The 570,537-nt window shown below is 42.1% G+C and overlaps 36 protein-coding genes and 1 long non-coding RNA gene across 50 annotated transcripts; 27 read left to right on the forward strand and 10 right to left on the reverse strand.

Moving 5' to 3' along the window:
• The first annotated feature begins 1,095 nt into the window (after positions 1–1,095).
• On the forward strand, positions 1,096–31,093 carry ndrg3a (ndrg family member 3a). The gene is made up of 16 exons (XM_053441867.1): positions 1,096–1,236; positions 13,874–13,957; positions 15,837–15,869; positions 24,270–24,375; positions 24,492–24,612; positions 24,872–24,934; positions 25,030–25,090; positions 26,014–26,100; positions 26,987–27,043; positions 27,410–27,513; positions 27,641–27,706; positions 27,792–27,843; positions 27,969–28,016; positions 28,104–28,139; positions 28,233–28,284; positions 30,076–31,093. Exons 2-16 carry the CDS (start codon positions 13,901–13,903, stop codon positions 30,246–30,248), a joined length of 1,116 nt encoding a protein of 371 aa, XP_053297842.1. The 5' UTR covers positions 1,096–1,236; positions 13,874–13,900; the 3' UTR covers positions 30,249–31,093.
• A 1,444-nt stretch (positions 31,094–32,537) lies between these two features.
• On the forward strand, positions 32,538–36,923 carry sla2a (Src like adaptor 2a). 2 transcript variants are annotated; one of them, XM_053441880.1, is made up of 8 exons: positions 32,538–32,697; positions 34,031–34,142; positions 34,233–34,332; positions 34,425–34,511; positions 34,897–35,000; positions 35,507–35,659; positions 35,746–35,875; positions 36,500–36,923. In XM_053441880.1, the coding sequence occupies exons 2-8, from the start codon at positions 34,070–34,072 to the stop codon at positions 36,621–36,623; spliced, it is 771 nt and encodes a 256-aa protein (XP_053297855.1). In that variant the 5' UTR covers positions 32,538–32,697; positions 34,031–34,069; the 3' UTR covers positions 36,624–36,923. The 2 variants fall into 2 exon arrangements, with proteins under 2 accessions (XP_053297855.1, XP_053297862.1); XM_053441887.1 differs by having other exon boundaries at positions 32,552–32,697; positions 34,034–34,142.
• A 248-nt stretch (positions 36,924–37,171) lies between these two features.
• Positions 37,172–50,065, forward strand: trpc4apa (transient receptor potential cation channel, subfamily C, member 4 associated protein a). Its single transcript, XM_053441854.1, has 18 exons — positions 37,172–37,351; positions 39,805–39,933; positions 40,032–40,148; positions 40,306–40,363; positions 40,467–40,522; positions 40,696–40,824; positions 42,361–42,562; positions 43,019–43,204; positions 43,280–43,422; positions 43,513–43,644; positions 43,732–43,790; positions 43,875–44,060; positions 45,152–45,242; positions 45,354–45,494; positions 45,628–45,739; positions 46,218–46,330; positions 46,517–46,723; positions 47,527–50,065. The coding sequence occupies exons 1-18, from the start codon at positions 37,226–37,228 to the stop codon at positions 47,662–47,664; spliced, it is 2,325 nt and encodes a 774-aa protein (XP_053297829.1). The 5' UTR covers positions 37,172–37,225; the 3' UTR covers positions 47,665–50,065.
• myh7ba (myosin, heavy chain 7B, cardiac muscle, beta a) lies at positions 41,125–65,675 on the reverse strand. Its single transcript, XM_053441841.1, has 42 exons — positions 65,579–65,675; positions 64,980–65,083; positions 64,737–64,880; positions 64,452–64,608; positions 64,317–64,344; positions 63,937–64,033; positions 63,168–63,260; positions 62,993–63,056; positions 62,796–62,894; positions 62,598–62,701; positions 62,375–62,513; positions 62,175–62,293; positions 61,744–61,893; positions 61,344–61,514; positions 61,078–61,257; positions 60,849–60,981; positions 60,390–60,466; positions 59,998–60,085; positions 59,801–59,918; positions 59,594–59,717; positions 58,607–58,743; positions 56,497–56,752; positions 56,163–56,405; positions 55,828–56,004; positions 55,583–55,728; positions 55,409–55,499; positions 54,942–55,331; positions 54,729–54,855; positions 54,521–54,639; positions 54,211–54,407; positions 53,938–54,121; positions 53,282–53,447; positions 53,069–53,193; positions 52,829–52,944; positions 52,535–52,727; positions 52,225–52,428; positions 51,438–51,563; positions 51,067–51,237; positions 50,882–50,986; positions 50,700–50,795; positions 50,472–50,592; positions 41,125–41,156 (listed from the first exon to the last, which is right to left on the reverse strand). The coding sequence occupies exons 1-42, from the start codon at positions 65,673–65,675 to the stop codon at positions 41,125–41,127; spliced, it is 5,808 nt and encodes a 1,935-aa protein (XP_053297816.1).
• An 18,924-nt stretch (positions 65,676–84,599) lies between these two features.
• snai1a (snail family zinc finger 1a) lies at positions 84,600–88,161 on the reverse strand. The gene is made up of 3 exons (XM_053436668.1): positions 87,762–88,161; positions 86,734–87,252; positions 84,600–86,091 (listed from the first exon to the last, which is right to left on the reverse strand). Exons 1-3 carry the CDS (start codon positions 87,835–87,837, stop codon positions 85,907–85,909), a joined length of 780 nt encoding a protein of 259 aa, XP_053292643.1. The 5' UTR covers positions 87,838–88,161; the 3' UTR covers positions 84,600–85,906.
• A 2,021-nt stretch (positions 88,162–90,182) lies between these two features.
• On the forward strand, positions 90,183–92,678 carry tp53inp2 (tumor protein p53 inducible nuclear protein 2). The gene is made up of 4 exons (XM_053440526.1): positions 90,183–90,335; positions 91,001–91,171; positions 91,818–91,920; positions 92,045–92,678. Exons 2-4 carry the CDS (start codon positions 91,063–91,065, stop codon positions 92,283–92,285), a joined length of 453 nt encoding a protein of 150 aa, XP_053296501.1. The 5' UTR covers positions 90,183–90,335; positions 91,001–91,062; the 3' UTR covers positions 92,286–92,678.
• Positions 92,679–93,209: 531 nt separating this feature from the next.
• On the forward strand, positions 93,210–95,357 carry LOC128446398 (glutathione hydrolase 7-like; the record flags this gene model as incomplete). The annotated part of the gene is given in 9 exon segments (XM_053429434.1): positions 93,210–93,248; positions 93,331–93,398; positions 93,482–93,539; positions 93,624–93,836; positions 93,946–94,033; positions 94,116–94,208; positions 94,651–94,655; positions 94,732–94,795; positions 94,985–95,357. Coding segments are annotated over 9 exon segments (867 nt in total), but the record flags the coding sequence as incomplete, so codon positions are not given.
• Positions 95,358–96,797: 1,440 nt separating this feature from the next.
• cyldb (cylindromatosis (turban tumor syndrome), b) lies at positions 96,798–103,259 on the forward strand. Of its 2 annotated transcripts, none has more exons than XR_008341596.1 (14): positions 96,798–96,953; positions 97,565–98,046; positions 98,346–98,469; positions 98,898–99,139; positions 99,232–99,400; positions 100,039–100,171; positions 100,366–100,470; positions 100,729–100,808; positions 100,947–101,013; positions 101,104–101,236; positions 101,334–101,453; positions 101,554–101,672; positions 102,186–102,390; positions 102,646–102,786. XR_008341596.1 is itself a non-coding variant. In XM_053437297.1 (14 exons), exons 2-14 carry the CDS (start codon positions 97,612–97,614, stop codon positions 102,825–102,827), a joined length of 2,103 nt encoding a protein of 700 aa, XP_053293272.1. In that variant the 5' UTR covers positions 96,798–96,953; positions 97,565–97,611; the 3' UTR covers positions 102,828–103,259. The 2 variants fall into 2 exon arrangements, 1 of the variants encoding a protein (XP_053293272.1); XM_053437297.1 differs by having other exon boundaries at positions 101,334–101,442; positions 102,646–103,259.
• Positions 103,260–106,824: 3,565 nt separating this feature from the next.
• Positions 106,825–116,740, forward strand: top1a (DNA topoisomerase Ia). The gene is made up of 21 exons (XM_053439377.1): positions 106,825–106,985; positions 107,443–107,467; positions 109,418–109,514; positions 109,655–109,769; positions 110,345–110,397; positions 110,497–110,583; positions 110,700–110,769; positions 110,968–111,059; positions 111,203–111,318; positions 111,423–111,544; positions 111,636–111,758; positions 112,249–112,436; positions 112,520–112,664; positions 113,547–113,690; positions 113,876–114,061; positions 114,141–114,209; positions 114,320–114,434; positions 114,561–114,688; positions 114,967–115,061; positions 115,148–115,297; positions 115,438–116,740. Exons 1-21 carry the CDS (start codon positions 106,953–106,955, stop codon positions 115,538–115,540), a joined length of 2,256 nt encoding a protein of 751 aa, XP_053295352.1. The 5' UTR covers positions 106,825–106,952; the 3' UTR covers positions 115,541–116,740.
• A 718-nt stretch (positions 116,741–117,458) lies between these two features.
• On the reverse strand, positions 117,459–130,718 carry zhx3a (zinc fingers and homeoboxes 3a). 2 transcript variants are annotated; one of them, XM_053436332.1, is made up of 3 exons: positions 130,624–130,718; positions 119,450–122,363; positions 117,459–118,997 (listed from the first exon to the last, which is right to left on the reverse strand). In XM_053436332.1, exons 2-3 carry the CDS (start codon positions 122,161–122,163, stop codon positions 118,964–118,966), a joined length of 2,748 nt encoding a protein of 915 aa, XP_053292307.1. In that variant the 5' UTR covers positions 122,164–122,363; positions 130,624–130,718; the 3' UTR covers positions 117,459–118,963. The 2 variants fall into 2 exon arrangements, with proteins under 2 accessions (XP_053292307.1, XP_053292300.1); XM_053436325.1 differs by having other exon boundaries at positions 130,435–130,702.
• fam83d (family with sequence similarity 83 member D) lies at positions 130,260–137,618 on the forward strand. The gene is made up of 4 exons (XM_053436344.1): positions 130,260–133,733; positions 135,227–135,394; positions 135,723–135,847; positions 136,262–137,618. Exons 1-4 carry the CDS (start codon positions 133,248–133,250, stop codon positions 137,160–137,162), a joined length of 1,680 nt encoding a protein of 559 aa, XP_053292319.1. The 5' UTR covers positions 130,260–133,247; the 3' UTR covers positions 137,163–137,618.
• Positions 137,619–145,055: 7,437 nt separating this feature from the next.
• Positions 145,056–164,014, reverse strand: LOC128451180 (uncharacterized). Its single transcript, XR_008340082.1, has 4 exons — positions 163,335–164,014; positions 162,927–163,062; positions 162,737–162,841; positions 145,056–147,043 (listed from the first exon to the last, which is right to left on the reverse strand). It is a non-coding gene; the product is annotated as an uncharacterized LOC128451180 (long non-coding RNA).
• On the reverse strand, positions 154,860–156,740 carry mafbb (v-maf avian musculoaponeurotic fibrosarcoma oncogene homolog Bb). Its single transcript, XM_053434956.1, has one exon. The coding sequence runs from the start codon at positions 156,460–156,462 to the stop codon at positions 155,476–155,478; it is 987 nt and encodes a 328-aa protein (XP_053290931.1). The 5' UTR covers positions 156,463–156,740; the 3' UTR covers positions 154,860–155,475.
• Positions 159,561–163,319, forward strand: si:dkeyp-97e7.9 (DEP domain-containing mTOR-interacting protein). Of its 2 annotated transcripts, XM_053434938.1 has the most exons (10): positions 159,561–159,769; positions 160,015–160,108; positions 160,248–160,426; positions 160,527–160,650; positions 161,128–161,306; positions 161,510–161,725; positions 161,800–161,937; positions 162,040–162,110; positions 162,748–162,852; positions 162,946–163,319. In XM_053434938.1, exons 1-10 carry the CDS (start codon positions 159,685–159,687, stop codon positions 163,069–163,071), a joined length of 1,317 nt encoding a protein of 438 aa, XP_053290913.1. In that variant the 5' UTR covers positions 159,561–159,684; the 3' UTR covers positions 163,072–163,319. The 2 variants fall into 2 exon arrangements, with proteins under 2 accessions (XP_053290913.1, XP_053290919.1); XM_053434944.1 differs by lacking the exon at positions 162,946–163,319 and having other exon boundaries at positions 159,562–159,769; positions 162,696–162,822.
• adnpa (activity-dependent neuroprotector homeobox a) lies at positions 163,386–167,652 on the forward strand. Its single transcript, XM_053434927.1, has 4 exons — positions 163,386–163,785; positions 164,295–164,407; positions 164,666–164,758; positions 164,862–167,652. Exons 2-4 carry the CDS (start codon positions 164,300–164,302, stop codon positions 167,184–167,186), a joined length of 2,526 nt encoding a protein of 841 aa, XP_053290902.1. The 5' UTR covers positions 163,386–163,785; positions 164,295–164,299; the 3' UTR covers positions 167,187–167,652.
• A 545-nt stretch (positions 167,653–168,197) lies between these two features.
• LOC128454742 (bcl-2-like protein 1) lies at positions 168,198–171,260 on the forward strand. Its single transcript, XM_053438261.1, has 3 exons — positions 168,198–168,331; positions 168,989–169,637; positions 170,621–171,260. Exons 2-3 carry the CDS (start codon positions 169,110–169,112, stop codon positions 170,759–170,761), a joined length of 669 nt encoding a protein of 222 aa, XP_053294236.1. The 5' UTR covers positions 168,198–168,331; positions 168,989–169,109; the 3' UTR covers positions 170,762–171,260.
• Positions 171,261–174,602: 3,342 nt separating this feature from the next.
• Positions 174,603–178,825, reverse strand: gata1a (GATA binding protein 1a). The gene is made up of 6 exons (XM_053437956.1): positions 178,455–178,825; positions 176,541–176,755; positions 175,947–176,453; positions 175,615–175,760; positions 175,379–175,504; positions 174,603–175,264 (listed from the first exon to the last, which is right to left on the reverse strand). The coding sequence occupies exons 2-6, from the start codon at positions 176,752–176,754 to the stop codon at positions 174,977–174,979; spliced, it is 1,281 nt and encodes a 426-aa protein (XP_053293931.1). The 5' UTR covers position 176,755; positions 178,455–178,825; the 3' UTR covers positions 174,603–174,976.
• A 4,002-nt stretch (positions 178,826–182,827) lies between these two features.
• On the forward strand, positions 182,828–187,322 carry si:dkey-13a21.4 (uncharacterized protein LOC494576 homolog). 2 transcript variants are annotated; one of them, XM_053438015.1, is made up of 5 exons: positions 182,837–183,146; positions 183,618–183,744; positions 184,179–184,397; positions 185,052–185,177; positions 185,294–187,322. In XM_053438015.1, exons 1-5 carry the CDS (start codon positions 183,091–183,093, stop codon positions 185,378–185,380), a joined length of 615 nt encoding a protein of 204 aa, XP_053293990.1. In that variant the 5' UTR covers positions 182,837–183,090; the 3' UTR covers positions 185,381–187,322. The 2 variants fall into 2 exon arrangements, with proteins under 2 accessions (XP_053293982.1, XP_053293990.1); XM_053438007.1 differs by having other exon boundaries at positions 182,828–183,146; positions 185,052–187,322.
• hcfc1a (host cell factor C1a) lies at positions 186,246–199,640 on the reverse strand. Of its 4 annotated transcripts, none has more exons than XM_053437990.1 (28): positions 199,483–199,640; positions 198,129–198,329; positions 197,454–197,602; positions 196,270–196,430; positions 195,968–196,176; positions 195,625–195,709; positions 195,394–195,500; positions 195,119–195,298; positions 194,779–195,021; positions 194,506–194,654; positions 194,215–194,397; positions 193,903–194,124; positions 193,386–193,490; positions 193,057–193,273; positions 192,175–192,311; positions 191,914–192,058; positions 191,566–191,786; positions 190,541–191,378; positions 190,180–190,358; positions 189,944–190,078; positions 189,641–189,845; positions 189,130–189,405; positions 188,937–189,043; positions 188,713–188,847; positions 188,434–188,619; positions 188,007–188,304; positions 187,858–187,921; positions 186,246–187,748 (listed from the first exon to the last, which is right to left on the reverse strand). In XM_053437990.1, exons 2-28 carry the CDS (start codon positions 198,322–198,324, stop codon positions 187,709–187,711), a joined length of 5,172 nt encoding a protein of 1,723 aa, XP_053293965.1. In that variant the 5' UTR covers positions 198,325–198,329; positions 199,483–199,640; the 3' UTR covers positions 186,246–187,708. The 4 variants fall into 4 exon arrangements, with proteins under 4 accessions (XP_053293965.1, XP_053293958.1, XP_053293950.1 ...); XM_053437983.1 differs by having other exon boundaries at positions 189,953–190,078; positions 190,180–190,361; XM_053437975.1 differs by having other exon boundaries at positions 190,180–190,361.
• A 7,739-nt stretch (positions 199,641–207,379) lies between these two features.
• LOC128454572 (blue-sensitive opsin) lies at positions 207,380–209,327 on the forward strand. The gene is made up of 5 exons (XM_053437995.1): positions 207,380–208,031; positions 208,129–208,297; positions 208,391–208,556; positions 208,643–208,882; positions 209,094–209,327. Exons 1-5 carry the CDS (start codon positions 207,653–207,655, stop codon positions 209,199–209,201), a joined length of 1,062 nt encoding a protein of 353 aa, XP_053293970.1. The 5' UTR covers positions 207,380–207,652; the 3' UTR covers positions 209,202–209,327.
• A 1,479-nt stretch (positions 209,328–210,806) lies between these two features.
• Positions 210,807–212,866, forward strand: LOC128451949 (blue-sensitive opsin-like). The gene is made up of 5 exons (XM_053435488.1): positions 210,807–211,185; positions 211,296–211,464; positions 211,543–211,708; positions 211,918–212,157; positions 212,765–212,866. Exons 1-5 carry the CDS (start codon positions 210,807–210,809, stop codon positions 212,864–212,866), a joined length of 1,056 nt encoding a protein of 351 aa, XP_053291463.1.
• Positions 212,867–216,004: 3,138 nt separating this feature from the next.
• On the forward strand, positions 216,005–220,313 carry LOC128452511 (blue-sensitive opsin). Its single transcript, XM_053435533.1, has 5 exons — positions 216,005–216,383; positions 216,952–217,120; positions 218,313–218,478; positions 218,991–219,230; positions 220,209–220,313. The coding sequence occupies exons 1-5, from the start codon at positions 216,005–216,007 to the stop codon at positions 220,311–220,313; spliced, it is 1,059 nt and encodes a 352-aa protein (XP_053291508.1).
• Positions 220,314–227,241: 6,928 nt separating this feature from the next.
• Positions 227,242–229,255, forward strand: LOC128457559 (red-sensitive opsin). Its single transcript, XM_053442312.1, has 6 exons — positions 227,242–227,353; positions 227,887–228,183; positions 228,316–228,484; positions 228,570–228,735; positions 228,810–229,049; positions 229,157–229,255. Exons 1-6 carry the CDS (start codon positions 227,251–227,253, stop codon positions 229,253–229,255), a joined length of 1,074 nt encoding a protein of 357 aa, XP_053298287.1. The 5' UTR covers positions 227,242–227,250.
• Positions 229,256–232,969: 3,714 nt separating this feature from the next.
• Positions 232,970–239,272, forward strand: gnl3l (guanine nucleotide binding protein-like 3 (nucleolar)-like). Its single transcript, XM_053431755.1, has 15 exons — positions 232,970–233,072; positions 233,166–233,203; positions 234,530–234,640; positions 234,740–234,856; positions 234,959–235,042; positions 235,139–235,274; positions 235,802–235,905; positions 236,033–236,177; positions 236,275–236,362; positions 236,451–236,628; positions 236,718–236,860; positions 236,951–237,087; positions 237,997–238,163; positions 238,272–238,443; positions 239,181–239,272. The coding sequence occupies exons 1-15, from the start codon at positions 233,060–233,062 to the stop codon at positions 239,240–239,242; spliced, it is 1,695 nt and encodes a 564-aa protein (XP_053287730.1). The 5' UTR covers positions 232,970–233,059; the 3' UTR covers positions 239,243–239,272.
• A 467-nt stretch (positions 239,273–239,739) lies between these two features.
• tfe3b (transcription factor binding to IGHM enhancer 3b) lies at positions 239,740–249,404 on the forward strand. 2 transcript variants are annotated; one of them, XM_053431773.1, is made up of 9 exons: positions 239,740–240,074; positions 242,134–242,359; positions 242,455–242,679; positions 243,168–243,263; positions 244,012–244,123; positions 244,221–244,277; positions 244,570–244,645; positions 244,805–244,952; positions 247,188–249,404. In XM_053431773.1, exons 2-9 carry the CDS (start codon positions 242,168–242,170, stop codon positions 247,644–247,646), a joined length of 1,365 nt encoding a protein of 454 aa, XP_053287748.1. In that variant the 5' UTR covers positions 239,740–240,074; positions 242,134–242,167; the 3' UTR covers positions 247,647–249,404. The 2 variants fall into 2 exon arrangements, with proteins under 2 accessions (XP_053287748.1, XP_053287740.1); XM_053431765.1 differs by having other exon boundaries at positions 239,741–240,074; positions 244,787–244,952.
• On the reverse strand, positions 247,628–251,023 carry si:dkey-245f22.3 (uncharacterized protein LOC492819 homolog). The gene is made up of 4 exons (XM_053429441.1): positions 251,002–251,023; positions 250,507–250,650; positions 249,823–250,053; positions 247,628–249,729 (listed from the first exon to the last, which is right to left on the reverse strand). Exons 1-4 carry the CDS (start codon positions 251,021–251,023, stop codon positions 249,443–249,445), a joined length of 684 nt encoding a protein of 227 aa, XP_053285416.1. The 3' UTR covers positions 247,628–249,442.
• Positions 251,024–251,817: 794 nt separating this feature from the next.
• cxxc1b (CXXC finger protein 1b) lies at positions 251,818–257,917 on the forward strand. Its single transcript, XM_053435607.1, has 14 exons — positions 251,818–251,976; positions 252,729–252,844; positions 252,952–253,052; positions 253,151–253,287; positions 253,676–253,831; positions 254,385–254,531; positions 254,621–254,728; positions 254,835–255,013; positions 255,657–255,864; positions 256,199–256,309; positions 256,407–256,456; positions 256,537–256,633; positions 256,795–256,947; positions 257,515–257,917. Exons 1-14 carry the CDS (start codon positions 251,974–251,976, stop codon positions 257,659–257,661), a joined length of 1,713 nt encoding a protein of 570 aa, XP_053291582.1. The 5' UTR covers positions 251,818–251,973; the 3' UTR covers positions 257,662–257,917.
• Positions 257,918–259,659: 1,742 nt separating this feature from the next.
• mbd1b (methyl-CpG binding domain protein 1b) lies at positions 259,660–277,153 on the forward strand. 3 transcript variants are annotated; one of them, XM_053435616.1, is made up of 17 exons: positions 259,660–259,964; positions 260,391–260,907; positions 261,568–261,708; positions 262,251–262,392; positions 262,837–263,120; positions 263,217–263,299; positions 263,412–263,455; positions 264,268–264,408; positions 264,502–264,585; positions 264,976–264,996; positions 265,101–265,193; positions 266,153–266,314; positions 269,926–270,099; positions 270,201–270,251; positions 270,350–270,433; positions 274,673–274,792; positions 274,875–277,153. In XM_053435616.1, exons 2-17 carry the CDS (start codon positions 260,510–260,512, stop codon positions 275,346–275,348), a joined length of 2,496 nt encoding a protein of 831 aa, XP_053291591.1. In that variant the 5' UTR covers positions 259,660–259,964; positions 260,391–260,509; the 3' UTR covers positions 275,349–277,153. The 3 variants fall into 3 exon arrangements, with proteins under 3 accessions (XP_053291591.1, XP_053291600.1, XP_053291610.1); XM_053435625.1 differs by having other exon boundaries at positions 259,660–259,882; XM_053435635.1 differs by lacking the exons at positions 269,926–270,099; positions 270,201–270,251.
• A 1,528-nt stretch (positions 277,154–278,681) lies between these two features.
• On the forward strand, positions 278,682–293,738 carry ccdc120b (coiled-coil domain containing 120b). The gene is made up of 11 exons (XM_053444901.1): positions 278,682–278,999; positions 285,361–285,516; positions 285,630–285,721; positions 286,542–286,672; positions 287,393–287,494; positions 287,590–287,710; positions 287,871–287,930; positions 288,496–288,649; positions 288,786–288,887; positions 289,199–290,236; positions 291,305–293,738. The coding sequence occupies exons 3-11, from the start codon at positions 285,673–285,675 to the stop codon at positions 291,399–291,401; spliced, it is 1,854 nt and encodes a 617-aa protein (XP_053300876.1). The 5' UTR covers positions 278,682–278,999; positions 285,361–285,516; positions 285,630–285,672; the 3' UTR covers positions 291,402–293,738.
• A 1,094-nt stretch (positions 293,739–294,832) lies between these two features.
• On the forward strand, positions 294,833–302,011 carry LOC128455850 (SRSF protein kinase 2). The gene is made up of 15 exons (XM_053439772.1): positions 294,833–294,952; positions 296,031–296,319; positions 296,401–296,509; positions 296,623–296,710; positions 297,008–297,095; positions 297,364–297,470; positions 298,031–298,196; positions 298,326–298,351; positions 298,473–298,529; positions 299,613–299,979; positions 300,087–300,187; positions 300,389–300,496; positions 300,623–300,692; positions 300,775–300,867; positions 301,124–302,011. The coding sequence occupies exons 2-15, from the start codon at positions 296,088–296,090 to the stop codon at positions 301,306–301,308; spliced, it is 1,797 nt and encodes a 598-aa protein (XP_053295747.1). The 5' UTR covers positions 294,833–294,952; positions 296,031–296,087; the 3' UTR covers positions 301,309–302,011.
• A 2,865-nt stretch (positions 302,012–304,876) lies between these two features.
• Positions 304,877–311,549, forward strand: comtb (catechol-O-methyltransferase b). The gene is made up of 6 exons (XM_053445829.1): positions 304,877–305,138; positions 306,250–306,421; positions 310,146–310,263; positions 310,347–310,540; positions 310,633–310,764; positions 310,844–311,549. Exons 1-6 carry the CDS (start codon positions 304,975–304,977, stop codon positions 311,021–311,023), a joined length of 960 nt encoding a protein of 319 aa, XP_053301804.1. The 5' UTR covers positions 304,877–304,974; the 3' UTR covers positions 311,024–311,549.
• Positions 311,550–312,582: 1,033 nt separating this feature from the next.
• On the forward strand, positions 312,583–324,293 carry grm6b (glutamate receptor, metabotropic 6b). The gene is given in 12 exon segments (XM_053445817.1): positions 312,583–312,597; positions 313,601–313,631; positions 313,634–314,199; positions 317,642–317,858; positions 318,764–318,899; positions 319,085–319,239; positions 319,604–319,744; positions 319,843–320,043; positions 320,809–320,948; positions 321,607–322,230; positions 322,304–322,615; positions 324,054–324,293. Coding segments are annotated over 12 exon segments (2,778 nt in total).
• A 1,235-nt stretch (positions 324,294–325,528) lies between these two features.
• Positions 325,529–331,672, reverse strand: traip (TRAF-interacting protein). 2 transcript variants are annotated; one of them, XM_053442006.1, is made up of 16 exons: positions 330,866–331,672; positions 329,968–330,099; positions 329,821–329,878; positions 329,298–329,384; positions 329,083–329,122; positions 328,874–329,001; positions 328,677–328,771; positions 328,300–328,413; positions 327,735–327,822; positions 327,552–327,641; positions 327,383–327,471; positions 327,114–327,269; positions 326,967–327,006; positions 326,774–326,878; positions 326,633–326,683; positions 325,529–325,999 (listed from the first exon to the last, which is right to left on the reverse strand). In XM_053442006.1, exons 2-16 carry the CDS (start codon positions 330,063–330,065, stop codon positions 325,892–325,894), a joined length of 1,347 nt encoding a protein of 448 aa, XP_053297981.1. In that variant the 5' UTR covers positions 330,066–330,099; positions 330,866–331,672; the 3' UTR covers positions 325,529–325,891. The 2 variants fall into 2 exon arrangements, with proteins under 2 accessions (XP_053297981.1, XP_053297974.1); XM_053441999.1 differs by lacking the exon at positions 330,866–331,672 and adding an exon at positions 330,294–330,642.
• On the forward strand, positions 330,792–339,632 carry mon1a (MON1 secretory trafficking family member A). 2 transcript variants are annotated; one of them, XM_053441988.1, is made up of 6 exons: positions 330,792–331,082; positions 331,575–331,753; positions 335,592–335,975; positions 336,635–337,400; positions 337,521–337,668; positions 338,587–339,632. In XM_053441988.1, the coding sequence occupies exons 2-6, from the start codon at positions 331,630–331,632 to the stop codon at positions 338,725–338,727; spliced, it is 1,563 nt and encodes a 520-aa protein (XP_053297963.1). In that variant the 5' UTR covers positions 330,792–331,082; positions 331,575–331,629; the 3' UTR covers positions 338,728–339,632. The 2 variants fall into 2 exon arrangements, with proteins under 2 accessions (XP_053297963.1, XP_053297957.1); XM_053441982.1 differs by having other exon boundaries at positions 330,793–331,082; positions 331,599–331,753.
• A 4,174-nt stretch (positions 339,633–343,806) lies between these two features.
• Positions 343,807–360,263, forward strand: mst1rb (macrophage stimulating 1 receptor b). Its single transcript, XM_053411389.1, is given in 22 exon segments — positions 343,807–344,003; positions 347,104–348,409; positions 351,162–351,338; positions 351,431–351,553; positions 352,393–352,563; positions 352,661–352,821; positions 353,532–353,667; positions 353,804–353,940; positions 354,263–354,442; positions 354,643–354,742; positions 354,826–355,044; positions 355,295–355,441; positions 355,720–355,873; positions 356,060–356,149; positions 356,256–356,471; positions 356,595–356,675; positions 356,890–357,071; positions 357,174–357,283; positions 357,413–357,578; positions 358,507–358,643; positions 359,776–359,821; positions 359,823–360,263. Coding segments are annotated over 21 exon segments (4,125 nt in total). The 5' UTR covers positions 343,807–344,003; positions 347,104–347,203; the 3' UTR covers positions 360,009–360,263.
• Positions 360,264–410,451: 50,188 nt separating this feature from the next.
• On the forward strand, positions 410,452–442,560 carry camkvb (CaM kinase-like vesicle-associated b). The gene is made up of 11 exons (XM_053441897.1): positions 410,452–410,624; positions 434,450–434,557; positions 434,697–434,828; positions 438,258–438,332; positions 438,949–439,087; positions 440,048–440,168; positions 440,283–440,358; positions 440,478–440,614; positions 440,798–440,876; positions 441,934–442,021; positions 442,210–442,560. The coding sequence occupies exons 2-11, from the start codon at positions 434,463–434,465 to the stop codon at positions 442,558–442,560; spliced, it is 1,293 nt and encodes a 430-aa protein (XP_053297872.1). The 5' UTR covers positions 410,452–410,624; positions 434,450–434,462.
• Positions 442,561–452,038: 9,478 nt separating this feature from the next.
• On the reverse strand, positions 452,039–511,417 carry sema3fb (sema domain, immunoglobulin domain (Ig), short basic domain, secreted, (semaphorin) 3Fb). The gene is made up of 18 exons (XM_053446025.1): positions 511,074–511,417; positions 509,044–509,211; positions 474,692–474,852; positions 474,271–474,333; positions 473,808–473,927; positions 470,654–470,747; positions 468,468–468,587; positions 467,801–467,940; positions 466,524–466,638; positions 460,430–460,499; positions 460,188–460,332; positions 459,729–459,951; positions 458,531–458,619; positions 458,331–458,372; positions 457,206–457,363; positions 456,788–456,855; positions 456,397–456,530; positions 452,039–454,864 (listed from the first exon to the last, which is right to left on the reverse strand). Exons 2-18 carry the CDS (start codon positions 509,159–509,161, stop codon positions 454,412–454,414), a joined length of 2,313 nt encoding a protein of 770 aa, XP_053302000.1. The 5' UTR covers positions 509,162–509,211; positions 511,074–511,417; the 3' UTR covers positions 452,039–454,411.
• Positions 511,418–570,537: the final 59,120 nt, after the last annotated feature.

The raw sequence follows: 570,537 nt of genomic DNA on the forward strand, positions 1-570,537 counted from the left end.
TAAAGGGATACTACACTCGAAAAATAAAAATTCACTGATTATCTACTCTACTATGCCAATGGAGGAGTGGGTGAAGTGTTTGAGTCCACAAACAGTTTCTGGGGTAAACAGTGCTGCAGCCGAATCCATTCCAATTAAAGTAAATTGTAACCGATTTTCGAATGTAAAAAAAAACATCAGAAAAAAAACTGGTGTGATCCAAGTATCCATAAGTCCCAGGATTTAAATTTGACTCCAAATTGCATAATTTACATATATGCTTGCTAAAAAGGTGGTGTAAGTGACCTTGTATCCAGTCCAGTATGAATGCCGGGGCTAACAGACATGGATGACACCACAGGATCAGTATGGATACAGTTAATGTTTAGGTTTTTATGTTTGAATAAGTGGTCGCAGCATACTTTAGTAGTGTTGGATTTGGCTGAAACGCTATTCACCACTGAAACTCCAAAGTGTTTTGCGTACTCAAACATTTCAACCCCCTTGCGTTGGGATAGTGGTGAGTAGATAATGAGTGCATTTTCATTTTTGCGTGAACTATCCCTTTAAATGCAAGGATCTCCATTTCCTCTCATTAAAAGTGGGTGAGGACTCTTAAACGCTTGTCTTTTATTTCAGCCTAGTGTGATGCACCTCTGCCTCACAGGTGAAATAAAGTTGAATTTGTTCTTGTTCAGAACACTTCCGGTAGTTAAAGGTTCAGTGTGTAGAATTTAGTGCCATCTAGTGGTGAAGTTGCATGGTGCAGCTGAATATCCCTCACCTGTAAGAGAACCAGTGTAAAAAAATGTTAATATAAATTATTTAAATATAAAGGACCCATTCTAAGGGAAAGAAAACCACCTTTTTACAATTCCGATGATCACACACAAAACACTCACTGATTATTTTATTTTAAATGTCTGCCAATAGATCCCTTTCACCTAAACCCCACACATTGGACCTTCAACCCTTTGTGTTTGGGAGTCGATTATTTGGGATCAGAGTGAGACCTCTTTCCGCTGCTCCTCCTCTGCCTCCCCGTGCCGTGGAGCGCCTCCTCCTATTGGCTCCTCCGCGGTGTCTGCGGCGCAGCGTGTAGTTCCGCGCCGCGTCACAGCGAAGAGAGACGAGAGGAAGCGACGGACAGACAGCGACCGTGTGAACCGTGCGCCGAGACAACAACGTTCAGCCGTAAACCAAGCGACCGAGCCGGAGCCACAGGAGACCACTTTGGGTTTTTTTTTTACCGACGAGGTGAGTCTTCGCCCCGCGTCCTCACCTAACGTGTCACCGCTCCTCACTTACAGATGCGCCCGATGCCACAGGAGATTATCTCCGCCCGCTGTCTTCCCTCGATGTGCCCGCGCCGCGCTCTCTCTCTACACCGCGCGGCTTGGTCTGGCAGCGTCAAACCGTCAAAACTAAAATGGAGTATTTAGTTGTTGATTCGCGGAAAATCCGAACCGGTTTGAAAGCAGCGCGAGAGCCTGTAGCTCGGTGAGCGCGAGCAGGGTCCAGTTAGAAAACTGCAGTTGGATGAATGGAGCTCAGTGATGCGACATAACCTCCGTTTCCTCACGGTCCGTCCCTGTCCGTGTTTCCGTCCTACCTCTTATATGAACCGCCTGCTTTATAATAACACAAGTTCTGCTGGTATTCGTTATCCAACGAAGCGATGCGCTACATGGTACATTTCCGTTCTAAAACAAGTGGAGAAACGACAGCCGGATAGCTTCGTAGCGACATGGATTTAATACGTTAACGCAATACAAGTGTTAAAATCCCCTCAAGAGAAGAGGTTATGCTTAAACACTACACTAGTAGGCTACAGCCTAAAAACGAGGAGTTAAAATTATAAACCAACTGTTCAATTAAATAATACACTAGTTGTACCTTTCGGTTTATAGGAGCAATTCTAATACGATCACATGTTGGGATCACAATTTCTCTGGATGTCTCTGGTAGGACACCGTCATCCAAAAAGGCCCAAGGCCATGTGTTAGACATGCGTCTTTCCACCTTATCAATCTTATCCCAGTGTGGCTGGAGATATTATTTTCTTTATTCTGTACAATTCCTCTTGTCGATAACACTGTCCCTGTCCGGACCCATCATTATCAATCTGAGTGGTGTCAGTGGTGTGGCTGCCGGGCCACTCACACACCACATGAATGATGACAATGTCACTGGTGGCCATGCGAAGGTCACACAGGTGGGCAGTGTAAGAGAGAGGCCATCAGGTGTTTCCCCTGACTCAAAACAACCACCGCCCCCCTGTGATGCGTTTTAAAAGGACGCTGTGCTTTACAGTTTCACAGTAAATCAGTCACGATTAATAGGGGGGGGGGTAAAGTAGATCTAAGTTAGAGATTGAACGATGCCATAAATTACCCGAAGGTCATTGCAACCTTTGTAATAAGAGCCACAAACACACTGTGTGTTTAGTAAAGCTTCAATTCTGAATTCTAATTGTTAACATTGTAGTATCTTATACTTTCATCTTGGTGTTGGTTGTAAATTCAGGTGGCCTCCCACAATGCCCTCAGAGATCGTGCCTTATCAGTTCCTCTTGACTTGAGCTTACACAATAAGCAACTACCAGGCATTTGTTGTCACTCACAACATTGTCGACAAAGACTGGTGTTCAGTCTAGAAGAGTCAACAGATAACAACCTATGGACAGATGGCTGCTCCTCAGAAGACCACTAAACCAGTCTTGTTTTTTGAAAGCAAGAGAAAACATTAGATGGGGGTGGGGGGTTCAGTTGGAGGTTTATTGCCATATCGTTGGAAGCGGTCCGCTCCTGGTTGATAATTACAGTGAAAACCTACTGTTTAACTAATGGGAGTGTCTAGTTGTTTATTGCGCTTTTACATTGTGCTTGAGATTTTGAAAGCAGCAGGAAATGTTTTCATCTAGTCTCTGTAGGCCCTGACAATGAGCACTCAGTGAAATTTTGAATAATTTAAACCTTGTGTATGAGCTTTATTACAGCCCATTGTTTAAAGGTTCACTGTGTAGGATATAGTGGTGTTTAGTGGCGAAGTTGCATATTGCAACCAACATCGTCTCCCCGTCCCCTTCCAAACGTGTACGATAACCCACACGTAAGCCCCTCCCTGGAGCCAGTGTTTGGTGTTTCCCCTCAGGGCTACTGTAGAAACATGGCTGTGGAACATGGTGGACTCTGTGGAAGTAGTAGATACAAAAATCTCTTTCTAAGATAACAAATACACATTGGCTTTTATTTTCAGGCGATTATTCACTAAAGAAAACATAATTATGAATAGATCCTCTTAAATCTTACACACTGGACATTTCTAAAGCCATCGGATTTTCTCATATTTCTTTAAACTGTGGAGGGACTCCTCATTCCGCGAGTGCTCAGAGATATTAGTACAAAATAACCTCAGGCTTTCAGAGAGCAAACACAGACAGCATAATGCATAAGTTCTGTACTTATACTTTAAGCAAGTGATGTACATTTATTACAGTAGTTCAGCATTGAGAAGCAACACTTGTTAAGGTGCCTTTCAGGCTGGATTACAACATACATATGGTGTATTTTAGGGATTACAGAGTACATAATAGTGAGAAATGCTCTTGTGTTGAAGAGGATCTCTTGCAGGGATGAATGTCAGGGAATAATGCCCACTAGAGACGTGGAGACAGTAATTAAGCCACTGTGCTGACAGTGAGTCTGCCTCGTGTTCACTCTCACCTCAGCATTACTGTGTCTATTGGTTTTCCATTCCTGCAGGGCAAAACATAACCTGTGCCAGACAGGGACATTTATTGTCACTGTGAGTCATATTTGCAATTACCTCCATTTTCAACAGCCCATCTTTGTGTCCCTTCGCTGTTGCTTTTCAGTCTTACTGATACAACTGACAGGTTCTATTTGACACATTTGCAGCCATGAGAAAATGGTTCACAGCGCACTGTATGTGCCTGCCTCGGAGTCTTCCTCCTTGAACTCAGGTGGTGCTGCTGTGCTTTTGTAACTGAACTGCATCTGTAACTTAAGTTGCACCAGGCGTAGAGTTACAGCCCAAGCTCTGTCTGCACAGCAGCTTCAACCCTTCAAAGCAAAAACAGCTGATGCCACACACACACACCTCTGTTCTAGGTTAATGTCTTCAATTTCCTTTCAGCAGCCTATACAGGCAGTTTTCCGGTCTATCCCTGTTCAATCAGACTGTACTGCATGGATGCTACTTACAGTAAAAGACAAAACACCTGAGACAGTTGCTAGCAGGCATGAGAGAAGGTGTCCACACATTTTTCAGACTTTCTTATCTGCTGGATCACACCCGGGCTGGGAGGGGGAGGGCTCATTGTGTCTCCATTTTCTTTATCAGTATCAGACGCTGGTGATGAGGAGAGGCATAGCACAGGTGGATAGCTTGTTGATCCAAAGTGTTGGATACAAGCCAGGTTTGACCACTGCCCTTCAGTGCTGCAGTTCATTTATGATTATACATTTTCAGAACCGCACCTTACATTTTAGCTAACTGTACAAAATGTACTGCATCAACTTTCACTTATCTGTTTTATTTTAACAACTCTGATACTTCTCATTTCCATCGTCAAAGCTACAGCTCATCCCTATTCCTTTCAGCACATCGCACTAAATCCAGAAAAGGAGACAAATCCCTGTCACTGATCAGCTGCCCCACACACACTGCACACAGGACTCTCTAAACTTGAATGTGTAAGCAGCGTTCAGTTTTTTTTTTACTGTGTCCCACAATAGTCTGTGTAGGGCATGAATTATTCCATTCTCTACTTGCTTTAATGGATTAGGGAAACCCTGGAAAGTTACATGGTTTAGTGGTTGTTATTGTGATGGAGAACAGAGCAAGCAACCCTAGAAGCTGCTAATTTAGACGGATGATTTCCAAAGACCCGATCAGAAAAGGCATGCAGCTTAGTGTGAGTAGTGACTCGCCGTGCGTGTTGCACATGTTAAACTGTTGAACGTGTGAGGAAGATAAATATTTGTCTGTGCGGTTGTATGACTTATTGGATGCCTTTTTCGCTGCTTTGAAACTCAGTGAAAATTGATTGAGCATTCTAAAAGCTATGATTGAAACCTAAGCTGAAAGCTAAAAGTTAAAACATCCCACGTTGTGTTGGTTGGCGTGATATGAAGAGAATGACTTATGTAAATGATAGAGGAAAAAGGTCATTCAATTCAGCGGCTCCACCAGCTGAGTGGAGGATGGCTCAACACCCCCCCCCCCCCCCCCCCCCTTCTTGTGGTTGCCAAGGACACCGCCGACCTCCGCAGCATGCACTCGCAAGGGAAGACGCCAGAGCAGCCACCTCTGTCTTTCCCTGGGAGATTGAGTTGTCAGTAATCAGTCATTGGGACCACATGGTTAACTCTATTAGCAGGGGCTTGTTCCTGTGAGGCAACAGGCCCATTGCACTGATTCATAAACTGGAGCATGCAGAGACAGGCTCTGATTTAAAACCTCGTCATATACCCAGGCGGTGGACTTTACTATCTGTGGGCTCTCATGTGTCTGCACTCTGTTAATGTTTTATGGACGCGGTTTCTAATGTTTCCACCTAGCTTATTGAACTGCTGCTGTGTTTGTGTGTGGACCTGTTTGCGCGCATGTTTCTGTGAGAGAGAGAGCTTCTGACCAGGCTAAACAGATGGTCTTGCTGCTGTCTCCCCAGCTGCCCTCCGGCCAGGCTGACCGCTGTCAACAGATCATGCTGAGCCTCTAGCAGGATCCCACTGTTCTCCTCTGCCAGCTGGGACCCAGAACAGACACACGTACACTAGCATCCCTCTAGCACTTTTTCTTTCTCTGCACAGCCGAGCATCGCAGAGGAAATCCCCACAGACTGAGTGGCAGCTAGTCTAGTACAGCAGTAAAGGGGCAGGTACTCTATTAGCAGCACCAAGTGCAGGGGCCGGCAGGCTTGACCATCAGTCTTATTTATAGCCAGATAGCGGGAGGAGCTTAGCAAGGAGAGACTCATTCACACAGGTTCACACCTTTTTCTGACCTATCACAGCAGATTTATAGTGACTCATTCTTCTTTTGGTGTCCCACTTAGTAGTGATGATGTGTTCTGGGTTTTTTTTCTCTCTTTCATCTCGTCCTCCCCCCAGGCATTCCTTTGTGTGATACCTGCCTATGCTGGTGTGTATTGATTTATTGATGATATGTGTCATGTATCTACAGCTAACCAAAGTTCAGTTTGTGTTGCAGTTCTCTTATTAGTCTATTTATCATCATTGGAAAGGATCAGCTATGGAAGACGCTTGCAGGTTATTGTGTGAAGACAAATGAAAAACATGACTGCACAGACTGAATACACTGTATTCCAATTGTTCACACTCAGCACTGCCTATACCCACTTGTAGTGTGGAGCCAGTGATGTCTTTTATGAGGATGGATAATGTGACTTACTACCTGCATCACAATCATAATAGTAATAAAAGTGATATTTATTATACTTCACTGTTCAACCATGGCATGCATAGCATGTCCCTTCTTCCATTCTGGTTCCTAAAAACATCCCTCAGGGTATTTGGGGATACAAGGGGACAGGGGACAAACGGACACAAGCACCTCTAAGAATCCTAACACACTAACCCACAAGGCTTTAAATTGATCTGCGGCTGGCTGTGGGGACCACTTCTTTACACCAAAATAGATGCTTGGGTGACTGTGAGGCTTTATAATACAATGCCAGTGCCTTGTATCAGGAGGTCTGTGGGAGGGTTGACTCACATCCTTTCAGCTCCCGTCACATACACCCAACATACACATGTCATATACAAAATTCATAACTGCTACATGAACTTCTTGTCCAACAAAGGCCTAGTGTGTAAATTGAGCTTCCAGTTTGCTGGTCTGAAACATCACATCACTAGTGGAAATTTTTGCTTTAGCTCTATTTTTGTGTAGTAGACTTAGATTTAAATTAAGACAATTGATTTTACGAACCACTGTGCTGTATTTAGGGTAGGCCACTTAGCTGTGCTCCGAGACCTGTCCTGCATTGGTCTTCATGTACAAGGTGACGCATGCTGAAGATGCCAAAAGATAAGAGGTTATAAATCAGTACAGCCAGATGCTGCTCTTTAATCTCATAAGACCATTAGCAGATAAAGTGGCCTCTCACGGAATAATGCAATTCTTTAAAAGCCCTCAGAGAGTAATGAGGCGGGTCTTGCATTCAGTGGCTTGGTAGGATAAGAGATGTGTATACAGGAGTTGTGAAGGTGCATACTGTGCATTGAGGTTATTTACCTGTTTACAAAGATGTCTATTTCAGTCTATTTGTAAGTGCAACTGAGGAGAGGATGTCCCCAATCCTGCACGAGTATAGATGTAAGGGTTTGTATATTTGTGGGGAGGGGGAGGGGGTTTCCTCTTTTTGGCAGGCGGATCAGTGCAGTGGCTGCTACGTGCCAGTGAGTATCTTTGCGGATGGACCAGTCTTTTCCTCATATACTCACATTCAGAAAAGTGATCGACAATAAGTTCAGGATTTCCTCATTTTAAAGAGACATGGATACAGCCACACTGATACCCCTTTTACACTAATATTAGTGGGTATAGGCAGGTATTTAAATGTTGTTTAACTCGCCAAAAGGCGATTGTACACAAACATTTGCTATTTATGTATCAACCCAAAGTTAAATTTACATCATAACATTGCATCAGAAAAACTGCAGCGACTAGCCTGCAAAAATACAGAAGAAAAGTAAATTGGTGCTTTCACCTGGGAGTAAATGCCGATTGAATTCATTCCCATGGCAGATAAAAGTCAGATGTTAGTGGGATCTCGGACCAGTGGAAAAGGGGCTAAAGGGTAAATATTATAACCCAGAAGATGGGTTCATGAGTTCTCCTCCCATACTAATGCTATTGGATGTGTGTTTGTGTCTTAAACCCTCATAGCAGCACTCGCAATATTGTCCCTACGTGTATTATCCCATGTCCCATCCCCAGTACGACCTCTACTACATTTTTATCACTTGCATTTTGAGTTATGACCGGCCTGAGGCTCTGGATATTAAATGTGGTAGTGACAGAGTGAGTCTGCCTTAAGATTCAGTTTTCTGAATTGGGGGATGAGTCAATTATAGTAATGCAGCATTTAGTGTTTATTAGACCCTTTTTAAAATCCATGGGATCAAACAAGGAGGGAGGTATTTGAGGAGCAACATTTGTTTCTTTTATTAACCCTCTTAAAATAGATTTTCTGGTAGAGTGAGTTGCTTGTTGTGCATTTCCTTTTGTCTTTGCCAACAAGGAGACTTTATTTTTGTCTACTCTCCAGTGGCTGTGTGTATCCATGAGAACTTATTACACGAGCAAAATCAGACCTCAAACAACAGGACCCAGAGTTTTCAGATTGATTTCAAAGGCAGAGTTGGGTGTTGTTCAACTCTCTGGTGAGATATTAAATAGACCGTTTTGATAGTCTTAAGAAAAAAAAGACATTATAGATATGTCTGTTTTTGTTTTAATGTCAGAAAAAGGGGAAAAAGATCTGTCAGCTTGTATCAGAGAAGCATATGCTGTAAGGAGGATGATGGAGCCTCGCGAGATCATTTAATCATTTAATTAAGTAGACGTGAAGATGTCTGTAAGTGAGTGTGAACTGGTGTGCGTGCTCGTTCGCGTGTGTGAGAGAACGAGGGTGTACGCATGTGTTTGCTGACAGCATCAGCAGGGGATGTTCTGTGCTATAGGTCAGCTATTCTGTGATGAAGAACAAAAGAGCAATCTCCAGATCAGATTTTCTCCTGGGGCCTATCCCTCCGCTGTGGAACAGAATTCAACAGATTGAATCAAATTCAACGAGCCTTTCGATCAGCTGTGTTGTTATTGGTCGTACAGGAGAGGGGAGACGAGGGCTCAAATGCTAAACAAATGGATTTTCCTTTTCTAATTCTCTTACCAAATGGCCCGGGTTAGAGCAGTAATCTGGAACTGAGCCTCGTCGCAGTCCATTAGCTTTACTCTTGTGCAAATTTGCTGTAAATAAGGCTTGGCCTGGTTATGAAAAGTTGGAGGGGAAGAGTTTTCTAATGACATACCTACTGCATGGAAAAGTCTCCCTTTCCAAGGGTAAGGCGTGACCACCCTGGTGACTGAGCAGGGATAAGTTGTTTCCACTTGTTTTGTAGCCCTGACAGCAAAACAGTCTTCCACATTAAGGGCAGAAGACGAAAGTAAGGCACTGTGAATGGTTGGCACGAGGAGAGATACTGTGGAATTTGTGCAGGCCTATTTTTTGTTTTGATGTGTAGCCTGGTGAGGTGCTGACCGGAGACTGAGGCTCCAGTTGAGGACAAACATGCTTGTTTTTCCATGTGTTAGCAACTGTCCTTAGAATTTGACCAATAAAGAGAGGGCAGGCAGGTAGAAGTCAATGCTTCCCCTTGCTGGAACAGAGTGTCTAGTAGCCAAGGGCTGGGTGGTTAATGGACGCAGCCCAATACAGGATGTCCTTTTTCATTGCTTCTAGGCCTGACTAGACATGATCCTTTGCTCTGAGGGATGTGTTTGGTATAGAAATGCAGCCTATGGAGGATTGCTTTCAAGTCAGAAACCTTTTGGCATATCTCTAAAAACATCTTTGAAGCACAGTTTGATCAGCGTCAAGGGATTATATATTAGGTTAAAGTGAAAATAATTAATACACCATGTTTTTTAATGAATGCATTGGTATTCTCCGTGTTGTGGGGTAAAATATACCGCAAATATTTATAGGGATTGAAATTCTGTCATTTGATTTGATTGATAGGGTTATCATCAGACGACACCTGGCCCTATTGGCATTCCAATAAAGTCTGTTAAAAAAAGAGCCCATGTACCAGAGGTGACTGAAACAATATGCATTATTTTACATTAAAATCATGCATAAGTCCAGTCTTTACCAATGACAGAAAAGAGTAGACATGTCACATCCCCAAAAGCATGTTTTGGCTATTTTTTGTGTGTGTGGAAGTGTAGACATTCACTTCCTCACTTCACTTCCGTCTTTTTTAGTCTTTCACTGTGAAGGGTGAGAATAATTGAGGATCTCAGCTTTGTATCGCCATGGCAGTATGTCTGTTGGCTGTCAGGGTCTCTACAGAGACTCAGATGTTGGTCAATATAAGGTCATCAAGGTGACATTCACTTGATCAGCCTGAGGCCAGAGGGGTCAATGCTCATGACATGAGTGATGATACCAGGTGTATTCAAAGTCATGGTGGCCATGGTAATCAAATTACTGCAATAACAATAAAGAGAAAAGAGGACTAATTGAACAGGCTGAAGGAAGCCTTGGCATCCCAGCTGGGCTCTGAGTTGTCCATCATGTGGCCTGCCACAGCCCAAGGTGATGAAGATAAATAGACAAAGACAGGGAACGAGTGTACAGAGGGGAGGAGGAAGATGTTGGAGGGAGGCAGGAAAAAGCAGGTGGAGGATTATAGAATGTGTTCATCGATCAGCCCTGTCTGCTGACATGGCAGCTAGGACCCCCCATTTTTGTTGGCATGGACACTATATATCTACAATATGTGTTTTGGCACATGCCTTTTATATCCACATATGCAAGGCACCTGCACCTCAGCATTAAGGTAAAGGCCCGTCATCTTTTTTTCTCCCAGCAGCCGAAATGATAGGACAGTAGGTAGGAAGCAGTGCTTGCCAACAGGAGTGGGACTCTCGGAGCAATGCCATATAAGTTATCCGTTAATTAAACTGACAGATTTCCACATGTCTTTGCAATTCTTTAGATTAAGTCATTCTGTCAGAATGCAAAACCTCCTTATGTCCCGGAGGCAGAGCTGACACTAGGCTGTAGTAAAGGCTGACCTTTGGTATTGTCCATGGGGTTTACCTCTGACAAGACTTGTATCTGCTGTCATTTGTTTGAGTAGCACAGTTCCCTCGTTGCATGCGCATGATATTTAGCCCTGAGATGAGGCCCAGCTGGCAGCTACACACTGTGCAGGGAAATGGAGCTGAAGAAAATATGAGGGAAGTGATATGTGAGGGTCAGCATGTAATTTGTGTAACTTCTCAAGCAGCAGAGCAGAGTAAAACAGATTCTGGTGACTGTTTGTGAGTCCTTTACAACAGATAGTCCTGCTGTCGAGGCTGGAAGGACCCTCAATCCATCACCCATCCTCCTCCTCATTAGTGATATGAGAAACACAAGCTGCACGGTTTATAAATGGAATTTCCCTTCTTTCATCTGGGACGACTACTTCTGATGCAATTACACTAATCCTTACTGTCATATCTCGACAGTCTGTACGGCTGATATAAGATTGTTGGGGGTAAACGATGCTGAAAGTGGTAAGCACATGTTTAGAGCTTCTCTTAATAATTTCCAAGTCATTTCTTCCCTTATGATAGATAGATTACTTTATTCCCCTTGCCTCACATCTTGCCCCACATCTCTCCCTTGGGGCTAGCCGGCTTAGAATAAACATCAGCAACCAGCTTTGTCTCTATGGCAACCGCTGCGCCTGATGAACGGTAGAGCAGGCATGGAGTAGGTAAGACAGGGTTTGGATGGCGGCGGATGATGCTAAATGTGAGCTGGTGTTCTTTAAGGTGATTTGTTGCAAGGGCTGTGAGATCTGCTAGAGACTACAGATGTTCTTATTTCTATCAGGTGGACACCAAAGGATGAAGCACAGGATTTCAGTGGGTGAGTGACGTTCCTTTGTTGCTCGGGTAGTCTAGTATAAGGGGGTCAGTGGGGTTGGGCTATGAAAGCCACCCAGTCAAGCTGTCAGTTGTTTTAAGCCCACCCTGACCCCATCTCCCCTTAACACCTCGATTACCCGGCTAGCCAGCTACAATTAAGGCGGCCTTGTACCTTCATCCCACTTTCTGCGACAGCCTGAGGAAGTATTGGATTGATCCGGCCAATACGCCCAATCTGCTCAAGCACGCAGAGTATTTGTTTTTCTTTTTTCCTTGTTCACTTGTCTAAATATTATTTAGTTCCACCCTTGAGCCGGATTTGTCAGCAGGGATTTTGCTGGGCATGTTTTCACTCCCCATGCTGATGGCTGAGTACCTTCAATGCCTGTTGTTTTTACATTTTTCCCCACAATGTTTTATGTAATTTGAGGATTGTGTTCTGTTCCACCCATCTGTTTCCCTGGTTGTTTCCAAGCAAGGTACAGTCTGTTTCCAGAGCAGGATGACCTATGACCTGATTCATGCGTCATCGGGCAGCTGCCTGTTCAGACCTTTGTCATGCAATCGGAGAATGAAACTGCTGGTAGCCAAAACATGATGTGGCGTCAGCATTGCTGGTACTTCCCCGCGAGTAACTGGCTGCAAAACTCATCACTAACCAATCCTGAAGGTTTCCTGATACCAGAAGCTCAAGGTCATTCTAAGGGGGTTGGCTCTGTCTCAGGAAGCGATTGTAACTGCTTCTCTTGGCTTCTCCTCAGCCTGATTGCATTTGCCCTTAATTCTTGCGTTTTTGCTATAGCAACATGAGGATATACTCAGATAAATGCAAGCCCCCCCCCCAAGGCTGGGATTTGTGTGGTGCAGGCTCATGAGGCTTTTTCTTCTTGTTGTAAGCATTGACCTCGAGGAGGCAGAGACTCTATCTGCTATTTTGTGCAACATGAGCCGCTCTGTTGGGCACAGTCAGGTAATTCAATACCACTTCCTGTCTTCACCTTGTGCAAACAGGCGAGGCTGAAGAGGTACCATTTCAGGGACAGTGGGGGGAGGGGGACATTTTTTTGTCAGCCGTCTGCTTGGTAATTACGTGCACGGACAAACGGCTGGCATTCGGAGGGAAAACAAATGAGGTTGGCTTTAGAGCTTCTTGGTAAACCTGGCCTGATCTGTCTTTGTGTGTGTGTGTGCATGTTTGATCATCACCTGTGTGGATTCAAAATGTGACCTTCCCCTGAGAACTGAATGAAAAAATGCCCTCTGTCTAGCAGGCTGGCTCTTGTACAGTGTTATTATCACAAACAGTACATATCACATTGTGCCAGTGTGGTATCAGGAAGGCTAAGTACCCCAGAGAGAAAGAAAGAGATGCTTTCATGACTAAACTTGTGATACAGCTACCTGTTGCCATGAACTACATTCTACGCCGAATAGTAATTTAATTAGCCAATTTTATTTTATTATGTTTGATATTTTGTAATTGGGAACTAAATACCTGACGCGTTTTGGGTTAAGTCCTTGTTGTGATATGTATTTTCACAATTTTCTGACATTTTACTAAGCTTTAACAATTCATATTTGTCAAACAGCCCGCAGCCACTATTAACAGAGACCAAACATTAGAATGTGGTTGCTGATCCTGGAAAAGCTATGGTTACACTTCGAAAATATGCAACCTATACATCTCACCAACTCCCATCAGCCCTCTTGACAAAGATTTGTCCCTAAAACACTTGAACGTACACTGTCTGCTAGAGGACGACTTTTCTGTGACTTGCTTGTTAACTTCTGGGCATCGTCTCTGCTTCACTGGTGATAGCCTCACGTACAGCAAGAGAATGAGGAAGGGTGCAGGCAGGCCGGTGGGTCCGTGACAGAATTCAAATGATTGGTCATGTCTATTAGTATCCTGTGAGGGCCACAGACACTGGCTTTTTCAGGGGCGTTTAAATTATGGCTTTTGTAAAGTGACAAGGATTTCAATAAATAAGAAAAAGGGTTTCAGAAACAACTCACCAACCCTAGCTTTCACCAACTCCCTTTGTCAGTTCTGAATATTCTGTTCCTTCATTAATTTTGAGTGGTGAAAGAGTGTGCGTGTGTTGTTCGTGTTCATTTGTGAACAAACAGTTTCCAATACTTGGGATTTTAAATGTTGAAAGTGATTTTCATGTTTTTCTCTCTTCTTCTTGAACAGAGGTGTTAACAGTGACCAGAGACGAAGATGGATGAGCTACAGGATGTACAGCTGACTGAGATCAAGCCGCTGCTGACCAATAAGGTGAGTTCTGGTGAAAACAGAGAAGTATCAAGCTGCTGAGGCAACAGACACATGAACACGTGTATAATCACACACATGGAGTGAACCGATGTATGGTGTGTTCTAAAAGTAAATGAGCACACCATATGGTTCTCCCAGGCAAATACATACGCTAATACACTAGACATGCACACTCTGCAGTTCCGTTCATCATAGTGAATTATTCATATCTTCTCTACTGTCGAGTGGAAAAAGAAAAAAAAGGGAGAGTTAATAGAAAAAGAGAGGTTATAGACGGAATGAGGCAAGATAGATGAAGGAATAGGGAGCGTATAATGAAAAACAGTCTGAGGACCTGCAAGCAAAAATGGAGACGGATCAAAAGAGAAGCAGGAAGAAACCGCTCTTAGTTACAGAGCTTCTAAGACTAGCGAGTGAGAGACGGCAAAAACAGATGCATGGAGGAGAAAATAACAAAATTAGATGAAAGCTTTTCATTGCTCCTTCCGCCCTTCTGCTATATTTCTATTTGTCGGACTGTGTGGCAGTTAATGTAGATATCTTGTTTAGGTGACAAGGTAAGGATATATACGTCATAAAAAACCTGAGTGAAGAAAACTGGCACTGACCTCTTACTCCATCTGGTGGCCAGCTGAATAAAAAGACAAAGCAGGAGCCTTGAATGAAGATAGAGGGACGATGACACGATAACGTTGATGAAAGAAGCTTCTCATTTTCTCTCTGGCCTGTGTGGAAGTGATGGAAACCAGTTGTGATAACTGTTCAGATAAGACATGTCTGAAGGATTACATGATGCAGCAAGGTGCGGAAATTTAGTACTTTAACAATGGTAAAGATGAGGTTATGGTCAAGGTTAAGAATGTACTATTAGAATTGTCTTCAAAGTAGAACATACATATTTGGAGAATAGGAGGGAGTTAAAGGGCTAATTAACTGCTAGGGTAATATAACAATTGACATGACAATATTGATATAATGAGACTGATGCGTTGAGCCCTCGCTCTCTTCTGTATGTTGATGCGGCCAACTGTGATTAAAGAGCTTTGTGAACAGTCCTACAAACTCAGTATTAATCTAGGAGCTAATGTCTGCACGAAAATGTTGCCAACAAGTTGTGGTCATTTGTCATGAAATCAATGCAAGGACTCGTAGATCTCGGCTAGAAACATGTTTTTACCATAATTCCTGCTGAGAATCTATTTCAGTGGGGAAACAATTTTGTACCCATGGGTCTGGAGGCAGATGGTATCTACTGGTTTGGCCTACAACTAAATCCCTCAAGAACGTTCTCTCTTGTCTGCTTCCCACTCTCACCTCTCTGCCCATGTACTGTGTAGCCTCCTGCTGACTGAATAAAGCTAAAACACCAACTGAGATAATAGGTCAAAATACTTCACCATTAATTAAGTTCTACACAGCAAAGTATTTAGTTGTTAAACTAGCGGAACTCATTTCACATGGTGTTTTCTAAAATGATGTTGATTTATGATGCATAAAAAATTTGCTGCAATTTTGTGTCACAATCGGTTGGACCAATAGCTCCACAACAACATGAAGTACTATTCACAGTTGGCTTCATCCGTCCATATCCTAAAGCATGTTGCAGATGCTCATTGCAATTACACAAAGCTCACTTTTAATGTCATGCAGTTTGCTGGAAATTGGGCACAGTTCTCTACCTGGATCTAAAAACACCACGCATTAATTTTGACAGAAGTGTAATGATTAATGTTTTTATCTAATTCTGACTAAGTTACTAACCAAACATTGTAACAAATAGACAAAGGTAAACACACACACACTCCTTCTATAAATATAAATATCTAATCTTTGACTCTGTGATATATATTAATAACTTTCCTCTTCACTTTTCTTGCAGAATGCTCGGAACTTTCAAGACTTCGACTGTCAGGTGAGTGGTGCTCTTTGATCCTCCTTAAACTGCTGTTGTGCAATTTTTATGGGGGTAGCGATCATGCGAGTGGAAGGGGATTGAGTACTGGGACGTGGCCTCATTCTTACCCCCCTACTGCTGAGCACCGTTGTTTTCTTGCCCTACATCTGAACATTGTTCATCACCAGCAGTCTCCAGTTTCACCACAAACACGTGTTTGCAAAATGTTTTGCACAGCTTGTTATACAAGCTAGTGGTTTGTTTATAATGATCGGGAGCAAAACAGTAGGTCAACATCAAAACAGGCCACTTCCTGATTAAATGTCTGTTGCTGTTTCTGTTACTATTAGTAATGTGTGTGTGTTAGTGGAGAGAGGGCCTACCTGAAAGTAAGCATCAAATCACAAGGTAACCAACTGAGTTGATACACATCATACTGTAAGGAGTTGAATAGGTATGATTTTTTTTTTAATGTGAATTAAATCCTGGCCACACACGATGGACGGTTGAACCTGTAACTTCAAGCATTGTTGAATTCATTTTTGGGGTTTAGGCTGTATTCATACCGCCTATGTGTGAATAGGTTGCTGCTTGTGTACTGTGGAGCATTTATATTGATATAAGATGCCAATGCATTCAGCATAAGCCGCTTATTCATTTATTTTTGTGATACAGACAAATAAGAATATTTGGAGGTTGACCTATTGGGACTGATTTCTAAAAACAAATGTTTGGGAGGGACAGCAGTGTCATCCTTCAGAGAAACTGTTGAGTCCTTCATGCAAGGTTGGACACCGTGACGACTATCCAGTGAAACTGTATGTATGACTGTATCAGTATGACTGAATGTACAGACTCCATTTATTGTCGTCTACTGTCGAATCATTACAGAACAATGCAGCTAAACAGTATGATGGAACTAGCTGGAAGTTAACAATGTGCATTTATACAGTGGACATCCAACCACTGGTCAGAGTAGATGTAGGTGTAGCACTGTCTCCAGAGATTTTTAGAAGGACTTTCACGTTTACAAAAAAGGCATCATTAAGCGTCTTGTTTTGTACAGAGCTTTACATTTCAAACCACAAAGCAACAAATATTTGTGATATTTGTAGGGATGGTTCATCTCGGCTTGTGTGATGGATCGAGGGGATCTCTACAGAGTCTAGTAGTTGTTCGATGTGATGTCCTCCACAGTATAATTGGAGTGTTGCAGAGACTGTGTTTGCCTTTTCACTGTATTTCACTTAGCATCTCAGCCTCAGTCGTTCATTTAATGTGATGATATAAGAATAATTATCATTCAAGAAAAATCAGTACTGGCCTTTAGTGGGCACTGCTCCAGATCCCTTTATTGGCATTGAGAATGAGACCCTGTTTCCTATTCTGCATTCAATGAGCCTCTTGCATGAGGAGTGGAAGCAGCCTCTCGTCTTCATGAGCATCGTGACTGCAAAGGGTTAAACCTTTCATCCCTCTCTCACTTTTCTGCAGTCACGGCTGCTTCCAGCATCCCACCAGAACTAAATATAGCCGCTGCAGTCAGGATAAGAAAATGCGCATGTTAGCCGGAGCAGGCATGCTACGTGTTCCCCAGCATTCAGTCCTGTCTGCATTGACACTAATTTATCAACTAGCTAATCTTCACACAGATGGTCATTCCAGGTCCCCTAGTTGTACTTTAAAGAGAATATCAGAATTAGTCTCTGTGGCACCGAGGGAGAGACTTGTATTTGACCTTATTTCCATGGCAGCCATTTTGACCTCACACAGTCACATTCAGGAGAATTATTAACATAAATCCTGATAATTTATTGAAATCTATAATGAATTTTCATATACGCATGTCAAATAGATTAATTAAGTCACAAATGCTTTCACTCTTTAAAATATCTATTAATAAAAAATGCCTTTTATCAAATTTGTTAGCGATCTTGGCTTGGAACAATTAGAATGTGTACATCAAAACAAATTTTCTTTCTCAATACATACTAGATAATATAAGAAAGTGAAATGCAAGTATTTTTTTTAAACATTTAAACTGTAAAGGCAGAAATGATAAGAAATGTTGTGTTGGTATCTTACTTGCTATTTAGCAGTTAAGAACTACACCATTCAGCTGGCTTCCCCTAGATTTTGGTAAATCACAATAGTAAATATTCTTCATATGCATGTTTTGTGCCAACAACTGGGCTGAACTCAAATGTGATGTAAGCCTCAACATATCCATTCTTGAAATAAGGTATTTAATTTAATTGAATCTGACTAGTGCTGTCACATGGTGTGATATAGTAGGAGTGCAAATGCAGTACAAGAATATATTTTGTGGGAGGGGTCTCACCGCTGCACCATCTCTAGGTGCAGCCAGTGTGACATTCCAGCTGCTGGGGGACAAATCCAGCTGCTCTCCTCTTGTCGTCTCTGCTGCTAAAGCTCCCACTGCAGGCGGTCCACAGGTACTGCAACAATCATGTCACGACCCTGTGCAGTGTGCATGAGGATGGTGGTGGTAGTGAGGTGGGGTCATAGAGAAGAACATAAAGGCCAAGGGCGTAGTGCTGCAGTCCTGTAGTCTCCCATGATGTTCTACTTTGGCCACTGTGAGGTGAGAGAGGGAGGAGTGAGTCAGCCTCCATCACCCATGGGCTCAGCTGTTTTAAGTGCATACTTAAGAACACAGAGTCGCTGTTCCTCAGGGAGATGGAAAGGGCTGACTATGGTCTTTTAAAAATAGAAGATTTTCAGGTTTATGGAGTTTGCTGGGGAGTGCGAAATGATGAGATAATTGTCTACATGGAATCTTTGCTTGGTTTGTTTCTAATATTGTCTAAAATGTTCTGTGAGGTTGTAAATGTGTCCGTTTATTACTTACATTTTTTTTCAAATGCTATATAACTCTCTTTACTTATTATTTACATATTGTATTCTTGACCTTCTGTCACTTCAACTACAAGACTAGAAAATACAATTGTCTATTTTCTTACATTAGCTGCCAAGTCATGCCTTCATTCAATCCTCACTGTCTCAGTAAGCTCAGCAGAGGGCGCCATAGGCCCGGTCATTGTGCGGCTGGAGGGCTCTTATGTGTGACGTTGCATGGTGGATTTCATGTCATGTTGTAGACATTGTTTTAGCGGAATATTTTTACCTCAGATGCTGCTGTTGAACTGAGCTCTGCAGAACTGCCTCACTTTGTGCCTATATGACTCCTACGACCACAGAGTCGTCTGACACACTTGATGACTCACAAAGAGGCCCCTATCGAGGAAAGGGTGTGGCGTGTGTTCGTTTGTCACACATGAGCTGAGTGTGATTGCATGCAGGTATAATTGGTGAACACGTACTCGGTCACATTCTCATCACAGTCTGATGAGTCTTAACAGAATTTTTTAAAACCATATACAGGAAAAGAGTCTGTGGAACATAAGTAGTGGGCATCATATTGTAAAAAAATCACTAAATGCTAATTTGTTTAGAATTTTTTATATATTCTCAGTAAATGCATATCATCATTTACAGCGCTGCACAATTACAAATGAAACACAATTTAAAAAAAACTTAAATTAGAGAACGGAGGAGACAGTTAATGTAATTGTGTAGTTCTTCTTCTTCAATACATACACTACATTTGTGTCAGTGGCACCCTCTGTGGGTTAGGACAGGAAAAATTTAAAGGATAAACTACAGTTAACACCCAAGCATGCTGTTGTGTTTGTTATTGACTAACAAATGAAGCATCCCTCTGTCTGTGTAATACCTCCCCCTCTGTGCTGTCTTCATGTGTGACATTGGGGGCACAGAGCAGCCAGTCTCAAACAGGTGTGATCTCTGCACATCTAGCAGTTGTGCATGTGACAGAGGAGAAAAATAGAAAAAGGACAGGTCAATAATGACTCAACGGGAGGTTTAGATAAAACAGATCCTCTTATGTCTGGTTTTGGTTGTTCAATAGTGAGAGAGGGATGTGTATTATCTGGTAAGCCTGACACATAATAATGAATGAATAGTTTATCTTTATATGTTAACACCGATATGGACAGTGTTCTACTGCAAGTTTAACGGGGTAGTTCACCCAAAAAGGACAATTCAAGCATTATTTACTCCCCACCATGCCAAGGGCAGCCAACATTTGCTGTTGTATGTCAGACTCGGTTCAAACTGCTTTAGGGTTGGCCCTCTGAGTTAACTAACCCTTGCACAAGTAGGTTGTTATATCATTTATATTATTTCTGATCATAGTCATTCACATAATCATTCAACCCATGTAGGAGCTGAGGTCAATTGGATTCTTCTCCCTTAGCAAGGTGAAGCTGGAGGCAGGTGTTAAATCTCAGTGAGGAGCAGCCATTTTGCTGATGCTGAATACATCCCAGGGTGAACTCTCTCATCTCCTCTTGCCTGTTTCACTGTGTGACGTTAGCAGCCTGCCCATTTTTCCTGGACTGCCTCTGCATCCCTTGCACCCCATCACCCCTCTTTCCCTCCCACTCTCCCCTCCTCCTCTCCCTGCTCGTCTAAGCCCCACCCTCTCCCTCTACCCACCTGACCCTCCGCAATCCAATTAGACGCACCGATGGCTGGATGTAGAGACGCGTTGTGACTACCAAGCACAAACTGCAATCTCACTCTCTCCTCCCACTTCTGTCTCTTTTCCTGCTCTCGTTCCCACCTCTTGTCTCCGTCTCTCTCTCGTTGTCTCTGCATCTTGCCCACCCCTCTGCGTCAGCTTTCATTCAGATTATTTACCCATCTCCTCCTCACTCCCTCTGCTGTGTCTTTCTCCTCCCTCTCTTCATCTCTTCCTTGTTGCTTGCTACTCTAGCCTCCTCACCCTACATTCCTCCCTTCCTACTAACGCTCCCTCCCTCCTCCTCCTTTGAGATCTTCTAAGCTGCTCAGCACACAATTGCACATAGCATAACACCCTCCTCTCCTGCGTGGGAAAAACATGTCAGCTATTCTGGACCTGGACCAGATTGCATGCTCAGGGAATGGAGTGGTGAGTGACAAATGCGTCTTGTCTGCCATGACACACCTGGCTGGGTCCTTGCAGTAGGGGGTTCAGATTGGGAGGGGGGTTGTTGTGTGTTTTTTCTCGTGACAGCAGCTGGCTCCAGGAAATGGAAAGCTGGTGGTGGTCTTTGCTGGCTTGCTTGTCACCACCTTAAGCATATGGCTGAGACTTTGGATTTTTTCTCTTTGTGCAGCTGCTAGTTTGGACTCAACATTTCTTGTGTGCGTGTTTGTCTACAGGTCATACAGTGACCATGTTTGCACAGACTCAGTGAAGGCGAAACATGCCCGGGTGCAGTGGTGCAGTTTAATGTGATGATATGAAAGATTCATGCGTCTTTAAATCTGCAAATGCCACGGTCAGAGGATGTGTACGAGCCTCTCAGTGTGTTGTCTATCAATAGAGTCTCTGCTATTAGTGGATTTTGTTGCTGTAAATATCGAATGTGTTTTTTTCTGTTTATCCATAACTGCCGGGATTCAAGGGTTTCTCGGAAAACAGGTTTATGGCAGAAGGTGGTGCATGGTGCCAACATTGAATTCTTTATGCTGTTATCACACACACACACACACACCCCTCCCTCCCCTGCAGAGACCTTGAGTTTGTAGCTTCATCATCCCACTGCTCCGATGACACACGCTTACTGTGTGAATGCTGCAGGTAGGGAGCGCTCTGTGTCAGAAAGGATGCAGGGTGGCATGTACCTGTGATGATGGCACATACAAACATATTGTATGGAGGTGTGCATTTGTATGCATATGTGTGGATGTGTACATTAAAGGCATTGGTAGGCTGTTAGATGTTTATGCCCTGTAATTCTGCTCTTCGGGGAGGGCAGGTGGGATTAATGAGTTAAATGATTGCAGGAAGAAGAACAGCATGATGTATTGCTCTCCTTTTCTCACCCCACCTCCCTCACTCTTATTCATTCTAGGACCAAAACACAGAGACCATACCTCCCCCGCTGGCCTGGGGGAGGCTCCCTGAATCTCCAATTCTCAAAGAATAAACCCCCTACTCAGTATTCAGGTCTCACATACAACCTCCAAAATACACATACACTTGTTGTCCAACTGCAACCCCCACCATGACTGTATGAACGGGGGTGAAGGTTGCTCTCAATGCAGTGCTCTCCTTCTTTTCGCCCTCTAGCTGTCTAGGTTAGCAGCCCCACCCTATGTCTGTTTTCTTCTGATGCTTCAGTGTGTACACGTATATCTGTGTATGTGTGTGTGTGTATGTGTGTTTGTCTGAAAGGAAATGATGAGTCAAAGCTCTCAGATCAATACCACTTATAAACTATACCAAGAGCTAAATGGATAAATAAGAGGTGCTTCATTCCCTTTCCACTGCACTCTTTTCCATTATTCTTCACCCTTGTTTGTGCAGGACGGGGTTTGAACAACGAGATAAATTAAAGCAATGCACCCCTCTGGTTTAAGGCACGCCCTTCTGTTAGTCATATGACTCCCCCTGTCTTAATTTCTCCAGTCTCTGTCACACGGTCCATGCTTTCACGCTCTATTTCCTCCCATCCACTTCAAGAACCTCTCCATCTCTTTTTTCAATTTTCTCACCTTTACCGACACTAGTTTTTTTGGGCCGATACAGATTACAACCCAATATATAGGTTGTTATACTTTGATAATTTTTTTCAGATCTTAGTTTTTCTGTGTGTGTGTGTGTGACTACAATAATGGTATATCTGATGGGACGATATCTGTCATGCTATCACAATTTCATTGCAGTGATGTGGCACACGTCTGCTTTTCCTGGCGCATGTACAGTACACACACACACACGACAGAAGGCCGACATTTGAACAAGTATGTTTGTATCTCAGACCAAAGTGTATTTTTCGACACAGATTGTCCTTGACTCTGTCCTTGACTAAACATTTAAACTCTGTACCGCTATAGCAGAGTTTCCCCTGCGTATTTAACTGGTTGATCTGCCTCTTAATGGGCTGAGGTTGCAGAATCGTTTCATATCTGTGAAAAGGCCTGAGATTAACGTTAGCCTTTCCGTCAGCATAGTTTTTTCACGTTGGGTGCGACAGGCTAATCTCTGCACCAACACCCACTCAAATGAAGATGTCTCATTCCGCCGATGACAGGATAAACACTTCCCTCGTTTCTCACTCACTGTGTCCATTTCAAATCGCAGATATGCAAATTACTGCAGCCTTGTCCTTGATAATTTACCCTTATCCCCTATTAGAAGGGTGACATATGTCCATCAGCCAAACACCTGCAGTGGAAACACAGGAAGGCAAGTGGCAGAGTGTACCGTCAGAGTCACTCTTCCTCTGTGTCTGCCAGTCATAAGCAGCATCTCTCATCCGCCCAGGCTCGCTCTCTTTATTATTGATGACCGGTGGGCCTTGGGACCAGACGAGCTCTGGGCTCCGCCCGCTGCTCCCTCTCTGTGCAGTACACACACACACACAAACACGCAGATAGCTACGTCATGGACAGTGTTCTATGCAGCACCAAATCATGCTGACCTTGGGAAGGTGGTTTGCGTGTGTGTGTTTTTGTTTGTTTGTGTTGTATAAAATTATGCTGTACTTCTGCGGACGGTCTGTTAACTAGCTTTGTCACCTCCCGTACATTCTATCACTCCCAATCATGTCCCGTCCCACACTCTTTCTGACTCCCATAAGCACCACAAGCATTTTTTGCTGTCTCATCTTTTAGCCACTTTCCCCCATTTATCTCAAGAAAATTAAGTGTCAGCTCCCAGCCATTTGATTCATTTCTTTTACCAAAGCACCATAACGTTCTAATGTAGGGCTTCCTAGTGCTTAATAGAGAATACTATTCAAAAGAAAGCAGTGAGAGATTCAAACTGGTGTAAGCTCTTTGAATTTGAATTGGTCTTTCTGCAAAGAAATTAAACAAGTCAAATGAGTCATAGTTGTGAAAGCGCTGTTGGTTTCAGACGGTTGGATATAAAGTATTTTTCAACTGAAAAGACTGTTTTTCAGAGGGCCTGTTCAGTGCATTGTTTGTCCGAGGGCACAGGGGATGTGTGGTGGAGATGAGAGGGACATGCTTTGCATCCTTAATCTGATGTTTACTAAAATTTTGTGTTCGTCTGTGGGTCTCTACTTGAGGGAATATGTTCCCTCTGTGTTGGGTTGTTGTGTATAAAATAATTATTTCTGTGTTCAAGCTGGGTGGTAGTCTTGATATAGGTCGAACATTGAGCACTACTGATTTATTATTATTCTGCAACTATATTTTTGTGCTAAGTTATCATATGGGTGTCATGCATGGATTTCTAGGTATACTCAAAAATCCCTATTTACATTCAATATGATAGTTTGAGATGTTTGAGAAATTAACAACATGGGCTTGGTTATGTAATGAAGGAATGTTTCTGTTTTTTTGTGGCTGCAGGAGCATGACATCGAGACTCCTAATGGCGTTCTCCATGTGACGATGAGAGGCGTTCCCAAGGGCAACCGACCCGTCATCCTCACCTATCACGACATCGGGCTCAACCGTAAGTCAGCCAGCAACAGATTTGTCAGTGCATGATGTCCTGGGTGTGGTGACACTGTTTTGTTTTATCCTCAGAGCCACGCTCAGTGTGTCTTCTTTTTATCTGCCCCTTTCCAGACAAGTCGTGCTTCAATACCCTGTTCAACTATGAGGATATGCAAGAGATCACACAGCACTTTGCAGTGGTTCATGTGGACGCACCCGGCCAGCAGGAAGGAGCACCTCCCTTCCCCAGCGGGTGGGTGTCAGGCTGGTTTTACATTCTCAGATAAATGGGAAATAATTAATTTCAGTGCTACTGGAATTATTCTAGTCAGAATGTAAAGGGAGCTGGTCTTTCATTTGATAGCGGAAGCACATTAATTGTCAAACCAGTTTGTCAAAATCTCAACGTGTATTAAAATTAATGAACAGTTTAATTTGTCATATTTAATCAAACAAAGAATTGAGCATGTACGAACTCACACTAACTTGCATGCTTTTTCATCCGTCTGCAGTTATCGCTACCCGACCATGGATGAGTTGGCTGAAATGCTGCCCTCTGTGATGACTCAGCTCAAGTAAATGCCTCCCCTTTTTGGTAGCTGAATAATGATAATGTGCATAAATTGATTATTCATCTCCAGTCTTGTGGTAACTGACGTTTTCTGTGCAGGGTCAACAGTGTGATCGGGATTGGCGTGGGAGCAGGAGCATACATCCTCAGCCGCTTTGCAGTGAGTCCACAACAGGACCAGAACATCCTTCTTTATTTATCTGTTCTTGTTCTGTGTTCCATTCTTAGTTTGGTCCCCCTGGCTGTAATAGGCAAAGGTTTCCAGGCCACAGCTTGTTACACTGAACATTAAAGCCTCCTATCAAGCCCACACAGGCCATCAGGTTGCTCTACGTGTGCCGCAAACACTGCAATTCCCCTGATGACGAACCACCTGGGCAATTCTCTACTTTTTGAGTTTCTTTTGTCTTTTTCCACACACAAAACAGTGGAGCTAAAATAAACACAATCTGTGTACAATAGAAGCGCGAAGTGAAGGAGAGTAGCAAGGGAGAACTGAAAGATGAATAAGGAAGGAAGAGGATAGTTAGTGAGGGGTAAAAAAGGGAAGGTGCTGGGATTAGGATTTCTAACACCAGGCTCTCTGTGGAGAGTCTACTCTTGCTTACAATTAATGAAGGAAAATTGATTCTGCAATGCTTTTGCGCTAACCGGCTCGGGACTAAATGCATTTACCCTTGATAGATTTATGGCAGCTGTTGTTGATTTGCATTTGCATCATGTTGAAAGCAGCATCCGCAGTATTCCCTCTGCATCGTTCCTGATAGATCTTATATTTCCACAGACAGCCTCTTTCTGCCAGTACCACATTCATTGTTTTATATTTTTGTTTGAACTGACAAGCTTCACTTTTCATCCTGTTTTCATGTCTTGAGATCAGTACAGTGTATTATCCTCTGCCTGCACTATTGAGAGAATACACAAAATGGATGGACCAATGGATGCTCAGATTAAACTGTACTATACTATACTGTAGATGTAGAAAAAAAGAGAAACTAAAAGCAAACAAAAAGCAAAACACCACTAAGAAAAGACTAAATCAAGCTGTTTAGTTGATGTTGACACGTCGTCTTCCCTTCCCAGCTGAACAACCCCACTCTGGTGGAGGGACTGGTCCTGATTGATGTCGACCCATGTGCAGAAGGATGGATTGACTGGGCAGCATCAAAGGTCTGTATTAATATCATAACACTATAAACCAGAAAGTCCTGAGTGCATTCTGCAGCACAGAGCATTTACCTAAATAATGTATCTTCCATCTCAGTTCAGTTTCCAGCCCTCTGTGAAGTTGTTAATAATAAATGTTGGAGTTCACCCTCCCTTCTATATGCTCTCCATCTTAACAATACAATTTTAAGCTCAATATTTTTTTTTTGTTCTCATCATAATAGCATTAAAAGAACGGTAGAGTTTCTAATCCTGTGTTAATTTGATGATGCCTGCTGTTTTGAGGTTTAAAACTCGCCAAAGTTAATGAAAACAAAGTTAACGTGTGAGAGCAGCATGTACTTTCGAGTCTTTAGGTTTTCCCGTTTTTGGAATTGTTTCATTTCGCGAGGATTAATTGGCTTCAGGTCCAGAGCACGATAGTCACAATGCTGCAGTGAAATAGTTTATTATAGTACTGTAGACAATATTGTGTGTCCTGTGCAAGATTGTTCAGGGAGAACATTCTTTGCTGGGTTACTCACTGTCATGGAGCAAGAGGGGGGCTTTGTCCCATGTACATTTAAAATACCACACAGACTTTAACTGCCGTATTTATACTAACAAGGTTTCAGAAGGAAATTGTAACCATTCTTTTTTTAAGATTTGTGTTTTTGCTTTGATGTGAGACTTTGTAATATTGTGTGTGCCACTAATTCATCAAGACAGCTTATTTTCTTCGCAGTTGCTAAATGTCTGTGTATTTGCCTCCTTCAACTTTGATCATTATATCTGTTAATATATTACACTGCATTTAAATATGTATATGGCCATATCGCCATACCTGTAAGGTTTAAGAAAAGTCGGCTGTGGTTTGGGATAACTGGATCTGTCTTCTCCTCTTTTGCAGCTGTCTGGATGGACCAGTAATTTGGTGGATATCATCATGGCTCACCACTTCAGCACTGTGAGTTTTTCTTTCAGTGCTGTATTACTCACCCTCTGCTGTTTCTTAGTATTATTGACCCTTTTCATTCACAATATTAAATGGTTACTAAACCACATGAGGATTTTCTTAATTTCCCTGGATACTTCGCCCTTATTACAGACATTTAATGATTCTATTTCCATCCTCCTGGATGCAAAGAGTGCTAGATTGTGGCATGTTGACTACTGACTCGATCCCACAGCTGGTCTGGATGATTAATGCAAACCGCTTTGTGTTATTTCAAAACAAAGAACTTACATTCACTTTATTTAGAATCTAGCTCTTCTATATTTCAACCTATATTACTTTCGGTTTGGATCTTACTAACTCTTCTCTGTTCACCAGGACGAGCTGACCGAGAACCAGGAGCTGATCCAGACCTACCGTCTCCATATCGCCCAAGACATCAACCAGGACAACCTGGCCCTTTTCTGTGGCTCTTACCAATAGTAAGATACAGAAAAAAGCAATGTATCACAATATATAAAGAATAAAGGACTTTGTGTTTTGTTTAATAATGAGGTGCACTAAAAAAGTTTCTGCTCCACAAATTCATAATTTGTCTCCATGTACTAGTCGTCATGACCTGGAGATCGAGAGGCCCATCGTGGGTCTGAACGAGGACACAGTCAACACACTAACGTAGGTTTTGAGACACAGATGCACATTTGTCTGAGTATGCAAAGTGCTTTTTGAGAATGATTCCGACTAATCTGTTGCTATGCAGGTGCCCTTCATTGCTGGTGGTTGGTGACACCTCCCCTGCTGTGGAGGCTGTGGTGAGTCAACCTGCTAACATCTCAGTAACTGAAGAGGCTTGGGGAAGGGTTTTCATAAAACTAAAAGATATGCTTTGGTGCCTTGTTTTTTGAGCTCAGTATTAATCTGTCCTTAATGTTTTAAGGTGGAGTGCAATTCCAGGCTAAATCCAACCAAGACCACGCTGCTAAAGGTGAAAGATTTACAATGTACAAAATATGGGCATTCATTTTGTTATTGATGAAACGATTTATTCATGAGGTTGATGATGTTCTTTCAGATGGCTGACTGTGGAGGCTTGCCCCAGGTTGTGCAGGTGGGTCTTTTAGTTTTTGTGACACACAGTATTGTAATCTTACCGTGTTATGTCTAAATCATCTTCTAATGTTTACCCTTTTTCTTTTCACAGCCAGGGAAACTTGCTGAGGCCTTCAAGTACTTTGTTCAGGGCATGGGCTACAGTAAGTAAACATGTTCACATCTTTGACCTCAGCTGAGTAAAAACATCTGAATATGTAATAAAACTGCTCTAAACTAGCTGTGGTAAACCGTCGCTGTCCAAGGATTGTTTACAGACTAACACCTCTTTGTGCTGACGTGTTTGTGGTCAAGGTTTGTCTCTGTTCTTTGCTGAATTTCCTGTTGACGTGAGTGCAGTGACCAATGTTGCTCGCTGAGGGCTGAACACACCACAGTCGTCTCAGAGCTGTTGTTAAAAACCCCTGCTGATGGAGTTTGGCGTGTGGCCACCAATGCATGAAAAGGTCTGATCACGGAGAGGCAGCCTGTGCAGCTAGGTAGATGCTGACTCCATTTCCTCTGTGCTCTTTGCAGTGTGCGGCACCCACAGCCCTCAGTAGGTGAGGTGTATTGAGGTGTATGTGCTTCTAGCATGACAGAAATAAGAATAGTACTCGAGATGTACTGAACAGCAAATTAATTTCGTGTTCAGTTCAGAGTTGGCTCTGAAAAAACTCTTGTTTTGCCTGGTGTGCTTTACTTTTCTACCCAGATCTGTTTAATGATGCAGTCTTTTTTTACAGAGACTTATAGTGCATACTTAAACAGGCCTTTAGATTTTTACAGTCATTCATCTGCACAGAGGAAATTAAACAAATTTGTCACACCATATTGATTCACAGCACCAAACAGACTCTGATCCATGAATGGATGAAGTCATGAATAAAGGTCTTCTTGCTCTGGCCACACAGATATGACACGTGTGTGTGTGTGTGTGTGTGTGTGTGTGATTCTTGTTTGCTCTCTCCCGTTCCCCAACCCTTCACCATGGGAGGCACTCTGGGGTGTACCTAATATGTCACCATTGCTTCAAATGCCATAGAGTCCCACTGTTGAGTAAATGCCACTGCAGGATTAAACAGATTAAAAAGAGTGTGTTTTTTTTTTAGCACAGAGCACTGTGGATAATAAATCTTAACACCTCAGCATGTGTCTAAAAGCTGTTTTTCCCTCATTAACACACTGCCCACAGTGCGAAATAGAAAAGGCAAAGAGAGCAATAAACTAGGCTTCTAGTTTGCACACATACCACCATTTCTTCCGTGTTTTGCTGTTATAGAGCCACAGTTGTAATCACAAACACACTGAGGTAGGATAAAGCAATATAAGAGCTACCTTTTCAACATTTCTCCCTTTCTCCTTCTTCCTTTCTTCAATCATTGCTTCCAGTTCCCTACGTTCTTCTCAGTCACCTGAGCAACGAATCAGGTATCAGGTTCTTAGGCAGCTGCCAGACTAGAATGCTCTGAACCCTATGGCCTCCACCCTGGATGAATGTCAATGTATGCAGAAACTCTCGCGAGAGCAGCAGTTTTACATAGATGTCAAACAGTGTGGTGGATACGCTGAGTATCACACAGTGAGATAGTTTTGCATACTTTGACACACATTCATCTCCCTGCAGGAGTTTAGTTTCTCCTGATAGCATGGAATCCGTCTTCAGTGTCCTAGTTTCTTGCATGACCTGCTGGTTTTGCTTCCCATCAGTTGAGTTGGATTGCCAATCCTGTAGTTTGCTTTTGTTCTGTTTTAATTTGTTTCTACAAAGGACACGTGTGCATTCTTTTTTGTTACTTAATTTGTTTAATTTGACGAGTCTCCATATTTGAGAATTGTTTGCATGGTGAGCAATTTAGTTGGTGCTGTATTGAGCTGTGAAAGTGATCCAGCACTGCACTGAGTGAGTGAGTGTGTGTGTGAGTGGCATATTAATGGGTGTTTCTCTGTTCCAGTGCCGACAGTAGGAATGACTCGTCTGGCTCGCTCACGCACCACCTCCTCTTCCAGCATCACTTCCATGGACAGCAGTCGCAGTCGCAACAATCTCAACAGCCTGCTGGAGGGCAGTGCCACCGGGGGCCTGGACAACCAGTCCAGACCCCAGACCATGGAAGTCTCCTGCTAAACCCCAACCTCAACCCCCTGCTCCCTCCCATAGTAACTTATGTGCCCTCTCCCCGCTCCTTCTCTATCATCCCACTCCTAGGCAGTTCAGCACCAGGAGGATCTGTAACAAACTGTGTGATTAGAAAAGCAGGTATAATAAATATATTAACAGATGCATATTATTAAATATTATATTGAATACACTGTCAGTCACATTCTAGAAACCGTAACTACATTCAGATGTGTTGTATATAGAAATGGTCAATCCGTTTTGTCGACTCAACTGTCCATCGTCACCCTCTTCTATTTATTTTATTTTCACATTCTTTGTCTTCACACACATTATAGAAATCCTCCTTTGTAACTTTGTGTTTCCATTTAATTGCACGGTAAAAGACTTTTGTTATTTTATCTGATCTCTTCTGATGTGGGCTCTCAAAATGTGGGTTATACTGATGTTGAGTTTATCTCTGTACAGCTACAGAAATAGGTTTGCGGTGTGTAATTAAAATGATGCCAGAACAAGTGATGTAAAGGAAAAACAATTGCATAGCGTTGCACACTAACTTGAACTAAGTCAAAGCTGAGCAGAGAACATGAAAAGAACATTCAGTGTTGTGTTCCAGTAAGTCGACTCTTTCTTTTTGTAAGTGAACTCATCGTCTCCCTTTTCTCTCTTTTTGATTTGTGTTAATGTTTTTGTTCAGTTGATTAGATGACTTACTGATGTTTTAACAACCTTTAACAAGTAGTGTCTGATGTGAAACGTCTTGAGTTCCTTCACTGAGGAGCCCAGTGGTGCTTCTCACTGTCTGCTGATTCAACTCATTTATATTACTACTGAATAAAGCTACAACACGAGAACATGTTTGCACTGCTTGTTTGTCAATGTGAGGACATAAGGACATGTTTAAATGAAAGGAAGAGAAAGTAGAACATATGAGTTTGTACTTTGCCTCTCTTAGTGGAAAACTGAGGTTACTATGGTGAGATCGTTTCCAGCCACACTTGTTCTTATTTCCTCTGTGATAACTGGTGTCACAGATGAGGCGTCTATATTTAGCTCTGAGAGAAAACTACTGGTAAGCTGCTGTGCAAGCGCGATGAGTAGATTGACTCAAAACTGAAAAGATGTCGAGAACATGGGCAAGTGTTAATCTGATGTTCAAGTCATCTCACAGATCACTGCTAAACACAGTTTTCCTCGACTGATGTCAAAGATAAATAAACTCTAAAATATATTGCATACAAACATAACAGCGCTTAAAAAAATAAGAAACAAGAAATAAAAATGTAATCTAGAATGAATAAGAAGAAACTATATAGTTGCTTCATATTGCTGTGCACTACCATCTTAACAGTTTAAGATAATGCATTTTATTTCACATTGCTTTTCTACATATCCAAATCTGCTTTAGAAAATGTCAGAAACATAAATAATTTAAGGAAAACCAAGAATTTAAATTGCAAACAGTTATCAATTCAACATATCTATCACAACAGTTAAACGGTAAAATCCGGCTAATATCTCTCTTTCATCGCGATCCAAGCAGAATTTTTTACCATAAAGCATTGAACATGGTACTAAATGGTAAACGTGCGATATTACAATAAAGAACCATTGAGGTTCTGATATATTGCTCTTACAGGCTACTCTGGCCCTTCTCAGTGATTCAGCACAAATCTGATCAGCTGAGATAAAGATGCTTCAATGATTCCATCCACAGCATCTAAAAAAACCTGTATCTCATTAAAGACAGAGAGGGGATATATCATTTTAATAGAAAATGTCAAAGTCTTATCAACAACTTTGAGTTTCGATGTTTCTCTTAGCAGAGACCGAAACAATAATACAAGTTATTTATACCTTCCCTTAGGTATGTTATTTTGAATTTTTTTGACTTTTTCACATTTTCAATTTACATGCCCGCATCGCCAGTGTGCACTCTGCAGTGGCAGCATGATGGGTGAACTGGTGAGTGCAGATCGATCGGGCCAGGAGGAGGTCGAGAGGAGAAGCTTCATCATGCCTCTGCAGAGCTTTGACTCTTATCTGACTCTAACATGACTGAGTGTAATCTGAGCACTGGGCTGGCAATCGAAACGTGGCTCAGTAGATTGTTAACCTCTCTAACACAAGCTGTCCTTGTGATATGATGTCACCGTACTTCACCCCTCCTCATTGATGCATGTACATGTATTTGTAAACTCTGCCTACGTACACAAAACCGTGAATTCCGTAAACAAGTGATGCACAGTTGGCTCTGTTTGAAAACATCCTGCACCACAGAGATCAGCCCGAGCTGTTAAGGGGTTGGGCGTCACAGGAAGCTGCAGCAGGGCCACATGCCGCATATAAAGAGCAAGCAGGAAGCCTTGACTCTTCAAGCAGACACATGTTTTTCCTCAAGAGGATTTGGAAATGATTGACTGATAAAATCCTTATCACTTATTATTCTCCTAAGGAGGTGAGTACATCACTTGCTCTGGGTCTTTTTCTTGAAGGAAGTTTTTTCTTTTTTTTGCATTTACATATTTTTATTGAGTCATTCAAAGATTGTCCTTTACATCTTTGATCGTCCTCATTATTACTCTTATGTTTTACAGATATATAGACAAAATAGAAAACTTTGAATAACATACCTGGAAAAAGGATAAAGTGGTGAACATAATATTAATAAAAACAAACAAACAAATAAAGCATTTATAGGGAGATTTACCTTTTGAGAACATTTAAGTTACCTGAAGAGTTCAAAAATATTCCATTCACTTCTTTCCTTCTTGTGACAATGATTCAAAAATCTATTAAGCTTAATTCATTAATTGAAATACCCAGGTTCGATGTCACTAACATATTATATCCACCTACCCCAATAAGAATGATTCATACAAAATTGACACAGCAGCACAAGGAAATAGGAGCAAGGGGAATATACAGTAAGAAATAAGATTTGAGACAACCGAGAACAAAGTTTCATGCTGCTGTGCACCAAAATTTTAACAATTTAAGATATGTCATACACACAAACAGGAATAATTAAACTGAACACAAGCGTTTTAATTTGCAAACACCGATCAATTGAACATATGTATCACAAGAATAGTTTAAATGTAAAAACAAGGTTAAAATCAGGTTAATATCCTCTTATTTCATCGCAATCAAAGCAGAATATTGTACCATAAAAGACTGAACATGGTAATAAATGTTGAATCTATTTAATTGCAGCTTTACTGAAAAGCTTAGTTTCTCCATGACATAAATTAACTTCATGGTTTCAATAAAGTCTTGTTTTATTTTCATTCACTTTTTTTTACTGTTCACTCAATGACCTGACTTTTCCTCTCTGATATAAAAAAAGCTCCTGCCTCATCAGCTGTATTGTAGAATAATGCTCGATAGATAAATGGAGGACTCGGCTATGGTTCCATTTTTTTAATTTTTTGAAGATAATTTATTAACTTTGATGCTACCCAGTCAAAAAAGAAGAATGGATAGTGAGGGTAAAATCTCATCACTCTATCATTTTAAATAAATCTTTCTCATGTGGTGTAACAAACATGTTGGATGGAAATTTAACACAGGATATCTATTCCTCTTGTTGTGGTGAAGCGCCTTCCTGTTACAGCAAGGTTTCTTTTTACCAAAAGGTGTGCAGCATTTGTGAGCTGCTGGTGGGAGTCATAATGTAATAGCTCACAGAATAATACAATTATGAATATATGTTATTTAAGATTTTTAAAGACGTACCATTTTCTAACCATGCTTCATATCTCAACCTTTTTTCTGCATCTCTGTTACAGCAGCAGGAGCCAGTTCAAATCGGTAAGGAGCCAAAGAACATGGGCACCTGCCCCATCAAATTTCGATCCAGCGACCCCATCCTTGAAACTCCACCTGAGCCTGTGGCAGAAGGTAGATAGAATCCCCACAGCAAATAAAAACAAGAAAAATGTAACAGATCCAATTGTATTTATTATATTCATGTCATCTTTCCCTCTGTAGGCCTCCAGGAGAGTGCGATTGTATCCCTCCATAACTACCCGTCCTTGGGTCACACAGAGTTGACCATGTACATGGGAGAAAGGCTTACCATCATATCAGAGTACGTGATGTAACTCCACACGTTTAACCTTCCCCCTTGTTTTCACTGAGACAGACCCAAATTAGTCATCATGATTTTATTTTCTCCAACAGCGATTCGGATTTCATGATGGTGAGATCCACAACCACGGGTCACGAGGGCTACATTCCCAACAACTACACTGCCAAGGTGACACACAGGTACGTGTTAGTCAGGAAGATGATGTGCAACTCTGTACTGTGTGTGTGTGTGTGTGTGTGTGTGTGTGTGTGTGTGCCTGCGTGCGTGCGTGCGTGCGTGTGTATGAGTGTGAGAGAGAAACCAGAGAAATATGCATTAGTTAGAAGAAAGGCGGGGAGTTCCCTGACACGTGGGAGGGGTCTCTGTGTAGATGAAATTTACTTCAGTGTTCGGAACCAGCCCTCTGTTCTCTCCAGTGATGTGATGTGACGTCAGCCTCTGCCTCCTGCACTTTCACTCCTCCTCCAGCGGGGGAGATGTCTCTGTCATTGTTCCAGTGGACTTTCCAAACATAAAATTCCCCACAGTCTGATTGTGTGCTGCACGTATGTTCTCTGTGTTCAGGTGGTTGTACACAGGCATCAGCAGACTCAAAGCTGTGGAGCTGCTGCTGCAGCCAAGTAACCAGAATGGCGCCTTCCTGGTCCGAGAGTCAGAGTCAGAGAGAGGTTAGAGGCTTCTTTTTTCCCCTCGATTTTGGAGTTGCAGGGGTAAATAGTGTTGCAGCAGATACCAATACAATCAAAGTCACTGGGGATCGATTGTTTAGATGTAGTAAAACAACAGAAAAAGATAATATAACACCTCCATACTGCTCCTATTGTGTCATCCAAGTGTCTGTAAGCCCTGACATTCAAATTCGACTCAATGCAACTTCATATTTTTAGCTTAAATATCCTCTGGTATCCTCAGTTTGCCATTTACTTCAATTGTATTGGATATGGCTGCAACACTGTTCACCTCTGACTCCCTCAGCATAGTGGTGAGTAGATAATGAGTGAGTTTTCCTTTTTGGGCGAACTGTCTCTTTAAGACTGGAACTCAGTGAAAGTAATTTGTGATGAGTTTGATTTAATGTAATTACTTAATTTGCCTTAGAAGATTACTCCTATGGGTTAACAGGTAAAAGCAATTAAGTCTCAATGCTGAATCTGTGTGCTATTTCTGTCTGCAGACTGCCACTCGCTGTCGGTCCTGAGGAGAACCAACTCCTCGTACCTCGATGATGTGAAGCACTACCGCATCAGTCAGCTCCAAAATGGCTGGGTGTACATATCCCCAGGACTCACTTTCCCCTCCCTGCATCACCTTGTGGAACACTACTCAGGTTTGTACTGAGATTGAAACTCGGTTTCCTCACCTCGACGCTCAAACCCTAAAAGAGCTAATATGTGAATGAACTCTCTTTTACAGAGCGTCCAGACGGATTGTCCAGTCGACTCACAGCGCCTTGCTTCATCCAGGGTTTAAGTGACCCCAGAGAGGCCAGGCCTGTACCCACAGCTATCAGGAGGCCGACCATCAACTGGAAGGACATAAGCAGGTGCAGCAGACTCTCTGTCTTTTTCTACTCATGTTGACATCCACAAGGTGTCACTCTTGGTGTGGAGAACTGTGAAATCCCCTGCTGGCCTCCTGGTTCAAACAATAGATACATTCTATCTCAGTGAAGTTCCTCATTCTCCGTTTTAGTTACCTCCACTGAGGAGTACCATTGCGAGAAAGGGCATTTCTTAATAACTCAGAGGATGAAACTTGATGAAGGGAACTGTATATCTGAGTGTGTGACATCTCGATTGAATGTAAGGGGACAGTTGGGATCTGGAGGAAGTATGCACTCTACTAAGCCATTCTAGACAACTCTATTATTATTAATATATTATTATACTATTATTTGGGTTTCAGTGTTGCGTAAACTCAGCGAGAAGTGTGTATACAATAAAAATGCAAGTAAATAGGACTGTAGTTTCAACGGGTAACTGCCATGTTTGAGTGTTTGTTCCTGTATATATGTTCAGAGCAGTATGCTCCAGACAATGAGCACCACTAAACAAATAAAGAAAAGAGAAACTTGGGCTAGTGTGGGAAAAGGCTTTTGAGGCACATTATCCTCAACAATGCATCACTGTACTCATCACAGCGTCAAATCCTTCTGTGTGTCCTCCAGGTCCATGCTCTTCAAGAGGAAGAGGACAGAGTCGGACAACTCCCTGGTGAGCGAGGGGCTGAGGGACGCCATCAGCTCTTACCTCCAAATGACAGAAGGCACCGATCACAGCTGGGACACTTGAGGAAATGGATCCGTCTGATAGAATGAAGCCAGTCAGAGACACACAGTCAAGCACTGACCCGCCTCATGTGCACGTTGAGATGGACAGTGCACGGGGTCATCTGGACGCCCACGTGTGGTTATCCTACACCGGCCTGCAGTGGCAGGAAGGCACTACAAAGCTTGGAGCTGTGACATGTTTGTCATTCAAAGACTAAAAAAGACAGTGATTCTTATTGGTTCTCCAATGTTGAATCCATCTATTAATTTATAATCCAATTTGTGCATGCTGTTTGAATGTAACATATCGTATGTTAATGTATTGTGATATGATGTGATATGATGTTATGTTATCTTGGGTATGTTATTGGAATTCAATAAAAAAAAACTTTTGCAACGTGATAAATGAGTATCACAGACTCATCCAGCCACATAACCTGTGTGTTAGCGGCACAGCAGTGGAATCGTGCTGATAAACTCTGATTCCAATCTGTGTGTATGATCGGACATGTTAGCTTTTGGCGGTGTGTGCTCCTCTGCCAGCAGATGCCGCTTAATTACCTGCACCACTTCATCAGAGCTTCCACTTCCTGCCCCAACACTTCTGTTCAGGAAGAGGTAAAAATGGCGACGCTTCTGGGGTCCGAGTCCCCCTGTACTGGAGGAAAACGACGAAATTGCCGCAGCAATATCATCACAAAGTTCACGGCCAGTAAAATCACCGGCCAGGGTTTCAGCCAAGGGACACAGGTGAGAGAAGCGACGCGTGTTGCGACGGTACAGCACGTCCGAAAGTTGCTCCACCGAGACCAGGGACTTGCGCTCGGAATGCAGCCTGAGAACGGAGCCGCTGTCCCGGGCATTACACGGGAGAGGCAGTCGCTCCTGACAGCCTGGGCTTTTCAGTTAGCTACGACAACGACGGGCGTTTTAAACAGCACGACCCGTTAACGTTGACGCCACTGGCCCCTTTAAAACACGGTTTGCTCGCTGACAATACAAACGACGTTAGCATTATCGGCAACCGTGTGAGGCAAGCTCCGCTCCAGTTCTGTCTTTTGTTGTTAGCTCTGCGCTAGCTTAGCATTAAAGGCCAGGTTCAGCGGGCACTAATGCACAGAGAGAAGGACGGGGTGTTGTTGCTTCTACCGGGCGTTGTGTTGTCAGTGCGACAGCGTGAGTCTGTGGTTCAATGCTACAGGCGCGTAAATCACTGAGCGTTAATCAACGCCAGCCACATTAGCTAATGTTAGCGAACAGGGTAACGTCAGCTAGCTAGCTAAGCCAGCTGAACAGCTCAGGTGATTACGTAACGACACAATAACTATCGTTTCCATAAAAGGGTAGGGCAGCTGTTGGCGAGTTTATTTTTAATTCTACACAAGCGAATATTTACTCGATATCTGAATCTTTTGGGGGACAGAGATAGTTAGTTGACGTAGGCTGTTATTGTTTTGTTTTTTAAATACACATTACTCATGTTTGTTGACATCGCACCAGTGCTGACATGTTAGCCGTTGTCTTCAGCTGCTTCTATTTATTTACTGCACCTCGACTGAAACTACGGAGTTTTAAAGCCATCAAAACATTGTATTCCTGTGCCTCTGCAACACTTTCCCACCTTCACCACTGACTTGCAGTTTTCGAGGTAATGCAATCGCAATCTCGTCGGTGGTTTTAAAAAGTGAAACCTTATCAGTCAAACCCTACCACCAACACGAAGAGACCATGTTTTAGGATTATATCCCCAATAACAATGTTGTGTTAAGTGTTGCCTCAGCTGCCACAATCCCAACAGTTGTCAAAAAACGCCGCTGTTCTGTCATTGCTGCTGACACATGTTAATGGTCAGCTCAGGGAATGCGTTCAGATGTAGAGGTCATCAACATTCAAGAGCTACGATAGAAAACAGACATTCCTCAGTCAGGTTCCTCACCCCCGCACAGCAGAGTTAAGTGCAGTCAGAGGTTCATATGTTCATTAATGGTTCTCATGTTCTCAGAAAGATGCATCTAGATATTTTTTTTTCAAGGTATAGCTGCGATCATATGAATGTAAAGTTTTACTCAGGATGAGTTATAATAGATTAAATGTTGTGGGTCTTTGCTGGTTCCAACTGAGCAGAATGCATTTCTTTAATATGTATCATATTATACAGATCTGCTTTGTTTTGGCTAGTGTTCTGTCCAGTCTTGTGCCAAACATAGCGTGTTACTTTTAAAGTAAACCAGTGTGGAAGCAAGGTTTGGTAACATGTCAATATCTGAGAATGTACAACATGTGTTGTTCCTTTAGAAAGATTAGGATATTATACATTTTTGATATTCTGTTTGGTTGAAGTATTATTATATTTTTCAGGTATATCTTTTTAAAGTACTGCCATTGCCACTGTTTTTTATTAGGCCTTCAACAGTGAGCAGTGCTGTCACAACTGGACAGAAATTGCGTGCATCCATTCATTACTTGTGGGGTCAAATCAATTTGGTAAATCTAGAAAACGTCCTCTTCTGTGACCTCCATCAGCTTCAATTCAAAAGTCCCCACAAGAGTTCAATCACAATGTGGACAAACTCAACACAACACACCTGTAATGAGATCACACTGCTGGTGGCCAGTATGCTGCAGGGTCAACTTCAACATTCTGCAGCACTTCACAGCCTTGCTCCATTTTACATAAGCACTGACTGACCATGAGCCAGCCTAAGACTATATTATCCTATGTGTTTGGTTATTACAGGGACATAATACAAATCTGCTGAAGCTACTTTTAGTTGCTGTTGTATTCATTGCAGTAATCAACTGTATAACCCGAGGTGTGTGACTCTGCTCTAATCTCATTTAAAAGAGCAGTCGCAGTGTTTATATCCTCTGGGGCCTTTTGTTTGTCTCAAAAGTTGTATTCATGTTTTCTGGTAGGCAAGATGAGGAAAGACAATGTATTTTTATAATTTATAGACCTCATATGTATGTGTTTAACAGGCTGAATATTCTTTTTATTTCTGTCAATTTCATGTGGTCCTCTGAAACGTGACAAATTGCCAAAGTAAAGTAGACAATTCTGTCAAGATTGCAGTCTAACATCCACTAGTACAAGCTAAAATGTACCTTTTTAAAACCTTTCTGAATCAAAGATATAATTAAAGTTATTTGTTGTTCTCTGTATGTTGCACTCTTTAAGTTTGCCTCTTGTTGTATTGTCGTAGCTCCCAACATGTTTGCTCCAGGAGAGAGATAAACGGGCCAAGTGGAATGGCATCCCTACGGTGCTGCAGAAGCTCTACGAGAGCAGCCATCCCAACAGTGACCTCTCCCATGCCCACAGCTTTCTTAAGGTACTGACAAAGCACTACTCCATTTGACACTTTTAGCCACATTTCACTTTGGTGTCTGGATGATGTAATTTACATGGGAGCAATGTTTTTTTGGTCAGGTATTATCATCTCAGCTCTCCGTGGAGGCCATGTCTTTTGTCACAGAGGACAGGAAGACCGCTCAGGAATCCACCTTCCCCAACACGCACACCTTTGACCTCTTTGGTGGAGTCGATGTAAGTTGGACATTCCTGATACATGATGCTCTGTTGTTGTTGGACTCAGACACTGAAGCGCGTTACCTCAGGAGAATCAGTTGTTCTGCAAAGAAACTTGTACTAAGAAGTAGAAATAATAACGTTATTGAATTCTCATTCGACTGTGTCCCTGAAGCTGCTCGTGGAGATCTTGATGAGACCCACACTAACTATGCAGAAGAAAAAACCCAAAAGTAAGTAGCACTGACACCACATATGTCTTTATTGACAAGTTGACATGTATGGGGAAAAAAGTATTTAAATTTAGACTAATGTCTTTTGTTTCTGTTGTAACAGTGAATGATGACCTGGTTAAGGACTGCCTTAGTGTTCTCTACAACTGTTGTATATGTGTAAGTGTCCTATTACATTTTTTTATTGTCAGCGGTGTATTGCATCTTGCCTCCACAAAGTACATGTATAGCTTTACGTGTTTTCCGGAAGGTAGTTTCAGCCGTTATACAGGTCTCAAAAGCTCTCAAGTGCATTTGATTAACATACACATTTTTCTCCTTTCAATTTATAGACGGAGGGGGTGACGAAGAGTCTGGCAGCAAGGGACGACTTTGTTCTGTTTCTCTTCACCCTGATGACAAACAAGAAGACCTTCCTACAGACTGCTACCCTTATTGAAGATATTCTAGGGGTCAAAAAGGTCAGTTATATTTCTCAGACTGAGCATTTAGCTCTGTTTACTCAAGAGTTAAAAGTTCTATGAAGTCACTTTTATGCAGTGGTATTTTGGTAGCCAACAATAACAAGAATTCTTTGTAGCCCTGTTTCTTAAAAATCTGTCAAATCAATATAAAGTATTCATCCTTTTTAATGTGAAAAAGCTCTTTAAAAGAAAAATTATTATTTTCTGCTGGATCTATGGTCCATGCACAGACAAAACATATACATTTGGCATGGCTGCTGATATCTATTAAATCAAAGCAGTTTAATATTTAGTCTCTTACTCTTCTAGCTGTTTTGTGGCAATGATTTACCAGACGGGTTGGCATACTTGTGCACTTCTTAGCCAATCGTTTTGCTTACTTTTTATATTCTCTTGAACCCAGGCACAGTTTTTCCTGACTTTGGTGATGTTACAAAATGTTTGTATTATGATGCTGCATCAATGTTATTGTGGTGTGTTTGTATATGTGGAGGCTTAAGACCCTCTAACCTCCTTTTACTTCTCCTCTTTAAAAATGACAATAACTCAACTGATTATATCTAGTGTCCATATTTAGCACGTTGAGCTAATTCTGGCTCATTTACAGTCATTTTGCTGTTGATTAATGAGCACTGTCCCTGTCAAACAAATGCAAACAAATCTAACTTAAGCATTTATACATCAGAGCTTTTTAGTATTTATGAAGGAACGATTTATATTGTATTATTTAGCAATGGTATTATTAGTGCTAACCACCACTCCTCACTTTATACGTGAGAGAATTTAAGTATTTAAGACTCATAATGAACAATGCTGTCTGATTAGAACGGTGCTATGAACAACGTATGTATTAAGTTTGATTGGTTGGCACTTAAACCTCTGCAACATTGTGGCAGATGTATCATGCTACTTTAAAGCCTCTTAAATTTGTGATAAGAGATGTAGCAGTGCAAGGGGTGCTACTTGTGATTTACATAGACAAGACATTCAGTGTTTTCTGAAACCTTTTACAGTATTGTCGAATTAAGGATATAAAAAACAGTCACTCTCCTTTTGTAAAAAAATTTTTTTTTGCCTAGCTCCAGCATCGCAATGCCTTTTGATTTCCTTGTAAAGGTCCCAGACAAGTATGCGTAGGCATACCTTGCATGGATTATTTATTTGACCAAAGGAAAAAATCTAGAGACAGTGCTTTTACCTCTGATTAACCCTGTGTATCGATCGATGTCTGATCACAATGGATTAAAACATCACAGGGAATTCACTCGGACTAAAAAGAATCACTGCTACGATGCTGCCGTGAGAAAGATATACAAGTTTCAAAAACCTTCATAGTGTTTGTTTTATTGTGAAATTATTTCTTTAATGTCCATCCACAAACTGATTATGCAATAATCAAGGTGATTATGCAATATTAATAAGCTACTGCAGTTTTAGCAGGTTTCAAATTCAGGCTTGATCTCACAACCTGGGATGTGATTATGATTCTGATCCACTAGCAGACCGATGACAGTTTGTGTTTGCATTCTTAAGGAGATGATCCATTTGGAAGGGATCCCCAACCTATCCGGCCTGGTTCAAAGCTTTGACCAGCAACAGCTGGCCAACTTCTGCCGCATCTTGTCTGTCACCATCTCAGAACCTGATGTAGGAAATGACGACAAGCACACCCTGCTGGCTAAAAACGCTCAGCAGAAACGCAACGCCATCCCCTCACGGGCAGAGGTCAATCAGGGTAAGTTTCCTTAAACCCCTTTCCCGCTGTACAAAAATCCCACTAGCACAGGCTAACATCTGGCTTTTGTCTGCAATGTGAATGGATTCAATAAGCATTCACTCCCAGGTCAAATGACTCTGCGTTAGATAAATGTCGTTATCCGCTATGATTATCAGTGATTGAAACATGACACTTAGGTAAGAGAGGGCCTCAGTTTTCATTGCGTTTGTGACATTGAACATGACACATGGCTAGGAAAATAACGGAGAGACAACCTCCTACTGGCATTAGGAAAGGAATTAATCACCATATTTTTTGTTGGTTACCCCGCATTCAGAAAACTTGTGTTCACCTGCTTGTTTAGGTGTAACGGAAGTATTGGTCCACTGAGTTCAAACAAACTATGTAACATGTGTGCCGTTGCAAAAAATGGATCAATAAATTAAAAACTATCTAATGTTGTTTTTCCTAAAGTAACCCTGCTGAACATCCCTGGGTTCATTGAGCGGTTATGTAAGCTTGCCACTAGAAAGGTGTCTGAGGCCACAGGCGCCAACTTCCTGCAGGAGCTGGAGGACTGGTACACATGGCTAGACAATGCTCTGGTCCTGGACGCCCTTATGCAGATGGCCACTGAGGAGGCGGAACAAAGCAGTACAGGTGAGACCAGTCACTTGGGCTGACAGTTCCTCACCTTCCTAAATCCTTTGCCTAAACTCACCTTTTCACTTTCAGAATCATCAGATGAGAGTTCTCTGGCCACAAGCCCCCTGAGACATCGACTGCCTCAGTCCATGAAGACTGTCCATGAGATAATGTATAAAGTGGAAGTGATGTATGTGCTGTGTGTCCTTCTCATGGGCCGACAGAGGAACCAGGTACTTAACATCTCCTCCGCCTCTCTAAGTGTTGGCGTTTTCTATAAGTAGGGACCAGTTCTCTCACCACTGATATGCCTCTCTGCTCAGGTCCACAAGATGCTGGCTGATTTCCGTCTCATCCCAGGTCTCAACAACCTGTTTGACAAGCTGATCTGGAGGAAATACACTGCATCAAATCATGTGGTGCACGGCCAGAATGAGAACTGCGATTGTAGTCCAGTATGAATATTAAATAAAACTAACATTTTGGAACAGTAATAAAATGAAACTTTTTGAAAATGAACACACTTTCTTCTCATTATACAGGAAATCTCCTTTAAAATCCAGTTTTTGCGGCTACTCCAGAGTTTCAGTGATCACCATGAGTAAGTGACCCTTTATTGTGTCCCCTATATGACTTTTCGTCTTAAATTGAGTTTATGTTTTGAAACGTGTTGCTTGTCTTTCAGGAATAAGTACCTTTTGCTGAATAGCCAGGAGCTGAATGAACTGAGTGCCATTTCCATGAAGGCTAACATCCCTGAGGTGGAAGCTCTGGTCAACACAGACAGAAGCCTAGTGTGTGATGGGAAGAAGGGTCTCCTCACGCGCCTACTCGCTGTCATGAAGAGGGAGCCTCCAGACTCGTCCTTCAGGTCAGATTTGTATAGTCCAATGATCAAGAGGCAGGGGGTGATGTTGATATTAGATAGTGTAAGGAAAAAGTCAAACATCCCCATATTGGTCAAATGAGCCATATATTCAAAAGACACAGATGTAGATGTGAATTTGGAAAGAAGACGAGATTCCAGAGCTTTTGGTGATAAAACCATTGGATAAACCATTGTGGATTTGCTGTAAACAAAAACACCTACTTCATCATTTATAAAACTGCGTAGCATTCATACTAAAAGTGTATGTGTGCACAAAAGCTGAAAATGGTGTACACCAAAAAAATCTGATTTTGAAAATTGTATTCTCCTGCTGACCAATGGCTTTCTCTGAATCACGACAACAAGCGATGAAAAGAAGAAGGGTTGTTTGTGAGGTGGCGGTGAAGAACAATTTTATGGTAGAGCAGTGATGTCATTAATAAAGAAAATACACTGATACGCTGCTGCTACGGATAATACAGTTAGAAAGAGTGAAGACGACAGAGAGAACAGAGCCTGAAATAAGAAAATGATCTAATTCAAAGGTGGAATGCACAAATATAATAGATACAAACTGTCAGAATGTGAGTTAACTTGTTGTATTGCAGAGACGACTCTAAACTCCCAAATCTATCAAATTTAACAGTTTATTTTCTGGGATATTATTTGGAAATAGAAGTTTGAAAGGGAATAGTTTTTCTATTTCTTGTGAGTGATGTCCAGTAAGCTCTGGTCGCCTGATGGAAACGTTCACCTGATAGAAACGTTCACTGCATCGATACAAGCACAGTGTTGGAAGACATTATTAAAAACTATTTACTACTAAATTAATGACTCGGCTTTGCAACTCTTCTGTTTAATGGTATCTGAACATAATTTGCTGTAAGTTGTTTTACATGTTTTTCCAGTTGAAGGTTCTTAAGGAACAGTTGTGTCACGAAGCACAGATATCGCTGTTGGTTAATCGTAATGAGGAAGTGCATCCCAAATCTGTCTTCAGTTCACCACGTCACGACTGCATCATTGACATTTGTCCGTCTGGTTCTTCTTTTTATAGCTGACTGAATGCTGAATATTTCTGTTTTTTCATGTAGATTCTGGCAGGCAAGAGCAGTGGAAAGTTTTCTTAGAGGAGCCACCTCCTATGCAGACCAAATGTTCCTCCTGAAAAGGGGACTGCTCGAGGTAATACTGGAGCCACCTTGTGTTTCTCGACACACAGACGACATTTCACAGATTTCTCATTGATTTTAAATCCTCTTAATTAAATAGTTACTCACTTCCTTCTCTCGACAGCACATCCTGTTCTGCATCATCGATAGCGGTTGTACATCTCGAGACGTCCTACAGAGCTACTTTGATCTGCTGGGAGAGCTCATGAAGTTCAACATTGATGCCTTCAAAAGATTCAACAAATACGTCAACACTCCTGAAAAGGTAGAATATTTGTATGCATTGTAACAAGTTATTGAATATGCTGACCTAACAAAGTATAACTTAAATTCTTTTTTTTTTGCAACAGCTGTGTTAAATATGTGGCTCATAGAGGCATTGAATTTCTTCTCTGTAGTTTCAGACCTTCCTGACGCAGATCAACAGCTCTCTAGTGGACTCCAACATGCTAGTGCGCTGCATTGTCCTTTCGTTGGACCGCTTCGAGAGCCAGACTGAAGATGTCAAAGGTAAATGAGGATGGAAAGTTTGAACATGGAGACTAGTTCCAGAATTTACTGACCTACCTGATCTAAGTTGACAGATGAAGCAGTCCAGTCCAGGATTTAAACCACTGAGCATTTTTTTATATAGATAACACAGACACTTTTCTACAAAGCATTCTGTTGTTTTATGACCTAAACAAATGTTTAAAGATATCTTAAGATCAGCTTGAGGAAATCTCATCAAATTTTGTACAAACTTAGATTCAAAGATGAACTGATTACGTTTTGTCGACGTCTTAGTCATGCGTGTCATTGCAGCAATGTGCAAGGAGTTTTAAGGCCATGTCCACACAATTATGTATTAATCTGGTAACACTACAATATTTTAGAGATCTGTTTTCATTTAGCTTTCTATTTCATGTCAATGAAAAAAAACAATGTTTATCAGAGGTTTAAAAGAGGGGTAAATATTGATCTCAGTGTTTTGTGCCCCCTCCCTCAGTGGTGGAGGTTCTGTCTGAGTGCTGCCTGCTGTCCTACATGGCCAAAGTGGAGAGCAGACTTACCTTCCTCTTCAGACTGATCACCATCATCAACGTGCAGACTCTCACACAGGTGTTTTCATTTTCCCATTGTTGCACAAACAGTTGTAGAATAAGGAATAATTCATCTCACAAATGATAAATTGTTGTTAAAACTTTGAAGCTTAATGGATAAGTTAATGCTAAGATTGTTATTCTAAATACTCGATCACTAAAGTCTTGTTTGTTGTTGTATCCACCCCATCCTCTTTCCCTGCAGGAGAATGTGAGCTGTTTAAACACCAGCCTTGTGATCTTGATGTTGGCCAGAAGAAAGGCTAAACTGCCCTTCTACCTCAACGCCTTGCGGGAGAAGGAGTATGCTGAAAAGTACCCGGGCTGCCTGCTCAACAACTTCCACAACCTACTGCGCTTCTGGCAGCGCCACTACCTCAACAAGGACAAAGATAGCACCTGTCTGGAGAATGTGAGTATCGTTTACATTAACCTTCAGTGTTTTTTCTATGATACATTGAAAAGATGATGACAGGGTATTAACATAAATATATGCTGGGCAAGTCAGAGCTGCATCACTAGTGGCATGTGACCAATAACTTTATCAAGTAATGTAAAGGTTGTTTCTACTTGTTCTACTGTCCCCAAGTGGCCAAAAATATATATCATGTCTGCTTCAATATTTAGAAGTTTGATAATGTTTCATATATGATTAAATTATGTTGTATGAAAACACAAGGGATTACTTAAATTTTGTCTCACCTACTTTTATTTGTTAGATGTTGGTGAAATGGTCTACTCAGGATAAGCATTAGAGCTGATACAACAGACATCCAAAAGAAACACAGCTAAGCCTGGCTGATTTTAACGGGAAGGGCACTTGAGCACATTTGAAACATTTAATTTTACTAGATTTGGATCTGCACCAGTGAGCAATCTGGTGCAGATTCAATTCTAGCACAATCTCATCATTCACCTAAACATTCCCGTGTTTTTTTTCATCAAGAGTCATGTTTTATTCTCTGAGAAATCAATGAAAATGTAGAATGCCCCATCTCACTGTTAAACTGTTGCCTGATCTGGATCTGCACCAGCATTTAATGGGTTCTTCCCTGAAGGTTCGTGGTAATCTGTCCAGTAGTTTGTGTAATCGTGCCAACAAAAACAAACAAACGCAGATGAAAACATAGCCTCCTTGGCGGAGGAAATTAAAACTCAATAATACAACAAGCAGTCGTTTTATTGTTGTAATTCCTCTGTGGTCTTGCTCCTCAGAGCTCCTGTATCCCCTTCAGCTACTGGAAGGAGACGGTGTCAGTGCTGCTGGGCCCAGACAGGACTTCTCTGTGTGCCATAGGGAGCTACATTGATGAGCCTTTCATGGATCTGGACAGAGACCTGCTGGAAGATTGACCTCCAGCAAGTGCACTCTGGGATGGTACAGGGCAGAGGGTCACAGGGAGCACGGACACCTAGAGCTGGTGATGACTCCGCTGAGCCATCCAGACGCTTCATGACAGTGCTTCTGGATGTAAAGACTCACCTGTTTGCTTTCTGTACCTACGCATGGAGGCTGTCATCAAAGAGGGGAGGGGGATGTGAATTCTCACCGAGTTACCGCTCTTCTTCAGAGGAAGCCTGTACGCCCGTCCCGGAAACACAGAACAGACTATTGGGGGAACTTGGGATATGACACCTGCGTTGGTTGTTTGCTTTAGGTGAAATTCAAATAGAGCCTTTTATATAACCTATACAAAATTCTATGAAAAAAATATGTATGATTCAACAAATTATGTTTAGAAAAGAAAAAAAAAAGATTCCTTTTACATGGACTTGGTTTGGAAATGTCCACAGATGAACTGTCAGCCAGATGTGCAGTGACACGTCGCAGGGAGTCTGCTGTCTCAGTCGCCCACTACCTACACGCTCTCTGTCGACTCAGTGCCACTCCACTGCCTGACCTGTGGGGAGGGGGGCATTCGTGAAATTTGACTTTTTCTTGCAGGGGTCTTGATGATGAACAGCATTTCCTTTTAACCTGTCTGTGGGTCTATTTTATTAGGTGGCTATTGTTGATTGGTGCTTTCTGGCTCTACTCAGAACATTTAAGTAGCTCGTGGGCCGGCGGACATGTCTCTCAGAATCACACACACGGGGCTCCTTTCACCCAAAAACCATCCACCCTGCTGTGGCTTCAGGAGCTTCACACAGCGACTTGTCTCTTTTCCAGGTTCTTTTTGCTGATCTATTTTTGTCTTGTTGAAAACAATGGCTTTTAGCTCTGGATAAAATGTAGAATACAACATTGCACAGATTAAAATTGCTTTTATTGTTTATTATAGTTTAACACATTTGTTGAATAAATCACCATCATTTTGTACAGAATTTGTATCCATGCTGTGGGCGATGCTTTGGGAAAGAGAATAAACTATGCAGGTGCTAGTGTTAAGATACCACTTTAATTGCTCCAGACACTGTTTTATGTGAATCAGCCTTCAGCCCAACATCCTCATCATTGGACTCCGTCAGATCTTTCTTAATCTCAGAGAATGACAATCTTTCTGTGTGATTGCTCTTATAGCTTGGTGCCACCACTCTATTTGCTCTGGATTGAGATGAAGCGGAGAGCTCGGCTGTGTTGACGTGTCCATGGCACGAATGTGCAGTTGCAGAGCTGAACAGAGAGTTGGCGTCTTAAATTGAAGACCACTGATAAGTACAAAATGAATGAGCTACCTCATATTTTCTCCTGAAACCGTACAGATCTAACCACGTCTAATGACAAGTGTACAGTCATGATTCATGTGAATGTATAACGGGATGCAAACACATGTCCTTTTACACATCTGAAGCCTTTTTCTTTTGCTTTAAAGCTGATAACCAGAAATGTTCCCTTGCTCTCTAGCTTTCATTCAGCATGTTTTAAAAGAAATCTCTCCGAGTATGCACATGCTTAAACAGCTCATCTTTTGCAGCAATGTTGATGCAAGAAACGTCTCATTTATCTCTTGCTGAGATAAATGCTTTGTTTAACATGAGACTGCAGTGGTGTTAACAACCCGAGTACTGATCGTGTTTTCTCATGGATGTAAACCCCTGGTATCGCTCCAGTCATCCGCCGCAGAAGTCGATGAAAAACCAGAATGTTGTGAGCTACTGCATTGAGACTCCCTGATTGTGTTAGCTTTGTGCTTTGACGGTGTGAGACAGTGAGCCCTCTGTATGAGCATCAGAGAACTGCTTCTCCACAGTTCTGCCATATGTGGTGTGAAGCTCCGAGTAGGCCTTAGATTTCAAACATTATTTTGTGTAGGAAATGGTGAAATCTTATCAAGAAGATACTGCGTACTATTTGATTATAACACTTTAATTTGGGATCTCACATGTATTGACTTTATAAACTAGTTTTGTATAATTTTTGGCATGGTGAGGACGTTATTAGACACGTGTGGCAGCCACTTCTAAACTGGCAGTTGATCAAATATTGTATCTCAACACACAAGGCTCAACAGCATCTGTGGATTTTTTGTTGAAAAGGACAACGATCAACAGTGGATAATTCATGGTGTAAAATCTAAACCATGAAAGCAGAAAATCTCTCATGGTTGTGTTAAATAATCCCGTCTGCACCTGTCTGACTAATCACACACAGAAGAAAAGATTCACGTTTCAGTTTGACATTCAACTATAACCACTACTGTAACAGGCTCTAACCCTGCACCTTCCTCCTCTAATGCTGGTGTTGAACCTCATTTTCCTTATTTAACAACTGTTTGTCAAATTAATAATATAATAAATTCTTCTTTAGACCTTTGTGGGGTTTCTACCTTTTTCACATTCACACACATGAGTCATTGGGAAATATTTAAAAGTCTTTATTTGGGCGTTCACAGAGCTGAGCACATCTGTTGCAGGTGGCTGACTTGTTCGCTTGCATCCTCATGGCATTACTCAGCGAGCTGAAATACACAAGACAGGAGTGTTTACTGGCAACCACATATACAATGTCACAAAGTGACTCATGATCACACCAGAGATCACATGAGGGGGTTATGTGAGGTCGTATTCAATGGAGGATTACATCCAGGGTCTTCCAAGATTAGCTCTTGTCCTGTAGCCAGTCGGCTAATTTTAATAAATTCTTCCGAAGGTCGTACAATTGTGCAACATACTGTGAAATGTATTGCATGCATTTGGTTTACCAACCTTGCCGCCTTGGTCACGAGTGCGTACACGCAGCTTGTTGACCTGCGTCTCGGCCATGTCAGCCCTCTCCTCTGCGTCGTCGACCTCATGCTGCAGCTTCCTGTACTTGGACAAGTTGGTGTTTGCCTGCTCCTCCTACACAGGGATCGAAGTGTACAGTGAACCAAAGGAATGCTCATCACGCTCTTCACTTTACAACATATAAAACTGCGGCAGCGGTAAACAAGTGATGGTGGACTTACTGCTTCCTCAGCCTGCCTCTTGTAACTCTTCAATTTGATCTGGAGCTTGTCGATGAGGTCCTGCAAACGCAACAGGTTCTTCTTGTCTTCCTCAGCCTGCACAAACACCAGAGTCAAACTTTTCATTTCTTTAAAAACACATTCATATGTTGTACTGCTCTCTGTGCAGACTGGTGGTTTACCTGATACGTCAGCTCTTTGACTCTCCTCTCATACTTGCGTACTCCCTTCTGATACTCTTGGCTCTTCTTTTGCTCAGAGTCTAGTTCGTTCTGCAGTTCTTTGACCTGCCAGTGAGATCAGCAAATACGGTCACACATCAGCTCATTACAGATGAGCAAGGATTAACAATGGGACTCACTCTTACCCTGGCCTCCAGCTTCTGAACCTGCTTCTTGCCTCCCTTGAGAGCGATCTGCTCGGCCTCGTCAAGACGCATCTGCAGGTCCTTCACGGTTTGCTCCATGTTCTTCTTCATCCTCTCCAGGTGGGAGCTGGTGTCCTGCTCCTTCTTCAGCTCTTCTGCCATCATGGCTGCCTGTAAATACAGGAGATCGGTGTCAAAGGGACATTAAGTCACCTCTGATGGACTGGAAATGACTGCTGCAAAGTAAACATTAACACGCCTCTGGCTTTGATGTGAGGTAATCAGGACATCTATATATGTTTTAAGTTCTTATAAATATCTTATCTCTTGATGTTTTAAATCTTTATTATTTTGTTTATACAAGGTCTTACGTCAGTGATGGCCTTTTTGGCCTTCTCGTCTGCGTTGCGGCATTCCTGAACAGCATCGTCAACCTCATTCGACAGAATGGACAGATCACTCTCCAGCTTCTTCTTCTGGTTGATCAGCCCAGTGTTCTGCAACCAGAGAACAAAATGCAAGACCTCAAGACTTTGAAGATTCTCAGTTTCTTTTGTTTTCAGCTGTTGAAAATGACGAGCTAGGGTTCCATTGAACCTAACAAACCATATGAATAATTTGAGGGGGCTCAGGCTGTTTACTGGTTACATACACAACAGTCCTGGAGCACGCTAAACATTTTTTTAAAGGATATATATTGATATGACAGTAGGTGTGATATGGTGAAAGAAGACACGCAGCAAAGGGTGGAGTTGTATCAGACCCATAGGCAGCAGGAAGGTCTGCAGGGTGCCTGTGCTACCACGAACTTCATGGATTTCTAAATGGGATGTGTCCCGGTGTACCCCGGTGTACCCCGGTGTCTAGGGCACGGACTACTGTGATAATTCCCTCCCTGACTTTTCCGCAAGTTCCCCAGAGCAACATATATGCACTCTTGGGTCTTAAAGTGAGAAATTAAAGTGAATGGTGATGCAAAACTTATTTAACTGCAGTTATATTCTATGCAGTGTTTCAAAACCAAAATCACTCAAGTAAAAGACGGTTGTTTGTAGTTGCAAATTATTTTGTGAGTATACAGCATCTACTCCACTGCTTTTTAATGCCGTGGTTTATTGATAAATGCCCTGCTTTGGAGTTTTAACTACATCTTCTTACCTGAGAGTGCAACAGGTTGACTCTCTCGGTGGCCTCCAGCAACTCATGCTCAGCCAGCTTGCGTGCACGGTCGTTTTGCTCCAGCAGGGCCCTGAGCTCCTCCACCTCGGCAGCCAGCAGGTTGTTTCGCCGCTCGGTCACTGCCACCTGCTCCTTCAGCTCCTCATTCTTGTGAATGGTGTCATCTAACTCCATCTGAATGTCCTGGAAACAAGTAAGAGCACAGATATTTTATTAAGTGTGTAACAATAGAGATGTATTGGATAGGACCTGCAGGGTGAGCATGCTGCTGTCTGCTGTGTGGACTCACCTTGATCTGAACCTGCAGGCTCCTCAGGAGTTTCTGGGACTCGGAGGCCTGCCGGTTGGCGTGGCTCAGCTGCACCTCCATCTCATTCAGGTCACCCTCCATCTTCTTCCTCAGACGCACTGCCTCGTTGCGAGACTTACACTCGGCATCCAGGGTGGCCTGCATGGAGTCCAGGTTTCTCTGGTGGTTACGGCTAGAAGGCGATGAAGAGGTAAATAGAATAAAGTGGTTGATGGGGAGAGAATCTTCAATGTGCTATGAAGTTGGATGAAAAGAGCGATCTGTACAACTCACCGGAGGCTGTCGAGTTCCTCGTCCTTCTCTGCCAGCTTCCTGTCAACATCGACCTTAATCTGGTTTAACTCCAGCTGGATCCTGAGAGTTTTGCTCTCTTCATGCTCCAGAGTGCCCTGAGACAGACAGACAGACAGACAGAGAGACAGACCACTTAACTCTCGATGATATTCACCTCAGTCAGGAATATACCACAGACCACAAAGAGGAGAAGATGAGGAAACATTGCAAACCACTTACTTCAGCTTCCTCCAGCGCAGCTTGGATCTCGCTTTTCTCCACGTCCAGACTCTTCTTCATCTTCTCCAGCTCATTGATGTTCTTGATTCCCTGACTGATTTGATCAGTAAGGTCAGCAATCTCCTCTGTACAAGAGAAACATTTTGTTCCACATTAAGTCATAAAGTGTCTTCAATACAACCATCCAGCTGGTAAATTAGACCTCAGCTCTACCTTGCAGGTTCTTGTTCTCCCTCTTGATGGTCTCCAGATGATCCAGACTCTCCTCATAAGAGTTCTTCAGTTTGAAGAGCTCTGTACTCAGGCCACGAGACTCCTTCTGAGAGGTCTCCAGCTCCGACTGGCACTCCTCATACTTCTGTTTCCACTCGACCAGCACCTGGATGAACAATGACAATCATTGTCAGCTTTAAATCAAATCTCTTCTTCAGCGGACAATGAGAAGTTACGGTGGAGCCCAAGTACTGAGTTGGACCCTGTAGCTCTGCCATAGAGTCAGGTACACTATCTTATAGAGTTACAAGGTAAGATAAGATCAGCTTAGTCAAATTTTGGATATTCAGGAAGATTTGAATACTCAATTTCTTAATTTTTCTTCTTTGTGCACTATTTGTGTTATATAATGTTTGACAGTTATTTAATGTTAGATTGAAATGATGTAAGATAAGATATAAAGTTACCATGTGACAGCAACAAAAAGCAATAGTGAAATACACACTCAGTAAAGGTAATACATTTTATTGAAAAAGTAATATTAACCCAGGGAAATGTAAAATATACAAATTGTTTATCTTCAGGGCAGTAAATGCAATCTCATGTAGTAGTTGTCAACAGGAAACATGTGACTTTTGTGGGTTCCCTTCTCTTACCTTGTCAAAGTTGCGTTGCTTTTTGTCGAGTGCAGCAGCTGCAGCATTAGCTCGCTCCAGGTCGATGATCAGGTCCTCGATCTCTGTCTGGAGCCGATGTTTGGTTTTCTCCAGGGAGGAGCACTTGGCATTAGTGGCCTCCACCGCCTCCTCAGCCTCCTGCAGACGTATCACCAGCTTCTTCCTAGAGAGAAGCAAACAGATTCCAATGTCACGCCTTCAAATGATCATTCTTCACCATTTAATTCTGTCAAAAAAATACATCTCACTCACTTGGCTTCCTCCAGCTCCTCAGTTCTCTGGATGGCATCAGTTTCATACTTGGTCCTCCACTGAGCCACGTCGACGTTGGCCTTGGACAGAGCTCTCTGCAGCTCAGCCTTGGCCTCCAGCTCCTCGTCATACTGCTCCCGCAGGAGATCGCAGTCATGGCGCGTTGACTGCAGCGCGTGGGCCAGGGAGTTCTTAGCCTTTAGAGACCAATCAGGGTGGTGGAGAGCAGTAAGCTAAACTGTAGGATCTCTGAATCCCTGCGAGTTAGCCCTGTGAATTACTACTAAAGATGTATTTATTGGTATCAGACCTTATTTTCCTCCTCCAGCTGCTTCTTGAGCTCCTCCACGTTCTGGCTGAATGTGTTCTTGGCCCTCTGGAGCTGAGACACCATGGACTCTCGCTCCTCCAGCTTCCTTCCCAGCTCGGCTGCACCAGGAGGAGAAAAAGTCCCGGTGTTAATAACCAACCTGTGAGATCTATTGTGAGATATAAATAATAAAGTAATTAGTGTTTACCACTCTCAGCCTGAGCACGGGCCCTTTGGGTGCTGGTGTCGTTGAGCTGCCTCTGGAGCTCTTCAACCTTAGCTTTAGACTCGTTCATTTGGTCTTCATACAGGCGACACATCTTCTCGGAAGTGGCCTGGAGACAAGAGAAAGAAATTTGGGATCTAATTTGGTCCCATCCTGCTTTAATTCTCTCATTGCGTCTCTTGTTATTCTTTCTACCTTGCCCTTGGAAAGATGCTCCACAGTGGAGGCCAGATCATCTGCCTCCATCTTGGCCTCTGCCCTCTCCTTCTCCAGCTTCTGTTTGACTCGCTGCAGGCTGTCGATCTGCTCACTCAGCTCGGCCACGCCGTCGGCATGCTTCTTCCGCAGGGCGGCCGTCGTGGTCTCGTGGTGAAGCATGGACTCCTCCAGGTCTCGCCGCAGCTTCAGATAATCCGTCTCTCTTTTCTTGTTAATCTCCATCTGAGCTGAGGTGGTCCCACCAGCCTCCTCGAGGCGCTCGCTCAGCTCCTCAAGCTCACGAGCCACATCACCACGCTGCTTCTCCACTTTGGCCCTGCAAGCCCGGTCGGCCTCCAGCTCCTCCTCAAGCTCCTCTGAACGAGCCTGGAGGAAATTGATGTCAGTTATTTTGTCAAAATTAAATTTTTATATCTGTTGGAGGTTAATAGACGAGTTTGCACCTGTAACTCTTTTATCTTCTTCTGGAGCTGATTGACCAAGGCCTGCTCATCCTCAACCCTGGTGCTCACCGCATTCATTTCAAACTCTTTCCTGTTGGGAAAGACTTCGTCATTACTTCATAACAACTTCAAAAGCAAGATGACGTTTTTTTGTGTGAATATATGATGACTCACTTTTTCAGCCTCTCTTCGATTTGCTGTTTGTCGTTCTCCATATCCATAAAAGTCTCCATGGAGAGTTTCAGATCCCCCTCCAGCTTACGTCTGACCCGTTCCAGGTCCATACGCAGTTTCTTCTCTTGTTCCAGGGAGCCCTCCAGCTGATTCACATTAGGAAGGTAAAACATGTTAGTTTTCACTATGTTATCGCCTGTCGACGAAATGAAACCTCTGCTTTTCAAAGCAATAAATGAACTCACATCATCCACTTGTTGCTCCAGCTTTGCCTTGGCTTTGGTCAGAGAGTTGACTTTGTCTTCCTCTGCCTGCAGGTCGTCCAGAGTCTGCTGATGGGCCTCCTGCAGAGCCTTCTTCTCTTTGGTCAGCTTCAGGATGGTTTCGTCCATAACAGACATTTCCTCAATCAGGTTCTTCACCTGCACAGAATAAGTAGAATTTTTTTTTACCATTGATGAGAAATTAAAGACACATTTATTAATTTAGTCGTACAATCCACTTAATGTGCTGCAGATCTTTCAGAGACCTTAAGCGCCCTTTAGAGGCAACTCTTAATCTCCTCATGCACTCTCCTCACCTTGTTCTCAGTGGCATGTTTCTCCTTTTCCACTTTAGCAAGAGTGACCTCCAGATCGTCGATGTCTTTCTTAAGTTCGGCGCACTCGTCCTCCAGCTTGCGCTTCTTGGCGAGCACATTAGAGCTCATCTCCTCCTCATCCTCCAGCCGCTCAATGATTTCTTTCAATTTGGCCTCCAGCTGGATCTTAGTTTTGATGAGCAGTTCACAGCGGTCCTCAGCATCAACCAGATTGTCCTGCTCCTGTTGGGCAAAAAGTGCAGCAGGTGGTAAGTGTGTCCAAGCACTTCTACAGTATCTGTGTTTGTAAAAGCTGAATGTTTGAATCACTTACTGCCTGCAGCTGTAGAGAGAGGTCCTTCTTCTCTTGGGTCAGGCTGACCTGCCTCTCCTCCAGCTCTATACGCTTGACCTCGGATTTCTCCAGAGCCTCTTTCAGCTTGGCCAGCTCCTCCTTCAGAGCAGCCAGCTCTTTTTCGGTGGCGGCGCTCTTCAGCAGAGGCTTTATTTTGAAGAAGAGCTTCATCCAGGGCCAGTGCTTGACAGCGTTAAAGGCCCGGATGTTCCACTGGATGATCATCAGGGCTTCACTGATGAATGATGAGAATGAATACAACTTTAAATGTTTTCTTGTCATTTTAAACACAGGTCTAAAATGACAAATAGATTAGTGATTACCAAACAGGGGCACTTGTAGCCATGAGATTGTTTCTGCACTTGCTAGGTTTCATGTTTAGAAGAGCTTAACCAATTGGAAAAAAACTGAAACAAAAACATATGTGTCCTCTCATTTAAAAAAAAGCTTAATTTTCAAAGCTATAAACAAATAGATTTCAGTCATTTTATGGTGAATTGGTAGAATTAATGAACCCTGGTATTTCAATTACTGACTGAAATCAATAAAGATTGAATAATTTGCATTATTGAGGTTTAAAGGAAATAAGTGAATACATTTATTTTTACAAATACAAACTTGAATGTGTTCACAATATGTAAAGTTTTAGACTTATTAAGTTTTTGTTATATTTATTTTATTTTAACTTATTTATAAAAAAAGACATTTTGATTATATGGATATATAAAACATGGGATTCATAATTTGATTGATCCAAGCGGAAAATTATATATTAAATGAAAATAATTCGCTGATAATAATGATGATTGTTTAACAGTTGAGGGTAGTTCACAAAAAATAATGGAAGGTAAATTAAAATAACAAAAATTGATATCATATATATATATATATATATACACACACACACACAAATCATGTTAACATAACATTGAGTTTAAAATCAGTTGAATTTGAAACTGTACTGTGACCGATGTTGGCCTCGTGTCACTTTAAGAGAAGTTGAGAGCGAGAACATAAAGAGAAGAAGGTCAAAAAATTTATCCTGGACTTCCCCGTTTATTTATTTAGTGACTTCTCCTTGGTGCTTGATTTTATTGGCACTGATCCTGCGCCCTTCTCCTCCCACGTATCTAATCATACACCAAAGGATGCGACGTGAAATCATACACCTACTGATGCTTTTGATGTTTCATGACTGTGACCAAACGGGTCGCTAGATTGATTTAGTCTCAGTAGGATGGCGTCTAGCGGCACCTAAATATGGAGCTGGAGCAGAGTGGTCAAGGACTTCTTGTCAGTGTTTAGGGCGTGAGTTTAAGTGAGCGTGCACACGCTGGGGTGGAAGGTGACTGGAGTTGGGGGGGGGGGGGGGGGGGTGGATGATTGCATGTTTGACATGACTCCACGTCGAGTGCCTCTCAAAGGTGAGTGTCTGTGTTTATTTAGAAACTAAAACCCTCTGTCCAATGGCCGGTTTAAATCCGCTGTCACCCTTCACATATTCCATCAATGCACTCACTTAGAAGTACAGGCGCCGGGGACAAAAGGGGCCAGGGGCCATTGGGTGTCCAGGGAGGGGGCCGAGGGTTGTATTTTTAGGGAGGGCCTCAGCAGCTGCCACTTGACACATGTCGCCACCTGGCTCTGGGGACACCGTCAGCATTGTTTTATTTAGAGAGAGAGAGCGGATGGAGAGTATGGCCGTAGACCTGAGAGAGTGGGGTATGTGTGTGAGCCTGAGTTAGGGCCCTTAATAACAGAGGGGCCACACACACATGCCTGGTAACCATACAAGGGCAAGCACACGCCTCGCACACACCGATAACACTGCCCTTGCATGCCAGGCATAATACAGCGAGGGAGTGAACACTGAGGTATAGTGTAACACAAGCTGAAAGGCTCGCGGCCGATCGTGTTGCGATTGAACCTGTTCACTGAAGCAACTGGTGCTGCAGCTCTTTCTGTTTTCTCTACTCATGTCTACACCTTCCTGAGAGGAACAAAGCTCAGAGCTCTGCTGTGCCGCCAAAGGCATTTTATATTCATTTGAGATTTTGATGACGGATGTAAATGTGATGTGGTCTTTTACCTCTTTCCCTTCATTCTCTCCAGCGCCCTCCTCATGATTTTGCCTCGAGCGGATGCCTGCATCAGCGTCAGGACTTTGGACAAACGCTGGTCCCTCAGCTCCTCCAGGTGACCCAGCAGACCAGCCTTGAAGAACACCTACATGAAGAAAGGAAGCAAATATTAAGTGGACAGCAAAAACATCAAAATATAACTTGAAATAAAGGCATCAAATCTTGGAAACTGAGGGGATATTTTAGGGTGACTGTGATCACAAACTTGTTTGCACAGATATCATCATGAAGTGCTTCTAATTTCTGAATGATTTACCAAATTTCAAGTCATGATTTCTGATTATTTTGCAGAACATAAAAAGTATATGGAGAATTTGGGTAATCTGGGACTTTGGGTAATGTGGAAACTTGAGTCTATTTATTTCCTGTTTTAACAAAATTTGGTCAACAGGACTTTTACCATAGTTTAGCATGGACATCATGTGACTCAAATCACATGACTTTTTGGTGGCGATGTCACAGAAGGGGTGGGGCAAGTGTCAATCAGACGCTCCTTGGAATTTTTATGACAAAATCAATGGCATACGATTCTTACAAGATTAAAGTTAAGGATATCAATCTGACATAAATTAAACTGTTTCCAATTCTTAAAAAATTATGATTGTGATCTATTGAAGCATATGTATTGAGATGTTTCTGAGTAATTCTGATGGATAATGAGGGACATAATGCTTTGGCAATCTGGGACAGTCCTTTAAGTTCTCTGAATGGGGAAACATACATTCAAAGTCTTACTGAAGTACTGCCAAGTATATTTAACTTTATATACATGAGGTTTACATGGTACATATTTCTTTTTTTTTAGAGTTCCTTAAGTTTCCCCCCGTATTGGGACTAATCTGATTTTAGTACTTATTTATAGAATAACTAACTTATTCTTAAGTAAAGTACTTTAATAAATGGTTCTGTTTTACACACAATCTGCTGCCCTCTACCTTTGTGTGTCCAAACTTGTACTGGCTGTGGTCGATATCCAGGGAGCCCAGCAGCTTCTCTGCAGCTTTCCTGCTATCAACAAACTTATCATCTGGGATGGCTTGTGGATTCAGGATGCGATAGCTGAATAAATGAAAACAGTGGGACCAGTGAGACTGACTGTCCATCAAATGAAAGTGATTTTTGCCTTTTCTGATTCGTCTTACCGCTGTTTGAACTCAGCGTAGAGGAGGCGGTTTGGAAAGCCCTTCCTGCAGATCCTGATGCCTTCCAGCACGCCGTTACAGCGAAGCTGGTGCAGCACCATGAATGGATCCATGATCCCTGCACAGAACAGGTGTCCAGCATCAGCCTCAGCCGCATCACTTAGCTGCTGATGATATGTGATTGTGCCGTGTGTTACCTGGAGTTTTGGTCTCATTAGGGATGATGCAGCGAACAAAGTGGGGCTGCGTGCTGCGCAGGTTGGTCATCAGCTTGTTCAGGTTTTCCTGGATAGAGGAGAGATAATTGAGTCGATATAAACTCCTACACAATTCTACTATTAAAGCATAATTTATTACAAAGCATGAGAACAGAACCTTCATGTAAAATGTAGGAATTTGAAATCCTCGATGTGAAGGAGAGAGGAGCCAGCACAGACTTAAAGTGATGTTCATGTGATCATTGCCCTAAACATCACTGCAAGTCTTAACTGCCTCCATCCCAGCTGTCCAGAGAGGCCCACATGACGATCACATCTTCTGAAACACTTTTACATTCACCTGCATCAGTACCAGACGGTCCCACTCTCACCTTGTGAAGCTGAGACACCGTCTGGAAGGAGGCCGCCTTCTTCCGCTTTTCCTTGCCGCCAGGCCTCGGTTCGGACGCTATTGAATGAGTGGCAGATTGATAATTGTGACCATGTTGTTAATAATAACAATAATAATAATAATAATAAATAATAGTTTTATTTATTTAGCATCTAAAAACAGGGTTTACGTGGCTCTTTGAGAAACAAAGCAGAAACAGGATATTCAGGCCTAATTGCAAATATGCATTTACTATGATAAAAGAAGTAATTAAAAGTAAGCAGAATAAGAACAAAAAAAAGAAGACAAAGCTAAGCAACTAAAAACAAATAAATAGAAAAAAGTTATATAACATACAAGAGATTGAAAGGCGACATCACATAAAGGAAAGTCTGTAAAATGGGTATTTAGGAGTAATAGAATAGACTACATGTTATAATCAGGATCTTTTTTATCGTACTTGAGTCTGATGCAATGTAGTTCTCATAGAGAGTCGCCAGCAGCTTGTTGGAAGACTTTCGGAAACACGCCACCACCGTCTCGTTTAGTGGGTCTTTGTTTTTTTCCAGCCAGCCGAGGATGTTGTACGGTACCTGTGAAAAACAACAGGGACGTCCCAATGATTGGATCCTGTGTGTAAGACACACTCTGCAGCAATGTCTCAGTGTGTTAGTGAGGAGGTCACTTACCACACCCGCATAGTGCACCAGCTCAAAGTGGGCCTCGTACTTGCGCTTCTTGTCTGGCCGTGGCTTTTGGAAATTAGGCGACTTGCCGATATGATTGTCATACATCTTGGCTTTAAAGCTGCTGTCCGAGGCTTTAGGGAACATGCACTCCTCTTCAAGGATGGACATGATGCCCAGAGGCTGGACGAGGAAGAGCAGCGTGTTAATCTAATACACCTCCATGAAACTCCTCCATGATTCACATGGGATAAAACACAACACTTCACCTTTTCAATGAGATCAATGCACGCTTGAAGGTCCAACCCAAAGTCGATGAAGGTCCATTCAATGCCCTCACGCTTGTACTCCTCCTGCTCCAGGATGAACATGTGGTGGTTGAAAAACTGTTGCAGCTTCTCATTTGTGAAGTTGATGCACAGCTGCTCGAAGCTATTGAGCTGCGATCAAAGAAAGGAACAGGTGTTCAGAACAAGCGTGAAGGACGCAACACTCATCCTGCAGCATCGCTAATTCAACACGGTGAGATACAAACAGAGAACCTGTTGGATTTCCACCAGAATCGGACCGTACATCCAGAAAATCTCAGATAATAATAAGAACAAATAAAGATAACTTTTAGATCCATAATAACGCTAAAAACAACATTTGTAATATAAATCAATTTACTTCAAAGATCTCAAATCCAGCGATGTCCAGGACTCCTATGAAGTACTGGCGAGGCAGGGATGTGTACAGCGTCCGGTTGATGCGTCCCACGAGCCATTTGAACATGCGGTCATACGTCGCTTTGGCCAGAGCACCGACGGAGTAGTTAACCTAGAGCAACCATGCACACAAACACACACACGGACACACACACGGACACACACACAAAAGTAAAGCGGTTATTCACATGGATAGCCCCAGTTGCTTAGATACCAGATTCTAGTGAATGTGGCGAGTGTACAGATCATCTGAGGACTAAGGATATGACAGTTTAAAAAAACCTTTCATACGAACTGATCTGTTCTGTTCTAAATGACATACTCATAGACGTTGTTTTTTACATCTTAATGCGTTGACAAAAAGCCCAGAGAGCAGACGTTACATCTCCTCACCTGTTCCACGTTCTGCCCCTTCACCACCCACTCGTTCCCCACCTTCACCCTCGGGTGGAGGAGGCCCTTGATGAGGTCAGCTGAACTGACTCCCATCAGGTACGAGGCCTTGTCCGCACCTGAAAATGAAAAAAGGATAAGTTACAAACCCGCTTTCTAAATCTGGAGTTGCATTTGTGCCAGACATCACTGCTTCTTACTCTCAGTGCCATCGGTCTCTGCCTGCTCCTCGCGCTGCTTTAGCTTGAATTTCATGTTGCCAAAGTGCATGATGGCGCCGACTATTTTATAGCAGCCGTACTTCTCATCGGACAGGAAGCCGAGGATGTCCATGGCGTGCTGCAGAGAGAGAAAGGAGAAGTTATGCTCTGGGCCCTGATGCAGCTGATTTTCTCTCCTTGTGGAAAAGATAGGGGTTCTTACATCAGTGGCCATCAGCTCCTGTCCGTCATCCAGGTTCTCCACAGTGGTGCAGCCCTGCGAGCAGACGTGGTAGTCGTACGGGTTGGAGGTCACCAGCAGCATGTCTAGAACAAAGAGTTCACAATGAGTTAACAGGATTATGTCACAGTCCTGCAGCAGGAAGAAATAAAATATAAAAAAGCAGCTAGATTAACACACCCAACAGCTCTGGTTTCTTCTGGGACATGATCTGGTAGTAGATGTGGTAGCTCCTCTCACCAGGCTGCTGAAATATCACTCTGGATTTTTCCAGAAGATCTGAAACACAGGGAGAGGTGTGATGACTTCCTCTTAGATATGAAACAAAATGAAAAATACTTGGTGTTAAAAATCAAACTCTGTAACCATTAACTCACACAGGTCAATATCAGCTGAGGCCAATTTCCCTGTAGGTCCGAAGTGGATCCTTATGAACTTGCCCTGCAGGAAATGAATCATGCAAGAAAGATGAGATTCAAGAGAAATGATCCTAATATTAATAATATTAAATGCATATACAATACCCAATATATTGAATTTCCAGATACTCACAAAACGGGATGAGTTGTCGTTCCTCAGCGTTTTGGCGTTACCGAACGCCTCCATGGCAGGGTTGGCCTCGATGATTTGATCCTCCAGATTCCCCTGGAAAATACATTTGTAAGTAAAATGTGAGTAAGCTAAGTCACATTCTTTTCTTTGCTTTACTCTTAATATATGTTGAATGCTAAACTCACCCCTGTTTTAGTGGAAGGACTGTGCTGCTAAAGAAGAAAATGAAAAGCCTGTGAGTGTGACATCTTGTCTAGTGTTACGGAATAATACTTTCACAACCAAAAGGGAAAACCATGAACTGTTGTTAAAACCCGATGGCCACCTTGTTTTACATGATGGAGTGTGGTGAACACATGGGAGAAAAAGGGAGGAAAAAGGAGCATCAAACAACATAGAAAAGTCAAAAAACAAAAATCAAAGCAAAGGGAAAGATTATGTAAAAAATGTGGAGCCAAAAAGCAAAAAAAGGAAAAACAAATTACAAGGGATGGGGGAAAAGAATGATTCAAAAATCAGGGAGGAAGCGTAGGAGAGTGGCTGGAAATGGCTGCACAACACATGAGGGTAAAGACTCAGACATGAATGTAATCAGTTCTCACATTCACCACTGTGACAGTGAGGAAAATGTATGGGGGCGGTTTAAAGGGAATACACTGCAGGATTCCTGGGACCAAAAAGCGAATAATAATAATAAAATAGAGCAAAAAAAGCTTGAAAAAGGAGGGAGTGGAAAACAAAAAAAAATGGGTTGCCACATCAGCCTTACTCCTTTTTTGGCAGCTGTTTCCCCAAGAGCTGCCACAATGGCAAAATACTGAATGACACGTTTCGTGTTGACAGTTTTGCCAGCACCGGATTCTCCGCTATAGGAGTGTGAAAAATAACAAAGTGTACACACAACAGGTACAGTGAAAAAAATGCTCACAAAGCTGGAAAAGGTCGTGTATATTAAATTCACTACACTGCAGGTTATAAACAGAGAGAAAAAAATGAGAATCGTCAAATCCAAAAGCTCTTGACAGTAAAAAATCGTGTGGCTGTATGTGGAGAGTCTCCATGTTATATGGCAGCTCATACAGTTACCAAGTTGGCTTCTTCTCTAATTTGTGACAAAAGAAAAATCTGTTTCAGTGAGTTAACACTTACGTGATTAGCATGGACTGGTTCTCTCGATCTGATGAGGAGAAAATACATAATAAATACATGGGCGTTCATATTTCAGAGCTTATATGCTTGTGTTGTATATGTTGTTGTAATATTGTATTGCATGGAATCACTCACTGCGCAGCATGTCATTGTAGGCATTGTCTGCGACGGAGTAGATGTGCGGTGGCGCCTCAGAGCGGCGCTTGCCTTTGTAAGCTTCCACCACTTTGGGTGTGTAGACTGGTAGCCATTTGTATGGATTCACTGTCACACAGAAGAGGCCGGAGTAGGTCTGAGCAAACCAGAGGACATGACATCAAGTTTAACTCTGTAATTTCATCTGGGTAATTATGCTCTTTGGGGGACATGGAAACACGGTAGAGAGGGGGACGAGCCATCGGTCCATAATGGGACACTCACATAGATCATCCAGGAAGAGTACCGGCTGCGCAGGTTGAACAGCACAGAGCCCTCGTTGAGGTGCGTCAGCATGGCCATGTCCTCGATCCTGTCAAACTTAGGAGGGTTCATCTGCTGGATGTCACTATCCTTCACAGTAATGGTCTGAGCGAAAGATCAAAGGCACAAATGATGAGGGGCTCATGGGACCGCTGTACATATTCTTTATGATTCATGAAATTAAATTAAATGAAGAGCACTTACTGTTCCATCTTTGGTCTCAGCAATGACTTTGTCACCTTTTAACTCCTTGATCTCAATTTCAACGTAGGCCTCTTTTTCATCAGGGATCCAGGCTCGCTTCTTACCTACAGAGACGTGTGAGTTTAATGCAAAAACTCACCAAAATCCAAAAGTTGACAGGGGTTTAAATGATCACGAATTAAAATTATTCAACAAATAAAAATGTTGACCTATTTTATTGATTCTTATTCTAGTTATAACAGCAACATATTTATGCAGTTTTTTTATTTAGTGGATAATGACAGAATAAAAAATGTATGACATTTGATTTTGACAAAACCAAATAAATCCATGCAGCAGTTCCACAACTTATGAATAAAATTACATTACTTACACATATTATGTCTCTTTTTTGTTATTTCTTAAAAACACTAGTATAACATGAAGCTGCAATATCAAGCCATAGTCTGAATCCACCTGCTGCACTTCTTTAACCTTATTTAGCAAGTGACACAATTGTGAGTTAGCATCTTAAACTATATTTAATAATGATATGAATAATTGTGATGTGATGTGCCCTATAAGGTTCCGTTTCTTTGAGGTGTCCTTATTAGGCCTACCGTCAAAAGGGATGGTCTGCATCGCCAGTTGCTCCATTTCAGATTTGCGTAAAAACCCAGCAGCATCGCCGAACTCCTGCAAGTCAAAGCGCGGCATGGTGGCACCTCCTCGTCGGCTTCAGAACCCGGGCGCACGGTGAGATAGACGGCTCCTTTGGTGAGAACAACAAACGTTGTGTTAGTCAGTTGTTCCTATGCTGTTTCTTTTTACTTTTATTGACAAAAACAAACGCAGCCATGACTACACGAGTCGTGCGTAAAAAGCGCAAATCCACTATCACCGAGCGAGAACGATAATATACAAACGTACAGCGCGTGACCTGGCACGTGCCTGCGAAGGTAAACGGTATGAATGCGCTGCTCAGAGTGAAATGAAGACTGAAGAAGACTTTTTAAAGAGCAACCAGCCCGCGCGTAAAATGCGTAATGATCAACCTACCAAACGAAGGAGGGAAGCTGTCCACTGACCTCAGGACGGCCACAACGAAATGACAGTCTGCTGAGATGTGCCCTGCTTTATACTGTGTTCCTCAAGGTCACGGTCAGTGGACATTTGTCCCTCATTAGCATATGCCACCTCCTCCGATGCCCATTGGTTCTGCGCGTCTGTCTCAATTGACACAAAAGGAAAGCTACGTTTTTGTCATTGCGCTAAACCCAAGCCGGCTATTTTTGTATCCCAGTTATTTTATGCACTGTACACACTGCAAGAGAGTTGGAGAGAGGGGGCTGCATTAGGAGCATCCCTATGGGGGAATGTTTTCACTCTGTAAAATTTGAAGGGCAGTTCATTGGTGCATTTACCAGGACTGTGATTTGTGTCCAACACCCAGAGACACAACCTGGAGATTTAACCCAATATTTACAGGGAAAGTTATTTCTCTAGAATATTAAAAGAACAACACCTTACAGTTAGTATTCCCGAGTCCCTTTCATAGAAGAGTGCTGAAGTTTGAATAAACCTCCTGATTAACACAACTGAACGGATTCCACTTCAGGTGACTTTGCTGCTTGTGAACTCATGTTGGCCTCCAACAGTCCTGTCGCTTTTGTGTTGTTAAGTGTCAACAGGGATGTCTGCTATTGTGTGTGGCCACAGAGGATGCAACCTTAGAAGAGATTATTTCAGGAGCTGTGAGGTATTAAACATGCTTCTATAAATACACAACATTATATTAATAGCGATAAACATGGCGTGTGGCTTTCAGCAGAAAAATAAAGAGCTTCATCTGAATTTAAAATAGATAAAGTTGAGAGACGATTAAGCAAAGTCTTATGATGAAAGATTCACATTTTACTTTTTGTTTGTTAAAATTGTTTCTTCGTAGATAGAAACATTTGGAGCTTTAACACTTCGGGCCTCAGATGAAAACGTCCACTGATGCCACAGTGTGTTGAACTGTCACACATGGATGTTGTAACTTTGTGTAACCAGTAATTCTGGCATAAGCGCTTCGCCTCTCACACTCTGGCTCCACCACATCTGACCTTCAGAGCAAGGGGAGAGGTTGGTGCCTGGTATGAGAGCAGGGTGACAGTGCAGCGTGGGGTGGTGGTGGGGGGGTGGGACCACAGTTTCTCAGAATAGACAAAGCCAGAGTCCAGCATTCCTGATAGGGTGATTGACTGTTAACTGTTGGCTGAAAACAAATTCTGTAAAAAGCCACGGAGATAAGGGGACGACACTCACGTAACGCCTACGGCGACACTCTAACTTTTACAAACCATAAGACGTGATAGGTCGACCTGTCTTGTGATGAACAGAATTTTCTCTCTTTTCTCTGCAAGCATGCATAGATCCACGTGCACGGAAACAAGAAAAGATGGGCGGCCATCTTTGTTGACACACCACTATCTGTTCCTGTGGCAGACAGACAGAGGTGTTGCCGTGATGGCTCAAACTTTCTTGGGCATCAGTTAGATAGAGGGGGCCGGAGCTATTCTGGGCAAGGGGCTCTTCAGAGGCAGAGGCTGGTTTATGTACCATGTCACTTGGTGCAGCATTTGAAAAGCTGGCATGCTGATAACACATGAGTAGGAGATGAATCCCAAAGTCCCCAGAGCCGCTGGCTTTAAATAAGTTCACATACTCCGGCACATAAACACACACACACACACAGAAACACATATGAACTGCATGCTGGGCTAGTGTTGTCCCCCAGCACATCTCTCTGCACCGCTATACTGCAGCCCACTGCAACAGCTGACTTCTCACAGCAACAGCTCTACTTACGTCCCCAGTGTTCCTAAAAAATCATTTAGACCCTAATGTGGCCAGGCTTATTAATGCTCATGTTTTGTTTGTTAGACATTTGTGCTTTGAATTACTTTGCCATATATTATGATCAAACTGGAGTCCAGCTGAAGGCTCTAGGCCCGAAATGTCGGTCCAGAGTCCTCGGCTCATTCTTAGGGGTGGGCCAACCGAGTGTTTGGTGATATGCAGGCGAGGGGCCGACATTTTGGGCATCAAGACTAGATCTGGGGGTCGGTCACAGTTGTTTTAGATCATCATGCACCGAATGCCAGGAGGCTTAGGCAGCGAGATGGAGAAAGATTGGGAATTATGACTGCAGTCATTCTCGGCCGCTTTTAATCGCACACCACACAGTCACATCTCTCTCCATGGTCGGCCTCTGCACAGGTGGGACTCTTCATCAGATATATTACCAAAAGAGGAAAACCAAATGTTCTGTCTCGCTCTTCCTCTTTTTCTTTAACTCTTCACTCACATAAGCCAAATCTGTGCATTTTATTTATCTATCTATATATCTTTACCGAGAATGTTACTTGAAATGGGTTGAACATTGGGGGAGGGGGCATTGGCATTGAACCAAATGCTCTGGATAATCTCTAAATCATAATTCCATACCAATGAATAATCACTTTGTACACCTTATAAATATTCACTATTAACACATCCTACTTGCCAGATAATATCGACAAGCTAGTAGCTAAAATAGCTACAATAAAATTGATGTTAAAAGAGTTGTTAAGGCTGCAAACTAAATTGAAGCGAGAAAACTCGACACTTTCATGTTTTTTAACAGTGAATATTTTTCATCCAGGGATATGGTATGAGCGTCGGGGGAGTTTTACAGGCCAGCTTTGATTATTGAGGGATTTTGAACCCTCCAATCCTCTTGTAAACTGTGCCCTGGATCTATACATATAAACGTATCCCTGCAAATGTAAACTTTTTGTTTTGTGGACTCTGGGTTCAGTTTTTAACTTGAGCTGATTTGAACGATCCCACATAAATAATGTTTCGATGGCTTGCTTGACAGAACAAATATTAACCTAACTATCTTCGTCTATTGATGTAATCTAAAAAAAGGCAGTGAAGCAGCGTTTCATTTTGGATCAAAGCATTCATTGCTGGTGGATATTTCTGTAATCGCCTTTCGCCTGCCCACAATACCTTGCAGCAACTGTGTGGGCTCAGGTCAATGCCGTCAGTTCATCAGCGTGGAGACGAGCAGACGCGTGGCACAAACATACTCCAAAGCCCCAATTACTCTTCCACACCCACTCCACCCTATAATAACACACGGCAGACTTAATCAGTCTTTTAGCGAGCCCTGTGGGAGGTTTGATACCTCGGCTATTAGCCTCTGGCTCCAGACAATACCCTTTCTTTCATTGTGCTAAGTTGTGGTCTGGGTCAGTGGGCCCGGCCGGCCCAGCCAGCCCTGCCCTCAGAATGCATGGCAGCCCTCAGCTGTCTTTCTATTTCAGGAGTGTGGAGGCATACCTCGGCCCAGCTGGGGCATCATAGACAATGGGGCATGCTGCCTTATCCAAACACAGGCTCGCAGACAATCTGACGCACTCCAGGATCCCAGCGAGAGCCCCGCTGCTGCAGCCCCCTCCTGACCAATAAAGCAGAAGCAAAGGGTTAACAAGGCTGCACACACACTTAGACACATCACTCAGGAGCTGCACGGCTTCTTTTAAACACACTACGATGAACGGACCACGGCAAGGAGAGATTCATTTGTTGTGTGATTTGGAATGATGGACGTGAATGTAGCGGAGTGTAAACACAGCCACACTGCATTTACTATTTGAAAACAAACATGGATCTTTCTCATTTTTCTTTCGCTGTATATCTAATAAAAGATAAATTATTGACGATGAAAGAAAAATATGGCAGTTAATTTCTACTGATGGCTTTTACCTACAACATGAATAGAGTTTATCCAGCCAGCGTTTTACCAACACATCCCTGAGATAAATGATCGATGAGTCATGTTTGCTTTCTGGCTTCATTTTTAATGCCACATCCACACACACACACACACACACACACACACACACACACACACACACACACACACACATCTTATATTTCAGATCAAATGAAATCTCTGTTTCTAAACAGAGGGCCGTGACTTTATTTGCTTTGACTTTAAATAGATTTGGAAGGGAAGCCTGTGAAGCTGCCTAGAAAGACCTTCAGTTAGTGACCTACAGCCTCTCACTGTCATGGCAGACATAGCTTCACCTAACTGCCAGTCCTGCGGGGGTCTGTTAAAGATGTCTGGGGATGCAGGTGGCGGTTCTCGGCCTCTGACCATGATTGCTGTTTAGACAGAGCCGCTGTCACAATGAGAGGCATTTCAGCGAGCCGCGTGGCAGCTCTTTCACAGTTTACACAGGCTGCAGGCCCTCTTACACTTCCTTTATACACACACATGCCCAGGCGTTCGTGCATACACCAAATGCACCTCTGCCACGCAAGACAACTTCACCTGTCGTCCGTGACAACTGCTCGGACACGGAGGGAGGGAGGGACGCAGCCGACCGAGGACACGTGCTATAGCATCAAGTTGACTTGTTCACTTTGGTTGCCAGGCAGGAAACAAGCAAACTGACACAGGTCATTGACAGAGAACTCCTCGGAAACAGAGCGACAGACCCTGAACGAACACTCCTCAAACAGAGACTGAGGGAAACCTGCTGCTCAGCTCACAAAGAATTATGAGTTCAAATTTAGTCCAATAATGGTTTAATACATATTTGATGCAGAATGTATTCAGCGTTTAACTTCCATTTAGTCAGATCGTTGGAAAATGTTATTACTGGATGTATGTCCTCCTCCAACATAACTACATATTACTCCTTGATTCATTGTGTTACAAGACTAAACCCTCTGGAGAGCATCCAGAGCTAAATCTTCCTATTACCGACTTTGCAGTGCACAGTAGATGTGTGAGGACAAAATTATATTAATGAACTCTTAACACTTGTATCTACAGGCCTCATGGTTTATTAATGAAGTGAGGAAGTCTGGTCCATTAATGATCGGTCATTCACTTTCCTAATAACCATCAAGTCTGAGATTGTGGATGTTTATACAGTAAGTAATAATAGATGGCCCGAGGGTAGTGGAAGAATCATTGGATGGTGTTTCCCAATCCTTTTTTATTATTTTTACAATCATCAAGTGGAAATCACAATCTGCGAAAACACTTTTTACACTGATTCATTTCTCATAAGAGAATATTCATAATGTCTTGTTTCGTATCAAATATCGTATTGTTTATCATATCGTAACAATATATCCTATCGTTAAGTACATCGTATCGATCTGTACCATATTGTACCGTATCTTATAGAATCATATCGTGTATTGTATGAAAAAACTGTCAGCATATAACTGATCTACGAATTTAATTAGTAACAGGTTCTGTCTCTTATTTGATTATAAAAAATTATTACATGTTGTCAATTTTAGTTTACTGGTAAAAATCTTCTATCATTTCTCAAATACAGTTAAACAACAGGTGGGAGTTTTATTTTGGTATCACTGAACAGAGAACAGGCGGATATTAGAGAAAGAGAGAGAGACAGACAACAAGAGAGAAGATATGAACACAAACCGTATGTGATGTATTGAGTCAGAGGATAGGAGGACACAGAAGAAGAGACAGAGGAGGACAAAGACAGCATACTGTAAGTGAGGACATGGCAGAGACACACAGGGGACAGCACCGTGCCCAGAGATCTTATTGTTTTGTATCAACTTCAGATGTGAGGCAGATCAAATGAAATGATGATATGGTCACAGATATATTTCTATAAGAAGTCTTTATATTTACAATTCACATATATGAGGTGATAATATGTAACTTGTTCTATAGGAATAGTAGAAAATATTATTATTTTGTCACTTAGAATAAACATTAAAAAAAGAAATATCAACATTACTTATCTTAGTGATACGTTTTGTGGAGTGTTCCCATTGTGTGATGTCACCAGCTTACCTGAAGTCCTGAATCCTTTCATTTAAGACCACACTGTTAACATCGGATCTTATAATGTCATCTATTACATCATTTTCATTGTGTGTTATTACTCATCACATTACATTATGTGTCATTAGGCGGACGCTTTCATCCAAAGTGACTTACAATGAGTGTTTTCAACATCTATGAGGGGCGGTTTTAGGGGTTCAGTACTTGTGAGTCTTGGGGGTTAAAAGGAAAATTACACCGTACGGAGGTCGGAGTCTTTGTGCAGCAGCTGCAGGTTTGGTTTTGACCTGGCCCTTTGTCATGTTTCACAATGTCCAATGGTTTAATGCCTAACAATGTTTGAGAATCAAGGTCTAGCTGTTTCCACGTGTCTCCCCTTTCTCGTTATACCATTTTTATGTATTTTCCTTTTTGCGTTTAACAATCCAAAACAGTAGATAGTAGAGCTTCAGAAGAGAGAACAATTTCACAATCACAGTAACAGAAATTGAATCTTCATGTTGTGTTTCTTTCATCTGATTGAGAGCTCAGATTTACTGTACTGGTCTCCGCTGATGCACATAAATAACATTCCACTATTTAAGTATCTTTTGGAGTGTTCATTGACACTTCACACATTTCACCAACTGTCAGGTCAGAGATTTGTTACTTGGTGCTAGATTTTTGTGTGTGTGTGTGTATGTGTGTGTGTTTGTGTGTGTGTGTGTGTGTGTGTGTGTGTGTGTGTGTGTGTGTGTGTGTGTTTGTTTTGTGTGTGTGTCTGTGTGTGTGTGTGTGTATGTTTGTGTGCGTGTGTGTGTGTGTATGTGTGTGTGTGTGGGGGGGGGGGGGGTTGGTGGGTGGGCTGTCTGCAATGGAGCACACTCAGTTGTACCTACAGCACCCCCACCCAGGCCTTTGAGAGATCCTGCCAACATTTAACAGCTAGTCAGAGCTATGCGGGGCCCCTGGACTTGGAGCAGTCAGAGCCTGGAGCCGGAGCAGGTGAAGAGAGTCCTGAGGGAAAGAGCTCCGGCTCCACATTCTGAGACGTAACACAAAGATCAGTTTGGAATTCATAGAAGTGCTAACTTCCTGGCAACAGGCCAGACACTTGGACAGCTGGCGCCCTCTCCCTCCATGAGTGTGTGTGTGTGTGTCACAGTCCTCCTCTTCTCTCGCACTGAATTTAGCGCACAATACGACAGTGTGTTAGCAGTCTGTTGTCATCTCCTAATTGACAGTGCCAGAATAGTGTGAACATCAGAGATTGGAGTCTCAGAGGGTGTCTGATACAAAAGCGGAGGTGAAAGAATCTCAAGCAGCAGAAATAAAATGTAAGATTCTTGTAAAGATGTAATATATTTACCACTGTGAGAGTATTAAATGTCACTATAGCAGGATCAAAAATGTGCTGCAAATGTCTGCATTGAGGTTGAAGCTATTGTGAGTCTGATCTATGCCGCCCTCTACTGCCACAGAGCATTAATCACGTCCCTTATTGAATGTCTGTATTCACGGTAGAGACTGTGATATTCTAAAATCATAAGATCTCAGTGAAATTACAAGGTTAAACTTAAAAAAAAGGGCAAATATAAAATGTTTGTTTAGGAAGAGAAACTGAATTAATTGACATAAAAAACATCAGTATATTAGTACACATCATTTATATTATTCACCCATGTGGCTAGCAACGAAAATATGATGAACAGTAGTATATGTACATGTTTTTCTTTCATGCCAGAAGAAAATGGTAAGTGGTGTTTTGATGATCAATTTCTCTGGGTGTGATTACCTACAGAGATTAAGAGTCAACCCAGAGTTGTCAAACTAAACTTTTTTGAGAGTTATGGGAGAGAGTTATTTTATTCAACTGAATGTTTAATGATATTGTTTCCAGCTTTAACTGAAAGCTCATGATCATCAACAATCACACCCTGAAGTGGATGATTGAACTTGATCTCATAAGAGATGCGATCTTTGACCCCAACCCCCAACTATGATTTCAGCGAGACCAAGGGCATGTAAGGAGATCTGACATAAACTCTCAGTAGCTTTAATTCTAGGCTGTAGTCTGGGTTAGGGGGTTTAACTGTAAAGCTGTATCCCCTGTAGTTTGAACAACATTTTAACTTTTCTTTTCTGTGTGGTAACGAGTGTCCAAAGATTTTAGTTCTACTGCCAATGATGTTTTCAAAGGGCTCCTCACAAACAATATGATCATTAGGAGTCTTCAGGCCATCAAGTCCACAGTTACTTGAGGAGACCTGAAAGTTTGGTGCAGTGTTAAACATATGACATGCAAAGAAAAGACCGTTTTGAGATTCTATTTGGGAAAGAGTATGGATCATGTTGAACTTGATATTCGGTTATGGCTAAAAGCTTAAAGTCTTACCATTAGTATGTTATTCAAATTCTGTATACGTCAGACAAATGGACCCTTGATCTTAAACCGCTCACAACGACACAATCACTGCCTAGTTTAGAATAAGAAAATACATAATAAACTGTATCATACAGTACATATTTACTTTTTGTTCAAATTAGATGAATATTCCTACGAACAAACATTTACAGTAACAGCCACTCTCCTCTCAAATAGTATTCTTACTAACTATGTAAACAAGCACAGTGTTACAAAAGAATACATATACATCACTGCCTCTGCCTTTTTCTTGACTAACTAAATCTGTGGAGGAATACGTTGGGTTCTAGGCGAGAGCTCCACTTGATGTGTTATCTCATGCAGCACTAGGCTTTGACCTGCAGAGGGAGCCATGCACCTTTATGCTAGCAGTAACATCCGCTTTAGGTCTGTACACATGTGGTCGACTCAGTGTGAGACGAAGCACAAAAGGAACCTTATGAGGGAACTGCACCTTGCAAGCAGCTGGTTTTACTGAATGGAAATCCGAAAGGAGCATAACGAAGGCAACATTTTTAGAAACAGAACTTTCTTAAAGAATAATTGATCTTATGAAGACAGTGTCAGGCCGATGTTAACATGTTACACATGTCTGGTTATGTTCCCCAGAATAAAGTTTAGTACACCTTATTAGCCAACTGTATACAGTCATTAACATGGTGTTTCTCAATGACAGGAAGGGGCTATCTCATAGGAAGTGGAAGTAGGAGCGTCCCTCTCTCTGTCACACATACACACACACACATACAAGCACACACTCTCTCCCCCCTCGGCCGTCCACTGGTCTGCCCATCCTGTAGCTGTGAGCGCTGTGAGCCAGGAACACCCCCTCTCTGCAGGGCTATGGCTGCCTGCTAGTATTTTGGTAATCGTCATCCTCCCTGACCTGCTGGCCCGATCCTGGCGCCAGGAGTCTCCACGCCTCCCCTCCACCTCCCCAAACCGACTACCCCCGACCCCATGGATAATTCAGACCAGCTGTTGCAAGGTGCCTTGGCTGCTCCCACCGGCTATACAGTACACTCACATTTGCCTACTCTTTAGCCATGAGTTTGTCCCACAGTGGGCCTTTCTGGAAGCTTCTCTGTCTTTGCATGGGGTCTCGCTGGTACCTTAAATAAATCAAAGTCAATCAACAGGCCTGGTTCAAATCAGCCCTGTATCTGGAGTTGATGTTGCAATGTGGAAACACACAGTCATTCAGAGCTTTTTTCATTGGTAGCGAGTGAATCACTGATATTTGTCTTCTTTGGTCCTCGGCGAGTGTCACTGACCTGAATTTCTCTCATTCCTCCTCATGTCCAGTCTAAATGAATTGGAATGTGTGTCACAGTGAAATGAGAGTCTTGGACAAAAGTGAGTTTTGTTGCGCTATGCCTCTGCAGAGCCATCGCTTCATTGGAGTCACATGAAGAGCATGTGTGTCCTCGGTGATCAAGTGATACTGTGAAGGGATTGAGAGTTGCAGCCAAAGAATGTTTGACGAGAAGAACGAAAAAGAAAAAGGGCCTGATTTGCCACAGATCATTTTCCCCCTGTGATGAATTTATGTAAAAGGAAAATAAGGGGTCTCAGAGCAGTGGTGTGCATCGACTTTTGAATACTTGAGTGTTTTTGGCATTTGGGGGCTCTGTGTAAAGTAAGGTGCCTCTCTGTCTATAGCCTAACCACAGTGGGACTTTGGACTGGGATGGAGGGGAACCCCAAGCTTTTGATCCCCACTCCACAACCCCCAGCACTGCTGGGGAACGGCCCACAAGTGAACTGCATACATGTGTGTGTGTTTGTGTGACAGAGGTTTGGATTGTTTTTTCCACAGCGGTGGTGGTGGTGGTGGTAGTTGTGCGGTCGCCTTGTAGAACAGCAGTGGATGGTTGTCAGAGACAGAGGCCCGATAGAGGGGGGCAAGGGAATGGTACAAAGAGCTGTTCTGGTGGAACTATGGAGGAAAATAGTTCATGCTGCATTGGGATTTCCTGCCTTTGCCCTGACTAGCTCCCCCTCTCTTCCCTCTCCTCCCCTTCACCAGCTCTGTGCTTGACGCCCCTCAGCAGTATGGAAACTGCTCGGACAGTATTTCAGCAGGAGATGGGTGAAGCAATTGTTCTAATGAGAAGGGCTGCAGGGAATCGTGGAGCAGGGTTGATCCAGACTTTTGCAATCAGGTTCCCATAATTCTGCTTCCTGCCTTAATCTGTCCACCCACACACTCTAGTGCTGATGAATACTTTTGACTCTGCACTGTCTAATCTGCGTCTCTCTCCTTGACATGCAACATATCTGGATGGTGTCATGTGATCGCCCATCTTCCACAGCTGGAATACACATTACTTCCCCCTGACATCGGTCCTGTGAATGGAGGCACGTTGCAGCCACACCACCGTAGCTCGTGTTAAATGTAGAAAGGACAGGTGTGTCACCATTTGGCTGCCCCCTCAGACGTATCGCGTGAGTGTCAAAGAGAGGGCGGATGGGGGGGATGAAGGCGTCCGGGAATGAACACCCTCTTCCAAGACTTTGATCTTAGGTGTCAGCAGCGGAGCTAGGGGGCATGTGTCACTCATTAGCAGTGTGGTGAGAGTGAGCTGGCTCGCAGCTTTTCCTGGTGTGGAGCAGGAGAGGAGAGGATGCTGTGAAAATGGCCGCTCATGGGGTGTTCCTGCCAATAAACCCCGAGGGTGGCATCAGGGCCTGGGGGTGGGGGAGCTGAAGGAAAACAAAACAAAAAAAACACCCTGGAGGAGAGCAGCTCAGTTCCATTCCCCTTTGTGCTGCACACACTTATGCTAAACTGATAGCACAGGAAGTTGAATAGACTATTTCATTGAAAAGCCCTGCTGCCAGCACTCACTGTCTTGGGAGAGGAGGGAAATAGAAACCAGATGTCTGAGATCCACCATGAATATGTCAAAGCTCTTGGACTATGTCAGATCCTCCGTGTCCCATTGGTGGACTGATTCTTTTCTGCACTGTCATCAGTAATGTCTATAATACTCCCTCCCCGTGGACGTCCCATACACTCTTGGCTGCAGCTACAACCCGGAGACTCCGGAAAACAAGCTTCACTATTCCAGAAGATGGACTTTTTTTTATGTTCCTTAGGTTTCAGACCTCACCACATTCCTCAAATTTCAGGGTAACTTCCCATATCCCAAGGCTCAGTCGGGTGGCAAATCTCTCAGCACTCCTTTGTGGATAGATTGCTTTCTCTTGCTTGAGAAAATAACAAGCTACAGCGTAATGACTTAACAAGCAACAGGATAATGGCTTCAACATGTGCAGGACTGTGTGCATGAGTCTGTGTGCGTGCATAGACTCAGGATTGCGCGAGAGCTTGCTTACACACTGCGAGAGTATGTGTGTGTGTGTGTGCGTGTTTGTGTGTGTGTGTCTATTGTTTGGGAACCAACTGTGCACAATCAACTGGTTCTGTGTTTGGTGGACTTGTTTGAAAGCTGGACTGCAGATGAATGGATGGCTCTCCTGCAGGTCTGAAGCCTCTGAGCCATGTGGGGAATCAGCAGCTCTCGGTGCGTCACAATGACAGGGACAGCTTATGGGATGTAGGTGGGAGTGCCTGGTGTTTTCCATCATAACCAGCTGCTGCATGGGCCTCCCACACAGAGGACCACTCCTCAGTGTGTGTCTGTGGGTTCACCTACATTTGTTTGTTTGTATCTGAGGATGTTGGAGCGAGTGTCATAGCATCGGAGCTGAGCAATGACAATGTGATAGCTGTTGTATGTAATCTGTGTGTGAGTGAGTACCTGTGCCTCTATCTTTGTGAGGAATAGATCTGACGGAGTAAGGACATTATGGCTGGACCCCACTCTCTGACAAACCTTGACTGGGCTGTCTAATGATTAGGTTTCATTCATTTTAGTTTAGGTTAGGGTTAGACCTCTTGCAGTGGCGGCTGGTGAAAATTATTCTAGGTGGGGCTGTAGGTGCCAGAAGCTTTCGGTAACTATCCCAATAAAAGAACCCAAACCAAAAGATACCATTGTTTTAGGGATAAACAATAATTATTTAATTGCCCTTTAAAAACAACAGTTTGACAGATAATGACAATGATATGAGATGTATATTAGTGAATACTCTTAATACAAAATTCAAGTTCTTGAGAGACATTTACAAGTGGTTGATGATTAAAAATAACTATATACAAAGAAAAACTGTCTCATAGGAACATAAAATGTACCAATTGGATTACATATATTAGTGAATACTCTTAGTACAAATTACAATATCATTGTATATTATTGTAATATTTACAGGTGGATGATTAAAGTTAACTATATACAGTTAGCATTAGCTGTAAGGTGGAATCAGGGTCAGCTATGGCATGATAGAAGCAAGAGCGGCAGACAACGTTACTCACCCCGCTGGTGCGCGCTACCGCACTCGTCTTCCCCGGTGGAGCGACTCCACGCTGTAAGCCAGTCCGGCAATGTGACAAGGTGTCTCAGTCAAGTGTGCCGACCAAGGTCCCGGAACGAAACAACAGCGCCAGGGAGACGCGAGTAAGAGTGGGCTGCTGCTTTAAATAGGGGCTGACAGCGCCCCCAGTGGCAGGGAGGGCACCCGCATCTGGCCACACTAGGATACTTAAAGCTTGGGGCGATATTTTTAGCGCCCCAAGCTTATCAAATTTGATGACGCTCATTGGCTAATTTACCCGTTGCTATGTGTTTTTTTGCCTCAGCAACAGCCTACCATTGGCTGAGCTGCTGCAGTGCTGGGGCGACTTTCCCAGCGCCCCAGGAGGGAGGAGAAATGACCATGGACACAAATTATCCCCTAACTAATGGTTTATATTATATGTATGACTGGTTCTTGATGATTCAAAACATATTTATTTGTAGAATAAGCAGTACTTAAATTATTATTTTGAAAAAAATAAAAAAATAAAAAAAAAATTTAAAAATCACTTTCAATCAGGTGGGGCGGCGCCCTAGCGCCCCCTATTGGCCAGCCGCCACTGACCTCTTGTAATCTCGGAGCCCAGCGGCTATCAGCTGACAACGAATCTGACAGCGAATCAGTTTCAGTATTTTGGTTATTCCAGTGTAGACAGCCGATATCTGGGCCAGGACTCTAGAGTGCAGCTGAATGAATCTCATGCAGCTGCACTGTGAAGAAAGATTCCGGCAATTTAATGAAAGTGTCGATCCTTATGTGGTGATCAAGGTTGACATTGTGGCGGTGGATAAAAACAAATCAATGAAATGAGAAAAAACACCTTTGATTTGTAGTGAAACTGCAGCAGATCAGAGGACGTCAGTTGAGTAGGAAGTCCTTCATATGTGGCCCAGGACGTGTTTGCATTCACATTGTTGAAAGAATGCGGACACATGTAGGCCAGACCAACTCCGAATGTGGTGTGGCGTGATGGGATCGCTGTCCGATCTGAGTGCGTTCACACCGATGTTTAGAGCTGTCCACTTGTGATTTGATCATAAAAACAAATGTAATCAAAGCAATCAAAGCATGCTCAAACATTATTGGCCAAACCAGAAACGGAGATCCTATGCATAGAGTGAAGGCATTTAGTTGTGATGGTGACGGTTAGTGTAAGTGAACGATGAATACGTAATATAAATCGAAAAAGTTTAAGTTTAAATGAAGATGAGGGTTAGGTTTAGCTAAGTAGTAACTAGGGTTACAGTTTGAGTAAGTCTTAAGGAAATCAATGTAAGTCAAAGTAAGTGTGTGTGTGTGTGTGTGTGTGTGGGTGTGTGTGCGTGTGGGGTGTGTGTGTGTGTGTGTGTGAGTATGTGTGTGTACATGAAACAGACTCTTGGTGTTTACTAGCTGCTATCTGTGTTGCAATGCCCCACATTTGGTCCTTCCACAAGTCTCAGCTTTCTTTGATCCCCACTGGAACAAATGGGAAGTCCTCGACACCTCGGCCTTCAACAGCAACAAACTAAACTCTTATTCCTGCTACAAACATTCCTCTATTTTATTCCACTTCAAGACTCTGTCACATTGTAAAGACTGAATGGCTAAAGACATGTTACAGGCTGTATTGTGGCTCAATCAGTAATGCTTTTCCTTTTGGGGATATTCATACGTGCGGGACATTTAATCGTGACATGATTCGGCTTGCCCCAGGAGGTGGTTCTCCCCTTTCACACACACGTTTCTTACTTTCAACAAACCAAAACCTTGAAAGCTAAGGAGCCAGTGTGGAGAGAATCAGTTTCCCAGCACTCCGTGTGATGCTGTTTACACACTGCACCGACATGTCCCGACAGGTGGCCACAAATCTACACTAACTCTCCCATAAGACTCTGTCGAAGCCTCCGGCGACAGCTTAACGTCCCTTTGCACCCTATCTGGGAAAATATGCTCAGGTGCATTCCTGTGTAGCAAACAGGTGAAATTTCTTTCACTGTGGAGTATGGATTCAGAATGTTTCTTTCTGTTTTTTTGTTTAGTTTTTTTAAACAAAGTTAGCAATGTGGCTGTGCGGATAAACAATACTAAAATAACTGGATGGGCATTAGACCTTCATTTTATACAGATATTTAAATAGGCTCTGAATAACTTTCCCATCATCCTCAGCTCTTCTTTGTTTTTGTGGTAATTAGAAAATGACTAGTGTAGTGCTCAGTCTTAACCTGAATATTTGCAACAGGCTATTTGCTTGGGCTGTGGTTATGCTTGTTGAAGCTTTCTTTCTGTAACGATAATTGTGAATAATACACATGTATTATCATTTTAAGAATGACAGCAACTTTTATACACTACAGACCTACTTCAGAATTGTTCCTTGTCATTGAGGTCTCCCCAAACAGTTCAACAATACATTGTCACTTTTAATGTTTGTGTGTTGGACGTTGTGTGCAGAGCTCTTCTAAAACAGTCTATGGTGCAAAGTAAAGGTACAACATTTTGTATTCACCCTACCTGGTATATTTGCAATACTGATTATATAGTCAATGTTTTTCATAATTAAACTAAATTTGCTAAACGTTTGTAGTATTAGAAGGTACATAGCACGCTAACATGCTAACATGCTTATCTAACATGATGAATATGGTAAATATACCCTCTAATGTAATCTCCATAAAGCTTACTGTGAAATTAGCATTTAGCTCAGAGCGTTGCTTAGCATGGCTTTTTTTAGCTGAGAAGAGTCACACTAGAAATCTGATGATCATTTATTTTTTTAATCTGAAGAAAATTCGCTCTGCTTGTTTGTTCTGCTTGCTCCACTCGCCCAGATGCCACACAAGAATTTGGGAGTACTGATGGCTACGAGAGCTGGGTCAGGATACTCCCAGAGAATCACTTGCTTCCTGTCCCAGGGTAAAGTCGGGTTTAGTTTCTCCCTGCTTCTCCCTTCACATCCCATGATTCCCTGGTGTGAGGCAGTGCCCATTAGGAGACACAGAGGAAAAGCCGAGAACTCAGGCGCCATCCATCCTTCTACCTCTCCCCCTTCTCCTCTCTCTCTCTCTCTCTCTCTCCCAGCGCGCTATGCTTCTCATTGGCATCGAGTGCTGAGCAACACATGTCTCTGATCAAGTCCAGCCTGCGTCATCAGTTAGTAAACTCCAGGCTCCAGGAAAACCAACAGAGAGCACATTCATAGTCGGCGACCCTGTGACTGAGTGTGTGATTCATTACTCTTTAATATGCACCCCTACCCCCATCCCTTAACCCACCCAACCACTTCTCCAATCCAGCCTTGGGGCAACTCCACAGCCTGATCAAATCCATCATTAGGCATACTTGTGGTGTTACTGCTGTTGGCCTCCTTAGTCACCACATGCAGCGGCCGTGTCTCTGGCCTGTTTGCAGCTCGGGGGAGAAGAATTAGCTCCGGGTCCGAACATTTACATCAGTGCTCTGCGCTTAACTGTGTCAGAGAGAGAGAGGAGCACTGCAGAAGATTTTCCAGGGGAAAATTACTCCCACCAAACTAGGCAGGGAAAGTAATTAACACCAAAACATCGGAGAGTAATGGGCTGCTCTCGAGCCGGGTGACACTCATAGAGAGGTGCTAATCTCAGTGCAGGAGTCCAAGGGAGTAATACATGAGGTGAGAGGTGCTTAGGGAGTACAGCTGAGGAGAAGACGATGGCTCCAGAGCTATCAAAGCTGCACTGCTCTCTTTCTATTCTGACAGTGTGAGGATGGCTCTGTTTCATGAAACTGGGGGGGTCACGCTTTTAAAAACATGTGACTGTAACTGGTCGGTGCAGTGGCTTCTAACTTTAAGGTGACGGTCACAAGTGTGAAAGTCAGACTGCACGAGGTCATTGTCTGTGTTATGGTTCATCTTGAGCAGGTCACCGACAAGCAACACACTGAACCACTCAGTGTGGAGCTGAAACGTTTCTTTTTGTCCTCTGAGAGTTCTCTCCAGGTCCTGTGTGTCATGAGTGCAGGATGGGTCCTGTTTATGAGATGCTGACAGCTCCTTCCTGTCTCCCAGGCCATGAGTCCAAACTGCTGCTGCTGATCTGCAGCTCCTGGCCACCCAGCTCCACCCCGAAAACTTGGCTAAATCAGAACAGCAGCCATGGGTGGGACAGCTGATGGGGGGATGGGACATGACGATGGCAGCGGCAAAGTGAAGCAGCAGAAACAACACTTGAGCTGTGAGCCTCGAACCCAGCACAGATTTTTTGGGTAAAGCAGGCCAATGTAAACTCCCACTTCCTGTTGGCCTTGTCTCAGAGGGGGAGAGATGATCCGTCTGTGAAGAGGGAAAGGGCTGCTGCTCTGTAGTGACCGTTTCTCTCTCACACACACACACACACACACACACACACACACACACACACACACACACACACACACTAACACACTCACACATAAATAGAAATACAGCCGTAGAGGCGGGCAGAGAGTGAGTGGGAGAGAGAGCGAGCAAGCGAGTGAGAGAGCGAGGAATACACAAACACAGTGGGGTTCAGGAATGTTAAACACATGCTTTATGGCATAAATAGCAGCCACTTTTGGTAAATTACAGTGAGTGCTCTGGCACTGTAAAGCACACAGCAGGAAAACGCTCTCAGATTTCAGATCCAGGCTCCTCCACTCTCCCCGAGGAACAAGAAAGGGAGCATGTTGTGTTTTCATTTCTCTATAAAAAGGCAGACATAAGCACAGCAGTGTGATACAGCAAAGACCTGAAATGTATTTTGTACTTGGCCAGCATTGACTCCTGGAGACTAGAGAGACAAAGGCTCGATGAGAAGAAATGTTTTTTAAACCCTCCCCTGCTAAGTAGGGGCAGCACCTCATCAATAATGAAATTGTGCACGGACACAAACAACAAGCAAACTTTAGAATACTCAAGAAACAAGTCTGAATGAGGGACTTGATTCAATTGTCCGTGCTAGCAGAACTAACACCCTCACCTCAGGACATACCAGCTGACATCATCAAAATAGTCCTGAGCTAACCTCCACCAGCTGAGATTTTAATAGCCCCTTTATCCATCCAAGAGCGTCCCCAGTTAAAGACATGAGAATATAAGGCCTGAGAGGAACCACAGCCGAGGCCTCCGATAATAGTTCCACATTAGGCCTGGTTAGTGTTGGCGCACAGATGTTTTAGAGCAGTATAAGCAGAGTGTGTGAGGTGAGTCACTGCTACATGCTACATGGTCGTCCTGGCTGGTGGCAGCGAGCACATTTCCCTGACTCAGAAGGAAATAAGGAACTGTGCCGTGGAACAGCTTACCTCACTCTGAGCTGGCCCGAGTAGGCTTCAGCCCACGCACACCAGCTAACCAACCGACAGACAGACTGACTAGTGGCTTGACTCCGAGCGCAGGAGCCATGGGAACCTAAAGCTCCAGGCGGAGCAGACTCTGAGTCACCGTCTAGGCAGAGGAAGAGGAGAATGTTACACTCTCCCTGAGGAGGAAAAACACATATACACACTGCAATCACCCCTATAGCTTACTAGAATTCCACTTTAGGATCATTTCAAGAGCTGCAGCGAGGCACGTACGGATCCATGTTGAACCTCGGGATTGATCGAAAACAGATGCTGACTCTCACTCGACTTGTCTTTTAACTTTACATGCAAAGACAAACTCGCTCCCATTTAAAGCAGTGTTTGCACAGTGACAGTGAGAAGTAGATGGCAGGTGGAAACTGGAAGCAGGTGCACTCATTTGTTCCCGTCCATCACAAAGCGTGTTCACCTGTACATCTGCAATTCAGCTTCAAATCAAACCGTCAGCTTAGTGGCCACGCCTAACTTCGAGAAGCTGAAACATCCTGGTTAATAATCAAAAACATTTTTTTTTATTACTAACGTATCCAGGGCCCTTATTTCCACATTGTATCAATGAGTAACTTGTAGTAATGCAACTGGTGGTGACAAGTTTTAATAAACATAAATTACTTTATTGAATGAAAATGTATCAGTTACAACATCCAAGAAAAAGAAGTGAACACACAAGCATGGTACAAATTTGTAATAACACATCATCTGCACATTGCACTATAAAAACACTGCCATAAAATGTAAAGGAAAGTTAAAAATTCATCTTTGTACTGTCCATTCATAGGAGTATGATCACATATTAGGCAACCATGGGTTCATGGTGTAAACTTTAAAAAAAATCTTTGGTCCCAGCCTTATTGCATTTTCAAACATTTTGGTGCTAATTTCTACTAATACTGCAATCATGGTTTTTCAAAAGCCACCAACACTAACTGAGGTAAAAAATAAAAGGCACATTTTTGGTTCCATACAATTTGAAGGCACAAACTCATTTAAGTTACAAAATATGGCTTTGGCTGGTATTAACACTGTGGTAACCTTGAGTGCACGCTCGGCTTCGCCATCCACATCTCTGCGGAGCTGCAAAACGAAGCTTCTTTGGATAATAACAGACAGAACGGCTTTTTTCCTATCTCTGAAACTCATCAGATTAAAGAGGAGGTTTGGATGTAGTCAAAATAGAGGCTTAACAAGGATCCCCACTGCTGAAAAGACTAACTGATGCCATTCTTTTGTGATGACATGCTTCCTCTTTTTTTTTCTTCTTAAGCAAACCAAGGGCAGTGGAAGTCACCTGCTATTAACCGGCGAAGGTCATGGCTGAAGCACCTGTTAGCACCTCGTCTATCTACACCACAGTACCAGGGACAGCTGTGTGTGCATTTGCTTATGTGTGTGTATGTGGGTGGGTGTGTGTTTTGAGGCACGCTGAGAGATTTATTCCACCCACGCACCCCTACCTCTCAGCAGCTGTGTCTAGGCCGTGATCCTGAGTCGGCCGGCACCAGGACAGAGACAGGAAAGAACACCTCTCACCCCAATGACTGAATGACCGCTACATATTTGGTCTTTGGAATGGGCACAATAGCAACAAAGGGGCTGATATCAAGTGGGTGTCGGCATTGCTCGGTTCAGATTTGGTCCAGCCTCGAGACTTCAGAGTGGAAGAAGAAAAATCTGCTCCTCAGCTCTTTTTTTTGTCATGGAACAAGGAAGCAAAGAGGCTGTAAAGTCATATCCAAAATGAGGCTTGATTCCCTCCAGGTCTCTTGAAGCAGGCCATTTCACGCTCTTTGTGGCCTCGCAGGTCATCAACAGGCCAGCTGGGCTCGTACAGACCACCTCTCTGTGTCCACCGCCCCTGAACTCTGAGTGGGTCCCTCTGTCTCTCTCCTCCGTTACCTCTCATGCCGTGGGGGAGCAGCACCCTGAGGAGCTGTGCTTCTGCAGCAACGACATGCGGCTGAAGGTGCGAGAGCAGACGCCGCACTGGTACTTCTTCACCTCGGCGTGGGTCTGCAGATGAGCCCGCAGGTTGGAGCGGTCGGCGAAGGCCCGGTTGCAGTGGGGGCAGGAGAACGGACGCTCGCCTGGATAGAAAAAAAATTATATAAACACCTTTTATATGTGGCTGTAAATACCCCCCCGCCATAGAGCGACAAAAGTCAGATGTCTCTGGAGAGCTTTTCATTAACACACACACACACACATTCTGAAGATAATGTAGAAGCGCATGATAGGCTGGTGGGGTCACAGCCTGACTGAATTAGCATGACTCAATAAAAGCCAAATGAGATTAGCATGCTGACAAGTTGCTGCAGGTACTAAGTGCTCGTTGATAGTGCAGAGCCTTCAGGCCCTATTTAAAGTCTTTTGTCACTCATGGGTCCCTCTGTTGTTGTCCTCCCCAGCAGCCGCGATAAGATAATTAACCAACGAGCCATTGTTGCCGGGACATTAAACACAATGAGTGATCAATGAGTGCAGGGTCTACTGAAGACTTCCCTATGTGACAGTGTCTGCTGATCAGGTGTTAAGCTCGTCAAACTGATTTCCATGGATATCCCTCTCTGTAACTTCACAGAGCGAATCATGAGGGAGTGACCTGGTGACTCACAATGACATCCACTCACATGCTAATCAGCTTTACGGACACACACACTCAGATTTCTTCACTTGTGAATCAAGTGGAACTGAGCAAGTTGCGTACTGTTATTAAACACGGATCTTACCTGTGTGTGTGCGGATGTGGCCGCGCAGCAGCCACGGCCTGGAGAAAGCCTTTCCACAGGTGGTGCACACACAGGGAAGGGTGTGTGAGCGGATGTGCATCTTCAGGGCCCCAAGGCTGGTGTACTCCTTGGGGCAGTGTTTGCAGAGGAAGGCCGGTCTGGCTGCTGTGACGGGGGCTTCTCGCTCCTCTTCCTCCTCTGGGGGACTGACGTGAGCAATGACGCCGGTGCATTTCATCCGCTGGCGAGGGGCGTACGTGTGGACGGGTTCTGGACTGGGGGGATCTGACGTGCGGCCTTCATCCTCCTCTCCACTGCTGCTGGCACTGCTGCTCAGGCTGGACGGGGAGCTGAGGTCAAGGGGGCCTGGGGCGGCAGAGGGCTCTGTTTGGGAGGTAGGCAGGTAGAGGGTGGGCAGGACGCTGAGGTCCCACACCAGACCTGTGGTGAAACAGGTGGCAGCAGAGGTGATGTCTCCTGATGAGAGCTCAGCAAAAGGATACCTCTCCAGGGAAGTGTCTGAAAAGAAAAGGAAGAGGGTGGTTAGAAAACAAGGCCAGTGTAGGACCCTACACCAGATTGCTTTTGAATTAGAGACAATAAACGTAATATTTACCATTTCAACTATATTTCATAGACTTTCAACAACTACACAAACACACTTTGTTTGCTCTGATTTTGTATTGTACATATTTGTTTTTCTGTACATGTATGATTTTAAGGCCGGAGCCATGGGAAGCTTTCATGGGCCGTTTCCTCCCACGTATTCACAAGGGCTTGTAACATGAATGGTGCTCTGTCTGGTTGCAGAAAGGGGGGAAAGTGAATCTAACGGGCCCCAACTTGAACGAGGCGTAGTTTGGTTTGCAGTTGAACCAGAAACGTATACAGTAGATTTTGAAAATGAAGTTTAATTTAACTAAACTACTACTTAAGAAAGTTTAGGTTTTTTTTCATTCTACTTTTCGCTCTTATGTAAGGATGCGTTCATAATTCAGCCAAGGAATAACACAACTTTGTTCACTCACCATTCTGACATTCCAGCTCACTATAGTTTGGCTTCTGTCTGGCGAAGTACTTCTTGACCAAGAAAGATCGAGGCATCGTCCTGCTTCTTCAGAGTTTAATAACTGTGCGTAAAAGTATCCTGCGGTCACGACGCAAAAAGTTCCACGGAACAATAAAAGTCAGCAGGATCAACCCGTGGTCCTCGGCTCCGCGCGTAAAACACAGATATGTATCCTCCAGTGGTCCGCGAGTCAGAGTGGACTGCTTTTTTTAAAAAGCAGACAAGTGTGTGTGTGTGCAGCATTCGCGGAGAATGACTAAATGCTGGCCACTGTTCTCAAATACTCTGACACAGGCAATAGGGGTGTGCTCGCCCCGAGGGCCCTCCCCACCTCCTATCTCTGCTCCAAGTGCGCAGGAAGACGCGCAGCCACATTCACAGCTATTCAAACACACTGTGCTCAGGGCTCATCCAGAGGCTCCGCACACCCTCATCTGCATGTCTGTGATCTGTGTCCCCTCACTCTGCTCTCATGCGGTCACCAAGTGGTTGTGCCACTGAGGGAATCTGGACAAAAAGCACGCAACTGTAACTTTCATCAATCTGAATATAAAACGTCAACGTGAGACTGATTTGATTCAAGTTGAGGCTCTGAGGCAGCCCTGTGATTTGATATGGAAACTATGTTAATCTGGTGGGTGTCACGGTGTCATCAGTCAGCCACCTGCCACAAGGCACTTACTAAAACTCCACGCTGATGCACTTGGCGTTCAACAGCTTTAATGCAACCGCTTCAGTGGAGCAACTGCGCCATCTGCTGGAACAAGGAGAGACATCAGAAGAGACCAGGTCGTGCCAAGGAACACGAGGAGGCGCTGTATATCACATGATCACAACGAGAGCAGGACCCAAGGTTGTGTCAAATGATGGAAACAAGTCAAACTCTCCCCAGGTCATTTAGTCAACTTCACAAACTCTGAAATACAGTTTAGATGCATTCAACAATTTGTATGGCTTTATTACCAAAAACAGTATATTTCTGTATACGCACAGACTCCAAATCAGGTGTCAATTCAAATGCTGCAATAAATATAAATGCTTTGACTGATAGCGTGTTACAGCCCACACGGACCATTCTTATAGCCCCTAAAGTGTGTTCTGTCCAGTTGTGTTTGTCTCCTCCTGCAGGTAGTCAGTTGGTGCAGTTGTACCTTGATATCGCCCACTGAAGGGGGAAAGGTTAAGACTGTTGCAGGTTCCGATTTGGATGGCTCACTCTTTCTTCCCCAGGACTTTGCCGATCACCAGAAACCTATGATATGTGCTTATAAGTTGTTACTGTAAACTGTAAGGTTCTCTTGCTACACGTTGAGCCAGATGTGACCAGGGGTGTGATGCACAGCTATGTCAGCTATGTGTAGCCACTTTTTCAGGGTATAAATTTATGAAAACATTTTGATAATGCATACAACCCTTTTCCAGTCTTGATGATCACTCAAAGCACTTTAGCCACTTCGGCACATAGAATGGGGTCAGACTGGAATCGAACAGCCGACTATCTGGCTTTACAGATGACCCGCTCTGCCTCCTGAGCCACAACCAACCCTTTATTATGAATTTGATATGGTTTGATCAGCTTGTGGTTGATCAATATTAACATTTCTCATGTTGATAAACCACCCAATTTATCTGTAATGAAATTAAAGACAAATGGTATTTCGGTGGCCTAAAAAATGGAGAACACACAACTATTGCCAGGGAGCAGGTAACAGGGAGCAGGTAACATGAAACCTGATAATATGTTGGATTAAATACACTGATTTTCAAATATGCACATGCAGTCATTGCACATTAGGGTAGTAAAGAAATGTAACCCGTACAAGACACGTTGTTATGAAATGGGAGATCGTCCCATGAACGGGTTGTTTCCTTGTTACATTACTGATAGAGAACTGTAGGTACTAGTGATTTAAAAAAAAATAAAAAAAAATAATGAAAAACAACATACTATTGACAATTGTACGTATCACATGTAAAATCTAATAAAATATTGATCAAATAATAAAAACAACAACATACCATGTATGAAAACGACCGGAAGTGATAAAAGAAATCTTATGACCACTTATATTTTAAGAGCAGCGTTGAGAGAAAGTCGAAATGTGCATTGTGAGTTTCAGGCAAACTAAAATGGACAAATCTGATTCAGGAAACTTTCAGGATAACACGAGCAGAGCCTAATAGCACGGTGCAGTTCCTGTGTTTCAGAGCAGACAGTTGCGCAGACGTGCGAAGAACGTGTGAACTTAACAGGGATTTATCTTGACTGCACAGGTTCATCTTGGGCCAGAATCAAATCAAACCACGTGTCTGGTTTCGCGACCTCTGATTGGTGAATCACTTCCGATCGGGGCGGGGACGTGGGCGGGGTTTCTGCTGGCAGGGATCGGTTAAATATTTGAAACAGAAACAAAACAAGAGCCTCGTTCGGCTGCGGCTCGAGATACAGACTGAACATCTGCACAGAGAACACTCACACTGACTCTCACTATGACCTGCGAGTCAAACTGAGACACGCTAACGCCCCACGGAGGTAAGTGCACACTGCAGAGCTGCAGACAATTCACTGTAATACACACACCAGTGCGGTGGACGATAGAACAAGAGATGAGCAGCGTCACTTTTTTTGTAAGATCGTAGAATTACACAACGTATCTCTTGCTATGTAATGTGTTGTGCATTATTTGCGTATTTCTCCCCTGGTTTCTGTTATGTGCGATGAAGTGCATGACATTGAAGACAAAAAACACACAATAGCATTAAAGGTCCATCGATGTGAGTTTGATCTGCAGAAAATAATCCAGCGTCAGTTTTAAATGTAGGGCAGTGGCCCTGCATAGATCCATCTGATCCCATTAAAGGTGCTGACCAAGCTTCACCCTCACAAGATGCTTGAGAAAGAGAGCCCCTCCCCCATATATACACAAAAACAGATGGACCGTAACAATGAAATTCTGGGAGAGTGGGCATCATTATTCAAACCCCTGACTCAGAAGAAATTTCATTGGACGCCCCAGTCAGCTGACCAAACATGGCTTGAATTAAAAAAAAATGGTTATGAATGAAAGGTGGTCTCGTGGCATCAACCTCTCCCAAACAGTCAAAGATGGATTAGCGTTAGCGTCACTGAGGGAAGCAGTGACGCTGAATGAACGTACACATGACTCGTGAGCTGGTGTTTCGTCTTGTCTTAAACAGTTTCCTGCTTGGACAAAGAAAGAAGGAAAAACAGGGAAGACTTTAATAGAAGACAAAGAGAAATGTTCAGAACCATCACCCGTCTGTTTTTTGGGGGAGAGGAGGAGACCCCCAAAGAAGTCAAGTCTGGAGAAGTGCTGGAAGAAGGATGGCTTGTTGTCAATCATCACGGTCAGTCATGTAGCATCGTTAGTTTCTCCAAGAAAATCATTAATAATAATGTTAATTTATAACTTAGAATATCTGTAATACGTCTATGTACAAATATACAGTGTTACAGCTGTAAACAGACATGTGTTAGCGATTATCTCTGGCAGTGAAGGGAAGAGAAGTACAGTTAAAATCATATTAAAGTAATCCCAACTCACATTTGAAATGTAAATGTATTGAACCATATGGTGAGTTAACATTTGATGACATGATTGAGGAAAAATTCTTGTTATTCTGTTGACGTGCTCTGTAACACGTGACATCTGTTGCACTTCTGTCTGTTCCCGTAGAGGAATCTTTCACATGTGACTCTCTCTGAGAGAGAGTTTTTCTTTTGGTAATTTTTCTATGAAGCAAATTGTGACTTGTGAATATGGGCTATAAAACTAAAACTTGATTGACTGATTGATTCTCAAACCAAAATGATTGAAATAGGCACATAAATATTTTGAATGTCATCTTAAAAAGTCTGTTTTGCCTCATTTGCCTTTAGATTTTACAGTAAGCTACCTGATGTTTATCTAAAGCACTGTGCAGCCTTATGTTATGGAGATGAATTGTATATTAAAGTGTACAGTTATGACATTATCAACTTGTATCCCCACAGAGACAAGTTCAGCAGAGAAACAGGATGCAGAGCTGAGGGAGAGCCAACCAGTAAACTCTCCTCCTCATGGAGACACAGTTACAAAGATGGAAACTGATACAAGGTTAATAAATCATGTCATATGTAGAGTTTAACTTCAGAAACTTTTATTTAAAATCAATTTCCACTGGCCTAACAGATTAACTCTCAAGGTTGATTAACCCTTAATGTCACATGTTTCTCTCCAGTGTGTCAGATACAGAGCCCACAGCTCAGAGAAGCAGCAATGGAGACGTCTCTGGCTCTTTTTCTCAGCCAAAAGTCCTGGCAGAGGTCACCCAGGTAACCTGCGTCCAGAAGGCTAAAGCCTGGACAGAGCGACACCACATGTCCCGTAACGCCATCCAGCGCCAGAACCGTGTTCACCAAGGAGTCCAACACCACTCCTTCAACCTCCAACAGCCAGGGCATCGCAACCTCAGCCACTAAACCAGGAAATGAGTGTAAATCATTCACATTAAAAACACGATATAACACACACATCTCAGAGCTGAGGCTTTTGTGATTTTACTCATTCTTTTATTTGACAGATAAGCTATACCTCTAATCCCGATACAGCCCATGACCTATGTTACCAGGTGAAAGGCAGCTACATTATAACCTGTATTGTGTATGAATTTAAAAGGAACACGTTTACCTCATGAAATGAGACACACTTTGTTTTCTTGTGCATTTGATGATTTTATTATTTTGTGGATGAGACAAGTACAACCTTTGCAAAATGTATCTTCAAACATATTGACAAATTAATGTGTTTTGTGTATTGACCTGCATTTACCCACATGAAGTTTAAAAATGGAGCAATAAAAAAATTTGACTTTGCAGCTTGTGCTTTATTCGAACACCATGATGTCTGATTGACAGTGAACTGCTCACAGTCTGACTGGTGCAAATGTTGAGGTCTCATTGGTTGGGAGGTAATTGTACCTGCTGTGCTTGATAACATCTGGGGGAGAAGAGGTTTGTCTGTGGGTATATTATTGTATTACAGGAGGGGTTGTGTTCATCTAAAGTGAGTATGGATGTTTCTACTGAAACCAAACTCAACAAGCAGATAACAAGTAGTTACACTAGTTTTGCTGGTTCGTGTCAGTCAGCTGATGGCTCATCACCACGAGACTTCACCTGTGACTGGAGTAAAAATATTGACATGTTTCCTCACTACTGCCACCACAGGTCTCCACCATGTCACAGGGGAGATCCCTCTGAAAGAGTTTGTGTCTGGTAGTCCAGAGCTGTCCAGCCTCAAAGAGACAGACAGAGGCGGCTCCAGTCAGCACAGCCTCCCGCCTCTGTATGCTAGATCTATCATCTTTGCCTTTGGATTGACCATAATCTTACTCCTCACAAACACTTCCAGAGGAGATGCTGCAAAATGTGTCAGCGCGTGAGGTGATGTAAAGGTGGGGAGGGGGCCAGGGTTGCATGTTGTTAATTTCACTATTTAGCCTGTTGAGATATAATCTATTTTCAGGCAGGTCTACAAGATGGAGTGCCAGGTATGTTCAGAGGGTTACATCATGCTCAATCCCTGTATGTAAGGTAAGTATATGTTGATACAGTGTTTTTTTCTTTTCGTATTTAGTTTGCAAAGTCACACATGTCTTACCACAAAATCCCTGCAGTCTATTGTGGGAGGATGTGGTCGCCAGAGCAGCCGCTGTTGCCAGAGAAGGTTTCAATGTGTCTTCCGATCCCGTCGAGTCAAACAATCGCAGTTCAGATTTTTCACTTAGTCACAGTTTGATCTGATAATGATGAGACCAGGATGCAACTGTAGATGTGTCATTGTCTACAGCTGAGGCCATACTGAAGATAAAAGCTGAGAAGTTGCAAAAGCGTTTCAGGGACATGCTCTTCCCTCGGGGCCAAGCTCTGTGTCCTGGTTCTTTTCTTAGGTTACTCAATCTGGCAGGAGCCCTGGAGGCCGATCTGTCAAACTGTTATGATGGGAACTTCTCACAAGAGAGAGTGGATGAGGTCATTCATTTCCAGAATTCCAGGTGATTAAAAAAAACTGCTGTGAAACTTTCATGGAATATTGGCAGAGACAATCATTCAGAAGTCTTCTCTGTGGTTTCATACCAAGGTGCAAACAAATGGAGGGGTCATGACCAGAGAGGACGGCTGTAACTAGAGTGATTAAGTTGAACAACTGGTTAAAGTACTATATGAGGGTATAGACTGAATTTAGTTTTACCAATGACATATGTATGTATTCTTGATACGTTGATCAATATTGTGTTACTTTTGTTTTAGGGTTTATAATCCAAGCTCCTCCTCCCCCGTCGGCTGGAGCAGCATTGATATTAGCTCTCAATGTGTTAGAGGGCTTCCATCTCAATGAGAATAGTAATCTCTGACATGAACTACACATTTAATCAAAACAGAAACTCTAACTAAATATGATTTTTACCTCTGATTGAGCTGATAGTGATTATTATGTGATGGTTTTATTTATAAATAGCCGTAAGTATTAAATCTTCACATTGGAAGAGGTAAAACCAGGAATATATGTATTTTCCCCCTAAAAAATGAGTTAATGATTAATAGGTGATAATAATTAGTTTGTTGTTCTTCAACTATTCAATCAGTCACCTCTTATTCAGCTCAGACAATCATAAATCGTGTTTTACATGCTTGAACGTCTTGCCTATAATTGCTAACTTTCAATTTTTTGTGCCATTTTGTGTTGTTACTGACAAACAACTGTACTGCAGAATACCAAATCAGCTAATCACTACATCTGACAGGTCAGTGATCTTTCTGTTCATCTTCTCTGCTTTTGATTTAGTAACAGTCATGCTGAGTTGCTTTGCCACAATACCAGCGACTCCCATCGGACTCTGCATGACTTCACGTCAACTCCCTCCAGCCTGAGCTGCAGGCCGGACGAGTCTTAGTCACGGGACCAGATGACTTCACGGTGTCAGTGTCAAGTTGAATGTGTTAACAGTATACCTACAATCTGACATGATCACACCAGGAGAGTATGTGCTAAATGCACTGCTGTGCGCGCCGACATTATCTAACTCACCTCTTTGCAACCTCATAGTTCCGCAAGCCGGCCGTTTTATTACATTATAAAGGTTTGGATTCTTTTTAATATAAAAACATTCACCACTCAGTCTCTCTTGTTTTAGTGTTGATCTATGCACTGTGCAAACATAAAGAGAAGAATGTCAGCCTCTCCCTGAAAATACTCCACCCGCCGCACAGTCCTCTTGTTGACTCTAAGTGTGCCTATTATGCTGGTAACTTTTTTTATATAATTAATTTCCTGTGTTTACAATCCTCCCTCATCAGCGGAGATCCAGCAGAGGGAAGGTGGTCTGTGATCAAAAGAGTCGTGCAGCTCTCGGTGTGAAGACAAAAATATCAATACCCCAATTATCGTACAAATTATCAAAATAGATCTCAATAACTTATCTGGTAGTACCGGGATAAGCTGTTGTGCCAAGGAATGATGTATGTTCATGGTTGTTGTGGTTCTCCGGTGATCCCACCCTACAGAGGTCAGTCCTCTAACAAGAACTTCCTTTTAAAAAGACGCAATGGTCTATTCATATCTATTGTCTTACATGTAATTAAATGAACAGTGAAATATGTGAGCTCCAGTTTTTTTTTTAAAGCACCACACACGAGTGATAATGCAGGTTGATGAAACATGAACACTATGTCTATGCTGGGGAAAATGAGGATGGTTGCATAAACCAGTCACGAGTTGATTCTGCAGGAACACAAACATGTCACTCAAGACATTGTACTCCAGGCATCGTTTACAGTCATGGAGCCAGCCTCCTTCATTTCTCAAGTATTATTTCCTTGAGTGAGGGTTGAGTTGTGAACTTGTGGTGTTTGAGAAATGCTTGTTTACTTGTCACAGGCTTTTCTGTCAGGTAACTATGACACTTAACTGCAAGACCCTTAAGACAAAGAAAAGTTTTCTCCATTAAAATGTATTTGTGATTTGTGTGCTGCTGTAGTGCAGCCCATTATATACTATGGAATGTTCATCAGTTTGTCAACTTCACTAATATGTTAACTATTTTGTGTAATTGTTTTTCTTTTAGGAAAAAAGGGTAACATGCCATGCACACACTCTGAGGCCTCAGAATCAATCATCTAAGAGTGTCACATATAATAATAACCATAGATCGGTCGGAGGAACCAAACCGCTAATTTAACTGCAATGCTTTATATTCTAATATATGTGCTTTTACTTTTACTGTTATAATGACTGTTATAAAGACCTCACAAAATTACACACAACCGTTCCCACAACAAGCAAACACTTTGGTGAATGTGGAGCTTTCCCTTTTAACTGGAGGAAACCTCCCAGACTCAGTGTGAGCGACTATCTGCCTGGACCGGTTGGGTTAAGTCTAGAATAATGGGGGAGAGAGGAGAGATGGGCGGAAAAGAGGGGAGAGAAGAGAGAAAGAGAGATGATGGAGAGACTATGTGTGTCACTATATCATTTATTCTAACTTGTAGTACAACAATAGATGTGAACTACACATAAACGTCTTATTGTGCATTCATTCTTTTGAGTGAGTTTGCTGATATCAAGACAATTTAATTTACAAAGCACTAGAGGCAGAAGACAAAATACTTTCACGCACTGATTAATAATAATGTGGAGGATTTAACCAAATGTATTTATCATAAGGGACAAATAAGGAATTATAATTCTACCAGAATTTATTGTTGTTTCCATGTCCCCCCCTATTTTTCCCTTTTTAATGTATTTAACATTTATTGTGACAAAATAAATCATAGTCTATTTAAATAGGAAAATATAAACAAAAAAACGATTTATTAAAACTATTTAAAATGTGAAAGCACCGATATAAACGGAGATCTCAATACTTTGTGATCACATAAACCAGCAGGGAAGCTCTGGCTGACGGACACAGTCGTGAGGGCGGGGCTGAATGTGGGCGTCGTCGGTCACTATTTAAATCCACGCGAATCGACCCTCCTCTTCAGTGAGGAGGAAGAGCTCAGTCAGTCCTGCAGTCACCTGGGTGTTTCAATGTGCTTTCATTCATGTGCGGACTGTGGAGGAGGAATTACTCTCTACACAATAAATAGGTAAGTAAAACAAGGCTTTTGTAGCATCTCATGTGTTGAGTTAAGTTTAATGTTAACAAACATATTCCCCAGTTGTGTTGAAGTATCCGCTTAGCTTGTTTGCTTAAACAGCCTATCCATCTTATAAGCATAATCTATTGTTGATTGAATGCATATACTTGTGTAATATGAAATTAATTTTTGCGGGGATGTATTTTGTAGAAACCTTGTTTCCCCTCAATTGTATGTTTAATTAATCAACTGTAAATATATATATTACATATTGTGTTGTACTCCTTTTAATTTAGAGCAGGAACTATATAATGTGGCGCACCTTATATGCATACAATATGAGCTGTTTTAAACCTTACATTAGCGGAGTGACATGATACAACACGTGATAAGCCACTCTGGTAACAGGTGCCCCACGTTGTTGTAGGAGTGGGACATAAAACATAATGGTTTTTTTCGACAGCCCTAAAATAAGTTGTCTTACACTAGTAAATGTTATATCATTGTGTTTATATTGTTCATCACATGATGGGTAGTTTATTTTCTCCTAACATTGTCATTAAATAGTCTGAGAATGAGGCTGTGAGGATACAATGTAACAGTCCAATGTATTCCTACAGGTGACCTGCTTCAGAGCTGTTTATCAGTGGAAATAGAGGGTGTAAACATGGATTCCAAAACTGTCGTGAAGGAGAAGTATTTCATCGTGACACGAGGGAAGTCGAGGAAAGGCTTCTGCCGGGGATGCATCGGCCGTGTGGAGACAGAGACGCAGAGTGGGGAGCTGATGGGACTCCTGTACTCTGGTGGCAGCAATGTCGGGAGCCCCAAGAGCGGCGGCATGGTGCGGAGGGAGGACACGTACCCTCTGACCCGACACCAGGCCCAGCTTCTGCTCTTCGTCTCCTCTTTCAGCAAGCGCCTGGAGCTGCTGTGCAACCCACAGCTGTTCTCAGCCATTTGCGAGCTGACTCAGGACGACTTGGTGGTTGTGAAGCACAAGAAGGGACACCTGCCCGGCCTGGTGAAGAACCTGATGCAGATTGGGAGGAAGGAGAACAAAGATGACCTCTACATGCTCGGCTTTGAGGTAGAAATGGTGGTGAGTAAAGTTGATAACCACAAAGTTTGGGTGTCTTGAATAAACCAGCTGAAGCATGTGATCTGTCCTGAGGTAGTTATTGCACCTGCACACTAGGATGACTCAAGACGATCGCTGCCATGCAATCTCCAGTCATCTGTCGCTAATCTGTCAAAAGATTGTCAGAGAGATATGCACCGCGCGATGTCATTATTGCAAATTGTTCGCATGCTTCTGAGAATTTACCTGGCCCTGTACTCTGACTGCTTAATGACTGCATTTGCTTTTCATTGACTGTTCTATTTTGTGTTTGCCTGTAGGACAGTGATCACAACCTGTCATCCAAGAAACCCACTCCCCTGCCCTTGTTCAGTGCGGCAGACATCATCCAGGTGATTCCGTCTTACTCGGTTCCCCTCGGACTGCACTGGAAGGATGGACAATGTAAGTGCGAGTAATGTCAATAGCTGACGAGCTGGGAAGGCTATATCTGAACCACACAATAACTTTGTGTGGTGTGCTTGATTTTTTTTTTTTTTAAACAAAATCCTTTTCCCACTCCCTATAATTGGCAAATTAAATCCTGTAATTGAAAGTTTTTACCAAATGCCTGGGGCTACATAGAGGACATGGAAGAAGCAGTCCTAGCACACAACCGGAAAAACTGGTCTTGTCGTGTTGGAATGTAGAACTCTACATTCATCACATGGTCTTGCGTGTTTGCACATTTAGAACTGTTAGCTGTCTGCATACCTCATATGTAGACGTGTCAGCCGGAGGTCAAGCTGATGAGGAGGCATGTGACAACTCCAAAAAATGTCATATGACTTTCTCAATGTCATCCTCTCCCCACCTTCCATACCTCTGTGCAGGTCTGAACACAAAAGCGGTGACACGCATCAACTCCATGCCAATCACAAGTTCCCGTGCACGCCAAGGGAGAGAGAGCCATAGGGAGTCCAGTGTCATTCAGAAACCCAGCGCGTCTCCTGCGCCTCTGGAGGTGGGATCCATGGTGGAGGTGATGTCCAACTCTAAGATCACAGTTTACGGAGTCGTCCAGTGGTTGGGAGTCCCTGCAGGAAAGACTGGTGAATGGGCTGGAATCGAACTGGTGAGGCACTGGAATGTTCTGTTGTAGAGTACAGTTGGCGTCATGCATCTAAGACACCTTTTTATATCAAATTTGTTTTTTTCTTGTTTCAGGAATATGAGGTGAACGGCTGCTCTGATGGGAACTATGGAGGCCAGAGATATTTCACCTGCAAAGCGAGCCGAGCTTTGTTTGTTCCTGTCACAAAGTGCAGCCCTGATGGCAGATTTGTCTACTCCTCTACAGGAAGTGGGACCTCAAAGCCCACTGAAATACCTCCAGGTTAGACATTTGTCTTAGTTTGGTGGGACATGCACACAAGCAAGCAATTTACAAATGAATCGTGCTGATATCATTGGAAGCATTTATTCTGAAGACTCTGTGTGAAATTATTCTGTAAAAAATAGGAATGAACTAGAAGGCCACTTGGAGAGTGCTTACATCTGCCAAGGCTAACACCCTCCCTCGCCATGTTAAAGAAAGTGAAAACAATAAACCTGGATCTGGCCCCTCAATGGAATCTGCTCCACAAGTCAATGGGTTCTTCCCTGACCCATACCACATCATTCCACTAATTTATAATCAAATTTGTGCTGACTTGAAATATACAGTCGCAAGTCATGCTTTCTAATCTGGTTAACTGACTTACTGTTCACACCCTTGGCAGGACAAATGAAGTCAATGGCACGTAATGCACTTCCTGGATTGAATCACTGTTTTCTTTGTTTTTTTATCAGTATCCATTTGAACATTTCTGACAGTCCTATGAACTTCCAGTGTCCAGTTTGGCTGTGTTTAAACCTTGTCAGAAACTTCTGCAGAACACTACGTTTCCCAGACCTAAAGCTACCCCTGAAATGATCTGTGTTTTAAACCTCATTCAATAGCTTTCAACATGTGTTTGTTTGCTTTTTATTAAGTTCCTCCATTTGAGGACCCTGAGGAGGACGCACCACCTATCCCTGAGTCAGAGGCCTTGTCTTTGTTAGAGGGAAGAATGAAGGGGATTCAGGGTCATATCAACTCCTGTTATCTTGATGCCACACTCTTCAGGTAAAACCAGTTCATCATACCTTGGGGCGTTTCAGTCTCAAGCGCCACATTGTCGTGAGCCTGGCTCATATTTATTTAATTCCCCCATTTATCTGTAGTAATTTTATTTGGAGATTAGATACAAGTGAAATGAGCAATGCGACCTGTATTCAGATCTGCATTGAGTTTTAAAAAGACGGTGATTCTCTCCTCAGTTTGTTCAGCACGTCTGTGACCCTGGATCATATCTGCAAGAAGCCTGCTGACACTGAGCAACCCATAACCTGCACTCTGAGGAAAATAGTCAACCGTTTACGCAGGTATTAACACTTTCTTCAAGATGTTTTTTTTTTTTTTTTTCTTTTACTCTCAGCCAGTTTGCAAAAGAACATGATGACATTGTATATAATCTCAAATGGTAAACAAGTACTCTCGGTCTTTGTATTATGGGTATTCACTATCTGAGACTGAAGGTACACAAGGTTGAGCCTCGCTTACATTAGAAGGAGTGGCTTTGTTGTTTTGGTGGGTGCAGCTGTTCCGTTGTGAGCTCTTGTTTTTGATGTGTTTTATTTCAGACAAGGATTTGTGCCAACTGAGAGCGTCATGAATTTCCGCAAACAGCTCGGCTGCGACACATTTCAAACAGAGGAAAAGGGTATGCACCATTATCGAGCTTGCACTGATTTCAAATGTGTTTTAATAGGTCTTTGCAAAGTCATTGCAACACAACATGTGATGCCTGCTCTTGCACTTTAATACATTTACAATTTTGTGGCTTCACACTTCATTGCAGACCCTGAGGAGCTCATCACAGTCCTCTTTCAGAAGGTGCTCAGCACGGAGCCACTTCTCAAGCTCAGGTATGAAATCACTCTGGGCTGCTCAGTATTGAATGACATGTTCTATTTAGCTGCGTAAGACTGAGTTACTGAAAAGCTGTTTCTTCTTAGATCGAGGCGAGAAACATGTCAGGGTGCCTACACCTTGCAGATCTTTCTAGAAAAAGAGCAGATGGGACAGATGCCCACCGTCCAACAGCTGCTGGACACGTCCTGCCTGTCAGGTGACATCAAGTTTGATGAGGTTAGTGCTGCTCTTGCTTGACAAAGATGACATCATGGGTTTATCAAGTTTTCCTCTATACAGTCACGTAACCATAATACTGCCTTTTGTCCCTCAGGCTCCATACTGTCTCATTGTTCAGATGCCACGGTTTGGAAACAAGTATAAGATGTTTTCTCACATCATCCCCTCCACTGAGCTGGATATCACAGATATTCTATACAACTGTGAGGAGCCGGTACAATTTGCACCAATTCATATCTTAGCATGTGAAAGGAACCCCATCTTTAACTCAGTGTTTTTAAGATGCTTGTGTATCACCTATTTTTCCCCAACAGCTCCAAGAGAATGCTTCGTCTGTGGAAATTTGGCCGAGTACGAGTGTCTTCAGTGTCTACCAGATCGCAAACTACAGCCAGGAAGAATCAAACAGTTCTGCACTACCTGCAACACACAGGTAAACTGCAATATCACGTGGTAAACAGCATTTCTTCAACAAGGGCCAACTGTCCACTTGTATTCAATCAACATGCTCAAAAAGCAAAAAAAAGGATAAAAAAGTGGTGCTATACACGTAGAAGACAAAGATGATGGTGATTAGGACTGATGGCGATGTTAATGTTCCATAAACAAAAACATGCTCAGGAGATTTCTGTGTTATGAACAAATATGAGCAGAGAATCTGCGGAAAAGGAAAACTCTGGAGAAAGTCCTTACCCAATTCAGCGGACGTTCTCTGGAGTTCATGTGAAATACGGCTCTAAATATCAGTCACCTAGATTTTTCATCAAGACCAATTAATCAAAATTGGTGAAAATATAAAAAATGCTGCTCTGCCCCAAATTTTATTGGGTACCTGCTTGGATTATACTTCCCCCTTCAGAATTCAATAAAATTGGTTTTACATCCATCTCCTTGGTGAATGTAACTAGAAGATGATTTTAATGTGACTTTTCTTTTTGTTCAACAGGTGCACAGTCATCACACCCGGCAGGGTCACTCCCCCAAACCTCTACAGGTTCCAGCAAATGTCGCCCCTGACACTCCTGTGCCCAGACACGTGATGCAGCTGTTTGCTGTGCTCTGCATTCAAACCAGCCACTATGTGTCTTTTGTCAAATATGGCCCTGACCCGCGCTCCTGGCTCTTCTTTGACAGCATGGCAGACAGATGCGGTAAGATGGGTCTCAGCTGGTTTCTTTTACTTTTGTTTATGGGTAATTTCTTGGCCTTGTTTTTATTTTATCCTGATGTTCGTGCAAACGCTGACATGTTTTGGTTTTATTCTGTGAAGTGGTTACACATGACTGCTTTATTTTCTGATAATGCTGCCTTGACATCATTAGATAAGGGCACACTCTGACGCATGTGACTGCACTTTATCTCTTCTCAAGAAGACGTCTAATCTAGAGGCCACTCTTTTCTTACAGGTGACGATCAAAGTGGCTTCAACATTCCAGAGATCCGAGCTTGTCCGGAGCTGGGCGACTTCCTGTCCCAGCCGGAGGAGGAGCTGGCTCGGGCCAACCCCTCTCAGACTCCTGAGCTGACGCGTAGGCTTCTGTGTGACTCCTATATGTTTTTATACCAGAGCCCAGCCACGCCACTTTGAATACCAAACCATCAGGAGCCTTGAACGCCGACAAAGATGAAGACATGCCATTCTCACAACAGTGCCCCAATAACCTTGCACCTCTGCCTATCAGCAATATGTTCTGTTGGTTAATACGTCCAAATAGCAGGAACTGAAGTGGATGTTTAAAACTAAATGGAAAGAGACAATAATTTTGAAGAGAAAAATAACATTGACTTTGCTTGCTCTGTGTCAGTTGATGTTGACTATGTAAAAGAAAGAATGAGGGGTGAATACATACACACACTTTGCACGCTTTTCCTCATCATTGCCCTCTGTGTCTCTTAAATGTCTTGCGGTTGTTATTTATTCTTTGAGGTTTTTTAATGAGTTCATTGTAGCATCTCATTTTTGTTGTTGTCTATATTCTTGTACTGTCTGTTACTTGGTACATTAAAGTTCATTCAACCACTTGGTGCCATGTTTATTTGATGCTTCTGTCATCTAAACACCAGATCGTCACTTATGATCTAAACACTGACTCAGTTTTTAGACTTTGGGGACATCTAGTTGTGAAGTTGCATTTTGCAGCTGAATACCCCTCATCTCCCCCTCCCCTTCCAAGCATGAGAGAACCTGTGGTAGACTTCAAGTGTCATAAAACTGAGAAGGTGTTTAGTTTGTCCAGTCTGGATAACTGGTCCTGATGTAAATATAAACTAATTTGTGTATTCAATTAAAATCCCGGGCATTCTAACTTGAGTTTTAATTAGACCATGGAATGCATATATAGATGACAGTATTACCCTGTATGTAAGCAGCATTTTGTAGCATGGAATAATACATGATATGTATGGGAGGAAAAAGGTCTAGTCTAAACAGGAAGTAGTGATTTGAGGCTCTGAGGCTCTGACATGCGGGGGCAGTTGTAGTAGGTAATATAATGGACTACATCGCCATCTAGTGCTGGAGTTTTCCTCGAACGCCATTCATAAACATGGTCTTTGAATGGTATTTCAGAAATAAAGCTGCAATAATCTGTATGTATTAATTAAGTTTAAGTGTGTCAAGGTTGTGGAGGACAGTGCAGACTTTTGTCTCATGAATCACACATCCTAACTGTGGCTCAGGAGGACGTCCACCAACTAGAAGGTCCGTGGTTTGATCCCAGTTGCTGAACTGGTTAAGTGTTTTATCACGTGTCAGAGGAAAAGAGGAAACAGTTGGAGGCCCGAGGTTCAATATATGCTGTACAAACAACATTAGTGATACTTGTTCATCTAACTGGGCCTCTGGTTTCTTAATGGTCTTAGTGGTTGTTCTGTGTATTCAACAGACCCTACCTTCACAAGCTCTCCTCTCCTCATCTCATCCTCTTTAGCTGTTCCTGAGGGTAGCTGAGGTTGGAGAGATGGAGGGATCTGCTGGTGGATGCAGCTCTGAATGAAGACAGTAAAACAGGTGGATTATTGGTAATATATTGTGTGGCAAACTATGGAGAAGGTGATCACCGTTGATTTTGGTTTATTCATCGCCGCTACTAGGAACCACAATTTATGAAGGGGGTGTTACGGCCCCTTCCTTTGTACTTTCTCTGCTTTTGCAGCTGACCTTTTCCTGCAGGAGCCTGTCATGGAGGGTCCACAGAGTAATGTGGTGGCTCCGGTGTAGGTCTTACCAAGCCTGTATGGGCCTGCTCTCTCTCTCTATCTCTCTCTCTCTCTCTCTCTCTCTCTCTCTCTCTCTCTCTCTCTCTCTCTCTCTCTCCCCTTCCCTCCCCAGTCCATGCTTGGTTAGGTGGATCTTTTGGCTGCTTACTACACCACACACATACACGCCACTCACTGCTAATATGTCTTCTCTCCACAGCCCATGTTTGTTAACTACTTGTGTTTTTTTATTTGCAATGAACCAGTTATTACGCACTTTATCCTGTCTGTCTTCCCTCAAGTTTGTGACACAAAATACTGAACCCAATATTCCCTCTGACAGGCGAGATTGTATGATTGATGTGTAATAGAGAAAGTGCTGCACACGGATGCACTCTATGAATGTGTGTGTGCAGGGGTGAATGGTTCTGTCAAGTGCTTTAAGTCATCAACACTAGAAAAAGTTTATATAAATACAGACTCTTCACATGATTTTTGAATCATAAAAAGGAGCAATACTCCAAGGCCTTGAAGGCAGCTCAGACTGTACATGAGCGTTATTCTAACTTAACGTGACATATATGTGAATATTTACTTATTATGTCTGTAATTTGTTTTCAGCTTTGCCATTTGATAACATACGAAGTTAATATTGATATGCAAGTTCACTGAATCACAAAAGAATGAGTGAGGTTAAAGAAACAGGTAACAGGAAAGACAAATCTCAGACATGATGATGATACTGATTGTAGATATTTGATATTATTATTAATTAAAGTACACAAAGCTACATCTTCATAAGATAGGACAAGATAAGATAATCCTATATTAGTCCCGCAGTAGGTAAATGTGAAATGTTACAGCAGCAAATCAAAAACCAGTAATGTAATAATAAGTAGCAAGCAATACTTGTAAATGATGGGGGAATTTCCCAGAGAGAGATTAATAATGAACAGTTAATCAGAATCAAAATAATTTTTATTGCCATGTATACTTGCACATACAGGAAATTGCCTTGGTGTGGTTGGTGCACTGTACATAAAACAACAATATAGAACAACAATATATACAGTAAGAGTGTTATCGGCAGGTGCGGTTCTAAGGTGTAGAGATTGGTGATAGTGCCAATAATATATAGTTATAAATTATGTGCAGGGGGGGGGGGGGGTCAGCAGAGTCAGTGTGATGCAGGGGGCTTGTTTGTGAGCCCCACTGCCATAGGAAAAAAACTGTTCTGGTGGCGCGAGGTTTTAGTCCTGATAGCCCGGAACCTTTTTCCGGATGGGAGTCTCTGGAATAGGTGGTGACCGGGATGGAAAGGATCAGCAATGATCTTGCCTGCTCTCTTACTGGTCCTGGAGTGGAACAGGTCTAGGAGAGCCGGCAGGTCACAGCCGATGACCTTCTCGGCTGACCGAATGATCCGCTGCAGTCTGCCCTTGTCCTTGGCAGTGGAGGCAGCGAACCAGACGGTGATAGATGCGGTGAGGATGGACTCAATGATGGCTGAATAAAACTCAACCATCACTTTCCGCGGCATGTTGAATTTCATCAGTTGCCGCAGGAAGAACCTCCTCTGCTGGGCCTTCTTGATGGTGGAGGTGATGTTCTCCGTCCATCTCAGGTCCTGTGCGATGATCGTCCCCAGGAATCTGAAAGACTCCACTGTTTTACTGGGGAGTCGCACATGGTGAGGGGGGCGGTGTGGGCTGGGCTCCTCCTGAAGTCTGCTACCATCTCTAAAGTTACAAGTGTTCAGCTCCAGGTAGTTCTGGCTGCACCAGGAAGCCAGGCTGTCCCCATTGGAGATTAATCAAATAAGGGTTGTGTCGTTGTGACCCTTGTCATTTAGATTAGATTAGATTCAACTTTATTGTCATTGCACAGTACAAGCACTTATACAACGAAATGCAGTTTAGCATCTAACCAGATGTGCAAAAAAAGCAGTAAAAGTGCAGAGTATTGTGCATATTTAAAGTGGAAATGTAAATAAATAAGATATGTACAGTAAGAAATATATATGGAATAGTACAGTATTAAGAAGAATTGTATGATATAAGAACGATGAATACATTATGAGCAAGATAAATATATAAATATATATAAATACGAATACACTATAGGCGGGATAATACAGTAGTAAAAAAAAATTAGATCATATAAGATGGACAGAATAGAAACAAAAAAATGATAATCAAGTGGAGGAGTGAGCCTGGATCACAGTGTTCTCCTGCTCCATGTGTACCCTGCCTCAGTCAGCACAGTGTGTGTGAGTGTGTGCGTGTGTGTGTGTGTGTGTGTGTCAGGGCCTGAGCAGCAGCAACACGTTTTGTCGAGAGGAGGAGCCACGCTTGCTCGCTACCATTTAAACTGAGGCGCATGCGCACTAGTGTAAATTTCAGACTTACTCTTACACAACCGGGTCTTTTCTTCATTCTGCCTGCTTCACTCACCGGTGTGTGCCGTGGCTCCACGTTTCTCTTTTTTAATTTCTCCTCCCGACAACTCGTTGGAAATGAGTGGGGATCATTACCACAACGAGGACCAGGTAACGTGGAGTGGGTTTTGCGGTGTCATCGCTGCTGCTTCTCGCACTCGGTCCCTCGCCACCGTTGATTTTGTTTGGTTTTGACAGGGTAACTTGCTAACTGTGAATAGTATCTGCTAGCGCACATTTAGTTGTCAACAGCGACTTGACAAGTGTCCCCATTTTTTTCTTTATGATGTCGCGGGTAGCTGAGGTCTAGTTAGCCCCCAGTTTAGTGTCGTTGGCGAAGGGAAAGTGGGTTAACGCTGCATGTGAACTGGTGCTAGCTGCAGCTAATGCTAGCCGTAGCGGCTCCGGTGTTAGCCGCTACGCCATATTCCCATCCAGAGTAGCACGTTAGCCGAGCTAGCGGGCTACATAGCAAACTGTCGCTTTGCTGCCCCGCAAGTTCAAAGTTAGTTAGCCGGCTAGTTAGCTACTACGGAATGTAACATTCATCTGTGTTTCTGTTTTTCAGATTGACTGTGGCTCTCGAGTCAATGGTAAGTTCATCAGTGTCAGATACCCGATTAAAATGACTGTTTTCCTCCCGGTCCGACTTGTTTTTACTGTTCTAATGCAACGTTACGATAGTTCTCAGCAGAGGACAGAAATGGCGTCCAGAGACTAAGTCCTCTGTCTCACTCACAAGCGCCTATTGTTCAAAAGGGAGGTGTTGTTTGAGCTTTTCCGCAAACAATTTTCTCGATCGGAGTCCATAATGCCACGCACGTTGAGGTGTTTTATCAGTTTATCGCCTCGGATGGGCTTGTTGGTCCGCTTTTAGCACCGCATTTCCCACCTGAAAGTGAAGGTTTGGGGGTTGAGGACTTAGTCTCTGCGCCATTTTCTTTTTCGGTGTAGCGGCCTGACTGTGCTGCAAGCTGAACCCAGGCTGGGAAGTGCAGATGGCTGAGTGTGGAGGAGCAATGCGAAGGCACAGGGCTACATAGGCTTCCCATGTGGCGGCCCATGAGAGAATAGATTTTTATAAAGGCGATCTAATGTTATTTTTTGTTTATTTTGCCTAGTGAAACCTAGAACTCCCGCGGTAGGGGAAAGTACAGCGTTTTAAAGTTGAACCCACGTTTCAGTAGCAATCATCACATTGCATTAAATTGTGTATTGGATGATCTTGACAACCTTTAAAGTTAAAAGTGAATTTTCGTTTTTTTTTATTCATCACAATTATAACCTGTCTGACCTGAATCTAGACATAATAAACACCACTGGTAGACATACAAGAAGAAGTTTTTTTTTCTATTTTAAAAAAAAAATCAGCTTCACGACCATTTTTCAAACAAACTGAAAAAATGGAACATCTCTTCAGTGTTTTGAGACAAGATATTTTACATCAGTATAAGATTGTCCAGCGAGCAAGCATGGTGAATTTTTTGATACGAGCTTGGTTTTTCTCTGCACCCTTAATGCAGAAATCCTCTAGACAACCAGAACAGGCAATTTTTGGGGGTTTTCATCCCAAAGCAATGTGACACTTGTCTGAGGATCATAAAGCCTTTCCAACACCTCTACGATGTCAGAGTTGTGTTTCCTTTAGACTGGTGTAAAACAGCTTGGGCTTAACCGAATTGTGGGTCTATCATTTACTTTGTCACCACTATGAAGATGGCCCTGCTAGAATTCAATATGCTCACCCATTTTAAAGGTACATGTTGTACTTGTGCATACATTAACTAACAATTGTTTGCTAGTCAGTGGCAGAGGTATATTCTGAATTTGTATGACCCCCGAAAGCTGATGGTAGGGTGGAGCTTTAGTCAAACGTCTGTCAGATATGTTTTACAGTTTATCAGTTATGTGACAGAGTTCAACAGCGTCTCCACTTATCACGTCACAATTTTGTGTAGAGATCTTAGGGGACCACATAAGTCCAATCTTCTTGTAATAATTGGTCAGCAAAGACGTCTAGTTTTACAGTAATGCCAAGGACATGTGGGTGATATTTGTGTTCCACTGCTGGACCATAGACATGTGGGCATCTTGTTTTTAAGGACCTGTTAGTTTGTCAATGTTTCCTGGTAAAGATTGGCTGTTGACACTTTATTTTTGCAATTGATTTTTTATTTTCCATAAACAGTCTGCTGTGACGCACAAATTAAAGGGAAAAAAAACCTTGTTCACGTGCATGTTTCAACCTGTTAGTTGTTTCATATTGTCTCAAACAATGCGTTTCATACGGGCAGTAGGAGGTGCTGTGCTACCCTGAATACATTTTCTGTTTACATGCTGTATGACATTCAAATTGTGGTGCACTTTGTTCGCCCTAGACACTTGCATATTGATTCATACTGCTCATACTTGGGCCATTAGGTACTTCTTGGTCCTAATGTAAACACGTTTATTGTAATCCCAGCACCATTCAGTCCTCTGTTGGATAAATTCATGTAATGCTTTGTGTGCTTTTGAAGAATGTAACCCTGTTCTCTTCTCAGACTCTCACAAGCATAAAGACAAGTACAAAGAGAAGGAACACAAACATAAGGACCACAAGAAGGATAAGGAACGGGAGAAGGCAAAGCATGGCAACGGGTATGACGGGTGTCCTTCCAGACTGTTGTGTTGGTTTCTGCTTGGTGTGGACAATACGTACCATTTGATTATTGTAGGATTTTTGGTTTTAGATGCTGCAAGCTGAAACATCCTGTGTCATGTGTTTCTTTAAATTATAGCGACTACAAGGACCCCTCTGACAAGAAACACAGAGACAAGGAAAAGATGAAGCACAAAGATGGCAGCACAGACAAATACAAGGACAAGCACAAGGAGAAGAGGAAGGAGGATAAGGTGAATAACTATGCAAAATGATTTGTGGGTGAATATCTAATGTGACTTTTGGGCTGACAATTATGATTTTTGTATTACTCTGTCAACTCAGGCACTTCATGGCCCCTGACCTTTTTTTAAATACGACCAAAATCTGTAAATTGTTTTAGTTTTCTTTTTCTGTTACGATTGTGATTATATTTGGCCAATATGTGCCATGAATCCTGACATTAAATGTTCACAGGAACTTAGTTTTGGTTTCTCCATAAAGTCAGGAGGCTTCCATCAGCTAGACAGAGGTACTTGTACTTTAGTATTGTTTTGGCATTGCTCTTGCTAAACTTAGGGAAATTGTCTTCAAATAAGGTGAATCTTTAGGGCATGGATGGGAGTAACCAATTTGCTCTTATTCTTTCCATTCCAACCAAGTATGTTTAGGCCTGCAAGCAAAATTAAGCACACAGCTTTTAGAACAAGCATTGATGATTTACCATTTTGTAACGATTGAACTGTCAATCTTGTCGGTTGGCAAGTTTTTTATGATCTTTTTTCTTTTTCGCATAAAAGTTGTGCAACTGTGTGTAAACCCTTTTCAGATGAAATCCCTTGATGGTAAAATCAAAAAAGAAAAAGAGAATGGCTTTGCCAGGTAAGTCTTTACGCCACTTTACTCACTTTACTTAGGCTATCAGCAGGTATGATTCATATGATACTATTTCTAATTATATCATTGCTTTTTCTTTTGCAGCCCTCCTCCACATGTGAAGTCTGAGCCCGAAGATAACTTTTACCACTCTCCTAAGTCCCTAAAAAGAGAACGGGATGATGATAACGAGTGCGTAGCCAATGCCATTCGACTTCTTACTTGTCTTTAATGTCTACTTCATATTGTTAGGGAATCAATGTAGTTTTCTGTGACCTAAGTTTGAGATATGGTATCTTCTTTTTCAGCTCTGAATTCAAGCCCAAGAAAATAAAGACCGAAAATGACAAGAAGGCCAAGAAAAGGAAACCAGTTGAGGTAAGCAAAGGCTACAACATTGCACAAACCTGCTGTTGGATGTAGACTTTCTGTAAACAAAGAAAAAAACAACAACTCTTTGGCAGTTTTCTGCAGTATATTTTGCACAATTAACCTGAAGAACTGGAGAGACTTGAGTCTGTGTTGAAAAGGATATTTTCCCTGAGAGAACTCACTTGGTTTCTATTCCCTTCTTAGGACATCAAGTCAAAAAAGATAAAAAACAAAAAAGGAGAAGTGGCCGATGGGAAAAAGAAAGCAAAGAAAGAGCCAGAGGAGAAGTGGAAATGGTGAGTTGGCCAGCTGAACCAATGCTAACATGATAGTAAACGGTGGTGGTGGGTCCTCTGTGGATATATTGCATGTTATTGTTGGCCTGTGAAATATTAAATTCTTCTAGTAAATTCAAACTCCTTTTATTGATTGATTCCAGGTGGGAAGAGGAGAGATACACAGACGGTTCCAAGTGGAAGTTTCTGGAACACAAAGGGCCGGTCTTTGCTCCCCCATATGAACCTCTTCCTAGCCATGTCAAATTTCACTATGATGGTAAGAGTTGGGTACTCACTAGAACTCTTCTTTTAAATCCTTTAAAGACTGTTCAGTATATCAACATGATGGCAGTTGTAAAACTTTGTTTTTGTATATTTTAGGTAAAGTCATGAAGCTCAGTCCAGAAGCAGAAGAGGTGGCCACATTCTTTGCAAAAATGCTCGACCATGAATACACAACGAAGGATATTTTCCGCAAAAACTTCTTCAAAGATTGGAGGAAGGTAGGAAAAATTTACTTTTATTGATAAACCTCTAGATGCCTTGCGAAATATTTTCCAAAGATTCTTGTGACTGAGTGTAGTGTGATTACAGGAAATGAACTCGGAGGAAAAGAGTAAGATCACAGACCTGAAAAAGTGCGACTTCGGTGAGATGAGCGAATACTTCAAGGCACAGTCTGAAGCCAGAAAGGCCAAGACGAAGGACGAGAAACTGGTCAGTTACTAAAATGTTTGTTGTATCCTTAATGAACTTGATCTAGAGTAAATGGTTAAATATTCTACTGCACATTTCGTAGAAAAAGGCTGTGTACATATTTTTGTCTCGGCTATCCCCTCGTCTTTTACATGAAAACTTGCAATAAAAGTTGATGCTCCAAAGAAGTGGGACAGTTTCTACACACCGTGGTATATGGGGCATACCAAGAGCAAGGCAGTCCTTTAAGCTAATAACACAACTTGCATAGGGTCTCAAAAAACATCTCCAACAAATGTGTTGGCCTGCCCTAATTTTTTAGGGCAGGCCAACCTTTTCTTGTAAATGCCCAAATAAAAATTATGAGCCTATATTGCCAAAATATAGGCACTTTAATTACTGTACCTGTAAGGTTTCCACATCCCCCCTGATTCATTAGGTTTTTCTTTCTCTTCATAATGTTGATCCCATAAAGGAAAGATTCTGATGCTTTGTTTTTCTCCCCCTGTAGCAAACAAAGTTGGAGAACGAACGCCTCCTTCAGGAGTACGGCTTCTGCATCATGGACAACCACAGAGAACGTATTGCTAACTTTCGCATTGAGCCCCCGGGCCTGTTCCGTGGTCGTGGAGATCATCCAAAGATGGGCATGCTCAAACGCCGCATCAGGCCTCAAGACATCATTGTCAATTGCAGCAGGTGAGCTCAGGTTTGCTTGGTCAGTGCAGATGAATGATGTTAAGGGAGCATAATGATCTAAATATTAAATGTGCTCCTCACAGGGACTCCAAGCACCCTGAGCCTCCCTCGGGCAAAAAGTGGAAAGAGGTTCGTCATGACAACAAGGTGACATGGCTGGTGTCGTGGACGGAAAACATTCAAGGCTCGATCAAGTACATCATGCTCAACCCCAGCTCTAGGATCAAGGTAGACTGAATTGTGTTACAAGAAGGTTTGGACCTGGTTTAACCCATTAAGACCTAAGGGAATGAAAGTGTTTATTTTTATTTTTAAATGACCACTGAAAACCTGAGGATAACTTTTGATTGCCTAAATATTTGACTTTCCTTGTCAATAGTTGCTGTTGCCCTAATCCAGGTATAACATAAAAAAAGACTCAACAACTCTGTCAAACTATCCATGATTCTACTTTCCTCCTCCTTATCGAACACATTTCTTGCAATGAGCCCTGGTCAGCAGGAACATTATCTATGATCTGAATCTCAATTAATACTTATATTATCGTATTAATAAATTTTTTCATTCTAAGAGCGCTCTAAGACTTGTTGCATTCCCCTTAACGCATTTCGCCATTGCAACAAGTATTTCAGCAAATCACTGAATTTCATCATCAGTTTTCTTAAACAATGATATGGTCGAATCTGTTCTTATAGTTTGTGTATATATTTAAACTTGTGTTGCATCAGGTCTTAATGGGTTAAAGTGAGTCTTGGCTAAATTCTTCAGTTTGGGTCAAACATTGATAGAACAGCATATTTTTCTATCAGCATCCTCTGTTTAGAGTTTGTCTCATAGGGTCATGTTGGATCTTTTCAAATGATTAATATTCTGAAAGGTTTTTCTTCTCATCTGGATTGTAAAATCTGAGCACATAGTAATTTCTCATTTCACAGTGTTAAAGTGAAAATGGCTACTTGCAGTAGTTTACTGAGCAGGGAACACTCTGTCCTGGGTCACATCCTACTAATTCCATTGGCGTTCCCTCTGACTTTGACACACATGGCACAACATGGCCCCATGTAATTATTAGTTTCTTATTGTCTTTTCCATTGTACCGTCTGCCTGCAGGGAGAGAAGGATTGGCAGAAGTATGAAACAGCCCGTGGGCTGAAGAAAATCGTGGACCGCATCAGGAACCAGTACCGTGAAGACTGGAAGTCCAAGGAGATGAGGATCCGACAAAGGGCTGTGGCTCTCTACTTCATCGACAAGGTGAGGGGGATTGCTACTGACATTGTCCTGAGAGTGTGTGTAGCTGGAGGTAGTTAATGTAGTGTAATTGCTTTTTAACAATGACTGTTACCTGCAAGTGGGGTTTATAGTGCTTAAACACTGGCTGCAGTCAAAGTAATGTCTTTATAAGCCGACTTTAATCCATCTGTCCTGATGTGCTCTAGCTGGCCCTGAGAGCAGGAAATGAGAAGGAGGAAGGAGAGACCGCCGACACTGTGGGCTGCTGTTCCCTGAGAGTTGAACACATCAAACTCTACCCAGATAATGATGGTCAGGAGTTTGTGGTGGAGTTTGACTTCCTGGGTAAAGACTCCATCCGCTACTACAACAAAGTCCCTGTGGAGAAAAGGGTAAGGACCCTAAAGCAGTGCTCTCAATTTAAGTGTGCAAACTTTGCCTATGTATTCATGTTTGTTCTGCCTCTTAAAGGTATTTAAGAACCTTCAGTTGTTTATGGAGAACAAGGAGCCTGATGATGACGTGTTTGATCGCCTGAACGTAAGCAAAACCACACCTTCACTGTCCAACATTCAAAATACAGGATTGACCTATACCAGCTGTAACACCCGTTTTATTGTACAATGATTGCTCTCATGGTTTGTCTTCAGACTTCTATTCTGAACAAGCACCTTCAGGAGCTGATGGATGGTCTGACTGCCAAAGTTTTCCGTACCTTCAACGCTTCAATCACCCTGCAGCAGCAGTTGAAGCAGCTCACAAGTGGTATGTGTCTACCTACAGATCTACAACCACTTTTTCTCATCAGCCGAGACGGTACTTGGCTGAAACCCCCTTTTCAGTCATTTTGCACACATCATTAACTGAAAACCGATTCTATTCTGACTCTAGCGGATGAGAACGTTCCAGCCAAGATCCTGTCCTACAACAGGGCCAACAGGGCTGTGGCCATTCTGTGTAACCATCAAAGAGCTGCACCGAAGACCTTTGAGAAGTCCATGCAGAACCTGCAGACTAAGGTGAGGAAGTGGTGTTTGAATCCTGCAGGTCAGCATTTTACAAACAATTATTTTCTCTTTAACCGTTATAGACAAGATTGCAAATACAATGTATTTCATCACCGTACAGTTCAAGTAATCGTGAGCATCATTGGAAATCAGATGGTTTACTTGCAAGAGCTTGGTGGATATTTACATTGATGTTTTAATGAGTCATCCAATTTTCAGACAAATACGTCACAAGAATGGTTAAAATAGATTATTATTGTTATCAACTATCAATTTTGGTTTCTTCGTAGATTGATGCTAAAAGGGACCAGCTTGCTGACGCCAGGAGAGACCTGAAAAGTTCCAAGGCTGATGCCAAAGTACGGAGAGACGAAAAATCCAAAAAGTGAGTATGGAAGGCTTTGTTTAGATTGATAGTTTACCTCTGGTCAGCCATGTGTTTAAACGCCTGTGCGTCTCGTCCATCTGTAGGTCTGTGGAGTCAAAGAAGAAGGCGGTTGAGAGGATAGAAGAGCAGCTGATGAAGCTGGAGGTGCAGGCGACAGATCGTGAAGAGAACAAGCAGATCGCCCTCGGCACATCCAAGCTCAACTATCTGGACCCTCGCATCTCTGTGGCTTGGTAAGATATTTATTTATGTCTTTACATAATTTTTCACAAATTATTTGGTTATCAAAACATCACTCTCTGCTTCCAATGATTTTTGTTGTTGGGGACAGCGATGCACATGTAATTCATTTCTGTCTGCTTTCATTTCCTAGGTGTAAGAAATGGAACATTCCCATTGAGAAAATCTACAACAAAACCCAGCGGGAGAAGTTTGCCTGGGCCATCGACATGGCAGAAGATGACTTTGAATTTTAAATCCCAGATTGTGGTTTTAACTGAAACACTTTTTATTTTGTTTTTAATCGGATACTTTTTTTTTTTTTTTTAGCTTAACTGAATTTTGCTCACTGGCCAGACCTGGCAAAGCATTTCAGAAAGTCTGAGCAGAAAAAACAACAGCGACATGATAAGACGAAAAGATGAGGCCATAATGAAATCGGCAGGAGGGTGTTGTGGGTACTCTAAACATCTGATCTGAGATCAGGCTACAAGGCTGAACTATAACCACAGCTGAGCAAAGGCACAGGCATAGTCTCAGTAATCTGAAGACCCTTTTACCTTTGTCAATGCTTGAACTTTGAACGGTGTGGTCCTATAGCTACTGTATTAAGCAAAAAGAAAAAATGCTTTTTATTATTAGTTTCTTTGTTCATTTGCTCTGTATTTTAGCCCTTCCATGTATTATTAATGAATTCTATATTTTGATAGACAAAGTTAAATCAAATGAATTCCTTAAATACACCCCACGCGCCTTCGAGGAGATGTGAGATTGCCTTTTGAGGTGTGTGCGTGCATGTGTGTATGAGGGACTCGACCATGGAAGCTGTCTGTTTCGGTGAATATTTTAAACTGGACTATGTTGAATTGTTCAGCATGAAAGAGGATGTATGGGCAGGCGAAGGGGGAATACTGCAACCATGTCAATATTTACTTAAGCAAACAGAATGTGAATATTTTGTTTTACATCCTCTATCAGGGACTTCTTTTTCAGTGTAAATGTGAACCAATCATTTGTATTCCTTTGAGTTGCAAGCATCCTCTGAATCTCTGCCTAGCCCTGTCTACATCTGGTTTTAACTTAATTTAACAATTGTTCCAAGGAAAAAAAACATGCATTTGTTACTTGAAGATGTATTTAAAGTTGGTAAATCAAGTGTTTTTCTTCAGGAAGGGTAAGTGAGGGACAAACTTTGCCAAAAAAAAAATTCTCCATCTGTTACAATTTTAGACATCTTTTTTAATTATGTAAAGGTCGAGGATAAGATAATGTAACATTTAATGTGAATTATCAGTTCATTTTATTCCACTCTGCTCCACTTATGATAGGAAAGTTGATGTAAGTAGCTGTAAAGTCAACAGCCTTTTCCTGTTATACTTTTATCGTCATAGCCTTTGATCATGTTTGAGTTTTATTCTCATTGTAGGTTTAAAAATGAATAAAATCCTACAGGTAAACATACTGTGTATTTGTCTAAGTGTTCATACCATTAGATCCTTGTGTGTTTCTGCCTTTATTCTAGTGTTTTGCTCCGTGTTAATTCTGTGGCCCCTCAGATGCCCCATGTAGCACAGCAGCCTGTTGGTTTTGGACCAGCGGCCGTGGTGGATGGTCCTGCCAGAGTTGCAGCGTCCTCATATGTTTCATCAAACAAATTTGATCACAAATCTCAAGAAAAGCTTAAGCTTTCTCTGAAACTCCTCAGCCTTTTGGCACATCACATCCAGGCTTTACCAGAATTAAAAACAAACAATTTGAAGCGTTAAGTCTTAAATTAAACAAAACTCAAAAGAAATCTTTTCTGTCCTATTGAAAAATAATCTGGTGCGATTGGAGGTGTCCATAACGTATATATATTTTTTTTTTCATGGAATGCTGAAGTTAGCCAGCATCTGTATTCATGCACCAGACCAAATAACTCGCCATAGACTATGAAGACAAAATAAATTCTGGAAGGATTGCCTGCCATGGAAACTGACTGAAAAATGTTCCTCCCGGGATCAGTGCTCAATGCTACTTGTACTGCGTGCTTCTCACCAGCAGGTGAGGCTGTATGCATTTGTCCAGTGCATGTTACTCCCTCATTCGTCACATTGAGTAGTTTGAATTGCAATCATGGAACAATGCAAGTTCTCTCCTCGTGCAAGGGGCTGATCAAATAATGAGGCGTCAGTGCTTGGTGAGTATTCAGTTTATTCTGTAAAGATTCAGAAGTGTAGAAAGGATGATACAACAGTGCTTTATGATCAGACTATTTCATAAAAGTTTCTTTTTAAGTGATCATAACACCGTAAGTCCAGATTCCATTTATCTCAAACCAAAATAAATTTGTAACATTCGACACAAGTGCATACACTGCTGGTAGGAGATCAACCTCCAATTTCACTTTGGATGGTATAGCACCGTTCATTAGCTATTAGCAGCCTGACAAAGATGCAGCTTAATAGGATTTATGTAGTGACTGTATGTTTATATAAACACAAGAAAATTCAGAGGAGAGCAAAGATCTCCTCATTTGGCTCTCTAGCTAGCACAATATCTCACTCTGTCATTGTCTAGGGATCAAATTGATAATTTTGCATTAAACAACATTTTTGCCAGTAACAATATTTGATACAATTACATCTTAAAGTTAAACATCTCCAAGTGTACAGAAAGCAGCACAAGATTTTTTTTTTCACAGATATAGACCAACAGTGACCATCGATGCACTGGCATGTTTTTTTTTTTTCTTTCTTTTTTTCAGGACAGCACAGTAGCTGGAAAGCAAGGTGATGGACAGACAGGTCATATAAACACATGGACAGAGCTGAGTAAGGCAACGTTAGCGTGACAGGCTTCTCTCTGTTCAGTTTGCAGGGCAGTGTAGTGTATTGATCTCGACAAAGCCGTCAATACCTTTAATGTGGGGCAGTGTGATTTTTCTAGCATTGCTGTCTTCATTAGTGCATTGTACAGTATATAGTCTCTTGCGTGTAGCTGAACTGCAACGTGACACCGACATTAATACAGATCTAAATAAAACATGTTTGATTGCATCTGGACTTACAGTGACTATAGAAGAGTAATAGAATTGAAAAAAACATAACGGAAAAAGTAAAATTCAAGGCAGTGCTGAAGTACTGGTTGCTAAAAAAGTAAAAAATATCACAAAGCCAACAATAACATTTCCTCGACACATCTTTAGTTTGTCCAGTCAGTACAAACCCTCTCGTATAGTGCAGTTTCAATCATATATATATATTTCCCCCCTCTGACCCAAAACAATATCATTCGGCCCTATCCTATCCTATCTTCGCTCATTCAAGTCAGTTTTCCAGTCAGTGTGCGTCTTCTCTCGCTCGTTTTCTTTGATCCCTCGTACTGACCTCATTGTGCACCCTCCCCACACAACCACAAAGAAGCATGAAAGGCTTAAACATCACAGAACTCAAAAGGTGAGAAGTTCTTTCTTTTTGACGATAGCAGGAAGTGATGGCAGATGGAAGAGAAGGCGTAGGAGGAGGAGGGGGGGGGGGGTATTCACAGTTACAGTCAGAGTCCAACGGTCCAGCTACAATCACATCTGCTGTCATTATGAACACTCTAGTTTTCTTTTCTTTTTTTTACACCACGGCCAGGGGAGCGAGCCAACCTTTAAAACATTGTGTTCCTCTGGCGAACTCTGGGCCCCGGCATCATCACACCTCCAGGAGCTCCATCCTCAGGCGATCCCTGATCAGCAAACACACACACAAGAGAGAGGCAGCACTGTAAAAAGGCGCCTGCGTATGGGTCGACTTGCCTCTCGGAAATCTATCTCACCAAAGACAATTGTCATGATTTATTCACATATATTAGCATGCGCTCTCAATCTATAATTCAACGCTTCAGACTTCGACTTAATCTAAAAATAGCATCTTAAACATGGACCTTTGATTGCCCAAATAAGCTACTCAGCGTTAGTACCTGTACGCACTTCTCCTGCCTCCTTTTCACTGTACATCACGCAGCAGCCACTACAAACAAGCTGTCCCGCTTTCATCACTCCACCTTGCTTTCGCAGCTTCTTTGATTGATTAGCAGCCCTAAGCTTGTACAATATCATAAGACACTTGGATGAGAAGTGTATCTTACTTCAGAGGCTTTTATCTCACTTTGTAATTCAAGCACAGTGACTGTAGTACCTGGCCTGGTTGCCATCGGTCTGTTGTTCGATGAGCGACTGACTGGCCACTGGCTGCTGGTGGTCGGCTGCTCTCTCTGACCAGGGATCCTGCAGGACTTCTGGAGGCGCCGACTCCTCAGCTTGGCCGTGGTCTCCGCCCCCCTCCGACCCCATCAGCCCGAGCAGCGGTGAGTATGAATCCTGCCACACAACCTGCTGCCCTGAGATCAGTCCTGCTTCTCCTTCAAGGTGCTTGTTCGTGTCTTTCTCAATAAATTTATTTTTGGCTGCTTGAGGGTCCTTCGGTGATTCAGCTTTGACGTCTCCGTGGGCCCTTGCCCCCTCCTCCGACTCCCCTGGAAGTCGCTGATAGGTCTCCAGCCACTTCAGCTGCCCATTCTTGTGGCTGTACCTACAGTCGCTGAACCAGCGCACCACCTCTGATTTGGGAAGGCCCGTCTGGACGCTTAAGTCCTCATACTGCTGACTGCCGGGCCAGCGGGTGTTGAAGAAAACACCTCGGAGGATATTCAGCTGCTGGGGGGTCTTGTTGCCCCAGGGCGGGGAGAAGGACGGCTGAGAGGCGGTGACTTCGGCTGCCTCGGAATTGTGTTCCCGATGTACAATCTCAGATGTGGTCTCGGACTCGTTCATCTTCAGCCTCTTGAAGTTGATCTTGATGGGGTCGACTTTCAGCCCTGGGCCGCCTCGCTCCACAGCAAACGGATCCTCATCCTTAATGAGCTGCTTTAAGATTGACATGCCTTTTATTGGGAAGTCCGTGTTGCATTTGCCCTCATCTAAAATGGATGACATGCTTTTTGTAATGACAGTGGTGCTGGTGCTTTCAGTTGGGGATTTGCTGGCATGGTTTAGGCTCGGTACACTGTCATTACTGGTAGTACTGGGATATTCACTGCTAATACTGTTGTTAGACATGTGGATGTTGTTGTTGGGCCTGTCGTCGTGCTTTGCGGTGTTAGCCGGCTCCTGTGGACTGATGACGCCGCTGCTGTGACTGTTATTGGTGACACTGGATTTGCTGGTGTTGGTGATGATTGCGTGACTCTCTGTGCCGTTTGAAGCTTCCGATCGAATTGGTAAACAGTTGCTTTTGGGATTTGGTTTGCCGTTAGTGTCAGCAACACGGCGCGCATCATTATTGCTAATGTTGGCAGAGCAAGTGGCAATGCTGTTGATGCTGTTTGTGGGGCTGCTGTTATGCACCGTTTTCCTGGTGACAGTCTCACCACCGTTACTACTGCTAGAATAGCTGCTGATGCTGCTGCTACTACTGCAACTACTGCTGCTACTGCTGCTTCGACTGCTGCTGGTGCTACTCACAAAACCACCGTTTCCAGCCATGTCCAGGCTGACGCCATTGCTCTTGACTGTCTCCACAGTGGGTTGGGTATTCTTTGTCAGTACCTGTGTTGTTCTGACTATGGGCGGACATTTTGGGGGGACGATTGGAGTAGAATATGAGACCCTGGTGACATTGGGGTTGGTTGACATGCTGGCCTGTGTGGCCAGGACTCCCAGAGGCCTTGTTTTTATGCTGCCATAGGGAACTTTGGGCATCTGATAGTTTGGTCCTTTTGAGCCTGGCTGGGCGTGGACAGTGTGGTGAGTCACAATGTGATTGACGTGCCGTTGCACAGTTGGCTGCTTCTGAGGCGCTCCACCTTGGAACACGGTGTTGAACATCTTCCTCCTGGCCTCCTCGATCTCTTCGGGAGACCAGCTTATGCCTTGCTTAAGCCTCTGGGCAGTAAACCACAGTTTGATCTGCTCCTCTGGGAACTCCGAGACCACTGTCAGGTAGCAGAGCTCAGCTTTGGTCGGGTAAGGGAACTTACCAAAGGATGTCTTGAGAAAGCTGCTGGTGTCCATAGCAGCATCGTAGGTGGGGATGCTGCTGAGTGGGATCATCACCTTTGGAAGGTCTTTATTGGAACTGGAGAAAGGGGGGGAGTAAAGGGAGGGAGTGTGCTGGTGAAAGACTTGGTTGGGCACTGTCTTCGTAATAAAGTGAGCGACAGATGTCCTCGGCATAGCTGGGGCGCTAGAAACACTTAGAGCCCCGTTTTGGAGTTCAGGCACATTTGTCAGCATGCTGGGGTCTACATCCTTTCCAGGGTCAATCTTCCGTACCTCCACGGTGTGAGAAACCACAATCCTTTTGTGCTCCCCCTTGGCTTTCATCATCTTTGCAATAGGTGTTTTGGTGAGGGAGATCCCAGATTCTCTGTAGTCTTCTCCACTTTCTGTGAACAGACTTTGTTCCACCGTTGTAACTCCGTCCCTCTTGTTGACATTTAGGGAGGCAGTGACCAAGCCCTCCATTATCTTAGGGTGAGCGTTGGCGTTATGCAGAGCCAGACCCTCGAAGCGGACGACGGACACCCCACAGTTCAGGCAGTAGAAGGTGGGCTGTGCCCTGAAGTCTGAGTGGCAGTTGTGCATGTGATCCAAAAAGTAGTTAAGATCTCTGGATTCAAAACGACAAGTCGAGCAGCTGTACGTGCCTCCTTTTTGCATCTCGCTGCCACTCTCCGATTTGGAGGAGCTGTGAGAAAAATGGCCAGACTCTTCTCCAGAGATGCTGAGTATGCTGTCCTCTGGGATTGTTGGTAGGAGTTCTGGTAGCGAACCCAGTATGATTTCCTCACGCACATGTTTGGATTTGGATGGTATCATGCAGGGTACAGTGGATTTCCTCTTGCTGGCCATCGTGCAATGTTGTGTCGATGGAAGAGTGAGTGGTGATTGGTTGTCCGGTATGATGAGAACAGAGGGTGGGTGGATAGTGGAGAGGGTTGAATGGAGTTTAGTGTCATGGACCAGCCACTATGAGATCACAGTGTTGCTTCATGCCTTCTGCCACTTCAGGACTCCTGTCACATGGACGAGTTTAACAGCTCCCAGGGAACCTGTGAGGAAAGAGTACAAAAAGGAGATGTGACTCTCGCAGCCCATATTCAATTTAATCAAAAAGAAAAGAGAGTACGGCTCTGAAAGAACATGGAAAACATAGGGATACAAATTGTAAAAAAAAGATCTTGAACACCGTGCAAATAAAATTCAAAACCTGTTTTTCTATTTTAAACCTTGAAATATTTATAGATAATCCAGCAGCAGGATGCAGAGGAGGCAAATAGCCCCACACAGAGTAATAAGTGTAGGTGGGAATTCAGTGTTATCAGTGTAGGTGGTATTTATCAGTAATAACAGCCCTGAAGTAGGATTCCAGGGCTTTTCTTTTCAAAGAGCCGTACGATCTATGCCTTCAATCAAAATGAAGGTTACATAAATTACTGCATAGAAAGAGGCGGCAAATTTCAGTCTTGACATATTTCAATAAATAAAGAGTTCATCAACAAGGATATTATCAATATTTTAAAATTACATTGGGCTGATACCGAAACCCCCCGCCGCCATGAAATATATAAAAAGAAGAGCAAAGAAAAAGGCTTTTAATTGGCTTCCGCTTTCTTTCGCGCACACACACACACACACACACACACACACACACACACACACACACACACACACACACACACACACACACACACACACACACACACACACACACCTTCAAATCAATGCAGGCTGTCTGTGTTCTTGTTATTTACTAGGATTTACAGACTGGTGTCTAGCTGTCACTTCTTATGAATTCAGAGAAAAAGGAGCACAATAATCAACAGAGCCAGAGACGACCCTCAATCTCGACAATATTTGTTCTTTTCCGTCCCTGCTGCCATAGGTTTGGCTCGTCTAATTACTGATGGCATGCATCCACTGAATTATTTTTAGCAAAGCCTCAAGATGCCTAAAAAAAATGAAACGTGTAAGAAGCACTTATATATAAGCTAATGTGACAGAGTGTACAGTGAATGGGATTTGCCGAATATGAATCAGGGATAGGATCTTTTTGGCAGATACCACTTGCCTCCATACAGGAATAACCACTAAATAAATATTATTCACAGACTACTATAGCTTTTTTGAGAGATTTTGAGTGGGATGCACTTCACCTCTCCACACTGATAGTGAGCTGGATAACCTTAGCAGCTGTTTCACATTGTAATACCGACCACAAATATGCAAAAATGTCCATGCAGGTTTGGGTTTGTTCGCAAAAATGTTGTAAGTGTAGATATTGTTATTTTAAATGCTGTGTGTTTTTTTACAGGGGGAAAAGGTAAATACAAAAATCTACTTTAAATGTTTATTGTCATTTTTGCCAGTGAATAACTACTTGGTTGTGAGCCATATGTTTTACATTGAACATTAAAGTGTGTCTTCATGTACCTTTAAGGACCTGAAACATCCCCACGAGGTCAGGGAGGGTAACTACAAACACATCTGAAGCCACTTACAAGCTGCCGACTCCAACCGCCTCATTCTACATTTGCTCAACAAGCAGCATGATGTCACATGCGTGCAAATAATCACAGTACACAGATCACTGGGCGCTCCAATCCATTAGCAAACCACATCCAAAGGCTTCTCCCCTCCTATAACACTGCCTTCATAAGGATGGATTGTATTTGCCGACTTCAACATGTCTCCTTGTTGCTCTCTGCGTTATGTAAAGAGAAAGGAAACATGGCTCTGCTCCCTCACAACGCCACAAATATTTAACAGTGTGAGAAAAGACAAAGGATACACTCCCATCAGTGTTACATTAGCGATGCAGCTGCTTTTAATCGCTATCTTAACACTAAAAAGTACAGAACATGTAAAACAAATGATGAGGTAAAATCTCTAAGTGGACTGGACCCTCTGCCCTCTGCATGAACTTGTGTGACACCCCCCACCCCCACCCCACCCCCTCCCACACACACACACACACACACACAGTTTCTGTATATCACATCTGAGACTAGAGAAATGGATGTGTGACACGCTGCTGAAAACTAGTTGCTCTGTCCAAATCACTCTTTACCTTCTTTTGCAAACTTATGCTCTTGGGAAAAATAAAACACACCATATCATCCAGTCATAGCCCTCTGTTGAAATCCAGCATACCTTGACATCACCTTATGCCGTTGGTCGATTACAAAGAAAACAGTTTCAAATACTTTCAATATGTTTTTTTTTTGTTGTGCTACGTTTACACATACCGAAAAGCACTCTGACAGACTTTCGTTTTACTGCTTCCACGTGTGTGTTCACCACGGCCGGCTGGACGGTAAATAAAAGATGAACCTGTTCCAGAATTAAAACCTTCAAACTACTGCCCCAACAGCACTGATCCCAGACTGTGACTTCCTCCTCTTACCCATACCTCTTTTTTCATTCCTCCTGCTTTTTCGACAGAAAGAACTCAAACAAAACAAAACAAACAGCAAAAGAACTAGGTCACCAGCATCTTATGCAGTAATCCCGGTTCACTGCATCCAGACGTGGGCATGTGCTGTATGTTCTGCCGCCAGAGAGGTCATGATATCCTCTGACGGCACACTCGATTAACCCCTGGTGAGGACACTGCGTTCATTGAGTTTGTTCCACTGAACCAGGGATTTAGACAGGCAGCTTTCATGTAACAGAGGGATGTAGTCATGCACATCTCAAACATCTGTGTGAGAGAAGTCACAATGTTATAGAACTTTGTGGAAAACAAAAATCTGGGCAGGCTTTGTTTCACTGCGGTGAAGTGGTTAATTTTGTTTGTCCCACAAACAGCACGCTGGATGCCAAGACGTTTTAGAAAATTAAGTGATGGAGAAGGTAATTTAACTGTGACTGGTGTAGCAGCACCCAGAGGGGACGGCGGTCTGCGACCAGACAGACGCTGGCCTAGTACAGAAGCTCCCCTCCCCGAAAGAACACACATTCCACTTCCTGCATGAGAAAACCCAAGACAAGCCAAAAGTTGAGAAAGGTTACGTAAAGAATCAGGTCACCTATCAAAAGAATGGGCTGCTTTATCTGGCCAGTGAGACGTGCGATCAGACACGAGACAAGGGCTTCCCAGACAGGGAGCCAGTGAATGGTTCCCTCTGAAAAGCCCGGCCTTGTGTTTCAATGGCGAGTTAGACAACACTCAGACGATCACTGTCCCCGGTGCGTCGTATGTTCTCGCACTAGCACTGGTGGGGGGGGGGGGGGGGGGGGGGGAGTCTTTTCATCTCGGCGGACCAGGGGAGTTGTATCTGAAGTGAGGGAAAGTGGCAGAGCTCTCAGAAGTGCTTTCCGAACACCCACGCTCAGCGTATGCGGAGGGGCCCTGTTCTGCCGACTAAGACCCGCATTCTAACCATTCAGCTTCTCGAAAACAAGCGTTTCAAAACAAATGGGATTAGGCTAGGTTTCAATTCTGATGGCGCTCTATACGTTCTGCCCGATTTAATAGCAGCTTTAAGATATACAGAAGGGCCTCCCTCATGCGCCCTCACACTGTCATTTCCATAACAATATTATATTTACATCTCATTAATATGTATTTAATTGAATTCTCTATACTTTAAAATGGCAAACAGCTGAGTGGGCTGCTCCCATCTCCAGAAACCAATTGAAAAAAAGCAGCATGTATCCTCTTTCATCACCACATAAACTGCTGCAGTAATTACAATATTACAACAGGAAAAACATGCCCAATCTACAACGAGCCGCTACCAGCAGGAAGAGAAGCGAGGCTGCAAAAAAAGGTCGCTCGACATTAAAATGTTATTCAAAACAGTCCAGTGATTCAGACACTCCCAGATCGTTGGGTCACCTACAGTTGACATTAACAAACAGAGATGGGTGCTTCTTGTTTTGCCGCCTGTCACATGAATGAAAATGGGAAGGCTAGAGGAGGAAGGACAAAGGAAGACAAAACTCAGACATCTGGGACTGAAGTGAGAGGATGACTGATGATGATGACAGGCTGTGCTGTTTCAATATTCCTCCCCGCTGACATCTCATAGGCACACGTCTCCACACACACGTCTCCACACACACGTCTCCACACACACACACGGCGTCCTCACACACTCCCTCCTCACCTCCGCAACACTTAGCACCTGCACCGCTCGGAAAAAATCTTTCTTTGAACTGAATAACTGACGAGGAGTCTCTTGATGCGACAGTCGCAGAAGAGCTAAAAAAAAGAAAAAAAGAAAAAAAAAGAGGCACGAATTCTTTCACTTATAACAATATTTATTTTGCGTGTAATTTGCTTTGACAGTGATCCGCGGCTGTCTTGCTTCAAAAGTCAGCCCCCAGCCCTGCTAAAAAATTGGTGTCCACTGGGAGTTGGTGCTAGGACAGGGGAGGGGGGGACTCCTGACAGATACATTTGAATGATCCCCAAAAAAAATCTGAAAATCTGTTCCGAGGGAACATTTTCTGCCAAATGTCCATTAAATAGATTAACGTCATGTGAGTGGATCAGCTGGACACCCAAATATAAGCCAGAGACAGAGAGCAATTACTGTCTTGCACAGAAAAGAGATGGAGAACAATGGCGCCTCATTTATAAGAGAAACGTGATCCAGTGCTGGGAGCCTTCAGACGGCTGACTGTCTAATTGCGATTGTTCTCTTTCCTGCATGTCTCCTGTGTCCATCATGCTGCCAGGGTGGACTAATGAGAGATGTGTTCGTTTGACAGTAGGCTGGACATCTTTGTGTGTGAACGGCACTGTACATTAATAATCTTCATGCTCCAATGTTACGTGTGCAGAAAAACAATTCAGAGTCATAAGGGTCATAATCACGAAGCACTGTACCAGTCTACACTGTGTTCTCCACCCGTCCAGCGTGCAGAGACTTCAGTGTGGACGCTCTGTCTCCGCTGCCGGTTTGTGTTTTTTTTTTTACTACATGGGTGTGTTTGTGTGTGTATTAGTGTCTGAATGTCTGAGATGCAGGTGTTGTCAGCCCTCTTATCCTCCTCCTCCTCACACACGCACACACACACGCAAATGCACACGCACACACACACACACACACACACCCTTACCTCCGTGACTGCAGTCTTGTCCACTGGGAGACTGGTCTGTGGTGCCACTCATGTGTTAACATTGCCATGGCAACCCCTTCTTCCCCTTGCCCACCTCGCCACACACACACACAGCAGAGTCACTCGCCCACACCCACTAACCTCTAGATACACACGCGCATATACACACACTGAATTCCTTGGACTGCATCCGGTGCAGGACAAACTTAATCCACATGCCCTGCCAGCCATCTTTGAAAAGTCCATTCATGGTTCAAGTCTCTTTCAGCTAACTTTGGTTGAGGTCCGCGACAATGACTTGGCCGTTTTGGCTCGTGAGCAGTTTGTAGCGACGCTATAATCCCTGCTCCGCTGTTCTCATGTGTTTTATAGCAGTTGATCAAAGAAGTATCGCAGCTGCAAACGCTACAAATGACCTCCCGTCTTTGTTATTGTCTTGTTAAATCAGTCCCGAGGCCTGAAGACCGATGCTGTGCAGTGCTTACCCACTGCACTCTACTGTCTGTCTGAGCATCTTTGTTGCACGGTCCTGTTTTGTGTTACAGTGAGCGCGTAGTGTTGAAATCTTTGTTATCCGAACGCTTCTTTCTGTGCCACAGATGAATGACAGACAAACAAACCATGGTGCGCAGAGAAAAAAAACTCTGAGTCATGCATCCTTTTACATCACTTTTGATGAATAACTTCTTCAGTTCTGTAGCCAAGACTACAGGCATTCATTTGGCAACTTAATGCGAAAAGAAAGAAAGATGGCGGCTTACTGCACATTGTAGTGTCCATCCTAAAATGGCTGACATCACAGCCTCCTCTAACTGCCAAAGCCTGGCAAATGCCAGCTCCTGCTGACCAAATCTTTCTTGCATGGGACAGAGAAAGTGGCAGGGGCTCTTTCCCCAATAGCCTCAAGGTTCCCCCCCCCCCCCACCCATCAGTGCACAGGCGTTTCTTTTGGTTGGAACTGTGCAAACATGCTGCTTTAGTGGGTCTTTTGAGCGGTCTGGGCTTTGATACGGCATTGGTCAAATGACAAAAGCAATACCAAAAGGGATAAATAAAAGTGAACCTCGATAGCCCGCCGTCCTTTTGCTGGAAAAAATGGGGCTCGGCATTGTGTTCCGGGGAATTTTCTGTGAGGACCATGAGGCATGCTGCAATCATGAATACTTGTTTTGACAAAAAACGAATGTAAAATAGATCTTGTTGGCATGATCGTCAATTTTTGTTCTCTGAACTCAAGGAATGTTGTACACTCCATGTCAGCTAAATCTTGCAAATCATGCCCATATGACCTTCCTCGGTATTCTCTGGCAGGGGATTCATTTTGAGCTGAGGGAGGCACACACAAACATAACATCCACAATGGCTGCAGTTAGAAACCGGAGCACCAAATCCTGAAAAGTACAGTACAGCAGGTTCGTGAGGGGTGGCATGAGCAGAGACTCTGCTCTGCAGAGGGGAGTGGGCACTCTTGGCCCACTACATTGTGCCTGTGTATACAAACACTCCGCTGTGGCCATAACGAAAACTGTGAGCTGTGCCTAATTGCAGGGAGTGAGGGATGAAAGGCAATATGCCTGGCCTCATTAGAGCAGTTCCGAGAAGGGAGATGGAAGAGCGTTCCCAGGGATCCACAAAGAGAATTGACATTCCCCAAGTGTAAGCGTCCTGCTGGAGTGAAAACCTCCACACACGCTGAACTCGCTGGGCCAAGCTGAACTCAGTCTGCCGGAGCTGCACAGCGAGAGCTCATTTACCTTTGTTTTGCCGGTCATCACACACGCCTGCAAATTAACTATGGAAGAGGAAGAAATTGCCCACTGGAGAGTGGACTGCACTCCACACTTGGAGACACTGTCCACCTACTCCTGCAAGAAAAACCTAAATTTCAGGAGGTGCTGCACGTGACCCACATTATACGTAACAAGCTTATGTTGTTCAATAATTAAAATACATTTCCTTAAATTGCCAGTGATTCATCCTCGTCCTACCGCCTGCTTGAATAATTTGGGGGTGTTGTGGATACTGGAGCCACACATGATCCACTGAGGCAACATTAGTCAGCACAGAGGACCCTCCCCTATAAAGGCAGAGGAGGCACTTGGCATTCAAAGCTTGGCCAATATTTTATGCAAAGATATCAAATGTGACTGCGGAGGAATTGATATTTTCTAATGCAACACTGACTGATAATCCAAAGTTTTCCAAAATATCTGCGTTTCGTGCGATATGAGCAGCGCTCCTGACTGTACTGTATATGCCTCGGTGTGTGTGTGTGTGTGTGTGTGTGTGTGTGTGTGTATGTTTGTGTTTGTGTAAGAGTAGGGCAGCGGCACATGTTGGTAGGTGGAAGAGGAGGAAATGAAAGAAAAAGTCCAGTGCACAGAGACACGGGCCTACCTTTTTTTCTGCTCTGGCAAAGGGGAAGAAATGTGTAGAGGGAGAGAGAGAGAGAGAGAGAGAGAGTGATCGATAGGGGCAAACTGATAGTTCTCTGTGCAGTTTGAACATCTGTGGACTTTCCTTCACATCTGTCGACGAGGCTGCTGTATAAGCTCTGCGTTCACAAGTCTTACAACTAAAAAAAAAAGCGCTCAGACTCGCGGCGAAACAACCGCGGTGCGTTGTGCAATAAAATAAAGCAGATACGCCACATTGTATAGGGCGAGCGAGGAGCGCAGGACGCAGCCAGACGGAGGATCCGCTGTTAACTGTGACAAACTGACGAGTTAACCCGTCTCCCTCCATTCACACGGCTGCGGGGCAACACGCCGCCTCGGAGCCGACGTGCCAAAGGCGATCTGGCACTCTATATAACCTTATGAATATTCCCAAAAAAAATCCTCCACCCCCCTCCTCCACCTACTGTCGCCATTTTATACATTGGCGACTTCATGTAAACTGCCTTGACTACAGCAGCAGCACATGAAAATCCAATATTCAATAGCGACGCGTAATTTCAAGCAACTTTACAGAGATCGCACCAACGCGAATAACGAGGCGTGTGTGCGCGTCAATTTTTTTCTTTTTGGTGAAGAGTAAATGTGTCCTTACCTCAGCAGTCGGCGGGGTAAAATGGAATCCGACATTAATATATAAATGAATAATATTGGATTAAGCCCCGATCGTTGCGCTTTGAGAAGAAGAGGAGTCGAGCAGGGGGTGGGAGCTCTCCTCAAGTGAACCCGGTGAACTGGCGTGAACCCGTCAGTGACCACGGCAAGGTACATTACATTACATTACCTTTCCAACCCCTCTGCCACACTGTATGGAGACGGCAAAAACAACTATGGTCGGCGGCGCAGGACGAGGCAGCTCCAAAAAAAAAAAAAAAAAAATTAAAGCGAGTGTATTTCCTATGAACACGTGACTCGGAGCGTCATCCAAAATCCAAAAGCCCTTTCATCTCAAATTTTGGTGAGGGGCGGGGATGAGATGAATGTGTGTGTGTGTGCGTGTGTGTAAAGGGGAGGAGGAGGAGGGAACGTATACTGAGCCCAGTGCACATTTGGGTATGTCGTTATAGGGGTTTAAGGCACATCGGGTTATACATAGTTACAATGGCGCCGGGAGCAGCCTGATGCGCGCATGGACTGTATTGTGTGTAGATTTGACAGTTCAGTGATCTTCTCTTTCACTGGGCTGCATCACCCAAAAGGTCCTCTTAATTAGGTCACATGTCTTTCTCAATATAGATGGCTGCTGTCTTCTGACAAAAAAAAGAAAAGAAACTTGATGGGCTACTATGAATATTAATCGTTGTGGGACATGTCGTTTAAAGCACAGGCCTCTCAGCCCACCAGTTTAAAATAGACTTTTACGCACACGCGTAACGGTGCATGACCAATTTATGCAGATGTGCTGTAAATGTAGCCTATATGTTCATGTTCATTTTTTATGTTTGACCATAAAATACTCATTCCTTTGATCGCATAACAATGTTTTATTTAGGTTTTAATTATATAGGTGTAAAATGTGTTTTAAGGGCTGTGACCCGCATGACCTTGTTGGCCTTCTGTGCGTAAAAGCGCACAGGGAAAAGGCGCAAATGAGACATCTTTAGAAAGAGGGAATAATATAAAAAGGGTAATATAATAACAATAAAGGATTAACTATAACAATATAGGTTTTTCAAAGATGTTAAGGAAATATAAAGACAAAAAATATTGTATTAGAGTAACAGGAAGTTGGACCATATCCTGTAAATTACATCAATATAACATTCTCATAGTTGTAATGCGTATATAACTACTACAGACCCTCAAGTATTAGAGATTCATGTATTTTCACTTCTTCTCACTTTGTCCTGACTGGATTCAGAAGTTGCAAGTATCTGTGGTCGTGTACAGTCAGGAAAAACAAAGATTATTAATCAGGAAGATGAATCACTCAAACATGTAAAAAAAATTCTGCAGAGGTGAGTCATGTAGTAGGGCAGGTTTAGGGTTTGGTACATTTGATTTAAATACCTGTTTGTCTGGATGCAGCAATACATGCTGATCTCATTGGCCTATTGTTTGAATGTATAACTATAAAGTGTTTTGTTTGTGAGACAGTGGTGTTGGTGGTGGTTTGAGCTTTTGTCAGATTCGGGCAGACACTGCTCTTCAGTGGATTGTCCCATTATAAATGCATTATAAGGCCAACAGGACATCATCCGAGTGGAGTGGCAGATCAGAGGCTCCCAAAATAATGGAGAAAACATTTCTATTTGGATTTGTTGAAGTGGGGTTGAAGGTTTACAGTTTCTTTAACATATGGAATAGTACGATGTAAATTTAGGCTAAACAGGTGATGTTTCTACACAGTATCCGGATGTATCCTCCGTGAGGTGTCACCAAAGCTACTAAACAGATCGTCAGCATCCTTGGTATTTGTGAATGAGCCTGCCCACTAAATGTAAAGTGCTACGTCACCGTGTTTCATTCCACAGATTCATTATTTCTAAACAGTGTTTCTTTGATAGTTAAAATCTGTTGCCTAGAATGTGCAGGAGCCAACAGAGGTACTGTTGCTATGGTTACTTTACGCACCTTGTTCACTGATTTAAGGTGAGAAACTGTTGATCAGATCTTTTCTGGAAACAATGTGTGACTCTGGCGTGACAGAACATCTTGTTGACGGTTAAATAGGCATTTTTTTATTACAATAACACGTCTATAAAATAAGATTTTATATATATATGATAAATGTAGATGTTTAAATCCACCATGCCTTGGTGTAAGCTGGCACAAGTTTCTTTACTGCAAAATCAGGAAATACAACCATTATTTATGATTGTTTTTCAGTCCTGTAAACAGATGAGCTACCAGCTTCATGCATTACAACGCTGTGGGCCTTAGATAGTGGGAAATGTGCTGCATGTGACTGCTTCACACCATAAAACAGAAAGTGCTGCTGCTCCTCGTGATTGCAAACAGCTTCATGAGCTCTCCTCAGAGTGACAGATGAGAGGCAAGTGGGAAGATGGCTGAATTATTTTCCTGCATGTTTATCTTTTATTAAAAAGAACGAGAAACCCTCACTGCAAGCAGAAAGAGGATGTGAGGACCAGGAATAAGTGTCAGAGTGAGAGCTCGGCTCTCTGTGGTGTAACCGGATCAGGGCAGAGCAGAGGGACGTACAGGAGGCTTGTTTGCTTCCAAACGAGCCAATGAGAGCAGCTTTACATTAGACAGACAGGCTGCCTCGGCGAGCCGGGAGACGCTTTTCAGGTTCAACCCCTGCGCCTCAGCCAATACGGAGCCACGACGCACGGGAGCGGAGGGAAACAAGGAATACGAATTTGACTTCCTGTAGGTCAAAGCCGTTACCTGGCACCTGCACCGGAGCCTGTGCGGACAGGTGTGAACACAGCAGCCACAGAAATGGCTCTGTCGCAGTGTTTGGACGATTGTCCTCTGAGCCTGACTCCAAAACGCACCGGGACCGGAGACCTGAACCTGCAGGAGGTCTACAACGAGAGGCACAGGCTGGCCCTGGAGGAGCTGCTGTCAGGAGGAGTCGACTACTTCCTGGGATTCCTCGCCAAGGAGCGGATCCCCAACTTTCTGTCGGACGATGAGATCCAGCGGATCCGGAGCACCGCCGTGCTGTCCCGGTGCGCCTCCGTGCACGGGGAGGACCACTCGCTGGAGCAGTCGCTCAGCAGCTCCCTTGACTGCTCCTCCGTCACCTACTTCCCCGAGGTGTCGGACGTGGAGCCGCCGCTGCTGGAGATCGGCTGGCCCGCCTTCACCGCGGGCTCCTACCGGGGAGTCACACGGGCTGTGGCGCACTTCCAGCCCAGCTACGGGGAGTGCATCTACAGCTGCAAGGAGGCTGCGAGGCGCATGATTAAAAGTGCCACAGAGGTATGCACGATGGAATAATGTGCTTCAATGTAATTATTACCTGACAGCTCCATATCAGCTACCAAATGATTCTGTTATTTCACTAACAAAATCACCTCCCTGCAGGGACTGGTACCATATTTGTCTATTTTATTCCTACAAAGTCAAACATATTATAACCAGCTTTAATTTTGATTAGTTTTTTCTAATCATCAGTCATTTGTTTTGAAATGTTGCTTAAAATCCTTTAATTTCCGCGTTACTTTTTGTTAAGATGTCCTATAATTAAATAGTTTGATTTGGTTGTGCTCCATTTAAAATCGATATCTTATCAAATAGGCCTCCAACTACAAAATAAGTGCTTGTTTGTGTGTGTATTTATACATATAAAACTACTTATTTAAATATTTTTGAAGGCACACTCAAGTTCTAAATCCTTTTCTTCCTTAAAATACATGCCAGATTGTCCCCATGGAATGTCCTTGATCAGCCAGAATATTAGAACTTGTGTTTTTTGTTTTTGGAAATCTTGATTAAAAAGGAAGCAGTGACCAAAGGATAAATCAAACAAAAAAACTCCCCACAGCATTCAAATTCACCGTGCTGTTCCTGGCGGGAGCTGTCATTCCCATCTCGATTTTTGTAAAGAAACATTCCAGCGTGAGGAGCGTAAGGAGAGTCTGGAGCTTCAGCAGCACCTCAGGCCTGCGTGAGCTCTGCGCTCCAGATGTGCCTCGACATGCTTTGCTCCTCTTTGTGAAACTTTGCATTCTCCCTTTCATTGGAAATCTGGAAACCCTAGATTTCAAAACTGGTTCACATCTAGACGATGGCGCTATACCAGTAGTTTCAGTCTCTCTACCAGTTGAAATGTAGCGTGGTCATTCAGAGTTCGCCTACTGAACATAGTCTTTATTGTACACAGGGGCCTCTGACTGTAACAACACACTGTGAGTGTATATTGTCACTGGTCAGCTCATTGAAACGGCGTGGGCTTGTACATCTCTAAAATTTAACTCTATGGTTGCACATTTTCCCTTTTAAAAATAAGCACCGAGACATATCATCCAAATAAGGTGGAACTCCAGACAAGGCTGCATGTGGGTAACACCAGTTAAAAGCAATAAATCCAAAATATGTAAACATTCATGTCTAATCCTCCCCACACAACCTTTACCGCAGCACGTGAAATTCCATTCCTCCCCGTGAAAAAGAGAAATCTCAACGCAGGAAAATGGAGGCAAAATTGGCGGTGCACCTGTGTCCTGTACAGAAGTCATTTGTTTGCTGACCAAGCGTTACTGCCGATTGCCATGGAAACAGACCACAGTCAATAGAGAGCTCATCAGCATACACGTTACAGGGATGGTGTCGGACAGAGATTCGCTGCTCTGTTTGAATAAGGCCTTGCATTTGATAATAATGAAAACACAATCATTTGGTACATCTTGGAAAGCACGGTTGCAGCCCGAGAAAGAATTCTATTATATTACCTCTGTATTTTTCCACTACAGGTGATTGCCATAGTTACAGACTCCCTGACAGACCTGGATATCTTCAGAGATCTTCAGGAGGCCTGTTCCCAACGCAGAGTCCCCGTCTACATCCTGTTGGACCAATTATGTGCTCCTGCCTTCCTCAAGATGTGCAGAAATGTCGGTGTTCACCTGGACGACCTTCGGGTATGTGTTTGGTTCAGTACAACTGGGTGTGGCTCTGTGTGCACAACGGGATCATCAGATGGCATCACATTAACATATGTCTTTTTTTTAAGTTTTTGCCATGACTACATAGCCAATATTTGCACTCAAAGCCGTTTGCTTAACAATATAGTTGGTAAATAAAAAACTTTGTTCCTTTACCTTCCACGACCTTCTAGACACCTTCTAGATACAGCATCAGTTTCCCTTTCTGCCCCGAAATAGTGCTTCTCAGGAGGTGCATTATAACATCTTTTCACGTAAATGCAATGCAATGCATTCCTGTTCTTTCTTTTTTTAATCCTTACAGCAAATGAGAGTTCGAACCATAACCGGTACGACTTATTACATGAGATCAGGAGCGAGGATAACTGGGGAAGTTCACGAGAGGTTCATGCTGATTGATGGAAACAGAGCCGCTACAGGTTCTTACAGGTAACAGCCTGCTAACCATTTTATCTAAAGTCTGCTATTATGGAAAATGGAAATGCCTAAAACCATAGGTGAAAAATAATATACATTTTTCTTCGTAGTTTAGCAAATTGAGCTGTTTACTTTCAGTCTTTCATGTCAAAGTCAAAGTCAACTTATTGTCAATTCTGCCACATGTACAGGAAATAGACAGGATTGCAATGCTGTTTCTCTCTGATCCCCTGTGCAAACATAAGTAGACAGGACATATAAGTACGCAATATATTCAGGACACAACACATAGTACACAATACAGCAAAGTATGCAGTCATACGGCACACGGTGGATAGGATCCAGAATAGTGTAAAAATGTATTGAAAATGCAAAAATACTAAATGGGATGTAATGTATATGTTGTTTAATGTTACTCCTGTGCAGGTTCAACTGGACTGATGGCAAACTAAACAGCAGCAATCTGATAGAACTTTCTGGCCAGATAACAGAGAAGTTTGATGAAGAGTTCCGCATCCTCTACGCCCAGTCTCTACCTCTAAATACTCGAGGACCTTCAAGTGTCCGAAACAGCGGCATTTATGAGAAGCTCCTCATCAAGCACTCGGTCACCTCCTCCCCTCACTTGGCTAGAAAGAGGCTTGTGGATCCAGTGTGCCTGACCAGCACGCCCAGCCGCGAGCCCCAAACCTTAGCGGTGCAGCAGCCCACACTTGATCCTTCAACTCCTGATCGCCGTAAATGCAGCCCAGTGGCTGACTCCTCCGCTATAGGTGAGGACTGGATGGGGCAGCATCACATGGAGGAAGAGGAGATCCTGGCTGGTAGCACGACTCAGCCTTTCCCCGCAGAGCAGCTGCCAGGGAAGGAACCAGCGATACCCAGCACCGTCTCCTGCCATGCCTCCACTCAGACCAGCAGGTCAGTGACGGACAGTGACACCCAGACGGACCTCCAGCTCACACGACACCCCGGCATCATCACACAGGCAAGCACAGGACCGAACCAGGCCGCCTCTCTAACCTTTCCGCAGTCCAGACAGATCTCGCCCACCCAGGCAGCTCCAGACGACACCTTGAAGGACTCTTTCCACAAGCTGACCAAGGAGCGCCAGCACCACTACTCCACCATCCGCTCCAGGCTGGAACACATGATGACCACACTGTCCCAGAGGCGAGAGCTAGCAGACGTCACAAACTTGACTCAGGGGCTTGGCGCTCACAGCAGGCAGAGGGCACACAAAGACTGGGAGGAGCCAGCAAACCCTAGACTGCTTGTTGAAAGTGCGGGCAAGGGCACGTGGCCAAGAGCCAGATGTGTACACTAGTTTTCCTGCAGGGTTTTTGATGATGGGGGGGGTGGACAAAGAGCTCTTGCAAGGTTTCTAGTGGATCTTCTGTTTCATATAAATGCTTTTGGCTCACGCCGCTTTTTTTCCATTTGCCTTTTTGCTTTGCCCACTTTAGACGTTTTCATGCTGTGTGCTGTCCATGTCGAATCGATTTTTTGGTGAAATGATAATGCATGGCTGAAACTGATTTCGCAAATATTAAGTTTGACCAAAGACACTGTGAAATAATATTTTTTGACCATGTCAGTTTAATGAATATCATTTGCTGAAGAGGTTAAGACTGGAACATTTTTACTGTAGTATAAATGAAAATGCATGTTTTGTTTATTTCAATCACATTTGACTGCTGTAGCCACATCTGATCCTCATTCCAGAGAGCAGCTGGCTCTCACTGTGCCTTGCTAATAAATGAAAAAAGTATTTTTTTCTAAATGAGGGGCTCATTTCTTTTGTCTTTGTGTCTCCTTGTTCTTACTTGTGCATCCATTGTGTTCAACTCAGCCTCATCGTAGTTAAACTGCCATCAGCTCCTCCAGTTGAATGTTGGAGACAGAATTGCTTCGTTGTTCAGGTTGTATGTATATAAAGAAGAAACTGGCAGATTACAAGTATAGATTAGGATGAACGCTAAATCACTTCTTTAGGCAGACAAGAATTTTACAACTGCCAATTCCTTGTATGTTTTATTTTCTGCACAGATAATTTAAAAGGACTCCAAGAGAGGATTGGCATTTATGAGAAGCTCTACATTAACAACAATCTAGTTATTCCAGATCTCCACACAAAGTCAATCATGGGCACCATGTGCTACGGGGCCTGGCACGAATGTGAGTTATGAAGCCTTTCAATCTTCATGACTCAGACCGAAGCACAAAGGTCCCGCTGTGAATATCAAAAGTTTCTCAGAGCTGGTTTGAAGAGTGCCCAGAATGCCCTCTTATAAATGAATTACTGGTGCTGAGTTTTTATGTGAATAATGTTTGACTATATGGAGGAGATGAGGTGTTGCCACTGCATATCAAGATTTAGATAGCTTCATTGACAAAGGAAGGAGGCCCGTATGTGGTTAGATTACACGATGGAGAGCAGGAATCAGATCACAAGATTATACTTACAGATGAAGAACCACTTAATACTCTCATTAACTGATAAGCTCAAGCTTTTTTTTTGCTCACAGCTTGGTATAATCAAATATAAGAAACTTAGGGATTCAGGTTGTAAAGAAAACAATTTATTATTATAATATTTTAGACATTTATTTAAATATTTTACATAGAAACACTGAAATTAAGACAAAAATGTGCTTTTAAAATATTTTTGTTTTCCAACACGCTGTTCTTGGGAACTGCTTCAACAACTGAGCTCATATTTCAAGATACTGTAGATGATCTGATTGATAATTTCTTTGAATGAAAAACATTGTACAGAATAATACAATATTTCTACTTTAGATACACAGTTATATTTAATCGGCTAACATTAAAATTTAGAAACAGTTAATGGATGTTGTACAACTTATCAGAAAATATGTTTATATGCAATATGTAAATACAAGGACTTGTAAATGTACTTTTCAAGACTTGTTTGACAGATTAATGTAGTAAAAGGTCAGAATAAAACTTTATCATGGAAAAACAGAAAAAACTATAATTAATTTAAAAAAAAGTGGTGTTGTTATGAATGTTTTCCATTTACAGCAGGCCATATCATTATCATTCAGATGTAACACAGCCAAGACTTGAAACTATTACATGGCAATAAGGAAAAAACAGCAGGCCGTTCAGTGGCTCCTCCTGCTGCGTGTGTATCTCCTACCAGGCAAACACATCAAAAGCCTCGGCATTCATTATGTAAAATGGCGTCGCTGAAGGGAATCGATGTACAAGTAAATACAATGGTGGTGATATGTGAGAGAATGGTATTTGATTGTAATTGGCTGCTGCAAAGCAACCACTGGCTGCAATCAAGGAAGCAGCAGGGGATCCACAACACACCAGTCTGCACCTATTAGGCTCGGCTCACTGGTAAATAGAGAACATCACATATTCCACTTCACATGCAACAATTAAAAAACCGTATCTGTGATTTACTTTTTAATTGATTTTTCCCCTCTTAAATAGAAAGTGCCTATTTCGAACACATTTCAGGATCCCAGTTGTGGTGAGCATCAGTGGCAGTCAGTGGCAGCACTCAGCCACCAGAGAGAGCCCTGTCCTTAGCTAAAACATGCTCACGGTCCTCTCCCCCACACTTTGTCCTGCTTTAGTCCCCTCACAAAGAAGGGCTGCAAATCTAGAAAAACCCAGGGCTCGTTTCTTAGAACAAAATAACACCATGTTATTCTTTTTTACCACAAACACTTTGTGGATTTATCACAATTCACAGATACATTTGTTATAAATTCATTCTGGTGCCTCTCACGCTGTTTTTAAGCTGTAACACGTTCATGTTTGATTTAAGGTTGACACAGCAGAAACCGCCACCATCAGTTGTCCTCCTCAGGTCAATGGTGATCCCCGGAGAATTGTGGCACAACCTCTCCTGCTGCATGCTGGGTACAGTACAGTCCTTGTGGATGTCAGCACGTGTGACAGAAGGTTTAACATTATATCCAACCAGATATTGTTTGTTTTCTTATCCAGTCAGTCAGCACGTATATAGCTTGATACTCATAAATCACAATTTGAGGAGTCTAAAAAATGGAGTTAGGTAAATGACAGGATTAGAAACTTGGCCAAATTGTTTGATGAGGGATTGAAGAGGAAGCAGAAAACAAATGTCCAGAAATAAAAAGCAAAACAAAATAGCCTACTCTTTACTTTAGGATACTCCCTAAGCCAAACCAAATACAATTATGAATCTAATTATTCTCTCTCTCCTTTTCTCTTTTATCTATCACTCTCTTCTCTTTTCTTTATGTCTTCTTGTTTTATTGTGGTTAACTACAGTTAAAATTGTACTAAAATTTCTCGTTACCTAAATTTGATTATTTCATATGTACAATAATGATAATGACTGTAATGTCTCATTATTAATTAGGGATGTGGGGATAAACAGTGGTAGACACCTTAGTTTCTTTCTTTCCCTTTTGGAGAAGTAACTTTCGTCACGGTTGAAACTCAAAGAAATAGAAAAAAAAGATTATGATAAATCACAGCTGCAGAATCAGGAACGACAGTAGTGATCAGATTTTTCTGCAGGTTTATACAACATATTGGGTGTAAATGTGACTTTCTTTTAATACATTACTTCATTTGAATATTTTGTACATTTTAGCATATTTTGAAAAATGGCCCGGTTGTGTCTGATATGATGGCAGCACCTCCTTCTCGTCCTCACAGCTCTGCAGTGTCCCACAGGACAAAATAGATCAGGATGACACAGACAGACAGCACCGGCCATGTAATTGATTATTGGGTTTATATCCATCACCATGTACGTGTATGTCGTCTCCCTCTGTGTCTGGCCGTGAATGCACAGATTGGACTTCTAACTCTAGCACGATGTTTCTGTTATTTTATTATCATATAAACTGAATGAACAATTAGAGCAGTGGAATTACTGTCGATGTTCGGATTTTGGCTCAGGCTCCTGGAAGAAACGGACATCAGGTTTGGCTTCTGACACTAACTGACATAGTTAAATGGCTCTCCTGATGCTGAGCATAAACCTTTTAATTACTGCAAACATGGTTGATGAGTTTGAAGCTTGATTACTTGGCCTTCATTAGTCAGATTGTGAGTTATAGTGACTCCCAGAGGTGCAATTTGGCACCTCTAAATACTGCCAGACTCTGTGTTTAGCAGATACATTCACCCTACAGTAGCCTACACCCGAACAGGTGCGTGCACCCAAATACACACTGTGTACTCTTATGTATGTGCACACATACTTTTTTATCATCATCCTGAACAAGCAGCGCTGTACGCAGGCGTTTCAGTCTGTTCTTTAATTTGGAGAAAGAACCTGACTTGAGGAAAACACTGATAAAATGTGCTTAGTGTGCTGAGTCCTAGTTTGTCTAACTGTGCCTGTCATAATGATTTGGTGTTTGCTGTGCCATCTTGGCCTTGTTTTCCATCAGGGCGGCCGGTGGTTGTCACTACACTGAGGAGGGAGCGTTCTGCCTCAGGCCACGACACACTGATAATGAATGTTCAGCTCATTGGAAAATAAAGTGTTTCTGAATTATGTGGTCAGGATCTGTCCGTTGTTTAGTTGTGTGAGTCACAGACGCAGTGATGACGTGCAGACGTTCGGTTTGCACAACAGTCCATCACTTCCTGCGCTGCGATGCTGATGTCAGGCCAGTACAGGCCGCAGCCAGACTAATGCAGGTGGAAGGTATTGTTGATAGGCTCTTTGTATTAAGCTGCATGTTGGGCTTTAAAAACACGCAGTCCGGCAGCAGCCTTGTCGCTATTTTTAGACGGGTACAGCTGCTCCTTAGCACCCAGCCTTAAACCAGCCATTCACTAGAGATTTATGGCACGAGCCCACGAGAAACAGCTGTAGTGTCTTGCCACTTGCTTGTCCAAGGAGTGCAAGCTGAGGTCTATGAAACATTGCATTTATTGTGTTTACTGAGATGCCTCTTCACAACAGCTGACACCAGTATAAAGTGTAGTTATCAGTGAGTGGGCTGCCTCACATGGTTGGATGTTTTAACCACAAGTCTGGAGCGTCCGGTGCTGCAGCGATGAGTCAGACCACGGTCACCACGCCACCTGAGTCCAACATACGTTCCAACACTTGTGGCGAGCTGCTCCCCCACAACACCATGTGTCCCGGCACGTTAGCCTAGCATAGTGGTATAAAGCTGAAATAATAACACTACAGATTGTTTATCAGCAGAAAAACACTTCCTTTTTCTAATGAAAGAAGCCCACAGCGTTTGCCCATATGTCCCCGGTGAGGACAGAAGACAGAGAGGATTCCAGGGACGTTTGTTTGGTGCAAATTGTTACATTTCTGCAATTGTGTTTCCTTGACACTGTGATCACAGTCCAGTTCACCACGGCCTCAGTCTGACTGTGACTGTCACATGATTATAGCTGTGTAAATTGGCAGGAAAGTGCTGTGGAGATACAGTCTGCAGATGAATTGTCCTGCTGGTGGCTGCCTTTACGAGTGTGTGCGTGTGCGTGTGTGTGTGTGTGTGTGTGTGTGTGTGTGTGTGTGTGTGTGTGTGTGTGCATGTGTGCGTGTGTTTCGGGGGTGGGCGCTAAACACGCAGCTCTCTTCCAGCCACACTGTAGCAGCTAAGCTTAAGTTTAGCTTATCACTGTCAGTTTGTTGTCTGCATTATTCAGAAGGACACCTTATCAGCCGGGGCGACTTGTATTAGCCGTCTCCACCATGAGCTCTGCACAATGATGTTCTACACTGTTCCACATTAACTCTGGTGTCTATTTCACCAGCTCTCTATCCATTTATTGATGCATGTCTTCCATTGATCCGGCCATTGATTTGCCATGCAATCCATTACCCATCTCTCTGTTTCAGCGGGCTTTTAAATGATCCGTCAGATTGAGCTATTAAGGGGAGTCGTGGTGAAGTCCAAAGGTTGGTGATACATTCAGTGTATGTGTGTGTGTGTGTGTGTGTGTGTGTGTGAGAGAGAGAGAGGGGGGGATGGGATCAGGTGTTGTAGGCATTTAGAATTGGGTTAGACAGTGTTATGAAATTTACAGAGTACAGAAGTCATCAACATAATTGATTAGAGTAGCATCGTCTATATTTAAACAAGAACCCAAAATGTGTAGTAAGTATTAATGTGTCTAATTTAACATTTTATTAATGCAATAATACTATTAATGAGTTAGTTGAATTGCTGACCCAATGTAAGAACAGCAGAATTATGTCTGGAGAATTAAAAGCGAGCGCGTTGAGGACGATTCTTACACACATCAGGGAAAAAACTAAAATAATGAAAGAAAGGAGCCATACACTTAGACTCCACCAAAAAATGTGTCAGCTTGGAAAGACAACAACAAGTCCTGACGCTGGTTTCAATGTGCTGAAACAAAAGAACATGCTTTCTGCAGCAGAACTTGTACATGATGTCCTTCCCCTGCATGCTCTCCACAGATACCACCCCTTCACTGAATGTTCCAGACATTTTCTTGTTGTGAAAGGCTATTTCCCAGACATTATTATGAATTTTCTGAAAAACTATAAAAAAAAGGGGGAAGCTTGGTTAAAAAGCAAGTCTGACTATAACCTACATCTCACAACATCTCTAAATGCCCCATCTTGTTTCATCTGTTCACAAACTGATGTTTGAGAACAACATATTTTTCATTTTTACAGGAAGTCACATGCTGAAGCAGTTTCTTGGCCAGGCACAGTGACTTAGCTACAGCTAAGCTAATTGTCTCCTGGCTCTGGATTCATACCTCACAGACAGAGAGGAGAGTGGTCTCAATGTTCTCATCTAAGTCTTGGCAAGAGACTGTCTAACTATTCCTTCAATTTTAATGGTCCTTTATGGCCTGAAGCTCATGAAAATGTTTCAGAATTTAACTGGGTAAACTTAAAAAATGCTCAGTCATCAAGCTAAAAAAACAGGTTGTGTTTTATCTGACATTTCGGAGGCTTTCACCTGACACCAGCAGTATTAAAGAAAAACACATCCTCCACATGGCACACTTCTTTAAAGTTCTGTAAGTAGATTTTTTTTTAACAAAGATAAAAGTGTGCTGGTATTTTTGATGTTTCATGCTTTTTTGAATTATGGTGTGGGTTTTCCAGGGCAACACTTTAATCTTCCTGTAAGAACACACTTTGAGGAAACAAAGAAAGTGCCACTAGCCAAACATAGATGTGGGGCGCTCAGTTGTGCGGGAGGGGCTTCAGATTGAGATGCAAGATGGATTCATATATATTCATGAATTCAGTCAGAAAAGTCAAACGGAAGCAGTATGATAATCTTGCAGTAATTGCATTTTTCCCTCCAACTGTTTTTGGCAGAGCTGAGAGCAACATCCTGCGACGTGCGATGGGGAAATCGGCGGCGAGGGATTTTCACAGCGGTGAACAGTAGATACACTCTGACCCTGTACCTGAGGCCAGCAAATCCACGGCGAGGTCAAGTGATGGTTATGCCAAATCCATTGGATTCATGGGTAATGGGATGGCCATCATTAGTCCTGGGATGGTCAATTATATGTTTAATTAAGCAAGACAGACGTTAGATAATTGAACTATTGACTGGCCTCTCTGAGTCACATTTGTCTTCTGATACACAGGAGGGCGCAGCTGAAGTCATATCTGATCCTAAGAGTGGATATAAAAAATCCAGGCCTTTTAATTGCTCCACAGATTCATTTGATGTCCTGACCTCTGCCTGAAGAACTTCTATATTAAAATGCTCTGACGGTGCGCTATTTCTCTCCCAGGCCTCAGGAAACACCATTATAAGCCGACAGAAAAAAGGAACATCCAAAAGGACCATATTTCAAGCTATCAGGCTTTTTTCATACATGTCAGTCTGCTGGGTACATGTCAGCTGCCGTCTGAAAAGTGCTGACATCGCTGGCCTCCTGTCCGGCAGCCCGCTCCCTCTGTGTGAACTTGGATTTAGCTCAAGGGTATAGCCACCGTGCTAATGTGATGTAGCTCCAAGAAGGAAACAAATTGGCCTGACATCTCATACACTGCCTTGTCTTGATTGTGTGATGGCTTCTACTGCTAATGTGTTACGATGGGTGGACCTGCACAGGGAGGGAGACGGGCCTGTGTGTGTGTGTGTGTGTGTGTGTGTGTGTGTGTGCTAGAAAGAGAAAGAGAGAGAAAGAGAGAGAGAGAGGGAGGATGGGGGAAGGGCCTCAGTCTGCAAGATCAGCACAAGTGGAATTGCATTGATTCAGTTAACTGCAGAGTTGGAGCGTGATGTGGAATTCTGTTTATCAAGGGTGGAGTTTACACGATAGGCTCCATTTTGATCTTATTTTCTACATCGTATTCATAATCAGCCCCTGCTCTAAACTATAACATCGGCCTTACACATTTTAGCTTCGCTCCACCTGGAGTTACATGTTACGTTCTACAAAGTGAGCAGATACGTATTCCTCTCTAATTCATCATCTTAAATGTAACAGTCCTATATTATATTTACCAGCAACACAAATAGAAACGCTTGCAGCTGCTTAGATGCTACGGTGGCAGACACACACATCCTCATAATCAGTATTAATCTACGAGATCAGATGCAAACCACTGACATCATGTTGTGTACATCACCAGAGAATGTGCAGCACATTCAGGGTAAACAAAGACTCGTGTTTTATATTCAAACCGAAGCAGTGGGCTCAGAGACAACATCTGTCTAATCTTAAGAAAATGCTAAATAAATCTCAAACATTGTTTTAATTAAAGGGAATAAAGCACAGACATCGTAGATCTGCAATAGACTGTTTTATAAGGAGGGGTTGTATATTGCTTAAAAAATATGTTAATAAAAGCTGTGATGTATATGCTGAGCGTACAGAATGTAAAATAGATTCTTAAAATGAGGGATTCTCCTCTATAATAAATCCATATGAGATCAGATCATATTGGTAGATTTTCTTAAAAACAAAGAAGGGTTAGTAAAGAGAGAGAAGAGAAATCTAATGCAGGTGTTTAAAAGCCCTGTGTCTGTGTTTTTGGTAGAGGACGCACGCATTGTAAATTAATGAGGCTCTCTCTTAAACATACATTTAAATGGGGATGTTGCAGATGTATATTTTCTCTCTTCTCTTCCCTCTCTTCTCTTCCCTCTCTAGCTTCTCATTCCTCTGTCTGGCATAGGGAATTTGTCTCTGAGGGTTTATCATAACTGCCTCATATTTCCCCCCCTAGTTTGTCATTTTGCTGATCCAGACGCTTTTTCACATTTCTGTATTCTTATCATCCACCGGCAGTAAGATGATCCATTTCACTTATTTCTTAGAAGTGTGACTGTAGCCTAAGTCAATATCTACAGAATGAATTCAGGGAAAGGAGGGCTTGCTGAGGAGGGGCAGCTAGTTAGCGGTGGTGGTGGTGGTGGTACTGGTGGCGCAGGACACTTTTTTTATCCAGAGTCAGCAAGGGTAAAATGTCAAGCATTTCTTAGGGAAGCGGCTCCATAGGATTCCATTCTAAGCTTTAATCTTAATTGAGAGCATCGCACATTGATATTCCATAGGCCTCTTTGCCCTTCGCCTCTCAGCTACTTTCATTTAGAGGACAGCCGTGTACTGCACTAGAGCATGGGGATTGCTTTGTCAGACAGCCAAGAGGCCAAAGGCAAGGTCAACCTCTCTTTGTAATGTGGCTCACTATGGAGTGAAGGCGTCACCTCTTTGATGCTGTCAGTGTTTCTGTGAAACATTTCTGAGTCTTCTTCAAGTAAAAGTGAATGAAATGTTTTACATTCTGACCTCATATTGGCACTAAATATTGGCGGAGGACTCGTGTTTTACTTAAAATAGTTTCACAGTTTCCCCGACTTGTGGATCTGAATGCATCACTCCTTTCCTCCCTCCCACAGCTTGCGGCTAAATGGAATGATGATTTAATCCAGAGTGGAGTACAAGAGGATATTTACATATTTTGCAGTCAGAGAGAGTTCATTGAAACAGTCAAAGAGATGATTTAATTATGCTTAAGTTTATCTGAAATAATCGTTTAGCTATAAACGGGGCCTCTTCACAGAGGAGGAGATCTGCATGTCGTCCGTTTTGGAGAGCTCCCACTTTAGTGTCAGGGACTCACTAGCCGGCCGGGCAGATTCAGTGATAAGGCCCATATCATCGAGTAAGGTGAGGAGACGTGGAAGGTGTGGGACAGCAATGCTCCCGCCACTCCTGTGGGAAGACTCGTCATGCCACCTTTACAAAGGTGATGAAAACAGATGAAATGAGGTCTCATCAAACAAACACATATACACACACACACACGCACAGACAGAAACTGTTTACAGCTGGGCGCACCGCCCGTATCTGCGGGACTGAGGACCGAGCTCGCCTCTATTTCTCATGCCCCTGCTGCTGACACAGTTATTCTGTTAAGAGATAGCATCACAGATAGGTATGCATGTGCATGTCAAAGTAGCCCTAGGGGTAAGGCTGTCTGAAAACACAGAGTGAAGGGATAACAAACAGCCCATGTGCCACACTTCCCTCATTAATCTCCAACATTTATGTGACACTGACTTGGGAAGCTCGAGATAACAAGTGTAAGTCTTAGCTGCAAACACAAGTGTTTCTTCTGCTGATGAAACACTGAATCAGGATTAAAGGATTAGTTCTTCAAAGATTTGTTTTACCGGGACATACTATGAATAACAGGTTCCTATGGAGGGGCTGCAGCTTCTGACAGATTTATCAGTTGATCAGGGTTTGATAAAGCTTTAGAGAAGCTGCTCCTATTTCAAAGTCCTCTGGTTGTGTGGGAAAGCCCAACTCTCCTGCTTTCCACTCCTTCTCCCAATCAACCAGAGCAGCCTTCACCAAACAACACCTGAGCTGCCAACAACAAATCAACACAGTTAGCCTCCACATCTTTCCACACAACAAAGCAGCTCAACCTCTCAGCTGGACATTGAGAAATAATCTTTAAAGACAGGGTTCACTTTATCACATGGATCAATGAAATCTATTCTAACCAGGCAGTGGTACTTTACACTTGCCAATAATTCGTAACCTACTTTGTAACTCATCGGGGGACATGAGAACGTTGTCCAGGCTTTTTTTCTGTTTCTTCTTTTCAAACCTTTGGTACTGCCCTTTATTCCAAAAGTTGCTGTTTGACACTATCAGCAGGGCGAAGATTACTCAATGGGTCCCAAAATAATTATTGTCATCAGGTCATATTGATGCTGGCAATTTTATTAAGGTCAACTCAACAAAAAATCACAATTTTGAATCTGTGGAAAAAGGATGCGTGTGGTCTGCACATGAGTCAAGGCTGTTCCTCTCCTTCGGGATATAAATATAGCCCCACTCACCATTACTGCTGTCACTCACAGACTTATAGTGACCTTTTGACCTGGCCTGTACAAAGGAGACTTGCAGCTGACATACTCACTCCAAATGTTTTTCACCAGTGCAGACAACTTGAGACACATCTAGGATTTCTTCTTCTTCTTGGCTTTTATTGCCGTTAGTGTGATGGTTTGTCAAGGTATCATTTTAACAAATTTGTCTGATTTCATGTGTTCTCTAGTAGACAGTGTAAACGTACGGGAGGCAGCAGAATAGGAGGTTCTCACAGAAAGTGGACAGTTGAATGTATTTCAACACCTGATGTGCAGGCGGAGGTCAGAGTTGGTTGAGACCACCAACTTGTGTTGTTGGACAGCTTGAAGATGTTACTTCAGCAAGCCACAGCTTGGCCATGAGTGGGCGGTGTTTTCCTTTACACACTTCACTTTCTCTTCTCCGTCACTGCACTGCTGCTTTATCTCACAACTGTATAACCCATCTGAATGTTCTTTTGTGATCCGTTGCCTTATGACAAACTACAGCAAGCACCATCAGGTCAATAATTTCATGTATCCATTGAAATGCTTCAACATCTACCTGAGGGATTGGCACAACATTTGGTTTTGACATTCATGGTCCCCAGAAGATGAACTTTGGGGACCTTGGTGATCTCCTTACTTCACCTCTAGTAACACCATGAGGTTGAACGTTATGTCATTATTCATGTCAAAATTCTCATCTGTCTTATCATTTCATTATCGAATACCTGCAAAACTTACAGTCTCAGCTGTACTTTGTGCTTAGTGCTACTCAGGAGATGCTAGTAATGCTGACCTCAAATAGTGATCATGGAAAAGAGCTCAGCTTTAGACATGGTCAGTCTTGTTATAATAACACTGTATCACATGAATATTTATAATGTGAAAGAGATGCATCCTCACCAGACTGCAGTTCCCATAACTTAAGAGCGGATTTTAGCACTTGGAGGTTGATGTTTTGGATTCATGGCCAACAACATTTATATATTTTCTTCACTCTCATCAACAGCATTGGTTTAAACGATAAACTGTCAAAATGGTAGAGAAAACTGCACCACTCGAGTAAGTCAAAGTATCTCAATTGCCACTGGGTGGCTGGCTGCAGTATAGGTCACAAACCGCACCTCATCCATGTTAGCAGATGGGATATGGACCAAAGTAAAAAGTATGAGTCCACGTCAACATTTAAGTTTTGTAAAACTTAAATGTTATGTTTGTGATTTTTTCCCCAAAATTTTTTTATATAGTCAAATAAATGAGTTCATTATTTTCCAGTAGGCATGATAATTACATTTCTGTTTGCACTGATCAGTCTTAAGAAGCAGTCTAATGTGACTGTGGGTAGTCTGCAACAACGTTTGTCTTAAAATGAACCGTGGTTTAAATTCAGTGGGAACTCTTATCACACCCTCAGTAAACTTTGTTGTTTTCTTGTAACCTCTCATTTGATATTTTTGAGAAGTTAGGTTTCTCTTTTTTCTGCCGTTAGATCCCAGAACAAAGTACTTCCTGTATCTTGACCACAAAAAGAGCAAACAAGTACATGGGTTCACTCTAGTATAAAAGCGTTCATCCCCTTAAATAGAGCCCTTATAAGCACCGTGTCGCCCAATGACTAGCTTCTCTCCCTGACAATCCGACCGCAGCACACAGTTGGTTGTGTCTCAGTTGTTTTAGTGGAGGTTTAACATGGAGCATGAAGACAAAGATGGCCAGAGAATCAAAGAAAGGGCGTGAGAACACTGCTCTGCCAAGTCCTCAAACTGCGTCGATGGCACAGACGATTACGGCTCCACTAAACTCGTCCGAAAAAAGAAAAAAAAGATGGCTTTAGATTTAGCGCAGTGCTTCTGAGAAACATGAGGGAAGCGTTATGACATACGGGAGATGTTCACATGACACATTAGTGGGAGAGTGACACACCCAATTCCAAGGAGGCCTGTTAGACTTCACCAGAGCATATGACACTGCTGCCATATTCTCATGTCAGTGACACCCACAGAAACCTATGAAGAAGGGTGTTGAACAGTACACGCTCAGTGACAACAGGAGTTTCGATTTCAAAAACGGTCAACTGGCTCGTTCTACTTTTCTTACTCTTTGGAGTAATCTATATATTTACTAACAATGTAAAGAAAATGTATTCTTATTATTTTTAATCGAAATTTAGTTTAGTTTTGGGGCAATAAAAAATATGAATTCTAAATTCTTCATAAAATCTTAAAATTTCAAAACTAGCATTAAGATAATGCTTTCACTCTTTTGTTAATCAACAGCAGCAATAGTTGTTTATTTTCTCATTTGCATCGTTTGTCCCATAAAACCAAAATCCTGCCAACTTTTTCTGGTTGTGAGTATATACAGGAGACACATCGTTTGGCCCCTGAAGGGTGGACCTGCTTTCCAGGTTGTGTTAAACTCACCAGGGTGCACGTGCTGTTGTCGGAGCACGAATTGACCCTTAATCAGCGAAGCTTTGTCAACAGCAACTGAGACCAACAATCATCTGCCCTATAGATAGGTTGGTTGTGTACTGGGGTCTGGGGGCTGGGGAAAGGGAAAAGGCTGTCAAGAGGGGAAGAGCCTGAGCTAACCTCTGTGTCTCGTGTTTCTACTGTGCACTAATAGACGCCTGTCATCATTATGGACAGAAACAGAAGGGCGCCTGCCAGCTGCATGACCCCCATAAAACAGGACAGGAAATCCTAGCAGGGAATGAAAGGGAACGAGATCTCTTCTCTTCTCTTTCCTTATCCAATAATCCTTCGTCCACTCTTTGACCTGTCCCTTGTGCTGTAAAACTGCAGTATCTATTCTAGGAAGGAAAATCAAACTGTTTGCTTGTTTGGTTGCTGAAACACATGACATGATTGGTCACTTTTACATCAGCTGAACAGCTCATTTACCTTGTCGTGTATGCCTGTAAAACCCTTCTTTTCACCTCTGTCAACAGGCTCAGGCCGTTTTATATTTCTGTCACGCTGGGAAGAACCTGTATAATTATTACAAACGCTGTTTCACCCTTTGCTCTGCAACCAAAGTCCAGGGTCTGTAATGTAACAGGACTTTGTCACACTTCTCTCAGTAGTGTCCACTGAAACGTGACAAGCGCTTTATCAGAGTGCCTGCCTATCAGATCCCTGAGAGTTCATGCTGAACACAACGTCCCCAGGAAGCCAGATCCGTTATTATAGCCAATAAGATAGCAGAACAAGCTTTATTGTCGTTCTGAGGCTACACATTAATCCACTCTGTTAAATGATGTACAGGCCATCATGTGATAACTTCAGTCATTACCACTGGTACAATCATAATTATCATGGAACGTGGCAACAGGCCTCCCTGCAAGAGCTACGGCAAGAAAAATAAATATATCAATGACCAAAAAAGTCACAATCACGTGATTTGTAAAAAATATCGTAAGTGCCTGTGAGTGAAAACAGCTAGAAAGTGCACATACGCATGATTATCTGTATTTGCATACACATGTCTGCGTGTGTGTATGTGTGCAATGCCATGGAGACGTCTGTGTGCGTGTGTGTTCACTGCGTGATTCACAGTGTCACAACTGCGTGCAGAAACGACTGGACATCCTGAGCGGAAACCACAGCCGTCGAAGCTGCGTTTTCCTGCGACATACAACCTAACGCTCTCACAAAGAGTCACTTGACTGGACCCTCATATAGGAAGTGAAAGAGGAAGCCCCTCGTCCATCCTGTCCACCATCCCAATCTCTGCTCTTCTCTTCACGTGAAGCCACTCTTATAGACAACCACATATGAGACACTTAGCTGTTGCAACACAACACTGAAAGAACTGGTTGGGGCTGGAAACAGCTCGGTACTGAAGGTCAAATGTCTGGTCAGTTGACATCTGGCTACAGAAGATGAGTGACAATCATTACTGTGAATGTGGGATTCACCGATTGATCAGCAGGGTTTGTTTGAAACAAAAGAATATTTGCTTAGCTGATCAACTGGTTCTCATTTGGCAGGCCTTTCCTCTATCTAATCTCAAACAGTTTTTCTGACAGTCCCTCTGAAGCATTTCAACAAGGTACTCAGTGTTTAGTCAGCCCAGCTGGACCAAACCAATACAGTGCAGGGCAGATGGGTATGATATCACAGATGGAAGTGGTGAGTGTTTGACTGGGGCCCGCGGCTCGAGGCCTCTGCTTGTGTTCATTGGTGTCAGTGTGCGTAGACTGGCAGCCTACATTCCTCTGCCTGTCCCCACACAATGGTCAGTATCTGCAGCATTCCTCTGTCTGTGTCCGCTGTCTGAGATGCAGCCAGGCCCTGGTAAGAGCCAGGACTCAGTCAAGAGATTGGCACTGTGTTCCACTGATTCATAAAGCCAGGTTGGAGTGTTTAGCCGACAACCAGAAAGGGTTAGTCGCTTATTTACTGTGTAAACCTTTGTTATAATTAAATCTAGGTTGAACATTTATTTTCTGTTATAAGTTGCCATTAATTAAAAAGGTATCTGCAGGAGAGATTTTAAAATAATGTCGGCGATAGTGATGCTTCCTCTTTAACTGCTTAATCATCTCATTCTGACCTTTTTTTCTGCAATCATTCCCCTTTCTCCATCTGCTAAAAAAAAATGCAAGCATGTCTTTTCTAAACCATTTTCATCGCTCTTTATCCTTCTCCAGCGATTTTGCTGTCTCTCTTGTTCTGATGCCACAGCCGTGCAGACACCTTTCCCTCCTGCTGACTCAGTAGTCAGCCTCAGGCGCTGTGGGCTTGGGGTGTTGGTAGCGGGGGAGAGGAGGAGGAGGAGGTTGGGAGGAAGGGGAGGAGGGGGGGGGGGGGGGGTGGGGGGGTGCGAGGCTCCCACATCAGGCCCACCAGCCTATCACATGCGAGGGAAAAGAGCTGGCTAATCGTTTCTACAATGGCACCCTGCACACTGTCACACCACAAACCGCTCTCCTCGCCAATACTCCTACTGTATTATTCTGCTGTTGCTTGGAAATCCTTATATGAATCCTGCTAGTGCGCAAACGTATGAAACTGAACAAATAAACACATGCTACTAAATATACAATGTAAAATATAAATGCAAGTACACATATAGATGCATACCTTGAACTCAGCCTAGGATCTGCAAATGTAAACTGAATGCAGTTCAGTGTAAAATTATATATAATTCTGGAGAATGCAGTATGTTAATGTTTAAATTAATTATGCCATTCACAAATCGTGACATGTAAAATGATATTAACAAATTTCTTCTATATCAACTCCTTCACGGGTGAATTGCAGTTTTAAGACCACAGTTATTTCAGTAGGTTTACTGATAGTTTATTTCTGAGAACATTTTTTAAATAGAGGAAACTTCAAATTAGATTGAAGCTGTGCCTTTAAATGTAGTGTTACACCACAGCCACTGATTGATGACTACTTCCAAGTAACATTAAAATAATTATTCATTGCTATAACCATCTGGTTATTTTCTGCTACATCGTAGATGCTCACGAACGCAGTCAGATCCGCTGTACACTCCCAGCGCAGCCGGCTGACCTTCAGGGATTGGGCCTGTTTTCAGAAGGAAAATGCTTTTGCACCTGTGATGACATTTTAGAGCTGCTTTCTCTCAACACAGGGGTGAGGTCAAAACGGTCATGGGTCACACTTGAAAGAGAACCTGGTTTCCAGGCATAAGCGTGGTTCCTTTTACAGAGCCACCTGCCTAGCTGAAGTCTTACAGAGAGGGGAAAGTGAAAATGTCTCCTACGACAGCGAGGAACTTGTCACAGAGGTTATAAACTCATTTTACAACATGGCCACTTATCACACTATCACAGTGGACTTGGAACTATTACGGTCATCCAAATATTATTGTAGTCCTGAACTGAGAATGATCTATGTTCAGGAAACTTGCTTGAGGATATGAGACAAACATATCAAGTGAAAGGAGTCGTGTGGATCTGGCAGAAGGAGCGGCGAGTGGCGAGCTGTGGTTGTTGTTGCTCTCTTCCTCTGTTAATGAATGCCGAGGTGATCTGTTTGTCTGAGGAAGAGAGCAGAGAGGAAGCCTGATTTCCACTCCGTTTTATCTGTGCCCCACAGCCCCTGCCAGTCAGCCCCATGTGCTTTCACATGCCGGGGTCCCACAGGAAGCAGCACTCCATGAAGGGCAAAGGTCAGAGAAGGGGAGAAAGCCGATCGTCCTTTCTTTCACCACCAAACTGACAAATACACAGCGCTGTGATTGTTGGTGTTCTTGTGATTTTTAGCTGTCGAGTAAAAATAATGACGGAACGTGACTTTTTGACACTAACACTGTGGATTTATTGTCATATTTCATAATATGATTTTAGAATAGATGTATAGCACAAGCAGTTTTTGGTGGGTGTAGTCCGGAGTGTGCACAAATAAGTCAGTTTACTTCCTGATTTATGTTCAATATGCGCTCTCTTTCAATGCCTCGTTTCTACATGGTGTGCACTAATATAATAATGGACGGAGCTGCATTTATAGATTTTGTAATTTCAAAACTCTTCTTCTTTACAATTTTGGAAATAAATATTACAAATGTTGGAGTAGGTCTCATAAGTATAACAAGTTACACTGCCATGGTGGAAACTGAAAATAAAATGGTGCATGTGAGTCCGATGTTTTACTGTAAAGAACATTATTTTGTGGTATAGTAATTTGTCAGCAGATGAGACACAGTTTTAAAAAGTCACAATAGGTTTATTGATCCATAGTAAATGAAAAAACAGTGAATGAAAAACAATTTACATAATTGTATATCATATTTAAAAGAAAAGTCCACAAGGAACACAGTCTCTGTCCAGCAGAATCAGTTTCATAAAAATGATATGAACGTCATTTCTAGCATCAGTCGTTTTTTTGAGATGTTTTCTATTTTAGAGGAAGCTGAACACAAAATATAATTGGAGCGTCAAAAACCAAGCAAAGCAACAAAAAGAAAAATCACCAAAACAAAATTTGAGCTGTAACCGAAGCTTAATGATTAACTTCATATATTCATAAAAGGGAATATTCTCTGATTTCAAGTATCTCCTTTCAGACAAACTGCAGACATGTCTGTGTAAAATAAAAACATATCATACATGTCCTGCATGCATGCTTCATACTAATGTACTATTCAGACCTTGTTGCCTGGTTGTATCTATGAGGCTACAATTATTTCAGTGACAGCCTTTTTGTCCAATATGAATTAAAACTCGATGTATCCACGGGGCTGTTTGTCAAGGAGCAGGGCAGCTGTCACCCTCAATGCCTCCCTGTGGAAAACTCTCAGTTCTGCAGGAAAGGAACCAACTCACATTAAATACTCGGGTGAGGAAGGGTTGTCACTGGTGGACCCTGTTTCGTGGTAGCAGTTGGCACCGGACAGTTTCTCACATTTCATTTTGTATGCGTCCCTCTCCCGGATCAGTCTGTTGAGTTCGTGTTTGAGCTGCTCGACCTGTGACACCAGGCTGGTCTTTTCATGCTCCAGGACGTGTTTCTGCTGGACGCGCTTGTAGCGGCAGGACTGTGCGTAACCTCTGTTTTTCAGGGTCCGGCGCTTCTGCTTCAGACGCATCACCTCGTCCTTGCCGAGGCCTCTGAGGAGCCGGTTCAGCTCCCTGACGGACATGGACACCAGCTGGTCGTCTGAGAAGTGGGAGTCGGCGTTGGATCGCCTGTCGTGGCGGCTGTGCGGCTGCTGGAGGTGATGGTGCGCCCCGTAGATCTCCTGTTCGTCGGCCGAATCGGGTTCGTCGCCCTCCAGCTCGTCTTTGAGATAGGGGTCTTGGCAGAGGCTGCTGGGTATACCTTGCATGTCGGGGTGACCTGACAGTCCCGGATAGTGCTGGACAGACTCGTTCAGGTGGCCGTACCCATCGTATTCGGCTTGGAAAGGTGGCTGATGGTGGCCGTGGGGCGCTGCCGGGTGTCCCTGCTGCGCCGTTGCGCCGATGAGGGCCTCCACTGCGTCCTCGGGTGTAAGCCCAAACGCTTGTGGGTACATTTGCTGGGGGTACCCCCCGTTGTTGGGTATCCAGAACTGCTCAGCCCCGGGGTTATTTCTCTGCTCGTTTGGATTGAGGTTTGGTGATGAGGGCACCGAGTTGCAAGGGGTGCTGCCCGGGGTAGAGGAGACAGAGTCCGGTCGCTGGAGCTGGTTGCACGGCCCGATGAAGGAGCGGTCCACCCCCTGCATCGCCTCTTTCTTGACACCGAACTTCATGAGGTCGAAATCGCTGACGAAATCCATGGGAGGTTTCTGCAGTCCCAAATGTGAATGCGCCTCGGCGGTCATATTTTTAAACGGCAGAACGGTCTCTTCACAGAGCTCCAGAAGTCCACTGCTTTTTCATGCAGTCAGCGAGGGTGCACTCACTTTGGAAAAAAAATATGCAGTAATTCCGAACTTCGATTTCAGCTCAGAAGGAATAAAACGACATGCGAGCGTAAAAGGGCTCCACAGCCTGTCAAACTGTGCCGAGGGGAGACTCTGCAGCGCGCAGCCCGCTTCGCGTCAGGAGCCACAAAGTAAAAAGTCCACTGATGCTCTGGCTGCTCAGGAGGAGCGCACTTATTTCATAAAGCTGCATTTGCATGATGTCACGCCTTCCAGACTACACCTCCACGCAGCTCTCCAATGAAAACACAGCAAAGATGATGATTTGCATAAAAGCTGCTGCAAGTCGGTCTCCACGAGCTGCTCGCGAGGATCATTTGACCAAAACCTATAAATGCACAGAGGCTCACATTCTCTTCGCTGAAGTGTTTTCTCTTATATCACAGCTCATCCGTCTTTTACATGCTAGTGTATTTATCCAGAAGTGTTTTTTCAATTTTCACAGGTCCAGTCAAATACGTGAATTGGTTATCAAGTTATTTCAGGTTAATTCACTATAAATGTATGGGATTTATTTGTTTGCCCCAATTCTATATGTCATTATTATTATTATTATTATTATCATCATCATTATTATTTGTAATATTATCATTAACTAGACTTCCACTGTAATTGTTGTTTAAACCGTCATTTGTTTTAGATGTATTCTTAAATCTGTGTTGATAAACAGGCTGCCACGACTGCGAAATTTCACGTAAACAACAAAAACCAGGCTGCAAGACAAATAATTTCACAGATACTCTATTTTAGTGTGTTCCTTCCTCCGTTCAAAGGCAAATACTGACACCTTTTGGTCACCAGTCCACACTACAGCCGTCTCTGAAGCCTACACCATAGCAGAAGAAATGCAAGAGGGAGAAATTGTATTTCTTTAGCCAAGCTTATCTTTGATAAATGAACAAATTGAGCCTTCACCAGAGGTCACCAGAGGTCACCAGAGGTCACCAGAGGGTCACCATCATCACCTCACAGGGCCCTCTTGCTCCTTCCATGTTCCATTTTCCTTCTTTTTAATTTATCATTATTATTTTGAATGTATATTTCTTGTAGCGCTCTGTCATCCCTCTTTCCACAGTTCTAATGTGATGAACTCTGTAGGTCTGTAAGACAGTATACTGTGTGAAACCTGTGTGGGAGAGACTTTAGACACTTGTTGTGGCTACAGTAGTCGACCCTGAGCCCCGAGAGCCACAGAAGCGGCTGAAGGTTTGATCAAAGCAGCTCAGCAGCACAGATCTGACAACATTAACATTTCTCACATGTTTCAGGCCCCCCACCCCCTCCCTTGATATTGGGGCCTCCTGTGTGGTTCAGGGTTGTCACCACCAGTGGTGTGTAGAGGTGACACAATTGCACCGGATCTCAAAGGGTTAAGCAGCCTTCCTGCCCTGAGATGACCCTCTCGGGCAGTGCTTACTCCAAACATAGTGAAAGCCTCACTGACAAGAGAGAGGACTCCAGCCAAAACCAATAGACATTGCTGCCTGAGAATTGCAAGGAATTGTTTTGTGCAGCTCTCACTGCTGGGAAGAGCGGAAAAGAGGAGACAGTGTGACTGAGTGAGGATGGCTCAGGGACATACACTAGGATGTTTGCCAGCAGGGCAAGGTCACAGTATGTGGTGTAACTTATGTTAATGATAGGATGCTAACAGCCTAAGTGCACATCACCAGCAGACAGAAGATCATATTTCACCACAACCCTTGTGTGCAAAAACTGTCACACCTCCTACACAAAGCTTTATTTCCATACATTAGCCTATAATCACACACCTATGTCCATACAACCAGTGTTGGTATGGAACAAAGCACTTTTAGTTTGTCACTGTACTTGCATTCATTTCTAATGTATCTCTTCTTAAGGGCAGCCCTTTTTCTATGTCAGTGTTCAGCATGCAGAATGGGGAAGACTGGGATAGAACCACCCCACGCTTAGAAGACAACCCACTCTACCCCCTGAGCCACAGCCACCCCACAACACACATACAGTATTACAAATATATGTACCTGGTATTTCAAGGATAACCCAGCAAGGATGGAAATACTGTTTATTTATATTTTTCTCTCTATAAATATGTATAATAAGTAGATGGAAAATCTACTATGTCCTACTATGTATACCAAATCTCCAAATACGTTCATACTTCCTCTTTCTTCTTGTAGCGTTGAGTCTAAAAGCTTATTTGTTCTTAAAAAAAAGTTGTCACAGATATACGCTTCCATTTTTAAAAACAGCGAGGCACTGTGGGATTCAGAGAATGTTACTCAATCATGAATAAAGGGTGTAATTGTTTGGAAGTATTTTCAACAGTAAGACAGTGTATGCAGGACTGACTGAAAATAAACTACAGTGTGTGTGTGTGATGAGGACACATACATGGACCCTTTACAAAAGGTATGTCTCATTCATGTGTCTTTAAAAGCTGAACTACAGTATATTTGGCTACATAGAAAAAAACCTTGATAGTAGGATTACTTTATTTCCTGTTTTTAGTCTGTTAATAGGATTGATTGACAATAACAAAAATACAGAATATCACTCAAAGTGTTCCTTAAGGTTAGAGCTGTAGTTGGGTTGTAGTTCTTACAGTTCTATTGAACCAAGATTGGCATACAGCCTGGGCGGAGGTGCTGCTTGAGAAGTTGACCTTAGGACTGAAGCCTTTTTTTGTATTCACGAGGCACACTTACATAACCTATGCTGTCATTGGTTACAACACTGACTCCGAGAATAAACAACACACAACGAGTACTGTCACTGACATGACATTCCTCTTTATTTTCCACTTTAAATGTGACCATATTCAGATTTGTCTGGCCCTGACAGGCTGACGCACAACAGTGTCTTTTACAAAGCCTTGACTCCCAGTAAAACAACCTGGATAATCCCAGTATCTGTTTTTCGAAATTTTCAGAAATTATTGCCCAATGTTTCTGAAGTAATTTCTGTGCAGTGTTACACTAAAACAAACAAGCAAAGCCTTTTAAAACCAGTGTCAGAAAGCCCAGCCTACATCAATGCATCCATTAACTGGCTGTCACTGGCTAATTAGCACCATGAAGGCAATTATCAAAGGGCTATCATGTGGATTTCAACAGTCATTCATTTGATTCTCTGAAGATGATAAGACAAGAGAGTACTGGACAACAGGGCGACGGGTCTAAGACGTCATGGCACGTACTATCACAAAAGCCAAGAAGGAAAAGTGAGTGACAGCTTCAGATAAGAGAAAATAGAAAAAGATTAATTCCAACACTAAAGTTACGGGACAGTGTTCAACAAGGCTAACTACATTCTGTGCTATCTCAGCAGAGAGGCAACACATGTTGGTCTCTCTTTTTGTATACACAACATCTATCCCACATGGCAAGGGGCTCTGTGTGCTTGAGAGGCTATTTTGTAAACACAACGGGGCATAACTAAAAGATTTTCACTTACTTTCTCATTCAGAGATAACAAACATGGAGCGAACAAGTAGCATTAGGAGAAAAGCCATGGGTAGGCAACACAAGGCCGAAGTCATGATTGCTGGAGAGCAACTCAGGTATGAGCAGAGGGGGCAGATTAACTGAAATATTAACATTTAAAATTTGTAAAATTCTAATATTAGGATTTGAGATCTAAATTCACAGGTGTGGCTGTTGCTAACTAAAGATGATGGTGAATTGGAACTTCATTTCAAGGTTGAGACTTCACGATGGAAAACAGATTAAGGAGCGACGCTACCACCTGCGTACGTATCCCAACTGTTTCGTCGCACAGGAGCTAATAGACTGGCTTGTGAGCCATAAGGAAGCTCCAGATAGAGCAACAGCTGTCTGTCTCATGCAGCACCTCATGGACCATGATATTGTTCATCACGGTAAGAAGGAGGCAAACAAATCACTATATCAGATTCTATACATTTTAGACACTGTACAACTTTCAGGTCCTATTTGGAACGTTGCGTTTTCTTTTTTCAGCCTGTGATAAGAGGTCAGTGTTCAAGGATGCCAAACTGCTTTACCGCTTCCGGAAGGATGATGGCACAATTCCCTTTAATTTAGAAGTGAAGATCTTCATGAGAGGACAACGGCTGTATGAACAGTGAGATCTGCTATGTTTGTGCTGGAACGCTGTTCAAAGTGTTGTGTCAGTCGTACTAATGATCACATGCACACTAGAACCAGAACAATATGAACTTTGGGGGGCTGATACACAGACTGATATTAGGGAGTAAGCTATTTTTTGATACTAATGACCCTTAGGACAAAGAAATGTAATTGAGGCTCGATATTTTACAGTTTTACCATGAACTCTAATATAAATAACTCGACATAAAAGAAAACACTAACACAATCAATAAGAAGCATAATTCGAGAAAATTAAGCTTATTTGCATAAAATGTAGACATTTATGCCCATCTTTTCTGGATAGTTTATGCTGTAAAATAACAGTTTTCATTTTGGGGCACATCTGCAAAGTTGTCTCTGTGAATGACTCATGTCCCACCTTGCAAGATTTTCAAAGTTTGTTAAATGTTATGAGAAACCTGACCTGCGTTTTTGTGTCTGTTTGATTCAGCCTCATAGGGGAGAAGAACTCCTTACTGCAGCTGAGAGAGGAGCATGGTGTTGCATATCAGCGTGCCTTTCCTGGCTGTCAGTTAATTGACTGGCTCCTTCAGAACGGAGAAGCAGAGAGCCGGCGCCGGGGCGTGGAGTTGTGCCGTGCTTTGCAGGAGCATGGCATCATTCGGCATGGTGAGCAGAGAAATAATTTACCGTGATGTAGGATGGCAGATTATGAGCAGGCTAACAGTGGCTGCAAGCAGTGGGAAGCTAACTTGGAGTTCAGCAATCTAAAGCAAAAACGGTGATTGAAACTTTGAGAAACATCATTTAACTCTTGTTAAATGTTTCACTGCATCTTTGTGCTCGCTCTGTCTCTCTCTCACTCCAACCAGTGGCAAACAAACACGACTTCTTCGACAGTGGCGTGCTCTATCAGTTCTGCATCAATTTTCGCCGCAGACGCCGACTTTCGGAACTTTTAAATGAAGGCGAAGAAGACAACAGCACTGAAGGTGTGGCGGTGTTGACACAAGAAGACAACCACTCGGACAGTCCATTTGTTGTGCGCAAAAACCCACAACACGAGGGCAGCAGTGCTTTCAACACTGGTAAAAAATAAAACTCTACCCTCATTGTGGACAATAATTACAGCATAATAACTTCACTACTGATTCAATTATAGCGGGATCGAGTACAGACCTGAAACTAGCTACAAGTGGGCACAGGGGCAGCTTGAATTCCCTTCAGCTTCACTCTGCTGGATTTCCACCTTTTGCCCAGTCATCCTCCGCCTCAGTGGTGAGATGCAACCCTAAATCAGGCGAGTGCATAGTTCATGCTCATCTGACTACAGTCTTAGTTTTGAGTATATTAACACTTGCTTGTGAAAGCGCGCAAAATAAATCTTTTCATGATTTTACAGTGCTTACACGACACGTTACATGTGAAGAATTATCGGCACCTGGTGCACCCTTCATCAAGAAAGTGTTGACGGTGAGTTGCTGACCTACTTATGATCTTAAAATTATGTTATTCTTTTAAATTTGATTGCATTATTTCCCTTAAACCTGGACATTATTCCCTCAACGGTTAAAAGTGGGTATACCATTAAGTATTACATACCCTCTGTTTGCAGTACATAACAATATACCATGTCTGTGGTATTTATCTATTATCAGTACCTGCGGTTTCATCAAATATGCGCAATAATCCTTGTGCCTGTTTACATCGTATTTAACAATTTATTCAACATGTAATTTTATTCAGCTCCCTGCAATATCCTAAGTCTGTTTGTACCTCAGTTATGTACTCACTCTATGACTTATATTACAACTACTTTTTTACTTTAAACACCTTTAACCCTTGCAATTGCATTTGTGAGCTGGATGCAAAGTCATGTTTAGTGTGTGGTGTGAATGGCAATAAAGTGACCCTTGAACCTTAAAGCCTCTATCTAAGTTACTTTGATGGAAAAGTTCTGAGATGAAGCTTTTGGCCTATTCATAGGATTATTTTGGAGACATTATTTCATCCGTGTGAAAAAATGAAGTTGTATCTGATTACGTCCAAACTATACAGATTCCACTTGGTTCCTCCTGAATGTGTGACGTCTCTCTCACCATGATCACAGGTGATAGGAGACCCCCTGGGCTGGGGTTTTGTCGTCAGAGGCTGGGCTCCCTGTTATGTGCAGGCCGTTGACCCTGGAAGTCCAGCAGCAGCTGCTGGAGTTAAGGTTAGATACATGTTATAGTTACACACATGACACCCAGATAGAAATTGACATTTACAGAAACATCGCCTATGTACCTGATGTAATCGTGTGTAGGTGCAGCAGTTTGTGTGCCAGGTGAACGGACAGTGTGTTCTCGACCTGGACTACAGGACCATGACCAGGCTGGTGATGACTGGACCTCGCACTGTTGTACTGGAAGTGATGGAACCACTGGAATGACAACAATTTGTCATCAAGTCAGCTTCTTTGGACATCTTCTGTATTTGAAAATATAATGTTGTTGAACATATTTCTGAAGGGGGCAGAGGTCATGTGCTCATTGGCAGGAAACAAAGAAATCAGAGAATGTTTATCTTGGATTGAGCAAGAGTAAACAATGCAAATGGTTGTCTTTTTACGAACCTGAATGCCCGAACAATACTGTATGTTTTTTATAACTGAAAATAAAGCATCGTAGTAACAGAACAGCAATGAATACAAACTTTTGGCCATTCATCCTGTGCTCACGGCTCTCTGCTACGACTTCCGTCTTTTTGTCGTCGCCATTTTGGATTGAGAGTTGGCTCACTAGTGATAGATAGTGTTAGCTAGCAGCCTGGCCTGACCAAGCACCAGGCGTATTCAGAGGGCATCGAGTGTCGGGTGGTGCTGCGGCTGTCTCCACTATCGGACTCGCTGTTTCTCGTGGCATGAGCACCGCTCTGCGCCGCCTTCTGTCTCTTCAGCTAGCTAGCAGCAAAGCAGATGTGTCAGCTAACTAGCTAGCGTGGTTAGCTAGCTAGCCGTGGCGCTGCAGAGAGCATCAGCACCGGCTCCGAGGAGAGCGAACACCCCCATCTGTCTGCACGTCCACGACCAGTCTTTCAACATCTCTGTTAACCATTTATGTAGCGAGGCGACCCGTGTGAGGCCAGTCTTCATACGTACAGAGAGGTGAGTCAAACCCGTCCATTGATCTACTGAAGATGGAGAAATGAATGCTAAGCATCGCTAGCTTTGGTGATAAGTAGGTGGCCAAGTGCGTTCAGCGGGGCTAGGTTAGGCTAGCCCAGCCAGGCTAGCACACAAAGCAAAACACAGCATGGTCTGTAAAAGTCTCATTCCGGTGATCACTAGACGCGATGGAGCAGCACAGGCCATAGACCTGCTCTGTGGTTCACTATCATTGGTGAAATGCAGTATTGACATCAGTGTAGAAGGATAATGTGATGCATGTTTACTGAGACAGCACCGGGCCCCTGAACCAACCAGAGCTGTGATCAGAGATGACCATGTTTATCGTAATGAGTCAATGTGCTGACAGTGATTTGATGAATGGAGAAACGTGTTGAGAGCCCGTTTCACTCTCCATAGATGTTGATGTGTGAATTATGTATGAGCTTCTTTTGAATCGTATTTTAAACATCATTTGAGCCTAACCAAGAAGTGTCATTGTTTGTCAGGAGAGATGTATCAACTCCCAGTAAATAACCTCACCCGAATCCGGAGAGCGAGAAAACAAGTGAAGAAAGCACTTGGCGACATTGGACTGGAGTTCTGCAAGGAGGCAGCAGAGGTGAGTGTTTTAAAAGATAATTCATGTTGGAAAAGCTCAAAGTAAATTGAGAACCATTGTCTTCAATTAGGCTTATACATGATTACCAATAAGAAAAGTTTTAAAGGTTTATCACTGGAGTCTCTAAGGCAACTCAGGAGAATTTGTATAAACCTGGCGTAAGATAAGTGTTGTTTGATGTCGATGGGTACACTTTGTACATATTGACAATACTTTGAATAACAATTGTGTGTTTGTCTTTACAATTTAATTACACAGGACTTCAAAGAGTTTTGCCCTAATGAGCAGTTTGTGAAGGGCAGTTTCTGTCTTGATATCTGCGGATGGGATCCATCATATTCTAAAACCCAGGTAAATCACATTTCTGTTCTCCAAACGTTTTTTTAAATTCTTACACACAAAATCAATGCATTCATGTTAATGAAATAATTTTGTTCCCCTGATGTCTTGCTAGGAATACAGGTCAAAGCCATTTTGCTGCACAGAGTGCCCATTTTCTTCAAAGTACTACTCAGGCTACAAGAATCACTTCCGCAATGTACACAGGAAAAGCTTTGACAATACGATTCTGCTCAACTGTCCATACTGCTCATTCACCGCAAGCAAGAGAACTTTGGAGACGCATGTTAAAATATTCCATATACCCAGTTCAGCACGGCAGAGCCCTGGGACCACACAGAGAACAGCACTGCAGAAGACGAACAAACCCCATCTTGATAGGATCAGACAGGGAGATGGTGTCGAGAGAGCAATGTACTTTTGCAAAAAATGCTCGTTCCGGGACAGTCTTTACAATGTTGTGAGAAGGCACATCTATAGGGAACATTTTCAGCATATTGTCTCACCATATCTTGGTATAGTTTCAGAATCGTCTGTCAAAAATGGTGCAAGTTCTGTCAATGGTAACAACATCCTTTGTAAACGCTGCCAATTTTCCACTCGTAATTACGAGGCCCTAGTACAGCATGTTATAGAGTACCATGAGCGCATCGGTGCTCAGGTAACCACTATGATTGGACATGCTAACATTGTAGTCTCCAGGTCTCAGACCCTACCAGCTCCGTCTATGATCATCAACAGGGGCCAGCCAATTAGAGCTGAATCAACAGCACAACCAGTGATAGGATATTTGAAGCCAGTGGCCCCTGTTGTTAAAAATCAGTCCCCCATTGCAGCCAAACAGATGCGGGTCACAGTTGCTGGCAACAACACTGTGACTGAAACTAATGCCGGTGGTGTGTGCACAGCCCAGACACAGAAGTGGAAGATATGCACAGTTTGCAATGAGCTTTTCCCCGAAAACCTCTACAGTGCTCATTTCGAAAGTGCACACAAGGCAAAGAGAGTGTGGGCACTGGCCAAGTACATCATGAAAATCCACAACTTCACTAGCAAGTGTTTGCTTTGCAACCGCTACCTGCCCAGTGACACACTGCTCAACCACATGCTAATTCACGGACTCACTTGTCCCCAGTGCCACTCAGCTTTTCACAGTGTTGAGAAAATCATGGAACACAAGGCTCAGAATCACCCCGATGACTTTGTGGGACCCCCAGGTGCATCACCGCTAACGTTCGATCTCACGGTTAAACAAGACAAGTCGTGTAATATCCAGCTTATTGTTCTTACATTTAACATGAAGGAGTCTACTAATGGTCAAGATCAGTCGGCCCCTGCTCAGAATAGTGTTCCATCTCAGGTCAAGGTAACCACTCAAAGAATGGTTGAGAACAAAAGTGAACAGCTAAGTCGTGGTTTATCCTCCACAAAAAGTGAAGTACGCAAGACACTATGTCCGCTGTGTTTCACCATCCTCAAAGGCCCCATCTCTGATGCTTTGGCCATGCATTTGAGGGAGAGGCACCAAGTGCTCCAAACAATGCATCCTGTTGAGAAAAAGATGACATACAAATGCATTCATTGCTTAGGAGTGTACACAAGTAACATGGTGGCCTCCACAATAACACTGCATCTGGTGCAGTGCAGAGCAGTTGGAAGGAACCAGGCGAGCCAAGGCTTTAAGTCGGCTTTGACACTCAACTCTTCTGGGGCTGGCTTCCTCAAGAGGCAGCCACCAGTGCAGGCCACAACCAATCCTAAGAGGTTAAAGCTAAGTAAGGATTCAAGAGTATCCACCGCTGCCATTGGAAATCAGGCTGAATCTGATGGTCTTGCTCTGGATCCAAGAAGCTATGAGCACAAGACATATGAAGCCAGAAAAGATTTCCTTACCGCCTACTTCAACCGTCAACCCTACCTTTCTACTCAGGAAGAGGAAAAGCTGTCTGCAAGTCTGTGGCTGTGGAAATCTGACATTTCTAGTCACTTTGTATCCAAGCAAAAGACATGCGAGAAACACTGTGAGACCAAGAAGGTGTCTGTGCTGCTTGGCTTCGACATGCAGGCTCTCAAGAAAGTTAAGCATGAGATGATCTTTGAGGAGAGCAAGATCGTGGGCACCTCCAGGGCCAGATCTGGAGGCCTGAAGTCTGGCACTCCAAGCATTGACCAAAACAAGCAGTGTGAGACACTAAACTGTACCTTAAAACTCAGCACAAACACAGAGACCATTTCTATTGACTCTGACAGTGAACCAGAAACACAAGAGAGACCAGCTGAGAATGGAAATGTTGACATGAACCGAGAGAAGAATGTAAAATCCCTGGAACCTATAAGTCTGACAGAAGAGACCGAACCTGTAAACACAAACGAGTCTTCCAGCGAGAAGGAAGGTCAATTGCAAGATGGGAAAGCAGCTGCTTGGATGACTTTCTGTTAGTTTTGCTGCTTTGTGGTGTGCCTTGGTGGAGCAACAGTTCATGTTTAAAGGAGTGTATTAACTAAGATAATAGGACAAACTACAGAAACTTAAATATCAAATGACATGTGTCACTTAAACTCTATTTCCACACATTAGCCACGTTACCAGTGGTGGAAACATGGAAAGGACTGCATTATAGTGCATAAATATACAGCTTATGTAAGTGACATTGTATATATTTGAATCATTATTCTTTTGTTAGTCTCCATGAAAATCTGTGTTTTTCACTGGTTATTCACAAGACTTAGGATATCAACTTTACCTACTTCTATAGGTTGTATTTTTCTTTTCTCGACTGTGACAAAGAACTGTAACATGTCGTCATTTCACATTTAGAAAGTGTAGAATATTCTAATTGCTTATGTACACATTTTAATAAATGTTTGTTTAATAAAAAATATTTTATTTTGTTTTCTACACCAAACACTGTCTGACAATCATCTTTTGGGCCAAGCTGATTTGTTCAATGCATAATGTAGTGGAGCCTCAATTGTCAAGTAGAGAAGCAAAATAGTGTTTTATGGTGAATTAATGTAATATAAGTATTGTAGGATTACTCTATATGTTCAAATTTTTTTCTCAAATGTTTACAAAGCACTGCTGGAGGTGGATTACATTGTTATTATTATTAGAAAATTACACTTGCCAATTAGATTGTTGGAACCAGAGGTCAGGTACTGCTTGTAATTCAGCAATGGTCATATAAAAAAAGGGGGGGAAAGCTTTATTAACAGAAAGTGCAACAACAGTAGCAAAGACGAGTCACACTGTTTAGTTTCAAAAGCTAAAACGATGACAGCAGGTTTGCAGTCCCTCCATTCTCATTGGTCAGTGTTACACAAATAAAGCAGTGTCCCTTCTTCACCATTCTGATGTCACTCCACGGGCCCCCTGGCTTCCTGTTTGCCTCGGACGCCGATTGGCGCAGGAGCAGCGGGAGGGCGGAACTTCTGGCTGGTACAGTAGCAGAATTGGCCAACAGCCAGCGTGCATCAGCGCTCAGTCTGCAGCTGCAAGAATGTCCATATTGTGTCTGCAGGCTCCCATCCAGCGTTTACTGACTCCATAGCTGCAGCCTCCCCGAGAACCAGCCCTGAGCAGCAGTAAGTACAAATGTCTGCCATCGAGCACTGCCATGGATGCAGCTAGCGGGTTTTCGGTGCGTTCCCTGTGGACTGTTTGTAAATAGCTAGTTAGCAGCGGAAGCTAAACCTGGCTGTATGTACGCGACCTGCAGCTGTCAGCGAGGAGAGGTTGCCATGTAAACGCACATATTTGGTTTGACGCACATCGGAGCGATCTAATGATCAGCTGTTTGATTTCACAATGCCAACCCTGCAAGTCAGCTGTTGGTTGTGAGCTCACGTTTGTTGTGAAATATTTGTCCCAGGGTTTGGATCAGATTTTCTGATCAATCCGAGTCATCCTGTAGTTTCCATCCATGTCAGTAGATTCAGTCTATGGACAGATACCTGAATCACACTGGGGACATCAAGACTGCATTACTTTTATTTTCAGATTTACTCCTTATCATTGTGTACTAATGCAGAACATGTGTTTGCTCTAAAATACAATCCCATCAATTATAATGTTTAAAATATGCAGATCAGATGATTTGCACATCACTAGCAACTGTCCGAGTAGAATTTCCTATCAGAGAGAAATGAATGGGAACCAGAGGATGTTTACAGCGTCACAAGTTGCATCACATCTCCTGACATGAACTAACGTAACCTTCTCTCCCCCCTGGCTGCTCCCAGACGGCTGCTGCGAGGTGAAGAAGCTCTGATGTGGCAGGCGACAGAGGTGAGAGGAATGGCAGGAGAAAGCGTGGGGTCTGACTAGGCTGGCTGTGTGTGGGAGCTTCACACTGAGGACATAATGTCGTACAGCAACAGGGAGCTGGTGGAGTTCTTTATCAGCTACAGGCTGTCTCAGAGGAACTACCCGACCTCTCTACTGAGGCCAGAGGATGCTGGCAGGAGGACTGAGGGAGACAGGGCCACCTCAGCCGCCAGTAACGGCTTGCTGGTCAACTGCAGGGACAGGTGTGGTGAGCAGGGGACGCCATCCGTCACCCCGGGCGGGGGCCTGGAGGCCGTGAAGGCAGCTCTCCGGGACTCTGCTGACGAGTTTGAGCTGCTCTTCAGGCAAGCGTTCAGTGAGGTTTCCTTGCAGCTCGACATCACCCCTGACACAGCCTACCACAGCTTCAAGAGTGTGATGGATGAGGTGTTCAAGGACGGAGTCAACTGGGGACGTGTAGTGGGCCTGTTTTCTTTTGGGGGTGTGCTGTGTGTGGAATGCGTGGAGAAGAATATGAGCGAGCTGGTCTCCCGCATCGCAGACTGGATGACCATGTACCTGGATGAGCACATCAGTCCGTGGATCCAGAGCCAAGGAGGCTGGGTGAGTCTCCAGGGGACGGACCCAACATGCAGCCTCATTAATGACCGACTGTGGGTGATCCAGTACCAATAAGAAGCAGATTGGGGTCAGGCCATCATGTGACTCACACAATACAATCGTGGTCCATATCATTCTGAAACTCAGCGTTTTAGTTATTAATTACAATCATTCAGTTACAGTGAGGATTAGTTATTAGTGCGACAGCAAAGCCTGGCCTCCTTATACTTTACATAAAAATGATCCCACATGAGTTTCCCACACTGTCAGCAGAGCATAGGCTTTCAGGGTTCAGTATCTTGCCTGAGCCACCCACTGTAGTTCCTGTGCTTTGGTGCCACCAAACTGCTTAAACTCCTTTTTTGAGAATTCATTCAATTTTATTAATATTTCTATCAGAACCAGGCTCGGTGTGGGCGGCCATCTGCCTCGACCGAGGTGTATCAAATTCTCTCTATGTAGATTTTTAAAGGTTGCTCTGACAATTTATAGCTTGGCTCTAATGGAGGACAGCAGCTGCAGTCGGTTTGGATTCACAGCAGTCACAGGTTATTCAAAGTGATTTATTTGGAACAATTTTCTGCCTTTGATTTGTATTCTCATCCTTTGTAAAACATATTTTTACAACTTCTAAGCGTTATTATCCAGAATTTTTCAGAAAAAAAAGAGCAAAATTTAGTTTTTGTACTGTCACTTTCTAATTTGGTTCCAATACAAAAAAAATAAAAATAAAGTTGGATTTAATTTTAAACTTGTTTAAATATACAATTTGTAACAATGTAAAATGTTCAGCTTATCATTATTTACGAGAAAAAAAGGGAAATATTCCGCAATTTTTTTTGCAAAATAGTTTGACCTCAACTTTATAATTTTGCTGAAGTATTCCTTTTAATGTGGATAGATAGAAACCTAAATATGACCTTATAACGAAATTCCTCTCCCACTTGTGGTTTTCCTGCCTAAATCAAATTTCCTTTTCATTGCAGGACTGCTTTGCTGAGATTTTCGGACAAGACGCGGGTGCAGGAGCGCGGCGATATCATGACACCGTGAAGAGATGGCTGCTAGTTGGAGTGGGGGTGTTAACAGGAGTGCTGATTGCGATGCTCATCGCTAAGAGACAATGAAAGGGCTGCATCTCGTTTACCACACCCTGTGTTACGCTACGCCAACAGAAATACAACTTAATAGTAAATGTTTACAAAAAGCCCAGTCTGCTCGTGCACTGACAGAATGTGGATTGGCTGAAGCAGTTTGTGGGAGTATCTATAACATGTAGCTTGTTGAGCTGCTCCGCTTCCCACCCGCTTTGTCCTGTGTCTTTTATTGTTTTGAAAACAGTGCAGAGATTTTCACCTGTTACAGGCCGATAACTCCAGACTGGAAGTGCTTTAAATGAACCTGATAAGCTAAGAATCAGTGGGAAACCGTAGAGCCGGACTGATGAGACTGCTTATTTTTAATGTTTTTTCTTTGTGTGTTATCCAAGGACCAATTTTTAATACCCTGAAACTGACAGAATATGTAGGTTATATTTCCTTTTCACTGTGTAATGCTCAGCTCCTTTTGTTGGCCGTACTGGAGTTAAAGGCATGCTTAGAAAAAATAAATAAATATATTTATGTTTTTCTTGTGTATTTCTGCCGTTTTTTCTTTTATCGACTGGAAGCAATGAGAAAACACACATGCATCAACAATAAGTTGCTTGAAACCACCAAACTTTAGCTGTGTATGCTATTTGCCTTAGGACTTATAGCAATGTCATGTGTTAGAATTTAGTATTTATTATATGGAGTAAATGTTATATGTTCTGGCTCCAAAACTGAACCATCGTGGAATTATCTGATTTATTCGAGTTGTTAAAGTACAACAGTTCAGCTTCATCATCAGTCTGGAGTAAAAGTACATTATGAGCCCAAATTGATAGTTTTTGTCAAGCTCAGAGGAAACTGATTTACAGTAAATAAATACAGGCATGTTGTGAATCCTGGAGATTTACTGCATTATCATAACTGTTGAAAACAGAATCTTTTCTGGTTCAAAATGTTAAAAAGATACTAACCACACCCATAAATTAATCAATCAAACATAAGTATATCTAAAATAGTTGAAAATACACAGACCGTACTTTAAATACATTATGCTTCAACACATTGTTACTGCATGGAATGCAGATAAACTCATAAACATTATCACTTACATATATGTATGCTATTGTGGAAACATTAAAAGTCTGAAAAGTAAAGGTGCAACGTTCTCTCAGTAATGTTCTGTGTAGATGATCTAGTGCAAACTGTAAACAGTAAAGACACAGTACGTGTCTTTACTGTTTACGGAAGAGCCCGACTTTTACATCCTGATCAGTCATGTCAGTTGAGGAAAAACAGGAGCTGCAGTGTTGTGTTGTGGCCATCTGAGGGCGCTTGTGAACCAGAAAATTCCAAATTACATTACTCACGCTAAGGTCTATGCACTCTATTGTTTCTCACCGTAGATGTAACAGTGTGATGTAGATGTACGTCTGTCAGTCAGAAATGCATCTGGTTCTTGTTGTTTAAAATGTCTCCCAATCCAAACAGGAGTAAGTGACAAAGATTAAAAAGAGCTAGCTTCTCTGTTGTAAATGCTTCTGCTACAACTAAGCCCAGAACAGGCTGAATGTGAGCAGAGGCAAGCAGGGAGTTAGAGAGAGAAGGCCACTAACGGACGGCCGTGTCAGAGAACAGGAGCGCGCCTGTGGTCTCTAATCTATCCTTGTCATTTGTTGCCATTTCCCCAGAGCAGAGCTGGCAGCTGCACCAGATAAACAGCAGATAGAGACAGTTAAGGAAGAGGATAAATTATGGACTCACTTGCCAACTAATATTGAATTGAGACATTGCATGACCTTTCTTAACTGTTCTAACTATGTTAGTTCACACAGGTCACACATCACATGTCAGCATCAGGAAGGTCCTGAGGGAATCAGGAGGTATTTGACTGGTTGACTGGCAATGAAATTAAAGAAGAGAAACTAAGAGGAAATTAGAGTTGTTTATCACCAATACACTCAGGTGTGTGTGTGTGTGTGTGTGTGTGTGTGTGTGTGTGTGTGTGTGTGTGTGTGTGCGTGCGTGTGCGTGCGTGTGTGCGTGAGTGTGGGTGTGTGTGTGTGGGTGTGTGTGTGTGTGTGTGTGTGTGTGCGTGCGTGCATGCGTGTGTGAGTGTTTGTGTGTGTCTGTGTGTGTGTGTGTGTGTGTGTGTGTGTGTGTGTGTGTGTGTGTGTGTTTTTCTCACTCAGTGTTGAGTGGGTGTTGTGCCCCGGTGTTCACAGGGTGGTGCTCGTAAAGCTGAAACCAAAATGCATAAACGTGTGATTTCTCCCTGACACCTGCACTGAAGCGTGTACAAATAAGCTATACAATCACACACACACACACACACACACACACACACACAAACACACACACACACACACTGATAATTAACAGATTTGTCTCAAGTGAAGTGTTCTGTGTGCCTACAGATTATGAAACCATAGTGGATTCATTCAACCCGAACATGACAGACAGACTTTTGAAACTATGAGTAAACACTTTTCTTTTTCCCACAAACAAATGTAGAGCCACACTGATCCACCTAAATTGCACAGTAACCATTTGTTGGCCTTCATCATAGCTCCTGACTGAATACCTTCAGTGCACACTGCGCCCCTCTTTGACTAACTGACAGGGAGTGTGAGAGCGGCGGTGCCAGCAGCAGGTGGATGGTTTGGCATCTGTGGCCTCAGTGATAACTTATCAGTCCCTCCCCAGTCCTGAGTGAGCTACCCATGCCCTTCTGCTGCTGCTGCTCAACATAAAGCGTACACTGCACACACTGTACTGTATACATCTCAGGGCTGGGTTTACTGTATGGCTTAAATAAAAGGCTGAAAAAATAGCTACTTGCTTATGATTTGTGTGATCTGATTCTTCGTTAAGATTTCAGTTGTCTGTTGCTGCAATTTCTTTCAAAGAACTTTTCCCCAAGAGGTCAAATCTAATCTGAGATGAAGTTCGATCAATAAGAAACAGTTATATCAGGTTCAATGATTGCGATACTGTGGATGTAGCACGATAACAGAAGCTAAAAATCACTAAAATCTACTTGATAAAGCATTTTCTCCTTCTTTATATGTCTAATCTTTTTTTATTTAAATTTATTCTATATGGGATTATTGGACTAAATGAAAAAAAAAAAATTGCTATTTTATTTTCCAGCTGAAATTATCTTAGTACTTATTACCAGCAGACAAAAATGATGCATCATTACCGATTAAACTACCTAAGATCATGTTTAGTGTTTAAAATTACCCACAATTTGACACGTTACAACAATAAATAGTGCCTAATATGTTTTATGCATTATAAACACTTTAGTGAGACTTTAAATGCAGGACTTTTACTCTAATTGGCATATTTTTACATTGTGGTATTTCTGCTCGAGTAAAGAGTCAGAATACTTTCAATCAGAACAAGGATATAAACTCTGTTCAACTCAGAATGAATATAAGCTCTCCTAGAATGTTGTGGCATGTCATTAAAAGACAATGTCCACTTGGCCTCTGACGTTTCAAGCGTGAAACCACTGCTTTCCCCTCGTGATCATGCATACACTGATGAGTAATAACAAAAATAAACATGACCTTGTGTGTGCAGTGGAACTTGGAGCCCACTCGTTCACCCACTGGCTGCTCTTATCTAAAAATACAACCAGGTTTAAGTGTTACACTTAAGTTAAGTATTTCTCTATTCAGTGGAAAGGAGGATTTGCATACCCGCTACGTACAATCTCACTTTCAAAGTGGAGCTCTGACCTGCACAAAGAGACTATTATACCTGAGCAGGGGAGGACAATAACACCACACATTAGACTTTAACTGTGGTCTTTACCAATGAAGTGAAAATTCAAATGACTATCAAAACAAAAGCCTTCATAACTCCAGCAGAATGAGTCACACGTTTTATTATTTTCTCCGCAAAGAGCTCAATATGGTAATATCAATCATAAAAAAGACCAAACAGACCCATAAAATCCCGAAACTAAAGAACTAATTTCACATTATGAATAATAAAAGAGACACAAACGTGGCTATCGGATCCGATTTGTGAATGTATTTACAGCTGAGAGAATGTGCAGCAATTTTATCTGACTGATCATAATTAAAAAATGTTGTCGTCTAATAAAATACAGTGAAAATATACAGAAAACTCCATCAACGAGGCAAATCCAGCCTAGAAACACAAATGTACAATACCACACTAAAAGTACCAGGCGAGTGTACTGATTCTTGAATGTACGACGGTGCCGGTTTAGTTGTTTCACACTAGTGTGGGCATCATGCCAGTGTTGAGGTGGTGTGTGTAGGGTAGGGAGGCAGAGGGGTGCAGAGGGGAGGGGGCTGGAATGAGATGCTGTGCGTGGCTGTAGGTCAGCATAGTCCCGGGGCCGAGGGAATAGTGCCCGCCGTTGTCGTCCAGAGAAGACGGCTGGGTCATCTCAGAGTACTGATCCAACATGGCCACCTTCTTGCTCTTCTTGTTCTTGTTGGAGACCTTTCTGTTGCGTGTTTGAATGCCGTCCTTCTTCATGGTGAGGGGCCGATTGATCTGGGGGGGGAAATTCAAAGGTATATTTTCATGTACAACCTGATTCAGGGTGAGGTCTCTGGATTTCTTTGTAAAAGACTACCGGTGTGAATATTAAATGACCGGCTGACTCACATTGTGCAGTTTGAAGTAGAGTCCACAGGCGTTACACACAGGCTCTCCATTGGCGTTGCGTCTCCACAGTGTTGTTGTGCTTGTGTGACAGTTTGCACACATTGTGCCTGCGCGCTTACTGACAATCTGAAACAAAAAAGAGGAAATAATCTGAAGATGTACATTGATCTGACAATAACAAATTGCGAATTTAATCATTATTAGGGAGCCAATCAGTAACCCTCAGTGGATCATACCAGTCTTTTCTTGGGCCGGATCAGAGGTCTGTTTTGTCCATTCATCTTATGATACAATCCACAGGCATTGCACAGGTAGTGGCCTGTACCATCCCGACGCCACAGCGGGGTAGCTGTGGCTCCACAATTCACACACTCTCTGGCCTCTGTTCAGAAACAAGCATGCATAACTATTACTTTGGATACAAATCCTCATGGTGGATACTCATTACTTTAATATGCAAAGATTTTAAAATGTATATAATTTTTAATTTAGAAACATTTTCAGGTCAGGATGTAACTGGGCGGTCCAGAACCTTGTGGCGAGATGTCATGTCTCAGTGCGTCCTCACCTGGAGTGGATATCCTCATCTTGTTGCGGAGTTTGGGGGAGAACGAGGGGTTGATCCAGGCCCCGGGGCTGGAGTACAGAGCAGCAGAACTGTACTCCTGCGGACCAGTCATGTACGAGCTGTAGGGGCTCAGCATGTGTGGGTGGGAGTGGGATGACGGTGTGTATACACTCCCATTGGCAGAGGTCAGGTTCAGAAAGCTGCTGCTGGAACCTGACCCCCCCAGCGGGCTCAAGCGCTCGATCTTTAGGGCCTCCTGAAGCCTGGGGCTGTCCCTGTTCTCTCTGCCCGGAGAGGAGTATCCATCTCTGGAGGTGATGAAGGAGGGGTTGAGTCCGGGGGTGTAGAGGGAGGTCGGGGTGTGTGAGTGCAGCGGGGTCTTGGTGAGAGGGCCGCCACTCCAGGTGGAGGCTGGGGGGTTGTAGGGTGAGCTCAGGGAGTGGGTGGCAGGCACGTCCAGGAGCTGGAAGTTGCTGAGAAGGCTCGGCGAGCTGAACACCGGTCGAACTTTGAAAAGATCAACAGGGTCATGAATTACAGGGTGGATGTGGGTGGGGGGGGGATTCGTAGGGTGACCATGAGTGGGGCACTGACCTGAGCTGTGTCTGTAGGTGGATGCTGCCCGGCTGTGGCTTGGGTTGGAGAAGAAAGAGGAAAGGCCACTGTAGTCCGAGTCCTGGCTGGAGAAGAAGGACTCATTCTCTTCCACTGGAGGCAGGAGTCCGGGCTCGGAGGAGAAACCAACGAGAGCGTCCGAGCTCAGCAGAGCTGGAGACACCCAGTGGGACTGCTCTGAGGAATCCTCCATACTGACAGGGAGAGAACATGGGGCGGATGTGAGAAACCAACTGCACCTGTTTCTGTCAAATGCATTTTGTAATCATTTATCATTTAGATGTTTTTGTCACGTTGGAAAAGAACAGTGTCAGCAAAAGGCCACAGTAAGTCATAACCTTGTGATTTACAGTAACTGTGATTGAAGCAGACACTGTTCACTTCAAAACAACCTGTGCAACTTGAGGTTATCAAGGAGGAGATCTCTTGACTGCAGGTTTCTTCAAACCTCCTTTTCTAGGATCCTCATTTGACTGTGGCCGAAAGTAAAAAAAACTAAAAATAAACAGAGCTATAAATGTTTTGATGCAGCCAATGACCAGACCGTAACTGAGGGGCCTTTCTGCAATAGATGTGTCAAGATGCAACAGATATATATATTCATAAGCCCTCGGGGGCCAGGTGGACAAACAGCAACAAACTACAAAATTAAAAGAATAAAGGTCCTGGCAAATAAAGTGAAAGTGTTACCAGAACCTTTGTCACACATAATTGTCACACCAGTTTTCAAATTGTGTAATGTGTGTGCTGTGTTTTAATGAACTCATTATTCAGTGGTGGTGTATTTGATCTGACAGGGCAAAAGAAGAAAACATAAAAAGATAATAAGCACATTTGCTGTCCTTTATAAAATACCTAATAGGTGTAATAGAGATATATAATATCTCATTGTGGTCGAAGAGTTTAATGGGAACTTCAATAGCCAACAAGGCCACTATCATTCCATATCTTTGGAGGAAAGAGAAGCGACTCATTGTGTCTGATAACGTGTGAGAAAATCTGATAGACAGCATTATAGTAATGCTAAATATATCCAGCTCCACTGATACAACGTGAAACTAATCTCATCTGATTAATAGAAATCTGTTAAATAGGAAATAAGAGCGATGTGAAAACACAGCAGCAAAGCAGTGCAGCATGTTGTGCTGATGTGTACAAAGAATATGGTGCTGAGAAACTGAGAAATTAAAACAACAACTCTAATTCCACATGTGTTTATTAGTGATATATTGTAAGTTGTCCTTGGGTTTCCATAAAAAGCACTGTGAAATAAAATGGATTCTTATAATTATTAATATTTATCATATTTAGATTGTGATGGAATCATTTTCAAACTAATTCTCAGACACGCGCATCGCAAAGAAACATTTGTAATTAATTTAAAGTTAATTGCCGTCGTAATTGCAAATAATACATTTATTTATATTAATACATGGACACACATACAGTTATGGTTACACTTACAAGAGGATAGTATATTTAATTTGAATTAAATCCAAAACATCCCAAACCATAATAGTCCTCTGTCCAACTTTAATTAATCACTCTTTGACAAAGACAGATGGAATCATTTTCAAGAAAAAAAGATTATCAAATAATAGAAAATAATAAAATTATCAATGCTCTATCGAAGTTTAAGTGAGGTGTCCTATTCATCGTGAATGAAACTGTAATGAATTTCCATCACCCTAAAATCGAATTCCTTTTCTCCTCTTATCCCTACATGTCAGTTAATCAAACAATAAATGGCCTGAGGTGATATTAAAGCCTCCTTTAAATGTCTCAAATGCACAACTGTGTTTGCATAAACCAGATATTGTTTTGCCAGATGCGTGTTGTCCACTGTTTAGTGCTGAGACCAGCAGGAGCCAAATGGCGTAAGGGGTCACCTACCTTAGTTGGTGTCCAGATGATCGAGGTGGTTCGCAGAATTTAATGAACGCAGCCTGCAGGTGGGTGGCGGCACAGCGTTTCTATGTCTACCTCAGTGTAGGCGGATGCCAGAAGAACAACTTCTCCAACCTCCAGCAAAGTTTAGGGCTAAGAGACAGTTGGTGGGAGGGGTTGGGGACAACTTTTTTCTAACAGACACACCTCTTCGGTCCAGAGAGAGAGAAAAGTTGAAAAATATTTACATCCCCGGGTTCAAAACGATGCCTAACCATGTGATCCATTTGTCTCAGTGAAGGTTTTTTCAGCTTCTGAAGCAAGTTTTTCAAGGTGACGGAGTCGGATTTAAATCTTGATCTTCACTTGCTCTTCCTTTATAGCAGTGTGTGCTGCAGTGTGGTGTTGATAACATGTTGGTATCTCTGATGATTTCGTCACAGAGAGCTCAGCCACATAGAAAAAGCTCATCAGCACCAAACCAAGGCTATTATCAGACAGTTAGGTTGAGTTGGTGGACAGAAATGAACAGAATGAGCTTATTTCATGTATATCTATATATGTAGGATTTTATATTTACTCAGGTTTATTATTTACAATATAATGTATGTCACACAGCAAATCTAGGCAGCATGGCAGGATGACGGGTGCTTTTTGCCTGTTGACGAAATGTGCATACTGCCCCTGATAAGGCCGAGCCCTAATGGAAAAGAGTTTGACGGACATTTGAACAAAGCAAATATAAAATACAAAGACTCAATTTCTTTGTGGTCCAGCCGAGTTATACTGGAACACAGTAATGCAAATCGAGAGAAGGGCTGCAATCATGTGGAAGAGATATGGTACGGATACGGCCTGGCTGGGCACAAGCCCAACACTGTCCCCGTCATTTGCTATTCAAAGCAGTTCCCCAACTTTCCTCTGTCTTTCTCCATTAACAGTTTTCAGGGAAATCAGGGGGAAAAAGTTGGTACTCTTTTTGCAGAGTAAGCAGCAGTTAAATCGAAATGGCATCCCAAGTAGGTGGGGACGGGGGCCGATAAACTGCATCAGTTAGGCCAGATGCAAATCAATGAATAGGTTATTCAGTCATCCGCACTATATTAGAGTGCGCTGTTTATCTAAACCTGTCCCTCTGTTTACAGTCGGTATAAAATTCCTGTTTTCTGCCAACAGAAACCAACTGTTTAATGCTGTATACAGTTAAGGTCAGAAAGGTCACAGACAGTTCAGACAATTCTGCATTTCCGCCTTAATAAGACAGACAGGATTTAAAGAGGTGACACAAGAAAGCGATTGGTAAATTACACCTGTGCAGGATGAAGCCTGCCTGTCACCAAGTGCATGCTGGGTAGGTTCCAGCTTGCCATGAGAGGATCAAGGGAAATTTGGGGAACTAGACTGTCATCAAGCAGAGTGCCTACCTCCATCAAGGCCCAATATTCTCCTTCTGAAACCTCATATAAATTTACTAGATCTTTAAGTTTTGTGTTTTTTTGGGGGGGGGGCTATATTTTTTCTTCACCAGAATTTATTGAGTTCTTCCTTGGGCCATGTCTCACCCCTCCACCAAGTTGTCAGAGTATTTTGAAAGCAGTGAAGCTAATTTACTTATCACGCACAAGGTTTTATCCCGTTTTCTCTCAGTTGTATGTATGTGTCTCCCTGCACAGTTTTGCAGTGGAGACAAAAATATTAAAAGTGAAAAAGCATGATACTGATGTGCACATGCCGTGCAGCAATGTGAGTGAAACTAATATTATGAGTGCCGGAGTGATATGAGTTCTCTGTGGCGGTGCGGACAGCTGGGCAGGGATGTGGCTGCTGCCGCTCTGCTCTGCTCTGATAAGAGCATATCAAGATGAAAGAAAGAAGTCAGGAATTGCAGGCCCCGCCGTTCGCTGTCATGCAGCAGCACAAACGTACACACAGACCCAGAGGACATTGCAGCACATCCGTGGTCGTGCCATATTCACTCACATAAGCCTATGTACGCACATGCATTGACAGACACACACACAACATGCCTGTTCCGTTGACAGTATCTCGACAGAAGCAGTTTGATCTGACACTGTAGTGTGTTGTTGGACAGTTTGGAGGTTGTGTGGGACAGACAGTATTGTGTGTCACCAGTGGACTTTGGGGACAATTTTCTGGTTCCCAAGAAACAGGCCTCTTGGTAGGCGTTGGTCTTATCTCTGCCATGCAGTGCTACAGGACATACCCAGGAGGGCTCTCTCTTTTTTTCTCACACACACACACACACACACATACACACACTCACTCACTCACTCACTCACACACACACACACACACACACACACACAAACACACACACACACACACACACACACACACACACATACATACCCACACACACACTCTCTCTCTCACACACAAACACACACACACACACACACACACACAAACACACACACACACACACACACACACACACACACACACACACTAATGCATGTCTCTCTATAGTTGTGAGGACATTCATTGACATAATGCATTCTTCTGCCCCTAACCCTAACCCCTAACCATCCAAACTAAATTCCAAACCCTTGACCTTGACCTTGACCTTGACCTTGACCTTGACCTTGTCCTTAAACTGACCCTAACCTAAACCTAATTCTAACCCTAACCCTAAAACCAAGTCATGCACTCACTCACTCACTCACTCACTCACTCACTCACTCACTCACACACACACACACACACACACACACACACACACACACACACACACACACACACACACACACACACACACACACACACACACACACAAACACACACTCACACACACACACACTGACTCTCACACACACACACACACACACAAACACACACACACAAACACACACACACTGCTTCCCCCATTATCATCAGCAGTTACTTACATTTTTAGTCAGCATATATATATATATATCTCAGGATCCTGTGACATTTCACTCAGTCAGTATATATAACTATGTAATTGTAATTTCTTTTAAACTTTCACACCAGTTTTATGATCTTAAGTTTAGTTGTTTATTACCCCATCCAAGGAGGTCAGGTTTGCACCTGTGTCTGTCTGTCTGGTTCTTTGTTTCTTTGTGTATTAGTAAGTTATGGCAAAAACCACAACGTTTCCAATTTCCATCCAGCTTAGTGGAGGGCCTGAGAAGAACCCAGTACACATAGTTGTGGATGCATATTAATATTAATAATAATAATAATAAAAACGACAACAATATTAAGATCCTCCATTTTATTACAGCAATGCATTTGGTGATTATGTGGGGTAAAATAATATAAAAGTTATAAAGAGTTTGTTTTTGCTGCATCATTCCATCAGATGGAAATATTCAAAGTTTCTAGGGTACAATTCTTTATCCAATAGTCCAACATCCAGTCATCTTTGTAAACGACCCGGTCTCCAGTTGAAGTTGAAACAAAGTTATAAATAAGTTGAGTTTGATCAGAGTTGGGCTCAGTTAGGTTTAGGATGCTATGTCTTGTTGCTGTATGTGTTTTGGTGTGTTTTGTATTTTAAGTGTAATGTTATACAATGTTACTGAATTCAAATATCAAACATTTTAATATTTAAATATCAGCAGACATATGGTAGATAACAAACACCACCTGCCAGCTCCAACAGAGAGTGGAGGAAAGGTGAATCGCCTGAGGCCTATACTGCCCTCTAGTGGTAGCTTTGAATTTCCAATAGATTATTATAATCAGAATCAGAATCAGAAATACTTTATTGATCCCAGGGGTAAAATTGTGTATGTTACAGAAGCTTCATGCAAGAGTAGAAATATAAGCTTGTCAAGAGTTAAAAGAACATATAAAATCAAATAAAAATTAAATTGAATATGAAATATATACATTGTGTGCGTTCTGTACATTGAGTATTTATTGTAAGCATGGATAGCACATATTGCTGGGATGAGTCAAGTCTGTTGAGTGTCTGATACTCAGAGGGAGGAGTTGTATAGTTGGATGGCCACATTCAGGAATTACTTCCTGTGGCGCTCTGTGGTGCATTTTCGTATTATTTATTATTATATTAAATTAGAATGAGATTTTTGATTTAAACCTACTAATGTGCAGTGACATACAAACTTAGTCAAGAAAAAATTGCCAATTATAAATACAGAAATAAAAAAGTACAATATTACACAAACACAATAATAATAAAAAACAAATATAGTTTTAGCCCACAAGTCTTAGATCGATCTAATTTGCTTCTCTAGATTTGAATATGGAATCATCTTTAATGTCCAGTCAGTCGTGTCTGTGTTTTAGTTGTGAGGGGGAAAGAGTCCAGAGGTCAGAGTTATCACGTGATGCCTTCACTTTGGGTGTTATGAGAAACATGGGCTTTCACAGAGAGGGCTTTCTTTCTTTCTTTCTTTCTTTCTTTCTTTCTTTCTTAGTTATACCCGTTTCTTTACGTAACAATTAAAGTTGATGATCATAAAACATATTTCAAAATAAGACTTGTTTTTTAGATTTTCCTCTAAGGAGAGGAAATAGGTGGTTGTGGGCCTATGCTCCAAGCGTGCGTCAAACGATCGAAAGTGAAAATCCCGAGCAGCACTTGAAGGACTCGCCAACAACTGAAGCTCCGGGGGAAACGAACGTGAACATGAGCGAAAGGAAAGCGGGTGTATCTGTAAAAGTGGTCCTCATAGGAAACTCTGGGTAAAGACTCTCAGCTTGTGTCTCAACATATCACTTCATGAAATGAATTGTTTGCTTTATCGCTTCATCGACGGTAACTTTCAGTTTCTGAGACTGTAAAGATTTATGCTGACAGGAGGTTTAATTCACATGGATCATCTATGGGAACGGGTTATAATCTGTGTTTAAAGGTGTGGAACAAGGGGAAGAAGAATTTATGTTGGAGGAGATAGATTTGAGTGTGCTGCACTGTTACCTGCTGTGTGTGTCTGTGTATGTGTGTGTAGTCCAGGTACTCATGTTGTGGGGAACTAAATTTGAAATCAAATCCCAATAACATATATCTTTAAATTGAGGACATGTTTTAAAGTTGGGTTAAGATCAAGGTTAGTAGTTACAATGTGGTTAAATTTTGCTTAAGTTTCCTGGAAATCAAGCCTATGTAATGTCATGGAAACTTGACTGTGTGTGTGTGTGTGTGTGTTTACTCAGGGTGGGTAAATCCTCCTTCATGAACAGATATGTGAATCACCGCTTCACCAACATGTACCGGCCCACAATAGGAACTGACTTCCTCTCTAAGACGGTGAACATAGATGGAGCCACAGTCACTCTGCAGGTACCTCGACTGTCTGACCTCATGTTCAGGAGCAGGACGCTGATGCATGTTCATTTCTCTGTGTCATGTGGAGAGTTTCAGCTTTGACATCCTCCATTGCTACTAAAAGCCATCAGGGTCCATCCCTCTTCTCCCCTCTCTGTTGAACCGAGGCAGCCACAGACTCGTCCAGCCACATGCCTCAAAGTGCTTGGGGGGCTCCTTTGTGCCATCGGCCATCAGAGTGCCCAACGCCACAGCACCCACAGTTTAAAATCCATGAGAAGAATGAATGATGCACATATTCTATATTGTATATCGTGTATTACATTTCCCGATGGCTGTTTCTCCATTGTGCTGCTTTGTCAATTGTGAATTTCCTCTACAGAGGATTAATAAAGGTACATCTCCTCTCATCTTATTTTATCCTCTCCCTCTACCTCTCCCTGTGTCAGCTGTGGGACACAGCTGGAACAGAGAGGTTCCAGTCTCTGGGTACACCTCTGTACAGAGGAGCTCACTGCTGCATGCTGGTCTTCGATGTCACGTCCAAAGCCAGTTTCTCTGCCCTGGAGCTTTGGAGGAAGGAGTTCCTGTTCCAGGCCGAGCCCCAGGACCCAGCTGACTTCCCTTTTATTGTTATTGGCAACAAGAGTGACCTGGGTGACCGGGAGGTCAGTCACATCAGATGATAATAAGTAACACTCCGTGAAAGAGGTTATGTTTTCATGCTAACAATTCCACCACCACTTTTTTTGATGCATGAAGTTTGATGCATTTCAGGAAAAAGCCTATAAAACACCCTTTAGTTAGTGTTTCATCACTGATATCCAGAATGATGAGAGTATACTATATTTATAGTATAAAATATAAAAATATAAAAACTAAAATGGAAATTAGAGTTAGAGTGTATACCTCCACCAAGGCCAAAAAATCCTTGGCATGATTGTCTGGTTCTCACTGCAGACATATTAAAGGAAAAAAGAAATGATGATATGACTTACACACTGTGGAAGAATAATGCTTTTAAAAAATAAGTGATATTGTGTGTTAGCTGGAGTTTGAGCTAAATATTATTTTTATTAATGGATCAATCTACAAATATTTCTAATAATTGATGAATAACCTAACAATTTTTAGAGCAATACTTTGTAAATTTTTAAAAACATGCTTTAAAAAGCTTTTTGGTGCAGAGAGTGGAAGTCTTTACTTTCCAGAGTAGAGCCCGCTGATGTGTTGTTTTGGTCTATATTGTAGAAACAGATTTGTGACATCAGATTCTGTTGTAATCATATTTCTCATGGTGTGCCCTCTTTCTCCTCCTGCAGGTGTCTTGCAGGACGGCTAAGCAGTGGTGTGAGGAAATCGGAGGAGACTACTTTGAAGTGAGCGCCAAAGAAGATGTGGGCGTAGAGAAACCGTTTTGGAGAGCGGCTCAGAGCGGACTACAACAGGTGATTTACTTTCATTTATTGTTTTCTGTTTTGTATTTGAGAGAAGAAAGACATCAAACCTCTCTCTGTTTAACATGTTTATTTTTTGATGATAAAAGATACATTACTCCCTACAGTACAAAAAACACACATTGGAAAATACAGGACATTTCCAGATAACCTGCAAACAGCCGACAGAAACTCGCAACACCTGTGAGTGCTGAGAGCAGCACTCGTCCCCCCGTGGGAGGGAAAGTTCAGAGAGACCTCGGCACTGCTGATGATGACCTATCTAACGAGGGCGCAAAAATAGTGACCCAGCAAAGGTACTGTGGAAGGAAAGGACACAATTGTATACCACATGGAGAGAGGAACAAACTCATTAAATGTTTTTTCTTTTTTTTGAGAACCTTCAGCTTATGGTCTAACTTAAGGCAACACTACTAAAATACACTGCTTTTGCATGCATGTCTAGTTTTGCTCAACAGACACACTGACACGCACAAAATCATGAATGCATATGAAGAGAAAAGTTGTGTCGCTAGAAAGAAAAATCAGGGAGAAAACCACAAACGGGAGCCGAGGCGCGAGCCGGAGAAAAGGCGGCAAGCGGAAAACCTCAGCTCTGATCATCCTCTCTGGCCGTTACCATCAACAACTGAATTCACCCTTTAAAAAGTAGATTTACACTCATGTCCGCTCAGAAACCTCCTCCCTGTACAAGTTTGTACTGTAATGAACCGAGCAGTGATTCAGACTCCTACAGTGAATCAGCTTGACAGAAGCAAATTAGAACAATCAGGGAGACTATATATATTTATATATATATATATTTGTTTCTTTTATAAGTAAAGACACAGAAGGCAATCAAGAGATGACCAACATGTAAAAACAGTTTGTTACAGGTAATTATATAAAAGGCCAAGATGTTTTTTTTTCTTTGTTTTATTCTTGCTCTATGAAGGAACTAATTTACAAGTGAGTACACTCCGGCTGTGTAAGCTTTCTTCCCAAGACATCCCCAAAGACATACGGGTTTACACGTCACAGTTAGCTTGCACACCATCTGTAGTCTGAAATACAGAGCCGTGGAAGGAAAAAAATTAAAATTTATTAAATGGATTCACATACATCAATAGGATAGGGAAAATAGGTCTACTAATATAATTTGCCATTCTAAAAATTAAAGAAGAGGTGAGACACCACATTCATGAGCATAAAAAGCGTAGGACAACTGATTTGGGGTATCCAGGGGGAAAGGTATGAAAGCATCTGGTGTTATTCTGTCCACCTACCTATCCCCCCGGCGGAAATTCCATGTTTGGCAAACAGAGCAACACAAGCATTGAGTAGTAAACAAAAGTAAAAACTCTCCTCTCCCTGGGTCCACTTCAAAGTTCCCTTCAGTCCTGTAACCTCTTCGGTTCTACTTGGAACAAATACAAAAGTCTTTCTCTCTCTTTCACCTCAATCTGTTAACAACAGGAACATACGACCAACTGAATGAAGATGTTTTTTTCTTTAAAAATATAGTGGCAACCTCAACACAGCCACCAATCTTCCCACAAACACAAACTATGGGGATGAACAACAGTTAAAAAAAGTGATGCTTTTAAAAATGCACACAACATACACATACACACAGGAGAAAAAAAGCTTAAAAAATACAAAAATAAACTACACAAAAGATCTGCGTCATTGCTTGCTAATTTTTTGGGAAGATTTTTGCAAGTTTTTTTTCTGTGTGTGCTGCAAGTCTCAATTCTAGCAAAGTCTGTCATGTCGTTCATTCTCCACAAATCTCTTCCTTTGATGTTCTTTTCTTTGTCCACTTCAAACTGTCGGCCACCAGTCCTCATATTGGGGGGGGGAAAAGCGCACAGTGATGACAATACCAGGATACTGGAGTCCAGTACGATGACTATACAGACTTGGCTCTTGATGATGCAAATTTGTTTGGAGCAAAAAAGAAAGGAAAAAAATGATGTCCTCTGTCATCGAGGACAAGTGCTTTATTTGTTTCCATACCGATTTTTTCTCTCATCTAATCTAATGCCTCCAAAGCCTTTTTCCAACACTGTACACCATTTCATGTAGTCTCTCTCTACATCCTGCCAGGATTCACAAACAAAGACAAAAAAAAATAAAAAGGTAACATTGCGCTCAGGCTGACTCCCAGTTTGTGAAAGATGTAAATGCTTCTCTATACTGCTCAACTACTGAAACAAGCCAAAAATAGATGTTAAAGGATGGAAGAGGATGTGGCTGAAAAAAAGATAATGTTCTTCTAAGTTTTTGTTGCTCTAAAAATAGTACGACCAACAGAACGAGGAGGAAGGAGGGTTTTTATCTACAGAAAACATCTCAGATTGACTTTCATCTCGGCTTCATACGGTTGTTCGGCCTCCACTGCTGTCTTGATCTGAGACTTGAGGGTGGAAGATGAGATTAGGAGATGAGGAGGATGAGGAGGTGGAGGAAGGTCAGTCTTCCTGATAAAAGGACAGCGAGTGGAAAAAGGACAAAAGACTGGGAGGGGTCTCTGGGCAACCTCACTGGTCCGTCCTTGCTTTCTTTGGACCAGTAGCCTTACTGTGAAGCACACATAAATCCAGAGTAAGCATTGCATGTTTTTCTTTCATCAGTGTCATGTCAAGGTGGAGCCTGTATGCACAGTTTGAAATGTCAACACTGTACTTACGTATCAGGAGAGGTGCCTGGTCTTTTGGGGGCCGGTTTTGCTGAGGCAGCATCTTTGCCAGATTCTACGAAGCACCACATTTGTTAAAAATCTGTTCCTTTTTTTATAAATTAACATTCAAGTGTTAGCTTTTGATATGCTGTGCTCACCTTGCAGCCATCGAACTTGCGTGGCAGGACCATAGCCCTTCTCGTTGCGGGCGGCGATGCGGAAGATGATTGCAGGCTTGGTGGTGTAGTCGATGTGGGCGTTGGATAGGCTGGACGACTGCACCAAGCACGACGGGTTGGGTCCACAGTACACCCGCATGAAGGCTAGCTGGGCTGGGGTGGAGGCCTTGGCTTCCGCTGTCTGGTTGCTCTGGATGGCAAGGTAGACAGAGTATTCGATGATCTTCCCTGATGTCACAGAGGGTGGCTCCCAGGTCAGGTGGGCACCATCTGGGCTCTGAGGAGGAAAAGTGCATAGATACTAATCAGTCCCTGAAAGCATTACTTGTGAGATTATCCGGTGTTATAGTAGAATTCCCAACAAAAACAAGACGACGGGGGGGGGTATGGTTCACAGAAGGCTTACCTTGCTGATTTTGATGGCGCAAGGGGCGCCTGGGAAGCCTGGTAAGCAAGTCTTGAAAGCTGAAATCTCTGAGAACGCTCCGCGACCGCAAGCGTTGATTCCAGCAACACGGAACTTATAAGCTGTTCCAGGCTGCAACTCCATTTTCTTCATCTGGCTGTAGTCTGGCATGATGCCAGAGTCATCCTTGCAAACAGAAAAAAATAGGATATTAGATTTGCACTTAGAAACTTTACATGCATTTATCTGACCATGAAGGAAGCCTCCTGTGACACTTACATCTCCATGAGAATCATCCGCTGGCACATAGAAGTGGGTGACAACCATATTCGTCACTTTTACGATTCCAACATCAAACCACTGATTCTCTTTCTTTACAATTGGTTTCACTGGGGTTGGCTGAGGAGCTTGCTTCTGTATAGAACAAAAAAAGAAATTCATTTAAAAAACTATATAAAAATGTCTCTGTGTGGACCAAGTTCAATAATTGTACAAGGACTCACCTCTCCCTCTAAGCCATTGGCGACTTCTGCTAGAGCAGCTGCTGCTTGCAGCTTGGCGGGACTTGCCACCGACACAGAGGGTGCAAACGTGCTTGATGGAGCAAGTGCTGTAGAGAGAAAGGCGGAATACAAAAAAAGTCAGCCTATTCTACTAAGCAAAATCCAAACTACAAAAACAAACAAGAAGTCTTACTCTCAGCAGTAGTACGTGGCAGCAGAGATGCTACAGCACTGGTGACTGCGGCAGCCATCTCGTTGTGTCCGTTGCTCTCGACAGAGGGGTCGTTGAGGCTGTCAGCAGGGGCGAGTCCTTCCGTAGGTAAGCTTGCATCCACGCTGGCCTGCTGGGCTGCAGCCTGAGCCTCCTGCAGCTGCTGCTGCTGTTGTACCAGAGCTGCGAGCCCCTGCTGGGTCAGCATGATGGGGATAGTTGTGGGCTGCTGGCTCTCTCCAGCCGAATCGCCTTCATCTGTAGACATGGAGAGTATTTAGGAATTCATACCACAACTATGGCCTCTTTAATTTGCAGAGCTTGTTCTCCTGAGGACCATCCAGTTGTTAGCTACAAGTAAGAAAGAAAACTGCACTCCCTGTCTTTTCTCCAATTGACTATGGCCAGACTTTGTTCCTTGAGGCCACTCTTTAAAAATTACAATTGAGTTAGCATAAAAATACTTGCTGTACAAGCTTATGGTTAAACTTACTCATTACAGCTTGCTGAGCTGCCTGGAGGACAGCCTGGATAGCGAGGGCCTGGGCTTCTTCAGTGGCTGCTGCCTGAGCAGCGGCCTCTGCTGCTGCGGTCACAGCCAGCTCCTCGTCCGACAGCCCTGTCACCATAAGTGTAGTTCCCTGACCCTCAGACATCAGCTCAGAGGGCAGGTTCAGATCTGTCGCCCCTGCTTCTCCCTGATACAACACAGAAGTTCCATCAAATTATGAAAAACGCATTCATAATTTGGAATTTCATAATGTGGAGCCAGCACTGGCTTTGTGTGACATCGTACTGCATTTACTTCTGCTTGTGTCTCCATAGCAGTAGCTCCCTCCTCTGCTGGTGCAGCTTCTGCCTCATTAGTTTGCATTGGTTCCTCTGTAGAGCTGGAGGCAGTTGTCACACCCTCTGTGATTGATGAAATTGACTGGAAAGAAAATATATATATTTTTTAATTACATCACATCATCAGATGCACACATGCAGCACTGAGCTATGGTAAGGGTTAGTAGTATGCACTATTCTTACTGGTACACAGGGCCCTGGGGCTGGTGTAGACTGAGTGACAGTAGTGATGGCCCTGCCCTGGGGGGTGGTGGTGGTGGTGGTGGTAGCGGCGGCGGCGACAGCGGCTATGCCGGTTGCTGTAGTGGTAGAGGCCACTTCTGTGCTGCTGGTACCTTCAGTTCCTTCCTCTGTCTGCTGGGCTGCTGGTATGATACAAATACATAATTAAACTGTGATCCTCATTAATGCCTTCTCATTTCCTGAAAATAAGGCAAATTTTTACCATGGCAAGTCAGCATTTGTGAAACTACTTTTGCTGTGTGTGTTACTAGAAGATTAAGAAAATAAAAAACTTTTGAATAACATCAGCAATAGTTCAAACCTGTGCCTTCACCCGTCTCCATGCTGCAGGTTGCAGTGGTGGCTGTGTTGGTGGTCCCGGTCTCGTGAGTTTCACATGGTGGGTTGGAACACACCCTCTGGACCGTCCCTGTTGCTGTGTTGGTCTGGTCGCCTCCCATACTGGAGGTTGCTGTAGACGGGGTGTTGGTGGTCCCTGTCTCATGGGTTTCGCAGGGTGGGTTGGAGCACACTCTCTGCACGGTGCCTGTTGCTGTGTTGGTCTGGTCACCTCCCATACTGGAGGTTGCTGTAGACGGGGTGTTGGTCGTCCCGGTCTCGTGAGTTTCACATGGTGGGTTGGAGCACACCTGCTGGGACCCACCCATGTTAGCGGATGCTGTGGTAGCTGTGTTAGTTGTCCCAGTTTCGTGGGTCTCGCATGGTGGGTTGGAGCACATACGGAGCGCAGACATGTTTGAGGATGCAGTTGTGGCTGTGTTGGTGGTTCCCGTTTCATGGGTCTCGCATGGTGGGTTGGAGCAGACCTGTCCAGCACCCATCGTGGCCGAGGAGGTGGTGGCTGTGTTGGTGGTTCCGGTTTCATGGGTCTCACAAGGTGGGTTGGAGCAGACCTGTCCAGCACCCATTGTGGCCGAGGAGGTGGTGGCTGTGTTGGTGGTTCCTGTCTCGTGGGTTTCACAGGGTGGGTTGGAGCAGACCAGGGTGACGGTCCCAGATCCCTCTCCAGCTGCTCCAGCCTCAGTGGAACTGGGCTGCTCGGAGGTTGGTGAAGCCAGGATGGAAACCGGTAGATCCTGCACTGGTTGAGCTTCTACTCCACTCGGAGTTGTGATTAAAGTCACCTGGGTTGGCTGGTTCTGAGAAGAGGACAGCAATTTCAGTCTAGTTGTAGTTTCACACATAAATAAATGAATGTATTCTCTGTATCACAGGGAACTTTGCTTTCAGGTTGTAATCTAAATTCTTATGTTACAAACTGTTGCCACGAACTTCCACATGATAGATATGCTACATTCAGCCAGATGACAAGATAACGGGGCCTACCTGCACTGTGATGGTAGAAGAGGCCAGAGTGGAGGCAGAGGTCAGGCTGGTCTGAGCAGCTGACACAGTTATGGCAGCTGGGCTGATGACCTGGCTGGACAGGGTCGAGATGGTTCCTAGCGTGGTGATGGGGGTGACTAGAGAGGCTTTGGAACTGTCCACTGTGCCTCCTGCCAGGCTGCTGGAGACGGTGCCAGTGACTGTTCCAAGAGTGGTGACACCTAGAAGAAAGAGAAGTGGCCTTTATGAATATGTATATAGGTATATAAGAGAGGGGGGGAGAAAAAAAGATCCACAAAAAGAACATTAGATTATGTTTTAAGCACTTTTAAACATGATTATTCTTACCAGTAGTCCCCTTCACAACCATTGTGACAGTGGGCTTCACACCAGACACTGTCACAGGTGTAACAAGTCGAACACCACCCATTGAGCCCATGGGCACAGTACGCAAAATGGTTCCTGGTTGTCCGGGGGCCCCCTTCAAAACCACCTTTAGATAGAAAATTCAGAGTTTGTCTTCTCAGTTGCTTCATTAATGGGCCGAACAAGTCCTCTACCAAAACGATGACATCTACAAAACCTAGTTCACATATGGCGTCAGTTTACCTGGGTCAGTCCCTGCTGGCCGGCTGCAGTACCAAGTTTGGGCATGGCAGTGATGATTTTACCGGGAGTTCCAGACGTCATCACCTTCGTGGTCAGAATTGTGATAGGTGTTTTCATGCCTCCACTGCTAGTCACGCCTGTGTGGACAAAAGAATGACAAACATGAAAAAGAAATGTTTATCTGAATATGTCTTGATCAGTTTAATATTTATTGGTGAGAAGCACTTTGTTACCTGATATGAAAAGATTAGCACAAATTAAGTCTAAGATTAACTGTCTTAAGGCGTTTTCAGACATGACCTGCAGATAAAGTCCAGAGAATTGGGTACGGACTTTACTTTTCACACATGCACAATGGCAGAGGCAGGAAGTAACTTATTAATTCCTGCGGAAATCAAGTGATTTTCTTGACAACACACAGTCACTGGTGTCGGATCTCTATTGGCATCTTCGTCTGTGGCTTGTATGTGTATGCTTTTTCACCCAGAGATATGTTTTCTTTTAGCTTTTCTCTTTGCCTAAACCTGCAGAGCCTCTAGCTCAGACATTTGTGTTCACACATGCACCTCCTCTGAGTTCAATGCATGTTCAATGCATGTCTGAAAGCAGCATATGATGTACTGCCCTGCTCTCAAATATTAATTTGCTTTGAGAAATAAGAATTAAAAAATATATATAACAACATTATTATTGTATCATATCTTCTCCACATTCCTGGAAAATCCACTTGATAATTAAAGCAGAAAATATTTTTTCTCAAATATTCATCTTGCTGAGGAGTTGTTACTACTCAAACTTTTATGAAAATCACTTAATTTATTTCAGTTATAATGTGCAGGTTGGGGTTTGTAATTGTATCACAGTAAATGAGTGTGTTTGGACCTGTGGCTCCGGATTGGCCCATGATGGCTGACATGGGGATAGTCTTAATTATGGTGGTGCCCTGCTTCGTGGTGCTGGGAGAGACGCCGCTAATGTTGAGGATAGTGGGCTTGTTTCCTGTGACTCCAGCCTGGGAAGTGGTGATGATGGTTGTGGGCTTGCCGTCGGCAGAGGTCACAAGCTTCAGGATGGTGCCTGCTGGGAGGGGACCCTTTGTCTGGGGAGAGAGGCACACGTCATCCAAACTGTCTGGAGAAAGTCATCTGGTACCTGTCTCAGGAGTTTTTTGCTAGGTCCTGTTTTTTTATGCACTCATGCAGATAGCTGACCTGTATGAGCTGTGTGAGAGGGTTAGTTGAAGCATGGCCGGTGACAGCTGATGTCTGCACTGGCTTGGTTTGTACCACAGACATCATCTTGCCAAGGTTGGAGATCTGCCGACATAGGAGAGAGACTCAAGTTCATGAGTCACCAGAGAACACCAGACAGTACAGGGAGTTCAGTGGGTAGGTGGACAACTAAACAGGTGGCTCTAAGATTCATTCCAGTTCTTATTGATCGACAGTCATGCAGATCCCTATCATCATTCTCCCTGTTTTCTTTGAGTTCTACAGCAGTCACTGCAGAACAACCTTTACTTCCTCCCTACTGGTTCTAACTCAGTGCATGTTGTCACTGTTTTGTGACATGACATAAGAAAACAAAACACCCCCACACACACAAAGACTATGTGTGAAAAGGGATTTACAGAACCCATGATTTACAGCATGCGTGTGAAAGCACCAAAGAGTGTTCTCAGAGTGATGTTTCAGTATTGTATTGTGCTTAAGAGTCCTGTTTCCTTACCAAAGTGCCACCGCTGCCCATGCTGAGGGGACTCTTGACCAGGGTGATGGTCTTAGTGACTCCTCCCACAACAGTGGTTACCACCTGAGCCTGCTGGGCTACTGTGACTGCACCAGACTTGTGCACAGTGATGATGGGTCGGGTGGTGGTGGGAGAGGATGCAGTTGCTGTGCCCACCTGAGCTGCAGCAGTCTTCAGCATCCGGGTGGCCGGGTTACTGACCTACAAAGCACAACATTGATTTAAAAATTGATCTATGAAGGTCGAAATGTACACAGTGTTAGAAGAGAGAACGATAAGTGAGCTCTGTACCATGAGGGGAGAGGCCATTTTCATTGTGGTTGTGCCAGGGGAAACGGCTACGGTTTTGAGAATGGTTGCACCCGCAGGAACATTGAGTATGGTGCCTGCAGAGGAGGGAGGGATCTTCTGTGTTGCTGCGGCTGCTGCAGCTAAAGCTGCCATGCCACTCATCTGAGGACTACTGCCAATTGGCTGGAAACAGAAAAATTACACAGCCATTGAAGACAATTGATTATTTGATAAAATAATTCACAGTAGCGTTTTACTCACGACAAGATGCGTTGAAAATTGTTTTCGTACCGATCCTTGGGTGGTCTGGGCTGGCACTACCATTCGGACACCCGGAGGAAGAGATGTCAAAGTGATAGGGGATTTCCCAGGCTGGCTGGGGCGGACTGTGACAACAGATGTGCCTGTTGCAGATTGCTGGGCTGCAACTTTCAAAATAGCTGTAAAATACGGAAATCAATGGTGAGACTTGTGCTAAGTATTTGCAATTGTTTAACTTCCTGGTTTCGTGTCAAGAATGAACAGGGAAGAATCAGAAACAAAATGAATCAGTAGAAGTTATACCAGTCTGTGGCAGGCTCTGAGCGGAGGGTGCTGCTACAGCCAGGGCAGGGCTCCTTGGAGAGTTCACAGGCTGAGAAAGGGTTGCGCTCATGGCCGGTGAGGCTGCAGCTGGAGTTGCTGGGATGTCATACTTCTGTAGCTGCAATAAGTAGGTGTCAGCAGTGGAGACTGCACCCCAGCTAACCTCCAGTGAGTTTGTGTTGGCACGGACTAACTGCACCCTGGCAGGGGCATGTGGCCGCTCTGAGGAGGGAAAAGATTTAACAAGAATATTGTTAGACAATCTGAGCCACCGAAATGATTCTGAATGGAAAAATCTGTAATGAAAAAGCACACATACCAGTTTCCAGGTACCAGAGGTCTTTACAGCAGACTTGGTTGTTCCAAGCTTTACGATAACCATCACGGCCACTCCAAACATAAAGTCTGGAATTGATGGCCACAGCACAGTGGCCAGCACGGGCTCTTGGGATATTGTCTTCAAGAGTATCCATCAACACTGTCTCCCAACACATGGAATCTGCAGACAAACATATGATACAAAATTAACATCAGTAAAGGCCATTTACTCAATTGTTATTAAAAGTTAATTCTGAGATCATTAATATGACAAACCTAGATTTAGGCAGGCTAAAGTGTTTGTGCACTTCCACTCTTTCTCATGTGTGGCCACTTTGACATCATCCATCACCAGAGGAACCCATCCTCCAAAAACATACATCCTGCAGAAGGAATTGGGAAAAATTTATATTTTGGTACAGAACACAGCCCATTCTAAAAGGGAATTCAAACATGATTAAAAGCAGTCACTAATATGTGGCTGGAAATGTGAAGCAGTTGTCTCACTTGTTTGTGATGGTGGTGGCAGAGTGAAGACTTCTGGGAAGTGGCGCTGTGCCGTTTACTGATGGTTTGTTCCATGTCAGGGTATCTGTGGACAATGACACAAAGTTGGATGTTAGACAATCGCACCAATTGAATCTTTAATCCAAGAAAATTAATTAAAGCATTACAGTTCAGGCAATTTCACACATATTATTGCACCCTATTAACCTTGTATTACCTAATGAAAGTTTGGGATTGGCAGGGTGATGATGTTTAATGCATTTGGGATGACTGGGTGTAAATGACAACATCCTCTCTATGGGCTGCCAGAGGGGCATTTTCAAATCCCATCTTAGTGACCTACCAATATCGAGTGTCCACAGATCTCCAAGACGACATCCACTCATCCCTCCATAGATTATGAGGCGAGATTTCCTGCTCGTCTTTTCTGTGTAAACCACAGCAGTGTGGCTCTCACGGGGAGGAGGCAAAACTCCGTAGGTGATTGGAATATCCCATCCAACCACACTGGAACCAGCACGAAGCTCCAGTGTGTACAGATCATTTAGGTATCTGAGAATGAAAAACACAGATATGTCACAACCAAGTTCTTGGTGTAAGTACTGTTTAATCTCAACCAGTCAAACAGAAAATATCTTGGTGTACCTGGGAATGTTGTTTTTAGGGTCCTCGCTGTCATTTGCCAATCCACCAAACAGGTAGCACTTGTTACCAACCAGGGAAAAACTGTGGCCAAGACGAGGACAAGGAGGGGGCCCATTCTTCGGGTTTTTTGCTTTCAATTTCTTCCATTCCCATCTGCTGGCCTGTGTCAGCATGGTCAAAATAACATATCAGTCCATTAGGGGTTAGCAGAAAATGTTAAACAAGTCCCAAGTTGACCTCATTCCTCATTCTGTCAATTTGACTACAATGAAATAACTTTTCGTGTGTTTAATTTAAGTCACAGACTTTAAACAAACTCTAGTTCATTCAATTATTTCCCAGTGCCATCTGGACCCCTAAGGTAAAAATAAGACAGGGCCAATATCAAACAGTATATGTAACTTCAAATGCATTTACAGGACAAAGCTTTTACAAGTAGGTCAAATGCATCACACCTGTCACATATAATTAGGGAACAGAAAGTGAAAGTACCTGTTGAGTATTTACTGTTTAGTCAGCAGTATATTACTTCAGACAACAATTTCATTCTAATAAAATATAAGTGAGCCCCTCAGGAAGAATAATATACATCTAAAAATCATAACTTGTTCCTGACCCCTTACAATAAATTACTTAAATCTGCCATTAAATGTAGTTCTATGGAGTACACTGTCATTATAAACAGCCTACTATTATGCAACACACCTCCCGCTTTGCATTTTACAAATCAGGGTTGATGGTTTCCTTCAACAACTGTGTCCGTAAAGTTACTGTCTGAAGCTAAACCCCACCGAGTGCACTCACATTAACATGTACAGTGCTGAAACTTATGAGATGACACGATACATTTGTATAATGTTTTCCATTTTCCTTTTATCGTGTTTCAGAAATGACACGCTGAAATGTAAACATGCAAACGTGAACAGATAACGTCCAGTTGGCTTTGATCCCTCAGTGAGCACAGGCCCCTGCTCCATATGAGCAATGTTTGTGTTGTAAACAAGTCCATCTACACATTTGTTTGCATGTAATACACAACAGCTACCGAAAGTAAAACTAACATATATGTATAGGGTGAACAATATTAAAGTTTGTACGCCCATCTAATAAATTTGATTCAGAAACATGTAATTATCATGATGTGGATATCAAAATAGAGATATTTTCTTTCCCAGACAGATTACCTGTAGTTCATAGAGATCGTTGCTGTACTTTCCATACTCCACCATTCCACCAAACACCAGCAATCGTGTGCCATCACAAACAAAACCATACGCAGCACAACCAGGGGGGATATCACCACGGACAGCTGGGATAAACCACTGGTTTGTTGCTAAAAAATTAAAAACATAATAAGGACATAAAGTTAGTACTGGAGGTGCAATGAAAGCAGGTCATTCATATAGTGAAAGAAGTCTGTTGAGATGTAAACAAGGCTGTAAATTCCTGGCTGGTACAACCTGTAAACAACAGTCGGATTGTATACACGGACCAGATTTGGTGAATTTGCATGATCTTATTGGTTTGTGTGCAGGAAATTGGGGCAGAAGTTTTGTTTAAACCAACCAGAACCATCCATTTTATTTTAGCCCGCCTTTTTTTACATGTAGTAAGCGCCCTTCTCCAGCAGAGGGAGCCAAATTGAGTCAGGCTGGATCCGCTTGGCCTACTGAGGCCTGTACAGTCAAGTTCTGCACATCACTGATGGATCTTTAAAAGCTGAATTAAACTGTCTCCCGGTGAAGACTCCAGTTCTATACACGATGTATATCATTTCACATTAATGTACGAGCTAATGGAAACAAAGAGCTTCGAGAAGGAAACAATAGTTATAGTTATACATAGAGAGTTACACTTACCGGTGTTGTATACATGCAATTCATCCACGATCCCTTCGTTCCCACCACCAAAGACAACCATAAGCTCCTTTATAGCCACAGCTCTGTGTCCATGTCTGGGCCGGGGAACTGGACCGGACCATCCGAGGACCCGCTTCCACCGCGGCTGCAGAACCGACACCGTGGTCCCAGACACCGCGGAGCCAGGGGCAGACATGACTTCTGTCACAGGGAACAATAAAGAAGCATTGGTCTCAACTGTTCATGTAACTGTGTTGTTCCCACGTTAATGGTCGAAGCCACTGAATAGTAGCATCTGTTGTATCGCTGTGGCCAACTTCTGATACAGTTATGCGGCCACAGCTAAACAGCTAGCTCCGGTAAACCGAGCACATCCCGGCACTGATATAACAATGAGCGGGGGAGCTTTCGAGCAACTACCCATATGTGTCTGTAAATATTGGTCTGGTGCTGCAGGGGTGCTGAGAGGGTTATGGAACATCCCCCACAAAACAAGCTTTGCCTTAGTTGTTTCTGACCATTGAATTCAATTCATGGAAGCAGCCATCTTGCAGCCAAACAAACCCCCGCTAACACTGCTGCCAGTCTGAAAAATGGCGGAAGCCATCGAAAAAGATAAATGCAGCATAGCTAGCTAACCACACCGGCAAATAAATATGCTACAGTAGAAACACATTTAACAAGTTAGCTGCGGGCAAACGAAGTAGAACAAAGCAAAGCTGCAATACACAGTTAATCCACAGTTAAATCCGCTAGCGAGCGTCGGCTATTTTCATGCTTCTGTGGGAGTCGCCATATTGTAGCTAGCAAGCTTAGCATGTTCTGTTTCCACTTTGGCGCGGTTAATAACATCGGAAAATGCTCAAAACTCCCTGTAATCGCTATGGGTATAATAAAAACCACATATCAGAATCCACATCCACCAACTCACAGATGAAAACAAAGATAAATACAATCAAGGTGTTCAAACGGATTCAAATGTTAGCTGGGGTCCGTTAGCACTAGCGGCTAGTTGCTCAACCGAATTTGCCCAGGCTAGCGGTGTTAGCTTTGCGGCTCGCATCTGTCAAAGCGTCCCCAAATTTCACAATTAAATGCAAAGTAATTTCATGCTCATTTGATATGCATTCTTCACCTGGTACAGACGCAGTTACAACAACACTGTTGGGATGCAGCTAGACTGAGTTAAAGCGCATAAACAGAGTGTTATTATGTTTCATGCCGTCTCTGGAAGCAGCCATCTTTCGACAATCGGCCTACTTCTACAGCTCCCACAAGAAAAATGGCCGGGCGGTTTGCCACAACAAAACATAACAAACCGAAAAAGGCGAACGCATTTCAATCCCCCACTCACCTACTTCGATGCAGTAAATGCAAAAGCACGGGTATGTGGTCTTCTCTTGCGGTAATAATCCAAATTCATTCGATTTGTGAAGAAGTATTTCCTCTCATGCCTGCCTGGAAGCTGCCATCTTCTTGACAACCAGAGGCGGAGGAAAATGGCAGAGAGCTGGCGTCACCCAAAGTAAACATGGCGACTGAGCCCCGCTCTCTGACCGTTTCTCACTGTAACGCATTCACAGCTTTTGTTTTTCGGCATCGTGACCCGGTGCAGGATGCTCTGTGTGGCAAGGCGCTTCAATTTGCACCCGGGATCATTGTAAAGTCAAGATATCACGAGTTTCATCATTTATAACAAGTTGTGTTATAGCGCCGGACTTATTGTCCCTTAGTAAAGATGGCGACATCCGGGCAGGGACTCAGTTTATTTTTATTTTGTAGGTGATGCTGATTTTATTCGTTGGTAATCGTTATAATATCATCCCATGCAGGAACAATAATAGTGTTCAAGCATTAATTTACAGATTTAGAGCTCACACATATTAAAGTTACCACGCCCACACCCACCATGATGGCGCCCTCCACTGTCAACAGCACTGCGTTACTACCATCAACAATAAAGTCCTCTGTGAGTGTGTGTATGTTATTATAATGAATATGCAAGAAGTTAAGCAGAGATTTATGAAACATTCTACGAAACATCCATTTTCGTATTTTTGTGCATGCTTTGTAATCCTGCAGCTATTTTTTTTCGATCTCTAGATATTACATTACAATGGATTTTGAATACAGGTAAGAGGCTGAACGTATAACCTAATTTAACTACAGGAAAGTTAAGAACATGATCAAAATATGTAAAAATATTTGTTAAATTATGTTACTTTCCAAACAATACATATACAATACATAGCAATTCCGCCTGGGAATGTGTGTCAATATTTGGGTGCGTGAGGATCCTGAGGATTTTGTACCGATGCACTTGACGCTGACAGAAACCAGATGCAAATAAAGTTTCTACTAATGCCAACATAGTCTGTGATGCTAGTGTATTGAAACCATAGACTGTATATAAAAACACCTTACAATACTCCTGTACTGCTGTTACAGAATTCTTCTCTTGGATGAAAAGGTGTGGGGTGGATCCAATCAAGTAATTTAATTTAATCAAAACAGAGATCATGGGTTTGTTTTTAAATATGCATTTTATTTCATTTAGCTGATGCTTTTATCCAAAGCGACTTACAATAAGTGCTTTCAACCCAAGGGTACAAACCCAGAACAACAAGAATCAAGAAAGAAAGAAACTACAAAGCGCTATAAGTAAGTGCCATTTAAGTGCTGTTAGTTTCAAAATTTTATTCAAGGTATAGTCGAAAGAGGTTTGTTTTGAGTTTGCAATATGCTTTAAAGTTTTTACAGTATGAACGTCTGTTGTAATTGATTTGTTTTGACTAGAATTATGAAATGTTGACATTTGTCTGTGTTATTCAGAGTAACTTTACTTGAAATCTGACTTTTAGGAGGGCAAAAAGAGACTTAATATAAGTCTGGAAAACGCTTACTTTAGTTTGGAAAAGTAAGTTGTGCTTTGTTGCAATCCCTTGTTAGTCCATAGGGTAGCAGCCTTGTGTTGTTTTGAATAGAATTTTCTCTGCAACTCACATGGAGCAAGTTCTGAACAAATACAACAAAGAGCAGGTGGTTATGGTTGAATCATGTATTTATGTCACTAATGATCTAGGGTGCAATTTACAGAGTAAAGGAATCACAGTCGAACTTGTAGTCCCTGCACTCCCACACGGGTGTTGTATGTGAGACCACTGCATGCACCAGTAAGATAACTGTGGAATTTATCCTACTTATATATGTGAAATAAAGCTGAAAGAAACGTAAACTTTATTGATGTTCATTTGTGGTTGATATAGTATAGTATAGTAATACTGTTGTAAAAGAAAATTGTCATGTCCTTTCCTAACCACATCACCTTGATCTCACCACTGTGATGAGAGAATCATACAGCACTCTCACATAGGATGTATAATTATGTGGGCTTTTTTTATCTGGGTCAAGAAATGTTGCTTCTGCGACGGCATAGTAGTAGTACTACTACTACTACCACTACTAATACTACTACTACCACTACTACTACAACTTTAAGTCAAGGTCAAAGTCAAAGTGAACTTTATATCATACAACAAGAAGTGCACAGAAGAAACCAAATTGCCTTTTTTCCTGCTCCATGTGCAGATATAAAGGCAAGTAACTTAACACAACATAAATTGACCTAATTGACAAGACCTAAAAACAAACTTGACCATACAAAATAAAAAATTTCATGTCTGAAAAATTGCACGTCATCTCACAGTGGTTGGATTATTGCACAATAATAACTCCAATTTACTGTTGAGTAACAGTAAAACTGTAATGTAAACTTGTAACAGTAGATTTAACTTGTAACAGTAATGTGAACTTCTAACAGTAATGTCAACTTGTAACAGTAAATATATAACTGTAACATTAATGTAAACTTGTAACAGTAATGTCAACTTGTAACAGTAATGTCAACTTGTAACAACATTTTTTTTACTTGTAACAGTAGATTTAAACTTGTAACAGTGATGTCAACTTGCAACAAAAAATGTCACTGGTGAATATCAATTGCTTGAGTGGTGAAACATTGAATTATTTTAAAAAATATAGCTGCAATTTAGAAGATATGAGTTTACGGGAGCTGAATATATATATGTGTGCCTTTGTGTGTGTGTTCAGCAGTTCAACAGTGATCAGGCCAGTATATTACTATTGTTAAAGGGAATTGCTTAATCTTATGGCCAGTGGGAAAAAGCTCTTGGTGAGTCTGGCAGTATTGCACCGCATGCTGTGCTAGCATTAGCCAGAGAGGAGGTTTAACAGTCCATGAGTCGGCTGGGTTGAGTCTCTATGTCTTGATGGCTCTGCCAAAGCAGTGTGTCCGGTGTGGATCTTGTATAGATGGGAGGTGGGCTTCTGATTATTTTCTCAGCTGCCACACCCGAATGAGAGGCTGCTGGTCAGGCTCCTCGATATAGTTCTTCTGTAGAAAGCTGGGATGACAGGAGGGAGATTTGCTCTTCTGGGTTGTTGCAGGAAGTGAAGATGCGGCTGTGCCCTCTTGACAAGGGAAATGGTGTTTGTAGTCTATGTCAGATCATCCGTGATGTGCACCCCCAGGAACTCGGTAGATCGCACTGATTCCTCAGTGTTGCCATGGATTTTAAGTTTGTACCCTTTGTTCCTCTCGGAGTCAATAGTGATCTCCTTCGTCGTGTTGACATTCAGGGACAGGTTGTTGTTGTCAAATCACACAACAAGTTGGTTTATACTACTACTACCACTTAACCACGATCACTTCATTTATGTGTTGATTGAACTTAAAACCAGACAGTGCTTACATTTCATCAATTTTATTAAGTCTCCACAACGCCCTAACTCCTCACATCAGCATAAATTGTATGTTCATACATTTGTCTTTTTTAATATATTCATTTCAAATTGCAAACTATTTTATCTGTACTTTTCTTATGGTCATTTCTAAAATATTTAATTGTCACTGGTCACTGTGAATATAATGTCACATCAATTCACTTTACCTAGTATCACCTGCTTTGTATATAGCAATCAAAAGATTTCTGTCTGAACAAGACTATTTTTTAAGCAGGCTGGACAATTGTAACGGTGTCCTCACAAGTCTCAGTAAAAAAATAAACTGCAGCTCATGCAAACGCTGAGTCCTCATTAACAAGAACATACATGGACTAAATCTATGATTAATTGTTATGCTATGAAGCATCCAGACCCCTGAGGTCATCTGAGACAGACTATATCTACATCTATATCTATATCCATTTCCATATCCATATCCATATCCGTATCTGTATCTGTATCTGTATCTATATCTAGATCTATATCGATATCTATCTATGGTATTGAATATACAAAACATGTGGAAGAAAGCAAAAAGAAAGGAAAACACGAGCGTGTGTAAAGCACTAATGCCCTCACCCAGTTAAGGGCCTAACTAAATGATTCTGTCATGCTACTGAGTTTTTTGCAAATAATTTCAAAGTTTGAGATTGTTTTGCTGGTATAAACTTTCCTATAGATTGGTACAAACATTGTGAAATATGGTTCCATGCAATGTAGTCCTTTTTTGACATTTCTTTTTTTTTTTAACTTCTTTCCTCTGATCCTGCAGTGAGCTAATGCTTTGGTCTCTCATTTCACCCAACTGGTCGAATGTCTTCCAGCATCTTGATGATCAACTTGAGCAGTAATTAGAAGACAGGAAATTAAAGGATCAAGAGAGAAGACAAAAACAATATTTAGTATGTTTGGTCAGTCATTAATTAGTCCATCACTTCAATAAAATATGCATTTGCTACATAAATTACAACGCAATTAATAATTTTTCAAGCTTTCTTTAGTTTCTGTGTTTTTACTTATTTTTCATTCTTGCAGGTGGGAGATTGGAGCCAAACTTTGTACCTATCCAGTTATTAAGTCTGTATGTAAATAGTCATCACTCAGTCCCAGTGACATGGAAAAAAATAGGTAGTGCCACATTGGTTGATTTGTCAACCAATCAGTCAATCAATCTAAACTTTTTTTATAAAATTGCTCAAAGTTGAAGGAAGAAGCAAGAGAAGCATGAACAAAAGTAAGTGGTATGTGTGGTTGTCCTGCAATTCCAGAAATTGTGGAAAAGAAACCGGAGACTGATCAGTCACATCATTAAGCTAATTAGAAAAACTAGCAAAACGCAGTCAATAGGTTATTTGTGTCATTGTGACTGACAATGTTTGACAAATCCCCCCACTTTTAATTTTCTACCATTTCCACATGACTCCTGATAGGTGATTTGAATCAGTATTGGCCTTAAAGCAGCTCATCAGCCTCGTACTCATACAGTCACTAGAATTTTTCTTTACAGACATACAGTCATTCCTTTTCATTATCACAGTGTAACATGTTCATGCGTGTGTGTGCGTGAGCAAAGCAGCAGGTGAAACAGGTCAGTGCTGCTCAGACAAACAACTTGAGCCTCCATACTTTTCTGAGCTGCCTGTAATTGTCTACATACGATAAGAGTCTTACGAAGCTGCTGGAGAACTGAACTCTGAGATCCTAAAGAGATTTAATGATGCAAAGCCCCACAAGTGACATGGATCAAGGATTATGGCAGCGGGAGGTTGAGGCTTTTGGGAGGTGATGCGGATTTCTACCCACCATAGGTCTCAGAGCATATTAGTTTGTAAGCCCTTCTCTCAAAGACTGTTTCTATGTTAGATAAAACATCATATCTTTAGATTATTTAGATTAACGAACTGCTCTTCAGCCCCTCTGCAGTGGCTCCCTGTGCAGTGTTGTGTATGTTGAGCATATTTTCCGCGAACAGTGAACTTTACGAATCAGTTTTCATCTGTTGAACGTGCACGTGGGGGAACGTCACGTTATATTGTTAAATCATCATCGTATCAGGCCAGCATGAAATTAGCAATAATTTAAATAATTTAAAAAAAAACATTTATTTTACAAATGGATACATATGAAGTACAGTTTAAGGCAAGGGGTAGTGATGGATACAGTTTTCTTTAAAAAATAAGTTAGATCTTTCATTCTCACGTTCCACCTTTAGACTATGAAATTAACTGAACTATGAATTATTTCAGAATTAAAATGCTGAACTATGAACGTGAACTATTCATGTTTGCTTGTATGAACTGAGCTTTGAACTAGTTCACGAGAGGTGTGAACTTGCACAACACTGTCAATAACAGTGTTTATGATGAAGGAAAGAAAGTCTCATCCTAATGCTCCTGTGAGACCACTGTTTTCATTGCGTCTTATTCTTAATGCCAATTATCCTATTTGCTTGTGTCCCTTGAATCCTCAAGCTAGTTCAAATGGCGTCACATGTAAAGCCTCTTTAATCTGCTGAGAGTTTCCTCTTACATTCAACAGGAGCAGGCAGTAATACAAAGATCATACAGGCTAGTTAAAGATTTTACCCAGGCCCATTCATCAGCAACAACTTACTTCATTTATTGTTTCATAACATGTTTCACAGTCTTTTCAATTGACTTGAAACCTTTAATTCTCAAAGTTTGTAAAAATTTCCTTTTAATCATCATGTCTGAGCTCTTTGCACTAAAAAGAAAACTGTTGTCCCAACAGTTTTCCAATAACACAGTTGATAATTTAGTTTGTAAAACACTTTATTTTTGGTTTATATTTGGTTTGGTATGAGATTTTTTGCCGCAGTACAGGATTGAAGCATACATGGTAAAATGTAAATAGTCTGTATTTATATTGCACTTTTCTACTATCCCAAGGCAAAACAACGTCCCAAATCCTGTGGTTTAGCAGGACATGACTGCATGTGTTTAGGTATGTAATGTAAATGAAATGGTGTATTCATAGACATGCCTCGTCTCTAATGATGAGGTCCCATGTTCTATACTCATCCATTAATAGGTCAGAGATCATTCCCTAGGGGAATGACTAACGAGAAATACATGGAGGAATTTCTGAGAATCTAAAAACGAGGGCCGCATGCTTAAAAATGTGATTCTTGTTTATACCTATGTTAAAGGGATCTATTTAGCTAAATATACCACAACACTTTCCCCCGGAATTTATTATTTTGATGGGGTTGCTTTTTACGGCCCACTTTTCTAGTCTTATCAATCATCAAACATCATGAACTGACATGTGGACTGGAGGAGCCAGGGATACAACCACTGCCCTTCTCCACCTGCTGAACAAAAACCGCCCACTATATTTGATCCTGAAAAAATAAATAAGAAAAGGATTCATTATATTTAATGCTAAAGCTACATGAAATTGTTGCCTTACAGCTTTTCTGAAGAGTTAGCCAGCCTTTAACAAATTACAAACCAAGACACTCACCTCAAGGAGATTTCATAATGGATGAAAGTCTACCTGTTAACATTGGTCCTATATCTTTTAACAGAGCAGAATTAGAGTCTTTTTAATTAGAGTGCAAATCTCCTGTACGTCTGTTGCATTGTTCAGCAGCAGGTTAGAGGTCCATCTGATTTAGATATTTGGGACAGACAGACTGGCCGTCGGGTCGCGCAGCAGAAGCCAACAATCAAACAAGTGTTATTAGCACACATTATAGGAGAAACTGCCACCCCTCACATCCTTTCAAACAGGTGGCACCGACTTATGAGGCCATACGTACATCTAAGTATTTAACTTTTATTGTTTTAGCAGATGTAGGCTAATAAAAGAATCTTCACATACTTATAAACATTTGTCACTAACTGTCTTTCTCGAGATCTTTTGATTTTGAAAATGGAAGGTTCTGCTCTGTGCTGAGATCCACGCTGCACATGGGGTAATCCTTCCTGATCCTTTCTTGATCCTGATACATTGACGGAGGTACAGATCATCCATTCTAATACCAAAGTAGATTACCCAGTGACAGACTGGATGTGATTAGCAGTTATAATAGCTCTGATGACTGGATTAGCTGATTCCAAAACAACATCCTTCTTTACAGACTGGATCCAATTGAACCAGGGCATTAAGACTCCAAACTCAACCGAAATGGGTACTTTTAGTTAAAAACACTATTAAAATACGGCTGAGGGGTAAAGATGGTTTTACCACTGACTGGTCCTCATGGCTGATCAATGTATATCCAAGTTCATGTTGATGGCTGATCTGTGTTGACTAATTCAAGTCATGTGTCATTCAAGTTGACAGACCTATGGAATAACATTAATAAGAATAAAACCCCAAAAATAAGTGTAACATCCCATTACTTATGGTCAATTATGGTCAATAAGTAAAGGGATGTTACACTTATTTTTTGGTTTTTATTCTTATTAATGTTATTCCTTAGGTTGGTCAACTTGAATGACAAATTACTTCAATTAGTCAACACAGATAAGTCATCATTAAAACCAGTTACGACTAATGGTTTAATGTCTTCATTTTGTTAAATCTATTATTCTTAATTCAATTAATCAAAGGTTCAGTGGGAGAGCACCATATATTTACCCCCTTTTTTCTGTTATGGACTGCCACATCCAAGTGCACCAGCAAGAGTCACTGAAGTCCACCATCACATGAAAGGCAAATTTTGATTTTTCTTGTTTGCCCCTGGGGGGAAAATGAAGCACGGTCGACCCATGGAGCTTCCAGAGGATTTCTGGATCCCCGTCCCTTTGGATACGAACAACATCACGACTCTCAGCCCCTTCCTCGTCCCCCAGGACCATCTAGCAAGCTCATCCACCTTCTACGCCATGGCCGTATTCATGTTTTTTGTATTTGTTGTGGGCACTAGCATCAATACACTCACCATCCTGTGCACGGTGAAATACAAGAAGCTCCGGTCCCACCTCAACTACATCCTGCTGAACTTGGCTCTGGGGAACCTTCTCGTGTCCTGTGTGGGCTCCCTTGTTGGCTTCTGCGCATTTTCAGCCAGATACTTCATTTTTGGAGCGCTTGGATGCAAGATTGAAGGTTTCCTGGTGACACTTGGTGGTAAGATGAACTTTAATGTACACATACAGTAATATTATGAAACTTAACTTTTTAAAGAGCTAAAATGTTTTTTCATATTTTCTTTATATAATTGCAGGTATGGTCAGCTTGTGGTCTCTGGCTGTGATAGCTTTTGAAAGATGGCTTGTCATCTGCAAGCCATTAGGTAACTTTATTTTCAAGCCTGACCATGCTATAGCTTGCTGCGTATTCACCTGGGTGTTTGGACTTATTGCCTCAGCTCCACCTCTGTTTGGATGGAGCAGGTCAGTTTTTCACACACACCCTCCCACTAACATGAATTGTACTGTAAAGCCAGAACATAGGCCTCATTCAGTTCACTGTGACTATCTTTCCAGATACATCCCGGAGGGTCTGCAGTGCTCCTGTGGACCGGACTGGTACACCACAAACAACAAATTCAACAATGAATCCTACGTGATGTTCCTTTTCTGCTTCTGCTTTGCTGTTCCCCTCGCCACCATCATCTTCTGCTACTCACAGCTGCTCATCACAATGAAAATGGTGATGCAAAAAAAAAACTGAGCAGATAATAACTTTAATTTGACTGATGCTCTGATGAGACTAAACACACTTCTCTCCATCAAAAGGCCGCAAAGGCTCAAGCGGAGTCTGCCTCCACCCAGAAGGCAGAGAAGGAGGTCACCAGGATGGTGGTGGTCATGGTGATGGGCTTCTTGGTGTGCTGGTTGCCCTACGCCTCTTTTGCTCTGTGGGTCGTGAACCATCGTGGGCAAACATTCGACCTGAGGTTTGCTACTATGCCAGCTGTCTTCTCCAAATCCTCTGCGGTCTACAACCCTATCATCTATGTTTTACTCAACAAACAGGTCTGTTGCATGTACGATCAGACTGAAAACCAACTACAGTTATGGCTCACAAAAAGACTATGCACAATCTAAATGAAAAAGTATTTTTTATAGCAACATACATACAACACAATCAACTTTGGTGTAAACAGCTCATGTAAACAGGGGGCTAAGTAATCTATCTTGTTTTGAAAATGTGTCCCTAAATCAGGTTTACTTTCATGTCTTCCAGTTCCGTTCATGCATGATGAAGATGGTGGGAATGGGTGGAGGTGATGATGACGAATCTTCAACATCATCGACCTCAGTCACCGAAGTCTCCAAAGTTGGGCCTGCTTAGACTGAACCTCCACAACGTTTTCCACTGTGTTTTCTTTTTATTTTCAAAACACCTCTGCACTGGCGACTGACAATTTGTGTAATGTAAATATGTAAACATGATGATGTTTTGTGCGATAAATTACATTAAGTGCAATAGAGGGCTGTAGTGAATAATTAACATATCTTTTACACAGCAAATATAAAAAAAATAAAAATGTTTGGATCAAGGATTAGCAATACCGCGGTAATACTGACTCTTTATTTGATTGTTTTGTTTATATTAACCTTGGTCAATTCAAAACAAAGAAATGTATTTGTTCCTTGAGAGTAGGGAAGAGCAGGTGGACATACCTAACAAACCCAATGCACAATAAGTGTGAAATGGGTTCCTCTTGAGGAGGCCTCTGTCTGTGAGGTCTTGAACTCCCTTTTCTTGTGATGAAGACGAGGAGGTGGAAAGCCTTGCTGGGGATAGGGAGGTCAGAGAGACCCCTCTTAGGCGGTTGCCACTGTGACTCCAACTCAGATAAGAGCAATAATATGGATGGATGGATGGAAATTCCTCCTACTGTCTCTGAAATAACCTGCCTCATCTAATATACTAATGATTTAGTTATTGTCAACATTGTTATTCTTTTTGGATAAAGCGTTAAATAGAGCAGCCTGTCCTTTTACACTGCATTTCCAACATCTTGCACACCTTGTTAGCTCAGGAAAAGGGACAAAAAGGTAACCCAAAGCTTGAGTTAATCCGGCAGAGTGGATTACAGAAGGCTACAGCAAAAGCGATTATCAGACAAAAGGTCAATAGATACCAGATGAGCAGGCAAAGAACTGCAGTGATCTTCTTAAAGTAAGTGGGATTAACCTGTTTAACAAGGTTTTGATGAGGAGGTAGAAGTGGTCATGCATTTACACAGGTGCATGGGGTACACATTTTGGCAAGTACATTCATGTTTGTTTGTGTGCTACGTAATTCAGATACGTATAGGTAATGTTTCTGACAAGAACTTAACCTTGAACTTCTTACTATCAGTCAAGTATGTTGATGTTCTCAACCGCAGGAGGTGTGTAACTTTCCACACACATATTCATAATGTATATAATTGTATTTGCATTGTCTTGTTTATCTATTTTAAATGGCTCAAATAATAGTTAGATAAGCCTGAACAAATTCTTTCAAACCATTAGCACAAACCTCCTAACTGTTTTCTCGGTTCTCCAATGAGAGTAACACTTACTGTGACATTACAACATACAGCACCTGACATGTAAGAGGGGCAGACTCTGTCCTCAACCGTCCACACAAATGCTGTGAAACCAAAGCTGCGTGTGGTACAATCAGGACGGGAAACCACTAAATGACTTGAATGCAAACCCCACTTAATTAATCAACCAATCAATCAATTAGAGAGTTAAGTTGCTCTTTAATTGGGATAAGGGGCTTCTCAGTAACCATTATAAAAGTGCTCCACTAGAGTTAGACCCTAGAGATGTTCCAGACGGACACATTGTAGCATTCCTGTCTCCTCCTTCAAACGTTCCTTTATCCGTCTTTACACATATATGCGAAAGCACAGAATTTAAAAAGTGCTTCGATCTGTAATCACACAAAAAGAGCAAAATGAAGTCAAATCGTGGTGAGGAGCTGCCAGAGGACTTCTGGATACCCGTCCCTCTGGACACCAACAACATCACAGCACTCAGCCCTTTCCTTGTTCCCCAGGATCACTTGGGGAGCCCGGGCGTCTTCTACACAATGGCAGGATTTATGTTTTTCGTATTTGTGGTGGGCACCAGCATCAACACCCTGACCATTGCATGCACCGTCAAATACAAAAAGCTGCGGTCCCACCTTAACTACATCCTGGTGAATTTGGCTGTGGCGAACCTTCTTGTATCCTGTGTGGGCTCCTTCACTGCCTGCTGCTCCTTTTCAACCAGATATTTCATTTTTGGAGCGCTAGCATGCAAGATTGAAGGTTTTATGGCAACACTCGGAGGTAAGACTTAAAAAAATGCTCAATTTCAATTTCAGCCTGGCTTGTCATCACTGGATTAACTCGAGGTGATTTGAAAAAGGGGCTTAAATTGCTTGTCTTTGTCATTGCAGGTATGGTCAGCTTGTGGTCTCTGGCTGTGATAGCTTTTGAAAGATGGCTGGTTATCTGCAAGCCACTTGGTAACTTTATTTTCAAGCCTGACCATGCTATAGCTTGCTGCGTATTCACCTGGGTGTTTGCACTTATTGCCTCACTTCCTCCTCTGTTTGGATGGAGCAGGTAACCAATGTCAATGGATTCATCTTACAACATGTAAACTGTGATGTTTGCTCAACGGCCTTGTGCTAATCTTTCAAGGTACATCCCAGAGGGTCTGCAGTGCTCCTGTGGACCAGACTGGTACACCACAAACAACAAATACAACAATGAATCCTACGTGATGTTCCTTTTCTGCTTCTGCTTTGCTGTTCCCTTTACCACCATCATCTTCTGCTACTCACAGCTGCTCATCACACTGAAAATGGTGATGCAAAAAGAAATTGCGCACACACAAACAGACACACACAAACACGCACACAAGTTACAAGTTAAAATACAGTTACTTTAGTTAGTTAATTTTTTTTTCTAAAAAGTATTCTCATGACAGAGCAAGGTGAACACCTGAATGCATCTTATATCCTATCAAAGCCAATAGCTTACGAATGTTCTCCTGTACAACTTTTTCCTCACCAGGCAGCGAAGGCTCAAGCGGAGTCTGTCTCCACCCAGAAGGCAGAGAGGGAGGTGACCAGGATGGTGGTTCTCATGGTGATGGGCTTCCTGGTGTGCTGGTTGCCCTACACTAGCTTTGCCCTTTGGGTGGTGAACAACCGAGGGCAATCGTTCGACCTGAGACTGGCCACCATACCCTCCTGCTTTTCGAAGGCCTCTGCAGTCTATAACCCTGTCATCTACGTCCTGTTCAATAAACAGGTCTGTAAAAATGTTGTGAAGGACGCCTCATTTGAAAAAGGGATGCATGTTTTACATGCAGGGAAGTGTTGGGTGCAGCATTTTATTATAGATCACCTTAAATTGCTCCCTTTCTATCAGACATACATCCAGAAAATATTATTTAGCCCTAGAAGTTAGGTGGAGCAACATTTACAAGTATTTCCCTATTACCATTTAACAAACTATAATTCGTCAAACTACTTGATAAGCAGACTTGCAGCTTGATGAAATGAATGAATGAAAACACTTCAATACTTTTACTCCACATGAAAGCATGTTATAGCAGTCATGTATCTGCCCAACCTTTAACGTTTGATGGTAATCAAAACTGTTATCTGTAAAATAAGGATTCTGATGTCACAGTTGGATTGTCTGATTTTAAATTGTTAAAGTAAATACTCCCTAGTTGGAAGATGCAAAGATTGTAACATTCTTTTTGAGTTGATTAATTTGAGCTTTCTCCTCTGCGTTAGGTTCATGTACGATGATAAGGATAAATATGTCTGACTTTCCAGGGGCTTTTTGTTGTTAGGATTGACAGCTCCACAAAAGCACTGTAGCTCAGTGATGTGTTTTTTCCTTTCAGTTTCGTTCATGCATGATGACGATGCTGGGGATGGGAGGAGATGAGGAGGAATCATCAACAACACAGTCAGTTACTGAAGTCTCCAAAGTTGGGCCTGCTTAAAAACTTCTCACCGGGAAGACTTATTTGCCTGCCACTGATCATTTGTCAATTGTAAATAACAACGGATATGTATGTTTTGTCATGAAAAATGTGTGAGCAATGTTATGATTTATGTAACAAATTGTAACTAATCTGCAAAGTAAAATATACAAAGAATGGTAACATATTAATGGCATTTGTGTATTATTTTTTGTAGGAAACATCTTTCGGGTGACAAAGTGTTTCAAAGCACATATTAATTAAAACACAAGAGGCTCATTGATTTTTTTGTGAAAGTAAATCATTATTGAGACATTAATAGTGCAACAATATCACCGTAAGGAAGTCTTTTGATCACTTAAAAGGGTTATTTCAATTCTAACATCCTTCCACCTATATAGAATTAAAGGGATAGTTCACACAAAAATGAAAATTCACTCACTATCTTCTCACCACTATGCCTGTGGAGGGTTGGGTGAAGTGTTATAGTCCACAAAAGGAGTCTCAGGGGTAAACAGTGCTGCAGCCAAATCCAGTACAATTGAAGTAAATGGTGACAGATACTTTAAATGTAAATTAAATAACAGAAAAAATAACTATATGTATATAGATATATATATATATATATCTATATACACACATGGACAAAATTGTTGGTACCCTTCTGTTAAAGAAAGAAACACCCAGAATGGTCACTGAAATAACTTGAAACTGACAAAAGTAATAATAAATAAAAATTTAACTGAAAATTATCTAATGAAAATCAGACATTGCTTTTGAATAGTGCTTCAACAGATTTATTTAAAAAAACAGAACTAATGAAAATGGCCTGGACAAAAATGATGGTTCCCTGAACTTAATATTTTGTTGCACAACCTTTTGAGGCAATCACTGCAATCAAGCGATTTCTGTAACTCTCAATGAGACTTCTGCACCTGTCAACAGGTATTCTGGCCCATTCCTCGTGAGCAAACTGCTCCAGCTGTCTCAGGTTTGAAGGGTGTCTTTTCCAAACTGCATGTTTCAGCTCCTTCCAAAGATGTTCAATAGGATTTAGATCAGGGCTCATAGAAGGCCACTTCAGAATAGTTTATTGTTTTGCTCTTAGCCATTCTTGGGTGATTTTTAGATGTGTGTTTAGGGTCATTATCCTGTTGGAGGACCCATTATCCTGTTGGAGGACCCATTACCTGCGACTGAGCCCAAGCTTTCTGACACTGGGCAGCAAATTTCGCTCCAGAATGCCTTGATAGTCTTGAGATTTCATTGTACCCTGCACATATTCAAGACACCCTGTGCCAGATGCAGCAAAGCATCCCCAGAACATGACCGAGCCTCCTCCATGTTTCACAGTAGGTACAGTGTTCTTTTCTTTGTGCGCTTCATTTTTGCTACTGTGAACATAATGCTGATGTGACTTGCCAAAAAGCTCCAGTTTAGTCTCATCTGTCTAAAGGACAGCTTTAAGGCTTGTCAATATGCATTTTGTCATATTTTTTTATGATTTGCTTTCAACAGTGGTGTCCTCCTCGGTCGTCTTCCATGAAGTCTACTCTGGCTCAACGAGCGGCGGATGGTGCGGTCTGACACTGATGGACCTTGACCTTGGAGTTAACCTCTAATCACTTTGGAAGTTTTTCTGGACTCTTTGGTTACCATTCGTATTATCACTTATTTTGTCATCAATTATCCTCATGCGGCCACTCCAGGGTGGTTGGCTACAGTCCCGTGGACCTTTAACTTCTGAATAATATGTGCAATGAACATCACATGAACATCAAGCTGCTTGGAGATGGTCTTATAGCCTTGACCTTTAACATGCTTGTCTATAAAAAAAATTATAATCTCCTGATTCAACCCTCTCCTTAGCTTTCTGTGGTCCGTGTTCAGTGTGGTACACATCATTATTCCAAACAGCACAGTGACTACTTTTCCCCCTTTGAATAGGCAGACTAACTGATAACAAGTTTGAAGACACCTGCGATGCTAATTAGAGGACACAACTTAGTTTAACATGTCCCTATGGTCAAATCATTTTCAATCTTTCCTAGGGGTACCATCATCTTTGTCCAGGCCATTTTCATTAGTTTTTTTTTTTTAAATGATTCTGTTGAACCACAATTCAAAAGCAATGTCTGAGTTCATTAGTTAATTTTCAGTAAGTAACATTTATTATTATTACTTTAGTCAGTTTCAAGTTATTACAGTGACCATTGTGTTTTTTTCTTTTTTAATGGAAGGATACCAACAATTTTGTGTGAATATAAATTATATGAATAAAATGCTTCAATACTGCTCAGGGCTTACAGACACCAGGACACCACAGGAGAAGTATGAAGGCATTTAATGCTTCTCCTGCTTTTTTTTTTTTTCACGTTTGAAGATCAGTCACCATTTACTACAATTGTATTGTATTTGGCTGCAACGCTGTTTACACCTGAGACTCCTTTTGTGGACTAAAACACTACACCCAACCCTCCATCGACACAGTGAATAGATAATGAGTGTCTTTTGGCTGAACTATTTCTTTAAGGTGTTTGCTTATCACGTTATTGTGTCCCTGTCTTCCTTGTGTTTCCCTGCTGTGCAACCTTGTTGTTTATCCCCGTACTATCTTTAGTCTTGTGTGTGTGGCTATGTGTGCATCATGTGTCCGTCTGTTGTGTGTGCGTATCAATGTCCGGATGGGCTCCTGATTTCCGGCCCCAGCTCATCTGTATACCTGCAGTTCATCACCCAATCTGCTTATTTGACAGCGGTTATTTCTTTTTTGGGATGTAATCTGATGATCACTGCAACCTCTGGTTTCGGGATACTTACCTGTAAGTTAGCCCATAGGCGTTGTTACGTGAGTGCGTAATCTTTGTGTTCATGATCAGAATCTGAGGTTTGTGGATGAGCTGTTCACCAAAGCTTTAAATCCTGCCTTGAGCCAATTTAGTTGAGCCTGAGTAATATTTAAAGTTCCTATAAATGTAGCCATCAGAGGCAAACTCCACCAGAGAGACAAACCTCCATTACAAGAAACTAAAAACATTAAATCTCTTACCACTACTTGCATTATAAGGAATGTATTAGTCATCTTTGAGCAGCACTATAATTTTTTACATCTTTTTGAACAAAGCTTGAATTTTCATTTGACAAACATCCAGAGGAAAAATGAGGGGAAATCGCGTTGTGGAGTTTCCAGATGATTTTTGGATCCCGGTCCCTCTGGACACCGACAACATCACGTCCCTCAGCCCCTACCTGGTTCCCCAGGATCACCTAGGAAGCAAAGGACTCTTTTATTTCATGTCAGCTTTTATGTTTCTCCTGTTTGTGGCTGGCACAGCCATCAACACACTGACCATTGCGTGCACCATCCAATACAAGAAGCTCCGGTCTCATCTGAACTACATCCTGGTGAACCTGTCGGTTGCAAACCTCCTTGTCTCCTCCGTGGGCTCTTTCACCTGCTTCTACTGCTTTGCCTTCAGATACATGATTCTTGGTCCACTTGGGTGCAAGATTGAAGGATTTACAGCGACTGTTGGTGGTAAGGAGCATAAGAACTTCGGTTATATACAGCCCTATCAGAGATGTAAAAATATTCTGGAATTATATTACCTTAATCTCTGTTTATTTGTGCTAACAATTAGTATCGGGGTTTCATGCTGCCGATTTTCTATTTTAAAGTTAAAAAAAGGTAGGAGAGAACAGCTCTTAATGCACTTAATTTCGATTTGCTATTGTCTCGTCAACAAAGATGCAGTTAATGTACAATCTTGTGGTTAAAAGCCAAATGCGACATGAGATCTGCAGGCAGACGTCTAAAAACATTGTTGCTCATTACACATTAGATCATCCACTAAAGTTACAAAACCTAAAAGCACATCATCGGCTGCATATATCTTTTCAGATATTTTGCTAATTTCGAATCTCTTGGCTATGGGAGTCAATACAAAAAATGTATGTTTCATATATATTTCATAGTTAAGCTAGATCTGATATTTAAACCACAGCTTTATCTTGTCATTATCTCTATTACAAATATACAGTGTTGTAAGTCATTGATTAGTAAGGAAAATACAAACAGTGTCATTCTTTTATTTGTATGGTTCCAGGTATGGTCAGCCTGTGGTCTCTGGCTGTGATAGCCTTTGAAAGATGGATGGTTGTCTGCAAGCCACTAGGAAACTTTTCCTTCAAACCCAACCATGCCATAGCTTGCTGTGCTCTAACGTGGGTCTTTGCTTTGAGCGCTGCGATTCCTCCTCTGGTTGGATGGAGTAGGTCAGTATTCGAGATCAGTTTGCAACAGTTGTATACACTTTTAACTCCGCCAAGGGGTTTGTTGTCTGTTTTTTGGTTTATTTGACAGCAGGATTACACAAAAAATACTGATTTCCCCCAAACTTGGTGGAAGGAGAGGGCCTGTGTCTGGCGGGTACCCATTGGTGCAGATGCAGGATCTTTTTTTCTAACTTTCTTTAACTGTGTTTTATGACAAAGAAATAATTATGGTTATTTCTATCTAATTATTTCTACATAAGAACTACACCATCTGGAGGTATATGCTATATTGATTGCCATTCTAGTTTTAAAATTCTGCCGTAACATAAACTGCATCCAAACATGCAATAATCTCTGGAGATCCTCTGGACATTTGCAGACTTTACCCAGCCCCCCTCACAAAGTCTGGAGGACCCGATGTCAGAAAATAGCAGGGGATCCATTTACAGGATTTATTGCAAGCAAGAGGTGTTGACTTTCCTAACAAATTGAAAAAAAAAAAATGAAATAAAATATCCGATACGATACAATGCATGTATTGATCCCAAACACGACATGCAGAGTAGGGAAATTTGTCTTCTGCTTTTGTCCCGTCTGGTGAACATCACAGGACACACAGAGCAGTGGGCAGCCATGCACAGCGACCGGGGAGCAGATGTTGGGGGAGTAAGGTGCCTTGCTCAGGGGCACTTAAACAGTGGGGGTAGGGAGAGTGCTCTTTAGACTTTGGAACAGATCCAGGTGTTGTCCTGGCAGGTATGTTGTATTGTCACCGCGAGGAATCGAACCAGCGACCTTCCAGTCCGATATCCGTAACTTTCTGCCCATAGTCCAATTATTCTAAGTGGTGTCATAACCGTAGATGAAAACCGACCAAGATGTCCCGAGAGCTTTTTCGTGATAAGGGTCAACACCAGTGTTTATGTGCTATAAACAAAATCACGTGATCTCTGCAAGTGGAATTTTAATGTCACGTCCTGCCTCTGCCTGCCCTCACCTGAACACTCTGGACCATTCGTTAATGTTGTGAAAGTGTCTGAGCGGAGAATCTCGTGCTGCGTTGCCCATTTGTAATAGGAAGTCCTGACCCGATTCCCCTGATATCCTCTGGAAGTCCTGTCTGAAATGTATTATAGCTTTATTGTCCTATAGTCCAGACACAGACAGAGTGACTAATTGTCTTTGTCTCCAGGTACATCCCTGAGGGTATGCAGTGCTCCTGTGGACCAGACTGGTACACAACTGACAACAAGTTCAACAACGAGTCCTATGTGATGTTCCTCTTCTGCTTCTGCTTCTCTGTCCCCTTCTTCACCATCGTTTTCTGCTACTCACAGCTGCTCTTCACGCTGAAATCGGTGGGGAACATGTCTCCACCAATCTATTGCTGTCTATCTCTTTAAAAAAATCATTTCAGAATTTTTTTTTTATAAAAGAATAAAAATATCAGTATTTGCAAGTAAGGAAAAGGACACAGTAAACAAGTTAACTTTAATGACAAATGTTAATAAATCCTGCCCGAAAATTATTAAAAAAAGGGAATAAATATCGAGTCCTGTCCCCATTTAAAATTTTCATCCAAAATATTGTAAAATGCTACAATATTCCAGCTTTCAGCATTAACAGCTCATCAGCAAACATAAACCTGAATAACTCAGAGTCATTCATGTTTGCATTTTCAAATCATACTTCCTGCCTTACTGTACTGCTTCCCCTCCATAATCAACAATTGTTATGTATTCAGTATACTTAAAAATATATATTTGTTTACATTATTCAATGCAGCCTTACAGTGACCTAAATTTATAGATCTGAATGTGAATGTGTATTCCCACACAGAGCAGTGTATTCTATTCTTCTTCCTCACCAGGTAGCAAAGGCTCAAGTGGAGTCTGCCTCCACCCAAAAGGCGGAGAGGGAGGTGACCAGGATGGTGGTTCTCATGGTGATTGGCTTCCTGGTGTGCTGGATGCCCTATGCTTCCTTTGCTCTCTGGATTATAAACAACCGAGGGCAACCGTTCGACCTGAGACTGGCCACCATACCCTCCTGTCTCTCTAAAGCCTCCACAGTCTACAACCCTGTTATTTACATCCTCCTCAATAAACAGGTGAGTGCATTGTCAAGTATTCACTCCAATTTCAAAGCTGCTCAGGACTTCCTCACAGACCTTGATGTCATTTAAAAAAAAAAAAATCTTGCAAAGGATGAGATTGAACTATTTGGAATTAATGAAAAATCTGGCAAGCCCCTCAGAAGTCACATGAAACAAAAATAAAACATCAAAGTAATTTGAGGCAGGCAAGATAACTTAATATCATATCATGTCAAATCAAATCAAACGATTGACTTCCCCTACTCTCTGTGGGAGAATGGAGTGCTACCTCTATCTCTTCTCCGATTTATTAATCGGAGAATAGCTGAAAATGGCCACACTTACCAAAGTAGGTTTAACATTATGGTGACACTTTTGACTCCATCATGCCAACAAATTTGGGGGATTTTAAAAATACCCAACAAATAAAAATGTCTACCTTGAAGAGACAAATAGACAATAGAGGGGTAGCTGCCCCAAACCTCAGATTATAACACCCGCATATTGCAAAGATCTATAAATATCTGATCCCCTATTACTTACAATAAGGCAAAAATGTCAGTTTCGAACACCCATATAAAAAACACTGTCATTCATGTAGAAAGTAGGAATTAATAATCTGGAACACTAATCAGTATTAATTACATGACCAAATTAATATTTCATTCTTGTTTTCTTGGAATGTGCATGTTGTGAAAATCCTTTATATCACACAACTTGTGTATTTATTATAATTATAATAATTATAATTGAATATGTTTTGTTTGTGTTTGGACCTTTTTTGGTCATTAAAGTAAATCAGAAGTAGTAATGGCAGACTTGAATAATCACCTAGAAGGCCTCTGGCGCCCTCTAAAGGTGGCTGTGAAAACATACAGAAAGCTTGCGCCATCCTCAGAGAAAAGATATACCACACTGTATTTAAACTACACACAGTAAAGAAACAGATATTTACCTTAGCATCACATGTTGTTGTTTCATTTTGTTTTCCAGTTCCGCTCATGCATAAGGAAGATGGTGGGGATGAGTGAAGGTGATGACGAGGAGTCATCGACAAGTCAATCGGTTACTGAAGTCTCTAAAGTTGCACCTGCTTAGATTGTATATTATATATTTACACTAGAGTGTAAATAGCACTGAAATGACAACTGTTATATGACAAATGGAATTATGTTATTCCTTGAGATAAAGAGTTGTTTGCAAAGAAAAATATATGTAAATTAAAACATTATGCCAGTGATGAAGTGTGGTCTTTTTTTACGATATTCACTGCAGGGGCACACAAGACAAATTTAACATTTTTAGTCTTGCATTGTGTCTCAGGTCACTGGAAACCCATTGTAGTTATTACCCATGTAACATTTGAATGCTTGTGCGAATGTTTGTAAATGAGCGTTAAAACATGTGCTCAAATGTCAGATTCACATGTGCATGTAAAAATCAAAGATTGACCTAATTAACAGTGGAGGTACAGCCTTAGGGCTATAATCTCTGCTTGGATCAGATCGCCAGATACTCAGATATTTGTGAGATGAGTATAATGTAGAAAAGATTGAGTGCACAAATAGAATAAATATACCAGTAAATTTAATGTTTAAATCATCTCACATGCTTCTCTTTGCTTATGTGCCCATTAGCTGAAGAAAGTACAGAAACACAATGTATGTTATATAGATCAGACTCATGAAAGAATACAAACATACCAATTCCATGCATGATTTTACTCACTGAAAGAAAGTGATGGCTAACATTTGGAAATTATGTGAATGCCAATGAGGAAAATGAAAGGTAAAGAGTCAGTGACAACTTGATAATTAATTAAATGAGTAGTTCCTGATCAAACTCTGAATTTAGGAGGACATATCCCATGCGATAATATACTAGAGGACAGACTGGGACGTACCACATTAATGAATCATCATTAATCATAGTTAATGGTTACCTTTGAAACGGAGGGATGGCCCCTTTCTTCATAAGTTATAACTGATTATCTCTGAATGCAGTCCATCCATTATCTATCATGCTTATCCTGTTGAGGGTCCAAGGGAAATCTGGAGCCCATTCCAGCTGACATTGGGCTAGAGGCTGGGTAAACCCTGGTCCCCAGTCCGTCACAGGGCCAACATACAGAGACAAACAACCAATCACATTCACACCTACAGTCAATTTACAGTGTCTAATTAATGTAACCCAAATCTCCATGTGGAAGGAAGCCGATGTAATTGGAGAAAACCCACACAGACATATAGAGAAGACATAGAAAACCCTGGCTAGAGTGGGATTTGAACCGGTAACCATCACGTGGTCACGTGATTGGTTTGCGTTGAGCCGCGTTGTAAGTGTTGTTTCGAGAACATGACAGCTCATTCTGTCTCTGATAAGAGCTATTGTGCCGATGAAAATACTGAAAGTTTAAAATATAATTTTAAACCATGACCATCACTAAAGTACCAGAATATATATATAGTGAAAATATAATATAATATGTGCAGTGTGAATATTATGACTAAAATGTTTGTTTGGAAACCTGCTGAGTTATTATTAAGCTACTTACTGTGATATATTGATAGTGAAAGTAATGAGGGACTTGTCTGTGCGATGTATCATTTTACTATTTGGGTTACAACCAAAACAATTGAGGAGGGCAAATAATCAGGAAGTAAAGATGAAGCTCCTGTCCGTCTGGCGTCTCAGGTCCTGTTCTCCTCTGCTTCCCATGGATTCACTGGTTTAATGCCTCTGCTCCTTCTCCACGGGTTCCTGTTTTATTGTAGCCTGTCGTTGTCATACTCACAATTCTAGTCAGAATGTGAGTCTGATACCGCTCCATTGGGCTGTGATTATGGGGCGTGTTTCAATCGAACCAGGAAAAAAAAATGCCTCTTGTCTCAATTGGATAGACCTACAACTAATCAGAGCAACGTAGTATGTGACGTATGTTAGGCGATGCATTGTGAGTTATTTACACGCCGGGTTCACACCGGACGCTGAAGCGACGCCAAAGCGACTCTTAAGCGCAGCGCCAAGTCTTAAATAACAGCTGGCTCCCATCCACTCCCATGTTAAACCTTTGTGCGGGATAAACCGGAGGCTGTAGCGCCGCACAAAGGTTCTTCCCGACCTCAAATGTTGTGGGCGGGGCTAAATTCGTCTGGCATCCAGGCTAGCTTTATTGTGAAACCATCTTTGACCCTCAGTTATAGATATTCAATAATATATATTAAATAATCTATTTATAATTGGTCATATATAATGTTAAAAAAAAGGCAAGGAGGCATGAGTACAAGTCATACAAAATAATCTGAGTATATACAAAAACTATGATTATAAAAAACATGGTAACATGTTATCTGTCCACTACAGTGCGGAGCAGAGAGGGATCCAACAATTAAGCAATCAATCAATTCATACTTGGAAATACCATTGTGACTACTGCGTCAGGGTTTTTGTCCATCGTGGAACAATGGACATCACAACAGGCACGTGCACAGACATTTTGGGGGGCAGGTACTCAAACCCCAAAAAAAGGGCACCCACCGCCAAAATTATTTATGAAATTAAAAATAATAATAATAAATAAATAAAAAACACAGTAGGATATTTTCAACTTATATATTTATTTTTGCTAAAAAACTAACTCAAATTATCAATTTGAATAAATAAATGAATAACAGTCAAAACCGGAAAAAACCAGGCCATATTGAATAACCAAATATTATGTTAGGGTTAGGTTTAGGGTTAGGGTTAGTGATGTGATGGGCTCCTCTGGACCAGGTAGGATTACTGATTCTCCCTCATCTCTTTAACAAGTTGATGGCCTGATCCAAGATAAAAGGGCTTGTGAGCACCGCGGAGCATGTCGGGTCGAAATTCTCACAAGAACTCAAATAAATGCCCGTCGGGCATTTTTTCTCATCCAGGGCAAACGGGCCAGTGCTTGAGCACCACTAGGGGTCTATCTGTGCACGTGCCAGCATCACAACATCCCTTAACATTGTACACATAAATCTGATACAAGGATTATTACCTGATCTGAAGTGATCACAAGATCATATGACTATTAACAGGTGGCCTTGGCTCACTTCACACCAGTGTAATTGTTTATGGCCAATAACTGTCCCTATGCGTGTAGATCACCATTGTCACAGTGGCCACAGAGATTTCCGTCGGTAGTCGGGAGCAGATCCGAGTTCTGCTAGGAGTGAACTTTTACCAAAACTGCATAGTTCAGAACTAGCGGAATTCCAGACCTACCCTCGAAATATCCCCATAGCACCACATAGAAATGAAAGTGAACAGGAGTTAATAAACAATATCTACCATTATTCCACGTCTAGGATGATATTCAATTTTATCAAGATACTCTAAACCAATTTTTTTTTAAGATACATTTGAAAAATCTGTTTAAACAAAACCAACATTATTTTACAGTAGTGGACATTCAGTATATGTAAGTAAAATTACTAATGTAGATCTATAAACAGCAGAAAACAGAAAGGTTTACAGATTTCTTTGGTTTCAGGATCGATCCTCTCCTTGTCGTGCAGTCCTTGTCCTCCATGGAGTTCTTATCAGAGCTACGAGCCAGCTACCTGCACAAGGTGTGGACTTGAGAAAAACACACAATCAACGGATTAAAAAAAAAAAACATGACAGCAGCCCTGGGAAATCTCTGCCTTTGCCTGAAGTGAACTGTTGCTCCGGAGAGATTAAAGTGTTACGGAGTGAGCATGCCAGAAGTAATTACTCTGTGTTAATGAGTTATGTGGAAGAACCTCAGTTGTCCGTGTAATCGGCTTTGGTCTGTAAGGACATACGAAATCTTGACCTGCATTTCTCTAAGTTTACCCGGTCCTGACTAGAGGTTAAACCCATGGAAGTGAGACACTGCAAACAGCTAGTAATGTTATATATATATATATGATGTCATTTTTTCAACCAGGCAATCAGGTATAATGGATGATTGAGCAAATGGAAACAGATAAAATAATCCACAGTAAAGTTTCCTCTAAAATGATTCTCTCTACAGCGCATTGTAGAGGAAGAGTTTCTTTCAAAATAAGATATTTTTGCATGAGAATAATGATACGTTGCTAGCCGTGAATGCTGTCTAGGCAAGTGATTTAATTGCCTATTATTATAGAGCAGAAATGTTTGAATTAAATTAGTTAAATTATCTAACAAACATAATATAATTGTCTTATAAAATATGGTTCATCTGACTTACATTAAATTTGTCTTTTTTCTTTATTTAACTTTTTTCCATTTGCCTTTATTACACAGTTAAATTGTATGAGACCAGAGAGATCGAGAGGGATGTAACACACAGCAAATATCAACTTTCAACATCCATTCTAGCCGTGTCCAAAAACAGTGGAACAAATACAAAATAGTAGAAAAGTACAATTAAGTGCCTAAATTAAAACGATTCCAAATTATTAAAAAAACTAAATTTTAGGTATAACAACATTTTAAAGATTTCTGTTCCTTTTAAGTTATAATGGCTTTCTCTTTTTTCAAATTTTTCTATATGTAAGGCAAAGTTTTCTAATGAGCCTCAGACATAATTTGCAGAATACTGTAATCTACTAGTTCAAGAAAAATCAACAGCTTTAACTGAACGAGTAATGGGTTTGATAGATCTCTATATTGACTTCTACCGACGATTCTCATGGCTCTATTTTTTTTTCTGTTGAAATGGATGAAAGACAGTGTTCCTTCAATATTTTCTTTATCATTAAATTGCTCCTCAGTATAATTCACAATAAATGTTGAGAGGGATGTATACGTTTCCTTTTCTACACAGTGAGATATCAATACCTTTCCTCACACCGTCAGTATCTTCAGAGGTTTTAGATATAGGCTGCTCGGGAAAATTACATCTACAATCCAGGCGTACTCTATACCTTTTTTTATTTTAGGTTACATTTAATGACATTTTCTATGACAATGTCTAAAAATCAAGCTGGAAAATTAAGGAGTCAGAAATCAGTTAAGCTTTAATCAAGGTTGTCCTTAGATTCCCTAATCACTGGCTGCTCTGATCCCCCAAAAGCACATTATCCTTTTAGGAGTAATCAGAATTGGCTTTGGACAGAATCCGCCATTACACAGTGTGTTGGCGCAAAACATAGCTTCACACCATATACATGGGAAATTCATACTTGAAAAAATTTATATACTGAAAAACAAAAATAAACTATGTATTAACGCTCACATTTTGACAATCACATACCTAATAATAACACAAATGTCACTCTGTGTATGTGAAACACATATCTTGAAAATTTTTCATCTTATCAGCTTCACACTTGGCATGTGTATTGTGAGTTCCCCGAAAAAGTGCAGTGTCTAATTTGGTGCAATTAAAAAAAAAACAATATGTTAAATATTAATACACTTTGAATAAACAGACAACCAGCACTCTGAAGCAGTTGGTGGGGGCTGGGCAGTGTGCCTTCAGTCTGTGAACTGAGTTTATCATTATTTTGTTTAATGTTCTCGGATAAACCCCAGCAGTGGTCAGTAACTGGCAACCCCTGGCCGATAGTATCTGTCCAACCAGATCATTTAGATAACCTGATTAATTTAATTCACCAGATCGGACTGACACACTGACACAATCACAGATGTTCACAGGCGTTGCCAATGCAGGTCTTCGTTAAGGCAATAACATTCATAGATTCACCTCCTCTTTAACAAGTTATGTTAATTTTGTTTCTGTAATGCTTTATATTGAGTGGAATTACAGACCTGCTATTTTGAAAAGTTTTGAACTTGGGTATTAATTAGCAGACATGTAATTCATGAACAAACAGCAACAGTTCACTAAATCAATCAAATGTATTTATATACAAATTCAGTATAATTTTATTAAAAACAAATTGAATATGAAATCTTAACTGCAGATAAACCAGGTTGGGTGAACAAAAAGTATTATAACTTCACTCTGACCGTTTTAGTAAGTTCTAGACACAATGTCCAGCACAAAATTAATAACTTATCTTTGATGATTTTTATTCTTGTTTTTATTTGTCTTCTTTGTGAAACACTTTGTGACAGCTGTTTTAAAAGGTACCACATAAATAAGTTATTTTTATCTTTAGTAAATTGTGCCATTCTTCACTTGTTTTTCTTTCCAGACCTTCCTCGAGAATCAGGATATTTTACCCCTCCACTTTGCTCCCAGCATGAGGGCAATGACGTTAGTTGCAGGATCAAAAGATTTTTGGAAATCCAATGTTCTCAAGTGCCCTCTCTTTCCGGAGGGCTTAAAGTTGTCTTACTTTCCTCACATGTCACATCTCCAACTGTCAACCATTATACTTCCGTACAGCTCCACTTGTCCACATAAGCTGCTTTAAGACTTGGCTGTCCTCTCGTGCCCACTTGGATCCAAATGTCCTGTATACCCATTAATGTCATACACAACATGATGTTAGGTGAATGTAGACAATGCTCTTGGAAATTAAATTTTCATTTCCCAGATCAACTTATTACCATAAATCAGTGTCATGACATGTCATTATTCCCCTGCATCTAAAAGTATAGGAAGATAAACATTCGCTCTAAATCTTGAATGATAATTTGAGACACAAATTCAGTGCTGCGTTAATATCTCTTTAATTCATCATTGCTCTAGTTGTAAGTAACATACAATTTTGTATGACTCATTGAAGAAAAATAGCTCAAACTTTACATCGTGGACCAGTCAAAAGTTATGGCCACTAATCTTAACTTTAACTGAGTGGAGGGAAATCCGCTTCCAAACCAGATTATTCTGGCATTTTGTGTCTTAATCCCATTAGTTGATTTGGCTGAGTTTTAACTACAGGTCAAAATACATTTAATTCATGCCACCAAGTATCACTGCTAAGCAGCACGTCACAGCTGTTATTTGATTGACCAAATCCTATCAGAGGTCTCTGAACCACAAATATAAAAAGCTTCTATCAGATGTGTGAAACCAGTCACCTGAGGAGGCTGCCAGTGACAAGAAAGGCCGACTGTTGAGGGCTCTCCTTCAAAGAGCACAATGGCAGAAGAGTGGGGAAAACAGGCGTTTGCTGCCAGGCGGTACAATGAAGATACGACAAGGGGATCTGTTTTTGTATATACAAACAGCAATCATACCAAAGGTACAGTATCATCAGTATATTTTCTGAATAATTTGATGAGAATGTTAATTGTGAGAGGGACGGTTAACAACAAAGAACAACAGCAACAACTGGTATAAAATAGCTTATTGATTACATTTCCAAAGTCAGTATAGCTAAAATATACATTTGGAAATTATTTAAAATATGCATTCATAGACTGATGTTGGAGGTATGATTTAAAGTATATCTTGCCAAATATCTAAATTGGTGATGTTTGACATTGTTATGATTATGATTGTTACTGTATAGTATCAGACATTAATGTAATTTTATTCATTAAAAAGCTCTGCTGCTTCGAAGCAATTAAGCAAGGCCAGTGTGAAGAAATGTAGCGCTTTTGTATGACTCAAATGTAAGGCATCTATTGTTGTTGTATATTTTAACAGTTGGCTAATGAGGAATATATTTCTTATTTTATTTCTGTTACCAGATAAATTGTGTTATAAATTAAAATGTTTACTTTGTGAGAACACAAGAGATTCTTAATGATGACTTTCCCTTATTTCCCCCAGATCCCTTTGAGGGTCCCAATTACCACATTGCTCCTCGATGGATTTACAACTTGGCAACCCTCTGGATGTTTTTTGTGGTCGTTGCATCAGTCTTCACAAATGGTCTCGTCCTTGTGGCCACAGCTAAGTTCAAGAAACTCCGTCACCCACTGAACTGGATCTTGGTCAATCTTGCAGTCGCTGATCTTGGAGAAACACTTTTTGCCAGCACCATTAGTGTATGCAACCAGTTTTTTGGTTACTTCATTCTGGGACACCCGATGTGCATCTTTGAGGGCTATGTTGTATCAGTGTGTGGTGAGCATTTAAAGGTTTTCTCTGTGTGACATTAAAATGTTTGGAAACAGATTCTTAAGGAAGGATTCTTTGTCATATATTATCACCCTGCAAGTTAAATCATTTTTCTGATTAACCTTCTTCTTTACTCAGGAATAGCTGGTCTCTGGTCCCTGGCCATCATCTCCTGGGAGAGATGGATAGTTGTGTGCAAACCTTTTGGAAACGTCAAGTTTGATGCCAAATGGGCCATGGGTGGAATTCTGTTCTCCTGGATCTGGCCAACAGTGTGGTGTGCTCCCCCAATCTTTGGCTGGAGCAGGTAGCGTTCCGTTATTTTTTTTATTAAAACACAATGTTTGTAATTCATCAATGAGAACATAAATTTAACAATTATTTTGTGTCAGGTACTGGCCTCATGGACTGAAGACCTCCTGTGGACCTGACGTATTTAGTGGAAGTGAAGACCCTGGAGTTCAGTCCTTCATGATTGTTCTTATGCTGACGTGTTGCATACTTCCCCTGTCTGTTATCATCTTGTGCTACCTGGCCGTCTGGTGGGCCATCCATTCTGTAAGTTTGATAAATATATTAAAGTAGCTCACAGCCTGGCCGACTCTCACACTGCATTGATGTGTTGATTACAGGTTGCGATGCAGCAGAAGGAATCGGAGTCAACCCAGAAAGCTGAGAGAGAAGTGTCCAGAATGGTTGTTGTCATGATCATGGCATATTGTGTCTGCTGGGGACCTTATACAGGCTTTGCCTGCTTCGCTGCGGCCAACCCTGGATATGCCTTCCACCCTCTGGCTGCTGCCATGCCTGCATACTTTGCTAAGAGCGCCACCATTTACAACCCTATCATCTATGTATTCATGAACCGACAGGTGGGCACAACAATTAAGATGCCAAATTGACCAGCTTTCCATTCTTCTGATCAAATGTGTTTGATTTAACTTTCTAACACAAATGATTTTTGTTCTCTTCCCATCAGTTCCGCACATGCATCATGCAACTCTTTGGCAAAGAAGTGGAAGATGCTTCTGAAGTATCCTCATCAAAGACAGAGGTCTCATCTGTGGCTCCTGCATAAACCTCCATGTTCTTTTATTTGGGGGAAAAAAACTAAGAACCATTGTGATATGTACAGTAAATATGTTATGTTTCATTTATTTTTATTTTTTAGTAAATAGCTCTCTGGCAAATGAAAAAATACGACAAAAATATGAATGAAGTAATTTTATCATTATGTCACTGTTTTTTTTTTTCAGTTGACCATAAAAGATATCAAGCATATTGAAAGTTTCCATCTGGTAATTCTTATGACTAGTTGTCCAAAGGCTGTTTAAAGTTTTCCTCATAAGGTTGTTTCTACTGTTTAGTAACACAAAAATGTGGGTTTTGGACCAGTGGTGTCTGTCGGCAAAAAATCTAGAAGTCTACAATAGAACTGACGAAGGTTTCAAACATGTATGGTGGCATAAAGCCATACATTGTCTGAATGAGGGATAGTTTAGTGATAGCATTCCTCTCTAGCTGTACTGTCTAAGTACCTTTCAAACACAGAGTCAGATGGTCAAAAGTTTTCTACAACAGTGACTGTGAAATCACTGACAATAGATCTTGTGATTTAACTTCCAGTTGATCAGACTGCACAGGTCTATCAGCTGAAACAGGCTGCACTTTCAGATAAAGCTATTTAAACATGCTCCAAAGGTAATACGGCTACTCCACTCACAAATAGAATGAGAGATGGCAAACTTGTCCCAAAACAATAACTTAGAGACAAAGTATTACACTTTTGAGCTATACACCAGGGGCATCAACCTTTTTTCCCGCCATTTACCAAGGTGGAGTTTGACACGCCCATGCACCATGACCTTTACACCATGCATTTGGAAAATAAAAATACAGCCTCAAAACTATGGTTCAGCTAAAATGTATTAATTACACTAAAGTACTAACAGGCGGACAGGGAGCGGGAGAAACGGTTCCGTGTTGCCTGCGTTTTGTGAACCGCGGGAAGGATAAACACTTTACTTCCCGTGTCCATCGTGCGATGCCAAACCACGCCCACTTATCACGCATTACGGTCCATGCTATCAAGTGCAGACCACAAGGTGAAAAATGTATGTAAATCAAATAACTTACTGTTGCCAGTGGGTGGCGCTATTACTACATACAGACTAATGGATCTGTTCAGAATGGGGCTCTGATGAAGCGTAACCAATTTAGGGCCAGTTGGACAATGTTTCCACCGATTGAGGAAAAGTCACAGCTCTGACCACAGCCGTGGGACTGAGCTCATTTGAGCTGTATATTTTAAACCTTCACAGCTTCACAGACACTTCAGACCCAGCTGTCAACAATTTCCATGCCAAATGATGTTATTTACACAATTACCTGTTCACCATAATGATACGCCATATTTTCACTGATATTGAAGTTTATATATATATATATATATATATACTACCGTTCAAAAGTTTGGGGTCACTTAGAAATTTCCTTATTATTCAAAGAAAACAACATTAAATTAATCAGAAATGGACTCTTTACATGGTTGATGTGGTTAATGACTGTTCTAGGTGGAAACGTCTGGTTTTTAAGGAAAGATCTACAAAGGTGTGTAGAGGCCCATTTCCAGCAACTATTACTCCAGTGTTCTAATGGTACATTGTGTTTGCTAATCGCCTTAGAAGACTAATTGATGATTAGAAAACCCTTGAAAAACCTTTGTGCAATTATGTTAGCACAGCTGAAAACTATTTAGCTGGTAAGAGAAGCTATAAAACTGGCCTTCCTTTGAGCTAGTTGAGTATCTGGGGCATCACATTTGTGGGTTCGATTATACTCACAAAATGGCCAGAAAATGAGAACTTTCATGTGAAACTCGCCAGTCTATTCTTGTTCTTAGAAATTAAGGCTATTCCATGCGAGAAATTGCGAAGAAACTGAACATTTTCTACAACGGTGTGTACTACTCCCTTCGGAAAACAGCACAAACAGGCTCTATACAGAGTAGAAAGAGAAGTGGGAGGCCCCGGTGCACAACTCAGCAAGAAGGCGGTGGACTAGTGGCAGAAACTTGGACTATGTCCAGAAAAGGTCTCTGGATTGATCTGTCCAAAAATCCAAGAGGATTCTCCCTACCATGTCTAGTGCCCCTGAGCAAGGCACCTTACTCCCCCAACATCTGCTCCCCGGGCGCCGTACATGGCTGCTCACTGCTCTGTGTGTCCTGCACCAGATGGGTCAAAATACCTGCATGAGTATGCCTGTGCATGTCTGTGCATGTGTTTGGGACTAATAAATGCATCTTAATCTTAATATTAGAGTCTCTAGTTTGAGAAATTGACACCTCAAAGGTCCTCAACTGGCAGCTTCTTTAAATGGTACCCGCAAAACGCCAGTGTCAACGTCTGCAGTGAAGAGGCGACTCCGGGATGCTGGCCTTCTAGGCAGAGTGGCAAAGAATAAGCCATATCTGAGACTGGCTAATAAAAAGAAAATATTGATATGGTCAAGGAACACAGACATAGACAGAGGAAGATTGGAAAAAAATGTTATGGACAGAAGAATCAAGTTTGAGGTGTTTGAATCACACAGAAGAACATTTGTGAGACGCAGAACAGGTGAAAAGATGCTAGAAGAGTGCCTGACGCCATCTGTCAAGCATGGTGGAGGTAATTTGATGGTCTGGGGCTGCTTTGGTGCTGGTAAAGTGGGAGATTTGTACAAGGTAAAAGGGATTTTAAATAAGGAAGGCTATCACTCCATTTTGCAACGCCATGTCATACCCTGTGGACAGGGCTTGATTGGAGCCAATTTCCTCCTGCAACAGGACAATGACCCAGCACACACCTCCAAATTATGCAAGAACTATTTAGGGAAGAAGCAGGCAGCTGGTAAGCTGTCTGTAATGGAGTGGCCAGCGCAGTCACCAGATCTCAACCCCCTTGAGCTGTTTTTGGAGCAGCTTCACCGTATGGTACGAAATAAATGCCCATCAAGCCAATCCAACTTGTGGGAGGTGCTTCAGGAAGCGTGGGATGAAATTTCTACAGATTACCTCAACAAATGAACAGCTAGAGTGCCAAAGGTCTGCAATGCTGTAATTGATGCAAATGGAGCATTCTTTGACGAAAGCAAAGTTTTGACTATATTTTCTATTCATTTTGCAACTCATTTGATAAATAAAAGTGTGAGTTTTCATGGAAAACACAAAATCGTCTGGGTGACCCCAAACTTTTGAACTGTAGTGTATATACCAGCTGTATATACCAGTGACATACCATATACCAGGAACATAACCAAGAAAAATGCCTTAATTTAAATTATGTTTTGTGAATTTCTAACCTGAAGGGTGTTGTTTCCTGGGATCTGGTTTGGGGAGCTTCCTCCAGAGAGGCCTTCACCAACAGGTTACACTGTTCTGACTAAAGCCATCTACTCGGCTGTTGTTAGTGGTTGTGGAAGAACTCCACAGTTTGTTCTTGCTCAGCCTATTATCTATTTTCGTCAATAGAGGTCATATCCACAAATTTAGGGACTTGCAAGTATAAAGGCTTCTAGGTGTTGCTTTTAAATACACATATTGGAAATACTGGCGTTGGAAAGGTCTGTGCTTATTTGCTGTAAGCTCATTTACACTTTGCCTGGCTGGGCCTTCAACGTCCTTTCCCACAGTCTTTATTGATCAAAGAAGCCTTGCTTGCCCTTGTTAAATGAAGTAGGTCTTGCAGATGTTGGTGTCTCCCTGTTCTTCAGCCTCATCTTTGCTTCACTTTTATTTTGACATTCAGCCGGATGTTATGGGGGAAGTTGTTGTGCACGCACGTCCACGTTCTGCTGGCCACACACGTGAAGTTGGAGAAAAAAAGAGGCTGGTGGCGTCATGTCCAAAGCGAGTATGTATTCAATACGTTGTGACTAAACGTGTCCGCTCTGTAATGAACTGTGTGTGAGTGTTAACGCATTTTGTCGTTTGTTGTCTTTCACAGAACAGAAACGAGCCAAACGTCTCGGCCTCTTGGGGAAGGTGAGCTAATGTGCTAATGTGTCTGATGCTAACTGGGCTGCAGCTACCAGGATACTTCTCTGTCGCAGGACAACACAAACAGACAGCCCTGAGCTCCATGTTACTGTGAACACACAGACACAGACACACACACACACACACACACACACACTTGCACACTGTCAATGTCATGACTCTTAAAGTATATCCGTGTGCCGTGGCCCTGAAGTGCACATCACAACGACAAAAAACACAACAGCACACCTCAAATCAAATATTTTTGGGAAAGATTTAGCCTTGTGTTTTGCTGTTATGATTTGTTATGGGTTTGTGTTGTTGTGTGTGTGTGTCATGATTTGTTGTTGTGTTTTGTGTCATGATTTGTTAAGGGTTTGTGTTGTGTGTCATGATTTGTTGTTGTCGTTGTGTTTCATTAACTGTTGTTGTGTTTCATGATTTGTTGTCGTGTTGTGTTTCTGGAGTTGCTGTTGTGTGTTTTGTTGTAGTGTTGTGGGATAGTTTTTAGTGATTTCTCAGTTGTCGTTATGATTTGCCCTTCAAGGCAAGATTATCTGTGATACAGGTACATAACTGTGACAGTTCAGTGCCTGCAAGGTAGTCACCATAATCTCTTAATACATTTGCCTTTAATGACTATCAGTGGGTGGTACTACACAACTTAAACAACTGCACAGTATCTCATGTAAAGACATTACAGCCTGCATCATTGGGACAGATGCCAATACTTATCTCCGGGCCTAACCAAATTCCAATATTCATACATAATGGCTGATATTATATATACAGTTGTCTTTGAGTGTAGTGTGTAAGTGGGAAAAGCACAGGATTACTTTCCAGCAATGTATTTCACTACCAGAACGTGAATTCACCTCCTGCCTCCACACCACTGTCTGCTCAGCTGTGATCTGTAAGGTGCTGTAGACATCGTGTTGTACACAGTGAAGTCAAGAGCTCACTCTGCTGGACAAGCCATGTGATGGCACCACCTCTAAACCAGAATGGCATTCAGTAGATTCAAGATTCAATACTTTATTGTCATTTGCACAACAATTACATTCAGCAGTCGCCGGCAGTAAAATGCTTAGGTCACAGGCTCCCTTCTATCCATGCTCAAGGTATTACACATGCAAAAAATAAGTAACAGTATATATACTCAAACTAAACCAAATTAAAATCAGTTCTGAAGAGGTGGGTTGGGAGCAATTATTTGTATTGTCAGTTAATGAGCTTCCCAACTTGCAACTGGCTTTCTGATGATTTTTTTGTCAACCAAAGTATAATGGATTATCATACAACATACTGTGTCTGGGCTCTTTTTGTCTACAGGCCATTGAAGGACAAAAGGGTGTAGCTCAAGATAAGACCAAGAGTAAAGAGCAGTCGTCTGTGCAGCACATCACCAACCACAGAAAACCAGAAGAAATCAGAAAGCAACGGGTAAAATATTCAAGCGTCATGTGTGTACTTATATTTGAGGTGACGTTGTTGGGGTTTTCTTGAAGTAAACCAATCTTTGAGTCGATCCTCCCTAATTAGCTCCAAGAACTCCAAGAAAAGCAGAAAGTATCCAGAGAACGAGAGCTGATGAAGAGGAGGAATCTGCAAAGCTTTCAGAATGACATCCTGCAGCGACAGAGAGATTTCGAGCACAGGGTTAGTGTCAGCCTGTTTGGTGCAAATGAACACCAATGAAAATCGCTGCATATAATGCAATTGCTGCTGGGGTGATTTGTGTTTTCTATTTTGTGTTCACAGGAGACGGAGATGCAGCTTTTGGAGAAGCATGTTAATTTTGAGAATGAGAATTCAAGAAAGGCATATTACAGAGAATTTAAAAAGGTATGCAGCTAGTCCATGCATGATGCCACTGGTCCATATCTGAAGAATAATACTGTGGTTAAAACGTATTCATGGAACTGTGTGTTTTTTTGTAAGGTTGTCGAGGCTGCAGATGTGATTTTGGAGGTTTTGGATGCACGTGACCCTCTTGGCTGCAGGTGTCCTCAGGTGGAACAGGCAGTCATTCAAAGTGGAACAAACAAGAAAATAGTTTTAGTCCTTAATAAAATTGGTAAGTTACAGAGAGTTAATCGTCTAAATTTCTAGACAATTAATTTGATGACTTGCTAGCAGTGTTCCCCATTAATTATCTAGACCGTTGCTGCCTGCCATATGGTAATTAGTTTTAACAGTTTCGTAATTATTGAAAAAATTATGTTTTACACTTACACAGTAACATCTTAAAATCAGAGGTTGCTTACTTGGTCAGGTAGCGCTATCTGCAGCGCCATTAGCAGCATGCTCGCTTGCGTTGACACACAACTGAAAGCTACTGTGCTCGCGTTGGAGTCGATAATTTTACAATCCGACTATTGTGAAATACAATGCAGCTCTTTCTCACATATGTTTCACTCTAATTTCTGTACATGTCACTCTGACTGTGTTGCGCAAGTTTAATGTGACCTTTGTGCATGTGCATATGCACCCCCATTACTGCCATAGATCAAATTAATTCTTTGGAAAATGCTCATCCTAGTCGTCCCATTTATATGGTCAAATATTGAATGCGTGACTTCAAAGTATTTTCTTTAACTGCAGATCTAGTGTCAAAGGAAATAGTGGAGAAGTGGATAAAGTACCTTCGCAACGAGTTTCCAACTGTGGCTTTCAAAGCATCTACTCAGCAACAAAACAAGAACTTGGTATGGAATACAATTTGTATGTTTGGATAGGCAAAAAATACTCAACCTCATCCCAAATTCTTAAAGTAATGGAATCGGATGATTTCACACAAAGACTAAACAAATATTATCCTCCTGACATGGACAGAAACGCAGTAATGTTCCAGTGACAAAAGCCACCACAGAGCTCCTCAGTACCAGTGCTTGTATTGGTGCAGACTGCTTAATGAAGCTACTGGCAAACTACTGCCGCAACCTGGACATAAAGACAGCCATCACTGTAGGAGTTGTAGGTAATCAACACATCCAGCAATACACTTGATTTTTTCTGGTTAAAGATGTTCAGGGTTCCAATGTGAAATCAAACTCTGTTTAATCTTTTTTTTTTAGGTTTTCCAAATGTGGGAAAGAGTAGTTTGATCAACAGTCTGAAACGGGCACGAGCTTGTAGTGTCGGGGCCACTCCAGGTGTCACCAAGTAAGTTTACAACAAGATGTCCATCCAGCTCTCCTGCCAAACCCAGCAGGCCTCCTCCCTGTTTTACTGATGGTTCTGATGATTTCAGGTGCCTTCAGGAGGTTCATCTGGACAAACACATAAAGCTTCTGGATTGCCCTGGCATCGTCATGGCAATTTCAACGACTGATGCAGCCATGATTCTTCGTAACTGTGTGAAAATCGAACAGTTGGTGGATCCCCTTCCACCTGTTGAAGCCATCCTGAGACGCTGCAACAAAGCACAGGTGCGTCATTTACTTACAACCCTTATGAACGTTGCTTGACGGTGTGATTTTCACGCTGCAGTGTTACGGTATTTCTGTTGGATGCACAGATCCTCGAGCACTACCGAGTTCCAGACTTTCACACAGCCCTGGAGTTCTTGGCATTGCTTGCCCGACGACAAGGCAAACTAAGGAAGGGAGGACTGCCCGATACTGATAAAGCAGCAAAGAGTGTATTAATGGACTGGACAGGGTGGGTTCAAAATAAGGATTGTGCAAGCTTTCAGAAGACTTATTAACTTTTCATATAAAATTGCAAATGTCCACATATTGTGTTATCTAGGGGAAGGATCAGCTACTTCACACATCCTCCAGAGACGCACACGCTCCCCACACACGTCAGCGCTGAGATTGTTACGGAGATGGGTAAAGCTTTTGACTTGGATGAGCTGGAAAAAGGAAATCAGGAGGTTCTTGCTGGTAAGAGAAAGAGTCTGTTTCACCAGAAAAGCCCAAAATAAAATTCTCTATTATCCATAGTGGTGTACAAGTATCCTGCTAACTCTGGATAATCTGCTGCCATCACCACTCTATTTTGATTAGAATAGATTTCTGTGTTAGAAAGTTGTTTTGGAAAAACTGTTCAGAATCTTAGTTTATCTCAAGCCCACAGTCACTGAGATGAAATAATATTCATGCTTGGATATAAGACAATTGTTGTGAACTGACCATTAAACATGGTTTTCATTGTTCATTTCGAGATTGTTACGGAATTGTTAGAATCTTTTTAATTTAACACCCAAATCTGTCTGTATGTGGCTTGCATATCTCAAGAGCCATTCATCTTATTAGCTCCACACTTGACATGTGTATGAAGAAGGGTCCAGGAATGAGTAGTGTTGGATTTGAAAATTCAATACTAATAAACATTGATTAAACACGCAACCAGCTCTTTGAGGTCGGAAGCAGCTTGAACTCATCAACTGAGTTCAAGCAGTCATTGTCGCCATGAAATGAGAATGGCAAAAACAACTGCTTTCTCAGTTCAGGGTTCTGCTAACTGAGTCAAGCTTCACTGTGATTTGAACAAACCGGTAAAAAGTTCTGTGTTGCAGCTTCTGTTACGTCAAACAGCAGGTCTTTTTTTGCTGCGTCTCAATAACTGCAGGCCAGCATACAGTTTCAGAGAGAGGGCTTTAACCATCATCACCAGAGGCCAAACAGGCAGGATTACAATGGACACCCCACTAGTGTTTTGAACTTGAAATGCGAAGATAGGAAGTTGGGTGGGTTCCTGAAATCACCTCAATCTGTCCAGACTACATGGTTTGTATTTTTTTAGAAAGCAGCAGTGGCTCAAAAGTTGGATCTTATTTTGTTGTGTTTCAGAGTCCTCTTGTGCCGACATTCAGATGGGATTCTGCATGGAAACCACTGGGATGACAGAGGGTGGCCCGGGGGAACCTCCTTCTGACCTGGAAATGGAAAGAGTTTCCATAGAGGAGCCAGAATTTAAGGAGGAAGCAGAAGCTATGGAGGATGACCAAGACACAGAGGTGAGAAATAAAGCTGCCTTTACATCTTCAGTGTTTACTGAAGGAGCGTAATGTAATTAAATCTATATTATGTCCCTAACTCTTGATAATATTGCTTTTCAAAAAAAGTTTGGACCTATGACAGTGGAGATAAAATCTCAGAAATTGAGGACTGATGCATCTGCGGAGGCTGCAGTCAGAGCTCCGAACCTGAAGGATATCTTGTATGTAGATCCTCTGCAGCAGGGCCAGGCTCTCCTGGCTGCCGGCAAGAAGAGGAAAAAGCAGCAGAAAAGAGCTGGTTTGTATAAATATCAGAGTCAGTCACATTCTTTTATTATTGACTACGTTTACATAGACACAGATATTTGGATGTAAATGGCATTTTTTGATTACCTTAACCCGAATAAAGTCAATCCTCGGAATAAGGAATAATCAAATTTTAAGCCATTGAGGGTTCTGACCTTAGTTACATAATGTCAACATATATTTGTCTTAAAAGCATTATAAGGTGCCATTGACGTTTTTGCGGCCTTTTGAAGCATCAATAAACAGCAGTTACCAACTACTTGATGACACAAGCTCTGGGTGTAGACAAGATGAAATATTAATTAATAAAAAGGACGTAAAGCATTTGCAAATGATCAATGTTAGCATTGTGAATCAAACTTTTTCAGTTGAGTGTTTTAAAACAGGAAGAATAACATTCGGCATCACGGGCCAAGTTGTAATCAAACTATGCTATGCAACATGTAATCAGGAAAATCAATGGGATATTTTATTTGTCATTCTTGTAAATACCATAATTGAAATATGTCCTATACTGAATAAGGATATAGTTGGCATATTACTGTCCATGTAAACGTAGTCATGTGTGATTTCTTTCAAGTCAGTATATTATCATCTCATGTCATTTACTTCATTCGGTTCAATACAAGTTCAAAAATACCTAAAGGATCTTTCAAGACTTGGTAGACACATACACACTTTTTCTATGCAAATAATACTGATCCGTTTTTCTTTTCCTCTCCTTTATAGACAAAATTGCTACAAAACTCTCAGACACCTTGACATCTGCAATGGACTTCTCATTTGACTAAAAGATTGATTGAAATAAATGGTTAAAAGAGTGTACATTGTTTTTTGTCGTTATTTTAATTTTCCATATGGGTGTTCATCTGGCAAATCATATTCCTATTTAGCCACTGGTACTGAAAGGTCTATGAAAGGGATCTATGGCAGACATTTTTTATCAAATAATCCTAGTGATGTTTTCACTGGTGTGTTTAATCTAAATTGTCCAAATTGTTGTTTACTTTACCATAGAATGGGCCCTTTTATATGGAAATACTTTATAGTTACATTGGGACTGGGTTCTCTCTACGCAGGCAACAATGTTTTTTATAGTAGCCAAGACTGGACAAACTAGACACCTTTTGAGTTTTTATGACAACCAAAGGCTGCCACAGGTTCTGTTTCATGTGTGGAAGGGGTATTCAGCTGCAACATGCAACTTCACCACTAGCTGTCACTAAATGCTAAACACCAAACCTTTAAAGTAATCCAGAAAGTTTTGATTGGTTTTGCTTTGGTATCTGCACCTTCACTGCACATGATACATCTCCAGATGTATGTACCTCTTTTACATGGGATCAGATCTGGTGTATTATTGTCACAGTCATTAAGAAGTTTCAGTGCTGGTGCAGCAATGACGGAGGCCGCAGTGAAAGTGAAGTGAAGTGAAGTCACAGCTGTCAGGTTCCGGGTAACGTGGATGACCTCAGCCCGTCGGCCCGAGGTAAACAAGGCTGGAGGAGCTGCGGCTAGCGACTGTTCAAGAGCCCGTATTCACCGACTGACAGACATGGCCAAGAAAGCGAAGGACTTCGGGGTTTCGTGGCTGTGATCACGTTAAACAAGTCCACCATCACAGTACGTGTGTTTGTCTTCATTCTCGAGTTACCTCGCTCTGTAGCATTAGCTTCAGGGGAGAACTGACGGCGGCTAGCCAGTTAGCTAAACTCCAACTTCCTACTTCGACTTCGCTGTGTCCGTGTCGCGAGGGGCTGTGGTTACTCCTCACGACAGAAATGCTCGCCCTCCCTGTTGGAAGGTGACCGTGAAGCCACTGCAGAGCGTCTCTCGTGTCAAAGGCAGCTTCAGTAGTGTTGTGTGCGCCATTAGCAGCACGGAGCTGTCAACTGAACCGCGCTAACTCATGGCGCTAGATTAGAGCTAGCCAAAAATAGAGATTACGAAAACAGCTATACGCAGACCGGCTGAGCGCTGACTATCCGTGTTTCAAATGGCTCCCAATCCCATTACAACAGTGAAATGACTCAGACGTGTGCGGGATTGATGGCAGCGTGATGGTCAGAAGAGACGAGGACCACTTTTAACTCAACAGATCCATGGGGAAGAAGCCGTTCTGAGAAAGACTCGCCATGTAAACACACGCGTGCAAAACTTGTAACAGCATGAATTAATGTACATTTGCAATGATAAGTCCCAGTGCACGGACTCTGGAATCTGTGTCCACGTAGCCACTACAGGACCATGTCAAAACCACTATGTAATCCATGTGGTCAGATGTAGTGATGTGGGTCTTTGCTGATAAGCAGGGCCACTGAAGGCAGACAATATGGATGCTGATGTGAGGTGTGTGGTAAGAGCTCGTGGTTAATATCCAGCCGATCTTTCAGAGGAAGAGGTTTGAGCTGAAATCGGTAAAACTATATTTGGTCTCACATTAGATGAGAGATTGTAACAAAGTGATTGATTTAAAAAAAAAGATCATAGCCTGAAGAATAAATAGTTATGTGACTGTATTGGATTTAGCTTTGTCCATATGTTGTCTAGTGACATTATGTAGTGTCACTGCTAACTATGTAGATGTTTTTGTTATTTTTTTTTGGTTGACATGAGCGGTTCCATGCTGTGCTGAAAACGAATTCTAACAACTTGGCTGTGAGGTCATACATTATTCTACTCTATTCTAAGATACAATATGAAACTAGAAAAAAAAGGCTGGAATTTCCCACATCAGTTTAGCACAAGTCGTATTATACAGAGCCAAGACAAAAGATTCATAATAGAAAGCCATTGCCCCCCATTACCAGTTTGACCAGTCACCAGGATGATGTCAAGGAAGGTGGATGAACTCATTTGCAGCACAGTATCCATAACATCCAGCAGGAAGGCGGATCAGCAAATGAATACCAGGAAGAGGGGGGGGCTCCTGGGATCCGATTTAATAAAGTTAAACTACAAACGGTGAAGTTCACTGGATGTCCACTTGTGTTCAGTTATGCTGCTCACCACTAATCCATCTACATACTTTTGACATTGAACTACAGTTCAGGTTTGAAGGGGACAGTCTTGACCCTGACATACAAGACGAATCTTGGCCATTTTGATAGCCAGTCTATTGGAGTTTCACCACAGGGGAGATGGTGTGGAAAACCATTTTCAAATGCAGGATGTTGAGACCGTCATGCTTTCAAATGCCTCGAATTCAGATAACAGCTTTATGAAAGAAGAGCATTTGAGACAGTAATTCTGGAAGTGAGAACTTCCCCGTAGTATCTCAGTTTCTACAGAAAATACTACAATGTATTAACATGTGATTGTGTAATATAAGTGACGCATGATAACTGAATTCAGGAACTATATGAGTGTTATGTTAGATTTCTCAAGTTATTGTGCAAGAAAATTGTCTGTCTTTTTCACTAAATATCAGATTTGTAATCACAGTTGTATGAGATGTTTCGCTATAGAAGTTTATTTGTTATATTCAAACAAAAAAAATGCAGTTGTTGAAACCAATGGTGGAAGGGACCTGTCTATAGGTCCCAATAGCCTCAGCACTAGAATACTACAGTTGATTACTTTAATGATAGTGTCCTGTAAAAATCAAAGTACATAACATGCTGTGAATTAGTTGTATTATAAACTGTCTACAATTATTCTTTGTTCTGTTTTTGGTCTCCAGCTCCATTCTTAGATCTGGATCTGTCTCCTCAGCCATGTCTTCACGTGTGTTGCTGCGGCAGCAGCTGATGCGAGAACAAGCCCAGGAGCAGGAGAGACGCGAGGCCCAGCAGCAGGCCTCTGCCTCTCAGCTCCGGGCCTCTGACTCCACTCCAGCCATCTCTGTCACACTTCCCCCGAATGCTGCCCGTCCCCCTCCGGCACAGGTGCCAGTGGAGGTGCTAAAGGTACGGATGTTTATATTTTCATCACTTGTGTTCTTTATTTTGTAAAGTCTGATTATATCAGAGCATCTGTCCCTAACAACTGTTCAAATGATCAGGTGCAGACCCATTTGGAGAACCCCACCAAGTACCACATCCGGCAGGCCCAGAGGCAGCAGGTGAAGCAGTACCTCTCCACCACCCTGGGCAACAATGCAGTTACTCAGACCCTGGGGTTGTCCCCTGTGCAGCAGTCCAGCTCTGCTCCTGAAGTGGCCCCCACTGCCAGCAGTGTCCCTAACAGTCCCATGGCTCTGCTCAACATCGGATCCAACAAGGAGGAAGTAAGGACAAATTCCTGTTAACAGTGATTTTAGTTCTTATGTGTGGCTTTGACTTTCTGCCACGACAGATTACACAACCTTGTCAAAAGTTGCGTTTCTGCAAAATGACAGTGTTTTTTTTTTAGTCTGCTTGCGGCTCACTTCTTGCTTAATTACTTTTCGTTTGTTTTGCGGTGATATGCCCAAAGGTCCCACTGTAATGATGCATGCCTTTTTTCATCATACCCCTGTTGACCTGTTGTCACAATAAGATGTTAAATACTGCACCCACTGTTTAACCAAGCAGGTCCTCCTCCTGCACGCTTTTCTGCCTTCGAAACCAGGCCCCCTCAGAGCTGTTACATTGGTTTAAATGTGAAGTGTTGGTATTCAAGCTTCAATTAAGACACTATACACATGCATGTTATGTTGATTACTTTTACACATTTAACCCTTAGGGCTTTACTTCCTTTTGACAATCTGTGTTTTCTCTCCACTGCTTTATCTAGATTGACGATGTGATCGACGACATCATTAGTCTTGAATCCAGTTTTAATGACGACATCATTTCGTTGATTGACTCAGGTCTTCAGTTACCTAGCACGGTATGCAGAACAATGTATTTGCTGAATACTTCCTCTTTTAAGTTCCCTTCTTCTGTAAGTCTGCAATGACAGAATAGCACTGTCGATTTCGCTGTGGATTTCAGGCGGCTCTGTCGCATTAGCCTTTTAGACCCAGAGTGTTTTTCTTCTGTGTGGAATTCTGAAGTCGTGGGAGCAAATATACACTTTTGGCACTCAGATACTATTCGTCACAGAAGTGCTGCCTGGGCGGGGTGAAGCCAGAGATCACAAGAGGGGAGAACCAAGACTAGGTGGATTGTGCTCATAAAAAGGTGCATGGTAAAGCTGCCAGGTTAAAAGCAGATTTTTCTGATAAGAAAGGGCTTGCCGAATTTTTTTTTGCTGTGAAACATAAAATGAGGATTATGGTGATGCTGTTGGAGGAAAAGAAAAAAAGGCAAATTGAGGTAAAAAGATTATGTGACTTTTGACATAGCACCGGGTGTGGCTTTTTGGCTGTAATATTTGGGAATTTATGTATTTTTTAAGTTATAATTTTTAGTTTTAAATTGTAAATGTCCTTTCTTTTTGCCTCGGATGTACTTGCAATCACATAGTAGCATTTGTTTGACGCCACAAAAATCAGTTTTGATTCTGTATTGAGGAACTGGCTGCTGTGAACGATTAAACAGAAATAGGGAAGACGTCCTTTTTTAACATATGTTTCTAGTTTTATGACAATGAGTGACCATTTAGAGCAAATGTTTAAACGTGTATTTTCTTGAAGCTCCCAGGAAATCTTTTGGATTTGTACCATAGCCCTGGAATGGCAGCAACCACTCTCACAGTCAGCAACTCCTGCCCTGCTGATCTTCCACAAATTAAAAGGGAAATAACAGGTTTGGTGGCTAACTTTCACAATCGCACGTCTGTATTCTTTTATGTGAAACGTTTGATTACATTTCATGGTGTGAAACACTGAATTTTGTCTTTTAGATACAGATTCCAAAACAATAATGAAAGAAAGGCAGAAGAAAGACAACCATAACCTCAGTAAGTCAAGCTTCACTAAACACAGTTCAGATCACTTGCTGTATCTATTCAACAACAGTCGGAAGTAACATAGTTAGATCAGGTGTGACATGCACTGCTGGAAAGTTAATAACATTCTGATTATCTTTATGCTTTTTAGTTAAACTCCAGGATTATTCATTTGATCTCTTTCTGCGTTCATTTCCATGTTTTACCAAATATCGAAGTCTTACTTGGTAACAACTGATTGTTTGAGGTAAAATTGTGTGTCATTGCTTTTCCTCTCTGTCGGCTCATTCTCGCTTATCTACAGTTGAGCGGAGGCGCAGATTCAACATCAACGACCGTATAAAGGAGCTGGGGCAGCTAATACCCAAGTCAGCTGACTCGTAAGTTGTGTTTGTTTTTTTCCAGGACACTTGTTTACTTGATATGAAATAGATGAAGTTGTAGGGTTTGAATTTCAGTTTGGATTCTCTACAACTGTTCTCTACAAAAAGTAATCAGGTTTTATGTCCTGGTCTTTACTGATATGGCAATGACGACAGAGAGATGCGTTGGAATAAAGGGACAATTCTGAAAGCCTCTGTAGACTACATCAGGAAGTTGCAGAAGGAGCAGCAGAGAGCCAAGGACACTGAGATGCGACAGAAAAAGCTGGAGCAAGCAAACCACAGTCTGATGTTACGCATCCAGGTCAGTATTTATTGGTCAGCTGTGTTGGTGTGTCGCAAGAAATACAAAAGCTAGGATTTTGCTTGACTAGGTTTGATAGATAATTTGGAGTCCTTAAAGTTTTGATGTGGGGGCTTTTGAAATGAGATGCAAGGATGCACATGCACACCACAAGCACAGGTGAAACACATTTTTGCATATTGCAGAGATAATATAGCAAATGTGTGGCGGGAAACTGCACTCTGTTGCAAATAGGCCTGTCACGATAACACATTTTTCTGTGCGATTAATTGCCCCAGAAATTATTGCGATAAGCGATAATATTGCCGTTTTGACACCATTTTCAACTTATATAATGATAATGGCATAATAATGCAAGTACACCCTTTCGAAGATCAATAAACTTTTATTTTTAAAGAACACTGGAACTGGACATCTGGAAGACATTTAAAATATCCAGAATTAATTAACAAAACATCCAAAAACAATAAATAAAATTATTTTAACCAAAAATGCTCTTGAATAAAAACCAAACACAACCAAAAACAATAAATACAATTTAAACACTAAATAAAAAGGATGTAAACCAGATTGCACTTCAACAAATAATAAACATTAGGCTCAGACATACAGGCAAAACTGCCAATTAGGACCTTTGTGCAAAAAAAGTGCAAACTAACAACAAAAAACATGACTGAAAGCGGATGCCTCAACAGGTCATATGCAAATCTGTAGCTTCTTTAGTCTTGCAGATTCCGAGCAAGAAATACCAACATGTTGACTTTGTGTGGCTTAAGGCAGGATCTCTCAGGAGTAACAATGTGGCCAGCTGTGCTAAACATTCTCTCTGAGCTGGTGCTTGTTGCACAAATGCACATGTACTTTTGGGCCAACTTGGCCATCAAAGGATATTTTCTTTGATTGTCATGCCACCACATCAAGGGATCACAAGCTGCATCAAGTGCATCTTCTTGGAGGAATTTGGTCAGCTCTGTATCAGCCTGCACTCTTTTTGGAAAGGAAGCCTGGGTCTGACTTGTGAGATGAGCTCTTCTGTTTCGAAGAAAGTCACTCAGCTTCATCTTCTTGGTGGGTGCGGTAGCAGTAGGTTCATCCACGTTTCCTCCAGCAGCGTTGCTGCAGCTCTCAGCTCGTTTTGTCAATACTGTTTTCAAACAAATGCGACATGTCGGCTCGCATAAGTTATTTGGTTCGCCCCGGCCGTTGGGTTTGAAGCCGAAGTGCTCCCACACGGCAGCTGTCGCGTTCGGCTTAGAAACCAACTCCATCTTTTTATTCTTCCAAATGTTTTTTCTCTTCTCCTCTCGGGACTTTCATGCTGCACTCTGCACTGCGCAACGCCAGGGCTCCGCCTCCCACATAGAGACCAATGCTACAAGTGACTGAGACGTGACGAGGGGGTTAACTTATTGTGCCCTCAGCTCGGCCTTTAAGGCTGCGCTGCAGGAAATAATAACCATCACCAACTGAATGCCTAACCCTGCGCGCTGCCTTGAAGAATTCAGTTGGGGCAAAAAAACACCATCCGGCGATTTATTGCAGCCGGCAAAAAATTATCGCTCATTTTAATTTATCGCGCAATTAATTGATTTATTGCATATCGCGACAGGCCTAGTTGCAAAGACATGTTCTAGCGAGTCATTATAGCTAGAGTTAGCCTGCTTCTAAACCTGCCTCAGTGCAGACTTTGCCGTGATCCTAAATTATCTTATCAATTCATGATTTTAGGACATTTTTTATAAAATGTCCTCTATTTCTAGCTTTACCTGCAGGTCTAATGGTATCAGATGTTAATTAGAAGGTAAACACGGCGAGCACATTCTTCTGCCAAGGTTAACGCCCTATCTCGGCATGTTAAAGGAAGTGAACAAAAAATGCCTGTATTCAACAGACAACCAAACAATCGCCTATGAAAACATAATGAACGGGGCTGTATGAGAGTCATGTCTGTGTAACAGTATGGACAGTTGCTGTGCCACTGAAGGAGGCGTAAAGAAAAGATGTTTGATAATGGAAACTATTTGTTCATTCATTAAAATGTTAAATTAAAAGTGAAGTACATTTCTATGTTTTAGTGGTAGGGCCTAAACAAAGTCAAGATTCAACTCTCATTGCTTTGTGCAGCTTTAATCAATCCTATTTGCCAACAACGCTAAAATGTAAAATTGTAATATAATGCAGTTTGTTGCAAAAGGGCATTGCGTCTGAATGTTTATGTGCTGCTGTTCCTTTCAGGAACTGGAAATACAGGCAAGTCTCCACGGCCTCTCCAATTCCACCAGCGTCTCCTCTGGTCTGGGCTCCGACACCTCCCTGCTCCAGCAGCAGTCGATCCTACAGAGTGGCCACTGTCTGCCTCCCAGTGCAGGAGGACTGTCCTCTCAGAACCTCCTCAGTCTGGGGGCAATTGGACAGCCTCTGCCGGCCTCCTTCCTGTCCCCGCCCTCCTCGGACTCTCCTGCAGGAGTCACCTTGAGCAGCCCCCTGGACATTGGCAGCCTAAGCTTCGCCGAGCTGGACGACCACTCGGCCTCAGCGCTCTACCCTGACGTGAGCTTGGGAGACATTCTTATGGATGACGGCTGCACCCTATCTCCAGATAGGTTAGGGGACCCACTCTTCTCCCCTTTGTCACCAGGTGCCTCTAAATCCAGCAGTCGCAGGAGCAGCCTTGAAATGGACGAGGACTTGTGATGAGCCTTGTGTGGTGGTCAGAGACTTAGGGACAAGAATGTCAGGAAGTGCAGTCTATTGTTAAATAAACATGAGTCGTTTTATAGTACTATAGAATTGAATTAAGAAAATCCAGAGTAGCTAACATACAGATCAAAACTAACATCAACTTTGCAGCAGGAGAATTTTTTCTCTGCAATACCGACCGAATTCTTCTTCTTCGGGTTTGGAGCAGATCAGATAATTATTTCTAGATTTGTAAATGCAATCTTATGAAAACCGAACATTGTATAAATAATAAGGCATGGACTTAGCATTAAGAAACGATAGATTATTTTTAAAGATTTTCCTCTGAGATTGAACAGGGATATAAAGTTTGTTTGAATTTATGACAGCATGTGCTCATTTATAGGGAAAAAAGCTGTGAGGTTAATTGTTCATGACAAAATGCGTGACAAACTTATTGTTAAGAGATGCCGACACACAATATATGTTTTTATTTTTATTTTTTAACTGACTGGAATCAGGGTTTGTTAATAGCAGTCGCACACTCATCTATGTTGGGTTGTTTCACCAGCAGCTTCAGAAGGGATTTGTAAAATGGATTGGCACATGTGAAATATTTACGGCATATTGTATATAAGAATATTTTATTTTGAGCAATTTTATTGCACCTTATTGTATGGCAGTCTATGCATTTTATGAGAGCTTTTGGTCTGTTTGTATTCCTTTTACATACAGTGGACAACTGATGCCCAGGTCGCATGTATCTCTACTAAACCTTTAGAGCAGTGGAGAATCACTTGCTGCTGCAGCTAGTTAGCCAAAGCAGGACTTCTTCCAGAGTAGCTACGGATTACATTTCAGCGTTTTATTTTTTACATATATCCACTCAGTCAGTGGAAATGCAAGACAGTGCAGGACAATTGTATCTTTTACAATAGTACTGTAGCTCATTACATGTTTTTTTGATACCTGAATAATAGTTTGATCAGAAGTTTCTCCTGACTAATATCTGTGTTGTCAGTAATAGTTTGTCTCAATTAACCTCGATGATCACCAAATGATTTTAACTTGTTCGCATGTTCAACCAAGATTGTGGCTTTTTTTTTTTTTTAAGATCAAAATTGATATATTTGTTATTTGATCACTGTAGTATGATTTCAGAGGTGGCGTTAACCTTTTAAACCAACCACTAGTCTCAGTGATGTAACAATAAGGTATAACTGTTTGTTGTGTCAAAACCTGCAATGCAATTATTATTCTATACAATTGCCACAAACTTAAGAAAGGCATTTAATTTGTCAGATGCTTTAAGAAAACTTTATGTGCAGTTATTCAACGTGTTATGAGAAAGTACCTGCATAGTTGTTGGTTCAGTTTTTAACACTGCTGTACTGTAATTTTATTTCCAGCACCAACCTCCAAGTTAATGACACAGTAACATTTTTAAGTATTCTTTGAGCTGTGCTAAAAAACCAGATCACATTAGGAATCATAATACTTTAGATCGTGGTACTGAGTGACATCGATTGGCGTTTAGAGGGGTTTTAAGGAATTGCTCTGTTACGCTAATTATGTCGTTCCCAGTCCCATAAGGTCAAGTATCTATCGTCAGCTATTTCCACTCATACCTAGTCACTCTCCACAATATTATCTTGTCTTACCCTGACGTATGTTTGAGTGCTAACATGGACTGTTAACCATAAACGTAACATTAGTGTCTTGTCCCTACATGTTGGCTTTCAGAGGATTTTAACAAATAAATGATTTCCATTAGTCCACGTCTGGATATGGTCATTTCTTCTCGGACGTTGTCAGTGGTAGAGCATTTGAGAGATTTCCATCGAGAGGTCCAGGCACTCAGTTGCCTGAACGCAGATGTCAGAGATTGGGCAGTCGCAGAGGAAACGGCGATCCCCCAGGCAGCTGCAGAGGTTGCAGTGGTGGGTGATGTCCAGGAGAGGCTGCAGGGTGTCGGGCCCGCAGCCACACAGATATGAGCACAGCGACCAGACACACTCGCTGCACCCTCTCACGGTGGCCAACAGACAGTCCAGTGGGTGGCAGAAGAGACACCCCAGGAGGATTGCAGCACAGAGGTCTCACATAGGACAGAGAGTGAGAAGGACAAGAAAAGTTAGAGGAAGAAAAATCTGTCAAGAAGCGGCGAGATGCAACAGTTCAGGGTCCTTACCCTCTTCGTCTGGCTCCGTGTGGACACTTTTGGTCTTCAGACTTTCTTGACTCTTCATCGATTTGAACGCCCGATCCACCTCATATACAGAGCAGGCCTCCATGGAGGGTGGCAGCAGGGCACATAGAGGCTTTGGCTGCTCCTTCTCTACTAAGCTGGGGCTACAGATGGACACCGCCCTGGGCTGTCCACCTTTTGGGTTATCATGCAAGTTGGATTCAACAGGGTTTTCTGCAGCAGACATAAAGAAAATCAATGAATCACTAGAACAATTTATTTTTTATAACCATGTGGTGGAAATAAATTATCCAAAGTATGACTTCAGTTCAAAAGAAGCAAAAGCTAAATGTCCCTTTGTCACAAACAGATACCTGGGAGGGACCATAGGGAGTCATAAATCAATCTGCCTTAATATGGAGTTACAATGGGCTTTTGGTAATACTCCATTTACAGCAGTACAAAATGTCACTCTGTGAAGCTCATACTTCCACCAAAAGTTTCCTTATAAAACTACATTGACATTACTCTCTCTTTCTCTCTCTCCCCCCCTCTCTCTCTCCCTTGTTGTTTTATTTGTATTGAAATCTGCTCTGATAACTAGTGACTTCAGGCAAAGCTTCTGTACAGTAAGAACAAGGTAGATCAACAGTGTAACTGCCGCCCATAACTCACAGTATCTCTCACCTGTAGAGACGCTGTCAGCTTTAATGTGTGCCTGTAAATCTCTGGGTTTGGACTCATGGAGCTGTAGCGTGTCAACACTCTCATCATCCACTTGTTCATTTACATCTGCAGAATTCAGTTTGTCATCCATCATGGCATCATCTACTTCAGGACAAAAGGAAGCACAATCACTCATATGACATGAATCGTTGATTCTTATGTTTTAAAGTTACTTTCAAACAGAAATAATTCTCTCATTAGTACTGTGATGTAAAAGTGAAAGAAAAACTTCATTATGCTTTGTACCACAGACCCAGAGTCAGATTTATAGCGGAGGTTTTGTTGCCGTTTCTGATGAGTGGACATCTTAGAAATGGCAAGGAAGTTAATCTATTATTGATGTCCATTTTGGATACATTAACAATGATGAAACTTGGCACACAGCTATCCTGACAGTTATATGAGAATGTGAGATTTTGCTCTCATTAATTATTCATGTCTTGAAGCAATACTTACCTAACAGTGGCAGAATTTTCATTAGCACATAAAAGAGGGGCAACATAGGTAGTTCATCTATCGAAATTATTTAATTATATTTTAATATTTGTATTATATACTTTGATTATTATATGTCATAAAGGGGTGTAATGAGAGTGAAATTAGTTAAACCAGATGTATTTACATTTAATAAACGTTGATTCAGCTAATCTGACCGATGTAATTAATGACTACCACCACTCAATCTTGAACACTGTGTTTCCAAAGACATATAAGTTACATTTTGTGTGACTCATCCCTGTAATGTACAGGAATCCACAAAGTCTGCACTGTCAATATGTTGTTATGCAAAGTCGGAGATGGTTAAGAAATATATTGTACTTACTTTAGGTGAAGTAGGTGATGCAGCATGCAGCCTTAATCACAAACACATCGGTTCAGTGAACCGGCAACAGCCTGCCTCTCTCTCTCTCGCTCTCTCTCTCTCTCTCTCTCTCTCTCTCTCTCTCTCTCTCTCTCTCTCTCTCTCTCTCTCTCTCTCTCTGTCTCTCTCCTTTAAGCACAGTGGTTAGCGAAACTGTTAAACACACCTAAACCTAAAATGTGTCCTACATATAATAGTAAATAATAGTTGTATTTCATTTATTATTATTATATTTGTTACAATTATTATAATTATTATGATTGTTATGATTATTGTTATGTATGTTTCAGTTATATTCTACAGAATTCCTGCCGGCCAAGTGGAAACGTCATTTGTAAGATAATCCAGCAGGTGGCGAAGGTGTAAAGCTTGAAGCCAATTTTTACAGAGAAGAAGTACACCGACCAATCACCAGTGATATTTGAACGGACAGCAACGAGTTTACCCGATTGTGAACCAAGCCACATCCGGTGTATGCCTCCCTAGCATTCTATTAGCTCTCGAGCTAACAGCTTCTGGGTTTTTATTTTATTTGTAGTGCGATCGCAAGCGTGAGATTTCAAGCCATGGTGAGTATATGGAAAATACTTATTTTCTCTCGATTAAGCTAAGTAGGCTAATTCATTTGGACCACCAATAAGTTACACGGCCTAGACTTTTCATCCGACGGGAGCTTGTTTTGATCCAACCCCAGTTTCACCGTTTATATTTAGGTCATCTTGAAGTAGAATTTAAAAATATAGATTTGACAGCTTTGTGTTTTATTTTTTAGAGCAACGCAAGTAAGCCCACCAATGTAATCTGTGAATTATAATCTAGCGGATGCTGATTGACTACTATTGAAGCTAGTTTTAGCACGTTAAGTGACCCTAGGTTTGTGTGTAAACAAAGCAACTGTTAAAAGCACATGTTGTTTGCTATTTACCAGTTGCTAATACTTTCAACCGTGTCTGTGTTTCATCACATCAAGGTGTCTTTCAAGACTTTACTAGCTAATGATATAGCAAACAGTAGCAAACACTAACTTCAGTATGATGGAATATGCAAACTTAACAACCGTACGAAACCGACACGTTTCAAACGTTAGACAGCAAGGCTTTACAGTGTAATAAAGAGTAAACGACTGGCGTTAGCTAAAGGCAGTAAAGATTATGCACTGTGTTGCCAGTGTAGGAACAATCTTTAGTCAATAACAATATTTTAAATTAGTGCCTAGTTTGTAATCACACCAGACACAAAATGTCCTGCATTAGCCATTATGTCTGTTAACTAAACCTCCATCTGTTTTAATGTGGTTTTTCCTGTGTCTTCTGCTTTCCAGGACAGTGACATGTCAGACAACGACCCCAGGCCAGGGCCTGAGACCAGTAGTCTGGAGGGAGAGAATGCACCACTCTACTGTATCTGCCGGAAACCTGACATAAACTGCTTCATGATGTGCGTTAACAATACCTCTGCTCTACTTTCTACCAGTACATTTTGTATATAGATACAGTGATTTACAAACCTGAATTATTTTATTTTTTTACCTCTCCCCCTGACAGTGGTTGCGATAACTGCAATGAATGGTTCCACGGCCACTGCATTAACATCACGGAGAAGAAGGCCAAGGCAATCCGGGAATGGTACTGCATAAAATGCAGAGGTGAGGAAAATGTCTTCGTTCATCACACACTTGAGAAGTGCTATATATCACAAACCATGTAAATGACTACGATATTTCTTTACTCTCCCTGTTTGCAGATAAAAACTCTTTGTTGGAAATAAAGTACAGAACGAAGAAAATCAAGGAGAGGGATTCTGAGCCTGAAAGATCTGAAAGGGTTTACAGCAGCCCAAGTACCCCTGATTATAGGAGTGAGAGGAGGCGTGGATCAAAAGTAAGATGTATAGATAATACGATCTAAGATCTGTATTGTGATCTTTTACAGTTTTGAAATGTACTTTTGAGAATTTGCAGACTTGACTCATTCCATTGACTTATGTATTAATACCATTTTAAAAGGCAATATGTGATTTAACACACTGGATAGAACCTCTTCAATAGTTTGTTTATGTTGGTCTTGAAGTTACCTAAATAGCTCACACTAGAAAAGAGTAGGTATTTTGTAGTTGGTTTAGTGTATTTATTCTCGTACACAATCATTTGTAATGTAGTCTGACTATTCACAGCACCAACCCATTTTGCAGCATTGTGTGAATATGTAAATACATTCCCCTAAAAAGCAGTGTCTCTAAATATTGATTCTTAATTTTGTTTTTGGTCAGGTGAAGCGTTCAGTCCGAATGTGTGGGGAATGTGAGCCCTGCAAACGGACTGAGGACTGTACCAAGTGTGACTTCTGCAAGGACATGAAAAAGTTCGGAGGCCCGAACAAAATCCGACAGAAGTGCAGGTTCAGGCAATGTGTGGTCCGAGCCAGGGTGAGGGACTTTATCTCCGTCATGTTCTGCTTCAGTGAACGCAATATCTCAGAACAGAATTTCTTATAATATGGCCCCAATCTGCTCTAAGACTCCAGCAGGAACTGATGAGAATTTTAGCGATCAACGGTCAAGGTCATTCAAACCTCACAAAGCACATTTTTATCTATAATTCAAAACTTAATTTACTATGCTATACGACTCAATACCCTTTCTATTAATTTACTCTGTAGTCATTATAACATATTATTGGAGGCTGCACACAAATAGATGTTTAATGCAATGTCCCTGTTTGGCAGAGGCATATAACCATGAGATGATAATTCTATTTATAGTAGATTATGCCACATGCTAATAATGCATCATTTACATACTAATTTATCAGGTAGCAGTTTAGAAGAATATACACATATATATATATATGTCTATAATGTCCATAAATCTGAAAGCAATCCTAGAATCCATTAGCACTCCCTGATCTCCGATGTATTTATGCCCTCCCTTGTGGCCATGTCAGAAAATGTACAACCTGTTGCTTTTTTTTTTTTAACAGAAAATGCTGCGTGTGAAGGATGAGGAATTCTCATTGCGGGAAAGGAGAGAAAATTCCCACCATAGAAGGAGACGGTACTCTGACGACTACGACAGTGAGGCAGAGCTGTACCAGAAGTACAAGTCAGCAGGACTTGAAGACAGCATGGTAGCTGACATGATATTGTTGCAAATGTAAATCTGCAAAAACCCTGTTTCCAGAACTCTATGTTGAGTGGCTGCTCTCCTCTCACCCAGGCATGGGCCAGTGATGACGACGACGAGCCTCCATTCAGTCCTGTCATGCGAAAGAAAGCAGTGAAGGTGAAACACGTCAAGAGACGAGAAAAGAAGTTAGACAAAAAAGTAAGACTTGAATTCTCTTGTACGTTTACTTCTGTAAGTTATTGAACAACTTCAATGGTAGTAACACATCTGGTCTGCTACTTATGTTTTTCTTGAATCTGTCCAGAAAGAGTCCCGTCGCCACAAACAGAAGCAGAAGCACAAAGACAGAACCAGGCACAGTGAGAAGGGGGAGTTACGGGATAGCGGAGGGCAACGTCAGTGTCTTGGACCATCCTGTGTGGAGGCATCAAGACCCAGCTCCAAATACTGCTCTGAGGAGTGTGGCATGAAATTAGCTGCCAAGTAAGAACTCTCCCTTTTCACTTGTTTTGTTCATTTGTGTTTCCATTAGCCTTTACACTGTATTTCAGGTACAGCTTAGAACCAACGGAGAAAATATCCTTTTTTGAATTGACATAAAGGAGTTTTTTCCCAAATTGACCCAATAATTGGAACCTGATTCATACCTTTGCTTAGAATGAAACAAAGGTCTAAATCCTTTTGGTTGAACTACTAATAGTTTATTGCTTTCCAATGACACTACTACTGCTCCACCTAGTGTTAGAAGTTTTTAATGTGATACTGAGTGTTACAGTTTTTTTGTCTCAATTTGAATAATCTGATATCAATTAATGAAACCCAAAGGCAGATGCTTGCAAAGTTAAAACTATTAAGTCATTGAGGAGCTGGACATAGTACAAAGCCATATATAAGATGTGGAAAAATATTTCAGTGAATCAGATTTGACTTGATTCAGGAAATAAGCATTGATATCCAGACCTACTTTATTGCTGTTAAATGCTGCAGTAGTTGATTAGCTGTATTTTCTTATAGGTCAGTTTTACATTAGGTCTTTTTGGGAACTTACAAACCGAAATCCGAACTGTTAATTTTGTATTTTTTTAACTTTGCACTGAAGTTGATTAATCTGCTTTTTGATCGACAGCCGGATTTATGAGATCCTCCCCCAGCGCATCCAGCAGTGGCAGCAGAGTCCCTGCATTGCCGAGGAGCATGGGAAGAAGCAGCTTGAGCGCATCCGCCGGGATCAGCAGAACGCTCGGCTGCGCCTCACCGATATGGAGCGGCGCTTCCACGAACTGGAGGGTATCATTACCAAGGCCAAGCAGCAGGCGGTTCAGCAGGACGAGGAGGTGAGCTGGCAGCAGCCTGCACTTCCACCTTTTACTTGAACAGATTACTTTTTCGTTCGGGGGCCTATACTGATATTTGGGAGTAAAATACTTTTGCCCATAAGAAAGTTTAAAACAAATGGCGGTGATATCTCACAAATACAAATACATTTAATTTTCCTCCAAAACCTCATATCTGAAACTCTAGTCTGTTAAACTGCTTCTTCCCTCTGGCTCTGGTCAAAGTGAGGTTGTCCTTTGAAATTGCAATCTCAGACATTTCTGTTTGTCTGATGCTGCAGAAGAAGAAGAACATAGGCGACAGTGTGATGAATGGTTCTCTCTCCTGTTGCAGGTAAATGAAGGTGATAGCGAGGACACAGATCTGCAGATTTTCTGTGTGTCCTGTAGTCATCCCATCAACCCAAAGGTGGCGCTGAAACATATGGAGAAGTGTTATGCAAAGGTAATTAATTGGTGTTTCTGCCTCTATGCATCTAATATGTGCACAAATAAAAGAATATTGACTAATAACATTTATTTCCTCATGAATATGTTTACAGTATGAGAGTCAGACCTCCTTTGGCTCCATGTACCCTACAAAAATAGAAGGGTAAGAAAAATAAATATACTCAACGCTTTACCAATTTTTCCCTGATTCACTTGATTTAATAACTATTCATTTTTCCACAGAGCAACCAGACTCTTCTGTGATGTGTACAATCCCCAGAGCAAAACGTATTGTAAGAGGCTTCAGGTTTTGTGTCCTGAACATTCCAGAGATCCCAAGGTCAGTGAAGTCCTCTAAGCTTTCAGTATGATTTCTACGACTCAATAAACCTACCGACCAAAACGTGAAAATATTGACAGTAAAAGCTTGTTAAACTTTCAGTTTCTTTGAGTAGAGTTTCCTTTTGGACATTCGATGTTTCTCTCTTCTGCGGTGCCCAGATCCAAGTAGATGAGGTGTGTGGATGTCCTCTGGTGAAGAACGTGTTTGTGCTGACAGGAGAATATTGTAGAGTCCCAAAAAGGAAATGCAACAGACATTACAACTGGGAAAAGCTGAGGAGAGCTGAGGTGGACTTGGAGCGAGTCAGGGTGGTAAGTCAAACTTCATGAACGATGCTTTGATCTAAAGGGTCAGAACTTTGTTGTTTATTGGAAATTCTGTATATTTTCAATCGTAAAGGCTTCTAGGCCTCGACCCACAATGAGTGAAGTGATAAATATCCGACCTGCTGGTGCTAACCATAGACTGTATATAAAGATGGAAGACTCATCTCATTTCTCTCCTACTGTACTGAATTGAAGCCAAAGTATCCTGCATATTACTACTGTCATCTTGCGCCTACGTCTTCATTTAGTGTTAGAACAATTTACATAACATCAGTATGACAGGAACATCTGCAAAAAAGATTTTGGGATAATATATTACATTAAAATGTATTTTTGACTTTTTATTTTGGCACATGTCCTATCCAATAACATGGAGGAGGCAGGATCTATGACCTATACTGTAGCCAGCCACCAAAGGACGATTGAGATGCTATGGCTTCCCTTTTGGGAGCTGTCATGTCATCCATCTTTGTGGACAGTGCACGTTACTAACTAACTTAAAACATCCGTTGCAACATCCTCAGCATTAACCTGTGCTTCTGTTCCCCACAGTGGTACAAGTTGGACGAGCTCTTTGAACAGGAGCGTAACGTCAGGACAGCCATGACCAACAGAGCTGGTCTGCTCGCTCTGATGCTGCATCAGACTATTCAGCACGACCCCGTGACAACTGATCTCCGTGGCAACAAGGATAGGTAGTGGACCTAGTCCGCCGCATCTGTTGATCACTTTACATAATATGAGATTTCTGTGTAAAGGATTAATCTTATCGAACAATGAACATCGTTTTGATGACACCTGGTTTTCTAACTAGATAATTATTTTAAAATCTTTGTATATTAATTAATTTTAAGTGGTAAATGGATATATATTTTCCTGACTTGTACTGCTGATTGAAAACTGCTGTTTATGGTATGAACACCCTGAACACCCTGAATAAACACAGTGAACTTGCTACCAGGGAGGTTTGTGTTAATGATATAAACATTACTTGTTCTATTATTTCAGTGGGCCTTTGTACCAACAATATGCACAAAATGTCATAATCTTTAACCATTACTAATTTCCTGAAACTAAACCAAGATGTAATGTACAAATGTGAAAGGCCATCCTGTAAAAGGCCTGTGTTCAGTTTGACCAATCCTGGCAACTGTCGAAACATGGTGGAACAACTCTGTGGAAAGGGACCTGATCCCCCAAAAGGGTAGGAAGGGTTTATTCTTAGATTATACAATTATTCTTAGGTTCAGTTGATTGTAGACTACAATCAACAACCAAAATATAATTATGAATTTCCTATTGCATTTCTTCCAAAAGATGCAACAAAATCCAACACACTGGTCCTTTAAATGAAAAAAAGGCTAATTATATTCCACTTATTATAACACCAGGGTGCTCTCTTCAGCCACAAATGATGAGTAATTCTGTTGGGCTCCCACTTGGATGTATTAAACTCCAAGTGTACGTGGTGGAACGGTTTTTATGATCTCTCTACCAGCAGAAGGAGAGATAAAGTTATCAGCCACATCCGGCCCTCGCTCCGCCCATGCTCCATGCTGTAGTTCAAACATGGTTACTTATGGCTCCAAAAAACACACAAACAAGATTGTGATCGCAGATATCCTCAAATCCAGAACCGTTTAAAGAGACTGGTTATGTGTCTGAAATCATTGACTGATTCTCTTTTTACAACTGTATAAAGAGTTCCATGTTGGAGACTAGATAGTGAGTTCTACGGCAATATATATATATATATATACTTATATATTCTAAGCACATTTTCGCACATTAGTAAATATACAATGTTTAGGGTCTGCTACAACTTTCACTTTTTGAATTTAAGACTTATTCTGTCTGACACTGCTTATTATTATTATTATAATTGTATTATTGTTATTATCATTATAGTCACATCTGAGGCTTTTAATTAATTCATTTTAAATCAAACTATATCGTTTTTTTCCGTTCATTCCCCCGCGAACGCAATGCATGATGGTATATATTGCCCGGGCTAGTGACCATTAATTGCATCCTACATATTTATTCTGCACTGTATAAAATATCTATAATATATTCGTTGTCCAGTCATTTAAATACTTTATGCAAAACTATCAGTATATAGTGGAGTGTATAGTGAAAGGAGTGACAGTCGGGCTCTTTGATTTTTGTATAAAAACCACAACGTTCTATGAGCGGTTTTCCGAAGTCCACCGAAGTCAAAACCGAACGGAGACGACTATCAAAGAGGATGGAAGTGGAATGAGATAGGTCTCTCCACTTTACGTGTTGATTGGTCACGGCTAAATTTGACTTTTGTCTCCACGTAGATACTGATACATATACGTCTTGAATTAGTGAACAATGCATTTAATTAAAAACCATAGTGGTTGTTTAATGTAAATACTTTATTGCAGGCTGATATAGGCTAGCTCAGCTAAAAGATCCGCGATAATGTTCAGTAAGTGTGTATAGATAAATAAGTGCATAATGTTGGATGTTTAGAATAAATTACGGTGGCCACTTGAGTTTACTGCTGCATTATAACTCTACCCTCACTCACATTCAAAGCAGCTGTATTAGTTAAAGCAGAGTAAATGTTTAACATGGCTGTGCGATGCTTGGCGCTGGTAGTTCTATCAGGAGGAGGGGTCCTAACCATTATTCACGGTCCTGCCGGATTTCTATCTCTATGTCGAGACTTCCTTTGACAATCCATGGTTTCCGTCGGTGCTGGATGCTAAGTAGCTAGCTAGCTTAGCTGTAGCACGTAAACGGAGAAGGTGCCGTTTACGGCTAGAGTCCCAAACCGACGGACTTCCCTGTAGGTGCAACCATAGATGCAACGGCCCACCGAGCCGCCCACATCCGTAAGCGGGTAACGACTCACAGATCTGGGCACAGCGGCACAGGAGCCATGGAGGTTAGAAGGGCGCTGTAAATAGCGGGGACTAACACTGCTACTCTCGTCTTGATTTCCAGTGTTTGCTGCCCAGTCAATCTATGTAAGTGTGTGTGACTGTGACCGATTGTACTGAGAAGTGAAATACGTGTAGAGACACATCTGGTATGTGTACCCGAGCTTCAGAGCACCCTCAGCAGTGAAAGTAGTTGCAGTAGTGGAAGTTAGCAGGTGCTGCTAACAGGGGGTTTGCTAGCCAACATCTGCTACACCCCAATGTTAGCTGATCTACTCATGGGATCTAGCAAACGACAGAACACCACACTGTCTCTGTGGTTAGTTCATTGTTATAACCACAAACATATTGATGTGCTGGTTACGTCGTTAACGTCGTTGAAAACCAGCAGTTCTTTATTTTAAGCTAATACGTATGCACTAAAACGTTGAGCTAGGCTAATTGATCAAATTGTACTGGAACGTATCGTGTGTCAAAGCTCTGTTTGTAAACATCCTCCTCGCTCGTTTCCAGGTTCTGGCAGTCCGACTCCACAACTCTGTAAATGGGACGCCAGATAAACTGTAGAGGAGATCTCTTTGGTCTTCAAGACAACACTGTGGGGAGATTGTGACCCGAGCTCTGGTGCATCAATGAACGAGGAACCACCAGAGAGCCCTGTCCCGGGCAGAGAGCCTTTGCTGGACAATGTGGGACCGACCACAGAGGAGAAACCAAGCAGCAAAGCAGAGAGCCCGTCCAAGGCAACACCCTCACATGCACCCATTGAGCCCTCGGACTCTCTTCCTGCTAAGAAAACCCCCAGCTTCTTTCCAATAGAGAAGTCCCCCGAGGAAGTAAACAAAGAGGAAGCGAGGGCTGCAGGTGGAGAGCCTCCTGCTGACTGGTTAGAGCCCCTCGAGGATGATGAAGAGGAAGACACCAATTCCTATTTTGGTAGGAATGATGCAGAGGAAGAAAGCCTGGCAGGGGAAAGTGAGAGGAGTGAGAGCGTGGCGGGCAGCGAGAAGGCCTTCAAAAAGAAACATCAGTAGGTTGACTGAGATCTGTGGACGTGTAACAGTATTGCAATTTCCTGTCCCTTACATGATTCTCTCAAACATGTCAAATGTCTGCAGAGGCTTTCGATTGTACTGTTGTCTGATAATCAGCAGCATTATCAATGCATTAGATATGCACATTATTTAATGTTATACTGCACTACACCATATATAAGGTCAATTGCATTTTCACTCCTGTTTATTTCATCTAAATTCTGAGCTTAATTGTTGATAAATGGCTCTATTCAATCTTTTTCTATTATTGACTAATAATGTTGGCCTGTGTTTATTCTCTACTTAGTCTCCTGCACCACTCGAATTGTCCCTATGGGGATCAACAAAGGGATATTCTATTCAATTATTACCTAAACCACCAGAGATCCTTCAGTACTGCTATAGTGCAGTTTGAATACTCAACGCAACAGGGAGTCTATTTAAATAAAGGTGACAGGTTGAATTACACTACACTAGGGGGGAGTTACAGTTGGTTGGAGTGTGGTAATAGTGTCTTGAACGTGTCAGCATAGATTAAACGCCTATGCTACTTTTCCTCCATCTATAAAAATAGAGTGTTCCAATGCAGCCTTTACCCCCCATGGACTATAGATATTTCTCACCTGTTTGATTTTTGTCTTCTCTTTTAAATCCAGTATTCAAGTGACTCGCCGTAAGCGGTCTCATCCTGACGAGGGATGGGAGGAGTGGACTGCACTTGGAGAGGGGTGGAAACGCAAGGAAGTTGTTCGGCGATCAGGGAGCAGCATTGGTCAGAAGGATGTCTATTACATGAGGTAAATACTGACTAGTAGTAAAATGAATAAATAAAGCACTATGTATGGCTGTTTCAATCCAGAGAGCAGAAAATGAACATAAAATCAATTTCCATCTGATCAGCTACATAATAAATCTATAGCAATCCAATGCCGCATTTTTCGGCTATAGTCTTATTTTTAATGATACTACTATGTTTCAGTAGTGAGTTCATAGTGTGTACATCATTATATTTCATCATTACTGTTGAGGATGAGATGATGATGTCTCTCGTATGTTAATAGGGAAGACAAAAAAAAATATCCCTCAATATATTGTATCCAAGGGTGCAACACCACCCTCATCCATTTTCGGTACTTAGCTGGTGTTTTATTGCATGTGAATCAACTGGTTCACAGATAAATCCATAAGATCAGTGATTATTATCTGCTGCCTCAATAAATAAAAAAAATGGATAAATAAATTGTTATTTTGACAGTATCATTAGGCCTTTCAGAAAGAGAAGCATGTGCGCGGTGGTCATCCAGCTCTTTGCAGTTGTACTTGCTTTTCTCCTTAACAGTCCAAAAGGTGATCGAGTGAGAAGCAGAGTAGAACTGGTGTCAGTGCTGGAGGGTGTTCTGGACCTGTCAACCTATGATTACAAGTCAGGAAAGTTCCACGATGGCAAGGCACGACCCATACGAATTCGACAAAGAGTAAAGGTATCAGCCTCATTTACCATTTCAAAGTTTAAGGTGTTTAGGACTGTCCATGGATCACGGTTTTCTTTGTTGAATATGATACTTTCTCCATCTTTTTATACCGATTACTTTAATATATAGTCTCAAATGATGAGCAAAATGTATGTCCTCCAGAATTTGTTAATCACCCTCCTATCCCCTGGAAATTATTTCCTGGCTGACATATGTAATTACTATCTATAACTGCATTGATCAGATGTGTAATGATGACGGTCAGTGGCGGTCTGACTGACTTGCCACTTCCTGTGGAGTTTAATTTATAAAATGTTTTTCTTGTGACAAAATAAGCAACCAAAATTTGTCGTTGACACTTTTCTCATCAACTACAGCTTGTTCAGCTGTGAGTGGCAGCTCTAAACATGTGCATGTCTTACAGTTGGTTTCTCTCACTTTGTCATCCATTAGAAAAAGATAAGGGAGCGCTCTTCCTCGGAGTCTAGCTTCATGGAGAGAGGAGAGGGAGCGGACACTCCTGACTCTTACCACAGGCTCACCCCCAACCTGGGACCCAAAAACGCTTTTTCCAACCAGACGGGCTTCTCCACGCAGAGCACAACCAGCACTCCAAAGCTCTATCGCAATGAGGATCTACCATGGGAAGACAGAATTAAACTTCCCCTGCCCTCATCATCCAAACCTCTTCCTCTTCCCTCCATCAATGGAGAAATTGGGACAGAGGAGAGCACTTTGTGAGTCTATTACTTCTGCTGATATTATTTAACCCTTGTTTTAAAGGAGTGTTTTAATCTAATCAGAAGGGTCTGTATTATCATGTTTCTCTGCAGGGTCTGTGCCAGATGTGGTATTTCGTTCACAGGCACATGGTATGACAAACAAAGAAAGAGGCCTTGCTGTCCTTCCTGTTGGGGTATGTAATAATTGTAATGACGACCAATGTCAAATATAGGGACATAGAGTAAGAGATGTCACTTTCTTACGTTGTGCTCATTCTACACTGGTTATTCCTTTTTTGATTTCAGCTGCCTCAAAGACAAAAGAGCATCCGATGATCCGTTTCAGAAAGGTAAAGAATTGTGTGTGTGAATGAGAAATGTGCCTCAGCAGGTTACATTTGCAACTGGGCGTACACTGTGTGACTTTAGAAATGTTAAATTCCACCGCACACAGGAAATTCTCTGAGATGTGAGAATGTATGTCCTGATGTATGTGCTCACACTGTACGATCTGATGTCTGACATGACCTGACTGCCCACTCATTGGTAGTGGTTTTGTTAAAGAAGAAAAATTGTCGAAACCCGCCCCCCAAAAAGCAGAACTTGCATATGGACACGAGAATGTGGACATTTTGGTTTGGCTATTTTGCAGAAAGAAATCAAACTATGTTTAAGGCTGCTGTGTTTCAAATTGATCACTATCTACACTCTCAATACTGGATTTTTAGAATCCCATCTCCTTTTTCTTTGTTGTTGTGCACTCGCGTCCAGCCATAAACTACAGATCCTACTAATATAGTTAACTATTCTTCAACTTTGCAAGAGCAACGGCTGATCAAAACTACCAATATCTCAAATCGCACAGTGTGTGCCCGGCTTCAATCACCTTCATTTGCTTAAATGTCAGACAGACTATGGTCTAGGGGAAACTAATATTCAACTAAGTAAACAACCATAATTCTGCCAGTTTGTGAAAATGACAATGACAAAACATATGATCATTTTATGCTTTATGAATGTTAATTTTATTTGGCACAAAGAAAAGGTCCATAACAAAGAGAAAAGTCATATACTTCAGCACTAAGAAGACAAGTATGTTCTTCCATAATAAGGCTAGTGATTGATGAGTCATAAAATATAAACAAAATCTGCCTTTCTATAGTGGATTCCTTGTGGCCAGTGTGTGGGATGTCACAACACCGTGAATTGTGGGCAATGTGCCAATTGCAAACATGGCCTGCAGAGCCCTGAGTCCCGGAAACGCATATGCCGAAAACGCAAATGTATTTGTCCTATTCGCAAGGTAGGCTGCAAGGTACACAATAGTTATTGTTCATGTTGCTACATGATGTGTATTTCACCTTCGCATTCATGTGTGTTTTTTTTGTTAAATCAGGGACCTGGAAGTGGAGGCTTCCTGCAGCAGAGGTCGTACAATGACGTTACTGAAGGCTTGGATGACACATGTATGAGTTTTAAGGTGGGACAAATTGTATGATCCATGTGTTTACTGTTCTCGCTGGAGGGTCAAAAGGTTCATGTGCTGCTTTCACAACATGAAGACTGTACCGGGTTACATCCACCACCTTTTTTCTCTTTAATGTTTAAAGCAAATTCTCCAATGTTAATTTGCTTAAGTAAGTATTATTATTGTACATTATTAAAATATAATTATATTTATAGAAGCACAACTCTTACAAATACACCTTGTTCTGGTCAACCCCAGGTTTAAGTTCCATGTCAGATTTGTTCCAGGTTTTCCACGTCCACATTTATATAGAGAGTGTGCACATGTAGGTTTGTTAATACTGTACAGAAGTATTCATTTGATTCCGCTGAGTTCTAACATCAACTTTTTTTTATTTTACAGAGTGAATTTGCTGACTCACAGGTAACTTTTTACAATCAATGTAGATCAAATTATATCTGTATTCACAGTTCTTAGTATTTTAGCTTTTCTTCCTCAATCTCACTGATCATGTTTTGTTGCTACAGCACCAGAGTCTCAAAAGCAGCGACACAGAGAACTTCTCTGTCAATGTGGACGTTGAAGATGAGGACGATATGTCAACTGACGACGATGATGATGTGGGTGTTTTCTATTTCAAACGGATATGATGACAGGATTATGTAAAGCAATACAGAATAAACCTCATCTCTTTTGTAAAAGTGACCCTCTCAACCTCAGGCTAATGAAAGTTGACAGTTCCAATCACAAATAAGTTTTCCTCTTGCAATAATAAACGAGGTTCTGAGACAAGTTGTCTTTGTAGGGCTATTTGCAAAGGTTTTTCTGCAGACAAGATCACAAAGGCAAAGTGGTTGTTGTGAGTGGGATAACATTTATATTGTTCTCTGTCTGGAACATAATCTTTATAGGCGTTACTTATAGGATGCATCCTTTCTGTGTTGGAGAGGAAATAGTGTTACGTGTGGTAAGGTTGCTTACCAATCAGCTGAGTTCTTTGAACAAAGGACAATCACAGTTCAACCAGAGTGCAGTAAAGATCACAATATAATTCAAGTGACCTCAGGATCAACTTCTACAACACATGTTTAGACAATGGGTTCACATGCTATGACATTTCTGCTATAAGCATAAACTAAGTTGTTTTTAAGGAAAGTAAGTAGTTATTAAGTAATGTAAGTAGTTATTAAGTACATTTCCATTACACTTGGTTTGCCCGGGTGGGGGTTACAACTGTAAACTAGCCCCAGTTTTGATTCATGTTTGGTTTGGTTTGTGACATTTGTAGATATTTTCAAATTTTTCTACAAACCAAACAATCAAATAAATTACTGGAGAAAGTAATCTGCAGATTAATCCATGATTTAAAATACTCATTATTTGCAGTTGGAGAAGAGTTTCAAAAACCACTGCGACTCTTGCAACGTTGCTTAGGTGTTAAATACTTATTTGAAGTTAAATTAATAATTGGTAACTACAATGCTTCCTTCTCTTACCAGTTAGGTGACAAAATAATAAAATTATGTCTCCATTGTTAATAAAATTGTTTTGTGCTAAGTTGTCTTATTCTTGTCTACAGTGGCATAGGAAGCGAAAGCGACGCTCGTGTGGAGAATGCAATGCCTGTCTCTGCAGGAAAGACTGCGGCACGTGTGATTTCTGTGCAGACAAACCCAAGTTCGGAGGCAGCAACAAAAAGAGACAGAAGTGTCGTCTACGGCAGTGTCAGAGGCAGGCGATGGTAAGACCATAACATGACATTTTTGTTTCTTGAAGTAATGATTTACAAGGGTTGAATCTTTAGGGTTACTTTCATAACCTTGGTTCCCTGAGTAGCATGAGTGAGATGTTTAACTATAGGATACACCCCCTTGCATCTTCAAAGAAGCATTTGTACCAATCCACCAGCCCTGAGTGGCTGGCAGTCGTGATGCCTGCGTCAGGGTCCTGCACCTTAAAAACTCCTGACACAGCATCACTCAACATCCTAAACATGAAACCCTCTTCTCGACTAACCCCAGCAGCAAAAAGGGGAGTCTGGTGAGTCATCTCACTCATGCTACTCAGATAACCGGGGTTACGAAAGAAACCTAAAGTTCTCTTCTTAGCATTCGTTTCGATGTCTTACTATGGGAGAGATTCCCGTATTGCCAGCGGGCTGACTTGTGTCAGCTTGTCTCGCGTATGTGCCAGCCCCCCAGATCCACTGAAAAGCCCACACTCCGGACAGTTTGGGCCAGGCATGAATATGTGACATTCAATCTATAGACCCCATGCAAATATGAGCGGCAAAGACCAGCTAGCCGATATCTTGCCTAGATACCCCGTTGAACAAGGCCCAAGAGGTCGCAAGACCCCTGGTAGAATCTGTCCACAACCCCGCTGTAACCTGGAGGCCCAATCTAGAGTAGGCCAACGCAATGACGTCCACTATCCGGTGAGAAAGGCTTTGTTTGGTGATAGGCTTGCCCCATTGGGGCTTAGCCGAGGACACAAACAACTGATTACCTTTCCTAAAACTCCACATAATGGTGCAAAGCACGGACCGATCACTTCATGTGCAGCCGCTGCTGTTCCACAGAGCTACAAGGTGGTGGCTTAAAGGGATGACTAGTAATGGCTCCAAGCACTACTACCAGATCCAATGGGTTTGGCTGGAAGATGGGGAGCAATCTTTCATAGAGCGAAAAACCTTTGGGGGTTTTGGCCCGCCGGGAAATCTTCATGGCAAGCACAAATAGCTGACAGTAGGAAATGAAGAAGATAGAAAAGGATTGCACCAGCTGAAAAATAACTTCCTGTGCCACAGCAAACCATTCCTCAAAAACGTCTTACTTACAGTCATAGAGGACAGGTGTATGATGCTCTGGCATTCTGAATTAAGTTAATAACCCTCTGTGATAATCCAGTATAACTCAGACTAAACCACTCACAGGGTGAGTTGTTCCAGAGAAGGTCACAGCACAGCGAGAGGGGCCATAGGTGACCGTGGAGGACCTGCTTCACTTCCGCCAGCCAATGCATGGATGGGCAGTGAGGAGCGATTGATATCAGTGACAGACGGCTCTCCTGCACCCTGAACAATGTCGTGGGAATCAAAGCCAGAGGGGGAAATGCCTAAAGTGGAATGAATTGCCACTCGTTCACAAAAGCGTTTTCTCACGGTAGTGCGCTCTGGTAGTGAAGGGAGAAGAACACTGGGCACTGCGTTCTCCCTCAGTGCGAACAAGTCCACTGCCACATGGCCGAAAAGTGACCATTTCTAACCCTCGCGCATTGCTCCACAATATCAGTCTGTGTGTAACTGACCGGAACCTAGAACCCTCTTGGCACAGGATATACACCAGCATATCTATATCCTTGTCGTCCTCACTAACTAGCGTTAGAAGCACTGCTAACGGCTTCAAAGTCTTTATAAGGGGTATGTTGGAGATTCATGCTCCACATCTCATTTTGGGTTCTGCAGCTACGGTTCACTACTTTCCTGGCTGATATTGTGCCCATACGCACACCCACTGTCAGGAAAGACATATGTCCTATCTCTGTGTAAACACACTGTTTTCCCTGTTCACCACAACACCCAGATCGGCCCGGTGTGTCAACACAATGTCTGTCTGCGTCGCAGCCTTTTGCTGTGAGCGTGCCAACAGTGGCCAGTCATCCAGATAAGTGGGGCGTTATTGCGACGTCAACACATTTCACAAATACCACAATGACCATTTGGCTCAGTGATGGGCCAAATGGGAGTACAAGTCGTCTTGAAATCTGCCGTGGTAAGTGTCTTCTGCGAGAGACAGAGCTGCAAAACCTTATCCTCCTTTTTCTCTACCCCGTATTGCATTTGTATTGAAGCGAGAGTGGAGCCGGATACGCCTTCTGGGACAAACGGCATGCCCAGGATGTTTCCTCTTCCTTATCTGACAGATTAATCAGATTCAGCCATCTCGTCCTCTCATGTAGCACCAATACCAACATGCATCTCCCCACTGCCTCTCAGCGCAGTGCTGGATACGCAGGTAGATGTCCGCAATTGTGGTGATCTCGTCCCATGCAGAACTTTCAGGCACGTCGGTTATGTCGTCAAAAAGCTCTTCTTGGTATGCTGACAACATGGAGGTGACATTGAGAGTCCTCACCGTCAAGGCTGACGCTTTGTAAGCAGGTTTGGTCTTGTTGGATTGGAAGCGGTCAGCTTTCATGGTGCGGTTGGAGCTCTGGATGAGGCAGCCGGCAACCGTGGGTAGGTGGGCTGCCACCAGCGGGGCATGCAGGCCCTGGCATCGTTATCCATCCCTTCTCAATCCAGGGAAGACGCACCTTGAATGGTGGTTTTGCTTGTATAAGAGTTTTACTTTCAGGAGTCTGTGACTTCCCCCATAAGCTCCAGGAGCAACGAGAGAAGCTGTCTCTCAAGCTTGAGTTAATTTCTTCCCCCCCTAGCGGCACCTTTGGGCTTCCACTACAACCACCTACCATTAAATCCATTCCATGGCGTGGAACTGCCTCACCAGGACCCTATGCAGGGGTCAGACTTGGAGAGCCTGTGCAGGTGGTACAAAAGAAGAATCCTAATTCTCGTTGTCACCATCCAACTCCCGGCAATCCTCGCTGTCGGGATCCTCATCCTCCTTGTTATCCAACAAGATGGATTGGTTATCTAGCTCCAAGCCGAAGCGCAGAAACTCCAGTTTGGGGGTGTCCTCCTTGTCCACGCTGTGTTGGGGTTCCTCAGGAGTGGCTCCGGAAATCATCGGGTCCCTCTTAGAGAGGCTGGCTAGTCTTTGGGGGAGACTTTTCTCTCTGAAGCAAATGTGGGCGCATGAGTCAAGGTTGCTGATGATGTGTGTCCCTGCTTGAAATTTTATTTCCACAGGTGCACAGGTGGTAGGGAGCTTGGCTGCTGGATCCATTTAGCTGGGTGTGCGAATTATCTGGAATGATATCTGATATCTAGTTTCGGTGGGCAGGCAGTGTGTTAACCGCAGGCTCCCAGTGCAGTTAGCTTGCTTGAAGTGCAGAGTTAACATGCTAGCTAGTTTAAAATAAAACTGTAGCTATGTTGACTTGCAACTAGCATCTGGCGATGGAGGTGTCCACTCCGGTCTAAGGACAGTAGCTAGGTAGCATTGACCCATGTCAGAGTAGCTTGTTTCTGAAGCGAGAAAAGGTGTTTGAATGATGGGTGAAGTTGCGTCAGGGGTTTTTAATGTGCGGGACGCAGAAGTCACAACTCATGGCTGGAGTATTGGTACGAGTGCTTCTGTGAAGACGCGAGGTGCCGTATCCCATAGTCAGACATTGAAACGAATGTTAAGAAAGAGAACTGAATATTTCTGTGCTTCTGTTGGACAGAGGCACCTACTGCCCTTCCAGATGGGACAAGGAGACTTTGGGCCAGATGGTCCGATGAGTCCGGGTAGGCCTCGACCTCACTACACGTACAGTCGTAAGTCGAATTTAAAGCAAGACAAAGGGCAAAATTTCGGCTTGGACTTCACTGACAATGAAGACGATGACTTCCAACCAGTGAGTGCACAGTGATTTTGCTGTTAAAATCTTTTAATTGTTCAGTAAGAGAGTTTCAGTCTCCTGCAGATAAAAGGTTAATTTACTTTTTGTTGTTTTAGATAAGTTGGAGCACTGAGCCTGCCAGGGGTAGCAAACACAGTGAACTGAATGTGAGAAACTAAACTTCTATGCAGGTTTGAAAATAGATTATGTCTGTCCAAATAAAACCTCCAAACCAAACAGCCTGTCACTTAATTTTGTCTTTCAGCCACTGAATTACTCAAATCCGGAGCAGCAGAATGGACTGTCTGACAGAGTGCCTCGCGTCAGCAACCATAACTACAGTCAGCTAGTAAGTTTACATTCATCATTCATCCGCCGTTTTCAGACATGGCCTGTGGGTAACAATTGGCTACAGATTTTACCCAGAGCCTTTCACACATGCACAATCCAGTGGGAGGTTTTCTGCACAGGCGCGTTAATAACAGCATAAAATCCCCTTCATTATTCAGGTGAGAGGTGGAGCAGTCTGGTGCAGCAAGCAGAGACAGGAAGTGACATATTAATTCCGCTGCATAGATCACGTGATTTTTTTCCCCAGGAGATATTCATTTTATTTGTGGTCTTTTCATTATTTCATCTGTCTCGTATTCGATATGTCAGAGTGCAAAACATTTTATTTGGTTACACCGGTGCGCCTCAAATTTAGCTGGTGTGGTTACATATATATTATTATATATCCTGTCCCAAATGTTTATTTATTTTTTCATGAGCAATTTAACAGTGCCAGAGAATCACTTTTATATTTATTGTTTAGGTTATGTGTGGTAAATTTCTAATTTATTTAGGGTATTTTAAAGGGAAAGTTCACCAAAAACTTAAATTTCAATTATTATCTGCATTGCAGCCGAATCCAATACGATTGAATTCCAAGTGTCCTCCGACATTCATATTCAACTCGAAACGGCATCATTGGAGCCGCGTTCACTGACGCACGGGAGCACCGCACACTCTCTCGCCCAAGGACACACGCGGCTACATCAGCTAGCATCGCCACTTCCAGCAGTGGACATTTAGGTTTTAAAAAACTGACCTTGTTTCAAGTCCAATTTGAATGTCGGGGCTAACAAGACACTTGGATGACACCAAATGAGTAGTATGGATTTTTTTTTTTTCTGTTTTATTAGGTTTGAAGAAATGCTCCCCACTTACTTCAATTATATTGGATTCCGATGCAACGCTGTTTAGTCCTGTCACTCCAAAAGTGTTTGTCTGTTCAGTGATTCCAGTCCTAGATCCAAACTTGTTGCGTTTGTGTTTTTTAACCAGGGTATTATGATGCCATCTGCATCTTACCACTGTTCCATTTGGGGTCGGTGAATAATTTTGCATCAGGTGTGCTTGTTCAGTTGGAGATGCCTGCAACATTTTTGTGAATTTTATATTAATCGGACAATTTGACAGCGCTGATACAAACATGAGACATGTGTAGAGAAAAAGAGAGGAGTGGGATGCGCACCAACGGCCCTTGCCTTATTTTTGAGGCTGTGGAGCCGGAGACGTTGCAGTTGTATGGCGCTCCTCTTGTACACTTGGCTCCAGGCCTTCCACAAAAGTTAATGGATCGCCTTGTAAAAGATGCATATCGCTGCCAAGCTGTTTGCTCTCTCCACTTGTCACTCTCTTCTTGGCTGTCCTTCAGTTTCTTCTTGTACTCATTTTCTTTGCCATTTACTTGATCAGATTGGAAATATCGGATTCTCTGAGATACATTACCCCTACTGAAGCCGTCAGTCACTGAGTTATTTGTGTCCAACCTGTACAAACTAGGAGTAGGAAATTTGACAGATTTTTTTATTTGCTCATCATTTGATTAGTATTTTCATTTTATTTCCAATTAGGTAACTCTAAGCTTGAAATCATCTTATTTCTCACTGTCTAACAGTATAATATTTATTTTTTGACATATATTTTCATTTCATTTCATTTTATCTACAGCAGGAAAAGGCAAACAAGCAATACAAATAACATTGACAGCTGTGGGCCTGACTAAGCATAAAATAGTTTTACAGCAGATCTCCTGCTGGGCCCCAGTGGGGACAAGAGTGATAAAAACAAATGCAGTTAAACATTTCAACAGCAGTAAATATATACATTACATCCCATTACAATTAGAGTAAAAAAGAAAAAGACAATATAGATCTCAATCCAGATTATTGTTTGTGTGAGAAAATTCTGTCTGACCATATTGTTTTTTATATTTATTATTGTTCTGTATTTGTTTTATGATTGTTTATATTTTTGTAAGATGGGACTGGAATATGTGCACGTGCGGTTGATCTAGTGATGCGTTCTTATGGGAAATATTTGATGCACCAACAAAAAAAATCTTTTATTTTATAAAAGAAGTTTATTTCTTTTGAAAAATCTCAAGACAATTTCAGTGCCAATAAACTGCATTTAGCTTATTCACCATTAAATATCCATCTTTTTCTGGGTCCTGTATGTCAGCTAATGAGCCAAGGTATCATTACTGTTCTTAACCGAGCAGATGAAAATGAGCTGATGAGCAAGACAGTGCAAATTTAATGAAATAAAATTCAAGGAAAAGAAAGTAAACTCATCCCATAGCATCGTTATTTTTGGCGAGCATAAATTAAAGGAATGTTGGGTTAGCTTCCCTAGGGAACATTCCATCTGGGCTTAACATCATTCTTTATTATCCCCTCCACTGAGTGGACAAACACTACATAGCTGCTTAGACATGCACTGAACTGAAGGTGCATGTGTGAACACAAATGTCTGAGTGAGAGGCTCAGCAGGGATCCCCCACTGGGGGAGCGAGTGAGTGGGGGGGTTGATAGAGCTTCCAATGCGCGTCAAACGCAAAGAAAACAAAAGTCTTCCTGTGAAAAAGTGGTGTTACACTGAGAAGACAGAGACAAAGCTGTCAAGAGATGGTGCTGATAATAGCCGACACCGGTGTCTGTGTGCTGTAAAGAAAATCACATGATCTCTGCAGCTGAGTTAACACGAGGATTTGTTGCTGTTGTGAACGCGTCTGTGCAGAGAACCTCCCGCTGTGTTGTGCATGTGTGAAAAGGAATTGGCTGAAGAGAAAACTCCTGATATCACCAGCAGGTCATGTTTACAACGTGCTTATGAATGAGTAAATTTGGTTGGTTATCAGAAATAAGTTTCTTTACTTTAAAGAGGCCTTATTTAATGATGTTGCTTAAATGTAATATTTGACTATCTAACTTTAGTCTTATTTCGTGATTACGATTATGGGGTCAAACGATCTCCAAACTACTATAATCGAGTTGAAACGATTATTTGTCATTTGTAAGCAGCTGTAAAGTGAAGGAGGCGAGTTGTGTGTGGTGACCGGCGGTGAAAAAAACAGCGTGAGTGGAAAAGCAGGGAGGGCAGCAGCAGACCATGTAGCAGCCGCGCCGCGCCGCGCACCGCTATTCTCAAGCGCGCTCCCGCCTGGCTGTTCAGACACTATCTGACCGACTGACCGGCACATTTCTCTGTGCCGGTCAGTCGGTCAGATAGTGTTAGAGTTGCCATCATTAAGGGTTTGAATAACCGGGCACCGATATCCTGGTTTCACGGAGGAATAAGACACGCAGCCGTCCTCGGTGTTTACCGAAACCGATAAAGTGATTAAAAAAATAAAGCATATACTTCAGAATAAGGGCACATATTAATAATCGTTTGAATAATCGTGATTTTGATATTGTCCAAAATAATCGTGATTATGATTTTTTCCATAATCGAGCAGCCCTATTTCAAAGTAAAAATCTAGACATGCTATGGTTATTTATTTTTGTTATCCATTTATGTAATCCCAATGTAATCTGTCACTACCAAACCCGGATCACAAACAGCGTCCGACAGACAGAAGTCCCATATGGACACATGTTTCTGTGATTTTTAATTCAGCAAAACATTTTTCAATAATCTAATCTTATCCTAGATCCTAAGAAATCCAACGCCAAACCAGCTTCAGGCTGATGAGACACCAACTTTCTTACTGCACAGCAGCGAGCCATTCTCTGTAAATCCGCTTGGTCTTCATTTTCATGTCCTGACCACATTGACAACAAAAGTCCTCACCTTCATCTTCACAGTTCATGAATGAGGCTTTGCAAGTTTGTCTGGTCGATGTCAGTTACTCTTGTTTTATGTCAGTGGTTGCTTGGTTTTTTATATTGGCCAGGCCAGCAGGCTGTAATGTCATTATTTATATTTCCAGGACAAGTAGTGAGCCAGCACTACACCGACGTTGGTCTCTACTTAGTATATGTGTTTGCATCCCAGTGTTAAATGCTGAGCTGGTAGAAGAGGTTTTTATTTATGCCGTGATTTGATACATGGTTCATTATCAAATATATATTCCATCTCATACTTTGTTCAAAGCTGATTTCATGTTTCCTCTGATGTAGCTTTGATAACATTTTACTTCATCTTAGCTTCAATTATGACTTTATTCTTTTACTAATGCATGAATTATCCATTGAGTTTTTACTGACAGTAGTTTTATTTAAAGTTTTAGCTCATGATTTTACCCTCACCCTTCCAGGACCCGCAAAGTAAATGTGATGCAGAGAGATCACACTCAGGCAGATATGGTCAAAAGCCCATTGAGGATGATGATGATGATGATGAAGACGATGAAGAAGAGGAAGAGGACTTGCCCATGGTGAGTGTTCTGCTGAGACTGTTTATGTTGGTTCTTTGGAGAACAGAGAACACAAACTTTTTTCTGTATTTGTTTTCTGCAGATCACACAGATCTTCAGTTTGGCGGCTAATGCAGCAGGAAGTGGTACTGATATTGAAAACCAGCTGATGAAACTGCTACACTCTTTGCGAATCTCCGTGCTACCGATCCTATGGTATGCCATCATGGTGGAGGGCCCACAGCTGCAGCTCATCCAGTGCTCCAAACTGTCCAACATGACCGACACTATGGTGCTTATCGACCCAGGCTTCTTCTATCAGGTCACTGTCCAGAAGCAGCCGCTGCTCCCCACCCACCCGCTGTATGACAACTACCCCGCATGCCTCACCTCTGTGACTGATGTGGTCAATCTGCTTCTGGGCCTGGAGAAATATGCCGTGTGCCAGGGTCTGTCCCCAAAAGAGTCATCACCTAAAAAGGACCCCATCGTATTGGAACGTGCATCAACATGTGATTTCTTGGTGAAAAGGAATGTGACAATCTGTAATCACTGCAGAGCGCTGCAGGGACTTTAACTTCCAGACAGACAGCAGAAACTCTCTGACCACGGTGGAAACCTGCAATTCTCTAGTGAAAATATGTACCATTTATTTGTGTTTGTTCAGTTTTATATATTTTTTTATATGACATACTGGAGATGTTAAATCGGTCGTGTTTCTTCTCCGGCGGTCTGTGTTTGGCATCTTATGTTGTCCGTTATGTCAGTATGGGCACTGTGATTGGAGGGGCTGAAATCAATGTGTGAGCCACACTTACACTAATATGAACTCCTTTCCCCCTCATTGTCATTAAAATAATAATAGGAAATTTAATGCCACATTTTTTTTTTTGTTTTTTTTGTGTCAACATCGGCCATCACAATGTTGTGGTGTATCACACATTTGATAGAATCAAAACGTAGCAGACTTAAGTATTTGGACAAAATAAATGATGTTCGCATTTTTCCCAGATTTCCATTTTATACAAAAATTTTGGTCTAAATAACAGTTGCTCCCTTGATGGTTCTGTTTCTTCAGGAACCAAGGCTTTGATCATTTTCTTTTGCAATACTGACACTAACTTAAGGTACAAACCCCTTAATTAATGTGTATACCAGTTTATTCAGATACAAGAATTAAAAACGAGGAAAGTGAATACACTGTATACTATACACTGATTTCATGGATATGACATTGCATTTAAACCCCCCTCACCACCCTGGCTCCTTGTTCTACTCATTGATTAAGAGAATTGTATCTAGTTCGTTTCAGTGTTTGTTACAATATGACAGTCACTGAAATTACCAAATGCAGAAGGAAATAAAAGCATTTTATAAAAGCAGTACATTCAATATCACATGGAGCATAAAGGACGTCACGATGACCCACATGGCTTCATGGCAGAGATAGGAGACGGTGATCACACAACAACAGATGCATCTTTATGTCATCGGCAAAGAAAAAGGTACTGATTAAAAAAAACTCATTGGAGGTAGTGATTGCCCAAAGACATGAGGGAGACTAAAGGCAAGCTAATGGAGGTCCAGACTTTAGGTCTCTTGGACATATATGAATATATATGAAAAATTATTTTTGGAAAGAATAACCACCCCCAACATTGTACTGACTCAACAGGAGTCTTTCTTAATCAATACATTTGTACTTTCTCAGATGATCCCTGCTAAAAGCCCAATTATGTCCAGTCCTCACTATATGTTTTAAATCTGTTACGACAAAGAATGGCACTTTTTGAATGCATTGTATTTACAATGCAGTACAGCTGTTCTGTTACAGCAAAGAGACATGTTAAACAGAATGCATCTGCTCTGATCATAAGACGAAAACCAGAGAAAGGCCACGGTCATCAAGAGTTATTTGGCTGTAATGCTTTTGCACTTAATATGACATAGGGGTGCCAAAATATGTTAAATGTGTTTTGTATAATTACATCTGGTTAAAACTGCTGCTGTGGACATAAGGGTTTGCATTTTCCTTCCATGTCTGGGTTGAGTGGTTTGATGATTGATGGTTAATGTTTTTTAGTTTTTTTATGACTTTTCTTTAAAGTGATTTTTTGTATACCCCTCCATTGAATAAGCTGGTGATTTTATTTTGACAATGTGAGAGTTTATGCATTCTTAACATATCAGATTTATTTTGTGTTCCTGGTTTCCTCAAATAACTGAACATGTGGAAGCTTCTGTATGTTTGGGGTCTGTCCATTATTCTTTTTTGAACTATTATTTAGTGTATGAATTCAAACATTAAGTTAAATTAAACAGATGGTTTACTGCCTGTTGTTGCCTTTTTGAAGGCAGTGTTAAATAAACATTTCATCCTGAGCCCATTTTGTTATATTTATGAAATATGTCCGATGGACTTGGTTTATCAGTAACACAATGGCCTGTGTGTTTGAGTGGAAGCAGCTCTGATGTCCTCAGAAACTAGTTCATTTTCAGACATTTTTTATGAAAGATTTATGAGGCGTAATGTATTGGTTTCAAACAACATTTTTACTTTTAAGTTAAAGAAACAGAAATACATTTTCTATTATATGTTATTCATAATCTCTAATTAACTTAAAGGTCCAGTGTGTAATATTTTGGATATTGTGAACAATATCTGTGCACAATATCTGTGCTGTGTTGATTAAGTGTTACAGGTTACACACATGGAGACTGCACCTTTACACCTTTTTCAATCCAGTTTATTGTGTATGCTAGCATGTGCAAATTACAGATATAGATATCAATTTTTAATATAATTAAAATTATATAATAAATAATTAAAATAATATAAATATATATATATATATTATTTATAATAATCATCATTTGTAGTAACTAATTTATAAACTTCACTAAACTTTAGTATTTTGAGTAAAAAATATGCAGAATATAATACATTTTCGACAGGACTGTCTCATTAATTTAGATTTGTTAGCTTCTTTAAGTAGATAAACAATTCAATTCATGCTAATCTTTTATTACATTTTTTTCAGAATTCAGCATCATTTTTCATCAGGTTCATTGTGCAAGCCAGCATATGTTAGTTACAGAAACAGAAATACATATTATATAGTATTTATATATATACAACTATTTTATGAACGTAACTAAACTTTATTAATTTGAGTCATTTTCTCGACGAGAATACAATTTCAAATAGCTGTTAGCCAGAGAACAAATTTTACCAGTTTAGGTCTATCTTATACATTATAAAGTTTTAAAGTTTTTAAGTAGATAAATATCACCTAAACTTACAACACTACTATTTTACTTTTAAAGTAAGAAATGTTTTAATTTTCTTCAGAGGACATTGTATAAACCCCAGCGGAATCTCTTAAAGTATTCAGCCAAATTTTTCAATTGGGCCTAACGCTTAATATATACACTGGTATGTGTAAGTTTAAGAAACAGAAATACATTAGGATTAAGTATAATAACTGAAAATATATGTATGTGTGTATATTAAGTGTAACCGTAATTTTAATTTGAGGGAAACCTCTTAAGTTGAACACATATTCATGCTGAGGTACTCATTGCCATTTTTCAATCAGGTTTATGAATGTGTATACTAGCATGTGTAAAAATTGTATAATAACAGTGTTTGAGTATAAAGATAAATATATGTATTTTATTTGTACTACTGTTATTTGACTTGAGGGGAACCTCAGGAGTTAAACACACCGACTGATGCCATGATTGATTGATTCCAGTGTTGGGCGACATTGAGCACATGCGTATATGCAACCACTGGTGAACGGCACTGTTGTGAGTGGATGAACAGCCCGAGGGCACGTAACATCTGGGCGGGGCAGCTGGGCCAGCGGCTCTGTGTGTAACCCTATGGTGTAAACACCGGGTTTCATCCGGGGCAGGAGGGGACGAGGCTCTCTGCCCGATCACAGCGGCTCAGCTCGGCTCAGATGCGCAGCGGCCCGACGCAACAGCAGCAGCAGCAGGAGCGGAGGAGAAGAAGAAGGAGGAGGAGGAGGTCTGGAGCCTGCTGGTGAATTACAATTGGGATACGGAGCTCCAAGGAACCAGAGGGGTGTTTTACCACCGCACGGTTCAGTCATTAATCGGTGTCTTCTCTGGGATGGTTTCCTCCGGTGATGATTTTTCTCGGCTTGGTTTTGCCACAGAGGACCGCGGAGACCTCGGAAGGCATCGGTCATGCTCCCCGGTAAGAGAGGGGGGGATTCTGTTCCAAGATGTCCTTCTGCTCCTGACTGGGTGTAGTGATGGACACAACCTGCTGTATCTGTCTTTATAGCTCGGGCCCGTGTTTGACTCACCGACGCGCTATTTGCTTCTGTATTAATGATTTTATTTATAACGTTAAAAAACCCGAGGTCGCACCGTGTCAGCGGGCGATACACCTGCGACATGTTAGCTTAAATGCTCCGGTTAACGAGCCCGGTGAGGGTTCGATTCCGAGCCGGTGCTGCGGATGAGGGATGGCCGCGGCTGCAGCCTCGCGCGCCGGGGTTTAACGTGGGAACGTAAATACAGTCATCTCTCCATCGGGCTTCTATTGTTTCCCTGCGCCTGTAAACACGAGCGTGTTGTTTGTAGTGGCATGTTCATTTAGAGAGCAGCACATACCACAGGGCTGCAGCTGTAAACTACTGAATAACCGTGTCGTGCTTTTTTTCCTCTCCGGGAACACACAACTTCTTCTCCCTGTTGCTGCAATGTTATGGAGCAGATGAAGCAGGAGCATGTTGCTGCTGCTGCTGCTGGGCCCTATCGATTTCACTGCTCTCCTTTCTACAATCTGCTCGTTCTCATGCAGCTCTGCCAACCCTCCTGTTATTAACAGATTCCTGAACTCGGATGTCTGTCTGTGGATGTGAGGGGAGAACCCCCCCTCATCCAAATGTGATGTTTGGGTCAGTCAGGCCCTTCAGGGTGATTCCTTGCTAATCCTCCTTTTGGCTGTGTCTGGGAAACACCTCTCTGTTTTTCAGGGGAGCACTTTCCTTTTTATTTTCTGGCTCCCAAGCGTTTTGTGAAAGTGCTGATTGCTCCTATTTTAGGGTTCTTGTATTTACAGGGCGCTTTGAATTCATGGACCATTAGGCCATTTGCAAAGAGGCCCGGTTTAGCTGCTTTATTGCAGGGGGGGAAGCCAAGAGACCATTCATGCTCTGTTTCATCTTGATCAGGGGGATTTTGACACATGTTGGTGTTTGTTTTCACTCCCCTCGCTCTCTGTTTGCTGTGGTCTTTAAATTGGCAGCATGACACTTCTCTCCTCTGTGAAGAGCTCCCTGTGGTTTTCATGCTGCTTTCGGTGTTGAGATACAGTCAAACACTATCAAATTGGACCATGATCTAGATTGGTTCAAACACAAGGGTATTCATTTTTTCCCACTTAGTTACATCGAGAAGACACCGCTCCTTTTTATGATGCCCTTAAGACATGGACTGACATGATTTGAGCATCCACTTCAGTAGTAGCTGACTTAAATAAAAAAAGTATGGTCAGGGTGTGTGTCACACACTCGCCTCTGGGTCCAGACCTCTACCTGGACATTTGGACATGGATTTAAAGCGAAAATGTGCTTTCGACTCAATCTAATGTGTCCTGGGGTTTGGTGTGGGAGCTCAGGGAATCCAGTCCCTGACTCTGTGATGAGTTAAAAATACACCATGAGAGCAGTTGTGACATGGATAAGGGAGAGAACTCACACACATTTCCTCAGCTAGAGAGAACTTGAAGGGCACAAAAGAATCAGATTAGGCTGTAACACATGTATAATAATAACTGTAACTGCCTGGCTGTGGCTGCACATCAGAAGCAGCTCTGAACTCCCCCCAAAACCAACAAAGCGGATTACAGCCACAGTGGAACATGAAAACGAATCTGGAATACATAGAGAAATCCCTCCAGGTGTTACAGAGCAAAGGGAAAATGTAAAGGAATAATCCCCTCAGACGTTAGAGCTGCATTCCTTTCTTTATTACTCCCCCCACCTCAGCTTAGCCGAATCCAGGTGGATAGCAATCACCGGGATTGCTTTGTTTCACCCCTGATACTTGTGTGAAATGGGCAAAGGTGAGCGTCAAGGCCAGGGAGGAGAAGCGGTGAGCCGCACGATTGGCCCGTCCGAGCTTAAACTGACCTGCTGTGTGCCGATAAGCGTGTTATAAATCAGTATTTCACGGATATAGAAGGTACATGAAGAGACCACATTAAAGTGGGGGTGGGGTCACCTGTCCTGCTATAAGCCCTCCACAGTTCTTTGGTCAGGGTTGGTCAGATGGAGGTAGTTCAGTGGAAAATCCTCTTCCTGGAATCATCTGTAACTGATGTGGACTGATCTCTTTTTCAGTTGGGACCTCCTTTTTCCCCTTTGGATTGAAAACATTTGGGTGTTGGCCTGTCTATTTCTGATCCTCACCACATCTTACAGAGTGTGTGTGTGTGTGTGTGGGAAACATCCTTGAAGTTTGATGCTGAATGGCAATTAGAGCCTGCAGATAAAGGTCACATCACTGTTCTCTTACAAAAGCACAAAGCAAGGGTCAGAGTTCAGATGCATCAGGAATAACCACCGGAAAGCGTCATCATCGGTGAAGGAGTTGTAACGGCCGAGGTTGAGACATGTGGTATGAAATATTAAAGAAGCCCAGTCTGTCTCACTATTGGCCTAGTTGTGGCTCGTTTCAGGGCCTTTCACTCTCGTCCAACGGGAGCTTTGTCGTGTTCACCCTGCTCTGGTTACCATGTGTAAGTTTACAACAGCAGCTGTGTCAACGACAACAGTCAACAGGAGGGCTGCCGGCCTCACCTGTCTGTGCTGAGTTGATATTTCAGCTGCTCTTACATCTCGGCTGCTCTGTTCCGCCTGTCGAACGAGACTCAACAAATTGTGCATCCATTGTCATTATCAGCGGAACTGAGGCTTGTGCGTCAGGCTTTACTGCAACATATTAAGGCGCACTCAGTTTAAAGTCATGTATTTTATTTTTTAGAATCAGTTATATAAACCCAGCAGACAACAGCAGCCTGTTCCTGCGACTCTTGGGCCAGATAAAAGCCGACAGCTCAAGAGAGTGAATCTCCTTTAAGAGCTACAAGCCTTCCTGTTTATCGCGGGGTGAGAAAACGCTTGCCTGTAGCAGTTTAGCTTCCCTATGAATGTTGTGATCTAATATGTATGACTTCGAAGCTGCAGAGGGAGAAGTGCGTTTCCTTGTGTGGACACGGTTTGGACCTATAGCTTACAGGCCTCAGTGTTTAGCCCGCCGGACTTGAATATCAAACCCCTCGCTGATTTGCATTCTGTGATGCATGCTGCACAGGGGCAGCTCACTCTCATCGCAAAGCTCATGTTTTAATCAGCACGCCTCCCTCAGTGGTATCTATACCCCCATCCAGAGCCGGTGCCTCATCCCCTCCACACATGCTATGTCAACATGTGTTTGATGATTGTGGTGCGGTCATATTTCTTATTCTCCTCTGATCCTTCCTTTAATGCTGTTCTTTGTGACTGTTTATCTGGGTCTTCTTGGTCCTAGCCATCTCTCCCGCAGCCTTCTCTCTGGAATGCGATGCGTTGTTATACCTGTACCTCGGCGCACATCTGCACACCAGATGTTAAAGAAGTTAGCGCTTGACTTCAATCAGCCAGACCACCGATCATATCAGGTGTGTTATTGGTTAGGCTCAGGGGTTGGAGGGCGACCTGTTGCAGCTGGTTGATTCTCATTCTTCCTCTTGCCCTTGTCATTCATGAAAGCCGTGCTTGAGGTTGTGTTAACGTGGGAGAGCTTCTTTTTTTTGTTGTTGATATATTTGGTGTGTTTCTCTTACTACTGCGATGTTTTTATTCTGCCCTTTACTGAAATAAAAACATCTAGTTAGATTGTGGCTTGAATGGAGATGTCTTTCTCGTTGTCTTTGCTTTTCTTCAGCTTTCTTTGTACAGGTGGCAGCATTTCTGTTTTAGCCATTTTGGTTATTTCTCTGATAAGTTTTATTGCTAACTACATTCTTGATATTCCTAAATTCCGATATATTAGCCTCTGGGGGCAATGGCCAATATTTTGGGGCTTCAGGTGTAGAGAGCGCATCTAGGCCAAGACTCTTCTCTTCACCGTACACTGTCTACAGTCTCATTAGTCTATACAATTCTTCACAAATCACAAATAGCAACACTTTTTTAAATGCATTTAAGGCCCAGGTGGCATGTTGACTAATCTCTATACGGCTATCTGCACATGAATGCAGATCAATTAAAGGGCTAATGCACCTCGGTCAATGTATTCCACCTCTTAGACCCTTCACACGGACTGTTTACCTGCAGCCAACCAAAGTCTGCTCAAATGTGATAGCTCAAACTAGAAAAAGAAACCAGATGGCTTCTAGCCCCAAAATCTTATATATAATACAGTATCAGTTTTAAGTGCAGCTCACACTGTCTGTGTGATCGAACTGCTAGTAAACCATTGCACTTGTGCTGGCAGAAATAGAATCAAGGTTCAGGAAGTGTTAAATGTGATAATGCTGCTGCTCTTTGGAGAGCAGTGTGTCAACTCTGTGATACAAGAAATCTGACATGTTGCATTTAGACGCCACTGGTGTCTGTTGCTGCGTAAAAAAAGTAACAAGAAGAGACTTCGTTGATTAACACCTTCTAAAATTGGTTTCCATGCTATGTCTTCCTGTTAACGTTTGCTAATATGAGCATCATTTCTCTACAGGTCAAAACCACAGAGTGTATTGAAGTGGACAAAATTGACTAATTTCATTGTTCATTTAGAAGAAGAAGAATTGAATTACCTTTAAAATACGGTTATATCAGTTATAACAGCAAAAATGAAGCATTTTTCAGGACTGAAGGATAAGAGTTGTTTGATTTAAAGTGAAATAAAGGACACATGTTTTACTAAGTGAAAAGGATCATACCAAGTTTCTATGCAAATCCATGGTAACTGGACAAAGCTGTTCTTAAGAGGCATGGCAGCCTTTTGGCTTCTGGATTGAGCTCTCTAGTGACGGTCCAGTAGAATACCAAATGTCTCTGTCTGTCTTCTTTACTGCTCTCTCTGGGGGGGGGGGGGGGGGGTATCACCCCTCTGCTCAAGTGAGCACAACAGACATGACACTGCATGTTCACTCCCTGGAGAAAGTCCTTCTTAGTACATTAGATTAAGTTGAAATCAGATAATCACGGCCTGAGTTTTGTATAACAAGATTCATGTTTTGTCTGAGAGCAGTCATAACTCCGCCATTTGTTTGTGTGAAAGGCTCTCACTTGTCGGTCAGTGGGAGGTCAAGCATGCTGGAGGTTTTCACACGTACAGGAGCAAACAGTAGCTTCTGGTTCAGTTCCAGGACAGGGGCCAACGCAAACTCCATGGAAGTATTTCAAGTATGTCCTCGAACAAAGTGAGCCCCTTTCTTTATGATGTTTGACGGAGGAAAACAGAACACTATGTCGTACTCACCCCAAAAAGCAGAAAGCTGGTCAGTCGTGAGGGGAGCTTTGAGACAGCTGCTGAGACTAACGGGACAGATAAACGTTTTTAGGTCTTTGGATGGTAATTTTGATTCAGCCCCTGAGGCCTTCCGTCTAGATTAGTTGAACAGAGTCAATTTAGGATTTTCTCGACTGGCAAAGAGACAGCAAGATGCTTGTTTATGGCAGCGATTTGTGAGCAGCGTTGAGTGAGAGGCTTTTGGCAGAAAAACGCTATCGCTATTTTTAGATGTCAATTCTCTATTGGGTATCATGGAAGATGCTTTGTTTGTAATGACTCTCCATTATGTGGGTAAAAGTGCATATAAATCATTGCTTAAATTCAGTTCTCCGCAACAGTTATTCGTTTTCCGTTCTCTTTTAGCGGACATGAACAGATATGTAACTATAACATACAGAAATGTGCCAACACTATATAAAATACCTTTCATGTAAACCTTGATGTTTACGACACCAACAAACCGGAAACTCCCTTGAAAGTTGCGTTTATATATTGCCCCTGTTATTTATTCCATCAATGTGTGTCTGGCTCTGCGCCTCTGGCTCCCTCTTTTTTTGGAGTCGTAACTGAGCTATTGAGACATAAAGTGCCTTTCCGTATCTCTCCATAATTTTATAGTTACTTATCTTGTCTCATTCGACATTCTCTGTGCAAATTAATTGGTTTGCCAATTTCCTCTTAGAGGTCATTTTAGATTACTGCTTTTTCTGTGTTTACAATTCTTTAATGTTTTTGTTGGGTTTCTGCTATGTTCTGTGCCATATTACCGTGCTGCATGTCCTCCCTTCTGACACCCCTGCTGATCTGCAATCACTTTACACGTTAACATTAAACACCATCACTAATCAGAAGTTATTAGGACATGTACAGGACCTGATGTTTACTTTGTGTTTGTTTGATTTGAGTTCATGAGACACCTATTTAAACACATTGTAAACAAGTCCAACATCTTGTGCACACGCAGTTCATACACAACTCGAGACGTAAAGTGAACGATCCGGATTCATGTCACACTATTATCAAGCTAATCTCTTTTTTGTATCTGTTTGAAGGATCTGTCTCTAGATTCCTGAGCTGAGCTGCACTGGATCCTCCCGATGCTACCTGGCGTAATCAGATCCAGGAGACACCCATGTTTATCTACTATTGACTTCTCGGAAATGCTACTGACTCTCCACCTAAAGTCAACACATGGCTGAAACTGCAAGGTTAGAGAGTATACAGCACTTAACAATGGCTATGTGTATATATATATATATATATATATGTATTTTGATGATGCATCTCAGCTGCAGTTAAAACTTAATTTCCTTCTCATCAGGTGAGGGTGTGGTTGGGAGCGTGAGTTCTCAGAATTACATCACATGGAGGTCAAAGGACATCGGATCACATCGATGGGTTTAGGGGCTCCTGGTGAGTATAAAGAAGCGCACCTTCGTGTCTGGACAAGCCTGAAGCGGTCTGGCCAACCTCTAAGATTGTGTTTTTTTCTGACAGTTCAACAGAAGGAACGTGTTTTCCTCAAGGGAACAGCCAGCTGAAAAAACAGCTGTTATGTGTGAAGGCCCTTTGTTCCCACACTGTCACCACAGCTGTCGGATAATCTTATCAGAGCACTGAATTACTGTGAACAGACACCGTACTGTTTGAAACAGGCCTAATAAGACTGTTTAAGTCAGTAAAGTTTCTTAGTTTGATTCCTTGAAGTCTCAATTCCAGCCAATAGGACAAAAATATTTAGTGTCTAGTTGTTAAAGGACATGCCTGGTATTTTTCTAAAAATTCCTCATAGTCAACAAATTCCATGAGAACACAAAAACAGGGTTGGTCCATCTCTCAAAATGCTCCCTACCCTGCCAGTGGTTCTTAGTGAAGAAGTGAATCGTTGAAGATGGGTCAAATATAACTATACATTTGAACTTTGAAACAAAGTCTTAAAACATCTGTACAATGTGCTTCTAGTGGACTTTTCCTAAACAGAATTTGTGAAGTATTTGGGATACATAGAGCAGCAGGACTGTGTGTGTCAGACTAACTCAAAATAATCTATAGTTTATTGTTCAAGGTAAAGAAGTAACATGTCACTCACTGCAGTTGTCGGGCTCCTTGATATGTTTTTAGTATGTTTCCTGACAACAGACATGGGATGTGTTGACAATAAATAATAGAGACGATTTCCACCCACATCCCGTGATTCCTCTAATTCTTTCTGGTGTGTTTCTGTGATGTGTAGATGTTCAAGGCAGCCAGGACAACAAGCTGCAGGCTGAGAGGATCTCAGCTCTGCAAGAGAGAAAACAGGCCCTGGAGGCTCTGCTCAACAGCAGAGTGGGAGAGCTCAAACATGTCTGTCTGCAGGAAGCAGTAAGTAGCTTTATCTTCATGAACGAATCATACGTGGTTTGGGATACAATGTTCTTTCTCTGTAAAACTTTTTTTTGTGTTCATTTGTGTTTTGGTGAAGATTGATTGTATTAAAGTTGGTTATATCGTATTTTATTTTACTCACAACTTGCTGAGAATCTGTGAGGTCTTGCTTCTCACCTAAAATGAAACACATATTTATAATTACTTGACAGCTCCAGAGAACTTGTCAGTGCATGTTAATGAAGCCACAGCAGCGTCACAGCTTTTTAACACATCCCTGTGCTTTCAGATTCATGTATTGTACACCACTCTCTCTTTGTGTGTTTTATTCTTTTATCCACAATCTGTTATTATACTTATATTTGCATCACCATCCAGAATTATTCATCTATTAAGATGATAGAGAAATATAGCTTGTGTGCACAGGAACCTCTGTGGTATGAGTCTTTCAGCAATTTTCCAGATCAACACCCTTGTAGATAAAAGAGTGTAAAGCTGTGAACACAATTATCATGTTGTCAGTGTATCTAATCTTGAAACTCTACTCATCTGCAGGTGTTAATCTGTTTTTACTTTTTATTATCATAGCAATAGTTATAATAAAGATTTCAATGCATTTGACTATTTAAAGGTCTTTAATGAACCTTCCGGTAATCTGTGAAGTTTTTATGTAAAACCTCTTAGCTCACATAGAAGGATAATGAATGTCCTCTATAGGAGCTGACTGGAAAGTTGCCACGTACTTTCCCCCTGGAGACTGGAGAGAAACCCCCGCTGGTGCAGCGCAGAGCTGGCCCGGGGCCCAACACCAAGGCAGAGGTAAGTCAACATCTTGAATATCAATTGTGTTTAGGCAGCAGCTGTACTGTTGTGTATACTTGTGGTCTAACACGGTTGGCTGTCCCTGGCTGCAGGATGAGGCGGCCCAAAGAAAGCAGATGAAAGCCATCTTCACTGGTGCTCTCTACAGACACTCGGAATCAGACAGAAATGTCCCAAATAGCAAGAGGACAGTTCACCGAGGGTGTCACACAGGTATAATTACACGGCAACACTTAGAATGAACATATCAGGGATAAGAGAATCCAAACCAATCCACATTGTTGTTAACACAATGACCTTTGCACTTAGGCTCGGCAAAGGTATCAAATATCCTGCGGCATTGTCTTTGACCTGAATGGTTATTGTCTTTCAGAGGACACAGTGATGTCAGAGAGTACAAGCTCCATGTCAGATTCAACCTCCCATGACAATGGTGAGTCATTTTACACCAAAATTAGTGGATATAAAGGATATTGACTCCTTTCCCTTTCCCATTGCCAGTGAAGGAGTTTATCTTTCTGCTTTTTCCCCTTGTGTCATATTCAACGTCACAAACGCACCCAAAACCGAGAAGCTTTCTTACCATGCGGTTCACCTGGGTGTCTCACTTTCATCTCTGCACATTGTACTTCTGTGTCTCTTGACCAATTAGTGAAAGCTGATTGAATCCATTCCCATTGCATTCCAAAGCATGACGTTAACAGTTGCTAGTGGGTCTTTTGACCAGTGGAAAAGGGACCCCTGGTGGATACTCTGTTGTATTTCCATATTCAGTATAGTCAGTTTTATTCTTCTCACACTCTAAATACAAACATGCTTAGTAGGTGTGAAGCCAATTTTCACTTCTCTTGTTCAACACCAAATAAGACTAAGAAGTCACACTTCAGTTTCAAACCCAAAATAGCACACTTGGCTTCCTGTGCTTTTAATGTGGACGATATGTTTTTTTACGCTTGCGGGTGGGCTTCATTACAATAATTATTTCTTCTCCCCAAAAGAGTCTTCTCCCAGCGTGGCTACTGACCAGCGCTCTCTGTCTCAGCCCCGGCTCACTGTGGGCAGCCCTGACCACCGCATCAGCAGGAAACTGTCTCCCGTCGAGATTTACTATGAGATGAGGACACGTCGCAACTCTGTCACAAGCTCTGTCAGGTACTGGAAGTGACCCTGTGCTACAGGCTGTGCAGTTTGATCTGTTTGTACATATTCTTGTGCACACATGTTTTTTTTTTATATATGTGCGCTGAATCATGATCGCATCAATGTCCTCTTGTGTCGCTCCTCACAGCCCAACTCACTCTTTACCGAGAAGTGCATCTAACGTTGAAGGGAGAAGTGTTCCAGCGACTCCTCTTTTGGCGCGAACTGCTCCAATCAGTGTTCATGTCAGGTAATGTGTGATACGAGGCTGCTTTTGTCTGAGGCAGCACAACTACAGCTCCCTCCCACTGTGATAACTGTGCGTTGGAAAATGCTTAATGACTTTGTTTAATGCTGACACAGAGTCAGGGTTGTAACAATAATCAGTGGCATATGTGACTTTACCATCAAGGGCTAGAGCTCATTAAATTGAGCCCCTTAAGTCCTGTGAATTGCAGTTACATAGTTTTGTTTAACATTGCTTTCAATCTTTCTTTATCCATAGTCCTCAGAGTCTTCTACCAATATAAACTCTCGTTTGTACTCACATTTCTACCTTAGGTCGGATGCGTCAGGGGGTAATGGTTTGAAGCAGTGGTCTGGCAGCCTGGATGTGCCATACATGATTCCACTGGCACAGGAGGGCTCTTCTTCAGACCGCCGAAGCTGCCCGTACAGCTCCCGTGCCCGGCGCAGTAACAGCTCCGAGGCCCTGTTGGATAGGTCCAGCCTCCCTGATGACCCAGCACCCAGAAACGGGATGCCCCCCAGAGGAGGGCCTTACAAGAGCTCAGAGACACTGACTGATGGCAAGCTGCGACAGATTCACTTAGGCAGCCCTGAGAGACATGTGGACGGTTCTGTGGATCAGGCCAAACTGCGTCTCTCCATGGGCGGCAGAGGGGCAGGGGGAGGCTACAATGAGCTACTCATGGACTATATCTGGGGGAAACAGCAGCAATTGCAAGTGCAGCACCAGTTGTACCAGTCCACAGGCAGGATCTGGCAGGACGTACCCTCTCCTCGTTCCTCCACAGCAGTGGTTCCTCCCCATGCCAATGGTTTTTCTCATTCCCAGGTGCATCTCCCCAGCGCTGCACCTCCTTACAGCCCCATGGTCCTCAGAGGGTCACAAGCCGAGCTGCGCAGGGTCAAAGTCACCAGAACAAAATCCTGTGGACCTTTTATTCCTTTGCAGCAACATTCCCAGGATGGAATACTATTGTCAGCATATGAGTCTCCCCTTCCTGCCTCTGGCACCACCACATCCTCCATCCCAAACCTGCACCCTTACCAGACAGAGGTGTCTGGCCCTTCCTTCAGTCGCAGAGCCCCACAGTTCTCTCTCCCGACACCGGAAGACTCAACTAGAAGCCTGCATAAAGCCCTGGCTCTGGAAGGCCTGAGGGACTGGTACCTGAGGAACGCTCTTGGTTATCCCCCAGCTGCCTCAAAGGGCCATGAGACGGGTATCTCTCGCCTGTCCCACCCCCACCCGTTGGTGCACCAGGCTCAGTCTGTTCAAGGTGAAGCAGCCAACCTCAACAGGCCTCAGATTCCCCAGTCAGCCAGCTTCCACGGTATCCCAATGCATGGAAGGTCAGTAACTTTTCTTTCATCAGTCTGTGTGCTGCGTCTATAAAACATATATGTTTATTGATGGCAATAGTCTTGTGGTTTAGGAATGAGAGGGAACTTTTTCCTTCATTATTGTGCTATGTTTGCCTTTTAGCAACTACATTACAAAGCAGAAGAAATGTACTATCACTTAAAGAGATGAGCTTTTAGTTTTTTTTCAAGTAGAAACGGAAGATATGACCAAAAGTGTTATCAAGATAATCAGTTGATATCGATAATTATAACAATAAATGTCACATTAATTTGAAGAGTGATGTTTGCTTCTCAGTGAAGGCTGTGGTTCTAAACTTGTCTTTAAGAGCTTGCATAGGCATTATATCAACATATATTGAACCTTGTTTTTTTTGCTATTGATGAAAATGAGAGTGCAATTATTATTGATAGCTCTGGTTTCGAGAGACCTTTGTAGCTCAGCTTTAAGGGCTTTGTAAAATCTTTAACTAAAAATACTAACATGCATGTTTGGGAACACATTCACCCAATCTTTTTGTATCGCTGACATTGAATCATGTTTCTCTGTTAGTAAGAGTATTCTAGCAGAGGATGGTGCAACTACTCTTATCCCGTCCCCAACCAAGACATCCATCATTCCGACTTTTATAATGGTTGGGTTTTTATTTTTGTTTGCATTGGCTATTTTTATTTTGCATGATCAGCATTATCTCCTACCGCTAGCTGGCTAATACGAACTACGTGAATTTGGAATTGTTTACAGATCAAACAACCTCAGATACTACTCAAAGGCCTCCGGAAATTGTTTAAAGTGGCCCATGAGGAAAAGTCACGTCTACACATGTAAATGCGATTATGCATTAATGTTCCCTTAATTGTCAAGGATTTCTACTTTCTTCCTTAATTCCAAAGGCATTTAAAAAATTTACAAGCGAGCCCTTCTCTGAGCTGCGTCATAGTCTGACCATGATTCATGATTTTTATTTCATGAATATATTTTCTCACTGTGTTTTTACGCTTTACTGCTTGCCTCTCGTTTGTGGAGTGTTGTATTGATTTGTCTTGCCTCCCCAACAGGTCGATGGAGTTTTCTCTCTATCAGGAGACTCCTCAACAACAGATGCAAGAGGCGACCCCAAAGGAACCCATTGCAGACCCAGGCACCCTAGTCTGATGCAGCAGAACACACGCGCACACACGCACACACACGCACACACACAAGCACACACACACACACACACACACAAAGTACAGTATATCATGAGCAAAAACACTGTAGCCTCACACTCACTTACACAGACAAATTGATACAATGTGACCTCAATTGCAAAGCAAAACATGGCGACCTCAGCAGAAAGAGACTGTAGTAAATGACAAACTGTAGCTGCGCAGTATGAAAAAGCCTTGGCAAGTTCCCCGTCTTACAACTGATTCCACCAGTATGAAATTACACCCAGTGTCCTCATGCAGATGTACGCTGGTGTTACAGATTATCTACCAACACTATGGTTATGCTGTTCTACATATATCAACCTATCTGGTCCAACACAAGCAGTGAATCCTTCCTTATAAACCCTGAAAAGTCTCCTGAGATATACTTTTTTACAGAATATATACAGTCTAAATCACTATTTTGTATCTTCTGAGATATAAAGAACAGTTATATTAAAGAGGTAATTTATTTCTCATTAATCGTGTGATGTATAAAGATGTTATATGAGCTCACGTCATCTGCAAAACTATTAATACATGCCGGTGAATGTGTGTTTGCAAACCATACAAAACGCAAAAACCATACTTCAGTCCTCATCTGCTGTTACTTTCGTATTTTTTTTTCATGTTTGATAAATGAAACGGGCCATGAACTATAGCATAAGTGATGTAGCAGGACGGGAGTGCCTAAAAAGTTTTAATATCAAAACTAAACCTTTGTTAGAAAACTTTAAAGTGCTTTCTAATAATCTGAAATGCTAGCATTAAGCCTCTGTGATTAGCCTATCACAATGTGAGAGCAGTTCACGATGTCAGAGTGGGGGTGTTTGGAATGATGTCATATATTGTGATTTTTCTGGGTTTTTTTCTAGATTCAGCTCGATGCTTGCTGATAAATGTAGCTTTCTGTGCTAACCTTCCACCGAAAAGACAAATCTGACCAATTTCAGGAATAACCTGAGGGCTGTAATGAGACCTACTGTACGACAGTAGCACATGACTGTATGACGATGGTTTATTCATATCAAATTATATTTTTCTGCATTTACTTGTGGATGATTTGAGCGTCATACAGAGCACTTTATGAAAATCTTAAGCCTTAATTCCTTATGAAATTGTCCCCATGAGAGATGACTGGCAGTAGGAAGGTGAAGACAGGGTGAATAAAGGGGCTTGTGAGTTTTGTCAGCATCTGCTGAAGGTCTATTGGATTGTTAGTCTGTATATAGCGTGGATTGTACTGATGAGTTTCAAGCTGATATTTTATTCCCAAACTAACATTGTAATTTTAAAACTAACCCACAAAATACATATTTAATCACAATAACCTCCCCCTGTCCTTCCACCCCCAAGTGAGCACTATTTAATTGGTTGTAAAAAAGTGAGGTTGATGGTGTGGAGAGAATAGAACTGTTGCAGTATTGAATGACGGTGTGAGCAGGTCTCATACCAGTACATTTGTTTATGAGAGTTCATGCTTGCTGACTTTTGTATTTGTAATGATTTTGACTCATTTCATGTGTTTGTTTTTTGTGCTGTTTCCCAAAAAATATATTCACTATACCAATTAAAAAAAATCTGCGTAGTAGTCTTAAGGTCTTGGTAGCCTCATTGTAAAATTGAGAGAAATTGGTTCAAGAAACAAAATCGTCAAGGAAATCTTGATGTAAACAGAACGTACACGTTAAGTTTGTTTTTTCATGTTTAATGTACTTGATCATTGGACATTTAGGGCCCATTTGAATGTAGTTCTTAATGTGTATCATGTGTGGTGTTTTTTTACTGTTGCATTCACTGTAGCACAGCACAGAATGTGACCTGGTTTCTTCTGCTGCCCGATGTGTTCACATCCTCTCATTATCCAGATTCATAGAGCTTCTTCCAGCTGGTGAAAACCTGAAATCAAAGACCAAACTGCTGTGCACTGGGGGTCGTAGATGTATTTTTCATATAATGTACTCTGTAAGTTTAAAATAAATAATATAAATTTAGCTCTGAAGCAAATTTATCAAACTATACTATATTTAATAACATATAACATTTTGTAGCTATCTACTGTAGCTCTTCCTCATCAGTGCGGGAGTCGGTAATCTGTGTTTCAAACCATTTCATCAGCAGTGTGACGTGTCAATATTTGATTATTACGATTTTTTTTTAAAAGATACTTAAGTGCAGCTGTTTACTTTTTCACTCCTCTTTATAACTAGGCCTATGGAATATGACTAAATGGGTCTGTCCTATACTGTATGTATGAGATTCTGCATTCATTCTACTAAATAAAGTGTCATGTTGAAATCAACTCTTGTTTGTTTATCGTAAGTGAACGTGTGCTTTTTTCCACAGACCATTTTAAATGTATAAAATAACATTCTATTACATTTACTGTACTTTAGATTAATACATAAAATTTGAACTTAATAAAATAAATAAAAAGTATATTATTCATATAGGCTCTTACATAGGCTCATATATTTACACAATCCATCAATGTACGATAAAAGATACAAATGAAGGTGTTGATGGGATATGCTTGTGTGGAGGGGCTTAAGTTTTGTTAATTAAAGTAAAGTCCTTACAGTACTCCTTAAATTAAAACTGTTAAGTTTATTTATAATTTAAAATACACTTTAATAAATGTATAATATAATGTATATACTACAATGCTGCGACAAAATAACTTAATATTAGCTAAGATAAGATAAGATCAAATCAGATGTAAATAAAAATAAAATTATGAAGTTCATTATAAGTGAAGTTAAATAATAAAGTGTAAAAGGAGTAAATAGATAGTTCCATAGATGTACTTTACTGATCCCAATTTGGGTAATTATTGTATTACAACAGCTTGTCAAGGTCATTTCACAAAGAGCAAAGAAAAAAGGCTAAATACAGAACAAGTGCTGATATAAATAACAAGAGAAATGAGAATAAAATAAATATGTTGCATGATGGTAGTAAGTAATGATAATTGGAGTAAGTAATATGGAATATTGCTCATGATGTTGAACCGATGATGAAACAAACTGTAACTGTGTGCCCATCTGTGTGTGGTATTTATAATATCACAGCCATAATCCTGTTTAATGTGACCAGTACTCTTACATTAAGGTATGTGACCTGTAAAGTAGTTAAGTGCTCTTTAAAAAAAAATCTAGCATATAATCAAACGTTTTCAGGTCGTAGCTTCCTGTTGAAGGGTTTTGCAGCATTTTATATTAGAAAAGAAAAACACCTAATAAATGAAAATAATACTGCATAGTTTGGAGAATTACCTCCTCACCAGCTCCAGAATTGAGATGTTATCAGGAACACAGTTAACTACCAGCAGCAGCAGCCTGCTATTCCTGGAGATGACACACACGCGCGCACGCACGCGCACGCACACAAACACATAAACACACGCACACACATTCTTAGGGAGTAGCACGCGACGTGAGGGACTCTTCTCTCCTCGCGCCAGGCTGGTTTTATATTAATTGAGTTTTCATTCAAAGTGGACACATCACAGTGCGGGTGAGTAGCTGTTGCGTGTTTATTAATATGGTTCATAGTTATTTGTGTTACCGAGTTTTAAGTTGGAGACTACAGCGACGCGTAGAGCAAAGTTTAACTCCTGAAAAACTTCCTGTAGGAACCTTCAAAATAATACTGCTCAGTGTGGCTGAGGACAAATATAGACGTTCTACGAAATATATGACATAAAGCAAGACATTTATATCGTAGAAGACTTAAGTTGGAGAGCATGTACAAAGTTTTGCTCACACCAAAGAGCTAAAAGTGTCAAAAACAGTGGACAACCGCTGCTTAAACAACTGGAGGAAACTAAGCTAGCCATAATTAGCTCTATTCCGACTTTTCTTTTCCTATAAGGAGCTAATATTATTTGCTTTGTTTTTCCACAAATATTTCCCACGTTTCAGAATGGTATTTAACTAAAAATGTAATTAAAAAGTAGAAATATATCAACAGGGACAAACATTTAAACAATCAATGGCTAAACTGCAGCTACAGTGTCAGCTACTCTATTCCCCTATCGAGCTAATCAAACCTCATGGACTGTCAAGACTTTTATTTTGAAGTTCCTGCTAATACTTTCTATTTTTCCATGTCATATGACCTAATCACTCACAGACGTCAGTTCCTCCTTCCAGTTCCAACCGAAGTGTACAACCAATCAACAGTAAGCCCACCTTAGTGACTGAGCTGGCTGAGAGACTTTAGTTTCCCTCGTCCCTTCACTTTCAAAATAACGTCCAGTCATGTAGACGAAAGGGATGTCTAGCCAGATGTCCTTTGAAATGATGAAACAAGTCATTTATCTGAAATCATGTTTACAACTCTGGTGACCACACTGCAGCAGTGCGGTATCATGAAGAGCTCGGTTGCAGCTGGGTCAGTGTCAGGAGCTATTTACGTTGACATGCCATTCATCCAGGCTAAAAATAAACGTACACATCCACTGGCCCTTTTGAAATGTCATTGCAAACAACCCAACGCAATCAGCACAAACTAGACAAACAGCAGCTGATTTCTTGTGCCAGACCTGACACCCTCTTCCATTTATAAGCGTCGTAATTCATTTTCGTTGCAGCTTTCTCCCTGAGTCCTGCTGTCACCGGGGCTCAAAGTCATCAGGCTCCTGTTCAACATGTCGTCATCATATGCTGCTGCCATATCATCCCTCATCACAGCCAGCACTTCTAATCCACCCATCAAACCCAGCCCTCGTCCCACCCCACGCACAGCAGGGAGTCCTGAACCTTCCCCCCGGCCCTACAAATCCCCACACCACCCTCCAGCTGTCCAGATACAGCCTCATTCACCGGAGCCTCTGGTGTCGTACGAGGAGCAACAGGAGAATCCTGCAGATTATGGCATAGGTAGGCAGCGCCACAGTGTCAAACACCAACACCCTGCCTGAGGTCTCTCTCCTTTGATCCAGATGGCACTTTGTGTTGCAGGTGGTTATTACCTGGTTGAGATCGAAGAGATCTTTGTTGACCGCTATCAAGTGGTCAGAAAGTTGGGATGGGGTCACTTCTCTACTGTGTGGCTCTGCTGGGACATGGAGTAAGTACAGGTTTTACCTTTCAATTTGCCCTAAATAACGTTATAACAAAGTGTTGTCATTATGATATCTTACATAAACATAATAGCTAATTACCATCATTGTTTGCATGCAGGAGAAGGCATTTTGTGGCTCTGAAGGTGGTGAAGAGTGCTCAAATCTACACAGAGACGGCACTGGATGAGATCAAACTTCTGAAATGTGTCAGTGAGACCACATGGATCTTCTTTCTTTTTTTCTTTTGCAGCACACAATTAGTGGACATAACGAGAGTGTTATTAATGCATGAGTGTCTGTAGAAAGAGAACCCTAATGATAGCATGTAGGTTTAGACTATTCATAGTGATTATATATTTATTATGCAAACACTAACACATCCAACATCTGTGTTTTATTATATCTGCCAGATTATGATGTCATTTGCTCACATTGTGATTTTCTTATCATTATACATTGTCCTTTTTGTTGATATTGAGACATTTTCAATATGTCATCATTAGGTGAGGGACAGTGACCCCAAAGATCCTAAACGAGAAAGAATCGTGCACCTCATCGATGACTTCAGGATCTCTGGAGCCAATGGTGAGCGTATCCTTTACAAAGAAAAGGCTTAAGCCACATAATGTCCCTGTGTCACTATTTAAGAAGCTAGTGGTGCAGGCATTCTTTTCTATCAACTTGTTTTTTACCCTTCTATTCACATGTTCCTACAAAAAAAAGAAAATAAAACTTTGTACCAAAGCGATGGGACTGAAAATATGTGGATCAGTGTCAGCGTGTTTAGGTTTTCTCCCAAAACGCACAAAACTCGGAACCAAGTGTACAATATGAAACAAAGTCCTTAGCTAATCACCAGATGTGTGCATGGTTCTGGAGGTTCTTGGCCACCAGTTGCTGAGGTGGATCGTCAAATCCAACTACACTGGCCTCCCTCTGCCCTGCGTTAAGAGCATCCTCAGACAGGTGCTGTCCAAATCCTCATGCTATCTTAAAAGAGACACATTATGCTCATGCCATGTAATCAGAAAACATCACTCGTCTCATATTTTAAGGCTCCTCTCTGATAAGGCCTGCTCTAGCTGACCCACTCCACTGCTTCCAGTGCATGATGGAAATGTCGGACTCCACTCTTACTTTACCCGGCTTCGTAAGAGACCTTGTCTAGCAACTAGGCGTGCATTATGGCAATGTGAGCATTCATGACATCATTTGACTTCACGATACCCCAGAACTATTGACAGGTGTTTCAGGATCTTCAGGAGCTGTGTTTTCTGTGGAGGAGAGGAGCTCCCTTTACCCTGAGCTTTAGGCTTTTCAACTTTGCAGACATCTTACATACAAAAACCTCTTTCACTCACAAGAGGAAAGGGAAAAGCAGGAAGAGCATAATCTGTCTCCTTTAAATCATTCTCCATATCTTTCACCACTGATTGGAATCTTTTTGTTAACAGACAAGCTTCTATTTTTACTCCTCCTTCATATGATTTACAATGACAGTGACGCCATTTCATCCTTTATCCCAGGTTCTGCAGGGTTTAGATTATTTGCACACTAAATGCAAGATTATCCACACAGACATCAAGCCAGAAAACATCCTCCTGAGGGTGGACGAGGTTTATATTCAGAAACTGGCTTCCAACACCAAGCTATGGCAGCTGCCAGTGTCCTCTGCTATCTCTAGCTCCCCAGGTTAGTGATGCCGTATTACGCTTATTGATTAAATAATATGTATGTTTAATCTGACACATATTCACATTCTTCATGTATTTTGATAATCTGTGCTTCTTTTCCTCTGTGGTGATTTTTATTTTCTGCCAGTTAACAGAGGCCTCAGGGATAGGAAGGTGTGTAGCCTAATAATATGAATTTTTCTTTATAATTTAATCATTTTTATGTATGATGTGGTATTTTTTTATTTTTTACAATCACATTATAATTTGTGGCTTCCTGCTGTGACTTCTCAAGAGTTTGTCCAACTTTTTGGGGAAGCTGACGGGAGTTTTCCACACTCTTGGGGAGTGGGTAAGATAGATGTTGTGTTGGGTTTTTGCACTTGAGCTTCTTAACTGCATCCCGCCAGCCACTACAGCCTGGAACACACGAGACGACATATCAGACTGTTAAAAAGGGAGGGAACCAGACATTTATCTGTACAATTACCTTTGGGGCACATAGTAGGAATCAAACACAGTCATTCAGCTTTTATGTTCTTTTCTACCATAACACATTGACACTAAAGAGAGAGAGATCATCCCAGAGCAATATTGCACACTTTGCTACAGCACGTTGGTACTGTGTTTACAGAAAGCAGCTACTCTGGCTCCTTTCTGCGTTGGAGTCGAAACAAGCAATACTTTATATTCTTACTGTACAGCTATTGTATTCAGTATCTGTTTCTATCAAAATTAGATACAGTCCAGAGAAAGAGGTACTGAAATAGTCTGATCATAAACGGTGCGCGTCTCCATGTTGTCTCATGCTTGTGTTGAATATGCATGTGATAACTCATGCTTGCTCTTGTGACATTGTTGTGTCACCAACTGGCTCCTGTAAGGGGGGGGGGGGGGGGGTGGACAGGACACACCCTCATATATACAACCTCCACTGCAGTTTCAATATAGCCACTTGTTTGCACTTGACTGCTGTACAACGATTAGATAAGATACAAAACTCAGAGTTTGAATTCCAGGTAAAGCTTTGTGGCTTATTGCAACTACAGAGTTAGAAAAAGATGATAAAGGAGAGAATTCATGGCACTAGCATAAGATTTTAGGGTTCAGTCTTTAGCTCTATAGAAGATAGGTTGTATTCGGAAAAATTAAAGCACAAAGACAGAAGTAACAATGGAGAAAAAGCACCAGTGCAGATAGTCCTGAGGGTTGTGTGTGTGTGTGCGTGGGTTTGTGTGTGTGTAATTCTGATTTAAAAAAAATATTTAAACTGTAGTGCATTGCTGTCTGCTAGAGTGTCTATTTTTCATACTACCACAGGGGGGTGCAAAAATCATAGTTTAGAGCAGCATGAACAGGCATGAAGTTGTTAGGAGGATTCATTCATTAGTTCATTGTTTTTTAATTCAACGCTTATCCATTATTGTACCTGCAGTCTAACAAGGTCTCCAGGAGCCCGATCAACCGACTGACGAGGAAAGACAGGAGTCGACGAGGACAGGAGACTAAATCTGACCTCAAACAGAAAGACAAACTTCATGTGACATTTACCGATATCACGCCTCCCTCCAGCACCTACAGCTCCACCTGTCAGTCTAAGCTGTCGGGTCCTAACCTCAGATTAAGGAGGCAGACCCTGCTGCTGGAGGAGGGACTGGACTTGGCTCCATTCAGCAACAGAGACTCCATCTGCTCGTGGTCCGACCTCAAAACAGATGCTCCTGTCTCTGGCTCCAGGTCAGCATTATTACATCAGACTGCTGACAAAGAGCCACCTCCACCTTCATCATCCTCCCCCTGTGGTTCGTCTCACAACATTTGTGTTGTTGGTTTGTCCCACTAAACTGTGATTTGCATGAATATGATGTAGGATCTACTGTTAGGCATCAAATTCTTTAATGTGTTACAGGTTTCAGTGACTCTGACACGTTACCTTTGGATCTACTGAAGCCACAGAATGCTGATGAAATCCTCATTAAGATTGCTGACCTGGGCAATGCCTGCTGGGTGGTGAGTTATTCATTTGACAAGGATAATACATTTGAAAAACGATTCAATTAGAATGACACTCACTAGAGTGCATTCCTTTACCAAGGCTCAACAACTCCCTTTGAGACCACATTTAAATTCAGTAGATATTGATTTTTATTTGGATTAGCTTCAAATTACCCACACACATTCATAGATATTACTTCCTCTTTGTTTTGGCAGCACAAACACTTCACTGAGGACATCCAGACGTGTCAGTACCGCTCTGTGGAGGTCTTGATCGGCGCTGACTACGACACACCAGCCGACATCTGGAGCACTGCCTGCATGGTGAGACAAGTACCTGCATAGATTTGTTAAACATTCTTCTATTATTTCTAAGATTTTTATGTTTATCATTCAATTTAACTTTGCCATTTGTTGATTTGTCATGACCATCCTTTGTGTCTTCTTTAGGCTTTTGAGCTGGTGACTGGGGACTATTTGTTTGACCCCCAATCAGGAGCAACATTCTCCCGAGAGGAAGGTTAGTTTGAGTCACTACATCCCTTTTTGTCCTTAATAAACTAAATATATGCACAATTCAGAATGTGCCTGTGTCCCCTCAGATCACATTGCCCACATCATTGAGCTGCTGGGACCCCTGCCATCCAAGTTTGCCCTCTCAGGGAGAAATTCTAAACAATACTTCAATCGTAAAGGTAAAGTAAGTTAGTAACTATGTGTTAAAAACAAGGTTACTTGTTATATACTGACAAATCACCCTAAATTAATATTTGAACTCTCCCTAAACTCAGAATAAAGTTTTCCTTCTTCATATTTTACTAGATTAAAATGATCACCTCATACTTTTGTTATCATGGTGGTGCCCTCACACTTTTTCAATTGTAGAGAATGTTTGTGATAAATAACTTTCAAATTTATTTGAAAAAAACAACTTCTTTCTACCTTGTCCAGGACAACTTCGACACATCTCAAAGCTCAAGTCATGGAGCTTGTTTGAAATCCTACAAGATAAGTACGAGTGGCCTCAGGAGGAAGCCGTCAACTTCAGCTCTTTCCTCTTGACCATGTTAGAGCTGCTGCCAGAGAAAAGAGCCACCGCTGCCCAGTGTCTGAAACACCCCTGGATCCTCTCCTAGGCCCTGTATTGCACAGAGCCCAGTGGACGAGCTCTCTGTTCAGCAGCAGACTCATATATTGGATGTGACAGCTGTGGGAATAGTCTGGTGCTGGCATCATGCACAAAGCTTTCATAAATATTTAGGAAGCTTCACTAACAGCCAGTTTAATTGCTTGGGCTTTTAAACCTTGTTCGTGCCTGGCATTAACATGCAACGTGGGTGATCCGAACATAATTGGACATTTCAATCGTTAAATTTGAATGTGTTTCCACCGTAGACTGCGTACAAAGATGGACGACAGGTCTCCATATGAAGCCAAAATATCCCAGATACGAACAATCACATCTTGGGCAGATGATGTCATTTGGAGCTAGAGTGTGTGCAGTAGCGATAGGGGAAGGAGTCAAAGCTTACTGTAGTGTAAACATTAACACTTGAATTTTGGTCCTCTTTGTGTTATTTAATAAACACATGTACTTTGAGCCGCTGACTTGTGATTTGATGTCCCCAAATACATGTTGAGTCCGGGTACAAACTGTGCCTTTGTATTTAAATGTCTTTTGAAACATGATGACAAAGCTCTTGAGTTTCAATAAACTGACATCGGATTCCTTTTATCCTCTAGTTCAGTCAGACAACGCACGTTCAAACGTTTATTGGAGCATTAGAGCAGGTTTAGTGTTTGGCGTCTAGGCTCCAACTTAATCACTCCCCCATATGATTACACAGGAATGATGGGAGTGATGAGCAAATACTTGTAGCCCCCCGTCGGAGCCTGCAGGTGGATACTGGGGTGATGGAGGGGCTGAAGCAACTAGTAGCAATACTGCAGCAGCAGTGCGAGCAAAGGGGATGATGGGAAATTTCTCTCTTCTTAAATAGACCACATGATAAGGTGGGTGTGTATTATAGATGGTAGTGGAGAGTGAGGTATGTCACATGATGTATGTCACATGATTGGCGCAGAGCAGCTCGAGTTGGCTGCCTGAACTAGCTCACCGGCGTCACTCCATTCATTATTAACAGGTTGGGTGCTCACCTTTTGCACACTTTACTGTTTTGTAGATTCAATTGGGAATTAACAAGAGGGACATATTGCCCATCAATCCTTCTCAGTAACTTATAATGACAGTGAAACATGCTTATCATATTTTATGTAATCTATTAGAAATCAAGACCTCAAATCTCTCATTCATCACAGTATTCAGATCTTTCATCAAAACATCATATAAGACACTAGTGACAGTTACAGCTTTGAGTCTTCCTGGTTTGGTTTGGTTTGCGCGACTGGATTTGGGCAGTATATCTATTCTTTTATATAAAACATCACTTCCTAAGATCTTACATCTGTAAACTGCCATCACCAGCTGTCTCCACAGAGGTTCTGTCTGTTTAATTGCTGCCTTCAAATAGGATCATGTTACCATGTTCAATTAATGAGTCTAAATGAATGCATCCCTCTTGTGATATTTATGGCCTCGGAATATTCTGAAAGCTTGAAGTTCGCTGACAATTTTAGACACGGGTCAGGCCCTGGAGGTTCATTTTTCATTGGATCACAAGTTAATCTATTGTATTTTATTGTAATTTTTATTTAGTCTGAGGACTAAGGCACCTCTTTGCCCTCTGTCATTGTGCCATTTACTGTGTTGCATTGCCCCACTGCCACTGTGGTTGAAATTTCTGATGAATAAAGACAAATATCACCTCCTGAATTCAACGTCTGCAGATGAACCCAAAACACAATCTATTGTTTTATATCTGCAGGCTGAGTCACATATCCTCAATTGGTATGTTCCTGTTGCTTCTTTGATTTCAATTTACTCCCACATATATTCCAACATTAAACCAAAAAACAACAACGTACAGCAGGTGTAACTACAAACAGAGACTATGATAGCGAACAGAAAAAAATGGCCTAAACCGAGACCCATTCCGCCTTCATGGAATTGAGCAATAATTGGCTCCTACACGGAGAGGTGGTGGACTAGTGGCAGAAAGTTGGACTGTGGGCAGGAAATCCGATGGTGGTCTCTGGTTTGAATCCACGGAGTGACAACAAAATCAACATACCTGGACGGACAACACCTGGACAACACCTGGATCTGTTCCACACTGTCAAAGTGCCTACCCCACCCCACTGTCTAAGTGCCCCTGAGCAAGGCTCCTTACTCCCCTAACACCTGCTCCCTGGGGCGCCGTGCATGGCTGCCCACTGTTCTGTGTGTCCTCCTGTGTATACCAGTTGGGTCATAGCAGAAACCAAATTTCCCCCCTTGCATGTCGTGTATGTGTGTGGGACAATAAATGTATCGTATCGTGAGTAATACATGATCTTTTCTTAGAGCACAAAAACAGCACTTTTAATCATGAAATTCCTTTTTATATTATCAAATAACTAAGTTAAAGTTAAAGGACAAATCAGTAAAGTAAAAGGACAGCTATACATCATTTTAAGATCTACCTAAAATGACAGAAACCATCATTGAGAAAAATGAATTATTGTACTATGACCTTGTAGTTTGGCTCATGTCCCATCCACTAACATTGTTGACATGAGATTTATGACCTACACTGCAGCCTGCCACCAGAGGGCGATTGAGATACTTTGGCTTCAATTATGGGGAGCCGTCATATCGTCAATCTTTATATACACACACAACTCACAAAACTTCAAGAGAGAAAGAAAGACTCACGATAGAAATAAACTGTTTATTTGTTGTTTTATTAAAAAGAAAGTGCATTCTGACAGTTTCCTCATATAAGATGAAAATGTAATCACGATGAAAACAAGATATATAGGATCTGGAATTATTCACTAAAATATCCAGTTAAACATCTAAACATAACAAAAATGAATATTTGCTGCAGCAGAGTTAATCCTAATAAATGGCAAGAAAGAAACAAATCCCTGGATGAATGTCTGTGTGTGTGTGTGTTTGTACACCACCTTGAGCATATTACCAACAGAGTGAGGACACTTTGGGAAAGTGAGGACATTTTGGCCGGTCCTCACTTTGTGATCCCCTTTAATGGATTGTTTGGGGGTTGAGACTTGGCTTTAGGGTTAGGTTTTGAATTAGGTTTAGCTTAGGTTAAAGGTCAGGGTAAGGGTTAGGCATTTCATTTGGATGGTTAGCGTAAGGGGTGGATCCCAAACTTTATACAGTCCCGTACCCCTTCAGACATTCAATCTCCAGCTACGTACCCCCCGCAGCGCGTGCGATAGGACACGAAAGATGTTGAGCTATGCAAAACGCAAATCAAATATTTCCCCGCGTACCCCCTGAACCACTTCGCGTACCCCTGGGGGTACACGTACCCCAGTTTGGGAACCAATGGGCTAGGGAATGCATTATGTCAATGAATGTCCTCACTAAGATAGCTGGACAAAAGTGTGCCTGCTTGTGGGTGTCTGTGTGTGTGTGGATGTGTGTGTGTGTGTGTGGGGGGGGGGGGGGGGTTGTGTGTGTGTGTGTGTTTGTGTGTGTGTTTGTGTGTGTGTGTGTGTGTGTGTGTGGGGATGTGTGTGTGTGTGTGGGGGGGGGGGGGGGGTTTGTGTGTGTGTGTGTGTTTGTGTGTGTGTGTGTGTTTGTGTGTGTGTGTGTGTGGATGTGTGTGGGTGGGTGTCTGTGTGTGTGCGCGCCCTGACCATTACGATTTGGTCTATTGTGCATTCCTTGCATGCTCACATTCAGCAGAGAGCAAAGTCTTGGGGCTGAAAGGAAGAGGAGGGAGGAGTTAGTCTCTGTGAAGGCGAGCATATGTCCAGCAGTTGGTGAAACAGATTTTCTTCTCTCAGCTCGAGGGGGTGAGAAGGAAGGAGGGAGTGGCACCCGCTCTCACATGTAAGTCTTATTTCACTGTCAGATTTTCAGTAGAGACACTACATGAATACAGAAGGCTTTTTTTTATACGTCCATTTTATGTCTGATAAGTGTTTGCATGTTTCTCAAGAGGGAGCAGGGCTCAGACTGGGTTTAATTCCTGCTTTGGTCTGAAGAAAAGCTTATAGGACAGTTTTATAATCAGCTTTTCTCCTCATATATGCCAGTTTCACAACAGATAATCCATTGTAGCTTCAATTATAAGCACCTCTTTGATATTCTAACCTTTTTATTCTTGTTCTCCATCCTGTTCCTTCATTTGAGAACTTTTTATGGTGTGATTTACATATGATTTGAACTCAGTCAGGTAGTATGCACATGTGACTTGGTATTGTGCAATTGTGTGTCTGCACGATGATAACAAATATACATGTGTATGTTTATCAAGCTGCATTTCAGTGTCTGAATCTTGTTGTTTATTAGGAGAAAGACAAAGTAAAGGTTAAAGTCTGTGCGCTCGTTCTGCCTGTTGTGACACAGCTCTTAACCCGCGGCCAGTTGCCATGCAACTCAAACTCCAGATCAAAAGGAATTACCTCAACCCCCATTGGTCTTTCACGGTTGTTTTATTAGTGCAAGGTAGAGCTGTTTCCAGCCTTGCTTTTCACTGCTTTCCCACACACAGCCATCTCTCTTCTCTCCTCCTTCATTTGCTCTGTTCTTCCCTTTTCATCTGACATTTCTAAACAGACCAAATGCTCCTGAGAGAAGGGAAATCCACACACAGATCATTGGGTTGTGCATGTGTTTGTTTACCAGCACTTATTGCAGCTGATATTAAATGATATCCTACAGTGATATCATCTGACTGGGATGTGTGTGTGTGTGCAGCTTGGAGCAGTAGCAGATAATGAAAACAGAAGCAGCGACAGTATTGCACACTGAACAGTAAACACCCATCTCATTAAGCTGACACAAAGGGAGCATGAGGGGAGATAAGAGGGAGCTTTCATTTATCTCATGCAGATGTCTTCCTATTGCACTTTGTCTGTGCTTCATTCATCACGGCCTCTCATCACATTGAATGCAGCATCGTGTCACCAGCTTGAAATGATGTTTATGTACTCTGCAGGATGTGGCTGATTCTTATTTACAGTTGCACCGGCGGAGCAGCGCTTCTGTATGCTCTGTACAGATGGGTGATCCCTGCCGCTGTTCAGTATCATGGAGGGTTGGCGCTGCTTTGGCATGATGTCATCGTGGAGCGCATGCTGGACACACTGACCCAGTCCACTCGTCCTCAGGTGGGTCTTCACCAGTGATGCCGGTAACGCGCTACTTAGTAACGCGTTACTCTAATCTGACCGCTTTTTTCAGTAACGAGTAATCTAACGCGTTACTATTTCCAAACCAGTAATCAGATTAAAGTTACTTGTCCAAGTCACCTTGCGTTACTATTTCGGTATTTGTGGTTAGCCCGCTGGGCACGTCCTGCGGCTGGGGGAGCAGTCGCCCCGTCGCCCTCCTCACCACGCCGCCGGAGGCTCGGTGTGCGGCACTCCTCGACGTTTTTTTAGGGGGGGAGGTGCTCGTCCGCGGTGCGGGGGCTTTCCTTATAGTATGCCGCGGGGCGGTGTCCGTCGGCGCTGCGGAAGGCGGGGACCGGTTGGAGGGGACCGGGTACGACGGTCGGCGACAGCGACTCTGGACGTGTGTCGGGCTCTTCTCGCGGATCACCTCAGCTACAGCGCCCGTTAGGGGAACCCTCCGTTCGCGCGGGGGGGGGGGGGGGGCCTCCGGCGGTGTCTAATAAAGTTTGTGTTGGCCAAACCGGTTGTCATTTTTATGTTGAGGCGGCGGGGGTGTTGTCGGCAGCTGCTGAATGTAACTAATAAAGTAACTTGTAATCTAACTTAGTTACTTTTAAAATCAAGTAACTTGTAATCTAACTTAGTTACTTTTAAAATCAAGTAACTTGTAAAGTAACTAAGTTACTTTTTCAAAGTATGGCAACACTGGTCTTCACTACACACAGCTCACCTAAGATGAGAGCAGACCGAACACACTGCAGCATACTGACAGATTTACACCTGTTAAGAAAAGGACGCCGGCAAATTTAATCAAATTGATCAGTCTCAGACAAGAAAGCATTCTGATTCAATTGAGGTCAGTTCTCCTGTTCAAAAGGAACACATGCAACAATCAGGTCCAAATAAAATAAAAAAATCATTAATTTCCTACCAGGTGGATTATTGTAATGACTGATTCATAATCAGAGATGCAGAGTGGAATAAATGATTAAACTAAATTAGCAGTGATAAAATAAAAAATATACTGTAAGATGAGTCATTGTGGCAGATAAAATACAATGGTGTGTTAATAATGTGGTAATTATTTTTTATTTGTTTATTTATTTTAAGGTCTCATTAATCAACACATACAAAAATGTATAGCAGTCAACTTTCATCTGTTGTGCCTAAATCCAGTTTTTAAAAGACATCCTGAAATAAAGTAAAATTACCTATTGTTTATAATTACAAATATGTATGGATATTTCATGTGCATTATATTTACATCATCAAAACTAACCCTAACCCATAATAAAAATAACACAAATAAACACTACACCTGATAAAATCAAGCTATAATGCATGATTGAAAATCATTATATAAATCAAACAATACAGAACAATGCTCAGACACACACAAAGCCACAAATACCCATAAGTAAATAACACAAGATAAAGTGGAATATTTAAATATAATCAAAAGTTTGGTTTGATTTAGGCCTTGTCTTATTTGTATAGTATTTAAAGGTTAGATAATTAATACTGTTTCAAAAGTCATCAGGCAAACTATTCCAATAGCTGGTGGCTCAGACTGAGAAAAGCCTCTTTGCCCAAACTTGCTCCGTCTGTGCTGTACAAGACAGACCCCTGCATTATAGACTGACCAGTGAGGGAGATGCAAGGCCATGTAAAACTTTGAAGGTGAGGCAGCCATCAGCAAAATATACTAAACTAATGAAATTAAATATTAATATATAACGTTTTTTGTATTATGTGATAACATATATTAACGTAGGATTCTATAACAATCCCGTCATCTAGAGCAGAATGAGAGTAAATAGATGAAACCCACTTGAATCAGTGTCAGTGTGCTGTGGAGACGTCCCTGACTTGAATGCAAAGCTGTAGTTGGTTGGTGACCTTTATGTCAACTACAAGTGGAATTTACCAGAAGCTTTGTCAGATGCCTGGCGACATGGGTTCTACAAGCTGTCACAGCTTTTTCAGGGTTTTAGTTTTACTAATTTCCCCATAAACAAAACATTAAAATATGCTATATGTGAAGGAGAATTACCTAAAAAACGTCCAGGGGCTTGAAATGTGGCACTCTTCAGGTAGAAAATTACAGGAATGACGTTACAGCAGTTAACGAAAGTATACACAAACACATCTGCAGGCCAAGAACATACACTCACTATTTAATTTAAAGTTCTCATAAGACAGGATAAACATGATGAGAAAATAATCAGCAATAAGGACAACACACTATATAATAATTATATACGATATGGACGGCCATAATTCAGTCCATATGGAAAGTATTGTTTGGTTGGAGAAGTGATTTCAGGGCTCTTTAGGGCTCTAATCCAACAGACGCTTGCTTTATAAGCACAGGATGTTTCTTGTTGAGTCTGCCTGAAGTAGGTGTACAGCTGACCTGTTCCTGACCGGTTGGTGTCGGAAAAGGCCCTCGATCAGCTTTCTTTGAAAGTTAACCATAAATGTTTCTGATGCCATATATGAGGAGCAGCACACTATGAGGATAAGGAAAAAAAACTACTGATAACATATGCAGTAAAGTAACAGACCATAAAAGAGGGGGCAGATCACTTAGCATCATGTAATGCATTTACTCTTACACACAACAGGCACACACATAGTTACGAATTTGAGAACTCACAATTGTTTGTTGTTTCTTGGGAAGAATTCTTTCATTTCTTTTGACAACATCATTTTGATTCATGCTTCTTCAGTCTTCCATTACTCAAAAGAAAAAATGAAAAAATCTAGATTTGTATGTTAATACATGTATATATTGGCTCCAGCCCACTTAGATCCATAGTTGTTAAAGATAATGGATGGGTGCAGATAGATGTAAATGATACTGTCGATCTTAAATATATTTCATCTGTCATGATCCTCCAATCAGTCACTAAACGTCACTTGGTTTATTTGTGCTTGTGACTCAGCAGCAGACAGAAGCAGTTGACATACAGCTACAAAGATAATGGACACTCCTTCTAGAACAACAAGTGTATTAGTATGAGGGATTTACAGGGAGGACAGAAACCATCCGTCTACAAAACTAGATCAACAAAACTGCTCTTTCATCCCATTCCAGGAGAATTCCCATCCACACCAAACCCTAAAAAAAGTTGTTACAACAATCAGGAGCATTAATGAACCAACCAATAGATTGATATGACTCAACAGATGTTGGGACTCCCCAACCAGTGGGAACAGCACAAGTATGTTGTTGAATGAGTCCTTAAGTATCTAAACTAAGCCCAATTGCCCCTTATTCAACCAAATGCAAGTAGAGAGGTGGCTGCACACTGGAATCATAGCTGTCATGTAAGATGGTATTCATTGGCGACATTTGGAACTGAACTAGTCTTCTTTAGACATTTTTCAATCTTTGCAAAAAGAAAGGTATTAGCCCGAGGAAGGCCAGTCTAGCTTTGTTTGGTCAGCAGAATTTTTTAACTCATTAGCGCCTTGAGATAATTAATGTTTGATTTGGGGCTATACAAATTTAATTTAATTGAAAATTGTTCCTTCATGTAATTCTGTTTTAAAAATCCAAGTGAAAATAGTTTAAAGAGCAAGAGCACAAATACCAACTAATGGGACCTATCGCTTAAAAGTTGGGTCAAACATGGCCACCCAAAGCTTTTGAAGTATTAATGAATGAATTATTAACTATGAGTGATCACTGACTGTTTTTCCTTCTCGTCAGCGGCTCCTGAGTGCAGTTCAGAAGAACGCCACTAGAGGGGACCCTCGCAGCGTGGTCAAAGCCATAGATCACTTCTGCAGACACAAGGAGTGGGCCATGAATGTGGGGGATGAGAAAGGTGCTGTTTTTTTCTGTTGGCTCTCATGTGTGAAGTCAGAACCTCACATGACTGAGCCGTATGTTCATGTTTTGGTGCCGCAGGCTGCATTCTGGACTCGGTGGTGACTGAGGTGAACCCACACACTGTGTTGGAGCTGGGAACCTACTGTGGCTACTCCACGGTGCGGATTGCCAGCCTGCTGCCCCCTCACGCCAAACTCATCACTCTTGAGTTTAACCCAGACTATGCTGCAGTTGCTCGTCAAGTCATTGCCTGGGCAGGACTAGAGGAGAAGGTGGAGACTGATGTTTCTACGTAAAGAGAAATATCAATGATTTACTGTATGCGCAGGTCAGAATAAGAAGATGGTGCATTCCTATGTTCCAGGTGCAGTTAGTCGAAGGCGCCTCTAGCGACTGGATCCCCAAGCTGAAGGAGCAGTTTGGGATTCAAACATTTGACCTGGTTTTCCTGGATCACTGGAAGGATCGCTACCTTCCTGACACAAAGCTGATCGAGGTGAGTTTCTTTGGGCTCATGTTGTCCTAATTGATCTCTGATTGTTCTGCCATGACACTCACTGTGCTTTTGCTCTCAGGAGTTCGGCCTCCTCCGGAAAGGCAGCGTCCTGCTGGCGGACAACGTCATCTGTCCCGGAACTCCTGACTACCTGGAGTACGTCCGGAGCAGCCCGCAATACAAAAGCCAATACTTCAAATCTCACCTGGAGTACACCAAAGTGGAGGACGGCTTGGAGAAGTCGGTCTTCTTAGGGTAGTTCTTGACAACCAGTCTCATATTTAACACAGGCACCAGTAAATGTCAGACCTCTGATATCGGGGGTTCATTGAGCAGACTCAAAACTCACAATGTGTAATTTTCTGCTACTATTGCAATCAAAACAATAATATAAGACGGACTTTGGTGACATTTTGGAGTAGCGTGGGGTTTTGGTAGTTGTTTTCTTCTCCACCACTGCAGACAGGGAGTCCCTGAGTGTTAATCTTTCAGGAGGGTTTTAGGAGGAGCTGGATTGTCTGCAGAGGTCTACTCTCCAAAACAGGAAGGGTATGAGGCCATTTACAGGCGTCCACACATGACTGTTACTGGGATTAAAATGACTCTCAAGGTTTGAAAAGTGCTGGAGACCTTTTGAGAAGGTGTAAGAACACAACCGAACACATATGTAGCATAGGTCCAGTCGATTTTACACATTTACCTTTAAAACCAGAAATAACATCTTGTTTTACAATATGTGATGATGTCAACTTAAAATTAAAGGTAACTCAGAGGGAAATCTAAAATATTTGTGTTGTGTGCTTTATTTTTCATAATATAACCTAATAGAAGGTGACGCTCACTCTGAGATGTGTTTATGTGCTGGTCCAGTAGGTGGCGCTAGCGATGCTGCGCTGTAGCTCCTAATTGACAGATGATGAGCTGCAAACTGTGTATGGGGGGGGGCATCTTCTCCCACAGCATCAACAAAAATCTATAATAAATCTAATTCAGCTGCATTCTGTGGTGCACATACCTATTTTCGCCAGGTGTGTTGAAGAGAGATAGTGTGTGTGTGACATGTTGGTGTGTGTGTACGTGCATGTGTGTGACATTTTAGTGTGTGTGTGTGTGTATGTGAGAGAGAGAGAGAGAGAGAGTATGAATCAAATCGTTGCTCATCTAATCTCTCAAAGTGACAGAGTTCAATCATACCAGAGGGGGAGGGAGGGGTTCTGCATTTGGTTCAGCCGTATGGAAAAAAAATATATAATATGGGCCAGTCCACCTAGTGCTTTCTTCACAGACGCCTGCATGATAATCCCAATCTGTGGCCATTAGTGCACTGAGAGAGCAAGGGAGGAGAAGGTTCAACAGAGAGAGCGAGAGAGAGAGAGAGAGAGAGAGAGAGAGAGAGAGAGAGAGAGAGAGAGAGAGAGAGAGAGAGAGAGTGAGGGGGGAGTGCCTAGACAGAGATGCACACAGAGAGAGAGGGAGAGAGAGGGAGAGAGCTTTTAAGGGATTTGGCAGCGATTTGTAGAATCTCACTGCTATAATGTTGCTCTTTTTCTGCACTTTCCCCCGACTCTGCCACGATACTTTACCCTAAAGCCTCAAAAGTCAATCATTCACAACTCCTTCTCCCGGGGCCTTTTCACTATTGTTTTTGCTGTTGTGGTGCTTTTGGAGAGTGCACAGTGGCTGTCTGAGATGATAGAGGATTTACTTTTTGGTGAGGAGAGAGGAGCCTTGCCTCTACATATATAATCACATTTTTGGAACCATGAATAGAGGCCTGTGAGGAGGAGCTTGTGTGATGGATCAAATCCAGACTGGTCGATGAAGAATGGGAAGGTAAGAAGTCTCTTTATGTGAAGTAATTCCTCTACGTGCATATTGTCGGCAGTGTTTTTTCCAGAGGGAAGATTTTCCCTGCAACAGCTGTGGAATATGCAGCTTAGATTTTCTCATATTCAGATGATGCTCTTATGGATTTGGAGAATATTTTCTACTTATTATATTAAATTAAACTTCTTGAGCCCAGTGTGAACATAGAAAGATGTGGCCTCATATAAATGCAACTTAAATATGGATTGCAACTTAAAACATATTACATATTTGGATGAATTGCTAAGATTTTTTATAAAATTATCATTCAGATATTTCCGCATGTCTGCATCCTGCCTGGAAACATTAGAAATATCCTCACCCTGCATGTTCTGCTAAGCTCAGTTGATTACTGTGGATTTTGTCAGTGATCCTCATGCAGATATAATTAACCTGCTGCAGCTTTTGGAGCATGAAATGCCGCGAAGGTTCAGTTGATGTTTTCTCTTCTGCAACATTTATAGTGTTTTCCATCATTGGCTTTCAGCTCGCTGTGATAAAAGCCTCCATTATTAACTCTGTGGCATCCTGCACGCTGACCAAGATCAGATCCTCAGGCCCACACACAAATTTATGTGTCTTATTTTTCATGTTTTCTTATTTTTTCCTAGCTCAGATTTAGTTCACTAATGCAGATGTCAGATAAGTGTAATGACAAGATAATATGTGAGGTCCCACATCATCTCTACACTCTGTAACCTTATAAAGGACCCCATTGGCTCCGGAGAGCCATTGGCAGGTTTACTCTTACAATATCATAATATGTATTGACGCATTGTGTAAACATGGGAAAATTGGGAAAAAAACATTAATGTGATGAAACTTTACAACTCGTCAGGGTAAACTTCAAAGAGATATTGATAAAAGTTGAAGTAGAATTTATTGCATTTTGTCAGTACAAACACAGAGTAAGATATAGATTATGATGAGAAGATGATTTGACCCTGAAGCCCCTGACTGTCCCCTGCAGGTGTCAAACGTAGAGGGAGTGGCCTGGTGCTGTCAGTACCTCTGCTGGTCATCATCATGACATCAGAGGACCGCTCTTCCCATCAGTGCTCCTGGCTGGGTTTACTATGTGGACACAGGACGTGGGCTGGACTGCTGTGGGTGCTGCTGCTGCTGCTGGGTACCATCCCCAGCTCGTGGGCTCAGCAGGGCCCAACACCCCAGTCCATCAAAATCGAGGGCGACATCACCCTGGGCGGTCTGTTCCCGATTCATTCCCGAGGGCCTGCCGGGGTGCCCTGCGGGGAGGTTAAGAGAGAGAAGGGGATCCACCGACTGGAGGCCATGCTGTACGCCTTGGACCAGATCAACAGCGACCCAGACCTGCTGCCCAACATCACCCTGGGGGCCCGGATCCTGGACACCTGCTCCAGAGACACCTACGCCCTGGAGCAGTCTCTCACCTTTGTCCAGGCCCTCATCCAGAAGGACACCTCGGACGTTCGCTGCTCGAACGGAGAGCCCCCCATCATCCCCAAACCAGAGAGGGTGGTCGGGGTGATCGGGGCATCTGGCAGCGCGGTGTCCATCATGGTGGCCAATGTGCTCAGACTGTTCTCGGTGAGCCTTCTTTCAACATGTCTGATACACTTCCCCTTTTCATGAACCCAGTATCCCTCACTGATCCCTTAGTTTGAATCCAGTCACAGAGGAGGTGCACAAGTTCAGCTTTGGTTCACCTCATTTCAGGATCCCCCAGTGGCCTCAATATTTCTGAGTGATCTGATAATTAAAAGGGTTGTAAAAGAAAAAACATATTCATATTCATCTCTGCTTACTTTGCATTTGAAGAATTTTAAAACCCTTCAAATTGAATAATTTTAAAAAGGAAAAGAAATATTGCATTTGGTGAAACTGCTTACAGCTCATATCCACACTAACGCCATTGGATCTGATTAGTGGCCGTAAAAGATTAAGATAACTGAGTAAGAGCAGGGCATCAAGGGAAATTGTGTAAAAGTGGGTGCAACTATCAAAAATGTGTGTGTATAATATTGTGTATGATCAGTGTGAAACATGCTTTGGTGATGTCGGTGACCAGTTGTGCGCAGATAGATGACCGCAGTTGATTTATTGCTGCAACAAGCAGAGTTTCACTTTTCTCTGAGTGAACTTATCTGTGATTGTTAAATTGGTTAAAAGGTAGAGGTGCACATGTACAAGGCTCTATTGATTTGACTGTAAGTCCATTCTCAAATGATGAATGAGGACCTTGGCTGTCATTATTTTATTATTAATTAAATGTTTCTGCAGCATGAACATGGTTAGGTTTCATTGCCGTCCAGCTACGAATGATACAAACCTAATTAAGAGAACTCCTCAAATTGAATAACATCATCTCATTCTGGTTGGACTGATAACACTGCATGTCCCATCATGCTTCCACTGCACAGACACGAGCATCATTTAAAAAGATTGATTAATTTGGATGAGTTTCTGCACCGATGGCAGCTACATTTCACGGGCTTGTGAGTCAATTGTCGTGAGTGCGTGGCCTCTGCAGGCTGATCCATGTTTTCTGTGCTCGGTACACAGATCTTTCTTTAATAGATGATTGACCTCTGATAATTGATTACACTGCTCACAGCGATCACAGGACAATGAGTCTGCGTAAATCCCATATTATGTAATGTTCCCTCGTCTCGCTGAAATAGTCGGACAGAAATCTGCCTGAAAACACACAATCAAATTGCCCAAACTTGTTTGAGATAAAAACGTATATCGACTTGCCAGGATGCGACTTGTTGCAGCGTTCTTCATATAAGGATGCTGCGTTGGGATTCAAGGAGGAGAGGCTTGCATACAGGGCAGATGTTAACTACAGAATTATAGATCCCAACCTCCACTAAGCCCCTCTCAGCAGCTCAGGACCCTGGGCTGAAAATAGAGCATCAGGGAAGCGGGATGACATTGGTTCTAGGATAACAGCAACTTGTGGCCGGTGTGGAGTAGATTTAGCTAAATGGTGTGTTTCCTCCTACTGTCCATATGTGCTACTCTCCGGACTGCGGATGCCTCTTCACTGACGGTCGCTGAACGTTGAACAGCTGCTCTGAGGCAGAGCGGGAGATGCTTCAGCATCCATCACCGACACTGTTATTACTCTGGCGTCGCAATAAGTGAGCAGAGCCTCTGCGCTATTATTATTCAATATGTACCCTTAAATGTATCTTAATTAATAAAGTTTGTTTCTTTATTTTTACATATGTTAGCTTATTCAATATGAGGACTAAACTTCCTTTTACAAAGATTTTTTTTAAGTAAAAATCACTGTTAAAATTATTAAATAGCAAAAGTCTATTGAAAAATTATAAATCAATTAAAATGTGAAGATTTTAGAATTTTGTCTGTTTTACATCACTGTTTATAATAAGTTTGACCATTCACACCAAATAAGCAAATTGAATATGCACTTTTAATTTTTTTTTCTTAATAGAGATTTTACAGCATTATCGATGCATGCATTTATTCAAAGAAGGCAAATAGATTTACTGAGAATAAAATATATTTATTAGCTGCAATTTCTTATTTTCGCTTTAAATTTGAGTAATTCACTGTTTCAAAGCATTGCAATATTTAAAAATCCAGTTATAATAACACAGTTTTTACACAAATCTAATTTTCTCAAACAGTTTGTTTTAAAATAATGATAATAAATTACTTACTAAAAGTAGCTGTTGATTCAGCTTTCCTGAACCTGAAATACGTTGGACTCTTGAGGATCATAAAAGTACATGCATGTAAAATGCTGGTCACAATCTCTTTATCCTGCTTCCTTGCAAAAGATTGTTTTAGTGTTCAGTATATTATGTGCAATATGACAGAGTTGAACTCCGTTGTCATTTCCCTGGCTCGGCTCCACAAACACCCTGAACAGCTTCACTCACTTACTGCATGTGAGTAGATATCAGCAGGACCGGACTGCAACGGGATACTTCCTGTGTTACTGATACGGCTCATTGATTTTAGTGAGTGAATCGGTGCAGATGCTTCTGAGGGATTAATTTGGAGAGGATTATGTGTCGTCTTGTTGAGAACAAATTTGTATGCAAATATTTGAGTCACTTCTCTGAGGCCGACTCTTGCCGACGCTGTTGTCTTGTGTCTCTTGGTGCATGTGTCGGTCACTTATACAGCTGTGGTAGAGCTCTGAGTCGGAGAGAGTTCCCCTCTGGCTGAAGATGTGCTCTGCAACCCGGAGAAGGTCTTGTGAATTTGATCTTGATGGGGTTGAAACAGAGCATCAAATTTAAGCTGCACGTGGCAATCAGAATTAAATATATTGTATGGTTTACAGCTGAGAAATACTAACCTTTTTCTAGTCGCTTGATCTCTGTCTCTCCCTCTGTGCTTAACGTAATTTGGCTAAAACCCCTTTAATCCTTCCAGATAATCTGTGAAATGGTTCTCTCGCTCCTCTCTCCTTCTCCCTTCGCTACCCCTTGTGTCTACCTTTTTCTCCTCATCCCCTCCAAAGGGCCCAACGTTAAGCCATGCCTGTGGAACCGGCATTAACAGGGTCAGGGTTGAGACTGTCGACATAAACTGTGTCATTAAAGAAGTAGCACACCAGTAAATTAATCTTCTCATCCATTTTTTCCCTCCAAACAAATGCTTTTACAGCTGCGGCTCCTACCATCTGTATTTCACCGTGGCGCTGGTTATATTCTCAGCACAAACCAGCACTGTGAAGTTGACTCAGTTCTGAGAATTACTGAGAACGCAGGCTGTTCGAGAGATGATCTCTCTATGATAGTCCAATTTGGGGATTTTAATGCACTCTGACTTGTCAGCATTAATGGGGAACATCTCCATTTAGACACTGCTGAGGTTTTGTCTGTGAATATGTGGTGCATCATCCTCTGACACGGTCCACTGCTCCCTCTTGTCATTCCTTTTACCTTTGAATTCACTATTGGCCTAATAATCAGCGCTGCTCATGTTTTCCACTTGACCCGACTCTCTCACCACCGATCACCACTGACCCATCCCTGTGTCTCAGATCCCCCAGATCAGCTACGCCTCCACGGCTCCGGAGCTGAGCGACAAAAGCCGATACGAGTTCTTCTCCCGCGTGGTGCCACCTGATTCCTACCAGGCCCAGGCCATGGTGGACATCGTCAAAGCCATGGGCTGGAACTACGTCTCCACGTTGGCCTCCGAGGGCAACTACGGAGAGAGTGGTGTCGATGCCTTCCTCCAGATATCCAGAGAAGCAGGTTATGTATCTAGTTGCTCAGACATAAGGGATTATGTGTTTCATGTGTATCAATAACTATCAATGTAGAACAGTTCACTACTGTACCTACATGTTGTCTTTAGTCGCTACATTAATACGGTAGAGCCGTATCATGGGCCCAGGCAATATCTCAGAAACTACCGGTGGGATTGGTGTAGAGTTCTGTAGAGACATTCATGGTCCCCAGAGGATAAATCTTGGTCATCTCCTTATCTTTGCTACCATGTGATTAACATTTGTGGATTTCAATGATATCTTTTTATATGAATGAATTAAATGCAACTCAATTTGATGCAATTTCCCTCTTAGAATAAGTTATAGTAATTAAATTAACAATTTAATTTAGGTTCATTTAACGCAATTATCTGAAATCATCCTCAAAAATATCAATTAGACAATTGAAATGAACCTTTAGCTTCAAGCAACACTGTGCCATATAGACCTCACAGAGCCACTTGACTGGTATTAGACACAATACGATTATCAATAATGAATCCATAATTTGTATTACTTACAATATAATATATAATTTTTCTTGGTATAGATAAATGAGAATTGCATGCTGTCTATTCTGTAAGGCTGCAGTTGAGCAGGCTAACATTTCCGGACATAATAATGTTGCTGATGCTCAGTAGGTATAATGTTGGACCATGTGTTCAGCATCTTAGATCAGCATGTTAATGTGCTAAGATTGACTATCAGACTTCATCTGCATCTCAATCCTTTAGGGAAACATGAATACTTAAAATAAATGTATGCAATATCACCACAACACTATCATTCTTTTGGTAATCAGTAGCTTTTGTGAACATAATTGTTTTGTTGTGCGGTGAGAAAACAGGAATGTGCAGAAAAGCCCATATATTTCTGATGTGTCTGTTACAGGTGGGGTGTGCATTGCACAGTCCATAAAGATTCCCAGAGAACCCAGATTTGGGGAGTTTGACAAAATCATCAAGAGACTGATGGAAACCTCTAACGCTCGTGGGGTGATAATCTTTGCCAACGAGGATGACATCAAGTGAGTCAAGCTCTGCCGCACGCGGTCTTAGACAAAGGATATCAGACATACAGATCAAATGTGCACAAGAGGACTTTTATATGTGGCTGCTAGGTCGACTTTTTCGATAATTAGTTTCACTTGGCTCTTAGCAGAGGAGTAAAATGGAAAATGTGTGTAAAGAAGTGTCTTCTGTCTTCCTCCAGGCGGGTGTTGCAGGCTGCCAAAATAGCCAACCTGACAGGACACTTTCTGTTTGTCGGCTCTGACAGCTGGGGGGCCAAAAGCTCCCCGATCCAAGAACTGGAGGAGGTGGCAGAGGGCGCTGTCACCATCCTTCCAAAAAGAGCCTCTATCGATGGTAAGGCAACTTAATAAAATAATAATAATAAAACCAGATTTTTTAATCTAACTCAAACCAGGGAGATGAAATAGGAATATCTGTGACAGATGACGTTGATGGATCAGTCTAATACCAGTGCAACAAATAAAGGAAATGACTGATGATTGATATGATATGTGAAGGATAGTGCCACTTTCACTCTGGCTCTAAAGATTGAACTGTCACCATATTTCATTTAGCAAAAATTGGATTTTTTCTCTCTCATTTAAGCACAGCACGATTATTGATACGGTACCATATCAGTCAGTAAAGCTGTTATTTCGAAGGATGTGCAGCATTTTCAATGAAACACAAACGGACTCTGGTTTGTGAAACACTTCAGGCTTCGACCAGTACTTCAGTACGAGATCTCTGGAAAACAACAGGAGAAACATCTGGTTTGCAGAATTCTGGGAGGATGACTTCAAGTGCAAACTAACTCGGCCCGGTATAAAATATGAACCTGGTAGAAGAAAATGTACAGGTATGATACAAACACACATGGAAGACTTTGAATATGACATTTTTATTAGTCTAAGTGTGAACAAGTTTTCCTTGTGTGACACTTTGATCATCTGCCAGGGGAGGAAAGAATCAGTGAAGACTCTCAGTACGAACAGGAGGGCAAGGTGCAGTTTGTGATTGATGCTGTGTACGCCATGGCCCACGCTCTACACAGCATGCACCTAGACCTCTGCCCTGGCTACATGGGTGTCTGCGAGAAGATGGACCCTGTGGAAGGACAAATGCTCCTTCAATACATTCACGCTGTCAGCTTCAACGGTGAGCTTTCCGCATTCATTTTGTGATTTTTCACGACAGACATGATGATGTTTCGATTTTAAAGAACGTGTAATTTTTTTGCTAAACAGGGTGAGAACTCCTGAGTTATAGAGGATCTGTGTTGGCAAAACCTTTGCTTTTCCACTGCTGCTCTGCCGCTCGCTGCAGACAGTTTCAAAAGCGGCACATTTTTAAAAGAAAACAGTGGAACAGAGGTCAGCTCAAAGACGGGGGCTTTGAGATGTTTCTACTAATGTACCTTGCTACAGAACACAGCGCATTTCTTCAAAGCACATCCCCTCCCTAGGGCTGCCTCCTCGCTCTTTGCTTTACACAAGGCTCCTGCTTTTCATCCTCCTCTTTCATAAAAAAAAGAAAAAGTCACAGTTTGGCAAAGAAAAAAAGGGTTCTATGAGAGCATCCTATTTACTGCTCTCCTCTTGCTGAATGACCTTGGCTTGTATGGAAGATTTTCTGATTGAGCGCCTGCAGGGACCTGAGAGGAACATTCAATCACGTTAGGGCAACAGAGCAGAGTGCACTGAAAGACTCTATGCATGGAGGAGAGTCTTCACTAAAGAGCATCCTGCACTCAGTTTTCACATGATTGCACCGGTTTGAGGAGAGCAAACCCAAGAAGTGTTCAGCGCTGTGTTGAGTGTCTCCCACTGTTTATTCAGCTTAGAGAACTTGGATCTCTTCTGACTCCATGTTCTGTTGTATTGGTTGGGCAAAGGTCATTAAAACTCTGTCTTTATCAAACAGGCAGCGCAGGAACTGGAGTCATGTTCAATGAGAATGGAGATGCTCCCGGTCGGTACGACATCTTCCAGTACCAACTGTCTAATGTCACCAACCCCGGCTACAAGGATATTGGTCAATGGACCAACCACCTCCGACTCAATGTAATCATTTTCTTTAGTCCATTTGAGTTCAACTTGAACTTCTTATTGAAGAGACTTATCAATTGTTTTTATTCTTTATGTATGTATTTACTTTCTTGAGACAGTAGAATGAGATTGATGCCACGCTACATGTCTTCAGGCTAGCTATGTAGCTAGAGCTAGCAGTCAGTTAGTTTAGCTTGGCATAAATACTTAAAACAGTAGTAACGCAATCTTCCCGACAACACTTCTAACGCTCATGAAATAACATGTTGTGAGTTAGTGTATAATGCAAACAAAATAATGATTGTGTTGAGGGTTATGTACCAGACTTTATCTTGGCTGGGTAGCCTTTTCCATCCAGTGTTTATGCTAAGCTAAGATGGCTCTAGCTACATAGTTAGCATTTGTACACACTTGTACTCTCAGATAAATCTTAGTAAGAAGCCAAAAAAGTGCATTTCCCAAAATGTAAAAGACATAGTATGGCACACATGAGCCCCTGGAATACTACAGAATTAGTTTTTTATAACACGTTAAGTTTCAAGGTTCAAATTGGCGGATTTGATCTGAAGTGCTTCCCAAATGTCAAACTGTGCCTGTAAAGTCACTGATTTTAGCAGTTTTTAGCCTTTTTGTTCTTTTCAAACAAATGAATGCATGTTTGCGTCCACTCCAGGCTGAGGAGATGCAGTGGTCAGGTGGTGACCGCAAGATCCCCGAGTCAGTGTGCAGTTTCCCCTGCGAGTCTGGTGAGAGGAAGAAAATGGTGAAGGGCGTTCCCTGCTGCTGGCACTGTGAATTCTGCGATGGCTATCAGTACCTTCTGGATGAGTTCTCCTGCGACATGTGCCCGTTTGACATGAGGCCCTTCAAGAACCGCACTGGGTGCCGGGACACACCCATTATCAAGCTGGAGTGGAGCTCTCCCTGGGCCATCATCCCCGTCTTCCTGGCCATCATGGGCATCCTGGCCACCACCGGATGCATTGTGACCTTCATACGCTTTAACGACACGCCTATTGTGCGGGCCTCGGGCAGAGAGCTCAGCTACGTGTTGCTGACAGGCATCTTCCTCATCTACCTCATCACCTTCCTCATGATAGCTGAGCCCAGTACGGCCGTGTGCGCCTTCCGCAGGCTGCTGTTGGGGCTTGGCATGTGCATCAGCTATTCTGCCATGCTCACCAAGACCAACCGGATTTACCGCATCTTCGAACAGGGCAAGAAGTCGGTCACTCCTCCGAAATTCATCAGCCCCGGCTCTCAGCTGATTATCACCTTTATACTCATCTCAGTACAGGTAAGTTGTCTTATCTCACAGTACAGAGAGAACCGACATCTTTTGTAGCTATCTAACACTCCTTTCTCTGCAGTTACTTGGCGTGTTCATCTGGTTCGGTGTGATGCCCCCCCACACCATCATCGACTACGAGGAGCAGAAGCCTCCAAACCCAGAGTTCGCCCGAGGAGTCCTGAAGTGTGACATGTCCGACCTGTCCCTCATCCTATGTCTGAGCTACAGTATCGTACTGATGATCACCTGCACGGTGTATGCCGTTAAGAGCAGAGGAGTTCCTGAGACATTCAATGAGGCTAAGCCCATTGGCTTCACCATGTACACGACCTGCATCGTCTGGCTGGCTTTCGTACCCATCTTCTTTGGGACGGCTCAGTCGACTGAGAAGGTGGGAAATTCAACATTTTCACAGGCATCACTGGTTCTGTTTCTGTAATTTACCCAGATTATAAAGTATAATCTCAGCTCTACTCGCTTCTTCTTCAGTTTTAAACCTAGGCCTAGCTCTTTGCCTTTACCTGAAAGTTTATAGGATTATGGGAAGTTTGAACATCTATGCTTGAAAGGAAGCATCTGCTGATGAATAAGACAAACGGATAGTAAAGCTCAAGCAAATTAATCCCTCTGAAATTGGAGATTGTTGCCCGTCGTATCATATTTGGCTTCTGCTGTACACACAGGACATCCCGCCTCCACTTTACTTAGAGTTTAAATTAGCTATTGGGCTATTTTCTGCGTACGAGTACGAGTCTGTTGAGGGAACAATAGAAAAATAGAGTTACGCTTTGACTAATAGAGAACTGTATTATGAATCAGTCAGGCAGAAACAATTAAGGCCTGAGGTGCTTTCAAAGTCTATTCACCGCCTCAAAATGGATGTGAAGTGAATTAAGAAAAAGAAGGAAAGGAGAAGAAAGGAGGTCAGAAGAGCTCAGGGACGACAGGGACCCTTCGTAGACCAATTCAGCCATCCCATTCAATTAATCATTACATAGAAAAAGAGCTAAATATAAACTCTAACTTTTGTCTGGCTCGTGAAAACAGCAGCTCTTTTGCTCCCATCATGTGTGGGCCCACGTAGAGGAGGAGGTGATTTACCTGCTCCATGTCTGCATTTTCATATTGAGGAACCATTCACTGATTCTGAGCAGGTCTCTCGTGTTGCCTCGGGCAAAGCTCATAAAATTCAGTCCATCTACCCCATCAATCACCACGGCTCCTTTTAAAAACCGAGAGGTCAATGAGAATGAGCGATTAAAGCAATTTTAATGTGCGGACATCAGCCTGTGAGATACCAGGATGTGCTGCTTCGGCTGAGGATACTGAACAATTTATGACTTATTTATGGCACAAATATATCTTATTTATGGCATGTATGGCTTGATTTATTTATGACCTGTACAGTTTTCTTGAATAATGAGTTCATAATTTATTGGAGGCAGATCTCAGGAGAACTCACTTCTCATTATTACCGTTGGATTTTCTCGCAATAGGAGGAAGAGCAGTGAGGAGAAGACGTGGTCAAAGCCCATAAATAGAGCCTCCTTTCCTCACTACATATACCAGGTCATAAATCATTCATCAGTGGAAAAACACTGCCTCCTGTGCTTTGAGATAAAAAATCATGAAGACAGCTTCGTGACAAGCTATGAGACAAGCATAAAGTGTGTTTTATTCAAGCTGCATAATGACGAGAATCAATTATTAACTGCACACCAATGAATGGTTGAAGTCATTGGCCGGAAATAATTGATAGTATGTCCGGTTGTAATAACCAAGGATGGGTGCTCGGAACATTCCTCTGACCTGCCGTGTTTCTGCCACAGATGTTCATCCAGACCACCACGCTAACGGTGTCCATGAGCCTGAGCGCCACCGTGTCCCTGGGCATGCTCTACATCCCCAAGGTGTACGTCATCATCTTCCACCCGGAGCAGAACGTCCAGAAGAGAAAGCGCAGCTTCAAAGCCGTGGTGCAGGCGGCCACCGTGTCCACGCACCTGTCCCAGAAGTCCAACGACAAACCGAACGGAGAGTCCAAGATCGTGCCGGACAGGTCCCAGTGAGACAAAGACAACATGGGTCCGTGTTTCATCATCTCCCGCAACGGGCCCACAATGTACTGGTTGATGAAAAAATCTGCGTCTACTCCTGTTGGCTGGATTCATCCGTTCTTCTCCCCTCAGCTATGGCTAGAAACACCAGCAAAATAAGTTCTTATTGTCTTTTCACACTTAGATTCCTCAGAACTACTGAAACTGGAATGAAGCATAAAAGGAAACAGAAACACTCACTCTGAGAATGGACCACTTTTTAGTCAACATTACCCGAGGGCTTAGTTGTAACTCTCCTTGGAAAATGCTGTCTCGGAGAAAAGAAGTTGAGCTTAAACAGCGACCTTTGACCTACAGGAAGATGTACATGTGTGTGGAGAAGTGTTGTTTGTCATCTCTAAAAGCACTGCATGGATTGTGTGTTTTATGTTAATGTTTTTGAAAGTTTTTTGGGGGGAGGAGGAGGGGGTTCTTCTGATCACACTGGAAGTGAGTAGCTTATAAAACTCACCATCACATCCTTTAACTATTTTTGATTAACTCCTGTCAGAGGTTAGAATTCATCACTGGACTCAAACCTGTGGCGGATCTATTCAATATCCAATCTCCAGTACAACAGTGTACGTGTACAATCATTAAGGCACAAGTTGTTAACAGGATATTTATCTTCAGGTACTAATACTTTTCCACAGAGGAAAACAATGATTGGCATTTTCCCATATTGTCAAGCAAAGCTGCTCAGGCAGTTTGTGTGGCAGGATGCCACTCACAGACAAGCTGCTGTTGTGTTCATGCATGGGAACCTTGTCAGAAAGCTTCACGGCATCGGTTGTATTTGATTTTGTACCATGAAAGCTTTTCTAAATTCTCACTTCTGCAAACATTTTAATACATTTAGCATGAGGTCATTCCTAAAATCTACCAGTCCCTTTATCTACCTATTTATATTTTGCGGTGTTCCTTCTGTTACTTGATTACTATGTACAACTCAGGGTTTTACTGAAGGTGTTTTGACAAACGTTTGTCTCGAGGAATACCCTCTGTTCTCGTGCAACCGTTTCAACTGGAGCAACTACAGCCATTACCACGCGTGGATCATTTCCCCCTCATGGTGCAGGACTGGGATTCATGTCCTCATGTGAGAAAACACTGTTTGTACTGCCCTCTGCAGGAGCGCGCACCTCAGTGAAATGTTTGTGAATAAAAGCACAGCCAAGAGGGAATTGTTTGTAGACCCCACACAAACCTTAATTAAAAAAATATTGTTTATTATTTGTGTTTTCATCCGGCACGACCTTTACAACTAAAAAAAACAACTACATTATAGGTTGGAGTTCATGGAGGCAGTTTAAATAAGTCTGAAAAAATTATAAATAATAATTTTTCAGACGTCAGTATAGAGACATGTGATGATCGGGGACATAATACTGTTCTACTGACTTTTGAATGGTCCAAAAATAAGTTAGTCTCTGAGGCACAGACATACAACTACAAAAACAGGCTCAAAGAAGCCTGAAGTCTTGACATAGAAAATTCAGACTAACACACTCAATACATTTGTGCCAGAGCAGGACCAGGAAGTCGTCCGGGAGGGAAGGAGAAGCTTGCGCTCACTGCAGGAAGCTGTCCAGGGTCAGGCACGTTTCAATCCTGGGCAGAGGCCTGGTCACCTTCTTCCTTTTACCTTTCATCAGAGGGCGGATCTCTGATAGAGGAGACTGGAGTGGAGTGGATGGTTAAGGAACGATGCGGACATGTTAAAGCAGTTATTTTTTTCTGATCTACATTTCACTTTATCTGTTACGGTTCTCTGGCAATCTAAAATCTCCACAGCTAGTATTACACAAATTAATTTATATTAAAATGGAGCAACATTAGCATTTATGTGTTATTTGCCACCTGACACATCAGATATAAACCCAATTACGATCTTCACCAACTCCAAAGGGAAATATCTGACTCTTGAGCTGCTAAATCTACAATCAGGTTTAAGCAGCTAGTTGCAACATCATCAGTTTGCTTCTTGATTGATAGATAAAGGATTTATTGAACCTGAGGGAAATTTAAGTGAGATTTCATTTGCTGCTGAGCAGCTTAAGTAGTTTGTTTATATTTGTTTTTGTTTAAAACAGCTGAATGCTGCTGCTGCTTAAAATTTGGTTAATAAAGTCTAAACCTAAAACAACCCGGTATAAAAGATAACTAGTGCAGCTTTTAATTTGTGTTGAATGATAGATTAACTGCACTTCATAAACACCATTTAAAAAGCTATACTCTCTAATCAGGGGTTATTTCAAATAGAGGAACAGCCATTAAAACACAAATATTTCAAAAGACAGAAAGCAGGATACAGCTTGGATGAATTTAGTTCGTCCTCCTAATCCATCATAACCAGTTCTCACCTGAAATAAGAAATGGTGTCTTTAGTCAAACCACTAAAAGTACAAATTTCATATTAGAACATTTTCAGCAGAGGGCTGTGTTGTACGTACAACTCCAGGCTTCCTCTGAGGGTCCAACATGCTGCCAAAGGTTTTCTTTCTAAACAGGAGGGAGTTCCTCATAAAGAGATCCATGGATGCATCCTCATGTTGAGCCTGAGTTACACAAAAGTATATATTAATGTCACAAAAATATATTCTAGATTTTAAAATGGACCTTGTTAAGAGACTTTAAAAAAAGTACCTTTGTTGAAATTAAACTTTTCTCGTGGTGTCTGGACATCCTGAAAATAAAAAGGGTTTTATAGACAGTTTTAGTTTAGAAAACACACAACTCACTAGTTTCAGCTCCTCAGAACAGAGAAACACACATGAGTCAAAAAAGACCTACACTGGAGGGTCAAGACGCATCTTCTTAGACGGGACCTGCGACGGCCTCTTGGCAACATCATCTGGCGTAGACACGTCATAGGTCATATTGAGGTCAATGTCCTCGCAATCTGCAGGCTGGTGCAGGCGGGGCTGCCTCAGCTCCATAGGGGCCGGGCTGAAAGGTAAAGCAGAGGAACGTCATCAACACAATCACACATGGCTTTGCTTTCATTGAAAACTCATGACAAGTGTTAAGGGATGTCAGTCCAGTGCGTGCGCGACACGCACCTTTCGAAGACGAGCCGACTCAGGGTTTCGTTTGTCCGCGTCGGCGTGCTCAGAGTCTTCTGAAGAAACTCCACCTTCTTCCTCAGACTCTGGAGAGAGACACATGTCGATTTATTAACAAAGATATTTTTTTTATTAAAAAAACTGAAGAATGGGCAGGTTTGCTTACAGAGATCTCCTTGTCTGCATTTGACAGTTCATTCTGCAGAGACTCCGTGTCCTTCTTGGACTGATTCATCCCCACTGAGGCTTTTTGCAACTGAAATCATACAGAAGAAAAAAACATTAGAAATGTAAGGTTTAATGTCGCTTCCTCTGGATGCGGATTGGTCACTCACTCAAATCAATTTACCTTGCAGTTGGAGGAGAGCACTTCTCTCTTTAGCTTCTCGCACATTTCATTTGAAGACTTCAGGCTTCCTTTTAGATTATCATACTCTCTGAAAAGGGACGGGAGCAGATTAATGTACAGAGAATGATGACAGGGGAAACTGCATTAATTAAGACTAAAGTGATGAATTGAAAACGACAAGCTGGCAGTTCGGCCCGACCCAGGCCTGGCATCAACATCCATCCTGAGAGAAGCGATCACAAGTGGTAAGAAAGTATCACACTTGGTAATAAAATGTGGCCTGAATGTGTCTCCTGTGGTCACTTATGATCGATCTCACGTCACCGCTCTATAGGCATATACAAATATACATCATGTGTTCACGTAGAACAAATGTTTTTATCCAGTCAGGGTTTACAGATGTGTCCAATGTCACTGTGTGTCTTGTATGTGTCAGTGGAAGCGAGAGACAGGAGTAAGGATGGCCTGACTGAATATTGTGCAGCTGCTGTCAAGAAATATTTTAATAGGTTAAGAAAAGTATGTTAGGTGTTAGTGACTTCATAGACACAATTGAACTATTTACTTCTTGAGTGAGATGCAGTAGATTGAGAGCTGCTCCATTGCTGCATGGCTGACACCCATATCCGTGATCATGGACTCCACCTCTGTTCTCTGACCCTGTAACAACACGTCCAGGCTGAGGGACAAAATGCCAGGGTTAGTTTCCAGTATTCAGGGACTTTCTTATAGAATGAAAGATGAGACAGTTCTATGCAAAGGATGCTCACTGAAATATTTTCTTGCTTATATATATGTATGTATCTGTATATTAAATTGAATAATAATAATAATAATGATTTTACAATATTGAAATGTTCAAGACAATTTTCAAAAACATTTTCACACAGGTCAATATAGGGATTATTAAAATGTGGCCCTAGATAATGTGACTGCAGACACCTTTCAAAAGTTTTCATCTTGGTTCTGAGTCTGCGGATCTCGTCCTTGGCAGCCTGAATATCATTCTGCTGTGTCTCCAGGTAAGTCATCTGCTTCTGTAAGAGACCAAAAACATAATACAGATACATAATCAGAACAGGAGACAGCATCAGTCAGTATAGAGAATGAATTTGAACTAGGAAGAACAGACAGCGTACTCTAAGTGCAGAGCAGAGCATGTCCTTCTCCATTATCTCTTTCTTCGTGCTGTCCAGGTCTCTCCTGTGCTTGTCAACGGTGTCCTTCAAACTGTCCATCACCTTCTGTTTGTCCCGCCAGTCTCGCTCTACAAATTGAGCAGACAGATTAACTACTACCTTACACTCAAAAGTATCAGGTGCCATCATGCTACAGCTTAGTTTCTTACCTTTAGAGCTTAAAAGCACCTTAACTCGATCCAGCTCATTCTAAGGACGGGATAAAGACAATGAGATGACATCCAGATGATGTGACGGCAAAATCTGAAAATCTATGGCATCTGTCTGTATATCTCTGTGTCTCTGCAAACTTTCTCTCACATTATTTGTAAGTAAATAGCGTTGATTCCACTGGTATAGTGTTTGGTTGTTGTGAATTGGGTACCTGCAAGCTTTCTGGGTCTGCGCCTGGGGCCCCCTCCTCTCCACCAACATCAAAGAACAGCTTGCTGATAATGTGTCTGGTGCTGACCTGCACAAACACACAGAACAACAGCACACAGGTTTATGCATTTCTTTTTTCCGGCAGATATGAGGAGTGTGGGTTAGTGGTAGCTCGCTGATTTCTAGAAGATGATGTCACATTAACAACATTACTTTTCTCCCTTATAGTATGTTTTTATTAGGGATGTTTTGTATACATAAATGTAGATACTTTAAAAACAAACCTAATTTTAACGTCTGGAAAAAAGTGTTAAATAACCAAAATGTGTCAGACACAAGAAAGCTCTTAAGATGCTTTCATTATACGTTTTATTTGTGATTGTTGTTTTCTTTAAGTGCTTTCTTGTTATTTATTTGTGCTTCTCCTTTTTTGGGGGGCTTAACCTGAGAAATAATTATTTGATGAAGAAAACATAAGCGTGCCTCATTTGTTAGTACTTCTAATTGACTTTAAGTTACTGTACCTGTTTCCTGCACTGTGGACATGTTTTGGTGGGGGCTATCTGAAACCACTGGAGGAGACTGAGGGAAACACAGGACAGGTAAAAGTGAGCCGCGGTTGAAATGTGTCAGAGAAGCTGATGTGCTGTTGAACATTTGACTGTTTGTACCATTCATAGTGGAAAGTGTGTCCGCAGTGGATGGCAGCTACATCTCTGGAGTGATCGAAGAAATCCGAGCAGATAGTACACAGTGCTCGGATAGGCATCTTAAAGTAGCAAGGGTCGGTATCTGTATTGACTCTACAGAAAGAAGGTTAAATAAACAACAGAGTAGACATACAAAACAAATCCACGTCTCCTTTCCACACATGTTTTCGTAATATGAAATAAACTCACTGGGCTACACATGCAACGATATCGTTCCACAACACGCGAATGTCCCGTTAGCCTAGAGTAATGGCAACTTTAACTCTATCAGTCGTCACCATACTCACCAAACGAAGATGTTAAGATACTGCACGGTCCTTCGTTGTGGAGAGAAACATCTTACACGTATCTATCAAATGCCATTCCAATGTTAAACCCAGTTCAAGTTGTGCTATGAGTCCGAAGCTAACTAGCTAGCTTGAACAAACACAATACGATCTTCCGTATCCGCGCCGTACGTTTAAACACAAGCCCCGCCCCTGACTTCTTCGTCTGTGTTTTGTTTTTTTGGCTCTGCAAGAAGCTGCGTTCAGGCGCAGCCACAAATCCTCCGACATATCAGCTTCTTACATACACAGTTGTTTTTCAAATGACAGTAAAGTGAAAGCAAAACTTGTATTTCTAATCATTACAGTTTCATTGGGGACAATTATGAACACAATGATACCCACCTTTTTAAGATACATTATCCATCTCAAACATTGACATAAAGTGTGAGGAAGTATACGAAAAAGAAGAATCCCTTTTAGCAAGTTTTCTTGGTAATGAACAAGCTTAGTGGATTGATGAAGACGAATGCACCACCAGCATCAAATAAGGAACTTAGTTTAATCTAACACCACATGAAAGATGAAAATACCTTTAGAATGATTTTTTATTTAATTCCAACCAAATGAGCTCGTTTATTCCTCGCTCGAAAGGCATCTTCTGGAAGAGAACTTCATATCCCACAATTCCTCCTTCCGACCTAATGTTGACTAGCTAGTAAAGTGCTTCAGTCTTGTGTATGTGCTAGTTAGCTAGCTGCGCTAACGTGGAGCTCCCCAACCTCATGTAGACAGAACCGGAAATGAAAGGTAAACACTTTACAATCATTTATCAGGAGTTCCGTGTGAAGACGAGGATGACAGCTAGCTTCATAGCTTTATTTACTGTTGATTATGTGCTACAGTTGGCATTTATAGTGGCTGTTTCTAAAGTTCTGTATCTGCATGTCCGACGTGTCTGAGACTGAAGGGAGTGAAACAAGGATCGTTATATGATTTATAAAAAGACAGAGGGTGTAAACATGAAATCAAAAAGCGTGAAGTACAACAGAAACATGTCCGTGTGAAGGAAAAACGGTTTCGTTCTCACAGGAAGCTCTTATCTTTACTGGTTTAGTTTCTCAGCAGACACTAGGAAAGAGACTCATCAGCTTCAGCTCTGCAACTTGTCTGAAAATACAGAGGGTTAGTGCTGTGTACCATCAAACTTTGATTGATTCACGTCTCATAACAGCACCATACAACCAGGTTGACCTTGAATCCCAGTCTCAGTCGTGAAGTTGTTGACCTTTGATCCTACAGCTCTCTATCTGTCTGGTCTGCCAGGTGTGTGTCTCTGCCATAAGCAGCAGCAGTGATGGATGGTGAAGCCCCGAGGGCGAGAGCATCCTGGGAGAATGGCTCTCTGGCTCCTGTGGACCGCCTCCGCACTGAGAGGGCGGACAGCCCCACTCCAGGTCTGGTGGAAGGAACCGAACCAGGTGAGGCGGCTCTGTTGTCTCCCACTTGCAGACACTTTCCACCTTCATGTGAAGCACCAAGCAAATCCCAGCAGATCCACTAGATTTTTAAGATCAAACAAATTAACACCAGATAAAATGCTTATTTTATAAGGGAGAATACAGCTGGAAACAGCAGTTAAAAGAACATTGAATCGAAGAAAGAAACTTACCCTTACATCCCAGATTCTGCAATACACAATCAAATACTTTTGTGTGTATATGCATGTGCAATATATATGTACATGTGTGTATAATACATGTATAAGCTAACAAGTTCTTCTGTTCTGCTTTTAAAGCCCAGCATGCACTGCAATTTATGATCTGAGTTGATGTGAGCTCATGTGATGATCTGTTCTTTGTCCAGCCTCTTGCAGTGCCTGCTTGTATATTAATGTCCATATACTGTGGTGGTGACAGTTAAAGTATTGTGTGGTTGTGAATCTCAGCCAGTGGAGGCTGTAGGTTCTGGGTGCTGTGGTGTTTGTTCCAGAGTCTAATGGCGGATGGCAGAGAAGAGCCCTCCCAAGCACTTTAAGGCTGGTTGAGTCTGTGGCTGAACGTGTACAGAGGACTTCCCTCTCATTCTCTTCTCTCCCGCTGCTTCCTCTTCGTGGTGGAGCTGGCCTTCCTCACCTGCTTGTTGGGCGCAGAGCGTTTCAACAAAACTGACACCTCTTTAGGTGTCAGTATTAGACCCTTGTGAGAGGTGGACATGCAGTTTGCAAGTCACAAAACTAACATTTGACAAGTTCATAATAAAAATGATTATGCGTAACTGACTATAAAATTGTATAAATTGATTTATAGGCGATGACATCGGCAACTAGTGAACACACATTTTAGCTTTCCGAAGTAGTTTTTCCCGACTTGAGATGGCCTTCACGATAACTTCCCCAGTCAGTGTGAATGCACAATCTGTATTTTCCTGTAGAGGGCCTCAGTGGTGTCCAGTTTGTTGTTGAGTTACAGCCGCCCTAGAAACTTGTCTCCACTCTCACGCCTCTTGAAGCAGCACGGGGTCCTCTTGTTTTACTGAATGTCCACCACAAGCTTTTTGTCAGATTTTCCAATATTGAGATGAAAGTGGCTGCTGTTGCACTATCCTTCGGAGTTTTCCATTAAGTCTCTGTAAACCAAGTCATCCGAGCACCTCTGTACGGCACACAGAGCAGAGTCGAGGCAGAATTCAGAGATTTAGAGGGCGAAGAAAAACGGCCCTTGTCCCTTGATTTGAGGCTTGTTGTTGTGGAAACAGTGAACCTTCTCAACAACATTCTCCTCATCAGAGAACCGGAAACTCTCAGTGTCATCTACCTTGTCTTCCTGAAACAGCCCCTGGTAACTTGTCCTGAAACACTCCCATCAGGGCCACTTCTCCCCCCAACATCAATGCTGCCAAACTGCTGCAGGTGATAGACTCTCCTGCTAACGTTAGTGAGGAAGTAGACCACCTTTATCGTTTCAGGTCTGTGTGGATGTCTTGACTTGGAAAAGCAAAGGAATGAATTAAATTGTTTCATGTCATTTCTCTTGAGGTTTCATGCCATTTTATGGCTCATCCCTCATGGGATTATATCACAAAACGTCCAATATGTGTACAGTACACAAGGGTAACGTTTACACTACGCCAGTGTCCTTCTGAGGGAGCTGATCATGCATCAGTCCATGGATAAGATCCACCGTCATCAACCCTAAGTTATAACTCTTCTGCAAAGTGTCATTAATGCAAAAGTAAAACTAAAGAATTGATGGCACTACACTCTAAAATGTAACATCTATGATTGCTGCTTGAATCCACAATGATTTAAAAAAAAAAAAATGAACAGAAGATATTTTCAGTAGTCAATGTCTGCAGTTATGTTCGTTTTAACTTGTCATTACAAGAGCGTGCATGCTTACAGTATGAGAGTAATCAACTTCCCTCATGGTGGTGAATGGTGTTCAGAGAGTAGACATCCTGCTGACCAATAGTTGCTAAGCAACAAATGGGCGTATAAACCACAATGACTTGTTTTTAATCTCATGATAAAAAAAAGTGTAACATTTTCCGTGTTTGCACTTTTCAATCTGGACACGAATATCACATTTAAGGCCAAGTTATCTTACTTTCTATCACAGTGGTTCTATTCTTCTCTTTTTCTAAATTAAATGAGTCATGACCAGATGTCATTCATTTCTGTGGCTGCTCTGAAAAATGGAATTTGTAGAAAAGGACCGTGCTTCTTTTTTTCCCCCTCTAATAAAATTTGAATTCTAGACCAAATCAAAGGGGTATTGTGGCTGACTCTGGACGGGTGGTAAGAGTCAATGTAAAAAAACCAACAACCAAATGAACTTCTTTAACTCTACTTTTTTAGTTTCATAGTATACAATAGTATCTTGTAAAGCAAGGCACACATAAGATTTCTCATGTTTTGTCAGCCAGGCCAACAGTTTCTCAGGTGTTTTGGTGTGGTGATCTCAGTTGAGGTGGGGCAATTATTTGCCAGTCCAACCAGTTAGTGTTCACACTTGAAGTATTTTTTCTTCTTACTGCCGCCAAGGATGTTATGTTTGTAGTGTATTTGTTTGTTAGTCAGCAGGATTATGCAAGAACTACTGGACAGAAACCAAAACCTGATATAAGGATGTGGTATGGGGTCAGGGAAGTTTTTTACTTTTAAGAGCTTTTCTCGGAAAAGGCCAAAAAATAAGAAGCACAAAAAACTTCCTCCAACAGACATTTGTACGGTGGCCCTGAAAGCTCAACGAACGGCAACTTAAGAAAACACATGCAAGTTGACAAAACACCTGCAAAAAGAGAAAAGCGCTGCAAATACCGGAACGAGCTGCAAATAGAGAAACGCGCTGCAAATACCGTAACGCGTTGCAAAAAGCCAAACGCGCAGCAAGAAGCCAAACGCGCAGCAAGAAGCCAAACGCGCAGCAAGAAGAGGCCACAACACAACGGAAGTGTTTCCAGGGGACAGCTAAAAGTGATGGACACTGCTGCCACAAAAACGTCCAATACACCATAGAAATTCGGTTCCACACAGGGTTCGGCCACCCGCGGCTCTTCGGCCCCTCTGCAGTGGCTGTACAGTACAGTGTTGTGCATATGTTTAGCGAACGCTGAACTTAACGAATCAGTTTTCATATTATTAACGTGAACGTAACGATGAACGTGAGTGAACGTCACGTACATTTTTTAAATCATCACCGTATCAGGCCATCATGAAATACCAGGAGTGTGTGTGTGTGTGTGTGTGTGTGTGTGTGTGTGTGTGTGTGTGTGTGTGTGTGTGTGTGTGTGTGTGTGTGTGTGTGTGTGTGTGTGTGTGTGTGTGTGTGTGTGTGTGTGTGTGTGTGTGTGTGTGTGTGTGTGTGTGTGTGTGTGTGTGTGTGTGTGTGTCCCGGCGCTCCGACCCCGCCCACTCACTCGGAGAGAGCCACAGTGAGCTCTGATCACGGAAGATGATCCGATCTAGAGACATGTCGTCTTCTCCTGTTAAACTGAATAAACAGCGCTAACAAGCAAGCCCCTGTTTGTGAGGCAATATATATATATATATTGGCTTCTTGCTGCGCGTTTGGCTTCTTGCTGCGCGTTTGGCTTCTTGCTGCGAGTTTGGCTTTTTGCAACGCGTTACGGTATTTGCTGCGCTTTTCTCTTTTGGCAGGTGTTTTGTCAACTTGCATGTGTTTTCTTAAGTTGCCGTTCGTTGACCTTTCAGGGCCACCGTATATTTGGTTATAAATGCCTAATTGTTCATTCATTTTACATCCATGCATCACACTGACAGACACATGACCAACTTTTATCACTACATCGATGCAGGTGCAGGTCAGAAGAGTGCAATGTTCGTCCACGCACAGTCGTTCGAGGACCTGAATGCAGAGGTTGAGAAGGACGCTCGCAGGGATGATGAAGTTGACAGATCCGAAGGAGAGCATGCAGAGGAGGAGCTCAAGGTGCTGGTGCGGGAAGAAAACATAGAGGAGCCACCCAACTCTCCATTGGAGAGCAGGTCTAAGGAGGAGGATGTTTCCAGTGAGGCGTGGAGGAGCCACAGAAAACACGTGTTTGTGCTGAGCGAGGCTGGAAAGCCGATCTACACCCGCTACGGCACAGAGGAGGCTCTGTCCAGCACCGTGGGAGTGATGATAGCCCTTGTGTCCTTCGTAGAAGCTGAGAAGAACATTATCCGCTCCATCCATGCAGGTCAGAATATAGGCTACATCCGTACTACTATGTTTTCGTTTGAAAATCGATCTAAAACAAATCCCTGTCCACATGAGTGTTTTGGTTCCGTATCAGTTTTAGTCCCCGTTCATACTAAGACGTCTGAAATCGCATATCCCGTACACTGGGCACGCCTCCTACACATGTAAGCATTTGTATTATTGTAAAATGCTGTATTTAACTTCACAACAGCTGTTAGCAGAGACAAACGGGTACGCAACGCTTGTAATTGATTATCCATGTTGCGTTCTACACTGGTAATACGGGATTGTTTTCTTCTCGAAGGGGTCAGATAGGAGCGTGGTGAATCAGCGAAGGCTACGTCATGACCAAAAAGACCCAAACAGCAAGCGGTTGTAAGTGTCTACGTCATTGTTTTCAAACATCTCTGTTTCTGCCCATCCAGACTAACTACTAATGTAGTTTTCGCACTAAAACGAGGCCAGCAGCATTTCTAAACATCTCCGGTTTAGCAGCTCTAACTCCAAAATAGTGTGGACGCCAGGCGTAACCGTAGCCGAGTCGATGTGTTTTCAAAGGAAAACGTAGTAGTGTGATTGTAGCCTTTGCCATATGGTACGTTTCATATGCAAAACAAATGGGTCTAAAATTTATTTAATGAAATCTGTTTGTGTCAGATGGCTATAAAGTGGTTTTCCTCAGCAAGAGCCCCCTGGTCCTGGTGGGCGTGTATCGGACATGCCAGTCAGACAAGGAGCTGCTGCGGGAGCTGCAGTACATATATTACCAGATCGTCAGCCTGCTCACGCTCACTCAGCTCAACCACATCTTCCAGCACAAGCAGAACTATGACCTGCGCCGCCTGCTGGCTGGCTCCGAGTATCTCACTGACAACCTGCTGCTTCGGCTGGACAGGGACCCCGGCCTGCTGCTCAGCGCTGTCACCTGCCTGCCTCTGGCCACCTCCGCCAGGGATGTGGTGTCATCGAGCCTGCAGGCCGCCAAAGCCACAAACCTAGTGTTCTCCATCCTGCTGGCGGGCGACCAGCTGGTTACGCTGATAAGAAAAAAGGACCAGTTCCTGCACCACATAGACTTGCACCTGGTCTTCAACCTAGTCGGCTCCTCCTCCTCCTTCCGGGAGGGTGAAGGTTGGACGCCCATCTGCCTGCCAAAGTTTAACACTGCTGGATTTTTCCACGCTCACATTTCCTACCTGGAGCCTGCATCCCAGCTCTGCCTCATCTTGGTTTCAACAGACAGAGAGGACTTTTTTAATATGTCTGACTGCAAGAAGCGGTTCCTGGAGAGGTTAAGTAAGCGCAGTGCCTACCAGGCTCTGAAGGAGGCGCTTAAATCTCCCAGTTATTCCGTGGCACAGGTCGGCATCCCAGAGCTCAGGCACTTCCTGTACAAATCAAAGAGTTCGGGGCTGTACACCAGGTGGGTAGGGTGTGTGTGGAATTCATTTAATAGTGAAACTTCTGTTTGAGTTGAAATCTGTATGAGTGCAAATCTTCAGGTGTTGCCCTTAGTGCTATACTCTTCCTCCTCTTCCTCTAGTCCAGAGTTTCCTGTGATGTACCAGTCTGATGAAGAACAGGAAAGGTTGATGGGTTTGTACCAGGACCTTCACAGCTGCTTGCACCATCCAACCAGACCACTCTCTTACTTCTACCGCTGTGGTGAAACTGAGAACCTGCTGGCATGGGTAAGACATTGTGACATGTGATGTTTTTTCTGTTTTTAAAAAACTATTTTCAAAGACACTTTGCACAGATTTTCTTCCAAATCTCACATTTCACATGATTTGACATTACGAAACCCACTGGCATTTATCAGAGCAACTCAACGTTGTGTATCCTCATCATATACTTATCATTAAATTAGGTCATTATCAAAGAGCAGCTTTCAGACATGCACAGCCTCCGGAGTTTCCCCGCAGGGCCTGTCTGTGGGAATGCAGTTTCCGCAGTCTTTCTCCGCCTGCCTGTCAAGTACAAAGTCCGCCCAAAGTCCACAGGAGCCGATGTGTGAACACAGCAGGAGATGATGAAAAAAATAAAAACAAAGAGAAAAATATCTAAGGATTGAAAAAGCGGTGCCACACCAACAGACGACAACGCCAATGATGTCAGGACAGTTTGCGATGATAAGAGCCGACGCCCGTGTCAAATCAACATCACGTGATCTCCACAGCAGATTTAATATGTGACATCCTGCCTCTGCCTGCTGCACCACCCCTCACCCCACCCTCCTCCAGAGACTTCTGTGTTATAAAAAAAATATGAGCATGAGAATTTCCCACTGCTTTGTTGTTGTGTGAGGCAAACTCAAGAAAAAGTCTGCACCAAATCATTGAAGATGAATTGAAAAGAAATCAAAGAAATCAAAGAAAAAGCATTTCTTCCCCCTTTTTTACAACGTGATTTATACCCATTATTTTTGCTATATTACTCTGATAATGTTCAACTGTAAGATTAATATGCTTGATCAGAACAGCACTTTGTATATGTAAAATAAAATGAGACAGGCCAGTTTCCTTTTTGTGTTTTTCATGCTGAAACTGAGCTCTGCATTTAAATGGCTTTATGATGCCCTAAGTCTTTTCCTGTTGTCTTCTGTGCAGGTGACGAGCGGCTTCGAGCTCTACCTCTGCTTCAGTCCACTGGGGACCAAGGCCCTGGCGGTGTCTGCCGTCACCAAACTGCTGAAGTGGATCAGGAAGGAAGAGGATCGCCTCTTCATTCTGACTCCCCTCACTTACTGAGCCCTTTGCTGCCGACTGACCTCCTGGACCACAAAGCCCTGAACGCTGACCGGCCCGGTGCTAACAACAACTGCGGATGAAGCAGAAGTAGTCCAGCATCCACATACTGTGTGATTGTCAAAGTAATTCATCTCTGGCTACTGTGTTCCTCAGATGGAATTCACAGGTTATGTAGATTGTGTAATGGAGATAAATTAAAGCTGTATTTTAGCTAGCTAGATTTTTATACATTTTGATTTGGATCGTGACAACAGATGAAATTAGCCTCAGCATCATCAAATAGTTTCATAAATTATTAATTGGAACAGACCTATTTTGCCACTCAGGTTTTTAAAGATATTAATTCTTAAAAATCTAAAATTAAATTTATATTACCAATAGCTGCAGTACAATGTATTATTACAGGACATTTTGTTCAAATATGGTCGATAACATTCCTGTTTTTTCTGTGTTTTCACTCTACATGATGACTAATCACTTTAAGGCCCATTGTCATTTTAACCTCTATGCACTTTCTTTATGCAAAAAGCACTCTTAGGAAATGTGTTCATGAGTCTGTAACTTGTTTTACTGCTGTCATTTTGTTTCAATTAACTAGTCAGTGTAATTTGAATCTGTCCAGTGGCCATTTGCATTTTTCCGTAAGGTTTAAGAAATTTATCATAGACATTTTGTGTGGTTTGTAATTTTATTCTGCTATATATTCATTCATGATGCGTCATATTTTATGGACTTTGCTTAAGAAATCTAGCATTGCCACATCTGCCTCCTTGAATCATGCCTAAACTAATGGTCATTGTCAATATAAGGTTGTAACAGATCAGGCTTATTGCTGCTGCACATCTCAGTGATGATGATTATATTATAAAATTAATGATATGTAATAAAACAGACTCCTGATCAGACTGTTTGTTGGGCTTGATTCTAAACATAGACTACCTTACCTTAAGAGTACTTACTAGTCCTATAGCAGTTTGTATAATGGTTGTAAAGGTGCCTGTTTTTATAACCCTGTGGTCCCTCAGTGTAATAATACATTTATTATTTAGCCTATCTTTATTGTTCTACATTCTACATTTTGGTTGTACTTGTGTATATAGATTTTTTTCCCCGTGTGTGAGTGTCATGTTTGTGGAGATACAGGCCCGGACAAAAATGATGGTCTGTTGGTTAAACACAAAGTTCACTGTACACTTACATGATACAAACAGTGTAAGTGAGTACAGGGAAGAAACAAATATATCATGCAGCTTATTAAAAAAGAGTCATCATTGCTATTACTACGGCCCAAGCACTGACAGGCACTGACAGATGTGAGTCCCTATTGAAATTATTGTAAGGATTATTGTTATTATTCAGACAAATGAATTGGCTTGAACGTGTTCACATTGATCGATCTTCACAAAAATCAATACACAGGTGTATCATGACCAGACAATCAAAAAAGTCTGCAGGTGCAATGGGAAAAACGCCACAGGAAGTCTGCTATTTTGCATTTAGTGGCCATTTTGGCCATATTCCACATTTTTAAAAAGGTTTACACTAAAATAAGACGCAGCACATGTTGCTACCGAAAATGCATCTTTTCCCCATCAGCTTTAACATCAGCAGGCTGGATTAACAAAAACATGCAAATACGACAAAACATAAAAAAATAAGAAAATGCTGCAAGTGAGATTTTGAGTTAACACATGAAAACACTTAAAATGAAATGACTTGCTTTAAAAATGGACGATTCTACAAATGTTCAGCAGTTCAGTGTGGCACTAGAGATGATTCAACCAGTTTGTAAAAGTGACGCGCACCAGGACCGTGCAAATTTCCAGTTGGGAAATATTGAAGGATAAAGACTAATGAAAGAGAGGGAGTGGAAATATGATGCGTGCACAAGTGGCTGTATCTGAAGCCAGAGGGATTAACAGAAGGGACTTCGTACATTACAGAGGGAGCAGCGGAGGGATGGAAGAAAAGGGGGTTAAGGTAAATATGTGACCACGAGATACAACACAAGGTCCGGTTATCTCCTAAAACACCTGGTAAAGAGACATAAATAATGTAAAGCTGACGGCACAGAATTTATATTGGAGGAGGAGGAGGAATAAGAGAGAGTTTGTCTCGCCCAATATTTATTTAAAAACTAAATGTTCCAAAGGCAAAGATATGTTCACATTATATCAAACATGTTTTACTGTTTGTTAGAAAAAGATCAGTATAAAGGAGAAAGGCCTTTAGAGTCACTTGTTTGCTGTGTTGTTACAGAGTCATGCAAAAGCAGGGTCTTTATATGACGTTCAAATTTTACTAGTTGTCTGCTGCTGTGGAGAGAGCCCTTCACAATAAAACAGCTGGAAGGAAATTGAAATCGCAAACTTATAATGATGCATTGCTCAAAAATGTAAAACAGGTCGGTTCCTGCCTCATATTTGGCATTTTAAGGATCATAGGGTTTCAATCCGTCAGGTCTGAGATCTGCGGTAGACAGCTGTGGACGGTCAACACTGGACATTTGAGTTTTAGGGAGCTCTCTATCACGCCTTGTTCGGTCCAGACCTTCAGATTTCTCAGTGTAGTCTGAACAAAAATAACCGATTTGGCTCTTTCCAACGATATAGTGAAGACATTTATTTGGCCCGGTTGTGACCTGTTATCAAACAGTTGAGTCCTTCTCCAACAATTCAACTGAAAACCCAAATGATATTATCTGGGTAAGTTTAGTCAGAGCTGTGAGCTCCTCCAGAGCCATAGAGGACATTTTACAGCTGTTTCACAGTCTGCACCATGATAAGTAAACTGACCTTTAGAATTTAGAAGAGTTTCTCTTGCACTGGTTTCTCAATCCCACTGTTCTCAACACACACTCACAGTTACGCTGCTGCAGCCGAGCGGAGAGAGCTCTAATGTTGGACCACTATTTGTTGGCAAATCATGTTTTGTCACGCTGTGAACGAATGATTGGTCACTTCCTTGAAAATGTGTGATGCATGAAGACGTGTGAGGGAAAGAGGCGGAGGCGGAGTAGAAAGTAAAAAATTCTGCTTCAGGGAAAGAGAAGGTTGAGTGAAGACAGGGATTGGAGGCAGCTGGGAGACAGGAGGGGAATCAGGATAAAAGGATGGAGAGCTGGAAGAAGGAGGATTGAGGAGAGGAAGGGATGAAGGTTAGAGAGCAGAGGGGAGCGTAGAGATAAGAGGTGAAGTGGATCGAGGGGGAACGGGATTACTTAACCCCTCCCTGCAATTTACAAGAGGAACATAAACACACTACATTTTAATACTTTTAATATTTATAAGGATTTTTATGTCTTGAATAATTGTTGTCTGTTACAGTGTGCAAATAAAATGTATCAATTGTATTTTCAGTCCAGTGTCTCATCATTATAAAAACACAGAGTCTCAGATCTCAGGAGGCGTATTACACAGTATAAAAAAGTATTTAAACCATTTAATGTATAAAAAAGTAGTAAAGAGTACTAAAAATATTTGTACAATGTAAACAGAAAACCACCAATAAATAAATAAATAAATATTTCAGTCCTCCACTTGCCGACAGCAGCACCATATGAGGCATGAGAAGAATTTTCGAATTCTTCCTGTCTGAAGCATAGTCAGAACTCCAGGAGTCTTCCTCACTGGTGTCACTGAAAGGTGGCGAGCAGGTGGTGTCAGTGGACACTATGGTCAGGTCAGAGGCTGTGGCTGCAGCGTTGACGTCTGAGGCCTCGTCAGACCTCCAGGAGACTTCCTCACTGGTGTCATCATCTCCGATAGACGACCAGACCGAGGTATCTCTGGAGTTGATCTTCAGGTCAGACCCTTTGGAGAGCACCTCACTGGTTTCATTGAAAGTTGGCGAGCAGGTGGTGTCTTTGGACAATATTATCATGTTAGAAAACCAGGACAGTTCACTGGTGGAACTTGTGGAGTCTAGAGCCTCCACAGAATCCGAGGAGATGCTGTGCATCGTGAGGCAGTCCTGAGCGTCAGGTGCTGTCAGTGAAACTGTGGAGAGAGATGGTGGAGACAGAATATGTGACGTGGGTGTTTTCAGTGTGAGAGATTCATTCAGTCAACACAATATGAACATACGCACAACAGTAGTTACATGTCTTTGCATTGTCATTTTAAGACAATGTGAAGACAAAAAATTTGACCGACATTGTATTGAGCTCCTGATGACTTAAGTTATTTATGTTTTCAGTAAACACATCAGACAAGATAATGTTGATGCTGTAAATAAAACAGCTCGTTGGCCTCAGGTCACAATCAATGAGTTCTTTCTTGGACATGAGGTCAGTGCAGAAGGTGACACACAAGCTGCTGTTGTGTGTCACTGGACATTTAAAGGGATGGTTCAGGAGTAAACAGTGTTGCAGCCAAATCTAAAACACTTGAGCTAAGAAGAAGAAGTAGCCATGCTAGCAGAAATAGACATTACAATAGCTTCTTCTGCTAGCATGGCTGCTCTGTTTTCAGAACCTTACCTGAGTCAGCAGAAGAATCTTCAATAGTTTCCCAGGATGACATGATGTCCAGCATTTACAGTTCGGCCACCGAAGGTCAACTGAGGCTCTGTCCATCAAAGCTCAGCCTATGTGAAGCTCACAACATGATGACCCGTTGGTGTTTTTTTTTTTTTTTTTTTTTTTTAAATCAAATTTAAAAAACGTTTATTGGTCCCCGGTGGACAAACAAAAATATGCATAATTTATTATTATTGTTTTTGCTACTAGTAGTAGTTTTAACGTTAATATTATAATTATATAATTATTATTATTATTAGCTGGTGCTGATTCTGCTCGAGGTTTCTTACAGGTAAAAGGGAGTTTTTCTCATTCTCCACAGTTGCCACGGTGTTTACTCGTGTCTCTTTTAAAGCCCATCTTCAGGTCTAAACTCTACTGTGAGAAGTGCCGTGAGATAATGCATGTTCGGATTTGGCGCTATACAGATGCAATTGAATTGAATGTACGTTCCTGTGGAAGGTGTGTACAGCAACTCGATGCGGGTTAATTGGGTTTGTGGTTGGATGCAGCAGTGATCCGTCAGCGCGGAGCTGAGGGGAGGAGCTGAGGCGCAGGAGACAGTCACACCGGCAGCTGAGGTCAGATCCTCCACCGGCTCAGTGTTCCTGTCAGGAGAGGCAGGGCTTTCAATCTTTGATCACATTTAATCGTGTCACATCTGCTGTGATCAGTGATCGATCATCCCTGCGCTCTTCTACAGGGCACAGAGGAGTCAGGGGTTACTTCCCTGAAGCGCAGTCTCTAACCTGCACAGGTAAGATTTCACACAACACACACAGACACACACACACACCGGCATGATGTGCCACACACTCCTGACTGAGCTGAGTCGGTCTGTGGGAGCTTCACACATAATCATACTGTGAGAAATTAAAATGTCCTCAAATGCACTCAGGTAAGTTTAATGTGTTACTGGGAATAACGCTTTAAATATAATGTAAACTGAGATGTTGAGTTGATTGTAATTAAATATGTATGGAATGTCAGTGAGAAAGCTATGATGAGCACTGCTATAAGGAGGTCATAGACAGTTTAATTGGCTTTTTCATTTATAATGCGAGCGAAAATATTCAATATTACATTAAAAATGTATATTTCCAATTAGATGTTTATTGGATTCATTTGAGTACATTTCTGCCAGTAAGTGTAATAGACAGCTCTGCCTGGCTGTTATCATACCTAAATGTCACTGAGCAAGAGTTTTCCAACCTTTCCGGTTTCGTACAGCTGTTGGAGTCAAATAACATATTACTATGTGGACTGGAGCCAGTGTGCGCTGGCACGATTCCACTGAACTGAAAGCAGACTGTACAGGAGCATGAATGTAGACTGAGGATTAAAAAAAAGACTCAAAGCGATGTTGTTTCTGTGTAACATCAGTTGTTACAATTGATTTTGGTTTGAACCGTGTTCAACCACTCGGATTCATCGCAGACTGTAGATATAAGGTCAAGGATTACAAACAATAAAATAAAGTAAATGCAGACCTACCATCTGTCCGCACTGACGGGTTCTGCTGGTTCTGCACATTCATTACCTGCCACTGAATCAATACAAGTGTCCCTCGGGTACAATATGGTTTTTCACTATTGACTGTTTGCACAGCAGCTTGCATCTTAAAATCCCAGTGGATCTCGGTGCATTGATCAATGAGAGACGAATGCTCTTTCTTAGTCTCATTACCTGCTGCCAAAGTGCCAGTGAGCAAGGCATTGATCCATTTAAGTAAATGTTTGCACTCCTCTCACAGCAGTCCCACATGTCATTGTTGTGGGGTTACTTTGCATTGTTTATTTAAACAATAAAAACTGTTAATTCTTATTGACATAAGATAAATTAAAAAAAAATCACAAAAGAGAAGATAAATTATGAAAATATGACACTGATTGTAACATTTGGTTTGATATTGCGTTTCCAGTGTAGCTGCAACTTAAAATCACCTGAGAGAGAATTAACACTTGTCCTGAACCGGCCTGTAAACAGTGTGACAGCACAACGAATGGAAACTCAATTCCAACCATTTGCTTTAACCATGAACGTGAACGAAGTCAATCAGTGCCATTACTATGTGTACACATGTCCTCTAACCTCAACCTCAGTTTCACACGGAGCGGCAAATGTTAAAATGTAACATCTATGAATAATTGATGCAACAACACAAGACACTTCAACCGTTTCCACATGCACATCATAAGTGCTGCTCTGTTGAGAGAATTTGTGTCAAAAAGAACTTTTCTCTTCTGTTAAATCAAATAATCAGAGTTGATGAAATTCTCCGGCATGAGTCAATGACTAGTTCCTCCACTTCGTCCTAAGAAGGCACACGCCGCCTCATGACCATCAGTCCATACACAGCTTTCCCCCTGAACGGCACGTAGTGGTTGTGACAGGAATGCAAAGCAGAGAGGCCAGTGGTACTTGAATGCAGCCTGACTGCGATGTGTCTGGTTAATCATCCACCAAACAAATGTCTGCTCTGGATGGAGAAAAAGCTCGGAGGTTGAAACGTGGTTCCATTTGGTTGGTTATTGTTCAGAGTTTGAAGGTACAGAAAAAAAAAATCTTGTTTCTATTTAATTTCAATTAGTTGTTGAACCAAAGCCATGGAGTTGGTTTGTTCCTGCCTAAAAGAGAATGACTCATATTTTTGGAAAAGAAGATGGGATGGCGGATTAAGCAGAACAAACATAAGCAGACAGATATTTATGACGGGGGCAGGAAGTTCTAATAAAAATAGTTTTATCCACAGTCTGCTACAAACACTGACCCATCTTTGATTATGTAAACATTTTTCTCTCAGCGTCTGTCGTGAGTCAGAGGAAGCTTTTATCTTTATGACCACATGTTCTCTCATCCTCATCTGGCTCTACCACAATGAGGATGTTTGTCGCCTCAGATCCATCAGGATTCAACAGGAACAAGACTCATTTGGGTTTTTAATGTTTCTTCACTTTTAAATAATGCACACTATTAGTTAGCATATTTCCCATGAATAACATTTTTCTTTCTGGTCTCATACAATTTTTTTATAGTGATGCATTGTTGTTTATTGTTGCATATTGTCTCTCTTTACTGATACATGTTTTACATTTTTATTTTAAACATGTTAATAAAACCTCACCTAACATCAGACAGCCAGAAATCAACCAGTACTTAGAGCAAAAATGATTATTTGATTTATCATGAAATAGAAAACAATCATTTATATAGAAAACTGTTGATTTATTGGCAAAATAAAATCTATGTTATCAGATTGTTGGATGCAAAGTTTTTTCCCAGTCCATAAAATAGTAAATTCTAAATCTCTGTGTTCATGACCATTGGTATGTAAGTAAATCAGTCTCATCAGATTTTTTAAATTTTATATTCTTTGAATTTCTAGCACTGAATTTTTTACGTTGAAATTGTGCATTTGTATTTTTTGCCCCTGAATTTCAGTCTTCAAATTTTCAAAGTATATTATTCAACTGTTTCGTTCAATATCAGGCTACATTTTATGCTCTTTAGAGCGATAGAGTTTTCAGTGTGTCAAGGTGCTGGTAGCTGTGTTCTTGTAACCTATAGTGAAAGCGTGATTAGCTTGTATCCTTTGCCCAGGCGTTGTGTTAGGATGTCTCCTGACTTTAGGTTCATGTTAACCAAACACATACGAGAGTGGTGTTGATGTTTCCATATAACTCTTAGCAAGAAAGCAAATGAGTATCTTGTCTAAAATAATGAACTTTTATTAAAGTGCTCTCATATTCCCAAATAAATTTGAATGCTGTCTTTTCATACTTGTTATGAAATAATGAATTTCATTATGACTGAATAACCAAAAGTTTTGTTTTTAATCTTCATTTACCCTCGTTCAGGCATTGTCTGCTGGTGTTAAAGATGATTGGGTCTCGACTTCAGACCTGGAGGTAACCCAACATCGTCTGTACTGTTGCCTCCTTGCACCCCGGAGTGGAGATGGTCCACTGGACCGCACAGTGGGGGGCATGTGTCTGGCTCCAGACTCTGCTGGCCTTGGCCTTGGCCAACTGTCCCTCACTGGGCCAGAGTCCGGTCAACTACTCTGTGGTTTACACCATGCCCTTCTTCCAGGCCCGGGGCCCCATCCAGAACATTGTCAACAACTCCCTCTACCAGGAGGTGTATGTGGCCTCTAAGAATGTGATCGAAGCTGTGAACAGAAGCTTGGAGAAGGTGTGGGAGCTCCACACTGGGCCGGCGGGAAGCCCAGAGTGTCAAATATGTGATTTGTGCAAAGTTGACAAAGATCCCAACTTCCCTGAGGACACAAACAATCAGATCTTGTTGTTGGATACGCTCTTTATGTATTTATATTCATGTGGAAGTTCTCAGTATGGTGTGTGCTATTTCCACCAACTGAACTCAAGTGGAGAGCCACCGGCTCTCTCTAAGTGTTTGTTCAGAGAGGATTCCAACTCTGCTGCCTACTGTCCAGACTGTGTGGCCAGTCCTCTGGGAACCAAAGTCACCATGGTTGAAGAGGGTCAAACCGTCTACTTCTTCGTTGCCACCACTGTAAATGACAGTGTGACCCAGCGTTATGGCAGGAAGTCTATATCAGTTCGTCGACCCCTGGCTACAGAAGATGGTTTCTACAGTGACGTACGTAGCCTGACTGTCCTTCCTGGTCTCCGGAGGACGTACCATATTGAATATGTTTACAGCTTTTTCACCCAGGAGTTTGTCTACTTCCTTTCTGTCCAGAGAGAGAGCCCTGATCAGGACTCATCCCCATTTCAGACTCGTCTAGGCCGTCTACCACGGAATGAATGGGAAATGAAGAGGTATCGTGAGGTGATCCTGGAGTGTCGCTTTGAGCCAAAACGCAGAAGAAGGAACTTAGTCAGTGAACCCTACAAGGATGTTGTTTACAATGTTGTGCAGGCGGCGCATTTTGGCAAAGCAGGCAGGGAGCTGGCAGAGGAGTTGGGCGCTGAGGAGGAGGATGACATCCTTTATGGGGTTTTTGCAGTTACTGATGACAATGGGGTCACGGAGCATGACTCGGCCCTGTGTGCCTTCCCAATGGACAACTTGAACAAAGCAATCGTGTATGGGGTGGATGACTGCTGTACGTCTGGACCAGAGCAGCTTTCCAGAGGACTCTGCCACTTCCAGCCCTGTGAGAGCTGTCCACATGAGGTGAGTGTATCAGTCCACCAACACACAGCCATTACAAGAGATTGCAAGTGAATAATATGGTCTCAAGTCTGCCTCCACTGGAAGAGCTGTGAGTGAGATTTTTTTTACACGTACAGTTTTAAAAGAGACAGAAATAGTGAATTCAGTGACTCACTTCATGGAGGGATCTAGAGAGTGGAAATAAGAGTAAGTGAATGTATTCCCAATAACTATCACTGACCATCAAACTGACAGCTCAGCAATCATAAAAAACGTCAAACATTTTTTGCGCTCAATCATGAAACTATTTACTGACTTATTTTGATCGGGCCTATAAAAAATCGTACCATGTGAAAGCTTGACTTTTTTTTATCACATACACAAACTTGGAGGAGATGATGAACAATCCAACACCACTGAGACCTTATGAAATCAGATCGTCTGAATGAACAGGGAAGGATTAAATGACAAATTATGTAATTACAGTTGTTTACTGGAAGGATGTTTCTAATCAACAATGACATGTCATGGGGAAATATCCGGTTATGAAATCAGGTAAAACCCTTAAACAAAGCAACACTTCGGTCTAAGTACCAGATTGATCTGCATCACTGCCGCAGACAGAGTCAAACATGAATATTAAAATTAGAAATGTAAAGAGATTTGTTACGTGGCACTCAGACCCTCCAGCTTTATGTGTTTTATTGTGTGCCTCATTGTTTTCCAAGATATATCTGACTGTGGATTATTGTTTGATGTGAGAAGTGAAAGGGAAAACCCCTTGAGATTTTATTTGTAAGTAGCTTTTTTGTATTTTATTTGTCTTGGCTTTTTGGGAATAACACTTCTTGCTTTCTTGGCAAGAGAAAGATGAGAAGATAGGCACACTGTCACGTCTGTGAAGGAAATATTAAACTGCAGCCATGAGACAGCTAGCTTATCTCAGCTTTGCATAAAGACTGTAGACAAATACATCAGTCAGACAGGCTCTGTTTAAATAAATAACACAAATCGCCCCTCAGCCCAGCTAAAGCTCATAATGTGTTTTGGGGAGTTAAGTGTTACACTGTAGTTATTTGGTCATCTCTGTAACATTGGTAACAACCAGCGAAGACTAAATCAATGCTATGAGTTGAGTAATGTGCTTTACAGGTGCTGGTAAATGGATTTGTACTCTTTAACAGAGATATCTGTTTCCCCCTGTTTCCTAGCTTTATTTTTGTTTCGCTAGGCTAACTACATACTGCTCTAGTCCAGTATTTTTCCTACAGTCAAGTAAGGTATCAATCCTCTCATTAAACTCCAGAGAGTAAAGTGAGTCCTCTGAAGGTCAAACTATAGCTTAGAACAAGAGGCCATGTCCTCACATCATGTGGAAAAAATATAGAAATTCCCAGAATTGAGAAGCTGGTGATGAAGCTGCAGCCACAAATTCCCAGTTTGTGTTTTGAGTCTTTGTATTTATGACAAGGTTATGGAGTTTGTGAGTAAGACAGAATGCTGTGAAGTCACGTCAGGGAAAGAAACATTTACAGATGAACACCACTTTTGATTTCAGCCAATAAATTTACAGCTGATGAAGGCTGAAACTAGCAGTTTATTAAGTTTTGACTGGACACACGCAGTTTAGCAGTTTATTTTTTACTTGGACAAGTGAACTCTGTGCTTCCGCCTTTTTGTTGCTTTTGGCTGCAGGACTGGATGTTGAGTAAGCTCTCAGTGTATCTATCCAACCATCTCCAATCCTCCATTCTCTGAAAACAACACAAGACGACTGCACTGCCAACATCACCACTGGCTCACAGATACTTAAACTTTTTAACGGTTAATCCAAATATTGAGACATGGATGTTCAGTGGATTGGATTTCCTTTTATCAACAAAACAAGCATAACGTGTTTATTCTTTGGCTTTATATTTTAGTCTTATGGATATAATAAACCAGTGTTTACACAAATACTCCCTTAAATCAAACAACAGCGGGATCATCCATCACGGCCTTGAAATAATGAAATGATCTTATCATCATAACATATTCACTGTGTGCTTCTGGTGTGCCATAGACTGCCTTTCTCATGGTTCCCATGGTGACCAGGGCAGCTCACAACATGTGCTCAAAAGAAAACGGCAGCTGTGTCTCCCTACATCTGTAAATATTACCGGCTGATCCAGGAGCAGCTGAACAATAACTGAAGCTGCATTACTTAAATGATTGGATGATGACAAACCATGAACAAACATGGTTATCAAATCAGTCCCACTCAACGTCTTTCCTCTGAGGCTTTCAACCATTTGACATGGCCTTCTGCTGCAGATGGAGGCTCTTCAGTTGTCATGAGTGAGCCGGGGACAGCAACTCTTAGTCTGACTCTTAGCGACAGCTGAGCAAACATCATTGACTTTTTAAGACGGTGTAATACTGATGAAAGCCACAGGAAGAGCTAGTAAATGGATTAAAGTTGACATGGTTTGGTTCTAACTCATATTTTTTAGTTGAGGACCCCGCTGAAATTGAAATGGTGCATTTCAAGGGGTTCATCCTCTAATTACATTGTTAAATATATTATTATGTTTTTTTTTTACTTAAAACATGACAGATTGTATACACCCTGACACTATAGCAACACAGTAGCTTGTACAACTCAATCTTCTTAAAGCTTTGTTGTATTTAAAGCCATAACCTGTTCTTGAAGACCAACTTTGAATCTAGATAAACATGTCTAATAATACCTTTCTACTTCCTGGTCCTCTGCTGCCTTTGACCATGTTACTAGAGCATGGAGAACAACGCCACATGCAGAGACCATCCCACCATGGTGTCGAAGCCCTACTACAGAGTGGACCTCTTCAACAGGCAGATGACAAATGTCCTGCTCACCTCTCTGCTGGTCACTACCATAGAAAACAAGACTGTGGCCCATATTGGCACCTCAACTGGACGCCTGCTACAGGTTTACAGCAAGCATCAATACATTTGTGATTTTTTATCTGTTGTGTTTGAAAATTACCTGCTGTTAATAATCTGTTGTGTCTGTGTCGGCAGCTTGTGCTGACAAGATCCAGTCCTATTATATTTGCCAATTATTCGTTGGAGGAAAACCGGAGAGTCTCGTCCATTGCTACTGTTTACTCATCAGATTATCTTCTATTCGTGGTTGGAGACAAGGTAACACAGCAATCCCATGCATTTAAATCAGGACAGAACAGGTCACATTACAATGACAAATGAGTTGAGAGTGTGACGTTGTGAGTTGAGTCACGTCCTGACCCTATGATGCTCTGGAGACCTGTCCCGGTTGTTTTCCTGCTTGCATGCAGGCATCTGAGCCCTCCGTCACCCTGAGGATCAATGAGTGGCCAGAGAAGCTCAATACACTTTATGCAGAGTGGATATTATGTGTAGAGACTGGATCACTAATCACGTTCTTAACATACTCCTGTGGGATGTTAGGAATATTACCTTGTGTAAGTGAGGTTTGGACACCTAACCTCTATGCAGATTAACAGTGGTAATACATTTACAAGATGCCTGGTTGACGTGTCTTTTTTGCATTGATGCTGTTGCTGTGTAGTTAGAAGATTCAACACATATTTGTATTCAAATTGAATAGTTCAATTATTCTGTTATCAAAGAGTTTCTTCAGCACCAGGAACAGTTAATGTGACCTGTAAAACAGACGGATGCTGAAGGATCAGTTTCAGTTTCCATGTTTCCATTTACATGGAAGGAAATTAATTATTTAGTAGTTCAGTGAAACTTGATCAATTAGATTTAAATGAGCTTCATTTTTCTATTCTTGCATGTTAGAGGGTTTTATGTAAATCTGATATTCAGGATGTTATCATCTGTCTGAATTACAAATACATAATTAAAGAAAAGATTCCAGTATCACCATCTGTACGATATATTAATAGTGACATTAACATGAGCTAGCACAGGGCAGCTGTTTTTTTTTCTCTTTAAGTGTGGATTTTTAACCTGAAAAATGCTTAACTCTGCTTCAGATGTTTCAGGTGCCCCAGAGAGGGCCGGGCTGTCAACACTTCCTGACTTGCGTCATGTGTCTGACGGCCCCTAAATTTATGGGCTGTGGCTGGTGCTCTGGAGTGTGCTCCTGGGAGAGCGAGTGCCAGAGCCGCTGGAGGAACGAGTCCTGTCCACCTGGAATCACTGGGGTGAGGTTTGTTCTGTAATCCAGGAGACGAGCATCCCCCAGCTCATAGAAACATTTCATTTCAATGTGGTACTGTACATTCTGCTTTATTGATGCAGTTCTTTCCACGGACTGCTCCTCCCGATGGTCAAACAGAGCTAACAGTGTGTGGATGGGAGTTCCAGTCGCCCTTAAGACCCGCCATCACCTCCAGAACACATCAGGTTCGACTGGGACAGGCCTCCTGCACTGTGCTTCCACTCAAAAGCAACAACACACAGTGAGTGACCAAGGACTGGATCTTGTTGGTCTGGTATAATCTGCTCATATTATAATTACTTTGTGAAAATAAATCCTCCTTTAGGATTATCTTGTGCTGTTAAAACAAAACTATGTGCTCTTCATTTCTTTCCTAGAAGCCCTCTGAGAAATTGAAAAACCAACCATGTATTTTTTGCAATGTGATATGACATTTTGAGGCTAATTAGCTATTTTATTTTCAAACCCTTTTCACAATATGCAACTGTTAAATTTTTCAAAATAATGAAGACATTTTAATGTGTGTGCGCTATGATGCCCTCTTACAGGTGGTCAAAATGTCCTACTCTTATGCCATATAATGCCTGGACGGATGTGGTTTATAGGAAATTCATTTGTTGCCATAATAACCATGACAATGCTTAAGTGATCATCTCTAGCAGATTAATTTGAATTATTTCAGGGAGCTTGGCTCATAATTTCCTGAAAATCAACTGCAAGTTACTATTTAAAAGGCACACCAGATAATAGAAACTGAAGAAGCGCTAATCATTAAAAGGAATTTAGCTGGAAAATACAGCAACCGAAGCAATGAAATAACATGTTGCTGTTAATTTTTTTATTTTTTAAAAATTCATAGGGCATCCTAGTTTAGCCTGTTAACCAAATTATTGCAGTGACTATAAATACAGAGGACATGCTGACGCATGTGTTTTCTGTGCTGTTCTTCAGTCTGGTGTGTAAGATTCGCTCTGGGGCCACTGAGCTGTCCAAACCAGTCAACATTACAGTGGAAGTGCACGAGGGCAAGGTGGAGGGACGCTACTCTATTGATGGGAAAGCAGGAATGCCAGGGTTCACATTTGTGGTAATCTTGGCATTTTCTCATACGCAGCACGACAATACCAATTGAAGACATAAGTTATTTTCATTTCATTTTCAAACACTTTTTCTTGAATCTTTTTGTTTTATGAAAATACTTTCATACTCTGATGTTACTCCAGATTCCTAACATCACAGAAATCCAGCCCAACTATGGGCCTCGTGTTGGGGGCACACTCATCACAGTGACTGGGCCTCACTTGGATGCTGGAAAGACCAGGAAAGTCACTCTCAATGACGTGGCCTGTCCAATAACGAGGTCTGGAAATACATGTTTTATATTCATTCATCCATCTTACCCTATAAACACTGTTCTGATACTGCCTCATGTTGTTTCTTTGCTTTCTGGAGATCAGGAGGAGTTAAGGCTCAGAATGTTGTCATGACTTATTAAGCAGGTTCCAACCTGTGTAGAATAATTATGGAAGCATGGTTTGCGAAACTCCGCCAAGAGGTGTCAGCATCCAGAGACTGACTCAGACGTGAACTATTTATTACTGTAATCTTTTAAGTTCGCAGCTTTTTGATCTGAAGTTTTCCCTATCAAGGTGTCTAATTCACATACCTGTGTCTCTCTGCAGGGTCACTAAGCCAAAAGGCAACGTGTCGTCCATCATTTGTCTGTCCCAGCCCATCTCAGAGGTGAGGGATGTCCCCCTGAGTGTTTTCATCGACAAGTCTCCTGTCCTCACCACAAAGGTGTTTTACTACAAAGAAAACCCAAAGATTACAGCTGTCCTGCCCGACTGTAGCTTCGACAGGTACATCACTGACACATCCAGCACTTTTGTTCCTGTGACATTTCTGATAAATGTAGTTTGAGTTTTCTCTGTAATTCAACTGATTTTATCCAGACATAAGATGACATACTCTCATTTTAATGTGGATCTTACTCAGTGGTAGGAGAGAATTATTTCCTCTGCTCAGCCAGGATAAAAAACGTAATTTATCTCCACTGTAGGGGGTCAAAGATCGTCATTGAAGGGGAGAACCTGGATTCTGTTTATCGCACCGTCATCCGCTTTAAACCCAATGAGAGCCACCTGAAACCTATGACAAGGGTAAATTGTTGATCCTAAAGTGCAATAGGAACACTATTTTGAATCAGTGATAGTTTGAGTTCTACCTGGCTGTTGTGTTTCAGGAGTGCATTGGCAAGTCCTTGCCCACAAGGATGGAGTGCGTCACTCCCTTGTTCCCCAGGGATGAGACGGAGGAGGGAGAGCTTTCTTTTGACATGGACGGAGCGGTGGGCCTGTGGAACAAAGAGTTCTCCTACCACCCCTATGGCGAGCCCATCCCGATTGAAACAGAAGGAAACGTGCTCAGTTTGTACCCTGGCTTTGATGAAGTGTCACTACATGTAAGAGATAGATATGGGGGGCGGTTGCATTTGAATTAATGACAAAACAAGTGTGAATTTGTAATATTTACAGTGGTGGAGGAAGCACACAAGCATTTTAGAGTAAATTATGTAACACTATAAATAAAAGTCCTTGCTTTAAAAAAGTTCTAGTGTAGCCTATTCCCTAATGTAACAGAATATTTATAATAGATATTTGTTATTAACAGATTGTATGTCTCACATCTTGATTCCCCCTCTCTGTCCAAAGCACCAAAAGCTGAACCTGGTGAGCTCCTGTATGACCATCATCATGACGGTGGCAGGCGTTGATTGTGACGCCAAAGTCCTGGACAATGAGATCACATGCAGGATCCCTAAAAACATCACCATCCCCAGTGAGGGACTGCCAGTGAAGGTGAGTCAGGCTGGAGGTGGACATGATGAATAACTGACTGGGTGCAACATCCAGCATGTGGACGATGTGCAGTCCCCACGCTTGGCCAGTGATCACTCCCAGTACACCTTGCAACTAACCTGTTACGCAGCCATAGGAATACGTTTGGCGGCAGAGTAAACCTACATAAAGCACGTCGGATGATTGATGTGTGACAGCAAAACATAGCCAGTCACAGCCAAGTTAGTGGGCCATTTGAAAAAATCTTGTGATCCTGTAATGTGTTGTCTGTTCTCTAGATCTCCATCAACGGGCAGGTCCACAACGTCGGCACAGTGGTGCGAGTGAGTAACCACTACATGGTGGGGATTGTTCTGGGGATCCTGGCGGCTCTGGTGGCTGGAGCTGTACTGGCCTTTGTTGTTATGAAACACTTGAGGAAGAAGAAGAAAGGTGGGCTCCTCTCTGGTTTGGTTACGTGGACATTGATCAAACCTGTTTTTACAACTGCTGCCGGTTGGAATTTAAGATAAATGACACAAATATTTCAACTAGAACATCTCTAGTGTTGCAGAGGATGGTGGTGTTCTACCACCGGGGTTGATCATTACATTTTTTTTGTTGTGAAATGTGTTTTAGCCTCCCTGGTGGAGATGCGTTTGGCCCACAGTGCTAACCGCTCTGGAACAAATAATGGAGAGCTGTCACCAGCGGGGGATTACAGGAGAGGTGACTGTACAGCTATGCACTTTAATAATGCAGAGCAAATTTGCTTCTGACACACATTCCTATGCAGGCATCAATCTATAAACTCCATTCTCTGGACATTTGCCAGCAGTGTCCCAGAGTTCTCCCTCCAGCCTGGTGGGCCCGGTGGTGTTCCCCAGGCTGGGCTACGCTGCATGCAGCATCGATCCCGCTCTCACTCCCCTCATGCCCTCAGAGAAAATCTCCATCTCCAGTTTCAGGCCAGAGCTACTGGAGGAGGTGAAGGATGTTCTCATTCCTGCCGACATGCTGGTTGTGCAGCACCACAGGATCATAGGGAAGGGTAAGATAACCCTCTGTAATTTTCTGAAATATAAACCTTAATGGGGGAGTCTTGCGAAAGCTGTATCATCGAAAGAGAAGGCGTAGTCCTCTTCTCGTTCATTCTTGGTTGTTTTTCCTACAGGTCATTTTGGCACTGTCTATCATGGCTACTTCACAGACCTCAACAACAGAGAAATCCACTGTGCAGTCAAGTCCTTGAATAGTGAGTCATAACCCAGTTGATTTATGGGCATTAGGAATGCGCAATAAATTCTCTTCAGTTCCTCTGCTGCAGAATAAATGGCCTCAGGATCTCTGATACTCTCTGAGAACCTTTAAAAGCAACTTCCGGAACTTCCACAGTTGTGACTTCAGTGTCCCTCTTCCTTCGGATGTGTGTCCAGAATGTTCAAGTGTGTGTGTCTGTGTGTCTTCAGGAATAACAGATGTGGAGGAGGTGGAGCAGTTTCTGAAGGAAGGCATCATAATGAAGGGTTTCCACCACAGCAATGTGCTGTCTCTGCTGGGCATCCTCCTGCCACAGGAAGGGCTCCCTCTGGTGGTGCTGCCGTACATGAAGCACGGGGACCTGCGCCACTTCATACGCTGCGAGAAGAGGGTACAACAGCGGCGTTAAAACAGTGGAAATTAATTATATAATTTATGTACAGTACATTTGCCACTGTTTTAATCCAGTGTCTTTGTTGTGTGTTTTGTTCAGAACCCCACTGTGAAGGACTTGATTGGCTTCGGGCTGCAGGTTACAAAGGGGATGGAGTACTTGGCTCAGAAGAAATTTGTACATAGAGATCTCGCCGCACGCAACTGCATGTGAGTCACTGACAAATGCAGAGACTTCCTTCACTGGCATTAGGCCTAAATAACTCTTTGATCTTTGTGTGGAGAGATGCTTCATTGTACAAAATGTCATCACATCCACTTACTTTTTTCTGTCCTCAGGCTGGACGAGTCGTACACAGTGAAGGTGGCAGACTTTGGTATGGCCAGAGATGTTTTTGACAAGGAGTATTACAGTGTTCAGGACCACAGGAAGGCCAAGCTGCCTGTCAAGTGGATGGCCATCGAGAGTTTGCAGACGCAGAAATTCACCTCCAAGTCAGATGTGGTGAGCGAGTGAGGATCAAAACATGGTTATCGGTTGTATTTATTTATTTTAATACTGTGAAAGTATGGAATGAAAAACAGACAACAGTTCCTAGTTTCCGTTCTCTCCCCCCTTTATCCCACGACCTCACCTCTCCCACGTTTCTCTCCTCTCACCCAAACCAGTCCAGGCAGATGGCCACACACACTGAGTCTGGTTTTGTTGGAGGCTTCTTCCGTTTATCCCTCCCCACTGTCACAAAGTGTATTCTGGAAATCATTTGTTTGCTCCCTATAAAATTGTGAGGTCTCAAACTAAATAAAATTGATAGAATTGTGAAAATTAGCCTGATCTGGAAAGAGAGTAACGTATGTCAGTTCAGTGGTTGAGGAGTAAAAATACATGTTGCTTTTTTTAGAGGTATTGGAGATGTAGCTTTGTTTTGAGGGGTCACAAGCTAAATGTGTTTGGTGTATGGGTAACTTATTTCACACCAAATCTTTGGTTTGCTTTAGACCACCAAACAGGAAACTGTATGGTTATACAGATTTGTTGGAGTTCCACCCTTCTAAACATAGCCAGTCTCATTACTATCCTTATTGTGTGTCCGTCCAAGGCTGTAGTCTTTTCCTTGCTCGAGATATCTCCATTTAGCCATCATCCCAGCATTCACATGTCGGCTCTGACAGGGTGGATAAAGATATTTGCTCATAACCTCCCATTATAGTAATGTAATCATATTTGGGGATGTGATGAAGTTGGAGCAGAGACACTAAGCTCCAACTATGTTCTGCTGCTGTAATAAACATTTCAGAGTGACTGAAATAGGCATTTTTAAGCTTTATATTTAAATATGGGCAAATCATGACACAAACTCATGACCAGTCCACAGCTACTCGATGGTAATAACGGTCTGTGTGTTTTTTTCTTTCCACCTCTCTTGATGCAGTGGTCTTTTGGTGTGCTGATGTGGGAGATGCTGACCAGAGGAGCGAGTCCCTACCCAGAGGTGGACCCCTATGACATAACACATTACTTGCTCAAGGGCAGGAGGCTACCGCAGCCACAGTACTGCCCTGACCCTTTGTAAGTATAGCGTAAATATTGGTCCGCTTGTCGATGGACTCTAAAGAATAGCTGGGATTGTAATTTGATGATGATTTTAAGTTTGGATACAGCAACTCTATAACTTTAAGGGCTTACAAAAATACATAACCACAATACCAAGAACCTAGATGTACAAAGTAGAAAGTTAAAAGTTAACAGCACAAAGTCCAAGTAGTAATAACAAGATTTGAATGGTCACTCAGTAGTGTGAAAACCGAAAATTGTCCACTACTTGTTATCCCAACATGGTTGAGCAATGCTGTCTGGGAGTTAATGTGTATGTCTTCCTCTGAGGTGACTTATTTTACACACACACAGGCACACAAGCACACACACACACACACACACGCGCACGCACACGCGCACACACACACACACACACACACACACACACACACTCACACACACACACACACATACAGTGGAGTGACTTTACAACAAAAGGCCAACATAAATCCCTTGCTCACCAACTTAAGAGAATAAATCAACCATTCATACACCTTGTTCACTGAGTCCTTGTCACACACATCCCATCCAATGCAGGTTAAGGGCTCATGGTGTCACACACAGACCCATGTAGAGCACCAGGAATAGTCGCTGATAGTTAAGAGGAAGAAGCCACTTTAGCAGTGTTTCCAGTGCAGGAACTTTACCCCAAATGTAGGAACCTTTTCAGGTACTCGTTTTGTTTCCAAAACAGGAACCAGGGTCTAAATAAAGCATCTGGTTAATCGTTTGTCTGGAATGGCATAAAGACAGTTAATGGGGGGAAACGGCCTGCCTGACAAAGGACATAACATCGGCCCTCCAGCACCTCTGAAACTCACTTATCAACAATCTATGTCTAGTTTGTTTAATCCATGCAAATAATAGATAAAATAATTATTTATTATTTTAGAAGCAGTAGCCTTCAAACAGATCAAAACACCTGAACACGGCTAAAAGGGAACATGACCTATTTTGTTTTCATTTTCAACATGGTTACTAAGTATGAAAGTCATTTTAGATGATCATTATTTCACCAAGTAAAGAGTTAAGAAAATCTGTAGTAGTCTATAAAATAGAGAAGGTTGCTCATTTGTTCCTTACTCAGACTGCCCGTGTTTTCCAGGTATAGCATTATGCTCCAGTGCTGGGACCCCGACCCAGACCTGAGGGCCCAGCTTCGCCACGTTAGTGACGGCCGTCTCCACCATCTTGACGGGCCTGGAGGGAGAACACTACATCAGTCTGAACGTCACCTACGTCAACCTGGACCAGCCGCGGCCCTACCCAGCCCTCACAGAGTCTGCTGACGAATGTGACTCCACAGACATGGAAGACTCCGGCTCAGTCTCTTCCTGATTGGCTTTGAGTTGGTATTGGTGCTAAAAGAAAGAGCAGAAAATAAACTCTGCAAGGTCTCGACAGTGTCTTATGCACATTCTGAACGTCTGGTAGAACGCTGCTCTCAGGTGACTTAGCACAAGCTCAGGCAGCCATATTGGAGGACAAATGCTTTGTCAACAATTAATTTAAAACAGCATTTCAGCATAAATGTTTTAAAATATATATATATTTTGGGGCTTTTTATTGTCTTTAATGGATAGGAAAGTAGTTAGCTTGTGAAAGGGGGGGGGGGGGGGGGGGGGGGAGTGGGGGAAGACATCCATAAATGCCTCTGCTGGTTGAGGCCTTGCCTTGTTGGGGCGGCCGCTCTACCAGGTGAGCTACACCCCACCATATATGTTTTAAATAGACATTTAAATATACAAAATATTCACGTTATATTTAACTTGAAAAAAAGATAATATCATGATACCTCTAGCTTCCTAGCTATTCAAACAAAATACGTATTGTGGCTAACACTTGTTATCCCTTAATTACCTCATTAGCATTTCATATATCTGCCTGCAGGTTTGCTTGCTAACAGATTTTTTCAGATAAACCGTGTACGTGTTTCAAATACTATTTTGCCTATAAAGACAGACTAATTGGGGCTTAACAGGCAACTGCATCTTACTTAGTGCATGTCTGACCTGTTCTTAGTGTTCCTGGTGTTTCTCACCCAGCTGGTATTAATGTAAACTTTATAAATGTACAGACAGTTCTTCCATGTGCGAGTCTAACAGTGTTAGTTACAGTGTTGTCGAGAAGAGACACAAGAAGTAGAAATATGATGAAGTAAAATCCAGTGGCACATTAGCTTTGTTTTGCCACCTACAACCTTGTGTACTGTTACTGTAGCATAGGCCTTGTGTTTATATGTTTAGGTAAGACATCCTCACATTTGCTTAATTTCACATTTGCTTAAAGTGTAGTGATTGTTCTGTATATATATATATTGGATCACATTTCTCAAGGTTCTGGAACCAATCTGCTGTCACTCGATTGTATTTCTGACACAATGTCTTTGAGAGAGTATGTTGAATTAAAATATTTATTTGTTTATAGATTGGTTTTCATGCTTTGGACTTAGACTAATACGCCATTTTCAGTCTCACAGTCAAGCAGGTTTTTTGTAGCTGCTGTGTAAATGAACTGGTGTCACTCGTCTGTGTTGTGGATCTCCACTAGAGGTCAGTGGTGGTTGAAAGTTCCCAGCAGCCCCACTGATCCGCTACTGAAGATGGTCCCAACATCCCTCTTTTCCTCCCTCATCGGCCCTGCATTCAGTCATCTGTGAGGAGCAAATAACTGCCTTTTCAATTAAATGACCTGAAGAAACAGTCAACACAGACAAACAATCTGTCAAATAGACCAAACAAAATCTCACCAGCTGACAACGGCAACTCCCAGTGCTGCACACAGTCGCACACATGACAAGGGCACTTCCCCCTCAACAAAAACCAGAGTCAAATAAAACCAGAGGGAGGAACATATCATAAAGTTTTCTCTTTTTTCTTGCTGCCAAGAACAAACGTCAGTCCCCGCGTGGTGGGGCCTTTGATATATAGAGAGAGTGAGCCCAGCTTATCTTGTCAAATGTGTGTGTTTGTGTGTGTGGCCAGGTTTTGCAGGATAGAGCCCACAGGATACACAGTAGAGTCAAGACAGCGATAATCCCCTCTTCCTCTGCATCCCTTTCTCTCTGTGTCTCCTGGGCCCTGTTGTATTATGTGGGCTATAGAACAGGGTGCAGACTGCTCCTGTCACTTGTGCGACCATCTCAAGGCTGGAGAGCTCAGTAGAGCTCAGGGGAGCCAGGCTCACACTTTTGAAGTGTAGCTCACAGACATTAACATTCATCTTCTCCTTTCCGTCCTCTGTAGTGATTCTTTGTGTGGACTTCAAGACAAGCACAGAGCGATAAGGCAGTCGATGCGGGTTGATCATGAGGCAGGGAGTGTGTGTGATTTATGTGTGCCGGTATGCTGTATGTGTTATGTGGCAGCCTCATCAGAACATGAATAACCAATGCTTGACTGCTGAAGTTTGGAGAGAGGAAAAGCAATCTGCGAGATTGGCCGCCTGAACAACAGTTTCTGAAAGTGGAAGGCTAATTATTTCCATTGCTATGTGATGATGGCAGACCCTCAAATAAACATAAATAAGTGCTGGAGCTGAACTAGGGGCTCTTGGATTCTGTTCCAGTAGGATCTGGCAAAAGAGGCCTACTTTGAAAACCCTTATAGAAACACTGACGGTAGACTCTTATCATATATACAGCCGGAAACAGCTCAAATGATAAGAAATAGAGGTCTTTTTGGACATACTGAGCATAATAAGCTCATCTTTTGATGCTGACATTACCCTCATGAACTCAACAAATCCACGCTGAATACTGTCTGAGTCACTTATCCTTATGATTTAATCTTCAGTCCATCCATCCTCTGCCGAAAAGTGTCACAGGGACATTACAGGAAAGTGTATTGAGAGTCTTTGGGACATATATTTTAAACAACATCTCAGCTGAAGGTTTGCAGTGCAATCCTCAGGCTGTTCTGTAAACATACTAAAAATGGACATGAGGGAATGAGAATATGGTCAATTAATACAACATTGCACTTTCAGCATCAAACTATTTATGTATGCTACAGAAAAGTCATGCAACATTATATAACTACACATTCTTTGGACCTTAATGTTTTGTAATGATGACATGGAGAGGAAAATATTTTTGCAGTGGTTTCAGCCCTAATTGGTTCATCCAGTCCTCCTTGCCCTGAGCGCCTCTTGCTAGATTTCATTTTATTTCCTCCTGTGTGCTGAGATGATTTCCTTTGACCATACACAACACACTGCTACCAAATAATAATTAGGTTAAAGTAGGTCTCACTTAATGAGCATGGCAATGCTCCTCACAGTTTATAGTTGAGAGCACTATTTGCACATTTAATTGTTGTAACAGCTCAAAGCATTTTCCATGAAGTTCAATAAAAACCATAAAATGCTTAAAAATTTAAAGATGTCTTAAATATTATATGCTACATTAACTGCTGTTGTTTTCACAGCCCAGAGGGAATAGCTGGGAGAACAAATGGTCGACTAAGTATTGAGGTATTAAAACATTTAAACCATTTGTGTACTAGCAATAAAAATGTTCAATCAATTCCAGACAGAAAGCCAGAGTCAATACATTAAAACAGGTGTGATGTGCTTGATCTTATTTGTTTTTATGGAAATTCCTAAAGCTCTGGACTTTGTCGAAGTTGTGTGGAGAAGAAAATCGTCATCCTTTCTTTTGCATCCGTATGGATTTTTACTGGCAGAGATAAAATGCTTTTATTTATTATTTTAATGTATGATTTATATATATATTTTTAAATAATTGTCCATTATGGCACTTGAGGTTATTGCTCTAAGCTGAGACTATAACAAAACTTTAATAATATAACTACAATAACTATATTTTTGATATTGACTTATTATTTATAATATTTTCAAATAGTTGTTATTCATCCAAACAATTGTCTTAATGCTTAAGACAATTGAAAGTAGCCTATTGGTGCACAGAAATACACACTGTGTTGGCTGCATAGTGAAACGTATAATGAATCAGAAAGAGTGGACTGGGAATGGATCCCTGAGGAACACCATACTGAAAACAGTATCTTGATTTGAGTGTAGGTTTTTATCTCGATAAGATTTAAGTAAAACAAATGTAATCTCTTGCCTGCACCTGAAATGTCTTCACCATTATAAACTCACCATTACTACTGACCTGTTTGTTGACTGCACAAGATACCCACAGTTGTGATCTTCCCAGTAACTTGACAGCATAGATATGAGAATCCATCAGCAGCCTCAGACTCAAAGAAGTCATGCCTGGCTCTGCTGAACGGATTCCCAGCAAATGAGAAGAATGCAAATTGTTGTTGGGCACATGTCAGTTCTGTATCTGAAGGATAAACTTGACTCCCTTGAGAGTACTGGCCTGCATCGTTAATTCAAGTCATTCATAATTTACACATCTGTTTTTCCCCCTCTTTTTGCAGTGAGAAGAAAATTCCAACTTTTTTACTCCCCAGCCCGTGTTGACAACAGAGAGGAGATGCGCTCTGTTAAGCTAATATCAGTCCAGTATGAGAGCTTGAAATATAGTGATGTTAAAAGCTATTGATTTCGCAGCATCTTGCCTGACTTGTTTTACCCAGGGGGTAGAGTATGAGGTCAAGGCACACTGTTAATGTGTTTTATCTGGGGGGACTTTGCATAGACTTTAAAAAGGTGAGAAGAAAGTTTCCAAACTTTGTCCACCACCACCAAAAAGAAAGTTGTAATCAAGTTCAGTCTGATCCGAATTGGCTCACATTCTTCTTCTCAACTCTGATGCATTTGGTGTGGGACTTACAGCTTGGTCATGATCTAAAATGAAGGATGGGATAATGATTTCCTGCCACCATTAATCTTTATCAAGCTGTGGCACGCTTCTAGGTTGTCCCTCGATAGTAGTAAATTGTAAACAGGAGCATGAAGAAGAGGGTCCTTTAGGCCCATTCACACCTCTGTGCCAGGGTGCACAGTGTTTTAATTCACTGAAGGGTGAACTGTGAGTTAAAATGGTCAGATGCTCTCACAGAATATAGATATGACTGAGAGATGCACTCCTACAGGGGTTACTTTGACTATTTTGGTTGCACCAACAATAAATGTACTTCTTTAATAGTTTCATGCCACGTATACTAAAAGCAATGCCACTTGCTTCCACATGTGGAATGTAAAATGTTATAAATGGTAAAAAACACAGTATGCCTTGGGGTGTGGATACTGTGAAATCAACAGCTACCATCCACTTTGCAGGTGTAGGTGGGAACGCGGTAGCCTCAAGCTCTCCAAATATAGTTGCTTCACCAATCAAAGATGGCGCCGGTCAAAGGCAAAACTCATGGCTTCGCAGCACACAAACCTATGGGTGGTTGCCACATTGTCAGTGGCCACTCTGCTCTCGCAGATAATTCTATCAACAAATAATTCCAGAAATCTCTGTCTGTCTATCTCAGAAAGTCCTCTTACCATAAGGTCGGTTGTTTGATTCCAGTCCTCCCCACTCTGCATGCCGAAGTGTCCTTGAGCAAGATACTGAACCATTGACCTTCCTTATAGAGAAAGTGCTGCACATAGATGCACTGTATGAACTTTGAATAAACAGGTGAACAGCTTTTTGTGCAGCAGTGGTGGTGCAGCTTCAGGGCTCTGTGGACGCAGTCTTTACTCACCACGGCTAAATTACAGGTCACTTTTATGGTTTCAGACATAAATCTGACATCAGCTCTAACAGATAAAACAGGAAGGTTTAGTGTGGGCACTACACTAGTTGAAAGTAAATAATATTGTAAAAATGCAACTTTATGAGAACTTAAACAACATAATATAAAGTCAAGCGCTTAACATGCAGGTAGAATAATAATAAGAAAAATGTAATCATGCACAATAGATAGACGGAAATATAAATATAAATATAAACACTACTTCTGCCGTGCAAGACTCATAGAGGCTGTGTCTTGATTTATTGATGACAGTTCAGCCTGCATTGACAGGATTCTAGTATATGAGGGTTTATATTAAGATATTGCTGTCTGTGGCATCCACAGGAAACAAGCACTACAACAGTTGATGGAAGGAAACCGCAATGCAAAGCTATTCACCTAGAAGTCTTTCACTCAGCTAATATATTATTGATTAATCGTGTTTTAAATAATAGGCCAATGGATGGCCTGGTGTTAACGTAAAGAAGCTGTGCTTCAGAGAAGGCCGGTGTTTTTATGAGCACAGCAGCTCACATCTTGAGGAGGCATGTTTCAAGAATTTATTTTCTTCGCCAGTCTGATCACCAACTGCACAAAAATAATGTGAGTACAGCCTAAGAAAAACCTGCAGAGCTGTCTGCACCGGTGGTCCTGTAACATCTGGGATACAGTTCTATAAACTAGACTAAGCTGAGATAACATGGTTTCTTGTATGAGAGGGTACGGAAATATAATCTGCACCCAATCATTGTTTCTCCCATTCACATCTATCACCAACCCAATGAAAATGTAATGCAAGCATGACAAAGTAATGAATACTCCCAAACATTTATTTGATCTGATCTTGATTAGAGTTTCCTCCTCCTCTCCATTAGGCGCTTCATACAATATTCAAACAGGCATCACAGCTGTCCCTCGAAGAAGACATGGGAGGATTATTATTGAAAATAAAACGTGGCTGTGATCTGTGATGTCTATAAAGAGATTCAGGAACTCGTCCTTAACGAATCCCTCGCCTGAAGGGTCGTGGGGAAATGGAGCAGGGTGTTTGCAGCAGTCAGTATGTCATAGACAAAATCTAAAACCTAGGAGATCATCATGTCTTGATAGACTCTTAATCACTGTGGTAGGTTTCTACCACCAAGTTAAATCTATATAGTTTTTTATATTTCAGGCTTTTCTGATGGTAAATTAGCTTCTAATTATGAGTTGTATAGCCATGATGAAGGTATCAAAGAGGATTTCAGAGCAGTGAACCATGATCAGAGGTGAACATCCTGCTGCGCCAGATAAACTAAGTCAACAGTCTGAGTTGAACAGTGCTATTCTATCTATTTACTGCTTAAGGAGTGGAACATAAGGCACTCCTGAAAACAACATACAGAAAAAATTAATGGGGGAAGTTTGAGCATAATACATCACAGCCTTCGCAACATATTGAATTAATGATACCTTGCCCAAAGCAGAGGATGTTTCGAGAGTTCTATTTTCAACAATGTGAAAGCACCTCGACTTTGGTTTGGATGAGGAACACTCAGCTTTTCACCTCATTTGGTTGGTTTATCCTGAAGGCTCAGAAACAGATTGTGGTTATTTTAAAATTGATATTATTATTATTATTATTATTAATAAGTATCGATAAGAGGTAACTTATCATTCAAGACAAAGTGGTGCAGTAAAATAAAAAAACACAACCTCAAACGGTAACGAATTGATCAACATGAAGGATATTTAATCCTTTGATTCTCCACAGTTTCTGGCTGCCAGCGTTTTACCTCATTACACCCATCACAGGTTCAGAAAGAGTTCAATCTTTCCCCTCATACTAAAATGTATTATTTTCATTAGTGAGTCCATTGAATTGTTATGCCCCATGGTTGCAGCTGCACATATAATGTGATACAGTGCTGTATCCAGAATACATCAGTATTAATCCCTCCCTTAAACCTCGGAAGACGCCCTGTTAGTAGCATCTAAACCGAAGTATAAGAGCACAGTATGAAGATAAACTGCATCTAGAAACATTCCCTTTGTTAAACATTTAGCCAATTCAATATTTCATCAATGTTTTTTTTTGTCTTTTTAAAAAAAATAACCTCAATGTGCTTTGTTCGGGCATCAATAGGAATGAGTCACCAAGAATAGCCTCCGATGGGACAATAGTCTGGTGCGAGCAACCGGAGGCAGAGCTCAATTATAGCAGGCTTTGTGTAAGTTCTATTGCTTCAGTCTTGTATTTCTTCGGTGCATAGCAAAATTAATGATAAACCCATCTTCTCTGGACATCTGTGTCACTAATTTGTGCCTTGGGGTGTCCAGGGTGATAACACCGCAACACAATGGCAGGCGAGAGGGAACACATTTTGCTCATCTGTATCATTGTCACACTTGGTAATGGAAGTTCTCAGCTATTGTGCCTCTTTACTTACTTTGATGGAAATTTTCTTTTCACTGCAGATCCTTTATCTTAAACTGATGATTTGATAGAGAGGCCAATTTCCTCAAGTAATCATATTATCACAGCAGTTTATCAGTGACAGCGGGGTGCATGTGTAAAGCCATTAGGCCGGTTTAGGATTATTGCACAGGATTCAGCCTCTCGGCGATGGTTTATTTAAGCTGTTAGTGTGGATCAGGAATTGGGTTACGTTATTAGCTGCACATAGACGCACTTGCACAATACACTGAGTGAAATGGTCTGAAAAGTAAAGTAAATTGAATTGTAGCCTGTGAAATTGTATGCAGTTTGCATCCTGAGAAAAGAGTGAAAAGTGTCTAAATACATTGAGTTAACGTTTATACTTAAGTACAAATTTGAGATACTGAGACTTAAAATTACTCTCATTTCCTATTTGAAAGATACATTTACATATTTCCAATGTGTGAAAGGGAATTTTTTTTGGGGGTGTCTGTGCCTTATGAACATATGCTGTATATAAAGATGGATGACATGACTGCTCCCCATAAGTTAAGTGTCTTATCACCACCTAGTGACGGGCAGCAGGATAGGTTATAAATGTTGCTTCCTCCATGTTAGTGGATGGGAGATTGACCAAACTAAATGGTCACAACTCACGTTTAATTCATTTTTCTAAAAGTTGGTTTCTGACATTTTAGTTGGTGGTCCAATGCCCTGCTTGTCATGCTGGCATATGTGTGAAATAGATACATGAATGGTGGACATATAGAAGCAGTGCGTGAATGTGTGTGTGAATGTCAAATGAACTGTAAAGTACTGTGGTCATTGAGACTAGCAAAGTGTTATATAAATGCACTTTCACTTTTAAAATGTGTATATGTATATGTAAGTTTTTGCTTTTGCTACATAGCCACCGTTAGCTTTAACCTATGTTTAGTTACAATTCGGACAGAAACTTCATGAGTTTAGCATCACACTTCTTCTTGAGTCAATCGAGGGATCTCAATAAATGCTTATCTTAACTTTTCTTCAATTTCACTTCTCTGCTTTTACTCATGTTATCATGCAAACCAGCTAGTCTCGTCCATCGTCCTTTCTGCCCCAAAGAAGCAGCGTTGCTTAAAACGTCTTGTCTTGTTCACACAAATACGTCACTGTCAGCCACTCCCTGCAAGACACCACATTGAGTGGCAGAGGACACTCAGATATAACACCTTCAATACTTTAAGCTGCAATAGCTGATTTTGAATAGAATTTCTTGGAGGCAGCAGAAACTACTTTTTAACACATCACTGACAAAAAATATTATACACCTTTGGGATAGAAAGCTGTTTTACATATCAAAGTCTGATCCCAGCTCGCTGGGAATCTTAAACCATCTATGTTGGGTCAACAGGAATGGCTGAAAAATGTGGAAACCAAAAGGCAAGTGAAACAATAGAGTGAAACAACCTAAAATCCTGTCTGAGAGGAACTGTGGAGATGAGGGTTAATTCTTTGTGGGTTCTTTACTAACAGTCAATCCTCATACATTACACGTTGTAATTTGATCCACTGTAACTGTAAAAACCATGTCATTTTTACAGTGCTTGTAAAGAGAAAATTATTGATGCATTTTCTAATGTATTGTTTTTACGTTGTTCTAATGCAACATTTACCAAAGCAAAGAGCTAGGTTTCTGCTCCCTCTCTAGATGTGTATGTGTCTTTACATCTGAATCAGTCCTCTGTTTCAGGCCAGTGGTGCGAATATTAAACATCTTTGAAAGTGTGAATAACGCTCTTCTGAGTCAGCATTGCAGCACTTTTCCATGTTTCTCTCTAATCAGAAGAACTTTCAGCCAGAACCAGCTGTATTCTCATGCATGGAAACTAAAGCTGTCCTCACTTCAAACCTCACACATGGGATCTTTTGACAATGAGGAACTATTCCCTATTTATGCTGCCATTTACTGTATGTAGGTCCACAGGTATTCAATATTTCAGAGGTCACGTCTCAACAAGTTCCCATTTATCATCAGGTACAGCATATATCATTTTTCCTGCTGAGCTGACTCGTTGAGAAGCAGTGGATACGAGCCTCTTAAAGAAAGCATCAATCATGCAAATCTTCTCCTGGGACTGACCTGTCTTTTAGCACACTCTGCTCACTCACCATAATCAATAACCTACCAATGAGTGCCACATCAAGAGATAGCAATCTCACTGCTTTTTTTTTTTTTTTTTTTTTACAAGAGTGTGTTATGGCAGCATCATGCTGACTTTCTCACCCGCTCTAGCATCCATTTTTAATCATGGTATCTGGCCTCGCTGCTGCTCGTCAAGTGCCTCAGCCTCCTGTCAGAGTGTGGGCTTTCAGAGAGGGATAAGAGCTCTTACTGCAGCTATGTGAAAATAGATGTGCTGGTACAACTGCCTACCTCTCCTGGACCATCTGTGGAGTGGCAGTGCTGGGTGACTCTTACATAAGGCCTTCACACAAGGCCCTCTTCTTTCCCACATTATGCTAACAGCTCCTTCAAATAATCTGAATCGCTGTCTCGAAATATCTTCAACTGCATTTTGTTATTCTGTTTTTCCCGCTTTGGACTGAACCTGTGCAAAGTTTTTACTGGTCAAAGTTTGGTCGTGGTGTTTTTTTTTCAACAAGTTATTCATCGAAATGTTTTCTCTGTCATACAACAGGCCTTTTCCATTATTTTAGACTTCTCTGCAGTTGTCTTTAAGTAAATTAAAGTCTGCATTTTAAGTGCTGAAGTAGCTGACAAATGTGGAAAAACAGTTCACAATTGTGCAGGATGTGAAATTGCTTGTTGCCACTTTGGGGATAGTGGTAACAAGCAATGAAAACAACATGACATAATATAATTTTAATAGTAGTAAACAGTTCCTAAGCCTGGTGAATCCAAGCCCTATTCTCACTCTGACTTTATCTCTGTCATATACAAATATTTATATTTCATTGTCAATTATTGAAATATTGAGAATTACAGCTAAAATTGTCTGATTTTTCCAGTCTGCTAATCTAATCTCACAACATTGAACCGAGGATGATATTCTCAGTCTCTCCCTAAAACAGCAAACAGGGCTGTTTCATAAAGAATATAATTTTTTCTCTGTTATTAAAGGTATATGTCATCAGTTTCCCACATTGAAGCTAACACAGTACCCTGACTCCCATCATCTGCTATCACGAGGCGCTCCCTAATTGTTTTCGATATTAAAACAAAGGGTGTCATTGTAGAATGTAATTTACTTGGGTGTGTGTGTGTGTGTCTCAACATCCATAAAGGTTTACACTCCAGCGTGATTTCTCTTCAGCCCACAGTGTCTGTTGCCAGCTGTTAAACATGGTGATGGATCTGTAATGTTATGGGAAGACATCTAGTGACTCATTAAGCCTGATAATTACTGTGCATAGTTGTATATCAGCCAAAGAATATGAGGCCATTTCACACAGCCAACAGCACCCTGGGGTCCAAACACTGTTCTCCCATGAAGGTCCCATCTTTCAGCTGATAATGCTTCCGTTCAAACTGTCAAAGTGTAATTTCCGGAGACACCGCAGTTAACAAGGGTTGAATACAAATTCAATATCCAGAGTAATAAGAGAAATAAATGTTTTTACTCATGCTCATACATGAAGGACGTGACTGTGAGAAACTATTAGCAATGCTACGAAAGCGTAATATGCATTAAGACACAGACACATTAAGGCTTGATTTAAATGCTGCAGTCTGACAATCCACTGGGAGAGAAGATAGTCACAAAACAGAGAGTGTAATTAAGAAAATGTCTTTCAAACATAGGTTTCAGCCAATCCAGCAGAAGCAAGAGAAGGCAGTGGGAGTCATGGAAACGGCTGATGAATACGGACAGTTTTAATGGTATGTGATAAAAACAGTGACCTGTCAAAAGGCCCTGGTGTGTTTAAATTGCTTTTACCTCCCCAGTGGCGTCACTTTACCATACACTATTTACTATTTACGTTTGACCATATAGTGTAGATGCGCTTTCTGCTCCTTGGAAGCGACCATGCCTGCCTATACACGAGATAATCTATATGAGGCTTCCACCTCTTAAAGAATTATCACTTGTCTCCAAAACTAATGAAAACCCGAAACTCTTCAATTCCCACAAGGGCAATTTGCATAATAATTACAACATGGTGAAGACAGTGGAGGAGGACAGCAAAACAAACCCGTACCAACTGAATAATTATAATTCAACGTACAGTAAAAATAGCTCTGGCTTCTCCCCTAATAGAGACAAGCCTCCAGATTTTGTCTGGCTACTTCACTACTACAGCTGTCCACAAGTGTCTGTTGAGTTTACTCCAGTGATTTATTGTTGCATTTATGTTTAGGACTCAGGAGTCGGATTGAAATAGAATCGTCACATATCAGTGCAGCAGTTATCTAAATGATGGATCCTGCACATCCCATAATACAAATTACTCTTTTATATTTCTATGCATTCTCAGGGGCCCCCTCCAAGCTTGGGGCCACAGGCCAGTGATTGCTTTGCCTAACCTGTTGCAACACCCCCTGTTGCCTAGTCCCGGCAGAAAAAACGGTGAATGAGATCAACACAGCTGTACGAGTCGTGAGTCGACTTGACCTGTACATATATTAAAGGCTCTTAAAAATAGACCTCTAAACAAAATATTAATCTGTCATGGGTTCAGAGATTTGAGGATAAAAAATGCAAACCCACAACAAAGGTGCAGAAGAAATAATATGAACTATTCAGGCTTGCCCAAAGTGGCAGGTAAAGAGACAGACTGGCACGTGCAAACTGAAAAAAACACCTCGACAGACACACAAGGGGAAAAAAGAAGGTCCAAAAAGACAGAGAACAGCGCATGAGGTACGTAGGACTGAGAATCAGACAAAATTAAAGGGGAGCACAAAGACAAAAACACAAGGGAGGCAGGGATAGGGATGAACACAGGTGAAATCACATGAGAAAGCCAGTAGCTGTTCCTCAGTTCAGGGGCCACATCCTTCTGAGGCTGCGTTCTGAGGACCAATTGCATCGATGTGTCCTTTCATCCCCGTGAAAAGAATGGTCCCAATAAGTTGATCCTTCCCGGCCTAACCTATCCAAGGGTTCATTGCAATTTAGTGAAAAACCGTTAACGGTGCTGTCAAGCAACAAGACATCTAATGCTTGATCATCAGGCTTTGAGTTAACCAAACAGTTAACAGTCAACCTGTTAAAAAAACGACTTTCTTGTCTTTTTCAACTGCAGTTCTGTTGCTATAGGTCGGGATGAGCTGATGACGGCGATCATGGAAATCCTTTGTACACCAGACCGTCTCATTTCGGTTCAGCCCTCATGGTCTAGCTGGAAAATGACACAATAACAGGGAGTGAAACTACCATTGGACACGCAAGGTCGTGATTAAAAAAATAAAACAGGAAACCATAAAAGTTCCTTCAGAGAATCTGATAATTTCTGCTTCTGTAAGTGCTGCTGCAGCTTGCATATCAGCTATATGTTGGCAACACGATGAAGATGTCGGTTTAAATTTGGGAAGAAAACTCCTCCAATTACATTCAGTATCAACTAATTGAAACTTGTTAATATCTTAACAACATATCATCACCTCAACAGAAATAGTCTAATCACATTGACTTTTCCTCCATGATAGTTTTCTGTTGCAAGTAATATTTAGGAAACCAGGTTGAGATGGCTGGTGGTCGAATGTGGATAATATGATGTCAGGTCCATATATTCCAGGTTAGGCTACAATACAACTTGACAACTGAAAAAAAGAGCTGCTGTAAACGTCAGATGTCATCAGCCCTAAAGAATCAGAGGGCGACGGCTTCTCTCTGGGACATCATCATTGTAGAAGCAGAGGTTATGGTTCACCCAGCAGAGACTCACAGCAATATTATTCTTATTGAATATGTCCGTCCCCACATCTGTTCTCTGGTGGTTTTTTAAAGGTCAAACTGAGTAAAAAAAAAATAAAAAAAATACAGGATGTAAATACTGTGTGTGTCCTTTGTGGGAACCGAACACTTCTAACAGTCAGGTCTAACTGTGAGCTCCAGATGACACCAGATGGTTTCACATTCTTTGCTCATGAACATCACCTACTCGACTGCACAGCAGGACAGACAGGCACTCCAGCTGCACTTTGCTGGGCGCTGTGTTGGAAGCCTCTGGCGTCTCCGCTGGACTTAATGTTCCAGCTCCACTAACACCTTGATTCACACAGTCCCACCTCTTATCTCCCACTGAAATCCCTCCTGTCAGTCATCAAGACGATGAGTAGCTGGGGCACTCGGCGACAACAGCCACCTGAAAATCCCACCTCATTTCCTGTTATCTTGCTTTGGGATGATTTCTTTTCAGTATTCTATTTGGTCAGTGATGTGACCTTGGTTTGGTTTGTCAGCAGGATTACTACTGAACAGATTTCCTCGAAACTTGGTGGAAGAAAGGGACACAAGCCAAAGAAAGAAGTCATTTGATTTTGGGGCAGATCCTATGATAAATATGAGAACTATCCAGGAATGTTTTTAACACTTTCTTTAACATTGTTAGATTTAGCCTTTTTTTGTGACATTTTCACTTATGTCACAAGGAATTTTAATGGATCTGAATGAAAAAAAAAACGGCAGCAGGACTGATATGTTAGTGTGTGCAACTGGTTGTAGCTGGATTGTATTTATTTTTGGGCCAAGGTGGCAGCATTTGCTTCTTTTCTGCCGAGGAGGTTCTTTTTCCACTTTTTTTGTTGGTCTGACAGGAGGAGTATGAAAAAACGATTGGACAGATGGATGGAAGATGCGGTATGATCCTGATCAGGAGGCAGATCCAGGATTTTTTCACCTCACTTTATTTAACATTGCAAGCAAAGGGACTGTTGGACATTGGTGCTGTGTGCGCTCTTTTGAATTCTTCTCATTTTAATTGACACATTTTTACTATTACTAAATATTTCACTCATTTACTCACCCCCCTCCCATTCCCAGCTCTTTCCCCCACCTCTCCTTACAGGATTCATGGTTCTGATCAGTAGTGTTGCATTTTAGTTACTTCACTTGTTTTTGACTTCGAGCCAGTGCTTTGAAAGAGCAATACAAGAGATTAAGACGCTCTGGCGCCAGTAATATCAACAGTATCAGCACAGGTTTTTTTTTTGAATGAAAACTATGTGAAAATGATGAAATAGTGAGGTAATATTCCCTGCTGTTAAATATTACTTTTTTAATAGACGCCATGCAGCTCAAATATTATAAAAGAAGGAAAAATTGAGAGATGTACATTTAGCTCAGGTACACTTAACTTAAACCAATGCAATCTTACATAGATAACATATTTCGTATATAAACCTGCAGTAAAGTCTGGCTTTAGGAGGTTTCTAATGTTTTATCTGAAGGGTTGACCTTACCCACATCCACCCATGCACCCATGCACCTGCCAAAGTTACTCCACTCTGATCCTCCACCAAACCAGTTTGCACATCTGGCTGCTGAGGTGCATCTTATGGAGCACAGGGGGTTTGTGTGCATCTGCCTGCTCTCTTGCATAAGCTGAAAAAACAACGAATCCAAAAGTGTAAGAATAATGTAGAGCAGTTGTCTTCATCCAGATTGCAGTAGCCTTGCTGGGAGAAAGTACACCAACACTGTGGTTGTCTGTCCCCACCACCTTCATTCATTCTGCCTTCTTGCAGATGTCACGGAAGAGCCTGAGTGTCGCCCCAGTGCTTAGAGAAAAGAACAGGCATGTGCATTTCACAGAAGCTTATCATCTGTGCCTCAGCAAAAGTGCTTTACAATTCAAGTAACACAAACCTACAGTATAATTAATGAGGTAACGCTTCCAAGAAAGAGATTTGAGTTTCTACAAAGGCCCCACATGTTTCCTTTGAGTGTGTTTTAGCCACTGACTGGAGTCTTAAAATGTTGTGAATGGTTTTGTCTGTGTGTCACAACATGAGCTCATATGAACATGAGTTGATCTGTAGTGCATTTCTCAAAGTGACAAAAATGATCCAATCAACCTGTTCAGCATCAATTTGTCATCTATGTCAGTTGTGCTTCTTTGTAAGAAGGGTCTTTGTTTGAAAACTGCATGTGGTGCATTATACCTGTTTAATAACATAGCATGAGAAAAGGTTTCATAATACACACGAGTACATTTATGCATTGAAGCCGATTTACATAGGAGGAACTAAACCGTTCATATATTCTGTGTGGATTTGGTGCTGACTCTGAATCACATTTGAGTTTTGCATAACAGCGTGTGGTTACAGGTCCCCCAAAGTGCCGTAGCATATTTTTTAAGTATTGCCCATATTCTGTATTGATTACTGTATAAGTTGATGCTAAGTGTAGACTAATGCAGAAAAATCTGGTTAAAAAACCAGAGGTGAAAATGAGACTTCCCTTCCTCATGCTGCCCTTACAGACACAAAGCAAATCAGCTCCCCCATGAAAAGACATTACTTTGAGGAAATTTGATCAAAAGGTCTGAGCAGAGAACCCATGAGAATCAGTGCCAAGGTACGTCATCTAAAACATCAGATCAGATCATCGGAGGGGATGGGCTGCCTGTCTCCTGTCACCACAGGACAGATCAAAGGAACTGAGCTTCTGAATGACTTTGGACGTTTTGTCTGTACCCAGAGGGCTTTGCTCCCTGGAAATGGCCTGCAAATGTAAAATGTCATCTCGACGTATTCTTTACGACCTCCTCATTGATTTCCGACATGATTATTTCCGGTCTGTCTTTTTTATTCTTTGATGATCTCCTGTCTGTTTCTGTTGACTCAGGGGGAACAATGATATTAGTTTATGCTCAGAACAGCGGTCGAAATCTTGACAGCCTTGTAAATAGGTGACTTTGGTGAGTAGCCTTTGTTTTTTATCTTTTCTCTATTAATGTCATATTTTCTTATATTTTCTACTACTTTTCTGTTTTATCATTCTTTCCTTTTCATTCTTTAATATATCTAGAAATCTATCTACTCATTCCTGAAATCTTTGTATTTCTGTATGTGGCTCGCATGTCCCATCTTATCATTTTAAACTTGGCATGTGTATTGCTCAGGGCCAAAGGAAGTACAGTGTTGAATTGTTCAATTTAGACACATGACACATTCAATATTAATTAACTTTGAATAAACAGCCTACCAGAACTCTGTAGCTGCTGCTCCTGGGACCCATCACCCTGAGAGACGTTATCCGTCACTTCACCAGCCATTTTCTCACGACAACAGCAACGACAACTGATTCTCAGATCAGGGTTCATGGAAAAATGCTGAAATAAAAAGCCATCAATGCATTCTAAAAGACAGAATAAGGGGAAGACCTGGAAGAAGTCATGTGTGGAGAAACATCGGAAATGGTTAAGAGTCTTGATCTCTTTACAGGGTTTTGAAGACAGAGTCAAGCTTCACCGAACTTTGAGGTGAACTGTTTCCTCTGTTTTCCTGTTTTATTTTGAAACTTCTTTCCTTGTGTTTCCTGCCCTTGTGATCGTCTGCACATGTCATAATGTGTTTCAACTACAGTGAATCATGCTTAACGTGTGTATATAGTCTCAGTGTTTCTCTTTGTCTCAGTCAGTTTGTCTGTAGTCTTTCCTACATGGTCTTTCCTAGTGTGTCAGTTCAGTTTTGCCTGCAACTGGAGGCTGTTTGCCTGTTTGTTTAAGTTTCCTCTCATTACATACACATTCACCTGCTTAAGCATCTGGGCCTGCATTCTGGTCCTCACAGCGAAACATGACTTGAACATCTCTTAGTGCAGCAGTTTAAATTTACTTGCACTTATATATTGCACTTACTTTTAGCCCTTGTACTTTGGCTTTTTTAAGACTAATTGTACTTAGATGATTCTTGCTTTTCTGGGTTTGTATCCTCATTTGAATGCACTTATTCTAAGTTGCTTTGTTCTGTGGACTGAGTCTTAACTTACTGCGGCTCAATAACTGTAGGTCACTTGGTGATTTTAAAAATCAAACTGCAACAAGTACCTCAGGCCAAGCAAACAGGCAGGTTTACAACGGTTCTGCAGTGGTTCCTGTAAAATCCAAAATTATACTAAATCACAAGCTGTTGTACCAACAAAACCCATTTCTTTTACTATAGGACGGCCAAAGGTTGTTCTTGTGTTTTATTTAAATCTCCCAACAGTGAAAGTTTATAACGTGATAAATTGGACATGGGAGCCAAGGCTCAACACTCTTCTTCCAGACCCCATCTGTTACTTCCAGTGCAGTTAGCCATCTACCTGAAGTATGTCTGTCTGTCGGAGTTTGGACTTGTTTCTAAATTGACTGTGAAAAGTAAACATTTTAGATTCACAGAGTTGTCTCCCAGTGCAGACACTGCAGTATAAACACTGTTATTGGTAGCAGCTCAGGTGATCATTTTGTCTGTTTAGAGACTCAATGTTGATGCATCGCCTTCAGCAATGAGGAAAGTAAGCAGTCCACATAAACAGCCTGTGGTGGGACCAGTGAATGAATTACATAAACCCCCACAATGAGCAGCTGGCATAATATTGACAATGAAAAAAGTCTGAAATATCAAATCATATCAACATTCATGAAATTCATGCTGTTTTCCAGTGATGCCTTTTTTTTACATCACAGGAAAAACAATGTGACCAAAAAATATGTCATTTTCAGCAGGAGCAGCAGATAGCAGCAGCAGCCGCCGATTCGGTACCATGGACAGCTCCACATGTATTTTATCCAACTCTGAATAAGAAGGTAATTACCAAAACACAATAAACACAGATCTGCTCTGCCTCATTTGTATATTGTATCTCAACTGGCCCACTGTGCCTACCTAAATGTTGTTGTTCTCCACATGAGCCAATTAAAAAAATACCTTTATCCCAGCCAGTAATCTCAACCCTCCACCAGCTGTCATGTCTACTCACATAGAAAACCGCCTAAAGACTCCCTATTACATTTGAGTTAATATGTTTTTTCTCCTTGTTTCTTATATATTCCAACTTGCTTAATGGATGATGCTGTGTTGAGTTTGATTTACCAGGACACTCAGCTGGCTGAGGGAGCTAGAGAATAATACAGAAACAGGATGTCTCTGACATGCAGAGAACATCATGCAGATTTGTTTTTCTAATACACTCATCAGAGTTTATCATCAAACTGTGACCTTTGATCTCAACATTTTTTGTTATATTATCTCTTTACTCTTATGTTTTTCCGATAAAGCTGCCCTGCTCGCTATCTTTGAGTCTGCTGTGTAGCATGCTGTGTATGATGCATGTAGTCTACTACATATGACAAAGATCATATTTGAATAACCCCACTTTATCCTGTAGTCCAACCTCCTCCCAACGGACCTGGCGTGACTGAGTCCTTTCCATAGATAACCCCTCCTTCTGTAGCTCCTAAACAAATTAGAGACAGAACTGAACTGTACAGCTTCAAGACAACACTCAATAATTCTCTACTTGCACATTGTAGCATGACAAACTCCTGTCATCTCTAAAGTTACTTTCACTTCCAACCTGATCTCCACACAGTGCTATCTCAATCTTAAATAATTTCTTCCCTCACTCAGTTAGCTTTGAATTTGTTGTTAATATTATTTACAGTTTATTTTTTGTTAATAGAGTTCCTTTTGGACATTTTGATAACTGCTATAGTCATATCAGTGACTTAAATCATTTAGCACTGAACTAGCCAGGTTGACTTGTACTGCTTAGGCTGTTATGGATGTTTTTACACTGGATGCTCAGAAGGGCTGCCAAAAATCAAGTTGACTTCCCATTTCTCACTTCGCATTTTAACCTAAGATCAGCATCAGATGGAAAACAGTGAAAGCTCACAGAGGAGAACTCAGCCTATGAAGAGTACCTGAAAGAAGTTTATGAAGAACATTCTCAAATTTTTTAAAGGGCTGTTACCTTGCTGCAATGTGGATGTTGTTGATTAAACTCAGGTCTGACCTTGAGGATGTGACGAATAAAAAATATAAAAATAAACACAGAGCCCACAGTGCATCAAAATGTGTTACTGTCAACAGATACTGGAAATTCGGGATAAATTGATTCCCAATGTTCACGATAATCAATGACAACATTTTCATATCTCGGTAGATCCCATGTGAAACATCTCAGAATTTTATATCAGCGTCAGAATTGTTTAAAATGTTTTGAAACAATGTCACCATCTTTCAGTGAGTTTCTCACTCATGGAGCAATCAAACTTTTTACAAATATATTACAGGCTTCCTAATACTGTCAAGATGAAGAAAAGAAATCAACACAATTTTATCTTGATAACCGCATATCTTTTTTTTACAGTAGTAATAGTTAGAATCCTTTAGTTTGTCACGTTACATCATGAGTGAAGTGAGGTCATCTGGCAGGTACTATAGGTACTAGAGCTTATTTAAAATAAGCCTGAATGGAGCCATCCCTGCCTGGGCCTGACTTGAACACTACTCTACACTCTCAATTAATTTACCTTGAGAATTTTGTTATTAGTTTTTGGTGATATATCAGCAGGAACAGGTTGAGGGGCTGAGGAAACAGAGACAGACATTAAGGCAGTAAACACAGCGTTGTTTGGGAGCGCTGGTTACAGTTTACTTCCTTCCAGATGATTTCAAACTAAACTGTGCAAATATGCCCTAAAAAAAACTACTGTAAATGTTGTATATAGTGTTATGGTCAGGGCACAGTACTCCCTGTATATTTCCCTGTAACCATTTGACCCACACCATTACATTGGGAGACAGCTTCATGACAGAGCAATTCTAACCGTTCACACTGTCATAAAGATAAATGTCTTCAGGGATTTTACCTCCACAGCTCCGATGACTGAGATACTCAGGACTGTGAAATACATTCAAGTGTGACAGACCATATATGAAAGAAACAGATCCATATTAATATAATATGTACTATGTGCTATTCATTGCAATCTACTTTAACATATTTTTACCTTAATTCTTTGATTTATTGGATTTGATTGATAATGTTATAGAGACCAAGCAGCTCGAAAAGGTTACAGTTGTTCTGTAGTGGACACATTTAAAGTGTGTAAATTAACTATATTTAAATTGTGCTATTAATAAGGACTCAATGAGATTTACACTATGTGTCCACTTAACCCATTCACACACACAGTCAAACAACACTTAGTGCAACTCTATCACCCTGGGTTTCAGTGTCCCACCCAATTCATCGTAAGAAACAGTTAATAATCCATTCTACTACATGAGGCAGAGCTGCCCGACCACTACTGTGTAAATCAGTAGGAGACAATGATGATTCGATTTTAGATGAAAATTAAATAAACATTTGTATTCGAGAAAAATCGTAATCAGTCATAACGGGACTTAATAAAAAAACTGAAAAAAAAAGTAACATGCCTCCATACTGCTCCTCTGGTGTCATCCATGTGTCCACAACCCCGAAACGGCATCATTTACACCGTGTCTTATGCCTAAAAGTCCCATAGCAGAAGTAGAGATGCTAGTGAACGTAGCGATGATAACGTACACCCCACACAAGCCCTTTGGCGAGAGCTTGTGTGCAGTGTATGCGGTTTTCCAGTGTGAACGTGAACGGCTCTGAGGAGGATAGCAGAAAAAAACATGGTGTAAATGACGCCGTTTCATGTCAAACTTGAATGTTCGGACACTTGGATGACACCACACAACCAGTATGGAGGTATGTTATGTTTTTTTTGTGTTGTTTTATTACACCTAAAGAAGATGCATTCCCTACTCTTAACCATTCCACCTAAATGCCTAACAATAACCCTAACCCTAAAGCCAAGTCTAAACCCTCAAACAACTGTTTGAGTTTGTGAGAACGAGCCAAAATGTCTTCACAGTAATGATATTGAAACTAAATTGTCTCTTTTGACTTCGGATAGACATGCCCCCCCCCCCCCCCCCCCCCCCCCCATACACACACACACACACACACACACACAAACACATTCACACACAGAGATAGACAGTTTCTTTATTCTTCACAACATATCAAAGAAAAGCACAGACATTGAAATGTGTGAATCTGTATCATGTTAGTGTTGGATAAACAGCTTTGAAATCTCCTCTAACGTTACCAAATAAAGCAAACAGCTGTGACTGCAGAAGCACATCTGTTGGCTTGAACTAACAAAGTCATCCAATTAGCCCCATAAAGATTGCCCCAAGCATGTGTTTACTCATGTCTATTGTTGGGGAAACTTTGTCGCTACACGAGTTGTGAGTCAGTGCAGGGATGTTTCTGTATATCAGAACAGAATCCAAGTGTGTTGCTGTGGAGATGTTCGAGATCAGGCTAAGAGGGGCTGTACAGTAAATGTCCTTGATTACGTAAATCCATCACAAGGCCCCTGCCTCCACGGCACAGCATGGTTTGTTTGTCTCCTAAGATGCCCTTATTGTGGTATGCTTGTTACCACGGCAACTGCTGTTTTCACAATGAGAATGTGTAGGATGACAGGAGCACTGCCAGAATTTGGTTCAGTATAGATAACCCAGGCTTTTTACTTACAAATTGCTAGATTTAAATTTGAAAAAAATGTATATGTACTACAACTGGCCCAGGTTATAGTAAAATGGTGCAGCCAAGTCAGTTGATTTCTGAAGAAATTTCTACTCAAATCAGATAAAAAAAGCTGCTCCGTGAGAGACAGAAATGTGGTGAATAGGGGAATTGGATCAGTGTGAGACAAACTGCATATTGTTTGTGCTTGGACAATCGGATCTCCAGGCTAAATTATACCTCTTCTGAAACGCTACTGTTACATAAGCTCCGTTGGCCATGAAATTCATTTTTACTAACAAATGTAGAAGATGATTTACAAAATGAAATAAATTGAAAAATGCCAAGTATTTGAATTGTGACTTTTTTGTTGTTGCTGTGTTGTGTTCATGAATTAATTATGAGCACTGATTATGTGGACAATTATATCAGTGACTAAAGTAATGGCCATAATCAATACAATTCAGTTTAAAGAGCGTTGTCCACTATCCAGAAAGATGGCGAGTTGATACCCGGGTCCTCCAGTCTGCTTAACCAAGTGTCCTTGGGCAATATACCCAATGCCAAATTCACTGAGCTAACGATGTATGAATGGAGTGATGTAAAGAAAAAAAGTGCTCTGGTGCGTATAGAAGATCTGCGTCAATGGGTGAATGTAACTTGTGAAGTAGTTTCAGTGGACGATGAGACTGGAAAAGTGCTGTGTAAATACAGACCATTTACCATTTGCAATTTGAAAAGGACACTTATTTACCTTTTTACCAAAAGTTAGATGAGAAAGGCGATGTCACTCTCAAGTTTGTAGGGTAAGGGTTACCCATTAAATATAATCAATAGCATGGACGTGATTAGCATAGCTTAGCATATGAACTGGAAACAGGAGAACACTAGTTTGACTCTCTTTGAAGTTGACTGTGAGTTTAAAATTGAGACATTTAGATATGGATCAGTCCATCCATCCATCCATGTGCCCATTATCTATACTGCTTATCATTTGAGGGTTGCACTGCATGGGACTCCTAGCTGACATTGGGCTAGGGGGGGGGGGGGGACACTTTGGACAGTTTGCCTGTGTGTCTCATGGCCAACAGGGACAATCAACTATTCACAGTCACAGCCACAGCCACAGTCAATTTAGAATCTCAACTAACCTAACTCTAATCTGCATGTCTTAGGACTGTGGGTCTATGAACCTGGAAACTCGAACCACAAACCCAGGTGGTGCAGTGTTAACCTACGCAGCCCCGATATCAGTGCCAGGCTCAAATAATTGTTCAAAAATGTATCTGAGCTCTATGGATATTTGACCACTGTCCTTTACATTAACGCTTATCTTATCTTTTTATGTTTCAATGATTTCCCAGTTCTCAATATCCATCTGCAGGTAAAGTCCCTCGGTGAACACATCAACCACACACTGCATCTGCCCATACACTCAAACAGAGTATGGCCTGAGGATCGAATCATACAAGGAGGTACTTACCCACAGAGGACGAGTGATTCACTGAATAATTCAACTCAATCAGGCCAGTTTAAACATTAATGGGTGAGTGGGAGTTCCTCCTGGCACCTCCCCGGGGACATACAGTACTTGAGGAGACATTCTAATTGCTAACTCTTGTCCAGTGGAAGTCTTTAATTAAAGGGAGTCAAGAGTGTTGGAGCTTCCTCTGCGCTCAGCGTATCCACCTTTTGAGAGTTGAAGAGGGTGACAAGTAAAGTGGTCACCCTTATGGCCCCCTTCCTTACTGCCCTGTTAAAATTACATAAGGGGATACTGCCCATGGCTATATTAAGTCATATTACCAGAGTTTTTGAATCCACTCACTGCGATTATTCTTATGTCACATGCTGCAGTTATTAAAAGTCAAATTCTAAGGTCCTATCCATCGTAGTCCTTGCCCCGCTTTATTCCCTTAATGAGAGTATGTTTATAAAGCTTGTTATAAGATGAAAAATAAATGTAGATCTGCATTTTGTTATACAATTATATAAATTATGTATTATGTAGAATATTTTCCTTTCTGTTTATAAAAACAATCACAAATGTGAAAAAAGGTTCAGTTAATCCTCATAAATATGACTAATTGAAAAAGACATTTAATTAATCAGACGTTGAAAAATATATATTATTACATGTACATCAGGCAGTAGCAAGAATCCCAGTTCGGCCAGGGTCTCTCTCTGTGTGGAGTTTGCATGTTCAATAAATTGGCTGTTTAGGTGCGAATGTGAGTTTAAATGGTGGTATAGATAATGGATGGATGGATTACATGGACATGATTAAAACTAATTTTCATAGATGTGTGTAGTTTTGGTATACGGAATTGTATTATGAAGCACACCACAAAGTTTGGTTCAATTGCTAACTTGGCAAGATAAACACAATCTGGAGTAACAAAATGTTCAGCTCTATCTGCAATGCATTTTTAAATTCATTTAAATGTACTGAGTTAAACAAAGGCCCATCTGCAGCTAAACGACTCAGTGTCTCTCCTCGGATTGAAAGGCAGAGTCATTAGTCAGTGAATACTCAGCTAAACCAGGTTTTATCTTTGAACACACACGTAAGAGTGGTAAAATTAATACAATTTGTTTGCTGTAGAAAAAAGGCAAATCTTTATAACAACCATATGTACACAGCGGAAATGAGGGGCTGGGGGATAAACAAAACTACAGAGGGGCGAGAGCTGCTGATGTGGGCATTTATCAAACATTATTACTGTAACAACAAATTTCCTCATAACCGAAAGCTGTGTTGGAGGCACTGAGGTAAACATACACCGCCGGCAAGGACTGTCACAGTGGGTGAGACTTATTGGAGGGGTGAATGGAGCATTCAACTCCCTGTTCAATCATACTGGTCCCAGTACTTTATGCAAAAATAATGCAAAATAAAATTAATGTTTCATGTGGCTGTCGCATATCAAATTAGCATGGTCCTGTTAGTAAATCCAGTCCCCATATTGATTCCTGATAGTAAACAGTGGCTAATAGGCTCAAGATATTAAAGATTCATGTTTTGCCCCAAAAATTTAAATGTGTGGGTTTTTGAGATATTTAATTCCCCAACTTGCCAACTTTACTTATCTTCCTTTACCCCTAAGAAAAGTTAATGTTAGGTAAATGACTGATTCATCCTATTCTTAAGTCATGTAGTCTGTAATAGTATCGTTACACCATTATTATCTACCCTACATCCGTGGTTGGAGGTTGGCGGCAACATGACGGCCACATTTTGCACACTAACCTGAAGTGGTGCTTTACGTAACTGTGTGGACTAAACTGAGTAAACACGCCGCAGAGTCATTAAACCGACACAAGTGCAATGAAGGGCCCTCACATCAACCCTCCCCCTTCCTGAAAAACATAAGCACCACAATCTCCACCTCCGCTGCACAGGTCTGCCATTACCACCGCGTCAACCAGCCCACCCACTCACCCACTGTCCACCCACCCCACACCTCCCTGCACCTTCTGACCCCACTGGCATCAGCTGTTTCCATGGCAGCACACAGTAACCCTCACCCAACCTGGATTTGTTATCGGGTAATCTTTCCATCCCCATCATCCTCATCCTCACCGTCGGCATCTCCACCCTTATCAATATTGTCCTCTTCTCATATTTTTACATGTGGGCTTAAGAAGATACTCATCTGTTGTTTTTGAGTGGCCACTCTATTATATGGGCTGATCTGAGAGCCTCTCTTGAACTGAGAAAATCATCACTGGAAATTGATGTTTGGGCTTTAGAGCCCTTGATAATAGATGCTTCTCTGGCTGTACAGCATGGGTCATCGAGAAGAGCTGTGATGTCCCAGGTTGGTCCAGTGTCTATAAACGCAGCTGTGGAATCGACCAAAAATAAATTGTAAAATGACCATCGACGCATAAAAGTTGAGTTGTTGTTAATGAGATCACTAGCTGGTATATTACGTTGTTGGTTAATAATAAAAATATAGAGCATCAACAAATCAACGATGAGTAATAATCTGTACTTTTTTCCCTCATGAATGTGTTTTACTCTGCTAAACCTGGAACAAGTTCCTCCCCTGAGTACAGCACATTGCTTTCTTCTGGACCTCTTTCTGGTCATAATCACTGGCATTTAAAATAGATTTTTCAAGGCTGGGTCTATTTTCTGTGTCTCAAAGTAATCGTTCGACATTTTGGAAAAATAATTGCCCTGTTTCCCAGAGATAAATCAAATTGTTTCATTTGTGCACAAGTAATAAAATAAGAGCCAAAAACCTTGTGGCTCTAGAGGGAGTTACAGGTAACAACAGTTGGGTGCAGGGACCTCTCGTCTCGAGGACTTGACGTCACGGTGAGGTAGCCAGGCAACAGGCGAAGATAATGCACTGAAGTGCTGGGCGGATTTGTGTTTGTCAAGTTACTGCACATAACTCCTTGTAAACCTCAAAGTGCCATTTTTACGTTTTACAAGGTTATCAGAACAGAAAGAACAGTAAAAAGGAAAAAACACTGGGAATTGTTACTCAGATTGCAGAACCTGCAACTTAAAAGTCTTTTTTCCACTTTAATGTGAAGACAACATTTAAGTGTAACATCACAGCCACCGCCAACACACACACACCCAACTCACACACAAACACAAACACACTTTAGTGACAAAAATGTAGAGGACTTCTTGTCTCCAAAGTTCTGTGATGAACAAGACCACTCTCGTCCTTAGCCGTTCGAACCGCCAGCACACAGCTGTTTCAGTCAGTGGTTCAGACAGGGTGTGTGTGTGTGAGACCGTGAAGGGGCAGGAGAGGATGCACCATCTACCATTCCGATCGGAATGGTAGATGACATGGCGGTTTAGGGATTTAGTCTAAACAGAGATTTGAAAATGAGTGCAGCTCTCCAGATTACCACTCACGAGCAGTGGCTGGTGGCTAGGTGGCCACCCACCCTTGATAAGAGGGCGTCAGCTTTTACACACATATAAATGTCATGACATTGAGACATCCCAATGGTTGACACTACGTAAGCATTGGCCCAGCAAGGTCCAAGATGGTTGGTGTTTTGAGCCACATTTAACCCATAAATATGGATTACCAAACTAATCAATTAAGGGATAAATGTGACACTAAAACAAATGCTGTATCGCTTGTAAGCTGTCTGTATGCATGTTTCTAAAACTTTAGAGAAAGTCAGGCCAGTGTTTTCCTCCAGTGCAGAGAGTCATATTGATCGACACATCCAGCTTTGATTAAAAAAGCTTAAAAACTATTACTTCAAGAGGAAAAATATCTTTCTTTTTGACTCCCACATTAGTGATTATTGATGCTTCAAATGCATCAATAATCCCAGATTTTCTGCTAAAGCTAAAGCATTTGTATAGATTATCAATTTACCACGCTCATCATTAAAATAGAAAAAAATAAAATAAAGGTGCATGTGCATTGACCACCCTCAAACCAGCACATCTTTGTTGCCTTATCAAACAATGCTGTATCTGTGTCAAGAGGATTGGGCTGCAGATTACTCCATTGTTGTTTCTGTTCACCCACAGAACAATGAGTTCCCAATGAGGCTTGGCTATCAGTGTTATAAATAAACCTAAAATAACAAGAGGCAATTTGCACTGTTTGATGAATCATGCTATTGTGAGTGCTGGATTAAGGATAGTGGGAAGAGTTGCCAAAATATTTCAGGAGAAGGAGGGCATTCAGAGTTTCTCTTTTCAGCATCCATCTGGTCAAAGATACTCTAATCTATTATCTCTAAGTGGACGGCATCCAAAGCAACGGCTCCAGTGACGTACTCAGGCAGCCGTGTAATTTTTGCGTCCACTGTCTATTGTCTTTTTATAGGCAGGATGTTATTAGCATACTCTGCCGAGCATGTGCGCAGGCGAGCTCTACGCAGGAGGCTTGTTTTGTTCATTTATTAATAATTTCAGCATTCAGCTGTGTTTTTCCACTGCCTCCCATAACTATGGCAACCAGCCGCAAAGTCTATTGTAAGAGAAGGAAGGAGCGGTGGAGAAAAAAACTCCTCACAGCAGATGTTCTCTTGTGACTTTTGGCAGTATGAAGGCAGTCCATCTTCCCAGTCAATGGAGAGCCTCTCATCTCCCTGAAAAAAAAAAGAAAAAACTTACAGTCTGCCCACCAGCAGACACAAACCACATCTCCCAACCTACCAGCTGCATGTAATGCAGACACTGTGTGGGGTGCAGCGAGCAGCAGGCGGCTCACTCTGGAGGCTTAATTCACATCTTAGCTCGGCTTCCACCCGCTCTTACAATGTATCTAATCTCCTCATGTCATATTTCTGCCGCTCAGTTTCACGTGAGCATCCCACGTCACCCACTGTAGCAGGACTTCATCTTTTTATTCCAGTGGTTTAGTGAATGCGTTCTTCTGTGGAAATTCTGAGCCTGTGAACATTGCTTCTCTGCCAAGACCTGCAGGTATAATTCCTCTACACCCTTTTCACTGAAATCAGTATGTATCCTCTATGAACACATCGATGTACGGATGGATGGATGCATGACTGAAGTGTGCTGGAAAGTCAATTAAATGTCAATAGGTGAAAGAAGAAAGAAAAAACACTTCAATTTGTTTTTAAACCACATTCCAGCATTACAAGGCGTCAGTGCGCAAGATACCGATCCTCAAACATAACCTCTGATGACTCTGCCGACAGTGTGTGAATAGGTGAATGTGACTTATACTGTAGAGCGCTTTGAGTGGTCAATAATACTGTAAAAGCACTATTCTTTTTTGGGTCCGGTTACCAAACTCTGTACATTTAAGGGTACTGACTAAATAGGTTGATACAACAGAGCACCGATTCATGGAGAGCAAGTAGAATCGATGGAGTTCCTATGCAAGTGGCCTAAGCTTTTACTCTTGAGCAGTGCTGTATCTGCATGGCAAGCAACGTTACATTACTGGGAAGATTCAAAATTCAAGATTCAAGGTGTGCATCAGCCTCTGGCGTCAGTCATCGGAGGCAATGGCGAGCCCAAAAGCAGTCTCAGTTATGGTTTCATAAACTGTTTGCAGTATTTATACTGCAAAGTAAAAAGGTGGCTTCACATCTACCCTGGTGAGACAGCTGATTAAACACAACATATATATATAACGTATATCACCATATTTGATAGCCTGAAAGCCAAGTACCCTGCTGCAGCCTGAGCTAATATCAAGAGCATGGAAAAAATGTACTTGTTCAGTGTTTGTTAGCTTGTACTTTTTCAAAGATGCAGAATAAATCAGATACAAAACAGACGCAATAATATGCAAGAGAAAAAAAAGACATGTACACAATAAGACTGGGTGTCTTGCTCCAGTCTGAGAGGGGAGGTGGGGGCCTTTTAAATGTCTGTGCCCAGGGGCCCGTTGTTTTATAAACCTTCCATGCTTGGAGGGGTCTGATAACATTTAGCCTCTGATGCACATCAGAGCTCTCACAGGTAGCAGGGGCTCCCCTGTCGAAAAAAGAGAATCTCCCAGTGGTGCCTGTTGGCGCTTGTGCCCTGAGGTCCCGCTACACAACAACCTCGGAGGACCAGCAGGGGGAGACTCGCTGTAGAATACCCACAGGGGGTGCTTGTCTTCGGGTACGAAGGCACCGTGTGACTGACATTTATGTGTTTGCTTTTCTTGGTATCGGTCGCTGGCTTTCCACCTGCAGGGTTGCAAGTGACAGCACTGATGTCAGCGGATGTTCGTGCCACAGAGTTGCAATGTAACTCCGGTTGATTTACTTCCGTTCAATTGGCCATGCAGGAGACACAAAAGATATGCTGTACTGAAATTATACATTGCACTCAAAGGTCACAGCAGAGTGGGCGGCTTGTGCAGTGATGCAGGTTAGTGCGGTGCCGTGTGACTCAGATATAATCATTGTTGTTGTTTTGCTCTGGTTTAACTCAGCCACTGCAGCTTCCTTTGTTAATATTAATTTTATGTTAAATATTTGACTATTTCGTTATCAACAAACATGTGTTTCTGAGCTGGAGTTTTGCTGAAACAAATGTTCAAATCCTTATCTTCTGCCGACAAGTCTGGCACTGTCTCAGGACATCAATTTACACATTAGTCTTAGGTATTAAAAATGGCATGTTGCTTATTTTTTCTACTTCAGATCCGGAGCTCCTTGTGTTTACCTCATTATAAATGCCTGTGGTTTGTTGTTTAACAGCTTTAAGGTTATTATTTCCGAGAGTTGGATGGGAAGATAAAGGAGTTAAGATGTTCCTTTTCGCTTTGTGGTATCTGCACAGCATGTCTCCAGCTTTAATGAATTGTGTTTATGCAGAAGTCAAACAAGCTTTGAAGAGGAGGTTGAATATTATTCCATTAACACATTTCAGAATGTGATGATTACAGAAACAACAATGTGCACAATCCTGCATCGAGAGCAGCCTTACTCTTTTTCTTCAGCTCTTCCATTCTTTGCTTTTGTGATAGTCCAAGCAAAAAAAAAAGAAATTAAATAAGAAGAAAGGAAATGCTCATATGCACTAGCATTAAAATTTCATGGTGATCATCTGTGGTGGGTTTCATGTGCTGGCTGTATACGGCCTTGAATTTCTAATGGTCTAAATGAAAAAAAAGCACTGGCAATGCTTGATTTTATTTGTTGCTAAATGTTCATGCCACCATGTTTCCAGTGTGCTGTCATAATCTGCATCTGTCAACAGTTGAGCAATGCTACACCAATGGTGATTCATCAGAGTAAACACACAAGACTTGAGCTGTAACAAAAACAAAATGTTTGCAGCTCCCCCCAAAAAACCACCAGTCATTGGGCAGCTGGACCGCCTGAGGGATAAACAGTACACGTGGCCCGAGGGCGCCGAGGGAAAGGAAGAAACAAGAAGTCAACAGGGTCAAAACATCAGCCGAAAATGCGGTGAATCTTTGAAAACTGTATTTGTTATATGGCTTAATATAGATTCTGCCGGGGAGTCAGAGAGCCCAGTTAGGTGATGCTGTATGTTGCTGTTGCGTGTACGGCTCGAGGCGGAAGCAGATAAAGAGAAGAACAATACAGAGATACACTGGATGATGGATGATGTTTCCCTGAGGTAAATGTGATAACAACCTGCATTATGATGGTTCTGTTCTTTCTAGCTTGCTCATGTTGACATCCTGAGGTTAATCTCAGAGCTAAAAACAAGCAGTCTCTGGCTGTGTGTTTCATCCTTTGATTAATAAGATCATGAATATACTATTTGATAGGGCTGGGCGATAGGACTGCAAATCAAAATCACCATTATTTCAAACTTTTACCTCGATTAGGATTAATGAATGATGATGCCCTCATAGTTCTCTGACAATGAAGTTCATATATTTTCACATATATTTCTACTTTAATGATGCATTTTATTACATTATTATGTGAAGTTTACGTTGTAATATTAAGCACACTGCAGTGTTTCCTCCCGTCCCCGCCAAACAGATCATGATCTGACCCCCCTAAAAGACTCTGCTCCTCTTCTCTTTTTTAATCGCTCACACATAAAAAAATGATCTTTTATAATCTGCTGAATTCATCATGAATCCAGATCGTTCTGTGTGCACACTACGTGACCTAGTACTTCTGAGTAGTGTTTACTGTTCACATGTACCATAAGCGTGAGTCAGCAGGAGAGTTCAGCAGGGAGAAAAGAATTAACTGACTTTGGCAAGATAAGTCGGTGATAGGTTATAAAATAGTTTTGATTCATATTTGTTTGAGTGTCCGAGGCTTTCATCAGCTGTTCCCACTTGAGAGCGTTCTGATGTCCAGTGGGTCTCTGTGGGGAGTTAGTGACTGACACTGCTCACCTTGGGGCTTTTGCTGAACAAGCCACTAGGCTCTGCGCTGTCCCTGAGCAACAGTCTCGGCTGTCAGTCATTTATCATTCTGAAGAGTGGAAATTCAGTCCAAGGCCGGCTGAAATCATTAAAAAAAGAATGCTTGAGCTGCCAGGCTAAATGGGATAAAGACGTCCATAATTGTATCCGGCATTAGAGCAGGAAATGTGATGACTTTATGACCAAACACTTAGGTAAAACTATTAGTACAGATGATGAAGGGCAATCAATTTCACAGAGGGAGAAGACAATATGTAGTATGTTAGGCAGAAGAAGAAAAATATTAACTAGAAGAAGAAAAAGACCCACCAGCAATAACAACAACCATTAGGTTGTGTATTTTCCTTGACCCACATTGATCTGACATTACAGTGGAGAGAGTTAGCTGAAAGTTACCATACTGCAGTTAGCCATAATAACCATTTTATGGGGCTCCATGCCATTTGACCTTTGGCTGAAACTCTGAGGCAAATTAAGTGATTCTTGTGAGACTCATGTTTAAATAGACAGCTGCATGAGGCTGGCCCACCTGACCAAGAGGCTTTTTAGTGCGAGTCTTTTTTCTTTGAATCTCAGCAGAGGTGATAAGTGCAAAAAGTGAGCACATGATGAAATAAAGCAGACTTTTCCTTTAACAGATTTTTCAAAGTAATCTCCATTTGCACAGAGGCTGCAATACACTTGAGGGCCAGGGTGGTCAAAGCAATTCTCTGGAGGTTATGTTCGGTCAGACATGCGACCATTGGAAATCAAAAGACCCCATCTGAAAAGTAACACTAGAAGGCATAGACAGGGGGGAGATGCAATGTCATTTAAATGGAGGCTATAACTGTGGATATTTTTAAACAGGAGGTTATTTATCCAGAAAGATGGCAAAAATGATTGAGCAACAAATGGAAAAACTTGAACTAGATGAGAAAATTCTGTGCCCGGCTCATCGATACATGTGCTCTACAGTCAGTCAGACTCAGCTGTCAATCATGATGTTTAAATTATAGCCCAACTCATTAAAACCAAACTTACAAGAAAACCATCAGTCTGATAAGAACTTCTTAAAATGACCGAAACCTTATTTGTGAAAAAAATTGTTTGGCATGTTCTTTTTCACAAACTTAGTTTGGTCCATATCCCGGGCATCAAGGCAAAGGACGCCAACAGACTGAAAAAACTCATCAGGAAGGCAGAGTCTGTGGTTGGCTCTAAGCTTGTCACCCTGGAGGAGGTGGTGGAGGACAGGATGTTCGCAAAACTACTGGCAATCATGGACAATCCCTCTCACCCCCTCCACAAAACACTGGACAAGCTAAGGAGCAGCTTCAGCCACAGACTCATTCAACCCCGCTGCTCTAAGGAACGATACAGGAAATCGTTTCCTCCCAACCGCAATAAGACTGTACAACTCCTCTACCTCTGTCAGAGACACCATCACAGAACTGCTCAAAACATACCTGTCTCCTTGCACTGTGTACCCTGTATAACACTCCGCTCCATATACTGGAACACTTACTTCACATCATATGTGATATGTGTTAATATAAACCATATTGATATTATATATCATTTTTACAATAATATTGTCTTTGCACACTCTGTCTACATATTCTTACACTCACAGTATATTAAATTATCTATTGTATAGTCAAATACTTATATTTATAACTCTACTATATATCATATCATATTATATCACTGTCTAACAATAACATTACCATCATATCATCAGTACTATTACCATCATCTTGCCACTGCACCTTATCTACCTATTTATCTTGTGTTTCTGTTTTTTATTCTTTCTACCTCAATATTTTTATTTTTTATTTTATTCTATTGTATTGTATTTTATTGTATTCAAATATACCGGCTGATATGACGATTGAATTTCCCTTCGGGGATGAATAAAGTAATCTATCTATCTATCTATCTATCTATTCACTAACAGGGAGGAGGTAGGATTTACGACCATCCATCCGTCCACCGGGTGGCCATCAAGATGCTTTGGCTTCCTATTCGGGAGCTGATATATTTCTATTTTTTAAACAGTCTATACAGTTGGAATGCTTCACTTTTAGTTTGGAGATATATAAAAGCAGATGTCTGCAGAAGAAAGTATAAGGTTCCTTGTCAGTGTCAGACTTGACAATGGTTTGCAGTGATCATCTGAGGATTCAGTGGTCCAGTGGAGAGCAGATGAACAGTCCTGGAGAAGAATGTGAAAGAAAACCCAGTTTGAAGGGACTGTGTTCTGTCAGAAACAGCCCTGGGTCCTTTGCAGGAAGTGGAGTAAAGTTTTCATATGTTCACTTCTCCAATCATGTCCATTACTTGTCGTCATAATGGCCGTATCTATCATCATTTCCATGACGACTTTACCATTACTTTCCCCAAAACTGTATTTTCCTGCGGAGCCACTATACTTCTGCTGAATTGTTCATCCATCTTTGTTTGTGGGCTCACAGTTTTTAACTCTCCATATTCTCGCTCGTTGCTAGATCCTGGCCAGAAGGGTTTCTGTATTCTGGAGCTGCTGCAGCATCTCACCGAGCCCTCTGGCTGGAGGGAGTTTTGAGTTGTACTGTACAATTTTTCACGACAGATAAACATGCTGAACTTCTGCAGGGTCCGGTTTTATCTTACCCGTATGTATTAACCAGATTAGATCTATGAATGCATCCTCTTCTCCAATTCCCAGTTTGTTTCGACTGAATTTACTCCTTACCCATACTGCAAGGAAAGATACATGGGAAAATCATTTAGCCTTTATGTGTGTGTCAGTGCGTGTGCGTGTGTCCATTTGGCCTGGGAGACCCGTGGGATGTAATCTCCCTTCTTCATGCCTATATCCAAGCTCAATGTGCTGGGGATTAACAGGCCAATAAAGGTTTATTGATGGCATAGCGGCACTGTTATGGGAAGATTTGTATTTATAGATAGAAAATCCATTATGAGCAGGCATTGTTGTGCGGATAGTGTCAAAATGTAAGATGCTCGTCCCCTTAAACAATTCAGCTCCTTTGATATCTGCAGGAGCACAATGAAGTGTCGCTACCTCTTTCTTCGCTCAAGCTCAATGAGTGCGAGGATCAGCAATGGAGCTATGTCCCAATCTTACCTCAAGGGGATGTGTTTGTGAAATTGGATTTAGCCTGTTATTTTATACATTATCTTCAGCACAATTTGCTCGCAAACTGATTCCACTTAGAGGCCATATTGAATTTGTTAAAGTGTGAAATATGTGTTTTCGTGTGACAAGGTCAGTGCTTCCCAGAACAAGCGGTGCGAGCTGAAGTCCATCCAGAACAATCTGCGTGCACATATTTGAGTGTCTTTCCATCTGTAACTGCTCTCTAATGAGACTCATCAGGCACTGCAGGAGGCTGGGGATAAGACGTGGTGATACGACAAGGGCTGAGAATCTCCCTCTCTGTCTCTGTAGGGATCATTCTGGACACTCACCCCTCACAACATGTAACCAGCGTTCTCTCGTCACTGGCATGGTTCGAGCAGGGAGGTGGGGGTTGCTACCTTTTTTCTGCTCACTGGAAGATGATGGTGGTTAAATTGCTGATCCAGTCTTTTCCAGCGGCTGTGACCCCGGGTACACACCTCGCACAGCACTAAAATATTCATTACTACTCCTGGAAGAAAAAACAACAACAGTTTTTTGCACAGCAGCATCATTAAATGAGGAAGTGACAAAGGGGTTAAGTGCCCTTCGGCGATGCTCTCTGAGTGTTTGTGTGTGTGTGTGTGTTGGGGGGGATGACATTTCAGATGAACATCATTTCTCTCTGTCTCTGGAGCTGCTGGTAATTAAGTGCAGAGGTATTGCCCTCTCCTGAGGTCGGTTCCTCTGCTCCCTGTTTCCCTTTTTAGTAGTAAACCTACCATACACACACACACACACACACACACACACACACACACACCATACACTCTCACACACACACACACACACACACACACACACACACACACTGAATAATAACTCCAGCTCCCAAATCTTGCTGTATATGAACTCCACAGAGGAACAATTTGCTTATGTGGCTGAAAAACCCCAGCATCTCACAGTGAAATCTTTAAACGTCAGGGAAATGTATATTTTCTGCCATCATTACTCTCTAACTTCTGAACAGACGTCTTGAAAGTGCTCTTTTATAATTGAAAGCATCATAACTCCTCACACATTTTTTATTATGAAATCCATGCAGTGCTTACGATACGGAACCAGAGGGTGAAATGATGGCCATGTGTTAGCGCAATGCATTATAAAGTGACATCTACACTCGTGCTCCCTCTACAGCCCCATCCCCCACCCACCCACCACCCATCCAGCCAGCCACCCACCCACTGCCACCATCTCTCTCTCTCTCTCTCTCTCTCTCTCTCTCTCTCTCTCTCTCTCTCTCTCTCTCTCTCTCTCTCTCTCTCTCTCTCTCTCTCTCTCTCTCTCTCTCTCTCTCGCTCGCTCGCTCTCCATTGCATAAGTGCAGAGACGAGTTGGAAAAAATATGTGACACAGTTCAAACACATTTTATTCAAGGGGGCACAAGATGTCTTAGAAGCTAAACTCCCTGTGCTGCTGGAAGAAGTGTGTGAGGTGTTGGGGCTGAACCTCTGTGTGCACACACACATACAAGCTGTGGCAGACGGACTGTTTTCACTGTTATCTTGTTGTGTTGTGGAGTCTGCATGAGCAATGGATGATACTGTATTATTATGAGGTGAGAATGCAGATTTGATGTACAGCGAACAGCAGTTTAACGTCGGCCTTTTTCTGTCTCTGTTTTAACACACTCTACATAAACCTTCACTGCAGGTGCAAAGATATAAAGAGAAACACATCAAAGTTATGGTTGAGAGCATTATGCAACCAGGTTGCCTCGTCGCACAAGCCTATCAAAATGCTGGATCCTGTTCTCCAGGTTGCCATGGTTGCTTCAATAAAATTGCATCATCAAATCTGCGGCCATGGCTTCTAATTGTTGACGCTGACGAATCGTCTCTAACTCTGTTACATACTGTATATAGTGACTGTATAATTTGTTTTGGTTATGAGAGCTACGTCGCTATTTTTGTTCAAATTTACCCCGAGCCTGAAACATACTTACTTTTTCAGAAGTATATTTGCACTCTAACAAAACCACAATGATTTATCCTCATCTTCTCCGTTGCTCTTATCATTCATCTCACTTAAGTGTCAGTCACTCTAACTGAGCCCGATCTATTGTGACACTCTAGTCCAGCACATCAGCGGTGGCACCTTGCTCTGTATGCCCTGTACACCAGATGCAATTGGATTTTGAGTCTCAAAGACATCATCTCCCTCCATCTGAATAAACCATCTGTTATTGTGCGAATACGACGTCCAAATGCATCGAGTTGCAATCACCAGTCCATGACTTATTAAAGAGGTGCTTTTTATTCCCCCTTTTGATCGCTGGGAGAGAGTGTATCATATAATGTTGTCATGGAAACCATTTGTCTGCGAACTGCCTCTGTTGGTGAGTCGGCTGTGATTTTAAAGCAGTCCATAGGAGGGTAACTCCAAGATGACCCCAAGTATGAGCCAAACTGTCCCCCCCCCCCCCCTCCCCCCCACAGACTCTCCTTAACAGTGTCCACGTGTTTGACGACAGATGAAGGTTTTCATAAGAGGCTCGGCTCGGTAGAAACTGAAGATCTTGAAATAAAAGCTGCAGCCTTGGCTCGGCAGTGATAAGAGTCAACAGGCTGTACGGTTTATCAGTTGGACTTGCCACATCGATTTGACCTTCCTTTCAGGCAAACATTTCATATAAAAAGGTAATCCTTTAAAGAAAGAAAACTGTACATTTCAAAAGCACATCCTTGCTTCTTTATGAAATCAAACATTCTGTTACACAAGAAAATCGCATGATTGAAAATGTAAGGTTGTCTCTGTTATATTTTATGTTTTTTCATGTAACCTTTTTTATCAAATGGGTAAATAGCTTAATCGACCACGTGAATAGAACAGTGTAGTTGAAAGCTCAGTTAATCCATAAATAATGAACATTTTAAATATTTTTTTCTTCTCAGAGTTTTATATTTGATTGAGAGTAAATGTTTTTTAAATTTTTTGATGATTCTGCTTTTGTAATATTTCATTAACCCAGCTCAAATAAAATCCTAAGTGATCATAGAATTTGTAAAGTGAAACTGTAAAGAATGCTTTGCACCTCCATTTGGTAGAACAGGTCCGTAGGGGAGAGACGAGTAGCGCAAAAACTGGGGAAATAGCTCGGTATCGGTACTACACCTTCATCACTCAAGTCAAGTACCTAACTGTCGCAGCAAAATAAATCCCTGATTGCAAGTTGGACAGGTTGTGGGAGCCTTTTTACTAATAAACTGTTAGTATTTAACATGAGCTCTGACCTCATCAATCCCTTTAAAGGAAGCCTGAAGCGCAGCTCAGCGAGGAGTCGGGTTTGACGACAAAAATCTCCCCCCAGAGAGGAAGACTCAGAGCCTGCGGGTGGATGTGAGAGTGGAGGTGGGGCTGATGAACTGCTTTACAAACAACAGCTTTGGTGGGGGTAGTAGTGGCAGCATTGATTTCAGATACATGCATTTTTACACAGAAAGCGGTGCTTCTCAGCCCCTGTCGAATGCACAAATAAGCCTCGTTCTAAGCACTTTAGCTTAGCCTCACTGTTGCTGTCTTCATCCACAGATTACTACAGGGCCACTAATGAAGAGCAGCATCCAAACACCTACACTAAAGGTTTCTGGTTAAACTGTTCAGTAACTCAAGGCAAATGCATATCTTATAACCAGCCACGATCCAGAGTTTGTAGTTATCTGTTTGGATCTTATTGTTTTCCTTGTGTTTGGTTTTGGATTTGTGTATTCGTTGTTTGCTCCTTGAGTTAGGTTATGTTACCTTTCTCATGTATCTTTGACTCTGCTAAGTTGTGTTTTGTTATCTATCATGTTTCTTTTCTCCTGTTTTCTTTTTAACTTAACTTCCTGTTTTACCTGTGTCTAATTATTGCCCACTTCCCTTCCTGTTGTTTCCTGCTTACTTGATCACCTGCGAGCTCTATGTTCTCTTTTGTTCGTTGTCTTGTTAGTTTCAAAGTTTGAATTCCAGGTATTATTTGTCCAGCCTTATTTGTTGACATTGCCTTTTCTTTTGCGCAAACCTTCACCTGAATACACTGCCGACCTGTACATCTCTCTGTTAGTCATATACAACACTTTGTTTGATCAAGTCCTCAGGTGCATCTGCACTCACCTGTCCTCAATAGTTCCACTATGGGCATTGTGTCACAGAATGTGATCTTGAACAGTTCTGCATGACCTTTGCGAAGGATGGTGGAGTCTATTGTGTCTGAAGTCTTAACTTAGATGAGTGAGTGGAAATTAATATAATTTAACATGTAAAACAACATCGATATATCATAGATACTTCCATTTTTGACATTAAAGGACATTGTTGGCATCCTCTCGATCCCATGATCTCAGTCTGACAGATGGACGTGAGGAGCCTGGCACCAGACTGCAGACTCTGCTGGTGACTTATACGCAGAGGTGTCAAAAGTATTCCCATTCATTACTCAAGTAGAAGTATAGATACTAGGGTTTAAAAATACTTTTGTAGAAGTTGAAGTATCAACTCAAGCTTTTTACTTAAGTAAAAGTGTAAAAGTACTGGTTTCAAAACTACTTAAAGTATAAAAGTAAAAGTAATGTAAGGGGAATTTTTTTTATGTAAATACATTAAAGTACCATATGTGTACTACTGAGCATTAACATGCGTTTCATGGAGTGGAAGGCATAATAACGAGTTGCCAATAAGTATTGTAATAATGCAAAAAGTCAAACTTCAGTGGAATGTTATCCATAACCTTTATTGGAAGAGACTTGAGACCTTTGGACTAAATCCTGTATGTACAACAACACTACAGATAGGCTTTGTTCAGCCGCAAAAGCAGCAGGTTCTCAAAGTTATTTGAGCCTATGCATGCTCTACCTGGCCTGAAGATGAGCCCTGCAACACTAAACAGTCTTTCACAGGCTGCTGAGGCCCTGCCCTTTGTACACACCGCTCGTCGCTACTACCGATTGGATGGTTTAGTGAGGTCCTCGGATCGGCTCCGCCGGAGTCGGTAACGGCCCTGGCGGAGCGCCGAGAAGACGATCAAGCTTGACTATCTAGAGCAGGGGTGTCCAAACTATGGCCCGCAGGCCATCTGCGGCCTGCCATCCATTTTAAATTGGCCCGCATAAAAAAAATTATAAAATATTAATATTTTTTTTATTTTCAAACCAACAATTTAGTAGTACTTTAATGGCACTTACTTATAGCACTTTGTAGTTTTGCTCTGTTTTTGAATATATTGTACTTTCTTGATTCTTGTTGTTCTGGGGTTGTACCCTTGAATGCACTTATTGTAAGTTGCTTTGGATGAAAGCGTCAGCTAAATGAAAGGTAATGTGATGGACTTGCAGCTGTCCCTCAGAACGCAGCCACGCCCCCCCCCCCCCCAACTGTCAACAGTCCGCTCCAGGGCAGGGGGGCGTGGCGCCGTGAGTGGCCCGGACCTTCGTATTTTTCTCTATATGTGTCCCTCGGGATAAAAAGTTTGGATACCCCTGATCTAGAGGAAGTAAAAGTCGTAACAAGGTCTCCGTAGGTGAACCTGCGGAAGGACCATTACCGGTACAGCCGGACTCGACTGCATGGCACCCAAACCCCCCCACAGGTGCTTAGGGTGTCGCGCTGCACCCCAGGGCCAGCGTGTCTTACGAGGCCCTGGGGTGCAAACCCCCCCCCACTCCTTCTATTTTTCTTTCTCCTCCACTTCGTCTGAGCACTGTCCACGGCCGTGCGGTGCCTCCTTCTCCTTCTTCTTCTTCCACCCCCCTCCGTGCGCCTTTGCCGGCCTGCTCCGATGGCCGACGGACCTGACAGCGAGGCGCCTCAGCGGAGGGGGGGGGGGGGGTGATGCTGTGAGGACGGAGCCGCACGCCGCAGCTCTGGCTTTGCTCTCCTCCTTTTCGGAACCCTCCGGTGCGGTTGTGTGGCGGCCTCGGCCTGGCCGTCATCCCGCGTGTGCGGCGGGCACCCAACTCAAACTCTCCTCGCTCGAGGGGGGTTTAATGTCTCACAAAACGAATGACAAACCGGAATGAAACAAGCCAAAATTAGTAAGTAACGAGGCTATTTTTAAAATGTAAGGAGTAGAAAGTACAAATATTTGCGTGAAAATGTAAGGAGTAGAAGTAAAAAGTCGTCTGAAAAATAAATACTCCAGTAAAGTATAGATACCCAAAATGTCTACTTAAGTAAGGTAACGAAGTATTTGTACTTCGTTACTTGACACCTCTGCTTATACGTTAGCTCAGTATAACTGCAGTGGAAAACTAGACAAGACTCTTCCACAATAACGCTCTTTTCCTCTTGCAGAAGGTAAGAAGAGAGCAGCAAGCTTAATTATTGACATACATGAAATCTATCAGAGCCCTCTTTTTGGCAGATAACACAACACCATTCCCTGGAAAGAATTCTTTCAGTTACTGTATTTTGTCAACAAACAATAAACTGCTCTGAGATGTTATCCCTATCATGTTTAATGCAAACTAAAGCTACTCGCACATGCGTTCTCTCTCTCTCTCTATCTGACACAAACACAGTCTCTCAGAGACACCCACAGCTGGGGGCATGTCCATACGTCTCACGACAATGTCCTTGAAACACCATTGTTAGTAATTGATGAAACAATGGAAGAACAATCTACTGCCTTTCAATCACCCTGTATGTTATGAAAGATATTTTCTGTCCCTGCCAAACAATGAAGTGGATATTTTTTTTCGTTTTGTTGTCAATTCACTGATGGAGTTTGAACAGTGTCTGCAGGAAGCCTGAGGATAAGGCGTGTTTACAGGTGAATGCTGAACAATGAGGCGGCTGCAGAGTTCACAGCAACCTTGCCTGCATGATGTGGTAATTATGCTCATCTCAAGATACTGGGAAAGATAGAGAAGTCACAGTAGCTACCTTCAGACATGCACTGAGCTGTAGGTGAGAACACAATCTCACTTGCTGCGGACCTAGTAAGAAGACTGGAGAGTGTCATAGTGAGCCCTGTGGTCCCTTTGATGACCTTTCTGGCAATGGACACAAAATCGAAAAAGGTAATCTAAAACAGTTGAAAAAATATATCAGGATGGAAAAGGAGTAGCCATACTAATAGAAGACGCCAACAAAGATGACAATGTGGAAAGAGAACAAGGTTGGAGAGCTTTTTATGGGTGTGCACCAGTGTTGATGTGTCATAAACAAAAACATGTGATCGCCAAGGCAGAATTAATATGTTATGTCCTGCTCCCTGTGGTCAACCAACACACCAGCCCTCACTCTCTAGATATTTTTCTTGTGGTGAACTTATCAGACTCAAAAGCTCTCCTGCTGTGTTCTTAATATCTGAAATCCGGAGAAAGTCCAGACCCAAACTGCACAAAGCTCAAAGTGTGTTGTTCTCACTGAGATTGGGAGGTGGGTTTTAACAGTTTTACTTTGACAAACATGAAAAGAGGTTCAGTATGTACAATCATTCCTAAACTTATAATCTCTTATGTTAATAAGTTCAGGTTTTATAAGTGTTCATGGATAAAAGTGCAACTATTTCACTCATTGTATTCTGAAATAGATCAAAATGAAGGAAACCTTCTTTCTTGCTTTGAGAGGAGGAAATCCCTCTCATGTAAATATGGAGCTACAGCTGTCTCCGACTTAGCTTAGCACACAGACCAGAACAAGGGGGAAACAGTTAACCCAGATATCAATACTCAGTCATCCAAGTAATGTTGTCCTCAGGAGCTGCACATGTGTACACAGTCAGCTGGACTTGCTTATGTTTCTTTAGGAAGTTTCACCTCTCATCCAGCAGGCTTCCTCAGCTCTATCTGACTAATGGGAGGTTTCAGATATTTAACCTTTATGTGTCTTTACATGAATGGGTTAGGGTTGTATATTTTTTTAGTTGTAATATTAAACATGCAAGTCATTGAACCTCCTGCTAAAAGGTGGGTAGTAGGGGTCTCCTGGGTCAAGTATTAAAAGGCGTCTCATTCGACCAGACGTGGAAACAAAATCCACCATAACCTCTAAAACTCAAACATAACATGTTATATTACATTTGATTAATTCAAAAACCAAATTGTTAACTAAATATACTTTGAAGACCCAGAGCCAGATCTCCGGGATCGGAAACAGTCAAGCCTCATATCAAACTCTTTGTGAGAAGAGAGCAAGTGTTTCCCCCGAAATGTCAATCTGTTCCTTAAGTATTCCGATTGATTGGCAGTGTTATCAACAATATTTGCCTAGCTTTCCCAGCCTTTCTCTATGTTGCAGAAGTTGCAGAAGTAAATCTCAACAGTGACCACGGGTATTCATTCATATAATCAAAAATAAGCCCTTAAAGCCGAGGACAAAAATGAGCTTACTGTGTTATTTCAGGGGAGCCAGAAATAGCACGGGGAATCTTGGCAAGTAGTCATATTCAGCACCTGCCATAAATAAACAGACATGAAGACGTTTGAGTGTTGAATGGCTCTCCCACTTGGCTGCGCGCCTGCATTGAAACACTTTCGGAGCTTTGGCACTTAAATGTTCGACACAAACACACTCACCTGCATCAGGGTAATCAGCTTTACAGGAGAGGAATAGTAATACTCTCTTTGATCAGAATTTCATATTAGAATAAATAAATTCTATCTGTTGTCACAATCTAATTATATTTTGTTACGCATTCATCAAGAATGTCTTTGCCAAGATAAATTTGATATACTGATTTGCTAGGATTTGGTCGGTGTTCAGGGAGAGTTAAGGGCTAGCATGTCCCATTTATTTATAAACTTGTCACAACTCCTCCATTTATGAAAATGAAGTTAAGACAGAACTCTGACTGATAGTACATTTAAATACATAGCAAATAAATAAAGTCAAATAAATATATTTAAATTTATTTAAATAAATAAATATATTAAACTTCATTTATCTGCTATGTATTTAAATGCACTATGAAATAAATAAAGTTAAGTATATTCTATGATGGCAGCAAGTACCCAGCTGTGATTTTGATGTCTAAAATCTGAGTCTACACATACAAACTGCAGCCTCTCAGTCGTTCTAATTTTAATTTTAATTCACCACTGGCTATGATGCTAAAAACAACGTCTCCCGCTTAGAAGGAAGTGGATGAATATGGTCTGTAAAGAGGCCTCTGAGTGCTGTGATGGGCTGCGATGGGGGAAACATTCATCTTTCCCCAATTGGATGTGACTTGCTTGAACAGGGACTAGATCATGCGGTCACAGAAATTCATACAGTCTTTTTCACCAAGAATAATGATGAAAAGAGACAGACAAGAGAAGGAAAGAGAAAAGAGGGAAAGATACAGGATGAAACAACTACCAGTGTGTATCTAGACGGTAAAACTGAGAAGTGAGAGAGAGTCATAATGTGGTATTGTCTTTGAATAACACACACAGGGACACTGCATTGACTTCCATGTATTGTGGACAGCCTAATGAAGCCTTAACCCTCACCTCAACCATGACATGTTCGCGTCTAACCCAAACCTTAATCTTACCACATGTAACAACTTACCCCTGACCCGAACAAGGACCTTAAAATGTGTTATCTTGATCCCCATGAGGTGGAATGGTATGAGTGTTTGTGCTGGAAAAGGTCCTAGCAAAAATGAGTGTGTTCACACACACAAACTTCTATCTTGGGGTACTGAAGACAGTCATTGGCATAATGTATTCCCTAGCCCTTAAACCCAACCCAAACTATCACTACTTTGGCTTGGTTAAAACCTCATTATAACCCTAAAATCCAGTTTTTACCAACAAACAGTCCTTCTTAAATGTCTGGACCATCCAAAATGCCTTTACTTTCCCAAGGTCCGTTTGGGCTTAACTCAAAATGATCCTCACAAAGATAACAAGTACAAGTGCGCACAAACACACACACACACACACACACACACACACACACACACACACACACACACACACACACACACACACACTTAACTAATATATAAACATTACAGTTGCTTCTTCAAACTATTTCGAAACTCTTTTGAAACTTGATATTTACTGTATTTGTAGCAAAAAAATAAATGACGTCATAAAAATGATCCTTACCTAGCTGGTGATGCCTCCAGCTTTGACCTTTAAACGTGGCAGTAGAGTGTTGGCAGCAGTCCCTCAGCAGGGGTGATAAAAGATCATGCTGTGCCCTTCATGGGTTCACGTCCCCTGGCTGGGCCCCTCTTGAAACGCTTCAGGAGATCAGCCATCATGCAGCAGTGTATTACCACAAGATCCATCCATTCATGAACGGCCATGGAGGGAACACAGCCGTATTACAGCGATTGCACAAGTGCACTGGCACATTTCAGTAATGAGGAACAATAACCCGCTGACGTTTATTACTCTTAAAGGCTTTTCAGAATTCTTGTTTTGTGCTGCTGCTGCTGGGGAGTAGAAAATGCTATCTAGCTGGAGACGGATTGTAATATCATCTTTTCCCCATCATCGCCGCAATATGTTCACAAACACTGAAAAATAACCCCTCTGATCACCCGTTGCTATAGCAACTCCAGCTTGAGTGCTGTGATGCTACAAGGCCATGTATGCCGTGGTGATATCAGGCATTTGAAGTGGAGCAGCACAGTCTGTGACCAAAAGTACTAGGCACGGAGAGCATTGGGAAGGAAAACAACCCAGGAACAAACTTTTGAGGTGAAAGAAAGAAAAAACATCATGTATAAACTATGTGAAGGGGAGCGAGGAGGATGTCAGTGTGTCTGCAATACTGACATTAGAACCTTTAGTGGATCAAGACTGAGCGTTATACAACCTGTGGTTGGACGGGGGGGAAGTTAAATAAAAACTACAGACAAAACTCAGCAATATCTCAAAATAGTGGAGGTGGTTGTCATTCAATGAACCATGTCACCCCACACGTAGCCTCAGAAAACTGGACTCAGTCATTATCAGCCACAGAGAAAGAAGTGAGCAGTGACATTTCAGGTTCTCCTGTGCACATTTGAAACTCCAGCACGATAAGGAACAGTGGCTCTGCCCAGAAGAACATGACAACCTGGTGACAGATCCCCAGCTGTCTCCTCTGTCCTACTGTTGAGATGTAACAGCTGAGTCTACACTCCTGCTCCGCTTCATTTCATCGCTGATACAGTCGTGACAAGAGACAAAGTGAGCGACTGTGACTATCAAACACGTCAGCTGCAGCTCCGAGCACACAATCTATGTTAATCTGTCTTATTTCACACCGCTCTGCTGTATATTCAGACCCGACATGTAGACAGGCTCTCTGACAGGTACGTTTACTGCTTTGTTGCAATGTATGACCATTAACTCTTATTTAAACGAGTAGATACTGTTCTGATTTATGTAAGTAAATCAAAAATAAACCTAAAATCCTTCAAAAATCTCTTGAAGCAGCAACTTTAGACAGCAACTCCATGAATTAAGATTCAGCCATCTGTGTCTTAGGAGGATACATGCTTAATGAACATGATTCATGATTCTGAAAACGACTGACCCATGCTGTACTGCGACGCTCCTCCACCGCTCCATCATAACAGTGCTCCACGAACAGCAGAAGAACCGTGGTCCCAGCTGGCAAGAGCTGTAAAAGGCCAGGATGGCAGCTTGGCTTCTTTCAACGGTTGCAGATGGCACCCAGCGACACAAGGGTCACTGTTGTGTCTGTGCCCCGCCAGAAATCCTCATCCTGGCTTGGAGTCTCCATCTTCAGCTGCCTCAGTAGATTTTAGCACATGTGGGTGAGGAGGCAGTGTCGTTTGGAGGAGGGATCTGGAGGTCATAGAACAGAGATAGCCTTTACTGTTGAGCTGTTATATGCTTGACAAGAATACAGTTTAAAAATAAAGAATTAGCAGCCTATAATATGTTCAGAGGAGTTGCATCTCCTGCTCTTTAGACCTTTGACTCCATCATCGTGAACATATGTGGTGAATCGTACAGTTTCTGTCACATTGAAGGAAAACCATCTGTTCTCTGAGGATCCAGTGTCTCCGTCCAAAAGGGTCCACTGTTTTCAGTTCCTCTGGTGTTGTATGTTTCCCCTCACATGTCATTTGTAATATGTGTGGACACGTGGACCAGGAGGTTTGGATAAATCGCAGAATATTAGAGCACGCCTACAACAACAAAGGCCTGCAGATGGTTGATAGATATATAACATGGAATCGAGCCACTCAAGTTTTATTGAGTGTCATTGTTCTCTGGAAGAGATGCTGTTGAATGTTTGAACCATTTTTTTCCATTACACAGTCTGATCCGGCCTGCAAAGCAATACATACATACAAAAAAGCAACTGATTAATACAACAAAATCATAAAAGCGAGTAATGTTTTCAGCATTACCATAAAACAGAGGGCTGACATGGCTGTCATAGTGCTCCCTTCTGGATGTCAGGCCACAGTCAGGGTGAACGGATTGTGATCTCACTGTGTAGCATCCCTGACAAGCATCATGGTGGCTGTCAAGAAAAGTCAGAAGATGTGTAATACTAACTAGAATAATTTAACCATTTTTCTTTTTTGTTTAAGTAAAAGAACCTGTGTCTACTTTGTCGGGATGAGCTCACAGTGATGAGAAAGTTCAATCTTAGGAATCATTACATCAGGTAACATGCATCTTAACTGGATAAGTTGCAAGGACAAACAATCTTGGAAAAAGTTAACACTGTTAGTGAGTTTTTGGTAAGGGAGCAAATTAATAGGAACCTGAAACTTATTTCTGAAAGAGAATCTCTTCAGGAATCTTGTTGCCATTGTGGAGCTGCTAGCATCGGATAAAGTAAAAATGTTTTCAAGTGTCAGTTTGTCCAGTTTTTTCATTTGTCATGTGATGGAGCAACATAATTCATTATAACATGCAGCACTTGCCAAGTGTGGGGTCATGCATGGTACAACCACAGATGTAGATTTGTTTTAATGGGTGGCTTTGGCTAAAACCAGCTGTGAGTATGCCATCATCACCATCACTACCATTGGACATCCGTAGTTCTCCTTTCAGCTTCCCAGAAAACCATCTCAGGTGTGATCTGTACACAGACTGAATACAGATTGTTCTCTAGTGATGGTTGTCTTTCTGGAACTTTCTTTGATGTCAAAACAGGATCTGGAGCTGAGCCAGGGACTTTCAGGTTCATGATCACCTCTCTTACCAAGGCCTGTGTCCCTCAATTGATAGAGATCTGTGTCTACCACAGTCCTGTCTCTGAGATCTGCATTGTCAGCTGTGAACCCTTAATATAAACAAGTTTGTTTTTGGAATCATGTCCAATCGATTGGAATCAACACAGATCGATAAAGAGAGTTACAGCAACGGGTCAGAACAATTATCTCAGTGTGTGGTCTTTCATCATTTAAAGTCGTCCTGTTTAAAAATAACTTTTTTAATATGTTAACATGTCCACTTGTGCTTTTCATATGATAAAAGGCATGTTTTGAGCTAAATAACCTTTTGATGCCAGGAAGTATTACTCTGCAGTGAACAAATAAAATTCAGTCTGATCGAGTTTGTGATAACACAAACATGATTAACCAATCCTGTCAACTTGTGGAAAAGGCTCCTCATTTGCAGGTGAGCTGTAAAGGTGCGGACACGGGGCAGGGTGAAATGAGGAAGAAAGGTGTAGAGTTGCATCTTTCAAGGCCATGAGGGGATTTTATCATTACGAACCTTTAGAAAATGTAATTTTGAGGTGTATTGAGTGTTGGTAGATGAAGGGAAAGGGATTTAAATTATTAAAACAGAAAAACTAAATGAATATGTATTCTAATACACTGAGCCTTCTGCCTTTTTAACCATCACTGACCACTTACAGTATCAGTGAAGCTAAGGATTAATGTCACAAGGTAAACTAGGTACCTGTATGTCAAAACTTTGATGAGATGAATTCTTCTTTTAAATATGCTCAGTGGCAGATCTATGATTTTTCTAAACCAGGAGCCGTAAAGGGGCCAAAATTTACACAGAAGGGCCGGTCCAACATCCATGTACATTTCCTTATGCAGTAAGATGCTCTAGTCACTCATTTACTGTTAGCTCCATTCTTTTGAGCGAAGCCACACATCACCGAGTATATATTTCGAAAATGGTTTATTGTTCAATCACATTGTGCACCTCAAAAATAATGTTTTTCAGACATGAACTGCTGAAGATGTCCCAACAGTTGGGCCTGGACTTTCTCCAGAGTTTACCTTTAAACATTGAACCACACAGCAGGAGTTTCTCTGCTCAGTGTTCAGGTGAGGGCTGGTGCAGAAGGCAGCGGCAGGACGCAAAATATTAATTCTGCTGCAGAGTTGACATGTTTTTGTTTCAAGCACATGAATATTAACATCTGCCCTTATCACCACAAGCTCTCTGGACATCTTTGTCAGTGTATTTTACATATGTGGCACTGCCTTTTCATGTGGAGATACATTTATTCTCATTTTTATTTCTTTATTTTGCATCTGTCGTGTAGAAACACCATAAACACGCCGACTGGCTCGTGGTGCCACCTCCTGATAATCTCCTGCTGTATTCTCACATGGGCTCATTTGGACATTATGCATTTTTAGGTAGCTGGCAGGAAAAAGTCCAGAACTTCTCTCTCTGACATTTTCCTTCTCACATACAGTCCCTCTGGATAATGTCAGGTGGTTATCTAGATTACACTGCATGTCTAAAAGCAGCTAAAAGAATAGAAAATAATGATTTTTAAGAAAACAAAATATTCTTTTTTAGTATTGTTATGAAGATAAACATGCTGTTTTAAAGCATACTGACAGGATAGGGGCAGTTCAATGGGCAATCCGATTCCAGATGGGGCCAAAGCCCCCCTGGCCTAGCCTGTGGATCCGCCCCTGATCCTAACAACTTCCATCAGTGAGTTTATGGTCAAAGGTGCATCCTTACAATCAATTATCATCTTTAACCCAAAGGTGGCATGTCACACGTCATTACACAGTTTGATGATGTGGGATTTGAACCGGCTCAGATTTGGATCTGACCCCTCTGTGTGCATCCTCGTCTCCTCTCCTCTCCTCTTCTCTCCTCCACATTGTCACCTCTCCCCCTCATCCTCTCCTCTCCTTGACTCCTCTCCTCTCCAAGTTGCGCTCTCGGAACCAAACCTCCTTCCCCTCTCCTCTCCTTTCCTTTCCTTCGTCTCCACGTTGCGCTGCGCTCTCGGAACCAAACCTCCTGCCCCTCCTCCCTTCCCTCCCTCTCATCTCCTCCTCACAGCGCAGAGCTCGATGCGCGCAGGCACAACAGATGGTACACTACTACAGAGCGGAGGAGCGCACGAATTTTACGCACAACTACTTTTATCTTCTGTAAACTTGACAGGGACGTTTAGTGTTACAGGAGTAAGGTGGGTGTTCTCCGAGGACAGACTCATCCTTGACCGGATCGTACATTTGGAGGCGGAATTTGGTGTCAAGGTAAGTTGTGATGTTTGTTTTTTTCTTGTGATATGCAGTTCACATCTGCGGGATGCGCAAGACAAGCTCAGGATGCGATGACTTGTTGTGGTTCCCTCCCTTTTATGAATGCATTTAAATGTATATATAACACTGCTTCTAATTCAGTTTAAGTTTCTTACGTAATATTTCTGAGAATCAGAAATGGGCACTGGATCCAGCGTCAATTAACCCACCATAAACATATTTTAATGGATTCTGCACAATTTGTGTAAAGTCTAAATGAATTATTACACTACAAAGTTTTAGTCCCTATAGGTTTGAAACTGATTGCAGAAAAAAATGTTTCCTAAAATTATTCAAGCAAATACACAAAAAACATGTTTTAAAATTGACATCACACACAAAGCCATTGGGGTGTTTCATTTGACTAAACTTTATTGCAAACTCTTCAGATAGAGCAGCATTACTGTGGCTCTAAATGTTTCATTTAGAGCCACAGTAATGCTGTGCCCCCCCCCCCCCCCCCCCCTTCTCCTGTCCCACTGTAAAGACAGTATATAAGAGCCTTTGACATCTGATTTTATTGCAGCACAAAGTCTTCACTTACTCCACAGGCTCACATTAGTTCTGATGCTGCACCTCAGTGGGGGTGCTTATGTGCCTTCCAACCCATAATGATCCTTCCTAGTGACTTGTCTTGAACCCCCCAAACTCCCTTACGGTGCAAACTTTTAATGTGAAAAGACAACGTCAGATGACAAATCTGACGTTGTGTCTGTGGTGGCTCTTCATGTCGTGGAGGGTTAAAGACGCAAAGATGGAATCTTCAGGCACTTGATCTCTGCCGAGCAAAGACCATGATACAAGACCTGTATGAATGCAACAAATCTAATCCTGGCTTGGATGAAAATCTCCTTATGTATTTAGTTTAATGGCGATCAAATGCCATATGCAAAATACGTTTTTTTGCACTGATGACCTTTCTACACACTGAAAAATTGCCCTGTGTAATTGCACAACTTTATAAAAGACTATCTTCAGCATGCATGGATAAATCAGACTGTGACACACTGCCACTAATCTCTGAGCTCCTGCAGATTCAGATGCCAGATCTCTGACATTTAATAATGAATTTTCAATCCATCTCTTGACATGTATTATTATTAATCTGCTCTTAAGATATACATTCATGTCTGCACCTTTGTGAGCGCAGTAAATCAACTGAGCCAAACACTCGAATTTACTCAAGGAAAAAACCCACCAAGGGAGCATTTCCACTATAGGTGGTACCACTCATCCGTGTGTCATCTCCTTGAGGCCATTAAAGATGAGCAATGTGTGCCGGGTCATCAGTGAGGCATAGGTAATGATTTGCTCATTCCCAGAAGAGGTCCAGACATGCAGCGGACCCCAGGTGGCCCCATGGCAGCGGCAACAGCAGCAGCAGCAGGAAGGCTCAGTAGATCACATATAGTCTCACAATTTGTAAACAATGAGATCTCTGGGGAGAGCTGCCTTAACTGAATTCTGCATGAGCTACTGGCACGACAGAGCAATGTGGAAGTGTGAGGACTGCTCTGAAAGTGTGACTGAAGATGTAGAAATGTGTCAAATGGTGCTGTAAATAAATGGAAGTAATTAGAAAGTTGTATTGTAGATATACAGTATTACTTCGTGCCTTTATTGTGATTCTGTTTACAGCAGAGTACACATTGCACTGTGTTAGTCACCTTTGTGTGTAAGATATTATATATTTCTTCTTCACCGTGCGTGTGGTTTTTTATTCTTGCTCATTAAAAAGGTTATGGGACCTTTGAGTCCTCAGCCACTAATGCTCCTGTGCTGGAGCCACACGACACACCAACTTAACCATGTGTCTCTGTCATGAAGTGAACTGTGCTGACTACGTGCATGAGATCCAAACACACATTGAGCAGCAGCACCGGAACATACATTGGCATTTGGTGCAAGGAAGAGATCATGTGTGCATGCCACGGAGAAATTTGTGGACCCAACATTTATGTATTTACCCAGAAGGGCAGGGTAATTTCCTCTATGGAGAGTGAGGTACACACTTCGATACTAAAGCACAGGAACTGCCTCTGGGAGGAGGCAGTAGATGCTGACATTATTGGAGTGCCGTGCGATGCTCCCACTATGATGTTTCACTATATTGTTGTGAGAAAATAAGAGTGGTAGGCGTTTAAGTATGAATGAGGGACCTGTATTATATACAAGAGAAGGGAGTTTAATGACTTAAGTTAGAGAGAGCATCCCACAAGTGTGGACGGGTTATATCTGAAGTAATAAGATAGGACTGGCTCCTTTTTTATGAAAAGTGTGGTGTGTGGACTGTGAGTGTAGTCTTTCGCTTTGAAGAGAGGAATCAAACGCGTGTGGATACTCAGCTGCTGCAGAGGCTGACTGTTGTATTGACTTTACATAACCCACATGGGAGGTATACATCATAATTACAGGTTTTAATACTGTACAAACTGTGTTTTTCTGGCCATACGAAACAGATACAGAAGACCACGCCGCAGAACAGAGGAAATGAAATAATGTGAAAGCAGCTTGCTCATTAGAAAACAACCCCAAACAGCCTGCAGATGTTTCCTATTTCACAAATGTGTCATGTAATATAAATACGATCTTTTAAATATCACTTCCTGCAGACCAAAACATGTCCTATAAAACAAAATATATCCTGTAGACAGTCACTTCTACGTAACTTACATAAACGCTGCCAAGGTCATCACTGATTCAGTGGAGGATATTTCAGTGAAAGGGGCTGCGTTTGATTGTCTCTTCAGCTTTAGCCCTGCTGCTGCTGCTGCTGCTGCTGCTGCTGCTGTCCACCCATCAAACCCTAGCCGGGGCCGTCCTCACATGACTCAAGCTGCCCAGGCAAATACGAGTGACACCAGAGACTAACGCCAGCAACACACGTGTTATTTTTTTATTTTGTATTTGTGCTCATTCTCACTCCACTTTAAAGAGAATCAATATCCTGCTGTGAGAGAGAGTAAAATGAGTGTTTGCATGTGTGTGTGTGTGTGTGTGTGTGTGTGGGGGGGGGGGGGGGGGGGGGGGGGATACCACATCGTATAAATCCTGCCGTGATACCTGTCACAGCCGTGAAGCAGTCAGGCCGCCGCACAGCGTCTGACATTAAACGGCTAATCTGAGCATGAAAGCTCACGTTGGTGTCGGAGATGACTGATGCGTTGGACGTGAACTCACTAGATTTACCGTGGGTGCACACATCACGGCTTGATTGTCCCCGTCCCTGTTATAAGAGCTCACCCGTGCACATGGTGACTCGCTCTCTGCTGTTTAGTTATTCATCTTTACTTGACAGTAAATATGACTGGCGGTGCACAAACCATCCCACGTCTTTACACAGCTCGCCGTAGTTTATTATTGATATTATTAATATAATGTGTTAATTCGGAGGCTGTCGGAGGATGGGCCCGCCTCCCAAATGTCATCTAGGTGTCGCGTTGATCTGCGCGTCAAGATGATTGGTGGATTCCACTGCGCTCTGGATTCAGCTTTGAAACTGAGATGAAGACAAACGTACCTGTAGCCTGGCGAAGAATAAATCCTTTCACATGCAACACTCAGCATTCATGGAGAAAGTCAACTGTGCAAACGCATTTACACACGATTCAAGTATAAGTCCTTAGAAAGAAGATTAATAAAAGATTACGGTAAAATCATTTTTGACCCAAACTCTCTTTCTCTATGAAAGTACATCGATTTAGCATTGCACTCTTGCACATCTTGTACTTTTGAAGTTTTAATGGATAGTTAAAAAAAAAGGATCAGAGTTAAACCCAGCGGAACCAGAGAAATCCTCTCTCTTTTATTTTATTCCATGCATTCTTCTTCTTTGCAAAAAACACTGCCAGATCCGTTTAGCTTTCCACAGCCAAAAAAAGGCTTCGTAAAAAGTTTTCCACATCATTCTGGATTTTCTCTGTCACTGCCTCATGAGGGCGAAAAGGTTAAACACGAACACACAAGATCAGCCATCCTGGAAACGATTTGGCTGGTTTCAGATGAGATCTTCATGGAGGCATGTTATTCTCAGTGCTCCTTTGATTTGAAGTGGGCGGAGCTCTGTTTGATAAAGCTGTCACACAATCCTGTTCTCCAATCAGGATTCACTTACACTAACTGGTGGACAATTGTATTGACACTGGTTTCTCAGTGCCTCCTTGTCTACTCTGCATGGACTTTACTTTTTTAATAGAGTTTGTTAGTTTCATTCATGGTATTGCAGCTCTACCCATTGCAAACTGATTCCTCTTTTACTCTACTTTGGCAGAAGGGGAGTTTACCTTTCAGAATACAGATTGTATCCATCGCATTGCAAACAAAAGCCAGATGTTAGTGGGTTTTTAAACCCGTGGAATAGGGACCTTATCTGGCTCGTTTTGCTGCTCAGTGTTGACGAGGAAGGAGGTATCACATGAAATATGACATTAGTGTCATCCTCTAAAGGATGATATGGATTAATCAGCCTTTCATGCGGCTTGTTTCCTCCTGTCACAGACATCTGGGAACTAATTACCAACATAAACTGCTGTCGTTACATCTTTTATCAGGCAGAGCGTAGAACAGCGGAAAGAAACCATCAGTATCCATTTATAAGAAACAGGGAGTTATTTCTTTAGGGCCTTGAATCATGATGAAGACAGAGGAAGTGTCCAGTGGAAGAAATCCATCAGGAGTGTGCTCTGCACTCAAACCTCATTGAAAGGGTTACTTATGGCACCATGCAGCTTCAAAGAGCCGTCCTGCCCAGCATCCACAAATAGAACAATTTGAAGGGGAATTTTAAATGGAAATGGATTAATATTTCACCTCAGCATTGATTCATGCTGCCACTGTATGCATTTTCATCTGCGAGCGAGTCGCCTATGCAAAGGCACGCGGTGACGTTACTGTAGTCTCAATCTGGCACATCCTCTCCAATCCACTGTGCATTAGAAGTAATGGGCCTCCCGTGTGGAGCATTACTGTCATCACCACTTAGTTTGTCACCCTGGCCGCCTGCTCTGTCATTTTCTCATTCACAACAGTGGTGCAGATAGCAGGGGTTGAAGCGATAAAGGCCATGATGGATGGAAGGCTTTATATTGAGTTGTGGTGTTTGCTGACTGGGTCCTGAAGAAATAGATGACATTTTCCATCCTATTTGAGTGTGCAAGGTAATTTCTCAGGTGACATTTTACGTATCAAGGCAAAACCGCTGCAGGGCTCTACTCCATGGAACAAAACACTGATGAAATGTTCAGACATTTTCTAATGACATCTTCTTTTACTAGCCAAATCAGATCTATGCAAGAAAAAAACAGCAACTGCAGCGGTAAAAAACCATCAAATAAAAACAATAGCTCCAAGGTATATTATGTTTTGTGTGTCAGTCATGTTATTAGATTCTCTTCCCCTTCTATTATTGTTTCCTCTACATGTTGAGCTGTTTTCCACGGCATGTTGCACAGGTGAAGGACAGGGGAAATCTATTTTCATTAAAGTTGCATGACAGACCATGAAGACACAGCACGGCAGTTGCATGTCTAAAATCGATGGTTCTCCCTCATGCTCTTGTAGTGATGTGCTTTGTGTTGAACCCTTGAATCAGGACTTAATGATGCTCTGTTATCAGCCTGAAGGATAGATTTCAGTACTGTTTTTAAACACTCTGATAGAGAGGCATGATGGAGGTTGAACAGGCTTATATGGATCCATCTCTATTTCTGTCTTCACACTGGATTTTGAAGCAAGATCACACACTCAGCTTTGTCAGTTTACAATTTTGAAAACTGCAACTGTGCAGTTTGGCTTCCGGCAAAAAAAAAGGAGGAGGCTGAAAGGGCTTGTTAATGAAGCAAGCAAGTTTTTAGACATGTGCGCAATTAAATCTGAAATGTTAAAGGAGGTCTGAGTCACCAGAGGAAGTGGAGTTCTTTTTTTTTATTCTGAAGAATAGTTAATCATTGGTGCCAGCATGCTTGATTGCTTACAGTACTTTGTGAATAATATTGTTTTATTGTGCAAATAAAGAATGCAATTACCGTTTAAAGAGCACAGCAAAAAGTATTTGTGGGCATCAGTCATTTTCTTTGCCTCGGAAACACGAGGCATTAAAATCCAATTACAAATTTTAATTGGAGCCATCAGAAACAAGGGGAGAACATTTACAACATCACCTTTCAAGTCAATGTGACAAATCTGTTAGCAGCTACCTGTCTCCAGCAGTTAAGGAGGAATTAATGTGTAAGTCCAATATTCACTACGGTCCTGCGAGTGCCACAGACACTGGCTAATTTACTTTTTTTCCAAGACAAATTTATTTATTGATGGTTATGGGACGTGAGACTGAATTCAACAAATAAGATTAAATGTGTTTTAGAAACAACTCAAAGAAAGCTGTAACATCATCTTTACATCTTCCTGATAGTTTCCTGAAACCTTGTGTTTTATGGCTTGTTTTCAGGTTGTAGGCTATCATGGCCTCAGTCTGTCACACTCCTGAGCCGTGTGATGAACTGGATCGGGGAACAAAATATAGCGGACTGTGCAGGAACTCACAGTCTCTATGGATCCGCCCTGCATGTGTTGAGAGGGGAGATACTTGTGGGAACATATTGTTTATATGAAGCAGAAACACTCTCTCACCTAAATGTGCTTCACTAATGAGACAATTAGTCTGCAGCAGTTTCTCCCTTAATCAAATCCACTTTGCAGAATCTCTGTCAACAGATAAGAGGAGGGAAGCGAGCAGGTGGTAGACGTGAATGAGCTTAACCAATACAAATCATTCAAAACAACTGTTCTGCTCCTCTTGCGTGAAAGACACAATCTTAGCACTGATCCGTGCGGTAATGTGCATGAATGTTTTAACTCTGCTCGCTGTTTGAAGACATAAACAGACCTCCTGGACCTCAATAAAAAAAATCTTCTAAATTTAGCAATATGCAGCATATTACATAGACCCTCCTCCAAAGCAAATGAAGCTTTTCCCCGCACTGAGCAGGAACGCCACTGTACTATGATGCCACGCTGAAGGACTTTGTAACCAGGGCAACTAACAACAGGCGCGGAGAATGGTCAGATTAGTCGGTGAAGTGTGAAGAGGAAGCATTTCAGATTTGACATAAAGCAAAAATGTACAAGTTGCATGAAACAGTCCATTATAAAAAATTATATATAAAGAGTTCCGTGTTGGTAGAGATTACCCGGAGTACGTTTTGTGAAGCTGTGCACACCTCGTCGTAAAGTTGCATTAACAAACACAGTGGGGGGGTTTTTGCGTGACAACCAAATCTGGATAGTCTTGAATAAACACAGATTTTATGCTAAGTACAAATTGAGAACGTCATATTCAAACCCTGAGCCCAAAAGGCTGAATGCCCGTAGCTGTACAAAAGATGAGCTGATCATAGACTTCAGGAAAAAAGAGCTCGGTGGAGGTGGATGCCTCCATTAGCAACCAGGATTCACACCTCAGTCATTCATCTCGCCACCTCCCACAGCACTGACCCCCCCCTGTCACATGTTGTGAGTCACCTGGATCCGTGCCACTCCTCCCTACCTCCTCTCTCAGCGAGTTATGTGAACCTCTCTCTCTCCCTCTCTCTTGCAGATTAACCGTATCACTGCCTAGACAAAGCAAGAATACAGAGGAAAGTATATTTAGTTACAGACTGCTACTATTGACTGGAGATGGGCTTTTTTCATTCACGTGGGAGGAAAAGAAGCGCGAGTCCAGCTCTGTGGTGGATAGTAGGTTTTTGTAGAGCAGTGAGAACGATCCACACACAATCCACATTAACTTATACGAGAAAGGCCAAGCGCGCATCAATGGACCAACCCCATGGGCTTCTCAGTGTTAAGACTCCAATTTTCCATACACGCGACGTTTTCTGCCATGCAGCAAGGTTTTGAATGAATCAGTTCAGGCTGGCTAGAACTGGGCCTGCACAGTTGCACAATATTTTTGCCAGGAACACTGTTGTCACTCATCACCGAGATAAACCTGGAACTGAGCCACATTTCACGTAGGACATGAAACAGACCGAAAATGAATAATCTCCAACGCAGATACATTATAACAGCTGGGTTTGTGTAGAGGTTCAACAATTAATTCTATCAGTAAGCGAACTATCCAATAGCTGTAAACAACTAAAAAACGCTTTAGTCAGAAGCATTGATCTTCTGGGGCTCTACTTGATGCTTTATTTCAAAATTTGAATTTTGTAATAAAGCAGATAGAGATATTTCCTTCAGAAGTGAAAACCTTGACTTCCTTTTGGTGCTCGAGCCAAATGTTGTGGAAGAAATTATGATTCATCAACAGACGACCATGAATGCCTGTGAAAGATGTAATAACAATCCATCAAATAGTTTTTATTTCAATCTGGACCAATTTTATGGACAGTTTCTAAGACAGACAGACCAATTTTGCCATTGCTAAATGAGAAAATGTATAACTAAATAAAATCTCATCTTCTGATGAAGGTCATGTGATTTAGGCAAAAGGTCCCGAACAGATACTAAATCAACCCTGAGTTTATACACAGCATTCCACATGCTTCACTTTTCATCTGTATGGAGGCAAGACAAGGCAGGAATGACCAAGGTGTTGACAGCTGTAGTTCATGTGGTGAGCATCGATGGTGTTTGTGTTTTTGGGGATCAGATGATAATCGTTAAACCCTTTCACTTGCTTGAACTTTACTTTCAAGCAGAAACAAAGAGACAATCCCTATGCAGTATTCAGGACAATTAATACATTATTAGAAACTATAAATACCATCCTAATAAAGTGCATTTTCTGAATAGGATGATTCACTTAAAAGTAAATAATTAAAAAGTAAATTTACTGCATGTATGAGCTAGAATGGCCCTCCATAGATCGCATACCTCTGCCAAGTCCCTACAATCCCCATAAATTCAATCGATCCCCATCAAATTGCACACACTCAAATAAATATATGGACCTTATTTCCTCTAGATCTGCCCGGAACGGAAATGGGTTCTTCTAAGGTCTGCACCATATCCTTCACCCCAAGATTTCAGAAAAACAGTGCACTAGTTTTTGTATCCTCCTGATAACAAACAGAGAAACAGCAATGAAAACATAACATAAATGGTGGAGACAATAACGTCTTCTGATACATATAGTTCAGGAAGGTCGGGTTATGCACTCTCTCCCTTGAGAAGGACAAATGTGATCCCACTGTGGCTGTGACACATGCATGAATGCCTAGAACAATTCAAGCCCTGGCTCTAATGGAAAGATGCAGATGACGTTTTCTGGTCGTCTCTTTGCGTATGTGCAACAGGAAATGTGTCAGGATCTGCTTGACCCTGCTGAGGAGCAGGTGGGCTTTGACTGGTGGGCCGGCTGGACCGTAGAGGCCATATGCAGGACAGCTCCCCGCCCCTCAGTGGACCGTAACACTGCACTCTCCCCTGGTGTGAGGAGTGAGAGCGAACTGCTCCCCCCCCCAGCAGGCAAACCTCTCTCTCTCTACCAATAACATGTCATCTCTTTCAGTCAGAGGCGGTCTTCTTCGTCTTCTTCTGCTTCCCCCCAAGTGACAGCATCGTAACCATGGAGACGCGGCTGTTATCATGATTTCACATTCATTTGAAACTTTAAAGCCAGTGTGGTCCTACTCAGTCTGCCAGTACATCTTGGATTTGCCGAGTGTCTTTCAGCAGTGTCTCCAACATCATGCACACAGCGCGAAATTCAGATGCCACGCTTGTGCGTCATTTGCAGAGCAACTAGGAATTCATCCCAAGCATCTCTGTCTAAGTAGAGACGCGATCCTACATGAGCATTGTGTCAGGAGAGATTATACAAGCATCAACCTGCTGGGTTTTCTCCTCCAAAGAGAATAGCATGTAAACATGATGAGGCAGCAGAGAACATTATTTAACTCACTCACATTACATACCGAAACACTGTAGGTAACACAAGGTGGATATTAGAAAGAAAAAGAGACGATAATTGTTATATTTCAATTTGAGTTCTGCGCTGGGGATTACTGATCAAACAGGAAGTCATTCTGCAGCCAAAGCTTTATGAAGCCTCATAAACTCAGCTCAGATTTCTGTCTGTAATTCCAACTCGTATACGGGCTCCACCCCCAAATGCCATTGTCGGCATTTTAAAAATACGACTTATTTTGTCTGTATTTTGGGGTAATATCGGGGGAAATAAACCTTGCTTTTAGATTGCTGGTTAAAGTACATAAAATATAAATAAAATACATAAATGGAAATTAATTAAAAAATGAACTTTTATTAAACTTAGATTTATTTAAATAAAGCAACATTACATTATTGAAATTCACAATGTGGTAAACTGTCTGATATTTATATTTAATTATACAATTTGACTATCAACTACATTAAACTACTAAATTGAATGAAATTGCTTCTTATCTTATTTGTTTTATGCTAACCTGCTGTGGCGCAAAGTGCATTCGATCTGTTCGAAATCCACCCCAAAAGTTTTTTCAATGTACATGGAGGCACATCCCAGACCAAAAAAACATTGGAGATGAGTTTTGCAAAACATTGGAGGTGATTAGGGGTTTCCATTTTAGGTTTACTAGCATAAAAACCCAGGGCTATGAGGAGATACCAGTGTTGCACAGGCAGAAAAAGCGATTCATTCTTTAATATGAGCCAGTGAACTAACCTGTTTTCACGGCACATGTCTGAAATCTTCAGGGTATGACATTTGCAAACGTCCTTATTTATTAAACATATTTTAGCTGCAGCTTATTTCTGCAGAGCGCCTGTCAACTTGTGTTTTGTCTAAGATATGACTCAGCCATTTACTGAAGGCTCATCTCTACATGGCCCACATCATATTTTCTGATGATTTCTGAGGTGGCACAGCTAACTTGTACAGCTACGTTCTGTTAAAACCCTATCCTATGATTATATTACCACAAAAATACAGTAAGACATCCATAACCATATCCTATAGCACACACCCTATCACACACAAACATCTCGATGCTTTCCTTAACTCAGCTCACAGATAGGTACTGTACTTTACACTATTATTACTAATGTGAGATTGAATCAAATGCATGGCAATCAGCAGTGCCACAATATATCATGCTTCCCTTTTACAGACGGTGACTAGGATTCATCAGACGACGAGAGAAATACACCTTTTCCACCAAAGTGAAGTGCAAGTACTGGGCTGATACATACAACTCTAATTTCCCAGTAACACTTATATGACATGAATATATCGTCTATCTGCTGTTGGCTGAGTCCATTGCCGGTTTCTTTTTTTTCGGGTGATATGTCACTGTATTTTGCTAATATCATGGTCTGCCTCCTCAAGAATTTATTTAACTAGATAAATGAACCCACAAACTGGGACTTATTATATATTATATTGTAAGTCATACAGATGAATTCATTCGGTCCATCATGACTCTGCTCGCCTTATTCTCTCTATCTCTTAAGACATGCTTACACACACGGACAGAGACTCAGTTGACATCTCTGACTCGCTACAGTTTAAAAGTGAATTTGTTTCTAACCACTGCCGCAATATCAACACTGATTACTGCATAATGTTTGGTAAATGAGTAAAATCTGTCTTCATGGCTGCGTGCATCAGTCTTTTATTCAGCCTCCACCCCCCCCCCCCCCCCCCCCCTGACTCCGCTCACTCTCTAACCCGTGCTTCGAGTTTTAAATAATAGACCTAAAGAGAGCAACTCAAAAAACAACTGTAAATAGCGGATGACGGACCGTACCATGGTCTATGAACTTCTTTTAAACCAATATCACTTGCATAGCATTGTCATATCTGGAGCATCAAACTGAAACTCACCGGTAAAATGAAAGCATATTGTTTATTCTGTGTTGCCAAGAATTCAGTTTGATCTGTGGCTGAATCGTAACAGCACCAGGGTTCTGGCAAAACTTCTCTTCACTCTCCTGTTGTTTCTGAAATAAAGCAGTTTCATTCTCTGGTGCCTGGCTGTGAGCAGAAATATGAAGCAAATCTGGAATTGTTGATTCTTAAAAAACTAAATGTGTTTTAGGTTTTGACAGCAGAGGTTGAAAAAAAGAAAAAGTTATACACGAATTAAACTGCAAAATCTGGTGAGGGCTTAAAATTATAGAAATACATGCACATAAAACACATACATATTGGCTGCCTGTTTGAGGTTTTATTTGAGCATTTATTCTGATGGTTCATGAATTAAAACCTCCAACCTTGACCTGAAGGCTATATATATATGAATACACAGTATGCTATAATGTATTATAGCATAATAGCATTTGCATACACCACTCAGATAGTTGCACAATTTGAATAGATTTCATAGATATTCATTGGAATGCGATGTATCGGAAGACATATTTAAAGTTGGATTAATGTGGAACATGAGCTGACTGTGCTTAATGCACCTATTATCCCATTCCAACATGGTTAGCGGTGCCACACCACAAAACACATCAGTAAAAAGAAGGGACAACCATCACATTAACTAACACTAACTGTTAGAATATTATTGCTCAATTTTCTAGGCTCCTTTCCAAAGCAGAAAGCGATAGAGCGAAACTTCTCTTTGATTTCACACCAAGGCCTCAGACAATAACAGCACTGCAGCAGTCCAACCCATCAGTTTCTATCTCCTCCAAGAACCTTGTAACCCACTTCTAACAAGCAGCGGCATGGTGCCCTGGCCATGAAGTCTCTTCATGCTGTTGAGTTGTATTTGCTCTTACTGAATAAAAGAGAATTTAAATGATCATGCGGCAGCTTTCAAGATTGGACTTGGATGGAGAGCTGATTAATGTCTGAGCAATGACGAGGCCTGTGTACAAGACTGAATCATTACTTCCCAAGGGGTTTGTAAGTGTTTCGCTGCATTAACAACAAGGCAAAGCAAATTTTTTGCGTTACTTGATTGAGCAGAATTATTTTATGTAACAGTACACACTGTGTGTTGCAGCACTGTTAGTCATCACTAAGTATCACAAAGAATGCATCTTACCCTTGCCATTACCCACATCTTCCTCACACTTCCATTGCCTTGGAACAATGCAATCATCATAGCACATTCAGTTTCAGCTGGACTCACTGACAAACCCTCAAGATCTGCCTCGTTTCAAACATCAGACAGCGGAGAAGCCGCAGCAGCCCCAGCCCCCCCCCCCCCCCCCCCCCCCCCCTCTGTCAAAGGCATTTTCATGCTCTCAACTTCCTTATTTCAGTTCAGTGAAATGATGACATAAGAAGCTTCCACCTGGAGAAGAATAGAGCTGTTCAAACTGAATGAGAAGAGAGAATAAGAGATGGAGCTATAGCTGGCATTGCTACACACAGACTGTGGAACCTAATGATAGCACATTCTATTTACCTTATACAGAGGAGAGAAACACAAATTTTCACTTATCATATCTTTAAAAAGCCTAAAAATATTAAAGATGTTGATGCTTTTCAGTGAAATATCTTGACAAATATTAGATGGATTACAGTTCATACATCAATGGGTCAAACTTTGGTTGTTCATGTTTGTTTCAATTTAGATTTTTCCGCTTGTCAAAATGGTCACTGATCCAAAGTCTCACTATTTCAATCTCTACAATATGGATTTACATTCATTATTCTGAGAGCATGACTCTAAATAACTGGTGATCAATGACTTATCATGAACCATCATCAAATCAACATTTGTATTTGTTCTTTACAACAACAAAAAACCACTACATATTTCACAGCAACCAAAATATAAACTTTTCTGACGTTAGTTGTTAGCTTAGTTCTGGACTGATCTCATAACCAGAAATTATTCTGGCTTTATTGTCAGCTCTCTCTCATTTCCCCATAGTTTGTCAAACAGATACACAGCAGATAAATACTGGTGTTTTCCTTCAAGTTGATCTATAGATTCAGCTCGTACAGATGCGTCTTCTAAATATGCACAGTTTTGACTTTTCTCTTTTGACCTATGCCCATCAGCTTGAAGCATGTTTCACTCTGTAATTGGAAAAAACATAAAATGCACAGTTGCAACTATCGTAGTTCGGAAAGTACAGAAATCATTAATTCTCTGTAATTTTTCCTCCCGGGAGTTCGGCTAATAACTGCCAGACCAAAAGCTTGTGATTTCATATGTCACAGCAGATCAATAAGCTCTGGTGGTATCGCTGGGCTAATAACTCATATGCCCCCTGTTTTTGTACAGTGAGACTAATCTTGTATGTGTGGTAAAATGTAGTACAGAAATGTCGTGAATGTGAGCTGGTGCGTACACGTTGGACGTTATGGGGTTAGACTAGTGTCCTATAGCCTGGGGTTGCCTTCTGCTGTGGTTCAGCTACAGTGCAACATAATTCCCTCAAGTTGGCCACAGGAAATAGTTCATCCTAAAGTGGAGATGCATTCGCTGTGTTGCAGTATTGTGCGCTTTCAAATGTTATCAATTTTTACTCAACACTGTCAGTTTCATGAACGGGCTTCCTTGAATTTACTGCTCATAATTTGTGTCTCTTTTGCACATCAATTTCACAGTCAGCATTTTGAGGGGACTTTTAATTAGTCTGTGCTTGACATTAAAACTGAGCTCTTTATTTATTGCTTCATTTATCCCTGCCTTCAGATGATAATATTTCATGTAATGTCGATTTTATGTGTGGCAATTAAAGTTTCTGTCCACTGAAGCAGCATGGAGGAACTGAAAGCTAATGACTTGGCCCTGAAAAGAAGAGGGTGTTGTAGAGGAGGAGCTGGGTCTCCCCAAGTGAACAAGAGTCCTGTGTTAAGAGTCAGCATCACACTATAAAGTATTTACATAATGGTTTTGTTCAACATAATAATGATAATAAAGATTTGATCATGAATAATGTGCGCACAGCAACTGGCAAACACAGCAAACTGTTGTTATGCCCAGTGTTTAAAAAATATGAAACCATTTAAGTCCTAATGTCTTTAATGTTATGTCGTTACGTTTGAGACGATTATCTGGTGACATTTGTTTTTACCCATGGGCCTGTGTTGACATGTGACATAGTGGTGTTTTATAATTATACCACTGGGGAAAACCAAAGGGGGAGACTCCGACATTCTTAGCTTTAAAGTGCATAACCGTGTAAGGATTTATATAAAAGGAGGTAAAGTATTATTTAGTAGTCTGATAATTTAAGTGAAAGACTATAAATCAGCAAACATTTTGATAATCATTTAATTGATAAGGCATTATCTAACACAAATGGAAAAAAAATATTTCCTTCCTAATGTGATAGATGGATATATAGATGTAATGTTTATTGCAAAGAGAAGGGCCCAGTATAGTGCCATGGGGCACACCTCTGGGCAGGGGATAGGATATGGAAGTTTACTTTTAACCTGATTAATTCAGTGATTGTGTGATATCTTGCACAATGTGGAGAGATATGGTTCAGTGGGGCATTTGGTAAGAAAGGTGTCCAGCACATATCTAGTTGAAGAACATAAAGTACAAGTTGGGTTAGCAGGTGCCCTTTTCTTAGTGAGAAAGTTGTACTCTGAAAATGATGAACCGTTACACCGTCATTTGAGCTAAATCTGTAATTAGGGTATTCAAAACGTGTTAAAACCACCTAATGTTGCTGTTCACCACACTATCCTGTAAGGGTCTCCAGATGACATAAACATACAGGAGCTTTGACAGGAGAGACATTTCTTGGGCTAAAAAATCAGAGGTACTGGCGACATCAATTACAGATACGAAAGGACACAAATGTTCATGGTACAGTGAAGTATACGGATTCACACTGCGATGCACTTGTGCATTTGTGCGTTCAGGCATGCACTAATGTCTTTACACTCACACACACTTTTCTCCCTCAGGATGGATTGTCTGTAGCTGTTTTTGTCAAAACAATCTGGCATTTGTTCACTCTCTGCACACAGGGAGCCCTTCTGAGCCATCCTACCTGAAAAGAAATATACAGTATATATATATATATATATATATATATATATATATATATATATATACATATATATATATATATATATAGAAGCTGCCCAGGTCACACTGAGACACCCTCAGTGTGCAATCCTAAACATACCATTTTACCTCCCAGACGTCACAGTTGAGTTTTAGGCCTGCTTCTGCAGACAAACCAAATGCTTACCAACCAATCTAATAAATTGTATTGCATGTTGCCAGATTGTTTTCTAATTCCTCAGTTCACTGTTCAACTGTTGTCATTGCCATAACTGTGACCTATTTGTTGTGTTGTGAGCATGTTTAAATAAACAAAATTGTAGTTGCATGTCCCTGCCATTGGCTAGATTGTTAAATTAGCCTTTAAACTGTTACATTTGGCTGTAAAATGCTAAATTAGCCCAGAAGCACATTAGCCAACCATCCAGGTTAATCTTCACTCACGCTCAACAAGCTAAAACTCAGTGTTTTTGAAAAATGACTGTATTAAACACGCAATCAGTACATTATGTAGATTATCAAGGTTTCCTTGTTTTATTCAGACCAGCACTGATTATGTAAGGCTTTTTAATTATTGCATCAAGATTATTTACTCATGGACTCAACTCATGTTGTTTTCTATTACATTGGTAACGGATGTTGGTATATAGAAAATCTACTAGAACTTCACTGATACCTCAGTCCTTTTATGAAACCACATCTAAATGAAAAAGATCTACATTTTTATTTGGATCATTGGTTCAGATACATTTATTCAGATGAGTCTCCTAAGACTATTGGATTCATTGGGCTTTTCCGCTCCTGTTCATTCATTTATTAAGTTCTATGGGTTTGCCTGTGCTACAAACTTAATTTGTAAAATGTGTTGGACTTAATTGTATTAAGACAAACAATGAGCTAAATAATTTTAATCAATTCCCAAAAATCTCATTAAGCAAATCTAAAATGCAGGATATGAAAACTCTCCCCCAAAGCATGTTAAACCCACAATTGCTTCTCCAGCATTAGCAGCAGAGTCAGCTCTCCTAGCTTGAATCAGTTTAATAATTGATGTAACAAAACCCCAGCATCTCATATTCACAATGTCTTCATGACTTGCAGGTTAAGCAGACAAAATGCTGCAAAAGGCTTTTTTGCCCCATTTAAATGTTCTTGTAGTTCAGAACTTCTAAACTTTACTGTGGGTCTTACATTATGGACGATTGTGGTACAGAGCCACTGCTGCTGTGTGTTGCAGAACTGTTCGTCATCACTAAGACATATTCCCCAGCTGCTGTGCACATATAAGCTCCATGGATCTGTTCTGTCCTGGACTGTCCTGCACAGTTGAGACTGGGCTTTTTGTGTCCCTGGTACAACAGAGAAATCATGCTGTGGCAACTAGCAGGTGTAAGTCCATGAGATATACTGACCTGTGAATCTACCTTTTCGCAGGAAATGTGAAATGTTTCTACACTAACCCCCCTAAAGACGCTCTTTTAAGAGGGGGCTGTAATGTGCTTTGTGATTGTTGTTAAAGTAAAGGTTTTATCTTATTTTTTTGAAAAAATAAGATAAAACCCATCCCGATAGCATCAATAAATAAAGTAAAGGCCAGAAGTTAGCGAGCCAGTCATGGAACAGTCAGCTTCTAGCAGTTGTCAGTGAATGTGTTTTCGGGGGGGTCGTAGCTCTGATGGGAGGTACAATGAGAGAGTGGGATGTATTGGTTACTTATTGATTACCAAACCTGGCTTTAAGTGCAATATTAAGACAGTGGTGCAGCTGCTGTCATTTTCCATTGGAGAGTTCTGAGACTGGCTGTGATGCCACGGAAAAAGAGAGGAGGAAGTGGGAAGGAAGCCTGTGCAGTGTTTTCCCATTCACTTGTGAATAGAGCAATGTAAGTGAGATTCAGATGGAATGACAACACATGAAGTGGGATTGTGATGGTTTTCTAAGGTGACTCAATGGCTAGGGTCCATGGCTTTGAATAAGCCCATCAAAGAAAACATAAGGTCTAGGAGAAACTGGATGCCAAGCATCCAGTTTCTCTGTGATGTCACTTAAACAGATGAGAGACGTATTTGATTCTTGAGAGACTTGCTATACGTGAGGCGGATGTAGACGCTGTCAAGCAGTGCGGCACACAGAACTGGGATTAGAGGAGAGCTGAGCAGAGCAGACTGGTAATTATTATAGTACTGCCAGAGTTGCCATGCTTCCGCTCCTAGCACACTGTTAAGCAAGTGCCCCGGGACCCAGCGATTCCTCGATACATGAAAGACACGAACCACAGGCCCAGTGAGACACACTGTGGAAAAGGAGACTGTCAACCATGAATAATTAATTCAACTGTGTATGCGCTCACTTTTTAAAAACCGTTGCCACCATCTTTATTCTGATCCTGCTCCATACATGCAGCTGATTGATGCAACTTTCCATCCTCTTCATGCATTTCCTATCTGCAGTTTTTGCACTCCTCCTGCTCTCCTCCCCTTGTTACAGACCTCTCAGCCCCTAACTCGACAGCAGGCCTAATATGCTGCAGTGCAACTTTAATTAGTGCGGCCAAAAAGCCCCAGAGACAGCGGGTGCAAACTTTTATATCAACGTTTCCAAGAAGCCGTTTCTTCTAAAAGTCAAATGAAAGGAGACATAACTCTTTTGAGGTACAATAATAAATGCGATAATGTTGCAGAATGTTGTTTGGATCCTCCCCAGCGAGTTTCTGAGAAGTGCTTCGACGAGTACATCGGCCCCCCCCCCCCCTGAATTAATGCAGATTGTACGGTGAGATAATAAACACATAAAGTGCTTTCATTTCATAACAATCTTGGGTGCCCATTTGCTCTCATTATATAGAAATATTCATGGAACGGTGCAGCGATAATTTCCCCAACATGTGACAGATGCACTGCCAGGGTCGTGTTTCAGCGGATTTAGATTTGCATAATATCAATATTCAACCTGGAGTACAGTGTTCATATAGAAAATCTAAGCTCTTATGAATTCTCTGGGCCTGTGGCTCTGCTCGTCATTGACAGAGGTTCACTCAAAGAGTCACGCTTTGACATGTATGGCTTTTCATTGTTACTTTACAGCAAGACATCTTGCTCATTAGCAAATTTATGAACCACATTTTCAACCTTTGAGCATAGTAGGTGCAAATGCAAAAGTATGTTTTATGTGACACATTACACAAGTGGAGATGTTTTAGTTATATTCAAATCACGGCAGGGCTTTCTCCATATTATCTTAAGAACTTATTTCGGACTGTGGCACATCCTGCACACCCTTCAATCTGAGTGTTCGGATCGTAAGTGGACAGCAGGAAGCTCATGTGGGAACTTACCCAAATGTTTCCTGAGATCCGATCACTCAAACCACATTTAGAGGTGGTCTGCGACTCTTGTGCTCAAGTTGTTTTAGGTGTGTGAACGCAAATCTGTCCTGGGCCACATACGATGGACCCACTACAGTTTAAACAAATTGTTATGGTTCTCAGTGTCCACTAGTTTATTCAATACTTGTCTTATATTGCTCAGATCTTTCCTCATAGCTGTGCATATAAATGCATTCAGTCCCACTTGATTCGGTTTGGTTGTGTCTATAAACTGTATGATGATATTTGCATGTTTTGCGTATGTGATTTATTTTTCTATCTCAGGATGTTACAGCTCAGTATGACTTCTCACATCAGAGTCAACTGTTGTTAACCTCCTACTCGACATATAATACTGTATTTGACATCATCATAAGTAAACATGGAGGAGAAGCTTCAAACTAGCGGCTGAATGATGAGGCTGAATCTTCATCTGGTTAATCTTAGGAATCAGATGTGAAAAAATGGGTTGGATTTGACTGATTTATTAACATAATGTGACATCTCTGATCACAGCTGGACTAAGTATTTGGTTCTTAGACTCACATGGGTTTTAGAAGGATTGGATTTTAGGCTCATATATAATATATGGGCGGATTTAACTCTTTAATATCCTGGTGGGACTGAGACTTATCTAAAAATCTAAGTGCAGCTGTAGCCCGAGTATTTAAAAGTTCTCTCACAAACCTCTTGTTGCCTTTAAGTATTGCATTAGTGAAGATCATTCAAGTCAAGATGGACTTTCAGAAATCCAACACAAACTTGTTTTTCTTGTTTTATTTAATCCTCGAGTCCTTATGTTTTCTTAATAAGCAGAGTTTTCTTGCAACTTTCCTTACTGGAGGAGATAGTGAGAGGCAACGGTCCAAGTTCTAGTCTCTGTTAAGACTCATGCAATCGTCGCCTGCCCAAGTTATGTTTTTGACCTTATCTTCTCCTTTCAGCTTAAGGCCGAGTGCTATCACAGCCTCTTGAGCAATCCCATGAGATCAGTGCGGATGAGAGAAAATTAATGTCAAGGATGTTTATTTCCAAAGAGCTGGAGAGTCCGTCCTTGTGGGGATGCTGCTCTGGCCAATCCTCAGGAACAGAGAAAAAGGTTGAGCATCAGAGAGAGAGAGGGAAAGATGATAGTTTCGATGGCTATGCTGAGCCTTGTCAAAACAGAATTACTATTTGGTTCAAAACTCTGGAGGAAGGAGTATGCTCAGGGGAGTCAACACAGAATCATACTGTGACAAACATGGAGATGTTACCGAGAGACACGGATGACCAGGAGGGAATATAGCAAAACTTAAATTATGCATTTCTTGAATGCTTTTGGCCTATTTGGAGTAGTGCAACAAACAACACTGGCATAGTATCACATAAAAAAGTTGTTCGGACAAGATGCTTATACATACAACCATAGATTTGGAGGCAAGCTGGGGATGGGAGTGTTCAAAGTGACCAATCGAAGGAGGGGAGCAGTAGCCACAAAGTCTCAGAATTCTACCTGACGAGCGATCGAGTGTTGGGCAGTGTTAAGCAGTTACTACCCGTGCTTGTAAAAACCACAGTTGTCTACGCCAAACAGGAAATGCAGGCGAGTGTGCCTTTTCACTTGCCTATTATCATTTGATCACTTGCAGAGTAGAAATATTCCGAGTATGCTTTTGGGCGTGAGGATACTGTTTCTGTGCACTCACACTATATGCCCGGGTGTTTTTTTTACATTAAGTGAAACCTGATCATTCATCAAAGTTTGTGTATATAAATGCAGCGTACTTTTTATCATCATATTTTGTTTATCTTGCTCAAGTGTAAGATTGTCCAAGTAAAATATAGCCCATGCATAATTGTTGAGCCACACAGCATTTCTTAGATCCACTTCAGTGAATTTGAAATGCTCTAAAGTCAGCACAAGTATGATGCATGGGGTCGGATCTTTACTGTGCAACTTCATTTAGAGGCTGCTGAGCCAGAGGGAGAGAAATAGGCTCGGGGCGAACGACGGAGTTAAAAACCTAAACAGCAAATGGAAGATTTCCAAAAACTAGGGAACACTTCTTCGTCTCAGGGGAATTTCAGGGTGGGATTAGTGCAAACAGCTGCCCCCTCACGTACATGACGGCTTACCATACCAAACAGGTAGCAGCCATTTCCCTGCAGATGTAGCCCCATGTTATCTCAGCAGAAGAAATAATCCCCTTTACCCATGCTTGAAAACTTTTGACACAATGCTGATACATAAGTGTAGCATTTAACCTAATCTTTAAACTTCACCCTGGAGTCTCTCATTGATTTTAACAGGCAGGAGGAACAACCTGATTTGCTCATCGCCTTGACTGACTAGAGGAGGCACTGTGCTTGCCTATTACACCCAGGATCTTTATCACCAGCCATCCTCCGAACTGTAAATCTTCACTGCATCTGCACAAAATCCATGTCGATACAGCAGCATGGCCCGGGCAGACCCAGGTCACACACTGGGCCATAAAGCACCACGAGGCATCGACTGGTGCTCCTGAAGGGCAGATAACAGTCAGTGCATGAAGTGATAATGCCTGAATGCTGCTGATGCTGGTCAGTCCAAATGGGCCCATTACACAGCTTCCGTTATGTGATCCAGCCAGCGTTGGCCTCTTTCTGCTTGAAATGCTTTTAAAAAATGTTGGCCATTACGCGAATCAACACTTGGATGGAGAGGCTGACTGAGCTTGTTTGTGGAGGCACCTTAACATGATTTTTCCAGATTTTTGTGTGAATTTGTGTCTCCATAGTCCTGCTGCTGTTATGTATTGCTTTTACAGGCTCTTGATGAACCCATGATATTAACATCTTCACTGATTGGGCTCGGAAAGCTTTCCAAGACTGAAAAAATGTACGTTTCTTACTCCGTTTCTCCAGCTTGTTTTCTTTCTCTACAATACTTCAGGCTCTTACATCTTCTTGCAGAATATAAATGTTTTCTAGAATATTATAGATTTTTCCTGACATGTTTTCCAAAGCCTCGCTTCTGCCAGACTTACTCAGAGTAACCCTCCATTTAAACTGCAGAACTTCCCTCTCCTCTTTGTACTGTAACTTCACTGAGCCAAAGCATTTACCAGGGAGACAAGTGCAGTGTATTAATAGTGAAGGAAAGAGATAGGAAGCCAGGAAAGGTCAGCCCCTCATGCCGACTACACAACACAGCCTCGTGCCTCAGATGAGAGAAGGTTGAGAGAGAGAGATAGAGAGAGAGAGAGAGAGAGAGAGAGAGAGAGAGAGAGAGAGAGAGAGAGAGAGAGAGAGAGAGAGAAGGTTTTTCTCAGTAATTTGATGCGTCCCCAAACAGACCCTCGTTCATTTAGATTGGATTACAGTTGGTTGGTGGAGCTACACTGAACAGATTGCACTTCTTACACGTAACGCCATACTTCTCACGCTGGCTGCACTCATTTACATGTGGACATCCATCACCCAGATTGTCAGTGCGCAGATGGATGCTGTGCGGCTAGGAAATAAATATTTTTCGGCCTTTATTCATCTGGAGGAGTTTTTGCTGCGCCATTGCTTTTCCGAACGCTCTCCTGCTTCATATCCTAACAGCTTCACATACAGAAGATTCACAGCATCTCAGGACTTGTCAGTGAGTCTGCAGTGTTGTACTACAGGCCCCTGAGTCTTTTACTTCACATGGACACATCTCTCAACTGTTCTCCCACCAGATTTCTACAAATCTATCCTCCATCACTAATCATGAGCATGTGGGCTTGGTTATACAGTCACCTGTTTTAAATGAAATCAGACTTTAAACCCTCAGTGAAACCAATATCATATAGAAATCAAAGACCAGTCCAACTGATGAATTAGTGATGGAATACATTTATCCTGTTTCAGATTCCAAACACAGCTCCTCGTTATGAGACCTCAGCACAATGCAGAGAAAGAAGTAGTGAGAAAAATAAGTCGTCCTCTTTCCCAGAAATACAAAAATAACAGCTTCAACTGAGCCGACTCTGAAGTGGCACAGGATGAGCTCAGATTTCACTCCACGCTGTTCGAGAGAGGCACAGAGAGGCTGCAATTAAGTGTTCGAGTGTCGATGCAGAGCTGGTAAAGATGAATTCCTCTCCTGGTCCTGGGGTGATGTGCCTGTAATTGCTGGCTCACTACTCTTGTTTGGAAATGCCTCACTTGTAGCCATGGTTGTCTCGCTGGGCCACAGGGTCATATTAACTGCTGCTCCTTCTGCTCCAAAAGTCTTCCCACTGCTGTTATAGTAGTGATGTAAGTTAGATCCCAACGTAAAGAAAAAAAAGAGGCTCGGGCCCTTTATTAAGGCGGTTCTGTTACAGTAAGTGACACAATCGGCTGCGCTGACACGGCCTCTGTTGGCTCTTTAGCTCTCAAACCTTTGAAAAGCTATCTCAGCATTTCTGTTATCTCCGTCCTGTGTTTAATTCCACTGTCTCCCTCGTCTGTCTCTCCTTCTGTGTCTTCTCTCACAGGTCAGGAGCGGCCATGCCATTTGGCTGTATAACGATCGGGGAAAAGAAGGAATATCACATTCCTTCAGACGTGTCAGATAAATATGACCTGGGTCAGATTGTTAAATCGTAAGTACCACAACACTGACTTGTACAGCCCAACATCCACACAAATCTTTGAATGATGCTTCTATCTTTTCTCATGAAATCATTATATTTGTGTTTTTACATTTCATCTGAACTGCTGTTATGAAATGCTTCCTTTCAGGGAGGAGTTCTGTGAGATATTCAGGGCCAAGGACAAAACTACGATGAAAATGTACACATGTAAAAAGTTCCTGAAGAAGGATGGAAGGAAAGTCCGCAAGGCTGCCAAGAATGAGATCCTCATCTTAAAGATGTGAGTTGATTTGGTTCCATGTTCCCTTCTGTCCACATTTCTTTGGTGATCAGTGCTTGAGTGGTTTAGTAAATAATATATATAATAAAAGTCGCTACTGAGAATAAAGTCATAATTTAAGGGAAACCAGTCACCACATCGCATAAATAAAGAAAAAAAAGGAAATAAACAGTAAGAAGAACACACGCTCACAGGAGTTCAACTCCTTCTTCATCCAAAATCTTTATTCTTTAGCGTATGGTTTCTTTTTATGATATTTCAAAACCCCTTTGAATATCAGATGTGACCAACTACAGCCATTTCAGATGATCATGGAAACAGTTTCTTGCTAAATCTTTTCAATTTCCCGATATTTTTGATGATGTGGTGCTGATATGTCAAAAGTGTTTTGTTCTTTAGGAAACCTGGACTAATTTCAACACAGGCAAAAGGCTGATCTTCTGAAATTCCCCCTCGTTAATGACACGGCCCTAATATTACAACATAGTCATACATTTTTGACATTTTATAGCGATATGAAGACTTCAATCTAGAAACTCTATCTTCATAAATAATATATTTTTTCTTTCTTTTTTTTTCATTTTAATAATCACACATAGCCTTGTTTTTTGTGCGACATTGTTTTTTTCTCCGTTTCCTCTGTGATTATCTAACTTTCCAGTAAAAGCCACATTAGCATACCCGGGGCCTTATCAACAATTTGTCACCGACAGCAGGCGAAGCGTTGGAGCACGATGAAGATGAAGGTGTGATTTCTTTAAGAGGGCTTTCAAAACACGGAATCACAGGCTTCTGAAAATTACACTTCAGATGCGACTATAATGGGGACATGCACTGCTCCCGTTTTTTCATGCTCCAATCATCAGTCGGGGGTTTTAGTGAATAATCAAATCTGATGACATTTTCAAAGGCTGTGAATAATTGCTGGCAAAACATGAAATGCAGTCTTGAATTTAAAATGCTTGAATATGGGCATTAGAAGAGAAAAGAAGAGCTCCTTCAAGTACTAATCCTCATTCATTTTGTATTACTTAGAATGAACATTGTCAGTCAAAGTCATTTTTTGGTTCAATTCTTAATACCACTGACTTCAAGTCTCACTCTACACAAAAATGTCTTCCTTATTAATACTGCACTTGAATAAAGAGGCTGTTTTCACATTCAGGATTTAGTCTCATCACAACTCATATAGAAGTCAGCTGTAGTCAATTACTTGCACACAGTGTAACGTGGAGAGTTGTGACATATTCTAACCAAATATTTAATATTTAATGATTGAGGAGGAGCAGATGTAATTATGGGAGTTTTTAATGAGGCACTATAACCGTTTTGTAGGAAAACCTTACAGGACACAACTGTTTTTTTCCAAGCAGAGAATTGAGCGTCTGTCTGGAGGGAAATATTAATGATGTGCGAGAGTTTTGTTATTGGTAAAGTTTTACCTCTTCTCAGTCACAAAACCATGATTAATGGACTAAAGTGAAAATGATACTTACAAAATGCAATTTAATCTATAAGCATTAGAGTATTTTGATTATTATATTATTTACAATAAGATGGCCTATATTCTTAACCTAGTACATTAAATAAACAATCATTTCGGAAATAAAACTTAAATATATTTGTTCTACAATGACTAATCCATTCATTATCAATTCTCCTTATCATTTAAGGGTAATGGGGGGGCCTGGAGCAAATTCTAGCTGACATTGGGGAAAAGTCAGGATACATCCTGGACAGGTTGTTACCATATCACAGGGCTGACATGGAGGGACAAATGACCATTCACACTCATCTTCACACATAGGTTCACTTCAGAGTCACTAAACTGTGTCTTTGGGCTATGGTAGTGGAGTAGTGCCTGGGCCTCACTGGCTGTGTGCAGCGTGTGACAGCTGCGCCGCTGATCTGCTGCATCTCACAGGCGTTTTCACACTGGGAGTGTGTTGCTACGTGCCTCCAGCCGAGCTGCAATTTTAGGGTTCTGGTATAACTACTGTAATTCCTCAGATAAAGGAACTTCTATATACACAACCAAATGCAAGGACTGTGTGGTATGAAGCCGTGTATCATCTGGTCGTGCAATAACAATAACCTCGTCAAAACAAATTTATAGATTCAGTCAACAGAAACTCAAGAGTGCTTTTACTTTGAAACGGGAGAAGGAAGTGCTGCAAATATTTACGTTTGTCCCATATTTTTCAGATAGATTTTGAAACTATGTTGAAAGATCAGATTTTACTGTTTATTTTGCTGTGAACCATTTTATTATGTTGAGAAAATAGGCAAGACCTTGACTCTCTAGAAGAGACGCACCTGCGACGCGTTCTTCACACAGCCAGTGTGGCTCAGCCGTAAATAGAGGGAACCCACAGACTCTTCCACAAACCGAGGGGGGAAACATGCAACCCCCACAGACAACCGAACGCAAGGTTCAAACTAATTATCTCTCTTGCTTTGGGGAGACTATACTCACCACTGCATCGCCATGAGTAATATAAATTATAGAATTTTATTGATTTGTCTCTTTTGTCCTTAATGACATGCTTAGCATATTTACGAAAACTAACTACAAATTGAAGGTTTTCAATTTGGTAAAGAAAATAGAGGATTTTCCAGATTTCCTTAATCTACAATATGAAGCAATGACTTCATTTGTGTTCTCCAGTCCTGTGGCCCTATGCAGGTCAGTCTGTTAGGCAGAGACAGGCTGAAACTATGCACAAAGGGACAACACAAAACCTGCACTTGCAGATTGTTCAGTTTTCTTTTTCAGGGCAAAGCAGACAACATGGTGCTTTAGTAACAGACCAACCCTATGAAAAGGAAAATAAATGAGTGTCTTACACAAGTGTGGGCCAATACATTCAGTGCATTCACGCTGTTATAAGAGCTACAACAGCTGGCTGTGGAGAATAACCTCTGACTGGTTGCAGAGAAACACATTATTGTAGCTGCGATAAGCCAAACTCTATGTCCCAAATCTCTCCCCATTAGCTCCCTGCTGGACCACATACACTGCCTGCCTGTTTATTCAAATACACAATCAGTGCATGTCTTCCCTCAGAAATCCACACAATAGAACAAACATTTTTCTGATAGAACAGACATGTAAATTGTATCCTAAATCTTTTTTTTTTTTACTTTAATGACTTATCTATTGAGACTTTAGTTCAGTGCCATTTGAGATTGACAACAATCTGTATAGCCTCATATACTGTAGCTTTATGAGCTAAATTCCCCATCAAGTTTCACAGCTGGTACTGTGTTAAAGGCATGTTCATGGAAATAGGAGCACATATCTGCTTTTTTAGGGAGACAGGCAGTAGAACGTGTCTCAGTCTCCTGAATGAATGACTCAGACGTCATCTCCTATATGACTCCTGACATCTCTGACTGTGCCTTGTGCTTTGTGACGTGTCTCCCCAGGGTGAAGCATCCCAATATTCTCCAACTGGTGGACGTCTTCGAGACCAAGAAAGAGTACTTCCTTTTCCTTGAACTGTGAGTTCACATGTTTGAGGAGCCTGGGGAAATGGCTCCCTGCTTTCCTTTGCTGCAGCTTGAGCCTGCTGGACTGTATATGTTGATTATACACTTGTGGGGAATGAGCTGTTGTAGACGGAGGCCCTGTAGATACGGGAACAACTCAGAACTCCACTCATTTGGTATTCGGATATGATTGCTTGCTAGCATTTGATGCATTCCAATGAATATGCTAAATGTAGGACACTCATCTCCTCCCTTGAGGACACTTGATTTGTGGGATTAGGAATTCTCATTAGGAAGAAAATGATAAAACACAGAAGAAACATCTAGTGAGCAATGGGTAAAACCATTTTCCTGAAACAGATATGGCAGAAGACTTAATATTGTCCAAAGATGATGATGATGTATTTAACATTTTAATATAAATATGCAATGGTACTGTTATAGCGCCCTCATTTGAAACACCCATGGCCCCTGTGTGGGTAAGCCTTTTGTGGCCTATGAGGGCTATTTCTTGGCAAGCACACTTGGTTGGGCCCACCCAAAGGGCTAACCCTGTCTCTGGATGAGACTGCCCTGGCCCAATTTAATCCCTGTCTAACACATTTTGGGCCTACCTCTGTTTCCACAGTGCAACAGGAAGAGAGGTGTTTGACTGGATCCTGGATCAAGGCTACTACTCAGAGCGAGACACCAGTAACGTGGTGCGCCAGGTGTTGGAGGCCGTTGCCTACCTCCACTCCCTGTGTATCGTTCACAGAAACCTGAAGGTAACACGCTAGTACAGGATTTAGCATATGCTGATCTAGGCATCCAGATGTAAATAAAACGCCATGACTGTGGTGCCATCTCACAGGTAAATCCAGACTCTCAAACTGTAATCTGTGTGACGGCATACAATTCAATTACTTATACAAAGAAAAAATACAGTCAAAGAAATAAAAATAAAAATCTAGTTGAAGAATTGACTTGTAAAGAGTTGTAAAGGACTCTGTTTATTTTAATTCCGGCAATCCAACTTACCAACTCGCGAAGTTTCTCTTCAAAAAGTTTAGCTTTTGTTGACATTTTCTAGATGTGTCTCGGGTCATCTTGTCTGCATTATTTGGCTACACTGCCCCCTACAGTTCCAGGTGGTACTTCCCTGTTTCCTTAGCTTCATCTATCTCCGTAAACTGTTAGAATACGTAAACAAATAAGGACAAAATCAACGCAGAGTATGAGCAGGAACTAATATGCTCTTACATTAAGTATAAATGAGCCAAAAGCTGTGTTACAAGCTCCACATTCACATCTATGTTAATAACTGCACTTGGTTAAACCCGGTTAAACCCTGTTGAGCTGCCCTCTTTGTCCTCCCTCTCTAACCACGTGTTCCCATTATTCATAGCAAAGGTCTGGATCTGTTTCTCCATTTGGATACCTCTTGTCTCTCATTACGGGACACTCAGCTCAAATTTAAATCAAACAAGTTCTTATGTGGAAATATTTCAAACTTGATCAAAGCATTTAGTTGTAGCATAAGATAATAAGCTGGACGTCTCTCATTTGATAGGAGTCTTTTTTTTTAATCACCAGTGCATAATTCAACTTTTAGATGTTTCCAGTCTTGTGGATGTTTCCATCTTCCAACTCTGCAACCTTCTATCGCTGATTCACTACTAGAGTGAACAACTTGAAACATGAATATTGTATTAACTCTTGTCATTGTGATTTGTCATCGTACATAGCTGGAGAACTTGGTTTATTTCAACCGCCTGAAGCACTCTAAAATAGTCATCAGTGACTTTCATCTTGCGAAGCTGGAGAATGGACTAATCAAAGACCCCTGTGGGACACCGGAGTACCTAGGTGAGGATGTAAATATATGCTGTGGGAAATAAGACGTTGGGCATGCAAATGGTGAATGTCATGCGTATTAAGACTTAAAAGAGTTTTTTATAAAACCTGTGTGTTCTTGTGCAGCTCCTGAGGTGGTTGGAAGGCAGCGATACGGCAGGCCTGTTGACTGCTGGGCTACAGGTGTCATCATGTACATTCTGTAAGTTGTGACAGGAAATATGAAAAGAGAAGATATGGTTTAGCTACATAATAAATCTTGTTTGAATATGTCACACAGGTGTTTTTGACTGACAATGCTTTTTACTTCTGCCATGTCAGGCTGTCAGGAAACCCTCCGTTCTACGATGAAACCGATGAGGAGGATTATGAAAACCACGACAAGAACCTGTTCCGAAAGATCCTTGCCGGCGATTATGAGTTTGACTCTCCGTACTGGGATGAAATCTCTGATTCAGGTATTTTATAATGATGTAAAGGAACACAATGATGGCTTGCTTGGTAAACACTTCAAATTGTATTTTTCCACTCTTCCTCTTACCTAAGGGAGTGTTCAAACACATGTCATATTTATGTTTCCATGTATCAGGAGAATATACCCCTTTTTCACTGAGGGCTTCTGTTTGATTTTTCTCTGACAGCCAAGAGCCTGGTATCACGTCTGATGGAGGTGGATCAGGACCAGAGACTGACAGCCCAGGAGGCTATAAACCATGAGTGGTAGGCAGCGGTGCTTTCATATATTGTACAGCCTATTTAAATCAGAGCTGTGTGATCAGACAGCATCAATGAGATTAGAAAGGTTACATGAGTTCAAACTTTCTTCAAATGTCAATTAAATTTTACTGGGAAAGTTTATAAATCCCTTTAACAAGCTGATCATTGTCCATGATGACTGCACAGCATTTTCACAGCTGCAAGTTACTATGGCATTAAAAATGATGCTTCACTTGACAATTAACAAGAGCTGCTTCCTGCATGAGCCAAAATGGGTTCAATATCATATCACATAATGTTTTAGTCATTATGTCTAACTAAGCACTTTATGGGCCTGCTCAGAGGTATATCACTGGATTAAAGCTCCCGGGAGTTCAGCCTCCGATCTTCAGGCAGGAATCTTCTGTTCCTAGGTCCTGGCAAAAGACTAAAGGAAACTAAAGGCTTTTCCAGTCAAGGATCCTCAGGGGTGGAACTGCCTGAGCATCCCAGCACGTAGTGTTTATACGATTTTCTTCGCTTTTTCCCTTTAAAATAGCTGCATTCAAACACAGGTGAGCTGTGAGAGAGACCTGAAATAATAAAGATGCGGGTTGGACAGCAAATTAAATAAGTGAATCTCAAGATGAAGCTCCAAAAAGCTGTTCATTGTTAAAACTAAATAATAAAACATTTATATTTTACCGTTTTAGTTATATTATTCAATTATATTGTTCTTAAATATTTTTTTAACATTTTATTATAATATTGAACATTGTAAACAATATAGGCTACCTGCTAAATATCCACATGTTCTTTGTTAGCATGTTAGCATTTGCTCACATCACATTGCCTTGTTTCACATAGCTGCAAGTATCAAACTCAAAATCATTGTCATAACGGCAGAACACCATTAGAAAAATGATCAGAAAAATCCTCAAAGGTTAAACAGTCTTTCTCAAAGTTTGCCAGTCAAAAAAATTAACAATAAAACTGGGTAATACCATGTGCAGCACTCTGTGACATACAAAGACAGAGGAAACATAAAGCTCAGTTGTGTTTTTCCCATTTTGTCCTGCAGGATCTCTGGTGGTGCAGCGTCAGATAAGAACATCAAGGAAAACGTATGTGCGCAAATAGAGAAGAACTTTGCCAGAGCTAAATGGAAGGTAAGCTCTTTTGTTCTCTCCTTCGGGAAGCTCTTCTTTGCTAAGTTCAACAGTAGTTGTGCAGTCCTTGAACGAGGAGGTATAGCAGCGCACTGTTGTGTAACTGTGAGCTGAGGCAGTTTGATGTTCTCTCAGTACGTTTTTAGGTTAGAGCGTCAATCAGAAATAAAAATGTTCCCCTCCTGCAGAAAGCAGTTCGAGTCACCACCATCATGAAGAGATTGAGGGCCCCTGACCAGAGCAACTCGAGGGCCACCAGCCCTGCAGCCGGAGCCCCAGAGGACCCTGCGGCTCCCCAGGCTACTATCGACCCCTCCGCACCTTTGTGTGGGGAAACACCTGAGGTGGCCCCCGCTGCAGCCACAGAGCTCCCTGCCGGGGCTGAGATGAGCGACCCGGAGCCAGTATCCTCACCTGGGGCGTCAGCCTCAACATCCGAGGGCCTGGCCCAGCAGGAGGCCGAGCCCACATCCCGTTGTAACGGAGAGGCCTCGACAACTAACCAGGCTTCTGTCGAGGCCGAGGGCGAGCAGGGTTAGAACCCACCTCCCCTGTGTGACCTCTGCTGTCCCCACCAACTCCTGCACACTGTACATTAGCTGCTAGCATGGTGACACTGACTCTGCTTCTCTCTCACTTGCAGCATTAGCATCATCTCATGGAGGCTGTGTGCTACCTTTTCCAGAGCGCTGCATATCTTTGGCTTTCTCTATACAAGTATTGTGTCTTTTTTACTGACCCCCCCGACCCCCCAGTGTTTTACGTCAAATGTTATAAACCGAGTCTATCCCTGCATATTTGAGTTTTAGGGGCAGAAAAGATTGGCTGTCAAGTTGTGGCTTACAGCTTTAGTCGTCGTTCTGATTCCTCTCTCAGCGATAAGATAATATAGCAGGACATAGTTGTGCTGAAAATGGCTTTGATTACTTTTTAATGAGCCAACTTGGGAAACTTCTCTCTGACCGTCTTGTAATTACAGTATTTGTTCTCAGAGTCAGTAGTAAAATCCTGCTTTAACCTAATTTTTGACCTTGTACAATAATGCTTAGTACACGCTGACCCTCACATATACTCGTCTCACGTGTTTATCTTTCCTATCGTTATCGTAGACACTAATCACGGATTGTGCCAAGATTGGTGACTGGGAGTTTTTTTTAAGCCCATAACTGTAATTTGAACGAGGCAGCTTCACACATAAGCACACAAACATAAACACTATGTTCCTTTGCTCAGTTCCTGCTCAGGAAAGAACCTCATAGCTGTAAGTGTAAAGATTCTGTACATAGAGACCTTTGTAGAAGTAGCCGAAACAGCATGCATTCTCACTTTCTGCTGTTCATCTCACACTCACGGCCACTTGGTGGATAAAGATGTGCGACTCGTCACATCGTTGGCCGCAGCGCTCTCGCCACAAGCCGTGTCACGGCTAATGTATAGCATAATACACTGTGCATCATGCTGTCTATAAATACAGTGCAGTTAGCGCCCCTGCTGTCAGTGTAAAAGTTGTTTGAAAAGGAAGAATGAATACACCACCATAACATAGCAGTTCTATGCATTCAAATTAATTTGTAGCCTCTCTTTTTAGTTTTTTTAAATCACAACAGAATTTATCGCATCTTTATCCACCATGTGAGAGAAATTGTATTTTTGCTGGATTTCAGTCTACCTGTGCGTTCTTTTTTTAAATGTGTCCTTTGTGTTAGGATACTGACTCAAATGCCACACATGTCTTAATCTTTGGTTATAACTATAAAACAAAATGTGCATCAATGGACCACATGCGGCTTTCAAGGGGAAGACGTGCATCATTTTTGACTTTGCCCGGGATAACCGTCCCCGGCACAGCTGCGTTGACCTGTATTATACTGAGAAAAAAATGTAATCCAGCATATGTTTAACATATTTATAATCTATTTATTATTTAACTCTGTATATTTTTTATTTAGACAGATTTTCAGCCTATTCTTGATAAAACAGTAATAACCAACTATCCTTTCCTGTCACTGGTCCCCTCGAGCATTAATAATGAGCTACAGAAGGAGTTCTCTGTAATCACTCTAGAGGAAAATATAGAGCAATATTTGACAGGCTGCAGAAACTGTGATTCCTGGTGTCCTTTTGCTCCATGTACCTGTAAGTCTTTAGTCCTTGCATGCCTTCTGGCAACTTAGCAAACACATGGCTGCTGTCAGAAAAATGTGTACGCTAGTGTGTACCTGGATGTGCGTGTGTGTGTGAGACACCTGACCGATAAGCATTACGGCCGTATTGATCTTCTGGCCAGTAGGTCCCAGCATCATTTCCTGCGCTAATACATAATTAACCATCAGTTTTGATTCCCTGGTCAAATAAAGACAGCAGCCACATTGTCATTAGACTGATTAGATGATATAATTAAAGTGTAATATGTCCTGGCTCCTGCTCGGCCACTTTGTCTTACTCTTCCTGATCTGTTATCACTAGTATTTCCTGTGCACATCTGTAAATCTATAGGAAAAGGTGCATCAGAAAACTGATCACATTTATTATCTGCAGAATCTCGACTTTGTTGTTGCAGAGTCTTTTATTTCAACATGTTTCTCTTTTTATTCGTGTTGAGGTATTTTGGTAAACACACCAATCATAGAGAGGATTTCTTACATTGCTGAAGATCAATATTTAGATTCGAACAAGAGGCTTACACGAGAGAGATTTTAGTGTGAATAGATTATTTCACGTTGTCTGTTATTTTTGTTTAGATGTCAAATAAACACTGTTGAACCACTGTTACACAGTTTAAAGCAATGCCTCCCCCCCCCCCAACACATTCCTCACTGTATTTAGTAGCTCCAGGTCTGTTCATTTTACCATGCACTAACAGGTGTACTTGTAGATGTGATGTTTGCCAGGACCAGTGGTCACCTGTAGGTCCTGTCCTGCCTTTGTGAGCTCTGTACCGTTCTCCTTGACTGAGTTGATGAATTTGATGGTAATAAACTTTAATTCATCTGTCTATTCGCGTGTCATTCTCTCGTTTCTCCTCTGAGTCAGTGGACAGAGAGTGTACAGTATCTTTCAAAGCAAAACATGCCTCTATGGGAGATTATTTAGAGAGAGTGTGGGAGATCGCCTGCGTCATCACTCTCCCCTCAACCCGAAGGAGAGCATCTGTGTAACACTCCCTCAATTAGCACAAGCTTAGCACCCATCCTGGTGGGGTGTGAGCTTGTGTTCGAAAAATCCCATAAGTGCCATTTGGCAACACTTGCCAGGATACTTGTTTTGCATGGAATTGAAATAATAACGCAGAGAACTCGCCTTCTCTGCCCTCTGGGGTTTAAATCGGCTGCCTCTCGAGAGCCTTTCTCTTTTTCAGGCCCATTGTACAATCATATATGCAGCCATCCAAACAGCCTGCTGGTCTCAAGAAGGCTCTGTGTCATTGGAGGACATCACTTGGAGAGCCAGGATGAGGGAACGGTTCGTTTCCTGAGTCTCACAATGCAGAGATGAAAGACCGCTTATCAGAGTCGGGCCTTCCTTAGAGTAAAACCAAGATATTTATTCTTGTGGGCAAAACCAAAATTACATATTGACTAAATTAAAATCTGTGGCTTGAGTTATCCAGAAGAATCAATACCAAAGAGAATACTAAAATAACATTAAGCAAGAATTAGTCTACTTACACAACTCAATTGGCTCAATAAGCTGTCCCTCTAAAAAGTGCTCCCCTCTTTCAGGTTTATCAGCCGTCAGATTCAAGCTGAGGACAAGGTTCCAAGTGAAGAAGTGATTGTGGTGGCTAGTATTGATTCGTCAACATGCTGAGGTCGGAAAGTAATCAATCACATCAACTCTGCTTGTTGCTTTCCTGCCATGGGTGACATGGCTCAGGAATAAGAGCAGTCATCTAGTGAGCACAAGTCAATCAATGTGTGAATATTTCTATGAATGAATGGGGAAATGCAACAATCACCAGACTAGAAAGCATGCTCCATTTGCCTCAGCTTAATGCACACCTCTGAAGTCCCACAGAAAAAAAAAACGTATCTATAACTTAGATAAATAAAATGGCACTAAGTATAGAGCTCAAACCACTGCCAAGGCCCAACAGTCACCCTACATTCATCAAGCAGCACACAATTTCACACACGTACGGATATCACTTCCACAAGCCAGATTTCTTTAAATTAAAGATCCATGAATTATTTTCAGGGAAGGGAAAATGTGAAAAACACCCTATCTCACTATAAGCTGGTTTCAGACATTCACCGGACTCCACAGTTCATTTTTATTTTCTCTGGAGGAGGTGCATGTGAGAACGCTCCATATAGTTTCTGCTGACTTTATCCGCCTGACATCCTAGTCAGTAGAAATCCAGGAGAAGTCAATGTGTAAACACAGCAGGAGATCCCCCACTGGATTCATCTTCAGCTTCTATAGCGCGACAGAGGCAAAAATGAAAGACACCAACGAAGATGTCAAGAGAGTTTGTGGTGATAACAGCTGACGATGGAGTCGGGTTGCTGTAAATATGATCATGTGATCTCCGGAGCAGAGTTAATACATCACTTCCTGCCTCTGCTTACAGCACCCAGCTGCTCCACGATTTCATGCTAAACTTAGTGCCAATACTCTGGATTTTACCTGTCGTTAAATTTTTAAAGAAAGTGACAATAACTTCCTCAATTCACCCCCTGAATCTTATTATCTGCCCTTCCCATTCTTTAAGGGTTGCAGGTGGGGGAGCTGGAGCCAATCCCAGCTGACAGTGGGCAAGAGACGGGGTACAACCTTAACGGGTCGCCAGCATTGCAGGGCCAACATATAGAGACAAACAACCATTCACACTTACATACCAACCTACGGTCAATTCGAGTCTCCAGTTAATCTAACCCAAATCTGCATGTTTTTGGACTGTGGGAGAAAGCCCAAGTTCTGACCTAGATCCAAACCAAAATGTTGTACAAAAGGTTTATCACTAACCCACACTACATCATTGCTCCAAGTTTCGTGATAAACCGTTCAGTTGGTTTTGTAGAACCCTGCTCACAAACAAACAAACCAATAAGCAAAAGGACAGGGGTGAAACCATAACCTCCTTGGCTGAGGTAAATACATCTATCTAACCTTCTTCAGTATTTAACCACCAATCTACTGTCATCAGTAAAAACAGAGCTTCACCAATAATAACCAAAATTGTCAAACATTTCAAAAGCATCCATAGTAAAATATTATGAAATAAGGATTAATCTTAGACAGTTCAGAAGAAACAAAGAGTCCAAAACATTAAACAGATTAGTGTCGCAGCACTTTTCTCCTCCCTCATTAACCCCAATTACACCACGTGAACAGTCGGGTAGAGACGGTCATATACTGCCATCTGTTGGATCACAACATGTAAAGCAGCTGTAAGCACAGCACTTGTTGGGATTCAGTGGAAGCAGCAGAGGGCAATGCTGCTCCCTCTTTTGGATGTTTTCCTTTTGAAAGGCGCTGATGATTATTCCACACTTTCCCCTGAGTCTCCTCCCGCATGTGGTTACTTCATGAGAGAGTCTGACAATATGACATGTGGGATCCATGAAGGCCAGGAGAGGCTGGAGCTAAAACCTTTTAACCTACTTTGTGACTGATCCCAGGTTGAGACATTAAATTAACTTCAGCTCATCATCTCTTCAATAAGCTGAGTTTAGTTGGCCGACAGCGGCCAAGTCTGTAGGTCTTCAGAGGGATGCCTGTGAACAAAGCCCCAGTTTCATGGCCATGCCGGACTGACTCTCACGGTCTGACTTCAGAGTCTCTGCTCCAACAATGCAGTGAGTGTCCGACGGCGCTGATTGTGAGGGAGACGGAGAGAATACCCACAGAATGCCAGCACTGCCTCGGAGCCACCGAGCACCAGATCACACTCAAAGATAAGACCCAGCTCAATTCCACATGTGAAAAGTCAGAAGAATGGTGCTCGTGATGCCCCTGCTTGGCATTACACCACACAACGTGCCCCAGTGGAAATAATGTCTCACAGCTATGTCTCTTGTGCTGTGAAGAATAGTGTATAGAAATATGTGATCAGACTCTGAAGGGTCAGTGTTTGTTGTGGGCAGCTTTGAATTTCCAAAATTTGCATCATGCTCCTTGGTTTGGGGCCAGTTTCTGAATCAGAGGCAGAGGTGGCTGGATGGATGTGATGTGGTGATGATGGAGATACAATGTTAACAACCGCAGTGTTTAAGGCGTCTGACCCTGACTGTTAGTGTTCTGCCCTGACTCCCCTTGCCTGCTCCGCTGCTCCCCAGCAGGGATCAGATAAGCAGAGGGAACAGAGCGCTGTCTATGGGGAGGAATGAAGGGGACAGCAGATGGCATCTGACAGCTGGAATGTCCTGTGATGGTTTTCCAAACCATTTCAACAATTGTCTTGTGCCCTGAAACAAACCCAAACTGGGTTGAAAAGGTGCCTCCCGACATGTGCTCATCTTCACCTTTAAAATGAGTCATTGGGGCGAGTGAGCAGATAAGGTTGTGTTCGGAGGATATGTCCTTCGGTGTGTAAACAAGTATAAATATGTAGTGCAAATCGGATGTTATTCATAAAACATGCAAGTGAAAACAAGATTGCAACATTATTGTATCAGTCCTTCTTCTAGTTTGCTCATTATGTTTTAAACTTACATGAATTATAAACTACTTCAGCTGTTCTGAGAGTTCAGAAAACATGTATTCCTTGTTACTTATTCACATGGCAGTTTGTTATGGTATTTTATACTGGGTAAATATTTAGGCTCATAGGTGCAATGTGTATTAATTAAACATTAATCTGCATTTGTTTTGATTAATTATCAAAATGATGTGAATTCTCCATGGGATGGTTGGCCTGTAAGTCCAGTGGATGGAATTTTATTTACAACAATGGGACTAACATTAGCATCCATTACAGGATAAGTCTGGTCATATTCTATATTTTTGTTGCTCTAAACTCTTAGGAGGGTGGAAATACCACCAATAAACTGGTCTGACTGATAAGTAATGTCTCACTCAGACACATGCACCTCCTCCAGAGAAAGTGCACAGAGTCTCCGGAGTTCAGTGCATGTCTGAAAGCAGCTTAACAGGGAAAACGAAAAATTAAGCCCAGACATTCAAATTCACATTTACACCATTTTTTTTCATCTTGATGACCAAAGCGCTTCACAGACTGTTATTCAGCCATTGACACAGACATTCATACAGTGCAGCTATGTGCAGCACTTTCTCCATCATACATCATTCACACACTGCTGGAAGAGTCGTCAGGGACAATTTGGGATTCAGTATCTTGGCCAAAGACACTTTGGCACGCAGAATGGTGGAGACTGGGATAGACTCGCCGACCTAAGTAGTGGACGACCCGCTCTACCTCCTTATTCTTATCTAATCATGGTCCCAAGTCCATTCTGCAGCAGGACACTGACAGAAACATAAACTGATGGTGTGGCCCCCACAGACGCCTGATCTCATATCATGAAGTCAGTCTGGGATCACATGAGGAGACAGGAGCTACTGAGACAACTTTAACCCACAGATGAAACGTGGTAGGATGCTTGCACAACCTGCAGGACCTGCCAAGAACCTTGAAAAACAGTGCTGATGAGCTGTGGTGCAGAAGCTTTGTGCTGCAATATACTGGGAAGTACAGCTATACCATCATCAAATATATTGTGTTGATTCCTCTGTCCTTACTGCCCATTTTCTTCTTTAACACTCTTTACTCCCGACCTATATTGTTGTGGGAGAATGAGTCAGCCTTGCACTGATCAGAGGTCAGCTTTACTAGCGAGGTTTTTATGAAGTACAAAAACTGATGAGGCTGACTGACACAGGTCTGACCCGACATATAGCTGGTTCCCCTCGGGTGCTGTGAGCCTTCATGACCTCATGACCTCTCATCACACAGTGGTTCTGAGTCAGCAGAGATTGAAAAAAAATAATTGAGGTTTCGTAAGAGTACAATGCATCATGAAATATTAATTGGGAGTACTTAAGGCCTCATGCAGGCATAAAGAGACTTTGGTGTCAAGTATTAGGTGAACTGTCTCAGACTATCGTCAGCATTTAGTCCGCACCTCTGACCATCACATTGTCTGAAGTTGCTAGAGGTTAGGCCACTTCCTATGAAAGAAATCCAGCATCTGAAGTGGTGTCTGAGACGTCTCACACAACCAAGTGCATGAAGGGATACCATGACTGCAAAAGAAACAACACAAATACAAAAACCCCAACAAAAATACAAAAGCCCCCACACAAATACAAAAGCTACAACACAACTGCAAAAGCTACAACAAAACCGTAAAAGCTACAACACGCATAAGCTAAACCTACAACAAAAATACAAAGGCACAATACAAATACAAAGGCCAAATACAAAAGCTAAACACAAATAAAAAATCTACACACAAATACAAAAGCTACAACACAAATACAAAGCTACAACACAAAAGCTACGACACGAAAACAAAGCTACAACACGAATACAAAAATACAACACAAATACAAAGCTACAACACAAATACAAAAGCTACAACACAAAAGCTACAACACAAATACAAAGCTACAACACGACTAAATTATACAACACAAATACAAAAGCTACAACAAAACCTCAAAAGCTACAACACAAATACAAAAAGCCTCAACACAAATTCAACAGCCACAACACAAATACAAAAGCAACACAACGAAAATACAACCAAATGACTGGAAATGTAGTCACTCAATGTGTTCAGGTGATTCGTCGTTTGTAAAACCCGGTCAAACTAGTCACTTCCTAAAATAGGATGCATGTCTATTTCAGGTCTTACGGTTCAGGTACGCTCATACGTTCAATATATTGGGTTCCTCATGCAGTTCTACCGTAACACCTGAAATAGACAGGCATCGTTTGATTTTGCTTCTGTCGTGCACGTGCAGTTTTGTTGTCGCTTTTGAATTCCTGTTTTCTTGAATGAGACGTCTCGGCCACCGTAGAGAAGGGGTCTGACACTGGGGTCCTTTGTGTCACCTCTGATTCAGATGAAAAGCAGCAAATACTTTAACCTTTTGTAATTATCTTTCAGAATGAGAAGGGTAAGTACTGTGTAAAAATACATCATAAATATATGTTTCTCTGAGATTTAAACAGAATTTAATATGATCTCATCTCTAACAACGTAATGTAAACGTTAAATATTCAAATAAGCTGCACTAGTATTAGCAAGCCGAAAGGTCAAAATTGCTAAACGTGCAAAGATGAAAAGTAATTTGCAATTCTAATGCGCAATGTGAATAACATTTTTGGTCAGCTACTCTTCAAGAGGCCTATGCCACCTGCACTTTAGGTCACATCAACCAGGTATATTCTTTATTTTGTGGTCACTGCCTGAACAAATTGAACAATAATTAGCGAGTGTTTTTTACATAATAAACAATATTATATTAGGTAATGTTTTTTTAAGACCTGAGAAGAGAACAGTAAAAGATTTCCAATCTGGTGAAATACATTTTGCAGGACAAAATACCTCTAATGAAGGAGACATACATGAGGCCATGTGGGTTTCCCCATAACTAGCTTAAGGTAATTCAGCCATTATTAAATTCTTTACATTTGCTCTGTTCACTACTCTTTCTACCATGACATATAAAGGCCTGGTTGCATGTCTAAATAAGTTAAGTAAAATAAGAGCTACTGAAATAAATACAGTTAATTATATTAACAGTTGTGTTAATTCAAAATGTAATTTATCACTGTGTACATATTTTATAAATTGTTATTAATAAGAAATCTTACAAGTATCTTACAGATATCTTCTCATTATCTACTGAACAAAAAAAATTGATTTAATTAACCGTTAAAATCTGATCTGACGATATTAACCGATGGGGACTAGGAGCTTTCATCAAGTGTCATAAGTCCCAGAGCTAATGACACTTTGTCTTTCATTGAAATGTTTAACCTTCTTTTGGCTTCATTACAAACACCAATGTAATGTGTATATTTTATACAAATGTGCATACATATCTCTTTAACAGGTATAACTTTATTCCAAGGATCCAGAGAGATCTGGGCAGAACATGGAAAACATTCAGTATAAGGCCAATCACAATGAAGGGGGGGAGCATTCCATTCTTATAAAATATAGAGCTTTAATTTATTAGTCAGCAACAACAATGGAAAGGGAAGATAAAGTAATTTACACAAGTCATTACAATAGCATCACCTCTGTGCATTTAGTGTTTTTTACTTTTTTCATAAAGTCTGATGATGCAAGAAAACAAAACAAACAAAAACACTCAAAAACTAAAGACACAGTTTAAAAAAATACCAACAAATTGTACAACCCCTCGTCACCTTTTTTTCTCTTTTTTTTTTACTGTAGAATCCCTGGTCTCATTTTAAAGAGACGTTCGGGGGCTGAGATTTATTCTGGGAATGCAGAAAAATTCCAAATGGAGGAGCGGATACAAAAAACCCTGTATGAATTATTAATGCATCTTCCAATAGGCGTTCATGCAGACTATTATAAGGCCAGAACGGGAGCTAAACAATGTGCATTCAAAGTCACTTAATATCATAATAATAATAATTCTGCATTTCTCCTTTTTCCAAATATTTGTTCCAAAGTTGTAAATTCTTATACATGAAAATTCCATGAATCTACTTCTGGGGGAACTGCTGTAGTAATATTTTTTCATAGAGTGCTAGAATGAGCATAAGCATTCTAATCAATAGAATATTTGTTCAGTTCATAATAACACTAATTTTCACTCTGCCTTACTCTGTACTTGATGTGCAACTCGTTTTGCACTTTTTGAAATTATGCTATTATCTGTTATCCAAACACATGGATAAGATAATTGCACTTTGTACTTTGACAGAACTAAATTCATGCCAATAAGAAAATGCATCATGCTTTATACAGGAGTATATTTAAAACCAGGACATTTTGCAAAGCATTCGTTTTTTCCCATTTAGCCGCACTGAGAACCTCCCTCAGACTGTACTGTACACCCCTAGAAACAAAGAACAGAAAAAAACAACCACACATTATCTTATCAGAATTACAGTACAAATACAGGTTCATGCACACAATGAAAGCCAGCTTCCCAATAATTTTGGTTAGTGTCACAACATTGTTACAATGCTCTGTTGTGTATACGGGCAATTACTTTTTTTTCCACACATGAATGTCAAAGGAAGAAAGAACGAGAGATGTCTGGAGTGCTGCCTCATGTGGGCACTTCTTTCCTCTTTTAACTGGTTTTGTTTCGACGCAAAAGTAAACTCCACCTTGCCCGAGTGTGCTTGTCGCATTTGGCCCCAGCCAATGTCCCTTGAAAGTAAAACAATAATGCCCTTTGTACAAAACCTTGACCTTATATTGCACCTCTCTCTGAGTTCAAAGTTTGCAGCTGAAAAGAACCGTACCATTATAGTGACATTATTTTGTCAACCATTATAATGATATATCTAATTAAAAGCTGATGCTTGTCTCATTTTTTAATTCATGGCCCCAAGGAACTACAGGTTACTCAGGTCACAGATCACAGTGAGAACCTTGTCATTCTTTAGCAAATGTAAATCTCACTAATCTGAATTAGTATCATCTGAAAAGTAGCGAAGATGCTGCATCATTTAACAATCAATCCTCCAGTCAAAACGGGAGGAGAGGAGAAACAAACAAAGGGCATGCACCAGTTTAAAGTACAGCTATTAAAAGGCCTAATTACAACATATTGTAGGTTCCCATGTAGAAAGAACTGTTTCCCCACAAGAACTGGGACCATGTAACGATGGTCCCCTTGCAATATCAAGTCTCTGTCTGCGAGCAGCCACAAGGAGGTTGCATTACCGGCATTCCTGATGTGTCCAGTAATAAAAAGAGTCCTGGCCTTGAGTCAAAGCAAGCAAGAAACAAAGGAGATCCCATCAACCCTTTATCAACAATTCATTTCCCCGTCAGAGCGAGCGTCTCGTGGTTTGCTCGTGACAGCTTACACATTCCAAACAGTCGCCAACGGTCATGTGATGCCGACAGATGAGTTTTGTAATGACAGTAACAGCAACAATAAAATTAACAACATCAATAATAACAATAATATTTGCCCCAAAGGTACCTATACACAAAGAGCATGTTTTTTCTATAAGTACAAAGAAATCCACAGAATGATACTATATACAACCTACAATAAATACTGTGTATCATATATCTTACTGTTTGAGAGGATGTATGTGGGGTTTTGTTTTGCAAGCCTCTTTTTTCTCAGTTTGTTTTTTTTCCCGGGTGTTTGGACTTTTTTCATGTAGCTACTCTCAATGAGTCTCTCCCAGTTTTCACAGGGTGTGGAGGGGGAAGGGTGGACGAGGGTATTTCAGACACAAAGCTGGGCTCCTCATGTCTCTACCTCCTCCTGCTCCTCATTCTCCTCCCCCTCCCCGTGATGCCGGCGGTTGCGGGGCTTCTTGTGCTCCTTGAGCTCCTTCAGGTCTTTGGCTTTGAGGGTGCCCAGCAGCGGGTCTCCGAACTGCCAGTAGTCCTGGCAGTACTGATTGATCAGGCTCATCTCTGGCTGGCTCAGGATGGTCAGCAGGTCCTTGTACTGGCCTGCACTGGGGGTCCACTGGGTGCTGCTGGAGTGGAGCGTGGACGGCACCAGACCTCCCCCACCCTCCACCAGGACGCTGTTGACAGCCCTGCTCGACAACACCACCAGCTGCATCTTCACCACTGTGTATTTGAAGTTCTTCTCCGTGGCCGTACACTGGTACATGCCGGAGTCAGAGGGCTGCAGGGACCGCATGAGGAGACCTTGTTCCGTCTTCAAAACCCGGCCATCAGAACGCATCTGCAGAGTCAGAGAGACAAACAGCTCATGAGACACATCAAGGGGGACAAGTGCATTACAGGTGTGATGCAAAGCAGCTGTCACCATGTGTATCCATTCGTTACAGCACAAGTGATTGTTGCAGAGAAGTGGTTAGAAATCATTTACACTACTCAGACAATTAACCATTCATTGTCCTCAAACGCAGTATGTGTGTAAGTTAAGTTGTTCTGTTAAAACTGTTCATGGATCAGGAGGAAAGTGGGAGAATGCATTGGACCTTACTGCGTGATTATTACTTTAATCTGGAGGTTGTGCAAATAACAGGAGGAGACCTGGATGATTGTAAATCTGTTAATAAATGTTTGCGATACAAAGAATTAAGAAAGCTAATAAAATATCTCATTGAATCATACTTTACACACACACACCTATATATATATATTAAAAAATCTGATAAACTATTTTACCATTGTGCACCCTTGAGATGCTCCCTAAATTAACAGCCTATTTACATTTTATACACATACATACATATACATATAAACATCAATATCACGGACTGTCTGTATTACCTGTTTATATTGTGCAGATAACAGCTAACTGGATTACTGAATCTGATATTTCTGAGCCACAATTTGAAGTTTTAAGGAGCTAGTTTCTCTCTGATATATTAACAGAGTGGGTTCGCAGTGACTATGATGTTCCTGGGTTTTGATTTGACAGAAATATGAAGTAGTGCAATGTTTAGTTTGTAACAAACTATCAAATGATCGGTCAGTGATAGACAACCACTGCAAAACCTATTACCCTTTATATCCTCTTATCTCTTCAGAGCATATACTCTGTTCATATCCAGAGGATTTACAGTATTCATATTATTCACATTTCTACTCTCTTGGCCTGTACAATGAATCAATATCCGTCATTTAAAAAAAGGAAAATATATCAATTTAAATATAATCAAACAATGTTGTAACTCCATTTCTTGACATCTATACCCATGAACTTGAATAGGTGATGACAGTTTTTTTTTTTGCTCCGAATCCGATGAGCAGCAAAGTCAGCTTTGCTTGTGGGAATAGAGACCATCTAACAGAATAGTCAATAAAACAGAGGCAGCAACACTACATTGCTTCACAATAAAACTTTAACTAGTGCCTCCGAGTTGTATATGATAGCAGAGGACTTTTTTCACTGCTCTCCTTCATATGTCCTTCCCCCGGGCCAGAGGACAGTCAGAGGTCTGAAAGAGGAATCTGGAATCGTTCAATCAGAGCCTGAGTTGCTTAATCAGGTGAACAGATCAATTTTTCATATCTGTCATGTTGCTTATATATGTCGCCTGCTCTCCATGGCAACAAATCAACAAAATGAAATGAAATACCATGGAGGAAATGTCCAAAGATAATAATTAAGGTTCATCTTCTGTTACTAACCCATTCAACACTTTTGGAGGTTGACATTAAACTTTGCAGTTGAGTGAATTACCCCTTTATAAAATATGTTCATATAAGCAGTAACTTGGACAAATACAGCATGTGATGGCTCACCTCTTTCCTGCGCTCGCTGTTGTCTCTCTGCAGATGCCATTTGATGACAGCATGTGGGGAGCGGGCCTGACACTCCAGGAAGGTGCTGCTTCCCTCCACCCCGTACTGCACCATCTCCAGAGTGTTCTTATTGGCTGCAGGGCAGAGAGACACAGGGATTGTCATGGCAACCAGAACACTCATTACCATGAGCTCCTTAGGACCAAAGATCTCAGTTGTGGTAAAAATCAAAGTCCTTTTTTTGCAATATGGCTGTCAGAGATTACCATAAAGCTGCAAGAATAAGCCAGTAACAACCTTGGAACGAGACATATTGTTATTTCTAACCTTCTGAGGTCCTTATTTAACCAACAGAAGTAATAAAAGCAGGACTGTTAACTAGGGAACATACTGTTGGAGTTGAAGCCTCGGCATTGACGGATGGGGTTCCCGTACTTGACGTCCTGCCTTCGGCTTCGTCTAAAGGGGTCAGACCAGTATCGCCGAATAAGGAGAGAAAACACAATAAAGCAACCGCAAGCCATTCAAAGCCATTCAACAATACATTAATTATAATAAATGACTAACCATAAACCCCCTTATGTTATTATCTCCTGCAAATCTTCATCATTTACTGTTCAAACTAATAATAGTATGTCATCATTAGTCTAATGTTAATTCACCCAAACACCCTGCTGACTATATGATAGAAAGAGTTGCCATTAAATTAGCCATTCAGCGATCCTTGCAGTCTAATCTGAGCATCATTCAACACATCAGTTAGTTGTGATGTTAGTGTAACTCATGCCGTCACTGCTGCTGGTGCTCACCTCTTCTGCGAGGCCGAGTAGCGGGAGCAGGACTTGCCGTCCCAGGCGCAGTACGGATCTCGGGCTAGGCAGCAGTCAGCGCAGGCCTCGCCATACACGTCGCACCGGTGGAGAGCCAGCTGTGTCAGGCCCACCGCAGAGGACACATACAGCTGTTGCTGTTGAGAGAAAGAGGATGGGAAATGGTGTTAGACTTAACACTGGACAACATTTAAATGCATTTATTAAAGATTTAAACAGTCAATTTCAAGTGTAAATTCCCCAAAAATGTATTATCAGTGTATATGTTCAAAATTATTTTACAATTGCTATGATTCTGTTTGCTCAGGCAAAACATGTTTTAAATCTAGTTTCAGCAGGCAGCAGCCAGCAGCCAGTCTTTGCAGGTCACTTTTACAGTTTCAGAAAGAAAACTGAAACCAGCATAAACCCAGGCCAAACGAACAGCCCATAAACAGGCAGGTCTAGATTGGGCTCTGCCCTAAATTTTAACTTGGACATAAGGTCACTGTATTTGCCAAATTTGAAAATAACAGTAAAAAAAAGAGCACAATTCAGACTACATGCATTGAGGTAGCTGGTTTTGAGAGTGATTCAATTTCACAGTTGTGTATCCAGGGGCTTGTTCCATCTACAAGGATCTTATTTGCTCTCATACAAAAAGACAAACCCAGAGGAACGTAATGAGATAAGAATACAATCTTTGTCCTGCACTGTGCTGAAACAGCAGCAGCCGGCTGTGGATCATCTGGTAGAATACTGAGCTCATCTCGATCAGGTTACCATCATAATTTCATGATCAGCTGTTGAGATTCATCAGTGTGGCAGGCTGTAACACTAACTCTCTGTCTGTGGGACTGATGTCATTAAATGTAGAAAAGGCCAACTATTTTAATCACTTTGAAAGACAACACTAACTTTGATGTCTTCTCCATATCTCTCTTCCCATTGTCTGCCCCTGTCATGTGTGTAGTATAAGAATTATGAAGCAATAGGGCAGCACAGCTGTATGCATGTAGCTTGTGACCTTTAAGAGTTGTCATTAATTTATTTTCTTTGGAAGGTAGCTTCTTTTCTCTTCATGTCAGCAAAGGTTAAGGAAATCTGTTGCACAGACACACTTACCCTTTTGGATGAGATCTTCATTGTTGTAATGGGAGTAGGGGCCTTTATGGAGAAAATACGTTTTTTGTGAGCACAGTAATCTTCATTGCAGACGAAAATGTAAAATACAGAGAGGTTAGCAGAATAGGAAAAATAAGAAGAGAAAGGACTAGAAATGTATGAGGTATACGGTTTTAGAGTAAGAAGAGAAAAACGCTTACCTTGAAAACCTCCACCTCCTCCAGGACCAGCTCCTCGGTCTGCAGATCGTCTCTGGGCAGCACGATGACCTTCTGGACTGTCCCTTTGTCTGTGGGAGAGACGCACACCTGTCAGCTGCACACCTGCAACCTCTCACCCGTCCACCTGGCAAAGGCCCCTTGGATTTCCATTTGATTCCCTCAGCAACCTCAAACAAGGGATAATCCTCGTATCAACAGGCTGTGTTATACTCTTCACCTCTGTCACTAGGTTCTCTCCAGTTGAACCTTTCCTCAATGACATGATGCTCTGTTCCACTTAGCGTACCCCCTGCTTCCACCATGACAAACCTCTCCTGTCATCCCCGGCTTCATTCTTATCCACACCTATTCATTCTGGATGCTGTAGGACCCTCCAGGCTTCCCTGGCATGTTTGATTTCTGTAAAGAGTCTGACATTCCTGTGAGCGGGACACCTGAGATTTATTATGACTTCTGCATTGAGCCTCGGCGCAGGGCTAAATGGTTCAATCTGACATCAGCTGAAAGGACACACATTCCTCCACAGTGGCCGCCGTGCACACACCCATCCGTGTCCTCCCAGTAATACACACATGAACAAAGAGATCAGTAAAGTGGCGTTGCATGCAACTACTTAGGGCTGCATTACTGTGCTGTGGCTGCTTCTGTCATCCTTGGGTCTTATTAAAGGTCTGAGGCATGCAGACGGCCACATAATCTCCCTTACGTCAGTGGACAAAATGAAGGTAATGGATGAACTAGCTGTAACCTCCTCCTCCTCCTCCTCCACATCTTACTACTTCTTCTTCTTACTGATCCGCCCCTGCCCTCCAGGTACAAATCTCCTGTTGTTTACTTCATGGGAACAGTGCAAGGTACAAACCCTTTGATCGGTAACACTCAAGCACAAAAGGAAAAGAATGCTTTTCTCCAAATGATAGATGATTGCATGGGAGACAAGCCCTCCATTTACATGGGATTTATTTCCATAGGGGGGGATTTTTTCCCTTCATTATTCAACTTCCCGCTGACACTGTCATTCACCATTCTCACCCGGATCAAAAGGGTTCACGGGTTCCTTCTTCAGACTCACTTCATGGACACGATAGTCACTTTGAAATAACCCTAAAACGGCTGTGGTGACAAAAACTCTGTGTTCTATTAAATTTGATTCTATAAAGTTTAGAATAACACTCACCAGTTCCGAGGAAGAGCACTTCATAGTTGCCATCCGCAGCCGCCACCTGGTCCACAGTGATGGTGGTGAATTCATAATCCACATTGGTCCGAACCACTAGGGGGCGCTTGTGTATTGGGTACACGGCATTGTACATGGCCGGGTGATTCCTCATGAAGTTAATCACTTCATCTGGATAGTCCTTAGTAGACTTCATGTTGGGAGTGAAGGTACCGCCAGGGCACTGAGGGAAAAACCAAAGCACATACATTCGGAGTATTCAAAAATCCATGAAATAAATAGATAGCATCATATAGAAAAGTATATCCAAGAGCTTGTCTTGTAGTTATAGTTTCATTTTGGTTATGTATGGTGCCAGGTGGTTTCTATTTGTCCAAGAGGAATCACAGTTATGCCTGAAATCACCAGGTTGCCTGTGGGATTTCCATGCGTGTGGGGTCAGTGTGAGGTGAGGCTCACCGTGCCAGGGCGAGGGTAGGGGATCTTCCCAGTGTAGGCCACCCATTGGTAATTGGGACCCTCCTTGTGGGCGAAGGGTCCGTTGAAGACCATGCGAATGTCGGCCATTGAGTAGACACAAACCGCTGAGCCTTTAAAGACGGAACTGTGAAGTCCAAGAAAAAGTATCTCAAGTTAGACAAACAGCGTATTATTGTTGCTGGAAATATACAAGAATACAGAATCTGTAATAGTCCACTAACCCAGAGACAGAGAAGACTCCATATATCACAGGATTCTTTGTGTCCTGTGTCGGCTGTATGTAAACATCTCCTGTCGAGGGAAACAGAGAAATCACGTCAGTCTAAAGAGTGACTGAAGGACACATCAAGTTCTACAGCACAAGCGCTCTTCTTTACTAATATTTACACAGCTTTCAGTAAATCCAACCACTCTTAGCTAGATAGACCTTTAGGCTACACGTTCCTGGAAGGCTGAACCTTCATCTTTGTTGAAAACACATGGTAGCCATTACTGGATTTCTATAGTGAGGCTCTTGAGTTGTGTCTTAAAGCTTCTGACAGTCACTGAAATCCATAACTGCAACCAAAGAATAAAGTTCAGGGATTCATGTAAGACACAAACTTTAACATGACTGCAAAAGTATAGTGCTTTGAGCAAATGTCAGAATCCTAGCATGCTCATGGTGACAATACTGACGAGGAACAGAATGATGGAAGGATGTGTTCGGTGAGGGCTTTATTTACAAGATAACCAATTAAAAGACTATTTCACCTAACCATCCCAAATGCTGCAGTTCAATCGAAGCATTTGACAAAGAGCTAGCAGTGCTTTGAATTCAATCACGGGTCATAGGTATCACCAGGACATAATGTGTGGAGAAGCTAAAAGTCAGCTTCTGAAATGCCAGTGTTGTGACACGCTTCAGCACACAGCGGTGATGCATTGGATGACCAGTAACACACAGGCTCAGTACACAGGTTTCTGTTATAAAATTATTGAAACATTATGCATAATAGGCTGAGATTACGGTAAAACTTATTTTGCCCCCTCTCTCTCTCTCTCTCTCTCTCAAATACACATGCACACACATATTCCTTTGCTCCTTTCTAAGTGAGGACACTAATAGGCATAATGCATTCCTCAGCTCTATACAAGAACCTAAACTCAATTCTAATTCTATACCTAAAGGCAAGTCTTAACTCACGGTCCTCACTTTCACAAAGCCTAAAACTAGTCCTAACCTAAAAAGGCTTCTAAGGTCTAAGCTCAGAATGGTCCTCACTAATATATGAATAGGCACACACACACACACACACACACAAACACTGAAGTGTGAAGGTCCTCTTATTCTGTCAATACAACTGGTTGTTACTAACTTGCAATATTAAACCACAAAGTAACCAAAATCTAACACACAACATTTATAATGCATTTGGTGTGTTTGTGTTTGAGAGAGAGAAAGAGAGAGAGAGAAAAGAGAGAGAGAGAGAGAGAGAGAGAGAGAGAGAGAGAGAGAGAGAGATGGTTGTTAATTATTAATGCAAAAGCTGAACAGAAAAAGCATGAAAAATCATCTTCATATTCCTATGATACTTTTTGAGAACCCTGGCCCCTCTCCTGGTATCAACACCGCCTGGTTACAGTCTAGACTGCAGCAGTGTGTGATTACTGAACCACCTGAGACCTCTCCTGAAGAGACAGAAAATGTGACCATGATGTGCAGGGATTCTCCTCCTCCTGCGTCCATAGTTCATGTCTTCCACTGGAAGGAAAAGGAAATGTCTCTTTTGCCCCGAGGGAGAATACTGCATCATATACTCTTCAGCCAATTCTGGAGCTCTGTAAATCACGGACGCTCACATACTCTGTCCTGCAGGGCTCGGACATTGGACACGGCTTGATTTAAATCGCCCTTTTGTTGTTACTGAAGGAAAGGTCCAGAGCAACAAATAAAGAGGAGCTAAACACATGACGGGTGATAACTCTCTTTCCTGTTCGGTACCTGACCTAAATACTACTCCCAGGAGGCATGTTCACTACCTACAATAGGACATGGGCCTTCGAGGGAAACTGAGAATGTTCTCTCCAACCTACTTTTGCAGGGAAAATTACCATGGAGTAATGACACAATCGGAAACGTGCAGAAGCGAGAGATGTACAGAAAGAAAGTAACATTGTGACTATTAATGCAAAGAAAGTGCAGGAACAGAAGATGAAGTGATCAGATGGAAAAAAAGAGGGTCAACTTTATGCTGTCAAAGTCCCACATATGTGAAATAAGTAGTCAGGACAATATGCAGATGGTCTGATACATGAAGGGTTTGAGTTTTGTCATTGAATCTGAGCTGCTGGTTTTGGTCTTGTCCAGGGACTATCCACAACTGCAAGCTTATTCCTGTAGAATAAATAAAGCTAAAGGGTATCTAGCACATTGTCCATACTCCAACTCAGCAACCAGCTTCCCCAAAGTCACACCCACATACACCCTCACATGCACCATCGTGCGATCTTCCACAGCTGCCACAGCCGGAGAAATGGAACGGTCATGGATTAGCGTGGAAGCAGCACAATGGTCTGTCATGGGTGTCACACAACAGGCGATCCCTAACATGACATACAGCTGCTGTGCTGCAGAAATGAGCCATACGCACGCAACAACACGCAAGTGCATGCTAATGCAGACAAGATAGTGCTCAGGCCGAGATTAGAGCTGTCATGAACGGAGCTCACAGTCACTAAAACATATGATCATGAAAACAAGAGAGGAAAACAAGGCTACATGATTTGCAATAAAAGCTGTCCTGACAGGGCAGTGACAGCTCCAGGGGATCTAGCGTGTAACAGCTGGGAAAGGATCCAGATTCCACAACTGTCTTCCTTATGTTTTCATGGCAATAAATCCCATTTCCTCAAAAGAAAATTCAATTTCTGTTTGATCGACCTTTGGGTTTGTGCTGTCTGTTTGTCTTTGCGTCTCTCCCCCTTTCTAGACATGACCTGTTTTTCTCTCTCTGACTTTTCATCCCTCCAGCCATTGGGACTTGTTTTAAAGCACAGCCTCATTTAAAATGCAGTAGTGTCTTCTATTATGACTGGGGTCATAATAATTATTATTATTATAATTATCACAATGTGTCATTTAGGTACAAGGTGAAGTACAGAGTCAGTAAGTTTGTGATACTCCTCAGGTCTCAGACGTGCTTTACCATAAAGTATTTTTATATAACACCATTACAACAGGAATACAGTTGCTCTGGACATTTCAAAAAATTTCTAAAAAATTAGGGGTAAGAGACGTCCTAAACTGTTGACTTTATGTAAGCGGCACAGTAAGGTCCAGACTGGTTTGAAACACTGGTTGGCACTTTGAGCCATATTCAAGCCATAAATTTACGGGTGATATTAAAATAACATTCCCATACAGCGGTTTGGGGCAATTTGGATTTCAGTATGTTGCCCAAGGACACTTCAGCATGTGTCAGGGGTCGAACCACCAACCCTCTGGTTAGGTGCAAACAGCACGAAACTCTCTGTCCAGTGGTAAAACAAATCCTACCTCTACCATCACTTCTACAGCTCTTGAATCAACAGGATGTGTCTTGATTGTTTAATCCCTCCATGAAACGTATAAAACACACAACTTGTGGTTTTTCCAGGAGGTTATGTGAGGGAATATTTGTTAGTGAGGCTCAGCCACTTCCTCCGCCGCTGGCCAGGAAAACATTGTTGTTTTTATGTTTTTCAGTTTTTGTACAGATTAAACAAACAAGACATGGAAGGTTAATTAAAGAGCTTTGGAGGTGCTGGAAGGTGGATTTCATTACTTTTGGACGGAGCCACAGAGCCAAGCTTTTTCCAGGGTTTTCAGACGTTTTAGCTAAAAGCTCCTGCTGTAGCTTAATGTCAAACACACAGATACAAGTTTTTGTATCAATCTCCTCATCTAGCTCTCAGCAAAAAAAAAAGGCGAAATATGATCGTTTCCCTAAATGTCAAACTAATCATTTAACGGACTAAATTTTTATGTGCAGTAGTTAAAGCCCCATTTCCCCTTGTAAGATCCTAAAACCTCAAGTTTCGTGTGTAAAGACAAACCTTTCAGTGAGCGGCTTTATAAACATTCAAACTAGACAGTAAATGTGAAGCATTAGCATGAAACTCGATCATATTCAATTTACTGTCCCCTCTAGGAGTCCTTGGCAGGAACGACTGCTCTGCAAACTGGCATGTGCACGTCTTTGCTTCTCTTTGGACATGTCTACGCTGACATGCCCGTCCTTGTTCATTCACTAGTTTGTTCCACCTCACATTTACAGCCTTATTCAGGCAACGTCCTGAAAATCATCCTCTGTGCCAGCAGATGACGACTCTCCGACCCGCTAACAGAGCCACGCCACTGCACGCCTGTGTCAACACTGTTCATACCGGCACAGACAGAAGCCTCATGTCGGGGCGATGCAAGCTTGTTCCCCCTCTGAACCGCTCTATCGCCATTCAGGTGAAGAGGCTCCACACGCGAAAAAGGACGCAGAAAATCTGAGAGCACGTCACTCGTATGTCAAACAAACCAAAAACAGCTTTTACAACTGCAGGCAGGTTGAGTTCAAAGCAAGAGGTCTGTCCGCAAGGTAAAGAGACAAATAACAACTATCACAGGATTCAACAGACACAGCACTTTTCATTCTTGAGATTAGTTGAAGAGCGATAGCTGCACGCATCAGTCTCTTATCACTCTGTGGCTCTATTTTAAACCAGGAAGACTAAAAGAGATTCCTCCTCCGACACACACACACACACACACACACGGTCACAGACATTCCTGCTGGGTGATCTGATCTGTCCCCATCAGATCGCCTCCTTACACACACACACAAACACACACAAACACATCTTGAAAGAAAATGACAACTATCCAGCGGTAGGGGTGTGTGTGTGTGTTTTTAATGCGTGTGTGGGTATGTCATTCACATTACAGTATTGCTGTATTGGCCATATGATTGGAGTGGGCTCCAATAAGGGCCAAAGACACGTTAGTCTGTGTGTGTATGTGTATGTGTATGTGTATGTGTGTGTGTGTGTGTGTGTGTGTTTCACTCTTGGCAGGTCCTGTAGTAATAACAACAGAGCCTGCAGTAGACTGTACTCTGCTTAATATTTCAGATGTAATTACACATGACAGGAAACTAAAAAAGAATATGTCTGTGATAAATCCAGCCATGTCACTTTTATTCTTCTCTTTGCTATTTGATACCTTCTGTCAAAAAGATTAACTACTTAAAGACAGATTTAGTTTCTTTAAAAAAAAAACAGTGTGTAACAAAAGTGTTTGAGCTGAATTACAGATAATAATACTAGAACTTCTGGGAAAAAGATTCCTTTTTTCAAATATCTATTTAATTACCCCATTTACACTGATTGTCAAAGTGTATTGCGTTACAAATAGATCTCTTTGCATTAGGAGCTGAACACATTATCAACCCTTCCATTAAGTTTATACGTATGCGTTTTTTTGGTTTGTTAGCAGAATAATGAAAACTATTAAACTGAAGTGTTGTGAAGGGGTGGGGCATGGCCCGAGGAAGAGCTCATTCAATTCTGGAGTGGATCCGAACCTGGGTGCAGTTGCAGGATTTTTTTTCCCTTTAACATTAAACATTTATCATTTTTGTGGATTTCTCAAAGATTCATGGGCTTTGAGTAAAAAAAATCTGACATGTTTAGGGAACTGATATTTATGAGTGTTCCATGGATCTATGAGTGTTGGAGCAGATCCAAATAAATTTCAGGATCTGGGGAATTTCACGTGGCTCATAATGGGAAATTATGCCTTGGCAGAGAGAGACATTTTAGTTTGAATATTTGTGGAAAGATAAAAAATTTCCTATAGCTAATGAATATGCACCCATGTATTCCATTAGCAAAAATACCAATAATTGATGTTTATCCTCATCATAAATGACAATAAATGTGTATTATGGACTGATAGTCAGATAAAACAAGAAAATTGGAAAACAGTATATTGGACTTTGCAGTGGCAGTTTTGTTTTCCCATCTCTGAATTTGTATGAATGAAATCATTAATCATGAAACAATAAAATGACGAGCAGATTGAAATGACAGCATTGTAAGTTGCAGTCCAATATGTGGTTCATGTAATCTGGCAGCAGAACGGTGACGATGACTTTGGCTGAACTGACCACCTACAAGCACATCACTGTACTGGCAGCGTGTTTGATTGACAAGGACGTCTATACAACGCTCCCCGCCCACACTGGCTAATGTACATTCAGAGAAAACCACAGCAAGATCTGTTAAAGGCGTGTTTGTACTCACGCAGCTCGTCGAAGTGCGTCTCCATGCCGTCGGCGCCGGGCACGGAGCAGATGAGCCTGGCCTTCAGGAAGGTGCTCCACTTGTTGACCAGGCAGCAGTGGCCCCCGTCATCGTTCTGTATTGGAGAAGAGCAGAATAGAAAAATTACAGTTTCTCCATCAATCACTCACACTCACATCCTACTGTGTCCTCCTACTGAAAACAGACCCAGGTGGAGCCACCCACACACACACAAACACACACACACACACTACACAGTACATGTTGGAAGCAAAAAGCAGGGACGGGGGGATGGGATGGTAAACACTGTCTCCTCCTATTTAGACACTTCCATCTGCGCTGGACCGAAGCCAGAATCCATCCCAGTAAAAAAAGAGTTGAGACCAGTATGAGCTTCCAAAACCGCCATCTTCAGGAAAAGGAGGTCTCGGATAAAAAAAGATCCATAATTTTCTGTTACACTATAAATGGGAGGTCGGGCACTTTTGATGAATCCCCTTTGGGGAATCAAAATGTTTTGATACTTTCCAGTGTAATTTAAGTAAACGGCTGAGTGTGTTTCAGGCGGCGTGCAGGGTGCAGAGGCCGGCAGTAAAAAGGGTCCAGATGTGTGGCGGAGTAGGAAAGACAGGGCCAGGGTCTCCAGAGGCCGGGGCAGAGCCCGCTGAGAGGGGGATGAGTGTTTGTGTGCCGGGTCAGCGCCTGACCCCCCCTCGAATAAATACATCGGCGAACAGCTGAGGCGATGAGCACACACAGCTACATTTTCTCACTCACGCCCGTACGCATATACCCCCTGTAATGTTCATACATGCACGCAAACATTCACATACGCCTCATTCTGAGAACGAGGTCCCACAGTCCCTCTCAGACACTGGTTATCATTTGTTTTCATGGCACACAGGCTTTTGTGAAGAAGCTCTGGTTCAACTGAGAGGGGCCGAGAGTTTTCTTAAAGGCACTGAGTTTTTTCTCTTCTCTGTAAACTTAAAGCGTCACGTTTTAGCACTGCCGGAGAGAGGAGGTCAGGGGATCACGGGGTCAGAGCTCGGAGGGCAATCTCACAGACAGAGGGATGCATTGTAGACAGGAAGGTTAAAGACATGTGGATTCCAGCACGTCAGCGTTGGCCAAATACTCGTCCTGCGCCCGTAAACATTCAAACACAGTGGGTGACTCGCCTCGGGCCACTCCAGCCTGTTTTTCATATCCATGCAAGGTTTTCTTTTCATTATGTTTACACCCCAGCACAAACACACTCCTGACTGTGTACACACCAGGCAGATGCGTCCTATACGGGACTGGGTCACAGGACTCTGACCCATCTCGGAGGACTTTTCCCGGAAGAAGAAATACAGCTTGTCGTCATTTCTCTCCGCGCTGTCAGGGATGAGGTGTACGTGGATGAAAGTGGGGTCTGTGGGGAGAAGGGAGGGTGAGATGTTAAGGTGGAGGAAAGAAATGGGAAAACCTTAGATGGAAATCACTTATAAATGGTTAGCATTTCCATTTTTTGTTGAATGACTGGCAAACACAATAATCTTTCCATTTCAGCAATGGGTTTGGAACAAGATCCAAGCTCCGTGAACAATTTCTGATTCAATGAGGTTCACAGTTAAGTCATGCTTTGTTCACTGAGAGCTCTATAGCTTTGAGCACAGCCACATATGACTGAATATATTTAGAAAATGTTCCTCATTCAAGCACATTGTGTCATGCGAAAAATCGAATAGAAATTGCTAACAAATTGTCACATTTATTGTTTGCAAATGACTTATTAAAAAAAGCTTATGGGGCATTTCAGGCAGGAGTCAGATTTCAACTTCCCCAAGTGCCTCCCTGGCCCCACCCCTGAATCCGCCCCTGCTGTATGTTAAAAATTCAGTATGTAAAAATTGGATGAAATCCTTATGTATCATTTACAGGCGAAGGCATGAGTTTTACCATTCAACCATCTGGAGTTGTACTGATCTGTTCGCATCGCAGTCTTTGGCCCCAAAGTGCGGAAAATGGCAGAGTCTGTTCCCATAAAGTCAACATAGACCCCAGCATAGAGTTCACCATCTGAGAGAGTGAGAGAGCGAGAGAGAGAGAGAGAGAGAGCGAGAGAGAGAGAGAGAGAAAGTTTTTGATTACGACATTATTCCAGCATTTTGCAATTAAATTAACAAGGCGTTTGTTTCAAAATCTCTATTTATATATTGAATATCACAGGACTCTTCATTTCTCAATACAGCGGATCAGCATAAAAAAAAAAAGCATGGTCTGCACATTAGTATTAGTTTGGATATAAAATGGTTGGGATGATATTATTATCAACATCTACTTAAATTTCCTACAAAATTACTGACATGGAAGAGTTATTTGTTATCATCAGTAAAATTTACCAAGACACAAACTTGTGACTTCATAGCAATAAAATTAGGAGTTCAGAGTTTTTTATCAAAGCTTAAACATAATAATGCCAGTTTAAACAGAAGATAAATAAGTAGTGATTATACCCAGAATGGTTTTGTATATGAACATATACCACGCAAACATAAGGGAGACCAGGTAACTTTTAAGAAAAGTTCACATGCCAGCTACAATTTTAAGGAAATCAACAGAAATCGACAACTGCTTGTAAACCTACATAACCCCTATGTAAATTTGCTGGTTGATGTAATGCATGGATTCTAATAAGTTTATTCTAAGAAGCTTCTATCTTCCTTTTAATTACTCCTAACTTCCCTTGTTCTTTCCATAAAACATTGAGGAAATCATCACAGGACATGAAAAATAAACATAGTAAAACTTGTCAAAACTTCCTTTGCCAACTGTCACACTCACTTCATGAAGACATAAAATACGAGCACATCCATGTGTGGAGACTGACAAATGTACACAGCAGTCTTGTTAAGCCCCAGGAAGGCAAGGTGTTTGTCCTCCAGCTGCTGTCAGGGCCCCACTGAGAGCAGGTGTGGCTGTCAGAGCTCTTAAGGATGGAGTTAAGAGACAGCGGGAGGTAGCACAGAGGAAACAAAACACTCTGTCCTACCACCATTCTACTCAATGTCATGGTTCTTAGCCGTGCTCTACGAAGATTGATGACGTATCATTAAAATGTCTACGGATGACAGGATGTCTAATGCGCTGGAGAGCTGAGCAGCTAGTGGTCAGTGGTAAATCTATTGTTGTAGCACGGGGTTCTTAATCCTTATCAACACTAACAACAGTGTCCCCAGTATGATGTAGCCTGTTGGAGGTGGGAGGTAAATCCATCTTGGACGACAGCTTTGGTTCCATACTGGTCAGCTGGCACTGTGCTAATGTGGGAAAGCAGTGGCAGTGATTTACACCCGCTGTCTCGCCCCGCAGAGAGATCGCCTTTCACTGGTGGCAACTGTGAGTTCAGGACCTGACTAAGTGACCTTGGTCAAAGGGAACAGAGGACGCTCCCTTCAGTTGTTATTCTACTGAATCATGACGTATAGTTACTGAATGAAAATAGAGATAACGCCTTTGACAAATTGAGTTAAATATAATAATGATAATAACTTGGATTAATATTGCACCTAAAGCCAGTTAACAGAGTAGTCAATTATTTTTTTTTAATAAAACCATGTGTTTCAGACAGAAGCTGAAAAGAAGAGCAGCAGCAATGGACAGAATGAGGAAAGTGATGTGTTTTCTGGTTGAATCATAATCCTGAATATGAACATAATATATAATGGCTAATTTATTCAGGTTTTTCTATATATCTTTTCCTATATTATTCCTTCTGCTATTTTCCCCATATAAGCACTAAATGTTTTTGTTACACTTTCAAAGTAGCATTAGAGGATTCAAATATAACAAAAAAATATTGTGCCCATTGCCACCTAAACAAGGTAAAATTCCTGAGGATTAAATGATTAGGCTAATTAGAATAAGTAGCTCAATGTATCCAATAGGCTTAGAATGAAAAAGTAAACTAGGTTTGAACTTTCTGGACCAAAAATATGAAATGTGACTAGAGAAAAAGTCACATAAAGAAACAGTAGACTAAAAAGATGCATATGGGATGAGGCTGCTCTGAGGACCTCAAATGAGCTGGGCTGGATTGAAGCCATGCCCGTCTCCTCACGTGGCCAAACTCAGATGGTACTCACTGATCAAAGCTGACGCGCTGTTGAGCTTCGGGTCGTAGGAGCACTTTCCCTTCCCGGATTCCACTCTTCCCGGCTCCAACTGAAAGATTTCTTCCTGTAATGGAAAAATCATATGGAGATAGAAATAAATTTGGCGCTCTTCATCTTGTCATGGTGATTCCCTTGTGTAGGCTAAATGAGGCAGCGTATGGGCTCCCTCTGTCTCCAGTGGGACCCATACGGCCTGATGGGGGATGAAGCATTAGAATAATGAGGGTGCGTTCATACAGAAAAATACATGGGGGAAAAAGCGAGGAATTTCTAATCCATCTCCATGCCACTCTGCCGAGGAAAACAATGTGTCATGGGCTGCTTCTCTCGGCATAATAAGCTGCATGCCAAATATCTCTCAGCTTCTTGGTGCCTATGGCTGTGCAGGCTCACTGCTGACACCTGTAATCCAGCACAGTGAAAACAAGCCCGGGATGGAGGCTGGATGACTGATGCTCACCGCTTGTGGCAACCCCGCACGCGGGCACTGATAGGTGATTGGCAGGAATTTGTGTACGAGGGACAGGGAGAATGAATCAGTGGCGTGCGATGACATGTCCTGTAGCTCCGCCTCACAGACCAGAGCATGTTCGACCGCCTATTCTCACTCCCAGCCGGGACAGAGATGGAGTCTTCTCTGTCATTGTCCATCAGCACTAAAGCACAAGAGAGCTCACGGCACGGTGCCAAACTCACTTCATAGGATCATACACGCAACCCTGTGCAATTCCCTACTCATCTTTGATTAAAATCACCACTTGTGAAAATAAGAAGGTGCCGGCAGCTCACTCGCAGCCATGCCAGATGTTGACATGTAAAGAAACGGTCCCAAACATTTAAGTGTACCAGAGGGAATCTGCCCCCTGCACATGTTTTTACAACCCTGCTGTAAAATACGACCCCGTCAGAAAAGTTGCAACATATTTTAAGACATGAGAAAAAAAAACATCGCAACTTTCTCAAAGTGTCCCACTTCATCTAAAGCCCTCACGTTCTTTGAAAGTCCCGTGCTGTGTTTCAAAGTGCTTGGAGTGCTCAAACAGTGGAGACATGTTCAAGTATGTGGCTCTTTTAATTTTTTTTCTGCACAGCTAGTTGGCTACAGATGGCTGGTGTTTGCTCTGGGCAAACAGAGCCTGCTGTGGGAGTGGGTCGGATGCTGACTAGTCTCGCTGCCTCTGTGGGAGAGACTGCACCACATTCTTACAGAAGGTGGAGGGCTCGGTGGGGTGAAGGACTGATGGGTGGGACATCCTGCATTGTCTCAGATAAGCGGAATGAATGTTTCAGCCATCTGTTCATCATCTCCATTGAAATATTTGCAAGATAAAAATTCAATATGCCGTGCATTGAACAGGGGTGAAAGCCTGCTTAATTAAATGTGAGCCTAGCAAAAGTCAACAGAAATTTGCAAAGCCATTTCCATTCGATAACCCAGCTCTCATGCAAAATTTGGCATTTAGCACAATGCAAAGCACGAGGAGGACAATGGTGGATAAGAAAGCATGCTCGGATGGTGAGGCTTACACAAAGAAGATATGAGTGAAACGTGAGAGAGAATGACATGACTTTTCATGCATTTGCACAAATGACACAAAACTTGAAAGACTGTGCTCGGACTGGAAAGGATGCATGCTGAATGAGAAAAACAAATGATGGCCAAGCTAAAGATGATGTTGAGATGTTGAATGTGCTCAGACACAAAGAGAAGGGAGCATGCTGCTGGTGACCACGAGCCCAGGCAGTATGCAGGGCTGCGGTGCAGACAGGCCCACATCGCACCTTGAGTCCGAGTGTCTCGTGCACCGCGCTGGGTTCGGCGGCGCGGCTAGCCCTTCCTCTGGCCTGGGCCATCTGTAGATACATGGACGTCTAAAACAGGAGACAGCAACACAAACTGGATGTTACGCCACTGATGAGGAAGGACCAGGGACCTTCCTGATGTCCTTGCGCACAGAATTTGTCCTGACTTCCAGACATGGTAAGAAATCACCCTCAAACAAATACTTTTGAAATTAATGTAATGCAAGAGCATAGGGAAAATGTAACTGTGTGTATGCAAGACTGTTCAGGGAGTGTGCATAGGTTTATTTGACCAGATGGTGGAAAAGGCAACAATAATAGTTCTCTATCCTGTGGTTAAGTCAATAAAGGCTCTCACAGTATGGCACATACATTCCCTTCAAAACTGCTGCTAAAGCAAAAGAGTATTACATTTTTACAAACGCTACAAGGCTCAGAACTAACCCTGTGGACAGACCAAGCATGGCTTAAATCAAATGACAACAACCCATCTATATGCTCAATTCATAACAACAAAAATGTGTGTGTCTGCATCTGTGAGTGTATCATCTAACATTTTGCAATGTTGTTAACTCCCCGGCTCGGCTCACGAAGGTGGTCACTGACGACTCAGACCTGTCCGTATGGTATGACGGAGAGAAAAACAGTCCTCTCATTAATGGACTAGAGCTGGAACATTCCACTGGCACCCCATAATGGGAGGTCCCACTTCCAATTAGCCCACGTCTCACATGGTAGAGGCTGGCTGGAGGCCTGGATGGATGCATGTCGGGGCAGATGGATAGGTGAGTGAATGGAAGCCCTTCGTTAGCGAGGGGTCATGTCGGATCTGAACGCACCGAGGGACACATGGAAGCCGCACTTGGTTGCTGCAAGTTCTCTGAACTGTTTTGTGATCCCCAGAGAGAGACTAGTGGGAAATTTACTTTACATTTATGCCCCTTTTTAAAAAGTCCCCAGGTCATGATTAGTGAGCAAGTGTGATATTTAAAGAAGAGCGAGGTGTTAAAGGGGAGTATGCAGAGGTAGGGATGCCTGGCATGGTTTAGGAAATTCAAGAGGTCCCATTAAAGGCTGAGACTAAACAGAGTAACTTTAACAGCTCATTGGGGATGGCAGCTGTGTGCTGGTGAAACTATGCTGGCTACAATGCCAGATGCAGAGACAAGGTACCATGAGGAGGCTTAATGATGGAGGGAAATCGCTGTAAAGGGAACATAATGTAAGGTGGATGGAGAGTAGGAACCTTGGTAAGGGCATTAAAGAAGAGATGCCCAGCTATGGAGATTAGAGGGAGCTGTTGAGAGTTCTTAATCCTAACCTGAGGTTTGCGCCCGCGGTTGACAAAGGTACAGACTGGATTGTAAGCTCCGGTCCCACAGATGTACAGCTGGGTGCGATTCCATGGCTCGATCAGACGGATGAAGTTTGCACACTCCTCCTAGAAACACAAGGATTGAGGGGAATTAAACCACAATAAACATCCAGTAGGTACTTTCATAGCCTTCCTTTACTGGTACAACTATCAGAGAATGGTGTTGTGCCCCCCGTCCTAGCCTGGCAGTGAGGAGGATGGGTGAGATTGACTGAGCATCTTTGCTTCAATCTATTTCTGTCTATTTGGCCAGACAGTTATTGGACCAAGTCTTTGAGCCACAGGTGAGCGACATTTTCACAAGTTCCTTGAATAAAAACCAACAGATATATTTGAATGCAATGCATTTTTAAAACCTCAGCTGAACAACTGTGCAAAAGATGTGTGTGGTGTCCACAAAAAGACTTACATTGGCGTCCCTCCCACTCACAAGGCACTCCATCCTCCTTCGTTCAGACACTGGCCAGTGGATCTGTGAGGGGGGGGGGAGAGAGAAAATGTCATCGTTAAGGTCCAACCTGTTACACATCACTGGCATTTATTAGAATAGGGGGCTAAAATTGCAAAAGGGATATCCACCCGGGGTAATATTAGTCCTGATAGGATTGTGATAACCCAATTACAGTGTTTTAATAACAAAAGAAATGTGCTCTCCAACAAAAACTAACGTGAGCTAGCCAAAATGGCGGCCACTGGGGCAATAGAGCAGAACGTTTAGCCCTGGGGCCAGCTGCTGTGAACGCTGAGGTAAGAGCTTCAGCTCAGTGGAACCGCCCATTTAGAGGCCAGAGTTTGAGCAAAGGGGAGGCAGAGAATGGGAATGGTCTTACAATATGTGGCTCCTTGTTGATGTCGTGGAGATCCAAGGACAGGATGTGGTCCTTGCTGCCGACGTACATGCGGTCGTGATCTTCATCCATACGCAGGATCCTGTAGTCAGTGGTGTTGAGGAGGTAGGCAAAGTGATGAGCGGTGCCTGTAGATCTCAGCTCTGTTTGGAGACAGAGACATGTCCATTAATGACAGCTGTGGACACATGCACATTTTCATCCACATATGCATGCACAACTGATACATTCCGACTGCCACTCCTGCATACCCCTGTGGAGTTATCTGATGGTTTTCCACCAACACTGTTGTAACTTAACACTGCACATTAGCGACAAGTGCTACTGAGTGTCTGTCACACTGTGTTGATGGTTTAATACCGCCCGAGTGGATCAGAAGATCTAGAAAGCCTCTCATCATCAGCTGTCTGTGAGTTCCAGGCAGGACAAAAAAACAGTATTTTGACGGCTAGATATTGTGTTTACTACAAATCCCTTCCATATACAAGGTAGGGCAAAGTTTAAGATGTATTTAAACAACTCCATTCCTATTTGGATACCACTTTTTGAAGGTCAGGGGAGTGTGTAGCTTCACTAACGCAATGCAGTCGACACGTTCCCTTATGTCGAGAGTAACCCAATCTTCCTCCAACTCTGTGTTGGAGTGTTTGTTTGATATGGTCTCCGTGGTTCAGCAACCAAGAACAGGGCAGAGAGGCCACTGCTAAGACAGCAAAGGCCCCATGCCACGCCATAGACTAACACACTCCCCCACTATCTATAGGGGAGAGGCATTGGAGGGTGGCATTCACATATTGTTGGACAAACATTGAGGTTTTACTAGAACAGCAGAAAAGTCCCTTTTAACAGATTGGCTTTATTCTACAACCGACAGAACACCGAAGAAACAAGGAATCTCACTTCGAGGTTAAAACAAGTTGCTTTCTGCTGATTTTGAAACCAAAAAGTGGGGGAGAGAAACCAGAGGATAAACTGTCAAATACAGTTAGCTTTGTTTGACTGTTTGCATATCATATATCAGAACAGGGGCGTGCCAGTGTAATTAAAGGAAGGAAGTGTGAAACGTAGTCAACGTGGGGTTTCTGACCTTTCAATCAACATCCCAGACTTTTAAAATGAAAGTTATTTCAAAATTGGGAAATGTTGGAACAGCTGAACAACAACTCACATCTCTTTCCAGCTTTATATGCACAGTCATCCTTGTGTTGGAACTTACTGAGAAACATTCCTGTGAGGTTGTTAGGTGGTTCTGAGGAGGAGATTACCAACACATGCAGAGCCATTCACATGTCCACCATTGGGCCCTAAAATAAACACCATCAAGAGACCTTTTAAACAGTCTCCCAATGGAATCTGATATTACCGGTCTTCCCAGCCAGACCTACATTTAACACCGGGGTTATGTCAATAACCAAAGATTAATAGCATTAGATTTGCCATATTTGTACAGTTTGATTTAATAACTGTGCCCACCAATGGAATGTTTACAGGTCGGCAGAGTGATTGACAGCTGTCAAAGGCCCGCGCAGTGGAGCTGCAACATGTGGCTGGACCCTGTGATTATTTGTGTTAGAGGCTGAGGTTGAATGATGAGTCCCAGTACACTCGAGCTGTGTTTATGCGCGTGGGTGGATAGAGTGAAACACACAGGACCGGATAACAACGAATTGTTCACACACACAAACATTCTGACGGCTATTCGAAGTCTTCCTTGAGGCAGGTTGTCAGCGAGTCCTCACTGTGTGTTTGTTGTCGGAGAGAAGCTGGATGGGACCGTCTGTCAGCTGAAGGGGGAATGTGAACAGTGCATAGCAACAGCACAGGCTGTACAGCTCCGCACATTAAGAAACAAACACATGTAATCTAATCCCACAATCTGCGGATAATACACTGGTTTGAATGTACTTCACTACTCTGCACTACAGTAAAAAAATGGCTTACTGTAATAATCTTTCCTCACATTGTAGCTACCTCATCTAATTGTAATGTAGCCGCACTCACAGAGTGCTTTGCCTCATACCCACATTTTGACCAAAAGTATCCTGAACTTTCAGGTCCAGGACGTTTTTTTCAGGATCTAAAAGGCTCTTGCCGTTGCCGATATTCACTTGTAATTTCCACCACAGTCTTAACACCAGGGGGATAAATCAAATAAGCCTGCTGACGTTTGAATGACCGACTGCGACAAAAAGGGACTTCACTCCAGTCCACCGGGTGAGAGGACTACACAACAATTAATCACGTGATATAAATCGAGCAACTCTATAGCATCAAATGGCATCTTCAGTGATTCAAACCCCAGCCCAAAGATTGCTGTACTTCCGTAGAGTACTACCCCCCCCGAATAGGGACTTTATGGGGGGGAGGTAAAAAGATTTCCCCTGAAACTTGATTTCCAGCAATGGTTCCAAGTTTCTGAGGAAATGTCCTGCAGTGAAAACACAGCCTATGACTGAATGAATCAGAGCAGAGTATCTTGGGTTTGGGTGAAGTAATGTTGCACAGGATTTACATGCCAAAGTCTAAACGCAACTGAGCCCTCGGATTCCATAGGTATGAAACAGCTGAAGCCTCTTCTCAAAGAGAGTAGGAGATCTGGTAAAAAGAATGTTAAGGCGTTCCAGCTACTAGACATCATACCCCACTCTGCCAGCCTCTCAGCTCAGTCCGAAAGTCAACCTTTGCTTCAGGCGGGGGCACATGGCTTGGTGCTCGTATGAAATGTTGGAGGAGGATGTATAATAGCAGCAGCATGAGCTGGGCTGCTACGCTGCTCTGGAGGTCAGGCTGCCTGTGGAAACAAGCCCAGCAGGGCCCTGGACTGACACTGGTGCCAGGCTAACACACTCAGTCACAATCAGCCTGGACTGACACTGAGAGAGACGGAGCTGGTCAAGAATGATTCTTAGGAGATTCTGTGGTATGTGTCGAGATAATAAAGATTAGTGTGTGTGATAAAGAGTTTGGTAGTTCCCCTGAAGAAGCAGAAGCTGGATTTGGCTTCACATATACCACATTTCAAGAGTTTTAAATGACAACAAACAATGGTTACTTAAATTTGGAAAGGATCCCTGATCTCTGCAGTCACATTTTATGGAGCTCAGACATATTCAGCTGTACAGTAAATCCACTGTTTTCCAGACACAACTGCTAACTCACTGTGGGAGATTACAATTTCAAACAGTAAACGCTCTGAGAGGCTGAGCTGCCGTGTTCTTTGTCAGCCACATTAGGGCATGACAGCATTTTCTGCACAAACAGACTTTTCCTGGAGATTTAGAGGCTGAGAGCCGTACACAAGTGTGTCTATTATAGCCAGATAAACTCTTAAAGAAGCCCATTACTGCGTGTATGGTTTAGGTTCACTCTGGGGGGTCTGCACGCACACAGCAGAGGCTTTGTTTCGGGGCCGCGACGCTTCCCCCCGGTGGAAAGGCAATGGCTCTATTAGAGGTGAAAGTAAGCCGAGGAGGGAACACGATCCTCGCACTCATGTCTCTACCTTTTACTCATTCACGTACTTTCTTATGCTTGCATGTCCGCACTTGTACGGAAAGAAGGGGGGGGGGGGTCATGTGTATTAGATCTCTCTCATTATTTTCTCATTTTCCTTCATGTCTTTTGTGTGCACGGCAGTCAACAGGAGTGGCAGCTCAAAACCTATACGTCCACTGATGAGGAGCGATCCATTTTCCTCAGTCTGCTGAACTCAGACAATCCTCTCCTCTCTCCCAGAATCAGGTGCTGCCAGCTGAACGACCCACTGCCTGATCCCACAACTCAACCTTCTGCTCTGGCATCAAAGAAAAGTTTGTGTCAGTGTTTGAGGGCTTGGCGCCGATTACGGCAAGTCCAAAGACATTAACGTTTGTGTCAGAGCCAATCGCTAAATGCTGCGTGCAAGAGGACCACGATTTTATTTAGAAAAACTCACCTTTGTACTTTTTCTTAAATACTTAAGAAAACTTGAATACTCTGAATAGTACTTTCACTGACAATAATGTTCAATTTTGAGTGTAATTTGCCACATTGAATAAGCCAACGGACTTTGTTTATAAAATAAAAATTGGATTAACTGTTGCTGATTAATTTGCTGTGCAGCTTATTGATAACTTATTGGTGAAATCCAGACACAAGCTAAACATATTGGGCTTTAAGTTCAACTGCATTGGAACTATCGATAAGGCCATATTTAATGATAAGGGTTATTGTTCAATAACGCATTAACCATATCTAAGCATTACATGCCCCTCTTATCATGGGCAGGAACTTTAACAGCTGCAGTTTATTCCATTTTATTTAATGTAAAAATACTAATTCATGGACCAAAAAACTAAATTATTGGAGGATGTGTGACGTTTGAAATGTTGATTCTCTGCACCAAATTTAATGCTCAGGGGTCGGGGATCTTTTCAGGATCTTTGACATACATGTACATACATGTATAGAAGCTTCCAGGGAAACTCTTAAAGCCTTTAAAAAGCCTTTAATCCTCACACACACACCGTACATAAAATGTCTCACACACAGCAGTCCTACCCATGGCGTCTTAACTGTTCATATCTTAAGTGGTAAATTGTTTTATCTCTCGGCCTGCATGCATAACTGCAAAACCTCAACTACAAATATGGTCTTTCCTTGAGAAATACTGATTGTCGGAGCAGTGAAGTCTTCCCTCTGGAACTGAACTGGGCCAACAGTAAGGAGCCAAATAGTGAACGGTACACAGATGGTTTATTTTATTTACTGCTCTTTGCATTTGTGTTGCTTTGTATTGGATTTGTTTCTTAAGACTGACACTGACTTCTCACTGTAGGAGGCTGGTTTGTCCTGCAGTGCACATAGGGACTTCATGCACTCTTGTTTGCAGAGTTTTTCGTGCTAAACCCTCACCTGGTCAGTGGCTGTTATGGTAGTTGTACTGGAAAATGCTGGATGCGGTCCACCATCGTGCAGGGGCTTCTACAGACCATTATGGATAAAAAAAAAATCTTGTATGCTTGCCTGGGTAAATGAGGTATAGAAACATAGAGCGGGGACATGCCTCACTGTCAGGCTGAGCCAGCCCACCTCCTCCTGAGAGAATACTTGGCTGCTGACGGTGATCTCCGGGGCTGCAGGCCTGCATGTTATTGCATATCTCTCCATCTTAAATTAATAGCCAACGGGCCGAGTTTACTTTGGAAATATGTTTGGACAGGAAAAGCTCACTGGCATGCGGCGCACTTTCAAGATCACGTCTCCAGAAATAAGAAAGCCCACTGGTTAATACTTTCTTATATGAAATGATTTCCCACCTTTCTGTGGCACAAGGGGAAGAGGAGACTTTATTTTATGTCTCATATTCAGCTGTTAATGCATCCTGCCGTGTGCTTCGGTAACATTAGAACTTCCTCTCATTAAGGAGCGATAACTGCATCCAGTGTGACTTAATAGTACGCAGCCCACCCCACATAACTTTCCTGGCAAATCCACAAGGAAATCTGGGCAAGTGATTGAATCACGGAAAACTCTAGACTGTGTGTTAAAATAAAAGCATCATAGAGAAAGAGAATTAAGAAGGAGTAAATACACATCCTGCCACTCGACAGTGCAGCACACACTCGCTACATGACACTGATATGGGTGTTCCAGCCAACTGCATATTTCTCTGGTTTCAAATTGGGTAAATTAAAAGTGCAGTCCCACTGCCAGTGACAGTGCAGAGCGTGTTGCTGCTCGAAACTTGCCCTGCTCCCTGCAGAGAACTACGGACGTGACTGAGGAGAATGGGAGGTGGTGATGAGGAGAAACAAAAGTTTGCGGTTTGTTGTTTTGACACTGAACAGGAAGGGAGCGATGAGCAATGTTGAGTGAAGTGTGTAGCAATCACCTCCTCACCTCACAGTTCACTGGTTTCTCCCTTGTGGAGCGTGTGGCTGATAATTAGAAACTGCAGCCACTGCATCGCACTGACCCTCAGTGTAAGGATCACTACCAGATCATTGTGTAGCATTAGAGCTCCAATTCACTTGCTATGGTCCTGTTCGTACTTGGCAATAACAAGTGGACAGCTCTAATTACAGATGTTCGGACACAGTGAGCTCTAATCACACACACCACAGTCGGAGGTGGTTTGGGACACATATGGCTACAACATTCTGTGAGTGTATCTGCAATTGTGTCCTGGACCACGTTGACAGACCAGCTATTCAACTGACGTCCTCTGTGTTAATGAAAGTATTTACATATGCCCGTTCTCAAAATGCATAACCTGACTTTATTCACAAAATTTGAGCATTTCAAACAACTTGGGTAATTTGATTCGTTCAGATCAATGAATAGATCCATGCTTCTTTTAATTTACAGCAGTGCATTGTGCCCCCCACCGATTAAAAACGACATTTCATTTAGCTTTTATCCAAAGCGACTTACAATAAGTGCATTCAACCCCGAGGGTACAGACCCAGAACAACAAGAATCAAGAAAGTACAGTTTCTTCAAAATAAAGCAAAACTACAAAGTGCTATAAGTAAGTGTCATTTAAGTGCTACTAAAAGTGTTAGTTTCAAAGACAAATGACATTAGTTTTTAATTGCATAAATAATTGGAAGTGAGATCCAATCACAAGTGGTCACGACGCATGTGGGTAAGCATTTTAATGACAGGAGTGCACCAGGGTTCTTAGGCAGAATTCAAACAGCCAAATTTTACATTATTTCTATGTTTTACGTCTGCTGTGTCCAGCTACTATTTCTCAAGAAATTCTCAAACCCCTCAATTGGAAGTTTGGAAAAGCCACTGACCCCATGTAAGTGAATGTTAACATTATGTGTGCTATCAGGCGTGTTAGTATGGGCAGAGGTTACTTCTGATACAGAGCTTAAACGCTCCTCTGGACTGATGTTGTTTAAACAAGATATTCGTGTCACGTAGCCTTAGAGTTGCTGATCAGATCACACAAGATGCATTTTAAAGCCAAGTATGAACAGGGCCTCGCACCTACTTGACAGTAAATTGGAAAACTTGATGCTGATAAGGGTTTGTTTCAGTCTTTTCAGGTAGTGCGAGAAAGTGACAGAAATACCCTGTTAGCCTCTGGCACATAACAAACGAGCTGCACTACCTGAGCAGTGTCCTGAGGCAGTTTCCAACCAGCCAGAAAGAGGTGTGTTAGTTCACGCACGGCAGAGTGGCAGCAGTGATAATTAGGGTGTTTAACAGGGGGCGGGAGAAGTGGCGTGCTCTCACACATCAAAGCTCTAGTTAAGAATCCCAGCCAAATATTTTCAATGCTGCCAATGCAGAGGTGGAGAACTCCCTTTAGAGACAGTCGAGCTCCTGTCCAGATAGACACACTTCATTTCAGCTGCAGTGATGGAGCTCTGCACAAAGTAGATTCACAGAATAGTCTTTGGGAGATTGTAAAGTTGCCTGGTTGGCAGTTGGGTCAACTTTTAACAAGGTGCACAAAGTAGCAGCAATGCTGTAGGTTTAACAGACTTAATCGACATGTCAAGAATCACTCTAAGACTTTCTCATTAATTTACTTATGTAAGACTCTTATGTAAGGTGTTGCTCTGGTTCTTTTGGGCACAGTTGTCACAGTTGTTTATTTTGAACCTGAGAATCTGGGTGAGATTGAGTACACAAACTATTCTGCTGTGTGATCTGTCAATCTGTCTTCCTTCCAATGTAATGCTGCGTCAGCAGAATTCTATTTCCTACTTATCTACTGCAAACATGCCACTCGTTGACAGCCAGAGAGTATGCTTGGCTTGTCTGTGGATGATGCTTCAGTCTGATCAGTAAGGAAAGTTACCTATTGACAGACAATAAACATTTTAAAGCAATTAGCCATTTAAGTAGCAACTTCAATGTTTAAATATTGACTTTCTGTGTGGTATTTAACTCTGGGGTGTAAAGTAATTTGCATCAACCCACAAAGTGTCCAGACAAAGGTGTTAAAAGTGCAAAAAGTACAAGTGTCTTCTTGTACACCAGCTAACATGACACTGCTTCTTCAAATGAGCTCTTTGAATACATTGTGTCTGTGAGAAAAGAGATTTTACTGAGTTTACTCAGTACGATTGGTGTTGGCTTATTTCCAGATGCCTGCATCTGAGAGCGGCAGTGGATCTGTCTCTTATCTTAATCTAGCACAGCTTTCTAACTGTGATTTCCTGTATCGGCAGGATAAGGAAGTGCCTAGAATAGGGGCAATCACTGAGCTGATGGAGATTAGAGAACGCTCTTCTGCATTTGGAGGTGTGTGACCGCTGGAAGGCTGAACTGGCACCTGCGCTGCTATCTTGTTAGCAGAGTCACTCACGGCCCACTGTGCCTTCCTTCACTCTCCTACATCAGTGTCTTTCAACACAACTTGTCTACATGTCAAACATTTACATGGGTTATTTGGGTTTGTGTGAGCTGCACGCTTCAGAGCCAGCAGAGAAGTGACACAGTTGTTGAAGAATGCCTGTGTGATTACTGGAGAGCGGGTATGAGGTTAGCTGTGCTGCTAAATGAAAAGGAACGATAACAGCATGTGAACGCAGCAGCTGCCTGCCTCGGCTTAGTCACTCTGTGGGATGGAGGATAATACAAGCGGTCAGAGGCTCTGCCACTGTGTCACATCAGATAGGACATGTCACTCAGCAGATAACATATATGCAAGGGCACAGCATCCACTGGTATGAGCTGACCCACTGCTAATCTTTTGTGATGCGCTCTCTGAGACGTGGTCAAGCTTCGCTGCAGCTTGTGTGTGTGCCGATGCCTCTTGGAGGAGAGACAAGCTCTGCAGCTCGCTGCTAGGAGATAAAACAAGGACATAACAGCAAACCTGTGCAAACACCTGGCTCATATACACAAATCATCAACACAAGTGACTTCAGACACCATCATCACACTTCAAACCTTTAAATGAAAGAACCCTCATTACACTCAGAAGAGCGATACAAAACTACCCTGCAGAGTTATTGTAAAATTATAATTTATTTTAAGGGGAATATCATCACTTGCCAATAATATAATTTAATATTATTGATTTTCATTGCAGCCACAAACATTAAGTTGCTCAAAACAAGATAAAATGCATGTTCACTGACCAAATTGGAAAGCAGGGAGAAAAGCCTGCCTGAATGGGGAGGGGCATGGTTTTATTCAGGGTTTGAATAAGGATATGCTCCATGCATGAGGACAATGCACGTGCTGCACGTAAATGTGAAAAGCAACTGCCTCCCATTCCAATGCTGGTAAGTTGTTGTTGAAAGGGAGTTAGGGAATTGGCAATATGATGTGCACTTCAGACAAATCATACTGCAGTTTAGCTCTGTGATGTGCAGAAATGTACTTAATGCTATTGTGTTAAAACACAATTTTTTTATCATTTGGACGATGCTTTGCTCTCTTTACACACGGCTCGGATGCAGGGAGGACATGTGTATGAAACAAACATGGAGGAGAGGGACAATGATCCTGAACGGTACAATTCCTGTGAGGTGACTCTCTGCCAGGCCTTACCAGCTGTTAAACAGTAATAGTACTTGGCTATTCAGGGCAAGTTGTTTGTATTCTGTTGCTGTGATCCCCCTCGCCAGGGAAAAGGTGTGACCCCGTCTTGTCTCAACATATGTCAAATGTGATCCATCATAATGGACACTCCGTAAAAGCGCTCCCATATCACACATCATTAACCACCACTCCGGACCGCATACTATTCAGAAGTTGCACCACGATGCTCTGTGACAACGTGAGATGTGACACCTTGCTGTTTATCGCTATCTCTGCCTCGTTACCACTCCCCCCTCTGTGCTCTGCCACTCCCCTGCCGACCTGGGGGTCTCAACCACCCCATAATTAGAAGCCGCCGTACGGCCACGCCCCTCAGCCCCCCACCCCTTGCTAATGGCACCAATTTGTATTCACTGTCAGCTCTGATGAGCTCTCATGCGGAGAGATGGCCTTATTACTGGGCCTCTGGCTCCCATCACCTAAGCCCCTCTCCTGTTGCCTGCCAAGCCCAGCATGCTGATGGACAGGCAGAGACGGTGAGATGGCCGGGGGTGAGGGGTGGTAGGCATTTGTCTCCATTTTCATGTAAACGACAATGCAATATGGTAGAGAATCAATTGAACCACATTACAGCGGGTGATGAAAGTCTATATGAGCAAATTTGAAATCAGACCACCATTATCTCACAAAATGGGTTTTGAGTCAGTTCTACTTTGGACTCTCTCTTCAAACAAATGAACACCTTCTTCTCTCAATCCAGCAGAAACGTATAAAGTGGAGGTCCAGCTGAGGGGGACGTGAAATGTTGAGAACTCGTAGGGAAGGAGATCCTCCCAAGAGAGTCTTGATCTAATCACACACATCTGCACAAACATGGCTCTGTTTTAACGGACATGTGTTTTATTAACAGTCTCCAGCTCAACAGTGACCAATCTCGCCTTGTTCCCATCCCACACTGCAGCTCCTGCATAGGACTGCAGCTGTAAATCGGTTAGTCTGTTTTGTTTTAGTCACAAGCGATTCCACCGAAGAAGTTACTGGTGTCTGCCTTTGTCTAAAGCAATCTGAGTTCTCTGGATGAATCTCAGTTTTACCTATGTGCTCTGGTCTGTGCTTGGACAAAACCTAATTTTGCAAGTGCTGGTCAGCACGACTGCTACAGTCTGCACTAGGAGACATGAGGAGGCCAGAGGTCGCCGGACAACAGTGGCAGCTCTTTTGGTTCTGGTTTAATCTGGGATTAGCTCAGGGTCAGGGTTATCTCTCCTCAGCCTGAGTGGAATCAGGAAACCGGGATTGCCTGGAGTAAAGTGGCATTAGTGGATGGCCTGTCCAGAATCGCAATGAGCCTTCGGCAGTGTTCAACAGGGGTAAAAGAGAGAGGTTGAGAGTAGGATGAACACGACTCACTGGACTCAGGGCTACAACCTCTCTGCCATCACTCAAACACTTCCAAGCCCTGACTTCCAGCTTTGCAGAGATCCACATACACTACAACAATGAATTACAACACCCTGTGAACCAGTGGGTCATGGGAATGTGGTATCTGTATAGCCACAGTAATATGCAACCTTGGGTATCCTGAATTCATTCAGTATGGTACATTCAATTTAATGCTGATTTAGTACAGAAGCCAGAGGAGGCAGCAGGCAGGCATGCACCCCAGAGTTTGCCTTGGACAAAGAAAGTCGCACTCCTGCATAATTAGCAGAACAACTTTGACAAGCAGCAGCACAAAGACTAAACATGAGGCTCTCACTAAAAGAGCCCTGTTACCTTTAGCCTCCCTTATCTTAACCTGGAATGTTTCAGCTTCATGTCAGGCCATAATCTCCACATGGTGGACACACTCGGACGCACAGAGCGCTGCCGTCTCTGGTTCTGCTGTCTGGTTCCAGAGGGTGTGCGCACCTCGGAGACCAGTTAAGAGACCAGAACAGCCTCGTTGTAATGAAGATGGATCTCTCGCGGTTTTTCTCTCTCTGTTAAATGTTAAAGCTAGTGAAAGTGGAGATGTCTTAAACGCAAGCTATATGGGAATGTTGAAAAATGTACTGAAACCCTACTGTGCTTAACTGAAAACAGAACTCGGAGAGATATGGGAGTGGGAGGTTTATTGACAGATCATTAACGGCCACTGACCCAGTCAATCTGAATTAATCCACTACTCCAGAGCAATCAATAACACATTTTTGATGTATCCAAACTTACTGAAAGCTGTTGTCGAATGTCAGCTACAAAGTGATAGCCGCACCACAGTGGATCCGTTTTTTTTTTTTATAAGAATGTTCCGGAGTTTACTTGTTGATCTCTATGATATTTCTGGTATGACAGAGAACAATGAATGACCACAAAAGGCTTCAAAAAAGCCCATGGCAAGCTTTAAATGAGGTTTTCAATTTTCTCTTTGCTTTAGACCGCATGTTAACTGTTATCCATGCTGTGCTGCATTAAAGTACGTCTGTACTCTCTGTAGTCTCACTTTTGAGTCTGTCCAGGTAGTTTCCATCCAAAGGAGAAGAGTAACTCATGGTTTTATCTGCATCAATGGAGCAACATCTCTTTGAAAGCAGTGAATTTAAAGGAAAAGTATTTCTTGGCAGTGAGAATCCACATGTCAGGCAACGCTGAAAAATGTCTCAATACAACAATACATCTCTGTGTCTCTCAGGTGCATCCTGACAGGCCAGTGGTTGATTTACAATTGAACCGACACAGGATAAGGCAACCTAATGTATGTGACACCACTGACCTACTATCATGCTCTGCGCTTATGAATGCCTTATTTGTTAAGCCAGTGTGGGGTCACAGTGTGGGAGGCCAGTTGTTCTAGCCCCTTCCTGAGAATGACAGGAAGGCAGGACAGATTGTGACAGCAGCCATTGTGGCTCTGCTCCAGGTCTCTTCCTCCCACCAAACTCCCACTGCTCCTTCACCCTGGGGGAGAGCACAACGTGCCACCTAAGCGTTTGTCTTCCTGTTTCTTAGGGGAGCAGGGTTAAGGAGAAGTTGTGGGTTAGTCACGGGGGGAAAGGCTTTGCTGTTTTATTTGCCAAATATAACTTCTTTGGCCTATTATCTGTAACACTTGACACGGGACAGATGATATTGGAAGCAGGAGGCTGATGGGACATCACTCTTCGTCCAGACCCTCTTTGAACAGAGACAAACGATCAGTTTACTTCCGATGTGACTGTGATTCCCAGGCCTTGGGGACAGGAAGAAGGATTAGAGGACAAATCCCATTTTTCCACATGTATGTCAACAGCGCCATTGCATTTTGCCTCATCACTTCCTTTCTCTTTTCAAAGGGCACTCATCTGAGTCGAAGGCGATTAGCCTTTTATAAACAGCTTTGTGTTTTCGGCTGCCGCTGCCGCACTGGGCCTGTTAACCAGCATAAACTCAAAGAGGACTGCACCCCTAACATGTGCTCCTATGGGAATAAAGGGTCACAGGGCTAAAGCCGCTAGTGTGCTTCCTCAGAAGTACTTGTCGAACAAATTTCCCAAAACAGCTGACATGAAGGGGCACCTCACACTGTGATTGGCCCGATGGGCTGAGGTAAGAATGGAGCCAAGGTTTGTAGATCTCAATCCAGCTCTCCTATTCTGTTTCTCACTTTTCAGAGTAAAACATGAAAGTTTGAACACTTTCAAACTTTCGCCCTAGTTTCAGCCTCACTATGACGGCTGGCACATTTCATTTATAACTCCTTTTCATTCTCGTTCAATTGTAGCATAACTTGACCTGAACGCATTCTGAACCATTGTATTGGAACATTAAAGTAAACCCATCCAGAGGTTAAAGCTGATTCCATCTTGCTCTCTGAAGCTTTAAGCCTGGTGTTCCTAAACCATGGTCGTTTTAAAGGGCCCTCACAGGCTCTGCCTTCTTATCCTCTTTCTGAGTCAGGGTGAGATAATAGCTTCCCTTAAGACGTGAGGAATCAATCTGGTCAGAGAGGGGTTGTTTCCAACTGACCAATTTATGTTCGTAGGTCTTTTCAGAAGTTCTGTTTCTGTAGAAATCTAGAAACACTACCAGAAAGTACACATCAATACCTGAATATTCTTAATATTATATCACCATAACACTTGCACATGTTCAGAAGTAGCGATGGCTATCAATTAAGTCAATATCCTTTATTTAACAAATACATCTTCACTGGATCAGGGTCTGTGTAGCTAGAACTGATTACATTTTCTTCAAACCTTTGTCATTTAAATTTAGTTTTAAAGCTGTCTTGATATTTGCTGTTTTGACAGACAATCTCATTTAATGCCCATGTAAGGTGGTGTTAAGGAGATAGTAGCTTGTGTGGGGGTGGCGGTGGTTTGCAGGGTCATTGAGTTTACCGAGCCGATTTAGCCATCCCAGTTTGTCACTGGTAATCTCCCTGCAGCTAACAGGGTGATACAATCAGCCTGATAACCACAGGGGATGGATTGACAGAATGGGTGAGAGCGAGCGTGTGTGTTGGTGTTGGTGTGTGTGAGCGAGTGACCTCATCTCTCTCACACACATCGTACAGATAATACGCATTAACATGCACAAATACACACGCAAGTTAAGTACCTTGCACACAAGTGTGGTGTGCTGCAGCTGGAGATATTTAAACACACTGTGATTGTGAACTGCGGCAGTAATATATACAAATTGAGTGTGGTTTTTACAGAATTCCTCCTACAGCTCCTAAGCGTGCAACACCAACAAAGAAACACTGAGCAGAAATGAGGTAACTCCAGATGGAAGGTGCAGAACCAGAGAAAGCAAGAAGCGTGTGAAAGGTTCATATTGTTTCCTCTGAGGTGGAAAATGGAGGTGTTTGCTATGGCAGTGCTCACCAGAGCCTCAGCCCTCGCTGAGAAAAGAGAGACACGTAGCCAAAGCATCCTCGTTTTCTTCCCTCTAGCCCCGTACGGCCTCTTTTTATCCCACCATAAACACTTCATTCCTTTTCTGAACTCAGGCAATATGCTTTCTAAATCAGGGGAAGCCTCCTCATTTTTCTCACATTGCCAGCCAAACAGAATTAATCTGAAGAGGTGGGACCTTCATGAACTCAACTTGTGTGCAACAGCAGTAATACAACCATGTCATGTTAAACACGGAGCTAAGTGGGGAACTTGATGGGTCTTACCTTTTGCTGACAGCCCAGCAGGGCCTCATTTAGAGAGCAGCTTTCATTGAAACACCTTCGGAGGAAATGTGCTTGTCAAAATGTATTTAGTGGCTTCGGGTGCAACCGGGTTTAACACTGAAATGTAGTAACTTCTGGGGGTGAAATTAGAAACTACTAGGCTTGGTTCTCACTGCAGGGCTATACATCTTCTATCAACAATTTGTGTAAATTACAAGAATCAAATGACCAAGAAAAACACTCTCAAATGTGAGATTTACTAATTCTGACTGAACTTAACAGAAACCGCCCCATGCATGTCTGTGGAAGCAGTAATGAGAGATGACAGAAACAGCTCGTCCGTTCAGCGTTACATTTCGCTTGGTGCAGATACGGTGCCGGCCCAAATATCGATTTTCCCCGTTTCCTCTCTCTGCTCTGTCCTGCTCTTGGAGTTGAAGTTCAACTGTGACTGAAAGTCATTTTCTCATCTCAACCTCCCTCTGGTACAGTTGAGTCCACAGACACAAAACAAACTCTCTTTTGCACTCCTCACTTGAATTCCCTGCAGCTCCTCTAACGCACTGAAATTGGCAAAGTGACCTTGACGAGGGAAATACCAACTGTCAATCATTGATTACCAGGACCTTTTATACATTCACTTAAGGGCTCCCCTTTCACGTTTGATCAATATCAGCCAAAATGTAGTGAGAGAGTAACTCAGAGCAGTGGTTATTCAGGGAAGCAGTGAGCCTCAGGGAGGACAGGACATTTTAAATGGGTAGAGTGTGCAGGAGAATGGCCTGAAGGGCAGGTCTCAGTACACAACCCACCAGACTGCACCACCACATTTCCAAAATAAAGACTGACTAATGATGTGACAGAAACACAACAGACCAGCACGTCAGGATAATGTTGCTGGTCCCACATGATGACCACAAACCAGTGGCCTTTGTCTGCTCGCATGGTGATGATGCTGTTTAGAGCACATCCTGACTTTTCTATATTTTCTATATTATGAGCATTAAACAGTTAAAAGCCATCAGGTCAAGAATGCAAAGTAGATAACAAAAACTGGACCCCAACAAAAAAATTCACATAGAGTAGAGTCTGATACGGAATAATTCTGAGGATCTCAATTAGATTTTAAATAGTTATAAAACCTTTGTACCCATGAATTGTTAAACATAACACCAAAAGGGACAACAAATGCAAGTCAGAGAAGTTGAAAACAACCTCCAAGGCCACCTCTATGTAATGTCAAAAATAGTGTGGGGTAAAATCATCCCACAAACTTTCCATCTATGAACTCTTTTATTTCTGTGGATGTGTAATCCCATAATTTGAGGAATTATTGCCAAAATTTTGGACGTTTTTCTACCCTCAGTTTGAACTTCAAATAAAGTGGTTCACATAATCGTGACTAAACCGTTAAAACCAGGGTGACCAACATTTTCTTGCCCTGTCAGATGTTGATGTCATCCAGATCTCAGCAATTTCTTGAGCCCCGTGTTATCGTAACCCAAAGGAATGATGGCCAAAGCTATGAAAACAAGATTAAAGTTGTAATAAATCTTTTAAATCCTTTAAAAGTGTTCTCAGTCGGGTGAAAACATGTGTTGAGTGTCTTTAAACAGCCAGTTTTCTTTTTCAATAGCAGCTAAATCCTCCTCTCACATGAAAGAACACCTGAGACCACGGGGCAGAGGAGGGAGCCAATCCTTACGTGCAACCGCTGCATTCCACAGAAAAGCAGAATCCGTAAATGGGAATGAAAGTAAACCACATCAAGGTGATACACCTTCAGGCTGGCTCTGGCAACCTGAAAAAGTGTCAGGTGAAAAGGTTGATGCCCCGGCTCATTATTCCAGGATGGCATATTTGACATGGAATCAGCCGTTAATCCGGAGGAAATCTTTCTGGTTTTTTCTACCACGATGGCCTCTCTACACGTTGGTGAGAAGCAGTTGAGGGATTGCCGGGCAGTGTTGCAGCTAAGCCACAACTGTAAGCATCCCACTCTGGCAGCGTTTGCAGCTGGAGCTCTGCACTCCCCATAATGACTCATTGATGTGAGCTTCTCAATCCCTGCCCGCCTTATCTCAGCTAATGGTGCGGCATCCCAGTCTGTCACAGGCTGCAATCTCTCAGAGAGACCGAGTGCACTTAGAGGTCAGCGCTGTTGCTCTCCAGTAGTAATGCAATGCAAGCCAGGTGGAGAAAAGGGCTCAGTGTATCTTCCTGAACACTCTCCCTTCTTATTTGACAGGTCCACACTCCCTCTAACAACTCCTCTGTTGTTTTTTGTGTTTTTTTGGAGTGGTGTGATATACTATCCCTCTAGGACTTCCTTTTATCATTTCAATAACAAGCTCGCACTTCACACATCCATAATTCTTCTGGGAGCATGATAGCCTTGCTTTGACCCCAAACATTTGAAACCGACAAAAGGACTCCCCCTACACAAACCCATGAAAGGCTCTCAAATCCACTGCCATTTATAACTTTTGGGGCTGGCATGACAGCAGGACGCAGCAGGGAGTTAAAATGGGAGGGGAGGAGAGGGCCGACAGGAGGAAGAGCCAATGAAAAGTCTAAATGGAGCAAACAAGTTCACTGTACTCCATTACATGTCTCCCAGCAGACTCACTCCCCGCCAGGCCCGTGCCACTGAGGTTAGAGGAACAAGGTTTTTTTTGTCAGAGAAACCTAACATCACAATATGTCCTTGGATTAAAGCTCATGAAAAGTTTTTAGAATACTAAACTCTGTTGATTTACTATCTACTTCATTTCCAATACTGTATTCTTTCAGGGTCATTGGACTGAGAGGAAGGGTGATGGAGCCACGGCATGAAAACCACTCAGACTCCTGTAGAGCATCTACTCAGAGGGAAGAACCTGTTCATTTCATCAAGTTCCTCCATCCATACATCCACTGGTTACAATATTAATCCCATATGACCAGGGGTCAGCACTGGGGCATGTGTCTGAGAGAGCCTACTAAAAGAAACTTCTAGAAGCGAGGAGATAATCGCAACTTGCAAACCCCTCTTTACCTCTGCCCCAACCATCATCATCCTCCATCTTCCTCATTTGCCCTGGGGAAACCTGTCTCGCTCTCAACTCACTCACGACTCAGGTGACACCCACACAGGGCAGCAGACATGCAGACAGCTTGACAGCTGAAGAACTATAAGGAGCTCTGACAAAAATCAAAACTCGGCCTCCCTGCGAAATCTTAATGACCAGCTTCTCCCCCGCTTGGTTTTCAAATCCGCCACAGCCAGACACACCTGACAGCCCTGACATTTGACTGACAGGCAGGATATCCGACTCTGTGACCCCTCTTGAGCAACTCGAGGAGCAGGTAATGAGCCACGGGAGAGGTCGGAAGTATAGACTGCGAAGTGGCTGAAACACTTTTTGGTTCGGAGAGAATTCCTAGATGGTAAAGACAAGAAAACCAGCAGGGAGGAGGCCTGAAAATAAGGCACTCGCTTGCTTATTGATATACAGAGTGGAGAGTGAGTGGAGAAAAAAAAAGGTACAGGAAAAGGAAGGAATGTCTTGGGTGGGGGGTGTCGGGTGGGGTGTGGGGGTAATTGCCGTTAGCTCAACTTCCAGTTTGAGGCAAGCTCCTGCTTTGACGGACCTTGAGGGCACCTCTTTGGAGCTAAGACCGTAGTGGGTGTTCAGACCAAAAACTGTGAGCTTTTGGGTGGAGGCGTGTTGCTACAGGTATAAAGACAAAAAATTATCTCCACAAACGCAGTATGAGTTTTAGATCCATGATTCTGAAGTCTGTCGACAAAACACTGCACATGCTGGAAAAATGGTGGCTCTATCCTAATGAGGTTACTGGCAGAATATGTCAGGAATGTGTGTTTACACATATTCAACCAGCAAACACAGTAGACTGAGGTTTTTCTTTGGTGGACAACCCTCCTTTGATCACCCTGTCATGTGCTTGTATTTATTTTGTTTCATTTTGGACATCTTTGTGATAAATCCATATTTAGGCAATATGCCCCCCCCCCCCCAAAAAAAATAAAAATAATTGCAGGGGTTTCCAGGAAAGACGTCTTTGCCAGATGTGACTTACTGAAAAGGAGAAGATAACTGAGCCTTTTTATAAACTTGCTTGAGAAATCTCTACCAATCACTCTGCACTGTATCCCCTGCATGAAGTGTCGATAAACATGCAAGCTCTGGTCTTCACCCCTGATGAACCAGAGACCGAGCGAACTCCACTGTGGGGTGAGAACTTCATGGTTCTCACACTCTTTCATGGCCCTACAGCAACCAGCAATTAAGCGCCAATTTGGTCCCGTCTTCTAATCCCAAAGGGGACCACATTCATGGATTTGAAACACTTTGCCAAACAGAACAAAACTCAGCTCCAACATATCAGCTTTGAATATGGCATGTTATCGTTGGCCCCACTGAGACACAGTGGAAGCATAAGGAGCCAGAGGAGATATCACTGTTATAATCCCATCATTTTCAATATGGATGTTCATAGTTAGACTGCTACTATTCATTTTCATATCAGTTCATATCAGTTCATATCATTTATCCATCTTATTTTCTAGTGGATCCACACTCTCTTCCAGCTATAAGACTTATCTTCCCCTGTATACACTTCACATTTACATCTTCACAAATGTGCGTCTCCGTTACTGCTATCTCAGAGGAAAATCTTAATCTGATCTGGACAGGAACACACACCTAACGCCAGGAGTTGGCCAATCACCACATTAGCTCCCCAACCTCACGTTCTCTGTGCAACGACACTGCAGGCGATGCACAGCTGTGAACAAGACAGAGCCTCTCTTGGCTCTCCCGGCCCCCTGCCCCACCCACATGATGGTTCTGAAAAACATTTTAATTGACACAGCAATTAAGCGAGACAAGTCAAAACAGAGCACTTCTGGAGCCTCCTTGAGAGGAGAGAGTAATCTGCCTCCCCAGGCGAGTTTGTCTTGAGAATGTGGGGTATTCATCAGAGATGTATGGCTTGTATCTCAGCCAGAGACAGCTCATTGCAAAGACAATATTTGGGAACAAAGTGTGATTAACTGCAGTGTATCAACAGTGGGAACAGAGGTTGATTAATTGATGAATCACCATTAAAGGGTCATGCCAGAGCTTTGGTATATTTTTGTCCGTTTAATGATGCATTCGTTAATTTACTGCAAATGTTATTCCAAACCCTTTAAATGGATATTGTACATTTTTCAAGCTTTAATCGACGTCCAAGCAGGTTTTAAGTAATTTCCTCATTCTAAATCTATTTCAGTTGAAACTTTGAAATAATTATTCTGGGTTGTAAATTTGATAGGCTCCTTGTAGGAAAAGGATGCTATTCTGAAACCAGTCCATAAATGCATTTACAAACCACAATAAATCTGAATAAAATCAAAGTGGAGATAGTCGCAAACAACTTGCAAGACAGTGCAAATAGATTTTCCCGATAAGCTGATGTAGGTGGGTTTAAGGTTAAGCATGAAAAATAAGATTCAAAAATCAGTAAAACATCATCATGGCTGTCCAATGCAGATCATGGTCAGCAATGCAGTGCATGCAATTTTTATTGAAGGGAGTTAAGACATCCAGCATTGGAATGAGCCTTTAAACACATGCACTATGTTTTCCATGTCGCGTAAATCACATTTGGTTCAGGGTTATTAAGTTGCTATGCACAAGAAAAACTAAAAAGATATGGAAACAGTCTTCATCATATTCTAAGATGTGTGCAAACAAGAATTGAGTACATTATTATATTATTCCCCAGATAAGATAGTATATAGCTTTAATAGCTGCATTTTTTTCCATGTGGTGTTCCTGACATGAAGGAGAGATGAGTCATAAATATCCGACTCACTCACAGCCCAGTGGGGTTAACAATGATAAACAGTGTTGCTGGAAAGGACTCTTTTTTTTTTCTGCAGACGATATTTATCACAATCAACCTCAAGGCCTCTTTGTTCCTAACAAGCATGTGAAGGAAGGAGTTTGAAGTAAGACTGCAGCTTTGGCTTCCACTGAAACGACGGATTTAATGGAGGCACTTCCCTTAACATTTATCTCTTTCCACTCCATAATGTCCGATAAACTCGACTGAGTGCCGAATTAAAGACAGTATGAATACATACATCCACTGGCACAGTCGTGTCTCTTACATCTCCTGTGCAAATAGCACAGTTAATTAAATCAGATTTGTGAGGGATTATTCACACTGGGCTTTTAGTGAAACAAAGGCCATGGGGACTAGATGAATGATAATGTCCACAGGCGTATCAACGCACATTTAACATCACATGAAAGCGTCTGTCCCATTAACCCTCACAATTTATTAAGGAGAATGAAAACGGAGAGGAAACTATTTGACAGGTAAACTATCAGGTGTGTCAGTGATTGTCCGTGGTCATGACAGCTCTTTTCAAAGCTGCCTCAAACCTCCCCTCTGATTAACGCATGAAAGTGAATTTTATTGACATCTCAAGTGGCAACCATTGCCAAGCAGCCGGGGCATGTTGCTAAGTGAGAGAACTGGGGACATGGTGAAGAAGGTGAAGTGAAGACAGAGGTCGGCGCCGGCTGTGAAAAGACTCAGCGCTGCATCTATCAGCGATTCTGCTGTCTGCGTGATAAAGCTGTTTTAGAACTTGTCACAACCTGGATCTTTCTTTTCTGTAATTTTTCGTCCAGCCCTGTTTCGACAAGGTGATAGGAAATAACAAGTCAATATTATGCAACTCAAACAGCTTATCATTGTTAAATCCCACACAATTTATTCTCCCGTGCTGATATCATTTCACATCTCATAGCGTAGCCAGTGAGTCCTCAGGTGCATCGGAGATTAACCCACAGACACATGAGCCATACAGTTGGCTCGCAGTCACCGAAGAGTTAATTCCACGGTGCATACGGTCCATCTCAACTACCCATCATTTATCTCGCCACCGCTAATTAGTTCCAATCAATTGCCTTTACCCAATCCTGCTTTCACGTTTAAAGAAAACAGGAAGTTCCTGCTTTTTCACTAATGGTCTTTTTGCCGGCCTTTTAAATATTCCCCCTGGTTGGTTCCACTTGCTTTTTTTTCCAGCTGGAAGGCCTCCATTAAAAAGCCATTGCTCACCTCGGGGTCCAGCGCGTGACAGAGGGGGATTCTGGGACCGCCCGGACCCCCCGGACCCCCTCTCCGGTCTCGCAGTATGAAAAAAGGGGAGGTTAACTGACTTAATTAGAGACTTAAAACAGCAAACACTTGTCACAGTTGAGCTGCAGTACTGAGCTCTGTCTGACCGAGTTATGAGCAGAAGAGGAGAAACACTGTAAAGGTGGGTGATGATATCAGTCATTAGCCACCTGAGGGGGAGTTGGGAAGTTTGTTTTAGCAGTGAAGGCAGCAGGAAACACAACCTCGATGGAGACAAATGTCTGGAGAGCTGCCTGATTCCACACGAGTGAAGCTGATCTGCAGTCAGGTGACAGAATATGGACGTGTCCAATAGTCTACAGTTACTGTGTGTGCAACTCCTACTGCTCTGGGAAGCTCATCCAACATCTCCTTCCACACTCTTTGCAACTCTATTCCTCACTGTGCACCCTGGCTGTCTTTTATTTCCTCTCAGGAAGATAAAACATGAGCATGTCAAAACTGGGAAGGTGGAAGAACAGAAGAGGAACTAAAACCTGATCCCCACTGTAGCCCATGAGAGTGATCTCAGACCACGCCAGACTTTGTGGGGGAAAGAAGTAGGAGTGAAATCCAAGCCAGAGCTCGGCCTGCCACTCGTCCTCCTCTGTCCTCTTTCCTCTGTCTCGCCCTCCCTCTGTCAGGGCGCTTCATCGTGGACCCTGGGCCCGTTTGTCTTCTCACAGAAAGGAAATGCAAAGTAGGCTCCTTCGAAACTCTGGGAAACGCCACAGGACGTCCCGAGGGGGAAATTAAATACGACCACTAATCCACACAGTAGAGTGGCAATAAAGTATTTATTAACCCTCCACAGAAGGGATAAGCAGGAAAACAAGCAAGTGGGTGAAGAAGTTAGTCAGGGACTTAGCACACGTAGTAACAGCCCCCCCCCCCCCCCCGTTTGAAGATTTACAAAACAAAGAGAGGACTTGCAGAGCTCAGGAGCATGTACATCCTGCTCAGAGAATTAAAGAGAAGTGAGTGATTGAACTCAGTGAGCAACATTAGGGCATTACTAAATAGTTTTACAAACATCTCCCCTGATGCTCATAATCCTCTCACAGCAGCACATTGCCCACTGTTGGTTTGGCAAGGCTCCAGGTCGGAGAGGAGGATGTAAACAATCCCCTCTCCTCCTCTTGACTTTTATTTTCCCTCCATGCCAGGACCTCATTTTTCACCTCCATTCTAAAACCGCTGTCCTCCCTTTGCAGCTCCTTGGACCTGGACTGAGGCATCTATAGGCAGCATAGAGAAAGGCCTGCGGGAGGCTGCGCGCCGCATTCATTGACAAAATGGCCCGATGCCCGTTTGACGCCCACCCCCAGGTCTCCCAGAATGTGAATGAACTTCTGTGAATAAGTGCCAAACCTACACAAACGCCCCTGCAGCTATAGGACCTTCACAGAGGGGAAGAGTGTGTGGGCGACGCCAAGCAACGACCAGGGGCGTTGGATGCCAGGGTTCCTCTTCTTTTTCTTTTTTTTTTAACACTCTGACACCAATCAAGGAGGCACCGCCACAGGAGGGGGCCTGAATGGATAGGTTGCTGACAAAAAACACTGGCCCCGGCCCGGCCTCAATGGATGTGAACGAGGGTCCATCCCTACACATTGCAATTAACACCTACTCCACCAGCAGGGAGGAGGCGGCAATGGGGGAAATCTCCAAAATCAGCATTTCAAAACCACTACACGACAAAGGCATCAAAGTGCACGCATTGTTCGATGCCTGAGTGCTCTTATGGGCTAAAGTCTTCACTGTGTCTTCCAAACAGCCTCATTTCCCCTCGGCGAAGTGGAATGGTGTGCGACCTCATCACTGACCAGGAGTAGGGGGCAAACATGCAGAAAGGATTGAAAGGGCGAGTTGGGGGGGGGAAATGCTGACTGCGATTTACGCTCAATACGCTGGACTGAACTTTTAAACGATCAAAAGAAGATGATGTTGACGCAAACTGTTTTCCGACTTTCTGAGAAAACCAGAGTTTCTCCTGCCAGAGCCCAGAGTAAAAATGAGATCCTCCAGAGGATTCATCCTGAGCGAGCGGGTGTGTTGTTGACAATTCTAAAACACGCAGCAGTAGCTAAAAACGACAAAAGAATAGAAAAATCTCAAGATGGTGCAACACAGAGGACATCAGGAAAGCTTGGGTGATAAGGGGCAGACTCCTGTGTTGATGTGCTGTACACAGACACACATGATTTCCAGAATTATCGGCTGCATTTTTCATGTATTTGTCATAAGTTTGAACCCAGAGTTCATGTCAGAAAACAACTTATGTCTCAATAATGTCTCACTGAAGAGAAGAGGTGCTGCACCGTCTCTCATTGTATGAAAATGTAATATGAAACCACCAGTCAGTTTTAGCTGGTGATCCAATACCTGCCCCAGCAGAATGATTGCATCACACTGCACTGATTAAAAGCATTCAGACAAAACATGAGAAATTACATTTGAACAATTGGTTAAGCTGATGAAAGTTTTCCATTCTTTCTTCTCTACATCAATAGCTTTCTGTTTTGAACACACTTAATCCACAAGTCAACAAACGACTTCACCATCAATTACATGACATAATGTTTATGTAACCATTGTAATCAGTTGTTTTAAAGCTTGCCGTGAAACAAAGATTAAGTACAAGTGAACTGCAAACAATCTTTTTTTTAATCCAGTGCATGCAGTTTTTGTTTCCCTAAGAACCTCTACGTCTTCCACCGTAAGCCGCCTGGCTTCTCCTTATATGATGGAGTTCAAATGTTACATAAAATATTTACTGACCAAGATGTATCCACAGAAAATCAAAAAGATTAAAAAATATATGAAAATATATTTTATTTAGGCGCATTCCATTAATGTGTGCGCTTGTTCTGCCTTAGCTACTCACAAACAAATAGTCATGCACAGAATTTGAGCTGTATTTGCTACAAGCAGAACATATAAATTGTCTTTAGAGACAAACAGTTATTTTTAGTGTAGCATCCATCCCTTGTTATAAGTCTCAGCAGAGACACATCTGAAACTGAATCCCTTATGGACAGAGGGTGAGAAGAGAGTGTAGATCAGAGGTGGGGGCTGTGGCCTTGACCTCTCCTGTCGGGGTCATGACCTCCCACTTGATTTCTGCCTTTCACATGCCTTCAGAGAGCTACATAGCCAAGGAGACAGTCCTTAGGCAAAGCTTTAGTTGCACTCTCATTGGATAGGAAGAACAAGATCCACAGACAATACACATGGAATAATAATAGAGCCACAAACGCGAATGCTTGTGGACACTGATCTTTAATCTAGAGCACTAATTGTCCAAATTTACGAATAAATACTAGATGCTGACCCACCAGAGGGACATATAATGTGTGGAACAGAGAAATAACTCTTCTTCTAAGGGCAAATAAATCACAGCAAAGCAGATACAAAAATGTGATACAGTAAACTCCAGTCTTAAGATGCAGAAATTAAATATTTTCAGTGCAATTTCTTTGCACAAATAGGGATGACACCAGTTGTGATTCAGAGACTGAAGGCTGAGATGAGGAGCTCCTCCAGAAGATGAATTTAAAGGCTACAGCCGCAAAAAGGGTGTGACTTTGAAAGTTTATCCATTAGGGAGTCATAAGGAGGGAACATGAGCAGACAAGTGATGGCGTGGCAGGCGTGGTCTGCAGGGTTGGAACCACAGGCCTGGTTGTTCAAGGTTGCAGTTCCCTCCAAATGCTGAAAGGCAAGCACTGGTATTACATCTGATAAAGCAGCTACAGACAGCAGAGAGAGGGAGGCGGTTCGGGAGATTTTGCTGAGTTTTGGACACATCAATGCTTTGTCTTCATCTTTGACAAGACTAGCTTCCTGCCCTGACTCAAATGTTCTCCTTATTCTAATGAATCAAAAAGGATTTATTTTCTGATCTGTAATGGCAATTTACCTGTAGGTAGCTAAAGGATTACTCAGGTCAAATTGTCCAAATTCACTCTTTTTCTCTCGAGTAGCACATCTAGAGAAGGTATCATAGTATCACACTCTTAAAGAAATGTGGGTGCGGCTTTGAGCTTCATCCGTGAACGAGTCTAATCCATCTGGACCATTATTCTACCTGACACCTTAATCTGCCACTAGAGAAACACTGGCGCTAAGAATATACAGTGTTCATCCCCAGCAGCGGTTCAGAGACAAAGCTTGTCTGAGTCCTCAACCTGTTTATCCAGTCTACACCAATGCCCTGTTTTCACAGGTGAGAAAAGAAACCAAATCCCACAGGAAGTTTTAATTATGCCACCTAGAAAAAGGACCAACCTTGAAGCTTGGCAGGTGTTCCAGATACCCAGTCACAGGCTCAGAAGAATCCGGTTGCCTTCGACCAATATGTCAAGCCTGAGAACACTACTTCATTATCTGTTAGCAGCTTCCCCAACAAAGGGCTGGTGCAATAACAAAAGATGGTGACTGACAGTTTTCTCCACATCACTGAAAAGTTTCCTAAAGTTTGACAGGGCTCCCACGATGTGACTGACACAGGATCCAGCTACCAGACTGACAGTAAATCCTCACCCCGGCAGCTTCTGTGATTACAGGAAATAACTGAGTACCGTCTTAATACTTGGTTTTTACATGTGGAATCATTTACAGCTCCGACATGTTCACCCTATATTCTGCATCGACATAAAATACATAATTGCGTCCGCACCACTCTGTTTGTAATGGCTACTCTAATTCTGTAACTCATTTCATGTAAAGCTGGAAAAGAGGAACAATATATTTCCATAAAACAAAAACACATGGATGACGCTCCAGTGCAGAGAAAGTGATTCTCAGTATCTGGTCAATTTGGCTGGTGTTTTCCAGTCTGGTGAGGAGGGTTTCTCGGGGGGGCTAGCAACAGATGCAACAACATGCCCGTGAAAGAGAAGACGGACAGACAACACTGGGTCCTCAGTGTTTTTGAGAGACGATCTCGGTTTCACTGGAGGCGAGGCAGCGACAGAGGCCGTAACCCGACTCAGGATGTTGATCCACAGGTGAAACTCTGAGGAAACAGAACGCTCTCAACACAACATATCCCTGTTTCTGCAGATGGTGAAAGAGAGTGGCGCTGCCATGCCAGCAATCCCAAACACCCCTTTGCATTTACTGCTGTTCCCATGTCGGGGGAAGAGAAATGAGTAGAAGAGGTAAGACAGAGAGAACTGCAGCCGGAGTGCAGTTATTCTAAGATGAGGTAGACTATATTTAGATTCCACTTTGTCACCTTCAGTTCCCCCAACTCACAATTATCCCCTGGAGATGTATAAGAACATTGTTACTTGCTAACACTTCTGCACTTGCACACACTATATCCAGCAGCCATTGGCCAGATGTTGGAGGAAGAGAATCCATGAACTGGCACCATTTTGTCTTTATCAAACATTAGGACCACCCAAGCAGCCGCCGATACACTTTACAACCTTGCAGCCATATGGAAGGAGATTCAAGTAAAGCAAGGTGCCAAGCGAATATATTCTATACCACTCAAAAACAATGACTCGATTCATGGGCCATCATAAAGACGGGCTTGTGCGTGCTTAGTAGCCATGGGAAGGACAGATAGAAGATACTCAAGAAACATCAGCGCGGGGGGGAAGGCGCAGACAGTACTAATGGGTGGCTGGCACGGCTACGAGATGACAATGCGACCGCAATTTTATTTGCACACGGAAACTGGCACCAGACTCGAGATCACTGCCGGTTTCAGGGGTAATGTGCTGAAAGGTGCCAAGATAGACATCTCATTGAGGGATAATCACACGTCTGTCCCACGCGAATAGCTGGACAGAGAATGGAACAGTGAATGTGGAAGTACTTCTGATTTATGGAAATCTATTTGCGCCACATTTATAGCACAACATCTTTCTTTATGTGCAATCCTACTATGGGCATACAGTTCTCAGCAGGCAGGCAGGCAGACACCTGACGTCTCTGTGCACTTGTCAATCAGAAGAGTGTACTTTGTGCATGTTCACTGGGCAAACACAATGATCAACCCAAGCTGATATTCGAAGGTGACAATTTCCATAATACTTTTTTTACACGAAAAATAAGTGAATATATGCTGTTTTTTTTGGTTGGTAAACCCACTAAAGATGGCAATTGGCTCATTTGCCATTGCCAGTAGAGGAGTTTATCTTTTCTGTTTTTTCCCTGGTGTTTTATGCTTGACGTCACAAACTCAGCAAAAACTAAGGCTGATTGGAGACAGAAAAACCAAAGTCTCCCGCAGACTCTTTTGGTCTCCTAATTTGTGCAGAAGACCTTAAAAAGGTATTTTCGACATTTTATCCAGTATTCATAATGATCCTGAAGTGAATGCTGATTGTATCCAGCACATGTATTAAAAATGCTAAATTAAAATGTTTTGATTAATTGATCGATTTTGTTATTAATCTTACCAACAAACGTGGCGGTGAGAATATATGCAGAGTTTGTGTTAGGATGAAACAATGAAACAGCATCCACACAGTTTTATTGGACTTGTACTTTAGACCAAACCCAAACTGTATTTTCTTCAGCTGTCACTATCATCCTCATCGCATCACTATGACAACAACGGGCAACTGGTCTGGAAATAAAATGCAATCAGGATTCTATCAGTCATCCACCAGACAGAGGGCACAGTTGAGGGAACAGGGGCTCAACTAATCGATTCCCTGATTCCTAACCTGTCAATCTCAGGCTATTTTACTTATATACAGTAAAGTTATTATCTCTGACAAGATAATCACACATGCCTTTGGTTTGTACGACTGTGGCCGACCGGCAATCATGTTTCATTTTAGGGCTGCGTGATTGAACTGCAATGACATGTACTGTGACAGTTAGCGCTGGAACACGTATTTAGCCTTTTGTTCTTTACTATTTTGACATTTTCCGCCCAATTAAACCAATAAACACGTGCAAGCAGGGGTTTTAAATTGTTTCACAGCGATGCCTGTATTTAAATGTGACACTTATTCCTCTCAATGAAGCTTGCAGAGCTGCTGCTGTGTTAAATGCCAGAAACGAACCCACACACCACCTCAGACTCTCCACGTCTAAGGTCATGTGCACCACAGTGGTTGGATGAACACCATTTCTGCACCACCGGCCTCAGACCGGGCCCCACATCAAAGTCTCCCTTTGCGTCAATGTGCACCACCTTCTCCACACACACTCCAAAACATCTCCACTGTTTTACACAGATGAGGAGGGCTTTCTGCCTCCCAGCACCTAGCAAGTAAGTGACGCTCTTGACAGCTGGATCGCAGCAGAGCGCAAGCTGTGCTGGACCAAGCTGCGTTTGCACTTAAACCACCATCACCACCCTGCCGACTGTGTTCAATGGTTAACCACAGAGCTACAAATGACTGCTGTGAGCGCAGAGGGAGAGGAGAGTTTAACATTAAACATAACCGGGCTTAGCTGCTGTGGAGACAAGCTGAGGTCTGGGACGTGGCCAAAGTAATAGTGGTTTTCAATGCTTTGTCAGTCATTACTTTGCTGCCGTGGGGATAAATGGACTCACAAACAGTAATTACAGATCCCAGCCAAACATCAGCAGAGTATTCGGGCAGTGCTTTTGCGGCTTCTACACATGTTTCAACAACACTGCGATGTTATAGCAGGGTCCAAGGTGCACCAGTATCCTGCAATTTAGATCTGCGACAGCAAACAGCAGGAGGATTCCGGCGGTGAAGAAGTTCAGGCTGCACGCTCTTCATAGTACTAACAATTAGTCAGATAAACCACATTATAGTCCCCTCACTCAAACAGTCAATATTGAGTAAACACTCCTGCCTCCTATATGCATGCTGCCATAGTGAATCAGGTCAGAGATAAGATAAGTCAGACCATGCCGGTTTGCCTCTGGAGCGCAAAGAAGAAAGTGAGCACAGGAAGTCATTGTGTAAAAAACGCTAATAAGGGTTTAAACATTAACTAGTATAAGTGGCAGGGGGGCAGTAAAAGGACAAGCCCCGGATGAACTGATAGCAAAGTGCTGGTTATCAAAATAAGTACCTCACTGTATGGATGCACTCCTCAGCTGGTATCTGTGAGGCATTCTCAGACTGAATCCTCATCTATTAATAGTAATCAATAAATTAATTGCTTATTATTAACCATTTGGATCAACTAATTGGTTCAACTGTTTTTTTTAAATAATATATTCTATAAATTCTGCCTCTTAATTGTGAATATTTTCTGGTTTCTTTACTTTTATAATTGCAGTCAAGTGATTTTCTTTGGTTTGCGGACAAAACAAACATCTGAGGAGGACATGTTGGGGGTTTAGGAATCAAAGATCTGCATTTTACCATTTTCTGACATATTGTGAACCAAACAACTAATCGATTAATCAAGAAAAGAATCAACACCTTAATAGACATGGAAAAATATTATTTGCAGCCCTAGTTGCTTTTATTGCTCATTACGCAGTGTAGCAGAATTAAACTCAAAAGGGAGTTCCTAAACCTCTACGCTGCCACCCACCTAAACAAAACACACACTCACACACAAAAACCCGATATACAGTAAAGACTTTGTTGAGGAGTAAAAATAGGAGTGTTCTGTTAGCCGTTCACAGGAGGCCGTGCAGATGAGTAAAGTTGGGAATATTAATAATGAGCCGGAGATGCTTCGATCCTCTGCCACCTGCACTGACACTGGTTAGGTGTGCGCAAGTTGACCCACATCCTGCCATCATCCCCGTGCGCGCTCAGAGGGAGGAGGGTGCAGTGGGATGGGGTGGTGGTGGTGGGGGGGGGGGGCTCATACGGTAATCCGTATGATGTTATGGTATCTAAAAGTATTTACCTTTGTCCTCTCACAACAATATTCCATCACTGGGCTTTTCAGGGCAGCCGTGTCAGATGTCATTAAAGCCAACTGGGAAACAGTGAGAGCTCTCACATGCTGTTTGTGGCACCGGCACACGGCTCCACCCACAGCTGGAGATGACGTCTGTGTGGGAGTGAGGATTTACAATCGTGGAGATTCTTGACCCCGCGCCTCTGTTTACTCTGAACCAGTGTTAAGCTGTTGTCTGTTTATCTAGAATGAGAAAACGCTTTTGTTTAAAAGATCTCGAAGATAGAGGCTCTCGGTCACCACTTTACACTTTCTATTCCAACACCACAATATAAAGCTTTGACATGAACTGCAGCAAAAAGATGCTTTGGGATTATTCTAAGTGAACGACTGTGAGGCTCACAGGGTTCAAGTGTAGTGTAAGACCTGAAACAGTAGAACCTTAAGCATGGATATAGATTTGGATCTGCTTAATGCATGAACTCAAATATGTCATAGAGGGATTCTGGGCCAGCAGCAGTACTGTTACACCCTCTGCAAAACGTGGCACTGCAGATACATCCCCTGGAGGGTTTTCTTCCATTCAGAAAAATCGTTCTGTACGTCATGATCTAATAAACTGCACATGTAAATCTGTTCACCTCTGGATTTAATGCACTTGCATGACGTAATGGTCTCAGAAAGGCAATGCTCTGCAGCTCGGTCACATGTTAATTCAGTGATGGACAGCTTTAAAAAATGGTCAGGTTAAACCGCAGTAACAAATAATTGATAAATAATGGCTTCACCATATACTACAGCTTAACTTCTGTATATAATACTTAAACCATTAGAGTCAATGACTTAAACACAGGAGTCTGAGAACTTTAAAAGAAAAAGCTGATTCAGGTCAGTTTGCTTCCAGCACAGTTATGACAAATAACAGGAGTTTTGTGTGTATTGACATAAACAATTGATGGCACATAAGAAGAAGAGGATTTTGTAAAGCACCAGCCGAACCACAAATGAAAGCAGAAAACATGATGAAAATGTGCCACTTGTTTATGGCTGCAGTCTCATTACTGCTCCACACAGATCGGTCTCCTCCACCTGAAGCTTCAGTGACACACCTGAGTCACAAGTTCCATGTACACCACATGCACGTCATAATTAAACCCCTCAGTCTGGTTCAGCTACAGTTGCAGTTTGAATAATACAGGAACTTTTCCACCTTAGGCCATATTAGAATCTTATCATATAGAGTTTCTTCTTTCAATTTCCACTTAGTTTATAATGCACGATTCACATAAAGAGTACTTGAAACTTACTAATCATAAATCATTCTGTTCCCAAACAGTGAATATATAATTCAATGTGTCTTTAATTCGCTGCAGGCAGACAGCATAGATATATGTGTGACAATGGGAGCTCGTGTTAACCCTTTCTCAGCAGTTCCAGGTGGTTATGTTGATATGTCAAGCCTTATACAGCAATTAGTGATTTTTCAAATTTAACGAAACCAATAGAATTTGATATGATTCTTGTCTTGGTTGGGTTTCCTGGAGAACATAGTACCATCTCAACTAACCTTAAAGTATAAATTGATTATCTGTGCAGAATTGCTTTGCTCTCCATCCTGAAAAACTCTTCTCCCCTTTGCTCCTCTGACATTGATCAAAACTATTTGCCGTCTAAACTCAGTCCGTTTTCTTTCTTCTTGCAAACTCTGCGCTTTCTCCTCAGCTTACCAGCGCAGCGTGATAAGCCTGAACAAAGTCTACTTCCAAGGTTTATCCCTCAGACTTTACAAACTCTAATCTCACTGAAATGTGTATAAGTAGATACAACCTAAACCCTCGCTGCATTTTCAGAGCGGCTTGGCTTTCAGTATCCCAGGAGGTGTTGTCCCTGTCATAAAAGCTGTGCACACTACATGAAGCCCAAGCAAAGCAATTAGGTCCCATGATTTACTCTGCCCGCTTTAATAGGGACGTGAGGGCCTCCCAGATGGAGGTCATGGTTCTTAACCTCGCTCCTCAGCTACCGAGTTAATCAGTTTGAAACATGTGTTCAGTTCAACATGGAGCAAAACATTCAGGCTTTATAGAGGCAATTTGAAATTTTCCTCACAGTGTGCCACGATGCCATAATGATCGATAATTATCAAGCGGGGAACTGGTAATTAACACATTCTTTCCCTCAGTCGCACATTCAAAACCTTCATGTTGTCCGCACTTGTCGTTGGCTTGTGTTCCACTGAAGTCAGCGCTGAGAGGCAAACTGCCTTCTCCACAAACAGCTCGAGCAAAAAAACGTAACACATCACGATGCACCAGGGAGAGTGCAGCCCGCTCGCCAAGGTAAGGACTGCATGGGCCTCTCAAAAAGCAATTAAGGCGGAGAGAGTCATAATATTGAATGGAGAGAGGGGGGTGCATTCCTGTGAGAGAGGCTGCAGCAGTAGACTGTGAAATTCATATTGACTGGAGAGGCAAACACACACACAGGTAAGCAGGGGAGCCAAGCTTCTTTCCCCTGCTTGTCAGAGCAGAGAGTGGTGCGTGTGGTTCGGGTGAGGTCAGCCATCCAGAGATGCACCTATACAAAAACCTTTCTGCAGAAAACCTTATAGAGCAACAGAAAAAAACGTTACAGAGCTAAAAAAATTACGCAGTTTACAGCGTTGTCTTAAAACACAACACGGCCTTTGTGTCGAGAGCGGAACAAAATGATATTCGGGAAATGAGAAAAACTGCTGAGCTCTGTGCGCGCGCTCACCGATGTGTTAAATCCTACTTGATTAAAGCAGGAAAACGCCTTCAACAATGAACGCTGCCAGTCCACTTAATTAAGTCAACTTGTACGAGGGAGCGCTGGGAAATGGAAAGCAAAACAAACAGGGGCACCGCTGCTGCCGCCGCTCGCTCGCTCCCTCGGCTTCTCTGGATGCTAATCAAAGGCTTGATCTCCGAGCGGGACAGGCCTCGGGGACGTCGCTCTGCTTGGCTGATCCTGGCAATTTGCTCTTGATAATACCCCCCCCCCCCCCCCTCTCTCTCTCTCTCAATGCACCCCTCAGAACCAGGCAACCAGTGTCAAGTAATCTGCGCGGCCGATGAAACGCACCGACACGGCCCCCTGTGTGCAAGTCTACCTCACCATGGGAATAATCACATAATGGCTATAAGAGTTATTACATGCTCCACATTATCCCGTCTCCCTTTGTGGCGCCCAATTTAGGGAATTCCATAATAAAGATGATTGAAGATAAAGACGCTGCACTTGATTAACTAAAACAACAATCTCCTGTGTTGATTCAAAATGTGCACGAGCGAGACTTACACCTTCGCTTTGTGCGTCTGCTCTGTCACTGCTTGTGTGTTTAATTGTTTGCCTGATAAAGGCCAGTGGACGCATCTGGTGATTATTACAATGCCTGGAGGTCTGAGGAGAGTATGGTGTGTGTGTGTGGGGGGGGGGGGGGCAAATGAGAAGTGCATGATTTGTTTTGCGGAGCGTGGCGATACCGTAAGTTCTTCCTCTGCAAAAACCTTCAGCAGTTCTCAAATCTGTCACATCATCAGTCATTCGGCAACAGAGCATATGGCAAGAGTTTGAGACAGCAGCAAAAGAGTATGAAGAGTTTGAAACATTGCGGAACCAAACCGGGAATCGAAGGGGTGTGGGGGGGGGGGGGGTGAGGGTCATGGCTTCTTACCTTTGAAGGAGATAAAGACGCGAGGTGCGGCCATCGAGTCGTTGCCCACTGGGTTCCCGAGCACGAGGCTGGACAGTGCCAGGAGGGTGTGGACCGTCCACAGTCCGTCCAGCTGCATGGTGGACCAACCTCCAGGAGCACGCAGAGACCGATTCCTTTTTTAAATCTCTGCAGGGACAAAAGGGAAACATGTGAGAAGATGCTTTCTCAACTTTAAATGCTAAAAAAAAATCTAAATATTGAATTTATGTGTCATGTCAAATCGACGGCTCCCAAGGGCCCCATCAACGCAAGTTTCGGTGACAAGGCTCAGAGGTGCAGAGTGTACACCCACGTCTCTGAAACTGATGAGTCCCTATGCAGAGCAACTAGCTCCTTAGAGACGGGCCTGCTCTTCCATTCGGTAAGAATTATAGTTTGTTTTTCAGAGGGTGACGAGCCGATGGAAACACCACACCGACTCCAGTGAGCCGAGCTCCTCTCCAGCTCCCCTCCACATCCACCCAGAGCACATTCCTGCCCTGTGACACCATACCTGTGCGCTGCTCTGTAATTATGGCTTCACCTAACGCCAGGTCACACCACGTCCTCACACGTAGACACTGGGTTATGATCGGTGCAGTTGACGATAAAATATTAGCTTCTAGCAAAAAGGCTTGCTATAAATGGTTAACAGACGATGAGGGACGCTAATGGGACCGTTTAACAAGACTTCCGAACAATGCATGGGGACCTTTAATTGCTTCTCAGAGTCAATGAATGACAGACAGCGGGGAGCAGCCACAGTGAGCCACACATGCATCACATCATAAGGGTGCTGGACACCTCTGATGCTTGGCCACAGTCCATCAAAACCACTCTTGGTCCATTTTATCATCTCTGCCACCGCTACAGCCCAAAAAAACCTTTTCTATCCGCCACACTTCATTCACATTGGGATCCACTCCAGACATCTTGTCACGTCATGTCTCCTCTCTACAAACACTGGACGTTTGGACCGGGTCTCCATCTCACACGCACCTTCTGAAGCCGGCGGTGGAGCCACAGAGTCCTGCAGGCGGCCTGGCTGCCGTGGATTTATGAGAATAAGCAGCTGTTTAAACCTCGGCTGTTTACTGACAATTTGTTAACCATCCAGCTGTTTATTCTGAGGCAGAGGCCAAGTCCTTCACACAAGCACATGAACTCAAACAAGACACTGGGGATTGTGAAAGCCTCCTACAGCCACGTTACACTATGAAGCTGAACACACCAACTCCCCCTGAGTCAATTTGTGCAGGAGAATCAATGCATGCTGTATGTTCCAAGTTTACAAAAGGAGCGGTTATGCAAATATGTGATCACACTCATCCAAATAAATCTTCAGGGGGAAAAAAGCAGATCAGAGCCACTGTTGCTCTCAGCTGAATATATCTGCAGTATATGAAGTACAAGGTTATACTTCAGGTACTAAAAGTTACAGCATATCACCTAAGACAGAGGGGCTGGTTTATCCAGTGAATAATAAAGGATCCACTCTGATCATCTGTTACATTAACAACAGACTGAGACGATACAAATCATCCTGCTCTGGTGTGAACACTGACAATGGCAACGATTTCAAACTTTTGCATGATCAAGTGAAGAAGAAAAAAAATGCTAAAACATAATAGTCTAAAGTCTGCGTGTGTGTGTGTGTGTGTGTGTGTGTGTGTGTGTGTGTGTGTGTGTGTGTGTGTGTGTGTGTGTGCGTGCGTAACAGACTGGCAGCCTTGGCCACACATGGACGACAGAACTGTAAACAGTCTGGTGCGCTATTGGAGCGCGCGCTAAACCGAACAGCAATTAAAAGAATACTAACGCTGGTAAAGAACTAGAGCTGCGTTCTATTTGATTTTATTAGTAATAGGATTTATATATATCATTTCAATATTTATAATAGAAATTAAAACAGACAATGCGTCAGGTAATCAAATGAGAAATAAAAGATTTAATTCTATTTTCCACCAAAGAAATGAAATAGAGAATAGAAAGCGAAGACACAAGCTTACCTTGCAGATTACAGATCCCCGAATAGAACTTCAGATCCAGGCTTAGAAGTCATTGAACAAACCAATTCCAACAGATCGCTCACTTTCGCCTCCAAGTAGAAACGACCAATAATAAGAGCAGAGAATCCGGGCGCAGCCTCGGGATCAGTCCCTGGTGTTCAGCTACCTGCGCGCTGTGCGCTGCGAGTGGCCCCGGAGCTGGCGCGCTGAGCGGGTTGTGGGAAAAATGTTCCCCTAGTTCAATCTCGTGCGAGACCGCGAGGCGGCTGTGGTCGCACGGCAGCGATCAACATCTCGTGGGAAAAAAAAGAAGAGAAGGAGAAGAAGCAGCAGTTGAGAACTAAAGTCCCTGTGGGGGGGGGGGGGGGGGGGCGGAGAGGTCCAGGCATGCACCGTGCGCTCCTCGGGAAAGTTAAAGCTCCTCACTCACACACTGACTGACTGCAGGGAGGGAGGAGGGCACCAGCAGGTGGATGCACAGGCCGATCCGCCGTGAACACACCCACAGGGCGGGCAGCGCGCAGCCGAGCCGCCCATCAGCCAGCTGAGGGGCAGGGAGACAGTCTTATGACTGTACTGTGGTGTCAGGGGGAGCACGGGCACATGCATCCTCCTGGATCTATCTGATTATTGAACAAAGAAAAACAAGGTTCCAATCATAATAATAATCATACTAATAATATACATTTTAATAATAATAATAATTCAGTGATTTGCACTGTAGCTTCGTGCAAAAAGGTTCCCTGATCGAATCCCAGCTTGGCCAGGGTCTCTCTATAGCCGTTGTCCTGTGGAGGAACTTAAAAAAGAATTGGGTCTAGATTCTCTCGGCAGTTTGTGTTTCACAAGTGGCGCAGCAGACAGAGGTGGGACGTAACGTTTTCATTCTGATCCAGAGATCACATGTTATTGTTTACATCACATCGAAATTGGCTTCGGCTCTTATCACCACAAACTCTCGTCTTCGTCTTCGTCTAACAACCTTGCAAATCCAAAAGCTGTTCTTATTTAAATTTGAAATATATGTTTAATAACAGATCATGCAGTCGAGTTTGTGGTTGCACAACTTGACACTTAAACAAGCTATAAACACAACAGTCCCCGACAGCTTCTGTTAGTTTCTATGCTGATATTCTAAACGTACTGGAAAACTTTCTCTTTCAAATTGAAAAGACATGGAGCAGCATTAGCACACATTTGTGCTATATGGTGTCAGTCAGTGTTTTCCAGAAATCCGTACACCCGAGGTTTGAGTTTCCCTGATTTATATCACAGATAACTGAAGGTGCACTCTAGGACCATAATTCTTTCCCTTAACAGGGGGAAAAAAAGTCCTCCATTCCTCCTGCAGCTGCTATAGTAAGGCAGCGTGTCTTTCCCGAAGGAGGTGTTTGCTTGCTTTGGATCAGTCGACTGTATTTTCATCTTCTATCGCTGTGACAACCAGCGAGCCACCATCTGCCACCCACACATGAGGTGTGGAGGCTTAAATGGAGGCTCCGTGTGTTCCCTTCCCCTCAATCAACAAGTGAGTGGCTTCAAAATAAATCTTTTTACTATCTGGTTCCATGCTCAAGTTTAATAATACTTTTTCCAATTGTGCTACACATAGATAAGATAACTTTATATTAACTTTCCCATTCACCAGGTGAAACTTTCATCCTTACAAGTTTAATACAGCATAACACTGACTTCCCCCCATTGAATATTTGACCTGCCAAGTCAATTTTGGTGACGTAGACCTCAGACAATGCAATGATTGTTAGCTCCGACTTGTCAGAAATTAAAAGTCTTATCTTGGTCAAAGCCACTGATTTGAAAAAGGTGGAGAAATGTAGTTCATTTGATGGTACACAGAAAATGGCGATTAAAATGTTTAATTTGCTCCTCTATTCACACTCTGATTGGACGCTTCAAAGTCACCCAGGTAGCGCCGGAGAAGATTTTCTAAAGCCCATTGAGGAAATTAAACATTTATGCATTTTTAATCATATTTCACTCAGTGTCCTTTCACACCTGCATTATCTGCACCTCATTCAATCCGGGGCTTTAAATTGTGTGTGCTGGATTCACCATTAATCCCATCAATGAGCTCGGGAGACAGCTGGTAAGGTGTTCAGTTGAGTGCTCAATGGGGTCAAAGAAGCTGTCCAGCTCAAACTTTTATCCCTCATGACATCGGCTCCGCAGCCTTAACTCAGCAGTCTGACCCAGCACAAAGGTTTTTTTTCAAAGTGACTTGGCAGAGGTCAAATAGAAAAGGATCCGTCCGATCACTCCAAGTGGACGTCTTCCACTTCTGGACAACTTATCTATTCAGCGAAGACACAGCACATTTTCGGTTCCTTCAGCTCCTCCAAAGCCACATCGCTGCACATTCCTCACCAGGTCCAGTTCCCTGAAAGGGACAAAACAATCAGCTGGCAGGCACGTACTCCATCTGCGCATACGTTTCTCTGCTTCATGGGAATCCAAGGTGAGTGTATACTCTACCCAGAAGGATGTGTTGCTCCTAAGTGGGCCTGAACCGTAATATTTATGATAAAAATCTTGGCAGCGTATGACTCCGAGCCGCAGTTGACATCTATCTAAGTGGTGTATGAAGTTGTTTTAATGTTCCGCAGGAGAACCTGCATTCCAGCCGACGTGTGAGTGCTTTCTGTGTGGCTCTGTCTGCGGGGCATGAACAGGTGCCAGGTGTTATATCGGCATCAGGGATTATTGCACAGTTCAGGCGAACATCTGCACCACAGTCCCAGTTTCAGTGTGAGCAGACAGATGTGACACACTGACCAGGCTGCAGAGATTGCTTTGTGTTATTGTGCTGTGCAGAACCATGAAAGATCTCAGGTTCTATCTGGAAAAACATGGAGCGATAAGATCTTTCTGTTGCTGCGGCTCTACTTTGTCTATTTCACGATGTTCTGGCTTTCTCTCTTTCTTGATTCTATTTTATCAAAATATGTTACATATCGTCTCCACCTTCAGCTTGTCCTCGGAAAATAATTGACATCAACTTCAAACTCGCAATAAGTCAACTCTTTAACTGTCAAAGTAGTAGTTAATGTCTGGGATTAAATTATATCATGTAATTTCCAATTTTCCAATTTTAAGAAATATATATCACTTTTTATTGTGTTACTTAGTCACAATTATTTGATCACAACCTGAGGTATTGTTTCCAGTACAGCTTTACAGGCCCAACTAGGGCAATTTGTTTCACTTTTGCTTTGACTCTGACAGTTGAAGTTGAAATTATTCCTGAAAGTATTATGTTCGTGGCTAACACAGTAACTCTGACACACAAACACAGCCACACAGACACACACATGCACAATGCTATCAAACAAAGCTACAGCTGCCTCGTTGAGCCAACATCCAGGTTTAGAAATATTTTAAATTCAGGAGGCAGGTGCTCACCTTGTGCTGTGACCAGATAGGAGAAAAGCTTTGCTCCCAGCACTCTCTGTCGATGATGTCCTCAAAGTTATTAGCATTTAAATGAGAAAGGAAAAGCATCATATCTAGATCATGGGAGAACTACTCAACAGTATAAAACTTGTTCAACTACTCAAGAGTGTTAAAGAGAAACTTTTCTCCTCTCTTGAGGTGAGTGACGGAATGTGAGTGGGTCGGTTAAACAAGCAAATTAACAAATTAGAAGGGGGATAAGGGAAAAAGGGGATTTCAGACTGTGATCACACTGAATAAAAGTTTGTGACTCCTCGGAGCAGTGATTACAATTCAGTGTTTGGTCCACCTTCCTTTTCCCCCTACCTGTGGTTGGTGCCTTTGAGCAACAGTTTCCTCTGTTGATTTTGGCAGTGTGTGGCGCTCCATCTACTTCCCAGACCTCAATACTTTACTGCCAGTCTCACTCCGGCAGCCCCAGGGAACCACAGCCCGCAGCGGCCAGAATGAAGGAAATGGCTTTGATTTCCTTCCACTTTTCACACATCGGTCGAGGAAAGAAACGAGGGCCGTACGCTGGTCCTGACCGAGCTGAAATAATAAACCCTTGCCACAGCGTCAGTACATTGGAAACAATATAATGTGTGTGTTGAGGAACAGGTGAGTTAATTTCGACCCACCGCTGTTTTACATCAGCATTGACATTATGCGAAAGGTAAACACTCTGTAATTGAATAAAATCACAAACCGCGACATTGGCCGAGGGAGAACCGGCCAACCCACTTTGAGGCTTTCAATACAGCTCTGTTCTCCGAGGCTGGTTGTCTGGGGTCGTTCTCTGGCTGTCACTGTGCAGCTTAAGAACAAATAATCCATCAAGCAAGGGTTGCATGGTGATTTCACCGAGTGGAAGACTCGTGAAACACAAAAAAGAAACACAACCAAGTCCTCTAGGTGGGTCCTACATGATTCATACTAAGTGTGAGTCATTCTTCATCTTCACACTAACTTTTTGGGAGGTTCAAAATGAGGAGAAAGTTTATGTTTATGTTATGTTATGTCCATTACAGAAAAAGTGAAAACTGAATTACATCAGTATACCACTGAAGTGTTTAGATGCACATTTACCATCATGAGTGGATTGTGCACTGAGGTGGTACAAGTCCTTTCTAAACCACAACATGTCATTTTTTGTTGTGATAACTGGCTCCAGTTTCATATTTGCTGAACAGACATAAACAAGTAAATGAAGAACTGAAATAAACCAGTGCAGAGTGGGAGGATTACTTGGCATTCTTGGCTTAAGAGTTTAGGATCAGAAGAACTTGTCTGCTACTGCTGGAGCTGGCTGCCCCTCCTGCTCTTCTTCTGTGGGTGATGGTATAGAAAGTGTCATCTCTGGTTACTTCAGCCTTTCTTAAACCTTTGCATGTGCATATTATAAATTGTCCAAGTCCTGCTCTGGTGAAGCAGCAAAGTGTCATGAAGGAAAGGGTCATTTAAACTTTCCTGAGAACCATCTAAAAAAAAACACAGAGCATAACCTTTGATCATTAATACATCTGCCAAGTTTGAAGATGAATGGAAGAATGGATCTATAGACAAATCTAAATACAGACAGAAAGTTATCTAGCGTTTCATGGATTTTATTAGAACAATAATAGTTGGTCTCCTACACATGTAAGCAGTTGTAGCATTGTAAGAAGCAGAATGTATCTGCACAACAGCTGTTAGCAAAGACAACAGGGTCAGCAACACTTGCAATTGATTATCCATGTTACGTTCCGCACTGGTAGCCGAGGCTAACGGAAGGGGGTCATGTGATAGTAGCCTGACGAATCAACAAATCTTCATGTCTTAGAAGATCGGCAAGCGATTGTGATCATTTCTGCCGATCCAGGCTAAAAAGGAGCCTCAGAGATTTCAAAACAAAACGGAGTTAGTAGGAAACTTCTCTGTTCAAGCATTTCTAAAATTGTGGAGTAGTGTGGACGCCAGGCGAATCCGTTGCAGAGATGCGTTTTCAAACGAACATGTAGTAACGTCGATGTGGCCTCTGTATGTTTGCCCTGAGATACTGGCAACCTTTCTTATTGCCTTAAGTAAACTGGGATTAGTCCCAGCTCTCCATTAAAGGATTATTGGTAATGGATGGATGGATAACTCATGTTATTTACCCGGCCGATTTATTTCACATTTCTGCAGCTGAGGTGTTGCCTCATCTTGTGCTGATCGTATAAAAAAACAGGCCACATGGCACCTACTTTGTTCCCAGAGCTGCAGTAACAACTGCTCTAACTCTCACTTACCACGAACCCATTACACAACCAGTGCTCTAATAACGACTCCCTGTCCTTGTGCCTCTGTCAGCAGATCATGTGCCGCACCTCTTAAGGTTGACAGCCAACAGAAAAGCATAGGTTCCCCTCTGAATAGTTCAACTTCTACCTAAGCGACTGAGACTAAGGTGGAGACCGGTAGTAGGATAAACAATCTGCTCTCAACCTCCCATTCGCCTCGTAATCTATTGTGCTGGTAGCTTGGCACTGCCTCTCTTCCTGAGGATGTCACGGGACCCCTGGTGGATAAGAGTGCATCACTTCCTCTGGGCTTTCGGTCACTTCCTTTGAACGGACACTGATGTCATGAGTCCTCCAATCTGACCCATATTAATAGATCCACGGATCTGACTGATCTCCGGTCTTGTTAGCGCTGGGGGTGAAATTGATAACCGTCCCAGCCTGCTCCGTCAGTCGTACCTTTCGAACAAGTCGTGATTTGATTGCAGAAATCATTAGCCAAAACTGACAAGTTCAAACGGGTGTTATTGTCAAGACAGGACAAAAGCTTAACGGCCTAAACCCGTATAAAAATACCTAATTAATCACGCTGAATTAAATTGTCTGTACAGATAAAAGGATGAACAAATAAAGCAAATATTTCAGCATTGTAATTTGAGTTGTTGTGGAAGCCAAATATCTCCTTTCACTTTGATGTATCAACAAACCTTGATTCTTTTCATATTAAGTAATACTAATAAATCATGATATATGTCGGTGCTTTCTTATTCCATCCAAACTGATAAACCTTCGCCGATACTCAAGGCAAACACCACAGTCGACTGAACCCACCCGGTGAAACCACAAACATTGTGCCACCATTGTTCTCCCGAGCTGATACTTCACTGTGTCTCTATATTTCCATGCCAACCATGTAAACTGGCCTGGTTGAGGCGTTGGGAGTTGCCAAGAATGCCAGAGCTGTAAGGTTATCTCGAACCCTCTATGGGAACTAATCACGCAGACTCTCAGCACTGGCTCGCACAGCTATTGTTTCTACAGGGACAGGATATTCCCTCCCTCTCCCACACCATCACCCATCCCACCCATGAAGTAAAAAAAAAAAAATACATCCCATGACTCTCATCCGAAGCAATATGACTCAGACTGACCCAGTAGACCAGCCTTGCAACTTAAATCACTGTCTTTTAATATCTAATATTACAAAAAAAAAATCTAACTAGGGGTTGGGGACCCTGGGGGTCACAAGACTTAGTCGGAGCAAGATGATTTGCAGTAGTCAAATATGATTTAAAATCAATACTTAATGTCATATTTTTGTCATAATTGTCCAAAAAGCAAGAATAATACTTACATTTTCTTTGTCTCCATGTGACTCCTGAGGTGATTATGACAGATTATTGACAGTGTCAGTTGCAGCAGGTTTATCACAGCCACACAGGAAACAATGGATCAGACAGCCAAACTGGTCTGTGTGAGCGCTGTGTAAAGGCCGACATTACAGAATAATTTACTGTATCTCCTATTTATTAATGTGCTATTTATTAACAGTCTCTGGCACTTTTTGAGAGCTTTATGAAAATCTTTAACGGTGTGGTGTTTCTACAAGCCAGACTGAGGGCCTTTCTCTGTGAACTTCTGTCAGTGCTTTGTCCCATTCCAAAAGGAGTGGTGCTTAATCCTTGTATTTGTCTATTAATATGACCTCACTCATATTAATGTCATTTGGGATTGCTTGGGTCACGTGTTGGGCACCGTCATTTTCTTTATCATAAGGCGATGAAAAGTTTTTGAACCTCTGTATTATTAATGTCATATTGAGATACCAACTTCTTCACACTCTGTAAACTCCAATAGACCAGAATGCAGCATGACACAAAGGGTTCAACATTTCTCCAAGATGATCTTGTTCTTTTGCTCTTTATATTGCTGTTTCTACCTCGAAATGAAGAGTCAACATGAGCTGGAAGAAAGTTCAGACATGTCCCCTACGAGTTGGTGAAAGGCCTGAGGAAAGTAGAGCTGCACAAAACAGTTGAAGAGGTGAAGAGGAGACACAACAATACATTCAATCACAATGTACAATCACAGACCGACAATGAAACAGTAGCAGCATCAACAGAAAACAGTGACTAGATTATAATAACCCTGCCAAATATGATAATTAATCATAATAATTGTATTTATTACAGCTTTTTTCAAGCAATAAGCACAATCTGATTTCCAAAGAAAATGAAATCTTAAACTATAATCAACATTTAATTAATTAAAGACAAAATATTTATAAAATATAACTGAAATATTATTCAAAGGAATGAAAAGATTTATATCCAGACCTGATTCTCAATGGATAGCTGATCAGGAGCTGAGGAGCCAGAACTTGTACAGGTTCAATTATCCTGTTTTTAAAGCAGTTGGAAGACTCAGACTGTGGGACCTGAATAGTTTCAGAGGGGGATTTATACTCCAGGGCCATTCAGAGCCTTGTGTGTGATTAAAATAACTTTACACTGGACTGTGAAAGAGCTAGAGCCCAGTGAAGTGAAGTTAAGATGCCAAGTGGATTTTAAACACCTTAAATACTAACAATAATAATTTTAATAGCTTCCACTCATTAGATTGCCTGACTTTCAGTGGCTCCAATACCCGCTGGATGTTTCTTTTTATTTATGTTGTGTTTATGTTGTTACATTGTTGCAACAATGATTTAATTACAACATTGTAGTATGAACCATGGCCTCCCTGAATGGGTTTACAAAGTAAAAATAGTATAAACCACATTAAGAGTTAAGCTCACACCTTCTCAAACATCTTGTCACAAAATAGTGAAATAACTTAAACTAATTTCACGGTGACATCTTTTATCATCATTGTCTGAAACTAAGTCACTAATAAAAGAGTGCACTGCTGGTACAAAGTTAACAATGAGTAACACATCAGACTCAAACAACCGTTCCAATATTTGATCATCTGAACACCAGGATATCTCACCAGAGGAGACGAGATGGAGCATCTGTTGTTTCTCATGTCTCCAGCTGTGGTAATGGAAAAGGATCACTGTCAAAACTCATCCCACTAATGAAGGTTTTAAAGTATAATCAGGAACGCTGGCTTCCTACGTCACATGCAGTTCTTTTGCTATTTCTATGGGCTCCGTCATTTCATTCTGTCTTTTCATCTACAGTATCACAGCCTGGCGCACTCACCGTAAGCCAATCACTTGTAAGATGTAAAAGTTGCAGTGCTCCTTGGTGACTCCCCCTGATTCTCACCATCAAAAGTTCTATTAACAAGAATAGTTGAGGACGTCATATTATATCACATAATAATCCCATAAATAAGAGATGCTGAACTTATGCTCCACATTATGTTTGCCTCTTTCCTCTCTACCACCTCGCAGAACACCACTCCCATGGTTACAGGTCCAATATTCAAGGGTGTGTCTTACACACATTAGTGGGTGACTCTATACTTGCAGGCACACCACCCAATAATGATGGAAACTCAACTTTTTACGAAGGGGATAAACTGTTACAACACGACATCCTGAAACCACTTGTTCTCCCTTGTGCCAAATCCACGTATGCTGACTCATGTTATCTCTTTCTGTTGCTGTGCTACTGAGAGTGAAATGCAGTAGGTGTGCGCCGGGGGAAATAACACAAAAAAAACACACATTTATTGGCACATCAGACTCACCCTTAAATCATAAATAATGGCAAGCAGGAAGGATTTTCACAGGCATTCTCAAAATTATCTTAGAACCATGTCTGACTGTAGCGTTTTCAGGACTTATACGTGACTTTGATGTCCTTCATACTGAACACAATAAGCCCACATTGCCTGCAGCGTACGGGACAGTTCAGATACATGCCTGCATGGCACTTCTAAGGGAAACAGGTGACTTAGTAACAATGTGTTTGTACGTACTTTGAAAAACCGCTGGTCTCCATGTCAGGTACAGTACTTGTGTTGTCTGCCATAGTGCTGCAGGGGCTGTGGGCGCTGCATGTCTGGGCTGCTCTCTGCTTCTCACCGTGTAGACTACACACCGCCTGCAGGCCAAAGCCTGGGTTGAATTAGTTTCTTTGGAAACTGAGTAACACTGTTAACATCACTAAACTGTTTCAAAGTTTCGATCAAGGATTCATCCTTAATCAGTACAATACTTTTCATGGACTCTACACAAAAACTACACAGACATGATCAATCCTTTTGTAATACGTTAATCCTCGATTGTGTTTTGGCGTGAACTAAACCCAGTGGGACTGAATGATGTCATGGTGGGAGTGGCTTCTGAGCTGAACATTGTTTGCCCCTGGATGTCGTCAATAACACTCCCTCACTTTTCTAATGATGTGACAAGTTCCAAAGAATTATCAGACCAAAAACCGCACTGGGTTCAAAACACAGGGGGCTGTGTTGGTCTGAGAATGTTGCTTCAGGATCCAATGAGACAATGAAATATAATCCAGGAGGTGTCTGTTGAGTAATAGAGCCATTTGTGAAAGGTTAAGTATCAGGACAATACCGTGAAATTGCATGACGAATCAACAATTCCTCTTCAGTAATCCTGTATCATCGTGGTAGAAACCATGTACTGTGCCATAGTAACCCGACTGTACCATGAAACTGAACAGCAGAATCTCATAGTGCTTCTATAGGACAAATACATTGATAATGAACTGTACTAGTACACAATACCATGTGCAAGCCTGTGGTATTTGGGATTGACATGGAACAACTGAGGCCATATACTGTACCATATACATCTACTTTAATGAGATTTTACAGCCCTGAAAATGTGTCACTGTAACAAACACTTGAACCAAAACAGCCAGATGCTGTTGGTCATGTTATAAATAAATGAATTTGAGCATTAAACCTATGTGATTGGCCAATTTCATGTTTCGCAAATTGACATTGAGAAAAGGTTAAGAACGGGGTTAAATCTTTCAGCTTGTTCTTTTTTTTTACTAATTACTGCTCTTTTCACTTTTGGACATTTGTGCACTTGCGTCTAGTGGAATCTGAAAAGTTTAAAATTGTAGCTAGGGTTCAATTCAACTAGTTGCATCTTTTAATCAAAGGGAAACCTGTATTCCTTTCCATTAGCAACTGTAAAGAAGACCCACCGACAGTGTGTTCAGATGCGGGTGGAAGTCCCAGCAGACACCAGGAACAGACATCATGATCAGATAACATCTCGTGCTCTTACGCTACAGATGTTTCAACCGGGGCTCCAGGTGACGAAGTCATTAGACATTACGCACTTCTAATTATTGATAGTGATGAGTGCTACGGAGGATCACTCTCGACTAAGATGATACATGAGCAAGTTATGCGAAGGCCTATGCCAAATAGGTCCCCCGCACTCTCCTAAAGACCATCTGTCATGTCCCATAATAGTTTTCATTTTAGTGTTAACACAGCAATCCTTTATGTAAAGTGCTGTTTGAATTGACACTGGCTTTCACTACTTTCAAACAAGCGCAGGAGACTTCATCAAACAGCACTCTGCGTGAACCTTTTGAACCACAAACTGTTTTGGTTTCAAGGATTGGCTGCGTTTCTATCCTTCCCTGAAACTCTTTTGTGCTCTCCTTATACAACCCACTGGCAGTGTCACCTCAAGAGGGGTTTGCAGCACTGATCTGCTCCCTGGCATCAACATTAGGCCGATGCATGACATTTACCGAGACTTCTGGCACGTTAGCATGACTCACGCTCGAAAAAACACCCTTTCACCCACAGTTAGAAAACACTTTCCTCGCAACTTCAAAGTGCTCACTCCGGGGTTTTACAAAAGGAATAACATATTTCTGCAAGTGCCTCAGGGATAAATGTAATTATCACACACAAGTGAGGAGAGTTTAAGGACAATACATGCATGTCACCCAGTCGGACCGGTGCCAGGTCATTAAAACAGACCTCAGAAATAGCACTTATTTGCAAGGGTGGATCCTTTGCCGCAAGCTCTTTCCAGGCGATTTTGATGACAGGGTTATCACGCTTCATAAACGCTTCTTAAAAAGTAAAACAAAGAGGAAAAAATAAATCCACTCTGTAAAAAGTATGACCTGATCCCAGATTTAAATCATTATGTGATTGATGAGGAGCTCACAACATCCCAGACTGGAGCCAACGACTAAGCATGTCGGCCTGGTTCTCATTTAAGGGGGGAGGTCACTGTTTGCATGTCTTGGGCTCTGCCTTTAAGAGATCAGTCCCAGATTAGACTGCAGTGTTCTTATATTTGACTTAGAAATAGAGGACAGTGCTATTGTTTATAGCTGTGGAGTAATAGTTTGCCATCTGGCTTAAGTGTTTACACCACTCGTCTCTCTTTATTGGAAGCACTGCTGAGGGAAATGACCCACTCCAGGAAAGTGTTAGCGATGTCTCCAGGGCACAAAGGCCAGCTCCCTCCCGAATAAGAAAGGATGAAAGGTTCTTTTGTTGCCACGGAGAGTGCGCTCTAAGGTAAAGGTTCAGGCCATGGAGGGGATTCCTGACTGTCACCACTTTTCTCGTGAGAAATACCTGCAGGGATGCATACAATTTTATGGTGCCAACAGACCCTCAATGGTGAGTAATTGGAGGACTGTCCCTACTTAGCAGGTGAGAAAGGTAATGAGATGTATATAACGGAGGAAGGGCTGAGGAGGAAAACACCACCTGCGACTACCTGCAGCTCTCCCAGATAGAGAGCGAGGGAATGCAGCGTGGAACAGGTGATCAGATAATCCCCCTATCACAGCGGGCAGCCTGGCAGCGCTCATGTATTAGCAAGCACCTCTCTGATGGAGGTCTGGATAGTGGCACACAGCTCGGCGATGAGGAAGGAGAGATAAAAGACGAGGGGATTACAAATAATCTAGTCTCAGAGGACACACTGCAAAAGAGTCAGTAGAGGTGGGTGCATTTGTGAGAGACACCATAGGGAGACAAAAATGTTATAAGGCTACATCTAATTAGACCGAGTAGCTTGCAGAAGATAAGAGGTATCAAATGCAATGAAAGAAGCGTCCACACACTCAAACCTGTGCAAAGATCCTTTTTTCTTTTGCAAGTTTTCAGTTTGAGACCCTCTTCAAGGCATGAGCAGCCTTTACCCTTTATCTATAACCGGACCTTTGGTACTGCTTTGAGAGAGAAGGTAGAATCTGTGGGATTAGACAGGCACTCAGCTCGTGCCGAGATATAGTGTAATATACAATATATACATAATATACAGTGGCATATACAGTAATGTGTGAGGATGGTCAAAAGTTCATCAACACATACTAAGACAAAATAAATATATATAGGGTCATGTAATACACGTATTACGTGACCATTTAATCGCACTGGTCCTGTATGTAGAGGAAAGCTAATAGTCTATTCGTCAGTTGGTGGTGTATTAGCAATTCACTTTTTTAAGCTTTTATAAGCCTCAATACAGATGAACATAAAGTAACAATCAACATAATAAGATAGCAGATTTAAACATATTTGTGTCTACCCCCCCACACACACACACCTACACACACACACACACATACCACCATCAGGGAAGAAGAATTGTCTGCAGGTTACAGAAACAGACCCTTGAATCCATTTTCAGGCTGAGCAAACAAACACTGTCAAACATCACCAGAGGTTGTAATGAGCATGTTGCTCAGTGAACTCTGACCCGGCCTGTGAGGCTGAAACAATTCAGTCCTGCTCTGTCTCTCTTTGACCCGGGTCCTTTCTCACCATTTCTTTTACTCTCTTTCTTATGTACATACAGTGCACTAGAAACACACACACACACACACACACACACAAACACACACACACACACACACACACACACACACACACACACGCACACACTCTCACACACACACACACACACACACACACACACACACACACACACACACACACACACACACACACACACACACACATACACACATTTGATCACTACCTGTAGCTCACCCCTGGAGTTTCCTGCTCTAGGTATTTACATCACAAGAAGCTTAAGGACACTGGTGGTCCATTGACAAGGAAATGTGCCTGTCAAAGAAAATGGTGTATTATTTACAGGAACACACAGAGATCAGTTAAAGTCCCTTTCCAGGATCAGTTGCTACCTCTGTTTGTCTTGATGCTGGCTTTCTACATATTGCATGACTTGTCTCTTTTACCGGTGCTGCAAGGTGAGTTTACTTTGAAGGGACAGTAAAAGTGTATTGAAATAAACTGCTGAGGGCCTTTCAAATTCTGCAAGAGGCACCATTTCATGCATACATCCTCAGATGTCATCAAAATTACAGAACTACTTACTGAAATACTAAGTTATAAACAATTATAGAGCATGTATTGTACGTATACATATGTATTTAAAGATATCTTGCTTTGTTATAGATATGCTCTCACCATTTCCTCGGGGACAGGTTGTCACACATATCCAAATAAAATGCTGAAACAAAACCACATTTAAATTTTTTAAACAGACTTTGGTTGAAGGCTTGTCAATGATGACATGTAAAAGCTTGCTTCACCCTCACTTTGCTCTGAGGGATATACGCCTGGAAGGGACCACCCTGACTAACTGAAATGCTATCATGAGAGTGTTTATGTATTTATGACTTGTCTCACAGACTGGATCCAATTGTTTCTTGGGCTCTAAAGACCCCGGAGGCCAGAGGTTCCCCCGCCCCTATGCTAAACATCAACATGTTGCACATTGTAATTGTGAGCAGTTAGCTCAAAGCACAGCTGTTCCATGGCTATATACAAGGTTGTCCTGTTGATGTATATATCTCTTTAATGTAGTGTACACAACTGACTGAAGTTTTCTAAAGAAACATCGAGAAAATGCTTTAAGACGGGCACAAGTCAAGAATTCAGCATTGATCCTGAATCAATTGATACTGAGCTCCAAAGTCCTGTCCAAACCAAAAAATGCAAACCTCTCCACAAAATTCCCCAATACCCCAGTTAGTTGTCTTCTTGACCTCCAAAGCAACAAAGAACGCTCAGGTAAATTGTTACAGCTGCTGCTTTCTAAAGCAACCAAGCCAACTCTTTAAGAAACTTTGGCCGTGGCAGCTTGGGTCAGTTGGAGCTGACGAGATGCCACTGTTTGATCCAGACTGACATGGAGATGGAGGAGGGGGAAAATGAATAAACCAGATTGAAAATTCTCCAGCCTTACACTGTTGCCCTCGGGGGAGCAACCAAGCAAAAGGAATATGTGATAAAACCAGAGAGGAGAAACAGGCAGAGAAACTTTGGGTTGTGAATTATTGAAGCGCTCTGAGGTTGTAGTGTATGCACGGGATGGTGTTTATGCACAGAGTCCTGGTGAATGAAGCCCTGCTGTGGTATTACCAGTAGGTCTGTTCGAGTTACGTTCACATCCCCCATAATCCACTTACACCTTCAATTTTTCACCTCATTCGAAGCCTCGGTTTGGTCTCATGCATGACAAGATGAAGTTATTAACTGTCAGTGTGATCATGACCTCCATCGGCGCGAGGAGCTGCAGCTTTCATTCCTCGTGCTTTGAGTCAGATTTCCGAGGTGGCGTGGCCTTCACACTGTGCCATGTGGAGAGTAATAGAAATAGCTGTTGAATATGCGGTATCCATGGTGACCAGCCCATAGTTAAAGGAAGAGAATCTCTGCCAGCATTGTGTGTCTAGACCATGTAAGTATCTCCAGTTGGGTGCAGCCGAAGCCAGTGTGGTGCGTCTGGCTTTCATGTACTAGATCAGAGCCATGCTAATGTTCTTGGGAGCTGGGTTAGCGGCACTCAGCTCTGCCTCAATTTAATTGTCAAGTGGCCATAGCAACTGATGGATGTGAATAACACTTTGGTTTTTTTATTTGTTTTGTAAAATCAATGCCAAAACCAAAAGGTCATTAAACCTTCAGCCTTTTATTGTGATTTCAGCCAATTTCAGATATGAATTTATTTTTGTCATTCATCAATTTGACAGCAAATGGCCTCATTGATAAGATTTTGACTTGAACTGAAACTGCAGCCTATTATAGATACTCTTACTTTGGAATACTTGTTTGTGTGGGCAACGTGTGACTTCTTAAAAAAATATTTTATGTATTTTGAGCATCGATTTCACTCACCAGTGATCCAAATAATTTTTACACTGTTGCACATGTAAGCCCAGAGCAATTCACCAAATTCCAAAGCACACTGACATTGGCTGCTGGTGCTGTGTGCAGCCTCTAACTCAAGCCTGCACTGAAACATGAATTATTCATATCAGATTGAAACATATGTGTTAATGCATTCACGGCATCTACTGCTACCTTTAACAGATAAATCACACTTTCACGGGTAAGAAGAACAGCTCTCAAAAATAACATGGTGCCTTTCTTGAAACAAGAGGGGCTGATGGAGTGAGGTTTATATGTATTTTTAAATGTCCTTAGGCACATTCCTAATAGACAATACTCAGACCTGCTCTGTCAATCACCCCATACACACTATTGAGCTCAACAGCGCAGTTCCAGAGGTAAAATTCCATTAATTTCCTGAGTAGAGATTTTGATCATCAGCCATATATTTTAACCATCCAAAGTAGACCAACGACAGGCAAGAAGATTGTGAAACAATGTTGTAAGCTCCTGTCGAAGCCACAAGTCCTTATGATATCTACTGTGATTTAAGAAAAACACAATGTCAAGGACAACTACTATACTACCCACAATCCTCAGGTGTAAAAGTGTTGTCTCTGATTGATTGGGGTTGCTGTTACCATGGAAATGTTACCACAACGCAAAAATCATGTTGGCTACGATTGAATCAATCAGCAATACACTAGGTTACTACACTACACACCGTATGAACCACTTTTTTCAAATTACATGCTTTGCAACACTACATTGACAGGGTGAAATTCAAGAAGAAGTGCTGGAAGTCGTTGGAAAGGGATAATTTGCAATGGATTATGGGATGCGTAGTTCCTACATGCTTAACAAATTATGTCTTGTACCTTTTTAAATAGTACCTGTTTAGTAGTGACTGGTCCGCCTGGCTTCAAACTCCTTTTGTAATGAGTTTTTGAAATGGCAGTGGAGAAAAAATTATAGGAAACTTACAGAGGTCACTGATCACAATCACATAACATAGTAGACAAATCTTTTCATAATAGATTTTGCAAAGATAATCAAATAATAATAATAATAACTATGAAAGACGAAGACATGATCAATTAAAATGTTATTAAAACATGGGAGAGATCAAATACTCCATCCATTTCAATTCAATTTTTGAATAAACTATATATTATTAAGAAGTATGTAAATTGCAACATCAGTACAGTACATACAGTACATGGATGAACAGATAATAAAAAAAAATTCAGACATACATAAACAGATATAAAATAGGGTCAATAAAATCGGACAATATTACGTCACATAATGTCACAATCAGCTCTTCACTTTCTATCAGGTGGACAGAAGCACAGAATTTATATGATAAGTAATTCAGTGTCCCTCCTGCATTAGCATCGGTTCACAGAGTTCAAATGACCGGTTCAGCCAAAGGACTGTAATAAAACGTAATCTGTTTTGGTTTCAGTCGCTGAAAGTTGTGGTCTGAGTCCAAATATACTTATCTGTTGTGTTTCCAAGAATACTGACAGCCCACAACTGCCTTTCCCAACATGAAACAAAACATAAGTTATGACTCCCTGGGGCTTGAAGGTAACAGAGTAAAGGGCCAAAGTCCAAGTGTGAGCTGAATGTACGCTGGAGCACCTGTTCAGGTCTGAAGTCTCATCTACTAACTGCAGCCATCAGCAGCAAGTTGTTACCTATTCCTTTCAACCCCAAATGACATCTGCTGTCGCTGGAGATGAGCCATAAGTTCCCCTAAAGAAATCTCTCCAAGCTGAACTTGACGTCAGCTCGACTATCTTACCCAACAAACAGGTAATGGAGGTGCACCTGTGTCTTTGGTGTAATGACCTCATAAAGCCCTGACTGTGGGGAGCTGTGAACCATGACTCTACATGTGTTTTCAAGTAACAGAATAAAGCTGTTAACACCTAGATGCTAAATGCATCATGATTCAGATTTGTACCTCTTTACACCAGATCAGAGAGTAGATATTTTAAACTAGGGTCAACCTGCTAAAAAAGGGCCGATTGACTCCTTTCACATTCCCAGAGGAGTTTGCATTTCTGTTGCGTCATGCTCGACATCATGAATGTTACAAAAAGTGAGGGGCTCTCTCACCTCACTGTCTTGCCAAATAAACGCATTCATCCCAATGTCATGCTTTCACTACCATGGCCGATTAGTAACCTGTGCCTGCTGCAGAGTCATTTGACCCAGGAGTGAATACATTCCCACTGAAGACAAATCCAAGTGTTAGTGGGTGTTAGTGGGTTTCTTGACCAGTGGAAAAGGGTCTTTAGATACATGTTCTTAAACTGATTTATAACTTCTATATTGACTTTGCATTTTCAAATGATATGGTGTAGCCACATGTCATCAATGGCTGAGAAGCAGTCTACCCCATGGGCAGGTTTGCCACAGGGCTGGCACACATTAACATTCACACCTAAAGGCAATTTAGAGTTGTCAATTAACTTTCCTCTTTGGTCCTTGGGAGGAAGTCCATCCACCCAACCATCTATTATCTCTACCAATTATCCCTTGAGGGTTGTGAAAATAGAACCACTCCCAGCTGACATTGGGGGAGAGGGGGTGTACACCCTGGACAGGTCCACAGCCCATCACAGGGCTGACATGTAGAGACAAGCAACCATTCACACTCACATTGACACTGAGAGTCTCAAATGAACCCAACGCCAATTTGCATGTCATTGGCCTGTGGGAGGGAGCTGGATAAATCCCCACGCTGGCAGGAGTAAACATACCAACTCCACACAAGGTTCGACCCAGACCAAACCAGGGTTCCAACCCAGAGCCCTCGTACAGTGAGGAGACAGTGCAATCCTTTAATCCGCTGTGCCACCCCTTCTCTAAGGTAAATCGACATACACACTAAGAATTAGGCTATTTCCCAACAGCAGACAAGATATTTTGGATCGTTTTGCTTCTGTAGTCATAGAAATGTTACATAAAGTTCTTGTACATGGCATGGAAAAAATTATGTGATCAAGTGGTTATGTTGTTTCTATAGAACAAACCCAGAGCCAAGACACAGTAAATAATCACATTTTTATTTCATGGCCATTAAAACCTTTACCGAAATGTGCTGGGTATGAGTTCAGAGTAATTTATCAACTGTACTTTTTTTTAACTTGACCTCTAATACCTGAGAGTCAAGAAGAGCCTGTAGACCTGTGTTTAATATCCCCATGACGACTGACAGCAGGGTTACTTAGTGGACAGCAGAATAAAACTGCTCTGTTAAATATTATATGAGACAGGCATCTGAAGACCGGGACAGACCAGAGAGGGTCTCCTGAGGTTCAGATAAGCATTTCCCACCTGGTCCCCAGAGCCACAGATGTAGGCATTTGATAGCAGCTCAATCAACATGGCACCGTTGGTATTTGGCATCGTTATCAAGCGACATATAATCACCTCATTGTGCTGCATCCATGGTCTGCCACCGCTCCCTACCAGAGCTGGACTGGAATCAGCCAAGCGCCAGTGACCCTTAATGAAACACTGTACTCCAGCGTCCCTCTGCTAATCCAGTCAGGTATCTCATTAGCGGTGTGGTCATGTGGTATTCGGAGCAGGTGGGCAGCCTCGTCCCACACGCTGATGGACATCCCCTTTCATCTCAGGCCCAAACCTGCTCCTTCTTTTGTGGGCATCAGCCTCACATGGAGAAAAAGAGATAGTGAGTCACTGATATCATCTCAGCCACTGGTGATACATGTCATCTGGCTGTCGAAGACTGAGATTCCAATCTACAGGTAAAAGCGACGGTTTTCTATACATCCATTGTCGGGTAATGTAACTATGTTGTTATTAAAGAATGCTGCAGAAAACATCTAATAATGTTAGAATAGGACAACCTGTGTGATATTGAACCAGCAATTGATTTGTGAATGTGCCAAAATGCTGGGTGTGATGGGACAATTCGTAGAATCTCGGGCAGGCCAGGGTTATGACCCATCACACACACACACACACACACACACACACACATATGCTTTCCGACACACTGACCCCGAAGTTGGCACACGCTACAGTGTTTCATCATATCGTCTTAATACCAGGAGAAATCTGTGGAGCAGCCGCAGCTCTGCCAAACAGTTACATTAACAACCAAGTGACCAGAAACAACAGGAACCTGAACATTAATTACAGTTATTTGGAAGGAACCAAGTTCATCAGTATTTCAACATCGACATTTACATGATATTGAAATCAGCGATGAAACTTTAATCTCAAAAGTTACATTCTTCTAATCTACTTTATTGAAACATTCTGCAAATCAAATCCTCCTGGATATTCACTTTCATTCATAGACGGATGTATAATAACTCACTGGTTGTGGTGCTGTAATTTGGACATTAGCAGTATATTTTGAGATGCCAGATGTGAAATTAGCAGTGACAAGCAGGGCTGACGGACATGTTTTACGCCACATGACATTGTACAAGTGTTCCACTACTGAAGAAAACATCTGTCTTGGATTTGTGAGGCTTGATTCTGCTGTGCAGCCTCATCTCAGGGCACGAACAACAGCATCGGGAAGTATCAAACAAGTCAGAGCAAGGTAGAAATAAGAAAAAAGAAAAGACGTCTACATCACAAGCAGCGTCCCAGGTTTGTGTGTGACAGCTGCTTTGTGTTTTTATACCTTTTTAAAAGTTTATGTAATCATAGTGACACCGACTATTTCAGAGAAGCAGGATTTAAAAAAAGAAAATTATAAAAAGGTTTTTTTATTGTATTTTGAACCATGTCAACCAACTGTTTGGCCTGTTATGTAAAAGTAGATCCATGTGCAAATAAAACTGTTGTGGTTTCTCCTTGATGTCAAAGACATTGTGGTGAAAACAAGCTTTTAATGTCACAGAGAAATGCATTGCCAGTATTAACAGTAGACTTCAGTGGGCAGTCAGGCTGAAGCAGGTCGTAATATGAGTCCAAAACAGCCACTTCTGTCTGACCTCTCTGGCCCCGCTCTCTTTAAGCTGCTCTGTAATTACATTGACCTGCAGATCCTGACGGGCTCTGTACCCTTCACACTTCAAAAGAGAGGATCGCTCTCACATTCACTCTGAAGATGAATACAGCTGTTACGATATCTCAGGCGAACACCTCACAGGGGTCAAATTCTTTTCACTGGACTCGTCTGCTTTTACTGGATCGTCAGTCGATACATTTTCCGTAAATTTTTCATCTGCTAAAGAGGTTAAAGAAACAATGATGAATGTGTCGGCTCTTTAAAATCCTCAAACATACAAACCTGAATACAGAGCCTGCTACCCCACCCAATCCAGCTCCACCAACACTGAAATTAAAAGACGCATTAATACACAAACATTTTTATTGCAATGTTTTCCAACCACAGAAGCTACTGCACAGTGCATGCTATGACTTGTTGAGGCCACAGCACAACTCTTACATCAGAAACAGAAGGCATTCATTCACAATGTACTGTGTTAAAAGTCAAAGCCCATATTATTTATTAAAACTTCTGTGAAACAAAAAAAGCAGGTAACACACAACACAAATTCTCATCATTAACCATGCAGATAGACATATTACACACAATTGTCCTATTGCACAACAGTGTCAAGCAAAACTTAGCGATCAAACATTAAAAAACTACATATACATACAATCTGCGTATGAATTCACCAGGAAAAGGTCCTCCATTGTCTCTACAATAAACCCTCCTACTGGTCAGCACCCAATGTAGCTGCAGCTGGAGTCATTCTCAAATGTTGTCTTTAGTCAAATTTGTGGCTTTTTTCAATGAAATGTAATTGAGTGTATCAGCATTTGGGCTAATACTGATCTTGGAAGTGAAATATGATTAAATACAACATTTAATTTTCATTTCTGTAATATTCATGCTTGAGTATGTGACAAAATTCATCATCTTTTATCAGCACAAGGAAATCTCTTGTGAGGGGTGGTGCAAAACATAAAAACTCTGCTACAGAGATTTTATTTAGAGAAGAGAGAGAGAGAGAGAGAGAGAGAGAGAGAGAGAGAGAGAGAGAGAGAGAGTTTTTATTAACAGTACATCAGACATCATATCCAACACCTCTTGAATCTCAATCTCTTTCCAAATTATCATCTTCTGCATTTTCTATGTGTCTGATAGCTGTTTTTCTTCCTGATTCATATTCTGTTGGTCTCCGCCCTTTTTTGTGTCTGTCGCGTGTTAGAAATGTCATCATAGCTTGAGGTGAATTCTCCCGAGGAAACCTTGCTGTGTTCTCACATGGGTTCACTCAGACATTCTCCAGAGCTTTAACCAGGGGGCTGGCGGGAGAAACTCCGGAGCCTCTCCCTCAGACTCAAAGCCCTTCTGGAGAATGTCAAGAGATAATCTGGAGTTCAGTAGATGTTAAGAATTTAAAAATGATCAACTTTTCAACATTTCATTATGTCAAACCCAACTTTTTGATACTATTTAGGTTTATTTTGCTGTAGCCATTAATTATATCAATGCACCTCAGTTACTGCTCTGTACAGTCATTTGTGGGGTCGAAAGTGGAGTCAGACGTTTCCCAATAGAGATTCAAGGGATTTTTATGGAGTGAGTCAAATTCATAGGAAATGATGCACATGAACATACATTCTGCAAATGTCAGCTCTGTCATGAATCTTCTCAGCGTGTGGTTACACACTTCTCTTGAACCTCTGACAGAGTAGGTGGTCAAAGCAAGTTTCCTGTCAGTGATCAATAAACATGTCAAACAGAACTCTTCCTCTTGTGTCATTAGGCCTTCACAGCTTAAACATAATGCAGTCAGTCATCACGACTGCAAGGTTAAGAACTGCTGTGAAACCCTGAAGAGAAATCAATCAGTTGCTTCTCATCCAAATCCTGTTGCTCCAAGTTTGATATTTCTTTTTCTTCTCCATAGTTAAGTTAACAGAAGAATCATTCTTGTTAAAAGAAAACTGGCCTTTATCTAAATTCTTAAACTAGAATCCTGATTATTTCAATCAACTTGCACAAATTTCCCTCACTCAATCATTTTATTTGATCAAGATCCATGAATTATTCCCTGGGAAAATTGTGAAAATTTTGAAAAAGGCCCAATCTCACCATTTTAATGACAGTGAAAAAGTATTCATAGATCTACCCCCTGATCTGGATCTGCACCAAAAAGTACAGTCACTCATTCATCAATCAAATTGTATTTATTTGTCTCAAAGGTGCAACATCTATTGTCATTAACCTTCAACAAGGGTCAGGAAAAACTACCAGAAAATCCCATATTTTATCCAATAGCACATCCTTCCACAAAGTTTCATGGAAATCCTTTCAGCTGTTTTTATGTGATCTTACAAAAATCAAACTAATTGCTATAGGTGAAAACAAAACCTCAGTAGTGGAGGTAATTTCATCAATATACGATTTAGTAACTTGTATAAACTGATTTCTTTCGTAATAATTGATTCCTATGTCACTCTGACTGTCTCGCTAACAAATCAGGGTCAGATTTACTGAAACTACAGGACTTGGTGGGAGTTCAAAAGAAAAACAAAACCGCCTGCTTCCTCCCTAATTTGTCTCTGTTCGTTCTCAGCTGGTTGATTATCCCAACAAGCCCAAACATTGTCTACTTTAGCCTATGACAGCCCATTACTGCCAGGCTTAGTGTGAGCCCTGTTCAAAGCAGAGGATTAGAGGATAATTAAAATGAACAAGCTGATGTCATCTAAACTTGCTTGGCGAAGGGGACCGGCTAACACTGCTCCATTGAGTCCCCTCACTCGCCCATATTCCTGGGCGCAATTAGGAGCCACACTGGTTCCACAGGGGAAGCCGTACAGGATACTGCGGTAACTGGCTGGAGTCCCTATGTACTGAAACACTTAACATCCACGGCTGAAATATCGCGGGGCAGAGCGGCGGTTGGTTGAAATTAGCGCTCGGGTCTCAGGGTGAAATATCTAATGGCCAATAAAAGATAATATCTGAGCACAGGAATCCCAGTTCTCTCGATGGGAGGCGTGGTTGTAAGTCACTGTCTTCAGTTAAAATACCAGTTGTCATTCTGTAATAAAACGCGGTGACCTTTCTTGTAATTTGTTGCGACCTTACCTTGAACTCAGCTTGAAAGCATCATCAAATACAGATGTGCATGTGGCGGCAGGGCAACAACTGCTGAGCAAAATTACGAGCGGCATCAGGAGCAGTGTCATGCTGTAATGAGCCCTAATACCAGGATGGGGCTGCCCAGTCTGGAGCCTGTGGGAATTATAGGGCGCTTCGGTCGGAGCCATCTTAGTTGATAATTCAACAGTGCGTATAATAAACCAAAAAGAAAAAATTCAATCTCCATGCCCCGCAGGTAAATAAATCAATCAATGACAATAAGGTCATGGCTGTTCCCAGTGACGTGTCAAGTTAAAGGTCAGTGACCGGAGAGGCGTCGATCCACATCAAACAGCGGCGGTGGAAGGAGTCGCCCGATTTTCTCGACTTGACAACATTTCACGATCACTTTGGCTGATGTACAGCAGGGTCAGCAGCAAACAGACCTCACTTTATTCCCAGTTTCCCACAGAACTGATTACAATGCAACGCCCCTGAGCTCCATCATCTCTGCAAACCAAAGGAAATACATCCTCGAGTCATTTTAAAAAGAGGGTTTCAACGGTGATACTATAATCATGACAAAAATAGAAGAACACTCACCAATGGTTTGAGAGGTTTCCTTGTTGTTCCATATCCTGTGTGCTGAGACAATCATCTATGTGTGAACTATGACACGTTTAGGTGTGATGACAGTTCTTAATCAGGGGCTACAAAGGGGCTACAATTTACTCAGTGGGGCCAAATATATGTCCAAACACCAATGTGCAATTCCTGATTCAGTAAGGTGTATATTCCAGTCATTCCTTGTTTACTGTTACCTCTATTAAAGGTAACAGTAAACAAAGCCACACATCATTACATGTATTTTGAAAACCATTCCTTGTTCAAACACATTTTGTGCTTTGAAAAAGCTTTAAAAGGTAAATTTTTTTAATAAATTGTCCTAATTATTGTTAGTATTGCTGGTGAATCAGTTATTGACAAAACAGGGGCAACAGACAATCAGATTTAAGCTGAGACCAGTGGCCCCCTTGCCTCACCCCTGGATCTGTCCCTGATTCCAAGTAATGTCAGGAAAAACTGAAAAAAACATTAAATTGTTCCAACCAACAAGTGTTGACTGTATTTTCTACAAATCCTGATATGTTTTATCCTTCTGTCCCAAAGAGCTCGGTGGTGTCTAAAACGCACCAATAAAGCACACAGTTTTTCACAGCGTTTTCCACATACTGTTGTATATCATATATCTCGTTGTTGCCCTAAAAAGCAATAAACTGTCTGGAAATAGTTCCCAACAAATATCGGTTTATTCCTGTTTGAGTAAAATTTCACTCCTTCCTCAGTAGAAACCAATGATCTCTACAGAAGGGGTAGAGCAGACGGAAAATTACCTATCATACGGTGATCTTTCCACTTTTAGGCATTTACACTATAATAAAAGCTTTAATTTCTTTCAAATTAAGTTTAGTGGATTATTTCCTGTCAATTTTGGCCAATTTTATCAATCTTCTAAAAACACTTGAAGAAATATATCTAGAGCTATATTTATAACCAGCAATAACCCCACTGTTTGCCAGCACAACTAAACAGCAGACAGACACATTGCAGATATGATTCTAGATTTTGGCCAATGACAACACCTTGTTCAATGAATGAAGCCCTCCATTCATTAACACCAGGGGAGCAGCCGGCCACAAGTTACCATCCACCGTCCTCTCTCTGGTTCAGGTGACAAGAGCATTTGGATCTATTTTGGTTGAATAAAATAAACACAGTGTTTAACAACACATGACAACATGATCTAACCTTAACCAACAGCTGCAAGTGCCTCAACATGACCATAAAAAATAAGATCATGCTGGAGTCACTACACTTGGATGTTAAACTGCAAGATTGGCAATATTTGTGGAAAAACGAATACACTGCCTGGTAACTTTATAAATACGCCAAATGTCAGTTACCTGCCAAATATCTAAATTAACAACATCCTCATTGCCTCAATAGAAAACATAAGCCAGTCCCAATACAATAATATAACCAAGAATCAGTGTCGCGCAAAGAGCAACAAAGAGGAGAGAGGAAAAACCCTGCAGAACAGTGTGAAGTGTGACAAGAACTAAAACACAAAGATTCACAAATACTTGATCAAATACATACATCGGAGAAAAAGAAACGAGTGAAAGTAAACCATTACTCTCTCCGAAAATAAATACTTCTACAGGAGTAACATGATACCAGAATCTCTGTATTTCAATTACCCGTCCGTTCTAAATCTTTACTGATAGAGACCCATTTATTTTCCCGCTTCCGCTCGAGGAATCAGAAGCAGATGTAGGGAAACACTACCGCTGGCAAAACAACATAGTATGATTAGGAAGGGGGATGAATGGCCACATAAAGGGGGCCCCCAACAGCTATAAAAGGCCACATTGCATTCAGAGTCACAGATGAGTGAAATGAAAGGTGCAGGACGGGCAACAGAGTATGATCTAGAGCAGAGGTCCAACAGCTCCACGCCAGAGGAGGCTGAATAGAGCTTTTTAAAGAAGAGAGTTCCAGGTCACGATGAGCAGACGGGCTGGAAGAAACAGCTCCGATGGTGGAGACCTGACCGAGCATTTCGATGAGTTGGTCTCTGCATCCCACTTTCATCAGGGAACGAGGAGAAACTCCACACCGTGAGACTGATGAGCCCGAGCTGCTTTCTGTGTGGCACATTCACAGGAAAGTGTTCTTTATGGTTCATCATATTACAGTGTAGCGGATATCTACCTTTTTAGACTTTGACCTTTGACTGCAGTCTGTGGTGTTAAACACAGTGGATGTGGAGCAAAGCTCGGCTTACCTAGTGTAAGCTGGTGGCTGCTGAATGTGCAGTGACAGGCCTCGGTCCCCTGTTCTCCCGCCCTCAGCTTCTACAGATGAGCGTCCACTAGAGACTTGTCAAGGCTCTGGTTAATGCACTCTCACAAACACACACACACACACACACACACACACACACACACACACACACACACACACACACACACACATAGAACATGAAATCATTCACCATCTTTGTCAAGTTAAACAAATAGTCCCATGTCCCATACCACCAATGGAAATATTTGCAAAGGCTTACATATAAGATGTTCTTCTGAATAATGCATAATTCATTAATATGAGTTGTGTAGGTTTGGGATTCAGGTCTTTCTCAAACTCCACCAATAGCATCACTCTAATAATCGGGTCTTATTTTGATGATAATACCTGAGATTAGGTAGTCAGTCAGTTATAAAAGGTAGTAAAACCTACTTGGACTCCTGATCACTGTCTCATGAAGATAAACATAGACACGGACACAATTTCAAGATAGAGTGTAAGCTGTCAGCTGAACCTTTCTATGTGCTCATTTGTTGGCACCTTGTGAATAACGGTGGGGAATGCATGTTAAACAAGCAAATTGTAACTTTCAAAGTAAAGCCATTGCGAAATTACTGAATTATACATGCTTAATTGTGGATATAATTTTTTCGGCACCTCTTTAAATCATTTCAGAATACTGATTGAAAACAAATGTACTTGTTGACTTCTGTGTCCTAAAAAAAACATTCTTTATTATCGATATAGCTTTTTTAGGGTAATTAACTAAAATTTTATGTGGTGAGAAAATGGTAGTTAATAGATAAGCTGAAAATTCTCTCATAATTTACTCACCACAATGCCAGTGGAGGGGAGGATGAAGTGTTGGAGTGCACCTCAAACACTTCATCCTCCCACGTGGAACACACCGACAAAAACGTCACTTCCTGCCTCTGCCTGCTGCACCCGGCTGCTCCACCTCTCGCCTGAATAATGCACAGGATCTGATGCTGTTGTGAACGCATCTGAGGAGAGAATCCCCCGTTGTGTTGTGCATGTGTGAACTTTGGATAAAGCCCATACTCAATTCTCCGGACTTTACCCACAGATCATGTCTGAAAACTTCCTATAATAATCATTTGCCTCCTCAATGTAAACCAAAGTAGCGGGACAGTCTGTGAAATCTCCCAGTTTTCCCACATGAGCCTCTATGGAGCAGCTGTAGTTGTTGAACTGGGACCGCTGTTATCTGAACTATCTGCTCTCTGTTCTTATCACACAGGCGTGCTTTTGGAAGCAAAACAACTCAAGACTGAATCCAAGGCACGCTAATGTATTTTTGATGCTCTGCATGCAACCTCCACCTGGTTCCCAATGTGGCAGTTTGGTCATCCCCTGCCTCTGGCCTGGTTATTTTTAAATACTTATTATTATACTGTTGGAGCTTTTATTAAAGAAATATGAGTTTTTTATGACAAATAAGATTTGTGAGCAGCACAGAGGAGCACGTCGAACACTGCCTTCCTTTAATGTGGATCTTTATTGTTTCTGATTTCTTTATGACTGACAGTTCACAGAGTGTGTGTGTGGCCTCAAGAACAAAAAAGTCTTCAAAGTCTTCACACTCTTGTGTAAGTGCAACACACCAGTACATCTGTAAAGTAAAAGCAATGAAGATATAAAGTTGTCTCGTTTCGAATCTACACATTTCCACATGAAAACCTGAGAAGCGAGTGAACTCCCCTAAACTCTGTCCCTAAGCTTTACTGTACAAACGTTAATCGTTAACAGTGAGGGAATAAAATCTCCATATTCAGCGTTCTTGAACTTCTCCAGCCCACACTGAATAGATTTGGCCCCATCCTGATTTTATTAAAACCAGTTGGTGCTCTTGTGATACATGGACTCATGGTAAGTCCATGACCTGCGCACTTCTGCTCTGAACACAGTTTTGAGACAGGCCAGCAGACCCTATGGGTTTTATTACTGGAGGTTCTGGGAACACAACAGAGGAGTTTAGGGTTTAACCGTAATTTAAATGAGGTGAATCCTAACCATGTATTTCTCACTATAATTGGTTCCGACTGGAATTGGATCATCGGAGTGTATGTGCCAGACAATCCTGCCATTAAAGATGAATGTAACCATTAGTTGGTGTTGCTGTACAGGTCTAACTTTTACAACTGGAAATTCTAGAAATTTTTGAAACAATGGCTGATTGTTGAACCATAGAGAAAAGCTGGCTGCTCATCTGTAGTCTGTTACGGTCACTTTAAACAGCTGAAATGTCGACTGTTTCAGAATCTGCTGAGGGCTAGCCAGCTACTAGAGCTGTAACATTTCTTCCATGAGTTGATTGAAAGATTTAAAAAGGAGATTATTGACGGCTTCTCACATTCTTAACATTCGTAAAGACTGAAACAAATCCCGGCCAAAACATCCTCGCCAGTATTTTATATTTTATAAGAGAAAATGTAAGATCATGTTTCATTCTAGCCCTAACCCTGTTTGGCTTGAAAGATACAGTTCTCAGGACTGACAGTGTAAAATTCCCCCGAATACAACAAAGAGCAAAACAAACTAAATATATCCTATACTTCTACACTGGGGATTTATTAGTCATCAGGTTGTTTTTTAAACCAATGCAGTTTGTATTAAGCTGTTATCAGACTCCGGAAATGCTCCTGGAATTATCCAGAGGGGCTGTATGTGATATGATAATCTCCAGAGTTTCTCCTGTAGGCCCCCTCGAAAAAACTATGGGTTATGTCCAAGGGATCCAACATGAGCAGGAGGGCACGTTTATGACCAAAACAAATTATACAAATATTTTGGAATGAAAAGGAGGTGTTATATATGAAGAAGACACCTATGAAGATGTCAACTGGGAACAACAACGAGATTCGAGAGTTCTTGGTGATATGGGTGATAAGTTGGTGTAGATGTGTTGTAAATAAAAACATGTGATCTCCGCAGCAGAATTTATGTTACATCCTTCCTCCTCTATGCTGTGTCACCCATCGCCTGAACGTTCTGGACATTTGCCTGTTGTGACTGCACCCAACCAAAGAATCTCCTGCTGCATTCTTCATATGTGAAAGATAAACCAAGAACAGCGTTCAGACCCAAGGTTATCTGGACATGTTCCAGACTTCATGACTGAAAACGGCTGTAGTTGGCTGATCTGTTTTTCCCACACTGACCACTAACAAAGCAGTCTCCAAGTCTACGGTCGACTGAAAAGAAGCTTCTCCTGGTAGATTGGAGATAAAATACTGGAGATTAGGGTATTTATCCATTGCCGTCAAATGTCAATACAGGAGCAATATGTGATAACAAACAATAATAAATAATACATCTGCCGTGTGTTTTAGGTCTGTACCAAGACTGTGATTTCAGCCTTCGGGAGTAGAGGAACAAAACAGCTCCATCTGAGCGTGTCTCCCGTGTGACTGCTCGGTGTTTACACCCATCATGCCCTGTTAATTACCTGCATGTCTCCTGAGCCTCCAGTTATATCCCCGGAGATAACTGCCATCAAACAACCATATTTCATAAATTGATCTTATCATTTAATCTTCTTAATTGCATTTCTTTGTGGATTCCCTGGTCTGTGGTGAGGCATAATCTCTCAACTCCAAAACAAAAGACAGACATATGTAAAAACAAAGGCTGATGTAAAAGAGATCGGCCTCAAGCCCCCCCCCCCCCCCCCCCTATGGGTCGAGGCATCTTCACGCAAGTTCTCCGCACGGAATGCCAAATGGATGCTGGGAAAAGCTTTGTTGTGCCGTGATGGGGAATAGGGGTATTTGACTTAGATCTCCTTGATTGCTGGTGGGCTGTGGCTACACACCATTTCCAGCAGCTCTCCACAGACTTCTGCAGTAGAATGCATTGCTTTCAGCACAAGCATTAATCATTTCTCTGCATCATAACTCCATAATCATACAGTATTACACGGTTTAAAAAACGATATCTCATGGTGGTGATTGTTATTCTCTGAGTTACATTGAAATAAATCCTCATTATACAGATAAGGAAATAATCCCAGGGGTCCTTCAAAAGATTCTTTATTCTCAGAATGATTATTGCCTAATTACATGTGGTTCATTTGTATATCATAATGACTTATGCTGGAGTTGACCCCCATCTGTCAGACTCTGATGCAGGCACGCAGGGGGCCCGCCCTCATCATTATTGTGAAAATGTTGAGGTCCTCGCAGATAGAGATGTCATCTCGTGTGCCTTTTGTTTGGATGGTTTTACACTTTTATCACTCGCACATGGAGCCTGTCTGACCCAACCGCTCACGCACAGTCTGCAGGCCTCTCACTTATCTGCCTCGGGAGCGATTACTGTATGTCACTCACACGGTTCATTCGACCACAAGGGCTTTGCCACATTGTACATCATCGTTGCAGCTAAATTTTGGTTTTGTGTCTGTGCATCTGCTTCTCATCACACAACTGTTTGCACTCGATTTTTCACAGACATCGACAGTATCAGGTCTCCATTCAAAAATCTGCAAATGGCTTGTCGCTTTGCAGATTATCAGGCGAAAATAGAATTTGCATGGGGCTCATGATGGAGAATTGGTCCATAACAAAGTGCTGATGAAGTGACACCAAGAAATAACAGGAAAATGGCATGAAAATCCTGTTGCGCTGTGCTGGAAGCTGGGAGGATGTTCCGTGTCTGTTTCTTATTTGCCATAAATAAATACACACATGTGGACAGGCTTATTGTGAACCACCATTGTACGCATGGAAAATGTTACGACAGAAAAAAATGATTGCTTCGCCACATTGAGCACAATGTACGTATTCTTTATAAAAACATTTCACCAGACTTGACCAATGTTTGGTGTGGCATGTTATGAAGATTAAAATTGTATTTATACATTTCTCATTACTGAACAGACAAACACACACAGACACTGTGGTCCTGTAGCTAGGTACAGTGGTGCTTTGAGCTAAACATTCAACATCTACCGTGGCCACCATCCTAGTTTTGCATATTTTGACTTGATCGAGCCAAATGAGAAGTTGAGAGATCAAGTTATTACAATTCATCCCCAGGGAGACACGGATGTCTTCAGCAAGTTTTAGGAAATTAATTCAAAGGTTTTTCTCAATACCACAAATTTTAACCTTCGGGGATATGTCAAGAGATGACCAAATCCCAAGTCATTTGGATATCCCTCAGGCGACTATGAATGTCTCTAGAAAATGGCAATCCACCTATCAGTTTCTGAAATATTACATTTAAACGGAACTGAATTTCTATAAAAAGTAAAATTTCATTTATTCAAATGTTGTTGAGACTCGTTTTTTAAGTCTGGACCAACGTGATTGACCAAACAAGAGGAGCATGTGTGGACGTCCCAAGTCCCTAATACTCTAAAGATGCCACCGTTTACTAATTGTTCTGCTATTTATGGATGGATGAATGCTTTATATATATATATATACATATATATATATATATACAAAAAACAACCTGGGGTAGGTGCAAAAGCAAAGTGTGTAGAATGTATGTGCAAATATAAAGGTAAAAAGATAAAAGAGAGATATTTCCCCACTATCTGCTCAGAGGGGAGTCCTTATAAAGTGCAATTTCCGTGCGTCTGTTTTTTTCGCAGCTCAGTTGGCGAAGCCTCTAACTGAAAGCACTGTTGTTTCACCAGTAGATTGTGCAGAGGGTGTAAGATATTGTCCATTATATGAAGCAGATTGTGCAACATCCTTCTCTCTACCACCAACTCCAGGGGCTCCAGAGCAGGCCCCAGCACAGAGTCAGCCTTCCTGATGTATCTGCTTGACAGTGATGGATCTTTAACTATCACAATGTCTGACCTACATTGCAAAGCAGAGAGTAACTCATATAATGATTTGGACTAATACTAAAACAAATACAAACACCAAATACCTGACGTATTAGTGTTTCACTCAAAACACAGCATAACGCATGACAAATGACAAATGACAAATGGACCTGAAACCCTTGACATGATATATTAGGTCACCCAGACTGTATTCTGACCATGATTTGAAAGGTCTGTGTAGGGTTATCACTTACAGCCACATCTTTGACCCCGAGACTTGCAACATGCAGCGATGATAACACAGTCCTGATAAATCCGGCACTGATTGAAAACAGTGAACCCTACACCTCTGGTTGTTGTCTGGAAATGTAGAGCCGGGGAGCTTGTTTGGCTGACCTTTCCCATCATTAATCAAGAAGGCCAGGCGGGACCCGGCATGGGCCTGACATGCCGCCCCAAACAACACCGCGCTACAGTTAAGCCCTCGAATGCTGCACAGATATTCTCTAATCAGCATGCTAATGAGATATGAGTTAGCCAAGCAGTCATTCCTGGCCAGGTTCTGGGTGATGGCTGACCAAAACACACACTGTTTCCACTTAATGGTCAATATTGTGTAATGGGAATCTGTTTTTAGATATAGAACCCCCCCCTTAACGTGAGATGTTTTCCTTTTATTTTGATCAATTATGTAATTCCACATCAATGTTGGCTATGTGGAGGTTTTGATATTGAATATTCAGTTAAGAGGTCAATAACTTCTCCTAAAATAGGACACAGATCATTTGGAATCTGTACCACATCTCCACCATGAATCATTTGGTCTGCCAATGTGTTCCTCTGTGGAGTGTTGAGCGTTGTCCAGAGAGCACTTAGAGCAGGAGGGTTCACCAGCAGCTCCCATTCTTTTGGAGCATTTTCAAACTGCCATACTTGGAAATTAACTGATGTCCGCCCCTGATGGCCTCGCCCCTGACAACTTCACGCAGCACTTTGCATCTGCCCTTGGGCCATCATTGACAGAGTGTCCACCATCCTGTGTAACACGAGAGGTGTCAAGTTGGCTCTGGTAGAAAAGCTTGAGTGGTGGTCTAAAAGAGGCTTCCAACGTCACCTAACGGGGGGACATCATGCGGGGAAAGACAGACAAGGGAGCGGGGAGACGCCACGAAGATCAGGGCGGCTCTTTCTGAAGGAGGAGCGGCTGGCTGCCCGCAACAAGATTGGGTTTCCCTACAACTTGTGGCCTGGTGCTAAATAAACGCTGGCATGTCGTGTGGGGACACTCTACACCGTGGCTGAAAGGGTTGCTCACCCTGAGATGTTCACAGCAACCAATTTCTGACCCTCTATGTAGCCTCTTAACCCCTTCATTCCCTTTTCTCTGTGGGACCCATCATTCCACCATTGTTGCTCCTGTCAGATCTGACCAGCCAACAATTACTTGTTAATGCAGCGGTCCCCCACCTTTTTTGGCCTACGGACGGGTTGGATGTCAGACAATATTTTCACGGACCGGATTTTAAGGTGTGGCTACGGACCCTCACTACGGAGGCCCTTTGGTGACATCGGAACATTATTTATTAATTTAACGAAATAAACGAATTGAAAATTCACCTCTGTGCGCTTTGGAGAGTTTTTTTGGTTATTTAAAATAAAAAATTAATACGTTAATTAAAAAAAATTCACCGATGTCACAAGAGGGGCTCTGTATGTGGCGGATAAATATGACAAAATATAATGATATATGATCGCACAGATATGATGTCGGAAATGGCAACAGAGTTGTTTTCTCGAACATACTTTTAAGGCTGGGGACCACTGTAGTAATGCATGGTTGCCTGGCACTAACAGGGATATGATTCTGTAAGTGTTTGTATGACTATGCGATAAAATGCGGCTATGGCGGGAATTCTCTGTCCAAATCTGACCAGGCTCAAGAGAAGTCCAACTGAGCCTGAGCTAAACCGAAACGAAAACAGCTTTCTCTTTTCTGCGTTCAAACTCGACCCAAGTCTGATGTTTTCCCAGATAACAGGCATATGCAGGATAAAAAATAAACCCAAACCTTAATTTAATTAAAAAATTTAGTTTGGGTTCTGGTCCTGGGCTCTGGTGTGGTATCAAGACTCTAATGTGCACGGATGAACATCTCAGTCTTGATTATATGACATTAAAATTCAACACTTTAGAGAATTTACTTCAAATATTCCTCCCAGTGAGCACAAGCAAACTCCTCGTCCCAACAGTTCTGCTCTGCTTTAAAACCCAAGGCCAGTTCCAACAACACACAGACATGTCAGATTCTCTTGACTCAAAACTCCAAGGATACACCCCAATATTTTTCTTCGCTCCACCAAAACCATTTCACGGAGATAAGGTCTGCCCAGTTCCACAGACCCCACTAACTGGCTTCCGTAGCACAAAGGGAATTTATCATTAAAGAAGCACAATCAATATCTCTCACCCCCTGCATGGCAGAGCAAAGCAAGGCGGTGATAGCGAAGCCCGGCTCCGCGCTCTGAGAAGGGAATGCAGGGTGCCAGAGGAGCTAATTAGGGAGTGAACGTCGGCTATCTTGTTAGCCCACATCCAGCTGTGGGAATGGTGCTAATGAGACGGGCTGTACCAACACGGGCAGGCTGTTATTGCAACACGGAAGATCACTGCACTTCCTAATCTCGTATGCTTGTATAATCATTCAAACGATTCATTATTAATGCTTTTATTCCCTTCTGGAGCTTCACGATGGCAAGCAAAGGAATCTCTGCCAGCTACATGAATGCAACATGCAGGATCCTGTCTGACAGCATGTAGGCGCCTCAGATATGCTCCGACCTTTGCTGAGGCATGCATAACACTTGTCTGAGAAACGACGAGTGTTTGTGTATTTAGTAGATATTTAACATGAGATAAAGTAGCAGTACGGTTTGGTTTACCATTCAACTTTGTATTGATATTATTCTTGAAGCGTATCAAAGAAGAAGAGGAAGTACAAAATATGTGATTCATCTAAACTTCCACAAGTTGCCTCTGAGTGACTCTTTGAAAGGTTCCTCCTCTGCTGATTATATCTGGTAATTACCAATTAACTGTGGTAATGGCTTGCATCCAGGCAGAGTGCAGTGCAGCATGCCTGTTTTATCTTCATTAGAAAGAAGGGGGCTGAGCACCGAGGCCCATTTTGACCCCCCTCTCCTGGGACACATCACTTGGCAGCAGGTCAGGCCTCATATCAGACTGAAAGTTATTCCTTCCCCGCCTCCACTTTCTAAGAGGACATGCTTATTGCAAGTTCTCTGGAGGGAGGTTTAATGAAGGTTTTTGCTAAACCCTTCCATTCATTAAAAACATAGTTGTAAACCAACATTAGCTGCTCAAATCAGCCTAATCATCTGTGAGGTCTATTTAAGTGCATATCAGAATATCTCAACCACCCAAAGCGCAGCAGGGGGCTGTGTAATGAGATCATTGCAGGGGGCGCTGAGAGCATTTATCTGAAGCTTATTGCTCCCTCTACTCAAGTTCCTCCGTCTCTTAGCTTCACTACAGAAAATATAACTGTCAGTTCTGAAACCAAACCTAATGTTTCCCTCCTATATTCGCCTTTAGACTTCCTCCAAGCCCTTTCTGTAAAATTGGAATTTGATGCGTAGCTGCGGCATCTTTTCAACACCTTCTCGGAGATTGAAAACACAAAACCAATTCAGTGGCCAATATCTGCCGCTCTCTTGGGGCCGCCACCGCTCATGCGCCTCCCTCAGTTTCATAGGCTCCTCACCAGGGTAAATATTTACAAATGTGCACTCAATAACATCTGCTGTGGTTTGGGCACAGCAGCATGGTAGAGCAGGGGAGATGAAGCACATCATGAACTCATGGGAACGTACACGGTCTCAGGTTCCAGCCGCTCATCGGGAAGCTTCAAATGCCACAAACAACCGGTCCCAGATGTGTGCCATGATGCAACGCAGATGAATTAGAAGCTCAGGGGATATCTCTGATTGTTTAGCATAAGGAATAGATAAGTGGCAGTTGGCCGGATTATCTTAGTGTAATATAGATCAGCAGACGGGTCTCATGTGAAACATCTGTGGAAACAAAGGCATTTTCCTACACTTTATTAAAAGATGCATGTGTGTGGCGAAAAATGAGCATGACTAAAACATAACAGAAAAAAAGGAAGTTCCAAATGAGCGACTGTTTGTGTTTTTCAAAAACCGGTAATTGCTAAATGCAACGAACATACTACACAATACATAGGACTGGAGTTTCCTGGTATGAACAAAATGTTAACAAAAATATCAAAAATAAAATCTCTACTCCCATGAATATTTTTAATCAGAATACATATCTGCAGATCAGCTGATAAATTAAGTATGTTTTTGACATTGGGCTTGCTTGGATGCTAATTCAAAATCTAATAACAGGGTATTAGAAGTTCAGCATATTTAAATGTTACATCTATGTAATAGTTGATCAGATTGCATGTCGGTCTAAGTACAAATTAAAAAGAACATGCTGGAAACTCAATTTTTTTTTTTAACTACAAATACCCAGCAGTAGTGAACAGATATAAAATCAGATAAAATCCTGAAAAGAAACTTCTCCCAACATCAACCTTTGCATTCAGCAGTCTGAATAAATGACACACACACCCACTAAAGCTTCCTCCCAACAGGTGCATGGACACAACCCACTAAAGGCTTCTTCATGCTCCACCCTGGGAACCTAACTACATGAGGGCACTTCCATGAGCCTAATGTAAAGTTTTGATAGAGTGAACATATGGGGACGCCAGAAGACAAAACACCTGCTCGGAGAGAGCACAGACGCTTTGTCCTCTCTTCCTATTCCAATAAAACGTCCCTTTTCTCATATAAATCACGCTTAAACTGAGTGTATCACTTTTAAGTGGTCTGTACATTCTTGAGGTAAATGGTGTCAGATAGGCTACTCAACTCTTCCAGATTTGTTTTACCGTCTGACAGATACTAAAAAAATGCACACCCACTTACATAATGTCTGTTCCAGTGGCTTACTTTGGCTTCCTGGTCATGAATCTATTTCCCAAGGAAATATTTGAACTGCTCTAGACTTTTTTACCCTTTAACGTACTTTTCTTTCTTTCAACAGTGATCAAGATCATTTAACAAACAGAAATAGGGTTGTTATAGTCTTATAACAACACTTACACGTATTCTTATACTTGAGTGTAATTGCAATGCTGCCTTTAAAACTTGTGATATGTTTTTGCTGTACTTGTATTTCGAAGATCTAGCACTAACTTTAAACAACTGTTGACCATGTGTGAAAGGCCGGGGGAAAGAAATCCATCTGTCAGATAGCAGAAAATTAAACTCTTTGGTGGATGAGTGCTTGAAGAACTCAGCTCGACGATATAAAGGCTTCTTCTGGGTTTTCTGTTATATACTTACATACACATTTAGAGTTTGAGGCTTATAACAGTTGTTTTTAGCCATGCTAGTGGATTCCCAAAGTTTTTACATTTGTGGTCCTCAGAGGATGAACCGGCTGATTGGGTGATTCCCTGACTTTTCCTCTAGCTCTCTTCAGGACATCTTATTTTTTCGGTTGCCATGAAATCTAGTACGTAAATGCATGGTTCCCGGATGATTGACTCGACTTTGGTGAGTATTGCTCCACAATCTAAATGTTAAGTTACTCAGTGAGGTATCTCTAAGGTAGTCGGATACATTTTGGTAAAGACATTTATTTTCCTTGTGCATGAATCCTAATGACTTTGGTGACCCCTGAGGTTAAGTCAACATTTGATTCATACTTACTACTGGTTTATGAGTAAACGCTCACAAAACTAATTACTTTCACATTAGCCTCAGCAGATGACTCAGCCGAAACCTGATTTTCTCAGGTTTGCTAATACCCCTCGCTCACAAGGGAGGTATGTTGAAATGCTGTTAAAATGCCACATATATGTAACTTTATACGGATACGGCTGTCAAAATTCACCGAGTAAAAGAGTCTGTTTAAAACCCAAATCCCATAGTTTATGACACAAAATGACTCTTTGGTCGTCATAGTGAAAATGTGGGTACAGCAGTTTTGGTCAGAGCTGACTCATTCACTAAGAAAGCAGTGATTCAGCAGTGGACTGGAGCAGATTTATAGAGGCTCTAAGATGTGGATTTGTGAAGCCCACTGGTGCATTGCTCATACTAAAAACACACATTGTGTACATCCTGGCAGAATACATCCGATACAGGCGAGAGATGAGCAACAAAACATTACAATCAAGAGGTCCAACATGCACATAAATTACCATCTTTGCTTATGTTACAATTAACAGGAAGAGCTTTGTTTAAGTGTTTAGGGTTTGTGGTTGTGGTTGTGAGCAATATGTGGATGTGCACATGTGTGCACACAGGTCACAAAGGTCATGGTATTTGTAACTTACATCTTCACCTCCAATGGACAAAGCACGATAAAAAACAACAACCCCACAACCTGATGGTTTGCCTCCTTTCCCACGCGGTGTGAGCTGGGGCCCCTGGCACCACAGGCTTGTAAAACAGATCCCAGGTTGGACCCCTCCAGCAGCGTGACAGACGGGGCACCACACCACTCTTACCACCCCCCGCCCCCTGCACAACTCCAGCATAAATAATGCCTGATGTGTAAGTGAGCTGTGGCCATGCTTTTTTATGAGTCATGGTATGACACTGTGCCCCATGCAGGCCATAATGAGCCCTGCTACCACTGCTTGTTTACCAGTTTCAGGTAAGGGAGGGGATACTTTGTCTTTATTGGCTATGCTGTTTAGTGTTAGGTTACTCCACCGTTAAAGTGATAGATGGCAATTAAGGAGTGGGCGGTGCTGACTGTGTGCATAGTGTGGTCCATTGCTGACCCAGGTTAAATTCAAAAGAGGAAATAAAACTTTTCACATGTGTAATAGGACGATGACCGGTGTTAAGGTCTGACACTTTTTGTTTACCATCTTTAACACTAACTGTAAAGGTAGAGCATACATCACTGTATGGATTACATATCAAACACACTCAAAGTTTATGGAAGAAATTGGAATACACACCGTCACAACATCCCCATCTTCTCTGAAATGTTCTCCCATGCTTGAAACTTGGAGCCATCACAACCTTTCAAAGGTGGGATTTTTATTGGACGAACATTTTAAACCTCATATTTTGAATCAAAATGCCACTTGTTCATCTTTGGCTGCAAAATTGAGCAAAAAAAAAGTCAGGTCATTGTGCTACTATGGCTTGTGGAGTTACCTGGGCGTGTGTTGCTGCATTTCCTTTTCAAAATAAAGGCTTTGCTCTGTATATCATCCCACTTGCCACACAATCCTGAATTGCATTCACACAATTTTCCCCTGATCGATCAATAAAGTGAAGAGGCAAAACCTGAACACCCCCCACCCCCCCTAATGCACCAGGTTCAATGATGTTGCTTACCCAGTCAGCTTCAGGTCAAAGCCAAACAAATTAGCCTCCAGGGGCAACTGCCATCATTATGGGGCTTCCGGTGTAGACAGCGGATATCCAGACCAAGACTCTCTTCCGTTTGTCATACACTGTTTATGGTCGCCTAGTTTCTTTTAACACACAAGTCAAATGTTTCTGCACATAAAACAGTTATACTTTTTATTGGTCTTTTAAATCCAGATGAACTTTTGGCTTGTCTCTGTTAACAGCTAGCTGCATATGAATACAGATAAATAAAAAAGCTAATAGCCGATCTATTTTGGTCAATGTGTTCTGCCTCTTTTGCTTTCTACACAGACTGTTTACCCACACGCAGCAAAAGACTGCTCAAAAGTGATCAGACAAACTAGAAATGAAAACCAGAAGCTAGAAATGTCCCTCAGATTCCATTTATTCACATGCAGAATCTGTTTTTAGATATTAGGTTCAGTTAAATCTGCAATGTTATAAGATGCAAAAGCTTGACAGTTGTTTATAATTCTTTTAGCAACATTAATTAAGAAAGAAGGTATGGCCATAGTGACTGATATATGAACCAATGCTGAGCCCTGTAGTATACATTAAACATAGACTCTCAAAGTATGTGAAAGGTTTTAAGAAAACTGAGATTGAACAGTTTATAACCCAATGAATGGCCTGACAACTCTAATCTATAAAAGTCATTGTTAGCAGACACCGATGGTAAATGTATATGTTCTTTGGAAGCAAAGAAAGGAAAATGTTTGAACCGACTTGTTAGCCAACACACGCTGCAGAAAGCAGAGGCTCGAAGGAGGAAGGGCCACTTTCCCTCGTCCATTAAAGTCACACAAGTTAATGCCCTCCAACTTGTGGTGTTACATTACAGTGAACTCCATGAAAACATCCTAGCTGTGCAATAACCAATGTCACATGTTTACTGAGCGGTGGGCCGTCCCACCCTGAGACGTCTTAAAACCCATTCAGGACTTGAAGACAGCAGGAGAGCTTTTAAAAGCTGATTGATTTAAGGAGGCACTGAGAGACAGTTCATATGAGTTTGAGGAGTTATTGTCCGTCCCTGTCAATCAGAGGAGAGCCAACAATAAAAGGTGAAAGGCAATTTCTTTTTGGAGGGTTAACATGAGTAAGCATCTTAGGACACACTGTTCATCACTTTTACGAGGGTCAAGTGGGCATGGCTGTGCAGTAGAGACAGAGGAGGTGGCTAATGACTATGTGTTTACTCAGGGACACACAGAGCAATTCCAACACTTTTTACCCTATTGCACCGAACAGAAACATTTATAATACATTTATTTTACCTGACTCACTATGTTACTCATGCGCTATGCTGATAGCAGTGGTGTGTGGTGACATTTATAAATATATACGAGCAGAGCTCTTAAACTTTCTCAGAAACCTTCCTGTCCCAATTATTGCGATTATTCCTTTGAAGTGAATACAATGTACAGTAAAGGAAAAATGTCATTTCTTCAACTGCTCCTCGATAATTCCACACATCATGAACAAGGTCATCGGCAAAACAATAAATATTGATTTGAGGTGATAAATCATAGCGTAGATTCCTACTAGTTATGTTTAATAATAAAGGACAAAATATACTAAATAATATAGATACAAATGCTGCAAGTCTGGAGCCAACTGCAGCTACAAGACAGCAGTAAATTAGAAGATGAAGCAAACAAGCACTATCACATATTAGACAAATAGCTATTCAGAAATGTATGACGAGGTATTGCTCTATTTGAAGTTTAATTTTTAGCTGGCCACACACTGCTTGCCTTGTTTGTCCTGATGGCACACCCCTGGCTGATACCTTCTGCTTCATCACAACCCAGATTCAAAATGACTTGGGTATAGGATATTTTGTATGAGATCTTTGCTTGGCATTGTGCATAAATGGTATCACTATTCACCAAAAACTTTCCTTAAGGGGCTCTATATACTAGGGAAAGCATATGTTGGGTTGTGGCTTTTTAAAGCATTTCTAAAATGGTGGCAACCGTATCTCCCATAGAGAAAGTAAGCATGTTGTCCAAGTCACTGTATTCACTGTAGTCACTTTTGGCAGTGTATACACTGCCAAAAGCTTGATTTGGTGACAAGTCAGTTCACTTTGAAGAGTTGTTGGAAAAGGTTCCTTCATACGTGTACTGAACACCTCTCATGCACATGAGCCACCATAGGTGTGTTTGTTTGTTTATTGTAAATCCAAACAGCCTGAAGGCATGGTGGTTTGAAAAGGCCCTGGGGTCTGTTCTGTATTACCCAGGTGTTACTTTGTCATGTGTCAAACAAAGAGGAAATGTTCATTTTGACAGACAGCAGGCTCGTTCCTCCCATCCAATTCATCTGAAAGCACTACAGTGTGTGTGCTGTATGCACTTTCAAATGAGCGACAGTTAAGGATTTAAAGCATGCAGAGGGGGGGCCCCTTTGACAGGCATACATGTTGTAGGTTTTCTGGGGTCGCTCTGAGTGACAATGTAAAGGGAGAGGGGTCAGCGGGGACTGGGTAATTTTGCCTCTTTCATTTCCTCCAGCGTGAAGCGTCGGTCCCCTCCTGCCTCCTCGTCTCAGGCCCAGAGATGCCTGATGAGACCCAGAGAGGGGTCAAGCCACGGCTCAGACAGAATCTGCTGTACTACTTCTGCACATACCAAGCGCTGTTCTTCCATAACAGGATCAGTGCCCCCCGCTCCCTCTCTCTCATGGGACACAACATGAATGAAGCAACACTGTACAGAATGTGTGATGCACCATACAACGTGCGGTCAGGTGCTGTTTATATTTCCGCGCTTAATCTGCACTGATCACAATGTGCAAAGCGAAGCGTTAAGGAAGTGTCCTCAAGCAGGAAGACTTAAGGATCTCTTGCAACATAAATGTTCACCATCACAGAGCAAATCTGACACGAGTCCCTGCACTACTTTGCCCTCACTTTGTTTCCATAAGGCTCAAGGATTTCCTTCTTACTGTATCAGTTCCAGGTCAACCAACCGGAATGTCCTGCGGTGGGACCCAAACACGTCCACTGCACGGTCGCCTCCTGTAATGAGAGCTTCGCCGTGATCTTCATCATTGTCAGCAATGGCTCATTTTACCCTCCGCTAGATGACGACCTTCTCTCTGTCTGTGGGAGAAGGAGGAGGTAGAGAGCGGGAAAAAAAAGAGGGAAGGCGAAGGAGAGCAAGTGAAGATGAATGGAGTTGTTTGTTCCGTGAGTGTTGTGTATTACAACATGTCTCTTTGCTCACAGAGGTCAGGTCAGCGACAGATACTGAAGTGTAACTGCTGCTGTGGATGATGAGGGCTGCTGCCAAGTCTGAGAGATGGAGTTGGTACTTGACCTCTTGTGGGCGGACAGGTAACAGCAGAGTTAACAGAGGCAGAGCTGTGATGCAGGAAATTACCAAGGCTGTCTGAGAGAGTTTTAATGAAAGAAGATATGAAATAAGTTCTGCAACAAAAAGAGGTGAAGCTTGTTAATGTGTGCATACAGACCGAGTGGAAAGGACTAAACCATCTCCTACTTGTGAAGAGAAATAGCTTTTTTGGTATCTGTAAAGGAAATGAAAGTCTTTCATTAAAGCTGCTTATACTGACTTTTTTCTTATTATCAAAGTGAGACAATGTAACCTTTACAGAGGAGCAGGTATTTGATTGTAGGGGTCAGACATTAGTCGATGCTAAACTACAGTTGCACCAATATGGGGTAATAACATTAGGGAACTATCACCGATTTCAGTCAAGACAAAAATAAGTTTACCAACAGTCACCATCAGCAACTGGTCAGTGTTTCGATTTGAACTAAACTCTACCAATCTTGTTATTTTCAAATGCTATAGGCCTATTCTCATAGGCTAGCTCCTTACGCTCACTTTTAAGTCAGTCCCTACAGTGGATGCAGTTTACTTGAATCATATGCCTCACTTACCATTGTGCAACCAGACTATACGACTTATGAGCTTCTCAACATATTGAACTGCAACATAATAATATTTGACTCTGCTGCCTATGACAGCAGGTGTTACATTTACAAATGCATAGAGTTATGATGTCGTATCTACTGAGAGGGCCACATTGCTTTTATGGTGCTGCCATACAAGCCAGAAGCCAGTAGCCAGTCACATTTACCTGTAGCCTCAGCGTTCCCACAGGTTTGGCAAATGAAAGGCCTAAACACCTGATTACGCCAAGGTACATATGAAAATTATTATTTTCATTCAACAAGTAGTCTGACAGAGCTTAAATATGATGTGTACACAACCGTTCCTGGTCTCCCACTCCTCTCGCCCCCCCCCCCCCCCCCCTCTCTCTCATCTCACCCCTCATTACCAACCACCTCTCCTCTCTTCCCCATTTTTCTCTGCTCATCCCAACTGGTAGAGGCAGATTGCCTCCCACACTGAGTCTAGTTCTGCTAACTGTTTGGTTTCTCTTATTAATTCGCTCTTAAAATTGAATTGAATACCTTTTAGTCATTTGTATTTTGCCTTGTATTTTGTGAAGCACTTTGTTACCTTGTTTAGATAAGTGCTGTACCAATAAAGCTATAATTGTTATTGTTATGAAGTTATTAAATTCCACCATCAAGCCTGTGAACACTACACGCTCTATTGCCCCCCGCCCGCCCCACCCTCCAGCCCTGCCAAGCTCCAAGCTTGGGCCAGCTCAGACACTGTCATATTGTCAGTCGGGTCGCCACCCGCCATCAGCTCGTTGCACTCCTCGGGTGTCTATGGTGTGTGACGCCACCAGGTGCGTCTGGTCGTACACTAAAAAGGGAGTTAACCCCTCCTTCCCCGCTTGGGGTGTGAGTATTTCCCTCCCGTACCACTCCACACCAATCCTTGACCTCAACCCAAAAATACATAAATTAATAAACAAATCGCTTAATTGGTTTTAACACCAAGCCGGAAAAAAAATGTTACAATCTGCCATTTGCTTCAGTCACTTTGAGTGACAAACGCACATATAATTATCACCCTCTCCACCTGCAGAACATTTTTGCTCTCTTGCGTCAATGTTTTGTTTTGTAGGCGGCAACTTGCAAATTTGTGTTCTCTCTCATCGGTACTATTTCCAGATGCAAAGCCATAGCTGGTGAACATGGTGGAGCACTTAGCAGCTGAAGAGAGTCTTCCCTCAGGATCTGATAGCTCTGGAGGCGGAGCTTCCCCATTTTTCTCTTTCATCCTTCCATCCATCCATCCATTCATGTAGTGATAAAAACTTGAGTTTAAACAGAGACCTGCCACTGCAATCCAGCTTCAACCAATTAAAACAACAGAAACTCACAATGCTTTCGTTGTGCGGGACCTTCAACCTGTCAAGACCATGTCAAGACCTACTTTGTTTTCGGTGTCCACACTACTTCTTCTGCTGCCACATTCCCACAGCTGCACACAAAACCCCTGCTTTCTGCAGTCGGAGCCAGAGTAGAAAAACAAAACCCCCTTGACAGCTTCACATGAGAACACTGCGAGATCCTCATGTGATATTGATGAAAGGCCCCGCCCAGACGGCTTATAGATTTTCTCAGTTTCTTTGAAGAGTATTCGAATCCCTCGTTTTTGTTCAGAGATATATCAGGAACAGAGATGAAAACCTGCTCTCCGGGGATTGAGGTTGAGATCAGAGATATGTGAGCTCTTTCCTCGCAAACAGGGATGCACCCACGTGGCGAAGATGTCTCCGAGTGTTTCCAGGGTAAAACAAAAACTGCATGAATAGATCAAACACAGCTGCAAACTCTGACTTGAGTCGGCCGTCCAGTTGTCCGAACTCTTAAGTCTGAATGAGAGCCAAGTGTCTTATTGTGTTCTTATCCCAGTGATGAACAACAGCAAAGTTTTCTCTGCCTGGAGTAAAGAAAGTTTTAAAGGGCCCCTGCGAACCATCAGACTCAAGCAGCCAATTTCCCTGAATTCTTTTCTTTCCTGCTCTTGTCCTCTCCTCTCTGCAGCTCCCCTTTCTTTTTAACCGCCCTCTGGTAAGATTTAACCAGAAGTACATCCTGTCACCCTCTATTCACTAACCCGCATGGTGGCGGAGCGTTTCTTGCGGCAGACCACAGGTAAATATCTTGAGGGAAGCCTGTACTTTTCCAATTCAGAGGTTTTGGCTGCAGAATCATTGACTTATCGTGGAAGTTTCCCGACTACACTGTGAGGAGTGTGGAGGCCGGCGATGCTCGGTGCCTCCGAGACCACTACAGCCTCTAATAACCTTGACCACAGGATCACAGCTAGGGCCAACACATACTGTACTGACACACACACAAAATACAGTCTGCCTACTATTTTAGTAAGGTCTTGATATAGCACAAAGAGGCTTGTGTGTTTGTATATGGTGAGTATACACATATCTTAAAGTTGTATTATTCTTACAGTGAATGACATTTTAAAAGCCAATATACAAAGAAGCTACATGCATCATGTGAAGACTCTGAAAGCTTTTGACATAAATTTTTTAAGAAGATATATCCTCTTTCAATTTTTCTCTGTCCTCGAATGTTATGTAGGTTTTTTGTTCATGTAAAATGCCTGCAATGTTAAAAAGTTCAATGTCCATGGTAGAGGGAGCTCCTCTCCCCCACAGAAAGCACCTGAAGCTCCTGATACACCTCGTCAGTAGTCTGGCCGGCACCTCCAGGGAATCATCATATCATGTAACATCACAATGCATCACGTTTTGCATAATTCACGCCTAGACGCCAATCTGACCCTGGCAGTGACAACAATGTCATGTTTGCTTCTATTTTGCATTCCACACATTTACATGGATTGTAAACTATTTATACCAACCATTATAATAACCTTTTCTACGATTATAAAGATTATTACTATTTTAATAATTATCTAAATGTATCTGGCTTTTATGGGTTATTTAAGAGAATAATGGGTTAAAAGAAAACTAGCACCATAACCCTGCTGTCACACTAAGACTTTGTACATTCTTTACACTGGATCATTATTTGCTCTGCTTTGCTCCGGCTCCATAAAACTTAAATAGCCATTTTAGTTAAGAGCTACATGCGGCATCATGGCATTGATGTTACTATACTACAAATTACCGATAGCCAGAGGAGGTTTGCGTATAATAACATTTGTAAGACCAGGTGCGGAACCAAATACACTCATTATAACATGAACTGTATGATTATGTGACATTATATCAGTAGTTTTGAAGAAGGTATAATTCTCTAGTTCACAGCTGTGTTGGAAGAACATGGGACAACCACCTTCCCTCTTGTCCACATTGCCTTCGAGCATCCTTCCAACACGACTGTCCCTTGAGGGACGCACATGAGGGATGGGACTGTGTCAGTGCTTTAACCACTGTGTCCGTGCTGAGTGCTTGACTTCACAGTCATGCACGTGCCTCACCGCATCCAGCCCAGGAGCCACATCTGGATGCCACATGTGCTCAGAAGCTGGGTGGACTGAAGCCAGGGCACAAAACCTCTCAAGGGGACATTTTATGCAAGGCTGGGATTGCTGGATTAACCTGGCTGCTTGTCAGTCCCTTCTAATTAGCAGCAGTGCCTGTTGATGTAATCTCCCTCTCCTTGGTTTCCTCTTTAGGACTAAGTCACTTGGGCTGAATGGAGAGGCGGAGCAGGTAGTTAGCAGCAGGGGGCACATACCTCTGCCCCGAGCTGATTGAGCTCTGTCGAGACAAAATAGGCTCCGATTGCAACTGTGGTCTGAAGCCAACGTTTGGAACAGTCGACACATTCACTGATTTGCTAAGACCTTTTATTCTGTGATATCATTTTTCGGTAGATTAACGACTTTACCAAAATCCCAAAGTGTTCGACAGAGTACAAGGAATAATAATTTAACAGTTTACGGGTCGAAGGAAGACATGGCCCAAAATCAATTGAAAATCACTTTATCTTTGTTTTTGTTCTTTCATGTTTCAGGCTCACAAATTCTTTAAACTCTGTGTATTCCCGGCCTGATGTGTTTTTGGTCCTTCAAAGCGGCTGCTGGTGAACTTTAAACACATACTTGCATTCCCATATCATTGCCTACAACTCTACAGTTGCCTACAACTCTAAGTTAACTCCTAGCTAATCTCCATAAACAGATTCTCTGCAAGGGACAATGTTTTGGGGCTGGAAGCTTTCTGGTTTCCTTTTCTAGTTTGACCAATCATGTTTAATGAGGCTTTTAGCTTTTGGATTTATCTGCATCCATATGCAGATAATTGTTATTAGACATTAGCCAAAATGTCATCTGGACCTATAACACCCGCACAATGGATCGCTGTTTGTGTTTTATGTGGAGAAACGTTCAACTCGTGTGATAAAAAAAACTTGTCGGTCTGTAAACACTGAACAGAAGATGGAGTATTGGCCTGGATATCTGCTGAATACACAGACGCCCCAAAATATTGGCTGTTGCTGAACTTTGGTACACGCTGCAACTCCTCCAATGATTAATTCAGGTGGATTTTATTTCCCATGAAGCCATGATTGACTTGTTGTTCTTATGACATCCAAAACACTTTCTCAGGACCAATATACAGATTCATACGTGTCAGTGTTTGCAAACAGAGCTTCAACATGTTTCCAAACAGTGAACATATAACACCAGTTTCATGCACGATCTCTCCTATTTCACAACATTGCTCTCTCTGCCGGCCCCTCCCCTGATGCTTGTGAGCACCACTTATGTGCGCTGACATATTTACAACTGCAAGTGTTCTGTTAGAGATTCTTTTCTTTTTTTTTTGAGACAAGGAGGAGTGTCTTGGTCCCAACTGGAAACACAAATCATGCCTTTGCAGTTTGACCCTTGTAGAATTTTGCTCAGCAGTCATGCAACAGTGTTTACAGGCATTTGTGTCAGTTGTGGAGATTACAGACAGAATGTGTTTGGACACTATAAAGTATATTTGAAAGGTGAATAAATCTTAAATAAAGATCTTTCTATAGTGGCATTCAATGACTTATATGGGATTTAAAACCTAAAATTGCAGGAAAAAACATCCCTGGTGAGAAATTCTAAGACTTGCCAAGGACATATTTACGGACATGTAAGGTACATTACAGAAGCCTGTAACAGTCCCATGTGTGTTCACAAGAATGCACATACAGAGGGGCCTGAGAAGCTTTTTGCAGCAAGCTGTTGGGTCTTGTTGGGGTTGAAGACTTTCAGTGTAGATTAGTGTCAGCAGGTAATAAGAGTGTGGAGTGTGGAGTGTCGAGCCCCAAAACCACCGGGGACCAACATCTGGAGGCAGGACACCATAAGGCAATGAAACAAAGGTGCATGTGAGATGGAAAAACCAGCCAGTGGTAAAGAGCATGAAGGCAGCTGACACTTTGAAACATCTCTGGATCTAACCTTTACTGGTTATCTACTTGCTGAAATTCAAGTTAAAGCTGCAACATGAAAAGTTTGGTAGCCAAAAATAAAAAGGTTTATACGTCTCAGACGCAAAACTGCAATCCACATTCCTTGGCTGTACTAATTTAACACTGACCTGAGCAGAAACCCATACATCCTAACAAGGAGAAGTCTGAGAGTCAGAAGGCGTGACTCCATCCTGCCAGTCACTCCTAGCCTATTAGCTGACCAGCAGGGGGCTGGGAGGAGTGGGAAGTTGTCTCATGTCTCGATTTAAATTTCTGGAAATTGAAATTCTTCCACTCCTCTCAAAAATTCCTTAAGCAGCTTTGAGATGAAAAAAAGCATTTATTGAATATTTTTCTAATTCAAGGGTTAAATCCGGTCTTAAATCCGTCCTTTCTCAATGGAGAAAATGTTTATCCCATTATAACATTTATAATGCAGCATAAATTAGTGCATGTCAGATTTGTTTCAAACACGTTAGGAAACTGCTGGCATCCTTTCAAAAATAATAGGTGTGGCTGTAAAAGCTTGACAGTTTGAAAAGGTCGGGGTGACTTTTGCTTTGTATCCCAGTTCAGATTTTTCTTCTTTACCTTGCAGTGACTGCCTAATTAGGATTTCAAAGAGCGATTTGTGCGTGCGTGCAAACTGCTCCTTGAGTATGCATGAAACTATGTCTCAATTAACATACAGTAGGTGCAGGATTGTGCATGCCCGTGCAGTATGTGTTCATACTGTGAACACACACATACAAAAAAACCCTCTATAAATGACTTAGAGTTAGTCATGCCTGGCACCAGTTCTCCAGCGTGAGGGAAACACAATCCGTCTTCTTCTCTGACTTTGGCTTAATAAAGGGAAATTGTGGTGCCCCTGCAGGAGAAGGGTCCTGTTCAGTGCCTCCCTCCAGAGCGTGTAATCACAGGTTACAGGGGACGGACAAAATGACATTCCATGCACCAGTAGGTCAGGCTGTGCCGGAATGATCACTCAGCTGCTGAACTGTTGGAGTTTTTTTTTTATTCTCATGTTGTGTGGTTCGTCTCACTCAGACTCACTTCATGGTCTCTGGAGAAAATGTTATTTTTTCTCTTTTTTTTTACACACATATGAAATAAAGTTGAAAACTGTGCCGTGTAAAACTAAATGTTAGTAATGTTACTTTAACGTCATCTACTTGACTTATGACTCTCAGTGTCGAGTCCTACAACACGGCCCAGTAAAATAAAGTTATTACATAGATTTTATGATATTATTACATTTTATAGCCATGCTAGTGACATTACTATAGGGATGGCAATATCTCACCACCACTGTGGTCGAAACCAAAATGTGTCAACAAATATTGGAACGGTTGCCATGGAATGTGCTATCCGTGTTGGCTGGAGGATTAATTCTTATGACTGTGGTAAAGCCCTGATGGTTCCAGTGCCATCAGGAGGTTAAAGGTTTCACTTATCCTGTGAGAAACCTCAAAATTTACAAGATGGAGTGGCACAACATTTTGTAAAGACATTCATGGTTTCCACATGATGAATCCTGTGGGCTTTGGTGATCTTTTTCACCACGATGGCACCACCCTGAGGTTGATATTTTCGGTTTAGTGAGAAATGTCTCAATTACTACTGGGCTGATTAACATGAAATATGGTAGTGATTATTGTTGTTCACCTCTGAATGAACCATAACAACTTCGGTGATGCCCTGATTTTTCACCATCAGGTCAAAACCTGTTTTGATTTAAGATCAAATACCAGTAGAAATAATAACATTCCCATTAGCCTTAGCTTTACTTTGTGTTTAGGACTGATTAGAGAAAATGTTTTGCCTGGTAACGCTTTAAAACAAAATAACAAACATGGTAGTGTTGACGTTTTTGGCAGTACGTTGTTAGTACTTATATCTGAACAACATAGCAGGCTGAACAAAACAGCATCAGACGAAGTTCTCTGTGTTTGTCTTTTCAAGGATCATCCTTCAGACATAGCACAAGACACTTCAGTCTTTATTTTGAATCTGTATTGACTTTTATCTTTTTCCCCTCTAAAGTGGTAACACGTGTAATCAGCTGATGTGAGGGTCTCAGATCCAGAAGACGCAACTTTCTCCTCCAACACACGCAATTGAAATGATGGCAGGAGAATGTTTAAGGTAAACAAACACTCCAACAGTCGTACCACTACAGAGATGCTGCTGATTTCAGTCTGAACATAGCAACTGGTCCCGTCGCTCAAAGACATGAAAGACCAGAGATTCTCCCTCGCTGCAATCAAGATGCACACTAAGATGTAGAATATGTAACTCTTCTGTCTCCCGGTGAATTCATACAAAGCAGGGTGGCGTAATCAGTGTGGACCATGATGAGATCACGCAAAAACAGATAGAGATCTTTTGTTTTGACTTATCGTGATGAGGACAAACATTTTGAGTCAGACAAACACTCATGTTGGATGGACGGGTCTCCAGGATGCTGGATCCAATCTAGTTCAGATTCCACTTCACACAGTGGCACAACAAAACGAGACGGAGGCGCCTCAGCTCCTTATTGTCCCACCGAAAACATGACATATGAAATACAACCAAGAGATAAGTGTAAAGACAGTACGCTAAAACCAGTATCCTGTTCACACAGAGTTAGTGACATCACATTGTCACGGTTGACTTCCATGTGGTCAGTGACCTAAGGTGCATACCATGTTGCATTGAGGGGGGACACAGAGCGCAAACTCAATCTGATAACAGGAGCAGACACACTGCTGTTTAAAAAGCCCATCATTATATGCCCAGGCGGCCGGCCCACACTGGCTGCATGAGCCTTAATTTGTTATTGCTGAATCGGGGGATGCTCTGCTTCATACCGTAGAGCCCTGGCATTTAGTTGAGTACATAACCCAACTTTTATTTGAGGAAATACAGTAATCATACCAGAAACCTCCCATTGCAGCTCTGCAGCAGACACACTCCCTGCTGGGCCACCATGTGCTATGCAGCCAGTGCAGCCCAGACGATACTGTCTATTGACTGGGTGGTCTTTTGGAACCGAATCATATCATCATTATCCCACACCGACTAGTCATTTTAGCTGCTTCATGGCCACAGGTGGCATCATGATTGTCAGGTGTAAACTGAGAGTATCAACATCAGTAAAGAATGAATGCTGCAGTTATTGTTTGCACATGGACGTGCTGACGGCAAAACTGACAATCGCAGAGAACAAGGCACCTCCAGCATGTAATGCAACTCTGAAGTCATAAACATGATCCAATGGCAGAGGATGGATGTACGGTAAGCAAGTCACATGCAAGAGAGTGGGGAGAATGAGGGCCCCAAGGTCCCATCACCCACTTTCATTCACCAACAAGCCTGGCTGACCCAGCTAAAGCCATTATTATTGGCTTAGATTACATAAGATATATCTGAGGCTTACAGTTCTAAAGAAATGAGGCTGAGTTTAAATGTGACTCATTAACTCATGTTTTTGTACCCACTCCTTTCTCTGAGCTGTTTTTGTGTCAGTGTGCGTAACTGACCAGTGCACATGAGTCAGGAGAGTAGAGTTTCCTTTAATTTCACTGTGCATGTGAGGAAGCATGTGCCTGCAAATGTAGTTCACACTCATATTCCAAAGTAAATTCAATCTGTTTAATGAAGGAAACTATATTTCCACTGGCATTTGTTTTCAGCAGATTAAGGGAAGCGAGTGAGTTCTGATAATCCCCAACAAGCACGAACCACCACTGGAAATACAAGAGAGATTAACAAACCAGTCAGCAGATTCAAAGGTTCAAACATCAAGATTTATGTAATATTACTAAGGACAAAAACTGCTATCTGTTTAGAAAATGTTACAGAACCCAAATATAAATTAAAGATCAACTCCAGTTTAACAGGATTTAAATGTTGTAGTGTAGGGAAAGTCAAGAAAGTCAAGAAAAAAGAGGTACCTTGAGCCAGCCACTTCTAGAATGCTCCTTACACAAGTCAATGGTGGATAAACTACAAGCGACATGTATTCAGTTCTAACCCTAACCCTAACATTTAGGGGAAAGGGGGTGAGGGGGCTTTTTCTGTGCATCAATCTCATACTTGGTTTTAAACGAAGCAGATAAATGCCATATAGTTGAAACACAGTAAACTGGATAAACTGCTGGCTTGTCAATAACCTGTCTAATCATCTGATCACTTGTTATCACAACCATTGGCAACGAATAGGACCCAACAAACACACAAACACACACACGTACGCACACACACACACACACGCACACAAGCACACACTTCCTTAGTTTGTGCAGCAACAGCACTGAACATTATGGATATGCTCAGCAGCCTCTGGGGTCCACTTACTCTCACTGCTCCCCTGCTCTGGTTTCCTTTCCTCACTCCATAGACACTCATGTTGAGGGAGCCTGTTGCTGTCTGTTGTTGGACCCTCGCCCCAGCGTGCTTTGACCCCCGTCTCTCGTTCTCTCTGTCTCCCTCCACCTCTGGACAATCTATTAGTCACCTCTGCTCCAGCACACATTCGCTCCCACGTCTGACAGGCCTCCAGGGCCCCAGATCACAACCCCTGTCTAATTTATGCCCGACTGCGCCGCGAGGCCACGCGCCTGCTCGCGTTGTTTATGTGGAAGCTGGCGACAAGGCGAGGGATTAGTGGTTTGACACCAAACTCGTCCTTTCTACTGAAATCTGAGGTCCTGCCTGGTGCAAACTTAAAATAAAGGTCAGAAAGCGACGGAGAGTCTATAATTCTGAGGTTCAGGAATGAGGTGCGGGACAGTTGTGTGCCATACAGTGAGACGTATCGAGGCTGCTGCTGACATTAATTAGCGAGGGAGGAGAGGGTCGGGAACATTTTTTTAAATATTTCAAAGGCTTGTTCCAGAGACATGTCTGGAGAACAGGTTTGGAAGAAAGCAGCAAAGCACTGAAACACTGCACTATAACTAATGGATGCTAGTTCTTCATGAGGCACGTATCGTAACTGTCATTCGCCTCACTGTTTTATGTCTAAATATGGCTCCTGGGCCCTTCGCCTGCTTTCCTTTTCTCTCTCGTTCTGTCTTTTCAAGAGCTGTAATTGCCCTCAACAGCTGCTGGTAAAACGTTAAGGCAATTTCCCCCAAAAATTGTTATTGTTACGTTTTGACAGAGAGAAACTCAGACTCCTTCGGATGCAACACTGTTGGTTATCCTAAACAATTTGTTTCTCAAAGTGAGTATTTTGGCATCAAGTTGCAACACAGAGGAACGAAAATGAGTCTTTTCAAATTCAAATATAAAGTCGCCACAAAACCTGCATTCCTGTTCCTTTATAAGCTTTCTTATTCTGACGAGGAACACACAGAGCTAGTGGTGACCGCAAGGACCCATCATTACTTTCAATTTAGCAGCGAGTGAAGCGCCACCCTCTGTCTTGAGTGATGATATTTTCATAACCCTGTTATGATGAGGTAATAGGCTATAAAGGAAGGTCTCCACCAACAGCTGCAGTGAGGATGACATTGGCTCCAGACTATGGGATCTTAAAGGGACTGCACCCTCACTGGGCCCATGAATCCATTTTTTATTTACTCAGAAAGCACAGGAACAGAATAAAAAAGTGTCCCTGTGAAGCCAGCAAATTGTCAGTGTTGGGATATTAAAGGCTGGAACGCTTTTAAAGGATTTCCTACAGGATACTAATGGTGTGTCACCAGTCTTTTAGGTGTAGTTTAGTAGAGAAACAACCAGTTCTGAGGGGCTGCACATGATTACAAGATTGTAAAGGTGAAATGTGAAAGGCTTCCACTTTAATAGGAAAGGTGTGGTAGCTTAGAAAATGTGTTTTCCTTTCCTCTGTAATAAAACTTTCCAGAAAGCACCATTCATGAAAAACAGTGGTGATGACAGAAAGATTAAATGTATTTCCTTCTATGAAAAAAGGTGCAGATTAATTATTTATTGGACTTTTGAATGTCTTTGAAATGGAAAAACAGCTGGAACAATTAGCCAATAAGACGTCCGTAAGTGGATTTGACAACGAGCTTAATGACACAGTTAAGAGACTGAGATAATAAATCCAAAGAACAAGCAGGAAATCCTGCTTCAGTCTCAAGTCAGTCATCTAAATAGACATTACTCTCGGGCGACGTTACAATCATCCATCATGCATAAAATAAACACAGTTCAAAATCGTTATTTTGAAAAGTAAATGGAAACAATTAAGTCCGAGCTCCAGTGGCCAGAGGATTTGCCAACATCTGTATGTTGTTGCAGCTGTCCACGTGAAACATGATGAGCGCTTTTGTATGTTTATTTGAATGTGGAAGGAGGAGGGGGGGGGGGGGGTGGGATTGGGGGGGTTGGCGGTTACATCAGCCAATCAGGTATTTGCCAACCAGAGATGACACGACTATTAAGCAGTCTTGTCTTAATGTGTATTTTGTCGGGTTACACTTACCCCATTCTGATCATGGGATTGGAATTGTATATGAATAAGTGGAGCAACCGTTCTCAACCATTCAAAGTTCAGTGAAGCTCGACCCAGTACACAGAGCCCCCATTTCCCTGTTCAGACAAAATGAACAGGGAAAAACTGAAATGTTTGGAATTAATGAGGTAGATGCAGAGCGCTTGCTGATTGGTCCTTTTCAGTCGCGATGGAGCGCACATTTTTGGGAAACTCTTCAATAATGAGTTGGAGGGATTTCTATGACTGTGTGAAATTTGGTGCAGCTTCATTGCCGTTAAGGGGACTATTGGGCCTTGGCAGAGTTATGCGCATTGTGCGCCATTCAAATTCTTAAATGAGCATAATTGTGAAAAAGGGCTTCTAAAAAATGCCTGGTTGTAGCTGCTAAGCTATTGAACAATGGTCTTTTTGAGGGATGGGTTCATAGAGGTGTCATTTGCATTAAGAGTTTTATGTTTGATTTTAAATAAGTTTTATCAATATTGATTTAGGGAATAGGTCTCTGTGTACATTAAGGAAAAGGTTTTCTATTGGAGGCCTCACAGACTGCACTGAAATACCTACTTTGAGTGACCATCTACAAATTGAGGGCTACTGTGAAACTCACTGAAGCACATGAACTCATTATAATGTTTAAAACTCAGGTCCAAACATTTGGAGTGAAGTTGCCCCTTGACACATGCAGGACACAGACTGTCCATGTGAGACACCTTCTCACCTACTGGAAACACCCTGTTTAGTTTACTTGAGTAGATCGTGCAGGAGGCAAAATAAGTTCACTATCAATTCTCTGGACCAATGGCTTGCTGTATTTACACATTGATTCAATCGAACATTACAGGGACTTTGTGTTGTGCAGGTGGCAAAGTCCTTTTAATGACCAGTCACATTGATATAAACTTTTGCATTGACACATACAGCTCCTCTGAGTAATGTCTCGATAAGTTTATGATTGCAGCACCATGTGCGGTAGCAGCATCAGAGTCTATCTGTGGTGGCTCTGGTAGGAGTCGGGGACCTTGGGGACAGTTGGGGCAGTCATCCCAAACCAGAGGGGAACAGGTGGCTCTTCTTGTAACCAGGCCTTTCTCTAATGCCAGTACGCTGAGTGAGCATGGTGTTAACACGTTTACAGCTCCCATGGGCAACATAAGACCCATGGCAGGCTTGTGTAAAAGCCTGTGGTGACAGGTCACCTTGGCAGAGGGTGGCACTGTCTGCCTGGGCACTCAGTCAGATCAGATCAGGTCAGATCTGTGGACAGACAAGCCACCTGAGTAACAAGACGCTGCAGCAGAGGAACACACAGACAGGTGGTGTGGATCATTTACAGTAAAGACCAATCGATCATTAAACAACTAACATTATGGCAAAATTACAATATTATTCATTTCTATAGTTATACATTGATTCCTTTTATTGTCACTGCACAGAGTGATATAAGTGACTATTTTCAGCAGTCCAGAAATAGTAATTAATACGGACATGGAAACAAAATATTTCTTATATCGTGTTTAGTTAGATTTTACTTTCTCGGAATTTAAAAACATGCAGGGATGTTGAATTACATTAATTTCCTTGAAATTTACTCGAAACTTCACAATAACCTAAACCTAAACTTAACATAAACTCTAAAATAGGTCTTGTTGAAACTTAATGATTTATATTATGGGCTAATTCTTTTGTCTCCATAAGGAAGACAAGTCCCCATAATGTCACTGTGTGACAGATTTAGGTCCCCACAACAAGAGTAATACCTGGACAACACACACAAAACGAGTTCGAAGTTAGAGCAAAGAATTTCCCCATATAGAGGAACTTTGAAGTGATAACATTGGGCAACATATTCCTCTGTAGTTCCAACATAGACTGCATCACAACACTCAAATCAAACATTATTGAAGAAGGGAATTAAAACTTAATATTGGTGTTCTGTGTGAGGGCTGTTCCCATTGATTCTCCTTTTTTTCACTCTTCAATAAGAAAACATGGGTTGTCTTGGTTGTATAGCATCTCTGTGAACTCAATGAAAAAGTATGAAAGTACCACTCTCAGCTCCAGGAAAGGAAATGAGCACATTGATTCTTTCAAAGGATATTGAAGAAAATATTCCCATAGAGGAATTTTTTCACAAACATAATTAAGTATCCATATATACATTGCAGTTTACTGTTCAGATTACAACTACTGAATGATGACATACGTCAGCACCCTGAATACAAAGAAGTATTATTGTACCTGACACATGACTGTCTGTACTGCACTTTGTTGACCGGTCAGGTATCAGCTGAATTAAGGAAGTATGACTCCTGCTCTGGTTTCCTTTCCTCACTTCATAGACAGGAAATTAGGAAATTAGGAAACCTATCAAAGCAGTTTTCAAAGTGGATTTTAATCTCAATCTAAATGTTCCATCATGTACATCAGCAACATGCTAATACAGTGATTCCCCTCCAGTGTGAATCATAAGGATTTCTTTGAAGCAAACAAAACATAAATCAATCAGATTTATCACATAGCTTCCTAACTTCATTTTACAACACCTGCAGCAACTTAAAAGTCTGACCTCAGTTTAACAGAATGAGCGAAGCTAAATGAATTTTAATGTAGCTCATTTTTATGGCGTGTCTTCTACACAGTATTTCATCGGAATAAAGTCATCAGCCCAAGGTGATAGATGAAGCCCTTCATCATGATGTTTGCATTAAGTGAGACATCAGAAGCATTACAGGCTTATAAATACTGTTGCCTTTGCCATTACTCCAGTAACCTTTAGCTCATCCGGTCTGTGCTGCTTTTCAAAAGATAAAGCCATCTGTGATTTATGCATCAGCTCTAATCAAGAAAGGCTTGAATTTCAGAAGGATGCACCATTAAGGACAAGTTATGCTCAGAAGATCCCAGTTAATGTTACAGGTCCAGACGTTCGCCTGCAGTGATGTGTATATGGGCTGTCAACCGAGATTACAAGTAGCATTAAAATTCATCCAGCTCAACAGGCTGGTTTGGATTAGCACGTTACGTCCTTCATTTGCTCTACGGTGAAAACAGAGACGAGCTCAGTGAAGACGCTGCAGATGCAGATGAGGTCTGCTGCCAACAAGATGGAAGTGCAATCAGCATGTGACGGCCGCGGGTAGTTGACGAATCAACAGGAACACTTCAAAAATATAACTAATTCTGGGTAAAGCATTATGACATTGCATAGTAGGTAAACAAACAGCCGTACTAGCGATGAGGCTCTAGGGTCGGCAACAGTCCGTTTAGAGCTTTGGTCTTTACTGATTTATTTCAAAAGCTTTAGATGAGTCGAAATGAAAAACTATTTTACTGTAAAGATTTCCTGACTTTTCATGTTGTGCCATCGTCTTTAATTGGTCCATTGGTTTAGTTTGTGAATAATACCTGCGAAGATACTGAGCCTGAACATCACACCTGTCAAACATCAGTCTGTGTATGATAACAGCCTCACAACATTTCTGGTGAAGTTATACATTTGGTTTCACATGTTAAATTAACTTTAAGCAGTTACATGGAGAATGGCGAAAAAGGCCAAAACA

This window comes from Pleuronectes platessa, chromosome 2 (assembly GCF_947347685.1).
Source record: "Pleuronectes platessa chromosome 2, fPlePla1.1, whole genome shotgun sequence".
Lineage (NCBI taxonomy): Eukaryota > Metazoa > Chordata > Actinopteri > Pleuronectiformes > Pleuronectidae > Pleuronectes > Pleuronectes platessa.

What these genes read in the sequence shown, in the direction of transcription:
- LOC128455850 (XM_053439772.1), top strand. Translation starts at nt 296,088, where the DNA reads ATGTCGTCATCATATGCTGCTGCCATATCATCCCTCATCACAGCCAGC. An exon ending in AGATCAAACTTCTGAAATGT is followed by an intron (nt 296,711 to 297,007) that starts GTCAGTGAGACC and finishes TGTCATCATTAG; the next exon opens with GTGAGGGACAGTGACCCCAA. An exon ending in TGGGCAATGCCTGCTGGGTG is followed by an intron (nt 300,188 to 300,388) that starts GTGAGTTATTCA and finishes TTGTTTTGGCAG; the next exon opens with CACAAACACTTCACTGAGGA.
- LOC128457559 (XM_053442312.1), top strand. Translation starts at nt 227,251, where the DNA reads ATGGCAGAAGAGTGGGGAAAACAGGCGTTTGCTGCCAGGCGGTACAAT. An exon ending in CCAATCTTTGGCTGGAGCAG is followed by an intron (nt 228,485 to 228,569) that starts GTAGCGTTCCGT and finishes ATTTTGTGTCAG; the next exon opens with GTACTGGCCTCATGGACTGA. An exon ending in TCTGGTGGGCCATCCATTCT is followed by an intron (nt 228,736 to 228,809) that starts GTAAGTTTGATA and finishes TGTTGATTACAG; the next exon opens with GTTGCGATGCAGCAGAAGGA.
- tfe3b (XM_053431765.1), top strand. Translation starts at nt 242,168, where the DNA reads ATGTCTTCACGTGTGTTGCTGCGGCAGCAGCTGATGCGAGAACAAGCC. An exon ending in ATACCCAAGTCAGCTGACTC is followed by an intron (nt 244,646 to 244,786) that starts GTAAGTTGTGTT and finishes TGGTCTTTACTG; the next exon opens with ATATGGCAATGACGACAGAG. An exon ending in GTCTGATGTTACGCATCCAG is followed by an intron (nt 244,953 to 247,187) that starts GTCAGTATTTAT and finishes TGTTCCTTTCAG; the next exon opens with GAACTGGAAATACAGGCAAG.
- gata1a (XM_053437956.1), bottom strand. Translation starts at nt 176,754, where the DNA reads ATGGAGGATTCCTCAGAGCAGTCCCACTGGGTGTCTCCAGCTCTGCTG. An exon ending in GATGAGGATATCCACTCCAG is followed by an intron (nt 175,761 to 175,946) that starts GTGAGGACGCAC and finishes GTTTCTGAACAG; the next exon opens with AGGCCAGAGAGTGTGTGAAT. An exon ending in TCTACTTCAAACTGCACAAT is followed by an intron (nt 175,265 to 175,378) that starts GTGAGTCAGCCG and finishes TTCCCCCCCCAG; the next exon opens with ATCAATCGGCCCCTCACCAT.
- fam83d (XM_053436344.1), top strand. Translation starts at nt 133,248, where the DNA reads ATGGCTCTGTCGCAGTGTTTGGACGATTGTCCTCTGAGCCTGACTCCA. An exon ending in TGATTAAAAGTGCCACAGAG is followed by an intron (nt 133,734 to 135,226) that starts GTATGCACGATG and finishes TTTCCACTACAG; the next exon opens with GTGATTGCCATAGTTACAGA. An exon ending in TTCACCTGGACGACCTTCGG is followed by an intron (nt 135,395 to 135,722) that starts GTATGTGTTTGG and finishes TAATCCTTACAG; the next exon opens with CAAATGAGAGTTCGAACCAT.
- cyldb (XM_053437297.1), top strand. Translation starts at nt 97,612, where the DNA reads ATGGATTCCAAAACTGTCGTGAAGGAGAAGTATTTCATCGTGACACGA. An exon ending in GCTTTGAGGTAGAAATGGTG is followed by an intron (nt 98,047 to 98,345) that starts GTGAGTAAAGTT and finishes GTTTGCCTGTAG; the next exon opens with GACAGTGATCACAACCTGTC. An exon ending in CTTGATGCCACACTCTTCAG is followed by an intron (nt 100,172 to 100,365) that starts GTAAAACCAGTT and finishes TTCTCTCCTCAG; the next exon opens with TTTGTTCAGCACGTCTGTGA.
- si:dkeyp-97e7.9 (XM_053434938.1), top strand. Translation starts at nt 159,685, where the DNA reads ATGATAAGACAAGAGAGTACTGGACAACAGGGCGACGGGTCTAAGACG. An exon ending in TCATCAAGAAAGTGTTGACG is followed by an intron (nt 162,111 to 162,747) that starts GTGAGTTGCTGA and finishes CCATGATCACAG; the next exon opens with GTGATAGGAGACCCCCTGGG. An exon ending in CAGCAGCTGCTGGAGTTAAG is followed by an intron (nt 162,853 to 162,945) that starts GTTAGATACATG and finishes AATCGTGTGTAG; the next exon opens with GTGCAGCAGTTTGTGTGCCA.
- trpc4apa (XM_053441854.1), top strand. Translation starts at nt 37,226, where the DNA reads ATGGCGACGCTTCTGGGGTCCGAGTCCCCCTGTACTGGAGGAAAACGA. An exon ending in ACGGGCAGAGGTCAATCAGG is followed by an intron (nt 42,563 to 43,018) that starts GTAAGTTTCCTT and finishes TTTTTCCTAAAG; the next exon opens with TAACCCTGCTGAACATCCCT. An exon ending in ACGTCAACACTCCTGAAAAG is followed by an intron (nt 45,495 to 45,627) that starts GTAGAATATTTG and finishes TCTTCTCTGTAG; the next exon opens with TTTCAGACCTTCCTGACGCA.
- sema3fb (XM_053446025.1), bottom strand. Translation starts at nt 509,161, where the DNA reads ATGCAGCTGGACGGACTGTGGACGGTCCACACCCTCCTGGCACTGTCC. An exon ending in CAACTCCAGATGGTTGAATG is followed by an intron (nt 467,941 to 468,467) that starts GTAAAACTCATG and finishes TTCTCCCCACAG; the next exon opens with ACCCCACTTTCATCCACGTA. An exon ending in ACAGCGAGCGCAGGAAAGAG is followed by an intron (nt 454,865 to 456,396) that starts GTGAGCCATCAC and finishes CTGACTCTGCAG; the next exon opens with ATGCGTTCTGATGGCCGGGT.
- zhx3a (XM_053436332.1), bottom strand. Translation starts at nt 122,163, where the DNA reads ATGGCCAGCAAGAGGAAATCCACTGTACCCTGCATGATACCATCCAAA. An exon ending in ACCGATGGCAACCAGGCCAG is followed by an intron (nt 118,998 to 119,449) that starts GTACTACAGTCA and finishes TTTGCTGATCAG; the next exon opens with GGATCGCCTGAGGATGGAGC.
- si:dkey-13a21.4 (XM_053438007.1), top strand. Translation starts at nt 183,091, where the DNA reads ATGAGCGAAAGGAAAGCGGGTGTATCTGTAAAAGTGGTCCTCATAGGA. An exon ending in GTCCTCATAGGAAACTCTGG is followed by an intron (nt 183,147 to 183,617) that starts GTAAAGACTCTC and finishes GTGTTTACTCAG; the next exon opens with GGTGGGTAAATCCTCCTTCA. An exon ending in GTGACCTGGGTGACCGGGAG is followed by an intron (nt 184,398 to 185,051) that starts GTCAGTCACATC and finishes CTCCTCCTGCAG; the next exon opens with GTGTCTTGCAGGACGGCTAA.
- adnpa (XM_053434927.1), top strand. Translation starts at nt 164,300, where the DNA reads ATGTATCAACTCCCAGTAAATAACCTCACCCGAATCCGGAGAGCGAGA. An exon ending in TCTGCAAGGAGGCAGCAGAG is followed by an intron (nt 164,408 to 164,665) that starts GTGAGTGTTTTA and finishes TTAATTACACAG; the next exon opens with GACTTCAAAGAGTTTTGCCC. An exon ending in CATCATATTCTAAAACCCAG is followed by an intron (nt 164,759 to 164,861) that starts GTAAATCACATT and finishes ATGTCTTGCTAG; the next exon opens with GAATACAGGTCAAAGCCATT.
- gnl3l (XM_053431755.1), top strand. An exon ending in AAATCAGGAGGTTCTTGCTG is followed by an intron (nt 237,088 to 237,996) that starts GTAAGAGAAAGA and finishes GTTGTGTTTCAG; the next exon opens with AGTCCTCTTGTGCCGACATT. An exon ending in AAAGCAGCAGAAAAGAGCTG is followed by an intron (nt 238,444 to 239,180) that starts GTTTGTATAAAT and finishes TCTCCTTTATAG; the next exon opens with ACAAAATTGCTACAAAACTC.
- top1a (XM_053439377.1), top strand. Translation starts at nt 106,953, where the DNA reads ATGAGTGGGGATCATTACCACAACGAGGACCAG. An exon ending in AAGGCAAAGCATGGCAACGG is followed by an intron (nt 109,515 to 109,654) that starts GTATGACGGGTG and finishes TTTAAATTATAG; the next exon opens with CGACTACAAGGACCCCTCTG. An exon ending in TGTCAAATTTCACTATGATG is followed by an intron (nt 111,319 to 111,422) that starts GTAAGAGTTGGG and finishes TGTATATTTTAG; the next exon opens with GTAAAGTCATGAAGCTCAGT.
- hcfc1a (XM_053437966.1), bottom strand. Translation starts at nt 198,324, where the DNA reads ATGTCTGCCCCTGGCTCCGCGGTGTCTGGGACCACGGTGTCGGTTCTG. An exon ending in TCTGTGGACACTCGATATTG is followed by an intron (nt 195,710 to 195,967) that starts GTAGGTCACTAA and finishes CATTGTCCACAG; the next exon opens with ATACCCTGACATGGAACAAA. An exon ending in GCAAGTTCGATGGCTGCAAG is followed by an intron (nt 187,922 to 188,006) that starts GTGAGCACAGCA and finishes GGTGCTTCGTAG; the next exon opens with AATCTGGCAAAGATGCTGCC.
- ndrg3a (XM_053441867.1), top strand. Translation starts at nt 13,901, where the DNA reads ATGGATGAGCTACAGGATGTACAGCTGACTGAGATCAAGCCGCTGCTG. An exon ending in GACACAGTCAACACACTAAC is followed by an intron (nt 27,707 to 27,791) that starts GTAGGTTTTGAG and finishes GTTGCTATGCAG; the next exon opens with GTGCCCTTCATTGCTGGTGG. An exon ending in GCTTGCCCCAGGTTGTGCAG is followed by an intron (nt 28,140 to 28,232) that starts GTGGGTCTTTTA and finishes TTCTTTTCACAG; the next exon opens with CCAGGGAAACTTGCTGAGGC.
- mon1a (XM_053441988.1), top strand. Translation starts at nt 331,630, where the DNA reads ATGGATGGTGAAGCCCCGAGGGCGAGAGCATCCTGGGAGAATGGCTCT. An exon ending in GGTGGAAGGAACCGAACCAG is followed by an intron (nt 331,754 to 335,591) that starts GTGAGGCGGCTC and finishes ACATCGATGCAG; the next exon opens with GTGCAGGTCAGAAGAGTGCA. An exon ending in AGTTCGGGGCTGTACACCAG is followed by an intron (nt 337,401 to 337,520) that starts GTGGGTAGGGTG and finishes CTCTTCCTCTAG; the next exon opens with TCCAGAGTTTCCTGTGATGT.
- LOC128454742 (XM_053438261.1), top strand. Translation starts at nt 169,110, where the DNA reads ATGTCGTACAGCAACAGGGAGCTGGTGGAGTTCTTTATCAGCTACAGG. An exon ending in TCCAGAGCCAAGGAGGCTGG is followed by an intron (nt 169,638 to 170,620) that starts GTGAGTCTCCAG and finishes TTTTCATTGCAG; the next exon opens with GACTGCTTTGCTGAGATTTT.
- ccdc120b (XM_053444901.1), top strand. Translation starts at nt 285,673, where the DNA reads ATGGAGGTCAAAGGACATCGGATCACATCGATGGGTTTAGGGGCTCCT. An exon ending in ATGTCTGTCTGCAGGAAGCA is followed by an intron (nt 286,673 to 287,392) that starts GTAAGTAGCTTT and finishes TGTCCTCTATAG; the next exon opens with GAGCTGACTGGAAAGTTGCC. An exon ending in TTCAACCTCCCATGACAATG is followed by an intron (nt 287,931 to 288,495) that starts GTGAGTCATTTT and finishes TCTCCCCAAAAG; the next exon opens with AGTCTTCTCCCAGCGTGGCT.
- LOC128451949 (XM_053435488.1), top strand. Translation starts at nt 210,807, where the DNA reads ATGAAGTCAAATCGTGGTGAGGAGCTGCCAGAGGACTTCTGGATACCC. An exon ending in CCTCTGTTTGGATGGAGCAG is followed by an intron (nt 211,465 to 211,542) that starts GTAACCAATGTC and finishes TAATCTTTCAAG; the next exon opens with GTACATCCCAGAGGGTCTGC. An exon ending in ACGTCCTGTTCAATAAACAG is followed by an intron (nt 212,158 to 212,764) that starts GTCTGTAAAAAT and finishes TTTTCCTTTCAG; the next exon opens with TTTCGTTCATGCATGATGAC.
- mafbb (XM_053434956.1), bottom strand. Translation starts at nt 156,462, where the DNA reads ATGACCGCCGAGGCGCATTCACATTTGGGACTGCAGAAACCTCCCATG.
- LOC128454572 (XM_053437995.1), top strand. Translation starts at nt 207,653, where the DNA reads ATGAAGCACGGTCGACCCATGGAGCTTCCAGAGGATTTCTGGATCCCC. An exon ending in TTTCCTGGTGACACTTGGTG is followed by an intron (nt 208,032 to 208,128) that starts GTAAGATGAACT and finishes ATATAATTGCAG; the next exon opens with GTATGGTCAGCTTGTGGTCT. An exon ending in ATGTTTTACTCAACAAACAG is followed by an intron (nt 208,883 to 209,093) that starts GTCTGTTGCATG and finishes CATGTCTTCCAG; the next exon opens with TTCCGTTCATGCATGATGAA.
- snai1a (XM_053436668.1), bottom strand. Translation starts at nt 87,837, where the DNA reads ATGCCTCGATCTTTCTTGGTCAAGAAGTACTTCGCCAGACAGAAGCCA. An exon ending in TGAGCTGGAATGTCAGAATG is followed by an intron (nt 87,253 to 87,761) that starts GTGAGTGAACAA and finishes TTTTCTTTTCAG; the next exon opens with ACACTTCCCTGGAGAGGTAT. An exon ending in CCACATCCGCACACACACAG is followed by an intron (nt 86,092 to 86,733) that starts GTAAGATCCGTG and finishes TTTTCTATCCAG; the next exon opens with GCGAGCGTCCGTTCTCCTGC.
- camkvb (XM_053441897.1), top strand. Translation starts at nt 434,463, where the DNA reads ATGCCATTTGGCTGTATAACGATCGGGGAAAAGAAGGAATATCACATT. An exon ending in GAGGCTATAAACCATGAGTG is followed by an intron (nt 440,877 to 441,933) that starts GTAGGCAGCGGT and finishes TTTGTCCTGCAG; the next exon opens with GATCTCTGGTGGTGCAGCGT. An exon ending in TTGCCAGAGCTAAATGGAAG is followed by an intron (nt 442,022 to 442,209) that starts GTAAGCTCTTTT and finishes CCCCTCCTGCAG; the next exon opens with AAAGCAGTTCGAGTCACCAC.
- comtb (XM_053445829.1), top strand. Translation starts at nt 304,975, where the DNA reads ATGCTCACATTCAGCAGAGAGCAAAGTCTTGGGGCTGAAAGGAAGAGG. An exon ending in GAATGTGGGGGATGAGAAAG is followed by an intron (nt 310,264 to 310,346) that starts GTGCTGTTTTTT and finishes TTGGTGCCGCAG; the next exon opens with GCTGCATTCTGGACTCGGTG. An exon ending in CTGACACAAAGCTGATCGAG is followed by an intron (nt 310,765 to 310,843) that starts GTGAGTTTCTTT and finishes TTTTGCTCTCAG; the next exon opens with GAGTTCGGCCTCCTCCGGAA.
- traip (XM_053442006.1), bottom strand. Translation starts at nt 330,065, where the DNA reads ATGCCTATCCGAGCACTGTGTACTATCTGCTCGGATTTCTTCGATCAC. An exon ending in TACTGCATCTCACTCAAGAA is followed by an intron (nt 327,823 to 328,299) that starts GTAAATAGTTCA and finishes GTCCCTTTTCAG; the next exon opens with AGAGTATGATAATCTAAAAG. An exon ending in TGCTCTCCTCCAACTGCAAG is followed by an intron (nt 327,642 to 327,734) that starts GTAAATTGATTT and finishes GTATGATTTCAG; the next exon opens with TTGCAAAAAGCCTCAGTGGG.
- myh7ba (XM_053441841.1), bottom strand. Translation starts at nt 65,675, where the DNA reads ATGCCGCGCTTTGACTTGCAGGAGTTCGGCGATGCTGCTGGGTTTTTA. An exon ending in GCAGACCATCCCTTTTGACG is followed by an intron (nt 65,084 to 65,578) that starts GTAGGCCTAATA and finishes ACGTCTCTGTAG; the next exon opens with GTAAGAAGCGAGCCTGGATC. An exon ending in ACGACAACTCATCCCGTTTT is followed by an intron (nt 63,057 to 63,167) that starts GTGAGTATCTGG and finishes CATTTCCTGCAG; the next exon opens with GGCAAGTTCATAAGGATCCA.
- tp53inp2 (XM_053440526.1), top strand. Translation starts at nt 91,063, where the DNA reads ATGTTCAGAACCATCACCCGTCTGTTTTTTGGGGGAGAGGAGGAGACC. An exon ending in GCTTGTTGTCAATCATCACG is followed by an intron (nt 91,172 to 91,817) that starts GTCAGTCATGTA and finishes GTATCCCCACAG; the next exon opens with AGACAAGTTCAGCAGAGAAA. An exon ending in AAGATGGAAACTGATACAAG is followed by an intron (nt 91,921 to 92,044) that starts GTTAATAAATCA and finishes GTTTCTCTCCAG; the next exon opens with TGTGTCAGATACAGAGCCCA.
- cxxc1b (XM_053435607.1), top strand. An exon ending in TGGAGAAGTGTTATGCAAAG is followed by an intron (nt 256,310 to 256,406) that starts GTAATTAATTGG and finishes ATATGTTTACAG; the next exon opens with TATGAGAGTCAGACCTCCTT. An exon ending in AACATTCCAGAGATCCCAAG is followed by an intron (nt 256,634 to 256,794) that starts GTCAGTGAAGTC and finishes TGCGGTGCCCAG; the next exon opens with ATCCAAGTAGATGAGGTGTG.
- si:dkey-245f22.3 (XM_053429441.1), bottom strand. Translation starts at nt 251,023, where the DNA reads ATGAAAATTCTGCCACTGTTAG. An exon ending in GAAAATTCTGCCACTGTTAG is followed by an intron (nt 250,651 to 251,001) that starts GTAAGTATTGCT and finishes TTTGTCCTGAAG; the next exon opens with TAGATGATGCCATGATGGAT. An exon ending in CACGGAGCCAGACGAAGAGG is followed by an intron (nt 249,730 to 249,822) that starts GTAAGGACCCTG and finishes GTCCTATGTGAG; the next exon opens with ACCTCTGTGCTGCAATCCTC.
- LOC128452511 (XM_053435533.1), top strand. Translation starts at nt 216,005, where the DNA reads ATGAGGGGAAATCGCGTTGTGGAGTTTCCAGATGATTTTTGGATCCCG. An exon ending in CCTCTGGTTGGATGGAGTAG is followed by an intron (nt 217,121 to 218,312) that starts GTCAGTATTCGA and finishes CTTTGTCTCCAG; the next exon opens with GTACATCCCTGAGGGTATGC. An exon ending in TGCTCTTCACGCTGAAATCG is followed by an intron (nt 218,479 to 218,990) that starts GTGGGGAACATG and finishes CTTCCTCACCAG; the next exon opens with GTAGCAAAGGCTCAAGTGGA.
- sla2a (XM_053441880.1), top strand. Translation starts at nt 34,070, where the DNA reads ATGGGCACCTGCCCCATCAAATTTCGATCCAGCGACCCCATCCTTGAA. An exon ending in AGGCTTACCATCATATCAGA is followed by an intron (nt 34,333 to 34,424) that starts GTACGTGATGTA and finishes TTTCTCCAACAG; the next exon opens with CGATTCGGATTTCATGATGG. An exon ending in AGAGTCAGAGTCAGAGAGAG is followed by an intron (nt 35,001 to 35,506) that starts GTTAGAGGCTTC and finishes TTCTGTCTGCAG; the next exon opens with ACTGCCACTCGCTGTCGGTC.
- mbd1b (XM_053435616.1), top strand. Translation starts at nt 260,510, where the DNA reads ATGAACGAGGAACCACCAGAGAGCCCTGTCCCGGGCAGAGAGCCTTTG. An exon ending in GCCTTCAAAAAGAAACATCA is followed by an intron (nt 260,908 to 261,567) that starts GTAGGTTGACTG and finishes TTTTAAATCCAG; the next exon opens with TATTCAAGTGACTCGCCGTA. An exon ending in GAATTCGACAAAGAGTAAAG is followed by an intron (nt 262,393 to 262,836) that starts GTATCAGCCTCA and finishes GTCATCCATTAG; the next exon opens with AAAAAGATAAGGGAGCGCTC.